This window comes from Chamaea fasciata, unplaced genomic scaffold, assembly GCF_029207755.1.
Source record: "Chamaea fasciata isolate MVZ Bird 193981 ecotype frontalis unplaced genomic scaffold, bChaFas1.0.hap1 SCAF_2, whole genome shotgun sequence".
NCBI lineage: Eukaryota > Metazoa > Chordata > Aves > Passeriformes > Sylviidae > Chamaea > Chamaea fasciata.
In genome coordinates this window covers 41,274,843-41,851,558 of record NW_027094087.1, presented here as the reverse complement: position 1 = coordinate 41,851,558, position 576,716 = coordinate 41,274,843, and the positions used below count along the sequence as shown (strand labels likewise).

Below are 576,716 nucleotides of genomic sequence, written 5' to 3'. Positions count from 1 at the left end.
GAGAGTGGTCCACCTTCCTTACATCTCTTTTAAGAAAAGATGGGAAAAATGATGGGAATCTTTCCGGTTGCTTCCCAGAAATCTGGATAGGGTCCAGATAGGGTAGAAGAGGAATCTATCCATTTTTCCTACTTAGCATCATTCTGTGAAAGGTGTTTGCCAGTAAGGGATAAACCAGCTGAGCAATTTTCCACATCAATTTCAGTTAAACAGAGAAATTATGGTTACAGAGAAATTATGCAATTACAACGTGCAGCATTCCAAGGAAGAATGGAAAGTTTAAAAAGTAAGTTAAAGGAGATACTCCTGTGACATAAATGAAGACCGGTTTTGTTTAAAAAGGCTGTGGCACTTTGGATGGAAGAGAAAAAGCTTAAACTCCATCCTCACTACCAGCTAGTCACAGTAAAAAGTCTTTAATGTTGACTGGTACTCCCTTGGGAGTTGTTATGACTTCAGTATTCCCTTGATAAATTAATTTCTCCAAGATGTTCCCAGAGCTTTTGTACATTCTGCTTGTGGCTGCACTGATAACAAAGTCACATTCTTCAGCTCTAAAAATCCAGAAAATACATTGTGTTGTTTTGTGAGATTTGTCTGGTGTGTGTTGGAGAGCCAAGAAAGAGGACATGACATGACCTTTAGCATATAGCCTTCTGCTTCTGAGGACATCTTTTCATTTGTACTTTGGAGAATTCCACAGCTCTTTTCAGAAAATGTGTCTGCACAACCCACACCACAGGCACAACCACTTTCTTTGACAACACATGGGAAAGAGGCATCTGAAGGACAGCATACTGTGACTACTGCTACTGGGTGTTTAAACAGATTTTAGCTGCATGAAATTCACCTCAGTGAAATACAGATACCTTATTCTAACAGGACAGTCTACAAACACAGCCCCTAGCCTGCTTAGGTGCCTAAGACATCACTGCTGCCTGTTTCCTCTAAAATTCTTCTATGCAAACTCTTGCTCCTCTGCTGATCAGAGATTTTATTGTGTTGGGTTGTTTTATGATTGCTCATAGATCACATATATGAGGATGGTAGGTGAATGTTTCCGTCCTCCTCAAAGAAAAATCTCTAACCACTCTCACCTGTTGCTTCTTCCTGGTGCAAATACTTGGTTCAAGTTTGATCAAATCTGAAGCCACTCATGATGGAGTTTGTTCCCTCTGTCACTTCCCAGGGCACTGAACCTGTCCTTGCCAGTCTGCACACGGAGTAGGAGCCTTCCTCTGTTTCCAAGTCTCACGTCTCCAACCTCCTCCATCTCTGTCATCCACTCCTGAACCATTACAGCTCCTGGCCATCCCTTCTTTGGTGTGATGCAGGTTCAGTCTCTTGGCTCTCTAGGGTCTCTGTAGGGATCCTGCTAATCCTCCTGGATGCAGCTAAACCTGCTCACCTCCTCTGGCAGCTGCTTCAGGTGGCAAGTCAGTTCCTCAACCACAGTGTGTTTCTAGCAGGTAGGACACCGTTACTCCCAGTCTCAGAAGCACCAGACACTCCCTATGGCCCAAGTCCTGGGTGGCCCTATCCTCCCTCTGAAGATCCTTGACTCTCCAGGGATAGTTTATCCAGTTTATGAATTGGACCATGTTCACTGTTGTTCAGCAGCCACTAAGCTGTTTTTGGGATACTTCTACACCCCGTTTTGCACAAGGTGCTGGATCTGTTGATTTGAAAACCATGTTCCTTGAAGACGTGAGTCTTCAAGAAGTTCAACAAAAGGAAATGACAAGCACTGCACCTGAGGAGGAATAATGTCAGGCATCAGGGTGGGTTGAAACATATGTCACTTATGTCAGTTGGAGGAGTACTTTCTATTTAAAAGAAAAAAACAAGCAAACTGAAAAAAAACCCAAGCAAAAAAAAAAACCCACAAAAAAAACCAACCAAAAAACCACCAAAAAACCTGAATAAAGGCAGTTGCAAGACTATAAATCATAGTAGATTGGATGGTCTGAAAAAAACCCCCAAATGCCACATCAACCCTCCTGATGATGTTAAGCCCCAAAAAGATGTTCTCATGATAGTTACTGTGCACTGTGCCACAGATAACAAAGTGAGTCAGAAACTTGAAATACATCCAGAAATGAATGGGGGGAGGCAGGAGAATGTCCAAATAAAAAATTAGGGTAGGGGTTAGTTTTCTCCCATAAGCTCATTAAACTGGATCTTTTGGCTGCAGTTGCATGACAGCAACTTGACAACAGGGAAAGGCACAGTTTCAGTACATTTAACCTCATTATTGGCCATAGCCTGTTAGATTCCTGGAGAAACTAAAACCACGTCCCAATTCTATAATGTATTTCATTCCCTAGTTTGACCTCTCCGAAAATATTTTTTGTTTCAGTGTTGTGATCAATAAATGGGGTTTTCTTGAGGTTTTATTTCTAGGTTTGTTCCAAAGGGTAGCAAACATTGCTGAATGTGAAGTTATCTCCTGAAGGACGCTCTGCAAGCCTTTTCTGAATATAAGCCTTTCAACCCAAATAAAATGGTTTTGTTTCTAACCCACAGTGCAGGACTGAATAGGCAAAAAAAAATAGCTTTTACCCTCTCTCAGCTTAAATGGATACCTAGCAGTTAGCAGTGACTCTAAAAGGTGGCAATCAAATCTAAATATCCCCCTCTATTATTCTTACCAAAGCTGTGTATCATTCTAGAATAATGAAACAAATTTATGCAAAATTTACTTGTATTGCAGGAACAAAAAGGGTAGTGATAAATATAGTTACAGAACACTGTGGAATTTGGCCCTTGGGTCCTATTACTGACCTTTCACATGTAGTGGAAATTGTCATGTTCCTATCACCAAGTAGAGTTTCCATCTGAGCAAAAAAATCAGAGCAATTTTGTATTTGTTTAATGGCTAATGTTAAGTATTCAGCCTCTTTTCTCATTGTACCTGTCTATTAATTGCATCATTAATTGGCCTATAGATTCTTGCATTTCCTCTCTTTTCACATTTGGAAGAAACTGGTTATTCTCTTTGATCTTAAATCCTCTAGCATTTCATCAGTACCCCTCTTGTCCTCTGTCAAGTGATCATCTCCAATTACAGCCCTGATTGAAGATTTTCAAAGGTCACAATAAGAAGTAGCATTCTAGGGTAGAAAGACTGGCTGGCCAGCTCACCAAAATGGGGGGATAATACATTCCCAAACAATGTACAAATGTCACAAGGCAACCTATTAAATTAATCATATTTAAAATTCTATGGTGCAGTCTTATATTTCAGTGGAATTACACCTGAAATATACTAAGTGACAGGCAGCTTAGTCTCTGTGAATCACTTCTGTTTACATACTTAAATGGTGTCAAACACAATCCTGGATCCCCCATTAGATTCTGTCTGCCTACCATGGTAAAAGAATCATAACTTTTATGATGATGTTTTAATTTCATAGTAATGGTAAAAAAGCACAGTTCTTGCCCAGAAATACTTGGAATCTCATCCATTACTTCTTCAAAGTTTGCTTTTATTTTAGACAAAGATAGTAATGCTGAGTGATTTCAGAAGCCTGATTTCTCCAGTCCTGTTATTCTAGTTATATATACCTGTGTAGTAGTTTCAAGGCAAAACAAATGAGAGGCTCCAAGTCAGAGATACAATTTAATAGGAAAAAAGAAAAAAAGGAAAGAAAGTAAAATAAAATCAATGCAATAATACAAAAGACCACTGACAGAGTCAGAATACAACCTGAGCGTAGTGATGGAAGCAGTCCAGATGAGGTGGTCTTCCTGAAGCAGTGATCCTGTAGAAAAGTCTGGTAGCTCGGGTCCTCTGGGAATCCAGTGGGTAAGCGCCCCTCTGGTGTTCAGAGTCTCAGCTTATATCCAGGCTGGAATGCTTGGTTTCTCCCTCTGGGCGGAGCATCCCACAATGGGATGGTGAGTCATGTGATAAGGCCTGATGGGCCCATTAACAGGAGGTAGTCCAGGAGGGGGTTATCTGTGAGCTGTGTAGCAAAGGTGCTGATGGCCCATTAACAGAAGATAAGCCAGAGTGGAGGAGGCAGGGAGCACTGCCTCACCTGGTTTCAACAGTTCATGAAGATGGTGATAGAATATACTTCAACCCAGGACATTATCCACCCCTTATTCTATTACCATCTACATCATCCCAAATCAATACCTTCCTTAAACTACACACACACACATATATATATATAATGAAATCCTACACACAGTTCTCACTTAAAATAAGGTCTCCTTGTGGTACACAGTGGGTGTCCCCATCCTTTTGCATCACCCACCAAGTGTAACCAGGTCCTTGTGCAAAGACAACCCCACGGATGGTTTTGCCCTTGCCCGAGGTGGGATTAATCCAAACAGTCTTTCCTAACATACCTCTCATGTGTACCACAGGGACCCTATCTCCATCCACTGTATGCAAGGATTCAGACTGGGCAGGACCAGCTCGATTGATGGACCCTCGGGTATTGACCATCCAGGTGGCCTTCGCTAAGTTCTGTTCCCAATTTTTGAAGGTCCCTCCACCAAGTGCCTTAAGGGTAGTTTTAAGCAGTCCATTGCAGCGTTCCACCTTCCCGGCAGCTGGTGCATGGTATGGGATATGGTATATCCATTCGATTCCGTGTTCTCTGGCCCAAGTGCTTATGAGGCCATTCTTGAAATGAGTCCCGTTGTCTGACTCAATTCTCTCAGGGGTGCCATGTCTCCACAGGACCTGCTTTTCCAGGCCCAGGATGGTGTTCCGGGCAGTAGCATGAGGCACAGGGTAGGTCTCCAGCCATCCAGTGGTTGCTTCCACCATGGTGAGCACGTAGCGCTTGCCTTGGCGGGTTTGGGGAAGGGTGATGTAGTCAATTTGCCAGGCTTCCCCATACCTATACTTTGACCATCGTCCGCCATACCACAGAGGCTTCACTCGCTTGGCCTGTTTGATCGCAGCACAGGTCTCGCAGTCATGGATAGCCTGGGAGATGCTGTCCATAGTAATGTCCACCCCTCGGTCACGAGCCCATCGATATGTTGCATCTCTCCCTTGATGACCAGAGGCATCATGAGCCCAACGAGCTAGGAACAATTCTCCTTTGTGCTGCCAGTCTAGATCAACCTGAGATACTTTCACCTTGGCAGCTCGATCCACCTGCTCGTTGTTATGATGTTCTTCATTAGCCCGACTCTTGGGTACATGCGCATCCACGTGTCGAACCTTCACGGTCAGCCTTTCTACTCGGGTGGCGATGTCCTGCCAAATCTCAGCAGCCCAGATGGGTTTCCCTCTGCGCTGCCAGTTGGCCTTTCTCCAGCGGTCCAGCCATCCCCACAGAGCATTAGCTACCATCCATGAGTCAGTGTAGAGATAGAGCCTCGGCCACTTCTCTCGTTCAGCAATATCCAAAGCCAGCTGGACAGCTTTAAGCTCTGCGACCTGACTCGATCCACCTTCTCCCTCGGTAGCCTGTGCAACTCGTCGTGTGGGGCTCCATACAGCAGCTTTCCATTTCCGGTTAGCACCTACAATTCGGCAGGAACCGTCGGTGAAAAGGGCATATCGTCTCTCACTCTCTGGTAGCTCGTTATATGGTGGGGCTTCCTCGGCCCGTGTCACTTGCTCCTCCTCTTCTTCAGAGGATAATCCAAAGGTCTCACCTTCAGGCCAGTTTGTTATAATTTCCAGAATCCCAGGGCGATTCAGGTTTCCAATACGGGCGCGCTGCGTGATCAGGGCGATCCATTTGCTCCACGTGGTGTCGGTGGCGTGATGTGTGGTAGGAACCTTTCCCTTGAACATCCACCCCAGCACCGGTAGTCGAGGTGCCAGAAGCAGCTGTGCTTCAGTACCAATCACCTCTGAGGCAGCTTGGACTCCTTCATAGGCGGCTAAGATTTCCTTCTCTGTGGGAGTGTAGTTGGCTTCGGATCCTCTGTAGCTTCGGCTCCAGAATCCCAGTGGTCGTCCCCGAGTCTCACCCGGCACCTTCTGCCAAAGGCTCCATGACAGACCATGGCTCCCGGCTGCAGAGTAAAGCACATTCTTCACCTCTGATCCCGTCCTGACTGGGCCAAGGGCTACCGCATGAGCGATTTCCTGCTTGATCTGGGCGAAAGCTTGCTGCTGTTCTGGGCCCCAGTGGAAATCGTTCTTCTTGCGGGTGACCAGGTAGAGAGGGCTCACAATTTGGCTATACTCGGGAATGTGCATCCTCCAGAAACCTATGGCACCTAGGAAAGCTTGTGTTTCCTTCTTGTTGGTCGGTGGAGACATTGCAGTGATCTTATTGATGACTTCAGTGGGAATCTGACGCCGTCCATCTTGCCACTTCACTCCCAGGAACTGGATCTCTCGAGCAGGTCCCTTGACTTTGCTCCTCTTGATGGCGAAGCCGGCCTTCAGGAGAATCTGAATGATCTTCTCTCCCTTCTCAAAGACTTCTGTTGCGGTGTTTCCCCACACGATAATGTCGTCAATGTATTGCAGGTGTTCTGGAGCCTCACCCTTTTCCAGTGCCGCCTGGATCAGTCCATGGCAAATGGTGGGACTGTGCTTCCACCCCTGGGGCAGTCGGTTCCAGGTGTACTGCACGCCCCTCCAGGTGAAGGCAAACTGAGGCCTGCATTCTGCTGCCAGAGGAATGGAGAAAAAGGCATTTGCAATATCAATGGTCGCATACCATTTTGCTGCCTTGGATTCCAGCTCATACTGAAGCTCCAACATGTCTGGTACGGCAGCGCTCAGTGGTGGTGTGACTTCATTCAGGCCACGGTAATCCACCGTCAGTCTCCATTCTCCACTGGACTTACGCACGGGCCATATAGGGCTATTAAAGGGTGAACGAGCCTTGCTTACCACCCCTTGGCTCTCCAGCTCACGAATCATCTTATGGATGGGGACCACAGAGTCTCTGTCGGTGCGATATTGCCGACGGTGCACTGTTGCTCGGGCGATCGGTACCTGTTGTTCTTCAACTTTCAGTAGTCCCACAGCAGAGGGGTCGTCTGAGAGTCCAGGCAAGGTACTCAGTTGTCTGATGCCTTCTGTCTCTAGAGCAGCTATGCCAAAAACCCAGCGGTATCCTCTTGGGTCTTTGAAATACCCATTTCTGAGATAGTCTATGCCCAAAATGCATGGGGCCTCTGGACCAGTCACAATGGGGTGTTTCTGCCATTCTTTCCCAGTTAGACTTACTTCAGCTTCCAGTACAGTCAGCTCCTGGGATCCTCCTGTCACCCCAGAAATGGAAATGGGTTCTGCTCCCACGTACCTTGATGGCATCAGAGTACACTGAGCACCGGTATCAACCAGAGCCGTATATCTTTGTGGGTCAGATGTTCCAGGCCATCGGATCCACACAGTCCAGTAGATCCAATTGTCCCTTTCCTCTACCTGGCTAGAGGCAGGGCCCCCCTATTCCTGGTCATGGCATACATTGCTCTCTTCTTGTAAATATGTTTCTGAGGTTCCTTCAAGAGGATCAGTCATATCGTCATTCCTGTACCGTCTGGAGTTCTGTGCACGAGAGACCGGAGCAACATTGATTCTAGATGGGCTCTTTGTGGTAGGTGTTTCTCTTTTCAGTTCACGTACCCGGGCTGCTAAGGAGGAGGTGGGTTTTCCATCCCACTTCCTCATGTCTTCTCCATGCTCCCGAAGAAAAGACCAGAGGTTACCTCGGGGTGTGTATCCTCTCTCCCTGGCTGGGGAGCGCCTGCTCCTAATGGCAGAGACTCTCATTGGCTCTGGCTGGATATGGTAAATTTCTTCCTTAAGTTCTTTTTTCAGTTTCTGATGGCCTTCTTCAATCAAGTTCCGGACTTGCTCAGCCAGTCTTGTTTCCACAGATGAGACATGGGTACGAACTGGGGCAGTGACAGTGTCCTCGTAAATTCTTAGTTTATTAGCCAAGACACCTACCCTGTCCTCACCTTCCCTCCATTGCAGTGTTGCCAGGTAACGTGAGTACATCTCGGGTCCAAGCCGTGCAAATCTCAACCACATCCGTGATGTGCACTGGACACCATCTGGGTTTTTAGGAAATCTCTCATCTTCTGAAAAAAGGATTTCCAACACAGCCAATTCCCTCAGGCATCGGATACCTTGTTCTATTGTGTTCCATTTTCCTTGGTGCACTTGGAGGTCTTCTTTACAAAGGTATCTATCCTTCACACTTGTTAGCAGTCGCTGCCAGAGGCTGAGAGGTTCTTGGCTTTTCCCAATCCCCTGGTCAATGACCACATCCCGGGACAACGATCCCAGTTGCCTGGCCTCACTTCCATCCAGAATGGTGTCATTGGCTGCAGCGTCCCAGATGCGGAGCAGCCAGGTCAGGATGGACTCGTTGGTCTGGCGGGTGAATTCCCTTCGCAGGTCACGCAGCTCACCCAGAGATAGAGAGCGAGTGATGATTTCTGGCTCTGTCTCTTCTGCTGATTGTGAAGGTCCTGCTGCACCCTCATCAGTCACTATGCGGACTGATTTGGTCCTTGATTTCTTCTTCTGAACGGGGGCAACTGCTACTGGTTTAGGCTGTTCCGGTTCGGTGATGGTTTGTGTGGAGATGCTGATGGCACCCTTAGTCCCTTTCTCCTCTGTGACAGTCTGCGTAGATGTGGACACTGTTGCCTCACTTTTGGCTTCTTTCTCCTCTGTGACGGTCTGTGTAGATGAGGACACTGTTGCCTTGCCTTTGGTTCCTTTCACCTCTGTGACACTCTGTGTAGACACTGATATCGTTGCTCTGCTTCTTTTTCCCTCTTCCTCCAGAACACGCTGTATCACACTAGGTAGTGTAAGCATGGTGCGGGCCGTGCAGAGAAGACAAAGCAGGACTAACAACAACATCATGCTGTCCTTGGCATCCAGAGGGTATTCCATATTTTCAAAAACTGCTGTGTCATGCCTGAAAAGCTGGAAAAAATCATTCTTCACCCCTCCCCACAGGGGCTGGGTGAGATTGTTGAGGCCCCAGATGTAGCATCCTAGACCAGAACAAGAAAACAAAACTGGGTGTATATTCTGAATAATGTTCATTGCCTCAGAGTTTATCAAGCAATGGACATAATAGACTACTAAAGCAATTTTAGTACCATACCCTGGTCTACGCAGGAGCATTAAGACTGGCAGATAGTACCCCAGTTGTGGAAAAATATAGAGAGATAGATATAAGACACATGTAAGCATGTTGAGCATCATAGCGAACAGGTGTCTTCTTCAATACAAAATTGTAATTCTGACTTTTCTCAGTGCCTTGTGCCCCACGTTGGGCGCCAAAAATGTAGTAGTTTCAAGGCAAAACAAATGAGAGGCTCCAAGTCAGAGATACAATTTAATAGGAAAAAAGAAAAAAAGGAAAGAAAGTAAAATAAAATCAATGCAATAATACAAAAGACCACTGACAGAGTCAGAATACAACCTGAGCGGAGTAGATGGAAGCAGTCCAGATGAGGTGGTCTTCCTGAAGCAGTGATCCTGTAGAAAAGTCTGGTAGCTCGGGTCCTCTGGGAATCCAGTGGGTAAGCGCCCCTCTGGTGTTCAGAGTCTCAGCTTATATCCAGGCTGGAATGCTTGGTTTCTCCCTCTGGGCGGAGCATCCCACAATGGGATGGTGAGTCATGTGATAAGGCCTGATGGGCCCATTAACAGGAGGTAGTCCAGGAGGGGGTTATCTGTGAGCTGTGTAGCAAAGGTGCTGATGGCCCATTAACAGAAGATAAGCCAGAGTGGAGGAGGCAGGGAGCACTGCCTCACCTGGTTTCAACAGTTCATGAAGATGGTGATAGAATATACTTCAACCCAGGACAACCTGGTGACTTCCAAGACTACCATCAAATGTTTATGAGATTCCATCTTCAGGAAGAGAATGATGAATTATAAACATCATCTAATTCAACTTCACAGGCAGGAACGTCTCAGGTGCTAGAATTAGTGTCAAATCTAGACAGCTCCAGATTTCATGGGCACCTCCAAACAGAGGAAAAAACCAATTTAGTTGGTTAGCATCTTGTATGCTCAGGTTTCCCAGAAGCAAAAATGATTTGGAACATTGGCAGAATGTTCATTTCCTGATCTTGGCACAAGGAAAATATTTCAAGGTAAAATACTTAGGCCTCTCTTGACAGCTAACAATAGCAGAGCCACAAATCAGTCATGCTGGGGTTCAGCTCATTTAGCTTTGAGTGCCTGCAATGGACACGTTGGCACGTGTCACAACACTATAAGTTTTTTGCACACTTGGTAGTGAGGAAGTTACACTTCAAGGACATGGGCTGTTTCCTACTCTCTTTCAGATGTCTACTCAGAGGCAATAAATTAAGCTTGCTTTTCCCTGACCCTGGTCACTGGCACTCTGGCAAGTGACACTGGGAGCTGGGTAACATGTATTGGCAGGCCTAGGAGAGGACAGTGGGATATCTCCTCTAAAAGAGGCAACTCCAGTGAGATCTTGGGTCCAGCTGTTAAAATTATTTTTGCAAAGTAGCAGAAATGTGGCAGCTAAGGCACTAAAACGCAGACAAGAACTCAGGAAGCTAAGAGTGATTTCTTCAAAGGCAAAACATGAAAAATACAACTTTTATTTTCCTATTATCTTCAAAGGACAGAACCCCAATGCATTTCTATCAACTGTTAAAAACTACTGTCAAATCTGCTAAAAAGAATCTGAAGATTATTCAGTGTAAATATCTGCATGTAGGGGGAGATAGGTGGAGTTTCTAATGCTTCTCTAAAAATTATTTTATTATATTTTCATCTATTATTTAGAAGTGCTTAAGGCCTTTACAGAAAAGAAAACCTTGTAGCTGTCCTTGCATATTTAATAAAGTCATGCATTCCCTTATTGTTGTATTTCATGCCTTCTCTCCCTATCTGTTTCCTACCAGTCACTACTCCCTCTTTCCTTAAATGTAAAAAGAAACACTTCTGTGTTCTTCCTAGACAAGGATTTTCTGACTAAGGTGTTCAAATTACAGATGCTGAAGTGGAAGCAGATGAAAAGCAGTCTCACTTTCCAGCTGTCCAACCTGAACACAGCTGTCTGTACTGGGGAAGCAAGCACAGTGGGAGCTATACCATAGATATTTAATTGCCGATAGTCCTAAATTAGGGACGCAAGACGTAACAGGCATTCTTTAAAATTATTTCAGTGAGTTTCAATTCTAGAATTTTCATTAATCCAGATTGCAAGGAAAATTTTAGATAAGTATTGTGTCATTTTTTGCTGGTAGACGCATAGTGCCAGTAAGTGCATAATGTCAAATAACAGAATGGCAACCAATATGCAGATGCAAAAAACAGAGAATGTGACAGGCATATTTTACAACAGGTTTCAAGCAGGAACAATGTGAAAAATCTAAGAACAAACACTGCTTTCACTAACTATGACATGTAGAGTAGCCTGGGGAAATGTTCTAATGCCTGATAGAAGTGCCATTTATTCACATTGTGTTGAAAGAAGGTATTTTCCATACAGAACCTTCCAAAGGCTGTTCAATGTATAGGTGGATTCATGAACTTCCATTAAATAAATGGCCTAATTATGACAAGAATTGTATGTTGACCCTTAAAAGCTACATATTTCATTAGCTTGCCTTTCAGGCAAGCAGCTCAGAGGGCAGCCAAAGGCATGTAGTTGAAGATAATGGAAAGAAACTGGGCTAACTAGGCGGAGACAGGGCTAAAGAACTTTTGAATGAGATTGGAAGAGTGGACAGCAGGGGTTGTAATAGAGGTCATCTCAGAGAGAATGCAGAGTTTCTGCATCTCGGAGTGAGGTGCAGAAATGAGCAGCCCCTGCAAATCTAGATAGAGAGTTGGAAAGATGTTTCTCCTTCACTTGTTGACTGGAAAATAACTCAGAGAGTGTTGGTGTTGCACACACACCATGAGTATTCTCTCATTTTCCTCTCTCTTCCTGCTTTTCTACCCTTCATGAAGCTATGTTGAAAATAACTCCAAGTGTTGGCGTTGCATATAAAAACGTGTAAGAACTGGTGTAATGATTAACTATCTTACTGACATTGCTGTTACATGAGGATTTAAGGGAGCTCCAGGACAACGACTACTCAGGTTTGAGATTGTGAACAGCAACACAATTTAGTGAGCAGTAGAACACCAAATTGGGAGCAGCTACTCATGCAGTGCAGTTGTCATTAAGGCTCATGAAATTTTTAGCTGTAATTTGACTTGAAAGCAGAATTGAAGGTGGACACTGTTTTAATCCTCTTTTTTCATTCAAAATTAGATGTCATTTGGATTTTGCACCAGGTCTTACAGGGTTCTCTGGTGCAACCCTTGATGCGTACTAGTTGTTAAACGTTCACAGAGTTTGGCAGTACTTCTTAAAACTTTAGCACTTGATATAAGAGTAAGAAATTGACATGGAAAATATTTTAATTGTTTATTTTAAGCTTAATCTTAATTTTTTAACCTTGCACTGCAGACCCCAGGAATGACCACTATGGCTTCCTTTTTTTAGATCACAAAATGTGTAAGAAATGATGTTTGGTCCAGAAGATGCATTTGTTCATGCTTGTCTTGGAACATTTAGACAATAATCATGGGAGAATATTTCCATATTTATTCCATGATTAGGACCTCAAAAGGAAAGATAGCATCTGAATGCTACAAAACACAGGCAAATGTGACAGTGTGGCAGCTGCCACACTTCCTGTTGGAATGTTTGATGATATGCAAATCCAGCCCCACACTGTATGTGTTACACAGCAATGGAGGATTGTAAATGCTAGAAGAAAAATGTCACTGTGTCACTTCCAGGGTAATTGTCAGGGAGCAAGGCTGATTTCCTTGAAATGGGGAATCATAGAATCTGGATGTTTACTCTTCATTTTTTGTGTGCCTTTTTTTTCCTCCAAAGTAATAAGGATGACAATAAAAGTCCCTCTTCTGCCTGCATAATTGGAAAGAAAAAGAAGATTTTGATAGCTTAAAGACTCCTAAAAGTTACACATTTCTCAAAGCACTACCCTCTGAGAGTAAAAGAAAGCTGTTTCCAGAAAAGTAACAAAGTATTTAAAAGTAACTACATATTTCTCCTTTCTGTTTCAAAGCCAACATTTTTATAAAACCGGGGAATGGACCCTGTGCAAATTTGAAATAATCCCATAAAATTATTCCCAAAAGTGGTGTAATTTTTGATACAACATTCAGAGGTTCAAAAAAAGAGGATGGAACAAAAACGTTCAGAGACTGAATAAAAATGTTGTGGATTAACTGAAACTCACTGATGTAATCTTCCAGTTTGATAAACCCAAAGAGTATATAAATAATTGAACATTCTATTCACCTTTTGGCTACATCAGTTTTAAACTTGCATCTGTTACCTTGAAAGGATAAGACTTATTTTTTACCAGTTAAAAAAAAGCTGAAAAACTGTCACATAACATGAGTATGCCAGCGGCTGCTACTTGTGTGAAAACACAATCAGTTTTGAAACCAAAATAAACCAAAAAACCCCTTCACAGATCACGTTATAGCTGGCTTTCAGATAAGAACTCAGGACTGGAGGTGTTGTCATCTTCTTGGACAGGGCTTATGAGTCCTGACACAAATACAGTCCATATTCTCAGGTTGCTGCCAGCTTTGAAAAATCATACCATTTTTGGTGTTCTTTCAGTCCTTATCTGCAAATCCTCTACAAGGTCCAAAATTTACTAAATTTTCTGAATTACCAGTTCTTCTGTCCCATCAAGGAATTTGGTTTTTTGTCCTTTGCTAATGAGTACTGGAGATGCTGCAACAAGGCTCCTCAGGGGGCAGGCACAGCTCTGCTCCCACCTCTCCTGATTTGGAGACTGTAAGGGCAGAGAAGAGTCAATCACCACTTTCCACAGGAGATGGAGAGGGAGCAAAATTAACCAAATGTTCTAGGACAACTGTACTGTGCATTTTCTCCTCTTACTTGAAGGTTGTCACAGTAGTCTGCTCAGAAGAGCAGAGAAACAAAGACAAAATATGCTGCAGCAGATAACCTAGACTGGGTTTTCCATTTATAAAGTCTTCTGTGGGCTGAAAGTTACACACTATAACCTATCTGAAAGCCAGCATTATGTTGACACATATGGTGTGGATGGGAAGACGTTGAAAAGACAGAAGACATACACAAATGAAAACCAGATCATAGAAAGAGACATACATGAAATTTGTGGGGACCAGGCTGATGACTAAGGAGGTCACAGAGCTGAGCTATTTCCATGCTGAGTTGGAGCAAAAGACAGCAAAAGAACATCAGTTCTCATTCACACCAGCCCAAAGAGCTGGAGTGTCACAGAGAGGTGACTATGTGCCATGTTTAGGAAAGAGGAGAAGCACAGCACATGCTCCCCTCTTTCTCAAAACATCTTTGAAGAGAAGTTTTTGCCTTGAGAACACCTTTGGGGGTTGATCATCCCAGTTCAAGAATTTATTATGAAAATACGACCTAGATCTAAGGGAAGATTTGGGGTTTTTCTCATTGAAAGAAGACTTTGCAAGCCAGGGATGGCTTCATACAGGGCAATGCTTACTTATCAGCCAGGAGAAGCAATTTACAACCCCCTGTGTACATTTATTCATGAACATGTCTCCAAGCTTCTACAGAGCCCTTTAGCCTTGGGGGGACATGAGACTCTGGGGGTAAGATGCTATCAATGAGTGGTTTAGGTCACTTTAAAAAAATCACTGGTGAGGTATCACCAAAAGTAGGTTTAATACAAATTTGAGGAAGTTCAATGGCAAAGTTCACTCTATTGCTTACTGTGTGGATAAAGCACACAAAGAGAAATAAGATTAAAAGCAGTCTACAATGGTTTATGTGGAGACCACACACAAAAAGGGCAAGGAAGGAAAAGAGTAAGGGAAGCCCTTCCATTGAGTCACAAGGTTTAGAATAGACCCCTCTGCCAAACTTAGTCTCAGAATGGATCAGCAGTTTGGGTCTAAAGGATACAGAAACACTAAATCATAACAATATCCAATTCACACCATAACAGTAGCACTTAATCAATTGACTAATCTAACAGTTGTAAAATTATTCAACAGAATTTTCTATAAGCATATCAGTAATTTAACTATAAATCTAACTTAACTATAAGTTTAACACAATGTTTAATATTTAATTATGAATCTAAAGATGCAAAATTCTTAATGTGCACACACAGAGACATAAAGAAGCAGGTGCAAAGGTATACCTATGAAAAATTCCCCTTGAGTTCAGTGAAATTCTCATGTTGGAAGCCTTTGCATCTTCTCGATGGGCAGAGTTGATCCTCAAGGAGTGGGGACTTGGGCTTAGGCTTCATCACCAGCTTTCAGCAGCAATCATCTGCATGTAGCAAACTGGAGATTTGGTGAGCTCCAGGAGGAGTCCACTCAGAGTATGGTGCCCAGTATGGTTCAGGAGAGGTTAAAGGGCCTCACTCAGCACCACTCTTTGTAGGGTCTCAAGATGCTGGGCTTTAGTCATCAGTGAATTTCCATCCTGGACACAATCTGGGTCAGTAATTACTGGGATTTTCCTCAAAAAGCTCAATATCAAAATTATCTTACACAATCTGTTGTTCAGACAGAAAAATAAGGTGTCAAGACTACTTACTAGGAAAGAAGCTCATTAAGCAACAGAAGTTCTGGGAGCAGGGTTTCTAATAAGCTCAAAGGGAGGTAACTGCCCAGGTTTCATCAACTAATGAAAGCTAAGTCCTAAAGGAGCATTCCTGAGAACATAATGTGGTTGGGAGGGGGGAGGTGGGAGGTGGGAGATGTCAGATGTCAGATGTGGTGATGGGAGATGCAACACCCCATGAGGCTGTAGAAGTTATATTTCAGCTGCTGATTTAGGCAAAGTGAGATTTTTGGCAGGAAAGTGTTTTGCTTAAGTTCCTTATTAAAAGCTTACATAAACATATGTTATGGGAAGAAAGTTGATATTGTCCAAACTCTTTCTGTAAAAATGTAAAAAGCAGAGCAGAGCTCTGTAGAGTTTGTACCAAAGCACAAACAGATGTAAAAGGCACATTATTAACTTGAGAGAATTATGAGAAACCCATTCACATTTGGGGGTCATTTATATGCCTTAGGAAAAAGACTCCTGGCTTTTGGTGCTCCTCACTCAGCACACTGGCAATAGCATGTGATTCAGGCATCAGAGGCTGAGCCATTTAAAGTGAACTGAAACTAGCCAAATCATGAGAATGGACTTTTTTTTCCCTGGAAAAAGGTAACAAAACTGACCAGAGGGAAGAAGGAGATAACTGTCCTGCGTCTTCTAACCCTGGGCACTGTGCTTCTTCCTTAGACATAGAACACCCAACAAAGCACAAACAGGCAGCTGGAGAGAATATTTTCATCTGTGCAGACAATAGTAACTCCATGGCTGGGCAGATAACTAGAAAGAATCAGAAGACCAGCTCATTTTTATACCTACAGAATATTTTCTGAGAAACAAAACAAAAAAAAAGGACAGTTTATAAAACATCCTTAACTTTAAGTCATTTGGGTTTTTTGGAAGAGATGGTATTTTGTTTTGGTTTTTTTCTTCCCCATATATTTTGTTTGCAAAATGTAACTAGATCCTGAATTTTCTAAGCTTCCAACTCCAGCTGTTCAGAATAGAAACTCATTATCATTAAATAAGAAAAGTAAAATCAATGGATTTTGGAGCAAAAATTCAAAGGTACTTTTACATCTATTTTACATTCATATATATATATATTCATGCATTGATAAACTGTGTGACAATATACAGAGTAATAATAGACTGACATTCCTGTTCTGTTATTTTCATGGAATTTTGGGAAGTACTTCAAGAATGCCAAGGAAATTGGTGCACCTCTCTACCTCCCCCATGCAATAGAGAGCAATAGGGAACAAATAGGGATAAAACTACTTACTGTGCAGGTGAGAGACTGCAAAGATTCCCTGATCATTTCCCTGATCAAAATTCATGAAACATTCCGTTAACTCTGAACTGAGTTTCTAGTGAGAAAAATGTCTGGAAAGTAAAAGGTTCCTTCAGAGGGTTACATGAGGCAAGATCCTTTATTGGGACCATGGCTGCACCTCTGGAGATCAGCATTTCAGCTGTGATTTATTAGACAAGTTGTTTACAGACTTTGTCTGCTAGTATCTGAAATTTTACTTGCCACTGCAGATTCATTTGACACAAATAACTGTAAATGGTATCTATAGCTACATGTAGAAGAGCATCAGCGATATGATGCAGCACTTCTGTTTCTGGGCCTTTCATTGCCCAGGGAGAAAACATCTCCCACCTGAAGATGGTAAGACACAGTGACAACCATACCCACCCACGAGTCTGCGGCAGGTTTCTTTTTGAGTGTCTTCCCTGGGACTTGTCACTCTCTGTTCATTTGCAGCATCTGTATGCTGCTTTCAGCATGCAGCAGATGCCTGCTCTCTCAAGGGTCTAAAGAGAATCCATTGAATAACTACTCTACTACAGCCATGAAAAAAGCTTTTTCTGATGCCTCAGAAAGCGTGCTTGGAAGCCACTGCTAACAATGAGTGTCAAGGAAAAGTGTGACTGAGTATCTAGTGTGGAAAAAACATCCCCCGAGAGAGAGCAAACTCAGCTTTAGAAAAAGCAAGGCTTGGTGTGACGTGAGCTCTAGAGACATTTTCTTTTCCTTAAAACCCTCTCACTCTAGTCCTTCTGCAGAAGCTTAATTACATGAACAAAACCCATATATCTCCCTTTTCTCACTCTCTTCCCCATTACCTGGCACTCAGTTTTCTGAAGTGCAGTAGGGGATGCAGAACACTAGTTGAAACATCTTCTCTAGTTACAAAGTGCTGGATTCACTAAGATCTGCCTTATGGACCCTGCATTAAGCATCAGGTTGGCAAAAAGGCCAAAGGACGATCCAGGAGCAGGGCATTTGTTGAGGTAGTGAGGAGAGGAGTGACAACAGAGCCACATGCTGAGCCTGTGAGCCAAGCCAAGCTGGGAACAGCAGGGCTTCAGTCTTGTTAGAGCCCCACTGAGGGGGAATGGTCTCATGAGGGAGATCTGTCTTGGCTTTGCCCTTTGGGACCCATGGTTAATTAGGAGTTAGCCAGTGGCATCTGACAGGATTGTCCAAGGAGGATAGGAATAACCACATAAAAATATTTTTGTCTAATTGGCAGCTTAATGAAATTTTGTCATGAGTCTGGAGCGATGTGGCTCGTTGTGTGGGAGTCCAGACAGATATAATTCATGTTTTGTTCTGCCTGCGAGTGAAACCTTAAAAATTTGAGGAATTAATTCCCCTCTGAGCTGAAGGATAATTGGATAACAGAGCCTGTCATTAAGATAATCACTGCAGATCTGCTGCCTGTGGCATTTCTGGACAATACCTTACAGACCCTTCCTGCTTGGCAGCTCCTGAGAGCACTAGTCTTCTGTTCCCAATCCTTCCCATCCTCTGCACAGGGCAACAAAGAACTTAGGGGCAAACAGTGCTCAGCCTTCACAGTGGATGATTATTGTGGAGTCCTTCAAAGCCAAAGAAATGCTTTAATTTAGCTCATAGTTTAAAAGATTAACAGATGGGCTGTAAGATCTGATCTACAGTTTTCAAAAATAACACATTTAATAATCTTAGAATGTGAGTTTTGGTTCAATACCCAAGGAAAGTGGTCTTTGATTAGTGTAGCTGCCTGGAGCTGGCAAGCTCATGTGACTGGGGAAGTGGAGAAGAAGTGAAATCAGGCAAAATCACTGATCTGGAGCCCCCAGAAGATGGGGTTCTTACTGAGCCAAAGTGGCTGCCAAGAGAACTTTGAAAAGATGTTTGGTGCCAAAAGGACTCCACCACTGCCCTCTCCAGCTGCATCCATAGACAATATGCTGGTCCCTTGCTCTGTTTCCTGCCTACCCACAGTGAAGGGTAGGAAGGATGGGGAATGCTGTCCTTTTAACCAGTCCTGTTTTCAGACTCACTCTTTACCTCTTTCTCCTCAACATTTTCATCTGCCTTAGAGTGATAAACTTATTCCTAAATAAAACTTACCAGCCCAGAAATGATTGATTACTTGGAATCAATCAAAATTACGTTCACCCTGAAATTGCATTTGATGTTTTTTAAGTAATGTGTATGCGTGACAGGTTAAATACAGCAAAAAATATCAGAAAAGCACAGTGCAAAACAAAATGTATTTGCCAACATGAAATATCAGTAAGCCAGTAGAACAATAAACATTTTTAGATTAAGAGGTGACCTTCTTTCATGTATTAAAAAAGTTCTATTTATCACCTAACATTGTCTATCTTTTTTTTTTAAACACAGTAAAAGCCAGAATTCTATCAAATAGCATGTGGCCTGACAGTCTCAATGCCTGGATTTTAGGAAAAAAGCACACTAAACAGATTTGCCAGACTGGTTGGAGTGGAAGTGACTTGCATGATGCTTTCTGTGACATTGCATGACTTAGTGCAAAAACTCGCACATATCAGGAGGGGTGTTCATAATTCCTGTCCTACGAGATCAAGTAGCCTGGAATAACAGTTCCTCTTCAGGGATACTACTTCAAGGCCTGCAACTCTTCACTTCTTTGCCACATTTTCTAGTTCACGGTGTTTTTCAGCCCTTCAGCTACTGGAACTGAAATTTTGAAGGAAGCTTCTGCCTGTCATTGAAGCTTACCTGAAATCAACAGAAATACGTCAGATGAGCTTGGCTTTGGAATTCTCCCAACTTGTGGTTTGAAGTAGGCATGTCTTGTTCAGCTAACTGCTTCACTTTGTGCTGCCGGTATCAACTCACAATTGGCCATATTCTGCAGTTTTCAAAGCCAGCAATATGCATTTACTCAGATGATGCAACATAGAGCTGTTTTTTTAAACTCTTCAGACATTTTGTATAAATGGGGTATATGCAGCAGAGAGATTATCAATATCTGTAGAAGTGGTGCAATGTAAGAAAACAGGTTCTGGTTTTGTGGTGCTGGGGAGACTTAAATGGAGATTTCCGAGGCATGGGAAAAGGGAGGAAGAAGTGGGATATAATAACTAGAAGAGACAAACTGATAACTGAATTTTGGTTAAGAAACTTAGGAGTTGACAAGCGGATATTAAAGGTAGATAAAGGCATCAGGAAACTGTGCTGCTGGAAGGAGGAACTGGTCAGACAGCAGATCTATGATAGTTAGAGTGATGTGACTGAAAGCCTGAAATAGCTGGGGTAGGAAAGGTGAAGTTCTTTGGAGACTCAAGGAGAATCCAAATACTGAGAGATTAATGGAGACTGAGAAGGATGAAACTTGAAGATAAGGCAAGTACTTGGGGATGAATTAGAAATGAAAGGATTTTATTCTCACCTTTGACTGCTGCTTCCTCATCTTTTGGGACAGCTCTAGAATAAGTTTGCTAGATCTCCACAGACTGACCTGTCCAGTGCCCAGCTTAGCCTCTGCCTGTGTGTGACAATGTTCCCATGTTCTCCAGCACTCCAGCAAACACATGAGAGGAAATTGATGCAAGATGGTTCCTATCCCCCATCCTTTCCTTTGATTGTAAAGTTACCCAGGGAGAACCTGGTTAGTACAGGATTTCTACAGAAGCAGGAGTAGGCTACTTAATGCAGTTATCCATTCAGCCTGAGAGGAGGGGAAACTGCTGGAAAGGTGACTTACTAACAGCTCCCTCAACAGCACAACAAAGAAGTTACATTCAGGCCTTCTGGCAATCACTCTTACTGTGCAACAGACCAATTATTTCCCAGGTTTTTCCCATTTTTTTAATCCTTGTGCTGTTAAACATTTCAGGACAACAGCCAAGTTACAAAAGAGACATAGTTTGCGGGTTGGAGGTTTGTTTTTAGATTGACCTGCAACATGTTTTCCCTTTCTGGATTACTCAGGTATGTCCAAGAACTACTTCTTTCGCATAGATGCCTTTTATCCCTTCATAATGCATGAAGCATTCCTCTTGTCCCTGCACCATGGCTTTAGAAGACAGATTTCCTCTCTTCTAAAGTAAAATGCTAAATCCACTAGAGGGGGCATCTATCCTACCCGATCTTGACGATACTGAAAGTGCCTGGAGTTTCCTTTGGCTTTTCAGACTCCTCCTTTCCTCCCACTCCACTGTACCCCCCTACTCCACAGCTGGTAAGGTCCTAATGGGGCCCTTTCACTGAAGTCTTACCCTAAATAAATGTTTCTCTGTGAACAAGTATTTACAAAATCCAATACCTATATGGTATTTATCATAATTGTTTTTTAAGCTCTGTGGGAAAGGCCATCTTTCATCCAGATGCTTCCCTACCCCTTTAACAAGACTAATATTGTAGAGAAAAGACATGACCTTCCTGCAAGGATTTTATTATCATGTATTGACTCTATTGGTCTTTCAATATCAAGTTAAAAAAAACCAACAACCCCAATTAAATTATATATGAGATGAAAAGTTAGACTAGTGAGCTGCAGAATAGAAAAATGGATTAGCATTAGTTAGCATTAGCATTAGCATAGTACCACAGTAATGTGTTTATCTTAAAGACAGAAGACATAAGTGTCATAAGGGTCCTTTTAAACTTTGAGGGGATGGCACCTGGCCACAAGACTGCCACAACAGCTTTGAACTCTCCTCTTCATCACAGGCTGTAGCAACTTTTTATATCCTATTGTTGTGCAGAATATTAGAGGAAAAGCTTTGTATGTGGCTTCCCACATCAGTGCTCCAGGCTACTGCACCTTGGTGAAATGGAATTGTGGTGCATGGCTATTCAAAGCTTGAAACATTCTTCAGTTTAGAAAGTACCATGTCAAGGTGAAATAATATTACTGTTTCCCACCTCAATATTAAGTGCTCACAAAATGAAAGAGGTTGAAAGAAATATCAAACAGCACCAGAATTCATCTCTCCCCACGTCCATCATGTTAAGTTAGAAACTCACAAAGGAAAAGAGAATTCAAAACAGCATTTACTCATGGTCTGAGGTTTACCACATCCCAAAAGGCCAGAGAAGGATTGATCTACACAGTGTAGTTCTAATGATTATTTGTCAAATCTGATTTTCATAATGCACATATCAGGACTAATGTTTTCCTGACAGTTTATTCCACACCTTGGTAGATTATATTTTCCTGTTGTTCAAACTCATTTTTCCTCTTCTCAATTCTACTTCTCCATTGTGTGTCTCAGGTGAAATTTCACCATAATTCAAAAAAATTTTTGTTCCAGCTCTTTTGCCTGAAAATACTGCGGAAATTTATCATTAGTACATTTTTTCACTTTAAACCTAACTTTGGAAAAAAATGAATTCTGTTCAGCATATATCCTAACCTAGGTCCTTCCACCAAGAATAACAGACGTTCAAAGTTTCTAGGAAAAACACATTAGTATACATCTCAAGCGGAACATATTTGGAGCTCTCCAGTGCTGGACTTACTTGAATAAATGTAAGCTGCCTACAGTGAGTACTTCCCAAAGCATGGCAGCAAGGACTGGCCTCAGGGCTGTGTGGGAGAGCAGAGGGAGAGCTGAATGACTGCAGGTGATGGCTCCAGCTGTCTGAGCAACCACAACTCTATTATGGTTTTCTGTAAAAGGAAAGACCAAAATTACTCCAGATTAACCAAAAATGAACTCCAACTCACATAGCAGAAGAAATAATGAGAAGAACAGTTAGCTTTATGTGTTAAGGTGCTGCCAGCAAACTACAGATTGAACCAGAAAAATTTGATTTTTCTTTCCTTTACTGCTCACAGGTGAAGAGACTGACCACAGTGGTGTGAACAGAAGCCCACAGGAGCAGTAGCTATTCCCCTACTACTGGTCACCAGGTCTTGTTATGTTCCCAGTTGTGTTATTCCCCCCAACACAGTCAGACACACTGGACTGTATTCTCCTCCTGTGTTCCTTACTAAAACACAATAAGAAAATATTTGGTGTAAGAATATGAGATCTTTGTTTAGCCTTTTAGCTCATAATACACATTCAATTTCAACAGGCATCTGCACTGAGACACAGCTGAAGGGAACTTAAGAGACTGGCTTTTGAAACACATTGCTTTATATTGAATTTTCTGAAGAAATATGGAAATATTACATGCAAGATGCTGTATCGCACACAATGTTTTGAAATAAAATATATTCAAAATTAGTTTTTGAAGAGCAGACAAAAATACTCAGAATGTATTAGACTGGAGAAAAAAGTGATTAAAATCAAAATGACATTTGATAAATTGAATATACAAAATTAAATGAGATGTCATGGTCAAATGGGAGCAGTCATACTCTATGGAAACAGGGCATACCAAATTGGAGATAATAAATACTGACCTGAGTAAATGGCACTGAAACACTGACATCATTCAGCAGGTGAAGAGAGTGGTATGAGCTAAGGCAAAGGACAGAAGGGAAGAAAATACCCTCTGATGGATACAAAGGCACAAGTTTAACATGAAGACCTATCAGGTATGTCTTATCTATAAACTATTAAGATACTAATGGAAAAAAAATCTGGTCTGAAAGCTGTGTATCTACCTCAGACTTCCAAAAGAGTTTTGCCTTTAAGTCTTTTGAGAAGAATAGTCATGCAAATGAAGCCTAAATGTGGTGAACTGAGACTATGATTTGCTACAAAAATTTGATCCAATCACACTGCACTAAAGAACAATGAGCAATATGATGGCAAGATATTACCTCATTCACTTGATTCTGATCAAAAGGCTTTTTGAAAATATTTTTCTAACATTACAAAGCATTTATGAGAGCTTACCTGAAAAAAAGGAACTGTAATAACAGCTACAGAAAATACAGGAACAAAAAAAAAAAAACCCTAAAAAAAAAACCAAACAAAAAACCAAACCAAAACAAAAAAAAACCCCCAAAAACCCCAAAAAACCCAAAAACAAACAAACAAAATACAAAAACCAAAAAACCACCACCAACAAAAAAAACCAACAAAAAACCCACCCCAAAAACAACAAAAAAACCCCCCTCTTGTGATTGCTTTTAGAAATTGCAATCTTGTAGTCATGAAAGCAGCATTTTTATTTCTAAATAAAAGAGGAGATGAAGAAATTTTGGCACACTTCTAGCACAGCAATCAGTGCAGCCTGTGTCATAGTCATGTGTGTTCTTTCTGCACTCACAGAGGATATTTTCCTGTTCACAAATTTACCAAATCTCCCCTCCTCTGAGCTGCATTACAGGCTGTAGTGCAGCTACACACACGAGGCCATTGCAGACAGACCTGAGATCCCTTTCCCTGTAGCCTAAGAAGGTCAGCTTCCCATTGAATATGCCTGGGCTGTAGCTAGGAAATCCCCAAATCTCTTGGTTTGAAGATTTACAGATCATCAATGGGGAGCAAAAACGATACAGGATTTGAAGATAAAACTAATCAAAACCAACTCTTCAAAAAATTATTCCAAGTACTAAACACATTCATTGAAGTTTATTTTGTTGTTTTCTTTTTTTTTCTTTCATTGCTTTGGGGCTGGTAGAATAAGGGGGCACATGATGTGACTGTGGAGTGGGTTCTCCTTGCAGTAAAAATATGTTTTATCCAGAGGGTCACAGGTGCTATGACTACCAGTGGAGAGTCTGCCCTACTGCTTTTGAAATTCTCAGGCAGAAATATTTCAAATCTCCTGCTGTCAGGATGGTAATCTGAGACTTATTATATTTTTCTAGTACTTGGATGCCCATCTCCTGAGTGATGCCTCCTTTTCACCACAACCATGGCCCCAGCTTTCAGTAACAAGGCAGATTGATCTGCAAAGAGAAGGAAAAGTTGCAGACGCCTGCTCCCCTCGCTGGTGTAGCTGTGGCCGCCGCAGGAGGCCGGCACAATGAGCCCATTAAAATGCAGGAGCCTGAGCCCATCTGCAGTGCATGGGAGAGGCGTAATCAGCTTTACCTTCCCATTGTGATGCTTAATAAAAATGAGTAATAAAGCATTTGGAGTACTGTCGAAGCAAAATGCTTTTTAAAATGAACCTGATAGTAAAAGGCTCAGTGGGCTTCCTTGAATCAAGTGGCAGCCTCAAGCAATCAAAAAGAATTTCCCAAGAGCTTGCCTAATAAAGGAATAAATGGAAACATTTACTTCACACGGCTCATTCTCCTCATCTTCTGTGGTTAACTGTGCTTTTGCTTGGGACCCACAGTGATGCCTTTCAGCCCCCCAATGGAGTCGAAATGTCCAGCACCCCTTTGTCCAGGCAGGCTGCACACAGACAGACAGGCTACTTAGGTTGCAAGTGCAGAAACCACCTCTGTTTATCAGACGTCCAGGAGAAGCTTAAGAAACCTTCTAGTTAAGCAAGAAGAGACAGATAAGGATCAAACCCTGTTTATGCAGTTCTAAGTGCCAGGAATTTTGCCTGTGGAGAGTATTGGGCAATAATTGCAAATGCAGGGCTATATGCAGCTGGATGTGCAATGTGTATCTCAAGGACATACTGCTAAGAGAAACTTAGGGTACAAAAAAAAGTATTTAAAAGGCATAAGCACTGTCTTTATTTTCCAGATCCTTTTAGCAGTCTCTCAGGCCACAATATTTGAAGGGCTACTGCACAATGCAAACAAGATATTTTTCTTATTATTTCATTGTACTCAACCATTCTTTGTTTGAAATTGCATCCTTTAAGTGCTGCCCTTTTCTCAGTGCCACCTCACCAGGACTTGATAGTGGGTCCTGCCTGTAGACTGAGAGGTGGAACAGATCATCAGCCCAGACCCACCAGCAAAGAGCTACCCTTCAGTCAAGTACTATGCTTTGTCAGACATTGAATCCCTTCCAACAGACACAGACTTTGGCATTAATCACATTAGATACGGTAATTTTGTGTTTCAATGAGGGGAAAACTCTTTTAGTTTACAAAGAAAAAGAAGCCTGATCTATATTCCATTTAAATAAATGGAAGTGCTTCCCTTAACTTAAAAACGGAAGATGACTGGGCTTTTAATTCATTACCTCATTTCATATGTAAAATAAGTCTGGCAAAACTTCTGTTTAGCTGGAGTAGTGAAACTTGTCAGGAGATGTTATGTACTGCAGGGAAAAGTGTCATGGTGCAAGAGAGTATGTTGAACATCCCACAGGAAGAAGAGGAACCTTCTGCATAAGGATTCAGACAGACTCTTGCAGACCTCTGACACTCCTACAGTCATGATGAACTGTCACTATGGTTTGCTCTTTTTCCCTCCCTAGATGCAATATTTACACACATACAAGCTCTTGCTTTAAAATAATTCATTTTCTCTTTTCCTTATTATCTCACATCTCTGCCAGCCATCAGTAACAAATGGATGAAATCCATATTTTCCTTGAGGACTGCGGGAACATGTTTGGAAGAGACAGTCAGGAGGAAGGGAAAATGCATCTGTTTATACATTCCGGTCTTGTGTCAAAGTAAAATATTTAGCATTTTGCTAATGAAGGTGGAAAATGGGATGTGTTCTGCAGAACAAAACAATCCTTTGAGAACCTGCTTAATGAGATAAAGGTTAGTTGATGACACAGTCTGTGGTTTAAAGTCCCAAACTATCTGTGTGGACGAAAAGATATGTTATAAATGATAAGCCAAATCTGTGAATTAAAAATATTAATAACAAATTTATTAATAAAAACAAAAAATAAGAATTTGAGAAATAGAAAAACCCTGATAAAACCACAACCAAAAGCTCAGTTCTGATCCCGGGAATCGGTGCTGGGTGAACTGAAGATCCTGCCCCTATGGCACAGAATCCCCTTTTGGTTCACAAATTCGGAGTGTGCAGGGCCCCATTTTTATACAGTTTTTGGGCTTGTGCAACCAATTACTTCATCAGTTCTTTGTGTAATATGGTCCTCGATTCATATTCTTATGGTTTCCTTTTTGGATGTGAATTCGGTGAATAGTTTTTCTGGGGAGACATAAACTTATGTCTGGGTTTACTGGAACCAGGTGTTGAGATGTATGTCCTGGATGAGATTGGGGTGACGTATATGGGGTGCCGAGCGCTTGGCCGATGGCCAATGATGGCAGTGCTCAACTCCATCACCCACGGGTGGTGCCTTCCTTTCTTTCGGTGATGGGTGATTCTCTGCTATTCAGCCGAGGAATGTCTTCCTGGAACCCTGCATTCCTTAGGCTTAAAACATTATACAGTAACACACAAACTAACTCTATATATGTTTATAAAGTATCATAAAAAGAAAACATGAATTAATATCTATCACAGATATGAATAAGAAAGAAATTAAATTCCCCCCCCCCCTTTTTTTTTTTTTAAGTCAGGGAAGGGGAGAAGATAAGCATCAGGTCCAAAAATAGCAGAAACATGAGATTGACACGTACATAAAGAAAGAAGCTGCTGTCATTTAGTACAATGTAGAAAAAAATTGTTCACAATATACAATGGTAAGCTTCAAATCTGTTTGCTGCAGTTGTTCCGTAATCTAATACTTTATATTTAATAGCCTTACAATATGAACCCATATAACCACATAATATCCAGCATTATTCAGTTTGATCAAATTTAAATAGAAGGGCTAAATGCAGACAACATTTTCTCCAGTGGAATTAACTGAATAAATGTAAGTATGACAAATATGGATGCAACTCACTTTCCTGAACTGCCTTCTAGAGTGAATCAAGGCCAGAAACAGCCTATGCATATGTGCTACTGTAATAGATGTACTGTATTAAATTCGTGTATTAAAAACTGTGTGTGTAAAACTATACAGTGGAATGTAAAACCCCAGATTCTTGAAAGCAATCTGAGGGCATCTCCTTACATTCCAAAGTCTTTTTTTAGTTCAAAGGTGTTACCTCGACATCTGCAGGAGAGATAACGGGGAAACGGCCCATTAATCACGGGCTAACCATGTCTTCACAGTTAATCAGAAGATCTGATATCGATCTGGGTGGAGATCAGCAGAAGCCACCCAACAGAAGATTCAGAGACTCTTCTTTCTGACTTTCATTCAATTCCTCGGGAAGCCCTTTCAAACATCCCTCACGGGGTGTAGGACATTTCAATGATTGTATTATTTGCATGATGTCATGTTGTTTTGGGCGAATCCGCGTTCTTTGTAATAGTCTTGCTTTCGCCTCAGGGCAGAAAAATGGTATAAAACACCTACCCTGAGACCCCGAATTTGTGGGCAGTACTCCGGAGAAGCACCCTTTGCTGCTCCCGGATTGTCCACCCAACATTCGATCGATGTTGTCCTGATTTATCGTGGCTTTTTCTAAAATTGATTTTCAAATTTGTTAAATAAATCTTTGATTTTTGGAATCGGCTCTGATCATTTATAACACTACTGAGTTGAATACTTACAACCAGAGCAAAATTTAGAAGCATTACATTTACTTAGACTAAAAGGGTACAGGAGCATAGGCTATACATTCTTCAAGGGCATATTGTCTTCTTCTTTGTGAATGATAGATTTTGAAGCCAGGAAGTATTCAAGATGGAAAAAGACAGTAAATCCGCTGTTTCTATAAAGTTCATAAAAGAAAATCTTGCATATGTTGCTCTTTGTAATAGATACAATGTATAAATTCGCGTATTAAAATTGTACGTGGTAAAATTATACATTGTAACTGAAACCTGGATTCTCCGTAGCAATCCGAGGGCGTCTCCAAGATTCCGAAGTCCCTTGTCCAGGCGTGCAACCACAAAATTTGCATCAGAAACAGTGAAGATAACCTGGAGATGGCCCATTAATCAAGGGTGGGCCACACTTTTACAGCTACTCAAGAATCTGATACAGATCTTGGTGGAAAATCTAGCAGATGGGTTCATCAAGTGCCCCAAAAGAAGATGTAGGAAATCTTTAGGGACGTCTTTTCAATTTAACAGGAAATCCTTTCAAAACTTCTCTTGGAGAGAAAAGAATACATGAATATTCGGACTTTTCAATGGACATTGCCTCTGGGCAGAAAAACTGTATAAAAACCCTGCACTGAGACCCAGACTTTGTGGGCAAGATTGGAAGGCACTTTTGCTGCCGTCCCACTGCCCACCCAACATTCAATCGATGTTGTCCTGATTTATTGTGGCGTTTCGAAATTGATTTCTGAAATTGTTAAATAAATCTTTGAAATTTGGATTGGCTCTTGATCATTTATAACACTCTTGAAGGGCAATTTTGTATAAACCCCCTGAAGAGAAATGTTACCATCCAATTCTTGAGTTCATAGATCCTATAGGCCAACAAGACCCTTTTACACCATCTCATAGTGTCTGTCTGATCAGGTTTGCAGAAAACACCAATATTGACCTCATAAGAAAGAATTTTTAAATGGTCCTTGAAAGCTGAGTGAAATTATTGTGACATGATGAATTTAGAAGGTATTTTATAACTTTAAACTCCTCATGCCTGGTACTTTAATGACTGGGAGATGGCAAATGGTCAGTTCTGGACTTCCCAGTTATTGATTGTGTTGTGCCCTTGGAGGCTGAATGGAACTGATAGTCCTCTGTGTATTTGGCACTGAATAAACTAATACCTTTTGCAATAAATACTTAATTGCAAAGTGAATGCTGATTTTCAGTGTATAATGCAATTCATAATAAACTGATTACTTAGTGAGTACTGCTAGTTTATGATCCTGACACATCTTTGTTTCTCTCTGTCCTGGTTAACTTCTGTCCATGAGTTCCTAGAGCACTTAACTTCTTTGTCAAGAGAGAGCAGGCATCTTAGCTTAATATGTTTCACACTCCCTAACAAAGCTCACAGAACAGGAAAGCTGAAACGTGCAAATACCTTCTCTGATTTTTATCTAGGGTGTGTCAGAGGGAGTGGATGCAGCACACAGAGCAAGAGATTCTGTTTTAAGGATGGTTTTTAATACATTCTACTTGTTTTGTTTATTAGAAATGATTCATATGAATTATCGACATTCAGAGCCAGTGACTGCTACTTAATTACGGTGCTATCAGTGCTGAACGAAGAATGACTTGATGGAAAACAAAATCCTTCATACAATTTATCAGCCTGAATAACAACCCCAAATAATTAGAACCATAGACTGCCACAGCATGCAGATGGTGCTGAAAAGCCAGCTATCTACAATCAGTCCAATCAATATGGGTTTTTTCGTGGCAAGGGTGTTATTCAGAGCCATAGAGAAAGGCTGCCATGCTTCCGTTATTTTGTCAGCTTCTCTTTCCTTAAACGATTGTAGAGAGGTCCTTCTACTTTAACCTTATAATTTTCCCTGTACATGGCATAAATGATGTTCAGAAAAGTATGCTCACATTCTATTATATCGTATGACAAATGAACAGAGACAAAGAAAAAAGAAGACAAAACCCACAGACTAATTGGTAGGACTCAAAATTCCCATTGATTTTGACACAATGAGGAGGCTAAGTTAATAATTAAAAAAACCCCAAAAAACAACAACAAAAAACCCCCAAAACCCAAAAACATAAGAAAATCAATTTTAAGGTTTCCTTGGCAACCTTACTTTGACTCTCCATGAATTAAAAGATGATCTTACATTCTTTTGTTCAGGCAATTCTTATCTGATACTTGATTTTTTCCTCTCCCTTTAGTGTACAGTTGCTATCCCCAGCTTGCTGTTTAATCATGTTATTGAGGCAAATAAAGGTGGCTTTTATGAAATCAGACTGAGGAAAAGGTCAATGTTTTAATTTTCACAGAGCAATAAAACTAACCTTTATAATATTTTGACTGCATCATTATTATTATTAATTGCTGTTATTTATTATCACTATTACTAATAATGAAATATATTTTTTACTCCATTCTGTGAAGAGTCAGAAAGGTCTGCAAGAGAGCTACATAGCCCCCAGAAACCTAAACCAAGATTAAAACTACTGCTTCATCCAGTTGTGCACAAAAGTCCTTCTCATAGCTGGTGCTGCAAGGAGTCGAATGGTGATACCATTCCATTTTCCAGAGTGCTCTTAAGAGCATTGATGGTCAGTAACATCTCAGCACAAAGAGGTAGGGAAGGTCTGTCAGTCTTGATATTTACAGTGGAGAATTGTGGACATCGCTGGGGACCAAAGCAGCTCCTTGGTGGTGGTGGGGAGGGAGACATGAGCAAAATGCTGAAAGGGGATTCCTTCTCATCTCCTTGTGACAGCTCCTGGATCTCTGCACAGCCCTAAATGCTGAATTCAGACCTTTTCTTTCTGTACCTCCTCCTGAGCAAGGGCACTGCAGCAAGGGCACTTGGTCAAGTCTGGCTGCAGGAGACAAACTGAGCAAATTTGATTGCTCAGTGTAAAGGAAAAATTATGTTCCCCATGAGTGAAATCCAGACCTGCTGTAATACAGCTGACATCAGCCAAGCTTCCATCTAGGACTACAGCTAAATCAAACAAGAAAGGCTGAAAAAAAAAAGGTTTTTTGTCCTTTATTGCAAATTTGAGGGAAAATGCTCTGAGGTTTGTACAAATGCTCTGTTGTGTGTATGGCATAGACAGTGCTTTCTAGCCCTGTTCTTTATGCATTTTTTTTCTCTATTTGTTAATAAAGAATTAGCTCAAACATGCATATATATTGACATAATTTGGGGTTGTCATGGCAATGATGCTATACCAGAAATAAATGCAGTGTGAAAGTATAGCATAATTATAATCAGGACTCAGATTCAAAAGGAAATATTTCTGAGACAGCTTTAAATAAATACAATGCAAGTACCTTATTTGTATGCATTTGCAGAGATCTTATTTTTATAACAGATCCTTAAGTAGAAAGGGCATTACTGAGGGCTCACCAAAGACAATCAGATTCTTGCTGTTGATTTTAGCAACTGTTCTTTCAGGAGTGTACACTTGCTTAGAGCCTGTGCCTGGCAAAAACACAATAAGCAAATTTATTCCTTTCAGCATTTTTATTTTCATTTCATTTTCAATGCTCTCTTAGTTTCAGGCTTTGGCTAATGAATATCAGGGTATCAGGGTAGATGAAGATAAAGGGAGGCATTCTTACAGCCAGTCTGTACATTCCCACGTCACTTTCACCTGCACACCCGGGCATGTAAAGGAAGATGTATGTAGAAGAGGAGGAGAGGGATGAAGATTAAAGGTTTACAGTCTCCTACTTGCTGCCCTTGAAAGAACAACAAGAAACACAGATGAAGGGATGTGGGGAAATTGTGGCAGACCATGCACAAAGCATCACTGGGCAGAGGAGGAGGATGTATATCTCATATGCCCTAAGGCAGAAGCAGGTCTCGTGTTATGGAATTTCTCTTAATTAGTGTCATGATTTGGAAGGTAGGAGCTTGAAAGAGGAAGGTGCTTGATTTTTCTGAGCAGTAAAAAAAGGCTGAGTTTGATAAGTTCAGGATAGAGGATTGTGTCAGTCCCTGGCAAATATTGCTGCTGAGATGTCTGTCTGAACACCAGTAATGCTCCTGTAACACCGTTTATGGCTATGCCTCCTCCTGTGGCAGGTCTACCTCCAGTGAGTGTGTCAGTGTCCCACAAGAGAGTCACAGAAATACAAAAATATCCATGGGGACAGTGCAGGATGCAGAGCTCACACTCGGGTTACATGACAAGAGGAGAGGAGAGGAGAGGAGAGGAGAGGAGAGGAGAGGAGAGGAGAGGAGAGGAGAGGAGAGGAGAGGAGAGGAGAGGAGAGGAGAGGAGAGGAGAGGAGAGGAGAGGAGAGGAGAGGAGAGGAGAGGAGAGGAGAGGAGAGGAGAGGAGAGGAGAGGAGAGGAGAGGAGAGGAGAGGAGAGGAGAGGAGAGGAGAGGAGAGGAGAGGAGAGGAGAGGAGAGGAGAGGAGAGGAGAGGAGAGGAGAGGAGAGGAGAGGAGAGGAGAGGAGAGGAGAGGAGAGGAGAGGAGAGGAGAGGAGATTTCAATTGGAAGGGACCTACAACAATCATCTAATCCACCTGCCTGAACACTTCAGAGCTGACCAGATAACAAAGCATTAAGGCATTGAAGGCATTGTCCAAATACCTCTTAAACACTGGCAGGTTTAGAATATCAACCTCCAGAAAGCCTGTTATGGTATTTGACCATCCTCTTGGTAAAGAAATTCTTCCTAACATCCATCCTGAACCTCCCTTGCTGTAGCTTTGAACCATTCCCAAATACCTCACTACTGTATACCAGGAAGAAGAGCTCAGCACCTCCCTCTCCAAGTCCCTTCCTCAGGAAGCTGTGGAGAGCAATGAGGTTGCCTCTCAGAGCCCTTTTCTCCAACTAGACAGGCCCCAAGTCCTGAGCTGCTCTCCACAGGCCATTCCTTGCAGCCCTTCCACCTGCTTTGTTGCCCTCCTTTAGATGTGTTCAGGTGCTTTCACACCCTTATTAACTTGTGGGCATGGAACTGCATGTGCTCCTTGAGGTGAGGCTGCACCAGTGCTGAGCACAGGGGGACAATCCCATCTTCTGCCTGGCTGGACAGGCTCACTGCTGGCTCACACTGAGCTGCTGCTCACCAGCACCCAAGGGGCCCTCTCCAAAGGGCTCTCCAGCCATTCCTCTCCTAGCTGCACTTGCACCCGGTGTTACCCTGTTCTTGGTGCAGGGTCTGACATTCCAATGTGTTAATTTCAGTGCTGGCACAGCAGGCACTAAAGCCCAAGGTTTCTCCAAATATCTGTTGCACTGAACACTTGAAGCCCTTAAGCAGCCACAGGAAAAGAGAGCTGCCTTTTGGTTCGTAGGTCAGGTCACATTTTTACATACATATATATCTGAGTGTATGTGTGTGTGATTTTTTCCATTGTATATTTTTAATTTATTTATAGTGCATAATAAAATAATATCAAATATTAGCAGCGGTCTTTAAAGGCATAGATGAAACTAAGTAAGAAACACTTTGTGTTGACAGAAAGGAGACAGGAAAATAATATATTCAGTGAGTGCATGATCATTTACAGGTGATTCTGATGCATCAAATAGCAGAATTAGAGTAGCTTGTTGGTGTATCCAGAACAATCACTCAATGAGACAGATTTCCTGACAATAAGAGCATGTTTTTGGTTCAGGAATTGATTTTAATGGATATGCTATGTATAAAAGGCTGCACAGTATTTTGAAAATTGAGGGCTTGCTGTAAAAGTTGCAAGACAGATGCAGACAGATGCAGACAGATGATTCTACCAAAGACTGGATGCCTAGTTTTCAAGGGCCAAAAGTGACATGAAACTTGTAGAACAGGCACAACAGGCATTGTAGAACAATGTGCCACAGTGCACTTTTGAGCAAAAAGGGGAAAAAGAAACAAATTAAAAAGCTTTCAGACGGCTTTACATGAAATTTAGGGAACGGAGACACAGATTTTTTTTTCTTACCCAGAACATTGCTACTTAGGGGTCACTGAGAAGCAAGAAGGGCTGGAGACTTCCATGCCTCTGACATTCGTTGAGGAGGAAAATGGATTTGTAAAAGAGAAATTGCATTTCAGTGGCATTTGTGCAAACTGACTACTAATTAGGCCCTGGAATAAGACTCCTGAAACAGGGCAACTGTTCTGTTTTCTTCCTAAACAGCATTTAAAATTTGACTGCACTGCCTTCATAGATCAGTTCTGAATAGAGAGAACTGCACTACTACACTGTTCATTCTATATTTAATTTATTTGAAAGGAAAAATACTAGATCAAGTACAGAAATTTTCACAGCCTACTCTTACTGTGTGTCTGCCAGAAGTTGTAATTGAGAAAAAGAAACCAATGCAGAAAAAAAAACCCCTTAAAGATTGAGAATATGTACCAGGAATGTCAGGTATATGACAGTTGTCAAGAATACAATAATTTTCCTTAATCAGTCATTATGTTTTAATGTAAAATTTAACATAATAATATGTATGAATTTGTAACTGAGCAATTAATGGAATTTAAGTAAATCATCTAAAGTTATAACAAGGAAAATGAATTGTAAATAATAATTATGGTATTTGTCTTTTAAAAACAGTTCAGTCTATTATGGTATCACAAGCCCTAAAATCAGAACAAATTTTTGTTATACAGGTATCTCCATCATCACTGAAATCTGAATTATGAATAAATTAAAGATAGCTTAATAGCACCAAGCAGTGCTTCCTCCACACTGCTGGACCATTTCTTGGATGTTGCTTACAGTACCACACCCTTTACTGTGCTCCAGACTTTTTAAAAAATTGTAAATGCAGTGGAATGACTTATTTGTACATCTTGATTCTGACACCAGAAGTTGTTGTTCTAAATATCTTATTTTGTTTCCTCTACAGACAATCTGTGTATGTGTTTTTTTCCCAGAAGCCAAATTAAAGAATTCTTTGTTCTTTCTAATACACTTAATCACATTTTGAAGAGTCCAATGCAATGGAAAACGTATTGCTTCTCTATGTAATCTCTACAATCGGAAATTTATTGCTAGAAAATTACAGCTAATTTCAGGGCTGTGATGACGTCAGTCTTAAGATGCTGTTTCTTGTTAGTTCTTTGCATATCAGGGAAAAGGGAAAGTTAATACCACTGTCAGTTAACTTTTTCCTTAATACTGGTATTACTATATCACAATAAAGTAATTTCTTACCCTTATCATTTGCTGTCATAATATGTGAAAACTCAATAGCACCACTGTGCCTTTAGAATCCCAAGCACTTACCACTTTGTGACCCAACCCATCCTCTTCAGAACTGGGGGCAGCAGTGCAGTAGTGATCTTCCCGGTGAAATGGGTAGACCTGCACAGCCATTAGGCAACATGCAATGGACCTGTTCCCTTCCTTGGCCTGAGGGGAAAATGACTCCCTGCAGCTTGGAGCCCTTTCTGCTGCCTCAACTTTTTGACCTTGAGCTGCATTAGAATGCAAATTAAGAGCCTTGGTCTTCAAGCATGGAAAAGAAACAGTGACTAAGCCCTATCTCTAAATACCATAGTGGGCAGAAAGGAACAAAGGGTTGTGAGGGTTCCAGTCTTGCCCATATAAACATAATGAAATTAAATAGCTAGGTGCTGTAGAAATGCATTTAGAGTAGAAATGAGACATATGTCTTTAACAGAGAGGATTGCTAATGACTAGAGCCGCTACCTAGAAGTGCAGTAGATTGTCCAGTGGACATTAATTACTTGAAGTCTTTTAGAAGAGAAGTGACTCCACTCCACCTTTCTCAAGAATTACCTGTCCTAACTAATAAGTAAAATGTTTGGAATGCCTTTATAGAAAGGCACCAAAATCAAACTACTCCTTTCCAACATTCAAAACCATAAATCGTAAGAAAAGATGACTGATAAACCCTATCCACTACTGGATAGGCATTAATTTACTGGTGCCTGAGCAAGTAACGAGGTGGAGTTTATCTAATGTTTAGCTTGTGGGAAACACTGAAGTAAAAATGAAGTAACAGGATACTTTCAAATATTACTCATTAAGAATCTTTACATGCATACAAAATCCCTTGTCTGTAACAGGCAGCCTACAAAGATTCAGATTTAAAAACGATGTGCTGGAAAGGTGTGGGACTGAGAAATTCCTGTCGTCATTAAGGGGTCACAGATCACAATTGCTGCTGCCATTCATCATGAAAAGAAAACAGACTCTGCAAATCACATGAGAAAAGTTCATGGGATAGATGAGAAATATCAAACGGCTTTATCCATGTAATGTGCCACATATGGCTCCCTGTTGGATCTGTTGCCAGCTGTGAGTGACAGCTGACAGCTCCAGAAGCATGAGGGACAGAAGCATGGAGGCTTGGGCAGCTTTCAGGTGTGAAGAGAAGCTCTGCTAATGCATCCTGCTTAATGGTATAGAGCAGCTCCCAAAAGTCTCTCTAGGTATAACTGGTGGGTTTTAGCTCTGAATATCACCACAGCTCAGAGACCACTAGGCTGCATAATATCCTGGCTGTAAAAATGAAGAAATGAAATAAAGAAAGCTGGGTTCCATTTCATTTCTTTCTTCTTGCTAAGTGAAGTAAGTATACACCTGCTTCCTGGAAGTTCACACTAATACTGTTAAATAGTAAAATTAGCTACACAAACAAAAGGTGTGAATTTACTAATAAGGTGAAATATGTTAGGATTTCTTACCTTTACAGCAAGGAGAAATGTTTGGAATTTGTCTCTAAAATTTCTTTAGGAGTCTAAAACCAGAATCTTAAAAAAACCATGTATTTCTAAAATATTGATTTGAGGCTGTTTGTTTGTTTGTTTGTTTGTTTCTTGGCACTCAGATTTTCAGCTGTTCAGGGTTAGGATTTTTTCCCTCAAAACTGATGAAAACACAATGGTTTCATTCCCTTTCTGAAAAATTACCAGGTGCTTGATGAATTCTCTAGGCGTGAAATATGGTAGCTCAGTAGGTGGCTAGGACTGATGCATTTTTCCCTTTAAAAAGACATAAACTTGATTTCAGTATAACATCCAGATAAGCAACAATTCAGTTTTGTAAAGAGTAGGTTAGAACAAGATGATTCTTATCCTGCTAATGAGGACATTTGGAAGATGAACCAGAAATAGAAGTACACTTTGTGCACAGAGTTAAGCCTGCGGTGGACTTGGGGAGGAAGCCGCAGAGGTTTGAAAGCTGCATGTGGAGAGTACACGTGGAAAGTACGGCAGAGCCAGGCTGAGTCTCCTCTGTGGCTGTGGGTGGGAGTGGGATCCTTGAGTGCAGAAGGTGAGGGTGTTTCTGAATTGATTCCCCCACCTCTTTCAGCTTTCCTGAGACCAGGAAGGTGACAGAGGAGTCCTGCCTGTCCATATACAGTGTACACAGGCCACTGTCTCCAACCAGAGAGTCCAAGTAGTTCTCTGCTGCTCACTTTCTCTGCTACCCTCCAGCGTGGAGACATTTGCAAGAGTAAAATAGGGCTTTGTTTACAGGTGTTGGGTCACTGCAGGTACCTAGCTGAGGCTGCTGAGTGGGGAGAAATCTAATCACCATCTGACACACAGAAGGTTCACTGGAGGGGAGACATAAATCTCCTCACAAGCCACTCTAGAAAAGAAAGTGGACAAGGACAGAAACAAACCCTGAGTCCAGTGAAGGCTTTGCCACCTCGACTCTTCTTTCTCACCTCCTGTGGTTTTGACTATTATATCACCTCTTCCCTCTTCTGCTGCATTGGATTTTCTAGTTTTCAACTCTCTCAAGTATATTTTAATAGTGCATTAAGTCACACTCCTTATTAGAGATACACATTTGTCCCTGCTTCCCAGGCTGGAAGCTGTCACACCAAATTATTTTGGAGCCCACATGCCACAGAAAAAGCATGCAAGGCTTTAAAAGGCCTTCAGACCTCTAAATATACACAGTTGTAATACAGAGGAAAAGGCATTTACTTTGATTTTTTTTTAATATAATCTTGAGTAACAGAGCACTGGTAATGGAAAGTAATTGGAATTTTGGTCAGGAAATTAAAATATGAAAATATAAAGTGAAATCTCTAACTCCTAATTTAGAGAAAATCAGTATTTTTATCTTCACACACTGGAGGACTTTTTTGTCAACACCAGTAAAAATGCCTCATTATCCTTCTCCAAGCCTTCCTTTAAAACATTTCCTGCCCTAATGCCATGAACAAGCTTACAGTGGTAAAACTGCTGCTGCAACGATCTCAATGGCACTCATGTTGACTGATGTTGTGCCACTGATTCCTTTTTGTTTCAATCTGCTTCTTTCCATCAGTACCTTGTCTTGGATGGTAACGTCTTGAAAAACAGAACTTTATTTTTATTCTTTGAATAGCTTTCTACAGTTCCTATCATGCACCTTCTAGAAGGAAGAAAAGAAGAAAATATAAATACAAAAGGACATTTATATTGCTCAAACCAAAGATATATCTTAGCAAGTCTCCTGCTCCAAGAACAGCTATCAGCACAGAAATAGCAATAGTAGGACCAGTGATAGCATCCAGATTTGAGCAATCTGAAGCTTTGGGACTTCCTAAACTAGAGGTGTTATTTTTATTTTTAATAATCCTGGATTATGACATTTGCCAACTAAACTTGAAATGTTCATGTTATTCTGTGAAAACATGCCTCATATCTTCATAAGCTTTTTTTTGTTCATTTTTGAACCCTGTTGAACAGTTTCATTCATCACCTGCTTTGAAAAACTGTGGTAGCACAAACAAATCCATGGTAATATTGCCTAAGCAAGGTGCTGAGCCTGCAGTGTATGCTGCTGGCCCAGATCACTGCACTGACTTGGAATCCCACTGATTTTGGTGAAATGCTTTGCCTCTGTATAACCTCCATTGCTCGCCTTTCATGGCCTCTGACATATTCAGTGAAGTTCATATGGGTGTTCTTAACTTCTCTTGAAGAAATGTCTACCCATTTTTGACTTCTCTGCACAGGAACAGGAACAGGAACAGGAGTTGTGATGCTGTGTTTGAGGAGCTACAGCTCAGTACATCCACTGTTGTGCAGATTGTCTCACAGCAGAGAGCATCAGCCAGTGTCTGTGCCACTCATCTCAGACCCATTGCCCCCATGGCTGCTTGGGCACCGTTACATCCTCTCACATGGGCATAAACCCAGCCTGGCATGTGTGGGAAGGCAGAGAATTAAAGAAAATCTTGGGTAATCTCATTATTTGCTGAGCTTTGGAGCTCTCAAAGCATTATAGTTGTTCAGGGATGTGAGGAAAAGCATCTTCAAGCCCAAGATAAAATACACCTGGATGTGTCAATGGTGTTATAATGTTCCATATCTGAGCACACATTGGAATGATGGCATCAGGAGTAGTGGCTGAGTGTTTAAAATATGCACCTTTTGGGTTTTCATGCATTCTTGTTTCTGTTATTGAGACACTGACATCTCCTGTTTCTATTACTGAGATCAGCTACTGAGAGCAGGCAGTGCAGGAGAGACACATTATTCTCTCAAATGTTGTCCTAAGAAGCATCTGGGGCCTTATGTTCCTTTCCTTGATGAGCACATTCAAAAGCATTTTTGGTGGTGAGAGTACCTAAAGCTATATTCTTCTAAAAAAACCCACAGAACTAAAGTCAGATTCACCAGCCTGTCCTTTGGAATACCGAAGGCAGCTTCACTGTTTAGATCTGGAGTAGCAGGAACTGATAATGGAGTGTGGTATTATGTGACTCTTCTGCCCACAACAGTAGAAATTTCAGATGGATCAGCATTATTGAGTCATGGGGTAGCCTGGGTTGTAAGGGACCTTTAAAGATCATCCAGCCCAAACCCCCTTGCAATGAGGGTACCCAAACCCACTGCAACACAATCTCTATGAATATGGGGCCTAACAGCAATTGCTGTGTCAAAAGTTATACCCTGAGAACTGAGACTGTAGTCAGCTTCTGGTCCAGTTAATATTGAATCATTTATGCATCATGAAACAGCTCCAGTTACAGTGCAAGTGAGAGAGCAGAGCTAAGGGGATGTTAATTCGCTCAAGGAAGACATTGGTAAATTAATTCTGCTAGAGCTCTGAGACAGCAAATTGTGAGCAAAGAGATCCAAATGTTTTCTGCTCATCCTGCTCTCACCTGCTCAAAACTAAGAGAAAGAACTGAGTAGCGAGAATTAAAATAAAAAATAAAATTAATTTTAATGGGTTTCATCGGGGAAAATAATTTCAAACTATCTGTGCAGAAGAAACCAGAGACTGCAGAAGAACAAGACAAATTTGCAGAAGGCTGTTGAGAAACCAAAGTCTAAATGCATAGAGTAAAATTGAAAGTTGTGGAAAAACTCTGTTTGACAAAGTTGCTCAGGAGAATACTTTGAAAGGTACCTACATGTGATAGAAAAAACGGTTGAATTACACAGACTTGCTTTCTGCAGATGACTGCAGTAGGGTCTCAAAAAAGTAAAAAAGCCCAATCATCCTTCGCACACTCCGTTTTTTGTTAAAGTTGAACAAATTACAAAAAAAGTATTATTATATTAATCAAAGTATAGCAAATTTAGGTGCAAATCTGATGAAAATAATAAAAATTCTGTTTCCTCATTAAAAGTTTCCCATTATTTTAATGTAAAGTTTAATGTAGATTGATTTTCCCATCAATTGAGGTGAATATATCAATGAAATATAACTTACTTAAAAAAATAAAAGTAATAAATTTAAAATATTTTTTTAAAGAGTAAGTCTTGAAAAACCACAACTTCTAGAGTGCAAACTACATAACAGTCCTTTTTGTGCACACAAATGAGATTTTGTATTTATGCTTTCTATTTATCCTGCTGCTGAAAGCTATTTCAACCCTTAACTTCAGACAGATTGTCTTTAGACATCTAGGCAAAGCTGTAGAATTGCTCTACCAGAGGCAATTTTCAGAGACAGGAAAATCAATTGTTGGCCCTTAATGCTCTTTTTTACCACATTTTTTGAAGTGAATAGCAAGAGACAACAGTGACTTTTGTAGGCTACAAACACAATATTCCAGCAGTGGCTCTGGCAGAACATGCCTGACCTGACCCTTACCCCTGTTGCATCTCCTTGCTGGTGTCTGTGTCACAGTCTTCTCCTGGAGTCCTCTCAGCATTTTGCCCCAGTCTCCTCCCAGAGGTGCTCTGTGGTGATTTCTGTCCTCAGAACTGGCACAACCAGTCCAGACAGAAGTGCTGTTACCTCTTTCCTCAGATTTCTTCAAATGTTTCAGAGCATGTTAACTTATATTGACCATTTCTATGACCAAAATGTAATATTTGAATGTCTCATTTCATATACCTGAGTCCCTGTCATGGAGATGTGACATTTATTCACTGCCATGCTTTCCTGTGGTGGTTAATCCCTACCAAGGGTGGTTTTGCTTCTTATTCCCTGCCTGGGTCTCAGTGCTCACAGTCCCCTGGAAATGATTCCTGGCAGAGACATACTTCTCACTTCATCTTCTGGAGTAAACTGCCCTCGGTACCATTATTTTCAGACATCCTCATTTCCTGTTGTTCCAGTGATGTGAAGTTTTCCTGGAATAATTGTTTGTAAGGAGTTGTTTAGTCAGACAAGATCTCTGAGAGCTGACTAACCTGCTTAGCTACTCCATTTATGAGTATTTTACTCAGTTTTATGAGATATGAGACACTTTTGTTCAGTTTTTGTCAGCAGACAAGGAACAACACAAACATATATGAGCCCTCGATGGGAATTACTTGGCACAGCAGCAGATGCAGAGCACACCCTGGTGCCTAGGGCAGCCAGACCTGCTGGTCAGAATTCAACACAACCTTCTTGAAGAACTGAGGGCAGAGCCACATCTTGATGGCTGGTGAATCCTCGTGACCAGGGGACAGAGGTGAGGATGAGAAACAGGCACTTCCATATGATCTACTGCTGCACAGAGATGGCTTTACTGTTGTCATGAACACCAGGCTGCTGGGGAAAACACTTTTTTTTTTACTTCTTACAGAAGACCTGTGTATTCTGTAGAGACAGCTTGACAAAGCCCAAAATCATACAGGCAGGTAAGCAGCCAAAAACATCTTTTATCCTCATGTAAAAGGAGTCCGAGAGATGTCTCAAACACAGAGGAAGACTATTCAGCTGTAATTCTGGATTTCAAACAATTTAGCCAAGATATGACAGATACAGATATCCAATATGCCACTCATAATCTTACCAGTACATTTATGACTAAACAGAGCACTTAGGAATGAAAAAATTATTTTCTCCCTTGCTGGGTTTGGGTAGGTTTGGTCTTATAGCTGTTTATATAAATATGAAATAGCAATCTAGCCAGCAATATAAACGATGATGTTTATTTTTGGGATGCCCCTTGGTATTAGTGTCCTCCTATGTCCTGGGACTCATACAGGAACATTGTTGTCTAGGGACTGACTATGGGATGGAGTGAAAATCACTACAAGGTACAACAATGAAGAATAAATACCTTCATAAAGATTATTTGTGAGTTTTGGTGGGTCTGTGACACCAAGTGAAAGGCTACAAATTTTTACTGTGAACAAAATAAGAAAGCTCGTTCTCTGCTTGAAGGTACCTGGTAAAAATGCATAAAAATCTACTTTCCAAGAAAAATCATTTGGCAAAATTATGTATTCCTAACAGAAGCTCCATTTATTTGTTCACAGACTTGACGTTTTTAGGCAGAGTTATAATTTCATAACAGTTTTCCTGAGTGCTGAGATTTTGCATTTGGGAATATGAGTGAAATGCAAGATGTTCACAGTCACAATTGCCATTGTATATTTATAAGTAGGGCTCAGAGTTGTGACAGCATTTGCATATAAAATCCAAGATATTTGTGTATTCCTTAAGAATGTAATTGATTGTATGTCTCTATTCTTCTCCATTCAAATGCATTTTAATCATGGCTGAAAATTTCTACCACAAATCATCCCCTATGCAACTTGAAATTTCTGATCAAATTTTGAAAACAAAATTATTGACTTTATGCTGTGTATTAATATTAGATATGATGCATTTTAGATACAATCAAACATTTAAGCTAATATTAAAAGAAAACAAGCAAAAAACTGATGCAAAATCTGGATGGTATGTCACAAAAGTGCAATACATTTAAGATCATGGGGAGGGTAATGAGCTAGGAGAACAGTGGATTAAAGACATTATTCAGATTTTCAAGGAACCGTTCTTTTTAACTGCTATTCCATGGTGTTTTACAACAGCCTATAAACTTTCCAGTCAGTCAGGGATGGAATAGGCAATGTACTAACTCCCTAGAAGAGATTTCTCAATGATACCTGCCTCACACTACTCTTATATGCTCTGAAGCCAGAGGACCATGGGCACTGGAAAAGGTCATGTAACAGTGAAAGAGAGAGAATGACTCGGGCTGTTTTCTCTCAGTGAGTCATTCTGAGTCCCACAATCTGCCACTTGCTTGGACCTTCCATAACCCTAACACAGGATGAATAGATGAATAAATTCCTGGTGTGAGTGTCGTGGCATGGAGTGCCTTGTAAACTCTGTTACAAAGGCCAATAAATAGATAATTAATGCATCTGAAAATCCAGCAATTGTCCAGATAAGACTGTTGAAAGATAAAGTAACAACAATATTGAAATTACTTTATTAGTAGTTTGTTTGGTTTATTCATATCAAAGAATTAATGCAGTTAAAAATACAGGATTTTTAAATGATCTAATCCAACCTTCCTAGGTCAATAATATACATACTGTATATTTCATATCCCAGAACTGTAAATACAATTCAAAATCCTCAGGCTGCAGATCAATGCTTTGTTGTATCTGTAAATATTTTTTTTTCAGTACAAGGCATTATTTTCTAAATCTGTAAATCAATCAAGTGTGAGAGTCAACAATCAGTATCTAACACATACATACCCTACTGAATAATTCTCTGGCATATTCTTTCTAAAAATTTATTACAAAGTTCCATTTGTTTGGGTAAACAGAAATAGGTTTATAAAAGTCTGTCACTTAAAATGAAGAAAAAGTCTACTGGAATGAACACAATTTTGAAAACAGAGATGGAACAGAATTAGAGGCAATTACATTTCAGCTAATCTGAATAGAAAGCACATCTACACAACAAATTCAGAGTAAATAACTTCTGTTCATCTTGTGACTGCTATTTCCTTTCTTCACTCTCAGTCTAGTATGCTAAAGCAACTTTTGAAAACCTTGTATTAGAACAAATTGTTTGAATTATCCAAATTCATCCTGCAAAAAAGGTCAAAGTCAGGTTGACAGTGTCTTTATGGTCTGGGATTATCTTGAAGCTGTGTTTACACACAGCCCCACCCATGATGTCTCTAGACCTGGACATCTGGGGGTCTCCAGGGCAAACACCCCCATACCAGACCTACCAAGACAAAATTCCTTGGTTTGTTCATTAGCAGGACCACACTAAACACAACCCAAGTCTGAAAGCCAGTTAGCTGCAAGACTACACTTTCCCATGGGAACTGAGGAACATAGAGCTCTTTTAATTTATTGATCTCCAAAGAACACTCTGTTCCACACCTGGAGCCATACCCAAATGCAAAAAATGCAGTTTTCTAGGAAACAGCCATACTCCTTTTTAACCATCTTCAAAAGGAAAATTGCCTTGGTGTGTATTTGTTTCTAATTATAAGCTTGTTGCTTACAAATAGCTATTTTTTAACAGCAAAAACCCCCTCTTTCACACTCATTTCCAGAAGTAGGAAGTTATACAGGAATTAAAGAACCTTGTTTTATCTTCCACAAACCAGGTGTGTAACTAAAGAAAGACATTTTATTTTCATATGCCTCATTTTATTCCTCCAAAAATGGAAATAAAGACACTCTTCTTTACCTTGAGAATCTTTTAAAGTCTTGTAACAAAATGTTCTAGAAAAGAGCCTGTTACTCCTTAACTTGCTGTTTTGCACTGTTTTCTGTCAGTACTGCACATGTTTGTGACAGAAAACTGGGAGGAAGGTCTTAAATCAGTGGCTCCAGTCCCCTCCTTGAGTTGCATCATTACTGCATCATTTTTTTCCAGAAGACAGTTCAGCTCTATCTTGAAACTACTTAGATGCCTTCTATTGAAAGTCTCATTAATTGCAGTAATGATGATAAGGAAATCTTTTACTTTTATTATTTTGAGCCTAAACACATTCCTGCTCAGTATATATCCATTTTGGAGTTTATTAAGATTTGTTTTTACGGGTTGTTTTTTGGCTTCCTCCCTTCTGCTCTAATACTGGGCTTCAGTTTAAATATCTCTTCATGTAATGTGTTTATCCCTTGTTATATGTCTCATTTTCCTTTGGAACTGCAAAGGAGTGCACAAAGGAGTGCACACAGGAGTGAACACAGGTTTGCAGAACACTAGAGGAAGTCTCACAAAAGCCACAAAAAGCATTAATACTTCTTACAAGAACCATTAGTATTTTTTGCCTGCACTGAACTTCAGTTGGCCATGCAGGTAAATTAGCCAAGTGGCCTCTGCTGGAAATACCTCTCAACACATCTTAGGAATGGTCTTACTTTTACATGTCCACTTCCCCATGGTGTAGGAGATGAGCTGTAATTGAATCATCCAGACTGAGCCTCATCCTGAGGCCTGTAGAGGTTGTGGCGCAGATAGAAATTAGTGCCAATTGTGTGTCGCACTTAGAAATTTTCACTTAAGGTGTTGCAAGGGTCAAAGGGTTTCAGAGTAGTTAACAAGTATAGTAATTGGTGTGGACATAGTAGCTACCTTAAACAGTTTATTAAACAATGAGTGTTTTCATTCTCCCCTATGCCTTGTACCAAAGAGAATGTATCTGTAAGTGTAAACTATATAGAGTGTATAAAACTTGCCATCTTACACAGAATAAAGGAGAAACGTAGTAGTAATCATATTGATCGGACCTGTGTTTGCTCTGCCGACTTCCTTTCGTTATTTCGGGGTTCCCCTGCGACTTCACCATGTATCTCAGAAGATCCTTATACTCACAAAACACCATTTCTCTGCCTCATTCAGCTGATGAATTCCTTATTACTGCAGGAAGTCTTCTTAAACACACAGTCTTTCATTTTATGCACCATTAAATTTAATCCCACTTCCATCACTGCAATTTCCAACATCATGCTCTTCTTCCTGACCTCCCTGTCTGCTGGCAAAATCATGATAGCAGACAGTTCTATCATCACATACTTGTTCTTGAGCTAAAATAATTAATGAAAATACTAGTAAATTAATCTTACAAGCAATTTTTGAAGATCCTCACTGTTACCTTTTCCTGATGATTTACCCCATGGAGAACACAATTTTCATTTTGTCTTTGTGCACTTCCCTACCCACATTAAAGTAGTTACACTAATACATTACCCACATTACAATTAGCTCTCTTGTTCTTCAGTCTCACTATGATTTTCTTAATGTAAAATGCCTACTATATTTATTTTAAAAAATAATTTTAAGTTTTAAAGAAAATTAATATTTTGACAGAACTAAACTTTGGCAAAAAACATATTGCCTTTATTTATTTATCCCTGTGTCTTTTGTAATTTTTTCTATCACAATTTGTTTCAAAGCTGAGCAATCAAATTCATTCTTCAAATTTAAACACCTGAGTTGGGCTTTCAAATTTTACTGAATTAATTCTCCTTAAAATGGCTAGATTCCCCACATGCACAGGAAAAAAGTAGACATTTTAGAAATTCTTCAGAGGACAAGATTGTCTGGATTACTAGGGTATTAATTCAAATACAGGCTAAGAATCTTCAAATACCATTTAAAAACTGTAAGAAAATATTTTATGTAATTTTATATCTTTAACTTTTTTTTTTCTTTTCATCATTCTTAAATCTGTAATGGGGTTTTTCTTCACTACATTTTCCCCCCATGTAAGAGTGAAATTCATCTCAACTAATCTTAACTGTCCAGTATGTAGTTCCAAAGGCAGTGGTTCCAAATTCCCTTAGAGTTAAAAGAGAGCCCAGATCTTTCCAAGGCAGCCACCCTATAGTGTTGTTCAGGATAGGTGAGATGAATTAAATTTGGCTGTAACATATTTCTTTCCACTGACTACACAAGAAACTAGACAATTATAATGAAATGAGATGCTTAAGGTTTAAACAGTTAATATTTCAAATGGTTTAAATTAGGCAAGATTAATCCCACCTAAAAGATTGTTTTTCCTTTTTATACTACCTAGTTTTTCATCAGATTAACTTTTAAAATTTATTTTTACTACCTTGGCTGTCTACGTTCCTTTGTATTAGATGTCTCTCCTACCTCTTACATAATTTTTCTATTTATTGCTATTCAAGTAGTTGTGATTCACCCATGCTTTTGCATTGCTCCTCATAAAAATAAAATAGAAGAATACCTAACATTAACACATATATTAATGTATCTGTGTTCTTACTAGCTTTTCCCTTGTTCTCTGCTTTGATTAATTATCTTTTTTGTTTGTTAATGTTTGCATTGTGTGTGTGCAAGTAGACCAGAGTGGTTTAGTACACTTCTGCTGTAGTCCAGCACTCTATAGTTTCTGTCAGAATTACAAAAAATCCATAAAAAATAACTGTATGTATTCAAAAATCATGATCTTGGCTCAAAAAATCAACCAGCTTCTATTTAAATTGAAGAGATTGATAAAAATGTTTTAAGATCTACTTACCTTGTGCTTTTTAAGGCTTTGAGAATTACAATCCACTGATTTTTCTCCCCAGCCATCCGGAAAATGTGAAATATTCTAAATGCCAAAAAGAAAAAGAGGGAGAGATAAAGCAGTGGAGGTGGTACAGAATAGCATGACTACCAAAGCTAAAGCTTTACTTTTCTTGTTTCATGTTAAAACACTGAGTGATGGTAGCAGTGTTTGAGAATATTGTTACTTAGTTTTCCTTATCTCTTTCTGTGGATGATGATGATGACAAATAATCCTCTATATATTTCTGTGAGTTCTTAAATTCGCCACTAATCTCATTTTGATTGGTTTAAGGTATACTACATTTCAGAATTCATTTCACCTTAGACCAGCTGCTAGATATTTCCCCACACATAAACCTGTTTTCAGTTTTATTCCAAAGTAAATCTATTCTGTTGAGCTCCAGGTCCACTTGTCTGTTAGAGAGTTTGACACATTGACATCCCCCCTGAAAAATTCCATTGAAGTTCAGGGCTTCATGCAACTTTCATACTCTCTTCAATCTCTTAAACCTTTTCAGAATGCTGGAAGCGTGAGTGTACCCAGGCTGGGTAATGAAGCAAGTGTTGCTAAATTCCCTTTAAGTGTCTGTCTTAATCCAGGTGATGGCTAAGAAAAGAACAGCAAATAATTGTTTGAAAAATGAGATACAATCATAGATTCTCATAGGAATGCAAGTAAAAGATAACCTGACAGGTGGGTTAAGAGACACACATCTGCTCAGACAGGCACACAAGGGTGGGTGAGCCTGGCATCCTCCCTCTGCTTTCAAAGAGATCTCTCATTAGGCATTTTAGTGGTAGTTATTATCTATTTGTGCTACGTAGCACCAGGAGCCTCAGCAGGGGAATGCTGGTGGCCTCACCACATTTCCAACCTCAGTGGTCAGAGGAGCGCAAATAATTCCATTATTTGTGGGCAGGCACACTAAGACGGAACAACTAACTGGCTCTGCAATTTGTCCATGGGCTTCTGGGAGGAGTCCTGCTAAGGCAGCTGTATGGCCTCTGAAGGCCAGGCCAGTTTGGGTATTCTTTCACAACATTGCAATTGTGCTGCGTTCTTGTTGTGTTGTAGTTGTGTTGTTGGATTCTCAAAGGCTTTGCAGTTGTACTGTATTCTTGCTGTGTTGTAGTTGTGTTGCTGGATCCTCAAAGGCTCTCCAAAAAGAGAGAGAATTTCCAAGACTTCTTTATATTCTGGTCTCAGTATCAGAGTTATGGTGTACACAGAAAATGTGCCTAGAATAGATAATCAAATTTTCAGCTAATGAAAAGATCTAACTCTCTTTCTTACTGGCATTTTCACTTATATTTGTCTCTTCTTTTAGCCTGCTGTTAGACTTGTGGAGAAAAGGAATGCTTCCCAAAGAAAGACAAATGAGATAAGCTATCAAATTAGTTCATTTCAGCTGCTTTGTTCAAGTGACAGCTCAAAAGGACAGCAGGCTAAATGAGTCAGAAGCATGAGAAGAATTTGAGTACAATTTATTATCTTGACACCCATTATATAATCTTTGTTTTGTGCTGTACATCAGAAACCGTCACCTTAAATAAATTTCCAAGCATTTTATTATTTTCTTTACTTAAATCTATTTTTAAGCAATTCCTTTTTCCACACATAAAGATTCCTTTTTTGATGGATGTCTGGGGAGAGTACACAGGATTTTGATATACCTCCACATCACATGCTGCATACAGAGCAAAGGTACATGTTTTAGAATTGCAGTCTTAATGGTTTTTGTCAACTTTTGGCCCCCACCCTTTTTTAGATTTGAGCTCTGCTGGCAAGTCCATATGCATTGTACTCTCTCACATCATTGTCTTTTGACTCAATTTATCTCAGTGTTGGTGACTGGGATAATTTGGTGTACTTTTTAGCTTTCCTTTTCTCTCCCTTTCAAGGTCAGATTTTAGGAGCCAGAGTGGCAGAGCTGAGCAGCAGTATGCTACTTCCCTGTGCCTCTGAAGGTTGCAGGGGGTGAAGGCAGAAAAAAAATCACATGAGAGATGCTAATGAATGACAGACCCAGATCTGAAACTCCTGACAACTTTTATCTATGCTGTTTGAACTGAATCAGATTGGGCATCAACTTTATCCACAATTAAACAGGAAGCTGAGTTTAATACGAGCACAAATGGAGACTGCAATGATAGTCCGACATAAGAAGGTGTAGAAACAAGCCATTGCAAATTGCACAGAGATCAAAAACTTCAATATCCTAATAGTCTACACCACCTATTCTATAAATGTATAAATGCTTCCTTTTCAGTCTAATTTTTTACACCATTGTTAAAAAGTTCATGGGAAAGAAAAATATATCTAAGTATATGATTCACCATTCAATGTTATTTATTATCCTGTATTACATCTTTTAGTCTGAAAAGCTCAAATATTATTTATAATTAATAATTTCCATTCTAATTCTTCTGTATGCACCAGTCAAAAAATGCAAAAATAACCCCTGAAGACCTAAAATAGGGAAAGATTTTTCATACTCTTTTTCATTGCAGCTCTGGAGTTTTTAAAGAACTGCATGTATCTCCTTTTTCAAAGGAATTTAACCCTGTCATGCTGGGTAGCAGGGCAGATTCTTCTGGGTTATATCTGATCCTCTGCATTCCAGAACTGCAGAATGTGAACTGGATATGGTGAGGTTCACCATGTGCAGTCTGCAACAGGCCTTGGTTCTGGCATCTTAAACTGCATATAAAATGCAACTGTTGTTCCAATAAGCAGAATGGAAGGTTTAGTACTTAAATTAAGCTTTGATGGCCAAAAAAAATCAGGTATCAGGCAATATTTCTGACAAGATTTTTACACCAGCAAAATGTAGCCACAAATGTCAAACTCTGTTCTTCAAATATCTACTTAAAAAAGAGTATCTGCTCAAACTCTTGAGTCTCCTCTTTATAAATTTTGTGCAGTGTCTTCTGACAAACTCAGTTTTTAGTGGTCACTTCAATGCACTGCAATTCATAAGGCACTGATGCTCATGAGTCATGTTTACTTACTATGTTATAAAGGAACTAGTTTTTTCTTTCTCCCTCTTTTTCCGAACTTCACATTTTCTATTTCAAGGAGATTACCAGCATGAAAGAAAACCTAATGGTGGGCCAATGGGTGGAAGGAATTCAGTTCCTAATGTACCGCATCAGAGACTGATGGCACAGATACAGATGCCTTTGGGGATCATTGGTAGGCAAGTCATTAGTCTGCAGGCTTACATGATTTGCTATGCATAATTGAAGATAGATTGATTTTTCTAAAAGTTAAGAACAACACTAGTGTGTTAACAACACATTGAAACAGCTCATTCCTTATTGGCCACTATTAAATTGCAGCAGTGTTTCACTTCCCTTAATACTGCAGTAACGTAATTTTTTGGAAGAGTTTTTTAAAGGTAGTGATTAAAGAGAAGGAAAAGAAAATCAAAAGATTATTCTTAATAATATTGTTCAAAGATAGAAAAGGTCAGATGTATATTTGAAAGCTTTCCCCTTCTGAGGAGAAAACTCTTACCCCTTTGAAGTGTTGTTATCAAGTCCTTGTTTGGACTTTCTGTGACCCAGCCTTTCCATTTCATCTCCTCCAACTCTAAACATGAGTGTTCATTCTGTCTACTCAGTGTTAGTGAAATCTTTCTGCAGCAAACAAATACAAAGCAAAATAAGCACTTCTTCATTTGCAGATCAACTTTTGTGTAATGAAAATGCTGATATGCTCAGAGCAAACAACTAGAAGTTTTACCAAAGCAACCAGCCAAAAATAAAACCAATGTAAAACAAGGACTCTCCTCCAAGTAAGCTGAGCACTCTGGGAAGCAGGAGGGGCTTCAGAAATTCCTCGAGAACCTTGCTTATGGATGGTACTTAACACTCTGTATCTTGGGCTTGTGTCAGTCCCTGCAAACAAAGATTTCAGAGCATTAGGAAATATTAAAAAATTACAATTAAAGTACATGATAATAAGCAGTCAGTGAGCTTGCTCTGACATCCTCAGGAGTAATCCCAGTCAGTTCTTGATTTCATCTTGTAATATTCCCAGTGGAATTATAAACAGAGTGATTCTATAAATGGTGTAAAACTGGAGTTAGACCCTGAAACAAGTCCCTGTAGAATGTATGCCATGGTGGCTCCTTGTTCCATGAGATCACCTTCCCTCTTACACAGACAAAATGAACATAGGTAAAAAACAGCCAAAAAAGATCTCTGAGTTTTATGGCTCTTCACAAAGAATTTTCTAATGAGGACCCTGTCTGAGGAATACTTCCAAGATGCTCTCTTTCCTCACTGTCAAGCATTTCCAGCTGGCTATGTAAGAGGGTGCACTTCTCTGTGGGGCTCAGACTAACCTAAAAGAGTTCCATTTTGTTCAGCATGCTTAATGATCATTGCAGCTATTTACAACTCACATACAAAATTTCATATGACCTTTTGCTGTCTTCATTAGCTCTAATGAAGACAGAATCAGGCAGTAAAGTAAAAAGAGTCAGATCTGCAAAGGGATTTGGAGATTAAGTTTATCTTTCCCATCCAGTATAGGGGCATCTGCTCCAAGCTGAGGCATATTCTTAAAAATTCAAAGATGAATTGACAGTTCTGGGGCTACTCAGTTTTGAGAAGAAGTGGAGTAGGAAAAGCAGTAGCTAAGGATTATTCTGTCCTGGTGGGCCCACAGTCCTGCAGTGTCTCAGGAGGAGTCTGAACTCAACTGAGACGTGTGAACTCTTAAAACTGACTAAAGTTGTTCAAGGAACAAAACTGCCCCCACATACCCAGACAAGGGAAGAAGAGCCCATTTGCCCTGACTAACACTAGTCTCAGTCTAAACAAACCAGGTCCTTGGCTGATAAATTTGCCCTACAGAAAGCTCTGAGTGTTTTTCAACTGATGAGAAGTGAACTGACGGCTGGTGTATGGTCTCGGCCACTTAGGGGTGGCTTTCCCAAAAGAAAAACTAGGCAGTTTTAAGTATTAAGGCAATTTAAAAGAAAGAGACAAAAAAAAAAAAAAAAAAAAGGTTCCTTTCCTGCCACAAGTTAAAAAGCATAACCAGGGCACCAGGGTGCGTTTCTTATGCAGGTAATAAATAATCTCCTTCTGATGTTGACATAACTTAATGAGGAAAATTTTGCAGATGGTGAAAAACAGAAGATGCCTTCTTAGGGATAAAAAAGGATCTTCTCTAAACAATCTGACTGAAATCCTGCTGTGGCAAATTCCTGGAGACATTGGGACAAGGCAGCACAGCTCAATCTAGAAGACTGACTGACAGACCAACCCATGAGTTAGATCAGAGAGTAGAGCAAATGATGCAGTTCTCTCCCTTGCAGAGCTGTATGAATTATTTTCTGTGATTATTTTTGTTGAGTTTAGATGTTTTATGTCTTTGCTGAATGGTTCAGAGAAGATATGGTCTTCTAAATTTTTTCAGGCTTCTTTATTTCTAGTTAATCAATGCATGTACTGGATGGATGTGAACTGTGAAATCCTGCTACAAGATGAAAATATGTGCCATGTGATCAGCCATCTGGATTATGTGGACTTGTTATTTTACCTGAAAAAACCAGCACCTCAGGCAAAGACAACTCATTCTACAGGAAAAAAAAAAAAAAAAAGGAAAAAAAAAAGAAAAGAAAAAACCAAAAAAAAAAACAAAAAACAAAAACCCAAACAAAAACAAACAAACAAAAACCCAAACAAACTCCAAAAACCCTCAAACAAAACCAATACAAATTGATACTTTTAGCATCTTTGGAGAACTGGCAGGTTCTCATAACAAATGGTGAATACTGGATGTGAGTCCTAGGCGAGAAGGGTCATTATACAGATGGCTTTTTTGCAGCAAGTTTTATTGGGGGAAACAGGCAAGGTCACAACTATCCCAGCCAGAAGTAAGAAAAAGGGCTTAGCTAAGGTGTGCAGGACAGGAGAAAGACTGCTGAGGCTCATGCAGTCCTTGGACTGTAACTCAAAATGCTCCTCCAAACAGGCATCAACAATATGGCCCAGAAGAGGTGGAGTGTGCTTGGAGGGACTACATGGGTCTGGGGAAAATAGTCAAGACCATGGGGTCCCAGGTGGTTTCTACTTGATCCTGCCTGAGAGGGAAGGGCTTGAGGAGAAGGTGTGAGATCCTGCAGGTCCACAGCCAGTTCCGTAGCTGGCATTGGCAATAGGGAGTGTTTTGTTGACAGGGTCCTTAAAACCACAAAACCCTGTTTGAGGATATAGGATAAGTGTGGGGAGATGGGACACATCTGACTCAGTGGCCTTCTCTAAAAAAACAATTATGATTCTGGATGAAAGGAGAGCAGTGTCTCCCACAATATCTTTGGATGCATGTGAGGACATGATGGTCTGGAAGGTGGACAAGCAGACAAGCAGTTTTATATTTGGAGAGCACTGTTTATTGGGCTGTACTCCTCTGGAGGTCAAGAACAAGGGGAATAACACATGTCTATTATCTAAAGGAGACAGAATTAGCTCCTCAGCAAGACTGCAGACAGCACCAAACCTGGGATGCAACTGGGATCCAGTACCATGTGGCAGGGAAAGATCTCCCTAGGCACACTCTGCTCTGCTTGCCTATTCTGCTGTGTTGCGTGCTTGCACCTGTACAGTTATAGACAGACAACGTTGCTAGAAGACTCCTCTTGCTTCTTTTGCCTGGAGTTTTCAGGAACAAAGGGACATCATGATGATTTGAGTTTTAAAACCCTTATTTGTGTTTGCTAACTTTCCTGCTTCTTCTTCTTTTCTTCCTCCTCCTGGTGGCTTTGAGTGTTGCTCATGGGAAGATGAACGTGAGAACTCTGCCCACACTGGGAAGCTGAAGAAACAGATGATGAATTTTTCATTTACATAAAGCTTTTACTTCTGTTCTTGATGCACTGAAGAAAGAAGTGCCTCCTCTTGAAACCAGCAGAAGTGCTTTCCCTAGAAGGTTTCCCATTTAGCTCTTCAAATCTCTAGGACTCACTTGGGCTTCTTTTGCTCTGAGGTCTTCCTTGTTCTTTGAGGTTGAGGGTTGGAGGAGAGGAAGTCAGATTTGAGGTTTGCTCCTCACCTGCTCCCTCTTCTTTTGTTTTTCTTGCTTTCTTTCCTTCTCATGGTGTGTTTTGATGACTTATGCTTTTGGAGAAGCAAGGTGCTTCTGGGAATGTCAGACGCCTGGAGGAAAAAACCTTTGTAGGAAGTTGCTGGAGTTACTACTGAAATCATGTTAATTTTATGTTCTTCTGCTTTCCATCTTTAATCATCTCTGATACACTTAAGGGCATTATCCTGATCAAGAAGTCTTGTCTATTGCTCGGCCTACATTTCAGTTGAACATGCACGGAACATTTTCTTCCTTTTTGGAGATTCATGGACTCGAGAGATGTGGGAAGAGCAATTGCCAGTGAAAACTGACACCAAAAAGTTGACAACATCAGTCTTCTCCATGACAGCTGCTACCAGATCCTCTGTCTTATTCATCACAAGGGGTGGTGCAAAGTCAGCAGAGCCATGCAGATAGTCCTTGGAAGTCTGCCACATGATGCTTCCAGAAGATACTGCACAGAGCAGTCTCATTTTCTGGCACACACACACTTGCCTTGATGCAGGGAGGAATGCAATGAGGAGTTATGTGCCTCCCAGAGAGGCTGTTCCTGGAAAAATGTGAAACATTGAGTTATAAATCCAAATGGCAGCAACTCTGGACAGTATGGTAGGATCTTCTCAAGTCAGCCCTCCTCAGTCATGCAGGGGTCTGCAAGCCTCTACAAGAAGGTTTAAAGCTGCACATCTGGCACTGTGCAGTTGGCAGAATAGCTTGCACCACGCTGCTCCCAGGGGAGGTCGAGAGGTCTAAGTAACTCAAGACAGTGACCAGCCCATGGCCATATCAGACAAGTATATGCATTGTGGCCTTCTCTGGCAGGTCAGAATAGTCTCTCAAGCCGTGCCTGCAGATTAGAGCAGACATTATCCAAATTTACCTCAGGAGGCCATGTTTGCAACCCAGAGCTCTATGCCGAGCTCTTTGTTAATGGGGAATCTGGCTTTGATTACTGTTTTGATATAACTGCTTGTTAAAACTGGAGGTTTAACATTTAGACTTCCATAAAAGGGATTCAGGGCTGTAGTTTCTCATGTTCTTCATTAATCTTGCAATATATTCTTTTTTAAGACTGCACAGATGTAGGAACACGATTATCCCATGTGCTTCTGGCTTGATCTGTAACCACAGCCAGGTGGGTGCAGGTGCCATGGGGCTCCCTTTGTCCATCAGTGCCAAGAGACTCTGTGTGTGTTTGTACTTCAGCCTCTTACCTTCTGGCATGGAGCAGAGAAAGTCAGAGGCATTTGATGTTTTCACTGATTGTGTCAGCTATCCTTGTCATGGTCAGCAGAAATTAGGGAAATATTAGTTCCCATGCAATTAAAGGTAGTGCATTTTAACACACTCAGGAGGAGGGAATTTGGCATAAATAACAATTCATTCAATTACCTGACTGAACTTCTGAAACTTTCCAGGGACTGATTTGATAGTGCTGGATTCTTTTCCCCATCATAGGATTTTTGTGGCCATGCATTACCTCACTGGCATGCTCAGTGGAGTCAAAAAATAACAGTTCTACCCATGGTCTCTGACAATGTTATGTGACATGCTGCAATCAAGCTTCTGCAGGAGTGAAAAGTGATTTTTTTAGTATAAGGATTGCCTCTTGGTGCTACAAGTCTTCACAGGTTCCTCTGAAGAATTATTTGTAAGCAACTATCTTTTCTGCATAAGAAAATTTCTTACAGTACAGACTAGAGGGGTTTTTGTTCTCTGGAAGCACACATACAGATGCTTCTTGCAAAATATAGTCATAGCACTTCTGATCTTGAGTTTATTCTAAATAAGAAATCCTTTCCTGTTATGGAAAATGCTGATCAAATTTAATTCTGAGAGCTGAAAATTGACAGTGATTAAAACTTCAGTGTCTAGACCAAAGCAATATATGTTTCAATGATAAAAAAATTCAAATGGTTGAATTAAGCATCTGTATCTGTCTAATCTTCTTTAATCTTCAAATTGCTTCTCTAGCTCCTTTTCTAGTACAGTACACAAATACATTAGTGGACTCTAATCTGGCAGTTAAGAGCATAACAATGCAAAATGGCTTGAATTTGAAGCAAATCAAATTCAGATTAGAATATAGCGAATAGTTTTAATAGTGAATGTTGTACCTTTTGATCAGATTATTATTCATAAACTATATAAAATTATTAAAATATTGACACAAATGGTCCAATTTAATTTTTAGAATATAAATTCCCTGACAGCCTTTTGTGTCCAGAACATACCACATTCCTAAAAAATATTTTAAATACGTCTAATCAGTGGCCACCTGAGAAAATAGTAGATCCATCACTACCATGCAGAAATGAACATATTGCTCGTGCACTACACAATAAATCCGAGCAAACATGTCCCTGTTACTGAGTTGCCCCTAAAATGAAGTTGCCATTGCCAGAAGAGTTTCAGTCGAACTGCATTAGGCACATTGTCCAAATGCCTCTTAAACACTGACAGGCTTGGGACACTGACCACCTTTCCAGGAAGCCTGCTTCAGTGTTTGACCACTGGTACAGAAAAATTTCATTTAGGTGAAGAAATATTTCTTAATGTCCTGTCTGAACCTCCCCTGCTGCAGAACTGAACCATCCCCACACACCCTGTCACCTGATACCAGGGAGAAGAGCTCAGCACCTCCCTCTTCACCTCCCCTCCTCAGGAAGTTGTGGAGTGAGATGAGGTTACCACTCTGCCTCCCTTTCTCCAAACTAGAAAATCCCCAAAGTCAACTCAGGTGTATTAACTTCAAAAAATGTTCAGGCTTCAGATGTTTGGAGCTTTTTTAACTAGAATTGCTTGCCAACAAGTGGTCCTTGGGGGTGGGCATACAATTAAGTCCTCATCTCATTAGGATCTGTCCAAGGCAGAAAGCATGTTAGCAACCCTCGTGTGATGGTCACACAGGAAATGATGGAGGGAGAGTTGCCCATCGTGGTGGCTACTTCAAAAGTTTTGCAAGAATTAACAGTTACAGACAAGAAATTGCATAACTCTGTCTTCTAAGGAGCCTGGCCATTCAACAAACATATTCCTCTTGTCAAGTCCATCAGCAACTCCCTGTGTGCTTACTCATGCTGAGGAATGCCACCACATATAAGAGTAGTCTGCTTTCTGTCTTCTTTATTCACAGCTCTCTATTTATTCCTGCAAGACACAGTGGCCATCCCTGTGAAGACAGGTTGTAAGCTGAATGCAAGCTGGCCAGTTTGTAACCTCTCCAGCTGCTGCCATTGAAGAGTCTTCATTCTAGATTGTAGGTCTGCTGATTCTTTCTCTTGTTCCAGATGAGGAACATACTACTCACCAGACTGACTCCAGATTATTTGTGTTCAGTCTTACACCACAGGGATTATTTCAAAGACTCCAAACAAATGATAGCTTGGAACTTCCTTTGTAGTTAATGAGTTGCATCTCTGTGATGAGCACATATGCTTAATACCAGCAACTGTTAAGACAGAAACATTTTCCTGTGTTAAACAGAATGAGACCAACTCTCTATTGCAAATAACATGAGATGAACAGAGTTCTGAAACTGAGCTGCAGATTGCAGAAGTATTACGAGCATGTGCAACTAGGCTGAGTCAGCTAGTGAATACAAAAGTGCATTACAAGGGTTATTTTTGACATACATTCCTAAATGTCTAACACTTGAGCTAGCTTCATACCAAAGAAGACCAGATGCAACTCACACTTTGCAACGGTATTTAAATATTTGCACTCACCACAAGCAGAAAGTCACTGATAGTCATTTTGTTGGACTTATTAGAACAGAACCTGTTTTCTGTAATATTCCACCATCCTTCTCCTGTCAGAATTGAAAGTAGACCATGCTGGCAGACTAAGGCATCTCTTTACTGTTTTGCTGATCTAGGAATAAAAAGGCAGTGGCTAATCAAGGTGCAGAAGTTTAATGTGAATAGAAGCACAGAGTGTCCTAAGGCTAGCTTTCTGGGGGTTTTGTTTGTTTGTTTGTTTTTGTTATTGTGGGGTTTTTGTTGGTGTTTTGTTTTGTTTTGTTTTGGGCTTTTTTGCAGCTATTAGTTGGGTATTGCCAAAACTTCTTGCTTTGAATAAACAGCTCTGCAGCACTTTTTGTTTCATAAAATTACTTTTGTTTCTCAAAAATACCAGTGAGAAAAACCAAGTATGTGGATTATATAGGGCTGAGATAGCTTTGAGGTTTGCTAAATAGCACATTATAACTTGTTAATAGTTGTTATTTCTTCACTGAAACCTAGATGGACTGGTTATCCAAGTGTTCTCCACTTCTGTCATATCTGTTGGAGGATGACTTGCTCCAGCAGAATATTCCAGTGTTCAAAACCTACCAACAGACAGGTACCAGAAAATCATTTGACTCATAGCATTTTTTTGACAGTGCAGTGACCACAGACTGGCAAAGATCTTTGAAAGTTTCCAGGTGTCGGAAAGTTTGTAAGTGCTGTTAGCCCAGGTCTTCAACTGTGTTACCCAAAGGTGAGTAGTGTTGGGGCCCTGACTGCACTGAGGGGCTCGGCAAGTCCTTCCTCTCTCCCCTGGAATTGGCTGCCTGTGTTTCAAGCCTGCCCTGATACAGAGTGGCTGGGTAACTTTGGCTCAGACATGCAGCACAAGAGCTGGAAGAATTTGGGGCCTCACTTGTCCATTGTTAATTGAACTCAGTCCTTGCCTGAACTGCGTTGCAGGGGTGCCTGCACCCACCATTGTACCACACTTTCCCCCACCCCAGCCTGGTGACCTGAATTCCTGGCTTGGCCATGGTGCTGCCTTGTCACTGCACTGCCTGGCAGTCACTGGGCTGTGGTTATGGACACAGCACCTGCTCTGTCCTTGCTGTCTGAGTGCCATGGGGCACGGCACCTTGGAGGAACAGGGACAGCCGTGCTACTGTAGCTTGGGTCCCAGTCACCCTCTTCCATGAAGCAGCCCACAGCTGCTGCTCTCTGAGAAGCAGATGGTCCAAACAATTTCAAGGTCTGTAGAGGATTTTTAATTTCAAGTACATAAAGCATTCAGAAAGTAGTATTTCTATTGTTTCTGCATTTTCTGTTCTAAAACTGAAAATTAAGCATGTCCTGGGTTGAAGTATATTCTATCACCATCTTCATGAACTGTTGAAACCAGGTGAGGCAGTGCTCCCTGCCTCCTCCACTCTGGCTTATCTTCTGTTAATGGGCCATCAGCACCTTTGCTACACAGCTCACAGATAACCCCCTCCTGGACTACCTCCTGTTAATGGGCCCATCAGGCCTTATCACATGACTCACCATCCCATTGTGGGATGCTCCGCCCAGAGGGAGGAACCAAGCATTCCAGCCTGGATATAAGCTGAGACTCTGAACACCAGAGGGGGCTTACCCACTGGATTCCCAGAGGACCCGAGCTACCAGACCTTTCTACAGGATTACTGCTTCAGGAAGACCACCTCATCTGGACTGCTTCCATCACTACGCTCAGGTTGTATTCTGACTCTGTCAGTGGTCTTTTGTATTATTGCATCAATTTTATTTTACTTTCTTTCCTTTTTTTCTTTTTTTTCCTATTAAATTGTATCTCTGACTTGGAGCCTCTCATTTGTTTTGCCTTGTAACTACTACATTTTTTGGCGCCCAACGTGGGGCACAAGGCACTGAGAAAAGTCAGAATTACAATTTTGTATTGGAGAAGACACCTGTTCGCTATGATGCTCAACATGCTTACATGTGTCTTATATCTATCTCTCTATATTTTTCCACAACTGGGGTACTATCTGCCAGTCTTAATGCTCCTGCGTAGACCAGGGTATGGTACTAAAATTGCTTTAGTGGTCTATTATGTCCATTGCTTGATAAACTCTGAGGCAATGAACATTATTCAGAATATACACCCACTTTTTTTTTCTTGTTCTGGTCTAGGATGCTACATCTGGGGCCTCAACAATCTCACCCAGCCCCTGTGGGGAGGGGTGAAGAATGATTTTTTCCAGCTTTTCAGGCATGACACAGCAGTTTTTGAAAATATGGAATACCCTCTGGATGCCAAGGACAGCATGATGTTGTTGTTAGTCCTGCTTTGTCTTCTCTGCACGGCCCGCACCATGCTTAGAATCAAAACACTACATGGTGTGATACAGCGTGTTCTGAAGGAAGAGGAAGAGGGAAAAAGAAGCAGAGCAACAATATCAGTGTCTACACAGAGTGTCACAGAGGTGAAAGGAACCAAAGGCAAGGCAACAGTGTCCTCATCTACACAGACCGTCGCAGAGGAGAAAGAAGCCAAAAGTGAGGCAACAGTGTCCACATCTACGCAGACTGTCACAGAGGAGAAAGGGACTAAGGGTGCCATCAGCATCTCCACACAAACCGTCACCGAACCGGAACAGCCTAAACCAGTAGCAGTTGCCCCCGTTCAGAAGAAGAAATCAAGGACCAAATCAGTCCGCATAGTGACTGATGAGGGTGCAGCAGGACCTTCACAATCAGCAGAAGAGACAGAGCCAGAAATCATCACTCGCTCTCTATCTCTGGGTGAGCTGCGTGACCTGCGAAGGGAATTCACCCGCCAGACCAACGAGTCCATCCTGACCTGGCTGCTCCGCATCTGGGACGCTGCAGCCAATGACACCATTCTGGATGGAAGTGAGGCCAGGCAACTGGGATCGTTGTCCCGGGATGTGGTCATTGACCAGGGGATTGGGAAAAGCCAAGAACCTCTCAGCCTCTGGCAACGACTGCTAACAAGTGTGAAGGATAGATACCTTTGTAAAGAAGACCTCCAAGTGCACCAAGGAAAATGGAACACAATAGAACAAGGTATCCGATGCCTGAGGGAATTGGCTGTGTTGGAAATCCTTTTTTCAGAAGATGAGAGATTTCCTAAAAACCCAGATGGTGTCCAGTGCACATCACGGATGTGGTTGAGATTTGCACGGCTTGGACCCGAGATGTACTCACGTTACCTGGCAACACTGCAATGGAGGGAAGGTGAGGACAGGGTAGGTGTCTTGGCTAATAAACTAAGAATTTACGAGGACACTGTTACTGCCCCAGTTCGTACCCATGTCTCGTCTGTGGAAACAAGACTGGCTGAGCAAGTCCGGAACTTGATTGAAGAAGGCCATCAGAAACTGAAAAAAGAACTTAAGGAAGAAATTTACCATATCCAGCCAGAGCCAATGAGAGTCTCTGCCATTAGGAGCAGGCGCTCCCCAGCCAGGGAGAGAGGATACACACCCCGAGGTAACCTCTGGTCTTTTCTTCGGGAGCATGGAGAAGACATGAGGAAGTGGGATGGAAAACCCACCTCCTCCTTAGCAGCCCGGGTACGTGAACTGAAAAGAGAAACACCTACCACAAAGAGCCCATCTAGAATCAATGTTGCTCCGGTCTCTCGTGCACAGAACTCCAGACGGTACAGGAATGATGATATGACTGATCCTCTTGAAGGAACCTCAGAAACATATTTACAAGAAGAGAGCAATGTATGCCATGACCAGGAATAGGGGGGCCCTGCCTCTAGCCAGGTAGAGGAAAGGGACAATCGGATCTACTGGACTGTGTGGATCCGATGGCCTGGAACATCTGACCCACAAAGATATACGGCTCTGGTTGATACCGGTGCTCAGTGTACTCTGATGCCATCAAGGTACGTGGGAGCAGAACCCATTTCCATTTCTGGGGTGACAGGAGGATCCCAGGAGCTGACTGTACTGGAAGCTGAAGTAAGTCTAACTGGGAAAGAATGGCAGAAACACCCCATTGTGACTGGTCCAGAGGCCCCATGCATTTTGGGCATAGACTATCTCAGAAATGGGTATTTCAAAGACCCAAGAGGATACCGCTGGGTTTTTGGCATAGCTGCTCTAGAGACAGAAGGCATCAGACAACTGAGCACCTTGCCTGGACTCTCAGACGACCCCTCTGCTGTGGGACTACTGAAAGTTGAAGAACAACAGGTGCCGATCGCCCGAGCAACAGTGCACCGTAGGCAATATCGCACCGACAGAGACTCTGTGGTCCCCATCCATAAGATGATTCGTGAGCTGGAGAGCCAAGGGGTGGTAAGCAAGGCTCATTCACCCTTTAATAGCCCTATATGGCCCGTGCGTAAGTCCAGCGGAGAATGGAGACTGACAGTGGATTACCGTGGCCTGAATGAAGTCACACCACCACTGAGCGCTGCCGTACCAGACATGTTGGAGCTTCAGTATGAGCTGGAATCCAAGGCAGCAAAATGGTATGCGACCATTGATATTGCAAATGCCTTTTTCTCCATTCCTCTGGCAGCAGAATGCAGGCCTCAGTTTGCCTTCACCTGGAGGGGCGTGCAGTACACCTGGAACCGACTGCCCCAGGGGTGGAAGCACAGTCCCACCATTTGCCATGGACTGATCCAGGCTGCACTGGAAAAGGGTGAGGCTCCAGAACACCTGCAATACATTGACGACATTATCGTGTGGGGAAACACTGCAACAGAAGTCTTTGAGAAGGGAGAGAAGATCATTCAGATTCTCCTGAAGGCCGGCTTCGCCATCAAGAGGAGCAAAGTCAAGGGACCTGCTCGAGAGATCCAGTTTCTGGGAGTGAAGTGGCAAGATGGACGGCGTCAGATTCCCACTGAAGTCATCAATAAGATCACTGCAATGTCTCCACCGACTAACAAGAAGGAAACACAAGCTTTCCTAGGTGCCATCGGCTTCTGGAGGATGCACATTCCCGAGTATAGCCAAATCGTGAGCCCTCTCTACCTGGTTACCCGCAAGAAGAACGATTTCCACTGGGGCCCAGAACAGCAGCAAGCTTTCGCCCAGATCAAGCAGGAAATCGCTCATGCGGTAGCCCTTGGCCCAGTCAGGATGGGATCAGAGGTGAAGAATGTGCTTTACTCTGCAGCTGGGAGCCACGGTCTGTCATGGAGCCTTTGGCAGAAGGTGCCGGGTGAGACTCGGGGACGACCACTGGGATTCTGGAGCCGAAGCTACAGAGGATCTGAAGCCAACTACACTCCCACAGAGAAGGAAATCTTAGCCGCCTATGAAGGAGTCCAAGCTGCCTCAGAGGTGATTGGTACTGAAGCACAGCTGCTTCTGGCACCTCGACTACCGGTGCTGGGGTGGATGTTCAAGGGAAAGGTTCCTACCACACATCACGCCACCGACACCACGTGGAGCAAATGGATCGCCCTGATCACGCAGCGCGCCCGTATTGGAAACCTGAATCGCCCTGGGATTCTGGAAATTATAACAAACTGGCCTGAAGGTGAGACCTTTGGATTATCCTCTGAAGAAGAGGAGGAGCAAGTGACACGGGCCGAGGAAGCCCCACCATATAACGAGCTACCAGAGAGTGAGAGACGATATGCCCTTTTCACCGACGGTTCCTGCCGAATTGTAGGTACTAACCGGAAGTGGAAAGCTGCTGTATGGAGCCCCACACGACGAGTTGCACAAGCTACCGAGGGAGAAGGTGGATCGAGTCAGGTCGCAGAGCTTAAAGCTGTCCAGCTGGCTTTGGATATTGCTGAACGAGAGAAGTGGCCAAGGCTCTATCTCTACACTGACTCATGGATGGTAGCTAATGCTCTGTGGGGATGGCTGGACCGCTGGAGAAAGGCCAACTGGCAGCGCAGAGGGAAACCCATCTGGGCTGCTGAGATTTGGCAGGACATCGCCACCCGAGTAGAAAGGCTGACCGTGAAGGTTCGACACGTGGATGCGCACGTACCCAAGAGTCGGGCTAATGAAGAACATCACAACAACGAGCAGGTGGATCGAGCTGCCAAGGTGAAAGTATCTCAGGTTGATCTAGACTGGCAGCACAAAGGAGAATTATTCCTAGCTCGTTGGGCTCATGATGCCTCTGGTCATCAAGGGAGAGATGCAACATATCGATGGGCTCGTGACCGAGGGGTGGACATTTCTATGGACAGCATCTCCCAGGCTATCCATGACTGCGAGACCTGTGCTGCGATCAAACAGGCCAAGCGAGTGAAGCCTCTGTGGTATGGCGGATGATGGTCAAAGTATAGGTATGGGGAAGCCTGGCAAATTGACTACATCACCCTTCCCCAAACCCGCCAAGGCAAGTGCTACGTGCTCACCATGGTGGAAGCAACCACTGGATGGCTGGAGACCTACCCTGTGCCTCATGCTACTGCCCGGAACACCATCTTGGGCCTGGAAAAGCAGGTCCTGTGGAGACATGGCACCCCTGAGAGAATTGAGTCAGACAACGGGACTCATTTCAAGAATGGCCTCATAAGCACTTGGGCCACAGAACACACGGAATCGAATGGATATACCATATCCCATACCATGCACCAGCTGCTGGGAAGGTGGAACGCTGCAATGGACTGCTTAAAACTACCCTTAAGGCACTTGGTGGAGGGACCTTCAAAAATTGGGAACAGAACTTAGCGAAGGCCACCTGGATGGTCAATACCCGAGGGTCCATCAATCGAGCTGGTCCTGCCCAGTCTGAATCCTTGCATACAGTGGATGGAGATAGGGTCCCTGTGGTACACATGAGAGGCATGTTAGGAAAGACTGTTTGGATTAATCCCACCTCGGGCAAGGGCAAACCCATCCGTGGGGTTGTCTTTGCACAAGGACCTGGTTACACTTGGTGGGTGATGCAAAAGGATGGGGACACCCACTGTGTACCACAAGGAGACCTTATTTTATGTGAGAACTGTGTGTAGGATTTCATTATATATATATGTGTGTGTGTGTGTAGTTTAAGGAAGGTATTGATTTGGGATGATGTAGATGGTAATAGAATAAGGGGTGGATAATGTCCTGGGTTGAAGTATATTCTATCACCATCTTCATGAACTGTTGAAACCAGGTGAGGCAGTGCTCCCTGCCTCCTCCACTCTGGCTTATCTTCTGTTAATGGGCCATCAGCACCTTTGCTACACAGCTCACAGACAACCCCCTCCTGGACTACCTCCTGTTAATGGGCCCATCAGGCCTTATCACATGACTCACCATCCCATTGTGGGATGCTCCGCCCAGAGGGAGAAACCAAGCATTCCAGCCTGGATATAAGCTGAGACTCTGAACACCAGAGGGGGCTTACCCACTGGATTCCCAGAGGACCCGAGCTACCAGACCTTTCTACAGGATTACTGCTTCAGGAAGACCACCTCATCTGGACTGCTTCCATCACTACGCTCAGGTTGTATTCTGACTCTGTCAGTGGTCTTTTGTATTATTGCATCGATTTTATTTTACTTTCTTTCCTTTTTTTCTTTTTTTTCCTATTAAATTGTATCTCTGACTTGGAGCCTCTCATTTGTTTTGCCTTCAAACTACTACAAAGCATTACTTCATGTGCTGCCAGTAGCATATTTGCCTTTCAAGACTGTTTACCAGTTTGATGCAAAGATTTGCATCAAATCCATTTGTATCTGAATTAGGTCTAATGATCAGACACACATTTTCATCACAACTGTTCTATATGCCAAAACTGCTCAAGTTTAAAATCAATATTGCATTATTGTGCACCTGTGACAGTATGGCTAGTAGCTTGTTTCCCAGCTTTTTTACCCATTGGCTGCACATTAAATCCTTTTCAATCCAACACCTCTCCTGTTGGAATTTAAGCTTGTTATTTTAGGACCTGTCAATTTAAAACATACCCATATCACACTGTCCAAAGGTTGCTGGGCACCCAGATGACACCATGACACTCAAGGCTGCTCGTGTGTGGGAGTATGTTCCTCAGAGGAATGGCAATTGTGAGCAGTTTTGACAAACCGGAACCAAGCACTGAAACCCAGCTGCTGAAGAGCAAAATTCAATATCAGGAAGTCATATTTTTAAGCATTTTCAAAACTTACTGTAAGTAGTGTTAGACATTTTGTGACACTCTTCTACTGACAACTTGTGGATGTGTTTAATCCATATTTGGGAAGTCTTACAGAGAACAGGTTCATAGACCTCTCGCTTTCAAAATGATAAACAAGCTCAGTCTTCTTTTCTGTTATTACTAGTTTTACATGTCTATAGTAAAAGGGTGACTCTAATGTAAACACCAATTACATTTTTTTTGGACCAGTGTTGGGAAATAGCTATTGCCCCAGATGCAATATTTCTGAGTAGTGTGATTTCAGAACTTCTGAGTGAAAATGAATAATGAACATCAATGTCGAACAGTTTATTTTTATATACATGTTGGAAAACATTTCAATATTTATTTAACATTTATTTAACAAAACAACCTTGAACTGCTAGAGCAAAAAGAATGTAAATTGCTTTTCCAAGACAGCATCACAACGAAATTTGAAAACAGAAAAAAATACTGTTTGAATGAAAGAATATGATGAACAAGGTCACCTTGTGGTGACTTCATGACTAAACTGCTTGTGGTGTATAAGCATGCCCGTTAGATGCTCACAGGAATCAAAACAAAGACCATCAGTTTTGAATGTTTTTAATCCATAATCTCAAAGCCGGTATCAGATGTCCAACAGGGAAAACATGAGGAATGGTGAAGCCTGATGTGAGCAATAATGAAATTATAGATACCATGAAAAGTTGAGATATGAACAACAACGGTGATTAAGAAGGCACCTGAGAAGGTCGGGGGGGTTTCCAGCCTTTGGTGTCCTCGGCTGAATATTTCTGTTACCTTCAAGTGAAGACATTGATGTCTTTTGGAGAAATATGCTATAGCCAAACAAATCATGTTTTACTCAAATATACAGTGACACGATGAAAACAAGTATATTTTTTCTGTGATTTTGATACAAACCAGAGAAAATCAGTCACTCAATTAGATTTTAAGTGGAAAAAAGGATGGCTACCTGTCAAACTCCTTTGAAAAAGCACGTTCTACATTCGTCTTACTGGTGTTGTCATACTCAATTTTTTTCTGTAAGGAAAACAGATTGCTTGCTTCTTTATGGTAAATTACTGTACCGATGTACTGAGAACATCCCTTAATGGTGGTATAACCTGGTTAGATGCACTATATTGTCAAAATTTCCATTTCTGCATAAATTTATTGGGAGAGTGGACTGTTGTAGTTTTAGAGTGTCTGCCCATCTTATGTCTACTTATTATATTACAGATGCTGCTTCTTTAATTTTCTTATCTGCTTCTCTGGAGTTCATAGTGTTCTGATGAATTTGTAGTTAATATTGTACAAGTGCAGTTTGTATTAGCTGACCAGAATGGTTGTGCATCACTCCCATTTTTCATTTTTCAATGAAAAATGTACATCCAACCACTGTTTCCCAGAAAACTCAGCAGTGACTGTACAGATGTGTAATGGTGTTGTACTAAGAGAGGATTCCTATTCCAACCACTGCAGTTAAAACTGAAATGTACAGAAGAAAATCTGAACCATATCATGCTGGTATTGGGCTCTAGATGATTACAATGGTTTCTCCTTAAAATTAAGGGCAAATTTGTGAAAATTCCTGTTAAATACTATTTTTAAATGATCACTAATTGTGTTTCATGTCTGATTTAGTTATACATATGACTCTGAGACAACAAATCGCAAGCCACAAAGCACTATAAAAATAATTCAGAAGTGGTAACGAAAAGCATCGCTGAAGAGATGTTTTATTTGCCACCTTCAAAACCAACAGGTTTTTTTCAAAGTAAAACCAAAGCTTGTTTCAAAGCTGAATTGAGTCACAGTTGACTACACATTTCAGTCTCATTGAGGCAGCCTTTTTCCACAGGGGACTGTTTAACCAGAAAACCCTGAGAGAGCGGATCAACCTGCCCAGAGATGCTGACCTGCCTGGGCAGGACACCAGGATACTTGTGGCTGGGAAGTATCAGGACCCCCACATCTCACTGTGGCAGGTTTACAGAAGCTCTGCTCTGCTTTCGTGTCAGCTGTGCCTTTAATGCAATGCTCTCCTTTGTTTTTGTGGTCTGCTTCTCCTAACTCGATGTTCCCACAGTCCCTTAACGCATAATTGTGTTCAGGGAACTGAGGCAACCTGCTTTTTCTGAGGCTATTTTCCATGATAAACAAAATAACAGCATGTAAAAGCTGTTAATAAATGGCACATCCCTCAGGAGAGAAGGTATTACCTCAGTATTATCCCATTTTCTGCTCATTCAAAGACTCTCAAGGTCAAAGAGACCGAGGCCTCCCCCGAGGCAATGCTAATGCCAGACTGGCTGTGCATGCCAAGCTGCCTGCCCAAAGGTCATGTCTTACAGGCTTTGACTGTCAATATTGCTACACTGCTGCTTTTCCTTCCTATTTACCATTCCCCTGCACTGCACCAATTTTATGTCAGGCTTTTAAAAAGTCTCTTCTCCTATCACCTGAAATTTTCGAAACAGTAGCTGCTACTTGTAGGTGAAGAGGCAGACTATATATAAATACTTACACTATGCACAAAAAAAAGATAGGTTGGAGGATCTCAGGAGGATAAAGCACTTGAATTCAAGAATTAAGAAGAGTAGGACTATCTGTGTAGTTTTAATTTATTCTCCTGCCCTCCTTATATAAAACAGAAGTGCTGAAGTGAGTTATCGTATCTCAAGAGACTTGTAATTTATTCTTTTTCTTTTTTTTAAGCTCTGACTGAACCATATTTCTGATAACCTAATGCAAACAAATACTCTGTGCTGCAGTGTTCCTTCCAAGAATGGGTGTGATAATACACTGCTACAGAAACTGATAAGCAAGCAAAAACATTACAAGAAAATCAAACCTGCATGCTTTGTATGATGAACTGAAAAAAAAAAATCTTAAAATGTGGTCTTAAAAGAAACCTGTCATCCAGGCTGCTATGTCAACACGCTGACAAAAGCAAATTCAGGTTGGCAGTTCCATTCCAAACTTCTTTTTAAATTTTTAATCTATTATACTTAAAAGGACCTGTGAATGTATTTGCAGTAGGAAAGGTACATACAGAGGTTTAAAAGCTGTCTGTGTTCATAAGGAGGGAGAGGACACTTGGAACTGGGATTTTCTTTCACATCTGTCCACCCTGAATGTAAGAAGAGCATCAGGTTGCTAAGGGCAGAGAAAGAAGGTGTGCTACATTCCGTGGCTGCCTGCTGGGTCCTAACAGAATGAGAACTGGGAGAGAAATGGAAGGAGAATTCCTGTACCTCATGACTGCCACATGAATTCTGCTGTTGCTGAAATCAGAAGGTGCAACATTTTGCAGTGTAGCCACTGGGCTCCCTTATGGGCTGTGCCACAGCAGATGGACCTGAGGGTAAACACCTCTTCTAGGGTGGAATGAAGATGACAAATCAGACCAAACATGGAGGGTTTTTTAACCCCTATTGTAGACAGTAATGGTCTCCACCCCAGTTAAAAAGAAAAGTTTGAGTTTCAGAGAAAATACTGGTCGAAGAAGTGTTATAAATGATCAGAGCCAATTCCAAAATTCAAAGATTTATTTAACAAATTTGAAAATCAATTTTGGAAAACGCCATGATAAATCAGAACATCGATCGAATGTTGGGTGGACAATCCGGGAGCAGCAAAGGGTGCTTCTCCGGAGTACTGCCCACAAATTCGGGGTCTCAGGGTAGGTGTTTTATACCATTTTTCTGCCCTGAGGTGAAAGCAAGACTATTACAAAGAACGCGGATTCGCCCAAAGAACACGACATCATGCAAATAATACAATCATTGAAATGTCCTACACCCCGTGAGGGATGTTTGAAAGGGCTTCCCGAGGAATTGAATGAAAGTCTGGAAGAAGAGTCTCTGAATCTTCTGTTGGGTGGCTTCTCCTGATCTCCACCCAGATCTATATCAGATCTTCTGATTAACTGTGAAGACATGGTTAGCCCGTGATTAATGGGCCGTTTCCCCGTTATCTCTCCTGCAGATGTCGAGGTAACACCTTTGAACTAAAAAAAGACTTTGGAATGTAAGGAGATGCCCTCAGATTGCTTCCAGGAATCTGGGGTTTTACATTCCACTGTATAGTTTTACACACACAGTTTTTAATACACGAATTTAATACAGTACATCTATTACAGAAGGGACTGCATGACCATTCTTCCTTTGTGAGACAAAAGTAAAATGCTTTGCATGAGGGTGTAGAACTGAGACACCACCATCAAACCTGTACCAGGTGCTGGAGAGCCTGTGCTTCTGAGGCTGGTACAAACAGTTTGTACCACTATGTATCCCAGATGGAACTGTAAGTTAGAAAGCCTTTAACTCACTCAGAACCTTTACATGCATCTTTGCAGAGTTCAACTTTGTGGCAATTATATTTTTTTATTCTCCCTCCGTTCAAAAGTGCATCTTCTAGTCACAGGGTCAGATCACTTTAAAAAGCATGATTTTCAGTCAGTGCCCAGTTCACTCAAAGAATTTCAGACACACAGTTTGAACAAGTTTCTCATCTCTAATTCTCCGAGCAAATGTTGCAGGCTGCAAATGTCTGTGCTTGTTTTAGAGCTGGTTACAACTCTGTACATGGAGAGAACCTGTGCTGACAGGGAAGTGACGACTGCTTTCAAGGCTAAGAAATGTTTATTTCCTGTCATTCTTGAAAGCCACAGCAAAATCTGCCCAAGTCCTTCTGTTCTGAAAGCTGAAAACTAAGCACTGTGGAAAACTGAAGGAAAATGTTAAGATATGCACAGGACATTACTGTAGCTCATTATGATTTCATAAAGTAAGTTTTAAAATATTTAAACTAGATTTGCAAAAGCAGATTTCTTCAAATTCGGGGTTTTATCCCTTCTGCTAATTTTGCATTAAAATCAGCTATTTCTATAATTATATTTTGTATTGACATTTCAGATATTGTTTAATTAATGTTCACAGCTGCCTTGAGAGTAAATAGAAGTTAGAATAAAAAAGTAGATTTAAAAATCTTTAACACAAATAGTCACTATTTGTCCAGATTTCAATCTTCAGAAAACAGTGATTAAGGATGAGCCGATGAGACAGCACATCACATCCAACAAAGTGGACTGAAAAGCCAATTCTGCAGATACAGATCTCCTCAGGACTCCAGAAGACAAATATTGCCTTTCCCAAAGGATACATTGGTGGAAGGTTGACCACACAGCTGGGTGACTGTCATGAGTTTGACCTTAGTACAAACCAGAGACATTCCAAAAAGGTAAAACTCCATCCATGGTCCCTACACCTGCAACTGCTTTTAAAACTTTTATCTGCAATCAGCTGCTAGAGGGAATTGTTTGCTTGTATATAGTTTCTGGAAAGTTTAATTCCTGCTTTAACCAAATGGTTTTCCTTGGAAAGGTTAGTTTTGAGAAGAACACATAAGAGAATTTATAGACAGCTGAATTAAAGGCAATTCACAAAATACTTACAATAACACAAAGAGGTCACGCCATCTATGCTAAATACTGTAATTCTAAGATAAGTAATCATTTTCTCAGTGTCTTAGGAGAAAAAAAAAAGGTTTAGATTATTTCCTAATGACATTAATGCCAGGATACAAACTCTACCTGAATGTCTTTGGCACCATATATTTGATAAAGGGCTGTATTAGATGCAGTGTATAAATTAGCGTATTACAATTGTAAGTGGTAAAATTATACATTGTAACTAAAACCTGGATTCTCCGTAGCAATCCTAGGTCGTCTCCAAAATTCCAAAGTCCATTGTCCAAGCTGTGAAACCATGAAATTTGCAACATGAACAGTGGAGATAACGTGGAGATGGCTCATTAATCAAGTGTGGGCCGCATTTTCGCAGCTACTCAAGAATCTGATACTGATCTCGAAGAAAAATCTAGCGGATGATTTCATCAAGTGCCTCAAAAGAAGATCAAGTAAATCTTTTGAGACGTCTTTTCAATTCCACAGGAAATCCTTTCAAAACCTCACTCGGGGAGAAAAGAACACTGAAACATTCGGACTTTTCAATGGATATTGCCTCCGGGGAGAAAAACTGGATAAAAACCCTGCACTGAGATTCCGAATTCGTGGGCAATGTTGGAAAGCACCCCTGCTGCTGCCCGGTTGTCCACCCAACATTCAATCGATGTTTTCCTGATTTATTGTGGCTTTTCGAAATTGATTTTTGAAATTGCTAAAAAAATCTTTGGATTTAGAATTGGCTCTTGAGCATTTATAACAAGGGCCATAACTTTCAGTAGCATATGGGCAAAAAACAACAAATGCTAATCCTTTGTTCAGGCTTAAAGTCTTTGGCATTTTCTGCAGTTGCCATTAATTAGAAATCACATATTCTACTGTCAAAAAGGAGAAAAACAATAAAAAGGATACAAAGGTTTTAGTCTACTCCCTGTGGGACTGCAACCCTCCCCACCTCAGTGGCAGGCAGGGTCAAGGCAGTCAGGTATCACGGCAGCAAACCTCTCCTGGAGTGCTGAGATCCCTCATACAAGTTTCCCATGGAGCTTGTTCGCTGAATCCTGCTGTTAGTGGAGACAAGTGGCACTTTCAGCCAGCAGTTCATCTCAGTATGTGCAAACACCTTGATTAAGCTGGTAAGAATTGTGCCCTAGATGAGCCTGTGTTCCTCCAGATAAAGGAGATACACAAAGTTCGGTCTGCTGCAGACATCGGCGCTGCAGATATGCATCCCTTCTTCCCTGTCCCTTCAGTCAAGAGTGTAAATCAGACAAAAAAGAGGCAAAGGATGCACACCCCCTCAAAAGAGGTCAGAAGAACAATGTGGGGATTTGCAGGTCACTCAGCCTCACTTGAGAACTGGCTCCTCGAGTGAGGCCTCTTATAGAGCATTTCTGAGGACAAGAAGCAGCTGACTGGGAACAGTTGGTACAGATTTACTGAGGATAAACTCTGCCTGAACAGCTTGATGTCCTTTGGTTATAAAATGACCAGATTTTTCAAGAGGAGAGCAGCACAGAGTGGTCCAAGGGGAGCACCACACAGGGGTCTCCACTGGGGTCTCTGTGCTTAACAACAGCTCAGAAGCTGGAGATGACTGAGTGCACTCTGGTTGTGCTTGCACACACCAGCATGGATTAATGAAGGTGAAATCCTGCCTGACCAACCTGATAACTATCTGCAGTGAAAAGACAGGCTCGGTGGCTGTGGGGAGAGCGGTGGAGTGTTTCTTCGAACTCTGAAGAAAAGAGCATTTAACTATTACATCACCCTATAGGTGATTACCTGATAGCAAATTAAAATGATATTGCACTTATTTCCCTCAGACAAATGTAAATTTTATTCGCAATACCAAATATTATCTCATTCTGTGCTGTGGTGCTACTTAAATACTGTTAGGAGGATGATGTTGGCAAAGGAGCAGTCAAAAAAATTCAAAATGGAGAGATAAGTCACTGTTAAAGACAGTGGAAGTTACAAAGAGACCCATTCTCACCTCTCTGTAACTGCACTGTGGTACTCTGGAGAGGGAAAAAGGTGAAGTGAAATTTGTCTCAGGTTTCATTGACAGCGAAAGTGAAAGGCAGTTTCATGAAGTGAAAAAGAATTTATAGCCTGGTCTCTGAGCATAGTGTTGCCATCAAAATAATCGGCTTGTGGTGCTCATTTAAACAAGGAGAAGCATGTCAGTGGCTGCAACACTATCCTGTTTAAGTAGGCAGCCCCGTGGGGAAAACCACATATTCCTTTGTCCCTGCTTTCCCACCCAATGACTCACAACTTATTCAACTTCTTATAGTTATTTCACTTTGCAGCGCTTTTTCCAGGCAGTGACTGGGGCCCCTCTCAGGAGCCAAGGGATGAGCTGGTCAGTACTGCGGAGCAGGAGTCTTGACACTAGCCCTGGGTGAAGAGCCATCAAAGAGTTCACCATTATTTTTCCCCTTGGAAACTTCATAGTGAGATCTTGCATTTGCTGTACTGATGTTCCTATCAGAAACTGACAAATGAATTAGAAAAAAATCTTCATTTCCACCCCTTTGCCTTTTTCCAATTCCTGTGTTTGGCTCAATGCTTGGATCATTAAGTGTTTCTGCAGAGAGGCGGTCTTTTTCTTCTATGTTTATGGCATTTATTTGAATATTTATATTAATTAGCACAAACTGCCTTTATCATGAAAAGTTGCAAAAGCTTTGTAACCTGGATGCTGCCCTTGGGTCACCTGTTCACTTTCAGATGGCCCCTGAACTCAAAGCAACAGCCAGATTGCATCCTCTGGCTTGTCTTTTAAGCATCATCTCGCTGTTGACAGTCTTTCTTCTCCAGATGGAAAAATTCACGCCCAAGTGCACTACTTTTTTATATGAGGGATTTATTTTGGATAGGTAATTTTATTCTTTTCTACAGTTTTGAAATGCTGCAGAGATAATGAGCAGTCTGCCCCACTTCAGATCTGGCAAGAAGTGCTGCAACATTTCCCTGCTGATTCAAAGGGCACAGCCATCCATTTGCCATACAGCCAGCTGGAGAAGTTCTTTGTAACTCAGCAAATTCAGTTGGTTTCCATCCTATACTATTTTCCAAAAGATTTCACACCCGATTTTAATTTCTTTTTAAAATTCTCTTTTTGCAATATCTCATACCTTTTGAAGTGACTTTTGCTTGCAAAGAGGAGAGCTGTTACTTCTGAGAAACTTGTAAATCTCTGGACTGCCTTCATCCTTCTTTTTTGGCTTCTATTGCTGACACTCTCAAAATTTTTTTTTTGGACCACTTTTGAGAAGTTGTCAATAATGTTCAAGAATTGGAAAACTCATACTGCAAACAGTAACTGTTACATTTTGATGGTTCAGGTTATAGCTAATAGCTTCCAAATAACTATCAAGGAACATTTTTTTCAGAAGCTCTATCTTAACAGCACATGTTAGCCTCTGCAATTTCACCTAAAAATGCTGAATTGAAGTGGTTTAGTAAAAATTCCTCTACTTCTATCAGAAAGAAAAAAATCACTCCTTATCTACTTTGTACATTCTTAGATGGTTTTATTCCAACAGGTTTAGCTGTATAAGGTTTGAACAGTGAAAAGCAATGAGTTTCAGAGCTCTCTCTGTACATTGCATCTTGAAAATTGAAGTAATCACAGATGATTGTTTAAAAATGAATGGAAAACAGCTATGCAAGATTTTTAAGAAATGCTTTTTCCTCAGCAACACTTGGTCATGGGGCTAAATAGCGACTTACAATGGCTTTAACTGTTTAGTCCAGCAGTTTTCTAGGAAAGGTTAGTAATTATTAGTCTTGTATTTCTCTTCTCCTGTAAAGTACCAGTCTAAAACAAGTCAAGTTACTGTTCTGCTTTCTGCCATTTTTAGATAGACTTCCAAAATACTCGTAGGTTACAGAAATAAAGACAAAAAATACTATAAATTCTCTGAGGATGACTCCTCAGTTGCAGGCACCAGCAGTGCAGGAGGTATTCCTGCCTCCTGCAAGTTATCTGCACTGGGGACAGACTGCAAAATAAACACCTGCTCCCTACACCAGCACCTGACGCCATGTTAGGCTGGATTTAAGTTGCCATTCTCACTGAAGTCAGTATATACCCTCCAAAGCAATTGTCATTGACACAAATGAAATGGTATTCTTGAAGTAATTCTCTGAGCTGTCACCAATGCAGCACTGTGCAAAGTACAAAGCATAATTATGCTTCTTAAAATAACAACAACCTTACATCTATTGCTGTTTCCTAGGGGTGGTTTTGATCACGCATAACATGACATGATAGATTTTAATGTACTGTAAATCATTAAATACTTTCATTTAAAATAAATTTTGAAATTTCTGTTTTCCCAGTTTGTTGCTGATGTTAAGGCTTTTACATGTTCCACATCTTGTGCAAGCTCTTAATCATTAATTGCTCAGAAGGCACCATCTTGTTTAGGCAATTTTAACCAGGAAGGTGGATGAAGACTCTCAAAGCCAAGAACATCAGCATCCACCTTCCACTCAGAGTAAAACTGAAAAGCAGCTAAGTGCCTCCAAGAAATGAGAAGAGCCTTTGCCCAAAAAGCACATTGCACATTTATGTGGTTAGACACTGAGCTGTGTGATAGGCAGAGTAACCTGGGAGGTGGTGCTGCTCCCAGGCTGATAGACAACTGAGTGCTAAGAGAGAGTGTGTGATTTTGGGATGGGTAGATGGGGAATGGGAAATAATCAGAAGGAACTCCCACAAATTGCTTGTCCCCTGAGGAAACGTAACTTGGAGCATCTCTTTGGAAAACTAATCAAGCAGTATGATAAAATTCACTGGGTGCCAAATACCAATAAATCTGGCCACATAATTAGCCTTCTTTCACTATCCATGAGGAAAGCAGGCAGCAAATTACAGCCACTCTTCTCATGCTGGACAGCACAAATTACAGCATTTAAAGGCCAACACAGCACTTAGGCCCCCCAGTGCTGGGCACGAACAGACTCCATTTAATGATGTATATCTTTCCCCAAAGACAACCAATGTGCTCAGCACGGCTGAATGTAAAGGCACATCACCGACATTTCAAAGACATGGTTGAAACTTTCCTCCTCTCTGGAATCTGTGCCCCAGCACCGAGAAAAGCCAAATTGTCTTGGTTTAGATAGATGGGTATCTGCCAGGGAGGGTTGGAATCTCCCTTAAAATGTAAGCCCCTCCCCCCCATTTCCAAATTATCATAAATTTGCAATTAAAAGACTGTCAGGCAAAGATTTTGGGAACAGGTATAGCAGTTCTTTACTAGGGATATAAAAATACAGATGTTGTAGTACAGAAAAACAAGCAAACAAATAAACAAATGAGAAATCCTAGAAAAAACCCTGACAGAGTCAGAAATACAACCTGACACCCTGTTGGTCAGGGTGTTGGAAGCAGTCCAAAGTAAGCCCTTCTGGAGTGGCAGATGTGGTTCTGTTGGAGTAGAGATGGTCCCGTTGAAGAAAAAGGGTTCAGTAATGGTGAGATGGGTCCGGTCCTCCTCCAGGGATCTGGTGGAAAAATTGGATACCTAGTGGGACTGTGGCTCCTTTTTATCTAGGTTAAGATGGTTTGGCTCCTCCTCCCTGTGTGGAGCAGCTTGCAATAGTGCAGTGTAATGTGTAATGTCATTGATGAGCTCTTAATGGTCCATTAGCAGAAGACATTCCCATGGAAGTAGTGAAACAATGAAGTGAGATAAGTAGCACTCCACTATCTGATAAGTGAAACTGACCCATTTGGGCAAAGATAAGCAATTCTGATCCACCCAGATGGAATAGAATAATATGCTCTTTACAAAACCCATGACATTATAAATGCACTGCCAGAAAAGTACCTTGTAAAAGGTGAAGCATAGGTTTAATCCCTCAGTTTCAGTCATAGCTGGCTGTTTCCCACAAGCCATAGAGCAGGCTGAGGGCACTGCAGACACCACTCTCTCCTGGGCTGAGCAGGTACACAGACTCTGCTCCCCATAAGAAGCATCCCCCACTCTGGAATTCAGGTGACATTTTTGTCACCCATGTGGAGAGCAAGACATCAGCTCCAGCCCACCAATAACTGGGAGGGTTTCAACATGAACCCAGGTCTCCGCCAGTTTTCCTATTGCAACATAAACCCAGGTTTCCACGAGTATTCTTTTTGCAACGTGGAAAGATGGAAGTGATGAGGTAAGAGGCAGGGATATCTCACCACTGTTTTGTGCTGAAATAAATGCTGAGCTTTAAAAATGGGCCTGTCACATGGAAGCCTACATGAAATAAATGAAGAAGCAGTTAGAGGCTGTGATTTGGGCTGTTCCACATGCCCTGTCCTCTGCCACTCAAACTCCCTCCATGGGTACCAGTGCTGAAGCCATGGTGGGCAGGTCAGCGAAGGGAACTGAGCTAGCTGAAAACTGAGCCCTCTGAAGTCCACAGGCTTCTTTAGAGAACACCTACACAACATATGCTTTGTGTTTGACTTGTGTTGTCAAGCAGTACCTTTAGAGATAGTATCTCACTGCACTTCTGTTCTTCAGCATTGTGACAAATACAACCTTTTGCTTGATGGATTGCAGTAGTGAAAAGGGGACAGTAGCCTACGCATGTAAATCATGAATAGGATGAAGGCGGTCTTTTACAGGAAAGAGAGGCAGACTGGATGAACATCTATTGATTTAGCTTTATTATTTTGCAATACATCAAGGTACAGGACCTGTTCTAAACACCTAACAGAAAATATTTACTGGAAAACTCAGCAGTTTTTTAAGCAAAGAGTTTTAATATAAAAAAAACCTCCACATCTTGCACTGATCTTGCACTGATCTTGCACTGATCTTGCACTGATCTTGCACTGATCAAAGTTTTATTTTAGAAAGTTGTATTCTTTTTGGAAAGTTTATCAAAGCTCTTCTCCTGACAAACTAAGTGAAACAAAATGACAAACACAGATATGAACAGCAATGTCCTCATTTGCATTTAGATAAACATTATAAACACAGCTTAAGTAGTAGCGATTCTGAGAATACTTAAATGGCTTCTAGTTGTAAATGCTACGCTCCACTTAGCTTAAATAGTTACTTTCTATGCATCATTAGATTTGCATTAGACACCCTGTACTTCTACACTCAAATCAAAGCCAGCCTTGAGAACATCAGGCAGGGTGTGGATTTTGAATGGGATCATTATTTCCAGAATATTGGGCCAAACTATAATCTGGTGGAAATAGGCTGGAGGATTTTCAAACAAATGTACAAAAGACATGACTTGAAAATAAATTTGAAACAAGAAGTCGAATACAGCACACACCTAACTAGAGGTCCCAAGAGAGAGTGAATACAGCCCCTGCTCTTCCTAGGCACAGTTTAAGATCTTTTGGAAATCTGAACCCACTATTCCCACTCAGAGCCTCCAAGCCTGATGCACCTCAGTGGCAGAGAGGTCTGCCCATATATCTGCCTTTGCAGATCCAGGGTAAATCCATCCTCATTTACATCCATCAAAATCTGCAAGCTATCTAGCAATAGCACCAGAAATGTGTTCTCCTGCAAGAACTTAAGTAATAACTACATTATTGAAATAATTTAAAAGTAAATTTATATTGGCTGTTCAGCCAAGACTGATTTATATGAACAGTTCTTCTTATCCCTTTATCATATTCTGTAGGTTGTTTCAAATTAAAGAATAAAATATGTGGTATTGAAGTAAGGAAAGTTAGAGAAGAGACTTGGTCTGGTCAAACTTAAAGGATACAATTTTTATAACCAAAAATAATGGATAAAAAATAAATTTAAAAGTAATCAGAAGCCTTGTATATGGAATAGAGAAGAGAAACTGGGAAAGGCTTTTCTCCAGAAAGCATTTCCAAACACTATTTGAACTTCTCTAGATTTTTATGATTACATCTGACTTGAGGGAGAGGATAAGCCTGTGAGTCCAAGCCAAAACCTAGAGCAGAAGCATAAGTACCATTTTTAAATGGTTTCTTTTTTTGCAACTGCTAAGACAAGTCACAGAGAGAGTAAAGAAAGAAACTGATGAGTGATCTTTGCTTTCTCTTTCTTTCTGATTTCCTGTGCCTGGAATCAAGGAGGAGAAAGTCTCATTTGCTCCTATATGGCAGTGCAGCTCTCACACAAGGGTCTCCCCTGGCCCATCTGTCAATCAGTGCCGACAGGACAACTACCCATAGGCAAACACACTGCTGGTTCTAACACTCTCCTTTGCTGCATCCAGATAGGAATAACCATAGGCTAAGCTGGATGCTGATCCTGACAATGCGGGACAGTAAGGCACTTGCAGAAAAAGTCCAGCATCAATAGCCAACACAAGCTTTTGATCCCATGTGCATATCAAGTTTTCCTGGCTGCAGCACTGCTCAGCAATCACACAAATCCCAGCTGCCCCCAGGAACAGGCAGGAAATTCAGCTCCCATTGCCAACAAAGTGGCAAGGGTAGGCACCACTTTTGTTTGACTCTATCTAAGGACCTCTCCAGTCCCAGTGACAGCTGGGCCACCCTGCTGCATATCCAGCTCAGTCCTCACCCAGTGACTGCCCATGTGCCACCCCTGAAATAGAGGGAGAAGGTTTGAATAGAGGAATGTCCTTACATTAGAAATAGAGCAGAACAAAGGGAGGGAAGCACAGGGTAACCATATTCCCTTCATCTCACCTACTCTGCATGGCAATGATGTATTTTCTAGCCCAGTCAGTGCATTCTCATTATTTTGTTTTCATCCTCTTTGTGGCAAAATTCGATTTTGCCTCCATTGCTGTACAGGGCTGCACCTTGCAAGGAGTCTGAGGTCTGTTTCTCATGAACTACCACTGTATGGAATGATCTGAGCATAACACACCATTCAGCTCTTACCAGAGTTCTGTAAGGCAGAGCTTCTTACATCTGTCTTCCCCAGTCAGACATAGTATTAAGAATTAAAAAAATAACATACTAGATTAACATAATACAGAATTTCAAACCCATCATCCTGTAACCGGTAACAGCTTATGAGATTCAGTGGGTGCCCAGAGGGGCATGGGATGTTCTGTCTTGCCTCTACTGCTGATTTCTCAAATGGTTGTGGGCATAAAAGGTCTGGGGTCTCTGCCTCTTGGGCTTTGTCACCTACAGTGATGGAATTCCATCTCATCCATTGTCCTGCTGTCAGTCCTCCAGGAATGGGAAGATACAGCTGCTTTTTTCACAGTATATATACATCTGGGCCCAAAATCCCTTCTATTGAGAATACTATTTAAAGGCTTCTGGGTTGTAGATTCCCTTCACCAGCTCATACATACATACCTTTTGGACATGACTGCTCCTGAGATCTTTTTGAATTGCCCCAGGATGTTTAAAACCTATCAAAATGGCTGGTACTTTAAAATCTCAAAGGTGTTTTTTTCTAGATTGCTTCATGCTATTCCCACAATGACGATCTCCTTCATTTCTTATGACTTACACATCCAGTCAAAGAGAAGCAGCAAACTAGTTGTATGTCAAGTTTAAATGCTGCTTTGATTACAGCTTTGTTCACTGTCCAATACAAGTCAGCCAGAAGGTAAATGTCCAGATATACAATTCTCTATCACAGATGACCATAATGAGTGATTCGGACCTCATAATTGTGTTGGACAAAGATTAAAGAGAAGCAATGGCTCAGTTTATATTTATTGGATAATATATTCAAATATACTGAAATATTTATGTTTCTCTCATGGGAAAATAATAGAAAAACTTATTATGTACTGCAGAAAATAATAAAATCAAAAGCATTTTACTTTTTACGCATAATTAAGCTAGTCACTGTTCCTGTTCCTGTGGTGTGCAACATAAATCATTGATAAGCAATTAAAATATAAAACAAGCTTTTGAACGCATTAAGCTAACATAAAATTATTCACTTGTCACATTAAACGAACATTTATCCAATTCCTACAGCTTAGCAGTGTGGCCTCCAGCCATCTACTACATTTTGATACCTCTGAGAAATAATTTTATCCTTATAAACTTCTAAATACCTTAAGACTTAAAATGAAACTTTGTATGCCGTTGATGCAAATGATCTCATCAAAAATTCCAGCTGCACGCAGACTGCTCACACAAACCACGGGAAACCACTGCTCTTTTCTGACTTGCAGCACTGTTGGGGTACCTCTTTTTTGAAGTCTTTTGGTGGGGTTATCTGCTTTTTGCAGTCTTTTGGCTAGCATCAACCACCTCAGTGAGGAGGCTTAACTATCTTGTGTGTGATTTCATCCTTTCCATCAAACTGGTAATTCGAACATTTTTGCTTTAGTTGACTCAGTGCCAGACTGGACCAGCCTGGAAGGTCCAAAGAAGCAGCAGAGGCTCAGTGCATCCCAGAGGGCTCACAGTGGCTGCGTAGCTGGATTTTTGGCACTACCTGCACTGCTAGAGGTAAAGAAAGCACATTAATCCATTCAGGCACAGTCTATAGCTTAACACTATTCTGCTGGTAGCATGTGTGGATTTACTCAGGAACCTTCACAGTGGATTATGCTGATTTCTGCTTGAACACAGCTATCAAAGCCTCTAAAATCCATCTGATGTCTTTCCAAAACCCACAGACCCAACTAGAATAACAATTTTTTAGGACATTTTCTAAAGCTTGAATCCAAGGGCTCTGAGGCACTAAATAAATCAAACCACTGGATAATAGAAATGTAACAGCCCATTTTACATGTGAGGAAACAAATGCATTGATAACTTGATGCAGGTCCCACATAAAGAGGAAAACAATGTCAGCGAGACCCATGTGGCACAAACCTATACACCTTCCTTGCCTCATTATAAATTCAGGTCCTGCCCCAAAAAGATAAAAAATATTTAATAAATCAATGTAACCCTAGTCTGACTGCTGTTCAAAAAGAGTGAGCAGCCATTTCTTCATTGATTTCAGAACCTGCAAGACTCTACTCCTGCCTGAAAACAGTGTCACAAGGCAGCTTGAGCCAGTCTAACTCGATGCTACCTTCCCCATCTCTGTAGCCAGCACATAGCAGTGTGAGATCTTCAGGCTGTGAAGAGGGAGCAAACTGGGAAGCAAAATGTGGATTTGTTTTATGAGAAAAAACAGAAGAGGCTCTAGACTGAAGAAGAGGAAAACATATCCAGAGAAAAAAGGAACTGAGAAAGAAAAAAGGGAAATTATGAAAGTGGGAGGGAAAATATCCAGACTCACACTGCAGGTATTCAATTATACTTGTACAAAATGGGAGTCCATTGCTCAGAATGCCCTTGCAGTCAAGAGATGGAAAATCTCCCCTGCAAGAGGGACTCAGACTCAGTCCCGCAAAGAGAGAAATTAAACTGAAATGGGTAAAAGAATGCGAACAGGAGGAAGAGAGTGCTGGAAATGTGCTGTGATTACAAAGTGCTTGTGAACTGGCTTGGGATGTAAGCAGCATCACAAAAGAGACCTTGGCGTGCAGAAGATAAAAATATCCTGTCCAAGAAGTTGTAGGTTAAGCAGCAAAGCCTGACAAGCAGAGGACATATACCCTAAGCACAACTGAATTATCTTTTTGTTCATACATACACTCATATTTAATTAAGTTATGATATTGTCAAGCCTTTGGCATACTGCCTGCTGTATAAACATTACTGGCACAGATATTCTGTAATTCCATTACAGACTTACTAATTCAAATGGAGGAACAGGCAGTCATGAAACCAGCTGGAAATTTCATCTGAAACCCACCTCTGGTTCAGACAGAGAAATGCAATGTGCCAGAGTGGCAGTGATGTCTTCACTCACAGGGGCCACCCAAGGTCTCTGCTCATCTCTTTAGTGTATTAGCAGACAACATCCAAGTCATTCTAGTATCAGCACAGCAGCTCAGGATGATCCCCATGCACAACAACATCATCTGAGCTCAAAGGAGCTGCTGCTGGATTATTAGGTTTGCCATTGGTGGGATTCAATTATTTCTGCAGTACTTAAGTAAGAGTAATGCAAAGGGGCTCCAGCCGGGACCAGGCCTCCATTTTACTGGGAGACAGTTTCCTTCTCAAAAGGGGCTTGCAGTTTCAGCTGATAATACACAGAGGGGAAACAGAGGAATCAAGAGGAGATTTTATTATGTTTGCACAGAAATACAGCCAGCAGGCAGACACTAATTCTAAAATGACACTTTTATATTAGCAGACATTCAGTTGAAACATAACCACATGCCCTTCCATAGTTAAAATAGAAGAAAGGCAATTTTAGACCAATAAAATAAACAAAAAGTCGTCTATAATAATAACAAGAAAATGTATGTTAGACATACAGAAATGTTACACTTTGGAAGCTGAAGGAATGGAGAAAAAGATTTTACTACTAGGATTGGAAGCTCCATAATTCTTACCTCCCCACTGTGCCATTGTCCCGTCCTATTTGTAATTGAAAGTGCATGCTTTGACATACATAAACAAAAAACCAGATAGACTGGGGCTCTTATCTTAGATTCTATAAATCCTAGAACAGTAGTTTGCACCACAAATAGCATACTAGAGAATCTGATTTTCGTTGTGGTTGCACTTACCTGAAGAATTAAAGCTTCTTCTTCTTCTCCTATTTGCACCACAAAGAGCATACTAGAGAATCTGATTTTCATTGTGGTTGTACTTACCTGAAGAATTAAAGCTTCTTCCTCCAAAGACTTGTTTAATGTCAGCTCAGGTGTTGGACTGGTTTGCCCTGCTTGGCCTGATTCACTTTTCTTACCAAATTTCCCCAACGTATGCGAGTTCTCAGAGATCCTCCTGGGTCCAGGAGGGAAGCCCTGCATGCTGTAATGGACAAACATCTTTAGTGTCCCACAGTAGAAATGAGATAGTTTAGAGCTGGGGAATCCTCATGCATAAAAGATAACAGGTGTCCATTCTCAGCAGCTCAGGATGAAGAATTCACAAGAGCTGAGATTCAGACTTCCATTAACACTTATGCTCTTGATTACTCTTTTACCAATAATGTTATTTTACAGACACCAAGAGCAGGTTTGTCTAAGTCCTACAGGACCCGTACTGCACAAAGAAGATGTAGGCAGCATTTCTGATACTCTGCCTTACACCAACACCACGATACCACCTCTTCAAAGCAGGACACTGTAGTTACTTGACTGTGATGTGCCCACCAGTTTTTCTAATTAACAGGTGTTTTTCTACCTGCCAACCAATCATAAGAGGAGCTTCTCTTTCTCAGCAGCATTTGTTTTCTGAAATAGTTGCATCTGGTCTCTTCTTTTCAAATATATTTCAAGTATGCACTGTAAAGATACCATGGATTTTCCTGTATCCCACTGAACGCTTAACTAGGAAAGCCCTTAAGACCAATGGGCTAAAGGAAAATAAATTCAATGCAGTTGCTTCAGTTTCTGTTGACTTCCTTCATACAAAGTACCAATCATTAAATGACAAAGAAAAAAGATATTTACCTACTATATTCACTCATTTTCACAGTATTTTAACTCATGCATTTTTCATAAAAGCTTCTAACAGATAAAAAAATTCTATCTTAATCTGCTCCTTCTCCTATCTGCTCAAGGCACTGTTTATTATTTCCTAGCTGCCAGATCTTAAATTTTCTCATGCATCAGCCCAGGTTATTTGTACCATTTGTATTACCCACTCCTGAAGCACTTCTCTGACATTTCCTGGTTACAGAGTTAATAAAAATGGGGTTGGTTTCTAGTTCTTGTAAGGCTGATTATGTATATATACATATATATATGCATACGTATATGTGTGTACTCTACATATTTGTATCAACTTAGCAAATATACTTGCATCAGCACATTAAAATTTTAATGCGACTGAATTTTCATTTGCCTTTTAAAAGCCTGTTTATCCAAACTAAACAACTCAATCCAATCAATGCTGCACTCAAACTGCTGTTGCTCCAAAAAAACCCCAACAAAACCAAAACCATAATTATCCAATTAGAAGAACTCTGAAGTCCCCAAATTGACTTCTATAAATAAATCAGATGTGTTTTAGAATTTCTAGCTTATTCAGGGGGTCTTCATTCTTTCACAAGTCCTTTAGAAGAAATTATTGCCTTCACCTGACATTACTTTCTTCCTTCCTTCTTTTAACTGAAGGCTTGCCTCAGCGAATAAAAGTATTTTCTGATTTCTTAAAGGCATTTACACAACCAGTGCTACATAGCCCTATGGCCAGCACATCTGACTTTATCCAATCCAACTGAAACCAATGTGCTTCCACTGCAATCAGCACTTTTTTTTTTCTGGTTTTATCCTGAAAGGTGACCAAGAGATAACAATGACTCCTGCAAAGAGGAGTTGTCTGACTGGCAGAGCTGAAATGCAAATAAATATCCTGCTGCACTCTAGGGAAAATATTCTAAATTAACAAAGCAAATAGTCTAAATATCCTAACAAGCAATTAGGCAGAAACAATGATATCAGAAAGATCAATGTCTTTGTAATACACTGTTTTCGTTCACATGAGAATAGTAATTGTGGTATGTGGAAATACAAAACTGGAGTACAACTTCTACCCATACAGTTTTACTGTACAAAATTAATCTAATACATTTTCCTAATGTTGTACAGGCAGCTAATTAATTGTAGACCACGTAACCATCACAAGATTAACAAAATGCTTTTATACAGCCAGTAAACACTACTTGCAAGAATATTATTCTATTCAGTAAACAGTGTTTGAACTAAGTAACTGCAGGAAAATTCCATTTCTCTTACAAAGACACCAGTGACCTCACTGAATCAGCAGTTCACTTGTGCCTTTCACAAAAGCTCTCAATTCGGATGAGGAGCACATTGTACAATCAACAGATACAAGGACTGAGGATCCATTCACCTGATGGCAGCTGTGATAAATTACTGAAAACTTTGCTGCTGAAGTTGAGAAAACACAGGATATTAATTTTAAAGAGAAAATATTTTCAAGCCAGTACTTTTTGATTTTTGCCTGAGTGCTGTTTTAAATGCAAACCCCAAGTAATTTTAATAGGGAATCATTTAAATATATCAAAACAGTCCTGTGATGAAAAATAACAAAAGACTATTTCAACTATGTATAGGTAATTGTGTACTTACATAATTGCAGAGGAAAACAAGAGACCTGTGCTTAACTGAAAGACAAGATACTGTAAAGGAGTTTGTGCATCTATACAGTAGTCCACATTTATAAATATATAATACATTTATTAAATTACTATTGTTAAATATTGCATATACAGCTTACTAAATATAACAAGCAATGATACATATAAAATCTGTAATCATGTTTCTATAGATTATTTGTATTATTTGTAGTCTTATTGCATTTCCATTCTGCACTAATTATTAAGATTGCTATCTATGATGCCTTAAAGCCAAAACCAGCACTATACTGATATAAAGGCAAAAAATGCAAACATTGGTGAAAACAACTGGTTTAGCTCCAATGCTGTGAAACAAAAAATTGTAACAGACGAGAGTTTAATACTCAGTGGCATCAAGAAGTGATGTCAATAGTGAGGTGACCCTAAAATAAACGGGGAGTTTGGGCGAGAGCAAAAACGCAGATCCAATCAATGTGATCCATGCTATGTTCTCCATTTATTCTGTGTAAGATGGCAAGTTTTATACAGTTCTCTATAGCTTACATTTACAAGTGGATTCTCATTGGCATACAGCACAGGAAAGAATGTAAACACTCATTGTTTAATAAACTCTTAAGGCAGCTACTGTGTCCACACTAATTACTGTACTTGCTAACTACTATAAAACCCTCTGACCCTTGCTAACACCTTAAACTAAGTAATTCTAACTGCGGCACACTCTTGGCACTGAACTACCTGCGCCATGAGACCCAGTCTGGGTGATTCAACTATAGTCCAAATAGAAATCATGCCCACCGTCTCTAAGAAATTCTGCAACTGATGTCAGCATCAGGTGAGTGAGGTAATTCCAGGAATCAGGAGGCAGCTTTAGAGCCACTGCAGCACGTCCTCCCCTCCTCTGAGCAAATTAGTGTCACACCCAACAGCTGAAAATGCACTGCCTGCTCAAGCAGCACCAGGCTGGTGAAGCAGGGCATGCCAAGCTCCTGTCTCTGTACAAAGATTCCCACAGATTAAGTGGATGTGACCAGCTACTTGGGTGAACTTCAGCCTATTTCACAAAGGAAAGAAATTTTTTAGAACACTGAACCAAGTCCGGAAACATTAAGCTACAAGTACAAGAGAAACTCAAAACTGGGAAATCTGAACAGGGACTTTGAGGTTGTAATACAGATGCTAGTATTTAACCGCGAGGGGAAAAAAACCCAGACACCCAAATAATAGTACTAAAGTAAGTTCAGCTGCTTTGAGATCTTAGAACAAAGCAAAACTAAGAACTTCTGTGAGTTAAAGCTAGCATTAGTATACCTTTTCTTTTACTTCTCATTATTTGCAGTACAGCATTAAAGTCTTTACATGCAATTTCGTTACTCATATTTTCCATTAATTTACTAGAGTTTGGTAATAGTACCAATACATTTTCTTCTAAGCTCAAGGAAAACTTTGCCAGCAGGAATTGCTGGGACTAGCCCCACTGAAAGTTGTTGCAGCAAAAGTACCCCATGTGGATATGTTAGATAGAGGTCCTGTGGTACCAAGAGCACAGCACGAGGCACACCAACACACAAAGAAACAGGACAGAAGATGCAACTGCCTATTCAGGTATTTTAACAAAATAGGGCAAGTTTGCAATGAAAATCTCAGTGTTCTTGGGGAATATCTGACTAGACTTAATTGCCTAAGTTTATGAGGTAATTACCAAATCCAAAGCGAGATGTTCATACAACTTTAAAAGTATGAACCTGAAGAAAAGTCTTACACAATCCCTTCAGAGCTTTGCCACTCATAAGTATAACATGATCATTTACCAAAGCTCTGTAAGTCCTTCCAAGTTCTGGCATTGCCTGTTGGTCTGGCACTGCATCTTGGTTATGCTGGGAACCTTGATGTTCCTGCCCCAATTGTCAAAAGGCATCACTAAATCCCCTGGACATATCTGACAAGCATCCTGGCAAACTTTTGAAGTGCTCTAGGTGTTGGAAAACAGAAGATGTATTTCAACTGAAACACCTGTTTTCTTACTGTTTAAATCTATAAATACAAAACAGGTTTTCACATGTTTTAAAGGAAAGTCTCGTGCAAGTAAAAGAGCTTTTTTCTCTGTGAAGAAGCTCCTACTACAACCTAAAGAACCTTTGTGTTCTATGTCCTAATTAAAAAACAAATCTTCAGTATGTGCCTCCATAGCACAAGTACCCAGAAAAACGTTCTTCTGACTTCAAGAACGATCATTCACATTCATAAGGAGTTAGAATGTCCTGCTGGCCTTTTAGCAGCATGCTTTTAGCCAAAAATTCCATAATGATCCAGCTGCTCTTTCCCACTGAGGTAAAAGCAAATGTAACAATTTTGTCCATTGGCACTGACACGAAACAACCTGACTCAAGTGGCTCTTCAAAAGGCATTACCATCACCTAATCTTATTGCTGTTAAGATTAAAAAGGAGATTAATCTTATTTTTCAAACACTTCAGTGCAAACTAAAAGACATGGAAAAAATCACAACATGAGAAACTGCAGTCTTCCTGACAATTCTTTATGGACCACTCTAAACTAAAATTTTATTTCATGAAAAACTAACCAAAATGAACTCTTTTAGGTCCTTCTAATTAGATAAAGCCTTGAAAACTATCATATTCCTTGCAAGAAAACCAAGCACAATTTTCTAATTTAACAAAATTGGCTTGTCCTCTACTTACATGCAAGCACAATATTAGAAATCATTTCATTAAAACTTTTAAAACTCTTTCCAATGAAAGAAAATTTCTGGTTTCTGCTTCCATGCAAAAATAACTAATCTCTATTATGAAATTAATTCTCTTACCCCCAGAAATCTAAACCTGAAATTTCTCTATTCAGCTCATCCCAAATTTGCAATTCGATTAATTGTCCTAGCAAAAAAGTTGACAACCTCAAACTGTCTGGCAAAGCTGCAATTGATGGGTCCAGTGACTGATTGGCATAAATTGGACTTCAGTGGATTGTAAATTATTTATTGCAAATTGAATTTCATTTTTCTAAAAGACAAACCATCTTGAATACATGACTTAGATTTAGTATATAGAACATCCTGTATTTTTTTAAACTTCAGATTTGACATTGCTGAACATCTAATTTAGCCCCTGTGGAATCTACAGGGAAGAGTCATTGCTTCACTGATTTGTAGTTTGGGAGGGAAAAAAAGTAAAACACTAAAAACTATGATTAGCGTGCAGGATGAGAGAGTCACAGAAACGGAAACAAAAATATTAATCAGCACTAGAAGCAGGAGAGTTTAACAGCATGTTTGAATTCAGAATTATCTACAGCAGAACTCCAAATGCTTGTATAATAGTCGTAAAAATCATCCTCTCTCGCAAGCTTTTCTTCATCCTTGTAATAAGGCATAGATTCATTGGTTACACTACAAGCAGAGTCTCCTTTTCTGGTGTACACCAAAACAGAGGGTGCAGCCTAGTTGTACACAACCCCAAATTCAATGAAGATCTATGTTTAACTGCAGGACAGAAAGTAATTATTTTTGTGCAAAGATAATTTTGTTCAGTATGTTTTCTGTAATTTAGACGGACCACATTTATCTATGATATCTAGAAAGAAGAGTGAGAGGTAACAGCACAAAACAGGATTTGTTTTGAAAAAGAAGACAAAATATTTCTAGATGTGCACTAAAGATCTACCAATCTCCAGAAACCTTCATTTGCTTTTAGGAGAGTAAAATGTTCTGTCATCAGATGTTACAAGACTATTTGGAAAAAAGTAAATAGCTTTCTTTTTTCCTTTGGGTTTCCCTCTATGACTGATGCAAATGCAAGCCTAGGAAAACTGAATTGCTGCTTTGCTTGCATCTATCACTGAGGGAAAAAATACAAAAAAGAACTCTTAAAAGAAAAATACTAAGGTGTGTACAGGAAGCTTTAATTAACAAAGATAAGAAGTGAAAATACTATGAAATATTTGTAAGTTAATTCCCTGTCTCAAATTATTTTTGCACACGTAGCTCCAAGACTACTAAGACTCAGACCTTTTCAGCCAGGCATTACACAAACACCAAGTGTTGTACAAACACTTGCACCACACAATGACACCACAAGAATTTGTACCAATTTTCCTGACTTTATTCGTACATCTGAGAATAAATGAATAATTTTTGTAAGAGAAAAAGCAGTATCATAATTTAAGCTTCAGCACAAATAAGTATGAAAACACATTTTTATATACTAAACACTTGTCCACTAGTAAACAACATTGTTATACAACTGCTTTCTGTTCCTAGCCTGGATAATTACTGAAGTGTAAGAACCACAGGCAAGGAGATGCAAAAAGGCATGTTGGTTTAGGCTTTTCATTCAGAATTCCTTCAGTAAGGAAACATGTCTTCCTTACAATTCCAATGAAGTGTCGTGAAAATCACGTTGTGAGCTTAAATAGGGAAAGATATATTTCATTTACATACGTGCACTTATTCCCACACTTCAAATTAAACAGGTTAACAACATAAGAATTTTTATAAATTTCTTTTCCTTATACACAGTCTTATCTTGAATGTGAACTTTGTTTCACTGGACCCTCCTGCTTTGAACAGAAATTGTCCCAATATGCAGAATCCTCAGGTGCGACTGGAATACCAGATGCAACCAAATCTTCAAAAGTCAATACTCTAAATTGTGGTTGGTTAGGCTCCATGGAATGGACCTAAAGAAAACATGTATTAGTAGAACATGAATCAATAAATACCAATTTTCTTCCTGTATAATTCTGTCACATTTAAACTACACATTGCTTGCTGAAGAAGAAAGAAAACATTCTACACTTGAGACTAACGTCACTCCCCCTCATTTAGTAACTACTAGAAGCATGTAAAAGGCCACACAGAAAAACTGAGTTTTTTGCTGAAGCATAGTTCACAAAACTGCTGAAACAAGGGCTATAGAATGCTGCAAGTATGACAGAATGACTGTTTAAGTCCAGTAAAAAAAAAAGACCACTATCAAACAAATTGTGCTTCATTCTTCAGCAGATATGATTATTGGAGAAAATTGTACTAGGATTTATTCCACTAGCTGTGCATATTTGTACTCCTTTAATAAGAGTAGTCACTGACGTTTTGCATGCTTCTCTCAGACTCAAATGCTACTTAAAAACTAAAATGGTCACAATCAATCTGCAATTCCTCATGTTAAATCCAATTAAATGTAGACTGAGATATCAGAGATGACAGTGTCACGGTCTTCACGTTAGTTCATCACTCCAAGAATTAAAAAAAAAAAAATACATTTAAAAGAAAAAAAGAAGATTTGGGTGGGATTTTTGGGGTTTTTTGGGCATACTACTGTGCAGCCTGCTGTATGCCATCTCCAAATGTAATTGTTTTCAAACAGCAGGGCAGATAGTACAGCTTTCATGAATCAAACACAAATACAGCTCATTCTTCTAAATGGGCATTTGCTTGAGTGACATATTCTTAATGTTTAATATTTCATAAAATTCAATAGGGCTCCTTTGCAGTGGTGTTACTAGGTACATCAGATAAACTGACTCATTTTTGATAAGCCTGTCAGGGTCTCCCTGTGTGGCACTACAACCCTCTGGTGTATCAGCCACTCCTTCCAGTTTGGTGTCACTAGCAAACCTGCCGAGGGTGCACTGCACCATTATCCAGTTAATTAATGAAGATGTTGCACAGGACTGGACCCACTGGGGTGTATCACTGGTAACTGGCCTCCAACCAGACTTTGCAGCACTATCACCACACCCTGGGCCCAAACGTTAAGTCACTTTCCAACACACCTCACTGTCGGCTTATCCAGTACTCAGCATTTTTCTAGGAGGACCATGTGAGACACAGTGCCAGAAGATAGAAAGTACTGAAATACAGGTAGACAATTACCCACAGCTCTAACCTCATCTACCAGACCAGTCATTTTATTGCAGAAATTTACCCACTTGGTCAAGAATAACTTTGTCTTGGAGAAGCTATGCTGACTAGTCCTGATGACTTCTTTGACCTTGCTGTACCTGGAAATGGTGTTCAGAATTAGCTGTTCAGCCACCTTTCCAGCAATCATGGCAAAGCTGTCAGACCTCTAATTGCCTGGGTCCTCGTTCTTCCATGTTTTTTTCCAGTCTTTGGGCACTTCTCCTAGTCCCCATGATCAACCAAAGATTATTGAGAGGGGCCTTGCAATGCCAGCTGTATCCCATAAATACTCACTGACTTACACCCATCCAGTTTGCTAAAGCATCCCCTGATCTAATCCTCTTCCTCCAAGGGCATATCTTCCTTGCTCCTCCCTCTTTCAACCCTGCAACCTAAGATTCCTGACGGCCAGCATGGCTAATAAATACTGATGCAAAGATGGCATTTAGCACCTCAGCCTCTTTCAACATTTGTCTTGTTGAGCAAAACACTTCCCCTTTGGCTTCTTTGCACCTACAGAAGTGCTTCTCGTTGCTTTGAACATCCCTGGCCAGATAAAATTCTATTTGGGCTTTAGCTTTTCTAACTTCATCCCTGGATGCTCAGATAATATTTCTGTATTCTTCTCATGTTACCCATTCTTGCTCCCACCCTCTGCATGCTGCCCTTTATATACTGTCTAAGTTTGGCTAGGAGCTCCCTGTTCATCCATGCAGACTTTCTGGCCTTTTTGCTTGACTTCATTTACAATGAGATGGAACTCTGTTGAGAGTGGAGGAGATGATCCTTTCTTGCTTACATCCACGTGCAGGAGGTGACTCAGTCCAAGGTCAATTTTGAGGATTTTGTTATCCCTTTCTGTCACATTGATGAAGGTAGGTCAGTAAATAGGCAAAAAGAAAAAATTCTCCAGTTCACTATTTGAGCAGTAGGCTACCATTAGGAATGAATGCAGAGACAACAAAACGGTTTGTGCTTGTTGTAACAACACAGAAACTCTTAGCTGTCAATGCAGTCTAAAAGCGAAAAGGATTGAGCTGCCTCTCACTTTACGTCTTTACATAAGTGACATGGTGTAGAGACATTTCCGCTCATCTGACATTTTGGAGATGATGTAAAGCTGCAGGAATGGTGCCTAGAGCCATGCAGTGACATTACAGATGAGTACCAAATATGAACCAAGACTCCGAGCTAAGTAGCTGTTAACAGATGTAGTTTGAACTTCAGCACGTGCGTGTCTGAAGGAAGTGTGTCCTGACTGAATGTGCCACAACTCTTGGGAAGTATAGCAACTGACAGAAAGAAGACACTTCATATCCTACACAGGATTAATAAAGCATTTTAAACTCAGTCATTTTTTACTGAGGCTAGCCTCAGACAAATGTCTAGATCTAGGTTAAGAGCACAGATAAATGTTCTGTTTCCTCAAGCATATCAGCAGTTACTAGCATTTTGATAAGACTCTTGACACTAGAGATTTTTAATTACAGTACATTGACATAACAATGGTCTTTCCTGGGAAATGTAGGTACATGCTGTCATTTTGTGAAAAAAGCTGCAGATAGATGTTCTCCAAGCAGGCCATAATGAATTACTCCTGTGATTGCAGAGAGAGAACAGACACAAACACTGACATTTTGAAACAACTGGGTAACATTTACACTCACATTAAGCTAGAATGAACAACCTTTTCTTTCAACACACCAAGAAATAAATATAATCCTTTATATAGTTCTTTTGCAAAGAGAGAAAGCAACTTTCATTTGCTCCATGTTCCTGTTAGAAGGAGGCCTAAAAAGGCACAATACTACAGTACATAAATTTGCACTGGGGAGTCTCAGAATGCTCTCTTTTTCTGCTTAAAATGAACTTTTTTCATAGAACTGAGATAATGAAATTTAGGTCATCATAAATTTAGACCGTGGAAGAGTAAACCTTTGAAACTCCTCTTGATTCAAAGACTTTTCATCATAACCTTTGATATCATGACAATTTTTTCTATCATACGTTTAAGGTAAGTGACTATGATGGTGAAGGTCAGTACTTAAAAATCCTGTATTCCTGCAGAATACTTAGGTAATTGTCTTTCAAAATATGGCCACCTTTTCACCTCACATTTAAGAGTTATCAGGATTTCTGTCAGAATGATAATGTACAAACTCACCAGGAATTTAAGTATGTCCTGCCAAAAACAATGCACGTAATTTCTTAAAAAATATTTGTCCACCGATTTATCACAGTAAATCCTCAAAGGGAGTTTAATACCTCTTTTTCTCGATCTAACCAATACGAGTTAAAAGGTCTGCCTCCCTTTGCTATCCATGAACATAGACTTGGTTACCATGATAGATCACGTGTATTATCAACTTCCTGATACTAATTTCTTTTTTTTTCTAGTTCCTGGTAAAATCTTTGTATCTAAATAACAGAAAACAACTAACCAATTTTCTTCTGAGCAACTAGAACACCAGAGAAAAATCTGGCAATTTGTCACACTCTCATTTGCTGACTGTCTGGCTGTTTTGGCTACATCCTGCCAGTCTGTCTGTCCCTTAAATTTGACTTTTATTGCTATTTTCACGACTGAGGTCTTCTCTAAATTGCACAGAAAATCATGAAAAGCTTTTAAGTAGCTTTTCTCTTCCTCTCAACAGAGACACCACATGGAATGAAGACTAACACTGCTGTTCTTCCCATCTGTTGGATGCTGTTGCTTGTCTCAAGGGTTATCTTGTCATAATGGTGTTCGAGCGATGGATCTGCTCTGGGATACACGCACTGACAGCCCCCCACTAAAAGCAACTTGGTGAGGTGTCATACAAGTTTAGCAGTCCAGATTGGTTCACTGTTTCCATTTCCCTCTGTGAATACCATCTTTCCCACATGAGTAGTAGCAGGTATGACAAAAATCACTTAATCTTCTCTTGAATTAATACACTGAATACATGCATTACAGACTTCACATTATCTGCTGCTGTCCTCTGAAACAATTTCTCCTTCACAGACTTTTCCTGAAATAGGTGCAACAGAACTAAAGGAAACACTTCAGTAATACTGCTTGGTTTTAGTCAATACTGTGCCTAAAATAAGCCTTCTTGGCCCTGTATATATGACACACTTTTAAGCCACAGCATAAGTTTATTCTCAAGTGATAACCAAGACATGAAACGACTTCACAATTCCTTACATCAGAATCCTTCTGTACAAATCCCTCCTGTTTCCCAAGCGCCACAGCAACATGATGATGGTCATCCAAGCGGGTTTCCTAGTAAAGATTAAAGTTGGCAATGTAAATGCATTTCCTTTACTCTGTTTCCAGAGTACAGACTATATAAGTGTTTAGAGTATAGTTCAGAACAACAGCACAAGATAATTTAAAAGACTTTAAAATAATGACATTCAAAAACCAATAGTACTTTTCAGCAGTTTTGTTGAAGAGCTCAGTGATGCAGACGCATTAAAATGTTTGTGGGAATACACAAGACAGAGAGTAAGACAGACTTAATTAGCATAGCTAGTTTGGTGACTAGGATGCCATGGCAAGGACAAACAGAACTTTGAGATTATGAAAAGATGGGATTAAACCTGCTTAAGGGAAGAGATTCAATCAACCTCCTACGATAAAGATGTTGTAAAATGCATAAGATGCTTGCATGATCTTTTAACCTAATTATTGTAGTAGAAATTACTAACCTTACTGAAATGGTATATAAGTTCTTGGAAAACCTGAGTAAAATCGAATTCTGATCACCAAATCAGTCTTCCCGTCTCTCCATCAATTGCCAATAAATGTTCACAGGGCTGAGGATGGATTTCTATAGGTTACCAGTACCTTATCCATTTGTAGATATTTGTATTCAAGTTTGTGACTTGAGCATTCCTTTACCAGTCCCTTCTAAGTCCCAAACCACATAACCCATCTTAGCTACCCTTTTCCAGTGAGATGAACTGGGAAGCTCCAGAACATATTCTGAAAAAGAATGATGTCAGTGTAAAATTAAACCAACGACTCTCTGCTTCTTGGCTTCAGACAGCATATAAAAGCACAACTTTAAATTCCTGACACAGTCTGAGTACTGCTACGTGTAAATACGAATCAGCATTTTTAGATATATAAGTATATTTTTAGTAATATAGTTTTTACCTATTTAATAGTTTGGTTTGAAAGTGTTTTCTAGAAAGACTAAAAATGTATCCTAAACAATTTCAGGAAAAAGAAACCAAATTATTTTTATTGTTTCTGAAGAATGCTTATTCTACAGCCAAGCCATAATTCTAATGACTTTTAAAAAAATGTATATAACTAAGGGGAGAAAATAAAATTTTCCCTGCTTCTTTATTCGAAAGTTTTCACGTAATTTCTGCACACTTTTTAAAGTAGAAATCAAGAATAACAAGAATTTTACCTAGGAAAGTGATCCCTTTCAGTATTGCCATTAATCTGAAAATTAGAAAGTCATTGGGATATTCTCCTGGGACACAACACTGAATCTTGAATTTTGGCTTCCTTGGGAAATATTTTAACTGCGCTAAATTATAATATGAAGAAAGCACCATGACCTCTTCCTATTTCCTCTGACAGGTTGTTGGTTGACTCGTTTTTCTCCCCTTTTAATGTAAGCAAAAGGTCTTTTAGGACAATCGTGAGTGTGCATCAGGCTTTTCTACAGTTCATCTACTATACAGAATTTTCCAAGGCTTCAGTTGCCAGGATATCATTTCCAAAACAGCCCAGTATATATACATATCTATAAAAAGGTACCAAGCTTCTCAGCTCAAATCTACTCAGCCCAGCTCAGCCAAGGCAGCAGCTGCTCCAGTCGTGTAGCACCAGCTACACACAAAGTTTGGGGGAACTTTCTGGCAAATATGGGTGCCTTGGCTGAGAGCTGCTGCTGAGGAAAGAGAACTATGCTTTTACTTTGATCTCTTCAGCACCAAAACAGTGCCCATTTGACAGCTTTAGCAGTGAACTTTAGAACCCTCACCTACTTAAAAAAAAAATAAAATTAAAAGCTCATGTTGTCATACCTTTCTGGAAAGTGCTAGTAAAAAAATGAGTATTTATTTCAGTTGTGTCTAGATTAAGAAAAACATTTAATATAAGAAACACTAATAAGCCTACAGCATAAGCAGTACTTTACATGACTGCAAGAGCTATAAATGTACTTCCTATGGGGTATTTTACTAGGTTTTCCACTCTTTTACTAGGATACAAAACTGAAAGGAAGTCAAGCATAAAGAATGCTATCTCATAGGCAACCACTTGTACTCAGTGTGCACATTTCTACAACTTCCCCAAAAATAAGAAAGACTATGAATATTAGATGCTTTATCAGGTGTTGGTAAACCATTTCTATAGCTCTGGGGTGGCAGTGTTTTGTGTTTCTCTAGATGGAAAAATTACTATATCTCCTTTTCAATTGCTTCATTTTCTGCCCTTCTTTCATTTTTTTTTTTTCGCATGCCCAAGAGGTCAAAGACAGGTCAGAACAGACCTGAGGCCACAGTACAGCACATGCAGCAGTGGCTTACACCTGTAATCAGAAGTCTGCAAACAGCTTTTTCTATTTTAAGCACAGAATTTTCTTTTTGTGAAGTCAACTTATATTACTTCTTGTTTGTTCAATAGATAGTATTTTACATATTGTTAGCAAAATAATGTTTTTTTCAGTTTAAAGCTGCATTTAACAAGCAGTGACTCTTTAGATAGACCTTCCCTGCAGAGACCCTGCCCAATGAACAGCGAATGAAAAAAGTTCCATTTCATTTATTTCATGTATCCTCTGTGGTCACAAGAGAGTTTTCAGCATCTTACAATAAAACATAAACTATGCCCTTCATCTATCTTTGCTGTTTCAGAGAAATGTTAATTCAAACGAAATACAGAAAGGAACATATTTCCTGGCCTTTACTAGTGGCCAGCAAAAACCTTAAGCAATGGAATTAATGAAACATACTGAAACTATAAAAAACAGCAGACCAGCTTGCTTCTCTGGAGATACTGCTATACCAGCTTATAAAATTAGTATTATCTTAAATGGAAATAGATTATTAAAAAAAAAGAGGACAATAATACAGAATTTCTTAAAGGTAGAGAGTTTGTTTTGTTAAGATTCCTCTCCATAAACCAGAAAACATATACCAAAATTTGTTTTTGTCTGCACAGAACAAAAGTGTTACTAGAGCACACAGAGACTTACAATGATCTCATTTCAAAGACTCGGCAGAATGATGTGTCTGGAACTCAAATCATTATGAATTCACTCAACAACAGACAGCTTACGATGAGTCTGTACCTTCCCAGCCAGCAGAATTGATTGATGAGTGAAAACAATTGGATTAGTCTTAGAAATAAAAATTTCTATTCTTATTTATTCCTGACAATGCAACAGGATTAACTTCTCTTACTGAGGGTGAAAGATGCCAACTACAGTTGCACACCAGCAATTACTAAATATGTTTCAAATTGACCCAGGTAATCTCTTTGAAATTCATGTTCTGGAAGTAATCTATTTGCATATAAAGAAACCAAGCAAATATTTGTTGTGAAAAAATGCAGAAAGTTATTTGTGCAACAGCAGTCCTGCCAGGTGATTCTTAATCCTGGAGTGAAGCTGAAGATAAACCATGTGCTTCCTATATAAAATAACTGCATCCAAAGCTCAGGTGGGTACAATACCAGAAATGCCTTACGTCTCATTTAAGATTCTTCTTTAATATCAATTCCACTAAGTGCTATCCAGTTATTCTTCCTGATCAATTCTACACAACTGGGACCAGTAAGGAAAGGGTCATGAATACATTTAACATTTTGCAAATCACTAACTAGGAATTTATTTTTCATAATGTCATAGAATGTCTTACACTGGAAGGGACCTCAAAGATCATCTCATTGGAACCCCCCTGCCTTGGATAGAGACAGCTTCCACTAGTCCAGGTTGCTCAGAGCCCCATCCAATCTAGCCTTACACACTTTCAGGGATGGAACATGCAGAAGTTCTCTGGGAAACCTGTTCCTGTGCCAATATAGTTCCAGTGCCAGTGTATTTTTCCATATATAAGATCTGCTACAAACCTATCTATCTTATAAACTTATATTGATCTCTTTAAATGATAGAGCTTGTCATAACTGTTTTCAATCGACTTCTTTCATTTTTACTAGAATTAACTACTACATTCTTTTCATAGTAGTAGGTAGCTCATACCATCCAGCCTCCTCACTGGCAGGGCACTAAGAGAAACTGGAGTCCTTGACTTTGTTCGGTGTGTTACCAGCACTGTTCCCGTCCTATATTCAAAACACAGCACTATGCCAGCTACTAAGAAGAAAATTAACTGTACCAGACATGAAACTACAATAATTGTCCAAGTTTATTTTCTTCAAAGGAAGTAAACAGAGCATATAGAATGGCCCATAATAATAATAATCATCATCAACATCATCACAATGACTCTATCCTAAATCAACACCCTGGCAAAAATACTGTTACCATTCTTCACTAGGTTAGCTGTCTTTTAGTTATTACTAAACAAAGTCACCTTTTCAAAATGAGGAAAGTGTGTACTGTCTATATGAATAAAGCATATTCAACACATACAGCAGACATATCTTAAAATTAAATTGATGCCTTTAAAAGAAGCTTTTTTTCCTCTAACTCCTTCCAAAACAGCTGAAGGGAATCTGCATAGCAATCTCTAGAGTAATATATCTAGAAAACAAGACTCTAAAGCTAAATCCTTCCATCAAGATCAAACAAGTAGAGGCTGTTTCTGACCAACTGCCTTCCATTCAAGCCAAAAAATACTGGGAGTGAATGAGGGTAAAGGTACTTTGAGCAACACTAAATCCTTGGTAAAAGGACCACAAACAGTCTACCACATAACAAAGTAGTTAATTTGGTATTTACAATGAAGTAAGAGAAACCTTTCCGGACCATTCACAGAAAATTCTATCTCCAATTTGAATTGGCTTTGCTCTAACTGTGAACAGTTACAGGGTGTCCAAATGGTGTCAACTTTGATTTATTCTGATTCATTAGTATTTCTCTTGACCTTTCAGTCATAACAAGTATAAGGCGGTGGAGCTTTTCCCGGTCTTTATGAATTTGAAATTATCTTTTTCATATTACATAGTACTTTCTGAAGGAGATCTCAGAATATTTTGTGTAACTTAAATGGATAAAATCCCCTTTATTTCTCCCTGCCATTTTTAGTAAATTAGGTTCTCTTTAAAAATTAAATGAATCAATCAAAAATATGTGATAACTGAATTTTAAACAGTCTTGCTCTCTTTGGTAATTTCCCTTCACTAAGACATAGGCAGTTCTGAACCGTAGAAGTGAGGTCATTGTATTTTTTTTTTTAATAGAAAAAGCTCCCTCAGATAACACAGGCACAACAGGGAACCAAAGGAAAAGAATGAATCAGGAACATGTAGTCTTACAGGGGACTTAATGTCTGCTCTTGGGTGACTCTTTCAGATTTCTCAAAATTAGTGTTTTCAACTAAAAAGTTATTTCAAAAATCTGATGAGACAAAGAAAGACTTCTAAGTAAGAAAACGGACACAAAATTAAAAGAAACTTGGGAAGTGACAAAAAAGTAAAGCAATGCTTAATTTTAGGCTCTCTGGAGATTGGCAACTGAAAAACATTTTATTTATTTATTTTAATGAATGTTGATATTTAAATGAAATTATATCCCAATTGAGCTTGTATTTAAAGGAAACATGATATGAAGCCCTTTCTTTGAAACACAAGGATCTGCCTCATTATAATGGTGCACTCCTGGGAAGCAGGAGGGGAAGTGTGGAAGTGGAGACATTCCTCAGACAAAAGCTGCACGAATGTTCTAGCAGTAATTACTAAGTAATAAGGAAAATTCAAACAATTAGAAAGCATTTAAGTATTACAGGGAGCTATCTGCATCATCATCTTCAGGCTATTTCTGTCAATCAACCACAGCCACATCAAAGACCAAAACCAGGAGTTCCAGAATTCAGTGAAGACAGGTAGATGTTCCCTTGGACATGGCACACTGCAGTAACACAGAAAGCATTCTGGAACAAGATTTATCACAGGCTTTCCCAATAACTTCCTTTGCCACTGTAATTCCAACTAGTGGATTTCAGGACATAGTGATATTGCTATACTACATAGGAATTGAGTAAGAGGACTGATATAGTAAGCATAGACTTGCAACACAAAACCAAAAGTGGATAGGAATGCTGAATGAGGGAATGAACTGTAAAGAAACAAACTTATACTCTGAAGTTAAACATTACTGGAACATTCATTCTTTCATTCCACAGCACAGGGTACATGCAGTTTGTATACTAACAAAAATAAACACACAGCAGAAATTTGTCATTTAGACAGCTCTATTGGAACAGCTGTCTCCAACAATATAGGTATTTTCAAAATGCAAATATGTATTTGAAACTGAATAATTTTACTGAAAAGTGCACTTGACAGTTTGTTCCATTTTTTGCTTTGTTTAAAGTGGTTGAGTGAACACACCTCTGGGGTGTAGAGAAATAGGACTGTGATTTGTTTTTAAAGCTTGGGGTTTTTTTTTGGTAATTAAATAATTTGAGATCACTATGAATCAGAATAATTTAGGCTGGAAAACACCTTTAACACCAGCAAGTCCAACTGTTAACCCAGCACTGCCACATCTACCAGTAAACCATTGTCCCTAGCAGTTCTTCCCCTACATATCCTTTAAACTACATGACATGATACTGGTAATTTCTTACCAAATCTGAAAGGATAGATGCTTTAGTGACAAGCCCCAACTACTTTGAAGAAGGAAAACAAAGGTGCAAACCACAGGACTCAAAGGACTGAGACCAACAATTCTAGACCAACTGATGAAGAACTTTAAAATCTTAGACCTGTTCAAGAAATCAAGTCTGAATATATTTCTGTGAACTTCCTGTGTACCTCAGGATGACATTCTCAAAGTGCAGAAAATATATTCCTGGCACCGGAAAAAGACATTATAGCAAAGCCATCTATGGGGTGTCCTTGCAACCATTTAAAAAAACTTTAAAATGCTGCAGATTTATATCCTCAGTTTTGATTAATAAAGGCTCAATGCGATTATACAGAATAAAGATGTGAAGTTGCAATTAAAAAAATCAAACATGCAATGCAACCATAAGGAACTGAGACTTCTTATCACTAGTGAAAACATGTTCTTTACCTCAAATGTCCACTCCTCTTCTTTTTCTCCATCCAAGAGCATTTTTGTCGCCTTATACACTTTCCCTATTTCCAGTTGCAATGGAGATACATTAAATTCAATTCTCTGCAAGTTAAAGCCAATTCCAACTCCAATGGCCTTTAAGAAGCTTTCTTTTAAGGCCTAAAAGACACAAAAATGTATTTTATTTATACTGGCTATCAACTGATTTTTAAACTGCTATTTACTGTTCTATACACATTACTTCTGAGCACACATTGCAGACAAAATAAATTTAAGACTGTAAATGTGAGGGTAGACTGATGAAATAATCAAGAGAAAAAGTTATCAGCATGGTTTATATCCAGCCTAACCTGCTGCATTAAAATACACATGCAGCTGAAATTACTCAGTGGCACATACAGATATGAAGGCTTTACCTTGTTCTGGCTATGTATTTAAAACTACTAATAAATGCCATTGGAAATGTCAGCTGTACCATGGTTCTCAAAGTTATTCTTATATTAAAATGATCACTGAAATATAAAGTCCAAGAATGTCTTCACATGAAATGGTAACGGTACCAGGGGAGTTTAGATTGGATAACGGGAGAAACTTTTTCATCAAATGGCTTTTCAAGAACTGGAACAAACTGCCCAGGGAAGTGGTTGAGCCACCCTGAAATTCTTAGAGATATGGCTAGAGGTAGTGCTTAGGGACATAGTTTAGTGGTGGGTTTGATGATCTTAGATGTCTTTTCCAACCTAAACCATTCTATGATTTTACACAACTACAAAAAGATTACATTTTTACTATAATGAAAATAATAAATTGTATCAGAAAATAATGTGAACATTTGCAGACTTTAAACAGGAAAAGAAGTATTACCCAGTGCCGATAAAACATATCCAGCTGCATCCATTCATTACTCATAGACTTGATTACATCCCACTCCGTTTCAGTAAACTGTCGCTTCATTATGTGAAAGAAGTTTGGAATTGAGCTACTACCTATAAATCAGACAGAGATATTTACAGAAATTTTAACAGAGTGGTAATAATAAGCAAATGAATTACCTCACATTATTATCCTAGAAAAAACTCGTAAGAAAAAAAATTTATGAACCAACTCTGCTCCACGTTTTGAATTTATGCAGCCTCAAAGCAGTGAGCTTGATGAATGTTCAGGAGGCAGTAATCCCAGCATTCTCTAAAAGGCAAAGGATTAAATCAATGATGATTTTATATAAACATAAAAAAAAAATATATTCAGCTACAAAAGTAGCATATATAGTCTCTGGCATCTGACAGCTTGATCTAGTAACATTTTATAAAACAGCAAGCTGTTGGTCAAAATTTATCAAGCTATTCTGCCTCCTGCCCTTGGATGCTGGGATACAAAAAAAACACTTTTTTAAGCACTTGTAGAAGCACAGTCTTCCGAATTTATCACACACATATTAAGCTATTTGGATTGGATTTACTCTGGAAGAAAAATGGGGGTAGAGACATGCCCATAATAACAGTAAGAAATATACCAATGGAAAAAAAAATCCTCCAAAAAACCCAGCCTCAAACTACCAACCCTTCAAATCCTTAGATTGAAATTAAGCTTCCTCTAAAAATAATCACAGCCGTGTGGCACTGCAGCAGCACTTTGAGGGCTACACCACTTTTCCCCACTAATCTAAATTTACCTTGTAGAAGACACTAAAGTGTGTGGTTGTATTGATCAATGGCATTTCTATAGTACATTGAAATCTATGGACCTTGTTACAAGGTTGGCTACCCATAGCCTATGTTAATCAGTATCCCATGCAAGCATCCAAGTCCAACTGGGTTTACAGGTGGCTAAAGAGACAATGGCAGAAAACAATCTATTCTCTTTAGTAGGGATAATAAAAATCTGGATAGAGACAATTCCACATATTGACACAACTTCTTTGAGAAGTTACTCAATGTTCTTACTATAAAAAAAATTAGTCATATTTAATCCAAAACATTTTCCCCCTCCCAACACCATGTTACTTTGAAGAACCCATTCACTAAATAATTGCTTAAGACGCAGATTCTAACTGTAGTTGTGCCAGTAATTCTTTTGAGTTGACTGGGTAAGAACTTTCCTTTTCTTTGCTCATGTTCTCCATCCTAAACCAGGGCAAAAGGCATTAAGCCTTCTCTATAAAGTGGCTGTCTTCTACAGGTATCTAAGTGGTAAATAAAAACAGGTACAGGCAGCAGTAATAACTGACCTGAACAAACTAATGTTACACTAAAGCATACATTCACATCTTCTCACAGTTTCCAAACCATTCTGCAAAGTGTTATCTGACATATGTATCCCACAAGACATGGCAGTGACATTTCAGAGATGCCCTCAACTGCATTTTAAAGCCAACATCTTAAGACAGAATTCTGGTTATAGTTGCTGTACTAAACTAATGGAACGATCCAGAACAATCTAAGGACAGGACTAACTTCCCTCTGGAGAAAATAACAGCAAAAGAAAAAGCAACCACAATGCTTTGATGAATTACCAAGGCAAATTCCATATTCATCCACTTACACAATCCAACTTCCCTGAAACAAAAAAAAAAATCAGAAAAATATTGATTAATTTGGAGAAGGGTGTTTTCTTTCACCTCTGTGTTTGCATGGTCCATTTTACAATCAAATAACTACAAATAACTACATTAATACCTGCTCTAAACAATTCACTTCTTTTTCCCCTTTCTCTCTTTTCTTGAATATTTAAGACAACAGTGGTGAGGCTCCAGCCTGTTCTTGTGATTCAAACTACGTAACATTCCAGAATGTCCTGGTGTACCCTTCCTCCTCTATTACTTTCAGAGAGTTCTCCTCCTATCAATAACCCAGGACTACCAGAGAAAACCACCCAAGACTACTCACGTTATGTAGAGGCATATAAATGCTCTGCATTGTCAGTCCTGCCATCCTAACTTTATCACGTGCTGAATACATGTGATGCTGAAATCATTTAATACACCAAGAGCATATCAAACCCATATGCTACTGCTTTCTTCCACATTGTTCACCCCTTTTTTTGTTCTAGGTTTCTTCAACTGTTCAGCACCCCTTCTCAACACGCATGTTCAAATTCACACAGTACTTTCCCCTCCACTCCCACCGTCTGTCACATTTCCTCCTCCGAAAAGCTCAGGCACCACTTTGTCCTGAAGTGCACTCACTCTCTGTTTCCTTAAGGTAGGGCAGTTGCTTTCTGTGAAGAACAGATCAGAAGACTTAGGACTACTATCCTCCACAAGTTACTTGCAGTACCACAGCCTGCCTAATCCATTTTCCCACATTTGCTTCAGTATCAGGGAAAGACAGATTCACAGAATCATGGGGAAAATGTAGGTAGAAAAGGACATTTGGAGATCACCTCGTCTAACCTTCTGTTGAAAATCAGAGCCCCATGTTGGGTTACCCAGGGCCCTGTCAAGCAGAGTATTTCACCCCTTCTCTGGGGAACCTAGTCCAGTATTCTCCTGTTCTCATGGTGAAGACTTGTTCTATAGAGACAGAACTCCCCCTGAAGCAACCTGAGCCTGCTGCACGCTCATGAAGACAACTATGTACATCCTCTCTGCAGCTACATTCCATGGAGGCTGTGACTAGATTCCCCTCTTCAGAACTTCCAACTTTTCAGGTTCAACAAACCCAGCTCCATCAGCATTTCTACGTAAGTCAAGTCCCTCAACCCTCTAATGACCTTGGAGGCCCTTCGCTAAATCCCCCTCAATTTTCCCATGTCTCTCATGACACAGGAGATACGAAGGGGACAAAACTGGAAGCAGCAGAAAGCTTCTGTTTAAAGACTATGTTTTTTGCTTTTAGTTTGATTAAAAAAAATAAAAGCCTCAAGTGTACTTGCCACAACTTATAAAAAACTTCCTTTGAAAGAACAGGAACAAGTCCATGTAGCAATTAATTATTTGGCTTTAAATTTGCATTTCTAAAGTAGCTCCCCCTTGTCAACGAGCTTCAGAAATAAATTTACTTCTTAAGTAAGTACTTCTTACTTGCCTGTGTCAGGGAATATTGCTCTTCCAAATGAACTAACTCCTTTTAATCCTGAGCATTAATTATATTGCCCTCTCTGATTTTAAAATTCATTCCTTGTTAATAAACTTTTAAGTACATTAGCTCCTTAAGAATATAAACTAAGTAATCTTTCAAAAATTGCATTCTAGTCATTAAAAAAAAAAATCTAAACCCAAAGTTAAGTTTCTTCATTAGATTAAAAGCACACAACACCCTAGAAATTACAGGAAGAGTGAGAAAATAGTGAGTGACACTGGAAAAAAGACTCCAATATTAAGCCTGGAAAGTAAACATGCTGTATGCAGGTAAGTGTGCATGTTCATATGTGTGCATGTGTGTCTTCATTTTGGATTTTTTGTATGAGCTATTTACATTAATGATTAACGCTATGTTTTCCACTGCAATGACAACTGGTGTTTCATTCATTTTTTTAAAGACTAGGAAAAAATCTGCCTTGCGTTTTCCCTGTAGAACAGTAATGCCTGAGACCAGATATAAAAGATTGATTTTAAAAAAGCAGGAGTGAAGAATAAGAAAACAGACTATATTCTCTAGTCCTGTTTGCAAATGCACTGTGAAAATAATACAAAAATACAGCATAATTTCCCCCCCCCCATTTTTCTACCTGCTAAAAAATCCCAACAAGCTGCATTTGTCGGAAGATAAAGGCAATCAGAATTAAGATCCATGTAAACTATGATGCTATTAATAGTGAAAATTACTACCTACAAGGCTAATACAGAAATCTTCATACAATTTTTTACATTTTTAAAAACATCAGGGTAATCATTTAGTCAGCTTTGTAATACAGTGCACATTTCACAAAGGCGGCATACAAACTTGTACCAAAAATTATTAAAACCATGTGCCGTGCATTCTCAAAAACAGTGATAAGAGCAGATGACTGACCATCTACACTTCAGGTTTTACAAGTTTACAATGTTCATATTGGTTTGGTCAGATACAAACAAACTAGCTTATAAAGCTACTACTACCAGCTTATTGATCAACTAATCTCCTGAAAAAATACAACAAACAAACAAAACCGAACCCGAACAAACACTCAAAACAAAAATACAAAACAAACCCCAGAATGCAAATAGCCTCCTCACCAACTTGAATTGCATAAAAGCAATTCAGAGATCAAGAACTAATACTTAATCAATACAACCAGTTTACTTTCAGATGGAAAACAGGTAAAGTGGAAGTGTGACATGTCATACATCGCAAAATTAACAACTGAAGCATGAAGAGTTCAATCTACCTAATAAAGTGAAACACAAAATAGCCATGAAGCTTATAAACTAACCAACTGTATTGGATGGATGTTTCAAGTCCTGGACTCTTGGGCTGACAATCCTTTTGGTGTAGGACCATATTTGATCACATTTTACTGTCTGTAAAGGAAACCAAAGTAACCTGATATAGAGGAAAACATTTCTTCTGCAACAGATGCCCAAGCCCGAATTGTTTACTAATACCAACTAACCCTTGTACAGATGTTTAGAAATAACACAAGGCAAATAATTAGTGTGATAAATGACTAACTTACAAGAACCAGAAAGAACATTAACAATGCATGTTTTTCTTCATTCTACTAGCTCACACAGCTTTAGTGTGAATTGCAAATTGGATTTACATTCTCTGACCTCCACACTTCCTGTCAGTATCCCGCAATTCTCCCAATTCTATTTATGTTAAACATCCATTCTCATCATAACATTGAAGTGTTTTATCTTGGCACACTCCAGAGAAGCACTAACTCTAAAAATGCCTGAAAATTTCACACTGTCTCCTATGAATTACTCAACATTTTCCAGATTGTAAAAACAGAAAAGTCATAAAGGGACTGAAATAATTTGATAATGTTTGATATTTTCTTGGCAGATAACATTATTAAGTCTCTGAAATATTAGAGAAACTGCTAAGGTTTCAATTGCATTAGTGTGGTTGGGTCTAACAGCAGGGATGAACATTAAGCAAGCCGCCTTGATAGTCAATGTAAAACAAAAGGAAATAAAAAATCATAATGGCTTTGACAGCTCTGCCTCTAAAACTTGACTGGAAAAACAGCAGCTTTGATATAGCTCTGACTTAGATAAAAAACCTGAAATAAAATTAAAAGCTGTTAACAGGATAGCTCATATCTGATCAATTTAAAGACAAGTATCACAGCGTCTGCAACAGATTCGTGCTTTTTGTAATTTATTTTGAAAATTAAAAAAAAAAATCCAGATCCTCTCATATTTTGTTCAGACTCCAGAATATTTTTACATGTTCTTTCCATGCCAAACATTTATCTGGAACATATACTTGCTATTGAAGAGCTTGCAGTCAAACACCTGGGTTCAAGCTCATGGTTTTAGCCTGCTTTTGAGTGGAGAAAATAAAAGCACTTAAAATACAGAGTCTTAATCATTAAGATGACTCAGGGATCTCAAATTATTTGAGAAAAACATACTTAAAACTAAACAGTGATAGCAAGTAAGAAAATGAGCAGTAATAAAATAAGAAGTTTGTGTTTGTCTTGTACCTTTGACTTGCTTAAGATCATTCCAAGAAGTTGTATGACCACAGCTAGCAGAGCTCTAGGCAGCAATAATATTTCAGCAAAAACAAAAAAATACCCCACAAAAATGACACTTAAATCAGTTTTTCATTATAGAACATACATCAAACAGTTACAGCAATCATTGCATTGCCAAAACAGCGGGAAGTCTACTTCCTTTCAACACTTAGGAAGTTATGCAGCATCACACCAAAACACAGCCCCCAAAATCTAAATAAACATAAAAATACACTATCTTTTAAAAAGCAAGTCATGAGGGCACAACTACAGATGTAAAAAAACCCCAAAAGTTCAGATGGTGCCTGACCATCTATAGCCTTAGACTACATAATACAACCAAGCCACGAGATCTCTGAAAATTTTTATTACATTTTATGAAGGAATATACCAGAGGGCCTTTCTACACATTCAGAGATATTGACTGAAATCTTTGGCAATTAATCCTCTGCTTTAAAATTAACATTTTAATGAAAACCTGTAACTTAATATCATTTACTAGTCCATGAAAACAAACAAGCAGAACCCCACAACTACTAGTCCAAGAAAACAGACAAGCAAAAAAAGAAGATTTAATAACAGTAGGAGATCTCCCTTTCCCAGTTTATCAAGCAAGAAAAATTAAGTATTTAGTGAAGCTGTAATTATAGGGAATGTAGGCCCATCTTTAAGAAGCTAACACCACTGCAGAGCCTGGGGTTGCATTGGAATCCAGTTGGTACTTAGTATATAAAACACTACATTGGATAAAAGGGGTGGGGGGTAGCCAATTCTCAGTAAGTCATCCTCATCTTCCACATGAATTTCACTACATGATTCACACTTTCTAACACCTCCTTGATCTGGCTAATGCAATTTTCTCCTGGGAAGCTCTGTGACCTTAGAAAGCACAAGCTGATTCAAACTGAGCTGGTTTCACAAAAAGAGTTTGATTAGAGGAGTTTTTCTCCTCTAAATTTGGTGTGGAAATGGTCCTCAATATTGAGACACACCCTCTGGGACTATGTCCTTCAGCCTCATGATGTCCTATGCAGTAAATGAATCCAATGAATAACAGAGTTGCTTTTTAATGGCAGAAGTCAAGACACTGCACAGAACCCTATTCCAGAACATGAACTGCACAGCCAAATGCAGCAGAAATATCCCTTATTTCCACACTGAAAACTTTCCCACCTCTGTCTGTACACCATCCTTCCTTCTTCTCCCACTTCATAATGAAGTCCAAAAAACTCCACATCATGACAGAAGCGGTATTAGTGTTTTAAATTTGGTAATCAATCTCTCCTACGTAAGAACCATTTTTATAAACAAATGAACAAAAATTCAAAACCCAAAACCTTATAAAGCCATTTGTTTGGCTTGCCAGCAGCTGAAAGACTGTTTGTCCCACCTGACAGATAAAATCCAGCATGTTATGCTTTGTTTGGTCTTCCCACAGAGAAGAGACAGCAGTTAGCTAGTCATTGGCATGTTGTCCCCCCACATTCTTCCTCTTAACATCACACAAATCAAATTCTGCCACTGCAGGAGCTGTCTTTTATCCAGCCAAAATATCCAAGGAAAGATGCAAGTGGAAGATAAATGTGCTGCAACATCGCAAAAACAAATGAAAAAGCAGAGGCCCACAGATGAAAAACTGATGAACTTCAATGGTCTATTCGCCCGTATCAGCTGAATCTACTCTTCTAGATATCATCTCCAAATGTTTGCTTTACTTTTATTAAATCTGTTTTTATTAGGAAAGAAAAAAGGAAGACATACAGGCTTAATACAGAACCCAACAAGTCTGATGAAAAAACAGGAAAACTATGCAGGGCAAGTAATAATCTTTTTATACACTACAAAATTGGATTTTCCATTAAAATACAACACAGCACATAATAGAATTCCCAGAACCAACCCAATAAATGGCAAGAAAACAGCTACCTATGGAAGAAGCAAATGTCTCCTGGCCCCACTTTCCTGAAAACCTGACATAACATAAGCAACCTGCAATCTTTACTTTCAACAAGGCAAATATAAAAATATTTGCTTTGTTGAAAATCAGAATTTCTCTTAGAAAGGGAATACATCAGTGAAATGCAGCTGAGGCTATTTATTTATTTTTTTTTACATTTACAGGGGAGAGTTTTGAAATATTTAAGGTAAGTTTCTACCATTTCATAAGTCAGTCTAAAAAAAATCTACAAGTCTATATCTCTAAAAGACTGTCTCACAACCTTGAAACCAGTAAGGGCTCCAAACTTTAATACCCGCACAGTCAATATCCAAATAAGCTTCTGACAACACAAAATAAAGTCAGCTTATTATGTTCCAGCTCTTACAATAAATATATGTATCTGTAGAGCTGAAGCCATTGGAAATGGGCAGGGTTAACAAGAAACTCCCCAAAAGGCAATTTTTTAATACCTACATAGTAATTACTTAACCTTACTCCTTGGATTGGATTTTTCTCCTACACTTTCTTAATTTGGAAAGCCAAAGCTAACTGTCATAAGTGCAGGTTGAGAAGCACGTTTAGCTTTGCTAAAAAAAAAAATTCAGTTCTATTTAGCTGCTCATTGTGACTGTATAACTTAATTTCCCAAAACACCAATTAAGTTATAAATTGTGATTATTGTAAATTCAGTGCGCAGAATGAAAAACAACCCCACAAAACCAAAATAATCTGACAAGCATTCTTATACTTAGTCTTCGTTCCAACTCTTATTTTTAATAAAAGCTCTTAGTTTAGGATTTTTCTTTTCTTTATCGCTAGTTTATCTCCCATTTTAAATATATATTCCCCACATCCTAATTTTGTAGTTCTGCATTTTACTATCAGTTTATATTTTAATCCAAATGGTTTTACATTTTCTATGAAAGAAATAGTCATAAAGGATTAAGAGTGCTTCTTTGGAAAATAAGGAATTTTTTCTTCGAAGAGGAGATTTAATCACAGTATCAACTTTCATAGTTTATCAAGCATTGGTGTTTTATCAATTACAGAATTGTGTAATTTCAGGTTAAAATTGTGTAAGAAATGTGGACAAAGCACAGCAGTGAAATTGCTATTCATTATATATTCTTTAAGAATACATTTAAGATGGCTGTTTCTACCCAGCTGTAAATAGAACAAGAACAAAGAAATACCACCCTGTTTACTCAGTGTAAGAGCATAGCATCACTGGGATTCTTTAGCTCAACAAGGATATCAGCTGTTTTAACATCCTTCATGTCTAAAAATGATGTGTTTACATACGTATTCATAAATTATGACTACTTTGATCTGTAAGAAGTAACATTTAAATCAAACCCTTTGTTAATTTCCTCATTCCAAGCAGCACATCTACACACCTAAAGCTGTAAGCTAGTTATTAGCTAACAATTTGGTGATTATCTCTAGTAGTAAAAGATTAGATGCTGATTGCTGCTATGAGATTTACTGAAATACAACAATAAAAGCAGAAACAATTAAAACTTTGTTTAAGGCAGAGGGAAATCACCTTGAGGACAAAAGCACTCTAAAGAATAATCTGATTTGGAATTTGTTTCTAGGTCAGGAAATTATTTTTTAAAAGCTGAAATGCAGCAATTAAATAAGCACTGCAAGTCAAATAAATTGAACATGGCTGCTAGCTAAAAGACATGCCAAATATCTTAACTATGATGTAGGCGTGCCTCACTCAATTAGACGTATGAATAGACCAAAATTAACAGCACAAAGTATAAAACTGTCTGGAGAGAGAGCTTTCCTCCTCTAGCTAGACTGAAGTATGGTATTTAGCTTCTTCACTTGGGACCTATATACACGTGTGACCTCTCTCTGATTTGAAGATCTCTATCACCTCTTCCATTACCTCACCTCACTAACACAATAATGAGTATAAAAAGAGAAAAATGAGTCAAGTTCTTTTTATATTTCCTTGCCTCAGAGAAAATTAGTTTCAAATAATTAGGTGTTTGCACATAGTAGCCTACTTTCCTAAAAAAGCGTTTACTGGAGTATTTTTAGATCAAATTACTTTTTCTGTGAAATTCACATGCAGAAAATTTACACTTTTGTGTCTTTTAACAAGCAAGCCTAGCATAAAACCAAAATATTAATGAGAAAGCTAATTCTGCTGCATGTCAAATATTTAATTCTGGAATAAAATTGAGATTGGAGACGTCTGGATCAAAGTAAATATAGTGGGATAGGAAAGAAAGACTGCAGGCTGATTGTCAAAGATATGGAATGAACTGTTAATTTATTTACCTTTGCAAATCCATCTAAGTTAAAAAATTGCATTAGTGAAAAGAAATTCACTTGCACAGCAGGAAAGCTCTTGAGCCTAACATCTAAACTTTTTTCAAATGCTCAAGTCAATCTTTATTAAGCTATAATTATTTCCTAAGTCTCTGAAAATGTTCTACTTTACAGAGTTTAAGTGACTGGTCAATCAACATCCCACACACCACTCAAACCAAGTTGACACTTGTTGCAGAATTTCTTTTCCATAAGTTAAAAAATCAAGTGCAAGCTCAGTTTTTTCCACAGGCATTAACAGTACTATGAGAATCCTTCTAACTTCTTCTTTGGAAGGCTTAAAATAAATTCATATGCATTACCTCTCTGGCCAAATAATGTCCACAGACACTTCTACTAACAAACTTACAGGACAGTGTGCATTTTTCCAAATGACTCAAGAGTTCATCTTAAACTGATCTGAAGAGAAGAAAAATAATCACTGATCTCAGTAATTCTTCAAAAACAGTTTAACTGAAAGACTGATTTAAATCTACAATAACCTGCCAGATAACCAAAGGGCAGCAATACACGATACCTAAACAGGGTATTTCCTTTTCTACCATCACTGCAGTATTTACTGCAATATCTGAATAGAGGAAAAAAGGCGATAAACTGTTGCAAAACTGTGGAACTTCTGTAGAACTGCTGGTGTTTGCAGTGGTAAGAATAGCTTCTAGCACGGCCTGCCTTCACCTTTGAAGAAGGCTATGTCATGCAGTAGTTCCACTTCTCAGATTTTAATAATGAATCCAAGTAATATGGAAAGAGGCAGCTTCTTATGAACAATATGTAAAACAAAAATACAGCAGGCATTAGGAAGTGACACAAAATGTTTATGCGTACCAGAACCCATTGTTACATAGTAGCACACAAACAGCGGACTTCTCAAAACTTTCAGCTGCACCATACTCTTGTACGTCTGCACTGCAGATTTTGCATGCTTCCTGGTTGAACAATAAAGGAATATAAGAGCATCAATCAAGATGCTGTTGGATAACATCACAAGATGAAGTACTTTGTATTTAAACAAGTGTTTAAGAAAATAAACAAACCTACTGAAATGTACTTTGCTCACAGGGAACTCTTGGTCCTTGTAGTTGCCGCAAGGAAAGAGATTTATAGCAGATCCACCTTCAGAAATATAATGTACTTAGCAAGTGCAGAACAAGAGCACCACTCAGTGGAACGATTAGAGAAAATAATACTGGTAACATCAGTGTTACCTATTCATAGCCCAGCAACAAAAAAAAAAGTTGCAGGTGATTCAACTAAGACAAAAATCTTCCTATGAAAAAATACAGGTGAAAAGATGGCCAGCTTTAAATTACTGTCTCTGTAATATGAAGTTCTATCCTTAATATTACTTATTTACTGGCTCTGTTTCCCACATACAATTATTACATTTACATTAGTACCTTATTTCTTTTCCAAAGATAAAAATTATAGTTACAAAAAGGAAGACATATGAGTCATCGTTCAGTTATTGGAATCACTATCATCTCCAAAATAACCACCATTTTTCACTCTCTGGGTAAAAAATCCTGAAGCCTGTTGGTATCAGATCTCAAAGTATTACTTAATCTTTAGACTTCAGAAATAAAGTTTAACATGCTTCATAAAACTTGTTGGCTGGACATGGACAACACGCCTTTAAAATGCCAGCCACATTTACAGCTGTTTAAAATACCAGGACAGGATGTAAGGTATCCCTACTTCCACAGACAAATTTTTTGATTTTTCTGTATAAATATGAATGTTGCACTTCCCAAGAAAAGCTTCAAATACAAAATCTTGAACGTTTTGATTTTCACTAGTTACCTGCTAAAACTAGCAACTTTCTGGAATGAGGAATTAAAACTAGTGAGTCCTGTGGTAACGCCAATGGCAGCCCAATCAGAGTGTTTCCAAGGCTACTGGGTGCAGGTGTCATCTTTTTCACGGCAGCCTGTAGAGTGTTGTGTTTTAGGCCAATGCCTAACCCAGTGTTGATACCACACTGGTATCAGCAGTGATTGCACAGCATCAAGGCCTTCCCTGAAACTCTGCTTCCCCAGCAAACAGGCTGTGCAAGATGCTGTGAGGAGACACAGCTGGGACATCACCCTGCCTGCTCTGCCTGAGAGGGCCATGATAAGAGCACCAGCTTCAAGCTGGTTGTTTGGGCTCTGTGTTACTGCAGTCCTGTCAGGCGTGCCCCTGTACCAAAGAAGCCTTACCCACTGGACACAATTCCTGATGCGAAACACACTACAGCTCTGGTGGAGGATCCTCCAAAGGCTACCCTGTGGCCTCACTCATGACCACAGGTTCAGAGTGAGGGTCTACAGCCGGTGGGAGTCAGGAAAGAACTTCAGGTTGCAGCAAAGTTTCCGTGCATCCTAGCTAAATGTGACAACCCAAAATTGTACACTTATAGTTATCACTGAAAAAGTGTAAAGTGATCAGACAGAAAGTTATCCAGTCAGGGTTTATCTGAATCCCCACCTAACAACACAACGTATTTTGCAGCATAAAATGCCGGGTAACTCCAAAAACTGTGAAGAAAGATTCTCTAAGAACACAACTTCTACTGTTGTATCTGGTTAAACATTTAAGAACCTAAAAAAACCTACTCAATCACAAGAATCAGGAATTCCAGTCAACCATAAATCCCAGTATGTTTCTCCTTTAATCCAGTCATGCACCGATGAACATTTGCAAACTAAATGCTGTCCATAAAAGTGTATTTAAAAATACGCTTTGCTACAATCCTAATTTTGATCCTGAAGTTCACTAATCTATACAGTCATTTCATACAAATAAATAGGCCAATAACTAAATTTTGTAAAGTTTAGTCTTTTCCCAAGACTCATCTCCCTTCTCATGATCCCCTCTCACTGAGGATTACTTCACATTCACAGAGAATCTGCCTTGCCAGTTGGCTGACACATAAAATGTCCATGGGATTTATGGGACAACCGAGTAACAGTCTGCGAAGTTCTCATGGGGATAGATCCCATTGTCCCTGTTTGGAAAGATGTCCCTGCTTCTGCCACACAGGCAGGAAATCCATAATTAAAGTATCTGCAGATGCTGGTACTGCCCATACGATAGAAGGATTCATGACCTTACTTTCCCAGAGCTCTGCTTCTCTAAATGAGAAATATATCCCTACAACGCACCCCAAACTAAACAACGAGGAGTGTATTTATCAGCTAGAAATCCCACATACACAATACATTCATACACTCTAATTACACTAAATTTCTAGGACACAGATTGGTTCTTTGGGAAATGTGAAAATGTTCAGTACTCAAACACTAAAGCAGAAAATGCTTTAGTCACCATAATGCATTACCTGGTAAATCAGTCTTCATAATATCAATGCCAACTTGAAGCTCAGGCTCAGCTGCAAGGACTGCATAATCTCCTTGATGAGAGACATTGAAGTTGTAATTCGAATTGATACCGAGTAAGTTATTGGCCAGGAAAGGTTTTCCTTTCGATGTCCTTTGCAAGTGTACTTCATTCCAAGGTATGCACAGCTCTTCTGAAATTAATTTCCGCATCAGCAGGCGACCAGCCTATGAAATAAAATGGAAGTGATTCATACAGAACTATTGTGCTATGTGATTGCCTAAAAAATGTTGGTTTATTACTGTTGATGTCAAGTCGTGTATTTTAGCCAAATAATTTAAAGTTCTCCCTTTTATAAAAGCTGTGTCAAGCAAGTTTAAGCTTAAGAGTTCATCAGAGCATCAGATACACTGTCGCTATTAACACAATTAACACAAGACGAAAAAGGATCTCAGCCTAGACAAATCACAAGAGTTCCTTTCTCGACCTTATTTACGATACTTTTTGGCACAAATAAATGCTTTTTTACACCATCCTGAGCAGTAAAATTATCTCAAGAGCCTTCCTTTCAGTACATCCATTCACTACCTAGGTGCTAAATATAATAACAGCTTGAAGTGATGAGTAATTCCTTCCAGACTCATTAGCAGGTGTGTATTACTATAATATTAGCCGAGATTTAAAACCTGAATCGTGTAAAACAGCTTTATTTTCCTACTTATTACACTGACATTCTCATGTACAGTGTCCCAGGGTACGCTGATTTCGTCTCCTGACTTGGTATCACGACCTAGAAGTTGTGAAGTCTTTCAGAGTAACTACTGAAAGCAGCCTGCTGTCCCTCTTTGCTCCTCAGTGAAGCACAGCTTCATACTTTTATACAAGGCTTATCCTTTAGCTTTACATTCCTGAAATGCTCCTGCAGGGCATGTCTTCCTACGACAAATCAGGAATTTGGGCAACGCTGTGTGTGCAGAGCGACAACCGCGTCCCCGCTCCCCATGTACCAAGGCGGCTTTGGCATCGCGGGCAAAGACAAACTGGCCGATGCGCTCCTTCTCCTCGGGCTGCACCAGCCGCGCGGCCAGCAGCCACTCGCGGCGGCGGGGCCGCCAGGCGCCGCAGGGGAAGGCCCAGCGCACGCTGCCCATGGCCCGGCCGCGCTCCCGGCGCCCTCCCGCAGGCCCGCCCCGCGCCGCCATGACCCGCCCCTCGGGCCCGGTAGGAGCCTATCGCTGTGCGGGAAAAACGGATGGCCCCGCCCCCGAGAGCACTCACCAATCCTATGTCAGAGCGCCCTGTGAGCGACAATGGAATGCGCCAGGCAGCGACCTATCAGGAGAAAGGCGGTGCCTGCGGCGGAGCTGCACCCGCGGTGTCGTCAGAGAGGAATATTCTCAGGGGAGTGGGCGGGCTCTCACCTGGAGTGGCGGCCGGCAGAGCCATTCCGAGTGCAAGGGGCAGGAGAATGACGCCGGAAGGAGCCAATCTGCTGGCGTGGCTGCTGCGGAGGGTGGGGCAGACCAGCCGGTGAGCTGCGGGTGTTGGCTGCAGGTGGGTGCGCGCTGCTCGGAGGGAGCGCTCAGGGGGGACTGGCGCTTCGCCGCCTGCGGAGAGGCGGCAGTGGCGGAGAGTGCCGCATGCCGCGGCCGGGTCGCGCTCTGAGAGAAGGGGATCCCTTTGCCCCATCCCGCCCGTCTTGTCACAATTAGTCCTCCCTTAGAATGAACGGAGCCGCCGCGGGGCGCAGGCGCGGGCTGCTGGAGCATGCGCAGTGGGGCGCGGGCGCCGCTGCCTTTCCCCGGCGGGCGGGGCGGAGGCGATTGCGGCGCTGCCGCGGGCTTGGGGCTGGTGGGTCGGGGGGCGGTCGGCAGCCCTGGCACAACGAACGTAGTTGCCCGCTAAACTACCTGCCTCGGCCCTGTGCGGCACAGGGAGGTGGTTATCCCCGAGGTGAGGGGAGAGGGAAGGTGGTTCTTGGTGGCAGCGCGCCCCGTTGAGGACAGGTGATGCGCGGCCCGGCTCTGCCATCAGCGCACCCCGCGGCGGTGCTGCCGTCAGCGCGTTCATCCTGCTGGAGAGCTGTCCGCGCACCCTGGCAGAGCTGTCGCAGCGGGCTGGGCTCTGTTTGCCTTTTCTTGACCGCAGAGGCGAGCTGATTGTCCCGAGAGCAGATGCAGCGCGCTGCATCACCGTAGCAGGGTTCTGGCTCCTAAGCATCTGTCCGAACAAAAGCCTCTTGTATCCTCTTGTGCTCGTTGTTCTGTTAAGAATTCCAATGGTTGTCAGAACTGGATGGATTCCCATGTGCCCTCAGTTATAGGCCATCTCTAAATCCTCAAAAAGTAATAAATTTGCTTGCCCTTTGGTTCTGGAGTTGAGCCTTAGCTAAAAAATTAGAGCCTGTTTGAAAATTGCCTACCCGTCTTTCTGTTGCTTGCCTTTAGAAATACTCACACTTCATCCATCCTGTATTGACCACGTACAAATGATGTATAAATGCTGAAAGTTGTATTATTGGGGGTATTTGTTACAATCCTCCTTTTTTGTTGTCGTTTAGCATTGCCAGCTCGCTGTTAATATGGAAAACTGCTGTTTCTACACAGGCCACGACTTTCTGTTTAGAATAAGTCTCAGTTATAGCTGAGTATAGATTGATCTTCGCAAAACCATTTTTTTTTTTCCTTTAAACACAGGAATTACATTGCATAAACAAATGATTAATCAAGGAATCAGTTGGGTATTTGACTTATTTTGAAATACTATTCCTATTTTTCTTCATGGTTTAGTGAAGCTAGGAATGGCATAATCTTACACATCATCCAAACTGATAGCCAGAGTTAACTGACAGCAGAGGATTTAACACAGTCAAGAAAAAAAACCCAGGAAAATGCTCTTCACCAATATCAAACTGTAGCTGAGACTCACATTTCAAACTTCGTATTCTGCGCACTTCGGAGAGGAAATTGTGGCCTTTTGTATGTTCTGTGATAATACTGCTGGATTATGGATCTTACCTAGTTCCAAAAAACCCCTCTGGTTTGATTGATAGGTTTGGCTTGTCCATGCTCTCTACTGAGGAGATTTAAAGATGTAGCTTTTTTTTCACTAGAGGATTATTTTATTTTTTTAAATTAGCTTCATGCATAAATGCAAACTGAAGCTCAAGATGCACTGTATAATGTGTAATATGATTATGGATGTATTCAATAGGAACTCACATCTTTATTTGAAGTAAAGCATGCTATTATAATAAGGTATGCTAAATTATTCTTTAAAAGTGCTCAATATTGCATGCATGTTTTGAAAAAACCCCACATTTTAGTCGCATGCAAAAGTGGCAGACTACAGAAGCCATTAAAAGCTGTCATTTTCTTTTAAAGAATTTGCAGTTATTTTCACCAGAATTAGAAGTACAGTATGTGATTTTAATTCCATTTTTTTCTGAAAATTAAAATTTCAGTTCTTGATCTTTTTTGGCTAAGGAAATCATTTACAAAGTCAATTGAATAATTGGAGAAATTTAATTTTAGGATAGAATCCAGCTGGTTTTAGTTAAGGGATTACTGCTTTGTCTTAATGGGTTCATGTGTTTGTCAGGGAACATGCATTTAATGATCACTGCTTCCACTTTTGGAATGCTTCCAGGAATTAGTGTGATTTTCTTACTTCCTACTGGTACCATGCTGGGATCCTTTCCATGTTGATTTTTTTTTTTTTAATCACTTCTAAAGAACACAAACCTTTAGTCTATGTGTCACCTTTCAATCTGAGGCTACTATCTCAACATTTATTATTGATAAATGTCAGTTTTGTGGATTAAATGTCTCAAAATGTCCTGTGCATTTTTTTGCTTGTCCTAAAATGATTGACTGAATATTATTTTTCATTGGTTCAGTTGTTTATGAAAAACCTGTGAAGCTCAGTTGCACTGAGATTTCCAGGCAGGAACTTGGAATTCTCTTAGTATTTTCAATCTCAGGCAATCAGTGAAAATCAACACATTAATAGAATATAAAAGCACAGAACTTGTACTTAGTATTTATAGTTTAATTACATTTTAAACCACTCTTGCTTTTTAGTCAGCAATTAGAAGTGTCACCAAATCCTACAGATACCTGTTCCACTCATCATTGTCTTAGTGAATGTTAAATTATATGCATAGTGTAGAGTGGTGTCTTTAAAACTCATTAACAAATCATTAATTTCTCTCCTTTTGAATGGACAAGGAATGTGTTGGGTACCTGTCTTCCCAAACCAAGACAGAATGAAAATAGCAAATCATCTTGATGAGCATACAGTAGACTCAGTAACATAATACTTTTAATATTAGGTCTTAGAATCCTGATCTTGACATTTTCAAAATGTATATTAATACACAGTTAAATTTTGTACTAAAAACCCCCTGAAATTCTGTAGAGAAATCTATACAATTTCTTCATCTTCACTGGGCTTAATTCTTTCATCCTAGGTACAAAAAGTGTTCTGTAAAATACCGGCTCTGAGATTTCCCTTTTTTAAAATCCTGCTCCCTAGTAAGACATACTATCCAAGCTGGGAGAAGGCCACATAATTAATGTAACGTTCCATTGAAGAACAATTTATTACTCATAAGATACTTGCTATGAAGTACAAAGATTCAATTTTTTTTTAAATTGATGAGTGCTGTAGCACCGCTGTATTGTGCTTTCAGATAGAAGCAGATAGATTGTTTTAAAATTGTTTGTAAATAATAAAGAACCAAATCAGGGTTGACTTTAGACTGGTTTTGCCAGCTGTGTTGGAAGAGGAGAGAACATCTACCTGCGCAGTGTTATTTGTAATTTCTGAATGGCCACTCCCTTGTGCTGGGAACAGTCTTGAGCCTCAGTCCCATTCCAAGAGTTTGGTCCTGTTTATTGTCAGGCAGGCACAGCCCTAAGGGGCTTTTCCTGGCAAAGCACCAGCTGAGCTATGTGTGATACATGTGCACAGTACTTCCACAAAACAGAATTCCCTAGACTTTTTCAAAGTCACTCATATTTGTGTGTATATTTTTATCTCACTATTATAAAGTGATCAAACAGTTTGGTGTCTTTGCCACTGTCTTTCTGGACCCTCATCTGGGTGTTCATGCTTCACTGTTATTACACATCCTCTCCCTAGTTTGATACCTTTTGCTTGGTTATTCACTAAGAAATAATTGCACATCTTCCACCGTTCTCAACTTTATTAGCATATTTAAACTGTAACCATTTTATTTATCCACTGTAGCAGCTAAGGCTGTTTGGACTGCTGGTTTAGCAAAATCTTTTCAGCAGAAGTGTTTATTAATACACGTACATTATGTATGTTCCAATCAGTGCTTTCTACAACAGATTCTGCACAAACAAAAGGTCATCTCTGCTCAAAGGTCACCTCACAGTTCTGTTTGCTTTGCTCTTTCTGATCTGGTGGAATGGATGTGAAAATCATTTCTAGGAGGTGTATTGCAGTGGTTATTAATTTTAGCGCATGCCTGTATGTTCTGAAAATGTTTGTGGTCTCCTTTATAAGTGTAACAGTAAGCTGTGTTAATAGTCTCCTAGTATAATATCTAGGATTCAACATATATACAGGTTATTAAATTCATAGTCTAAAGGTCATTTGGACTTTCCAAAGGAAAGGTATAAGAAAATAAAAAACACATTTCAGTATCTTCTAGGTACAGAATTATAAGAACACTTAAGAAGGATTGTTGATGATGCTAACTAAAAGACAATCATAGATATCTTAGGTCCTCCATATATCTTTGGAAAGGGAGCATTAGCATTGCAAAGTTCCACTAGAAATTCAGTGAGGTTTTGGCAGCTGTTTGCATGGAATTAAGGTCAGTTAAACACTTTCTTGTGGCTTTTTACCAATGCTTAGATACTAAGAGGAATGTGTGTGTGTATCTCATATTTTGACTATGGTCTTATCAGAGTTCTCAGTGTGGTCACTTGGCATCTGGGTCAATGAGCTCATTATGTTCTAGACTGCTCTGTCTCTTGTGTCTTGGGAAAGGACAGTGTTAAAACTGGCAAAGGGTTCTGACTGGGTGATTAACCCAAACCACTCTGTGCTTCTACAACAGAGGGGTCTTATAAACAGCAGAGTTGATGAGGTCTGGGCCCTTATTACTGGATTTTGTGACAGATCGTAAGAATCCTCTTACCCTCAGAGCTCCAGATGGTCCCTTATTTCATCCATCGTAATGACCAGAAGTAGCTTTACTATCCCGAGCCTTCTGTTCAACTGCTGGCTGCTCTATGGCCCTACAGACTGGCTATTGCTTGCCACTGGGCTGTCAGGATGCAGAATGCCTGGCCCTCAGCTGGAGACCTGTACAGATAGTTTGAGAGGTACATATATGCCCTCCACACGTGTTAGATGGGGTTGACCTTAATAACTGTGAAGTTTGCATCAGTTTTTCCTGTAGCAGCCAACTGGCCTTGAGTTGGAGGTGGCTTACAAGAAAAGCCCTCATAAGCCAGGGCAAACGTTTTACTTTTAACTCTAGGGGAGTTTACTTTTGGAATAGTTTTCAGTTGTCTCTGTCAACTCAGATGTTTGTTTGTTGTTTTTTTGGTGTGTTTTTTTTTTTGTTTCAGAAAAGTGGGCTAATGGGTAATGGGGCATTTGTCAGTGTAAGATTGTAAAGGTCCAGCATGTGAGCAGGGAGGTTTTGTCAAGTGGTGAGAGATGGCATCACGTGCAGCAGGACTTGCTTAGTGTCCCAGGAGAGTCTGCAAGGCTGGCTGCTGAACAGCACATACATGTGTCTTAAAAAGCAAAAGTCAGAGATGAGACCTAGAGCTTGGTTCTTCGTAATCCACATGAAGACAGGCTTTGTAATTGGAATCCTGTGGGAGCTTATGGAGCAAATAAAAGGAGGGGTGTTCCCAGCATTTCTGAGCTGCAGACCTCTCCAACATATATCTGCACCCCTACGTTTCTTACCCTTTTGTCAGAGTTGATCAAATATTTATAAAAAACCCCTATTGATTAATTCGTATGGCTTTGTAGAAGAATGCATGAAATAATTATAAATGCCTTGTTTAACATACCAAGCTTTAGCTGAATTGTTAAGAGAGTTTGGAGGGCTCTAAAATCATCAACAGATTCAGTGAAGTGGTACATTAATACCAAAATTATAAAATAAGTCAGAAATTGGCTACAAGACAGCTGGAAATTAAATTTTTTAATATCTACTTTTTTAATGAAGAGAAGGGTGGATCAGGCTAAGTTGTTGCACAATATTCATTACTACATTCCTTAATTGTGGACAAAAACATTAAAGATACACTGCTGAATTTTGCTTTTAAGAAAATAATGAGATACTGCTATTAGAGATTAGGATTAGGATGCACTAGATGACTTGCAAATTGGACTAGTAAGACAGTGATGAGATCTGAACCATAATCTTGTACAACAAATCTTGCATCAGTGAAAGAAATTTAGGATCAAACCGGAGTAAGGAGAAAACTGTAAGAAATAATAAGGAAAACCAGAAACTCAACCTTGTAAGTGGACCTTGGAAAGTTTGACAATTATTCATTCTAATGAAACTTGAGAGAGGATATCAACACTTGATAATTGTAAGAGTGACTAAATAGATCAAGGAAAAATAAGTCAAATAACGATTTTAACAGAAGAACAAATATATGTAAGCATTAATAAATTGACTGTGTAATTAAGAGGTTTACAGTCTCTACACCAATGTACTGGAATAGAGTTTTTGTGGTAATAGTGCGGTAAAAGAAAACTTTCTGAAACATCGATTGCTTGTATGAAAGTGATCATATGATGTCTTGCCTAAAATAGCATAGTTGGACTTGATTACAGTAGATTTTTCCATGTTCATTATACAAATATGAATATTACTGAAATTGGTAATTTTATGTACAGAAAGCACGTTTTAGGTTGGAGCTTGCTATAGAAATTACATGTAAGTGGAGAAAAATGTCTAATATCTATTTTCAGTTCCCGAATTTTGCAGAAAGGTTCATATTTCTTTTAGAAGAAGTGGTATTTTACGTGATTCCAAATAAACTTTGAAATTCACTGAATTTTTTTAAAAAAGTTTCATTCCAATGTGAGAAACTAATGTTATTGAAGCAACTCGGTTTTTGAAGATTCAGCCGTTTGAGGAGCAGGCTTTTAAATTTCTAAGAAAAGGATATTCTAGAAAATTCTGACATGAAAAAGTTTTATGATTTATGGAAGTTGGGGTTTATGAGGCCATACATTATCAGAATAAATGGTGGTCTTGTTCTTCTGTATTTTCCTAGTTCCTCAGGCTTAGAATGGAAAGAGTGAATACGTTGAGATTGTCTGGCCATGGGAAGGAGAAGATGCCTGCTCCAAGGGTGCCAGTGCTGGCAGCAAGATCACTGGATCTCTTCTCTTCCAGGAGACATGGAGGTCTATTTGTGGTTGGAGCTACCTGACTAGATAAAGTATAGATCAGTCTGCTGTGAAAGTACCTCACATGAAGAAGACTGCCTGATGGTTTAGTTCGCTGTGAATGTATCATGTCATCAGATGAGCCTGTTCACAAAATTAAAAACCAAAACCAGTATTTTCTTGTTTCTGGGTTTTGTTTGGAATTTTTTGTCCTCTGTCAATTCAGGTGGGCCATTATGTGTTGCTGATTTCAATTGGAATTGTGGAAGCAAAATCCTGGAATAAAAAAAAAAAAAAATTGGAATGTTTCTTTAAGATTTAAAATAGGCAATCTTGACTCAGATTTGCAGTAAGGGCATTTTATGCATCTGCAATATATAAATAGCTCTTTGAGTAGGTGTAAATAAAATATACTTTAAAGTTTCTTTATGTTGACCAAGTAGAATAAAATATTTTCATTGTAAAAAGCAGTTAAAACCAATTTACCATAGAAAAACACCACTCTTCAGTGTAGGGATTTTCACCAGAAAAATAAATTTGGCTGCTGAAAGGGAGATAGTCTTAAATTTATATGTGTTCTAAAGCCATTTAATTTACGCCAGTGTAAAAGAAACTCAGAGTGGGCAAACATAAAGCTTCCTAACAAGACTAGAGGTACGTGACAAAATCAGCTGCAATTGACTTAACACTCAAAGGTGTACTGCCACCAAACTGTCTCTAAATGACCCTATTTGGTGAGCCCCAGCAATCCTGTTATTCAGCCAGGCTGTTGGTGTTGTTTGTATTCTATTATTGCAGTCCAGAGTGCCTCATGGGAATTCACATAGGATGCAGTCTAATAGCCTGTGTCTCCCTTCCACTACAAGATGTAGAGTGATCAGCCTTTTGAAATGTGAAATATCTAACAAAGTTTTCTTTTTCCATCTTAATTTTACATAAAATTGTAAGAATTTGGGTTTTTTTGAGGGTAAGCCTAGGACTAGTCTTACTCTTAAATGACAATTAAACACACTCCTTGATGTTCTTCCTGTGGATTTTACTGAAAAAATTCCTACAGGTGGGTATTATCTGTAGAAGTGTTCTCTGATATATGGCAGATAATTAACTTTTCAAAATCCGCTGTGTGAGAATATTTTACAAAGTAGTAGTAGTAGTATCAAATTCAGTGTAAACGTCTGTTTTAACACAAATTTCTAACTCTGCATATGATTCAGACTAAATTCAATGCTGTGAACTTCTTTGATTTTTTTATGGTGTATTGATTTTGTTTGGGTTTTTCTAATAATAAGACTGTAAAATCAATTACTTATTTTTCCATTTCAGGGATAAATTGAAGAAAACATGGCAAATCAGCGGGATTACATTAGCAGACCTATTTGCAATGGAATTTCTGTTCCTGAAAATAAAATCAATTCCTTAGTGGCTGAAGGTCATGGACAACAAATTCTAAAAGTACTACAAAAATTCAGAGAACAAAATATATTTTTTGATTTTAAAATTCTTGTGAAAGATGAAATAATTCCTTGTCATCGTTGTGTACTGGCAGCATGCAGTGATTTTTTCAGGTAAACATAATTTTGGCATGAGTTTGCAGGAAATAGATTCTAAGTTCTCTGGGAGGGAGGGAAGTAATATAATTAAAAAAAAAGTTGAAACAAGTATCACAATTTACATAAATCTGCAGAGTTTTGAGGAAAGCATTCAAACATCGTTTTAAGGGTATGCCAGATACGGCTTTTTGTATTTTCAAAAAGGCATAGGACTTTATGAATCAGATTTTAACAGCAGTTGAAAATCTGAAATAAAAGTTTCAAATCATAAATGTGTGGTTCTGCTGTTAGGTTGAACTGACACAAGTTATGTTTAAGAATTACCTGTTGCCCATATGAGTACTTGAAGGTCTGCAAGGATATTGTTTGATTTTTTCTTTGATAGGCTATGTACTTTGACACATTTATATTGTGAAACGTAACAGATTGGTTACGAATACATCTCGTACTGAGGAATTGTGGATAAATTGTACATAACTTTGGAATAGAACTGGCTTTTGTTTGCCCAAAAAGAGTGGTCAGTATAGTAAAGATTGTCTTCAGAGGTATTTAAACAGACATGCATACTTTTCCTAAACTACAGATTTCAGCCTTTCAGCATGAAATAGATCTTCCTTCTTATGCTTAAAGCTATGTATTCTTAAGGGACAGCCTTCTTTCACATACAGAATATTAATTTATAAAGATGCCTTGCTAACCTTTTTATTAGTAAGGTTCAAACTTGCAGTTCCACACTGAAAGTGTTTCTGAATACAGTTTACTAAAAGCTAAGACTCTAACAATGCAAAAATGGACTCCTGGGAATGAGTTAATAATAGCCTCAATTTGGTTGCCGGTACGTAGGTGAGTGTTATTTTCAAATATCCTGGAACATCCCATGGTCTAACGGAGTCTGCCATATATGACAGAAGATAGCTAGATGTGTTCTAAGAATTACTGAAAAAAAAAGAAATGCAGATGAAATTAGCACTTTCTCCACTGTAGGAGCAGATTTGGGTATTTTTCTGACACACAGGACTACTTTCATTTGTCTTTAACTGCTTGGCAGCACCGAGATGATCTGGTAGAAAGAAATACTAGGATGAAATAGCTTCCAGAGGTAAGTTTTAGAACTGAAGTTAAGTACAGGGAAAGGCACATGTCCTTTTCATTACCTACCTCTTCAGATTAAAATCTGCCAGGAGAGATCTCTCCCTGCTCCTAACGGTTGGTATGGCAGATAATAGCAGTCATCAGATTCATAAGTTGTCCTGGAATGCAAGGCCCATTTTTTACCTTCAAGGAATAAAAAGTACCTAAGTCCACTACATACATTTTAAAATGGAACACCTTTTGTCTTCCTTGAGCTTTGGACTTCTCTTAGTTTTGGCTTCATTGTGTAAACTGAAGAATCAGCAACATTTTGATCCTTACTTGTTAGCTTTCAGAGTCAAAGACTTTGCCCACATTGCCCTTCTTCTACTGGTATTGTTCATTTGCTATTTTACTCCCTAATTAGAGCTTTCATAGCTCATGGGTTAATGAGGAAAGCGTTATAAGGGTCATCATTTAGTGTGCACTTGGGAACACAGGTGTCTTATTGTAAATTTATGTTTTTGTTCGGGAAGTCAGGTGAGTTCCTGCTTTATCAGATGTTCATGTCCCAAAGAGTATGTGCTATACACAGTGGTGGTTTTTTTTCCCCTTTGGCTTCAGAAAAGGATGGGATTTTACAAGTCCCATATAACAGAGATACTAAGTGTATGACTGAAGTATAACACTTTTTAAATATAAATTAACTATGATATATTAATATCCAGATTGTCTACTTTGCTTTTGATGATTTATCTTTCTCTACTATTATCTTGTGTCATATTCAGAAGCCACTGCTATCCTAGCTTGAGGCTTAGGCTCTGAGAGGGAAGGGCAAAGCTATTGCAGCATTGTTCTATTGCCAGCATTTACCCGCTTGCAAAACTTCAATTATTTTAGCTTGCCATGTTAGATTGTGTGAAAGAGTTAAATGTTATTACATCCTTAAAATAAAGCAATTAAAGTTGTAATAAAATTTCCACAGATCTCCTGATAAATAGTTCATTCCACAATTTCAACCATCATCTCTGTATTCTGTCACAATCTACTTTCTGCACAGTTTGTGTCATGCAATCACACGTCAAAACCTCATTTTTACTCTGATATTGGCCTGTACTTATATGTCTCTCTGTGAACTCTAAAGCAAGAATTAAATTTCTTTGTGTTTTTTCTCCTGATTTACCCCTCACGTACTTTTATTTCTGAGGACTACACCCATCATCTCTCCAGCCATTTGCTCAGCCTGCAATTTGGAATGCTTTTTTTTTCCCACATAATTTTATGTACTCATCCACATTGCATGACCCAACTCATGAGGCTGTTTTAGTATGTATTTTTTTTAAATCAGCCTTTCTTTCCCAAAGTTTAAACTGATGCTGTTCTTAACAATTTCACATTTTCTCTCACATTGAGAGCTGCAGACTTCATCACTGTTTGTGAAAATCCATACAAAACACAGGTGCTGCTATGTTAAGCCATCACTTTGTATATGCTCTTATCACCAATCATTTTTTTCTTCAAATACACGAAGTAAATTCATTGTTCATATAAGAACTTCCATATTTTAGACCTATTTTAGACCAGCTCACATTGTTACGTGCCCCTGACTGTCTCTTTCTACATCAGTGATCTTGTCTGTTTGCTAAGTCTTTAATTTATGTGTATATCTTCTGTATATTTATGTGTATATTTTCTGTATTTTATTCACAGAGCCATGTTTGAAGTTAATATGAAAGAACGGGACGATGGCAATGTTACTATTAGTAACCTATCACCCAAGGCAGTGAAAGCTTTTCTTGATTATGCTTACACAGGAAAAACAGAGATAACCAATGATAATGTGGAAATGCTCTTCCAACTGTCATCATTTCTTCAAGTTTCACTCCTTTCCAAAGCATGCAGTGACTTCCTAATAAAAAGTATTGATCTTGTGAATTGCTTACAGTTGCTTTCTCTATCAGAAAGTTATGGGTCTGTCCGCTTGTTTGACCATGCACTAGATTTTGTACAACACCACTTTTCATTGCTGCTCAGATCCAGTGATTTCTTGGAGATGAATTTTGAGATATTACAAAAATGTCTCGAGGCTGATGAACTAAATGTCCCTGAGGAAGAATCAGTGTTGAAAGCTGTCCTCCAATGGACCAAACACAACTTAGAAACACGGCAGAAATACCTGCCTAATTTGATTAAAAAAGTGAGATTACACCAGTTACCTGAAAAGACTTTGCAGGACTTTCTGCATTCTGAAGAACACTTACTTAAGAGTGCTAATTGCTCAGTAATAATCAGTGATGCAGTTAAAAGTGTGCAGAACTTCAGTGGATTGTTTCCAGATGCACGTCCTTCAACAACAGAAAAATATATATTTGTTCATAAAACCGATGAAGATGGAGAAAGCAGACATACATTCTGCTACAACATCAAAACAGATAAATGGAAAGAGCTACCACACACGCACATGATTGATCTGCCAGGGTCAAGTTTGTCTAGCTATGGAGAAAAAATATTTATAACTGGAGGATGCAAGGGAAATTGTTATAGGACTGTCCGGCTTCATATTGCTGAACCATTTCATGATGCCACTGACCAAACCTGGTGCTACTGTCCAGTCAGCAATGAATTCTCCATAGTGTCAGCTATGAAAAAACCGAGGACAATGCACACATCTGTTGTAACCTTAAATCAGCTCTTTGTAATAGGTGGAAAGACCAGAGGAGCTCAAGAAACTCGGAGTCTTTTGGATGTAGAATCCTATAATCCTCTTTCCCAAGACTGGAAATCTGTCAGCCAGTTACCAAGAGGTATCTACTATCCAGAAGCAAGTGCATGCCAGAATGTAATTTATGTCCTTGGCTCAGAAGTAGAGATTACTGATGCCTTTAATCCATCTCTTGACTGTTTCTTTAAGTATAACGCTGTGACTGATCAGTGGTCTGAGCTTGTAGCAGAATTCGGGCAGTTTTTTCATGCAACTCTAATCAAAGCTGTTCCAGTGAACTGTACATTGTACATATGTGATCTCTCCACCTACAAGGTCTACAGTTTTTGCCCAGAAACCTGTGTTTGGAAAGGGGAAGGATCTTTTGAATGCGCTGGCTTTAATGCAGGGGCAGTTGGGACAGAAGATAAAATTTATATACTAGGTGGTGATTATGCTCCAGAAGAAATCACAGATGAAGTTCAAGTCTACCACAGCAGTAGGTCTGAGTGGGAAGAAGTTTCACCAATGCCAAAAGCCTTAACTGAGTTTTACTGTCAGGTCATTCAGTTTAATAAATATAGGGACCCCTGGTCACCCGTACTGACAATTTGCTCTGGAGAATTCTGAAACTCCAAAGTCAAAAGAGTCTATTTAAATGCACAAGTTGTAGAACAGTTTTTAAGTATTAGTTTATAGATGGAGAAATACGTACTCGTTCGTTTAATTTTTCAGTTTAAATTAAATGCTGTAGGATTGCTTTTGGAAGAGTCCATTAAAATGTCATTCATGTTAGTCGTTATACAGACAGTATTACTTAATTTTATATACAGCTCTTCTCTGTAATTATCAGAATAATTTTCAAAATTGTGTTAATTTTCCAAAAAGAATATTCATGAGGAATTAGTTGTGTAATATGTGCCATTATTTCTGTAATATTCAGTTGTCCCATTAGACAAATTGCTGAATGAGAAAACTGACTGTGATACTGTTTTCCCTATGTAACTGAAGTTTAAAAGACATTTTCATTAGTGTTAGATTTTTTATGTTCATAAACCTGTAAGAAGAATTCATTGTCAGCTTTATCTTATCACAATGACCTTAGCAAGTACAAGAGCCAAAGTGACCTTCACAGTATTAAAACCAGGTATCTAACTTGAAAAGACTGATAATTCTTTTCATCTTACTTCAGCTCCTCAGTTTTACCAGTTTTTCTCCATCCTTGTGCCTTAGTAGTAACTTTATTTTCTGTTTCCATCCCACTAACTGTGGCAAAGTAAACTTCAATAACATACTGCAGCGTAGGTAAGATTTCTGCAGGATGGATGATTCATGTGGTGTCTTTCTTTCAGTCATGTTGCTACCTAAAAAAACACTTCAGGATGTTTTTTAACAGAAGTCTTCCATCTCTGAAGTTTTCAGTGCTACCTACTAACCACTCACTAGGCAGCTTATAGCAGCAAGCTGTAAAAGGAATCCTAGCTGTTGCTTCGGTTAACTATGGGAAAAGTTTGTATCTTGTCATACATCAAATACAAAGTTACAAAACTGCACCTCCCATATTTAAAGTCAATAGTAAATAGTATTTCTGGGGTGAGAAATCATCTCTTGTGGTTTATATTAATTAAAACACTTTATCTTGAACTTCGTGGTAATTTTAGATGTTAAAATATTACACAGTAAACACTACACAATATATTGCTTGATAAACTTTAAGTAGTCAGCTAGTATAATGTTAAAATTGCAATGGACTTTTAGTGCTAATATTAGTCTAGCCACATGTTGTGAGGTAAATTTGATCTCATGCTTATGAAATCAGTCCTCTTTCTGACAGGAGGACACTGAAATTAGCTAGATTTCGTAAATTAATTTGTAATCTTCCGCAGCCAGAGAATTTCCTTTCTTACCAGGTATCCAGATAAGACACTGAGAGCCCTTATGTTCCATATAAGTATTGTGAAAGCAGTAAGATTGTCTTACAGAATAGTGGTTCTAAACATTTAATCACATCTTTCCAAGCAGTTTAAAACCTGAATAAAATTTAGTGAGGCATCAGAGACATCTTTTATATGTCTTGAGACAACTATGGTAAGTTCATTATCATATCACTACTGCATGTACTTTTTGCAAAACCCAAGCTGAATATTAATGCTTAAAGCTTAATATTGCCTAGAACATGCTTCTGTTTTAAACAGTAAACAATGGAAGGTTCCGATTTTGTGATTGACTCTGTAATTTGTTATCAGATACCTTTACAAATTTAGATAACATTCATCATAACAGTTTTCATAAGTATGTAAAATAAAATCATGTACATTTGGAGAACATGTTAATAAAACAGGACCACCCAGTAATTTCTGTATAATAATATGTGTGTCAGTTCTGTAGAAGTAGCTTGCTACAGTATTTCAGGCAACTTCCACTTTTTTTTTTTCTTTTTTCTTTTTTTTTTCCCCCCATAAGTAATCTCCAAATCATACTTTAACTAAAAGTAGCTAGGTAACCTTTACAATCACCTTACAGAAATGCAAGTATTTTTATATTGGGACACAACTACTTTTTGTTAGTGCAAAGCAAATGTATTGAGTAGAGAGAGGAAGAATACTATTCCTACTTACTGAAACAATAGGAAAACCCCAAACACATAGGAAAATGGTAGTTTTAGTTTTAATGAAGCTACTCAGGGTAGTATAGAGAAGTCATTAACCATTAATTATTGCAGCTTGTCACATCATTGGAATACAAGGTCCAATTCACCTTTGCTTGTGTATTTGTGTTGTGTTTATAACTGAGTAATATGAGTATGCAATTTATGCATTGAGAAAAGTAACATATTATGCCCATAGTACATGGGTATAAATAGCTATGCAAATTGGAAGAGACTAAAGAATTGCAAGGGTGTTTTAATTGCCATTGTCATGACCAAATTGCACATAAACAGCGAGTGAGTCATTGAGGTGATGCTCTTTGCCCTCAAGTTTTCCCTACAGCAGATCTTATTGGCAGTCTTCCACCCAGCCACTTGCTGTAAGACTCTGGCATCTGACATCAGACAGAGCAATGACATATGTGAGAAATTCCTCAGTATAGACAGTGAAAACTATACAGTGAAGCTGAACTGGGAAAACAGGCATGCTTCTTTAATATTCTACGCTACACTTGTGCAGGAACTAATGTCAGTTCCCAGTTTGACAAATCATTCATGGATTTCACAGGGAGTTGAGCACTTACTCAGTGATCAGGAAATAATGTAGTAATGTCAGTTACTTTCGAGCATTGCCTACAGAAAAGTTACTGTGAAATGGTACTGATTTTTGGCAGTTAGGCAGGTAAACCTGTACCACAGCTCTCACAGAAGGAAAAAGGATCATTTCCCACATTTCCACATACAAAGTATTAAATCTGGTAGCAGAATTGAATGCAGAAGAAGCAGAAGTGTTAGAAAGTCATGGTTTAAAACAAAGCTTAATTATAAAAGTAAGGACCTATGTTCCAAACCCTGTGATTAGTTGCTAAAGGTGTAAGAAATCTCAGTGAACTACACAAAAGAATCTGAATTATTTGAATGAGTAATTGTTGCAGTCTGGATCAAACAGATTTTTCAATCTACACCGCATTTATGCAATTAAAAACAAAAGTCACAAAATTAATGCAAAATGAGTTTTTAAATGTCTTATATGACTTTTCAAAGCTATTTGAATCAAAGCTTTACGAAAAACTACCTTCCTCTAAAAATAGTCAATAACTAGATTAATGATTATGTATGTTCTCACTGAAATAGTGATGTTTAAACATACAAAATGCATGTGAAATTATAATCTACTATTTGCACTTAAATGATGTAACCAAAACATTTCTAATAGTATTCTATTTTATGTCACAGAATACATTATAAGCATGACCACTATAATATACACAAAGATAATATATATTGTATGTGGGATTTTAATACCCAGTGATGATTATATTGGATAATCTTCATTTTTTAAGAATGCTATCAAAACATTATGGCACTTTGGTAATGTTATCATATTAGTTTAGTTGTTATAATAAATATCAATTATTCAGGTGTTTTATTGATTATGTTTGCACAGACCTGATTATTATTTAAGGACTAATTAATTTGTTTTCTATATTCTAAATACATTTGTAGTAAGTCAGTTTACTGCTTTTAAAAAATCATTATATTCACAAAATGGAGTAGATTTTCTGGGTCAGATTTATTTATGGTATTACTGTCTGAAGAAAACTGTTCACCTCCTCTGGTTAGTATAGGGTAGTAGGTAAGGTAGGCTATAGAATGTGCTGACTGCAGTTCCTAATATGAAGATTCATTTTAGATGTTTCTGTTTGTAGGTGACCAACAGGAGGCAGCATAAGATCTATTTTAATTAAAACAGACTAAAACAGGGATGTAAATGACAATATTTATAGTTGAACATTATGCTCAATTTACTTTTTTTTCCTTCTAACACCCAATAAAGCATAGAAAACAGTAATATTTCGCTGCTGCCTGGGCTCTGCTGATATGTGGAGAGTACGATACTACACATTTGCTGAGATGTTCATTCTTTTGTGAAATAAAGCACTGAGCAACTGAATCCTTCTCCCGTCTGGTTTTTTTGTTTGTTTGTTTGTTTTTGTTGTTATTGTTGTTGTTTTTTTCTTTCCCCAGTGAGTTTCAAACTGCAGAGAATCTACAGTGTTTCTAATGCAGGTAATCTCTTGGGGTTTGTTTGTTTTTCTCAACTGGAGAACATTTTGAACGCTATAACCAAGAATGCAGTTAGCATGGATGAAAACTGCAGTGGGGGAGGGTTTATAATTATCCTTGGGCCGTGTATTTGTATATCCTTTGCATATTGAGTTACTGTTCCCAGGCTAATTTTAATTGCCTGCTGAAAAGTTCTTACGCTTACCATTGTAAGGTACTAATTTAAATTGGTATAATTTTTAAAATAAGATCCGATTCATATACAGGGGTTTTTAACAGTTTGAATATTGCAAATGATTGGGTGTTTATTTTTACTGAAATGGACGTTCCATAGTAGTAGAAGTAGCTTTAAATAAAAGGACATAAAAGCTACATAGTCTAAAATTTGCATGCCGTGGCTTGCAGAACTGGCAAAAATACAAAGTAATGGAGCCCAGTGTTGTCTTGTATTCTTCCAAAACTTAACATTCTGTAACCCTGATACTCCTCTATAGAAATTAGAGTTACAAAATACAAATTAACCTTCCAACACTCCAAGGCCTTTGGCCCAAAAGCCTTTCAGCTAGAAAAAGCCTTTTGGAGACATGTACAAAGCATTCCAACAGCATTCACAATATTAAAAGCTTATACTGAACAATGAAGGGATTCTCTGACCAAATCTGAGAGCTTAAGTTGCATAACCCTGTGCACAATCAGAAGGAAATTGTATGTGTATATTCTACAGATCCAGGGAATTCACCATGGACTTGAACAGTTTGCATTTGAAGTAGACCATATGGTAGGGATTTTCTTACTGTCATCAAAAGCAAGAAAGAAAGAATCGGGATTAATTGATTAAAATACACATAAATTCAAGACAGTTCACATAAATGAAGGAGGTCGAAGGATTTTTGTTGGAGGAAGCTGGTATACACCAGGATTTTTCACCAGTGATCAACATCCTCCATAAAAGTAGAGTAACAATTCTGAGAGAAAGTAGAGCTATTTAGGTTTATGAGCATGGCTACTCTAGGAAATCATATCATTCCTAGTTAAAATTATTCTAATGGATACTACTAATATTTAGTGGTTTTTTTCTTCACAATAAAAGAAAGATATTCAATGAGGTATAATTAGGACTAATCATTTATGCAGACCAGCAGAGGTTCAGACTGTTAATGACCTCCCCTTTTCATCACTTGCCCACCTACTTGCACATGAATCTAGTTTGAAGTAGCTTGCAAGACCCTTAGGATGCCCTTGAATCTTATTTCTGAGCACTGTTAAAATACTGGTAATAATCGAAAGGGAAGCCAAGTTCAGGTATGGGTCTCAGTAAGAAATATCCCTGTACTATGTATGTCAGCAATGAGGCGTGGTCTTGCTACACTACTCCTCTTCACCATTTTCCTTTTTAACTTGATTTTCAATACACAGTGGGCAAGTATGGCAGCAAAACTATCACTACCTGCTAGCAAACTGGTAAATGAATGGTTGGCTGAAATTGGAAAATACCATTTTAGGGGGATTTGTAGTTTCATCCCAGTTATGATCACTTAAAGCTGTATTAATCAGCTAACTACTTGTCCAGTGAAAGAACTTGGAAAGACTGAGCAAGTAACTTAACGAATATGCAAAGTAATAAATGCACACATCAGGTTAGGCAAAATAGAGGTACCAAACTTAGAAAAAGTTGGGTTACATGAGCAAGGCATCAGGACGTAATACGGAAGGCAAGGACCACGCACATCTCGTGTGCCGGAGGGGACGAGGAGCCCCAAGCCCGAAAGCTCCTAGAAAGCGTTTTGTGCGTATAGCCACCCACAACAACGGCGTGGTGCCTCACACATGCAGCGCTTCCCGAAAAATACTTTCATTTCTTTAATTACGGTGTGTGAGAGATGTCATTTCTCCATTTTAACCACAAACAGCGCACTTGGGGAGGAACAGCCGGCTGCCGCGCGCTCGCTCTGGGTAGCAGCATCATAAACCTGGCGGCCACAGCAGCGGCTTATCCACGGTTATCCCGTTGGGTTATCCCGCACGCTCGGGCTAACCCTGCTCCTCCATCCCTCCCTCCCTCCCTCTCAGGCGGCCGCCGAGAGACCCCGCGCTGCACCGCGCCCTCCAGCGAAGCGGCAGCACCAAACCCACCCGCGGAGGGTCCCTCGTTGGGGGGCGGGCCGGGACAGCCTGTATCCAATCACCGGCACGCCTGGGGAAGACAGGCGTCTGCACCAGCCAACGGCTGCCCGGCGGCTGCGCGCGGCGCGGCCCCGCCGGCGGAGGAACGACGGGAATTCCGGCCCGCCTGGCGCGGCTGGGCGGGGCGGGGGAAGCGGCGGACAGGGAGCACCAATAGGCGTGCGGAGAGAAGTGACAGGCAGGTAGCTCGCCCAATGGGAGGGCGGTGGCCGTTAAAGGGCCGGCGGCCCGGAGGGGAGCGCCGGACGCAGGTGAGTCGCGCGCGCGGCCCCCGGGGACCGGGCGGGGCGGGCAGCGGGACCGGGCAGCGGCTCCCCCTGCCCCGCGGCGTGGGGGCTGCCCCCGCCGCCCTCGCGGGGGTAGAGCGGTGGGGCTCCGCCGCCCTCGGCCCCTGGGGGTGATGAGGGGATTGCCCGCCGTCTTATCTCCCCACGGGGAAGTCCCGTTCCTATTTCTCCTTGTCCCGGGAGAGTCGCAGGGCCCTGCCGGCCGGAGAGGCCCTGGCTTGTGGCAGGGCCCACGGCCCCATCTGCTCCCCGGGACTCGGGCTGTGCTGGCCGGGGCAGCCGGCCGTGCCCCCGCCTCCCTTTGTTGCCGCCGTGCTTTCCCTGCAGCGCTCCGGGTGGGACCGTGCTGGCCCGGCTGTGCCCGGCCTCACGGCTCCGCGATCCCCGCGCAAGGACGAGGCTTTCCGTTCCCCTTCGTGGCCGTGGCCCTCCAGGGTACGGGGACCTTCGGCCTCAAAAGTCTGCCTTCAATAGCCTGAACCCCCAGCTGCATCCCATGTTCCGTGCTTTCTCCCTGCTTCCTTGAATTGTCCTTTTAGGTGTTGGTTCCCTTCTGTGCCTGCTTTTTCGTTTGTGTAAATCCCGGGCTTCTTGCAGGGCTGTGTGGGGTGACGGGTTATGCAGCGCCCAGATCCTCCTGTACTGAAAACCTTTGTACAAAAGCGTAAGTTGCTCCAAGGCAATGTAGCCATCTCTTAAGAATCACAAAAAAGTTTTCCAGAAAGCCTTAGGCAGAAGATCCTAAAGATTCTAATTTTGTTTAATAAAAACTTAGAGGTAGCAGGTCCTCATAATTTGAATGGTTTTTTATTCAAGCATAGGCCCTGAAAGTTAAAAAAAAAACCAAAAAAGCAAAACAAAACAAGACATCATCTTCTGTAAAAAGTCATGGTTTTCATAATATTCAAGTTTGATGCTAGCAACAGTCTTCCATTCCTGGTGAATGCATGGATCTTTTTGTTCGGGGCATTTGCTAATTTTTTTATTGTTGATCCAACACGTGGTCTGACAATAAAGTGTGAATGAAGGGGACAGAAAAGATAGAGGCAGAATGAGGATGCTTCTGTCTTTTACTATGCCAGGGTGTTCAGTGTGTGCATATTCTGTCTGTTTATGGAGTTTCCAGCTTAGTTTTACAATACTTGTTTCTTTTCAACCCCAACAGTTTGTGTTTTTTTGGTGCAGTGATGAGAGCCTTCTTCATCACAGGTTGCTTTTGGCCTGACAGGCCCATAGTCAAAGCTCCATGTTGCCATCTTTTCTGGAAGACCTTTGAAGTCTTTATGATGTCATCAGAATTGTTGTGAGGCTTTTTTAGCCAGCACTTCACGTTTCTACCCTAACTGTAAAAGTACACATGTTGCATTGCAGTTTGTCCAAGTTTCTTGTGCACCCACTCAGTGGCAGAACACGGGAATCTGAAAAGTCCTTGGTTTATAGTAAGCACTGCTTTACCACAACCAACACACTGGTGTGTTGCCAACATTATTGTCACATTAATCTGAAACACAACGTTGTCCCAGCTACTAGGATGAGCATTAAAGCTATCCCGGCTGCTAAGGTTTGGAATATTAGGGTTTTTTCCTGTAGCTCTCTAGAAGGTGTACAAATCCTAGCTTATTTACCTCCCATCTCTTAGGTAGTTTGAGTATGTAACAGCTCATTTCTCCTCATTAAAGAGTAGTATCCTGGAGACCATCTGGCAGTGGCTAAGAACTGAATATCCCAAATCTCAGCTTTTGTTAGATAATAATGTTTTTTAGTTAATATGTCAGCTAGGTACACAGAGCCATCTCTAGGAGTAAATATATTGTTAAGATAATTCACTAACTTCATTTATATTCATTAGAAATGAATCGTCCTTAACAAGACAATGTGCTTTTGAAAAGGAAAGAGTTAAAGAGGTAGGATGTCCTTACCAATTGGAAGTTCATAATCATGAGTTTTAAAATATAAATAATCATGAGTTTTGCTGATGTTTCACTGGGAAATTCAGAGGCTTGTATCAGATGTGTTCTAGCAATAAAAAAGCCTAAAAGAAAACGTTACCTAATAAAGAAATTGGATGCCAATAGTTTCCAAGTTAGTATTGTAGTTCTTAAAGGTTATGTCCTTGGTTTATGGCATAAAATCCCAAACTGAGATAAGACACTAAACAGAGTGTGGCTGGGGAGATCAATCAGGTGATGCAGAGCACTGGTGCAAGGAGCAGTGGGCTGGCCCACAGGGTGGCCTGACATTTGCATGTTTTAACTCTCATCCCTCTCTGGAGCTAAGGAGAAAGCTTTCCTGTCAGCATTTTCCATGTTGATGTAGAAGTCTGTTTGGAAAATGGTGAAAATTTGATTTGGAAACCCAGTTCATTTTTGTGGGTTTTTTTTTTTTTTTTTTTTTTTTTTTTTTTTTTTTTTTTTTTTTTTTTGTTTTGTTTTTTTTTTTTTTTTTTTTTTTTTTTTGTGTTTGTGCCCACATTATCCTGCTGTGCTAGCCCTGAGAAATTCAGAAGAAGCCAGGGTAACTGGAGGTACCAAATGAGTCTGTAAATTCCTGTGGTTCCTTGTTGGAATGTTCAATTTTGGAATGACCAAAAGAACAGCAGCACACAGCTTCCTACTTGAGTCTGAGACGTCCAGAGTGCTGGGTAGCTACATGGGAGTGCTGTAGAGTGGTGTATGCTGATATAGGCCTCTGCTTTATGCAGTTATTTTCTTCCTGGGACTTAGTTTTGCAGACTTGCTACCTAGTAATCATTGGAAGTAAGTGGCTTCACAGAGTAGTATTTTAGTGAGGAGAAGTAGTAAAGCAGTTTTTTAGATGCAGTATTTGAAAAAAATAATTATTGGCAGCATGCTTGCCTGTTGCTTGACATGGAAAATGGCGAGTGAGCAACTTCTTTGCAGTCAATGGTGTATAGGAGATGAAGAACAATGTCTAAACTACTAGACATTACTCCCCAAGTGGGGAGTTGTAGTGCAATGTGCTGATGTGTATGCTTTAACCAGGTTTAGGGAGAACAATAGGAGGAAAAATACTTAGTAATTTAAGAATCCTATATAGCTGGGAGATAGTTATTTAAGAATTAACTCCATTAGGTAGTAACAACTGAATCTATAATCTGGAAGTTTTTTGCCTTCAGGTAGACAAATGTCTCTACTGCATGAACAGTGAACAAACAGCAGCTCGAAACTGCCTGTAGTGTGTAGTGAATCCCTGGCCCGCTTGACTTAAAGTCTTTTAAAACTACCCACAGTGGTAGGTAACATGGTACAAAAAACTGTTCAAAATAATCCTAAATTGAACCTATTGCTAAGCACAGTCTGTGGCCAAGAACCATTTTTTGATTCTTAGTCTTTGCTTCCAGGTCTTGGTAGGTTTTTTTTGGTTTGGTGGGGTGTTTTGGGGGTTTTTTTTTGGGTTTTTTTTGATAATATGATCTGTTATAAACACAATAATAATATTCATTACTGCGTTAATAGTCCCCTCTTCCTCCCACTCACTCTCCACATCTCTGCAGAGTTGCGCACAGTCTGTCAGGTGAATTTTGGGGGTTTGTGTTCTCTTCATCATCAGGCACAGGACCAGCTGGTGCTGAGGGTAGAGCACGGGATGAAGTTTAAAGCTGCCGAGAGCAGTGTGAGAAGGACACAGGAGGGTTTTAACATGGACATACAGTGACTTAAATCTATTTGCTGTTAAAATGTCTCCAGTAAATGACATTTTTTTGAACGAGTAGTTACTTTATGACATTCAACAGGATTACTCCACTTCTTATGATTATATTAAGTTAGAAGAGCTTTGAAAATGTCAACTTTTCATATTAATTTACTTTTTTTTTAATGAAAATGGTGTCTCATTTAAAATATATCTCAGAAATTTCAGTCCCCTAAACATTTCATGTTTCTGAAGTAATGATATAACGATTTCAGCTTCTTTTGCAAGAACCGAGCATTCAAACTGGATGTGTGTGTCAAAATTCAGTCTCAAGGAGATCCCGAATGGCAAAACTCTTAAGAGCTAAAGGAAAATAGCTGTACTTTTGTAATGGAATACCAAATCAACCTTAACAGTTCATGACATGGATATGTTAATGGTTTTGTAGTTCATAGGAGATTAGAGAAAGTATCTATGACTACCTTATATTGAGAGTTTAAAAAAAATGTTTTCCTTTATCAAATAAGCAGTTCGTTCAAAATATGCGTTCCTTAAATAATGACTTAGGAGTCAAGTTGTTAAATGAAAATATATGGTGTATACCTTGGAGATTTATCTTGTTTGCTCTTTTTCTCTTAGGAAGCCTGACAAATAGAAAAATACTACAAAGTGAAGAGAAAATTTACTTCATGAGAACTGAGCTCTGCTTTCATTTGCTTTTAAATTTATTTATATTAGTAGCTGATTAGTGTCAGATCACCTCTGTAGTTTGCTGTGGTGAAATTACTAGGTTAAGCCTGGAAAAAATGAAACAGTTAAAAAGAAAAAGAAAAAGCAATTTTAGTGTTCAGGAAACTCAAACTCTCCTTAAGGAAATCAGGAAAAGGAGAGACGTACTCTTTTCGAAGCAACTTAATACAACAATTAATGAGATGAAGCGGAAAGCTTGGGAGGAAATAGCAGAGTGTGTCAATGCTGTAGGTGAAGGAGAGCAGAGAACAGGGACAGAAGTGAAAAGGCGATACCTTGACTGGAGAGCACTCATGAAGAGAAAACGTCTGAATGCAAACATCAAAGTAGTAGGTGCTGGGTTTCACCTTCCTTCATCCAATTTAGATGACTCCCTCAATGAAGACATGGATGAGAAAATGGGATTTGCAATTGAATCTAGTTTTGAATGGCAGAATATCACTGACTTCAGAGAAGCTGGTGGATCTTTAACAGAAATCAAAGTAGAAGAGGAAGAGGAGGATCCGCAGAATTTTGAAGTGAGTGACTGACATACATATGCAACATGGCCTTTGCTTCATTTCAGCATAAGGCTTTTTTCTGTGTTCCTTCGTAGCATCTGTTTCTGTTTCTTTCTGAACGTGTGAACTAAACTGTAGAAATAAATATAACTCAGAGACATGGTATTCAAATCTAGCAACTTGCAATTGCACGTAAAGTCTTGGATGTTGATTGCTGATTTGAAATCCCTAAACTTTGAGTATGTCTTCGCACATGTATTTTCCATTTGCATGTGCCACAGATGAGAATTAGTTGAGTCAATGCAAGAAAAATATGCTGTTGGAAGGAACTGGTCATTTTAGTATTCAGACTGCCTCGATGGATGAATGGAGAAGAGAAGTGCTCTAACAAATGAAAGTATATGTTACCTGCAGGTACAGAAAGAAATAGAATACTGAAAGAAATATGATACTGTTTGCATTTTTTGAAATGAACCTATAGGAGATGAGAATACTACTTGAATTAGTCAGTCAGCCTTTCCTCTCTGTCAGAATTTTAGTGTGAATTTGACAAGCAGTAGTGGATTCCATAGACAAGTTGATACTCCTGGCAGTACTATGACTGTCCTGGGATAGGCAAGCAGCTGCAGTGCAGTCAAATGTTGGGATAGTTTTGCTGTTCCTCTTTAAATACATAGTTCTCTTTTTCCAGAAGGGGTACTCAAGCAATTTTGTTTGGGGTATTTTATTGCTTTGGGTTTTTGGAGGGCAGGGTTTTTTTGGGGGGGTTTTTTGAGTGGGTGAAGTGGGGAAGCAACTCCTGTCTTAACTCTGTTGATATGTATGCTGGGAGAAAATCAGTGTAAGCTGTTAGATGGTAGTGAGAACTACTGTCAGACAGTGCTGAAGAACATTGTGTTTCTCTCATCATAGAGGACTGGCAGTGGCTCTCCTAGTCCTAAAGATTTCTGAACACTAACCTTCCTCAGTTTGCCTTTCTCTTGCAGCATACATATTGGGAGACAATTTATCTCTTGTACAATGAATTTGTAGCACGTTAAGGGCTGTGATGCTACACAAAATGTTACCGCCTGCCGAGAGCAGTGGTCCTAAACCCCTCCATCATCTGTATCATAAATAGCTTTACAGCAAATGTGGTAATACAAAATGGTAAAACAAGTCCTGCTTATTGACCCACTTAATAACCCTTCCACTTAAGAATTGGAAGGGTTCGGAACATGTGAAAAAATGTCAGTGTTAAATGTTTTTTAGGAATGGAATAGCCCAAGTTAGTGAAGGTTAGACTAGCTTACATAACACATTGCCTATGGATCCATCTGCTCTGATAAATAATTAGTCACAACAAATGCCTGGTGGCTTACGTAAATGCCACTCAGCTCTATGAAAGGTAAGAACAACATATGGTCTTCTAGATCCAGTTTTCTATCAGTTGTTCTGAATTATCTGTAATAACTACTATGCTGTATTTTGTGGATGTTCCTGTATGTTCACTGACAAGATTTTCCATTTTTCATTACTCGATATTAACTTGCAGATAAAGCCTGTTTCTCTTCCTGTGTAATGATAAAAAAATCTTCTGACGTAGCACGGTTATTTCAAAACATATAAGTTAAACACTTCTGAATAGCTTTAAAGATGAAAAAATGCAGTATTTTTTTTTCAGTCAAGTTCCATGTAATTAATTTATTCTGGCATAAAGACTGGAATGTAATTCTTGTCTGTCGCATTCCTCTCTGCAGTTTCCTATTGAGGAAGAAGAAGAAATATTGTCATCAGTTCTGCCAGATTCGAAAAAGGAAAATGACCTACCAGACTTCCCCCACATTGAAGAGTTTGGAAATCTGAGCTCTGCTCAAGCTAGGCTAGCCTATGAAGATTCTCACTTGCTTATAAATCTGGAGAAGCAAAAGGTGGAGCTGGAGAAACAGCGGCTGGACATCGAAGCCGAGAGGTTGCAAGTGGAGAAGGAGCGCCTGCAGATTGAGAAGGAGCGGTTGCGGCACGTTGACTTGGAGCGTGAGAGGCTTCAGATTGAGAAGGAGCGACTTCAGATTGAGTGGGAGAAACTCAGGCTAGAAACTTTGCATGCTGAAAAACCTGCCCTGGAAAATGACCTCGCCCAAACTGAAAAACCCATCATGCAGCCTCTGGATCTAGAAACGGAAAAGTTAAAACTTGAAAAGGAGCGTTTGCAGTTAGAGAAGGAGAGGCTGCAGTTCCTAAAGTTTGAGTCAGAGAAGCTGCAGATTGAGAAGGAACGCTTGCAAGTGGAGAAGGAGCGCCTTCGAATTCAGAGAGAGGGTCACTTGCAGTGAACGTCTCAGCTAAGGTGTCAACGTTAGTGTTTTGATGTTTCTAAATTAGAAGTAGTTCTTTCCTTGATACTGAAACTGTCCTAGAGGCTTAACATTCTTCTTTTCAGAGTTGAATGTTGGTGTTAAACTGAAAAAAAAAATGGTGCTCATTATGTCAGTGTGCCTACATAAATGATCTTATGTGTGAAATTGCTTTTCAGTGTATCAGAACTTAAGTGTTACGTTCTCTTGTCTTCAGTATTGTGCTGTATTAGTTCGGTGTCCTCCTCTCATAGAGGCCTTGAGAAGAATCAAGGCTGAACCTTGTACTTTTTGTCGCTGTACTAACAGTAAGGAAGGATCAGAATAAATCAGCGTTTGCGGTGAGGACATGGTGCTGAGGATAGCCTATATAATAAAGAAATATAATTTCAGCAGAACACAGGAATACAGAGTCATTGTGAGAGCGATTCATTAAATTTTATTCACCCCTCTTTTTTTTCTCCACCTCCACAACTGGGAAAAACAGTTGAATTTGTTGCAGTTGTGTTTACTGTTGTTCCATGGCTTGTACTGAATGGGAGTGCAGAAAATAGGTTTGATTTTTATTGTGGTTTTTCTTTTTGATGAAGTATTCTTATTAGGTAAAGTTACACATCAGCCCTACCTATAAGCTGGCCTGTTGGTTTCCCCAGGTCATTAATAATGCTGTGTGGAGTAGAGCACCTGTGCCAGCATAGCACAGGGATATACTGATTGATCAGGAACGCTGTCTAATGAGTCTATGATGACCCCCTGAAGGAAATTGCTAGACCTTGTTTGTTCTTGGAAGGCAATAGATGGTGATGGGAGTCTCAGAAATGGAGACATGGAGACTGAGCACAGGCTAAGAACCTCTGAGCTTGAGCACTTGTACACTCATTGCTGGTTCTGCCTGCCAGCACCGAGGGCATGTCTGCAAGGCAGCCAGAAGAGGCTTCTGTAGCTCTCTGTAGTATATTTTGATTAGACAAGTAGAAATGGTCAGTGCTGAAGGCTGTTAGTATTTTTCATAGGCAATGTAGTCATATTACAAAAAAACCCCAAACAACCAAGGAAGGAAGCTTTCTATTATTTCATGTATGTTTAAATCCCAACTGAGCCAGACTTCACCTTTCTCATCTTTCTGCAAGTAACTGTCGTGTTAATGCCATTGGAAATGTAGGACTGTGGGAGTACTAAGTCTAAACATATTTTGAGTGACTTTGGTGAGTTCTTGTGCGAGTAAATAATATTTATACCACTACAGGTTTACTTTTATTCTGCAAAGATTATTTTTTTATTCCTGAAACAAGTGTGCTTCTACAGTGGAAATAAATTTGACTACTACACTCCAAAATGGCTCTTGAGGCTTTCTTCACAGAGAAACTAGGCTACATCTGAAGAGGAACCTGGATACTGAACACTGCAGCACCCCAAAGTTGCTCATGCCTGTATTCCCTGTGTAGTCAGTCAGAAAGGTGAGGCATCTCAGAGCTCAACTTAAAATCAACTGGGGCTTACTTGAGAAAGGAACAAGGAAGGAGACACCAACCAGCTGACCTCAGTGAAATGCCAGGTGCACACCAATATTGCTCCATCACTCTTCAGCTGGACAGGGGAGGGAAAATAAAAAGATCATGGGTGGAGATAAGAGCAGGGAGATATCTCTCAGCAATTGCAATCATGGGCAAAGCTGTCGATTTGGGAAAATCAGTTTACTATCAATCAGTTTAGAGGAATGAGAAATAAAACTAAATCTTTACCACCTTTCCCACGGCATTCCCTTTGTCCTAGGCTTAGCTTCACTCCTGATTTTCTCCACCTCTCTGTGCAAGTGGCACAGGAGGATAGGGAATGGGGACTACGGTCACTTCATTACACAGTGTCTCTTCCTCTCCTTCCTCAAGGGGAGGACTCCTCACACTCTTCCCCTGTGCCAGCATGGGGTCCTTCCACGAGAGACAGTCCTCCATGAATTTTTGTAACAGGAGTCCTTCCCACAGGCAGCAGTTCTTCATGAAGTGTTGTGGTGTGGCTCCTACAGGGTGCAGTCCTTCAGGAAGAGGCTGCTCCAGTGTGGGTCCCCTGTGGGGTCTCAAGTCCTGCCAGCAAACCTGCTCCAGTGTGAGTTCCTCTCTCCACAGGTCCTGCTGGGAGCCTGCTCCAGTGCAGGCTTCCCCTGCGGTCATAGCCTCCTTCAGATGTTTCCATGTACTCCAGCATGAGTTTGTCTATGGGCTGCAGGTGCATCTCTGCTCCCCCATGGGCTGCAGGGAAGCTTCAGCTCCAGCGTCTGGGGCACCTCCTGCCTCACCTTGTGCACTGACCTTGGTGTCTGGGGCTTTTTTGGGTATTGTCATTCCTCTCTGGCTGCATTTGCTTCTATGCATTTTCCCTGTGTTAAATACATTATTCCAGTGTCACTAGCACCGTCACTCATGGACTTGGCCATGACCAGGAGTGGGTCCACCTTGGAGCCCCCAGGGGTTGGCTCTGTTGGACATATGGACAGCTTCTGGCAGCTTCTCTCAGAAACCACCCCTGTAGCCCCTCCTGCTACCAAGGCATTACCTCACAAATCCAATACACCAAAATAAAGGGTCAAATTGACAGCCCTCATACGTATCATGCAAATTGATATTAAAAATAACTTTCTGTGATTTGGAGAAAATACTTATCTTTTCCCTTTAGAGCATGAAAGAGGCAGAATTCATGGAGTTAGTCAGGTGTCTAGTGAATAGTATGTTGACCAAGATAGTGGGATAGCATGGATTTTATGATTGCTGTGCCCTGAGGTGACCAACATTCTAGATAACTATTATAACTGCCAAACAGGGTCAGAGTAGGAACAAGGGGCAACATAGCCAGCTCTGCAAGAGGTATTGACCAGAAGGACCAAACCAGGAGGGAGAGAACGTTCACAATCTTATCTGGAAGGTAAAGGAGCAGAAGAGGCAGATGTGAACTCTGGCTCCTGTTTTGACAGGTAGTTGAGCTCCTGCTTGATCGCAGCACCTCTGTCATCATGTTTTACTCCACTTATCCATTAGGATAATGATTTGTATTTTACATTCAACATCTTCAGAATTGTACCCCAAGAGCATTAAAGGTTTTAGGGGAAAATAGGTAGATAAATCTGAACCATTTCTGAATTCTTAATTGTTTCAGAAATTTGAAGACTTTTCCAAATATTAGTAGAGCTGTATGTAAGCAATTACTTTTCCTAACAACTATTCAGCCTCCTAGGGAAATGATGCATCTTTTGGTTATAGAAAACATCTTGGAAAATACTGAATTATGAAATTAGGCATTGAGATAAATCTTCAACAATACGGTTTCAGCATTAAATTTAGAGAAAATTTCGGAGTTTAATACATCCATTTTATGGCTTGCTTTTTTTCTTAATGACAATGCAGTCATTTTGTGGTAATCTGAATTAAAATGTCATATATATTTAAATACTAATCTGCAATCTCTTAAACTTTAATTGCTTGATTTACCAATCTATGATCCTGATGGTGACACCTAAGGTCAAGATTTCAACCCTGTAAATGTCACCCAAGTTAGGACATACGTATGAACTCACTGTTCTACCAACATCAATCATGGGGTAAAAGTTGTAAATGCAGTCCCCAAGAACAGCCTAGGATGAACAGTGTCCCAACAGGACACAGCTGACAAAGCACAGTAGGATTCAAAGAAAATTTCCTTTCCTTGAGTCAGTGGTCTTACGTTATTTCTAGGACATTTTGAGCAACTTTCAGCATAAAGAGATGTTGCAAGCAACCTACACACGGTATAAAATATTAGTTTATTAAGATAAACAAGAGATGGTTAGGATTTCATAAGCGTTTTTATCCTCATCACCTCAAGGTCTCTCTACTAGCCAGGGAATTATCAGCCAGTAGAGGAAGAGTTTCTAAATTTCCCCTTGCAAGTGGGAACAGAAGCCCATAATTTATATCTCTTCACCTTTTCAAAGAATTGTTCATGCAGTGTTCACAAAAGAACATCAGTGATGAGTATCCTCCCTGGCTCATGCGCCCTCAAAATCTCCCTGCAGAAAGGCGCAGAGTGCTCTAAGGAGATGGAGTCAGACCTAGGGCTGATATTTTACAAACACAAAAATACCCGCAAAAATCCTACTCTCTGTCAATCAGGAGCCTTGACAGAAGTGGTAGGTGGGAGAAGAGGGAGGAGGAAAGACTAATTTTTCTCTGTTGTTGCTGAAATAATTAGTGAATTTAAGCCAGACGGTGTCAGAAAATGTCACCACATGCAATAGTATTCACCTTTTTTCTCTTTTCTTTTTTTTCTTTTTCTTTCCCTTTTTTCTCTTTTCCTGTTTATTTTTTCTTTCTCTTTTTCATTTTTCTTTTCTGCGTATCACTGTAAGTCTGAAAACCTGGATCACTCAGGCACTGTTGAAGTTTGCAGTTAACATTAAGATGAAATATAAGTAGACTGGATTATTCCATAGGTTAATGGGTTTGTTTTGCATCAAGGGCTCATCATCAGAAATGTTTGTAGTTACTATTAGGACTATAGAAAGATTTTAATCCAGGTTAAAACAAAAAAAAAAAAAAAGAAAAAAGAAAAGATAAGAAAAAAAAGATTGCATTTTTAGAAATAAATTCCTACTGGTTTGGGTTTTTTTGTTTGTTTGTTTGTTTGTTTCCAGATAATCAGCTTATTTGAAGATGCATGCTTCAAGCAAATACAAAGAGGGAAAAATGCCTTTAGTATGGGCTTTGGGCAACTTGTAGTACTTCATCTTTTCTTCTTCTTTTTTGGGGGGATTGTTTGTTTGGTTTTTTTTGTTTGTTTTTATTGCACATCTGTACCAAACTCATTTCTGATTGGTGTCCCCATGTGATGTAGCAGTGATGTGGTGATCAGCCTTTTGCCACTGAGGCAGCATTAACTGGGAGTTGGGGAGGGAGCTCTGGGCAATGGGGGCTCTTGCACAAAACTCATTGGGTTTTCCTCTCTAGTCTCTTTAAACAAAATCTCTTGGTGCTAGGAAATCTCCTGGTGCACCATCCTGCGCGATGCCAATGAGTGCAAGTGTTCTCAGGCAGCACAAAATGTACTAGTAAAAAGAAATAGGTCCACTGACACAAGACAAGAAGAAACCCTTTCCAGATGCTGCGCATAATCCTTTTAAACTTGACCTGCTTTAGAGGACACTTCCATCCTCTCCTTTTACAGATTATTAAGAATGCCACTGTTATTTTCTGTTCCAGTTTTATTGTTTTTAATTTCCCTGCTTCACTCTATCAGTAGTTTTATTCTATACATTAGTAGACTGTGAAATACCTTGTCTTGTTACTTCCGTATTTTCTAATTGCAACACTCCATCATTAGTCAACGGGTTCATAATGTGGAAGGCAAAGCTGCTATTTCATTTCATGCTATATAATGCAATGCTTTTGGTTCAGTAATTACATTGTGCCAGACTTGCGATCAATCCTGAGATAGCTCACTTGTGATGGATAGCCCCATCACAGAGCGTATAGGAGTTAAAGGAAGAAGCAAATTTTTAATTTTGCTCCTCTGTCAATTCAGCTACTCGAATACTTCTTTTCAGACCAGTATTTATCTCATTGTAGAGATTACAGAAATGAGAACTTAAAAGAGAGAACTGAAGTTTGAAAAGCATTTTATAAAGTTTTGGTTTGCAAACCAGAAAAGATAAAAATTAAATGTTCTTCCACAGAAAGCTATTGTGTGTTATTTTGTTAATGGATTGCCAATCTTCTAGTCACCTGTTTAATGTACTGGAGAAAATCATTACCTGCTGCTTGTAACTGTTCTAAGGGTTATGTGAAATGAGCTCATCATCTTACTACTATTGCTCAGTGCTAGGCCTGTGGAAAAAAAGATTTCCCAAGGTTTTTTTTCTCTGTCATAGAGGTGTTTGTAAGTCAAACAATTTTCTGAAGTGCTGGCAACATTCAGTCTTAAGATATCGAGAGTGGGTATAGAAGCCTTTTCCTAACAAGGGAAGAATTGCAAATATGGGGTGCAAGAGTGTAGCATGAGTTGCAAGGACAGCCAGGACAGCCAGGGCAATGAAGTAAGGGTGGAGAGAGCTGTGGGCTTTAGGGACAAATGACATCCTAGTACCCTGAGGCTGCAGCAGAGGAAAGCCTGATCCTAGTGGGGCATGTTTACACTTTCCTGAAGAGGACCTGCTAGGAGCCAATTTCACGGACAGAATTTCTGTCCAGACAGACTATTGCTTTGGTTCAATAACACCAAGTTCATGTTCTTGCATATCTTTATAGATATGAGGGCACAACCTCTTCCTAGGTTTTGAACAAAAATAGAAATATTTCCTATTTATGTTATAAAATTCTCTGGTCTTCATTGCTCTTTGACTTGCTTGGGCTGCACCTCAGACTTTTCATCTTACATCCTATCTGCCTTTTTTTTTTTTTTTTTGTATATAATCCTTCCCCTAAGGAATGCCGGATAGATCCCACTATTCAGAAATAACAAATTTACAAACCCCTCAGAAAGCCAAGGCCTGGTACCCTAATGGAGATTTTGTCATCTCACCAAAGCAAGGCAAGGTGGCTGTGTCTCAAATTATGTCAAGGTCATTTTGTACTCAAAACTTTGGGGGAGGTCTGAGGTTCAGAATTCAGGCAGAGGTAGATCAAAGGAGAGAGGGCAGCAGGAGGACTAGACTGGTGAGGTAGGTAGTACACACTCTGCTCTGACAGTGGATATTAAAACAGCTGAAAGGAGTTAATTGTGATACTTAACAAGGAGTTACTGTGATATGTACACTTAATAGTACAGAGAAGGAGATAGGGAAATGAGTCGTCAGACAGAGCATTCTGGGTGGAGAGAGGCTGCCTTCCACTGACTCCTCCCCTTTCCCAAGAAGAAACAATTGCTTTGAATTTTCTATTAAAGCAGCTCCTTCCCGTATCCCCTACATGGCAGATGAGCAAAACCAACATGTAATGATAAAAGAACAACACAAAAGGACCACATCTGGAATTTGATTACAGAATTGGAGTCAGTGAGTGAATTCCAGGGACATGGGTAAAGGCCAAGAATGATGGCAGCTACAGAATGGATAGCATCTCACCTGTCTTCTTGGCTCAACATGCTTCTTTATTGATTCAGGTGTTCAACTGACTTTGAAATGGAAACATCACTACTATTTTATACAGACGCTACTAACACAAAACTTTTTTAGTTGAAGGAAAATGGTTGTTTCTAAGAACAGCAAATTGTTCCACCCAAGAGAATTTTGGAGAAGTATTGTGAAAACAGATCATTTGTTCAGTCACTCCACTTTTGGTATGCATCTTTTTTCAATATTGCATCAAAATAGCAATTAAGAAAGTAAACACACAGCAGAAAAATTGGGGAAATTGAATATGCGAAGGGCCTGGGTTCAGATATGCTGACCAAGAACAGCACTAGTGCTTTGAGCACTTGGAGAACTGAGGTCTGCTTGGTGATCCCTCCTTGTGTAATAAGCCTCAAGATTTTTGGAGAGGACCTGAGAACTCAGGAGGTGAAACTAAGATGGTGAGTGGTATCAGCACAGACCCCTGGGGAGTGTGGTGGTCCTTAAGCCTGGGATTGCAGGGGTCAGCCTGTGGCAACTCTGGGCAGCTGCGGGATGAGGAGAGGTTCACCATCCTGCTGAACTGTTCTCTTCCGCATGCCCCAAAGCTTGGGGAATTGCACACAATACACAAAGGAAAGAAAACATAGTTAAGGGTTACTATTCTTTTGTATTGGTTTTAGTACACAAAAAAATTCTCAGGCTGAGGACAGGAGACAAAAATAGAACAATCTAATGAAAACATTAAATTTTTTTTTTTTTTTGGTTGTGTGACTGTGTGGATGCCACTTTTCAAAACCTGCACAGGGCCTGGGCAGGAGTTGCTTTTACATGTGCAGGTCTCTCTGCAGAAACCTCCAAGACCACTATCATGTGGTCTGCTCTAGGGGTGGTGCCTGGTGCACTAATGGCTTTCTAAATCACTCAGAGCACACTACAGTTAGAAGAACTAACACTCTTTCTCTTACAGGTTGGAGTTGGAGAGACCTTTTGGCTCAGAAATACAGAGGGAAAAGGGTGGGCTAATCCAGAAGGGTTTGTAGGAGAGCTCTTACTTCTAAAGAACAAGCTAAGGGTTGTTGCCAGCCTCCTAAAAGTCTCACACTGAAGAAAAGCATTTCTGTCAAGTCAAATAGGCATCGTCACATAAAGTACTGATTTATAGTTGACCTCATATAAAAGATATGGATAATATAAATTTTTTTGTCCTAGACATTCTTGATAACAAAATATTTTCTGGAAGCAGTTCCTTCAGAGGCATGAGTGGACACAAACACTTGAACTACTTAATTTTTATTACAAAAGGACCCATTCTGTGAATTGAAATGCACGTGCCAGCTCCTCCCTCTTCCTGGAGCCCACCAGCTTCCCTTCCTTTAGATTGTTTTTCCGTCTGCAGTGTTTATAATAGTTGCAATGTTTCTGCAAGAGGGAGACAGGGCTGTTTATTTAGGAGGCTGTACTCAGAGGCTTGTCAGTTTAGCTGGACTGTTTGCCAGAAAAGAAAATTCAGCTTATTAAAAGATGCCAGCTTTTATTCAGGATGAGCAAATCCATTCAGAAAATAAATCCCTGGTGCCCTCTTCATACTCTCCTTTTTGATACATGTGCATTTTTAAGTCTGAGTAGTTCATATGTTTATTCTTTTTGTAGAAAAGAGTTATTTCCTGTAGAACAAAAGTCTTTTGGGAAAGAAATCAAGCTCTGTGAACTTCTGTTCACAGTTTTTTATCTGAGAGTTCAGAAAGAGGTTAGGGGAAAAACAAAAACAGTGTAAGTGGAGCAGATTTTTAAATGCTCCTGAACCTGCTATGACATTGTCAAAGGGAAGGAGCAACCTCCAGACTTGATCTGCCAGCTTCCCTTGGGGTCAGCAGAACCTTCTGCATGGCACAGATTGTGTCAGGAGCGTGTTCCTTCTCCTGATGAGCACTGTGCTGGCATCCTTTCCATTGTTTGCACCAAGGGAAGCTCAGAAGGTTCAGCAGTTTCTCTACTGCTTTTCAGCTGATGGAGACATGCACAGGATTGTGTTCATCTATATGTGCCTATAAACCAAAGGAGGTTTAGGAGAATATAGGTTTTGATGGAGATGGACCCCATGGAGCAGAGGATAAGAGCTGCCCCTCAGCCCATGGGTAATGCAGTTGAACACGTCTCAAGTGTTGGTGTACTCCTACCCAGGTGCACACTAAAAATCTGACACATGTGGCAGTTTTGGTTGGGTGGTTTTCAGGAGTGGGAGGTGTGGTGGTGCATCTCTCCTTTCCTCCCAGGCCATAGTACGATCCGGGAAATGCTCCTGAGGCCCCAGCCTATACTGAACAAAGAGAGCTCTTCTTGACCTTATCAGAAACACCATCTGTTCCCAGGAACTTGTTCTGCCTAACAACCTTCTGCCCTTTTTCTTTTTAATGGACAGCCTTAGAATTTTTTTTGCCTGTGTAAAAACTCAAGTGGAATGACATTTTTGTTCTCAGAATTTCAAAGAAAGGGTGCCGACCCGAAGTGTGGCCAGGATGAAACTTCATTGTGAGTAGAGCCTACTCTCTTGAGGCCCTATAAACAGCAGTCAAAAATGAGACCCTTTGAACTCTCCTGGACCAGAGTGTCTGTGTGCATACAAGTATGTAAGTGCTATAGCCAAAGTGGAAAGAATGCTGCTCTCCTGGGTTCTTAAGTACTTTAGATTTGTAAGTAAGGTTGGCCTGTAAGTTACTGTTATGTTATTGTAAATCCCATATGAATCTTTTTCTCTTTTCCTGTACTTCCTCCCTCCCCCTGTCTCCACAAAGAGAGTTTTGGGTTTGTTTGGGTTCATTTTGGTTTGGATTGATTGACCCTGGATTTTTTCTTGCTACTTTTCCTCATTGCTCTTAACCATCTAGCAAGTAGCAGAGTAAACCTTGCCATTGAACTTCGTTGTACTGTTGCTTTTATTATTAACTTTGTGTCTTGGTTTGGGAAGACAGGTATCTGCCAGGAAAAGCTGGAGTTTTGCTTGGAATGGAGAATGTAAACCCCCTCCCTCCAAATTATTATAATTTTGCAATTAAGGGCTTTCAGGAAAAGATTTGGGAATAGGAATAACAGTTCTTTACTAGGAATATTAAGAATACAAATGTAGTAGTAAAAAAAAAAAAAAAAAAAAAAAAAAAAAGCGCAAAGAAACAAAAATCCTAGAAACCCTAAGAGTGTCAGAAATATGACCTGACACCCTGTTGGTCAGGGTGCTGGAAACAATCCAAATTAAGCTCTCCTGGAGTGGCAGATGTGGTTCTGTTGGAGTAGAGATGGTCCTGTAAAAGAGTCCAGTGATGGCGAGATGGGTCAGGTCTCCCTCTGGTACCCAGTGGGAAAAACAGATGCCTGGTGTTCCTGGGTCTCAGTTTTTATCTAGGTAGGAATGATTTGGCTCCCCCAGCTGGGTGGAGCATCTCGCAATGGGATGGTGTAGTGTGTCATGCCATTGGTGGGCCTTGATGGCCCATTAACAGCAGATATCCCCCGAGGGAGGATGGGTTGTGGAAGAGATAAGGAACATTGCTCCACTGGGTTTTAACAGCTGGCCCATTATCAGAAGGTACCCATCCCCTCCCCCCTTGAGTTATGAGGAATGGGTCATACAAGCGATAAAGGAAACATCTCCATAACCAGTTTCAACAGATGGAAAAATAGAATAAACATTTTTTGGTTACATAACCCAAGACACTTGGTTTTACTGATACCTTTGCTGGTGATTCTTTAAGCAATTTACAAAACTCATTCATGAAAGGAGAGGAGGAGGCTGCTGTTTTCCTTTATTAGTCTTGTCCAGCATGCACAAGCATTCCGGGTCCTGTGGCAGGTTTTCCATCTGCTGCACAGCCTCCCCACCATTGCTGTGCTTCTATAACTGGAGCAAGGAAAGAACAAAAGGGTGCCAGGACAGTTGGAGAATTCGGAGATACTTTCAGGAAGAGACGAAATTAACACTAGTAACTCCTAAGGAAATGTAAAGCACTTTCCCTATCAAGTTACCAGGAGAACATCACTGGCTCAGATCCAAAGCCTACTAAGAAAAAGAAAAAAAAAGGGTGTCTTTGAGAATGAAAAAAGAAAGGAAGAAGCAAGTCCCATTGTTAAGAAGTGACTATGCTGGTTATTCAAACTGATTCTATGATACTGAGGTAAATGGATTTTAGTCTGAAGTTATTCATTCAAAAACAATGGTGATCTTCTGTGGTGAGACTTTCAGAAATTCAGTGGTGCATTCAAGGAAAAGGAAATTATAAAACTGGAAGGCTGGAAGGGAGCTCCTCAGGTTAGTTGCATAGCACATTTTCCTGATGGACTATTTCTTGTCAAAGACCTGCACCATGGAACTGTCTTGGGATGAGTGAGAAGAAAACTGTCTGAGAAGAGTGAGCAGGTCCAGAGTTGTGACAGATACAGTTTATGTGGCACAATGGCATTGTTTAGACTTAATTTTAATTTGATAGATAAAAATGAATACCAGAAAGTAAACCAACAGGGAGCTTTGAAAAACTATATTTTCAAGTGAACCAATGTCTTACCATCAGTCTGCTTTTCTTGCACAGTGTCTTTGTTTTTCCCATCTAAATTCCACACGGATCTTATTAACCCTCCATTTTTATTAGAGATTTTTTTCTAGATTTATCTCTGCTCCTTTGTCATATTCAACCTGGAGTTCAAGCTGAAATTTTAAATTATTTTTTAAACCAATATAGTGAAGTGGGTAGTAAAACTGAAGTGTCCTGTTTAGATTTCCCAAACCTCGGGTACAATGGCTACCTGGATAAGTTTTGCCCAATATACAGGTTTTTTTTATACTGGAGAAGGAAGGGAAAGAATAGGGACTGAGCAAAGGTAGGAACTTGCTTTAAACAAGTACTAAAGGAAATTCTAACAATGGAATTTGTGAGAATTAAACCCAAATGCCTGAAGAGTTTTTAAATTTAACATTTTTGGCTTGACCTTTATTGAAATTTGACCTCCAATGTAACTAATATCAGCCTCTGCAGCCCTGGGAGATGCTGTTTCATAGGTGATGAGAACCTTCAGGGACAAACAGGTTTGCAAGAGCTGAGCATATTTATGTCAGCAGCAGAAAGATCAATTCTCAGGCATTCCTCTACATTGGTTTCCCACGTCAGCACGCAAGTTTGATAACGTCACCAAGCTGACCCAAGAGGGTTACAAATGGACAGACAGCTTTGTCACCAAAATACCAGGCAGTTCATCTCCAGAAGCAAAACACAGAGAAGGATAACTGAGGTGTGGCTTTCTCTGTAAATAAAGGCTGATATCAAGATTTACTGGTGTGGTCTGGGGGCAGCCAGCATTATTGATGCCTGTGTAATATTTTTGCAGGTCTATACAAAAAAATTCAGTTTCAAACAGAGTCTCTTTGGTAAGTTTTAGCAGTTCCTATGTATTTGGCAAAAAAAACCCCCAACCCACCAACCATGCTACTAATACATATGAAATACACCATCCGAAAAACTTTTTGTCCTTTATTTTGCATGTGTGTGGGTATATAGGAAATCATCCAAAAGAAAATAAATTAAGAAATGCATCACCAATTATAAAATATACATAAATTAATCTTTTCTGCCTGAAATACCAATTCAGGGGACATATTCACCTACTCATCACATTTCCCGCTGAAATTACCAGAACAAGGTTGTCGGCCCGCAAGGAGTAGGCAGGGAAAAAGCCACCACATGTTCACTGCAGCATGTGATAATAACTCACTGCCGAGTGTGGTTGGGCTCTCATCCCACCTTGTCCTCCCTCCCACAGTCTGTGATTGCCCTGGCATTTGGCCAGTTGCTCCAGGATCAGCTCTGGGTGGGGGTAAACCTGTCCTAGGGGTCCTGGGTGGGAGCATGGTTTTATTCTTCTCTTCCCTGAGTGTCCATCCAAGGCTGGTGGCTGTGGTGGGGTCTTGGCAGTGCCCTCATTGACTGCTTTTGGAGGGAGAGGTGGTAGCAGGTAGGAGAATCTCTTCACTTGGGTCACTGCTGGGACAGCAAACCTGCCACGTCCCTGAAGAGAAGTCAGGCAGATCTATAACTAAAACCAGGCAAGGCAGAGCTTTCTGTCTTCAGCTGCACACATCAGAGAGGGTCTCACGGGGCTGCAGAGAGGTTTCCCTTCCTCCTGCCAAAGTGGTCTCAGATCGACAATGCTTTTAGGAGTATGAAATATGGCTGTCTAAAGCATTGTGCTGACACATTGCAAGGGTGCATGTATCAAGAGCTGATCCAGGCTGAAAAAGACCTGCTGTACAATCAGCTATTTAAATAATAGATCAATTTAATTTATCTGAGAGAACATGTCATGACAACACAGCTTGATTAAGGTCTAGAAATATCTGCATGGGAGATTTCAGAGGGTAGGTTATTCTAGCACATAAAGGCAAAACAACACAATCAAATTCCTGGATACAGAAAGTAGCTGTGTTTAACCTTGAAAACAGTTAGGATTTAAGTCAGTTCTGGGTCTCATTTGAAAGCCCAGCACCAGCACAGAAGGTGCTGTGAGCTGTGACAAATGTGCTCCCCAGTGAGATGCTTGTAATTTTCTCTTCTCCACTGCAGACCTGTGAGCCTCTGAAAAGAGCAATTTGGGATTTCCTAAATTGTCCATGCTAATAAATTATCAAGGTCTGAGTGCCTCAAGAAGATAAACACCCCCGGTGGTAGGTGGTTGTCACGAGATGGAGTCAGCATGCACCACACAAAAAATCAGCTTGTGAAACCAAGTGACCAGCCTACACCCCAGTATTTCTTCCCTGTTATCTTTATGTGGTATAAATTATACTGTATGCTGGCAGATGATCCTTTCATCCTTGCAATCCTGCCATTATGATGTCTTTTTCCAAAATAAACACCACAAAACAGCAACCCCTTGGACTTTATAGTTGAGTGGTGGACTTGGAAGTGTTAGGCTTACAGTTGGACTCACCAATCTTGAAGGTGTTTTCCAACCTAAATTATTCTATGGTTCATTTGCAGCAGTTTGCATTCACTCTGATACAAATGTTTGCTCCTTTCAGCAATCATAACCACCTCAGTACTGCATCTATCACACATCTCCTTTTCTCTGCCAGGACTTTGCTATAGCTGCTCTCCTCATTCTTTTGGCCCTATGATTTTCCTTAAATCTCTTTTAGAAATGAGAATATCCCTCTTTCCTGCCTATGGACAGTAGAAATCCAGGCAACTACACATAGATCTTGCAAAATGGGAGTTCTCTTAGTGAAAGAGATTTGGGAAATATTTGGTATCTGGTAATGAAATGAGCAGAGAGAGCAAAGGGGCTGTGGGGAAGCCAGGCATTATAAGGAGCAACTGTTTAATATATGGTCTCATCCTTTTAAAACTAATAATTTACTAGATATGAATAACCCTTGGTGAAGAATGCCAGTTCCCCTCTGGGATGGACAAATCAGGATCTGTGGGTGTGCTGTTGGCTCTTAAATTTTGTGCTTGATTAGCACCTTAAATTGCACCCTCCACATCATCTCCCAGCACACACTGCTGTATCACATGCTAAACATAAACCTCCTGCTCAGCAACCTGCTTCTTCTGTCCCAGGAAACTTGTTGCTTCTCTCATCTTTGTGACTTATTGCTGCCACATTGGCTGCAAAGTATTCAAAAGTTAGAAAGTCCCACTTATGGAATGTACTTTTAAGAATGGCCCCAAAGTCTCATGTCAGCCAGTTCTGCTGCCCTTTTCTCTTTAGTTCACTATGTAGGATCTGCTTGGCCCCAAAACAACTGTTTCTATCTCTGTCTAGATTGTCCATTCAAGGGACAATGCTGTTTCATGTTGAAGAGCCAGTGACAGGAAGGAAACAGTCCTCCACTGAAAAATGTTTAAAGAATATAATTTAGCTTGCAAGAAGCTCAAGGCCATTGCAATTTTCTGTACCAATGCCCACTCAGGGCTAGGACATTCCATCTCAGTGTTAGATCAGGTTGCTCAGAACCACATCCGGCAACTTTTAATGACCCCTGACATTGGAGTCTCCACAGTCCCTCTGAGCAGCCTGTCTCTATATTTGACCAACCTTTCTGCAAAAAAATTTGTTTACAATTATCTAACTTAGATTTCTGCTGTTACTGCTTCTCTCTACTGTGTCATGCCCTTTTGCTGCCTGTCCCCTTCAAGCCTTTGGACTCAACTCTTAAGTTGGCATTTCCAGAGATGCTCTCTCTTTCTTTGGAACAATCTCCCACTGGATTTGTTCTAACAAGATGTTTGGATTTCTGATTGACCACTGGGAACAGCTCAGTACAAAAGATTTAGCCTTTCTGTGACTCATTCCAAGGACTTTCTCCAAGTACTGTCCACTTCTGAGAATACTGCTAGAATTCTTTCTTTGTTTTTGTTTCAGTTGCACATTTTCTGTTTGACATTAATGGTAGCTGGAACTGTGGAGCTTGGCATTATTTCATTTTCTTTTTTTGTGTGCTGACAGCGGTCTTCCCATTGACTGAAATGTTGCTCAGTGGCATGTGCTGATTCCCTATAAAAATTTCAATACTACAGTTGGAAAATGTACAAATCCTTTTCTTTCCTCTTCTTTCTTCTAACAAAGAACATAAGAGAGCATGTTCTAGAAAGGGACATTTTTTTGTCTTAACATCATTTTACTGAATAAATGGATTTTTTGGCATTTATCCAAGAGAGCTAATTAATAAACAGAAGACAAAGTTTTCTGATTGATGACTTCATACCAGGAAAGAAAAAAATATTATTCTGCCTAGAAATTACTTCTGTTTTCTACCTACTGGGAAATCCTTCAGATATATCAAATTTAGTAAAATGTGGTGTTTATCCCTTTGTGCAAGCTTACTGCATGGGTATAAATCTTATTTTCCTAAGGGATATTAAAGTAAATGGGCCTGAGAAAGTACTGTTGGAATATTTATCTTCTTTCAGCTGTAAATTTGGTCAGAGAGAAGTTAGGATATTTGGCATTTTATACACAGAGAAGCTTTAGATTTGAAAAGCTTCATCTCTCTTTTTTCTTCAAAGTCAAGCTCATATACAAAGGAGCTGTTCCCAAACTGTCACCATAATGTCACTCAGTTCCATGAAGTCACCACATCACTTCTATTGCTTTAACAACTTAACATCATCTGTTGCTAATGCCCCAAAAACATTTCATGACCATCATTTTGAAAATAACTCTGAACCTATGACTTTAAATGCAGTCTTTCTGCAATGTTTTGCTGAAAATCACTGTTTTAATAAGAAAACTTTAGAATGAAGAAATATTTTTTTTAATATTAATAGCACTGGTATTTTGTGATAATGAAATCATGTTTCTCACTATTAAAACAAACTTTTCTGTTTTGTTCTCCCTTATTATTTTCTATTTCATATGAAATGTTGAAAAGTTCTGTATGAAGCTAAGACTTTGGATAAATAGTTTAGAAAAATTGAATGCAATTTAAGGTGGACAAATGTAAAACTGTACACTTAAGCAGGAGTAATCCATGCCAGAAATGCAGAATGAAGGCTGAGTGGCTCTGTAGGTTGACTGCAAAAAGTCAGGAAGAAAATGCACCAACATCCTCCTACTCCTGCAGATTAAAAAAAAAAAAATTTAAAAAAAAAAAATTAGGAATTCAGTCTGCAATGAGCATGGAAAGGAATCCTTGTGCTTTTATTGTGACCACTCATCAGGGTGGTATTGGAGTAGGCTTTCCTCCCTGACATGGGACTTCATGATTGATTTTGTTCAGTTGGAAAGCATTCCAGGGACACCAGTGTAACCAGTCTGAGGTTTAGAAATTAGTCTAAGGTTAGCTGTCATGCAGAACTGTAGGTATGATGTTGCCTTGCAAGTGGGGCCTGCACGGTGACAAGATGACAGCCTTTATGATCCTGGCAGAAAGAATAACTGCGAGAGTGGAAGAAACTCCAGTGGGTGGGACAAAGCCTTGGGGCTTGATGTTGGTGAGCAAAGGTGGAAAAACTCTGGGCCATGAAAAGAATTCATGACCAAGTGGTGAGCCAGGCTTTGGCAGAAGGAGCTCTGACAGGAACATGTTGGAGACCAGAGCTGTAGTGGGACTTGAAATAAGGAAAGAGACCTAAGAGAGTGTGGAGGAGAGCAAGGGAACTGTAAAGAGGAAATGCAGCCAAACAGCAACCAGTAGAGCAGGTTCACAACTCACTCATTCAAATTTCCATCAATCCCTTTCCTCCTCACCAGCTACTGCCCATTGATGCCTTACAGGGCAGAATTCTGGCCTAGAATCTCACGAACGGGGAAAAGGGCCAATGTGGCCCAGCAGGGAGGGAAGAGAAGAAAGGATGGGACCAGAAGCAGGACCTGAAACAAAGCACCTCAGAAGAGGTCTTTCTGCTCCCCTGGTTTGCTGATCTGCAAGTGGCCAGATGAGCACCCCACAAAGAGGCATGGACTGTGGATTGTGACTATTACTGAGACTCATAACAAGATGAGGCAGTATGACTGGTTTGGGTGAACTTCATGCTGATGGAAAGTCACAAGCCTGTGTTGCCTTGTGGGAATAAAATCTCCAGAGAGCTTTTTTCAAGTTTACCAGAAATTGCTAGTGGTCTATGACAACACACAGTCCCAAAGAGCTTCACTGGCCTTCAGAAAACAGCATGGTTACCATAATGCTGAGTGAAAGTATCAGCCAATTTCCTCTTTGGGTCAGGACTCCTATGATTTTTCTGTAGAAACATCCTACCAAATTTGCCAACAGTAGGAAGAATGGGTGACATGCTTGTCAGTTCTTTTTTCCTAGGTTAATTTAATGTCACAGTGATTCCTGGTTTTCAGTTTCTAACAGAGGATGTGATAATCAGGTGGACAGTTCTGAATGCATGGAAAGTATATCAGCATGATGGACCAAATCCTATCAGTTGTGCTTGCTAGTGGCTTCGATGTCTTACAGCCTTCTCTCAGGCTTTGCAGGCACCCATGACCAAATAAAATGGGAGAAAAAGGATGCAGCAGCATTTCCACACTACCTTCCTGCCTTCCAAGCACTGAGGAACCTGTCTGAAAGCAGTGATCTTAAGTGCACTCTCTGTCCTGAAACAGATTCTGTTTGATGGGGAGAAAGAGGAGACAGGTTAGAAGTTATGCCCGCATGCTTAAAAAGAAACCTCCCCTTCTGTGCAGGAACTCTGCGGGAATTTCAGACTCGATTCTGTCACGCTTGCCACTTCAAAGCCTTCAGCGACTGATCACACACTTGGAAAATATCAAATCTAACTGAACCTGGCATGGTTATCAGTGTAACTCAACCTGTTTGACAGCCTCCTTCCTCAGGGTTCCTCCTTGTACTTAGAAATGTCTCTGGGGAATGAGCAGGCATTTCTTCCCAATACTATTCACAGTGATAATTTTGAAAAAATTAAAAACACTAGTTTTAAAAGGAAGCACCTCTTTACATTTTCCTTGGGAATGATGCAATTCAGTGTTTCATACAGTGACTTCATTTTTTTGCTTTTTGTTAGAGTTTAAAATACTCCCTAAATGAAGGAATGAAGCCTTATATCTAGTCTTTCTATAAATTATGTCCTTTTCATATATTTTCAGTTTATTTGTTATCATCCTAGATCTGATTAATGGAATAGTTCCTGTTGTGAGGATGAAAACCAATCTGCCCATGGCTTGGGTTTCTTCTGTAGACACTCCACTTGGTGTGAACAAATAAGCATTAGTAGAGTAACATTAAAATGGAACTTTCTATCTTATCAATAGTTAACTCACTTGAGATTTAGGAAATACAGGCTCAAGTTCCAGCTGTAATGAAAATGTACCTAGTGAAATGCACAGAGAGAGTTTCCATGTACCTCCAGAGGGCATCAGGCAGCACTGACCTGCCTTCAGCCCTCTTGATCCAACAGGCCATGCCTGAGGTTTGCTGAAGATACACTTACCACTAGGCAGTTATCTCCCCACCTCTTCTCACTCTCCTTTGTGAATTCAGATTTTGGGGTATCCAGATGCTGCTGTAACCAGGGATCCCACCAGCTTACCAGTGGCTTATATTAATTAAATGGCAATTTGAACACAACGGGTGCCAAACAATATAATCTTTTGGAGCTGGGGGAAAGCAGTCATTGCTAGGGGCTGGTGGTATCCCAATAGCAGCTGTGAGAGCAGCAGGGAGTCCAGAGTTGTGTGTTTACACACAGAGTGGCTAGCAAGCGACCTCTGGCATCAGGTACTGTGTAGCTGAAGGTAGTAAGCATTCAGTTTGGAAGCAATGGCAGCAACTGCACCCTTGTGTCCCTGTGTCACTGACATTGTGACCAGAGCCCATCTCACTGATGCTGCAAAAGTGCCAGACTGACTCCATTTCACCTTTCCTGCTGGCTGGACTTGGGTCACCACAAGGAGAAGTCATCTGCCCAAGTGCAGGCACCTGTCACGTAAATGTCAACTACTGATTGAGTCATTCTTGGTTGTCTTCACCAACGAAGCTCAAAAAAGATTGTTGGGGCATAACTATCCCACCCACAAACAGTCGTCTAAAATCAGTTATTTATACTGCATCCTGCAAGTTTCTAGATAGCTAAATTGGAGGTGTCTAAAGTCAGTGAGTGTCACCCCAAATATCAGATGTTCTCAGAATGCCATTGCATTTTCTATAGGCTTTCCAGCAGTTATTTCTTAATCCTAGTGATGGAGCTTTTAACAGATGATTTTTTTTTGTAGAATATTCATTCTGTCCTTAAGCCAAAAAGACTTTTTTTCTTAAAGTTGTTTTAGAAATGTCAGGGAACTTCCAGCAATTCACAGTATTGCAGGTAGCTGTAATATAAAAGGGATGAAGGGAAGACATCACCTCTCTTATGTATTTATAAACTTTGTGACTACTGTAGTGTGTGGAAAGACTCTTTTAAAAGAATTACTGGATTGAAACTGCTGCAGTCATGTGACTTCCAAATTCTCCATACCTTCTACTCAGTCACACCAAAATATGTTTAAAACTCTCACCAGATCAGTTCTTTCCATCCACACTAGTGGTTACATTTTCACACCGTTATGCATGGATTTGAACAATTAGTATCAGGCAAAAGGCTGGGTAGAATCAGGGCCTTAGCACTGGAATCCTTACAAGAACAGTTAAAATACACAAAAACTTGAAAAGTGATATAATTGTTTTTCCAGGACTTAGGAAAATGTCTAACTTACCTTGAAGCACTTTAAAGTCCACTTCAACAGTTTAGCCTTGTTGAAGGTCTTTGAACCTCTTAGAGATACAGCAATCTAAAAAAACTATCAGGGTCTGGCCTTTAGAACATTTTAGCATTTGGTGCTACTGGAAGATGATGGATTGGTGAGCTAGGGGCATGAATCCTTTCTGTAAAACACTGACAGCAGGGCACTCCTCTGAAGTGTGATGATAACATGCCTTAGTCCCCGTAACAGATAGGTTCAGATTCTGAGCTCAGCAACACAAATGATAATGCATTCAGGTAAGCAGCTTGGGGTATGCATTTCTGCTTTTGAATCTATTCTCAATGCAGAATAACAACAAAAAATTTAAGAAAATTTTGCCCATAGGAAAATATTGAGGGTGGTCAGAACTTTTGAAGAGGTTGCCCAGAGAGGTTGTGCATTTTCAACACTGGAAATCCTAAAATTATGGTAGAATAACACTGAGAAACCTCTTAAGCTTTGAAATTGGATCTAACTTCAAAGCTGAATCTACTTTAAACGGAAGTTTGAAGGAGCTGACCTCCAGAAATCCCTTCCAGTCCTAATTATTTCATGTTTCCTATTTACTAGTTTCAGCTTGCCTGACCTTACATTTAATGCAACTGTTATGAAATCAGTAAGTTATTTGGAATCTGTGGCACTCCTCTCACTTTGAAAAGGAAGTGGCTCTAAATTTCTATTTATAATTCCACTCGTGACTTCTTACCCTTAGACATTTTAGCTGAAGCTAAACTTGCTGTTGCATACCAATTACACATTTTGTGGTAACAGTGTTAATTAATCCATGGCTACAACAAATCTCTGCAGCTCCTTGCAGGCTGTCTTTCTTTTCTTGTTTTTGGCATTAGTGTGGTAGGTAAATTCTGCAGGTTGAGAGCTTTAGGAGGACCCTTCTGCTGCAATTTTCTAATCATGGATGAAAGTATACTTACACTTTGAATATTAAAGAATATTTGTTCTTCATTCTGACATCTTATCAGGGCAGAACTTATTACAAAATGATTAAGCAACAGAGGTGAACAGGTGCCACTGCCCTCCTCTACAACATGCAATGATTACAAGCAGCTGTCTAAAGCTATACTCCATTCCCCAGGCTCTGTTCTCAATTGCACCGAGGCAAATTCAATTCAGAACATGTACATTCAGTTCCCAGAATAGTCCCTAGGTGAAATTCAGCAATAACAAGTGATTGCATAAAACTAGTTCTGCATGTGAGGTTCTTAGACAACCCAGCGAGTCTGTACTGATTTTAAATTTAATAGGTGTTTAATAGAATACACAACCAGTGTGGGAGGGCTTAATGTGTAGGACAAAAAAGCTACTAATATAACAGTGAATGTCAAAGCAGGCTGGTCCTACATTATGATTCTCACCAGCTCAGAAAACTTATTTTGCAGATGAGTCTAATATTGTTGTGAGTGTTAATGGTAATAATTGCTCTTGATTACATTGAAAATGAAGCCATTTTAGAAGCAGATAAATGCTGGTATAATTCAGTTCATCATTAAGACAGCTAAATTTAGAAATCTATAGGAAAATTATGTGTCTGAAGTATTTTCATACTCCATGGAGATCTAGTCGAAGAATGCTTGAAAAGAACTCATCTGAAGAGACTGGGACACAATTCATTCACTCTCCCACAGGTACTATTTGAGATGCCTTAGGCCATCTGAGACATCTGCACAGGGGCCCCTTCTCTTCTCCAACCTGAACCCCAACTCTCTCAGTCTGTCTTCACAGGAAAGGTGTTCCAGACCTGTGATACATCTAAAGGCCCTCCTCTGGACTCACTCTAGCAGGTCCCTGTCCTCCCTGTGCTGGGAGCCCAGAGCTGATGCAGCACTGCAGGTGGGGTCTCAGCAGAGCAGAGGGGAAGAAACCCCTCTCTGGCCCTGCTGCCCACGCTGCTTTGGATGCAGTCCAGGACACGTTTGGCTTTCTCGGCTGTGAGGGCACATTGCTGAGACATGTCAAGCTTGTCACCCACCAGCACCCCCAAGTCCTTCTTCCCAGAGCTGTTCTTCACAGCAGTCATACAACAGTTACCCTCTTGGAGTGAGACGAAAGAGGAAGTTACTGTGGAGACAGCAGATCAATACCCTGAGATTGCTCTCTCAACCATCTGAACTGTAGTGCAGCTCTCCCTGCTGTAGCATTTTCCTATCCAGATTTTTTTTTTTTTTTTCTTCAAAAAAGAAGAAAAAAAAATATCTTCTTATCTCCTTATGACAGGCATTAGTGAAGTGGGAGTATTCTCTTTACCTCAACTGACCCAAGTTTTCTTCCAGTAAAGCATTCCCTTGGCAAGAACCAGGTTTGGAAATGGTAAGAGGATGTGGTGATTCCCCACACGGCCTTGGTGGCTGATGCCACTCCACAGCCATGCAGCTCGGTGGCTGCACTGCTTACGCTGCTCAATTCTGAATCCTTCTTCATGCATGGTTACTGGCACTGGACTTCCCAAAGACTTGAGTGCCTCATTGTCAAGTGGAAACCTGACTTAGGGAATTAACAATAAGCTTCATGGAGCAACATTCCTAACAGCAGCAATGAGCTGTTTACTGAAAGTGAAAAATAAATGCAATGTGTTAAAGAGACAGGGGATTGTATAAGAGGAGTAACACTGGAAGACAGTAAATATCCCAAGACAGCCCTGGCACTGCTCACAGTCATGGACAAGGAAAGGATGAAGACAAACTGCTGGAAAAAACAGACAGACACAGTAAAACTAAATAGACAACATTCTTGGTACTCAGTCTCTCAATCTATTCAGCCTCTAATATGTTACTTTGTGAAAAATGGAGGCAAACACTTTTTTCAAAGACAAACTCAGAACCAACCCACCCAGAAGTTGGTTTTTAATTTAGCTGTAAAAAGAAGGGAGCTTCTAGGTTTTCTCAAAAAAGAGAAAAACCAGACAACTCACCTAACCTAGCCAAAGAAACACAGAACAATTCACAGTAACTCATGAATATGCTAAATGTGCCAATAAAACATGGATACAAAATAAGTTTAGTCACAGTGATTCGCTGTAGTGTTATCTGTCTTTTTCTTTAAGACCCCTGCACACCCTGTAGTTTTTATGCCTGAGGGGTAAGCATCACCCTATTTTCATGTTTGCCTGCACTGTTAAGCTCTGTATAAGAACTGGTCTCCATCGACTTATAATAAGGTTAGTAGAAGCATTTAGGCTCTTGCTGCTGTGGATCAGCTGTCTGATATTTTAAGATCCACTTTAAGATGAAGTCATTGACTCTCACTCTTTATTTCTCCCCAGTAGCTATAAAGGGTCTCTAGAGAGTATTTGAGGCAAGAAACTCCTATTTATATTGTTGATATCTGCACTGAAACTAACCCCTGCTTTGCAACTCCAGTTGTCTGCACCACGCAGAAGAAGCCTCAGCTCAGCAGTGTCTGGTTGCCGTTTTTGGCAGGAGCTGGGGGTTGGTCCTTGCTGGGAGCATTGGGCTCCACCTGAGCCCCACTCTCCTCTGCATGAGAGCCCTGGGACTGAGAGAGGCACCAGCACTGGGCTGTGGGGAAAGGCAAGACATTGGAACATGGCCCCTCATGGGCCTGGGAAACTCACGAGCTATGATTACTCCAAGTCTGAATTCACTTGCAGTCTGGGCTCTGGCATGTGGCTGTTACACTACTGGCAACACTCTGGGTTTGGACACTACCGCCAAGTGTTGTGAGGCCAAGGAGCATGACCATCACAAAACAGACTTGCTGCAACTTTGCACCTACAGAAGTGCCTGCTCCTGTTGACATCTGGCTTTTATTCAAATGATGGCTGCTAGTCTTTCCCAGGCATGCCACAGACAGGCTGGGGGATGAGGCTCCTGGATACCAAGCAGGCTGCATCTATCATCTATCACATCAGTATTGAGGACTGTCATTTGTACTTGCTTGCTCCCTGGCATCTCATCCCTTGACCTACCCAGAGGACAAACACTATCACTAAATGGTTCCCTAACACTTCAGAAAGGTTTTTAGTGAGTGGATAAGCATGACATTTCTTTAGCTGCTCAGAGTCCCTCTTCCCTATGGACTTAAAAGCACTTCAGAAATGTGCAGGGACTCAGACTGACTCTGGCAAGATTCTGAATCCTGTTGTAAGTAATGAACAGCCCTTTTCTGTTTTCCAAGTGGCATCCCTAATGATCAGAAAACAACTCAAGCTCTGTCAATATTATAAGAACAATTGCTGTTTTATTCTTTTTGGTGGGTACAAAAACCACAGTTTCTTACACAGAACAAGATTATAAATAATATCTGTAACATGAGTGACCCGTAGTCTCTTTTGATTCTACACTGCAGACTGATGAAGTACTCTAAACATTTTATCATTTTGTTTCTTGTATTAGACAGATGCAAATCTGTGGAACACGGAATGATGGAACAGAATGAAGGTAACAGCAAACAAGAGGATGACCAACAACTTTTATAAAAAAAATTCTCTGAATTTTATTACAGTGATGGCATTTTATATCAATTATTGCAATGATTTTTCCCTAAGATGGTTAGAAAAAAGAATTGTGTTGTCCTCTACTGAATTTACATCAGTTAAAAAGCAAGCATGTTTCAATATTCCTCTTTTTCCAAAGAAAATGTAAATAATTTCTTTATTTTTTCACAGGATTTACATATTTATTATTTTTTATCACAGTTTAGTGATTCATTTCTACAGCTGAACAGCTGAGTATTCTTCCGTTGTATATATTGATGTTCTGGAGACACAGGTTAGCATGTTCATTGACTTCTATAGCTATTTTTTTCTCTTTGTCAAGACAAAGACCAAAATGTTGTCCTTTCTGAGAATGTTCTTCACAGTTTAATGCGCTAAATTGGCAAGTCTTATTAGTTTTAAGTCCACTCAAGTGAAATTTGTTGCTGTTAATACACCCTTCCCAGCCCCCTCCCCCCAAAAAAACTAAATTATGAATTTTCCTGATATAAAATCTGAGTTTGGGTTTCCGAGCTGAGCTCATGCACACCTTGTTGCTGATGATGTCTGGCGCATTTGGACGTACTTCCCTTTCTCAGCCAAATTATTAGTTCATCAATGACACTCCCATGTCGTTACAGTCTGTGCTGTGTTCCCATCAGTCACCAACACAGTTTGATTAAGGCACTCAATTATTTTTTTGGTTTTTATGGTAGATCCGATGCAATTACAGCCAATCCTGAACTTTGTCTAATTGCAGTTCCAGTGTGCACGGCCTTCGGGCAGTCGGGAGTCAATACACGTCCATTTTCTCCCACACTCCCTGTGATGGATAATCTGGCTTTGTTTCTTATGGCTTCAGAAAAGGTAAGCTAGGTTTGAAGAAAAAGCAGAAGAGAGGAAAGTGTTATAATGTTTCTGTCCTTCAACTTACCAGGACACAGCAAACACCAAAATATTAAATTTTAGACATCTGCATTTTTTCATGTTAATGTTAAATATAAAAATAGTTATCATCATAAATATAATACATAGCACTTAAGTCTACTGGAAAAAAAGAAAGACTAGCAATTCTGAGGGTAAATTTCATTACAATAAATCGTTACTGATTTCAATATGAAATTTGAATTTGATAATGAAATTAACTGAAGAGGTAATACCTTCATCTAAACTGCTTCAAACTAAATTTACATAGAGTGAGAAGACCTTTTGGAACCTGAAAGCATTAGCATCTGTGAATAAGGTCATGCACAGGTGTTTATAGGCTTTGACCTTCAACTAGGAATACCAGGATTAAAAATAATTATTGAAAATTGTTTATAAATTGCAATAACTGTACCAGCTATCTCTCTGGAAATTCCTTCATCCAAATCCAAAGAAATTATTACTGATTTTCACAATGCAAATATTTAGTATCAGGAAATCTGAGAACTGTCCTCAAATCTGTTTCATATATATTTTTTCCCTACAATTAGAGAAAGTGATAACTTTCAAAGAAAATGTAATTTATTGAGAGACAATACAGTTTTATATGTCTAAATTTCCCATAAGAAGGTTTAAATTTTTGTTACTTGAAAACCTTTAGTTTCAGCTAAATCAGAACAAAATATTACGTTTATGGACTAAATTACTCAAGCAAAAAATCTGGATTTGTTAAAAGATTTGTAGTTATGCCATCTAACTTTAGTAATCCAAAAATCAGTAGCCAAATCTAACAGGGATCTCTTGTCTGATTATAAAGATGACTAGTTTAAAGTAAATGATTTCCAGATGACTAAAATTAGGGTGTCTAATGTCAAAACATGCAGCAAGGCACCCAAGCTATACTAGATGAAGAGAGATTTCAGAGATAATCGTGTTAAGATATTAATTAGTGGGGAAATCTGATTTCTAGTCAGGAGAAGCTATGTAAATGGTATGCAGGGATGCAGTCTGAAATACCAGCTGGGAAAAAAGGGAGATAGGAGAGTGCATTCACATAGGAGCAAAAAGATGACAAATGTCATAAAGTAATTTTGTTTGCTTTATTACTAATCTCTACATTTTGAACTTTATCCCTCTGAGCCCAGTTTCTCCTTCTGAGGTAGCAGTGAAATCCTGAGCTGGTGTTTGATATGTGGAGTTATTTTTATATATGAGTATATGGGATGAGGAAGAGGCCTTAAAACTCGCAAACATTTCCACTGCTTCTGGTGCACTTCTGTGGAAACGCACCAGTCTAATATTGCATTGTTATCAGTGGCTCTTTCAAAAAGTTGTCAAAAATACAGTGGCTGTTTGTGGCACAGTCAGAGCTTGGATTTAAAAGCAGCTTTCCAAAGCAATTACCCTAAAAACTTCAGCCCTCAAACCCACCCAAATTCAGGAAAAGGCCTCAGCTTACAGAGGGCATTATGGCATTCCCCTTACACTGAAAAACCCGGGCTTTAGTAAAGGACATCCTTTGAAAACTTTTCCTGCTGCCACTGTACTTTGTGACAGTGACTGTTACCAAACATATCTTGATCTAAAACAGTACCCATGTACAGAAAGTGTAGCAGAGGTGATGAAGAAATGGGGACCTGGGCCTATACGTTACCAAAACCTTCAACTACTTCCCAGCAGCAAATAAAACCCCCTGCATTTGCAAAGCACAGACACAATGCAGTGTGATACAGATCCACATGGTGCATGTCCCTGATTCCCACTGCAAACGGATACTGGTAACTGCAGAAGTGCAGAGAACATGTTCTGGTCAATGGCAAGAAAAAAACTGAAGGTGCTTTAGTGTGGGAGAGGGATGAGAGTCCAAACCAGATTAGAAAGCAAACTTGGGTGGAAAAGGGTTGGCTTGCTCCAGATATGTTAAATTTCCCAGAAAGTCATCATTGTGTACCGGACACTCTCCAGCACACAGATCAGCTATCTGTTCATGGCCATTCAGAGTTTCCCACCTGAGTGAGAACATTCAGATTTGTATGGGATACACAAGTTGTATGTAACTGTGCTTTAGTAGCTCAGTCTAAATAACTTTCTGGCCATTGACAACACACTCAGGACAGAAAAACAACAAAAGGAATCCAGGATAAAAAAAAAAAAAAGGAAAAAAACGACAACAACACTTTCTCGACAGCCCTTCACAGAATAACGGAAAAGCTGCAAGGAAGTAACTCTTGTCCTCAGTGCAAGGCTAACAACATCTCAGCAACACACCACAGGACAACTCAGACACTTACAAAGCCAGGAGGAGCAGGTCAAACTTGTACTTGGGACAGTGCCATAAGGCCAAATAACCAGATAGGCGTCTGCTCTGTGTTTTAAACTATGCTATAGGTAGCAAGCCGGGCTAATACTCTGCTTAACTGTGCTGCTTCACGTTTATGGCCTGGATGCAGAAGCAGTTTGAGGAGTGGCTGGGATAAGAGGGAAAAGTCTCGTTATTTACTGTGAATGTTACCAAACCATTAAAGTCTCCTTTCAGTAAGTGTATGCAGTTAATAGTGATAAGGTATTTTCAAATTTGTCATTAGTTTTGTTTTGATTAGTTGTGAAATTAATCACATGAAAACACTACTGCCCTGTTCCAAATGGGAAATGGGAATTTTGAAAACTTATACAAATATCCTAGTCTGTGTGGGTTCTTTTGTAGTTCAGGCTCCTCTAGTACTTGGGTCACATGGAGATAGCTTTGGCACAAATATCTAAGATGAACTTTTAATGTATTTTTCTCTCTTGACTATGAAATTGGAAGTATACAAGTCAAAATAAGTACATTACACACCTACTGAGCCATCCTGTAGCATTTCACCTTTTTTGTAGTTAATTGTAATGATGATGGTTTTCATTGCTTTTTGTAGTTTTGTAATTAATTTCTTTCATTAGTTATAAACAACAGCATGGGATGGGAGAGCAAGAGAAGGCAGCTGAGCTGGGAGCTGGTTCCTGAGCTTCATGGCCCACTGAGAAGGCCATGGAGAGGTGGTGGTGGTGGAGGCTGGCTGGATACTGAGACAACCCCTTCAAAAGGCTGTGGGTTTGGGTGAGGAACTCAGGAGGGCTTTGCCTTAGAGCAGCTGGACAGAAGGGTGTTAAGCTCCTCACTGCTCTCTGTATCAGCTCTACTTGTACACTAAGGGCTTAATACTAATGAAAAAAATGCTGCCCAAAGGAAGAGGAAAGGACTGTTCCCTCCTTACAGCAAAATTTCTTCCCTGCCTTCAGCAGATGCAACTGCCTGCCAGCACTTCTGAATGTCTTTATCCCACACATATAGCCTAGCCCATTATCATATAGACAAGTCCACATATACAGACTAGCTCTTCATTTTCATTTTCAGCTCCCTTGACGGCATGGTGAATTTCCCTGAGGTAGCTCATTTTTGACTGTATGAAACTAAAATAAAAGTCATGGTAATGAATATTAATTGTCAGAGGGTTATTTAAGCTATTTTATATTAGTTTAAAAGATATACTATTAAAACTATTTGATGTTAGCTTAAATAGTCAGATGTGTTGGTTACTCATGCAGGTTAGAACCACCAGACATCTTTCCATATTAGAAAATTTTAATTCCAAAACATGTAATCTCTTTACTCCTTGGACAAAAAACCCAAAACATATCAAAGGTTTCAAAATGTGTAAGACAGACATATTTCTACAGAAATATGTGCAGCCGTCATCATGGGCTCTCTAATGCTGCCAGCTAAACAGGGGTATTTGACTAGCACGTGTATGGCATAGTCCCCCAGTGCACTGTGCCACACAGGCACCTCTCGCTGTCAGTGTGGCCAGGAGAGGATGACCGGGCCTTGGCAGTCATCCACATATGAGCATGAGCATTTTTATAAGAAGTTGACTTGAAATTTCTCAATTTCACATAAATATTATGCCAAATAAGTAGGAAGAAAAATTTCATAAGTCTGTAAATATTTGTTCAAAATCCTAGTGATTTTCTTGTGAATTTAAAAGTCTGCACCCTAAAATGTTAGTTATCAGAAGCTTTGAGTGACCCAAAAATGAATTTTCAGTAAAATAAAATGCAACATTTTTGCATCTTTTTTGAATTGCTTAAAATATATTTTTCCAATAGGAATTCATCTCTGTGTTACAAGTTGCACAGAAATCCACGTTAGAGTAAGGTACTTATGATCTTTCCTTTAAATACAAAACTCAGTTAGCTCTATTTTTTTTATTATAAGACTAAATAATTTCTACAAGTATGATCAGTGTCTGTTGCACTGGAATAACAGAGCTGGGTGGCAACTGCAGGGATTGTCGAGTCATGCCATGTTTAGCACGCTCAGCCAATTTGAGTCAGGTCAGTATTTGAATGGAAGCTTAATTTTTTGTTTGATTTTTTAAAGACTGTATTTTGAATGCATTGCACTCTGTAAACTTGATAAGGAATATGTTTTCTGGGATTCTTACTTTTATACCAGCCTGGGGACACTCTCAGTTGTGAGCACATCCCTAAAGAATTTAAAGGAAAAAAAGCACCCTTCACTTACATTTTGCACAATGATTTGCACAGGATTACTTCTTTTTGAGACCCTTATTACTGACAGTAGGGAGTAGACTTGGGAGATTAATATTAGCATCTGGAAGTCCTGTGTCCCAGTTCACAGTAATGAACACTGGTCTATACTCTTGGACTCCCCTTGACACACAGTGTGCCTCACCTTTTCACTAGTGAATGAAGTCCACAGCTAACTCTTTTTTGCTTTTTTTCTTACATGGGGAAATTGGCAGCTCTGTTACAATTAGAATATACCCAGGGTCATGACTCCTTGTAGAACAGGGAAGAAAAGCCAACCCCACAGAACAGTGTGTAGGGGACAGTTTCCCAGCCAGCCCCGTCCCTCGCGCCCCGAGAACCCACCTATTCCTCGCAGCGCTCCAGCTATCAATGCTCACACACCATTCTCTGCTCACTCTGTGTTTGCTCTGTACTGAATGGTTCGGTACTGAACGGGCTGTGCCTTTAGGCTGTAACCTCCTCGGGACAGGGACCTGTTATGTGTCTGGCACACTTCACCTACTGTACAGCGCCGTCTACTCCAGCGCTATACAAATAATAAATAAAAAATTGTAAGTGTATCTCCTGTTGTTTCCTACAAGCTTTTTTTTTTTTTATTATTATTTTTTTCCCTAGGTGGCAATGTAAGTATTATATTATTCATCTCGTTTCCCTAAATTTGTGTTTTCTACTTCCACTCTAGGGATGGCTCAGGAAAATGTAGCTGAAGATAGCTGTTAACAGAGGAGACATGTGGCTTGCTATTTGCAAGGGCAAGGGAGCACCAGCATGACAGGGTAGGGTGCTAGCTGCACAATTCACTTACAAAGCAGCCAGCATAGCTTGGGAGCTACGTAAAAGTTATATTTAGAAGCTCAATTTGCTGCCGCGTGCCATTTCCAAAGGTCACAGAGTTGATTTGTCTAATGATAAGTTGGCAAGATACTCACTGCACAGATGGGAGCAAGTACATTAGTAAACCATCCCTGCACACCTACTCAGGGGAGCTATGCAGGATGCAGCTCGGCAGCATCAGAGCTTCAGCCTCCAAAATCACTGCATGAATGTCTAAAATACACTAGCCTTGACCTAGGTAAGGGGGTTTGTTACTGAAAGCTGAGGATGATAATCAAGGTCTATTCACTGGTTAGTGATTCTTTGTGTCTATTACAGTGGGCAAAACTTGACCTGGAGCAGGATATTGTGGGGAGGAAAAAAAAAAGCCACACAATTAGCATAAAACATGTATCAAAGGGAGGGTGAAGGAACAGGGAGGGGAGGAGGGAGAGAAGGTAAAACAACATTTAGACTTCTTGTAACAGTGCCTTTTCTTCCATTAGGTTAACTATGGTTCAGTGATGTTGCCTATCCTAAATCTTGGTTACAGATAGGGCCAACATCAAACAGTACAGGCTTGCAGCAATTTGTCATGAGTAGAGTGCAAACCTTTTGGAAAACAGACTTTCCAATCAAGTACTTAAAAACTGGCCCTCTGTAATATATACTTTCTTATTTAAAATAGTTGTCATTTCACAACTGATTTGACAACTTTCAGTTGTTCAAAATGTATTTTTCATGTTAAAAATTCCTTGCAATGCAGATGTCTATTAGCAACATAGAATAATATACTGTACATCTGCAGCCAAAAGAACTGAACCACTTTGCACTGAAGTTTTCCAAAATATAAAGCTCTGTTCAGAAGCAAGCACCACTAGACAGACATGTCACAACACTGCGTTACAAGATGCATCACCCACTCGCTGTAGTAGGCCCTAAATCCTACCCCTAAATTTTAATACTTTCGGTTCCATATACGTTGTAACCTTCTCTATAAGTTGCTAAATTCTGGGTATTCTGCGAGGAAGTTGGGTTAAAAGTCTGTGCACTCTTTGCCACCTTCATTCGTTTCGCCTCTGCCCTGGACTTGTAACAGAACTCTATCAAAGCCACCAGCATTGCCAAGCCCAAGCCTCCAACCAGAATGTAGAAGACTCCAGCAACGTTGCTGAGACTCAAGGCACTCGTCTTGTCCTGGGAAAACAGAAGTGACACAGTTAACCCTGGAAAATGGATCCCAGGAAGCACAAACCACACATTAAAACATTACAAATAGACAAAGAACAGTGTTTAGCTGAAATTTAATGACAGTTGTTTATGTACTTCAGCAAAATTTGACCTATCTGGATCTATAAAGTATATTTTAAGCAACTAGTTTTCCTGGTTGGCATAAAAAAAAGTTCCAAGTATATTGCCAACATATCAGGATGTCATTGCTTGCTTACTGCATAGCATTACTTCCATTACATGGAGAATTAAACAATGACATGTCTAGCTCTCTTTAGGGGACATTTCAGCACTGATATGAAACTGCATTTATGTAAAGCTCTTCAGAAGCCTTGGAATCCAGAAATCCATTTATATCACACAAGACTCTGCTTGATCTTTACAAAAACCCGTAATTGTACTTGTGAGAGGCATTGCTGTTAATTTAAAAGATCCAGACTGAGCTTCTGATACTTAAATGACAGGCGAAAATAACATGCGAGGCTTAAGTTCTTTCTTTGAGCAAACACTTCCTTTGAAAGTGCACACTGGACCATACACATTGTGATATATTTGCCTCTTACCTATTATTGTATTTTGGTTTTATATTATTATAGATACAGTTCTGGAACATGCCCATGGACTACTAAGCTCAGTAACAGTATACTTCTAAACGTCAACTTATGCAATTTAACACATTTTTCATAATTTAGATAAAAGTGAGGATTTTCTTTAGCGAATTATTAAATATACATAATTTTACAAACAATCACCTTCTTGGGTGTATTGTAGTAAATTGCTATTCTACATTTTTCTATACTTCACTGCTTAGTTATGAAGCACATTTTTTTTGACTTGAAATCCATGTGCTTTTTTAGCATAGCTCTCAATGAACTCTCTCAGGATTGACTTCATATGCTACACCGTGTGCCTTAAAATACTTATAAAGCTTTATTCTTATGCAGACTATATTATCTTTAGCTAAAATAAGGAGAGTATTTAACTTCTGCTTGTAATCTCTAGGAAATTTTAACTTATGAAGACTGCAAAAGATTTGGATGTTTAATTTAAAGAGGCACTATTCATAGTGTAACCAGTGGATTAGCACAGTGAAGGTTCCCATGGAAGTACAGAGGTGACGGGGGCTTATATCTGGGTTCTGCTTTGTCTGTGCCTTTTTAGCTGGCTAGGAGGAGTCTAAGTATCTTGGAGATGACTGCTCCTCTGGTGGCAATTGCTACCATGGTACTTGAAAACAGGAAGGAGGCAGGACTGAGAAAGACCTGCCCTAATGTAGGTGGTAGGTTGAGGCTTTCTCAGCTGTTATTTACAGGTACTTTGTAATCTTCTTAAATGGCTTTCACTCCTTTTTTTCAAAGCACTTGCCAGAAAAAGCGAAATGTGTTGAAAGCTTATTTCCCACACTAATTTTATCAAGGTAAGTCTAGGGACATGCAGGCAGCAAGCAGTCAGTGTCTGTCATTCTTTCCTTTTAGTTGTGGCTGCAGAGGCTGGCGTGGAGCCAGGTACTGTGCAGAAATGTCAGACTCCTCAAATACAGGGCTGGCACTGACTGTGGTGTTTCCCAGCCATCAGAAAATACCTGGTTCTGGGTCTGTCCCCATAAAGAGAAGGAGCTGTCAGCTCTCTGGAATTGCCAGGATTACTGTTTGGGTATGGACTAGGATAAACACTGGAAGCTGTAAAAACTATTAACTACTGAAGCCTTTCACTTCAAAGCTCAAGTTAAGTTTTCCTTGGCCCTCAAGGGGCCAGGGACAACCCCAAAGGCTGCAAGACACCACCTTCCTGGCCAGCAATGAAAGGCAACCCTTCCTGCCAGCATTTCTCCTTTTCAGAAAATTGCTGAGGTAGGCCAGGTCCAAAAAAAGGTGTGAAGGGACATTTCCTAAGCAGTCAGTGAGAAAAGTCCATACCCTCCAGGCAGGAAGGGAACAACTAATCCAGCTTGCCTCTTCCAAACCCAAAAATCTGCTTTGTGTTTCTTCAAAAGATGGTCTGAATATGTGGGATGGTGTTTGGTGATTTATATCACTGAAGACTTTAAAATGCAATAGTGCTTCCTTAAATTAAAGTGTGACCCCCACCAAGATGGGCCAAAGCTGATTCATTCTGCGTCTACAGCTGCTTATTTTATTTCTATGTCATTTTGTTTATTACTTCCTCTACTGCTTTGTGAACACGATAGTTAGGTCCCGAACTGTAGCGACTGACCTTACTTCCAGAGTCCTTGGGTCCACATTCACCTTTATCGTACCACCATTTGTTTTTCAGCTTGTCTAAGACGCCTGCCTCACTGAGTTTCAAAACGGCAAGGTTTACAGGAGTTCTTCACGTGGAAAATAACATAAATAACATTATATATGTTATTTTATGTTATTCAAGTAAAACTACATAGAATCGCATTGCAAAGTGACAGAGCAGAGGCCACAGTGGGTGCTATGTCATGTACTGTTGGCCCAGGTTTAGAGACAGACATATGACCGGGACCTGCTCCATCGCTTTAGGTAACAGGCACATACTGCTGGGGAAGATTTGTAAATAAATAGTATGCAATTACTGTGAACCCAAAACTATTGGCTTACACATATTAACAACATACCCTTCAGAGATGTAAGACAACTGCATATGCGACTTAAGAAACATTAATTTGTGTTCCTTGCTTTCAATCTATTTTTAGTTTGTATGCATACAAACTAATAATATGATTTGGCCATAGGTATTTCATTTACTGCCCTCAAAATTATCCTGGCAAGAAAAGAAGATGCTTCCTGTGCTGTGCTGCCCATAACCATTTGGCACAGCTGTGTAATAGGAGATCTGCATGCAAAGAACTTGGGGGGAGAGCTGCGAAGATCCCCTTATCCTCAGCTAAGAAGGACAGTGAGTCTTCCATTTTCATTTCCTGTTTTAACGTTATTTTAAAATTCAAAGCTTTTCCTTTAATCTCACTTATTCCTGTCAATATTTCCAGGGTCCCAGGCTGGTGATAAATTTCTACTTGGAATAGCTTTTTTTAAATGCTAGTGCTAGGGTGACGTAACAGTTAATATTGATATATTAATATTGAAATGAAACCTAATCCAATGCCTCAGAATCATGAAATGCTATAGGTTTACAGTGAAGTTGCTTAAAATCATTGAATATTCTCAGAGTATTATGGTAATGGCCCACTTCATGCAGATCTATCACTATATTTTTTAAAAGCATCTTAAATTATTAACAGACTTATTTTATGTGCTTTCCACTTCAAATCATTGTCCATGTCTTAATGTGGTGGGCATATGGATATCTATTTATGTGCAGGTGTGCATGCAAATACAATATATATCAGAGAAGCAGGGAGATAAACAGAAATGGTATGTGATAGATAGCCTGGTGGTGTTAAATGACATGATCCTGTGTGTGCCAGCAGATTCCTATGGGAAAATTTATCTCCCACAATATGCCATAATCCATGCATTACTTAAACAAACTTATGGATTCAAGGCTTAATAAATAAATAACCAGTGCAAACATTAATTAGTATAGTAACTGAAGCCACTAAAATAGTTTGCATTGAAGAGGAAAGGGGCTTATTACACTCTATAACTGGTTTAACTGGAAGTCCCCAAATGCTTATGTATTAATATATTTGTGCAGGTTTATATATAGCTATTTAATACACAAGGAACAGCTTCTGAGCCTTGGATGCTATTCTTAGCTCTAGGGACCCTGCCTCTTCATACATTTTGATTGCTCTTTCTATATGTACCTAAAGTGGGGGGATTCACCTCACCTCAATATTTTCACCCCTAAATTATGCCCCAAGCTTTGTCTGTCTGTCCATACCTCACTGCAGTTAATGGGAAAAGGTAGATACCTCCAAATGGTGGGCTTTGATAACAATATTAACAAAGGATGATGTTGAGATGCCTGTCTCTTCATTTACTACTGAGGAAGCCTTGGTGCCTTAGAGAAAATTTTGACAGCCACAGTTGGGTGAGAGGATTTCCCAGAAACTCTCAAGTGATCACTCTACTTAGAGAAAAAGCTTCATCCACTTTCCAAATCCCACACATTTAATTTATATGCAATACTCTGCTTCTAGAAACAAAAATGCCCATTTTTTGCTCTTTTCCAGTATTCAAACTTACATTTAGCCTTAAGGCTTCTGGCAGCAGGCTGTGCAGGTTGACAGTGGAAAATGAGAGTCCCACAGCTGTGAAATGAGTGGACTTGGGGTGCTGGCAAGTTGCCTGTCAACATGATCCTCTGCTGGCTTCTAGTGCAGGTGCAAAATAAGTAATATTATTTGAATAGCCGTCATCTGTAACATATCATGCACTGGCACTGAGCCACATTCCCATGCTCCCTAAATCCCATCAGTGTAACAGGGCTGGTTATGACAAAGGTAAGGGGGCACACAGGTACTGTTCTCGCTTGGAAAAATCAGAAGTCTATGGAGTTGTTGCAGATTAAACTGATTAAACTGATAACTACAAATAGACATGAACTATCAAAGGCCACCAGCAAGGTGGGAACAAGTCAGAAAACAGATGTCTCCATGTCCTTTGCTTCTTTTTTTTTTTTTTTTTTCAGCACTAACACTTTGGGCATATAAAGCCTGAAATAAGCAGGGGATTTTTTCTTTTTTGCAACTGTAGTTCCTTTAATGTCATCCTTTCTGCATTGTCTCTGCAAGGAAGCTTTCAGGTTTTTCTTTGGGAAAAACAATCAATTTCACACTTTAAATTGCCACGCTGTCCTCAATTTCTAAGTGATCTCAATGGTTATGGTCAGCAGAGAAAGTTCCCATTTTTCACTGGGATGCAGCACTGATGTGACTGATGCCAGGTGCTTGTATCTCCTCTCCATGAATTTTGGTGGAAACTTTCTGAATGAAGGCCCTGCTGAAGCTCAAGAAAGCCTGTCCTCTGCTCCTGTCTTTCCTGCCTGCCTTAACAAGGCTCTGTGACATTTCTTTCACATCTGCCCTCAGATAGTCCCAGCTGTGATAAGGGAGAAGCATTCTGAGAAGAACCTAAAATTATATATTACAATATTTTAAAATATTTTACACCTTTAAAACTGGATTTATGTGCTAATTGAAATCAGTCAGCTGTGATGGGAAATGCACATGATCCAATATAAGAAGCCCAGACTAAGGGGCTGCGGAGTGGAAAAGGAAGATGTTTCGCCTATGTTTTTCAGAACCCCAGCATATATACACCTCTTTGCAATCACAGCAAGTGATTGCAGGCACAGTAATTTTTAATGACTTTTTGTTTGTTTGTTTGTTTGTTTGTTTGTTTCAACAGCTCTTATGGGAGATGCATGTCCAGATCACCTTGGTTCTCAGGGAAACTCATTTATTTTGACCATGTCAGTCACAAACTCAGAGACTACAACTTGTTATTAGATTTCTTACACAATCAGTTGGTGAATAGACCCACTGATATTAAAGGGGACAGAAGCAAAAAAAATGGTATGGTTTGCTGTATGTGAACAAGAGCAATGTACTGAAGTCACATAGAGGGGATAAATTCAGCATTTATAATTAAATTTCCCATAAAGTTCAGTATTGTATACTTAATATGGCAGTTTAGATCTGGGGTTTTTTCAATTGCTCAGTGATTCCTGAATTACTAATGTTGGGCTAAATCTTCAACTAGAATAAACTGGCACACTTTGTGAAAATCAGTATAGTTTTTTTCCAGTGTACAGCTGCTGAAAATCTCTGTTGTTGCATATAAACAAGATGCAACTGCCTCAAGTTCATGTAGGATAATATATGAGAAATAATAAATAAAATTACCTTTTATCTATGGAGAAGAATTTGCCCCACATAGCCATTGTGCAAAACTGCTGTGTGCCAGCACAGGAGACCCTGTTCTTCACCATGTGCTGAAGTCAGTGTTGGCACAGCCTGACCTGGGCACAGGGACACTGGTTTTCTAAATTTTCATCATGTTCTCAGTCCTTCTACCTCCTCTCTTGGCTTCTTACTCATTTCCTACTATCCTGTCATCAATCACTTGCTGTTGGAAGGGTCATTTTTTAAAAGCCTCAGGCTGGATCTTGAACCAGCAACATCAGCAAAATCAGAGTGTTTTAAAATGGCATTAATGAAGTTCTGAGCTAGCTGTGTTCAGGACAACAAATGGGCAATTATAACATTTAAATCACAATACTGAGTGGTTCTGAATCAAATACAGAATTCTGGTAGACAAGGATTTTAAAAATGCAATCATGGGTATATTTTAGGAGCATTGTCATTACCCACTCATGGCTGAGCCATTAGGTGTATGGTCAGACTCATCAGACTGAGAAAACACAGGCCACCGTGTTCTCCTGAGGGCTGCCAGCAGAGATGGAAAGGAATTCCATCAGCACAGCTTCTGTCCACTCACACTTTATAAAAACAATGGAGCAAAGTGGCAGAAAGTTTTGGTACCTTCCCATGCACCAAATGAAATGATGGCATGAAGTTAGGATCTGAGGTAACACTTTCAGAAACACTCAAATGACTTGAGGAACTCACTCTTATCTTCAATCAGGAACTAATTAAACAGATCACTAAATCACAGGTGGTTCACACAGGGCAGCTTTCTGAACTGTCTTTCTGAATTTTGGAAGATCGTCCCTTAAAGGGAACAATAAATGGGGAGGTTAGAGGTAACCTTTTAACAGCAGAGAATGGAGGTAGGAGACATCTTGTTTTACAGAGCAATACAAACCTTTGGAGAACAGCCAAACTCCCTGGAAGCTCCCTCATTTCTGTAGTCCTCTGTACTATCATGAAGGGATATTGTGGGTCTACACTCTCATATTCTGAATAATGAATCTCAAATAGTAACAGCACAGTTATCAGTCAAGCCTCAGGTGCTGTTTGTTTTTTATAAATTTGTACAATGAAAAGAAGTTTTCTTGAGCTTTTTAAGGAGGCAAGAACTTAGTTCAGGACTTGTTGGTAGCTATCAGGTTTACATGGTGTCCTGGTTATTCCAGTAATGATAGTTTGCTAGCAGAAAAGAAATAAAATACTTAGAGCTCCATTAATTCAGTACAAAGGGTCCTGACTTCAATTGATCAAGACTGTTTCTGAACAAGGAAATTAATTTTACAGATGATAAATGGCTAAGTTACCAAGATCAGATCAGATGCTTCTGCAATGCAGACTTTGAGAAGCGTGGGAAGGCCTGTTCACGTGCATTATATGCTTAGTTCCACCAAACATGGGCAGTGTAGGCACATGATAGACCTGGAGCTTCCCAGGACTCCTGGAACTGCCTACTCACTCAACTGTGCCTGGGAAAAATTGTGGCAAGAAACAGGCCCAAGGTCAGATGAATGCTCATGGCAGGCTGAGTATAGTCCCAGAACCACGGGTTGAGCTGCATCATGTTCTCCATCCTTTGCTAACACTGTCCTGCCCACCATACTTTCTACTGTATCCTGAACTGCCTGTGTCACCTACTGTTTATTTCCACTGGCAATGTGTTCATTTCTTCCTTCCTCCTGCATTCACAGGTCCTCTATTTCTCCATGAACTGCACTCCTCACCTTTTTTTTCTACTCTTCCCCTCCAGCTCCTTTTTCTCTCGCTTTCCACCTCACCAAACTTGCTCCTTCAGCACTTCCAGACTTTTCCCTGGTGAAGCTCTGCATGTCCCTCTACCATGACCTGCTCCCTTTTTCCTGCTTCATGACTCACAGCACCTGTGGCTGGTAATTAGGGAAAGTAAGTTAAAAAGCATCCTTAGCTTGCTATCTAGCTCTTGTCTCAGTTCTCAACCACTGCAAGCTTATGAGGAGGATATTCTAAGAAAATAGAGGTATTTTAATGACTTTATTCTCTGCTTGTGACATTAAAGTAAATAGACAAATAAATAAATAAATAAATTTTCCCCCCCCCCAGTAATGCAAAAGCTCAGGCTTGAGTAGAGGTAAGTGCTATTTGGTGTAATATATCTAAACATTTTGGAAGAGAAAATAGAGACCATTTTTGAAACTGTGACTGCTGGCGAGCAGAGCGGTGTGGGGAAAAACAGGTAGAGCAGCAGGATTGCAAGGCAAAGTGAAGAGGATTGGGAGACCAGTTCTGGGTGAGTGCAAAACAGCCCAAGGGATGGTCCCTGAGGCCAGGACACAGCACAATAGAGCAGGAGGACTAAAAAAGGAAAGAAAATAGTAAGAAAAAAATATATGTAGGCAACCGTAAAGAAAGCTACATAAACTCTGCATGAAAAATTAGTCAAATTTAATCATCTGTATCTGACTAGCTCTGTGCCTGTGCAGCTATCTGTGCAGCATTCTCTAATATATTGTTCACACACAAGCACATAAATACGTATTATTACATACTGCCTGGAACAGAAGGGGTATTTTTAATACTTCAGTTCTCCCCCACTTCACCATCTTCCATGTTTTTGCTTCCTTTCAGCACCAGGCAGTCTCTCAAACAAAGCTGTGAGGAAGCGAGGAAATACTGGTACTGGCCATATGGAAGATAGAGGAGTGCAGAAAGAATATGAAGCTGTTAACACCTCAGCCCAGCATGCAGTCTAAAAGTCCCGTCCGGTAAATTCTGGTAAATTATGCCTAGGGAACCACTATGGATTTCAATTTGTTGTAAAGATATCAGAAAATGTCAGCACGAAGATATTTTATCTGAAATTTGTCTTCCTATTTTGGATGCCTGTGAAAATTGTAATTTGTACCACTATTGTTTGTGTCAACAATGGATCCCTGAGCCTGGACCATACATTAAATTACCCATCAGAGATAGTCACACTGATTTTTTCCCCTTCTCCTCTAACATCACTGAAAAATATTTTGAGTAGTACCATATAGTAGGAAAAAAGTATTAGCTGGTGAGCAGGCTTCTGCAGGTATTTAACAACCTTGGAAAAGGCTCACCACAATTTCAGAAGATGAATGTTTCTGAAAACTGGTGATAGAACCCCAGTCTATCACTGGGGATAGAACCCCGGAGACCATTTCCGAGTTCCCCTTGTGGTGCTTAAACAGATGCAAATATTTTTGCTTTGACAGTAATTGCATACACCTTGGTTTCAGCTGCAGGTACCAGCAGTGCTGTGCTACTGGTGAAGCTGTTTTGTCGCAGGTAAGACCCCAGCAGATGCACCAATTACTTCACATACTGTTTACCCGCTTTTGGTGACATTGAGGCTAACCTTGGAGTCACCTCCCCCGCTGCCACATTCTCCTTTGTCGTACCACCATTTGTTTTTCAATTTGTCCAAGAGGCCTTGTTCATTCAGTTTTAAAACTGCCAGGTTAACAGCATTTCTTGAAACGATAAAACATATTTTGTAAGAAACTGCACAGCTGTTAAGATGTTAGAAGGAATGAGGACTTAAGCTGTTTATAAGCTTGATCCACACACTAAATAAACCTCTCATATCCATATTTCAAAGCCCTTGGCAGCACAAATAATTGTGGTTACTTCCAAATGTGAAAAATATGTTTCCAGTTCTAGAAATGATTTTCAGAACAGCTTGGATTTTAATGCAAAAATTCTATCAACCAACCCAAACGATTTTTGCAAAATGATGATAAAACTCTGCCTGGAATTAAAAACGATTTACACAGATTTATTTGAATCTATATTTAAAGTATGTTCAGTGTGGGCCCAGGCTGTTTTTTCAAGCAGATGAGAAAATGTATCCCCACGTACTAAAGAGGCAAGATCCAGATTGCCTGTGCTAGACGCTGCCAGTTGCTGTGTCACTAGAGTTCTGACATGGGGCATTTCAGACTGATCCTAGATGAGCTAAGGATTAGGGCTCCAGAAACAGGCCATGGGAGGAGGAGCTGAGGAGAACTAACAGCTCACACACTCACTAAGATGCTGTCCAGAGCCAGTCAATAGAAAGCACGGGACAGAAGTTCTTTTGCACAGAGAAAAGAGTTCTGTCTGTCTGTCTGTCAGAAGCCCTGCTGTTGGCACATCTGTACATATGGGATGCAGGCTCTAGAGTCCTGCTCCCTTGGCACATAAGAGGCTTAACTGAAAGGCAAGACCTCGGGTCTAGCTTAGTGCCATGACTCCAGGGACTGCCCTGCTGTTCTGGGAGAGCACCCTATATCCCAGCCCAAAGAGCACCTGAGGAATAGAGGAGGAAGGCAGTGATGAAGGGTGTCTGCACTGGGGAAACGTGGGAACAGTGCAGCCAAACTGAAGCTCAAGCACTGTTGGAAGAGAAAAGCCAGCCAATTAGCTAAGTGCTGAGAGACAAGGAGATTTTTTGGACATCCTGAGGATTTTTCCCTGGAGAGTTTATACATGTTCTGTTACCGCTGTATGAAAGACAAATCCTGCTTTGCTAGCAACACAGTGGCATGGGCACAACAGACTGAAGGGGTTCTGTTAGCCTGGTGGCCTCCATATTGTGTTTAAATGCTTTTTTTTTTCAGATGAAAGAAATACCTGGGAGAGACTTTGGATCTGTGCAGGCAGAGGGGCATTGCCAACACAAAGGCTAAAGCACAGAACCACTGCTTCTGTAGGAACTCAAGACTGCTGGAATTGTACTGAAACTCAGCCAAGAACTAGGATGTCCAGAGAGAATCCGGACTGGATGGCAGCACTATGGACAGTATATAAATGTATACCACCATACAAACCCAAATGTAGGGCATCAGGATTTATGATAGTGACTATTGCCACTAGATAACATTTTAAAATCAGTTGATAAATAATCTGCCATGGTATTTATGCAGCCTTCATCATCCCCAAAGAAAATTTTGCACTTGTTAAAGTGTGTGATTTCCTATCTGTATTACTAAGACCCTAAACTGTCACATATCCTAATGATACACAACTACATCAGTATCAGTAAAATTGTATCTTCCTGTTTTTATGTCCACATGTCCCTTGTGAATCCATGCCTATCAGACATGTATGCTCTTTCTGATGGGGGTCTGCCCAGGCTTGCTCGTGGCTCTGCACAGGCACATGGATCAGTGGCACTGTTCATCTCCAAAGTACCTGACAGGCGTCAGTATTTTAACTACTGCTCTTTGGGGATGATAGGGGGTTGAGAAAGATGGAGTTTCTCTGAATTTGTTTAATGCTCTCAAGGTCTGTCTGTCAGGACTGAGTGGGATACAACAAGAACTATGACTGTCAATAGCATCCTCACTTCAACAACAAAGAGAGGATGCAACACCTTCAAAGCACTTGGAGAAGGGCCAGGAAGAGATCCTCTGGCAGCAGGGCTCTATCAAATCATATGGCACTATTAGACACTGGGGTTTGTGATTCAGCTTCTCTAGAGATGGCTGATCTCTCATCCCTGAGGGTCCTTTCTGATCTTAGAATGGAAATTTTTCTCTCACTTATTAAGAGAGATATCTTCCTGGCAAACAGGTACAGACAGTGGTACTTCACAGCTTATGGAGAGTCCTTTACTACACTGGTCCATCTGTGGGACAACTGTCAGCTTCAGCACAAACCTTCACTGTCTTCTGGCAACAGCTTTTTATAAAGCTCCTCCTGGATGAAAGATGGGTCCTTGCTGGCTGGTCATGAAGTTTGGAAACTACTTGTGTATAGATCTGATGTTACCTAACGTCACTGTGGTTAGACTTATATGAGATTTTCAACAGAGATACAGTAATTGCTTGTCTGTCCCTGAAAGGGAAAATGAGAACTGTAGGCTGTAGTGGGAGTGGTAACAAGCTGCTCTTGGTGGATAAATCTTTAAGGGGAATTTAGCAGCCAGGCTGACAGATGTCATTTTGTGCAAGTGCTCTAATTATGGTTCACACTCCAGAGGGAGAGAAGCAATTGCAAAATTGGAATGAAATTGTTCATTTGTCCCTTTTGTTCTTGGAAGCAATTGCTTTTGAACCAGTCATATTTACTACAGATTTTTCATACTCAGCTTTTCATTACAAAGCCTGTGCTTTCAGTCTGTTTGCCCCATTCAGAAACTTAACTGTGTGGCCAGCCTTGCCACTTAACAGACAGATTTCCAGTACACTAAACATAAATGTTACCTTTTTAAGGACATTGGGACTGGGCCATAGATGAAACACATTTCTTCAACGCTGAATAACATTACTTATTCTGAAAATCACTTAGAGATATGTCTGGAGCCTGCTGTCGACAAAGTCAATGTCGAAACTCCTTGCTTCAACAGGATCCAAAACAAGGTCTAATTTAATGCTGCTATGTCAAATTGTCACACTGGGCAGCAATAACACAAGCAGCTGCTTTGACAGTTCTACAGATTGCAGGCAGGATTGATCACTCCCACGAAAAATGAAATGTATCCCAAGGAATCTCGCTAACTCTCAATTCAACAAGCCACTTCATCTCAGGCTGATTTTAAAGCAGATGGGAAGCCCTATCAATCTGTCCATCTGAAAAAAGCATCTTCAGACTATTTCCTCTGAGCTGTAGTCTCTCATATGTGAACATTAAAGCTCACCAAATAAGACAATCCTTATGCTAAAATCCTGAGAAAGGATTTTAAATCTTTATCTTATTTTGGATGAAGATGTTACCTGATAATTTACAACTTTTTTTTCAAGTTTATGTCCACTTACACCTTTCATTTGGATATTCCAAGATAAATTAAAAACAACTAGGTGATGTCTTTGAAAACGAATATAAGTTTTCATGTTTAATTTTCACGTAGAAGGGAAAGAGCTTTCTCACTTACCAAATGTTTAAATTTATCTTTCAAAGCATTAAAGATTATCAAGGATAATTTTCCCACAGTCATTTAGAGAAGCTGCAGCTGGTTGATAGTAATCCTAGAGTAATAAATAGATAAATAAATGAAACCCATTCATGAGAGGGTTATTTAGCTGGGTTATTAGCCATATCCATAGACAGTTTCACAGCACAATAGAGAAATGAAAATAAAAAGGGTGAAGAAGTAAATGTGGATTTAAGCTGCAATCATCACTCTGAAATAAAACTGTATTGTTTATAAATGTAACACATTATTGTCCTCATCATGTCTAGTAGGCCATGTAAAACCAGGTTAGTTTCACACTGCTTTCTCTGTTGCTTTGTCATCCAGGTCCACCTCAACATGTGGAAACAAATAATTTCCTTCTGGTCAGCAAAACACAGAGAACCTTTGCTCAACACTGCTGTACCTCCCAGCTAGGTTATAACTGAGAGCCTAAAATGTGCAATGGTGACTGCATTAAAAGTTATATACCAAGACCTCAGAGCCAGGCTAGATCACCCATACTCACCCTAGACAGTGTTTCGTTCTGCCACAGAGGAAGGCATTTGGGAACCTGAGTTTCTTCATGGCAGAAACTTTTCTTTCATCTTAAAAAATAGGACTGTATCCTTAATACCACACTTACTCCAAACTCCCACTAAAAACAGTGTATTCCTCAATAAAGGAACTGACATCTTTGCAAGAGTCAGGGTTTAACAGTAAAAAGCAGGCAAGGGTTTTAATATTTGACTCTTAATCCTTGGTGTCACTGCACATTCCTGCTTTTTTCATTACTCTGAAGAAAACAGAGTCCTCGCACGTAATAGTCAAGCCAATTCAGACAAAATTGCAGCCCTCACTTCACAAGTAATTGGGTGCATGGACGGTGATTTCAATGTATAGATCACAGTTATGTTTAACCAGCCTTTATAATTACAGTATGAAAAACGGGATGAGAATTAAACCATTATCACTCATTTAAAATCACTGTCCACCGCCCTAAAAATACACAGTAGTAAGCAGTTTAAAACATTAATATATATCCATTCTTTTTTTTTTTAGAAGAGCCCATCTGTGCTGTAGATACACCTTACACAGTTATCAAAAGATAAAACTGCAGGTAGATGACAATGGAACTACCCAGTCCCTTGCAAAACAACATCAGTGATTCCAAATGGATACCTCATTTGTTACCCAAAAGAATTGCAGCAGGGCGATTGCCCAAAGCCCAAGGAAGCCAACAGAGAGGTTTGCTTTGACTTCCACTGAGTTTGGATCACATCAGTGATTAGAAGTTGACCCATCTGTTGGACTTTAGTCTGTAAGAAGCAGTGAGGGAGGCATGCAACAAATGACCTGAACACCATGGTGGACCACACTGCGGAACCCAGCTCATTTACATGCTCAACCACAGGGGGGGCATTACCACAGCTGCTAAAGACACACACAAAGGTCCCTGCACCACAAGAGAATGAGACAGAGGTCCAGGCTAGGGACCACCATGGCCAACATCACAAGCACTGCTGGAAAGCTGAGACAGTTGTAGCAGAACATCATGAAAAGGCACACAAAATTTCGCCTAATGCAACACTTCCAACATCAATTTCAACACAGAAACTCATCACTCCTTAAAAAATCAGGAACTAAAACATGACATGCATTCTGCTCAATAAGACCAAGCCTGTTTTCGCAGCCTAATGCCCAGAGCTTGAATACACACAACAGAAAGAAAAGGCTCTCTCCAGTCTGGTTAGTCTGAATACATACCCAGATGTATGTATACTTGTATACAAATATGTATACTCTCAGCCACAGCTGCTTTTCATTTAAATCATTCAGTTCCCAAAATCCCTGGATGCACCATGGTTCATAGGATGGGTGGAAAGCACCACCCATCTGCACCATTCAGCATCATCCCAAAGTGCAATTCCAAGGACTCAGCCTTGGCCTGGATCACAGAGACTGCCTCCATGAAGTGCAGTCTCAGAATATCCGCTTTTGAATCCTAAATACTGAATACTGGCATAAAGGCACAGACAGTTACCTAAGTACTCATTACAACAAAGACAGGATCTTTGCTGTAGGCATTTAATAACAATATTTTAGGCAGCTGGTAGAGCTTTGCCAGGAAAACTTAAATGCCTTAGCTATTTAAACAGCTTTGACATTTTCCTGAATCTCTTTCCTGAACTTAGACTCATAAATTCTGTGTAACTGGCGTGTTAGAAAGCAAAAATACTTCCCTGCATCCTGGATAGATTCTTAGCACAGTTCTGCAGTTATCATCACAGATGGCGGCACTGTTGTTTCACTGCTAGAGTTGGGGATGTTGTTCACTTGCAATAATGAATGAGCAAGATGTGCAAAAATAACGTGACTCGTTAATGAGACCCTACAGAGACGAAACCAGCCTTGTTTAAACTGCAGCCAAACTGTACAGCCCATCGTCCCAGAAATGCTGGGGTCACCCCCAGAGCTGCTGAGACAAAAGCAGAGCAGAGATCCCAACCCTCCAAAAGGCTTTTCACAAATCGTTCCCAGAAGGGATTTCCAAGTCTCAGAAATCGCTCAGTCACTTAGAAGTCACGTGGTGCAGAGAGGTGGCATCTCTGGTTAACCTCAGGTTCTCTGAACATACAACAAAGTTCAACAAGGAGTACTGAATGATGTTATATGAACAAAGCTCCATAGGTGGGCCATATGTGAGGTATGGACCAACTGGCAAAATACAGAGGCTTCCTTTCTATTATGATAAAATATATGACCACATTGTCCTATAAGTTTGTTGCACATACACTCGTACCTGTAAAGAAAGGGGGATCAGCAAACTACTGTACAATGGGAAGTAAAACCACAGATGTGGTGGTGCATCACTATAGGGGTTGAAACAGAGAGTATAATGGAACTGATAAAGGAGCCTGGTATCTTAAGCCTGACTGAGCAGAAACCATGGAAGAGACAGACACAGATAAAGGCTCCCTGGGGTAGAAGTGACCAAGAAACATGTTGTGAAACTTTGCAATGATTACCTGATGTCATAAGTAGTGATAACCTGACATCATGCTGTAACCGATGTCATAAAGAATGTATAACCAATAAGAATTGCTACCAAAAATAGAACCAAAAATATAAGTGCCACACAAGACAAACCCTATATAAATGCCTTGTGTGCTCAATAAATTTGGGCTTCTGTTCAGAACTCAGAATGTCCCCATCTCTCAATTGTTGATACATCATGACCAAAGGAACAAGTTTTCCTGAGAATGCAGTATCACAGGCAGTGTTGATCAGTGATGATGTGTCTCAAGCAACCCCAAGCTCATTTTCCTCCTTGCACTTTGGATATCTCTCCCAGCAGGTACCTGCTGGTGCAGCCATCATGCAGACCAGCCCCAGGGCACTCCTGGCACAAGCTGGAGGGCCTCCTCCCGCAGGATAAGGCAGAGAGGGTGCTCCATGGAGCCAAGGTCAGTGACCTCATTTCACTTGCAATTGTGAATTGCAGTTATTCTCTCAGGATCTAATCTGTATCCAACCCAGGTGGCTTGGGAAGAGGAGGCCACAGCTGCCAGGAGCCCTTCCTCTCCCCCCAGCCTAGCGCTTCCTGGATGTAGCTGAGGATCTGTCTTAAATGTGCTTAGCGAAACACAAGTGGGTGCATTTTTATAGATTGTATATATCATCCATTCAAATGATTTTTAGCAGGAAAAATTAAAATGCAACCTTACCAAGCAAAAAATTAAGACCTGCACATCTTTTGAGCTGTTTATTTTATCCATGTTTTGAAAAGCACTGATGGCAGATTGTAACATGACACAAATGTAGTGCGGTTTAAGGGTGTTTGACAATTCATCAAGAGAAATTAAGTGTAAAGCTGCATGGCACTGGCTGAATATGTTTAATAAATTAGGAATGAAACAAGCACTCTGTTAATGAGGAAGATGTAGCCAAAGCTTACATCACTGTGTACTCAGAAGGCCCGAAGGATCAATAATGTAAATATTAAAAAGGAGAGCTAATGCATGAACATTTTTACAAGAAAAATAACCTAAACTTTAAAGACAAAAGGCCTGCTTTAAAAGCATATCCTCTTAAATACATTTAAGATCTTACAGGGGAAATATTTTTACTGGGATTTACAAAGGTTTGCATGCTGTCATGTTATTTGGATAAAAAAAAATATATTCAAATACTGAAGCACAGCAGTCATCAAAACATTTTCACATGTTAGTTCAAACAAAATAGAGTCCTTGGCACTTGCTGTCATAACTTGGCCAGCATTTATATTAAATAAAGAACTGCTAGTATTCATGTTGTGAGTCTTGATAATATACTAGCTTTTCCACAGTGAGTCTCTCAGGCTTTTCTGCTAAGTTCCTCTATATCTATATTCATGCTTATCAAAGAAAGGATGTGATCAGCCATCTCAGCAGAATGCTCAGGTCCAGCTCAGGACCCACCAGCACAGAGAATGCCTCCTGAATTCTATCTTGCAAAATTCACATACCCCTGAAGAACTGACTGGTCTGTAGAAAGCCAAAGTATTGCAAAAAAGCTCTGGGCAGGTTCTGTGCTGCATTAGAAGCTGAAGCCTTTTAAAAACATTATTTTAAAATCCCCTGTCTAACTGCATTTAAAAAACCTCTTAGAGAAAAATATATCAAAATATTAGTCAAACAATAGGAATAAAGGATTTTTACATGAATGTATGTTTATTCCTATCTAATTAGAAATGGGAAATTTACAGCAGTACTCAGATACTTTTCAGTTGTGAATTATTAAAATAAGTACAGCACTCTTCATTTAGCCATCCAAATAAGATGGTTAATTTCCAGGGGCAGTGAGTATTTACAGCTTCTATGTATATCCTGAGTATAGTACACAGTTTAGTTCCTCGAGCTGAGCTTTGTAAACAAATATAAGCCAAACTGACACCTTGAGGATCAGCAGGAGTTCCAATTAATGGGAGATCCACTGCTGCTAAAAATTGCCATAGCTACTTTGAATTCAAAGAGGTTCTGACAATTTACACCAGCTAAAGGTCTGATGACTGTAGTTTAAAATATTTGTATAGATTGAAAGCTGTTTTGCAGCAAGATACTCCAATTACATTATGCAAACACTTCTTGGTACAAGCAATTAAATATATATTTTGCCTGTGTAAAAACAACAGCAGTTGACCTGGGATTGCAACTCAGCTTGCTTCTCTGTTTTATACAAAGCTTTGCTGTAAACAAAAAAGACAGAAAATTGTCCCTTGGAGAAACTGTTCATATTGGTTCAGTACACAGTCATTAGTAGCAGCAGAAATTCTAGTTTCTCCCAACTCTGAGCTATTTTAACTTTTGCTAACAACTACCTAATCCTGTTCTCACTGAGCAGTGCATTTTTTTAAAAAAAGCACAATTTTTCTTGCTGGTTCCAGCATAAGCAGGATTATGTGAATAGGCTGCTGCAGTCCAACACCTGCGAGTCAGGATTCATGTTTTAAAGGCTTAGAATTATAGAGTCATAGAATGGTTTGGGTTGGAAGGGACTGTAAAAATTATCTAGTTCCAAGTCCCCTGCTATGGGCAGGGGCACCTTCCACTAGACCAGGTTGCGCAAAGCCCCATCCAACCCAGCCTTGAACCCTTCCAGAAATGGGGTATCGACAACAATGCTGGGTAACCTGTACCAGTGTGTCTAACCACCCTCAGCAAATCCCTCACTTGAGTGGTATTTTTCAAAAGTGTCTGAGCACCAGTGTAACACTGTCTCCACGCTGCAGGAGTCACTCTTAGGGTAAGCTTAGCCCACTGCCAAGTGCCTCAAAACTCTCTTTCACCTCAGAAACATTAGTAACCCTGAGCCATTTGTGGGTTTTATGCAGTTGAAATTGCTGAAATAATTTACTGTAATATTTTTAAAACTGACATGTGAAAAGTGAGCATGTTTAAGTACATCCCTCCCCCCACCCAATACATAATGCTTCTCCAGTAACTCCTAAGTTTAGGGTCCCCCAACTGAAAGAAAATGACAGTATTGGCACAGACAGGTCGGGGTTTCATGGCAAAGCACAGCATGTGGTTCAGTGCCAGGCAGAGGTTCCATCTGTGTTGGATAAGCACTGCTGAAAGTTAGGGAGTAGCAGCTTGAGGTGAGGGTCACAGCAGTGAAGATTTATCATACCGCATGCTGTGCCTCTCCTCTCCTACTTAGACTGCATTAGTGCAAGCCTCTTGCAATGACATTATGTTTTGTTACCCAGGCATATGTAAAAACTCCTTATGTCTCTCTAACTCAAGAAAAAACCAAATGCTGCAGTTTACTGCCTGCACAACTAATCTTATTGTTTTTCAAATGGATGATTTAACAGGACTGAAAACATTATTCACCATTACTGATCTTGGCCAGAAGATTTAAATTTTCCTTTATATAATATCTTAACCATATTTGTAAGGCATTTTAAATTTATGCTTCTGAATGCCAGAAAGGGACCATTTTCACCCAGAATGAGGCTAGGAAAACATATCTCTTTTGGATGCAATTCAGTGCTTATTGAATAGAAATATGGTGTGGCTCCTTGTAACTTAGAAAGCTGTTCCTTCTTTACATCCACCCAATCCATTTGATATCACTGATGGATTACTAGACAAGTTATTAAGATCACTGACTCTGGCTACCTTATGCAGAGGAAGATTTTACTACATCAAAATCTTCCAGAACAAAGTGGGTGGCAGCTGTTTCAGCAGCTTCTAATTTTTCACTCCATTCAACATGTCCCAGCAGAGGCAGAAATATTGTACCTTTGACTGAGCATTTCACAGCTTTCCTCTGCAGGAAGACCCAGTCCTAGGTTGAATCACCTTTCCCAGAATTGTTACTGTGACATCCAAAAGCAGTCAGAACTTACTGCTGAATCTTGCTACAAATCATGGAAAATGAAATATGCTGCTGGACTAACTGCAAATATTAGGTTTTCTGGTTCCTAACCAGCCCCATATCTCAATGTGCTATATAAATATACATTCTATTTAGTGGGTAGCAGGGCGGAAAAACGAATTTAAGATTTTAATGCAGTATTGAACATATCTGGAATTTTTGCAGATTTGGTTCAAATCTGGCAATATTTGAAAAGATTTCACTCTCAGACTTCTCCAATTTTTCGTTAATGTAAGGCTGAATACACCATTTATGAACATACAATAATGGGTGAGAGGAGCTACACTGCACATGGTCTTTGCCTGTTTTCTACTCCTTATGATAGGTTGCTGTATTTTCCTACTTGCAAGCATCAGGATCTCACAAGAGCACCTGATTAGTGTAAGATGTCTTTAAGACTCAGAAATGGCAGAAAAACATCAGGAGTCATGATGGAGTGACTTCTACAAGTAAAAGTGCTCAACTGAGCATCTCTGCATGCCTTTTCATAAACCACCTCACCGTCATCACATGATTCTCCATGATACAAGTCCTCTATCCTAGCTAATATTTCTGAGATGTCCTCAGAGAAGAGTCATACAAAAGGAATTGCATTTAATTACTTTCGGGGTGACAGATGTAGGTACTGGTGGCAAGAGCTGCAGTGAAAGAAAAAAACCCAGCTTCTGCCATCTTCCCAGCAGCTACATTTGGGAAAAAAAACCCAAAACAAACAACTACTTCTGTTGTCAGGAATTCACAGAGTAGCCACATTCAGTTGAATTCATAAAAAAGAAGCACAGCCAGCAAGTCAGAGGGGATTCTGCCCCTCTGTGCCACTCCTGTGACTACCTCCATCCAGCTCTGGGGACCCCAGCACAGGAAGGACAGGGACCTGCTGGAGTGGGTCCAGAGCGGGGCCAAAAAATGATCACAGGGATGGAGCAGCCCTCCCATCAGAACTGGCTGAGAGAGTTGGAGTTGTTCAGCTCAAATAAAACTAGGTTCCAGGGAGACCTTATTAAGGCTTTTCAATACTTAAAGGGGGGTAATAAGAAAGATGGGAACAAAGCTTTTTAGTGGGCCTGCTAAAACAAAACAAGGAGCAGTGGTTTTCAGGTAAAGGAAGGCAGATTTAGACTAAAGGACAGTAGACTTAGACTGCACATAAGGAATAAATCTCATAGAATAAGGATGGTAAAACACTGGAATAGGTTGTCCAGAGAGGTGTCTCATTCCTGGAAACATTCCAGGTCAGGCTGGACTGAGCTCTGAGCAACCTGCTCAGTCCCTGCACATTGCAGAAGGGTTGGACTAGATGACCCTTAAAGTTCCCTTCACACCCAAGCTATTCTGTGAGTCTATGATTCTGTGTGGTTCTATTTATGTCTATATCTTTATTTTAGGAACAAGCCCATGCTTGTTCTGTTTTTAAGGTACTGTTTCTAACCTTTTGCCTGTCTGGTTACACCTTTCAGCCACCAAGCCCTAGTCTCACCTTAATGAGAATGAAGCATGAAATGACTGCGAAACCAAATACCATCAGCATTCTGTACACAACTAAAAGTGCTGTAATACAAGCAAGCTCTTCAATACCTTTTCCTAGTAAGAATAGCTTACTCCTCATGGGAAAGCTTTAGGGCAAAACTGCTGTTTGCTTCTGAGGGATTTCATCCACTGCCATCAATGTCCATGAAGTTACTAACAAAACATGGCCACTATGCCGTAAGCTATTGGCAGCACAGAAATCAGGATGGATTCTTGACTTTCATGACTGCCAGAAACAGATCACTAATTCATGAGATTTGTACAGCTGATACACTTTTGGCAGGTCCAAACTTAGACTGAGAAGACGCATGAGGGATTTCTGCAACATTACATTCACGCTTCTTTGTGCCTCCATACTGATGTTTTTCATAAAGGCAATAAATGGAAAGATTTCAGCTAAGACATGTTCTCTTAAGCTTATGATGCAATCACTTTGAAGTTCATTACTTTAATTAGAAGCAGAGACTGAAAGAAAAAAACAGGGGAGCTATTTCCCAGGTGGGAACTGGAGCTGCAACTGCAATGCAAACAATAAGAACACTGCAAAACTTGTGCCCTAGTGGAATGCTGGATTGTGTTTTGCCTAATGGTAGATCAATACCATACAAATGAAGCAATTACAGTTGTGCCATATAAAGCCTTATTTGGTCTGCAGCCAAAATGGGGATTAGCTGGAAGAGTTCCTAGGACTTTCTGCCTGAATATTATTGCAGAAGTTAATGAGGAATATCTGATATGCTTAGACAAACATAAACAGTGCCAGCAACCAGATGAGATGGTTGGTCCAACAGCCAGTGTGCTGATAATTAAAATGACCTGAAGCCAGCTGAACATCAGCCCAAGATCAGGTGAAATGATCACAAGGGCAATCAAATCCCTCTGGCAACCAACTATATGATGTCACCATCAATACAGCCATGAACATAGCAGCAAACTCTCCACCTTCCACTTAAGTATGGAGCAGCTTCACTTTTGCCCAGCTTTGTGTCCCTATACTGCCACTGGTGGTGGTGAAGGAAAGGCCACAGTCAGCTCAATACAATGGTTCTGCCAGGACTTTACTGTGTCCCACATATTCTCACTCACTACACCACCTGGTCTAGTAGAAGGTGTCCCTGCCCATGGCAGGGGGTTGAAAACAGGTCAAGGTTCCTTAAGGACCCTTAAGGGTCCTTTAAGGTCCCTTCCAACCCAAACCACTCTGTGAAATGCAAATATAGCAGCTCTCAGACCAGTCAGACCAAGCATAATCACATCAATACGGTGACACATGCTTGTAACGTTTCAAATACAAGCAGCCAGGCCATAGAGAAAGCACAGTACTAAAAGTACTAATAGATCTCCACAGTGGATATGGAGATGCAAATAATGTAATTACTGTTGTCCTGAATACATGTCCACGTGCCAATTTTAATTAAAAAAGCCTTATGGAGCAGGGTCCACTGGTGACGGAGATTTCTGCCATTGCTTTCTAAATGGAACGCAAAACACAGTCATAGACCACAGACTGTTTCAGAAACCATTAGTACAAGTTACAATTTCCAGATTGTTTTTTCTCCAGAACACTTTCTTTGACCAAAGACACTGTGAGATCTACCACCATGTTTATCCTGACGCATCACTGTGTTTATCACCTCCATGGATTTGAAATAATCATACAAACATCTGGAGTGGGAATGGGCTTCAAATATTACAGCATAATAAACACTATGCTATTAATCTTCACTATTCCTCTGAGGCTGGTGGGCATTTGTCATTACCCTCAATTAACAAAGGTGAATCTGAAGTAAGAAGGTGCACTGGTCTTCTCCAAGACTCCCAGGATATCTGGGCAGGGTCATTAACTAAGCTCACCAGTGTGACATGACTTCAGGCAATCAAACTTCATTGCTTCTCAAAAATCGCTATGTCTTTTCAGGCAACCATTCATAGAGAATTTATCCTCTGGTCTCCCAGAGATAGATTAAACTTAAACTTCTGTGTGTATTTCCTCAATTCAGTCTTTAACCACAACATACTCCTAATTTTTCCTGCCAAAAGTGGGCGACAGCCAACCTGAGTGGTCTCACTTCCGTAACAAACTCATCCACATTTTGACCCACTCAGGAATTTCAAAAAAGTCCATGTTGTCAATCACTCAGCAGGTCTATAAAGCTGCTTAGGAGGTTAACTGCTCCTTTTTCCCTGGCAAAGAAGAGGTATGAATGAAGCACAGTCAATTACTTCACTGACTTCACATTCTCTCACTCTATTTTGCTTTTCCAGCAAGAAAAATTTATTCAGGTGAGAATGCTCTGCTTGACATTTAATTCACAGAAATTGTAACTAAAGCCTAGTGCTCAGGAGAAGACCTTCTACCATGCAGGAAACATAAATATCACTTTCCATAAGCTACTACAACTTTCCAAATACTCCTGCAGCTCCAGGAGATTCAGTGTGATGGCTGAAGATATCCTTATCATGGCCATAATCTTCAAAAAAGGATCATAGCACAGTGCAGTCTGGAAAGTGCCTAAGGAGTTGTCTGGTCCAACCTCCTGCTCATACAAGGGTCAGTCCTGAGGTCAGATCACGCTGCTCAGGGCTTCAACCAGTCACGTTTTGTAAACTTCCAAGGATAAAGCCTGCACGGCCTCTCTGAGCATCGTGTCACTATCAGACTGCCCTCAGGCAGTCAGGGGAAATAGTTCCTCTCTACATCCAGTCTGAACTTCACCCATTGCATTTTATATTCATTGTCACTGACTCTCCTGCCCTATGCTGCTGTGAAGGGTCTGGCTCCATCTCCTTGAAGACCCCTCTGTAGACACTCTGGGATGCTCCTAGGATGCCACAAAACCATCTCTGCTCCAGGCTAAACAAGTCCAGCTCTCTCAGACTCTCCTCACCAGATGAGGTCCATATGCAGCTCCATCTTGATCGTCTTCCATGAAAGAGGTTCAATTTACTGATGTTTTTCTTAAATGAGGAGGCCAAAAAAAATTGATGTCATGTTCTAGATGGAGTCTGAATGTTTGCAATTATTTTATCTGATGCAACAGTATCTTCTCTTGTGGCCCACAAATTGGATGAACTAAAAGCACTCTAATTGGAAACTGCTTTGGATAATTGCCCACTATCTAAAAGAGATGCCAAAAATAGCAGTCTGCTTATTTAACTGTGACAGGAAAAGAATCCTAAATCCTCAAGAAACTGTGATGACTTTCTGTTCACTTTCAACTACACTTTCATAGATTGAGTTTGCATTAAACTGAAAAGTCAGAACTGTCAAGTGTTCATGTGGTTTTAAACCAAAATATATTATCAGCAGCTATAGAATATAATCAAAAAAGTATCATATACTGATTAAAACCTGAGGAGCTGCATCTTAGTAAATACAGTGCATCTGAATGTGGGTTGCTCTCCTAGCCTTGGACAGAGGACATGTTCCTTTTTTTTAAAACCCATAAACCAATATTTAAAATCAATAAAGAAATCAGCATGCTCCCTGTCTCTTCATGTTTTGTGTTGCAAGCAGGAAAAGGGTCTTGTGGAGAATTTAAAATTCAAAATTTTGGTCGAAAACGTAAAAATGTGAAGAATTGCCTAGTAATGTTTACATTTAGGCACAAGAAATACAGACAATTTGGGTTTTCTAGAAAAGCTGAGATTTTCTGTAGGATCCCATTGATTTTTCTGTAGGCTTAATAGTTTTAAGATCCAAAATAGACCTAAATCATACAAACGACATAGCATAAAATGTGCAAAATCAGGTGTCTGCATCCATACCAAAGAATCCAACCCTAATTCTACTTATAAAAGCCTCTTAAAGACATAGTTACAAATCTGGGCCACACTAAATGGAACCATATCAGCAACAGATTGGAAAGAGCCTGTTGTGTAATTATGTTCAGAGAAAGCTGTACATATTCTGGAGGTAACAGATGGGCTGCCAGATGTTGGGGCTGCTCTCACCTGCAGGCCTCATTCATCCCTGCTGCTAGTAATGGAAGATCTGCAAGCTAGCAAGGGATCTGGATCTTCCCACACAGAGATGCTATTCCTGACCAAGAGGGGAGAAAAAAAATACAAAAAAGGCTCTATTTTCTTTGTGTGCTAGAGGCAGATTATTATTTTCATGTGTTCTCTTAGAGTAGAAAGAAGTACCTGAAGTGTAACAATAAAATGGGTTTCTATGTCAGGTCAGAGATCACTTTTATGCAGTTGACTTTTGGCTTTAAAAAACTGCAGGGCAAATTTTAGTCAAACTTTGACTACAGAAAACTGTCAGTCCTGCCAAAAACTGTAAAAAGAGAGTTGCAACAGCATTGTTTAGCATAATGGGATTTGGTAAAATATATACTGAAATAGGAGCTAAATCTTTTTTCAGGCTTGATTTAAGCTCTCACTCAGTGACTTGGTTGGAACAGGAAGCAGAGGAAGGAAAGCAGAAAACGGGAGTAAGGCATCAAGGTATAAAAGCACAGAGACTTGCACTAAGGATAGCTAGAGATAGCTGAGAAAAAGAGCGCTAGTTTTCATTCTACATCCTACCACACACAAAGCAGACCAGTTAAGAGGAAAAATAATTGATCAACCACAAGTCACCATTTGATCAAACAATATTTTGAACTTTTACTGTTCAGTGAGATACATATATGACCATTTTTATTTGGAACCTGAGCTCCTTGGGAACATTCTGTTGATGGAAAAGAGCTGCATCTTAGAGCTGTTGTGTCAAGACGCACAGTAGCTTAAATTATACATTAAAACTTCTGAATCTTGTTTTGTGCTGTCAACACTTTTCCACCTTTCATGCTGGGATGTTCAGTCCATAATGCCTACTCTGTCACACATTGTGCCAGTCTGAGATACCGTTCTCAGTTCAAAGAAATCACAGGGAAGAAAACAAACTTTTGGTTGGGGATTTCTCACAAGAATCAAGGCTGCACAAAGACTACATGGCCATTTTATGTCTCTTGGAGTCCATCTGGTACCTACTGTCAATTGGAAGTGGGCACAGATTAATCCCAAACTGCTTTTCAGGTGCTATTTGTTCCCCAAATGTCATTTCCACAGAGAGGCATTGTTACAAGCTGCTGAGATGCCTTTCAGCAGCCTGCTCCCTTGCTTTAGGCTACCTACAATTTACCTGAACAATTATTATCTTAGTGGGATAGGCCTTTTAGCTGCTGGGAACTGTACCATCAACTTCAAAGGGCAGTTCCTGGGACTTGACACCTAAACAGCCAGAGAGTTGTAATAAAAAGAAAAGAGAGAAATAATAATGAGCAGCATTGTTAAAATATAAAGGGCTGCATCTTGCCCTCTGCTGAGATGCTTTACAAGGGATTGGGGAAATGGCAGGGAAAAGGGCAGGAGAAAATTACTTCTGAAGAGCCAAGAAGCAGCGTTTATTTCTCAGGGGATCTATAGACTGGAAACAACCATAACCTTTTGTATCCCACTGGCATACAGTGAGGATTAATGCTTATCAAGGTTTGTGGAAGTCCAGAAAATCAGTAAGATGTGTGCACAGCAATGGTATCAGTATTTTTGAGACATTATGCCTTTTGCTGATAGCCTGAGGCAAGTTCATTGCTTATACTTAAATATATGTCCCTTTTTACCTATCAGAGAATTCAACAGTCTGACAAATTTCATTTGGAGAGATTTGTTATTGTGAAGCTCCTATCCTGTTTGCATTCAAACAATTCTGAAACAGACAAGTATGAAAAGAACTCTGATCTTTCTGCTGCCTTGATTTATTTCTGATTGTAAAGAACAAGCCTGTTAATGAACTTTTCCTGGTGCTAACTACCTCAGACTGGCCCAATGCTTCTGTAGGACAGTAAAGAAATTTTTAGTAATCACTGAATATCAAAATGAGAAATCTCTTGTATAAACAGCTTGTACTTTTTTTTAAGAGCCTCACTGTACTTTTAAGCCAATACCAAAGCCAAAAACACAGAATGGTAGCTTCATCTTTTACACTGATTATACTGCTAATTTAAAAATACCTATTGCCACTGAAATGCTTAGAATAAAAAAACCCTCCACTTTCTATGCAATACTTTTACTGCTGTTTCCATGATCTGTTGTTTCACTCCTGCTCAGAAACACTTCATTTCACAACTTATCACACTAAAATCCCAAGACCTTCCTTGGAGTAAGGAGGAGGATGATACTTGCAGAGAGGCACCAGAACCTGACAGTGTGACCAAAATGAGAGCTGAGCTTCATGGAAGAGCTTTGCCTTCCATCAGTTGCTTCTACTGTCTTTTGTAGTGTAGGAAAACAGAAATGGCAGCAGAACAAATTTCTGTGACTTTTGCTTTCTCCTCCAAACCACAGAGAACTTTGTTCAATTATGAATCATCCCTGAAGTCTGAGAGTGAAAACATCCTGCTAGTGGCAATGAAGAAACAGGCTCTGTGAGGCAAGGCAGGTCAGAGACGGCTCTTTGAAGTACTTGAAAGATATAGTGATTTTTCCACCCCCCCAGGTCAGAGAAAATTCAGCAAGTGCAGCATCATGAACACTAATGAGCTGTTTCCTTTCAAAGACACAAGTATCAGAAATTATCTCAATAGCAATGCTCTTCACTGCAATTTGGTTACTTAAATAACAATTATTACAATTTCCTCCCTCTATAAGTAGAAATTGCAAGAATGGGCAAAACTCTTTCAAGTAGAAGATTTTGCCACAGTACATTTGCTTGTACATCTTGCAGTGGATCTCATTAGTCATCATCAAAATTTCCCCTTTTTTATTGCACTATTTTTGCACAGGGAAGACCCTTATCTTGATTGAAAATTATGAATTTTTTCCAACAGGCATCACTGGGGAACAGAGCAAGATGGGACTCTAATCTCTGTTCCAAAGGCTTTATATTTACTTTTCAAATAGATACTCTGTTTTTAGACAGAAATAATCCAGGTAACCCAAATTAAGTATGCCTCCCAGGCACAGCTGAAAGAACAACTTGCTAACATTCATTGTCAGGTTCTCTTCACTGATCTTCTTTTGACCCCTGACTTTTATATTCCTTCCTAAGCAGTGGCCCATTCTCTGCCTTTTTACCCAGTAAGTGTTATTTTCAGTTGATAGAAAACCTAACAAGCTCTGAAGGATCTGACCTGCTTGAGAAATATCTCAGCTATAAGCTTTGACACTGAATGGTAATGAGGTGGTAATTCAAGCCTTGTTATGCCTACAGTGAAGGGAAAAATATTATGCAAAGTCATACAGTATGATCTACCCCATCAGTCAAACAGGATAATGTTTACATATGTATAAAATGCTACAGATCACATTCTAGTTTTCATATAATTTGGTATCACAGAAAGAAATGACCTTGGAAAATCCTGGTAAGCTGACTAAAATCCTGTTCTTTTAAGTATCAACAGACCACCCCATAACTACGCTGGTGTTTTTGCTTTCTCCAGTGGCCCTTGCTTCAAAAGTGTAGAGGTCAAACTCAGTATTTTCACATCACTCATTTTAATTGTCACAAATTAATTCTCAATTATTCACCAGTTCTCTCTATATCTTCTCTACATCATATGTAAGTAACACCAGTTTTTAGGTCCTGTGGTGCTTTGCTGAAATAACTCTGTGAATAACACACTGATTAAGGGCAATACCAGACATTCTGGCAGGAGAAGAGAAATGTGAAAAAAATCAAACCTGATTCCTCTGCATCTCTCCTCACTGTGTTGCCAGCCAGAAGACAGCTAACCAGCAAGAGAAATACCCATTCTTCTCTCAGAAGTGCCAGAACTTGCACAGAAGCACATGGGCTGCAGATGTTATCAGGATGACTCAACCATACATTACCTATTTCTGTACCTTTCCAGAAACAGGAACATGCCATTGAGTGAAGAATGCAGCCCAGATGCACAGAACCAAGACAGAATAGTTACATCAACAATATTGGTTAAGAAAAAATAAAAAAAAAATCTATAAAGACCTTTGAAAACTGAAGAATATAGGGTACACAGAAGAGTGGTCCTGGGAAATGCTTCCTTTATGATACATCACAGCTTGTATAAGGAAGCTTTCACTGATGGGAAAAGTTTATTTTTCTAAAGATTCAGGGATTTCTGCAGTACAAAGCTATTGAAAAACAGCAGTGGAAGTAGTCCTCTGTAGTAAACAAATGTTGACAGTGTAAAAAAGTTTGGGTGGCCAACTCAAACATTTTTCCTAGTTCTTCTTTTACTCAGAGGAACTCTGTGGATATCATACCTATCCTTTTGTACACACAAATCCAATCTTAAAGAAAGCATAAGAAACCAGAGCACGCAAGATGTTTGGGGAGAAATGTTTTTACCTGTCCTTACAGTTGGCTACTGTGTAATGACTCTGATGGTTTTCCTACAGAGCTTGGTGTGAATTACCAGCTCACTGACCTACAAATCAAAATAATATATTAAGTTCACGATAAACAGCTTTGGCAGTGAATGATGAGCTGTGTATTCCTTCCACAATAAGCTCCTTATATTCTGGTCTCCAAAAACATTGAGGATAGCATTTCATAAAAAGTTTAATAGTCCCACTGGAAGAAACTATACTATCATATTGTTATTTTCAGGTCAATGAAAAAAAAAGAAAAGGAAATATCACTTACCAAAAAAAACCCCACAAAAAACCGAACAACAACAACACCACCAAAAAAAACAACCATAAAAAACCCCCCAAAAACAAACAAACAAACAACCCCCCCCAAAACAAAACAAAACAAAACAAAACAAAACCAAACCAAAAAAAAACCAAAAAAAAAAAAAAAACCACCAAAAAGGGAGAATATTCCATCCTATGTATGGTCTGCCAAAATTTTGTATGAATGAGCATGCATCACTAAAATAAGTTTTCTTCCAACACTAGGTTTCTAAGGAACCATACTAGATATATCTGTGAAAAGCAAAGGTAACATTGCCAGCTGTAGTACCACATTGAAACGAAGCAACAAAAGAGTGGCAATTTTAGAGATTCACCTCAGGAAAAAATGGAGAAGATGAAGTCACTGAGATCAAAATGGCAGATTATAGAGCCCATGTACACAAAGACTCCCTTCATAACAGATCTTTATCTTATTCCCACAGTTTCATTTTTCTTCAAGAAAAAGTTCCTTCCACCACAGTTCTCTCACTTCTACAGTGAATCTCTTTCAGGTATTGCACATTATATTATATAAAACAGGAGAATACATACACTGTTGACAGGGCACCATTTGGATGCCATTTGCACCCCAAGCAATCTGCAGGGCACTCCTCCCTTGGATGGGATGGAAACTAAAGTCTCTACCTTCCTGTATGTTGCACTTTTGACCTAAGTTGCTAGAATGATCAGAAAGTTGTATGCGCAACACTAGTGCCTCTGATGCACCACCCACACTGCACGCCTTATGTTAAACACAGTAAAGAATGGATAAAGCATTGAGTCAGTTCATGTCACCAGATGTCACACTGCCAAAAACCAGCAGATATCTCCAGGTGGACCCTTTTGCCTTTCTCTCCAGAGCATAAAGAATTCTTCCTAAAGTCAAACTGAGTTCATCCTTTACTACATAAAAAGAAGAGAGACTTATAAAAAGAATAGAGACTTGAATAATGGAATACAGAATCCCAGGTTCACATATATACATAAACATTAACTGTAATTCCAGTAGCAGGAACTTATTAGAGCTCTGGATTTCATGAGGTTGGTGAACAAATATCACCAATCTGTAAAACACACTGATGCATCTAGTCAAAGTTTTTCTATTATTTATCTAAATTTAATCCTGCCATTCTCATCTGCCTGGGCTCAACGTGTCTCACCAGACACTTATGACCTTGCAGGTTTCACTCATACATACTCTATACTTTAGGCTATAGGACAGGACTAATGTCCTTAGTTAAAACAGTGAGAAAAAATGACAACAACTCATTTTTTAGCCCAACCTGTCATTCCCCTTTACATAAAACAGTGTCAAGGTACAAAAAGCTGAAAAAACTTTTAGTGTACCTTTGGAAAAGTATTATCCTTAATTCCTTTTTCATTACCTCTTAGAGTGGGAAACTCTTTCATGTTCTTCACTATACAAAACTTGTTTATGATGCCTACATATCTAAAACAGAAAAGCAGAGGCATGCAAGGCACAGGACTTGAGTAGTACAAGATCTCCAGGTATTGCCCTCTGGAAACACAGTTACTGCAAGTGGCAAGGCAGATGACCCAGGGGTGATCCACAATGGCCAAAAGTCTGGCCACAAGAACATCTTCTAATGACAACACTTTTACAAAGGCAGGTCTTGCTAAGCAGACAAGCAGCACTCTCTTAACCACCTTTGAAAGCACCACCTTCGAAGAAAAAACCTTATTAATTCACACTGAGTACTGCACAGTGGCTTTGGAAGGATACCTACCGTTGTAGGAGGACGAAACAGTAAGAACAGTTGGGTAGTGCCATGAGAAAAACCTCAATTTTTGTTGTGATGAGAGCCTTTGCCCTCAATCCCACATTCCTTCTCAAACATGTCAGCCTTTTACAGCATCAAATAGAAATGAATATCACTGAAAAGGAAGGAAGGAAGGAGACACACATGATATGTGATGTGGTACTGCCTGTTGGGCATAAAAGAAACACACATCAGGCATCTCCCATCCTCCTCCATTCAGTGATATGCATTAACTGTAATACTGCACCAGCACTGAGAATAAGTCATTCCAATTAGGCAATAGGTACTGGTTGAACACTGCAGGAGTGTAGCATGAAACCCAACAAAGAAGAGTTTTGAATTAAAATCCACTACCCTGCTCATGTGTACAGTCATGAGCCACAGAGAGACCAGTCCTTGGATCTCTCTGACAGGTGGATTTCATCTGCATGAACCAAGTGATGAGCATGTGCTCTGTAATGAACATGAGCCTGGTGATGTGATGGTTGGGAACCATCCCTAATCCTGTGCTACAGGAAGAACCACTTTCTGTCAGCTAGGTGTGTGAAAGAAAATATGTGGTCTGGTTCTCCACACACTCACATCAATTTTATTCAGATGCTACTACATTTTCAGGGAAAAAAACTCCTGATTTATATCTTTGTAAGTAGGAGGAGGATTAAGACTAAAATACTTCTAATGAAATAGGTGTTCAAACAGTTTAGTGAATAATTTGATTTGAATAATTAATTTCAAAAATTGTTTTTGTTTTTTTTTTCCCTAGTCCTGAACAGACCAAAGATAGCATTTGAATGTTTAACTTTTTTATGCTCCTTGCAATTATTTGTAAACTACATCAAGTAATTTGTGGTCTACATATAACTCAAATAGGAAATTATGATTATTAATTAAAACAGAATTTACAACCTCCATAGCAAATTATGTCTTTAGACTAATTTATGTAATGAGCTTGCTAGCCTGCCCTTCATGGATTTCAAACTGCATGTTCAATATTTGCAATTATCTGTGCAGACAGTTACATAAGTCATCTGATCAGTGACAGAAACACTACCATGTGGGATGCAGTCAAAATAGCAAAAGCAGCATATTCTAAATCTTAAAAAATTCAGAAAATACTGAAACACGCAGTTAAAATTTACAGCCGACTCTTTTCTGTTCAAAAACACAGGGGGAGGAAGCTTTTCTCCTCTTCTGTAAGTGCTACTCTCTATAGATATACATGAAAGAGGTGGTATGAATGTGAGGTATTGCTTGTTCTTTATTTTTATCCAGAACATTAAGTGTGTTGCTTAATGTTTTTAGTAGGTAAGCAGCACTGATGGTTTGTCACTGGGGCTGGAGAGGGAATGGGGTGCAGCAGGAGAACAAGCAGCTTAGCACATATGAAAGAAAGGCTCAGGAAAGGCATGGACATGGACAGCCAGTCGAGACAGCTTGAAAGAAGATTTGGTCCAATTTTCAAGTCCGGTAGGATTTCCCCTATTCTGCTTTTTGAAATATGTTCGAAGGTAGGATGTGAAAAACTACATGGTTTTGATCACACCACCCTAACGATAGTTGCCGACCCCCAGTTAGATGAAAATATGGCTTCACTAAAATGTCTGGGAGCTTGGTCTTTAGATGGGATGGAACCAAGATTTCACACTGGATCCTTACAATTGTGGCAGTGCTCTTCCTCTCTGCTCTTATTAGTCTTACTAGGCTCTGCTACTTCTAACTGCTTTATGTTTCATCCCCATTACTCCTAGGTATTTTTGTCTAGCCAATTGAACAAACCTGAAATAAGCCTAAATTTGCCACAAATCAACTTCCACAGGCTATCAGTGCTCATTATAACAGCCTGTCTTGTGTTGGTATTGAATACTCTGCAGAAAAAAGGGAAAGGCACTACAGAACACCATAAAGCAGGCTTAAAGCAAAGTGCCCACTGCTAGGACATATATGACAGCAGCCAAAGTACCCTAAAAGGTATGCCCTAGCTTTAACTCAGTAAAGCCTTACTGTCAGCATTGGGCAGTTCCTTACTATCCTAAACTGCAGTGCTGCCTACCACTTTTAGGTTGTTTGAAACACTGAGAAGGAGATATCAATCTATCGGAAATGTAAAATAAAAACCAAGTATTATCTGAAAATATATCCAGATAATAGATCAGCCTCTCTTATTAGCACTGCCTTCTATCTTTAACTACTCTATGAGTTCTGGACATGTTTTTCTATAAAATTAGCATTTTAATTGTCATTTTCCCTCTCTCACCTCCTTAATGTCCTCTTACTACTTCATTCAGCAATGAAGGTGGCAGTTTTTAAATCTAAGAGGTACTGAATATTAAGGACCAAAAATTTGTATTCAGTCACTGAAATAACTGACCTGATTTTCCCCTGCACGTACAAATCTTCCTTTGCTGTGGATGGAAATGATTCTAATGATACTCCTTTCACCACCCCGTAATACAGTCACAACTACTGATTTTTGTGGCATTGTGTGCAGGTTAAATAGATGAGTTATGGGTGAGTCTGGTTATCTGCATAGTGGTAATGATGTCTCCTCTGCAGTCACAGATGTAGACAAGTAGCTCCTTAGTTATTTCATCCACAGACATACGGCTCCATCTGCACTTGCAACTCTTCCCTTACACCAGCTTCATCCCCTTTGCTTTACATCCTAATTCCTTATCATGAGGACAAATGTGAGAAATGGGGCGCTGAGTACTCTGCGGAGCATTGCCTTTCCCCCACCCTCGTGCACCTTATCATTGTCAGACTCCATAGGTCATACTCCTTTCAACTGCTAGTTGCTCCTTTGCTTTGAAGAAATTTGGCAAATCTACACTGGAAAATGTATGTTTTGTTTGCCTTAAATGTTAAAGAAACAGAATGGTAAATACCGCCAATTTTAACACAAAGTTGGTACCTTGACTTGTGTCTCCAGACATTTTGAATGAAATGCAAATTATGTCCTGCCTGTGAATCAAAAACTCTCCTACTTTACTGAATGCATCTGATACCATGATAAAGAAAATACTGGTGAGTTTGAAGGCAGTACTGAAATGCATAATGCTAGAAACACAAACATTTTTTCTAAATAAGAAGGTGCTTTAATAAAAAAATACTTTAATGAAGGACTAATTGCCTCCAAGTGATGACAGTTGAAAAAAGATGTTACAAGCAGCTTCTTACTCAGAAATTAGTAGCTGAGATCAATAAACAAAACATAAAATGTAGGCATATTATTGATGCAGATACTGATGCAGATAATGTAAGCATAATACTGCTAAAAAGGGTTGAATTCTGTGAAAAAAGCTGATGACATAGAATAACGGATGTTAATTCTATCGAGGCTGACTTCAAGTAGCTAGTGTTCAACCAGTTTGGTTTTTATATGGCCTTGAAACATATGCCAACTATAGCTGCTAAATCCATATTGCAATTAGAAATGGTTACCTTTGTTGATCGAAAATAAATTAAATGGAAGAAAATAAAAATAACATACCATGTTCACACACAAAACAAAAAGAGCTATATCAGGGACATCAGGGAAGGTGGAATACTATAACAACACATTTTATATTGTTATACTATTCCACCCACCTTAATGGAGAACCCTTCGGTGTGGCTACGCCATAGCCTTTCGAATCCAGATTTCCTCCCACTTTCATGGTGTCACATGGCTTTCGCTGCTCAATGTATTCATTCATGGTGGACTCCAGCAGGAAGGCAAACTTGCCCTTGGATTTGCGGACACGAGCTACTCCCTCTGCAGTAGTCCTAGTGAACACTGATGGCTCAGCTGATTTCATGTAGGTCCACATCTTTTCATACACTGCTATTTTTGATCTCTGGAGAAAATCAAAAACAAGTTAGAACAAAAGAATGTTGCAATATTTCAGAATGGCACTGCTCAAATAAAATCAATTATACTTAATTTTTCAGATATTTGAGGCTGGGAAAATCTCAGAGAAGGGTTTTATTTGAATTCTGTTATTTTAAAAGAGATGAGAAATAAAAGTATCAATACTATAATAGCAGATACTGTTTTTAAGTTTGACTACCCTCTAGCAGTCAAAAGAGAAACCTGCAAAGCTGAATTTACTGTTAGACAGAGAAAGTTCACACAGTCAATGTACGGTAAAGCGTATGTTAGGGAATGATATATGAAATAGATGTCCACAATAAGCCTATACTCTTAAGAGAAACAGTCAAACAATCTCCCCATAAATACTCAGCTGAATCTTAAAGCATTTCCCTAATACCCACTTCTTATACCATCACAACCACAAAGCTTAAGTAAGATTTCTGCTTTCATAATTCAGAGTCCAGAATTGACCTGATTTATATTCAGAAATGCTATACAATATTTGAAGACATGGTTCACAATAAAAGATGGAAACAGCAAGTTGTACCAAATATTAAAGGAAGTAAAATGCCATAAGCATCTTTCTTAAAGAATTAGGAATGATTTTAGAACTGTAGTATCAGTGGATTTATTTTAAAAATATATCCAATAACTGAGTAAGAAAACTACTTTCTCAAAGAATGCACAAGAATTCATGGATTAGAGTGCATTAGTTGAAAATTTTCCTGTCCTGGGACGCATGTAGTAACTACAGGTAATACCTAAGCAAAAATAAAACTTCTTCATAAAAATTTAAAGCAAATAAAACTTTTCCCTAAAAGAAAGGAAGGAAATGGTGTCAGGCTGAGAAGCTTCCCATGCTCATTAGATTCACTTAACAACTCCTTTGCTTCCTCCAGCAATAGGAATATATACATGCAAACCAGCAGTGTGTCAGCTGAACACTACACACTGTTTATATAATAACAGATGGCACTTGTCTTCCCCTATGTATGCTGCAAAAAGGACTTTTTAACCTAATGCTCAAGTCAGCTTTTATTTGAGTCAAGAGGAGTTTCTAGCTAAGCAAGATTTGGTCTATGAGTCTGTTCCTACACTGAGATGAGCACTCCAGGAAAATATTCATTATTATAAAGCCCCAAAACAAAGGGCCTTAGATTATTTAAACAAATACCAAATCCTATAATCTTAGTATTACATAAATTACAAATGGATTTAAGAAGCCTGGAACTGAGCCTTTTTATGCATGAGAGTAATTTCCCTGAAGCACTTCTTTTTACCAATTACTGAATGACTGTACTATTACTTAGAAAATAATTTGTTAGGGACCCAAGTCTATCCTGAAAATAAGTGGCATTTAACTAAAAATGTTCAACAAAAATGCCATATAGCAGAACATCATAAATTATGCTTTCCCTTTTTAGTTTGTCTGTATGCATAATTTTATCTTTCTGTCAAATATAATAACATTTGAATCAACAACAGCTGTGAACGTCCATAATCACATCCTGACTTGTCACCCTTTCTTTCCACTGCAGTCACAGCTCTTTTACATTTACATAATAGTGGCTGGGAGCAGAGCATAAACAAAGCCACCAATGCATTCTTTTTTTGCTTTACACAGATGTAATTTCATAGATTTAAATTTACAGAAAGAAAAAACCAGAAGAGAGTAGTAGTAAATGAGTCACACTTTCAAGAGTATTTTCTTGCTTTCGTCTGCCTTCACTTCCAAATATTTCTCTCATCTTAACATCTATTACATCTAATTCTTTATAAAGTTATCATATAATAGATCACTTTCATTTAAAACTTTATGCAACACATAAACAGCTTGATTTTTAACAGGAAACACTGCCCTAAATCAATTGAAAAAGGTTGCATTTAAATTTCTTTTTTTCTTTTTTTCTGTTTTTTTTTTTTTTTTTTTTTTTTTTTGTTTTGTTTTGTTTTGTTTTGTTTTGTTTGTTTGTTTGTTTTTTTTTTTCTTTTTTCCCCCTCTAGAATCTAGTCTCCTTTCCCCATAAAAATAGAAAAAATACGGAAAGTCTAACAAGGTATCTGCTCTCTAAGAACACTTTCTTCTCCCAGACTTTCATTTGTTTACATTCAATTTCTACATGTGAACTCCGAGTGAAAATTGAAGAGTGAACTAACAAATATTTTTTATTATCATATAAGGAAACATTGCAGCTTTCCCTGCAGTCAACCAAGCTGACATTTTAGGCTTTTCTGAGTAGAACTGCTAAAACTAACTACTTCCCTTCTAGAGCAATCTGCTTGGAAAATACAACTCTCACTGCATCTAAACCAGAAAATATGAGTATATAAGAGCTAACAGTATCAAAGTTCCTCTTTATGTTGGCTTGAAAATGATTTTTCCTTTTCTGCTTTCAATCCAGATTTAAAACAAGCTGAAGAGGTGTTCAGAGTTTCTGACATTTTGCTCAGAAATGACAAAATGATGAGAAAATGTCCTGAAGGCTCATCTTCAACCAGATAATCACCACTGACAGAAAAGTTACACGTGATTCCAACACCAAAATGCATTGCTTCCAAACCCACAAAATGTTAGACTTGGCACTCAACTCTTCTTGTACCATTGTTTCAGGCTAGGTCTTAATTTATATATTATGAAAACAGCTTTTGTGTCAATCTTGTCTGCTGAAATTTTATCTTTATCCCTGTTTTGTGAAAAATATTTTTAGAAATAGCACATAAGAATAGCACGTATCATTAAGAATCACTATACTGTGTCAGAGATTAGAAATCATTTGAAAGCAGAGCCTCAATTGCACCATTTTAAAGAAAGTGATCAACACCGTTCAAATCTTCATTAAGCTTCAAAATTTGCATATGCAGTAGTATTTAGTATTTGTAGCCAATTTTAATGTTTCTCTCTGTATTTTGAAAGAAAAGAAAAAAATAAAAAGAGCAACATTGGTTTTTCCTTCTTTTATCTCTTGACCCTTTAAGATTGAAGTGAAAGAAGGGCTGTCGCCATAGGCTTTTAAATTCATTATAGAGTCTTCTCTTTAAAATGAGAACTTGCATAAAATATTGAAAAAGTTTCTGTGTTCACAGGATGATTTAAAAGAACCATGACATTTTTGTGACCAATATTGTTTCTACATTAAACTATCTGATCTCATTACTTCAATACAATGGCTTGTAAAAGTTTTTTGAAAATCTTAAGAAAACAATTCCAGTCCTTCATTCTCTGTTTCTTTGGGAATTAATTTTTGCATGCCATCACCTAAAAAATTTGCAACCACTAGATACTCTTAAAAATGTAACAAGGTAATAAATACAAAGCTACATAAATCTGCCTGTCCATCCCCATCATGTTTTTAAGTATCATCACAGCTTTATTCTAGTAGAAAGAACTATTTTTACCTGTATATTGTGGTTACCACCTCAACTTATGATGGACTGCAACTGGAGTATCAAGAATAAAATACTTAACTTTCCATAAAAAGAACTAAAAATGTGTTTATGGGTGAAATATAGGGGAATATAAATAATTGGTAGGAGGGACTATACTCATTTAAAAAAAAATAGTAAGACCAGTGTAGTTAGAAACCTTTCAGTGAACAGTATCGATTAAAAAGGAGGTATCAAGCCTCTAGCCATTTCAGCTGGACCCCTCTAGAGTTCAAGAGGCAAATACTTCAATGTGTGCTTTATTTCATCCTAACACACATATCTCACACAGGATGCATAGGGCTGCTTTTCTTTCTCCAGGGTCTACAGAAGAAATCTAGAAAACTGGGTTAAACTGAACTCCTTGATGAGTTTCATGATGTGAAGGTCCAATCACTATGTGTTTGTTAAGTGAAATTTTTATCTTATAAATCATCTTTTCGCAGCTAATAGAACAGATTTGCAAGATTTTATATGGGGATATTTGTTGCAATAAATAGCTTATTTCACTTGAGACACTGCCTTTGAATGGATATTGATTATAGTTTCCAAATAGCATTGAAAAAATTTTTAATGGTTTACTGAGTTCAGTTTTGCCAAACTGAAAACAGTGAAGGTGCATGTAAATGCAGAACACAGATCTCCTTTCAATTAAGCAATTAGAAGAAATTTTTAGTCCATCTTCTTGACTTCTAAAAATCCCTTAATCTCCACATATCAGATAAATAATGACCTAATTAGCTGTGTAATTTTCAAGCAAGGGTTACTGGCTCACAGCATTTATTCAGAGCTGTGTTCAAACACTTAAACTGACTTCGATCAGCTGAGCTTAACTTTCATCTGCTGGAGACATGAAATAAAAGAGAAAGGACTGTTTATTATGCACTGCTTGGGGTGTCAAGCTCCCTGCTTTCCAGCTGGCAAATGATGAGGATTACATACTAACCACACTAACGCAGGAAAGCAAATGAGAATGAAGTAATCAATAGAGACAGCACAGGCATATGAATGGCTATTTAGGCTATTTCCTAAAGCTCCAACCACATCCCCTCAAGTTAAATTTTCTCTTTATAATCCGTCTGAAAGTCAGCAGATTAAAAAATGCATTTCCTTCTCACCACCCAAGACCCTAAAGCAAAATGCACACAGCCAAATCCATAAGCTGAAACAAAACCTGCAAGACTCCATGTTACCATCATAGGCTTTCAATGCTGCACATCACATCAGTACTGTAGCTTTATATGAATCAATACTGCAATGCTGGTTTAATTATCACTGGCTTCAGTATTCCCCCGAGCATCTCTTTTGGACGTTTTTTTTTTTTTTTTTTTTTTTTTTTTTTTTTTTTTTTTACAGGATCAATAAGCTTTCCACAGACTAAAAAACTGAAAACTCCAACAAATGGTCTTGTGGGGGTAAAAATGTAGCTGAATTATTGCAGAAGTCACAAAACTATACTGCATATAATTGAAAAATCACATTATTTCACATTTCCAAGCATCTTATGAGAGTGGTTGGTAGGGATAGCTGCTCTAATGGACGCGCCAACTTACTCTGAAGAACTCTTTAGTTGACCCTGAGTCCAGTGTCCCGTAAGCAATTTCGGTTTGTTTGGCAAGGTCTTCTGCACTCTCTATGGGTGAGACCATTCGCTCAACAGTCAAGAAAGCAGCGAGGTTAGCAGTGTAGGATGAAATAATGATGAGCGTGAAGAACCACCAGACACCTCCGACAATGCGACCTGAGAGGGATCTAAACATGAATAAGATAATGCACATTTTCCTGTCTCTTAAGCCACAAAGAGTGAGAGAGAGAGAGAGAGAGTGAAGGCACCATTATTGCTGAACATTTGTCTTTAAGTAACAATCAATTGGAGGAAGATCATTTGCATTTTAAATATTAATAAATGCTTCTACTCTTGAAACCTAATGTCTGCAGTGTAGTCCACTGTACTAACGTGTATCACACAAACACAGAAGCTTAAATCCTCTTGAACGGTAATTTCAGTGCTCCTATTATTTCAGGACATGCCTAAAAATAGGAAAAAATTGTCAAAAAAATACTGGGTAGGTAATCTCTTTTTGGAGACAAAAGTAAAGCATGGTAGCTGAAAATCGGCAGCTTTCTCAGCTTCCTCTTTAAAAAAAATGCAAAAGGCTTTGCATATGGATTATGTTGGTTCTAGGATTAAAATGTTTCTGTCACCCAAACTTTTCAAAAATTCCACAAGCTACTGCAATCATTCATTGAACATTCACATTTTTTTTCTTTAAGAAGGAAGAATTTTGTGATAAAAGAGACAGTTCTGTTAAGCAAAAAAATTATATTTTCCTTTTCAATACCTGCAATTTGATGAGAAGGTTTTTGAGGAGTAATGCACATCCAATCTTAATCAGTATCAGTTTTATTGCTAAGTTCAATAATAGAAGGATTAGGCCAATGCTGAACACTCAAAATTTCACTGCAAATGGCTAAAATGAAGAAGCCTTTAAGTTTGAAAGATTAGGTCATAATATATAATTAAAAAGTTTTAGCTACTGCCCACTAAAGTTCCAGAACTTCTTAAAAGGTTGAGAAATTCAGGGAATTTCTGCCTTGATGCAAGGCAGATATTCAGCACAACTGTGTGCATTTCATGGTTGTAACACAATGGAACCAATCTAGCAACAACACAGTTCTTCTGAAGTCAACCCAGTGGAATTTCCCCTGCGTGAACCTGCTGTTTCTGAGAACTGTTTCTGGTTTATGCATTTTGACATTGGTAAAATAATAGTAATGACTGAAATTCAAAGCAGATTACCTGTTGCTCTTATCATGGCTATTAAGAAAGAAAGAAAAAAGAAAAAAAAAAAAAAAAAAAAAAGAAAAAAGGCTTCCTGAAGAATGAACTTCAAAAAACTGCCAGGAAAATTAACAAAGGAAGATTGTATGCTTCAGTGTTGAAGATAAAATGCAAATGTAAAAAGATTTGACACAAACCTTGGGGAAATATCACATCCTTGTTGCATAAAGGCACCCAGGGAAAACCAGAGGCTGTTGAATATGCCAAACTCATTGGGAGGCTGGTCACTGGGTCCTTCTTTCCCATCCTCTGGTTCTTCTGTGTGCCACTCATATGGACTAAACCTGCTAACTAGGAACAGGACCACACTGACACCAATGTAGGCAAAGACTATGCACATCCAGATCTCATACGCCAAAGGGTCCAAGAAGGAAAACACTCCCGGTTTAGATTTCTGGGGCTTTTTGATCATAATGGATATCCCCAAACTCATAAAAGGCTTAGAAAAATCAATGACCTCTTCTCGTACCAAAGTGATGGTCAGAGGCGCAACAGCAATCTCTGCTTTCTATAAAGAAAAAAGAAATATAGATGTATAGATTAATTGGTGTGTGCTTACACACTTGGTTAAGCAGCTAATTCCAAAGGTATGTTATTAACATCAGGACACTGTGGCTTAAATGCTCTTTGTAGCATTTTTCTCTTTCTTTCTATCACACTCTGCATTTACTCAATATGCTTTCAGTAAAACATAGACATTGCAGGTTTTTATTTTACAGAATTATGCAAATACCTAATTTTTTCGCTAAGGAGAAGAATCTTAAATCTTACAGAGGGGAGCAGCAGTGTAAGAAGATCATTTTAGTCATTAATTTAGATTTAAATGAAGGAATTCAAGAAAGAATGGAAAATGGGAATAGAATGACCCTATTATCACTGAATGTATAGAGATTTTTTAAGATCCCAGAAACAGTAATTAATAGTCATATTTTTGTAAGACATAATAATGTTTTGAGGTAAAGCAGTTCATAGACTCAAGAAAGCCCCAAATGGCATGAGGCTGCAAAAGTGATTAACTGTTGCTGTGATTCCACCAAACTGCACAGAATTGTCTCAAGGGAAATATAGTTCAATAAGACTGAATTAGGTTTTAAACAGCAAAAAATGGCAAGTATACAGGAAATAGGTCTGCAAAATCAAGTAATGAAAGGATAAAAGGTGTGCTGAATCCATTCCCACCAGTGTCAGGAATATTTATAAATGTGTTTCTAACATGTTTTTTGGATGAAGATGCCAATTTTGAATGAATAATTATTGATGGAGGTGATTATGGCTGCTAACAATGATGTCTGTATGCATATAAAATATTGGAGCTAAGCTAATGGATCGTTTTTCTCATTAGGGATGCTGCATTAAATTAAGGTTTGTTCCGTGACTAGCCTTGCCTTTTACACTAAAGCTGTCCTTACAGCAGCACTTCAGATGGGAATTGTATGGGGACCTGGGTAAAAGGATGCACCTCTGAGTGCAGAACAGATGCAAGAGCTGCTGAAACCTTTCTCCTGTTCATCACCATGGTGCTGTGTCTAGGTACAGTCACAGAGCAGAGCCCATGCTCTGTGACCAATGTGGGACTTCTATAGAGCTCAAGAGAGTAACAGCATTTTGTGAACACTTTTGTTGTTTCAATGAGTTTAAAACATGCTGAAAAATAAGGATGTGCTCAAATAGTTCAATCCAAGTGTTATGTAAATAGCTTGTGTGCCAAAGAAAATATTGAAATGGAACTTTTTTTGTTCTCTTACAACTTTGAAACAGGTAAATGCATTTAAAATAATGTGTTCTTCATTTTATGTGCTAATTCATATGGAGCCATATATGTTTTATGGAATTTAATTTTAAACCAATATTGTGTAGTTAAAAATTAAACCTATTTTGTCAACTTTGCAATTGTAAATAATTCAAAATAACTGATTCGTTCCAGTGCAATGGCCCAAATAAAGACATCTGTATTAAGATGGCTATATATTAATCATCAGATTATATCTCTCATTCTGAAATAGCTGCGATGCAAACAGCAATTTTTTTATAAAGATATTACATTTTAAGCAATGTACCTGAAATCATAATTTTGCTCAGGTATCAGAAATTACCTGTGGTGCTAATGTCTGAGGTAAATGTTATAACACTGTTAATTCTCTGAATATTAATTTACATTTTGTTATACAAGGTATTTTTAAAAAATTTGGGTTCTTAACCCCTTGTGATTACTTAAGTCAGGCTGAAATAGATGTTTTATGAAAACAGCTATTATATGAGGAAGGATAACATGTCTAAAATATATTTTTAAGTTTACTGAAAATTAAAGAGTAAACTTAAGTTTCTGTAGTCTGAAGACTGTATGATGGTTTTAACTACTGGCTTTTCTGCATAATTTTGTTTTCCATCTCACTCATAAGTATTTTTTCTCCAGAAGAATGGGCTCCTTCTTTAGAGACAATGTGTTTTGTATTTCTAAATTTTGATTTCTGAGAATGCCTAATGTGGAGTCCATTAATTAAGCAAGACTCATGGCAACTGTGATGTCTTCCTGACAATCTTCTCTGTGTTTGTCACACATTGGTATTTTCATTAACGTAGTGCAAATGACAGACCTGGTCACTGGTATTCAAAGGTGTTGGCTAGCAGGTTTTTTTCTTTTTTGTCTGCAGATTTCTATTGGGGCTAAAACACAGATCCTTGGGGGTTGTTAGTTTTCACAGTGTGAGTTGGAAAAGTGAAATTGCCATTTTAGTGTGAATTAAGGAGATTTAAAATACCTACTTAACACAGTGCATATTATGTGTGAAATGCTGGAGAGGATTTATCTTACCAAATTTAAATGCTCAAATAGGGTATGCAGAACTTGAACAATATCAGAACTAGCTGCCTACAGTACTTGAAGGAGTCAAAGAGGAGAAATAGGAACTTAACCCATTTTTTACAATAGTGATTTAGTATCAGATAATTCACAATGTAGATAAATCCATTTCATGCCCATAAATCTAAAGGGAAAATATATAGCTAGCTCATAATTAAATGACAAAAATTTGGAGAAACTACAGCCCCCCTGACTGATCATATTATTATTTTTGTAAGACTATTGTGTGCCATGTGAAGCCTACATAAACTCTTCATTGCAAAAGCTAAATAATGAAAATAGCTGTGCATGATAATTAACAGCATTTCTGCTTTGCCCAGTTAATGTACACCATGTAATTATGGACTTAAATGATTAACAATATAACTATGGTGCAGAAACAATTAATGATTTTGTTGCCAGTGAAATCTGTTTTGACAAAGACTAATGATACTTCACAGCTAAATCAACTGTGTCTGTAGCAGCATTTCAATCAAGGCTCCACCATTACCAAGTACAGATGCATTCTGGATCCTTCCAACATTATAGAAACTGATTCGGATGGTGGGAGACATTTTCTTTCTCAGAATATAAAATTATTACAACCTTGTGAATGAAATATATGCTTGGTACAAGTATCGTGAAGGTAGTAAAGCTACCTGAGAAAAATCATGCAGAAAGTAATTTTAATCTCAGAAGCTCATGGCTTCTGAGATTTCAAACAGAATTGAGTTGTGACCTTTTGTGTTAAGCAGTGAAAGAAAAGCATTCTGTGTCAGGAGATTGAATATTTAATTGGAGTTGACTGCTAGTGAATTTGGAAACACCTGTTACATGTACTTAATGACATTTCATCCCCAGCCAGCATTTCTTCTGCGAGCTAGATATCAAGGCAAATAGAATCCACATGGACTATTGCATGCATTTGGATACATCAGGGACAAATGGCCAAGATTTCCTGGTAGTTTTTAATAATGTGCTAAAAAACAAAACAGGAAAATAGGCAACTGTCCCCACCATGACATTCTATACAATCTTAGCAAAACTGTACCCCATGGGACACGAGGGAAAAATCAGCCATGGAGTTTAGGAAATTACTAAGCTGCTCTGTGCAGCACCTGGGTGTCCAGGTAACAGAACAACCTCTGGTGCCTACAGGTCTTAAAGGAACATGGGATAAAATTTTCACATGTCCACTCTCAGTAATATGGATAGGGCTAAGGGCCATTGGGGTATGATGGTAAGAGCAAGAGGGCAGAGGAACTTTTGTGTTGCACAGAAAGGGTCCAATCTCACTGGCCAAAGCAATACTGTCTGTTAATCCGTTAACATGGTTGGGAATTAAAAGCTGTAAAATGCTTCTGAAACACATCGTCTCATCAACTTGCTAATTCAGTTACAAATTCTCTCCCCAGTCCTGGCTGCAAATAAAAAACCTTGCTTGAAACACAGCCAGCTACTCAGACTACTTGTGTTTATGATTAGGGGATCTATCAGAGAAGAAGAACATACTCTTTTAGCAGAGCTTTGCAGCAAAGTCTCTGGCTGACTGATTTTTCTGCTTTCTGTATGTGGAATAGGCCTGGGAACCTGATGCTCTGTAAATTGTCTGGCAAGGGCTCAAGGAAGTTGCAGGGAGGATGCTTTTGATAGATTCCCTGCGGAAATCTTTAGCAGAAAACTTTTAAGTATCAGAAAGAACAATTTCCTCTAAAGCTACACCTGTAAAAGTACAGTAAGCACGCTTGGCGTAGCTCTTGTCCTTGAGGCCCAGCGGCACTGGACAGGCCGCGTTGCTGCCGTGAGAGTCACCCGACATCTAAACCTGCATGGCCGCATTCAAGCTGCCTACAGGAAAGGCCTCTGCTCTCTCCCAGGGTCCAGCCGGGCTCAGGAATTGTTTTGGACAGTAATTTTGGGCCAAAAATATACCAGAGACCATTCTTGCAATTTAGCAGAGTAATCAGGCAAATTCCCAAGCACAGGGACACTCCCTGGTGCCACTGACACACACAGCCTCAAGGAGCCTTAAGACAGTGGAGCAAATGTACATGGCAACAGCTGACTTCAGTTACAAAGCAGCTCCAAGAGCTTTGCTGCGGCTCATTCTCAGGGTCCAGCCCCAGAATCACAAATAGACTGCAGCCATCCTAAATAGATAGTTAGAAAGAGCCTCCTCACTCTTTTCCATTACAAAAAAGATGTGTTGGCCTCGTACTCTGGGCTGGCCTTCACGCAGGTAATTTGCAACAAGTTCCTCATGCCTGTGAACTTTACTGCTATCAGCTCTGTTAAAAGCTGTAGGTGTTGACACATCTCTGTGTGCTTCCTTACAACACTTTTTCTTTCAGTCTAGTCCTAGGGCAGCCTGGGTTTGATGAGGTAATTTTTTTAAGATAAAATAAGGGAAAAAATACCCCAAACAAACAGAAAATTAAAGCGTAATATCAAGTTTCTGCTATAATTTTCAACTAGATGTTAGGCCACAGAAACTGTGCATCTGAGCAAGACAAATAGTAACATTTCTTGGATTACTGAGAAAACATTCTAGTATAAAACAGTGCTTGGCCATTGACGTCCACGGGTTGCTATTGCAATTAAAAGCCAGAGAAGAAGTAACCTCCATACCTGATAAAATAAGTCTGTAAAATCCTTATCTTTTAATATCCTTAGAGTTGAGCTGCTTTCAAGCCACTGAAGTAGATATATGGGGTTGGTGACATTCATTGTTTCTACTCCTTATATACAAAATTGAGGTTGGTTCCCTCATGAACTTCCAAGAACATGGAGAGTTTTGTGAACCTGATATAACCTTTCCATTCCAAAGGGGGGGGGGGGGGGGGGAGATCACTGAAATTTGGGGGCAAGATTTCCCACACTCCTACAGCACAGAGACTGTTTCATTCTGCAGAGTCCCTTGAACTGATGCTAATGGAGAATTTATCAGCTATGCTAAACTGACAGAGGGGAACTGACATGGAGCTGCTACAAAAGCCACAAGACCTTTGTAACATATGGCCCAAACTGTCAATGAAATTGTGAAAAATGCAACTGGGGATGGATCAACTGGTATGCAGGAAGTTTTTTATGGGGAGGTTGAAGCATGTTATGAGTTCATGGGTGGAAATATTCACACCTGAGTAGTTTGAGGATTTTTTTTTTATTCCATCACTGAAATGAAAAGCTTCTCTAAGAATTCTGACTGGTTCTCAGTGCAGATACTAGCAACTGCAGTCATTAGCAAGCTCAGCTCTGAGTTTTGCTACTTCTGGTAACACCAGATATTGCAAATATTTATCTAGGTTTGTTAGAGCTATTTTCTTTAAAAATTGGAACTTTATGTGTCAACAGAATTGCTAAATATTACGGTATTCTGAAGAATCCTTCTCCAGATCACTCTATAACATAATGTTCTCAGTTATTAAACTTACCAGGTTTGCTCTTAAATTTTATTATTGATGATCATCTTAAAAGTCTATCATCACTGTGAATTGCCTAATTATGTACTTGTCTGTAGTGGTTTGTTATCTGTGTTTAATATATATGATGGAGGATTTTTAATTTCTCAAACTAGACCAAGAATCCCATCTTTTTAAAAAGATCTGTCCACCATTCCATGAAAATGAGTTAATGAGTGATATTCTTCCCCACCAAGTTTTACAGTGAGTCAGGAATAGATGGTCTCTAACATTCATGAATTTTTACGGGATATACAAACTACGGATGTTCTAGTATTTCAAGGTACTAGTTGAAGAAATAGTAGAACTTGCATGAAACTATTTATTTTATTTTGAAAATAGGTGAAAACACACAGATCTGAAATAAGATTCTGTTTCTTTTCTGTGACCAAAAGATTAAATAAAATGCACATATACTTCCTATTTTATGGCTTATACTATGATAAATTAAATCCTGCTTCAAAAATTGGTATGCTTACCCCATAAACAAGTTCTCCCACCATCCCATTCCAGATTTTTGTCTCTGGATCCCTTGCTCCATATTTTCCATCAGGAACAATGGCAATTTTGTACTTGATACCAATATGTTTTGCAATTTCTGATGCCAGATCTACACAGTATCCTTCAAACTTGTCATTCCCTTCAAACGTATCATGGTTTTTCTTGAACATAACATATGGGGCTTCCTATAATGAAAGAAGTAGAACTGTAAAGGAGAAGTGTACCAAATATAGTCTGAAAAAAAACAAGCATATCATGAACTGACTGAACAACACACACTTTATAAAAAGTTCATGGACAGTATTAGCACGTTCAAATTAAAATGTATGAGCAGAAATCCTTCTGGCAAGGTATACTCTTTACACTAATTTGGATTATACATTTCACAAGAATTATGAACCTTACTTTGTTTTAAATGGAAGACCTTAATGCAGTATACACTGAATTTAAAGCATGAGTGGAGGGTTGGGCCTATACAACGCAAAGGGCTGTGAGATCATGAAGGTACAATGTAGACGTCTGACCAGTGAGTAAGCATATCCTCTAACACAGTGGGGTTACTGCCTATCTAATTGCAGATAAAGAGCCTGAGTGACTTCCTTTCTTGAGGTTTAGAATGTATAGTTCCTAGGAGGCTACATACATTTTAGTGAGAACGCTGCAATACATTCCAAGGAAATATGCATCTTTCCTTTAAAATAAACAGTACAGACTGTGCAACATTGTTTAGGATGAATTTAAGTGATATACATGGACAAGAATGGTATAAAGTTGACAGTGACTTTACATGTTGTATGAAAAAGAAGTACCAAATATTTTGAGAGAGTGAGTGCCATTGAAAATTAGTAAAACCTGTCTTAAAGAGTGGATCTTGCATTCCCTGCATAAATCATACTATCACAATAGTGAACATGATGCGACTGGGAAATCAAGGTCATTTTTCTTTAAGTAAAACTATACTTTCTGATTGTATTTTAAATCACTTCACATAATTCATATTCAGAGCCAGTTCCAGATGAAATATTTATCTAATATAAAGGGTGACTTAACTCACCCTTTGTTTGAATTTACATCAGAAAATACTGTCAACTTAAGTTTTCTCTGGTCTATCCCTGGCAAATGTTGGTCTTTTGACACTAATCTTGGTAGTATCTGCCCTATTCGCATCTTTCCTACAGATATAATCAGTACAAAAATAAAAATAAATTTAAATATGTAGTGCAGCAATGTCTGCTTCACTGAAACTATAAGAATATTATCTGTAAGCAACAAGAATTTTGTAACCTCTATTAGGTGTCTAACAAGGGAGGATAGGTGGTATTACATGAGTGCAGTGCAATGCCTATGCCTGTATAGAGTTTGCATCTTCAAAGGAAAACTTCTATTACCAGCAGCCTGCACCTTTTCTTGTATTCATATCCCTACTTAAATCACCTTAATCTCAACCACTGCTCTTCTAGAGGGAGAGAGGGAGAAAAGCAGGGAGCTCTTGATCTCTGCAGTAGTTCTTGATTTTCGGAAGTATTTTGGCCACATGTATAAAATGTTCCTCCCTCACACAGGCTTTTTGTTCACATAAGAGGAAGAGCCAAATCTGTGTCTTTCGACATATGGTATTGAACACAAAAAAGTTGAAAATAAACAGAAGTGAAAAATACTCTGTCCTGTCTGTGATTTAGCCAACTGCTTTCTAGAAGGGCAACCAAGTCTGTCCACTGACCTACATTTGTGAATTCTTACAAGGTTCATCTACATTGTTTGCTGCAGCTCAAAAGCAATTTTGCTTTTCAAAGACCAGAGTTAGTGATTTCTAGCTCTCCTGATTCAGCCATAAATCCCTGGTCAAAGACATGCCACCAGAGTCACACCAGGAGATAATTCTGGTGATGAACTTGATAAAGACAGGCACAGAGTATGCCAGATCAGCTTGCTCCTTCTTCCAAAACCCAGGCTTCTGCCTGCACCTCACCACTGGCAGGGCTGCTGCAATAAAAGCATCTTAACTGTTTCTGCACAGCAAAGTCAAGTGACAGATGTCTCATTTTTTTCTGTTAAAAGTTAAATGAACTTCAGCCCTCCTAGCCCAGAGTTCTGTGAGGGAACACTGAGAAGGGAAGTGGGGCGGCCCAATACTGTCCCTGCTAGGTACAAGCAGTGGCCATCCCATCCAGTGGAGTGACCACCAAGATCTGTTGGATGCTTGTAAGAACCACATTGGTTCTCTTCCCCATCCACCTCCCTTTCTTACACTGATCTCACTGATTTAGAGAAAAATACAGCAGGGAGCATTTTTTGTAATAGAGTTATCTTACAGAGTAAGGTAGCATGTCTTGCTGTGACTGCTTTCAAAGAAGCAGCAACTGAGTATGATCTGCCAGTGTAAAATAATACAACTAGAGATAACAGCAACACCTCCTACCATTTCCTTACTATGTTGATCTTTCCCTCCTAACCTATTTTATATCTCTTTAATTGTTGTGCCTACTTTACCTGCCAAGTAATCAGATATCAATTTTCAAGGTAGCATTTGATGGGGGAATGTAGGTGGGACTGCATGTGAGTTTCTGATAAAGACTGCTTTAAAAAAAAAAAGAAATCAAATAGTAGCCCTAGTTTTAACTCTGGTCCATTTCAGACTTTGAGGGCATTTCAAACTGATGAGGTGTTCAGTTGTTATAATAAAAAGACACTGAAAGACAAGTTTTACTGGTTTGCTAATAAGTAACTTACATGGATGAATTTTCAAGGTCACACTGTGAAGTCATGAAATATCTGAATTGACCAACAGCATGTACTTAGCCATATCCTGACACTCTTTTCTATCTGTGCCACTGAAAAAGACCTTTATGTTCTGCATAATCCATTGCAATAGCATTTTTGAAGTTAGTTGTAATGTTAGTGTAATCATGGTAGTCTAAAAATGCAAGAGATGCAAGTTGTCTGTGGAGAGGTAATATCTTCTATTAAATCAGCTCTGATTTAGGCCGACTTTTTGTTTCCAGTTATAGCATCTTGTCTACTAGAAAGATTATCTCTCCCCACCATCTTTGTGCTTACTGTATTTTTGGACTATGAGCTTTTAACCTACTGGTATAAAACACACATCTGACTAACTGCTGAATGAGGTTTAACACTGCAATATTTGCAAGATTTCAGCTGCTTAAGAGTATTCTATGGGGTAGTGAATCAAGGAAAAGTCCACATTGAAATGACCAATGACTAGCACGGAACAGATATTTGAAACGGTGCAAGCTTTACTTATATAATTCACAATTTCATAACAATACTTAACATTTGCAAATACAGGTTGATGTCTGCAACAATTACCTTTATAGATGTAAACAAATCATTCCAACACATTGCCACAAATTCATGTGTACAGTTAAATGCTCACAACCGATGATTCTTACTATAAGGGAAGCTGGACAAAGTAACTAACCCAAATAACAAAGAAATCTAAACTTGGTTTTCCTATTCTAAATTGGAATTAAAAATATTCACCATTGCAAAAATAATTTGCAAAAGTGACAAATATCTGTGCAAGGAAATTTCTGAGTTTTAGAATGGGTGTGGGACACATTATCACACTTTATTCTGAAAGAAACTTCGGTAAATGTCAATGAAAGGTTTTTTGGTGACTCTTTTTCCTTTTTCTTTTCTTTTCTTTTTATTTTTTTTCTGAATAAAGTGTCCAGGATTCGGTTTGAAGTCTTTATTATTTTCATGCAACAAACTTCATTTTTTTCTCCAGTCTACTGAAGAATTTAGTTAATAAAGTTTCTAATGAAAAAATATTTTTCTATTATGCGAAAAAAGGCCTATAATTAGAATTTCTGAGGTAAGACTCTATCAAGAGTATATCAGTCAAAACAGCGATGGTGATTCTCAGTCACCTAATGAAAGTTGCCTATCATCTTTAGATGCCCTAAGGTGACCTGCTTGACCCCAAGGTGCTGTTCTGCAGGTGCTTTGTGCTCGCCCTTTACAGATATGTCTGATACCCTCAGTATAAGGCATCCACCTATGGGCCACTGAATCCATTTCTGTATCTTTGTGGACTTAGAAACTTGGGGCAAAACTTACCCCACATGCCTGAAAAAGTACATACACTGGCTAAAACATCCAGAGGGAGAGGTCACATAAATGGCATGAGACAGGCAAGTGTAAGTAATGGGGGACAGGCTGTATATCCTAGAGCATCTTAAATGTCACTGAATGCAACTGAATCAATACCCTTTGTAAAGTCATCCACATCTAGGTGACTAGGTTGTGAACTGGATCCTGCCCTTGAAACTTAATCTGCCAACACCAAGGATATCTCATTAAGAACAGTAAGCCACAATGCAGATGCAGCTCATCATCATGCTTTGGTTTTAAAGGAATTTTGTGATTATTAAGTTTTGCAGTCTCAGAGTTAAGTACAGAGTTGGCTGTATCATGAAATGTATTGGAGAGTCTGGATTAGTCTTCTGAGCCTACTTTCCTAAATTCTATCTCAATAACTTGTGACCTGCAAAATGTAGACAAGTCACTCAGTTTACCTTGGTGTTAGTCAGGGCTGCAAAGAGCATCCCTTCTCCAGTCATGCAATGAGTCTACTGTGCATTTGGAGGTGTTATCATCCCACCCCAAAGGGAATGCTTCTGCACAGGTAGGAGGAAATCTGTCCTTTCCAGAGTGCAGGAAGCTGGGCATCACATGAGGTGCAGAATAGGAACTGTAAATGGCAGTTGGTAAAGAACATCAGCTGCCCCTGCTGCCTCCTCTCTCTGGGCTGCTAATGCACCACACAGCTAATTGGGAATAGGCTGAGAGCCTAAACCAAATATGTAAAATAACTTCTATGTGTGCTCACTATGTTACAAATGAAGAAAATGTTTTGCCTAGTAGAAAATGCTGTACTGAGTTCTTTGAGTGCAGAGCTAATTCATTTTAATGCAGTTTCTATGCAACAGCCATACAGCCACACCACAGCAAAGTAAGCATAGACACATAAAAGCTGAAGAAACAGAGGACAAATCAACTTATGCTATTTGGCTTTAGGCAAAAATTAAAGCGAGCCATGCTGAAAACCTGTAAGCTTTTCCTGTGCTGCCATGACATCTGTCTTTGAAGACTGAAAAGTCTGACAGCACTCCTTGCAGAAGCTTTTCAGTTTAATGTTGGAAAATATGCATGCAACCAAAATTAAATGTGTCATCTACAATGGTTCAACTTCCCTTCAACATGAAGAGGGCAATGAAGAGGTGAAAAAGTCTCTGTGTCATTTGCAACATAACAAAGAAGAGAAAAATAACAGGACTCTGAAAGTTATTCTAGTTAAACATTTCTTTTCTTTGTGTGTGTGATCATAGGCTTGCAGATGCTAAATACATTGACCTAGCAGGCCAATATTAAGAATCATGGTTCTATTCTGCCTTCAGCATCATGTGTGCAGCTCCCAGAGTACATGGGAGATGGGCATGATAAGGCAAAATTCACCATATATTCTTATTCAAACCAAATTCCAATATATTTCTCTTGCACTGTGATTTTGAAACATTGAAAAGGGATGGTTTTGGTCAAGAAGCTGTGCTGCTTTGAATTAATTGCATTTATCCAAAAATGACATGCTGCATAAACACAGGGCATGCTTTGGAATATTAATTCAGCTTTTTAGTTTTGCAAATGATCCCACCAGTCCCTTCAATACAGGGGCTGGAAAAGTTCTTTTGAAGATAACATTTATTATGCACATCAAAATGCTTCAATGCAAACAGGACAGGCAAGATAACACATTTTAAAAGCTTTCTTGTTTTCCTTTTTTTCCTTTCTAGTGAACAGAAACTTTTTTCTATTATTTTTCATTATTATATTTTACTGGTTTCTCCTAAGCTTGGAGCTATTTATGGAAATTACAGTATTCATGTGTGAGAGCTTCAGTCAAAGGTATCAGGATTGGTTTGAGAGGAAAATTTCGACTGAAAGCTTGTAATTCACATCATTCTCTTCTCAGCTTGGCAAAGTTGAAGGTTAACATCATCTGTTCTAGACATTTCAGATTAGTCACAGAACTTTTCCTGGTGGTTCAGTGCCTGGTCATCCAGTCAGAGGAACAGTAATCCATATGGAAAAATTAGCTCAATGCTACTAGACTGGTGGTTAATACTTGAGCCTTAGTTAGGAATGTTCGCAGCATCTTGGGACTCTTTTCTTCCTTGATCAATTTCTTAAAATAGGATTCTTCATCAGAGGCTGAAAAGAGGAGGACTGTACTGAAGTATATTTTTTTCCATCACCGAGCCTTTTTTTTAAATCTTTTTTTAAATATTTTTTTTTTAGGAAAAATATACATATATTTAAAATTTTCCATGCAAAAATAAAATTAAAAGTTACACAATTTGGTTAGGAGTTACATTCTGAATTCCTGTATAGTATTGTGGTTGTTTTGTATCCTGGAATGATAACCATCAACAGGAGACTTGTTAAGACATAATGCATAAATGCTGATATACACTGCTGAAAATCTGGTAATTAACTGTATTTTTAGTTAGAAATGTCTTGATGCTTTCCTTTGGATCACTTTAAACTCTGTATTGATTTAGAAAAATTATTTCTTAGTAACACCTACAAAATATTCCTTCCCCTTTGAGACACAGTTTATTGGGTTAACATATCTTGTCTAAATGAAGCAGGTGAAAAGGGCAGTGAACTGAGATGTAAAATCTTAAAAGCAGTCACGTAAAGGTCACCCTTTGCCAGTTGGCTTTGACAAACATCAGCTTTAAAGGGCATGTCTGACTTCAGAGGAAAAATATGTTAAATATTTTGTTTAAAATACAGATTTGTAAGAAACAATTGTTTTGAAAAATTGTGAATTAAAAATGTAAATGAATGAAACAACTCATTCTCCTTTGCAACCACTCTTTAAAAACACAATAATCCTGGAAAATCAGACTCCAAATCTATTTATATTATATTAAAATGGAAATTTTACTGCAATGAAAAAACATATTAAGAATGCATCTACTAAATTCATGTTTTCATTCAAAATTAACAGTAGAAAATCCAGTTTCGACTGGCTGACTGAATCATACTACTTCGAATTTTACCTCTTGGTAAGGTCAATTATTGAGTTTATAGTTTACCAACAAAAATGAACACTGGAACTACAGTAATCTTATTTTATACCCTCTGTTCTATTCCATAATTTAAAGGTTTTGGGTTTTTCTTCCAGTTTCTTGTGAGTCAAGATTTATCAATTAGAGCTTGTAAGAACTCACATCTCTGAGACTTATTTTAATAAAAAATGGAAAAGACTGAATAAAAGAAAAAAAATCACCACGACTCAATTTTAAAAACCTGATTTCAAGTGAATCGTTATCTTAAATGTATACAAAAAAAAAAATCTGTGCAGACATGACAGTCAGGATAATTAAGATATATGGCTCTCATCCTCCCACTAACCTAGGAACTGGCAGACTAAATTAGATCATAACTAAAAATGAGATTGTGTCACACACCAGTATAAGCATTAAAAAAAGAAACACCTTACCAAAATTGTAGTGACAACTACTGTTCTATTCTCCATGGCTGCTGTGTCATTTCCAAGTGTAGGTTCATGCTGAATCAAAACCAATTTATCCATGTCATTCCAATAACCAACCTGCAAAACAAAATGTATTCATTTGCAGTAAGGTCTACATTCTGCATAACTATAAATATAAACTACTATAAGAACAACAGAGTGATCCAAATCCAAAGGAAGTGCTGTCACGTTAGGTATGGGAGTATGCATCTACCACTTTGAGTGTACCACTTTACACCCCTGCTGCACAGAGACAGACCTGATGTCATCTCCATTTTGCTGCTCCTGAATGATTTGGGCTTACTTCACTTACTTCAGCCAGAGACACAAGGTAAATCCCACTGTCATTAGCTTAAAGCCTTCCTGGGGCATAAATGAGATATAAGAATTTTTTCTCCCCACAAGAATATTTTCATTTGTTAGTCCTCCAGATCTTTTGGTCTTAGATAGAGGAATGAAAAGCATCTGGATGGGACTTTCGCAATCCCATGGCTGATCTCAATTCCTTGCTCCAACATGGGCTTCCCAGGGGACCCCAGCACTGGGATTTATACTGGGCTTGTTCCACTTAACTGCTAGCACTGACCTTTTAGTACCTACATTAGAAGCCCTGTTATTTACACTTTCTTTACACTCACAGGACAGACAATACCAGCACACAGTGACTCAGCTCATGCAGGATAAGCACCCCTCCTCGAAGAGTGCTTGCTTTTCCCACTGACTGTAAAGCATGGTGAGACTGAATTCTTCCTAAACATATCCCTGGGAAATGCCTACAGGGAGGTGGAACAAATCAGGTTTTTCTCTCTTCGGCTGCATTTAGGCTGCCATAACCCTTCCCTGAGCAGCTTTAAGGTAAAACAGCTGCCTTTGTTTATTGCTGGCAACGAACTTCTCTAGAATCAGATTTGAATCAGTCATTCTTGTAATTCCATGAAGGAAAACCCCTGAATCTATTTTTTCCCCCTTCTTGCCCATTCTCTTTTCTGCAGATAGATCATGGCTGTCTGTGCATCCACTGACAAGGCTGCTGGGGCTTTTTCCTCTGACCCAGCACTGACAGCACTCAGCTCCATGTCAAATGGACAATATGAACACAAACGTGTCAGTAGAACAGTGTTCTAATCCCACCTCAAGGGGCTCCCCAGCTTGCTGAGAACCTAATGAATTGGGAGACTGATCTTTCTTCCCAGCATGATTTAATAGACACATGATTTAAAAGATTTCTATCAAAGAGATGCAATTCAACCAAGCACAACTCAGTTTCCAGGAGCACTTGGGGATGAGGCAGCAGCAACTGCCCCTTGCCCCCTTCCTTGTTTAATTAGGAGTTCATGAGACCAAGAGCTGGGAGAGAGAAATGCCTTGTCTATCTTACTAGAAGAGGAAAAGAAATTTTAGTGGAAAGTAGGCTCCAGGCAGAGCTTCAATGTAACTGTCAGAACCAAAGGACACTCTGTGCTTTGGATGAAAAATTTCAGTATGATGGAAACTGTCTAAATGATCAAATCAGTTATGAAGTCAATATTATTTCCAACACTATTGCAGAACCCTTATTAAATTCACCGTAACACAGGATTCTGCCTCTGTGACATGTTCAGCTCAATGCAGTGATGTGATATGAGAGTCTAAAAGAGCAGGGGAGTGCTTCTGGTTCCTGTCTCATATGCATTACATATATGTTCTATATTTTATTAAAATAGTCAACCTTCCTCTGATTTTTTTATATTTACTACATCATTAGTTTCCTTCTTGAAAAAAATGCAAGGAGGGGCAAGTCATTTTAACAGTCCCTAGTGCAGTTTGACTGATTTTTTTTTTTTTTTTTCTATTAGTGAAGCAAACAAGCACAGACTGTCCATGCACAAGTTCTGGTATATTTAGGTCAAATGTTCCTTTTCTTTTTGTGATTACCCTTACAGCACTGGAACCTTGATTTAGGTGTCTGCAGCTAACAGGAAGTGTCAGCAGTGCTGATATAGAGGAGAGGAAGGTTTTCTTCCTAGTACTGTACGCTGCTAACAAATACTCCTTTTCAGACAGAAAGCCATACAGACACAGATACAATTGATTATTGAAAATGTGGAGTTCTTGTCAGAAAACTGTGACCAGCTAAAGGCAAAATATGTACACCAAAATCTTTCAGTTTGGGGAACTATTATTGTAGTGAATGATGATTTTTCATTGTGCAATTCTTCACTGCTATAAAGTTCAGAAAGAATGCAGAAAATGTACTGTGTTACAGAAGTAAGTAACATATGAAAATATGAAAATACAGACAGAGATAAAGGCATTATTTGAGAAATGACTGGCATTTTTTAAAGGAATTCTAGCTTTGGTGCATTGGTGTGAGCCTGTATGTGTTTGGTGCAAACCTGCACGAAAGTAACTCTGGAACTAGATTACTGAATAAATATGAAAGCTATGTCATGACACTTGTATAAAAGTATAGAGATACACAGTCACTTTGAGACCACTAAATAACAGTATGCTTTCCCATAAATGCCTCAGCCTCACAAGGGAAAAACTCCTCAAAGGATAGGATTGAATTTAGCTACAAAAGTACCTCCAATTCTATTTGGGTTGCAATTGAACTTCATAGCAGTTGCATCCACTTATACAGAGGCTGAATTTATCTTTTAGGAAAAAATACTGCAAAAATATTTGCCTCACAGTTTGGCATTTGAATGAATAAGGTCCTTTCTGAAGGCCTGTGCACCTTGTACTAACCACTGAAGTGACCCTGTTGGACCATACAAGCCACTAAGGGCAAAAGAATACACAAAAATTTTGATAATTAATTTTCATGTTGCCAAGTTGGAATTCAGAAGCCAAATCCTAGACTGTCTTGTGCATGCAATGTAATGGATATGCTTTGTTTACTTTTTCTTCTCCTTTTTTTTAATTTTTTTTTTTTTTTTTTTTTGGTGATAGGATGCATGGTGAATGACACAATTACAGAATTACTGAGCTGGGAAGGGACCTCTGGAGGTCATTTGGTCAAATCTCTTGATAAGCTTAAAGCCAGTCGCTCAGAACTGTGTCTGGATGGCTTCTGAATGTCTCCAAGGATGAAGACTTCACAAGACTTCACCTCCCTGCACAATGTAGCAATGCTTGGTCACTCTCAGAGTATAAAAAAATATTTCCTATGTTCAGAAGGAACCTCCTGTGTTTCAGTTTGTGCTCATTGCCTCTGGTCCAGTCCCTGGGCACCAGTGAAAATCCTGTATCACTTCATCACAACCCTCCAGTCACAGGAACCATTCCATTAGATCTCTGTGATCCTTGTCCTCCTACCCTTTCCCCTCACCAGCAGGTTACCGCTCTGCAGAGAAGAACCAAGTAAGAAGTGCTACATAAATGAAACTAACATGAGCATAGGCTAATATTTCCTGTTTTACTAAACTATGTGGAAGTCTGCCTCTGTCTATCTGTGCTATTTTTAATGGTCTCTTCAAATATTTAAAGCTGTGGGCAACAAAAATCACTTTTTCAAAGATTAGAACCATGTGTTACTCTGACTGGAAAGGCAGTTTTGAAAGGATAGTGCTGGCTGACTCATAAGTCATGTTATGTTGGACATCAGAAGAAGACATTAATAGTGAAGGCCTCTTAGTTCAATTAAGTAGAGTCATTTCTCACATATTATATAGGATTTGTCAGGCTGGACCACAGAATTGGTCCAGTGATCACATATCAAGCACTATCTAATACATGAGAAATAAATTCTTGTGAGTAGCCAGATCTGTCAAAGCTGTTATGACTTCCTATATCAAATACAGGTAATGACTTAGGAGCAGCAGAGAGGCATGACTGGAAGGTAACAAAAGCACCTTGGCCCTTTAGCACAGCACAGACAGAGCTCCTCTGCTTGCAATCACCCTCCCCTTAAACTGCAGGCAAGAAGAGAGGATGGGGACATCCCTGCAGTGGTGCCAGACACCTCTCCCATAAGAAGTGACAGAGGTTGAAACATCAACACTTTTCAAAAGCTTGCTGACAAGCAAATTCCCTAATGAAGTTGTGACCTAATTAAACATATCTTGCACCTCCTGTACAACTGGGAATAGGAGATGGAAGGGGCATAATTCATTTTCCTCCTGTGCACCCTAGCCACACATATATCCTCCTGGCTGCCAATAGGGTGGTACAGAGACAGGAAGGAAACAGGGCTGGTAGCAAGATCAGACACAATTTCTAGCACAAGACAGTGGACTTCCCAAGAGAGGAAAGACAAACACACTTTTCCAAATTTATTCTTCAGCCATCTGTCACACTTTCAAAAGACAACTGTACCAACAGGCCTTATATGCAGGCACATGCTTTGCTTTGGTCTACAGCTCTATACTGTGACATAGTGGCAATTTTTTCATCCAAGTGTGTAATTCTGCTCTGGGTCTGCAGTTTAACACTCTGCATCCTTAGCACCGTGGCAGGTAACTGTCTCCAGGGACACACAGTTCACCTGTGCTACTATTTACTGTGCTTGTCACCTCTGGCCAACAGCAGACAACTATTTAACTCAATTTTTAATGCTTTTGCCCTATTCAAGCAGCCGTGAGTATCCTATTGCCCATCACCTGCCGCTTTTTCTTGTTCTGATGACCTCACAATCAAAATAGCCTCAATGACTCAAGAAAAAAAAAAAAAAAAGAAAAGAAAATCCTTGAACCTGAGTATGTTTTCTGCTTTAATTTGTTTTATACGATGATAAATGGACAAATTTCAGCATAGAAGAGAAAGGATCAACAAAGTACCCAGACTTATCTTTTCAAAGTGATTGGTCTGAGTGATAATGAGCATTCAGACATGAAGGATCTGCTTAGACATGTGTTAATGTGCATTTGCTTACAAGCAACCAAGCCAATCAAGCACACAGGATTAGATACTGCAAAAAATTCAGAAATACAAGTATTCAGGTCATTTTCTCTGCCTCTTGTATCCTCTTCTGTCCTTTCACCCTTACAAGCCCTGTGTTAGTTACAGCCTTTGAATCATGTTTACACAGAATGTACAAATCAACTTGCTTAAAAATCCAAGTAATTTTCAAGACAGAAATCTTGGAATAAGATACAAGGAATATCTACTATTCAGAATTCTGACCATTTTTCATCATCCAACAGCTTAGCAACATGTCATCCAGCTGGTTTTCATTAGTATGCTTGACAAACTGACATTCCACCACTCCAAGATGCACACTTGTTTTTGTGCGCCCCAATTTGAGGCACTGAACAACAGCATCTAGTAGAAAATGGAGCTAAAAACTGCTTTCACCAGAAATACCCGTGTAACCCAATGTATTACACCTTTTCAAACTGCAGAGTCCACTTTAATGTAAGTTTGCAAACTATTTCATCATACACAACTCGTTTATATGACATGAGGATGGCAATGTCAGCACATACCTTCCGAGGGCCAGTATTTTTCAGCTCAAAGACATCCATGGTGTAGTTGACTCTGCGACCGTAGTGGTCGAACTGAACATTTCCAGTCAAGCCTTGTATTCGAACCTACAAATGGAAGAAAAACCACCATGAAGACCCAGTCTTATGCTCTTTATTTCAAATGTCACAGAGCAGTGCAAATTACCCTGGCTACATCCTTAGATCACCATAAAAACACTGCTGTAGAACAGTTCAAAGAAATAAAGTTGGCTACTTGCTTTATATTCTTTTTTCCTGTCAAACCATGCTCAAAACAGTCTTAGATTTGTCAGTATCTAACTGCTAACGAAGACACACAGTGGACCTTCTCTTCTTTCAGGCTGTGCAGCTTGACAGCACCTTCCAGCTGCAGGTTCTAAAGAGAAGTAAATTTTTTACTATTCTCATTGCTCCTGGGGTCATGAAAGAACCTAAAGGTGGTTTCACCTGAGCTCATGTGTCTTTTTAGCTCCTGCTCTGGTGGATTAAATGTACAAATTGAGTATATACGGCTCATCAAGGTCAACTTGACAACAACCTTAGCTGCAGCAAAGCAGTTTACTACCATGGAAGATGATACAGAGCTGATATGGATAGGGTTTGAAAAGGTGTTTTCAAAGCATTGGAATGAAGAAGGCCAAAGGTGAAGCTTGACTATTGGCTGTGGCAGTTTCCCACCACCCATGCCTCAGCTGAAACCAGAACCCTTTTTTTTTCTTTTCTGTGTCACTTTACTGTGTCTCTGAAGGATACCCAAGCTGTGGTCCTTGTCTCAAAGAAGTTGTGGCCAAATTTGTGCTGGCTCTGATTTTACCAGGATGTGGCCATGAGAACCTCTTCGGCAGAATTTGAAGTCTCATGCTGTCTGCCTGAGCACAGAAGTCTGACAATTGTTTCTCTCAATTGTTACAGATCTGTGCATCTGCACAGAATATGTGAAGCATACAAAATGCTTTATTTCTCTCCCTAAGAGTCAGGATGTGGCTTGAAATCACTTACTCTTTCCCTCTGTCCATTTCTATCTCTGCTGATTTTTCTCCAGGACAGAAACCTTGGCTTCCAGGCACAGAGCTGCCAGCTCTGTCAGCAGTCACTTGTCAGCAGTTTCTCCTGAGTGGAGTCTGCTCATTTGCAATGATTTAAATTCTACTGCAGGATTTTTATTTTCTTTACTGTCCCATTCAGAGGAAAGGCTAAATCATCTTGACAGAGATCTGGAACTTTCTAGGCATCCATATTCATCAGGAATTCAAAATCCTGACATCAGAGAACAATAGCTCTGGGTTATTTCTTTTTAAAGAAAAGAACCCCAAAACTACCTATGTGATTTCCCTGGGAGAAGTCTAATTTTATTGAAGATGACAGAAACATATTTGAAAGGTTATATTCTCTGGTTATACCTTTTCCCCTAAATTACAATATTTGTACAGCCAGGTTATTTGCAAAAGCAACAAATGAATTCGGCAGTGCAGTGGAGGAAGTTCAACTATTTCAAAAGATCTAAAAGTAGCTTCAAATAATAGTAGTTCTTCTCTGCCTTCATTCCAAGTTACAAATCAGAACAACTTGAATAGCCCGAGCTGCTTCCAATTTCCAAGTAAAAGAAAAATTTCCCTCTCCTATTACTACTCTTGTGCATACTGTTTTGTGAGTCATCTAGTGTGCAATGGGTATCCAAACTTCTAAAAGATCCCTAGAATAAAGCCTCCCCTTACCTGTTTTAATGTCCTCTCCATATCAATTCCTTGACCCCATGGGGCTGCAGGGTTGGCAAGACAATCACCAGCATTCCCTCTCCTTGAAATATCAATTTTCTGTCTTCTAAGATTACGGAAAGTTTCAGCCATCACAAGTACTCCATCATATGTCAATGCAGATGTATACTAAATAGATGGACAAACACAGCCCTTCAGAGTTGGCAAAAAAAAAATCTGCTGTTTCAAGGTAATTCTAGTTTGATTCATTATGCAGCAGTTTCTACACCTTTGTTTAGAAAACAGCTCTTCTCAAAATCAAAAGCAATTTTTTCTGAGGGACAAATGCAGGACATTTCAGTAGGTACAGCTTTAAAATTGTATTTCCTAAGGGTAGAAAAATCTACATCTTAAGAATTAATTAAAAAAACCCAGATTAAACTTGAAATATTCAAGTTGTTTTTTTTCCACTTGAATCATTCAATAGGGAACATCCCCATCCACCCAACTTACTCAAAAGAAAAGAAAGAAACAGTAACTCACTGAGAAAATACAAGTGAAAAATGCACAGCTAATGAGCAGACATCCAGGCTACTAGAACTGTTAAGAATGATCAAGAGTAGGTTCTTCCTCTTGGAAAACCTGTGTTGGCTGTCTGCCTGGTACATACCCTGAGCAGTCTGTGTTCCTACACTAACTACAGCAACTGCTTTAGGTTGATAACACGCCAAATGAAACGTTTAGAACAAGTCTTCAGCAGATGTTAGCCTGGAGTCATATAAACTAAGGGGTGTTTTCTCAGTAAGGTTCTCTGATAAAAAAATGCATCAGGAAAACTTGTTCACATGCCCAAGGCTGCTATTGATATGCTCTCTAACTTCCAAAATTCCAATTCCACTATACAAATGTGATTTCCTTCCTTTCCTTTGTCTTGCCAATTATAAGGTTTTTGAGACGTGATTTATCTTTAAAAAGTCAAATTTTGGTTATCCCTAGATGAACTATGTGTGATTCCAATTAATCATGCTGACTTCTCAGAAGCAGACAGAATAATCCTGGTTTTGTGGCAAGGAGTCTTAAAGGTAGAATTTTTCCTGTCACCAGTAACTGGGGATGTCTGCATTCCAGGTCCTTGGTTGTTTTTTTTTTTTTTTTTTTTTTTTTTTTTTTTTTTTTTTTTTTTGTTGTTGCTGTTGTTGTTTTTTTAACATAAATTTTTGGAGTTTCACTGAATTCTGTAGCTATGTCTTGTAACACCCATGTTGATGCTTCCTCTAGACTTTGACAAGCTACCAGTGTCCCAGTCAAAGGAGGGCTGGTTGCTTATCTTTGCAGAGTGCCAAGCATAAAGTACCCAGCCCATTTTCAAGCACATCTGATATGTGCTAGTGCATATGATAATAGAACTACTTTGATGAAATCATATTTACAGCTGTGCTGTGATTTGCCTGCCAGGAAAATTATATGTCAAAGAAATATTTTCTTATCAGTCTGTGAAGGATGAGGATAGAGGAACACTAGGATGAGATTTAACTTAAAATCATGCCTGAATGTGATTTCTACATGAGGTTTTGAGGTAGAAAATTTCCAGAGGAAAACTCCATATGAAAATTTAAAGGTAGCAAATTTACAGTTACAGTAATATCTCATCCAGAAGAATTCTTCTGTCAGGAAAGATCTGCACTCCAAAGAAACACAGATAATTAGACTAATTAATGTAAATTTTATTGAAATTAAGTTGTCAGTTAAGCATTTGACCTTTTACTGCTGTTGGTAAAGGGGTGAAATTGGAGAATAAGTGACAAAAGACATTTAAGTACATCAGCAAAATATGTTGCAATTTTTGTTTCCACCATACAAATGTAAGAATAGGCATGATTAATGGCCAGTGATAGTAAGATCAACAGTCTTCTCCTCTGCCTAAATATTAAAGTCTTCATTCATGTATTCAGCAATGTTATTCAGAAATTAGAACACTGGAGTCACATCTTTGGTAGTGTTTCAGATCAGGGAATACCTTTGGTGGGGTCTCAGATCCTGGGTATTCTCTCTGGTCCAGTTTCTTCCAGCGCTGCATCAGCTTAGTTACCATTGGGGTACTGAAATCCACTAGCTGAAATCCAGTCACATTGGCTCCTCCATGCATAAATCTCTCCAGAGAAATATCTTTGAATCCCTAGAAAATCAATTTAAGATTTTGTTTGCCCTCCTACACCACTGTGGGTCCAATCTGTTCTAGGTCAGCATGGCAGAACAAAGAATGCACCACAGCAGGATTCCATTAGAAGGCAAAATTTAAAACCAGAGAATAATGTTGAACCCTCATTCATGACTTCCATTTGTGTAATAAAGAAAAAAAGCCAAGAAATAAATTTGCCACGTTATTGCTAGGCTGGTCTTGACAGCTAAGCAACACGTTGTTGGGAATGGCAGACAGTTTTTGAAGAAGTGCCTTTGGCAAATCAACTGAAAAATGCCTTCAGAATATTAAAGGCTTAATCCAATTTCCATCAAAGTTGTTAGATTGGAATAAGCACTGTACTAGTGCTTTTAAAAATGCGTCCCTCTATTTTTGCATATTCAAAAAATGAACAACACTATTCTGTAAATAAATTTACTCCAGGATTCATTGTTTAGGCTCAAAATATCTGAGATAATGAGATAATACAATAGACATTAGAAGGCAGAGACAGCACATGAGGATCTCAGAGCAAGGAAAACAACATCAGAATCACACTTCTGTTAAACAGGATTGAGGCAGCTCTTAGATCTGTTATATATTGAAAACCTAGAGTGAAACCCAACACTGAAAGAGAAGATAAAGCACATACATCTTGTATTGGTTTCTCTGGCTAATCTGTTCAGCACAATTCTTTATTACAAATTGCCTTTAGAGACAGAACTGAACTGCAATAAACTGCATAACAGAAACTGCTAAAGCACCAAGAAGCAAACATAAATCTTTCTCCATCTTTCCTGGCTGCTATTTCTAAGGCTAGCTCAGAGGTATCTTATTTTAATTTTCTTAAATTCCTCTGATTGGTACTTATCAGTGAAAACACAAGTGAAAACACAAATCTAGAAATATTTAGGAGAAAAAAATTGTGGGCCACCGGGCTACTGACCCAATATCCCAGGGGAAAAACACTTGTTAAGGACAGAGATTTGATTCATGTCCTAAGGGATACTAACAGTAAATACAAAAGATGATGCATCAGAAGTCATATTACCCAAATAATTGAAGAGACAGTAGATAAGGAAGTGTGCCCCTGCTGAAATAGATCAGATGTGCCCGTCTCCACTGCATACCTCACTAGCAGATTACTGCAACATCCAGTTCCTTGTTTACAGCAACTATTTTGCATGAGAAAAATTATATGGGGAACTATGAAATTTTAATGTTGAAAAAATCTAATTTATAAGATCTAAGAGTATAGAGATCTCATCTGAAACACCAGAGGCTTTAAAAATAATCTGAAGTGATACCAAGTTAAGGTTCAAGTGCAGAAAGCACAATAAAATATTTCATGTCAACTAAAATTCCTTGAGGGAGAGTAGAAAGAAAACAGTTTAAAGCATGCATTAGATTCTGTCCTACATTTGTGCTTTGCCAGGCAGGTACTTTGGCTTAAAGAATGAGTCATTTAAATAATAAAATTCTGCATTTGCTCTTTCTTTGCCCTCTTCTGGGCATTAGCTGTGTGAATGTCCAGTTCAGCCTTCAAGTAAAAATACTGAACAAGTAATTTGACTGGAAATAGCTGATCTCACCAGAAAATACATGTTCCCTGGGGAATGTATAAAAGTTACCTCTAGAATTCTTACATTACTACAAATAAAAAGACGAGTCAAAAATCACTGCAGTTCTGTGAATTCAAATTCAGCTTCAAGATACACGAATCAGTTCTTTCTACTACCTTGATTTTGATAAAATTTAGGAGTACATTACTGTGCTCTTCATATCTAGATAGCTGAGACAAGAAACCCAAGTTCTTTTACACATCATAAAGAATGCATTATGTAGAAGCACATATTAGAGACAAATGGGAAATGCTGTGTGAAGTGCTATAACTTCAAAGTAAAACTGAGTGTTTCACTTACCAAGCAGGGGTATAATTCTAGAAAAGTATCTTACCAGGTTGGCAACAATATAATGGTATCCTTTAACATGCTTTCCCACGCTCACAATCTGTGGGAGAGAAATAAGACAAAAAAGGAAAAACATTGTCATACTGTTTTCACTATAAAGATGTTTTCATAGAAAGCTAGATATAAACCGAAACATATAGCACCAGTAATATAATGTTGGGAGTCTTTTTGCAATAACATAGCTATAACTTTCCAGGCCTTAATAATGGAAAAAACCTTAAAATTACAGTGAGTAAAGTAATGAACCGGTAATCAGAGTGCCTTTTGTATTGAAAATATTACTGTAGTATACTGTTTTACCAAATAGAGTAATTATCTATGGGATACTAACTCAGAAGAAGGAGATTTCACAATAGCTAGAAATCTCACTGATTTACTTTTTCGTTTGGAATAAGTGCAGAATGTATGAATGAAACTGGGGGTTCATCTCTTGGGATCAAAGCTATTTGCTCTTGACGTGTTCAAGTACTGAGAGTGTTATTCAGCTGTTAGTAAAATGCTAAAGGCTCTGGGAATAGGCACGAGCTAGGACAGAGCATAGTTGTCTGAGTGTTTAACCAAAATATAGCATCAAGCGGTGCAGAAAAGGCAACAACCATGATATGGCAAGATCGACCAGAGAGTTTAGACAAAAACTGTGTCCACCTGCATGTTGTATCAATATTATCGCAATTTCTATGATGGAATGACTCTCATTTAATGTGCTGAAAAAAGAAAATTAGGTAATTTGTCAGTAGAAAATGGTGATAATAGATGCATTGCAGATTAAAGCTGCTTTTACTAAAGAAACTAACCAATACTAAAAACCAGTAACCAGTAACTAAGTACTACCAGTAACACACAGCTTGCAGTTAACAATACAGTCCTTTGAACTCTTATTTTTGATAGTCCAGCACTCATTTAGAAGAAGTCTGCATTCAGCTCAAAATTTTACCTCTCCTGAAAGCATTTTAGCTTCCTTCCAAATGAATAAATAAGACACAAGCAAAAATCTTCCACAAAGTGCAGGTCACTCAGTAAGTAATGGGAACCTTATGGATCGGTTTCTTTTCCTGCTTTGAAATCTTAGCTCTAGACTCTGCCTGAAGAATTGACAACTTCCTGCCTTTAGAGATCGATCACATCTCATGTTCAAAAGACAATAAACATTCACTGTGCCTTGCAGCCCTTTTCCCCAGTGCTGTAAAAAGTGAATAAAAATGCATTTTAGAGATGAAGAAAAGCTGATGAAGGACTAAATATTTTGACCAAAAACATCCAGGAATCCATTATCTAAATCTAGATTAAGACTTGGAAATACTTGATTCTGAACTCTATTGTTCCAGTATATCAATTCCCTTTTGCAGCAGAATGGATGAGAAAACCCAAGGGATCTGGCATAAGTATGTGGCCAAAATTGTTTTAATTTCATTACTTTAAAGTAATCAACAAAATAAGCAATTGGTCTTGTACCCTTCTGCACTATCCCAAACTTTTCTCCATATGTATAGCTGTCCTAGGGTGACTTTATGATGCTTGTATCCCAAATTGTCTGTTCTGTTTATGTTGGATATTAAGTTCTGCACATTTCAGAGTGGTTCTGAGACTGAAGGGAGGAAGAAGGAGCCTGCAGTTTGTTTGCACGAACTGCACTTGCTCTCCTGCATTCCTTCTCATAGACTATGCTGTCTGCAGCACAGACAGTGAAAGAGAGACAGGGAGTTTTTCTTTGCCTTTTTGCTGGCTTTTTTCTTTAGCTATGGCAAGAAAAGTTTTCCCAAGACTGTGTATTTTTTCCTGGAACTGTTCTGGACTGAAAACCCAGACGAACACCAGGAGCTCACATTGGTGGCCCACCAGAGCCCAGGACACGGCATTTTCCATTGCAGGAGGGATTGATGAGAGACTGAGCAAGCTGATCTACACTCCACAACAAGGATTCTCTCTCTCTCTGAATTTGCCATCTCTTCAGAACAGTGAGAGGTTCCATTGTTTAATATTATTCATTTTCTCACGCTTGTGAATGCTTTTCTTGTTAAATAAATAGCTTTTTCCACTTCTCTCGAAGGAGGTTTATCTCCTGAACCGGTGGGGGAGGACCACTTGAATTTGCTTTCTACTCCGACCCCTTCAGAGATTTCCTCCCTAAATTTGCCCTAAACCAGGACAATAGTCTACAACTAAAGTGTTTGTAATTAAAAAAAAAAAACAAAACATAAACTTAAGAAAATCTCAAAAGACACGAAACACCCAAGACATGACCAAATTGTTACCCTTCATATAAATGAATTTTAGACTTAATAAAACTCCCAGATGAGTGATTTAAAACCATTGCTACCATTATATTGGGTGTGGCAGAGAGGAAAAAGTCACAACTTTCCCTATTATAAGCTCAAAGCATGTGAGGAGGACACTGTCAAGTAATTCATTTTTTCATACAATAAAAAGTTTCAAGTCCTGGCTGAGTCAATGGCTTCAAAAGGAATATGATCCCTGATCCCAATTAAGCTTATACATCTGTACTCATTCAGCAGTGCATGGTGATGAAAATATTTGCCTCCCCATTACAGAGAAACTGACATAGGTTAAAAAATTACATTCTTAAATAAATACCACAACACAACCTGAAAGTTATTAAATGGACTGACATAATTTTGGATCATAGAATCATAGAATGGTTTGAATTGGAAGAGACCTCTAAGATCATCTAGTTCCAACACCTCCCAGGTCTTTCTCCTCAGACCTGTTCTTGATCTATTCATCCTCATCTTGGGCAAATCTCCTTTTGAGATTAATTTCTGTGCTTGTTCCTAGGAAATGCATGTAGATACTACTGCAGTATTTGATGGGAATAATGCATAATGTTTTTGAAAAGCCTGAAATTTGACATTTTTACTGCATTCTCTCAAAACTTGTTTCTTTGGGTGAGTGACACAAGTAAACAGTTATGTATCATGTAGTTGTCTTAACTTCCCTTAGAGTCAGTGGAAAGAGCAGGCACCTTGAGGAAATGATTCAGCTTATTCTAAAGCACATGTGTAAAACTAATTAGACAGCTTGTGCCCTGAAAGTACGTATTTTTCTGCATTGACTAGAAAAAGAGTTGATGGGGATTAGCTCTGATGTAGATACCTATATTTTATATCCCTAATACTAATTGAGATTAATTTCACCCTAAAAATGTTGATTATGCAGCCAGAGAAGAGAAGTAATGGCTTCTATTTTCAACCAAGACTGGGTACAATTCTGATTTTGAATTTGGAAAATATTACAGCTATTGATCATACAGACTTTGAAAACTGGGAATTGGTTATAGTTTAGGGAAAAAGTGCCTGTTTAGTGAAATAGCATTCTGTGAACATATCATAGTTTTGAATATCCAAAAGACACATGCAGTCACCTTTCTTTCTCAAATACTCAAAGCTGCAGATCATGATCTACAAAACAAGACACGAATTCCTGCTACCTGAACCACCCCCTTTTCATCACTGTACTTCTGCCCTGTGAGACATTGAGGCAATTAACTTACATCTCTTTGTAACAGGGGAAGGAGCTTGACAGTCTTACTCAGTCTGGAATGTGAAGTCTCTCACTTTCCTTCTCTGTGCTTTAACTGGTTAAAAGTGGCTAAAGTTTTGAGAGATGACACCTCAACGATTCCATTCATGTAAGACTAGATATTACCCGGAACCCAAAACAGGCCCGAGATTTTGGCAGATGAAAGCCTTTGCTACAGAAGTTCATTAAATCTGGGGGCACTTTAAAAACCCAGGTACTTCCTTGTGCACCCCTCAATTCAGACCAAAAGGCCAAGTTCAATCACTGTCCAGAGGGAAGGTAGAGTGGCATTGTCTAACATCTACATTAGCAAATAGAGCAGCTGGTGGGATAAGATCTGTACAGCAAAAGTATTGGTGCTAAGGAGCTGGCATCCATAGCATACATTTCAGGGATTTACAATGGACTCCCTCTAACCTGGTCACCAGACTTAACTCACACTATGCTTCAGGGCAGATCTTGTTTAGCATCATCCAAACAAAAGCAGATCACGTACTTTGAGTCCAACCTTGATGTGAAACTCAGGAATCAGGAAATCGACTACAAAAAAAAGCATGTTCCAGCTAAGATACTCTGAGTTCCTGTTTCTTAGGCAGGCCCTGAGCATCTGTGAGGCAGGTGGCAGATTCATGCAACACAAGGCTGAGCAGTGAGAATTACCTTAATTTCAAAAGCAAGGTCCTGAAAGACAGGGCAGTCCTGTCACAGGGACCTTTAGTCTTAACACAGCATTCACTATGGCCAGTTGCAAAACCTAGCAGGGCTAAGGCAGCAAGGCTGGGCTCTGCCAGTCACACAAGCAGTGAAACACCAGGAAAGTGCTGATACAGCAGGTCAGGGCCATGGTAGGTCAGGAAGGACCCTCTGTATGTGTAACTGTGCTCTTCACTGCTTCAAGATGCTCTGATTCAAAACTGTCCTAGTGCCAGTAATCCATGGCAGTATGCAGTATTTACACATTATGCACACTAATACTTATGCGCTATGCAGTACTTCCTCACTTACACACTCTAAAAATTTGGTTTTGCTCTCTACTCCCACTCTGGCTCCTTAAACACCACACACAATGCACCTGGCTTTTCTCACAGTGGGAGTTTAGGGTGACCTCAGCTTGCTCAGGGAGATTTTAGGAAGAAATTGCTGGGAAGGGTAAACTTTGATTCTTTGGGGAAGGCTGAGGGCAGGTGTCAGCAGTATGCTGTAGTGGCTTTTGAATGTTGATTTGCAGGTTTTAGTTCAATGACAAAGGTGACTAGTAACTAGATTTGGAGCTTTTCTATACTTTTGTTTGTAAAATTGAAGAAATTATTAAATAATCATCAGTATTAAGAAGAATGAGTAAGAAAATATAATCTGCTTCCCAAATTGCCATTAACAAGGAAGACAACGCTCATTCCATATATTATTCTGTAGTCACACTATTGGTGAATATCTCATTTCTGTAAACGAAACAGAACACAATAAAAAAAAGTGAGATATTAAGGCCATAAGGCTATCAAGTTTATTTCACAATCTAACACAATTTCATTTGGTTGAGTTTTTCCCCAAATATTACTGTTTATGTAAGTGTCTGCAGAAAGGTGAACTTCAAAAAAACCAAAATCAGCATTAGGATCTAATCACATTATAAAATGCATATACGTATAAGAAACTAAAAAGAACAGTGCATTGTGAGAATTTTTAGTTGCTGATCTACAATAACACAAGTATGAAAATACCTTATTCTGATTTCAGAATTCCGGTGGTAATCAAAAATAACTAGAATTACATTGACTTTAAAGTTTGGTAAAAGCAGGGCCAGTGAGATCCAACTCAGGCTTTTGACACAACTCTGTGGCTTTATCATACAATACTGTTCTTTCAATTTAGCTGAACAATAGCTTGGTCTAGGAAATTGAGAAACTGTTCTACTGTTGGAAAGAAGGGCTACCAGTGTCTGCTTTGATTATTTTCTTTTTTTTTTCCTGTATGCGGCAAGGTCACTGACTTTGATAAAACCATTTGCAAACTTGCATCAGCATCTGAACAGAGAATCTGGCCCCAAGTCATCCTCTGTTGTCTACTACTGTGAAATGGATATTGCACATAACTCATTCTAAAATAATGCTTAACTTCTGTAGCATGAAATATCCCTCGTTATGATTTACGGAAGATGGAGGTCAGGACAGCTGGAGTGAAAAGGACTTATTTTCAGTTAAATCTCTTCAAAGGATGATAGCTGTGCATCACCAATTGGACTTTAACAAAGGTTTTCCTCTTTGCTATTGTGTCACAATCCACTGCCTTAAGAAAAAGAACACCTGCAATAAAATGAAGTCAGTCTAAGGCAATATAAAAAGAGTGGAGACTTGTTAAAGACAGAAGATTGAGACCTGACCTGAAATATTGCAGCAGAAATGGCAATGATAAAAACCACAACTGAAGTGGGATTTTACACAATATCTGAACCCAAGATAAATCTTTCACAAAGCCATAAAAAAGCAATTGAGAAACAAGCCTAATTTTAACAACTAGTGCTCAGAAAAGGGCATTCTCATTGGGGAAAGGATGGACAGTCACTAGAGAGGATGCTAAAGAAAGCAGAAAACAAAGCAGATGTGGCTCTGTCTCTCTTGTGAAGGCAGGCGCTGAGCCAGAACAGGGGTGTGCACACGTGCCTCTCACATGGCTGGGCAGAGAACGATGCTTCCCATGCTCACCACCAGCTGGCAAAACAGAGAGCCTTGTGCAGGGCAGGAAGCTCCTGCGGGAGAAAACCTGGAGAGGTAGCTCAAAGGTCATTAACCAGTGCCTTGAGTATGGCTATTGCTTCCTTCTGCTGCTAAAGTTGTTTGCATTCAAAGCCTACTCCTATCCTAAATAGGATATGCAGACTTGTAAGGAAAAAGGAAGTGAGGAAAGAGATGAAGGGTGTAAGAAGGTAACTTCACAAATCCTTTGAATCATTCATATTCATTCTTTGTCTCCTACTGCCCATTTGCTCTTCCAGTGACTGAAATAACTTATTTCTCATGTCCAAACCTCATCAGTTGTGTGCTGCAGTAAGAAAATGCATTCTTATTACTGTGCAGTGTGGGACTGTGTGCAAAATCCCAGCTGCTTCACAGAAAGAAGCCTATGCAGAGCTCCTCCTGGCTCTGCAGTGTGAGGAAACTGCTGGTGGCAGTGCTGGCGGCTGGCTCCTTCAAGGAGAGGAACTATCAGTTTGCATTGACAATTACAGTGTTGCTTAGAAGCAACTCCCTAAACCTCTAGGGAAAAAAAAAGCATGGAGAGTAAAGAATGATAAGGAAAGGTTCTTTATGAATCTTCTATTCCCTCTGGGACTGAGATACACAAAGAGCTGCTACTATGTCCCTGAAGTGGCATGAAGCCCAACAATGCTGCTACCTGCCTACACGACCGTGTGCTGTGCACATACCAAATTCTTTGGCTAATGATTTGCTCCTGTGGCTCTGTGGGAGCAGAGCTAAACCTGCATTTTATTCATGCATATCTAATAGACAAAAGGGGAAACTGCAGACAGCCCATCCTGTTTCTGAAACAAGAGATAAAGAAATCTACATTATGACACTAAACTACACGAAAAAGCCATGCCGTCTCTTGATAAATACTAATCTGTGTTGTGCTAGTGATCCTTTGTGCCAACACATCTCTGTGCTCATGAAAAACAGGGAAGCGGGAATGTTGGAACTAGTACTCTGTGTAACTCACATTTCTGGTAAATTTTTGCCTTCCTGTATTATGTTGCAATTTATTGCAAAGTACATGTTTTAATTTATTATTATCATAAATTAAGTATGCTAGTAATCTTAATATGATTTGCAAAAGTGCCAAGCGCTATCTTCAGTTAATAGACACACTGGAAACTAAGATGAGAAAAAAAAAAGGTTTTAAAACCAGCCAAACTGGCAGCTCAATCAATTTAGAGAAATTCAGCAGTCAAACATTACTTTTTCAAGTTTAGCACTCCTGAGACAAAATGAGAGGAGACGAAGAAGGAGGGGAATATCTTAGCTTCTGTACTTTTCTCCACACACACATTCATTTGCTTTAATTTTGATGGTAATACTAATACTACTACTGCTACTAATTCTTCTACTACTACGACTACTTCTTGCTACGACAACCTGCTCCATTTTACCCTTCAGAGAGATTTGGTTTTCGGTGCAAACATATACATGATATTTCTCAGCAATGTATCTCAAGGCTCTTTAAGGCTGAGGAATCACCGATGTCAACACATTGAACAACTGAGTTAGTTAGACAGCTGTGAACAGCATTCAAGACACTGGGCAGCTACTTCTCTATTATGTTTGTTAATAACAACTGTTAGCTGTCATTAGAGTTTATTGGCTTGCAGTTTCTACAAGATTAATGATAGTAGTACTTTGTTGCAACTTTACATCCATGTGTAAATTTTAATATTACATAGGACAAGGTAATTCTTTTTGTTACTATGTATCAGTTCAGCTGTGAACATTGAAGCATTAAATCTGTGCCAGATGCTCCGTAACAGTTTTCACCTCTGTGTTTAAAGGCAAATAAGCCCTGGATGAGCAATGAGGCTTGATCTTGATGATTCAGAGCACTGACACTGAGAAAAGTGCTCATCTACTGGGAAACATCCTATTTAATTCTTATGGGCTGGGGAGATCAGGGTGCAGGGAAAAAAAAACCACAACACTGGAATCAGCCTGTTTGGTACACCAGGAGCTAGACTGATGATCTCTGACAGCAAAACTGATTCACCATGCAAAATTCAGAAGAAAATGCTGTTGACAGTGGACATTGGAAGGCTCTGAACACACAGAATGCTGAGGTTTCAACTTTGTCAGATGGAGACAGTGGGACAGAATGGAACTGCTACAGATGCAAGAGGAAAGGAAATCCATTGCCATTCATGCAAAAAGGAGAAACGTTTCTTTTCTGAATACAGTCCTCATCATATGAATGTATTTATGGATATATCTGTTTGTATAAATACAGAAACAAACACTGTCATGTTACTGTATATGAAAAGCCCTAGAAAACAGAAATCAGGAGTAGCAATATTCTCTTTCAGAAAGAAATAAACATAAAGGTCCTAGGCAAATGCAATAACAGCTTGCGCTTTCAGCTTGCTTTGCTGAGTTTTGCATGAAGGTCATATGGAGACACAATTAAATCGAATTTCTGGTAAAAATCTGCCTGAGAGGGCTACCAGAAATAAGGAAGAAGTAGCAGACTCAGTAGAAGACAATGAGGAACCAAAATGCTGGAGAAGCATCTGCCTGGCTTAGTGATGGACTTTTCAGATGCAGTCACACAATGAAGCACAGAGGTTGATCACCCTGGTGTTCCTTCTGGCTGTTTCTGATGCAAGCACATTATGGATTTGCAAGATCCAATACAAGATGATAAACAGTTCACTCACTCATAACGTATTTCTATCTCAAGAGCTGCCTATGGGTGTGTAAAAACAGTCCTGTGAATCAAAGGATCTCAGCTGTGTACATCTGTGCCTTATTTCGTGGCTTCTCAGCTGGCTCACCAAGCACAGCAGGACAGGCTGGGTACACACTGGATAGGAAGAGGCCTTGCCAGAAAGCTCCTGGGCTTCTGGTTTGAGTCTCCCATGAGCCAGTCTTTGCAGAGAAATGGCAGAGAAAGCCAACAGCCTCTTGGACTGCACTGCCATCACGGCAAGGGAGGTGATCCTGCCCCTCTGTTCAGCTCTGCTGGGGCACATCTGCAATGGTGTGCCCACTGCTGGGCTCCCCAGTACAAAAGAGACGTGGACATACTGTAACAGTCCAGAAAAACACCACCAAGGGTATTGAAGCATCTGTCATGTGAGGAGAAGCTGAGAGAGCTGTGACTGGAGCAGACTGGAGAGCAAATAGCTCAGGCAGATCTTAGCAATATCTATAAATACCCAATGGCATGGTGTAGGGAAGAGGGTACCTGACTGTCCCTTGAGGTGTACAACAATAGGACAAAAGGCAAGGGACACAGGTTGCAACACAAGAAATTCCACCTAGATATGAGGAATTTATTTTTTCCCATGAGGTAGTCAAGTAGTGAAACAGGAAATAAAAGTGTTATGGGATCTCCATCCTTGGAAGCATTCAAAACTTGGCCAAATGAGTAACCTGATCTAAGGCTGCCCCCTTGAGCAGCAGAAGTGGTCTTCCGAGGTGACTTTTAATCCCAATTATTCTCTTACTTAGTTTGTGAAATAGAACTGTTCATGCCAATACTTCACAGTTTGAATTTCAAAACCAGCTCCAAAATCTCTTCAAAAACAAATCCTACCGCTCTAAGAGTTCAGTCTTTTTATTCTTCTGGGATCTTGTTTGCTCTGCAATGCTTAATATGTGCTGACAATGAGAATTCTGTCAGGAAAAGGGAGTGGGGAACAAAAGTAACTTCCAATTTCAGCACTTCATGCTTTTGAAAGCTTCTTTACATCATTTTACATGTCCTTTTGGTATAGATTAACAGCAAAAAGAAAAAATAATGAAAGACTAGAAAAGGGCTAAAATATTTATTGTTAATTACACTATTCCTCATGATCTAAATGACTCTTAGCTTACACTTTTCAGTGTAATTATCAAATCCGTTTGGAGTATTGACTGTGTTGTATATATGTATAACACATTTCTGATCACTGAACAAACTATAAGAAATAGCTGTGAGATCAGCTATGGCTGAGGAAATGACAGTCTGCTTCTCCAGTAATAAGGGTTATTAGTATCTGAAGAAGGAAAAAGAAAAAATACAGTGGTTGAACAAATAAAAAAATATTTTCACTAAAATCTTCAAAATTATTTTCTGTGATAGTCTCCAGATCTGACCACACTGTTTTATTACCCTTCAGCACTGCTTGCAAAACAGCATTCAACAAATAATGGAAGAAATCCATGATGTGTATTTACTGAAGGTAAAGTATCCCAACTAATTAAATGCAAGTACAATCTAGGAGAGAGATCCATGACATTTCCTTAAATGTGTGGTTTTAGCTATATATTTTTATCATCTTTTCTAAGGAAATAATTTTTCTGTTACTGAGCTCTCTCTGTTCATCAATTTTCCAGTAAAATACTTTTTAACACATATGGCAATTTCAGCTATATTTGAAAGGAAGACAGTATCTTTAAGACACTGTCTAAGACATCTAAGGCATTAAGTCCATACTGTTCTTATCAATAGTGGCTGCTGGGTGGAGAACAGAGATCCATCTGTTTTAGCCACCAAAAGGACAGGAAGCACCTGGACATTACACCTCTTGTGTGACAGCTACTAGTCAGCACATGGGTACTGACACCTTCCACACATTTCTTGATTAGTCATAGCAATTGCCATTTCTTTCTTGCTCAGTACACTTCTGGGAAGAAAAACTTTATGGTGCTTGGGGAAGAGGTGGTCTAGGAGAAAAACAAAGCCCACAAAAATCCAGAGGGATATCACTTGTTTTAGTACTTCTAAGCATCACTTCCGTCTGTCTTATGTAGTTTCTGGATTGTTTCAGATTTTACTTAGACAAATTAAGCGATAAATAAATACTAACATGAACAGAATTCTGTGAGAAAAAATTAAAAATTAAAAAATAATGATTTTGTTAGGCTGGGAAGCCTAACTTGGGGTTTCATAACTTCAACTTAAATAGGTGTGTGGTATTAGTTTTGTTTGAGCTTTCTCAGTAATAAATACCCCACATATATTTTGTTGGCATATTTATTTTGGAACATGGATTCTGCATTTCAGATAGAAATCCAGTAAATACATTTAAATTTAAAGTAGCCATTTTCTAATTTTAGTATATATACCCTTCAGCCCTAGGCTGACTTGACTTCTGATTTTCACTGAATGAGCAAAAAATGCAAACAGATACACTATTTTTAAAAGGCAGGAAGAAAAATAAAATGAAAAGAAGAAGTAAGAAAAGAAGCAAAACTCTCAATGAACAGTTGTGTTTTCTTGCTGTGCTGTATGTGGCAAATGACTCCTTTGGCCTGTACTGCTCAGATGCTGTACAGCTAGCTTGCTGCCAGTGTTAGTGGATTAGTTGGAAGGAACTGAAACTCATTTTACAATGGGCTTCAAGCATTTGTTTCATCGTAAGCAGAAAGTTCTTTGTATTAAATTCATGGGAGCACTTTAGAAACACAGCTTGTAAAGAAGAGACACAGAAGCAAAGAATTTTCCATCCCTTTCACTGACTTTCATCCTTTCATTCAAACAGAATATTTTTGTACTTTTAAAAGACCACCTGCTGAAAGGGCTGTGAAAAAAGGGATGTCGGTAAACAAGGACATAACGGTCCTTGAGAGAAAACGAATCACTAGAAATGCATTCTGCTATGTAAGCTATAGTTCTTACATTAAACTGTGGCAATATCATTTCATCTTTCTGTGCTTTGTTTTAGCTCCCTTTCTGTAATCTGTAAAGGTAATGGTAAAAAATTCCCTAATTTCATGCCTGTAGGAAAACGGGGCTTTGCCTCTGTCCCTAGTCACTTATGCAACACAAACAAAAGGCTATCCTGGTTTATGTTCTGAACTTGTTGCACATTTTTATGGCTGTGTATGAACAAATGAAACAAAGGGCCAGGTAAATACTGGGAATCAGATTTAGTGAGATCACTTACAAGGTTCTAGAACACATTCTGTTAAGCATAAAAAGTTTTCTAAAACCATTAAGTGCAGATGTGCTTTCTCCAAAATGGAAACACACTTCCTGGAAGCTCGGTGGAAAGCTGACATGGAATAGATCTTTGAAGATGACAGAATCCTAGAGTGGTTTGAATTGAAAGGAACCTTAAAGATTATCGAATTCCAACTCCCCTGCCACAGACAGAGACACTTTCCATCTTATTTCTCCTGCTTTGGGGGCTCCTGCTCAGCAGTGAAACACACAGTTTTTGGGTTATTTCTGCAGACAAGCAGCAGTGGTCATGTCAAGCTCCCTTGTGTTACAGACTGTGGGTCTGCCCCAGGCAGCAGCACTGCCAAGGCTGCCCTGAGAGGCCACGGGGAGGAAGCAGTCCATGTCTAGAGCCACACCACCCCCAGCAACACAGCAGGACTACACTGGCCAGTAAAATGGGTGACAGCCTGCTTCCCCTTCCCAAAAGCAAATCACGTGCATCACTTAAAGTGGGCAAGCAAACAAAACGCTTCTGGAAATAGTCTTGGTGTTTGTCTAGTGTCTTTCAGAGCTTGGGGTGCAGGATGGTAAGGTCTGCCAGAGGAGTGGAAAGGATGAGTTTCACTTCCAGGTAACAAAAAGGTTTTCCGGGTTATGGTTGTTGGAAGCTGTTAAGAAGGTAAGGTGTTCTTTCACTATCCTGAGAATAAAGGATAAAAAGGAGCTAAAATTATCTTCATAGGCTTAAGTTACAGAAGATTATTAAGTGTAGGTGGAGATCTGCTGACTCAGGTGGAAAACACTCTCTTACAGATCATAGAGGCAGCAACTCTTTCATGTGTGCAGGAATGGATGTCTTGCTTCAGTGTTATGTTTAAATAGGGCTTTGAGCTGAGCCATGCCAACAGGCACTAACACCAAAAACAGGCCAAATTTTTCCAATAATCCCCAAATACCTCCAAGTCAGTCTTGTGTGGGTGAACATGACCAAAGAAGAGGAGCACAGCTTTATTAAGAAACCTATCACAGTCTTGGCATATCCTTGAGAGGTAAGATCTGAAACCCTTGCTGAGATAAGGACAAGAGGAAGCAATCCAAGAAAACCAGATACAAACTCTTGAGTGCAAGCTGAATCCATCTTCGCAATTTAATGTAATGGCAGCTCTACTGTCCCTTTCTAGAATGGAAACCAGAAAATCAAACCCCATTTCTCTGTATTTCACCATAAAAGCTATACACACTTGACCCTGCCCAAAACATCACAACTACATAAAACCTAAATGGAAGATTTCATGGTAAAAAATGTACATCCTGGGTTGCGCATGGGAGGAGTCTGGAATACAGATACATTACTGGGTTCCATCAGAGAACTTTTCTGTGAAGACAAGTTTCAGATACAGAGTGTGGGGGGTAGCTTCTACACACACATACACCCCCCAACATACATGGAGAGGAGAAAATAAATGAGAAAAACTATTAATAAACTAAGAAATACAAGGAAATAGGAAATGGTGACAATAAAGTTGTACAAGAATTGAAGAAACAGCAAGGTGCTGTTTTTCTCTGCTGGCAGGTGAAGAGGGCAGCAAGCAGAAAACACCAGGTCAGAGAAGTGGGCAGCAGATGTGGGAAGGGGAGGAGCACATTAGCTCACTTCTACAACACAGCCAGTGAAAAAGCCTCCAGTCTTCACTGCTTGAGATACACAGGCATGAGAAGTGTGACTGTGTATGTACATGGGCAGTCAGTTGAGAAGAAACCCACAAGCCCACAAGCCAGTTTTTCTCCCTTCATTAGCGTAGATTTAAGGGCAAAGCACTTTGAGTTATGCTCTCATTACCGAGATTTAATTACTTTTCCTAAATGTTCTGCAGAACATTTACTTGTACATTGCAAAGTATTACAGTATAGTCACAACTTAGGCTCTCAATTACAGGAGAACTAGGCAGGAAAGAAGTTGAGTTAATTAGACTCACTGAAGCTTAATCAATTCCTCGGTGTATGCAGGGAAGATCATGCCAACTTTTAGTCCATCTGTGAAGCTGTGAAGCCACCTTACCTGTCTGCTACAGGTTATTAAAGCCCTCAAGCAAAGGGAAAAAGTCAATGGCTGATATTTGAAAATGGCTGTTATTTTGCATTTTCTACATTGGACTAATTTTTTTTGGTAATTTCTTCATTCCTAGTTTTTGAAAACTGAATTTTTTGTGTCTGAGACTGCTTCTGATGCACATCCTCAAAGCAGCATTTGTTCTTTGAGGGTCATACTGGAACCCCAAACCAGCACCCCAGGCTCATGTGTAGGTCAGCCTGCCTAGGAAGACCAGGACCTTCACAGGGGAGAGTAAAGCTGCAGCTCTTGTGCACACTTTTTCTAGCCTGGCTGTAATGCCATTCCTGCATTTACAGTGATGGTCCTTTCAAAGGATGGAAAGAATCTCTAGTCATATTGGGGAAGAAGGGAATTCACAAGATACATTACTTCCAATTTAATTATGCAAATATAGATGTGTATACGTTAGATATGTATGGACGGTGACTACTGAGAGAAGAAAAAAATCTGTAAGCCCACAAGGCAGTTTCTTTCACTCCACTAGTACACATTTAGGGCAAAGATTTTACACTTAGGAGCAAATAAACATAAGCAAAATGCAAAAAAGCTTATTTCCTAGGTAAAATTTATCCCACCCAAAATTAGACAGTAGCCAGATAAATCACTTGCTAAAAATGATAGTACAAGTATGCTGCATGTAAGGTGTTAACTCCTACCCTCAACTCTTCCTGTGCAGTTAATGAAAAAAACAGCTCAATTAGCTTTAAGGCTTGTCCCACAGAGGTGTGAGACAAATTCACCATGTCTGATTCAGCCTGTTGGGACCACACACTCCATTTTCATTTCTTAGCATGCCTGCATTAGCTACCTATTCTAGGCATACAAAATCCAGACCTGTAGGAACTGACTACGCAGCTGCTGATCTAGAAGGAAAATAAGTAGCAGCTCCTGGATGGAAGTAAAATGTACATGTGAGAGCAGTGAGATCCAAACATGTACTCAGTGACTTCATTTTCCTTTGAAACTGAGTGGATAGTCAGTAGGAACACCTATGCAGGATGGTGGGTGTACGTCAAGAGTTGTGGTAACAGAATGTACATTTCTACATCACATTTGCCTGCCATGTACAAGAAATCAGGTACCATCATGTGCACACACAGAAGTGAGGGAGAAATTGTTTTTCTGAATGTAATTTAGAAGACCCTCATATGGGTGTTCTGTTTTACTATAATGTAGGCTGAACCGGGGGAGGATCTCATTATAAGGTGTAGAAAGTATGTATTAAAACATAACGGCATTCAGAATAAAGAAGGATATAATGACCAAATGAGTATCTGTAGCAATACAGCATTGTCTGTTCTTTCCTTGGCAATAGTCATAGAGAAAGTCCTTGTTATAACAGCCACACTATTAATTCTCAGTTTCTCTCTTTACCTTCTGCCAGTGAAAGTAAAATTGATGTATATATGACATTGAGTACTATTTGATGCATTTATGAGTACTCTTTTATGAATTTCTGTATCAAAAATGACGTTTCATTTCTCAGTGACATCAGAGGCAGATGCATCATGAACGGTTTTGCAACAAAATCTTCAAAATTCTCTAACGCATTAACCAAGAGAAGCAGAGTGGTGTCAGAGGGTCCAGCACCAGCAGATGGCATTCATTCCCTGCAATTCTTGCAGCAGCAGGAGGCACTGAACAGTGAACTTGCACTACAGCAATGTAATATGTGGGATCAGAAGAGATGCAGATACTTAACCATAAGTTATTTTCCTGTCATTTGGCAAATTTTTTCTTTCAAAGGATCATTTAATTTTTTCCATCATTTAAGAAAGAGCTTACACATAAACACTGAAGAGAGATAGATTTGCCACATCAGAGCCGCAGGGTTTGATTTAATCTTTGATTATAGATAATACCCAGTGCAAGCCAGTCTGTCTGACCAAGTATTTTCTTTCCTCAGTAGCATGTTTCCATGAATAACTGAAGGGACAACTTGACCTTTCTTCCCAGTTCAATAGCACTTTTATTGACTGCACTTCATGTTCCTAAATACCCTGCTAAGATGACAAAACTATCAGTTTAAATATTTGTAACAATAATTTTAAAGCTTTTTATGGCTAGAAATACACTACCCGTGGTATTTTGCAAACAGAATATTGGATTTAAATAGATTTTTTTCCCCCTCAAACAAAGCAGAGCTTTACCCCCATGAAGGTACAGACTAAGAACACACTGGCAAATCAACATGACCATGTTGTTCCAGCAGCCCTCTGACCCTTATGCAGGAGACATCAGGCAGGGAGGTGCTGGGATGTGGGATCAAATGTGCAGCTACCCTGACTGCTGGCACCTTTGGCCACCAAGGTCCTGAGGGGGAGAGGAGAGGCTCCCTGCCCTGACATGCCACCTGCTAAGACAAGTATTGTATATGAAAACAGAACAGAACAGGCAAGTGGACATACAAATATAAGCCCATAATGTTAAAAAAAACCCCAAAAAACTAAAATAATCAATTTCATTTCCATTGATAAAATAAACAAAATGCAATCTCATCTGGAGCTTCAGTAATGTGTATAGATTAACATTAAAAGCAGGTGTTACCTGTTCTAAGAGATTCTGAAGCCTTTCTATTTCACAGTCTATTACAAATTTCTTTTCTTGCCTTCGGTCCAGATCTTCTAAAAGCCGCCTGTAGCTGGCATCGTTAAAATTCTCCACACAGATGGCACTGACTTGCCAGCTATTTTGTCCTGCTTTTTCCATAATTGCTTGAAGTATTGAATAACCTAAAAGAGAAGGATACAATACACTAGTAACACCACCATTGCGTTTTATGAATAGGAATTGTCCTTAATCAATATTATGTCTCTTAACATATGCTCCTGCAGGGAAGGGAATAAGAGAATATTTGAATCCCTACCTATACTGCTTGTCATGATCAGCGCACAGTAGGCAATTAACAAAATTTACAGTCGCTGTGATCAGAATGCTGGGAGTGAGCATTATGGATAATCCTCATTTGATTCATACACACAAACTCTTCCACTCAAGCATTCAGCTTCTCAGATTAGTTTTGTACAGTTTCTGTATCTGGGCATTTAACGACACAGCAAAGGAAAAATCTGAGCCTACTCGTTCAGCAGAAGTATTTGCATACCACAAAAGCATTCAAATGCTTTGGTTTGGCTTGTTTTTTAATAAAGACACTTAATCCAAGCAGCTTTTAATGCTTCCTAGCAAGAATTCTTTGTTTAATTTAATTATACATATACATTAATATGCCAGTATAGATGTATAAATAGGAATTATATTGAACTATTTCAGAGCTTCCATACAGCTTGAATCAATGTATGCAAAGAGATTAGAGGTCAATGAATGAAGGGCACCAGAGAAGCATTAGCTGTTACTACTGGCAGGATTATTGCTCTTTATGAATACCAGTATTTGATGCCCCCCGTGTTGTCTTTGAGGCTGTCCACAGATGGGAAAGGAGGCTTCCTTTCAGAGGCCTCCCCCTGAACCTGCAGGGCAGTCTCAGGCTGCCCTGGACCACCAGCCCTCCACTTTCTTCCTGCTGTGTGTGGTTTTTTTTTGTTGCTGTTGTTTTTATTTTATTTTTTAGGGGTTTTGTTTGTTTGTTTGTTTGTTTTGTTTTGTTTTTTCCACTGGGGATGTGCAGTACAGAGGCTGCTGGGGGGCTAATGACACGACTTAGGACAGCTTGCAAACCTTGTCTTGAGGTTTGCTCTACCAACTCCTGAAGCAGGAAGCATGTATTATTCTATTTTTCATGCAGAATAAGTGGGGAATTTTTTTAAAGCAATGAAGCTCGTACACTTCACACCCAGAGTTAATGTTTATAGAAGACAAAAAGAACAGGACAGATATGTTTCTCAATAACACGTTCATAAAAATGACACAATTCAGAGAAGGTCCCCCTGTCTAGAACCACAGCAGGATAGCAGGATTGTGCCTTCTAACTCATAAACTGGCAGAATTTTCCCCACTAGCTTTAAATGAAAGATTTCACTTCTCAAAAATTTTCCTTTGTGATGTGATTACCCAGTGGTAGCCTCTTTTCCTCTTCAACAAGAGTGTCCCATGCCAGAGTGCAGTGACCCCCAGGTGTCATTTTAATGCACTTAAAGATGCCACTGCGTGACAGATTCCCTGTAGAAGAACTGTGAGATATTCCCACAGATTTCAAAAGGAATCTTTGTAAGTTACATTTCAGAAAGAGCACTTTTGAATGTGTGGTTGCAAACTAACTAATTCGCAGAAGACCTACAACACAACCAAAATCTGAGTTTGCCTCCAGTCAAATAAAACTGGATGATACTGTTATTAGAATAAGAGGTTTTTTGAACGCATGAGAAACTAATCTTCTTGCAAATCTAGTTATTTTTCTACTGGCTCCTTTAATATTTGCAGTCTTTGAAATACTAATTTAAAATATAACTTTTCTCGTTTTTATGACATCATGCACCCACACTCCAAACTGAACAATTATCAGTTTCTTTTCCTTCAATTCAGACAACATAGTTTAGATAAAAATACTAACAATTACAATAAATACATAAAATGCAGAACAAATTTTATTACATAAAAGAGACATTTATTTTGTGAAACAGTATTTTATTGCAGGAAATGAATTAAAATACTCCATGTATGAAATATTAAAACATTTCTGTACTCAGCATATATTTTTAACCTGATGACTGCTATTTTTTTTCAAAGAATCATCAGCTTTCCTGTTAATTGCTGCGTAATTATTCTGCTTTTCCTGTTGCTATATTCAATCGCCTTTTTGCCTGTAATTATCTCTGCAAATCATGATGAGATTCTTTCCCAAGCATTGTATTTCTTGCTTCATTTCCTATTCATTTCCATATATAGACATATATAAAAACCACTCCAATGTTACAGGGGTTCCTGCTTCACTTACACTGTAACTTTGACTTGATCTTTGCTACCAAGGCAGTCAACATTTTACTTAATTTAGCTTCCTAACACTAATTAACATTTTCTTTGATTCATAATGAATGGTGTTTGAAACAGAAATTGGCATTCCCTCCTTCCTTTCTTATTTCACTTAGACAACTTCAATAAGATGTGTTTTGATCAAACTGATAATTTATCCCAGCACAAAGCATGACAAATATCAGACAAACACACAAAAAACCTTTACTTCTATCTTGGATCAAGGTTTCACTTGCCACATTTCATTAGCAACTGCCTTCATTTAGGTATGTGAAGCTTCTGCGGCTTCTTGTTGGTAGCTGGCACTTGGATGAGGGTTTCCACATCTAGGCACAACCCAGCTAAACAGGACTAAGTGCAATATTCTCCATCAGAAGAGTTCAGAATCCCTGTGCAAGTCAGCAGTGGCATGGTCATCTATTCAGTGTGCAGGAACAATTTTTAATATCACTGACTGACAAGGATGAAGTTTACACAGAATGAATAAAGGCATTCACGGGCTCAGTTGGATAAAAATTAGATGTGCTGCAGAGAATGCTTATTTGTCCAAAATAATTGGCTAAAGCTGACAAGGAAAAAAAAATTACTTTCTGCAAACACTTTATAAGGCAAAAACCTGGGATAATTCTCAGAAACTGAATGCTGCATTTCTATTCAAGCAAAATTCCTAATCTTTAGAAAGACATTTGCCCAAGTAAAGACAGCAGACATGAATATTATAGCTGTCATCTGAAAGGTACTTATTTTCTGTTTACCTGCTGTTTATCTTCGGTTATGCTACAGACAGATGAATGATTCATTTTCTGGAATACATTCCCCCCCATTTATTTTGAAATATTATTTGTTGCATAAAAGCAAACAAAAAAATCCCTAGACTAACTCATATCAGCTGAGCTGCACAATCCATGTTTTTCTAAACAATATTATTTAAGAAAATGTTTAGGACTATGCCTACAAAAACACAGAAGTAAGCTAAGTTCTCTCACAAATTTTTCTAGTAACCCTTCCTCATCAACTAATTCAACCTTAAAATGCAGATAACTCATTTATTAAAAAAGACAAATGGTTGTGCCCAAGCATAACTTTGAAACCTGGAAATGTGTGTCAAAAAGTTCCTAGTCCTTCAAGGAGCTTGCCTTTTTTTTTTTTTTTCTCCTTCCATTTGGCAAATCTATGGACTAAATAAAACACCAACAGAACTTCCTGAAAGCTCAGCTAAAGTAATTCCCAAATACAAAGACATTATATGCAAGAAGAACTACTTTTTCCTCTTTATGTGACTGTATTCTGGGGAATTTTCCTCAAACGACCTGCAATGAGAAGTCTGGCAACTGATTTTTGTAGATCATTTCTTAAATGTAGTTACTATTAACAACAGCTTAAGGACCAGTAGTACCAATTCCACCTCAGCATCCTGGAACCCAAACCCAACAGGGCAAGTCTGAAAAGATTTTGGCTTCTTGATCCCTTCTCTCCTTGCTTTTCTATTCTCTGGTCAGGTGGAATTGTGATGACCTACCATACTGCTTCTTTTTTTTTTTTTTTTTTTTTTTTTTTTTTTTTTTTTTTTTTTTTTTTTTTTTTTTTTTTTTTTTTCCCCAAGAGATAGCACACAGTCATAATGTTGGGGGAAAAAAATAAACATGAACCCAGCTCCAACCATGAAAACGAAGTTATTCCATTAATTTCCTGCAAAATCAAAGCTGGAGATGCCTACTGCAAGACATCTATATATTTGGGTTGATACTACAGGTAAAGACATTACAAGCAAAATCTCATATTTTTTAAGCCTTCTTCCCTCATTCCACAACCCACTGGCATATTTTCATCAAAAAATGCATCAGCTATAGAAGAATAATAGCATACATGCACCTGAGGCTCTATAGATGTTAGTACTTGTTCAGAGTCAGAGTCAGAAAGTGTGTAAAATGGACAATTTTGTAGTCCAGGATTCCTCCTACTCACTGCAACATTGCTGCAATTGGAGCCTATACACAACATTCCCCCATCCAAGTTGCTGAAATCATGAGAAATCTTTTTGATTTTAAAATTTCAGTTGCCTTTCAGGCTTTTTTATATGTCTTCAGCTAGGCTTTCCCCTAACCAATTTCATTTCAGCGGGCAATGATTTTATCTCATTTATTTAAATTTAAATAAAAAGTAAAATCTGATATCTAAATCTCTTCAGGATGTTCAGAATAAACTGAAGAGATAGAGGAGCACCATCTTGACTTATTTTTTCTGCTGGAATGCACATTTTTCCTATTTTTTTCCTTTCTGTGTTTCTTTTTTTTTTTTCTTTTTTTTTTTTCCTTGCTAGCTTGCTTGCTTTCATCAGAAAATAGTTCAGTGATCAATTACAGTGATATAATTAAAGTTCAATAACTTTCATCTTTCAGCAACCTTTTCATTCTGGGAAACCATTTCCCCAACCCTCTAAGCACAGACAATCATTCCTGATGGGATTGCCAGGAGACAGACAGCAAAGAGGCTGTTTGCTCCAAACAGCAGCACCCCCAGTAATAATTCTCATTTTGGACCTTTTGTGCAGTAACCTATTTTTAATTTTCTACAACGAAGAGGATGCAATATTGACATATTATGACTGTATCTTACTATGGTTAGCAGACTAACAATACTGAATCAGCAAGTTAAAATGTTAATAAACTTGAAAACAGCATATGCAATGTATTTGTTATGACCCCAGGCATAGAAAACATCTCTGATGAACATGGGTCTTTTCCAAAGATGGGCTTATATGGTGTACTCGTATACTACACATTACCAAAATTCAGATTCATTTGCTCCTCTTTCAGGGCCAGTTAATTTTCAAATAGGAATAAATCTCATTCCCAAGATTTACTATGATTCCAAAAGCCCCATACAGTGGTGGGGCTACTTTACAAAAGCTAATTTCAACCACAGGAGTTAATATTAGGGTGAGCGTTTTATAAATCCAACACACAGCAGAAGTGAAGAATAAGCAATAAATCATTTGGTAAGGATAAGCCAATATATTTAATATTCAGGACTGGATTCATGTAGCTTAATTCTAGCTGTTTATAGAGTAGTTGTCTATGTTAATCATTCAAGCTTTCAAAGGAGACGCATGTGTCCCATAAAAACATCATTTTTTGGGTCTTAGATATTTATCTCAAAGGTGCTTTCTCTTCAATGAACACTGAAGGAGTTTGGACATGAGGCTTAGTGAAAACATCTACCATTTATTTTATCTGGCCATCTTGTAGAGATGAATCTAGAAAATACAGTGATGAAAACCATACAAGAAATTTACAGTACGAGTGATTCATGACCATACATTCCACCAGTAACTACAAGCACTCAAACTCAAGTATATTTCATTTTTCCTTGTTGTGTTTATTACCTTTTTATTAACATACAGTTTTGTTTCAAATTTTGGTAAGCATAGAACTACCAGAACTCAAATAAAATCACTTGCATGCGTTTTGTTGTTGTTGTTGTTGTTGTTGTTGTTTTTTTTTCCCTATAGTGTGAGCTGGAGCCAGAACATTCAACAAAAAGTACAAACAAACTGGCCAACTCAGATGATAGAGTGGAAGCTAGAATTAAAGGTGTGTTCTGAGTCCTTGGGTCTGATTCACAGAAATGATACAGAGATTGGAAAGTAAGACAGGGAACTCAAGAAATAGTTCCATCTATTCCTCTCCAACCCTCCATCCCCAAGACATATAAATTATATTTTAAAAATTCTAGATAGTTATCTTTCTTTGTCCTTAAAAATCTCTAAAGAGGATTCAGTCACATCCCAGGTGATATATATTCATTGCTTAATTATCCTTATCATTAGGAGATGTTTTCTAAAGTCTAACCTAAGTCTCCCCTGGCATAATTTAAAGCCACTCATTCTTGTCCTATCTCTAGTAGGCCTGGAGAACAGTTTGTTCCCTTCTTCCTTAAAGCAATCCTTTATGTAACTGAAGACTGTTGTTACATTTATTTTTTATCTGCACTTCTGTTTCTGAAACATGATTCTCTTTCAGTTTTTCCTTGTGGAAAATGTTTTAGTCTCAATTCTGACAATTTTCCTTGCTTTCCTCTGGATATGTTGCAACTGATCCAAGCTTTTCCTGAAGTACATTGGTGAAAATGTGACGTATCTAAAAAATGTATTCCAGAGTACACACAGTCCTCCTAAACTTTTATCCTCTACAAGCTTAACGAATGCATTTTATATTTCTTCATACAAATCATTAACAAAGATACTGGGAGGTAAAAACCCTGCAACCAAGAATGGATCAATACTTAATACCTCTTTATTTGACAGTGAATCTCATATACTTCTTTCTGAGTTTGAGTGTGATCAGTGTTTGATAGATTTTACAGAAATTACATGAAGAAAAAAATTATTTAGCTCATTGCCATGGGTTGACTTTGGCTGGATGCTGGGTGCTCACCAAGACCTCTATCACTCTCTCTCCTCAACTGGATGGGATGAGGGAAAATTTGTGTCAAGACAAAGAAAGGGAAAGATCAATCACCAATTGCTGTTGTGGGCAAAACTGTCTCAGCTTGGGAAAATTAATTTATTTGCAATGAAATCAGAGTAAAATAATGCAGAAAAAAATATCTTTAAATACCTTACCTCCACCTTCCCTTTCTTCAGCTATGCATATGGCTGTAGAAGGTCATTCTTTCCCAGAGAGCTGTGGATGCCCCATCCCTGGAGATTCATTCATGGCCAGATTGGACAGGGCTCTGAGCAACCTGGTCTAGTGGAAGGTACCCTGACTGTGGCAAGGATGTTTGAACTAGGCGATATTTAAGGTCTCTTCCATCCCAAACCATCTGTAATTCTATAATCTGCTCCACTGTGGACCTCCAGGGGCTGCAGAGGTACAGCTGCCTCTCCAAGGTCTGCACCACAAGCTGCAGGGGAATCTCAGCTCTGGGCCCTAGAGAGCATCCTACCCCTTCTTCTGCACTGGTGTCTGCAGAGCTGTTTCTCTCTCATATTCTCACTCTGTTGCACAGCTTTTTCCCCTTCTTAAACACATTGTCCCAGAGGTGCTACCACCATTGCTGGTGGGCTTGGCTTTGGCCTGGGGCAGGTTCATCTTGGAGCCACATGGCTTTGGCTCTATCAGACATGGGGCAAACTTCTGGTAGCTTCTCACAGAAGCCACCCCTCTAGATCCCCACTACCAAACCCCTGCCATGCAAACCCAATGGACTCATCCAGCAAAATTTCATGGAAATATAAGATATTGCACTAGAATGAGACACACTTTTTTTTTTCCGATATCTAGAAAACAAATCACTTTGTAATAGAATGAAAATTGCTTTATCTCACATAATCTGTTTATGAGAAATCCATGTTTGGGTTTACTTAGCTTTCCAAATTCTGTCTACTTTCAAAGCGATCTACTATGATGTAGATTGTCAATTAAGCCATGTATACCATGAATGATCAGGACAATTTTACTACAAATGGTTCTGAAACAAAATGGAGGAAATAATGGATCCAGTTTAGCCATCTCCTCTACTACATTTTTGTTTCAACTATTTCAGAATATTTGATGATAAAAGAAACTACCTTTGAATTCAAGTTTCTTGCCTCCCTGACAACTATGACCTTGAATACTTTCCCGGTGTTTGAGAGACACCCTCTAAACAAGATCCTGCAATGGTCTATGGCAGACTTTCTGCCATTCTCTCCCTTAATCCTGTCAAGACTGGTACCTGTGCAGCTTCATCTGCAGTATTTAATAATCCTTCTTTCCTGAAGACAACACAAAGCTTTAAGAAAATGCTGTCAATATATTACAAGCATGACTTCTTTTCTTAAAAAAAAAAAAAAAAAGGTCTTAAGTGGAACAACATAGCCTACGAAATGTGCTTTCAGGGAGCATATGGGAGGAGGTTTGGCTTACACCACAATGGGAATTCATGATCAAAGACTCAAGCTATGTCAGGTCCCATTTATGTTACACCCACTCAGCAGCAAGATTTTTCCCCTTTGCATTTCAGAGTCTGCAGCCTTCGTATGAAAAACACTGTAAAGGTGTCTCATCAAAGTGCCAAGTGATAGAGATAACCAGGAACTTTAGAGGGACTGAAGAAAATCCCCAGTTTTGAAGCTAGTCTAATAGTTTTCATCGGGATTTCACAGTTTTTAGATACCATTACCCTCCCCATTTCACTAAATGCCCTCAAAATAACATTGCAGTCCCATAATCTTTCCTATGATAAGAATGGATGGAGATGAGAACATCCAAAGGTACTTACAGATACAAGCCAAAACCAAATTTTTGTACCTTGCTAGCATTTTATGTATTACTTGCTTTTATTTATCTATTTTTAGTTATGCCACAGGCTTCAGCTACAGCTGCCTCAGATGAGAGGTCCTTGGCTCCTCTGCAGTTTACCAGCAGCAAGTTGACACTTAGCAAATTTTAGCTAATTCTTACTACAGAACTTTAAATGCTAAATTAGAAACTGCATGTAATTACAGTGTTATCAAAACCTTACAAACTACCACCTAAATACCTCCAGCAACTGAGTTAACAAGTGAAACAGAAGAGAGAAGGAAAAAAAAGAAGCGTGTGTCATGCTTACCCTCTGCCATCTATGTAGTCTCTATAAATAACCAATTACCTGATATGTAATCTTGGAACAATCATTAGGGCTAATGTATATCAGTATTTTTAATGAAAGGGCAGAAAAGACAAAAAAATTAATCTACTTTGGAAGAAAATAAAATAAATTCAAATATTTAGCTTATTACTTTTTGCCAAAATTCTTCATTTTGCTAAAAACTTATAGTTTGTAAGACTGATGCTAATAAATTATCTTTCTGAAACAATAAGAAGAACATTCAGGCATAGACATTTTCCAGCAATTTCCAGCTTGAAAACAATTTACCTCTCTAGTCTCAATTTAATAGGATTTACTCTACCCTGTGATGGTATGCAAACGTACACAGACATTTGTGTAAATAACATCCTAAAGAACCATGTCAAAGGATATTAGCACTGTGAACTAAAGCTCTCAAGAGCTGGTGTATCTTCAAATTAGCAGTACCTTAATGTATTCTGGTTACTGTATTATGGTGCTGTTTTTATATTGCCATGTATAACCTTTCCCCATATGGCATCTGCCTCAGTAAACTACCTGTGCCCCAGGACAGAACTGACTGTGGCCACTAAATGAAGATCTTGATGTTAGCCCTTCTGCCTAGAGATTTGTTAGAAAAGTAGCATTTTACTACCAAATATCTGGCAGCCTCTGCCTATTGGCTGTGTCATTTCTAATACCTGCCTGAGAGAAAATAGAACAGTCTTCAGACTGAAACAACAGACATTCAAATTACCAAGCATTTTTCTGAAGGAAGTCACAACCTTAATTCTATCTCTATGCACTTGTGGCCATGTTCATATTTACTGGTGGCTACACAGCAGATAATATTTAGGACCTTACTCCTTCCATAAGTTGTATTTGTAGATCCCAGGCACATTATTTCAGATTTTAAATTTCATTTAAGATGCTTTTGAAATCTACATTTTGAAGCATTTACCTTTTTCAGAAAAAATGTAATAAGCCTTGGGAAAACAGGACTCAAAATCTGAATGCTATGATTTTGGTTACCACTTGTCTGAAGTGAATTTGAAATAAGTCTTGCTGTAGCTTTTAAACTGACACATGAACCACAAATCTATTAGAAGTTAATTGCTCCCCCAACAGCTATCAGTTTGGAGATAATCCTGAAGATCTATGATTTTCTTCCAGTTCCTAAAATTAATTCAGTGCTTTTCTTATGTAGACCAGTATTAAGATGAGGCTCCTTTTTGAATTCGAGCAGCAACTTGTGAAATATCTGAAGATTTCATATAGTGCATTTATTGAAGTGTAATTACAATGATCATCCCCTTACCTGACTTCAAATTCTTTTTGGGCCCCTCACTGCAAGAAAGACATTGAGGGGCTGGAGTGTGTCCAGAGAAGGGCAATGGAGCTGATGAAGGGTCTGGAGCACAAGGACTGTGAGGAGCAGCTGAGGGAGCTGGGGGTGTTCAGCCTGGAAAAAAGGAGGCTCAGGGGAGACCTTACTGCTCTCTACAACTGCCTGAAAGGAGGGTACAGCCAGGTGGGGGTTGGTCTCTTCTGCCAGGTAACAAATGACAGGACAAGAGGAAATGGCCTCAAATTGCACCAGGGGAGGTTTAGATAGGATATTAGGAAACATTTCTTCATGAAAAGGGTTGTCAAGCCCTGGAACAGGCTGCCCAGGGAGGGAGTTGAGTCACTATCCTGAAAGGCATTTAAAAGACATGTAGAGTGGCAGTGAGGTACATGGCTCAGGGCTAGAGCACAGCAGTGCTGGGTTAATGTTTGGACTTGATCTTGCCTTTTTCCAACCTAAATGATTTTATGATTCTATGGCGTTGAATAATGCACCTGCCAGGCACCTCATCTGAGGGACTGCAAATACCACTCTCAGCTAAACCCTGAAAAGAGCTCAGAATCTGAATTTCTTAAAAGCCCCCAAATCCTACAATTAAAAAAGTGATGAAACATTTTAAGAAGTTCTTATAACTGTTCCAAGACAATATAAGTGTATATAACAAAAAATACATATATATATATATGCAAATATATATATGCATATCTGTAACTGCTTTATACAAACCTGTGCAAAGCAGCATGCAAAGAAATGACAAAAATTTCAAAGAAGGGAAATGAACAGAGATTGCTGATTGTTTTGGCTTCCTCTACTCTCTTCTCACTCTTTTCAGTACTCGTCTGAAAAGAACTGTCAGAGCAAAAGGCACTTAGTAACCTTGCCTCATCTGAGTGTCTTCACAAACACTGCTATCATGGTCATTGATATACAGAGCTGATCTTTCCCAGTATTGCTGTAAGACAGCTCATGTAACATCTAGATAGTTATCCAGAGAAACAGGGAAGAGAACGATATGATCTTCACAGAGAACACTGGACTACTCCTACCTGGCTGAATCTCCTTTTGGTGTCCACATTTAAAAAATTAATGCTAAAATATTTGACAGAGGTCAAAGAAGCAAATCAAGATGATTTGAGGCCAATATATAAAACATGCCTTAGAGTAATATCAACTGAAATTTTGAGGGCTAACTCTGAGCTAGTTCTTCTAGTATCCTTCTTCAGGCAGTAGAAGGAAACAGGAACCTTTTTGAAGGCAACTCATAAAACCCTCCATCATATGTCTCATGTACTTATTGGAGGAGAAGACCCTCCTCCATGTTTAAAATGAAAAATCCCAGTATTATTATTCCTCAGATTCAATGCCATGAACACTACTAACACAATGTTATGCATATGTAAAGAGCAGGACTAAAAGCAACCAGCAACATTATCACAGTATTTGCTACTCACACACTTTAAATTTTATTCTTCTATTTCGTATCTACATTTCACATGTGAAGATACAACATTTCATTTAAGTAGAATTAAAAGTTAGGTTACTTTTATGCTTCTCTTGTGGAGGATGGGCATAGGTTTCCTTTGATTATTCTGGTGAAGGGATTTGCATACAATTACAGAGACAATTTCAGTTCCAAGCAGGAACAAACACAGAATGAAGTAAGTACTCACCATATGATTAGACTAATTTATTACATCCCACTGTGGCAAGCTATATGCCAAGAAGTAATCATAAACTCATGTTCAAAGCTCTGGTAGAATGAATATATTTAACAATTCAAATTAAATTTCAGCTGTAGGAAGTGACATTTAGTGGGAAACATGGAAATGGGCAAGGTATAATGCAAAGATAACAGGTAAAAGTATACAGACAATGAAAGTTGGGATTGGCCTGTCTGAAAAAAGACCAGGACAGAAAATGGTGAATAAAATCCTGGCAAGTTTCTAGTATGAGATATATCTTGATCTGGACTTTGGTTAGTTTTAACTGACCTTGGCATTAATGTCTGAAAATGAACACAGTGACCAGTCAATAACTGCTCCATAAAAGTTAAGTGCCTGTGACATTTAATTATACAATGGCACTTGCATTGACCGTTTTGAAAGCAAATGATCTTAAGAACTTTGTTCATTTTAGAGCTGGGTATTTTCCTTCCCCTGAACAGCTGTTTATTTGCAGAAATGCACACTCTGGTGCAATCCCAAGTCTTAATGAGCAAAAGTGAGCATTTCTGCCTTGGACTTGCTAGGAGAAAAAATTACTTAGGTTTCAAAAGAGTGGAAACATTTCTTTAATAAAAATGGATATTGCTTAAATATTTCCATTTAGGGCATCTCCACGAATAGAAACAATAGGCAAAATTTGGTATCTGCGTAACTGTTACCTAGGAGAGCAATGGCAGAAAGATACCCACTCGGTATTCCGGGTCAAGACAGCATGGAATTCTGTAAGTGTCACTGAATGCCCTTGAGTACACTGTGTCATGACCATTAGGACTGAGCATGTCCTGGGTAGTTTAGTCTAAACCTCTCCAGCAAATCCACAGTATGAAAACAACGCTGTAATAGTCACCAAGGCAGAAAAAGACAGAGAAAATTACTCTGCAGCATGGTACAAAGAATATTTATCAGAAAGGTGGGAAACATTTAATGCAGCCTTGTCTTCAAAGGCTAAGTAGCTTATTAAAGACTATCTGAAAAAGCTGCTGAGGATGTAGGAATTGGCTGCAAAAATTTAAGGTGGTTAAAAATAAGACTTTACAGAGGTACTCTCTGAGAGGAATGAGAAGTGAGAATTCAGGAACTGCTCAATAGATATAACATACTTTTTAAGTCCTAGAACATGTATTTGGCATTTTAGACTTTAATTTAAGTTGAAAGTAAAATAGTAAATAAGGTCGAATTTCAGTTGTACTAGTGCAAAACCAGAAAATTTTCACTTTGAGGTTTTTTTTTTTTTTAATGTCTCCACTTCTGTACTTGGAAATTAAAATCTATTTCCAAAAATCTACAGATGATAATCCGTCTAAATAAACAATATTATTTAATTTTCCTTAAACACTCCTGCCAGGAACAACACTATCTATGCTTATTGCTCAAAAACCACTGTGAAAAAGCCTGCTACCCACGAATAGTTCTTTATGTATTTTAGCTTGTGCTTCCATTGCCCTTTTTAATGTGATTGACAGGATATTATTTTACAATGTAGCATCTTAAATGCTATAAATTACCTCAAATGTCTTATTTTCCCAAAGAGATACAAAGTAGACTTGAATTTTCCAATTTGCTTAAAGCAGTGATATCCAACTTTTTCAACCTGAGCCCTGGAGCACTATTCCAAACAGAACAGTGGGCCACAACTATTCCTTGAGGACATTTTCTCTGGAAGCAGAGTGGAAGGAAGCAGGCATCACCCTGGCTCCCTTGCTGGGGATCCTAAAGTGTCTCCAGGAGACCAGGCTACAGTTGTAAAATTGCACAGATTTCCTTAAGCACATTGTGTTTTGCTTGTGATATTGAATTATGCCCAGTGGCTGCCTGAAGGAGCACAGACACAGCAGCATTGTGCTGTGACTCCAGGCTGGGATGTACGTGGTACAATGTCCCAAAGTAAAAAAGACAGGGTGACCTCATTCCTCCTGCTAAAGTTACCTGCTAACTCAGGTTCCAAATCATTGAGCCAAATCTCAGGCTAATTAATTGCAAATAAACAAACATCACCATTACAGAAACTGGACATTTGCCTATGTCCCTTATGAGAAGGTTTCATAAGAGACAATTTGCACAGATATAAGCAGCAGCAGGCGCTTCCCTGCTGAGCTGTTAACACTGGAGATGATAGGCGGACAAAAATCTCAATATTGACATGCTGCAGGACAGTTATATCAAACAACCTTGCTTCAGCTGGGAGGACTGTAAATTTGCAAAGGCATCCTGTGTATTGTTGTTCCCCATGCCCCCTCCAAGAATCTCCATCCTGGAGCCAGGCTGCTTCCATGGCCTGGAGCTACTCTGAAGCATCATGTTGTGTCCTCTGGGGTTGTTCATGACAGACACAAAGGAGAGATTTCTCCTTAATATAACGAAGAAAACATAAAATATCTATCCATAGAAAAATACAAGGTACAATTTTCAGCACACATTTAGAATTCTATTGATGATGATGTCATCTTGATTTGTGTATCACTAAATGAAGACTTAAAAAAACCCTTAATGTCTTCATTTAGGAATGCATTTGTGCCAGAAAAAGAGTTGTAATTACTTAATAGATATTTCTCTAAGGTTTTATCTCTGTCTGAGAATGTTAGTATTCACTATTTAGCTTTCATCTCTATGGTAGTTAAAATGAACAAGTCCTTTTCCAGTGAAACAGTATGTTGTTACTGCATTTTTATGATTAAAAAAGGTTATTCTGATTCTGAGACAACCACCTGAAATATAGGCCTGTACAATACAGCCTATAGTAGAGAATGTGGATAAAATTTTAGGCATGTTGATAGGAATAATTGTATTTAGATAAGTAACGTTGTGCTCAGAGGCCTCATTGTTCCATGTACTGTCCCAAGTACATGTGCAGAAAATGGTCTCAAAAAAGATGACTTTGGAAATCAAAGAGACTCAGAGGTAGGACAAGCTGTTTATTCCTACTTTTATTTTTAATTAGGTCAACAAGACATTTCAGAGGCATTTTTCACACTTATCAGTCTGAAAGTAAAACAACTTGCCTCTAAATGGATATTCACAAATTCATTTAAAAGTAGGATGATCAAAAACATACAGTACAAATTAGACATATATCGAATACACATTCTTATTTATACTTGTTTCTTTTGAAATATGCTTAGAAGCAAATAACTTAAATAATTTACTTTGCAATTTCTTTTCTATCTTTCTTTTTCAGCATAACAGATAAGTCACTACCCAGTCCAGTCTAACTTGCATTTTCACAGAATAAGAACTAGAGGAATACTCTGTGTGTGGGTGTTAGGATTACTTATAAAAGGCAGGACAAATCCCGTTGCATAACTCATAAAATATTCGTATTGACTTTAGCTGGAACTACTCACGGGAGAAGAAGCTGGTTCAATATTTGAAATCTGATGTAATTAAAATTTGAGAGCATTTAATTCAAAAAAAACCGTTTAATACATTCACTGAGTTTTAACTGTATAACAACTAATTCTGTGCCAGGTGAAAATGTAATTGACAAAAAAGAAGTTAAAGCTAACAAAGAACCAGATATGAAAATGAAATCCCAGTATGCTGAAAAAACTCTACAGCTGGAGGGAAGGTAGGCAAGAAGGGGACCCTCCTTTGTAGGACTAGGACTAGACACTAAAACTGCTGTCCTGTCACAGAGCATATTAAAAGTTACTGGTGAATTTGGGTAGTAAATATGACAAATCATGGTCTGGAGTGGAACTGATGTTTTATTCCTATGTTAAATATTGTCTTGATATACTTTTCCCCAAGAAATAGATTATTCACTTTTTAGTCAGATTGTTCACGTGGTCTGTGCAATTTCTGTAATATATCCTCCATAGACATGCAGTTTCACAACTTCAGGGTAGTCACAGTGTATGTGGCACAATTTTGGCACATAGTTTAAAAAGCTGCTGCATATGTTTTATGATTATTTCAAAAAGATATGAAGTGACAGATTCTGATTTTTAAATGACATGTCTTATTGGGAAACTGAACACTTAAAATATAGCCAAACATGTCTACCATAGATAAGCATTTTTTTGTAGAATTCATGACATTTTTGATAATTCATTGTCAGCATGCCAGTATGTCAATATTAGCTGTTTCCTGACTGAGGGGAAGTATGCAGGTGAAGTGTATGACATATTCAATGGATTGCAACAGCAAAAGCAATATTCTACCCTGGAACGTTCTCAGACACTTAATATCCAGTGTGGCTAACAGCTGGCTAAGAAAGAAATTTAAAAAAACCCCAGCCTCCCATGCTAACAAATGCTACAGAACATTTACCAGGGAGGTAACTTGCAGCAAACTGGTATTTCACCATTCAGTTTGAAAAGCAACTTCCATTGTTGGCACAATAACTTGCTCCAGGCATGCTCCAGGCTTTCATGTCAACTGAAATCCATGAGGGGCTGAACTTGTGGTCTCATGCCACTCAGAACTGGTACAAGAAAAAGTCTTTATGCTGCAACACAGTAATATTCAAATCTGAAAGCTACGTTGTCTTTTAGCACCTCATCGTATCATCTTGCACATTCTCACCTAAAAGCCATACTTCTCCATCACACTCTGGCACTCCAAGGGTTTCCTATCCTGCAGGTTTATTACAATTCAGGTTTAAAAAAGCTACACATATATTCTGATAATGATGCTTTTAAGATACATAATTAAAACATGGCAAAATACCTAACTTTTCTATATTAGGAGGGCCTGTGCCAATGCCTAACCTTATCCTTGGGAACTTCCATCTGTGTTCTGGAAAGGCGCCTGAGAACCTGCTTTTATACAGCAACCTTAATAATAGCAGACATGTCCAAACAAATAGTTCTCATAAATGCCACAGGCCAAATTTCAAAGTAATACAACTTGCAGTACAAGCTACCTGTATGGCATAAACCTATAAAGAGTGACTTAAGAAGAACCTAGAAGAATGAACCTAGAAGATACTGTCATTCACTTGGGATTGCAAAATACACTTAAAAATCAAATTTTACACTAGATCGGCTCTTTGTGAGTTTGCAAAATGTCAATTTTCCAACAAAGAGGAAGGAGAAAATTTAGCAGGAAACCAGGCATCCAAAAAAGCAGACAATAAAATGGGCACCTCTAATAAATTAGCACCCTGGGATTTTCTTTTCCTGATATTGCTCCTTTGGTGTCTCCAGGATTTGTGAGCTATTTCATGTTGGACTCCCCCTGAAGATTAAATCCGTTCTTCATTAAAGTACTTCATTGCATTTAAAGGGGTGTATAGGCACCTCAGTAAATTTAAAGAAATCCAGATGCACAGACTTTGTGTTGGATCTGAGTATCTGTTTTATGGTGCTTTTTATAATATAAATGCTGCTTTCCAACAAATACAAAGACTTAATCCACAAATGTAATGCATCCACCTGAAAAAGGTTAAAAGTCTGTGGAGAGTGCCCAACAGCCTGGGAAACAGGCCTACATTCTATTTTAGTGAAATCACATTCAGTAACTTATTTCTCATTTTTTTAGAAAGCAGAGTGCCAAGCTACTCTGTCTAGCCACTGCAAGGCTGAAATTAAGGATTAGTGAAAGACTGAAGTAATCAAGTTCAAAGACACTGGTGATAATCATATGAGACCCATGACTGTTCCTCATTAGGTAGCATGGGTATATTACCTTGAGTTAAAACTCCTCCAATCCTCTAGAGCGTTCATTATTACTCTTGCCCACACTCAAATATGCCAAATCAGGAAAAGGGAATTAAAGCTTCCTATACTGTTTAGTCCCACCTCACCTCTAACAATTCGATAAAGAATTTCAGTTGGTGCTTTTGCTTGCAATCTGATAAACACACAGGGCTTGTTCCTGGCATCAGGAAGCAGCTGGGCCCAATCCTGGATGCCTGCTGAGTCCTCTTCTTTCCCCACAAGCAGGTCTTTGCACCAACTCACTATCCCAACAGGATATATGTATCTTCTGCACACTATGGAATAAAAAAATGAACCTAAAACCAGATTAATTTGTGTTTTTGTGGGTATGTACAGTCCCAGTGAAACCCAAAGTCCTTGCAGCAATTATGGAAGGCATTTAGTCCATTATATGTTAATACAGGCAAAATACAGTCAGCGAGATAGAAAATGCTTTTCAAAGAGGCTTTTGCTAATTAACAGGTTTGTTTGATTTGGGGGTTATTTTTGGGGTTTTGGTATTTGGATTTTTGTTGGTAGTAGTTTGGTTTGTTTTGTTTTTGTTTCCAGGAGGCTGATTCATTTGACTGCTCAAAATCTGAGGGTTTTTTTTTTTTAATCTGACAAGTAGACATAACACCTCAGTGAGGAGAGGTGTTTTTCTCATTCTCCCCAAGCATGAGGAGAAAAGGTCTTCCTGAAAATATTGGTTAGGTATTGGGCATGGGATGAAGTCCAAAAGGAAGTGAATTGATTTCCTAAAAGCCCTGTCAAAGACCAGTGTATCTAATAAAAGAGAGGAGTTACTTGACTCGAACAGTCAGAAGAAGAACTTCCCTCCAGACAGTGAGACACAATAAGAAACAGAGGGGCAAACTCTATGAAAGGGTCAGGCATCTCATTTTCAGAAACTTACTTTTCTTGACAAGTAAACAAAATCCTGACAGTTCTTGGCTTTTTTATCTTCTCAAGAGCCTCATCTTTCTTTCACTGTAGTGGTCTTTCCAGACAGACAATATTTCTGACCCTTAGATTACAAAACTAAATCCTAGATTTCATGGAGAATTTGAACAGGATCACTTCTATTTCTTTTGGTCTTCTTGGATTATTCAGATACTGTTGATTTTTCCTAATGGCACTGACATTTCAAAAGTAAGAAAATACAAAGCCCAGGACTGGGGAAAACAATCTTACAGAAAGTAAAACAGCATAAGGTCTTATTTTGTACCATAAGTTCATTGATTGGTTGTTGATAATGGGTGATTTATACAGCGTATAGTCTTTTCAAAGTCTTCTGCAGTATTTATCATAACTGTATGTTTGAACCTGAAAAGTGGATTTTATCCCTACAAAAAACCATTATTACTTAGAAATTACCAAATACCTTTGTTCCCTATCTGTACACTGCTGAATACAGTATCTTCCCCAAAAGTGTATGTATGGCATTTTCAGAAACAGAAAACACTATATTAGAAGCACATGAGATTAGAAAAACACACTTTTTTCAAACATTAAAAGTAAAAATCATTCTGTGACAAAACACTTGGACAAAATCTAACCTTAAGACAAGAATCTTAAAACCTTTAAAAGTACTTCACTATCTCTTCCCCATAAAGCTCATGAGGTGCTTTTTCCACAACCTTCTTCCATTTTTACTAAACAATCTTATTTCCCATATAGACAATTTTTTCCCCATTTCTACATTATTTTGTGTTTGATTCAACACTGTTCTTTAGTTTAAGAAGATTTATTTCTTACATTACTTTTATTATCTTAATATATTGATAAAACCCAGTAATTTTTTATTTACGGACAAGCCTCTTTGTTTCATGACACGAATGGTGCATAGTGATGATCATCCTAGCAGTTGTTCTCAAAATCCCTCTTTCTTGAAGAGAAGCCACAAGAATTCACATGGCTAAAAGTCTTCAGCACCAAATAATAATGAAAAATTTTATTCATCCTGATCAGCATTATGCACATGAACACTAACAATCATCCGTTCAAAGCACAAACCATTTATTTGTTGTAAGTTTGGAAAGAAATTTTAAAAAAAAAAACGTTAAGAAGTGTTAGGAATCACATAGACTAACATAACTGAGCATGAAATCTCAGGAGATAATTGAATACTACAGCACCTTGAAGAGTTGTATCCAAGTAAATTCAGTTCTCCAGAGGTATAATAATCTAATTTCCCTGACACTTGTCTCAGGGCTGTTTGAAAAATCATTAATATGCAAAAACCCCCTGATACTTAGGAAGAAAGCAGATGAAATATGGAGCTCAGAGAGCAGAACAGTGGTTTCCAATGAATCAATGAGCACAGTGAGTTACGCCCAGTAATCTGCTACTCTTTGGAGAGTGTACTAATAAAGATGAGTGGTTAAAAAAATCCATTTAGGCAGCATTTTTGGTGGAGGGTAGGGAAAGGCACAACTCATGCATGAGAAATATTTTCACATGCCTGTCAGATCTTCAATATTGCCTTTTAAGGAACCATTATGATATATATTGTAAACATTAAGGATGAAGAAACACCATTTTTTCCTTCCTCTTAGTAATGTATGCAGACGTGGTAAGATTTTATACAAGCTTAAAATTAATCTATAATTGCCAAAAAATTACTCCTTCATTCATGTTTTGAGGAAAAAACAACAGAAGGCATGAAAAAGAGAGTAAAATGCAAAAACAATTCTTAAAGAGACTTAAAAAAACGCACATGTATGTAAATTTAGAGATTAATTAAAACACAGGAAAATATTTTAAGTGCCTTACTATATACTATTCCTGTCATTTTAACACAGTTCTCTAGGGAAGAAGGGGAATAAAACCAGTAATGCTTATAGTGCACAATCTCATTACCAGTACTTAATGTATCCCTTTCTCTGTCTCCAGAATTCTAAATGCTAAAAAAGATAAAAAGTTACATTAAATTCTCCAAATCCTTTGCTATCATCCTCACCAGCATTCTCATCTCTAAATTTGAGAGATACGCATTTGATGCCTGAACTGTTAGAAGAATAAGGAAATGGCTAGCTTGCTGCATGGGACAAAGATTTATTGTTAATGGTTCAATGCCCAAATGGACACCAGTAATGAGAGGTGTTCCTCAAGGGTATATGTTGGGATCAATAATGTTTAATATCTTCACTAATGACGTAGGCAATGGGACTGAGTGCATGCAAGTGGAGTGGTCCAGCTGATTGGTAGATGGATATGATGCCATCCAGAGGAACTTTAAAGACTTGAGAAGTGAACCCATGAAAAACTCAGGAAGTTCATCAGGGCCAAGTGCATGGTCCTGCCCCTGCGTCAGGGCAACCTCAGTATCAATACAAACTGGGGGGATGAATGGATTGAGGGCAGCCCTGACGAGAAGGGCTTGGCAGCACTGGTGGAGGAAAAATTGTACATGATCTGGCAATGTGTGCTTGCAGCCCAGAAAGCCAACCACATCCTGAGCTGTACCAAAAGCAGAATGGCCAGCAGGTAGAGGGAGATGATTTTTCCCATATACTTTCTGCTCTCCTGAGACCTTGTCTAGACAAGACGTCCTGCTCTGGGATCCAGTACAAGAAAGAGCGGGTATGTTAGAACAAATCCAGAGGATTGCCACAAAAATGGTCAGTCAAGAGATGGAGAGCTGGCCTTGCTAAGCCTAGACAAGAGAAGACTCTGGGGAGACCTTATTGTATCCTTTCAATATATAAAGTGGGCTTATAAGAAAGATGGAGAGAGAGTTTTTGCCAGGGCCTGTAGGGTCTGTAGTGGCAGGACAAAGGACAATGGTTTTAAAATGAAAGAGGGTAGATTTAGGTTAGAAATAAGAAAGAAATTCTTTACAGTGAAGTAATCCTTTCCAGTGAGGCTGGTGAGGCACTGGAAGAGGTTGCCCAAAGCAGCTGTGGATGTTCCACCATTGCAACTGTTCAAAGGCCAGGTTGGATGGGACTCTGAGCAACCTGAACTAGTGAAAGATGGGAGGTTGGACTAGATGATCTTTATTAGTCTTTTTCAGCCTCAACTGTGCTATGATTTTATGAAAAAAGAAGTATTTAAATTATAGGCAACAAGACCCACTAGAGAAAGAAAGAATATTTATTTCTCAAAAGGATCTCCTAGAATGTAAAGACCAGCACCACAAAATATATTAAAAATAAATCCAACAGAAAACAGTGGAAATTATGTGTTCAAGTGCTTTTGCAGCTCTTGTCTTTCATGTTGCTGGGGGCTGGGCTGGGCATTGGCCAGCAGGTGGTGAGCAATTGTACTGTGGATCACTTGTTTCTCTTGGGTTTTATCCTCCCTTTCTCATTTCATTACAATCATTATTGTTAAATCACTATTGTTACATTTTGTTTTGTTTCAAGTATTAAAATCTTACTATCTCAACTGAAAAAAAATTACTTTTTCTTTCTGATTTTCCTCTCCACTGTGGGATGGGGTGGTGGGCAGTGAGTGAGCAGCTGAATGGTATGTATTATCTGGCTGTAGTAAAAATCCCAACAGCCCCTAAGGCACACCACCAACCACTAATACTTGGCTGAAAACGGGAGTTTCTACAGATAATCACAACCCTTTCAGCATAGTTAATGCTGCCCACAGTACACCCACCTTAGCACCCAAACTGTATCCCAGTTGTTGATAGCATAGAAGATAATGTCAAAAGCCCAGCTAAAGTCTAACTAAACACATCTGCTCACAACTCTACTGGTTTTACCCTTGTTCAGGGAGTCAATATTATGATCACAGAAAACAATCAAATCGTTCAGGCACAGTCTTACTCTGGTAAATCTGTGCTGGCTATTTCAAATCACCTCCTGGTCCTTCATACATGCTGAAATTAATTTACTCCTTAACTATTTAGCAGACTAAGCCATAGACAAGCCTCTACTTCCCCAAATCTTCTTTCTTTCCCTGCTTGAAGATTGATATGAAGTTTTCCTTTTCCATGTCATCATGAACTTCTTGAGCAACAAGATCTTTCAACGACCATAGAGAGCAGCCTTTAAATGACGTCAGCTGGTTTCTTCAATACCCTTGGATAGAAACCATCTAGTACCATGGGTCTTAATAAAAACAATTGTCTTAAAAGGTCTCTGACACAGTCCTTCATTCCAATTCTGCAACTTAGCTCATTGATTTAGAGGGCCTGAGGGTAGATCTTCCCAGTAAAAATCAAGATAAAAAGGCATTGAGATTTTTGCGTACTTGTCCAGTCTTCCACTGCTCACAGGACAGTGGACTCACATGGGTTTTTTCCCCTCCTTCTTCTGCCAATATACTTTCAGACACATTTTACATCCCTTTGTTGACTTGTTCTACTCCACAGGTCCATGCGTGAGCCTTCAGAGAGCCTGTCCCTGCTTCCATCTTCAGTGGACCTACTTTTTTGCATTTGAGCTCTGTCAGGAGTTCCCCATTCCAGCACCTGCCACACTTGCTTGACTTGCTGCACACCAAAAAGGATAATCTTGGTGCTTCGAGGAAAATTTCCTAGAAGATCAACTGTCTTCCTGGACCCGTTCCTCTACAGGGTAGATGTCTGTTGGACCACGGCAAGAGGATCCCTAAATGAGCTACTCTCCTGAAAGCCAGGGTTCTGACTCTTCTATTACCTCTCTGTGTTAACTTCATAATCATAGAGCTGCTGCTTATAAGGCTGCCATTGCCTTGCCCATCTCCAGCCTTACTCTTCCTTGCTTGTAGCTGCAGGTTCAACAGGTCTAGCCTGGTTATCACCTTCACTGCCTGCTTCAAGAAATCACCTGGATGTGCTTCCGAAATCTCCTGTGTTTCTTGCACTCTACGTTATTGCATTTTGACCATTTATCAGGGCAGCTGAAGCTCCCCATGAGAATCAGAACCTGCAATTTTGAACCAGCTTCCTCCAGCTGCCTAAAGGTTTCCTCCACTTCCACCCACCTCTTGACAGCATTTAGCAGAGGTGCCATCACACCTGCCTATTTGTCCTCTGCTCCTAACCCCATGCTCCAGGCCAGTTTTCCCCATAGGGAATTTCCTGGTCCGTGCAATAAGCCCTTTGCAGAGAGCACAGCATGGATCCTGTCCATCTCCTCCATGCCCTGCAACACTCCTAGTCTTTTAGTCCACTACATTGGTGGCCCTACAGGGACACCTAATACCACTTGTTTGTTCCATATGCTCTCTGAATTCAGGCACAGACAGCTGGGATGGGACTACAGACACAATTTTTTCACCAGGTAAGAACTTGACAGCCTCTCCCACTACTCTGTTCCCTTGGTGATTTCTCATGGCCCCCCAACCCCCACTACATCAAGCCCTCTGATACATTCCTAAATTAGAAGATACGCTGATAATTTTGATTTTTAGGCCTAAATGCAACAGTTCAGACTAGGAATCAAATTAATTTTATGTTATCAGAACACAAATGGGCCTCAAGTTATTACTATTGCTCCTTATTATCTTTTTCCTCCATTATTCACTTAAAATGAGCTGATATAGCTTACATTTTAAAGTCAATTCTTGGAATAAAGCAAAGTCTCAAAATAAAATTGTAGACTTCTAGTAATAGTATTATAAAAGAATATTTACTGTTATAGTGTAAACAACAAATAATTATGGTGTCATGAAGCATCACTGCTAAGGAAATCATATTTGTGTTAGCTCCCATTCATTGTTCACTTTCGATCCTTATCAGAAATATATTATTTTGCAATACTTCTTGGAGTATCCTCTAAAATCCCTGTATATGGTATAAAGCTGAAAATCTGAATACTTGTCTGATTTGATTGGATCTTTTTCTGTATAAAAAGACTAATAATAGGGTGAGATTCAAAGTGTCGAAAATACATTACGTATATTCCATTTTCTCTCTTTATTTCCCCATTAATTTCTTTCTTTTCATTTCTAGGCATTAAAAGTGGTATAAAATGATCAGAAGTCGATGCAGTATGTCTCTAGTCTTGCATTAGCTCACATAGCAGGCCTGATAAATTGGCTATGATTTCAGGACTTTATATAGCTCTCATTATCTTTTTCTGCAGCTAAGGAGGTTCAGAAAAGCAACATCCCTCCTCTTGCATATTGTACTCTAAATGTAATATAAACCAGTTATATTAGCACTTACCTATATAATTAGTGGAACAAAGCTGTTAATAGAACAATTTAATAGAGACCCTTCACACATTAATCCACTGTTATGCCCTTTTTACTCTCAAGGAATTGCTGAATTCTATAACCAACCCACATACTGCATATAAAAATAAAGCGGCAATACCTGCAGTGAAAAAAAAAAAAGTAATAGTGTTTGCCTTTGTATTTATTTTATAAGCTTATAAATATGGTATATACTCTTCATACAGATTAGTTACCATCCTTTCCACCAAATCAGAACTTGAATTTGTACCAATTCTACATCCATTTGCCTTTACAATTACTACTTTAATCTCCTTTCTTACTAAGCTTTCTGAATCCACTGCTTACAATCCCTTTAAGCATATTTTTCTGCCAGGTCCCTCTCAGATCATCTCATCTGCTTTCCCACCTACCTGTCTGTATCAGCTAAAGTTTCTGCTTAAGCATTTAAATCTGTACTCTGTCCCTACTTTCCTAGATATTTAGCAATTGTCAAATGTATAACCTGTGCATTTGTGAGTCTAGTCTGTGTTTTTGACAGATGAAAATTTTCATCTGCCTTTCTACTCTTTCCTCATGAGCTCAGGATCAACCAACATGAATAATTTTCCTTTTTGACCTGCCCATTGACTTAAATAGTGTGATAACACAAACAGCACATCTTATTTATAAGGCAAGCTCTTAACCTACACATCAGAACTCCAATAATTTATCACATTAAACATGCTAATGGTACAATATTATCTTTGCAGTTTAAATTCCTTAATATTTGCATATTGCATCCAGCCTGCAGTCCAAACTCACCATAGCTTCCATCCTTTCTCTCATCTATTTAAACATTATTTATTAATTTCTGACAGACATAATTTTTCCTCCCTCATATCCACCCATAATATTACTCAATGTATCTTAGCTTCCTGCTATGGTGATAATATCCCTTTTTTTATATTCCTGTTAGGCTGTTTTTCTTTCCTTATGGCATCAAATTTAAATATTTCTCTCCAATTTCAAGGCCCTTTCTGACAAGCTCCACCATATTATCATTTATTTTACAGATGATGATGATGATCAGTGATGTTAATCTCACATGCACTTACTAAATTTTCCAGCTTTCAACTCAGTTTTCTCCTTTGTGGCTCTGCAGAAACTGTGAGGCTGAGGAGAATCCCTGTGAGCATTTGCTTAGTCACCTCGTTACCCTCCCTCAAATACTGCTTTACCACACCACCTGTAAGAAAGCTCAACAATGAGCAGACTGCCACGATGCTAAGAACACTTTTTATGCCTCTCTGTATGAATTCTCCCATCTTTTGCTCTCACTGTCCTGTTCAGTGCCTAGATGTAATCACTTTAAGCAATGGTCATGTTTTTCTTTGTACTTCTGTGCATAAGTAATTTACTACAGTTCTCAACGGCTATGATGATACCAACAAATAATAATACTCACGTGAACATACTACTTTCATTTTATTGGTAGTTTGTCTTTGGGTAGTTCTGCTTTTAACTCCGTTCTAAAACTGTCATGCTATCAATCCATTAAGGTTGTTGTGGAAGACCCATTTTTGGGATGTTTCTTCAGCAGTCAGGAAACCTCCATGCAATACGACAAAAATGGTCCAAAAAAGCAAGCTCCCAATCAAAGCATAACATGAAGTGTAGGCATAGCTTACATTGTCTTGAATCATTTCTTATTGTGTTTAATGAATTGCTTGTCACCTATCTATGTGAACCGAGAATTCTGTATCTGAAAAGCTGGAATATTAAAACCAAAGGCTTTGAATAATACTAGATGAAACAATCACCTGGATATTTTGTTAGCAGCTATTCCATCCTACCGGAGGCAAAAAATAGTCGTGACTATGCCACACTCCCACATTAATTCCTTTCAGCAACTCTGCCATCTGTAAGTGAACACCATCTTGGGGATTGAATGCTTTTCTACAGCGTAGAAAAATCAGAGTGCTGTGTAATCATCCTCAGCCATTTTGTACCTGGGTCTCGTTGCTGCCACCTTCTCCATTTTTGCCAAGACTCCCTCAAACATCTTTGCAGCCATAAAAGCTGTATGCCAGAGTACATTGAGAATCAGAAGGAAAGAGTGAAAAAGGAAAATAAATAAGAAATAAACCCACTGCTGTTCATTTGCTAATGCACAGTACTCGTGACAGGGTTTACCAGGTAACAGGGATAACTCAGTACAAGCAGTAGTTGTATTTTTGTAAGTGAAAGAGAAGACAGAAAGTCGAATTACACCTGCAAGAAAGAACAAATGGATGCCTCAGTGTGTTCCTCTCTCTGTTTCTCCACAATCTATGAAGTATATTTCATAAGAGGAGGTAGAGTGTTATTGAGCAAGTTGTCTTTTTCATGATTTGGAAAATTGTATCTGACAGATATTGAAGGGGAATCATCTGCAGTTGGTTTTTTTGGCCTTCCACATGGAGCTGACATAATTTCATTAATTGGGGGGGGGGGTTGGGGGAGAGGGTTAAATAAAAATGTGAACTCTTGTAGCATAATGAATAGTTCAAAAAGGCAAAAAAAGGAGCAGGAGTTTGTCATAAACTGACTTCTTGACTGCTCCAAGGACATGACAGAAGACATACAGACTTTATTCTCTCCACAAACAAAGGCATTTGCCATGTGATTTGACAAATCACAAAGTAAAGGAAATAAGGAAAAAACCCTCTGTTTTATATTAATTACCATTTATTTTTTACCCTTCAGACTCCTTTTTCATAGACTTCAATAACTTCTAGTATTCCTATATCTCAACATCTCAAAAATTGTACTTTATTGTGCATGTTTTTGCAACAGAGACCAGGTATTGACCCCATTTTAGAGTCAAAGAACTTGGACAGCCCCTTCTCATGTCATGTAATATTAATGTTCTTAATATGTAGCTGCATTCCAAGGCCTGGACCTTGATAGGTACCTAGAGAAGATGTATTTCAGTGATCCCAGGGTAGGTATAATGCAGACACTTGTAAAACACTTGTATCTTATAAGGTAACATCATTCTGTTTTGAAAAACAGGAGGAAGTTGTTAATAAATAAAATTAATGACTAAAAAATGATAAATTCTGCTGTGTCATTATTGAATTATATGGGACAGATCATATTACTGTGACTCTATGAAGACTATGAAGGGTTTCAATGACTGCTCACAAATATGTCCCCCTTTATGGAACAGAGATAATGTGACTACTGCTAAAAAATACTGAAGCAAATTTTTGTATAAACCACTTCATAAACATAATTATTTTTTCTGTTCATATTTTGTTGCTTCTTTTTCCTCAAACCCATGGAAAACTTCTTGCTGGTTTTTTTTTTTTTTGGATTTTTTTTTCCTAATCAAGATCCTCATTAATTTTGCTATTTTTAGTACTTTAATAATATTGATTCCATTCTGATGGTGCAGCACTGCTGTTTGCATTTCCAAAGTATGTGTGAGTCACTGTTCTATACCAGATTGACACAGTTCAGTATGCATGTGAGATAGTCTGTTTCCAAAAAGAAGGACGATACTATTACTTCTCAATCTCCCTCACTTTCAGTTTTTAACTTTGTTCGGGCACAATGACTCAAAATCAGATCTAGAACAAATGCATCCATTTTAAAATTGCAGCCTGGCTGTTGTTGACAATGTAGCATTGAATAAATGGGATTTTTTTCCCTTCCCTCCAGTGCTTTCATCCTGAGTTCGCGAATTGTCAGTCTTTACATACAACAGCTGCACACAAGCAGTGACAAGGAGAGACTTCAGTGGCTACAAGTGCTTCTGCTTCTCATTATACTATCTCATCATGTCCGGCATTTTTGTGAAGTCACAATACAAATGCATCCAGATCAGATGCTGTCTCCGTTACACCACAGGGCCTGAAAGAAGCACGAGCTCAGGGCCAGACTTCTGACATAATTACACAGTATCATTCAGGAACGTACACTGTTATCTGTCTAATTATCCCCCCTCCTTTCCTGACTTTGATCCTCCTTTCACCCCCAAATCAGGAGCCACAACACCTTTAGGTATACCACATTGGAAAAATTTACTGTTTGAACACATAAAACAATGAAAATCTGAATGAGCAACTTTCAGTAATAATAAATCACACGTAAGGTAGCTCTGAAATGAAAATTAAGTACAATAAAGCAGCACTGAGAAATTCTAAGTTCTGCATATACCCAGCAAAAAGAAATGACAATCTGTGAGAACAATAGTTAAAATTTTCTGGCATACGGACACTTATAATTTTCTGATGTTGGATGCTCTGCATTAGTATATTTATAGTTTGGAGGAGCTATACTAAGATCAAAAATTTTCATCCTGCATAGCAATTCCATCAGGAACAAACACAATAAAAGGTATTTCTGCTGATGTTCATAAAAGCATTTTATTCAGTTATGAAGCATTATGCTGTATAAGAGGCACTCAACTTTTCACAGAAAAGGAGTAAAGAGCTGTCTTTGTTGGAGGAAAGTTAAATTGATACAAGCAACCTAACAGGAGCAATTATGCTGATTCATGTTGTAAACATCATTCCAATGTATGCCCACCAGAAAATGCAGAAGCGTGACATTTAGTACATCAAATTTAGCTTTGTCACTGCCTTATCTACAGGGTAGAGAGCTTTGCACACATCTCCCAGGAGAGAAAAATATCCAGTTAAACCCTCTACAAAAATACCCTTCATTTATAACTTGAAAACCAAATTTCAATTGAAGAGAGAATTATTTCAGAATTTTCTTTTCAGCATTTTTCTACACTTTACATAGACAGAGTGCACTGCAGTTCTATAAAACAGCCATTGTGCCAACTTATCTAATCACAGCTAAATGAAAAGAAACTCTGAAATTTATTTAGATCACATAGTCAGCATGATCCCTGAATAAGGAAAATGTGTAATTGCATAGCTCAGGGGCAGATTCGGGTGTGCACGGTGACCCAGAAAGTCACATTTCAGTCCCCTGCTTCCTCCTTGCAGTGGGAGCAGCCTGAGCCAGGCATGCACCAGGTGTACTGAGATGCCCTCCTGACAGCCCAGCTGCTGTGCGGAGAGTGCTGGGGGTCAGAGACACAGCAGGCCTCTCATTTCTGCCTCCTTTACACCTCCTCCATTAGCTCACATAGATGCAGCACACTAGGCAAACAGCCCCCATCTACAAAGGCACTGAAGCAAAAAAATTCAGCCCTTAGCACTGTGTGTTTGCATATCTAAGAAGTGGGGCATTTCCATGCCATTAGATTATCCCTACTCCTTGTGCCACCAATTCCTCATGCGCTTCTCACTGAAGCCAGGAAAAATTTCAATCCTGATAGTCACTGGTTTTCCAAGAACTGTTACTGAATCGAGCGTCTCAGAAAAGGATGGACTTGAGGAGGAGGGGAGATAATAATCTACAGAGTACAGAACAGAGCAGTGTCACAGCTTGTTTTTCCCCCTGCCAACAGGGTATATAACCAGCAAAGTATAACACAATGTGCAGTTTCTGTCTCTGCAGATAGTGTTACCTCAAGGCAGAGAAAAAAAATCTTATTATAAAATTATAGCACTGACACCATAACTAAGATTGAAAAAGGCTATTACTGGTATAAGTGACTTCAAATAAGGTTCTTTATTCATTTTGAATAGCTATGCACAGTAAAACAAAGATAGGCACAATAGATGCAAGCTCCAGACTGAGAATTTTCAATTCTCATAACAAAGGTAATGAAAAGGGGAAATTTCTCAAGAGATCTGAGATCCTTATCATTTGCGATACTAAAAATGATTAGAGAAGGTTTGAGCAACCTTTCTAAGGCTCAATTTTGCCCATATATTTGGGTGGGAGAGTTTTCACATGACATCCAGAGTTCCCTTCCAACACAAATTATTCTGCAATTCGGTGATTTTAGCTGGGATATTGGTCTGGTTTGTTATTGACACAGATGTGTGTTTGCATTGGGTTTGCATGGCCAGGTTTTGGTAGCAAAGAGAGCTTCAGGGGTGGCTTCTGTGAGAAGCTGCCAGAAGCTTTCCTCATGGCCAGCAGGGTCAATGCCAGCTGGCTCCAAGTTGAACGTATTGCTGGCCAAGGTTGGGGGCATCAGAAGTGATGGTAAAGCCTCTGTGATAACATATTTAAGAAGAGGGAAAAAAAAATATGGCACAGATATAACTGCAGCCAGAGAAGAGTGCAGTGAGAACATGTGAGAGGAACAGCCCTGCAGACACCAAGGTGAGTGCAGAAGGAAGGGCAGGAGGTGCTCCAGGTGCCAGAGCTGAGATTCCCCTGCAGCCCCTGGTGCAGACCATGGTGAGGCAGCTGTGCCCCTGCAGCCCTTGGAGGACCATGGGGATGCAGAAATCCATCTGGAGCCCCACAGGTGAGGAGATCCAGAGCAGGTGGATGCCTGACAGAGGGCTGTGAACCCATGGGTGGCCTGTGCTGGAACAGGCTCCTGGTAGGGACCTGCAGAGTCATGGAGAGAGGAACCCACGCTGGAGCAGATTTCCTGGTAGGACTTGTGACCCACGCTGGAGCAGCCTGTCCTTGAAGGACTGACCCTGTGGAAGAGTGACCCATGGTGCAGCAGTCTGGGGAGCACTCATGCCTGTGGGATGAGTGGACAGGGCAGCAATTTGCAAAGAATTTTGCCCCATATATGGCAAAATGCCCAGGTGATGAACACAGTCCAGTAACTCATCTTTAGGACCCCTCAGTTCTCATTGAGTCAGACTGATGGGAACAGTAAGAGGTGCTGCATTTCTTCACCATTTATGTGGTGTCCATCAGAAACATGATGCTTTACAATTCAAAGAAAAGAATGAAGAAACTAGACAGAAAGAACGTAATGTTGGAAATTCTGCCCATGTCTAATGACAATCTCTCACCCTCTTTTCATCTGTGCTCCCATTTTTAACACTGCAACAACTCTAATGAAGTAAGACAGAATAAATAAATGTAATTCAAGATGAACAAAACATCCAGGACTTTGCAGGGGTGTTAATCAAAACTGTAACAGTTATGGTATTTTCTCAATGAAGGAGACAGAACTGTAATAGCTATGGTATTTTCTCAATGAAGAAGACAGAAGTTTTTGTTGTATACTAACTCAAGGCTTAAAATGAATTCTAATAGCAACTAAACAGGGCTTTACATTCATTATTTATTTTATTTTATTTTATTTTATTTTATTTTATTTTATTTTATTTTATTTTATTTTATTTTCATTTTAGCAGCCAGATTAATCCTTTTAAAGGGGATTCCCCAGTTTTTCATTTTAAAACTGCAACTGGGGCAGACCCCTATCAGGTTAAGAATCTGCCAAAAGGAAAATTATATTTCCTTTAATTTAACAACATGTTCTTTGATTAACTCTCACAATGTAATTTGTACATGAGCATGTTGTCAAATAAATGTCTATTTCTAGTAAAAAAATTCCTAGGAACATTTTAGAGCATCAGCTTTCTAGTTAATATTCTTTCACTCATTAGCAATAAATAGCTTTTTTATTTTTTGCAGGCTCTTGATGTGAACTAGTGCTCAGGCTGTTCTGATTATTTATAATTGCATTATTTATTATTAGGATGTTGCTATAAAGCCCTTTGTTGTGACATTGAAAACCTGCAAATACATATATACTATGTGGGAAAAAAGTTCCAGAGGGCAGACTTTGGCCTGTTTAGCAGTTCAGCTGACAGAATCCCTTGGGAGGCAGTCCTGAAGGGCAAAGGAGTCCAGGAAGGTTGCACACTCTTCAAGAAGGAAATCCTAAAGACGCAGGAGCAGGTCATCCAAATGTGCTGAAAGATGAGCTGGCAGGGAAGACCCACCTGGCAGAGCAGAGATTTGACCAGAACTCAGGGTAAAAAGGAGACTTTAGGGAGGGGCAGGAAATTCAGAGGGGCTACAAGGATGTTGTGTGTTTATGAAAGGAGAAAATTAGAAGGGCCAAAGCCCAACTAGAACTTAACCTGGCTACTGCTGGAAAAGACTAGAAGATGTTTCTGTAAATGTATTAGCAACAAAAGGAGGGCCAAGGAGAACCTCTATCCTTTACTGGAAATAGGGGAAAACATCACTACAAAGTCTGAGGAAAAGGATGAGGTACTTAAGTATTAAGTACCTCTTTGCCTCAGACTTTATTCGTAAGATCAGTTGTATGCCAGGAATCCATCCATTCCCTAAGCTGGAAGACAGAGATGGAGAGAAGAGTGAAGTCCCCATAACCCAAGGAGAGAGTCAGCAACCTGCCACACCATATACACAGGTTTTAGCTTGTTTCAGACAACATCTGGCAGTCAGTTGACTGTTGTCTAAATAATTCAGCTGGAGTTCAGCTGTGACAGGAATAGCACCTATTCCTAATCAGTAGATAGTGATAACACAGTTATTCACCATAGGGTGAGCAGTCCACGAGTTAGGATAAAAATGTAGAATGTAGAGCAGAACAGGTGAAAAATATGTAGAGCAGAACAGACAGAGGTGAAGAGCAGATGCCTGATGCTGTAACCACAAATCACAGTGGTCAGTGGCTGGTCACTTAGTCAGTTGAAGAGACTGTCAAAGATAACAAAGAGAACAGAAAAAAGAGGTAAGACAGAATTGGAAACCAGTGAAGAGAGACCAAGTGAGACAATCTTTCTCAAAGCAGCTTGGTAATTAGCTAATTGCCAGTTTATCACAAGCATCACTTTTAGATAAGTGCTAAGAATATACTCTTTGCTAAGCAATGTAGATGTGTAAGACCTGATAACAACATCAGATATCTATGAAAAAACTTGGCTTAAAACTTCACTGAAGGTCGTTTTAGATTTTTAGACTCATTTCCCTCTTTACATGTATGTGTACCTTGTTACATTTGAAGCATGGCATTTTTCAGCAACTAGAAAACAGAGGAATTTGTCTGCCTGTTTTGTGTTTTATTTTCATTAGACACTTTAATTATTTGCTACAGTATTCACAGAACTTTTACTCCTCTAGTTCAGAAAATTAGATTCTACTTTTTTTTTTTTTTTTTTTTTTTTTTTTTTTTTTTTTTTTTTTTTTTTTTTTCCCTTGTTCTATATATTTGAAAAAGTTTTTCACTCTATGGTTAAAGAGTTTGTGGTAACTTTGATTGTCATGGCACCAAATATATGAGTATCTTTCACATTGCTTAGGCAACATAACACCAAATGATGCAGAAACACACACATCTTTTTTTCTACTACTTCATCATCTACATTCATAATTTTATTGCTCCCAAACCCAATAATATTAGCTGTTCAAAAAGTAGCTTGATATTTAGCTTTTATTGTTTGAATGTTCCAATTTTCCACACAAACATTAGCCAGCTGTACTACCTCAATGGCATCACCTGAAGGTGAATTTTACCAGTTAACCACAGAAAACATGGGAGCTGCGTCCTGTGAGCAAACTATGCAATTCAGCTTGAAAATCAGAATGAAATGTTGCTTCCCAAAACCCCTAGGTTTTCACTTTATGTTGTCATTAGTTTTAAAAACAATTTGTTAGCTTTGTGGTACTTTTTCCACCAGGAGTTAAAAGATTGATTACTTCTCAGTGGTTTTTTTTGCTGAAGTCTCTTCTCTTATGCAGCTTATCTTAAAACACTAAGACCTACTGTCACCTAGGATAAATTACCACAGTCCTACCACACTGAATGCAATTGGGCAAACTATCCAAGAGAAACTTAGGCCAGAGAATTTTTATAGACAGGTTTTATATCACTCTATTTGAAAATCATTGCCATATTTTTTACTTTGCAGCTTATAATACTTGACACTGAACAAAGCCAAATCCATCCAGAATCCTACCTCTTACACTGTGTAACACCAACTGCTTCACAAGAGGGCAAAAGGACAGTCACTATGTTTTATACTCCCTATCAGTTTGGTCACGCTCCCTCACATTCAGATACTGGCTTAAAATCTGCCATGAGTTGCCTTCCTTGTAATGTTTCTTCTTTGGCTCTATTCACGAGCATAACTCAAGATACTGTTACTCACCACAGTCTCCAATTGGTTACTGAGGCATGCTACACTTATACCTTCAGCAATACCCTGTAAGTGTTATTCAAAACTATATACAAAATTCTTCAAGAGTTTTGAAATGGCCAACCTTCCATGGCTGTTTCAAGCTAGAATATCTATAGATCTGTAAATCTACCATATCTTTGTTCATATGCATTCAAACGGATAAAGAGAACTGCTCTCTTGTAACAATAGCTTAACTATCTTTATTAGATAGCTTCTGTATTTCCTCTGATTAATTTCAAAAGCAATTAATGAAATCTACAGCAATCTGTCCCTGGTATTCAATTGTTAGCTTCCTTTCCCTTTAGTGACAGTTTTGTATTTTGCATTTTACATTTCCCACCATCTAGATTTATCCAACTAGGCATTTTCTCAGCCTAGGACTCTGCTCCTTAAAGGTTTTCTTTGGCTACTTTAAAATAGTGTTGCAAGTAATTTTCCATGTAAGTTTTTCATGCTTACATCCCCCATCTTAGTAGCTCTTTTGTAATCTTACCAAGCAAAAAAGAAGAGTTTGATATCCTTCTTTTGCTTTTGGTTCACTAAATTTATTGAAGTCTTGTTGGCTATTAAAATTCTACCACAGAGTGAATCATCTGGCCTCTGTATTTTAAGCAGTTAGACCTAGGTATCAGTGTGCATTTTGGTTCATTAGAAGAAGAATATAGTGGCACTTTTTTGCTAAAGATCAAAACCAAGTGTTAGATTTAATTTGAAGAGGACACGACACAGCAAGAAAAAATAAATTAAATGGCTTTTTAAATTTTACTAGCAACAGGTAGTGACTTGCAGTGTTCACTATTAACCAAATATAAGCATTATGCTAACCTGTATGCATAGAAAGTTGAGAGGAGTTAAAGCAGTTTGAAAAACCTCTGCAAATTAAAGTCTTCATTGACCTGTTTAACCCAAAGTCATCCATCATTTATTAATTAAAGAACTAAACAGTCATAGAAGATTGCAATAGTTCAAAATTACATACATTAAAATATCCTAATCTGCAAATAAAGAGTATTTCAGGCAGTCTATGGCATACATTTCTCCAAGTTGCCTGCTACCAGGCAGACTTCGTCACCATTTTCAGAGACATACATTTTCCTTTATAAAAAGGCAAAATACTGTGTTCCAATCATTAAGGTGAATATATCTTTGCAAAAGATCTTCATATCCAGTACAACTTCTTTGTACTTTTTCACTTGTTTCTCTGTGTAAGAGCAGTGGCTAACAATGGCTCAACTTTCATTCAGCATTGGGGAAAAAAAAAAAAATTGTTCATAGGCCACTACTATTTTTCCTTTCTTCAAGCTGTGTCAAAATCCATAAAGAAATAATCCATCACTGCCGTACATTTTCTTCACAGCTCTGACAATAAATTCCTCATTTTGTTCTCATCTTATCCCAGGTAGCTCTACTGCCTTGCTGGAGTTACTCCTGATTTTCTTCACTGTCAGTGAAGGCTGAACCAGGCTGAAGAAATAGCCACTGCCATGTGCACTCTGCGAAGTGTATCTATGAATCACAAAGTATTTTAAAAGCTTGGTGTTCCTGCTTTATTAATTGAAGAGCAGTTCATCTAGGATTTCATTTTCAGCCCCAAAAGGTCCTTTTAATTCAGAAGGACAAGACATGCACATACATTAGTCATGCATTAAAAAGCTTTCACATTTGTAGAGCTGATTATTAACTCTTTGCATACTGTGATTTATTTTGATTGATGTGAGCTGCTCTAAATTTCTTGTCACACAAACCAGTGGCAGACCAAACCTAATACTATGATGGAAAGATTATGCTATATGAAATATAAACAGGGATAAGAAAATTCACCATAAATATTTATGTCTTTATACTTGCAGTTTTCTATTTTCATAAATCCACTATGTCTCACCAGAGTTCTTTAATACATTATTTTAATTTCAAACATCCTATTTGAAAATTCAAGCATATGTATGATTCAAAGTAAGGCCAAGATAAATTCATAGATTGTCATTCATAATGCAATAATTTATGCGGAAAAAGGAGAGGGAGTAGGAAGATATACACTTCTGTTTAGATGAAGCTAGGATTTTAATGTTTTAAGAGATAACACTGACCATCATCAATGTGAAGGTCAATACTCACTTGTCAAATGTACCATAAACTTCCATGATCTGAAGAGTGAGTGTACTAGTTTGAAATCAAACCAGTGGGAGATCGTAGGTCAGAATTATAATTTTATAGGGGAAAAAAAAATAAAAATATATATGCAGTAGTACAAGAACCCTGACAAAGACAGAATACAACCTGACACCCTATGGTGGTAGCAGTCCAAGCAGAGTGGTTCTGTTGAAGCGGTGATCCTGTAGAAATAATGGGTCTGAAGATCCAGCAGTAGCCCTTGTCCTCTGGGAGTCTAGTAGGTAAGTGCTGCTCTGGTGTTCAGAGTCTGAGCTTATATCCAGGCTGGAATGCTTGGTTCCTCCCTCTGGGCGGAGCATCTCACAATGGGATGGTGAGTCATGTGATAAGGCCTGATGGGCCCATTAACAGGAGGTAGTCCAGGAGGGGGTTATCTGTGATCTGTGCAGCAAAGGTGCTGATGGGCCCATTAACAGAAGATAATTCAGAGTGGAGGAGGCAGGGAGCACTGCCTCACCTGGTTTCAACAGTTCATGAAGATGGTGATAGAATATACTTCAACCCAGGACAGTGAGGAATCATTTTCATGATCATTAATGGCAACTAAATGCAAACTCGATGTAGTATGTTCTAATTCAGACAAATAATATTTCACCTAAAAGCAATACAATTTTGTCTAGAAAGTAAACTACTCTGCCTTGCAGAACACCTGTACCAATATTGCTCACAACCAGTAAGAGGTCAATGTGCCCAAGACAGTAATGTCCTCTCCGTGTGCTTAGATTGTAGGATGCTGGAGGAAAAGGTGTTTGCTCAGGACCCAAACACCAGCCTTTGCAAGTGTGGTGCAAACAAACACTTTAGGGAAGAAACATCTGACCAAGTGTTGCCAAGGGTGACTCTGAGTACCCTGAGTTCCTGGAAATGCAGATTCCTTAGTTATTCCAGGCTGGTATATGCATTTTCTTCTCCTGCCCAGGTTATGAAAATTCTGACAGCTATGGCAAAGATGGTACCAAGATGCTGACAAACATCTCTCCCACTTACAGAAACATTATTATCTAGAAGATAAGAAGAAATCAAAGAGAATTAGGGAGTAGGGCATAATCCCAATTAACTAAACTATTAGTGATTGTGGATTTCATAGGATCTTTAGTAGTGTGTTGACTTTGGGAGTTAATTTTTTGGTTTTTTTATTTTGGTACGATCTTGTTAACTAAAGTTCGACTAAGTAAAAAAACATCCAAAGCAATTGCTTGATACAAAAAAAAAAAAAAAAAATTAATTACAAGACTAATAAGAATAAAGGGATTTTAAGATAAATGTTTTGTCACCTGATTTCTGAGCCAGTGCAGTGTTTGGGGTCACAAACTCTTTCGCACAATGGAGGAGGACAGTAATTTCCTTTTTCATGTTTTCTTTTTGGACAGAAAGAAGTGCTGAGAGCTTCACAAAACAGCCTGGCTCTCCAAGCAAGAGACTCAAGGAAGAAAACACTAAACACTGTTAGCTCTGAAATTAAGTCACATGGTTTTGCACAATGGGGTGAGATGAAGCTCTATGAATTCAAGAAAAAAATGGATTTAAGAACAGCAAGCGAAAATGAGAATTGACTATTTAAGATCTTGAAACAGCCTCAAAGGTGCTGCATCTTGCTGTAGCTAGTTGTAGCAAAAAAAGAAAACAAACAAAACAACAACGACAAAAAAAAAAAACCCCAACCCCCCCCCAAAAAAAAACCCCACCAAAAAAACCCCAAAAAACAACCCAACTAAAAAAAACCACCAAACAACCAAAAGAAACAAAAAAACCCCAGCAGCTTGATTACAGCAACGCTGTTTATCAAATTCTAATGTAACAGACTTAGTCATTTGACAAAATGATATTCCAAACTGCAAGGTCTATAAGGATCAGACACTAGTTTGCATTGTTTTTGGCACCAGAATCTGAATGAACCATGGAAAAGTAACTTGGAAAAAATTCCTGACAGCATTAAACAGCTTTAAGGCTTCAGGTCCCATTAAAAGGCCTTAGGTCCCATTCTTCATATTGGACAGACTGATGTCAGAGAGCCATGTGTAAATCCATCTAATAGGATTTTTAGTTAAGTAGATCAAATTTTATAACTTCAGTCTCTGCCAGAAAGTGGATTTTTCTTTACAAGCCAGATAACTTTTTAGGCCTCCAGAAACTGCCTCTTTACTACAAATGGAGCAGAGAACCAGAAAGAATTTAGTGTCTTGTACCAGACAGCTCTTTCAGACATATCAATTAAGGTATTCTGTTATTATCACAGCCAATGTGGTATAACCCCTTACTACTAAAAGCAGTGGCCAAAGGGGATATAATGTGGTATTTATATACAACTCACACACTTAGGGCAGGACAAGCCCTAGGCACAGTCACTGAAAGGTGAATGCCAAAGTATTAGAAGCCTGCTTGCACTTCTACAGAGGTTTGACTTCTGCCACACTACACCCTCAGAATTGCCACACTGGTATTTAGGGATGCTGTTGCAAGGAGTCAGAGTTGTCCTTCTTTCCAAACAGTCGACAGAAGATGTAAGCTGCAGAAATAGAAACAATGAGCTGCAGAACTGTTGCCTCAAAGTCTTCATACCCAATGAAAAACCAAAAGCACTGCAGAGCACTGGAGGCAAGCAAAGGATACCATGCAAATATGAAATAAAGTTCATGACTGATGTGTGGTAGAAGAGAGACAGGAGAGAAGAGAGGGGAGAAGCTCAAAGTGCATCATCTTACGCTTGTTCTCCAGATCACTGGGGAAGGAAAACTCGACACCCAGCCAAAGCAACCCATTGGTAGCTGCAACAGGAATGACAGGTGCTGGGAGCAGAAGCAGCTGCCACAGTTAACCAGAACATGATCCACTCCTTTGCTCCTGCTCTGCACACATTCATACAGTTAGTAGAGATCTCTGGAGACTAAAGGCCAAGTTTTCCTCCTGACACTAAAAATTACACACTTTTAAACCGAAAAAGGGTGCCCTTTAGCACTTCTTGAAGGTGTGATACTAACTGCGCATGGCTACTCCAAAGCGTCTTCCACTATTAACTTTTGGCAGCTCATCTTGACTTTTTAAGATCTTTGCTTTTGCTTCCAAATGGAGCAAAAAGGATGAAACAAGATGAAGGAAACAAGTTAAGTCCACATTACAGTGGAAAGATGCTATTGGAGATATAGTAGGCATGTATATTGCAGACATGACCAGCTATGGTTCAGGTTTAGTAGTTTTTCCCTGTTAGTTTAACCTCCACTCAACCCCTTCAATTGTTTCAACTCTTCTGGTTTTTAGTCTGAAAAGCTCTGCTCTAAAACATGGATGTCCTCAGAGGGGCCAATGTCAGCCATGGCACAACGGGCTGCCCAGCCCATGCACAGGGCTGAGCCCAGCCAGAGGCTCCCCTCCAAGGGTGGGGGGGTCTGGCATGGGACACCACGGGGGAGCCACGGGGACAGGGGTCCCAGCTGTCTTCAGGGCCATGAGGGGAAGGCTGTGGCCACTCGCCAGCTTTGGCTGGAGTCCATCCACTTTGCACCAGCTGAGCTGCACGACATGGACTGTAAAATCTGGCCTAAAGGTTTTTAAACATTTAGAGCTGCAAAGACGAAAGGGTAGGCTGAAATAATGGTGTGGCTTGCCCTGACACACTTCTCAGCTCTGGGGGTATGAGAGATCCTTCTTATTATCCTGGACATGAGCTGAAAAATGACATACTGGAGAATAGGACACAAGGGTTACTTTAGAGATGATTCAGATCTTGTTATTAATTCTCTCTACTTGGCACAATGTTTAAAAGCTGGCAAAGGAGCATTAGCATTGTTGGCAGAGCATTGTTACAGCTACACAGGTAGAGAGAAGTCAGCAAGAAACTCTTTTCAGCCTGGTGAAAAAGGATAAGAAACAGAAGAACGTACTGGCCCTACATCCCAATGATAAAATCATGTGACAAAACTCAAAAGCACGTCGAACAAAAAACAAACAAGTGTTCTATCTTACAAGGCTGACACAACAAAACTGAAGCATGTTATATGTTGATATCTGGCCTCTCTCCACAGCAGATGCCTTTTCCACAGGTCAGGCAGAGAGGGTGAACAACTGATTCAATGGCTAGAAAAATGCTGAGAGAAAAAACCTGGAGATGGTCCAGTGTGTAGTACATGTTTCATAAGTGTATGTGTAAGAAAGAGAGATAATCTTCTTCACAGTTCTTTCAGCAGGTGTTTATGCTTTTTGGCTTCGACAGCAATATTTTGTAGCTACACAGCAGACATGCAGAATAAGATTCCTTTCCACACTTGCAAAGAATAATTTCCTCTTATGTGACTTACAGCTGCTCCAGTCATTCATGGCTGATGTCCTCCTTCTCCAAATCAACACTATGAAAGTATTGCTGCTTCTGGAATTTACTAAGAAAAACATAATCTCCAAGTTGTGTCCATAAGAGAGTGACCAAGGTGTTCTATTGGCTTCCTTTAAAAGCTAAGGTAGATGCTCCCCTATGAACACAAACAGAAATGCCTCAGAAGAAATTCTATGTGCTGTTTTGATGCTAAGATGATTAAGAACCATTTAAAGAGCCTGAATAAGATAAGAATCAGTGTACAAGTAAAATTAAAACAATCCCTTCTCTCCCTAACAAATTTCACTTTGACAAAAGAAAATTTTCCTTCCCTTCTGATATGCAAAGAGATGTGAGGATGTCTGCAAGGACAAAGACAAAGACACTGTTTTCTCACTGTAGCTGAGGTCAACCCTTTTTTGAAATAACTGAAATAGCTCAGGTAGGTAACCACCTTTTAGTTAACCACTTCCTCATGTAATAGCTTGAGTGCAGCTCTACAAAAACTAAAACTGCTGAAGAAAAGGGTATCTGGGCTCTTACTATGGACAAAGCCAAAATTAGACCTGCCCCAGTAAGAAGACCTCTTGTAGGGACACATGGATTAATAAATCCTGCATGAGCACAAAGTATAGGAACTTTCCCGGGGAACAAAAAAGCTATATAACATTAGATGTTAAAATGCAGTGGCCCAATTCCTTCTCAGTACAGGATGCAGTCAGTAGGTTACGCTGAGCTGCTTTGAGGATCTGACCCCACATTTCCTTACGTGTGAAAATGTTTCTCACATCTCTGATGAATGATGGCATCTACACTAACTGCATTTTCTATTATCCCTGTTTCTGCATTTACTACAACCATTTTATGTTCAAAACTAATTAAAATATTGTTTACCTTCTTTAGTCTCCAGGTAACATTTACAATTAAAATACTGTGTACCCTCTTTTAGCCAGCTTGGATTTGAAGTGAAGTGTGTTTTTTAATAAAACTGTTATCACTTTATGCTAAAATAAATAGCAAAATGGCAGAGAAATACACGGTATTTCACATATTTTGGGTAGATTAGGTCAGTTATTCTGAAAGTGAAATGGACACTTCACACCAGCAATATTTTCCAGTGATCTCTAGCCTCATTAGGCATTCTCAGTACATCCAGAAGAGTAGTGTAAATAAAATACACTGTTTTCTGATGAGCTTTGATGAGCAGATGTTTGGGGGTTTTGTTGATTCATGTCTGGGATGTTTTTAAAACTTTTCTGCTTGTGCTCCATTTCCTGTTGAAGGAATTCAGAATGACCCAGATGAAAAGAGACAATTGTGACTGTGTCTGCCTGGATGTCGCCCAGGCCAGCAGCTGTGCAGTGGCCACCGCAACGTGCCTGACTTGCGGGAGGAGAAATTATGTAATTTTGTGTTTAGACTACTTGTGAATTCATCTTTTGGTACAGATGAAATACTGCACCTCTATGTATTTCCTATTATCACTTGTCTGGAAGCTTGGAAGTGCAGTTGAGATTACAAGATAATGCACTTGGTGAACCTCTCCTTTTGCTGTTCAGTGATTTACGCACATAAAAACCATAGACATTTTTAGCAGAAATAAAGTAAGTAAATAAAAATTGGAATTCTTTCTCATTCTAAAATGACTTAGACTAAACCCAAAAATAACTGATATCTAGTTTTGTTTTGGGTTTTTGGTTCTTATGTCTTTTGTTTCATTCAATCTGGAATGCTGATGCATTAAAATATACTGATAACTATTTGTTCACCCTGAGGCAAAACTGCAATTTTTTTCACCATGACAGCCACAGACTAATTTTAAGTCTTATTAATGTTTGGTTTTTCTAATTTTTCAAGCTAAAAACTGTGATAATTGTAAATAGCAGAGATGGATATAAATGACCTTGGGATGCTCCCAGACTCTGAAATAAGGGATAAGAACTGAAAATGGATGAAGCTTACTGGAATGTACTGATAGAACTGGAAAACGTGGCAAAAGGATTTGAAGGTGGTGTGGGAAAAAAGCCAATATAAACTATCAAGGAGGAAAAGAAAAGCAGCATCAAGCCAATAAATCTGGGCAAATATGTGAGAGCAGGAATGCAGAGGTAGATCCTGAGGTGATTCACAAGATAATGCAACTGAAAATAATTAAACCTCCCTGAAGCAGTGGAAATGTGAGCAGCAAAATAACTGAGTTTTGGGAGGCCCTACCAAACAGAGTTTCTGAAGGGACAGAAGATAAAGTTGCTGCCACAGATTTTGAACCGCAAGGGGATACTCTGATACAGAGGAGAATTGAAGTTCCTCTTCTCACAAGGGGGAATGAAGAGATCACGAGAGAAGGATGCATCAAGTGGGGGGGTTTAGAGGATGTTTCACAGAATAATAGAAGTCCTGTGCAGAAAGGCACACTGTGAACGTCACCCTTGGCTTCAGAACAGAGATTTTCATTCTGCCTCAAGATCAAGTGCATGTAGCTGCATTAGGAAATACCTGGCAGAACGCTTTGCTTATTTCAGAAACTGGATGTGAAATCAATCTAGCAAAAGGCAGAAACGAAAAGATCCACACAATGACTAACTGGTCTTTTAAAACACATTTATTAAACACTTCAGAAGAAGGATATTATTTTCTCAGTAAAACAATTACTTGATAGAATTGGCTGGGACATTTTTTTCCCTGACTCTACCCTTGAAAAACCAATATTAAAATGCTTTTCATGGGAAAAGGCTATTTTAGATGAGTTTCTTATTTTGAATTGTTTTAAAACAAACTAAGGGAGATGTTAAGACATACTAGTTGAAGGTTGTAAAAAAAGTTTGGCTTTAATATAATGCTTAATCAGAATGAAAATATAAATTAAAAAGAAAACATAATCAAATATTACTGCTGGAATATTTTTTCAGTAGCATGATTTAAATTTGTAAAATTGAATATTTTTGATATTTAAATGACTTCAGCTGTTCTGCAACCAGACAAAGCTAGGAGATATAGTTAATATTAGGCATATATATATATATATATATATATATGTAAAAGATAAAAATTCGTCCACACCATCAAAAGTAGATTCCACACAAAAATAAGTGATAGATCTGTGATTGGGATAGTCACTTGTGTTTAAGTGTCAGGTTCATAACCTGTTTTGTACTCTAAATGTAAACTGTTTATTATGTAAATTTGGCAAAGCTGCCTTATTTTTACTACCATTAGTTAAAGATTCTTAAAAGAGTTTTGAATAATTTAGATGTATTTGAACCCCTCCTTGAAGGATATCATTGAAGACAGAAATATCACAATGCCTTACTTTTATCAAGTTTACTAACATAGTAGCGTGTTTTCTTTCCACTTGATTTATTCATACATATCAAATCATTTTCTAAGGGGCATCTGCAAACACATTTCTCTGGTATGAGACACTTTTTGAATAGCACACTTTAAAAAAATGTTGCTTATTATTTTTCTGTGATTAATACTTCTTTAATATGTTATGCACTCTTGACATTTTTTAATTTAGTTTTCTTATTCTGAACTTACTACAGAGGAAATTTGGCTCCAATACTTTTTAAGAAATAAAAGCATGTATTTAGCACCTTCCCAAGCTCACTTTCCCATGCTGACTGGACTCACTCTTAGGAGAGGGATGATCTAGGATGCAAGTCCTTACTCTCAGGACAGTTTCTTTTTTTTTTTCCCAGTGAGAGGTTAACATAAAATGCATATTTTTTCCAGGGACCTACACTAGCAACCAGTTTTGTATTCATAACCCTTCTCTTTGGCGACACTTCCATCATTTTTTATGCCCAGATCTTGAAAACCACATTAAATGTTCTGCTTGCCACTTGTAGACAAAGTCACACTGGAACAAATGTATGCCCCTTGTCCAAAGGAAAACCTCCTGCAGCATCCAGGTGCGCATTAATATTAAAACCCACCAAGGTGGTAGTAGTACAAAAAAGGGACTTTGAGACCCCAGGATTAAAAGACCCTTTGGTAACTCTCTTTCCAATTGCAAAATGCTAAATACCTCAAACATGTATTGCAATTTTGGTAACAGAAGCAGCTGCTAATGCTGTTATCTGTAAGTACTAGTGCAGGAAATTCCCCGTACAGAGGCAGAAATAGAATCTGTAGCACTGTGATAAGCAGTCAATCATTTTAAAAGGATGTCTACACTTCAACCACCCATTTTGGAATTGACCAAAGACAGATTATTTGTATAAATATGTATGGAAATAGGATTCAGCTGTAATTTATGAGGGAACCACCTAAAATATATTTCATTTACAGGAAAAAAAGTCTCAGAATATTGAATATCTAAATACATTGGAATATGCTTTTTTACTAAAGCAGAAAATGTACCCATAAAATCACAGATTGCATAGATGATAGAATGACAGTTCAATCATCTGAATTAAGAATGTGCAACTCCAGAAATCTCTTATATACAAACACAGATTTACTCTAAAGCGGAATTACCTTTACATCCTACTCCAGCTCTGGAAAAGTAACTCACACTACACAAGGGATTGATGTCTCACAAATATGCCAAGGAGGGATCTTGAAGAATTAAATTAGCCCTATACATTTTGATTCTTTTTTAAACAATAGGTGCATAAAAAATGGAATAGTATGCATTGATATTTCTAAGTCTATATCTTGTTTATTTATTTTTATTTTTAAAAAGCCTGCTTTATACTCTCTTAAAACTTGGAACATTCATCTACACATAGATAATACTCTCAAAAGACAAGCTAATTTTTCTAACTAAAAATGCATTTAGAAACAACTTGGCACAAGTATTTGTTTTACATTCAGTATTAAACTGGCACCATGTCTAGTCTCTGGCAGCATTGACTATACTCCCCTTTGTTTGCTACCACTCTGAGCTCCAGCACTGAAGCCAACACCTGTGGCCATATAAAAGGCTACGTTCAGCAGCTGCAGGACTCGGATGTCCATACTGAAAGAAATTTCTAAAGCATAAGCATTTGGATGTGTGGCTGGCTTCCTCGTCTGAGTCTTTTCAAGGCCATCTTTGGCGGCCCACACTGCTGGGTGCTGTATCCATCGACTGTCTGCAGTGTTACCACTGACCAGGGTGTAGTGGTGACATAGCACAGCCTCACACTAACAAAAGATGCTCTTGATGATGCTGATGTAAGGCTGCCTTCACTGAAGGCAGTTTTTTGCAGGGTTTGTCAAACATGACACCACTGATACAGATATATGTAAAGAAGGGCAGGGTCTACCCTAAATATTAACATGAAAGCTAAACACTAGTGAACCATAACATTTCTGCTTAACACTTTGCTCTCTGACAGTAATTTGTTTGATCGACGGAAAATATGACCACAAGTCCAATCATTACATACATAAAACACCTCCTCTTATTTGGGATCGAGTAATAGTAAAATGAGAAACGTGCTCAGAGTTGCTATTTGAAATTCACAAGAGCAGCTGAACTTAATTCTATTATTCAGAAAATCTAGAACAAAAATGCTAGAAAAAGCATGAGCTTTTCTACAGAAAAAATGGTATGAAGTCACTTTTTTCTCAACTGCAGCATAATATCCCTGTGTGGAAAAGCTCTTAAGCAAACGGAAACAAACATTCAGATTTACAGACCATACTGTCCCTGCTCTCAAGTAAATACAGAATGTGTGCAAAAACCAGATAAAAATGACATGTTTTCATTTAAAGGAATGTACTACATATGCAGGTAACAACAAATTAACTGTTCTCAAATTCTCTGATATCATTAGAACAAGCCATTGGAAGTTGCAATGTTATTTACATTTGGATGTTGGAATATAAAAGCATATAGAAGTTACAGGGGTAATCTTGTATTACACATGTGCAAAACTGAGATAAATGCTACTGAGAAAAGAACTTAGCTCTAAGGATTCAACAACACTGTCACAAACAAATCATTAGAAAGGGCAGAGATGATTCACTGGCACGGCAACTTAAAAAGCAGTATTTGAAATTATCATGAGTCTCTTGTCTTCTCCATGGCAGCCACTAAGTCAGAATAACGGAAAGAAAATTCTTCAGATAGGAATGTAATAAGCAGCAGTTTATTTCATGCTTTAGGATTTATATATTTCTATGGCATTTGCATATTAGGCTGTTCTGAGTGTTCAGCCAGATGACCAAACACACAGAAAAGTTCTGATGCAGCATAGTTTGAGCCACATCTTACATGGAATACCAAGGTCAGGAGACTCACCTGTACACTTGATGATCAGCTTTTGACTCCAATATCTAAATTTTTGTTAATTTCAACCTTGATTTAATGTTCAATCATTTCAGTCAGCAAGAGGAACACTTTTGTTAAATGAAGCATTCTGAAAGCTCTTGAAAGATTTTTCACATGTAGTAAATTAAATGATGACCCTGCTGATGTACCAGTATTGCTTCTCTTTAGTGGTATGACAAGGGAAAGATGGAAAGTCACAGTATCATTACTAATGCTGATTTTAGGATCCTGCTGTGTTTTAGTTTCACGTGTGCATTTATTACCTGTATTTTCAAGCTGCTATCACCTGCTGAGAAGATGAGGATGAGCTGGCTTTTTGCTGGCGTAATTATTAATGAGCTAACACTAGCAAAATAAAATTTGCTGCAAGCCAATTACTGATGGATAAAGCACACTGCCCTATTTCATTAAAAACATGGAATTTACTGAGTACAGACAACAGTAGAGCATATGACAAACTTACTTCAGTTCTCTAAATTCACTAATATTTGACAAAACATTTTTTTTATGTTTTGTATGTTGGTTCAGATTGGCCTGCATTAAATGATAATATAACTTTGGTAAAAAAAAAACAAACACAGAGGTAGCTGGATCCCAGTATGTGTGACATGATTCACTGCTCACGCAAGAGTGTTTGCTGAAGACAAACAGCTTTTTATCAGATCTAGTGGGGAATATGGAAAAGTTCAAACCTGCAGACCGTGATGTTAGAGCAGTCTAAAGACTATGACAGCAGCTATTGGATGCTGTTTCTTTCATCAATATTTCTTCAATGTCACAACAACACTGATCTTTATTTCACAAAAGTTTGGTACAAAACTGCATGATGAAAGTAAGAACCTCCCCTTTTTTGTAGACCCTGTCATGAACTTATGTTTCTTATTTATTGACCAACATTTTGCCAAAGATCAGTAGGATGAAAGATCCACATAGTGGGACATTCCTACCAAATTCTTCCTGGTGATCGTAACGAAAAAGGGCCCAAGATCAAGTGGACGACTGCAATTGAACAAGGTCAGATTCCCAACATAATGTTCTTTACAATCCAAGACATAACTTGGTTTTTCAGGATTTCCTGTGATATTATTCTAGAAGTTTAAGGCAAGAGTGACGTAGGTTTGGGCTTAACAGTGCTATGCAGAATACAATTATAAGCAAAGGGCACCTGGTGTGAAAACCATCTATTTTCAGTATTGAGTTGTAAGGTCATCTGCAATTTGCTTTTTATTAGCAACATATGGTCCTTTTAACTTATTTCAAAATAAGAGCCTTGAATCAGTATTTTTATCCACATAACAGTGTAAGTTATATATTTATATCACTACTGACTTTAGTAAGCTTAGCTCTTTCAACGGAGGTATTGAAATAACTTTTCAACTTGCAATTATGTTCCCACTACTTTCACTAGAGACATTGAAAAATTTGTTCAGAAGTGCAATAAAAATATTAAGTAAAGCTTGAGGTAGGGCAAATTATTTCAGCACCTAAATGTCCAGCTAATGATAATTTAACTTTTTGAGTACCATTTTATAATGATAGTACTTCAACCTGATTTTACAGTGTTTTTATCTAGATCACTTAAAATATTTTAATTTGATTTTTGAATAATAGAACACAACAAATGTTTTACAAAGGCTGTATAATTGAATAGAAATAACATATTATTGAACGTTGCTCCATAGTAGAAAATTAAGAAAGTTATCTTTTCAGTGTCCCAAGTAGTGTGAAGAAGCCATTCCCAGTTTCCTAGAGGAATCATGGCAACTACATAAATAATCCTGAGGGGACATAAGAGATCATCTGAGGTGGACATAGCAAAGCCCATCACCACCAGATATTTACTACACTCTTCAAAACCTCTGAAGCAGTAGCAATTTTACCCTAGTGGTAAGAACTTCATCAGCTTATTCCAACCTGACTGAAACGTTTTTTTTCCTAGTAACACTTTAAATCTGCCTACATAATTCTATCTTGCCTACATCTCATCAGATACAAACAACTGATCTTTGCTCCTTAACAGTCCTACAATTAAAAAAAAATAAAATAAAATCTCCATTTGTAAAGCTTTTTTCTCATTGGTAATATCTTTTTTTGTTGTTTAGTTTGTTTGTTTTGGTTTGTTTGTTTTGTTTTTGGTTGTTTTTTTTTTTTTTTTAATAATCTTTCTTTTCAGTGGACCCCTGAAACTTGTATCTGTATGTGGTGGTCAGTGACCACAGTGCCAGCAATGGATCCTTGTGCTACATTTATACTGAAGGCCCTTGTTATTGCTGAAAACAGTGTGTGGTGCTTTAAAAGGGCAAGGAAAATTTTATTGAAAATGTTTGATGTTTTCTTGCACAGTGGAAATCTCAACATGTGACACAGCAGAGTGGCCAGCCGGGTGAGGGCAATATTCAGCCTTCATGTCTCACATGCAACATTCCTTTTTGAAATTTCAAAATAACATCTAATTTATTGGACACAGTATGGCTTTCTGTACTTACATTGTACTTATGGCTCACCACAACTTCTGAAATATATCCCGTGATATTAATTCTGAGACAGTTACTCCGCACTTTGATTCTGCCCTACTATATTTAGCCTTTATACCACTTTATCATATTTTACCTTCTTGAACTATCTATTTGGCAGATCACTTTGAACCCTGAACCCATTTGGACCACTCATACCTTGGCCAGGCTCATTAACACAAAGCCTTTCTCTGTGCTGTCATGCAAATTCAAAGACAAATCCTTTGCACCTCACTTGATACGTGCTCTTACTTTTAAAATATGTTATTCGCAAAAATTTGGGGGTTATGGTTTCTACTTTTCAGATTGCCATGCTATAGTTGAACCTCTATTTTTTATGTTTTTCTGTGAGAAAATCAAGCCTGAGGCAGTATCACTGGAGGTACTAATCAGGGATACACAAAATCTAATGGTTCCTGCTGAGCCACATGCTCTGCCAAAGCTGGAAATTAGATTAGCCTGATAAACTGATTGTAAATAAAATCCATAATCCCCCTCAAAATAAGAGGGAAAGCTTTAAATTTCCTGTACCATTATTTGCCTTCTCCAGACATCTTCTGTTCTCTTCTGGGACTCACTTATCCTCCACAAGTTCTTAGAGACAAAAGCCTAGAGATTGCTACTCTGTGTACTGTAGGATTAATTCTAACAGACCACTAGTACTTGTATAAACCTTCTGTCAGGTTTAGATTGTCATAGAACAGTTTCAACTTTAAAAGAGTTGCTATTAAAACACTGTCCAGAAATGTGGGAAAAGTGGATTTACGTTATGCATAGTGAGCTAATTTTCCTCATCTGCAGCCATGACAAGAGTTGGCTTTCTGAACATGTAATTAAAAGGTGTGGAGGGAAAGAAAAAAGTATTAACAAGGTACATAAGCAAGATCACACATGATGCCAATTTCTGTAGAATATAACTGTTTTACAGTCCTTGCCACTAGTGAACCAACTGCTAGGCCAGCTGGTAGCTCTACCCTTTGTGCTCCCCACTTTAGTCACAGTCAGGGATTGAGAGCTCTTGCTGGGAAACACAGCTGAATTCAAATGGACACTGACATTTTGTGAACGCAGTTTGCAGCTTGCTGGCTGCCATCCTCTCATGTGTGCCCATGCTGCTCTGCAGCCCCTCTGCCATCCTGGGACTCCTCAGCTCTGGGTAATCCCTGCAGTTTAACTAGCAACTTCAGCCATTCCAGCTCTCAATAAGGCTGCACATGGTGTGGAAAACTAACACTGACCTCTTGTAGGCCCAATTCTTGCACCACTCAAGTCTGTATTGGATATTGGCTGTGCTAGGTGAATGGCTGGACTTAACCTTAAGGGTCTTTTTCAACCGAAAAAATTCTATGATTTTATTCTTAAACAGCTTTGCACACATCACACAAGCTTCTCCAGCCTTCTTCTGTGGTTTCAGGGTCCAAATTTTTCTTTCTGGTGCCTGAAAATGTTGTCACCAACTAGTGAAATCACACTGCAGGCATACTTGTGCTAGGCCAAAAATCCCATGGATTTACAGATACACAGCTCCACTTGATTATATGCCTCTTTTTAAACTAAATACCTCTCAATCCAATAAAACAACATACATAAGTTGCAAGTTCTTCTGCTCTACTCAATTGGGTTTTTTTCACTTATTCCTCTTTAGAGATGACATCCAATATTACCTGAGCTCTTTATCCCTGCTGGACTTCCCTTTCCTCTGGGTATCTCAAAGAGGCATGGTTTTTGTTTCAGCCCTTTCCTACTATACTTTGCATAACTCAAATAAATGTACTTCAGCCTACTTTTTTCCTGTCCTTTCTGTGTTCCTGGCGCTTTGCTGTTACTATTAATTGTACTCAGCACCAGGCCATAATTAAACTGTTTTTAACCTGGAAGGAGGATAAGAGAAAGAGGAATGTATTGAAACAAAAGGACCCTTCAGGCTTTAGCCTTCTGTGTCACTCTTTACTTGCTCACTTTCCCCTGGTAAATAATGAGCTGAATTTTCCTTCATCTTTCTCTTAGGTTGAATGCCTCTTGCAAAACCTGCTCTTCTTTTCTATAACATCCCCTGCTAGATCCAATTAATTTTATATTTTTGCCGTTCTTCCTAGTATTTTCATTCTGTCACAGGACAGTGATTTTCCAGACTACGACTTTGCCAGAACATCAGAAAGGGAGATTTCACATAATAGCTGAAGCCACCACCTCCTCAGGGTTTGTGTGGTCCAAGACTGCTCTATGGTGTAACCTCAACTGTGGTATGTGGGAAGGACTTAGATGCAATAAAAGTATAGTCCTGGCCTAAACTGAAATATTAACATGGGTGGCTCCAGCCATAAGGACTGGGGTTCTGCAGGGAGCTTAGGGGCTGTCAAAAGAGAAGAATGGAATGTTACAACAGAGAAATCTACCTTGACAATAGGTTTTAATTGCTCATCCCCCAAGAGTGAGCAGCAACTGAGTCACATGCAACAGAACCAAGAAGCAAGCAGGACAGAAAGACTCGAAAGCAGGTCTGAAAACAACATTAATTATTCCATCACTGCTGCTGAAGGTTTGCCCAAGTGTTTTGTTATTCTACCTTTTGTGAAGGACTTCTGCCTCATACAATACTGACGGCTGCTAAATACTGCCTTCTTCACAGACAGCTACTGTGTCAGGCTGGAATTGAGGTTTATTGCTTACCTTCCCCCATAAGAGCTTATTCATAACTTCCCACTTCAACTGCAAAGATCAACTTGCAAGCTCAGCAACAAAATGCTGAGGGGGTTCACCTTCCTTCAGTTTGCTTCTGTGGGGCTGCTCAGAGAAACAGGGAGACATCTGGCATGTAAAGGAAGGATCTCTAACAAAAATCTAGACAAGATTAATTTCTGGCCTCACCAACAGTGATTCTATGACTCTATCAGTTACTCTGATAGTAAGGTGATGCTTTTTTTTAAAGTGTATCTCAGGTCCACTTTGAAATTTTGTCTTGTGCAAAGGTGGTGAAAATTTACTCAACAATTACGTGTCTTTACAGTACTCTTAATACCGGAAGACATGTTGAATCTTTTTTTCTCCGGCATGAAACTGCATCACAAGACCTATTCAGAATTTGAGAGACTACCCAAAGTAGCATCCCCTTAATCCATGATGGAAAATGTCATGTCTTTATCGAAGATGTGCTGATGAGTTCAGAGTGGCCGAGTTTAGTGCCATAAGAATTAATTATTAACCATGCTGTTACAGACTCTGTTCTGAAACTGTCCTTGGTGTGATATCACCTGCTTAAAAATGATGTCTCAATCTAATTAAGTGTGTGAATTTAGATGAGAAAGGTAACTGCAGGTTGTGCACTTCTTTACTTAACAATCTGTTGAACCTGTAAGACCACATCTCTAATTATGTGCTTGTTTTTTGGTTGCCCATAACTGTATCTTGAGTAGAAATACTTTAAAATTCTGCTAGTTTTTTCTCTTTCCAGTTACCAAATACATTCTATAATGCTTCCCAGAACTTCCTTTATGGGCCCAGCAAGTATTAAAAAAATATTGCATTAGAAACAACAAACAAGCAATTATGAAACAATACAAACTCTTTCATTTACTTCCATTGTTCATTTTGATTCAAATTCAGGTATTTAGGCAGCATATCAAGGTAAAAACTCACTAAAATGTAGTGCTTGTATATATGAGAAAATTAACTTCTATAGCCATAATCAAATAATTAAACAGATTTATTTAGGTCTGCGTAATTCCCTATTTCTTCTGTAGAGTAATTATACTGGAATAAAGCCATTTTAATTCTGGAATAGACTGTCCACATGGAGAACTATATTGAAACAGCTGTAGTAAAATAATTATTTGACTATAGCTATGCTGTTCGCTCCCCCACAGAAAGCAAGCCACCAACATAACAATCTTGCCTTTTTTGCAGAAGCTCAGTTATGCTGGCTCAGTTCTATTCCAAAAACAAAGACTTTGCCAGCAGAATGAACACAAAGCTCGGAAAACAGCTTTTACCTCTCAATTCCTCACTGAGTGGTGACACACAGTGATGCACTTACACGTTTTTATCACTTAAACAATTCTGAGATGTGTTGGGATGTGGAAGGGAGACTGGATGGAAAACACACCCTTTTCTGTATAACTCTATATTTTGTAAAAGTGTAGTCCCATCACAGAGGTAACTCCAGTTGAAAGGAGCAGAAGATGGGCTGCAGCAGCACTTCCTCCCACTGCTGGCCTCTGGATACCTCGTGCCTGGCAGGTATTGCCTCTCACCTCCACTACTCTGGCACTGCCTGAGGGCAGAGCCTTTGTCTGCCCTGACCTTCCAAAGTCTGGAGTTTGAGTCTCATTCTCATCTCAGCTTACACCAGTGCAGATGCAGAGAAGCAGCTGTTCCTCTCCACTTCTTCATACTGCTGTCACTTACGAAGTGAAGAGAGACTAGAACTGTAACATTCTGCTGATTGAACTGTGTTTTTGTTTCACTTCCATTAGTTTAAAGATTTTGGTATTCTAGACTTACAGCACAGGCTTTGGCTGATCGATTACTCACTAAGTGAATCCAATACCGAATTTTTGCAGGCTAAGGAGTTCTTCCTTCAGCCACACAGCAACCCAGTCAGAGATATTTCACCTCAAAGACCCTCTAAAATTTGGCTCCCCAAGCTCTCAATGGGACATAAAAGTTTACTGTTCTTGCAAAAGTCATTAGAACGATGAAGATGAGAAAGCTGGGTCACAACTCACCTCGGTCTGTGTCATAGAGGAAAACAAAGCGATTCCATTCATAGTGATCCAGCAGGCTCAGGAGGGCTCCCCGCAGGGACGGCCGCAGCTGCAGCACAAACTGGCTCTCCCCCTCCGTGGGGAAACTGGGCGTGATGAGGGAGATGTGCAAGGCGCTGCAGAATGAGGTCAAGGTATGTACTGATCTCTTATCATACAGTCCAAAAATGGCAAAAACTCCTCTAGAATACTGGGAGCAAACTGAAAGAAACAAACAAACAAACAGAGTTCAAGTAGAGAAAAAATCTGTAAACATGTACTTACACATTCCAATATCCCCAAATTTTTAATTTGAGTATTTGCAGTTCTGCCTGTGCAGTTACCTTCAATTTTCACCATGTGTTTTATTCTGGAAACCAATAAATAAACAGTCAAGTAATATTTCATGATTTTCTGATCCTATTTATAGAACACCAGAGTATCTATTGTGGTCTTGCTCTAAAATAAATGTAAAATAAATAAAGTGTTTTTGCATACTAGTGAAAAAAAAAATCAACATATACTGATGTAGCCATAGCTCTGCACAGTATCAGGTATCAAGCATTTCCGTTACCTTGAACTGAAAAATGTTCACATTCCAAAATGTGAAAATTATCAAAAAAATGTCACTGACCTTGTAAGTGAAATTTGGACATTTTGAATTGTAACAAGGTAAAACCTTTGCTCTCTTTTACGCAGGAAGCCCTTGTAGTACATTAAAACACTTCTAGAGATTGAGTAAAAACCTACTTCATGAATAATCTCCTTGACTTTAAGAGGGCAGTTTAAGTAAAATGCAGTAAGTCAATGTGATCTGACTTTTGCCCCAACCCTTTTATTTCTACTCTGTGCTAACTGAAAACTAGAAAACAAATGACCTGAATATATATTCTGAGTTTTGATTTGCTCTTGGACTAATTTAAGACATAGGGAAAGACTGCTATTGATTTAATCAGACTGGGTAAGGACTTTACTGATGTCTGCACAGAAAAGCATGCATATGGGTATTTTCTTGAGCAACTACTGCATTTCTATCAATTCATAAAGGGTCTAACGGAAAATATCCCATTTTTTTTTGAAGCACAAACCAAGTTATTAGAAACTGTGTCATCATTAATAGTGGTACCTCTCCCAGAATCACAGAAAATGGAGAAAGGAACAGTCAGTTAGGGAATGTGTCCTATGCTTTCCTCTCAATATTTCCTATGCTCTCCTGTTTCAGATCCTCTCTTCTCACAGTCCTCCTCTTCTCACATGTTGCCTAAACATGGGGAAACTTAAGACATCCTCCCACTAGCCTAGAGTTCCCAGTCATTCTGCATGTGCAGCACACTTAAGGTACAATGTACAACCTTAGCAAATTCAAATCACTCCAGCTTTAAGTTTTTAAAATTACATTTACCGAAAAAAGAACTGAAAATACAAACTGAGCATTTTTTTCCTAAGACTTGGGTGATCTACCCAGTTCTGATGCCAGAACTGGAGTAAGTAGCTTGAGGGTAGTTTTGTGATTTTATGTTCTCTACAGTTACAGCTCCCATCCTAATGATTTTTATAGCCAGATTTTATATCAATAAAGCTTTTTCAAAAGTTTTCTTCTTTTACCTAATTTACCTTACATACACACATCTCTTACAAAGCCTCTTAGTATTTTCTTTGCTGGATCACACAAAACAGATTCCCACTGACCCCTCAAATGATTGGCTTGTCATTCCACTAATCATCACAGGGAGCATTGCTCTCTGCTTTCTCAGTTCCATCTCATCTTGCTTAAACACAGATGACCGACATGTTGAGAATTTCAGTTAAAGGTTTCCTGCTGGTTTTTACAGTATTTCTCCATTTCAACCACAAAGTTGTGTTTTTTTTTTTTTTTTTACATGTCCTAAGATGCAATTGTGTTCTTCTAAAATCTGAACCTCAGTGGTGGCTGATGATCATGTTGGGATCAAAAGTCTGCTCCTTCTTCCTTCTGGGCCATTTGCAAATGATGATGAACTCTACTTTTAGCAGAGTATTTTCATTAGTCACTATTACTTGTTTTCCATCATGCCACACACATTTCTGCACCCTTTAAAATTATTTACTTCTATGCTTACAGTCTTAGTCTGCTCTGTTCAATGTACTTATCTGCCTCTGCAGCAAATTCCATCATGGTACCCTGACTTTTTATCTCTATGTCTACTGTAAAATTAGACGCCTATGATCCTGCAATTGTGCTTCTCCAGCCTGGTACCTCCTCTTCTACTAAAATTTGTTGCCATCTTCTCCACGCTTTCATGCTTGCCTTTTGACTCTGTTTGTCTCCATTTCCATAAATCAGTTCTCTTAAGAGCGTGTCTACTTTATTGCATTCTCTTGGCAACTGGAAGATAGAGATCAATCCTATACTGTCTACCTTAATAATTTCTGGTTGCATTTTATGTCATTTTCATTCTATATCCATATTTTAAAGCTTTCTTTCGATCAAAATAACCACTGATCATACATTTCACAACTTCCTTAACAGCTCTAGAAAGAGGCACTTGTTATTGTATCTGCCCTTCAGTAAACTAGTTCTTGAAGAACCAGGGAAGAAAGATGTAACTTCTCTGGTCACATTAGTCATCACATCTCTTTTAAGATCAACATTCTCCTTGAGTGAAAATCAATGTGAAATATCTATTAGTTTTGAATCTCCAACCAGATTTTATTGCTTTTCTGTCCCATCATCAATATAGAGCAGCTTCAATTATTTTCCTATTTCCTGTATTTTTATTGAAATATGTAAATGATCTTCTACTGTTGTTTTAATGTCCTTTAAAAGTTTCAATTTTCAGTGGAAGCCCTAATTTAGGGTTTGATTTCTGCATCAAATGTCCTTTATATCTCCTTTTATTTAAACACAATCTTTCTTATTAATAATCCAGTTTAAAGACTTGTTTCTCATATCTTCCTTCTATAATCATTCATTCACTCACATCTGGTACATTACTTTCCTCTGCAAAGGGATTTCTCTGTGTTCCACAAATATTTCTGTGAGGATATGGCAGGCCTTCTTTATTTTTAAACACAGATCAATTAACTCTGAAATATCTGAACACAAACCTCAGGTAAATGCTAGGTACTTAATGTGTTTCATGTTTAGACAAAATCCTTCCTAAGGCTCCGTTGTTGTACTTCTTTGCAGTTTTACAGGGGCACAGAGTACTTTTTGTAACACATGGTCCTTACAGTAGGAATCCACATGATGAAAAATTCAAGAAATCAATGCCAAGCTGTGAAATTGTACACTTAGTGGAGTTAAAGCTCAAATTCATTCTCAGGATGGAGAAAAAAGTCAAACTTGAAATTTCATTAAATAACATAATATGACCCTAAAGTATTTATAACTTAGAGTAACAGAATAATAATTCTTCATGTTCAAAGCAAACTATCCTTGCCCCAGTCTAAATCCAAATGTGATAAAACATTGTCTGAATACCATTAAAGTCCTGAAATAGCCGATCCAAGAAAACTTGTGCTGTTATACTTGAGATCAAGACTGAGAAATAACTGAAGAGTGTCCTTCTTTGCTCCTTGATAAGAAAAAATGCTAAGATGAGGGTTATGAGACTTTTTTTCTTACTCAGTACAAAACCCGCAGAGAGGAAAAATGCCTGTGACACTATGGAGATGAAGCTTAAACATATGCAGAGATGCTGCAACACTCCTGAATCAATTTTACAGTAATCAGCAGCAACCACAAAATCAGCAAAGCCATGAGGATTTGCATTCCAACTCACTACTGTTCTCAGAAAATGCCTCTGGGAAAACATGACTACCTGAATTTGCCAATTCTTTTTCCATTTCTCTTACACTTCTTAAGGCATTTTACTTATTAAAAATGCACTAAATTATACTTGGTAAAACAGTTGCATACTAGCATTCTAAGAAAATTTTCTTCAAGACTTTTCCCCTCATAAATAAAGCAGTGACAAATACACTTTTATGAGCATACTTTGAAAAACACTGAATAATAATTTGTCTTTAAACCAGGTATCTCATAATAGCTGACAACTTACTAGCCGTATTACACATACTATTTTCTCCTGCAGATTTTGCAATGTCATTGGTCTCACCAAAGATGAGATGAATGCAGAGGTCAGACTCATAGAATCACAGAATGGTTTGGGTTGAAAGGGACATTACAGATCATCTAGTTCCAATATTCCCTGCCATGGCCAGGGACACCTGCCACGTGATCATGTTGCTCAGAGCCCCATTCTGCCTGGTCTTGAACATCTCCAGGGATGGGGAGTCTACAACCTCTCTGGACAAATTTTTCCAGTGCCTCACCACTGTCACAGTCAAGAATTTCTTCCTAATATCTAATCTAAACCAACCTTCCTAAACTTTAATGCCATTCTCCCTTGTGCTGTCACGACATGCCCTTGTAAATTAGACTCTCTCTGTCTATCTTGTAGGCTCCTTTCAGGTACTGGAAGGCTGAAATTATGCCTCCCTGTAGCCTTCTCTTCTCCAGGCTGAAACCTGGTCCTCTTAGTCTGTTTTCACAGGAATGGCACTCCAGCCCAGGGAACAAGTGTTCCACCCCTGGACTGGCTCCACCTGGCTTCTTGTTGTGCAGGAGAGCCCAGAGCTGGACGCAGCACTGCAGGTGGGGTCTCAGCAGAGCAGTGCAGAGGGGCAGAATCCCCTCCCTGGCCCTGCTGCCCACACTGCTTTGGATGCAGCCCAGGACATGTTTGGCTTTGTGGGCTGTGAACATGCATTGCCGAGGCACATAGAGCTTCTCACCCACCAACACCTCCAAGGCTTTCCCCCAGGGCTAGTCTTGATCCTTTCTCCACCCAGCCTGTTCCCCTTGGAAGAGACTCCAGAAAAAACATTGCTATGCACCTTAAAAAGCCAATTTAGTATTAATGCAGTAGTCATAATATGAATTAGAGGTGTTCTATTCTAGCAGATTGTACCACATGATAATACAATCTCTTTAAAAGAATAAGTGACTCACAGGACCTTCAGTTAAGAGAAGACATCAGAATGTCAAAATGGCAAAAATTGTATATGCTGAAGGGTTTACTGAGACACACAGTCAAGTCACATGGTCTTCTTTCCCTGTAAGAGAAATACTTTCCAAACTTCCTGCTATTGTTCTAAAGACAAGTCACTCACTTAAAACACAAACCTTATCTTGAAAAACAAAAAGCAAAAAATTCCAACAACTTCTCATTCCCAAGTTATACCCATATAGTTTAAATACTCTAAACAATATATTTACAGAGAATAAGTAGTGTGCAGCTGGTCTGCCAACAATGTTAGTTTTGCTCAGCAGCAAACAGGTACCAGGTATAGGAACCATATATGTAGGAATCTGGGAGACCTGCAGCCTAACACCAAAGTGACATGATAGAACCTGCATCAGCCATGACTGAGTGTTCTAGGACACAGGTTCTGGAATGAGCATTTTAAAATGCATTCCCCTATGTTTTCAACTCTTGTGTGGGAAGCCCTGGCACAGTCAGCTATTACATATGACAGCAACACTAGATCTGTTGACAGACACACTGATGTGTCATAAAAACACAAACCATGGAAGCGCCAAAATTGAAAGACTCAGGACTAGTGTGAATTGCGGAAGTTTTCAGATATCAGGATAGTCTTTCATTGCTATCTCTTCCCTTCCTTCCTCCTATGCTTTGGACATCCAAACTGGGATTAGGGATTGTGACCAGTCAATGACAACTTGTGTCTGACTCTCCTTCCTCCTCAGGCTGCTCACCCAATCCAGCATCGGATCCCCTAGGAGATACAGTCCTTTGCCAACTTCTCCAGCACAGGCCCTTGCCATGGGCTGCAGTTCTTCAAGAACCACTGCATTGTAGGCACTCTCCAAGAAGCAGTCTTTCAGGAATAGACTGCTTCAGCATGGGTCCCTCACAGGCCACAATTCCTGTCAGAAAACCTGCTCCAGTGTGGGCTCCTCTCTCCATTGGGCCACAGCTCCTGCCAGGAGCTGGCTCCAATGTGGACTCTTCACAGGCTGCAGCTTCATTCACGGCAATTCCACCTGCTCTGGCATGGATCCTCCAGGGGCTGCAGGTGGATCTCTGCTCCCCCTTGAATCTGCAGGGGCTGCAGGGGAACAGGTGCCTCACCATGGGCTGCACCATGGGCTGTGGGGGAATCCCAGCTCTGGTACCTGGAGCACCTCCAGCCCCTCCTTCTGCACTTACCTGAGGGTCTGCAGGAATGTTCCTCTCGTATCTTCTCACTCCACTCTCTCACTGCTCATATGCAATATTTTTATCCTTTACTAAATGTGTTATTAGAGAGGTAACAGCATCACTGACCAGCTTTCAACACCAGCAGGTCTGTTTAGGGGCTGGCTGAAAACTCTGTCTGAAATAGGAGTGGTCCCTGGCATCTTCTCACAGAGGCTGTCCCTGTGTTCCCCTCCCTCCAGCCAAAGAAGGGCAGGCACTGATCTCTTCTCTCAGGTGATCAGTGACAGGACCTGAGGCAATGGCCTGAAGTTGTGTTGGAGAGGTTTAAGACAGACATTAGTAAAAGGTTCTTCACCCAAAGGGTGGTTGTGGTCTGGAACAGGCTCCCTAGGGAAGTGGTCACAGTACCAAGCCTGAGAAGAATTCAAGTTCTCAGGCACATGGTGTGACTCTTGGGGACGTCCTGTGCAGAGCTGGGAGTTGGACCTGATTATCTTTGAGGGTCCCTTCCAACTTAGCCTATTCCATACTTCTTTGATCTGGTAAACTCCAGAGAGCAACAAATTAAAAAGTATATTTAGGAAGTCCCATTTTCTTGTGCCACCATAAGAACACACGAAGACTTTCATTTGAGGTGCTTCTGCAATGCCATCAGTGGTCCATGTCTTCATGGGTCACAGTCATATACACTGTTTTGTTCAGCTGCTGTGCACCTGTCTGCACTGATGTAAAAAATAACTTTGCAAATTTTCCCAACCTAAAGAACTCCTTCCAAGAGGAACAGCCCACCCATATGGAGATGCAAACTCTACATGTGACCTGAAGCACAGAAGAGAGAATCATTTAATCTAAATATGAACCTGCCTCCCAAGGTCAAATGATTTAACAACTTATGTCTGCGAGAACTCTGACATCGGAGATGATATTAAGCAGTATTTCTAAAATAGCTTTGAGATTGGCATTTCCTGTTGAAATGTCCAAAGATCTTTCTATTAATTTTGCACAGATCATCCCAACAGTCTCTTTCTCCTCTATGCTCTCTGATCCACCTCCTCCTGATCACTCCACTGACCTCTACTTCCTGGAAGAGGACACAGGACTAGTTAGAGCTCTGGAACTAAAAGACAAATTATATAAATTCATCCCTCTGTAGTTTTAAACTATCTTGCACCCAAATCCAGTACAGATTTGAAACACATATGCTCTTTCTCAGTTATATTTGAGACTGCTGATTTAAAACTAAATTATGCTCTTGCATTAAGAAAAATTCCCAACATTAGACGAATTTAATGAGCTGAACTAAATCACTGATATAAGATGACAGGATTATAAAAGAGAAGACAGTGTTACATAAAGTGGGTAGATGAAAAACATTAAAGATATATTAGGACCAGTTTACTACTATCTTAAAAATTGTCTGGAGTAGAATAAGATACCTTTAAACACGGTTATCCAAAATAGGACAAAAGGGAAACAAGGAGTTTTTTACAAATTATATAGTGAATACACCCAACAACATCCAACCCTCTTGGTGCTCTATTTATAAACCCTGCAGCCTCTAAATCATCATCTACCTTTCTCTTTTGATCACAAACTCCTTCAAGCAAATTAATTATGTTGCATTTAGGAGGCATATATCACGTCAGGTAGCAACATATCTAAAGTGTTATAACCAGAAATGATGTCATAGCATTACTTTAACCAAAACAAGCTTATTTCTGTAAAATTTAACACCATATTAGTGGTTGAGGTGAACAAAAAGAGACTATATTTAGATCTTTCCAGCTTAAAAAAAACAACCAAATAAACAAACAAAAAGCAATGAATCACAAGTATTATCCGCTTGAGTATTTATTCCTCTCAAACATTTGTCCTCCTATAATAAGATATTGCATAATGAGAAGTCTGGCATGTCGGCTATTGAATTTCTGAAACGAAATTCATCCCCTGGAGCAAGTCACTTTGCATTCCCATGTCTCAGTTTTCAAGGTTTAAACTGTCTGTTCTATTGAGGACTATAAGCACTTGACAGGAAGGCCAATCTCCTGTTAAATATCTGTAAAAAGTTTAGCACGATGGTCCGGGTGTCTCAATGTGTCGTCTGAGTGCTACCCCAATGTGTATGAATGTTATACCTAGTGGGCCTGTATCTTGCAGTCCCATAGTAAATTCTGAAACCCTAAAACCACATAAGCCTTTCTCCTACAGGTCACTGTGTTTGGCTGTACGCATAAGATTAAGTATGTACTAAAATCTGTGCAGGAGTATTCAACTGGAGTTCAACAGACAGATCCACGGAACACAGAAAATTCTTGAGTGTTTTTTACTCACAGCAGTGGGCTCCTTCTAGTACCCTCTTCTAAGTGACTTATCAGCTCATTTAAAAATATTCTCCTAAGCACAATGAAAGCCTTGGTTTAATGTGCTAGATCACGCGGTAATTTGGGAAATGCAATTCTGTTTGTTCAGCTGCAGATGTGAGAACATATTGCAAAACAAGATACAAACTTACTACATTTTTTAATTAATTGTTACATTTCCAGAAATATTTTTTGTGAATTGTCTCTAAAAGACTATTTCTGCTCGAAGAAAATTCCTGAAACAATATCAGAAAGTGATAGTACATTTCTTGCCTACTGAATGGAAAATGGAATTGAATGAGCTTAACTAACACGCATGGTATTTTCTTCTTTTAAAATAAATTTAAACTTTGTAACATAGGATTAGGTGTACAATGTCTTATACCAGATCACTAAGCTACAGAACATTAACTTTAGAAGGTTACCCTGAGAGATGCCCAAAATAAAAGAGAAGACCATTGAGACCAGGCAAGATTGGCTTGTAGATCCAACTGCTGAACTCTTCTCCATGCTTCATAAAGAGGCAAGATTTTCCCTCCAAAAATTAATACATTGATTAAAGTTTCCTCCAAGCCAATTGCAAAAGAAGTTGTTAAACAAGCATGTGTGCCTTTGTATGTACAGGGGCACACAGGGAGAGTGGAGGAGTCTGTCTCACCTGGTTCTTACCACCCAAAAGTCAAGGGTTTAATTTCTGGAGATTTTTTTTTCTGTCTCTAAAATAGAAGAAAGGTATACTCTGAAGACAGATCTTAAAATGGGTATTAAATTGTGTACTGATTTATCCATTAGAGGTACCTTTCTCATTTTAGTTGCAAATCAAAACTACAGAGTTATGAAAGGCTTGGAACCTACATTTAGACAGATAGATTAAAAATTGTTCACAGAATCTCACTTTAGGAAAATACATCTGTATTTTTAATTCCCATTCCATCCCTATATTCAGTGTGATTTGGATCTGCTCTTCTTTGAGGCCCATCTCATATGACTGACACAGATCCCTTGCAGCCAGGGGCTCCACATATTTCTCACAGAGAGATCATGTATCTCTGTTTTCCTTAGAAGTGCTCACAACTCTCATTTCTTGATAAAGAACACAAAGTAGCTTGGCCATTTATAAATTTCTGTGGGGGAAACTGCTTTAATCTTTAAATACTTTCCATCTGAAAACTTGGGCACCACTGAAGTATTTTACTTTCATTAATATATAATTCCACATAATTTAAATCCAATGGAATGCTTTTACAGAACAAGAAAAAAAATTCCACTGGGTTTATTTACAGAATTTCTTTTTCCTCTGTGCCTTGGTTAATTTCTTTGATAGAACACCCCTCATGAATTTCACATTTGCTGAACACTAAATCTTTTCTCATTTTTAAAGCACTTTGCAGCTCTGTCCACAATAAATCATCCAGTCTTTGTGCCTTTGTCCTCCAGTCCTGTGCACTCCACGGATCTGATATTTATAGCTGTCTGGCAATGCACATACACGTGCGTATCCCTAACTCTGCCAAAACTTTCTTTTTGAAAGCTCTCCCATAGAGAATCCACATGCAGCATTTACCTTTCATAGTCACATGAATGAGAATCTACATCAGTAAAGAAGTTCTTTTTTGGCTGTTTTTAAAAGCTGGTAAAAATATCAGCAACACATAAGAGTTCCAAGCTTTTCAGAACTAAAGAAGTTTTTCAAAAAGTTAAACATGGTAGGAAGTTCTTATGACACTGGCAGGTTCTCTCAAGGACAAAGTCTCTACAGCCAACTTTGAATTTTTTTTCTCTGCTTCATGATAAAAGCTTAGAGAGGCATAACAGATTGCATGGAAATTAGATTGGACTACAGTAAAAAACTGGTTTATGGAATCAATTGTAAAATTCTCTGTTGCTTAACTGAGGTGAACATTTCACCTTTGATACTCCTGGTGGTTAGAGATCTTCTTGCAAAATCCTATCACCTTTTCAGTTTGCCAGCTGAGGGAAAACTCATCCTCCTTGAACGAATACCTAGAGTAATCATGTTTGATAACTTATCTAGATTGGCTGTGTGATTAAACATTTTTTGCTTCTCTGATAAAACATTTTCTCTCTTTCTTGGACTGATTCATTTTCTTACAAGACACATTACTTCTTTCAGTTGAAATTTGAACTTCATCCAAACATTTTTTTAGTAGAGAAAACAAATTACTTTGCAGCTTTTCTTCCCCCCAAAAATCTAAGGTTTTATAATCCCATATCCCATCCCATATCCCATCTTAATGAAACAGAGCAAAGAAAAATATGAATTTTGTTTTAAGAAGTCACCCTTTGATGGCCCACTTCTCTACAATGCTAGCCTCTTTTTATTTTTTATCTTGAAAAGGGAAAAAATAGGCATATTTAAAAATAAGTTTTCTTTCCAGAAGAAAAAAGAGCTGAAAAAAAAATCAGTTTTATCAGTTTTAAATAGGAGGGCATCTCATGAAGAGTGCAGTTAATTACATAAAAATAGTTTCTTATACATAGCTATGTAATCACAGGTTTTTCTTACACATAAGAAGAACTATTTGAAGTTAACAGAAAAAATAGTGACAACGTTTTTCTTCATTTTGGAGAAATACACATTAAGTTTGCAGTACTCCTGCCAGCAAAACTGTCATTGATAGGAATTAACTGAATTTCATTTGAGATGTGAGGTGAAGCCATACAATATGGCTCCTAACCTAAATTGTTTTGATGAAGGCTTTACCATAATTTGTACCTCCAACCCTGTTTTCAGGTTGGGGTCCCACTGCAAGAAAGACATTGAGAGGCTGGAGCGTGTCCAGAGAAGGGCAACAGAGCTGGGGCAGGGTCTGGAGCACAAGTGCTGTGAGGAGCAGCTGAGGGAGCTGGGAGTGTTTAGGCTGGAGAAAAGGAGGCTCAGGGGGCATCTCATCATTCTGTACAACTGCCTGAAAGGAGGATGTAGCCAGGAGGGGGTTGGTCTCTTCTGCCAGGTAACAAGTGAAAGGAAAAGAGGAAATTGAAAGTTGTATCAGAGGAGGTTTAGATCAGAGATTACAAAAATTTCTTCACTAAAAAGACGGTCAAGCATTGGAACAGCCTACTCACAAAGTGGTTAAATCACCATACCTGAAAGGGCTCAAAAGACATGCAGGTGTGGCACTTTTGGGACATGGTTTAGTGGTGGCCATGACATGTTATGTTTACACCTGGACTCAATGATCTTAGGTGTCTTTTTCCAAGCTATATGATTCTATAATTCTATTAAACTGGGGGAGCATGAGGGAGGGGGGGCTCCAGTGTAATCCATCATCTTCTAATGAGAGCACATGCCAGGGCATCCTACACCACAGCCTGCATTTTCTCTTGAAAGCACATTTTCTTAATGTACTGGTTTTCATATCTCTACAGAGGAGGTCAGACTTCTGGTCTTAGAGGTCTTTTCTAGCTTTAATGATTCTGTGATTCTCTAACTCACATTTTGAACCAATGCTGCTTCTTTATGTCAAACATCGTGTTCTAATTTTACTGAACTGAAAAAAACAAACATGAATGCTGCTTTAATTTGAGGAAGCTCAAGTACAGCATTTTTTAAAGTATTGGAGAAGCTTGGTACAACAGTTCCATGTGACCTTAAAAGGGGACTAGACATTTAACTGCTCCCTCTGGCTTAGGAAATACTTTCCCAGACCACTGAAAAATTTGGCAAAGGAAAGTATAGAAGGCAGGTATTCATGAAAGACGTAAATAACTTGGTCCAGCATGAGGATTCATTCCAGAGTGGTTTTCATTCAAACTTGACCAAAGATGTTATTTTTTGTCTGGTTTGTAGTTTTATATTTAGAATTAAAGTCTGTCTTTAGGGGATTAATGTCGTTTGATCCATCACTACGACTCTATTTTTCTTTTGTTGGTGTATGTTTCTCAAATTCTTATTCTTCCACCCTAATCTTCCAGCCAATGCAGGTTGTCCCCTTAAGTGCAATGATCTCTGCCCAGTCCAGGCTTTTGAATGTGTTGGCCCAGGTGGGGCTGGGGTTCTACTTTCTCTCTTCAGTAACTGACTTCACATCATCAGGACTACTCTCACTAGCAACTTAAATCATTGCTGACTTTGATTCATGCTATTGTGGAAGGATATAATATTAAATAATTTCTCCCACTTTGCTGTTTACTATTTAGAATGAGTGAAGCCATGGATTCCTTTTGGCCTTAATGAGATTAACAAACATTCATCACATGATGTTGATTAAATAACATTAAATAAAACACTGCTTCCTTGACCAATTTTAGATCTGAGTATCTTTTAAAGATCCAGAAAACACGGTTTCTAATTTCTGAAAACAATTTTATGTTAAAAAGATATGTGTGATGAAAATTTTACCTTTTTTCTCCCCATTTTTTCATGGATTAATAACCACTATTATCTAATTACACATACTTTATCTTGGAAAAGAAGTATTTTCAGTAATTTTTTAAATTCCTGTAACTGAGATTTACATACAAAAAGTTTCTGAATACTTTAGAAAAAATCTGCTTGTCTTTCCCTTCCTTCCTCTTGATCGTAGGAAGTACAGCTTGGAATCAGTGTTACTATTGGATAAATGAAACGTGCTATGGCATCATGAGATTGTGTACAACTTGATCAGAGAGACAGAACTTCAGAGTGCCTAGAAAAATTCTGTTGCAGCCTTCTGCAGCCTGTGACTAGGTATTGGCAGGACTGACTAGGTATTGGCAGGACAGAAGTTGTTGAAAAAGGGCACAATGCTCTTCTGAAGCTATTCTTCAGTCAAGGAGGATCTTCTGAGCTGTCATTTCAGGGAAGAAGATATGTCAAGTGACAATTGTTCTATTAGTCTACCCGCATCTCAGGACCTTTTAATTACAGTGGATAAGAGATTTCCAGGTTCCCAGGAGTTTTTTTCTGTGACAGTGCAAGTGTGTTCTGAAGAGTAAATAAATTTTTAAAATAATGTGAAATTTACTTTGCCATGTATATCAAAAATGTACTTCATGATTATTTGGATTGTTTCTTCTTCCACACAAGGATTGCTAATGATGGAATTTTCAGAACTTAGGTGCTTCCAACAGCCCAGAATTACGTCATAAATGGTACCATCTTTCTGTTTTTACTGCTTTTCCTAGCCTTGATCTAATGAACTGCCTTAATGGTACCTGGAAGGATTGAGAAGTGAAAGCCAAAGAGTTTGTAAACTTTCGCTCAAAGTCCTGTTTTAATTTCCAATAGACATGTCAATTAGCTCTTCTGAGTTTTCCAAAAAAACCCCCAGTTTTCTGAAAACCAAAATGCTAACACTTAAGTTTTTCATATAATTGGAGTAAAGCATAATATATTTGCAAAGAGTCAGTAAGGTGACTGTAGATATCCTTATTATTCATCACTGGTCTGTTCAGCAAGTATTCTCCAAGATTTCTTTCATCATTCTGTACTTCACACTGCAGCCCTCCCTCAAAAGTCCTAGGCATAATTACTTTTAACTTCACAAAACCAAAACCATACCAAGAGACTTTCTCGCCAGAAATTTGGATCTTAGCCTGCTTGGGTGGCTATATACATCTGGGAATCATGGTTACTTCAGCCATCTCATGTTGAGCGCTCAAACAAATTGTGTTGTCTGTATTTGTACTTGGTCCTTTATGTTGCCATGTTGTTTCAACCATCTCACTTCACTGAGGTTTTTCCAGCATCTTGTAGCTTGCTTGTTTTCTCCAGATAATGCAGTAATCATAGGTAAGGAATTTTTTTAGATGTAGATTCTGCCTACTATGGATATGGATCAAAACAGCATTAGGAAATTACTGTCTGTATAGGGCCAGAAGTTCAAAATTTAAGAAACCCCAAGATAGCCCCCTACCTTCTTCCCATTTTCTCCCAATGTGCCTTGCAGTTTCTTCTCTACTCATTTTATGAGGGCTTTTTCTTAGCCTCTCATGATTATGCCTGTGGAAATCCACCACAGTACAAATGGGTGATTTTAAAATCAAATGCTTGGCAAGGATGATTGGAAATGCATGTTCCACTGCCTTCCATTTTTGCCACCAGGCTGTTTCTTCTTTCTCTAAAAAAACTAATCTTTCAACTTCTTTTATGTATAAAAGACATGTTTCAACAGCTATAGGTCTCACATAATAACTAAAGTAATGAGAAGAAGGAATTACTTTTTTAAAAATAAAACGTGGATGAACCATTTGACCAAGGTTATTTACAGTGAAAGCTATTCACCTTCTAAATGAAAGACCAGCCTCATCAGACCCGAGTGAAAAATATATTATGGCCATGCCCTGTGTTTAATGACTTCAAGCTTGTACTGTTTGATACGAAAGGCAGTTTTCAGTGTCAAATGCCTTGAATGGGGTAAGCTTTCTAAATAACTCTTTTCAGCTAAAATAAACTCAAGAAAAGAAGTTTAATACGTGCCTTAGCACACCTGTCTACATATCATATTATGTATGCATGTTCTCTGTTTCTCTGGATCACAAATTTTAGAGGTGCTAGTTTTAAAGATATAAACCTCTACTATCATAAGATAGATGTTAGCTCAGATGTCTCTAAAAGAAGTATGCAGATAAGCCTAATAAAGTACATCACTTTGTGTTTAACGTATTTGTCTTACTTGCATATTTCTCCATGTTTAGTTTAACAAGGAGAGTTTATTTAATTTCAATTCTGGGCCAGGAGATACTTATGGAAATAAATGTGCTATTGTCTGAGGGACTAGCAGTTGCTGAGAGGAGAATATTTATGCTGTCTCATAAAGCATTGTTACCACACACAAAACAATTTTTCACATGAAATAATTACATTCTACATTAAATAATTAACTTCTGTTATGAATGAACACCTACTTTGTAACTCTGTACTTGTAAAACATTAAACAAAATGGTGTCTTTATCCAAAACGGAAGCTCTTAAGGGCTTCCAAACTAAAAGCAGACTGTAGAACAGAGGTTAAGGTTTTGAATGCTTAGCTTGACCTATTACTCCCTGACTCAAGTAGCCATTCTGACACTCAACACTGCCTTTCATAGGCAGAAATTGCTTAGCATACCTTGCATTCTCCTCTAAGAGCAAAACCGCTAACTTCCATTAAAATCCATTGATGTTACTAAATTTAATTATTACACTCTTGACTACAGTAATACCAGAATCTTTCTTATGACCACACAAAAGTACAACCTACTGGTTTAAAATCATAAGCCCGAAGAAATTAGACTGCTTCTCAAAAACTATCTCCTCATCGCTCTCCTTAGCCACACTGTGATGCAGATATTTCAGCTCCTACCCTGCTTTTGGCACAACAATCAAAAATGCTGTTTCCATCTCTCTTCCTATGACATTGTCAGGCTGTGAGATTATAAATGAGAATAATAGTCAGTAAAATACAACAAAAAGATGGCAAAATGAATTCGAAACCATTTAAGTGAGAGGGCATTGCTGGTCCAAGCCTAAAGCAGCTGTCAATACTCAGTTTCATGTACCAATTCACAGCTTTCTACATGCAATAGGTTTTCTTCATTTCACAAAAAATACGCCTTCTGAAGGCAGAGCTCATGACTTTTGTAGTTGGAAAATGCTTAACAAAAAGTAAGAAAAAAAAAAGCAGTGACAAAAATATGTTCTCAGTTCTCTCAATTTCTTCCTGCATTTTTAGCTAATTCTTTCTTCTCTGTGCCTGGTTTTCAGGCACTACCCTAAGTATTTCCACAATTTCGCTAATTTAAAATAGGAGCATGAGCCCTCTCATTCTGCTCTCTCATATCTTTGGCAGGAATGGGGCTTCATCCATAAGGCATTTTGAAATGGACTATCTATAATTGGGATTTCTACAGAGCTGGCAAATGTGCTGGTGATAGTTCAAGAAGACAGATAAAGAGCAAGCTGAGATTGTTTGGCTGGCACCCTGTTATCTCTGTTAATGGACCAAAGGAGGGTGCACTGTGGGGTCTGGGGGAAAAGGAGGCACATGGTCAAACAGGCTTTGCCATTATGAATTTATATATATTTTTTATCACGTTTATCACAAGAGATTTAAAATAGCTGTCATCTTATGTAAACTTCTTTTGCTGTCCAACAGCACCTTCTTCAATTGAAACCTATGTTTTTACAATTTATTTTTGGACTTAAGGCTGACCAAAGCAGAGTCCATCACTTCACTGAACTGTTTGGTTGACAAAATGAGCAATATACTCTGTGCTTATGTACAAAAAAATAGACCACTGAAGTTTAATAAAATATTTAACAGCTTGATATGCAGGAACATGTCATTGTTGATGTATTGCAATTAATTTGCTGTAAAGATTGCTCTAAGAATAATAAAATATTGTATATATCACCTGAGGTATTATGTAAGGCAAGTAGCTGCTATGCTGGCATTTGCAGGAATAAGCAAAATTTGTTCAGCACAGTTCACAGCTGTGATCACTGGAGTAAAGCTCAGGGTCTAGGGGCCTCTAGCTCTGATACTCTACTAAAAAGGCAGCTGTACTTTACTACTGGTCCACTGGGCCTGATGCTAATAATTTTTAAATGGCCTGTTAGTTACAGCAGTGGCCTCAAGCTACCTCTTATTTCAAATCCTATTAACATTTGTGTATCTTTAAAATGCTTTATTGTCTTAATTAGCATATATTCATTCATAATTCCCAGTCAATCTGCTGCTATATACAGAAAAGAGAAATGAGGAAAAAAACATTAACAGTGGCCGAAGTGTTGGTGGATGAAATGTGACTGTGGTAATGGGGAACCAAACCAATCAAACAAAACAGCGAGTGCAGAAATGCTTCTGTACACGCTGCTTTTCTCCACTGTGCTCTGCAGGATCAAACTACTGCCTTAGGATAATGGATTGGTACTGCCTACAGGCGTATGGGGGAAAAGAAACCAGTATGAGTAGAGTACTTAAGAAAATCAAGTTTAATCTTTTTTTTTCTCTTAGTTATAAAATTAGATTAAAAAATAAAAGGTTTTCCACATTTTTACTGGTTCCAGCAAGATGTACTCAAAACAGTTTTAATAAAGCAAGTTTTTTCCTTACACTCTGACTTATCTTGCTTACTCTTCTGTTTCAGGCAAAATTTCATTAACAGAAATGAAGCTTTTCCTGAACAAGGATTGTAACACATTTCTTAATGCATTTATGCTAACATGTATAAGTACTCCTGTAGTTTAAACGATTGATTTCTGATAGCTCAAAGCTACCACAGGATGTATTTTTTTTAAAAAAAGTCCCATTATATTTACATTTATGATCTTTACATTACTAGCACACAGAAAACTCAGTAGTTAGGTACCACAATGATTTTATTAAACAGATATGCAATTACTGGCCGAAATCAACTGCTTCAAGTCTAGAAAATGGTGATCATGCTGATTATGACTTTTCAATCAACCAAAGATTTAAAAGAAATGCTGACATATATCTAAACTCAGTCACAAAAAATGTACAGAGCAAAGCATTTTTTTCTCCTACACAGTTATGCAAAATCTAACTACACTTTGCTTGATTAATTTGTTTTGCTTATGGGTTAAAAAAAGGAACATAGATGCTACTCGAGCTTCAGATGAAAAATAAAGAATATTTTCCACAGTTTGATTTGAAGTAAAAGGGTTGTTGTGAAAAAGGCATAATACACAGAAGCACAGAAAACTTGTCCTTTTAAAATTTGGTTTTCTCTACAGTCTCTTTCTTAGCCTATTTTTAGCATTTCCACAGTAGTTATGCTTCTATATCTACTCACAAAAGAAAGAGATGCATTAGTTACTCTTTTGCCTAAGATAAAACATAATCTAGGTAGGGTCATTTAACATCATTCCACGTTCAGCTGGGTTTGAGGTGTGTCTTGTTGAAATCACACTGAGGAGATTTTTAAAAAAATCCAGTCCTTGTACATTCTTGGTATTCAATGCCTGGATCATCTACTTCACAGCCACACTTGCTGGGTAATTCTTCCTCTAAGTACAAGTATGAAATGATCAAGCGATAATTTAACCAAACCACCTGCATTATTTTCTTCTCTCCTTTATTCTAGACAGAAGAAGAGGGATGGCCTGCCAGCTGGTGGCCTGTGAGAATAGAGAGGACTATATTGGAGACTCAAAGGAATCTCCTCCAGCATCATGTTCCTTGTCATAATACTCTGATCTCAGTGCTGACAAACTCAGCACAATCTCACAGGATTTCTTATACCATGATACTTTTTATTCTTGAGTTTAACTGAGATCAAAATTCAGAAAGAGCAAATAGAGACAGACAGGTGTCAAGTAACCTGTCTGGAGGCAGGAACAGGATCACAGGATAGTTCAGACTGGGAGATACCTCAGGAGGTCTCCTGCTCACCGGAGGTCAGCTCTGAGGTCAGATCATATTCTCAGGCTTCACCTGGCCAAGGCTGTAAATCTCTAAGGACAAAAACAGCACAATGTATCTGCTTGCTCAGTTCCACTGCCTGTCTTCACAGGGACATTAAAAAAACGCTCAGTCTGAACCTCTCTTGATTCACTTTACTTTCACCATGTCATCTTCTCACCAGCCTCACTTCACTGAGCCCTGTTCCATCTCCTACGTGATCTCCCACAGGCACTAGGGGCTGCTGTCAGGTCCTCCCCAAAGACATCTCTACTCCAGACTGAACAAGACCAGTGCCCCCAGCTCTCCTCACATGGCTGCTGCTCAGGGTGAGTAATACTCTCATCTACTGTCTCTGCTCCTTTTCATAGAGCTTAGGATACTGATATTGGTTAACAGGCCATCTTATAAACTTTTTCTGAAAATGTCACAATTTTCATTGCACATTGCAAGCAGTAAGTAACGACTATGATCAAAGTCAGCCACAGCTACCGGGAAAAAAAACACCCCAAAACCTTAATAACCAAGGCTTATCAATGGTAATGACAATGAACACTAATCTATATATGTTTCTGAAAATATGGACTTAAAACATAATCATATTTGCACTTGATATTCATATTGTTCTATTCCAAAACAACTTTGAACCATGAGCAAGGCAACTGTAGAAACATAAAGGAAGTCACACCCACTTATGCATGGACAAGCCCACAACAAAATGTTATTAACACATTGAGGAACATGTTTTATTCCAAATCACTTACTAACTCCAGAAATCCAGACTGATCATTTATTATGGATTTGGTGCACTATGAGGTGTCGCAAAAACACAGCTCCAATTGATCAGATAATTGCATTGCCATAAAGGCTGAGAGACAATATCCCACTTCTGTGTGGAGTCACCTTGCCTCAAAGTCAGTAAAAACTGCTTCTGCACACACAAGGGCAAAATCTAGCCTGAAGTCATTCCACAGCATCAGAAAATAAAACAACATATATCAATGAGTATTTTAAACAACACAATTTGATTATTTGACACTGTACACAGCCTAAGGCATAGGTCTAGACATGTCAGAATAGTGCAAAGGCCTTGCTCTTTAGAGGTTATATTTCATCCTGTCATACTATTCTCTATTTACTGTCGTATCTTTTTGCCTTACCTCAAGGAAGCAAGTGGCAGAACAGAGTTGTAGCAGAACACCTGTGGAAATCAGTTCCTACACAGGCATAGCAGATTCCACTTATTAAGAAAATTAGGAGGCTATGTAGACAGAGGACACAGTTTATAAGTGATCTTATACCCTGAAGTTAGAGGAAATACTGTGCAAAAATAGATACAGGTCTTTGAAAAACAATTTAATTTAGCATTTAAGCAATATCACACAGGTTTACCTACATTTAAGAGAATCTGTTGGCTCTTCCCATTTTTTTCCTCATCATTCCCTGTGACTGGATGGATAGAGAATATGACTTGTGCTCCTCATCCCTTGACTAGTCATCCCAAGGTCATAAAGCCTCTTGATTGCCCTTGGACTTCTTGGTGCAACTTCAGCACTGCCTACCTGATAAATCAATAATGATCTGAGAATCTGAGGGCCAAATCCAGAGTAGGAGGCTTTCCCTTCATATCTTTAACCTGATCCCCAGGGAGGCAGCAGGCTTCCCTAAGGAGTGGGTCCAGTCTGCGTATTAGACCTTGTGTTCCCTTCAGGAGGCCCTCACGTATGGCAACGACACATCTTTTTTTCTTTAGGGAAGTGGTTTTGATGCAGGGTGTAGGATGGGTTAAGCCTGGTGACACCTCCAAGCTAGATGAAATATCCTCGTTGCTGCTCCATCCCACTTGCACAGCCTCACTCCTGGAAGGGGAGGCAGTCACAGCACTGAGCACTTCACCACAGAGCGTGTGCTGGGTAGGGATGCCTCTCCTTAGAGATAAAGCAACAAGCTGATGGTTACTGAGGGAAACACCAGCACTTCAGCCTCCTCCGGATGGTTGCATTTTGCCTGACACTGAGTGCTGTGACACTTCAGCACTGCGCAGTGTTTTGGTTTACACTCATCTGGCCGGGTGAAGCGAGGTTATTGCCTTGCCTCACCTAAAAGCTCCTCTGTGCCTAACTAGGAAAGTGCAAGTCGTTTTCTGCACTAGCCTTGCAGCGAAGGAATAGTGAATAATTTGCCAAAACCACATAACTTTGCTTTTAGTGTAACTCCAATCTTCTGCAAAATGCTGAGCAATCAGGAAATCAAGCAGCTAGTGAGATATGCCTTAAGCGGTCTCTCATAGAGGGCTCTCTCTTATCCAAAATGCTGCCAATTTTTCTCCTTGCTGTACTGCATCACATAGGCAATGATTTTTGCAAGGCTACTCTCTTTAAATTACATGTACTCCATGATGCACATTTTTTAGATTTTTAATAGGGACAAAACAGAGAACGACACAGTATACAAGCAATGAAGCAAAAAGGTAGTTACGTGTGCATGCAGTCAAATTATTTTTTGCCATAATTACTTCTGCTTTTTGTATTTAAGACAAGAAAAAAGTTATTAGAAATTGTGACATTTTTTTGGGTTGGATTTCATAAACAACATGAAGTATTTTTAATTGCATAGATGATTACTTACTGACCTTTCTCTAATTTTCATCTGTTCATCTCTTGAGATCCCACATGTCAAAAACCACAGACTACCAAATAATTTCAAAACAATAAAAATATCTAATGACAACTAATGGTTCTAATTTCAGTAAAAGAGCCACAAGTTTGTAGAGTGCAATCAAAAAACTCCATTTTTCTGACATTGAAATAGGAGTATTACTAGGAAAATACAATTTCTATAAATGCAGAGGTCTCTGACATCTACTCACAACTACCTGAAGACTCCCATCTTTCACCAGTAAAATCTAAACAACTAATTATATTTCAAATAAGATTAAAATATTTCATTTTTTTAAACTGACTTGGAAAATTCTGTTTCAGAACTGTCCCTCCTTATTCAGTTCCTTTTGCAGACCATTTTTTATTCTCTTCAAACAGAGCTCTCTGGTCAGACCACAATTCCCATGATGGAACAAAACATTTCCCCGTGCCTCCTGAACAGGATGATTACAAAGATGATACTGCTAGGGTAGAGGGAAGAAGGAGCAATGGAGGAACAGTGTTTTTTCATTTTCCATCTTAATTTATTCAAAAGATATATAAGTATATGCCATATAGTACAACTATTTGAACTCCATTATTTCTATAAATGTCTAAGAGCAAAGCAGAAAGAGGATTTTTTAACACGTGGCTTGGTCATATCTGACAATAGTGCTACTCAAAAAACCTGTCATGAAATGAGCTGTCCAACTTTGAGAGCTGTGCGACTGGAAATACATCTGACATTCAAGGATCATGAATAATACGTACACCTTCATCACTGCTAGGACTTGAAACAAATGTATCAAAATAGATAGTAGTTTCAAAAGGACAGGAAGTCATAATTTTGTAAGACAAAAATAGCTGACTTGGATTTCACAAAATACCAGTTGTTCTGTAATTAAGCTTTGGTGACTCAGATTTTGAACTTGTTAAAAAGAGCCCTGCAGTGATTATATTTTTCTACTTCAGAAGGTAACATTTCACTAAGCAAAAACCACGTGTACACAGCACAGTGATCAGCTTACAAGCTGTCCAGAGATGGATTTGACAAAGATCTTTTAGCATCTTTTATATTGTTAAGCTTTTCTCGGATCAGGAATGTTTAACTAGCTCCCCCGAAAAAATCAGCTTCAGAGACTAAATATTCCCATTTTCAATCTCAGTTATGCTATCAACAGAAGACTCCAGTAGTTAAATCATCTGTAGCAGTGAAAGACGAAAAGTTTGAAACCATCATGATATAGTATAGCTAACATAGTAAGGAAAACATAATTTTCAGTCACAGTCAGTGTCTTGGAAAGATATTAAACCATTTATAATGGTGGCTAAAGTTTAAGGAAAGGAAATATTAATGTATCATATATAGTAATGTACAAAATACATGTAATAAATATTACATATATATATGTAGGAAGAAAACTCTGAGTTATCAATATACACCTAACAGAAGTGTAAAATGTCAAGGTAAAAGGCAGTATGGCTGTGCCAGTGTACAGTCAAACATTTGAAGCTTCTGGAAATATTTTGCCCAATAAAAGAAGACCGAGAAGAAAAGCACATTTAGTCCCGAAAGCAGTGGACAAGCACAGTAAGAAGCAAGCTGGAATTGGTAATGCTATCCAAAAGGGTAAAAGAGGCAAGGCTTGGGCAAGGATTCGGGCATCAACCAGATTCATGCCCAAATCACACTGGAAGAGGAAGGAGTGATTAGGTCCAGTGCCATGACTGGGCCTTTGAAATTAGACAGCAACTATGGGGAAGCCCTAGCAGGCCACCAAAAGGCAGAGTAATCCTGATAAATACAGAGCAGCAAACCCTAATTAACAGTTGACTGTGGGAGGGGAAAACAAATGGAGGTAACAACCAGGAGAGCAGGGGAGATTAACTCATGCAAGAAGCAGAATCATCTGAGGACTTAAATAATATAATTTGAAAAATATAAAAATTTATATATATAAAATATAAAATTTATATATATAAAACAACAAAGTAAGCTTTCATAGACATACCCACACCAGAAAAATGTTTTAGCCAAAAACTACTGGAAAACAGAGTGGAGAAAATGTACTTGGGATTGGGAAGAACTTTTCTTTGGATGTTTTCACTGAATTGTGTCTCTTTGTATGAGTGTCAGCACCCAGGCAGTGGCCAGGAGGGCTGCAGGGACCACAGTGAGGGAGGCCAGGGCTGCCCCCGAGGGCCCCACCACAGGGCATGGCTGAGCCCTTTAGCCAAGGTGAAGGACCCAGGAGGGAAGGACTGCAGTTGACCCTGCGAAAAGCTGCCTAATAAATTTTCCTAAAATCATGCCTGTGTTGTCCATAGCTGTAATTGGTAATGTGGCCCTTAGCCAAGGTCAGCCAATGAGATTCTTTTTATTCTTTAAAAAACCCCAAAACAGTACAAATATACAAAAGTGAGAAGCAAAGGGAAGATTCCAAAGGAAAAAAAAAATTAAAATTTTCTTCCTCAAAGAGATCAGAAGCAACATTTCTAAAGGATAGAAAAGTAATAGTCTGCAAACATTTACATGAAAAGAAAGATAGAAAAGATAATTTGGCTTGCACCAATTGCACACTCAAGCAGGACAGAATGAATGTAATACACGAATAAAGACAAATATGAAAATCAATCCGGCCATTCCATCCAGTGAGTAGATGAACTGCCTCCTAAGCAGAGGCAGAAAGAAGCTCCGTTGCCTCAGACACACTGAACTGCAAGCTCAGAAAGTTTCATGAAGTGGGGGAAAACCAACACCAACAGGACATCATAGAATCATTAAGGTTGGAAAAGACCTCCAAGATCATCAAGCTTCCAAAATACACTGGAAGACCCAATCTATGCACTATAAAAAACTCTGATTTCTCAGAGCAGCTAAACTGAGCTGTTTGAAGCAGATGTAGAAATCATGAAGACAAAACACTCGTCAAAACTTGAAAGAAAAAAGACACACCTTTAAGTCATTTATACAAAAAACACAATTCTGTAGGAAACCAAGCTAATCCCCAATGAACACAATTTTCTGCATTAGTAAAGCTTAAAGTAAGAGTAATTAATGCTCTGCAACTCTCAAGAAGGGCAAATACAGCCTATAGCTGAATACTGCTTTCTTCCACCAGTAAAAAATTTCTATCATCCTAAGAGATGAGTTACTGTTAACTCAGCCAATATTTACAAGTAAGAGCATTTGCTAGCAACCAATCTACCATAACACACTGGACACACAGATTTTTAGTTCAGAAGACACCATACTAAAATCTTGTCCAGGAACCCTCATGATATAAACTAAGTAGCTTATTTGCCCTATTTAAATTGATTAATTAATACTTTGATGAGTCTTTTACAGATTTCAGACAGGTTTGGTTTTGGGTCTTTTGTGCTTGTTTGTTTGTTTGTTTTTAATTGTAACAAGAATCCTGATCAGATCTAAGAAAGGCAAGCAGGTATATTTGTAAATTAAGAGAAGGAATGGGCTACAAAACTATGAAGTTCTTCCTTGTTTCCAAACTTGCATTTAAAATTACACGTGCTAGAGTCATAGCTTCTGGTACCAGACTTTTGACTGATCCAAAGCAGAGTCTGTAGATACCAGCACATTTAAGCACTGGGGAATCTGTACCTAAATAATCCAGTGCAGAATCCTGCAAATCCTAACTGACTGTAAACCCTTTTCATGTGAGGAACTTCACAACTGCAACAGCTTCCACTTGCCCTTGCTCATTGGTATAAATGTGGTACGCTACATAAATAATTGTTTCACCTACAATAACTTTCCTAGATGGTCCATTCTCTGCTAGCACCCCTGCATAACTCAAAACTTCAGGTTCATCTGCCTTAAGGTTATGCATTTTTGCTTTTCTTTAATCTTAGAAAGTCTTAAACATAAACCACATTTAAATTAATTTGTATCAGACGACTTCAATCCTTTGTTTTGGGTTTTTTTTCATATTATTTTGCCACCAGTGCCATGCAAGCACAATTACTTTTTGCATTTATTTATTTAAAATCTTCTTTTGGGTATCACTACACAGCTGGTTCATGTCAATAAGGCAGCAGAAGTCATCATATCCCACAGCCTGAGGTAAATCCCCTGATAAACCTGGCTTCCTTCCATGTGAGACTGAAGCAATGCTTTTATGGGATCTGCTGCAGGCTGGTTATTGAAAATGGAAGATGCTTAGTGCTTTGCATGCATAGCCCTTTATAAATAATATATAAAGGTCAAATAAGTTATTTATTAGGTCTTTCTGCCTGTTTTATGTATGCTACTTTGCTTCAATATTGAAGGTCTGATTTTCAGCTGTAGTAAATTCAAAGCGATTGACATGTTAATTTACCATGAGCTGAGAAACTGGAAAACAGTGAGAACAGTCATTATATTTTTTTGGCTCAATCAAATGCAGTTGTCTACCTGTATTCACTGATTTCTCTTGAATCTGCCTTTTTTCTATCTTTTTTTTTTTCTCAATTTTGCATGTTCACACACTGTTAGGTAATAGTCTTGTATAGGTGACTCACAGCAAAGCTGCTTCTTCAGTGATGGCCTGTCTCATTTCATTCAGTTCTATAAATCAACCTAACTCATCATTTCAGAGTATCTGCCCAACTTACCATGGCAAAACAGAGCTCTTCTGTTTCCTGCAGGAATTGCTTCACCCTGTAGTTCTGATATAGCCCAACACAACTTTGACCCCTTTTCCTCATCTTCCTCCCTCCCACAAGTCATGTCTAATACTTTTTTTCTCACACTGCATATAGGATATCCACTTTGCTTTGCTCTCCTATCGCACTTGCACCGGCTCAAGTCACAGCGATGCCTGCACACTGGCCTGACAGAAATCACACTCGTTACTCTCTGGCCCGTGTAAGAGTCATCTCTGACAGGGTCTCCATTGCTGCTTCTCATCACAGCATCACCTCTGAGCTCTCACCAGTGTTACTTCTGAGATCTCCAGCTGCAGCAAATTGAAAGTAAATAGTCATGAAGGCATCATTCACACCTCATTTGTTACATTTCTCACAGTTATGCCCTCACTTCCCTCCATGGTTCAACTACAACGGGATCACCTGCCCTGAAATGTTGGGAAAAGCTTCTCCCTTCGTGCCAGGTGTCTCCTTGAGTCACTCTTCTTCCCTATGGGAGCTCTCATATATGCATTGCAGGGCCCATAGGTACAAAGCCTACATTCACCTAGCCAGAACTGTTGCAGGAAAAAGGCTAGAGGCAGCCCAAATTCCAGCTGCTACTACACACTGGGTCATCACACTTCATGGGAATGAATGTAAGAGACAGCTCATCCCCAGATGGGGCTAGGAGGCAGTGGAGCAGGGAAGTAAACCCAAAGCTCCAAAGTATTTCTTACACAAAGGACGACTTGGGGGCCTTTCCCAGCCCAGCCTCTCTCGCCTGGGCAGCATCCTTCCAGCTCCTGTGGCTGCAAGGTTTACTCCTCCAGCGATCCCTGTGAGGAACAGTCTCATGGTGGTTCTGCACACAGCCAGGGCTGGGGCTGCCTGTCACCTACTCAAGAGCCAGAGGCTGGTCACTCCTGACTTAGATGGATCAGTGTAGACAGCAACTGTTTAAATACCACAAACGTGTTAAATTTAGACTCAGACAGGAGAAAACCTGTAAATAATGAGACATTTGCCTACCATCAATCTGACTCTGCATATTACATCCGGTGTGGCTGTTTTATGCATTTTTTTAGATGTAGGCTGTGTTGTCTTCTGCATTTCTAAAGCACTCAGTAAATTCTGGAAAATACTTGAATACTAATAGTAACAATAATTATGACCCTGCTCTTGTCTAGAACACCTAATGTATTAATAATTTTCCACAATACCAACATTCTGTAATAATGAAATTGATAACTTTTGTACAAATCATTAGCAATTAAAATTCGTTTCACATTATAATTTGAATATCTGAGAAATAACATAGTGCTAATTACTGTATGCAGAACCTCATACTAAGGAGTAAAGGATATTCATTTGTCTTTTCTTTAATAAAGCCATATTTCTCTAAAATGACACAAACAGTCCAATAAGAAGTTAATATCTATAGAAATAGTAATTTCCAGCACTAGCCATTTTTCAACAGTGCACCAGAATTCAAAAAGCAAGACTTTACCCTCTGCCTTATGAATACTAAACAGCATTCTTCATCTAAAGGTTAATCCAGAAAAAAAAAACAGGCACTCTGTAGTTTTATGAGAATTGCAGAGTATTTTATGTGTATTGTTCTTTTTAAGTGTAGCTAAACCTGTACTGCATGTCAGCAAACTTTAATTTAGCATATTGTTTTTCCATAAAAACATAACACTATAAATAGCCTTCAAGACACAACCATGTATTCTCAGTCTGTTAAAACAGGTAATTCAAAAACACCTGTCCCCTACTTTATCTCCTTCAAGAAATCCACAAACACATTCCATGTCTTGAAAGAAACTGCCAATGAATAAACATTTTGGGAGTCTTACCTGTTGTTAAAAGGGTTCTTTTCACAGGAAGCATAGCAGCTACAAAGCATGACTATGGCCATTGAATTTAACTGACCCTGAGTCAGAGTTCAAATGACAAAAAGAGACAGTCATGAAACTGAAAGATCTCTTAACAATTGGAGTCTATGGGCCACCTTACCCAACACCTAAATCAGGGGTAAGCTTAGCAGTACTAGCTCTGGTTTTCTGGCACATATATTTGAGGGATTCAACCAAAAGCAGTGCAGACATGAAGCAGTTTACACCAGGGTTTTCCTGTCCTACACTCTGTTCTCAGGGAAGAACACAGGAGTATGAACTCCCCATGATTTCAGTGTGGGCAAACTACTGTAGGCCTGACAAATGTTCCTGCTTTCAAGTATCACCAGCCTTCAAGATCAACACAATACACCAGTTTAGTTAAAGATTATGATATCAGATAAATGATGAAAATATGTGTCTAGGGGAAGGATGCTGACAGCATTTTGCCGACACATGCAAGACAAGGAAGTATATAAATTTCTGTGTTGTAATTCAGTGTGCTCCAAACACAAGTTCTGCAAGCACTAATTGTTGCATCACTAGCGAGCACACATTGCAAGTGTTTCTAGCAGTGCAGCATTAGCTGTAGTGCTGTGAGGAGAATCTCTAGCGGTAAGACCACGTTAAACTTTTTTAATGCAAGGAAAGACGTGAATTCATAGCAGTCAGAAGCCTACAGCTATCCTTGGCAAATGCATATGAAGAAAAACAGCCAAAAAATATTTTTCATTTACTGAGGGTAAACTACAAATTCTGGGTGATGATTAATTCATTGATTCATGAGAATAAAGATCTCTGGGGAGCATCACCAGTCCAGACAGGCTTTCCAGGAATGCTGAATTTTATGTCTGGATCTCTGTTTTACTAAAAATGCAGAGAAAAAATACAAATCAAAAGTACAGGTGGTTATGTCTCTTTGTGGAAGGGTATATTTGAAGGATCATAGACATTTTGATTTGAGAAAATAAAATGTATTCTTACGTTAGCTACACAATAACATCTACAGAGACTACCACTAGATAAGACTAAAAAACTGCAGACTGGCTCCGCTTCCTGCCATTACCTCATCCTTAAAAAAAAAAAAAAAAATACAAATGCATCCTTCCAATCTAACACATTTTAGGAGACAGGAGGAGAGTAGGGTAACTATTTTGGACAGACACTGCTATTAGCATTTCCAATACAAAGTTTATTCCAAATTTGGTGCTATGCCTCTGCAGATCTCAGATCAGAATCAAGCCTTTAGGCATTAACTGAGATAAACAAAGTATGATACGTCAAATCTAATTATGCTATAAATATCCAAATAATATCTAGATCTCTAAGGTAATTCTAAAGAGCCTCAGTGACAGAGAGGCAAATATGATTAAGTTTAAACTGCAAACAGCTTGTGAAATATGGGAAATAGCATTACATGTGAAAATATCTGTAGGGAAATATTTTCTTTTAACTAATAAGGCAGGAAATTTTGTGACATAGTAAATGATTTTTCCAGTAGCTTAAGGCATCTTAAAGAAAGAGCAAGGATGCTAAACAACTACTATACATTCCAGCTTTAAAGCCATCATCAATAATACTTGTTTCATAACTACCAAGTAATAAAAACCAGTGAAAAACAAAGCAGTAATAAAAAATAGTAGAATGCACCCCTCTTTCTTAGATATTTGCTTCAATTATAATAATGAAACAAACACTTAAATTGGTTAATGATTCAGTTTTATGCAGGACATGTGAAAATAAAGCCTATCTCTCTTTCCCTTTCACAATTTTCATAGCAAAAATAAAATGTCAGCAGGTAATTCAAATACTGTGCTTTGCCCAAGAAGGGTTTGAAGAAAAAAAAAAAGTTCAATGACAGACCTCTGCCATTCCATTTACTACTAATGTATGGTTAAGTGCACTTAGCTACAACTATTTTCAGATCAGTCTGAAACAGAGCTTATAAATGCATATCAAGCATCTGTCTGTGTCTAGTCCTCCTATGTGAGTTCAAGTCATAGAAGTCCACAGACACTTCATGGTTTTCTCAAACAAATGACAGAAATTCCAAAATTGTTCAGTGCAGTTTTCAGGAACAAATTTACATGCTTGTAAGGCACCCAGAGCTATGCGTCTTAATTAAATCAGTTTCCTTTTGCATTATTCTAAAGCGCTTCCATTAACTTTTTACCTCATTGAGTTATGTGTACTGATTCATAGAATATTTTGCCAGTTCCACACTCACATGCCCTATGGGAAACCTTTCAGGAGAACCTCAGGAACAACTCCTGGCACAAAATCTTATACACTGCACTCCTTAAACCTCCACCTTTCCCATGCAAACATTGTGCATATGAAGCACCTCCATCTTACATTCAAATACAAAGACAGCAGCTTGGCTGCATCCTCCCCTGTTGCATCACTCCTCTCTCAGTGATTTAAGTTGTCTCAGTCAAGTGATAAAACATCAGATAACTCATGTACACACATGAACACAACTAAAACCTACTAGATCTTGACTGTACATTAGGTTGTGTACACAAATGTTCTCCTCGGTGATCACTGGCTAGAACCTGTTTCAGTGTGTGGGTGTTACAGACAGGACACACACCCAGCCACACAGGTTGAGATGGGACACAGCTTGGCCAAGGGGAAAAGCCCTGAATAGTCCAGAATTGTCCTAAGCTTTCAGGTCCAAAAACAAAATTGTGTATACAGACTCACGTAATTCTAAGACCCAGCTTCTAACTTTGGGCATGCAAGTAGAGAGATGTATAGAGGAATGAAACATCAGCTTTGACAGATACAGATTTAACTACTGGGACAGTTCTGCTGCATTCCCACAGCCTGAATTGAGGTCAATGACAGATATATTTGCAGGTCTTCTTCCAGTGCTGAAGGAATATATTTCATGGTTTAAGAAAAGTGAAGTCATGTAAGAAGAGCCAGATAAAGACAGAAACATCACCTAAAGGAAGGATTATTCTGAGCTGCAAGAGGAGAGTTTTCTGAGCTGCAGAGAGATAAGGCAGTGCAATGTGCAGTGACAGATGTGATCCCAGATCCCAATGGACATTGCCACAAGTCATCTTGTTAGCTATGCCTATTCTCAGGTCATTTCACGTGCCCAAAGCAGCAACATAAGTGGGCCCAAAGGAAATCTGGGCCTGCTGGAAGAGTCTTGTCTTGTCTTGATACCTGGGTAGCAGTAGAACACTCTTCACAGAGCTTTTGAGCATGGCTTTCAAACAGAAGAAATCTTAGGAAAGGTTCCACTTTCTTCCTACCCCTATGAGTCGTTGCAAAAGAAACTGGAGGCTTTGGACACACTGCACAATTTCTTTATCATTTACAGCTCCATCACACAGCACCTTAGAAAAGGCAAAGACTGAAAAGAGTTCTCCAGCCCCTCCAGCAATGCACTTTTTTCTCCCCATTCACCTTGTAACCAGATAGCCTCACCAGACATTACTGGATAAAAATATGTCTGGCAAGTTATGATTTTGGTCAACAATATGACATCTTTAAATAGCACCACAGATGTAAACAGACAGAGAAATTACCACCCTGATGTGAAGAAGGTCTAAATTAGACCCATTGAATAGGGAAACATTATATTTGCAGGAGCAAGTGCCAAACAGAGTGACAGAGGGCTAATTGCATAGATATATTTTGCAAGGACAGCTTTATGGAGAAAACTCTCATGTTTACAAGACTGTCCCTACCATTGGACCAGGGAGGATTAAAGGATGTTAGAGTCTGCCTCAGGGAAGCCAAACACCAAGACATACATCCTCAAAGCAACAACATGCAGTGACAATCCATACTATTAACTATTAAAATATGATCTTATAGACTTAAATAAACATATTTTTTCAAAAGGTTCATTCTGAAAAATTACATTTATTGTAGGGACAGAAATTCATTACATACTATAAAACTACATCCTAGAATTTAAGATCGCAGACATATATTTGCAGGCAGCTGGAAGAGCTGCAAATGTTAGTACCTCAGGCCATTTTTTTTCCCACTTCTATGCTGGAGTTCACCATGACAACAGCAAAGCAAACTAAATGGAGCCCACGAGTGCTTCCCAGACTCAATGCCCCAATGAAAAATCTTTCTTTTTTTTTAAATCTTAAATCAACAGTGAAGGCATTTCAATCTAACATGCTTGACTCCACACTCAAACAAGGAAAAGGTCAAGGGAGTAGGGAAGGCAGCAGTCACACACGCGCCGAGTTGTACAACAGCAGTAACATGGAGTTACAGGAGTTGGGTTACCAGCATTAAAAGCATCAGCAGCTAGCTCCAGCAAAGAACAGCTGCCATTTCCAAGAAATTCACTTAACAGCAACCTCAGGCTGAAAAAGCCCAATAAGCAATGTTTTAGTGGAGTCTCCGGATCCATGACGGGACCCGCTTTGCAGTTTCTTGTCTTTGAGAGACATCAACTTACAGCTGTGACTTAGCTTACAGTTAAGACACAAAATGTTTACAGACAATTCTTGAGAAAAGATAGTAAATGATGGTATTTTTCTACTGTTTCATTCACTTCTAATTACATACATGCATGTAAATTATAATGAACACCAGCTGATTTATGATTCAGCTTTTGTTTCATTTCTGAGATGATATGCAGATGCCTTGACTTTGAAGTTGTGAACATAAACTACAAATTTATGTTTTTTCATTTTGTATAATGTTATCTTCTTTAACTGCAGTAATTTAACTGCAGATACCATGAGTTCTTAGAAAGCTATTTTCTCTATATAGAATAGTAATTAAAACATGTCCCAGGTTCATAAAGTTTTTTGCAGACATGCCCCACACTGTCATTACCTGGATTTATGCATATAATTTAGTGTTACGATATTTTGTCTCATCATCAGCCTTTAGAATTAACCCGTAAATCTTTTTCTTCTAAAATCTGTTATTCAGATCATGAATGTACTTAAGCTTCAGGAAGTTGAAAAATTTGAATATGATTTCTTTCAACAGAAATACCAGATGCATTTTGCTACGCTTCCATATTACGAATGATAAGAGGCATTTAATGATCCAGGAAATTTCTCCGTAAGTATCTGCAGGCACAGTGATTTTTTTATCTGCATTTTTCTTCATTGCATTTGAAATTTCAAAATGCCTCCATTTCTACAAGTATAAGCAATATTTACTTTATGGAATTCTGTTCACAGTACTGGTTTCTTAAATTGTGCATTGTGAAGGAGGCATTTAGTAGGTAGCTGAACACTTTATTCAAAATCAATGTGTAATGGGTAATGAGAATAAGACTCAGAAAGCCTGTAATTTCTGCATTCTTAAAAGATATCATTCAATGTTATTTATCACTCTAAAACTCAGAAGTTGGCTGCAATATGGTCATATGAAATTGAATGTAGCTTCTTTCAAGATGTAGCACCTGTAAACAGTACCTGAAAAAGCCGTTTTCTGACAATTAAGAACAAGGTTCTGCCACTTAAAGCACCCTGGGCAATGACTACCATGCACAATGGTTTTATACAGTCAGAAAAGAAAAAAAAAATTACGTGGCACAAATATAAGGCCATTATTTTATAGAAATTATTCATCGAACAACAGATATTAGAAATGAACTAACAGGAAAATATCAGAACCCCCACTGAAAATTTTAAGCTTTTAAAGACACCACTGCTCATTTTTATTAACTGCACTAAAAAATATTTATTATGTATGTACTAGACTCCTTATTCCACTGTACTTTTTTCCTATTACTGATCATATCACCAGTATAAACATAACTGTCTGAAAGAATGCTGATCTAAAATTAGCAGCAGGAACAGCATCTCTGACTACTCTTTACTCGTGAACTATTTGTTCAGCTCCATTTTTCAACATATCTGCAAACATTAAACAGACATTTGAGCCATTAGGACTAGATTGAAAGGGTAACAGTTAATAATGGGTTGAAGTGAGGCTGGCTCACAAATGTGGATCCCAAATGTGCTCATCCCAGCACCAAACAATAAACTTGCATTTCTGTTATCTGTGATCTGACAAATAGCATATTACATAAATCTGACATTACACAATGATACTGTTATTTAACATGCATTGGCAGTGAGCTATTTGGACAGCTGTTATTTGAGTTAGGATGACTATTGAATCTTACTTGTCTCAGGTAATCAAAACAAAAAATAATCAAAAGCAGATGCTCCGACCACCTATTCATAGCAAAGGAACTGTGTCCATGTGAGTGAATTTCCTGAATTTACATAAACAGTTTTGTCAGCTTTCAGACATAAAATAAACCTTAATATTTTGAGTTTCTCCCCGCCTGCTGTGGAAGGATACCCTGAGGAGCTACCCTTTAAAGAGTCTCCAAATACTAGTGATCTACTGTTATTTAGACACCCATATCTCCAGTACTTTACATTACACCAGTCTCAGAGGATTAGCATAAAAAGGGTAATACTTTCCATCAGCTGATAGCTGAGGAAGGGCGAGCACTGCTGAATTTTCAGTTTTACTCTCAAACCTCTATGTAAGCTGAGTCAGCCGTTGCTTTATTTTAAAGACTCTCTTTATTCACCTCCACTGCTGCAAATTGATAAGGCCTATAAATTCAAGTTACCTCTTAGAGGGCTGCTTTAGAGATTAAAAGTATATACCTGCTTTGATGCCACAGTGTCGCTCCCAAAAGGATTAACAGGAGTTAAGTGCGTGCATGATAAGCAGGAGATACTCTACACCACCCCCCTACAGAAGGCAAGAGAGGAAACAGACCCTGCACAAGCCTTCAAAGAAATGTAAAGGTCATGCAGGTGAACTGCTGACTAGACCATCCTCTGCACCCTCAAGCAAGACTGCAGCATACTATGTGGTTCATGTTAGGAGTTCAAATCCAAGCAAGACACAGCACCATTAATTACACACGAAAATCCTCTTGTAGGAAAGGGCTTCACTGCACATTTACTACAAGCTGGTAATACAATTTCAGCTTTCCCGGTGTGACCAAAAATTACATTTCTTTCTTTTACACTGCAATTGCTTCTGATTTCATAGCCATATTGCATGTGTTCATAAATCAGCACAGGGTATTGAACCGTTCTGCTGTTTACCTAGACATTTTTACTTCATAGCAGATAATACAAAATAGAGGTAAGACACTGACTGGTACTATATAAATTTAGTGACCCATCCGCTAACAACTGAAAGAAAACATCAGATCAATTCATATGCTCATTAAATGCACATAGGATACAATGCAACTTGATAGTACTTCTCTCTGCTGCACAACTATTGCTCCCTGGTTATGTAGCAGGTTCAGCTTATGAGTGCAGGATGTAATTTTTTTCTTTTATATTGCACACATTAAAAACAAGAAAGAAAAAAAAGCTGTACAACACAAAAAAAATCTTTACATAAGGCTATGTAATTGAGCTTAGGAAGTGGGGTCCATATTCAGGCTTTAGAATTTATAATTAATGAAATTCAAAATGGACACTTTATTTTTGTTTTTCATTCTAATTATACCTGTTACTAGTCCTCTTCTATGCCAGATACTTGTGTAGAAAGGATTATGACAAAGCTTTTGCTTCAGCAGTTGAGTAAGTAATTCAGCAAAGAGTAAGTAATTTGAAACTGAACTAACATTTTTAGTAACTTGTATATATGATGGGAAGGGATATTGCAACAGTGCAAACAAGTTACAGGCACTGACGGTTCAAACAAGCATAGGTTTTATGGCAAGCACTATCTAACAATGAATGAAACAGGAAACAGTTCCACAACAAACAAAAATAGTAGGTGCTTTTACTCTGTAAGGGCTCTTCCCGAAATACGTTGTGAACCATCTGAATATGGGGTACATTCTTGCAGCTGCCTTCATAGGAGTATCTTCTCCTGACATACAAGTGACTGGATGCCAACCCTGCAAGGCTGGCAAGATCTGCTAGAATCTCTTTACGCCACAAGTGCTGTATAATGCTGCTTGTGATGGTGAAGGTCTAGTGATGCAGGTGAAGAGGACAGGAGAGATCAGAGAAAGACATGAAGGCATAGTAGCTGTAAGAAATGAAGGACCTTTACAAACTGAAAATTTTCAAACTGTGAGGCAAGGAGACACAGTAGGAAGGATTCTCCTGGGTGGAGAGCAACCCAAGGAAGTGCATATCCAAACAAGGCAGGAATGTGAGATGATCTCAGGGCACTGGAATGTGAAAAGATAAGGTGCACAGAAAACACTCTGGAAGGATCCCCTACTGAATCCCAGTCCCACTAGCTGATGTACGTGGTAACATGCTGTTGTTAGCAAAAACTTTCTAAGGAACATCCAAAATTCCCAACATGTTTACACCATTCAGTATCTCACTATTTATTCAGAGTGAGTTTTATCTATTTAGCTGTCTTGTGTCTAATCTGCAATTAAGGTTAGAAATGAAATGAATTCAAGAACGGTAAACATATAATTTCTCAAACAAGTCTGTGTTGGAGCGTGGATTTGAGGCACAGGTGGGATATACAGACAGACCTTCAAACCAAGAAACACCTCCAGGTCCAACAACCCCAACAGTGTCACTGCAGGTGGCACAAATTGCAGCCACAGCATTAGAAGCCTCCTGAGAGGATTCTGGAACAATGCTACCACCCACTCAGCATCAGCACATGAAAGCCATAAAGCTTCTTTGGCTGTTTTTCAGCAAGTTCCAATGAAGACAACTTGCCAAAATCTTATTTTCAGGAGGCTGATAACAAAACTCAGGGTGGAACTACTATTGCAAATTGAAGCTCTCTATCACTTTCTGCCTTTCCCTAATTCAGTATGGGCATGTAGCACCCTTCTCAGACCCTGCAGGCATTCATGAGGTGTAAGGTGGCTAGATTAGACCTGCAAACATGTCCTTGACCTTGAAACATTGCTTATTAATATTATTCTTTACATTTACCTTTCAATTACTGAGATACTATCCAAAGGTGACTTAAGTAAGAAGCAAGAAAGAACAAGTGCTTTCATTTTGTTATGAGTCTCTTGTTATGACATTTGTGTAAAAATGTCTATTTTCTAGAGGTTTCATGCTAATGAGACAAATTCAGTACAGACTTACATGGCAGAAGTGAATGTAACTATACTACATCATCTCTACTGGTGTTTTAATGTATCTCCTTACTGAGTTTGCAAAACTCAAAGGATAAAAATCACATTAATATTTCCTGTAATTTAATAGAGTGTATTACCATACAATTAATATTTAATAAATGCAGGAAAGAAAGCTTTTGGAGAGACAGAAAGGGACACAAAGAAAATGAGAATGGTGCAGTTTTTCTAACAGTACAGAAAACAATTTATATTGAAGAATACTTATGTCTTCTATATTTTTTTTTTTTCCATAGGTGCTAAAGGGCAATTCCCAGTGCATCCTTCAGGAAAATGGACAGCCTCCAAGATTTCATTCTTGTGAGATCAAGTTCTGAAGACTAGAACACCAGAAATACCAGAAAATCCTCGAGATCATTTCCTAGAAGTCCTTAAATAGGAAGAGAATAACAGAACATGTTGCAAATCTTTGTGCAGGGTTTACATATCCATGATCCTGACAGAATTGTGCTGTTCAAATTTTGTTTGTGGATTCAGGCAGGCCTCTCTAGTGTGATTTTATTACTCTGGTTCTGCCTTTCTTAGAAACTAGAGAAATTGCTACAATTCCAATTATGTACTAAATAAACAACCTTTACAAGAAATTTCGGGATGCAAACTGTGAAGGAACACATTTACACAAGGGGGATATAAAGGCCAACACCTCAAAATTCATAGATTCAGGCCTGATTGAGAGAGTTGCCCTCCGGCCTCTCCATCAGTTAATTTCAGTGGGAATAGTAAGACATCCTCACACCTCTCTAGCACTTCAGTATTTGGCATTAGACACCTGTAGTAGAAAATTTAGGCTAAAATATCTGTTTTCTTCCTTTCTCATATCAACATAATTTATCTATAAATATTGTAGAGTTTAGTGCCACTACTACCTTATCAACATCTGCCCATAGGAGCACTGCTGATTCTTTTTCGGAGGGAGGGGACCCCTGGTATCCACACTGATCATCTCCTGCCCCTTGGGCAGGGACCGATTCCTTATGCTGCTGTAGAGCCTAGCACAGCATTATTTTAGATGTTACTACCTTCAAATTATAACCACAGACAACACTAATATACAGTACACACGGTGACCACAACCTGTGACTTCTTGAAATTAAATGCTTCCATTAGACTGACTTATGGTAGTGAACAACTGAACTAGACAATCAGAGTGTGACACATTACTAATACGACACCTTGCAGTCTAAACCTTCATCAAACACTCACATAGGCAGCTCTCAGCCATCTGCTTTTCTGTATACTTCATATACTTCACATTCTAAATTCAGTATTTCATATACTCAACATTCAATATTTTTATACAAAATCAACACTTATCATTACACTTCTGTTTGACTGAAAAGCTAAATGCAGGAAAAATGTTATGCTTACCAAAGAAAATTTATGCATGAATAATATCCAGAGACCCATACACTGACTCAGGTATAAAAAGTATCCACTAAGTCTGCTTAAAATAGAAAACAAATGGGCACTTAAAAAACTTGTTGAGCTGCTGTAAGTTCACCAAGAAAGTCATAAATCTGTGTGATGGCTCCAGTACCTTAGTGTCCAAAGAAGAAAATACTCAAGGCAGCCAGATTATGGAGAAGCAAAGACTCTTAACATATGCAACTTTTATTTTTAGGAAAATTTACACAGTGTACCCATGATACCCAAACTCCAAAGCACTTACAAACCAAGGACTACCAGGTATTGCCTCAGCCATACTCACAGACGTAGTAGAAACAAAACAGAAATTTCAATATAAAAGTATAGTCCCAGTTTGGATTAATCCTTTAGGTCCCAAGAATCTATTTGGATCTAGCAAAAAAAGAAAAGAAAAATACCAACCAACAAAAACAACGCCATCAGTTCCCCCATGCCAACCAAGCCTCCACAGCACAGTCTTTCCTGCTGCATGCAAAGTAAGTGTTGATAGCATGCACCTACTATTGCAATAAAGAAAACTAATCATCCTAAAAATTATTATCCAACAATTTGACTCACATGAACACACTCTAACAGACCCAGCTCATATTTTCTCTGTCAAAACAGAAAGAACCCTGCTTCCATCATAGTCTCTGACACTCCCCTCCACTGCACTTCCTACAGGCAGTCACATTTGGCAAAAATCCTCCTCAAAATGGTATTAGAAAGAGTTGTGTACCACTGATGTGGCTGAATGTGCTTTACAGACACCTCATCCAAAGTAGGGCAGCAGTTCGTCCTTCATGTCTCTGTTCAGCAATGAGAAGCAGCACAGCCTGATGAGGATCCGAGGTGACAAGCCAAGACGGCACATCAGGATATTTTAGGTCTTCAGCTGGGAAAGTACATTTCTGGCTTGCACTGCAGCCAGACAGCCCACCCTGGCAAGGCTTGGGGCTGGTGCCTGCAAACATGTTATAAGTGGTTCCTACGAGGAAACCCAGGAGCACCTCAGGTATTAAAAAGATTTTATAACGTGCCTAACTGCTAAGTGAGCCACTGCTGACAAAGAAATGTAAAACTGAAATACTGAGTCCTTGCTTAGCAGCATTTCATCAGAGGCCATTTCATGTGGCTTTTAATTATGTTAATCAAATCAATACTGGACACAAAGGTTATCTGTATCCTTCCGCCAAAACTACAGCTTAGTCTAACTTCTATAATAAATTCTTCCAAGGAGATAATATTCCATTTTTAGTATTATAAAGAGAGTTTCTGTAACTAAATAGTGGTGGTTTCCTTACACTAAATAATACATCACATTGATTCAAAGTACAGAAAAGCACAAAAGACACTGAAAACCCAAGGCATATAGTTGAATAGCATGCCCAGGTATTTAAGATTATCTTTTTAGAGATAATATTTCTATATTCCTATATAATAGAAATTTCAAAAGGCAAGGTAAATTTAATAGCAACTTGGTTTTACATAACTCAAATGCATTTTCTTTGATAATGCTTTTTTTAAAATTGCAAATAAAATTGCCTTTCTTTGGCATAAGAGTATATTCTTCCTGATACTCAGAAAGCTGTCAGTTAAAGAATGCAGCTGTGATGTCCTAAAGTCCTAATGTGCTTCTCACACTATAAAGTATGTTTAGAAATGGCAGGTATTTTGGCAAAATTATTTGGAAGAACATTTTCCTTTGTTCACTGGAGAAACAAGAATTTCATTTCCCTTCTGCCACTGAAGTAGTATTTTAAAACAGGCTAAAGTAAAAATTTCAATTACTCATCTCCAAATGATGAATAATAAAAGCAAAACATTTCTTAATCCAAAGTAAAAAGTCATCAGTTTTATTTGAAGATTTTAATTTTGCTCATTTTTTAACAATCTACAGAAATCCTTTGGAAAGAAAATGTGGTTTTTTCCAAGTCTACTGTAAAAAATAATGTATCTGGAAAAGTACCAGAGAAAGAAATATGCTGTCAAGCAGTTCCACCCTGAAACTGAATAAATGTTGTTACAGTTCATGTTAGTGAGATTTTGTCCCTGTTTCAGTGCATTGATAGAAACAAGCAATTTGGTTTGTTTGTTTGTTTGTTTGTTTTTTGGATTTTTTTTGTTTTTAATACTGTCGGTTAAGCTATTGTTTTATTCACTCTAGCTGATTTTATGCTTTTTAAATCCCTAATCAATTTTAATTTTGAGGTATGACTTCTCTTCAGCAGTGAATTCCTGCTGTTATTCAGTGGCAACACCACATATACTCAGCTCTGATGGTTAACACTGCTGTGTTTTTTCCTATTACTGCAAATCTAACACAACATCTTGAAGTAACAGATCCCTTTCAAAAAGTCCACAAGGTCTGAGCCTGAGTTAGCAGCATGTAGATAACCCATAACCTGAATTTCCACATCCAGCATCCCATCCCAAGCTGGTCTCACTATTCCTGGTACTAGAGAGCTATTGTTAGTCACAGTCCTCTTGTAAAAGTGACACAACTGGACATTCTGAATTACTGCCTGGAGCTACTTATCCTGCCCTCATTTAAGAACTGTATGTAAGCTTTTGTTATTTCTATGGCAAGAACAAATGGTAATAGCATTTGGCAGTATATTTACTTGATAGCTGTTTGCAGCTATGCTCATCATCTCTGTAGAGAAAAGACATGTACCATGGGCCTGTGGTTAATTTTTTTACAAAAGGAAAGACTGCATTTGCAGTGCAGTAAATATTGACTTCCTATTAATGATCCCTTTATGTAAATGGTATTCTCTGGCTGTAAGCTTCCCCTCTGATTTTTCTATCTCTTCATTAATCTGTGGTACAAAGAAGACTGAGTAATGTTTAATTGCCTCTTGAATCCTAGGGAAATCTGGTGGAGCCCCACTGTCATTTTTTATTTAAATATATATTATCTTGTCAGTCAACCTGGAGCAGTACAAGCTGGTTAATGTTATAGTATACAGACATTGTGATACATATTTTAAAGGTTTAAATTATAATTTTTAGTCAATAGAGCACAAAGAGATGCAATCTTTAATAGCATATGACAACCGCCTTCTAGAAAGGCCCCCTACGAGTTACAGGGTAATTCTCCTAATTTCCAGCCATGCTTAGCCCTGACTCCAGTACACTGACAGGATCTACAGCAGCAACAGTCACTGCACCCACAAGGTTCATTGCCATGAAGCTGGGCTGTGTTGGCAGGGACAAAGGCTCCACTGTGTCTCTTTCCCCTGCCTCTTCTGCAAGCAGGGCATTATAGCTTGCCACATGGATTTACCAGGTATGAAATTTTCAGTTCAGCCCTGCCTTTTTTGGGTTCGGTTGTTTTCCTCTGAGTTTTACTTCATTTGAAATTCTTCCACTACACCTTGAATTCTCCTCGCCTAATCAATATGATTAAGTGTGCCCCTCATGGCTTAATTTGGAGTGTACTGATGGGCACTCGTCCCAGTACATGAGAATCTATTATTTGATTTGTCAGGCATGAAAGATCCTCAGTGTACAACAACTGTGACTCTAACAAAACATCAGGTAAAGCTTTATAATTCCCATTCTACAAAATTCATGATTCATAATGGTAAACTCCATGAAACTCAGCATGTGGGATAGTAGAGCACTCTGGAACTTGTGAACAGTCAGCAAACCCAAACTTCAGTGGTCCAGTTGAGGAATTAATTTAATGCAGATATCTCAGTGTGCAGCTGAAGTGTGAGCTGAAGGCTGGGCTCTGGATGTTGGGAAATGATGGGAGCCCAGGGCAAAAAGCCATGAATTGGTGCTGCCCCTTTGCACAACACAGAGACCTTTGGGATCAACCAGGACAGCAGACACTCAGAGACACTGCAGGAGCCAAGGACTCAGCAGGAGGACCCCAGACTATGGCATGCTTGGACTGCAAGAGCATAAAAGCTCAGGGATTTGGTTGTTCAGGGTCCCTCCTTGGAGGCACCCAGCCCGAGCTGGGTGTTTTGCATGTTGACTAAATTACTTAAAGGATTCAGATGTCTGAGACCCTGCTATGGGAAACCTGGGGTCAAGCTGGTAAGGGAAACTTGTGTAACTGTGTGAGCCTTGTTGCAAAGGGGCTTCAACCCCAGCAGCGAAAAGTCTTGAATGGTGGGAGTGTCACTGCAACGGTACTCCCTGAATGGTCAGACAGGAAAGTTTTCTTAACAGTTTAAAAGACATGTCTATGTTTATCAGTCAGTAAAATGAAAATAGAAGATACTACAGTTTCATTTAATATTTTAATTGTTCTTTTAAAGAAATAAGTACTAATTAAAGAGATCACTTATTCAAATTATTGTCAAAATATTTATGTAGTTAAATATTACATATTACAATCCCACAACAAAAAAAATTATATAAATTGCCTGTTACACTAGAACACAAGGTATTGTTTAGAAAGCAAAATAAATTTGCATTAATTTTCTACTGTGAAAATTTAAGGTTTACAAACTTATTTCATAACCCTGAACTGTTTTGTTTGTGCTCATGAATACTTCTTGTAAAAACAGCAGGAATGCCAACTCACTGAGCTGCTGCAGGTGCAAGTGGTTAGTAGGGCAGGGTCACAGTAACAGGTATGCTAACTTTCCCACTGGGAAAGCCTGAAGGTTATACTTTGTCAAAAGCCAATCTTCCAGAGACGAAAACTTCCACTACTCTTTGTAGCTGTCTTAATTTTAGCCAAGAGTTTTTGCTTCCCACAGGCTTTCTCACCCTGGCCTCTCTACAAGATGGGGAGATCGGGGGGAAAATGCTTTAATCTCCATTCACACTTCTGGAAAGGAAAATAACTTCACCCGGGGTAAGGGTGTGCATCTGAAGGGGAGAAACCATTCAGAGAAATGGCACTACTTTGTTCTTTCTTCTGTTTTATCTTTGCAGTTGGGTTCAAATTGTGGATTATTTTCTCCAGTGCCCACAACTGGACCTACAGCACTCCATGCCAGTCCGACAGCACTCCATACTAGTCCTAGAGAACCTACATGGCAGCCAGAAAACGGTTTAAAGGCAGAGAAATCTCATGCCTGGCTAGTTTGGTTGGTGTAAACATTTTCAGAAACATGTTAATCTCATGCAAGCAAAAACAAATGGAGCACAACTTTCACACAGCCTTTATTAACCTTAAGATCTTATTTTCCCAAGGTATTTACAGTTTACAGTTACTTCACTAGAAGCATCAAACTTGCATCAGAACCAACAACTAGGCTTAGGGTAAGTCTAATGTACACACATGCATGCCTGTATGCATGTACATATATGCATACATGTGTACATATATATATATGCAAATGTTGCTGCAATTTATAAGGATTTTTTTTTTTCTAGAGGAAATTAGGTAAAAATAAATATGTAAAATAGGTAAACAGAAACAAAACACACTGTTGGGAGTTAAGTTTGTTCCTTCTTTCTCTAAAGAATTTTTTTCCCCATAAGTTACCAAGGAGACCAAGTGTTGGATACTTGAGAGTACTTAACCGAAACTAAGAGGTGGACAAAGTTGGAAGGGGGAGATAATGCAAGTAAAAGACAGAGCTTGAGGCAGCTGGGGGCTCTTCTTTTTCCAGTGTTCGGGGAGAGAGAGAACGGGTGTTGCTAGCTGGAAGAGTTTCACTGTGGCCAAAGGGATCCAGTCCTGGGAAATCTACTATCACCGGTTCGGCCTGAATCCTGAGTTTTCTCTGCCACCCGCGGGAGCTGGGCCAGCCCTGCCTCGCCTTCAGCTTCTTGGGCACTGCTCCTCTTGCTACAGTGTGACCCTGGACCCCCTGTGCTGCCGGGACATCCTGCCCCTGCCTGCCGGGACACCCTGCCATCCCAGCTACCAGCCCAGAACTTTTCCACCATTTCAGCTTGGCGCTCTGAAAATCCTGTAGAGACACAAAAACCAAACTGCCTTGGGTTTTGTGAAACAAAACCCTCAAGGTTCTTAGTACTGTTTTCATTTGTTATTAATGCTGTAATTGTTTGGTGAGGTTTTTTTGTGTTTGTTTGCTTTGTAATACATACTAGTAAAGAACTGCTATTCCTATTTCCCAAATCTTTGCCTAAAAGCCTCTGATTGTAAATTTATAATTGGAAATAAAAAAAAAAAAAAGAGTGAAGGAGGGGTTTACACTCTCCATTCCAAAAGAAACTCCAGTTGGTTTTTCTTATTACCTGGCAAATGCCTGTCTTCCCAAACCAAGACACACACATATTCTAAAATATCTAATACAAAACTCAACCAAACAAAAAAAAACCCTAAAATTAAGTCTCTTGCATTTCCCTGCTCTAAAATCTACACACTCACTTTGTAAAATCCTTTAGTACACAGAATTGCTGAAATGACATTACTTTTGCAAATAAAGGAGCACCAAAAAGGACATTATTTCAGCTGATCTCCAATACAGGGACAGGGACTTTATCAGGAAGATCTACTGCAAAACTGGTAAAAAACGTTACCTAGTTTGGCTGGGCTAGCTGTTTTTTCACCTATTGTACATACAAATGATCAAGCAAATTTTCACTGAAACCAATCTAAGCAAAATGAATGACTTACAAAAAGAATGACTTACCTTCCTCCACTATTTCCACAACTTTACAGGATTCAGAATACAGATTAGGGGCTAACTTTTAGTTTCAATAAAGCCAAAACATTTTGAAATACTACTTTTAACATGAGGATTAGAATCACTTTTGGTTTGCTTCCAGTTAAAAGCAAGTCTTGAGCTTTCTGATATAGCTGTGTAACCTGAACATAAACACTTCTGAGTTGGTCTGGTAAACCAAGCAGCCTTTACCATTTTCAGCAAAACAAATCACTTTGCACTGTACTGGACTTGGAAGACTGCTTGGCTTCCAAGCACTTTTGCTTGACTTCCTCAGTCATCTGGGGGAGATGCAGACCACAGACCAGATGTTTCCTCAAATTAGCTGGTCAGCTGAAACGGATTGATGATTTCATGCTCTGATAATAACTAGGTGTTCCTTATTCTAAACATGTATTATTCAATAACAATGACAAACATCTTTTATACTATGATTCTCATCGATCTGTAATTTATAAGTTGAGAGAGATAAACAGTTTTTTCCACAATAGCATGGTTTACAAAATATTTTGCAATCTCTTTTGATGTCTTTGGAGGTGTCTCTGAGTATCTTTGCTCCAAGGACCAAAGACTCCTTGACTGAACTCAGCACCAGTTGCTGTTTTCCTTCCACACTATGCTTCCAACCAGCAACTCATCACAAATCTCCTTTCTACTACCCCTGTGCACAAGCTGCAAGCCTGAAGGAGTGGAAAAATCATCTCAGCAGTGACACTACTGCACCAAAAGATTGTGTCTCTGTTGGGTGGTGAGTATCTGCCTTTGTTCAGTGCATGACTGTGTTGTGGGTTTCAGTAATGCCAAACTGGAGCAATATGTTATTGTGACTTGAATCCCTAGACCTCTGACAACTCCCCAAGACTATCTCCTCACCTGAATCAGCACCTATGGATTGAAGCGTTTCTGAGATGAAATTTTATTCCATAATATCTTACTTTCTCTCTTGCTATGAAACTGAAAGCAATTTTGAAACACGTGAAGAGTTAATTTGTAGTCTAAAGTATACAAAAATTGATTTTGTCATAAGTATAGTTGCTCATTATCACCAAATCAGCAAATAGGAAGCAAAATATAAGGTCTGTTAGCATATGTTAGAGAAAAAGCCAGAAAATGGTTGATTTGTTTATCCATTGAGTTCTGAGTGGATGTTCATTGAGTGGATGTCAAAACCTTAAAAAATGTATTTATTTCCACTTTTAAGTAAAATGTTCATTAACTTTAACTGAACATGACTGCTCATTTTAAAAGCACTTATCTGTTCACCCATACTGCAATTTAAATGGAAATATTTTTACAGGTCAGATGGTCTGCTTTTTTGACTGTAAAGACAGGAACAATAATTTCTTGAACCTTTCTACATTCTTCTCGAAAAAGCATTAATTCCCTAATAAACAAGGAAAACATCACTTGTCCAGGTCCAGCAGAGAAGTCCTCTTCTCTTCTGTTCCCTAAAGTAAAGTAGCTAAACATCAGATACGTAAGCAGCACCTTAAACTGCATTTCTTTGTTCTAATTCTGGTATGTACTATCAACTAATAATGCACATCCCTGTTCATTAGTGTTCTGCAGAAGGGTCACATTGGAAAGGCCTCTTCATTACTCATGCACTGCTTGTCAGCACACAGACTGGAGCAAGATTACTAACACATCTGTCTAATTTTACTGAGAATATTGATGTTAAATCAGTCTCATTCACTGTCTGCACAACCAAAAGCCTGTCCAATTGGGAAAAAAAAAATCATCTTGTTCTTATGAAACATCCTAGGTGGAAATAAGGAGAAGATGTGTGTAGCCTATTGTACTGTATTTGTAGTGTCCAAAAGTTATCCAATACCTTTATATCAGAGATTACCACATGTAATGCTGAAAACTAAAATTCCACAAAGGAATATGTGCTGGTTTTGTATAGGAAAAATATAAGAGAAAAAAAAGAGAAAAAAAAAATGGATATCCTAGTAGATTTTCTGATATCACTCATAATACATGAATAACAGTAATCCTCTCCCCAACTTATATTTTAGCTTGCATTAAAAAGTTTTTTTAAATAGCTCTTACATAATAAATTCCTGTTTAAAATTTATTAGGTCAATATTTAGCATTGAATATGAACACTTTTGGTGATTCTAGTTGCTTTCTGCTTTCTTGCTGCTTCAAAATAAACCAACAAAAGGACCCCAATATTCAAGCAATTTTCTCACCTATCATGGGTATCTTACTAATTAGGCAGTGTGATAAAATACAGAGTGGGGAAAAAATATGGGTAAAATAAAATCCAAATGATCTAGTTACACTGATTTGTCATAAGGATTATTTCTTGTTCTCTACTAAGTGGTGTAAAGACTTGAGAGTAAAGCAAGCAAATTAATTTCTACTCTTTCTCAAGGGACAGAGAGTTCTAATAACTCTGGTAGAGAACAGCTACCTGTAACATTACAGAATTAGACTTCTACGTCTCAGCTCTGTTCTTGCTCACTGTGCTTCATTGTCTTTCTTCACTGGTATGACAAAAAAAATTGTGCCCACCTATTAAATCCTTTGCAATTTTTGATCAGTCATACAGGCATTGTAATACCCTTTAAAATTGTTCTGTGCTTACTTATCATAAAAGTACAATTTTCAAAATGAAGTCTTCAAACACTTTGTTTAAAAATTTCAGTGCAGTGGTTTCAGGAAAAGAAGTCATAGAGAATACAGACAATTTTATTCTGTCATTTTGATCTTTTTAATCAAATGCCACCTCTTCAAAGGACTTTGACAAATCCAGTGTCCTCAAGAACTAGTTGTTCCTCTTGGATTTTGATTGACTGAGCAGTCACAAAAATCTTAAGGGGGCAGGGAGTACTGTAGCAACTTCATAGCTCCAAAAAGGGTCTAATTTTTGACAGTTAACTGTTTATTTTGGGAATCCAGTATGACTTGATATTGTAGTACTACTGCTTGTGATCCTCCATGCAATGTACCGATGGCATACATGCTCTTTTATTATTTGCAAGACTGGAGTATACCAGGAAGTACTACAATAACATATTATTGTCATCGGAGGCTTCTAAAATTAATGTGCGTTTTTCTCAAGATGCAGGAAGGAAACTGTCCAAAAACTAATATTTTCAGTTTGTCTGAAATTCTGAAAATGAAATCAACATCTTTTCTGGATGAGAATTTTTTTCTTCTTGGCACTAAAACAGTCAGAAACATCCGAAAGTAAAAAAATCTTCTGTATTTGAATAATTTTGTAATTTCAATGTTTTACACTGAATTTAAAGTGGTTTTCAAAACTAAAACTTCAAATAATAAACCTAGAAATTGGTATTTAAGTATATCTAATGTGAAAGAGATGAGAGAGACAGAGAGCGAACATGCTGTCAGACATAATCACAAAATCTAAATGGATTAATGAAATATATCAATAGCAACAGATCTGCATGTTTGGCTAAACAATACTTTGGAGGAAACATTTTGTCTGGTTTAATGAAAGCCTGATGCAGATTTCCACATAAACTCCAGAAAAGCAACTGCCAGTAGCTGAAGATTTGACTCCTTCCCATTCATTTCATAACTTAGAACAGAGGCTGTAGGTTATGGATATGATGTGTTTCCAGCTCCCTTCCCACACCAGGATGTTGAGAGTTTCAGGAGGATACACAAATTCAGAAAGGGTTTAGGCAAATTCCTGAAGGCTAGATAAACTGATTGAATAAGTCACCATGGCATGGCTAAACACATTGGCTCTAGAAATCTCGACAACCTGGTAGAAAAGGAACAGGTCACAGTGCAACTATTCTCATGTTCCAGTGTCCTGGAATTGCTTTCCTTACTTTCCTATTTGTCTTATGGCAGTATCCAAGCCATCTGCTTTTTACTTTCTTTTGTTATCTTGATTGAGTGAGACCACTTTAACAACAAGACTACTTCACAGGTCTCCAACTCTGGGTGTGGAGAATACTTTCAAAATAAAACCCCAACTACTGAAAACAAAAATTTGACAAAAGAGTTAAGAGCCAATGGTAATTCAGATAAATGTCAATGAACTGAATCTAATTAACTTTGTGTAACGCCATTTTTTTAAAAGCCCAGTCTGACAAAAAGGAATCTAACATCAAAGGCCAACAGTGTCATGTCTTGCTTTTTTTTTTTGTTTTGTTGGGGCTTTAAAAAAAAAAATTAGCTGCTGCTTCCCCCCTGCAATGCAGGCAGAATTTTAGTATTCCAGGTCTGTGAGTGTAGTTCTGGTGGCAAATAATTTGAATTACGTCTCAGGGGTTGCAAGGCATCAGACACTCCTAAGAATTTTGTGTCACTGAAAAGTAATAAAACAGAGAGGAAATTGGGTTGACAGAATTCCGGAACTACAGAAATGCAGCTGACAGACCTCAGCTCTTATCAGTCTTTGACAGGTGCATTTAGGTATTCTTGGGTTATTGCTCTAGGACCTATTAATGCCTACTGAGCACAGATTTTGCCTCTTACAGTCAAGATCATGCAGGAATACTTGGGGCATGTAATTTAATAGAAACCTCCAGAAAGTACATAGTTTCTCACATCCTCAGTTTTTCTGCCACACTCAAAAATCTCCTCACAGAATATAGTAAAAGTTTTGCTTTATCTCCTAAGCGTAAAAAAGCAGACATTGCATGCCAGGATGGCAACAGAACAGCTGCATAATGTACTTCCCTATTTGTTTCCTTTGCAGGCTGCTTCTTTTTCAGGGCTCCCCGACAACAACAGTATGTAACTGTGGACTTGGCAACATCTATATTAAAGGCAATTTTACTCTAAAAGGTAACAATAGCTAGCACCATGGATTTTATTTTTGAGCTCTTATAATCCTGACCTCAAAAAGTCCAGTTTTTAGCTGCCAGCTGTGAAAATATCTTTTCCTGCATCATCACTGTTATAAAAAAGCTCAGCAGATGAAAAATAACTTTTTTGGTGTATCTGTGCACCACAGGACTCTGGATTATACTCAATGAGTTGTACTGTGGTATTGCCCATTGCCTTCAATGGGACCATTACAGTAATAGATGGGAAAGCAGCAAAGATGCAGCACTAACATTCAGAGATGAGACACCAAGGCTTTTTCTCTCCAAAGTTTTGAATATATAGGGTTTGGCCAAGATAAGGGTTTGGCCAAGATCCAGTGCAGAGAAGTTTGTAAAAGAATTGCTAAGAGCTTCTGGTATTCAGCCAAAGCCTCTAGTTGCTATTAGTTCTGAGGCTGGCTTCCTTATTTTAATATTCAATGCATATTTTTCATTTCTTGCATGGTAACCCAGAGTACAATACATCTGTTTTGGTCTCTAGGGGGAAAAGTACCTCACCTCAAAAGTACCTATGAGCAAAACTGAATAGAATCATAAAATGACAGATTTTTTTATGTTGGAGCCCTTTAAGATCACTAACTATTAACCAGTTTGTCTTGAAAAAAACAAAAAAAGAATGTGCCAAACATCCAAACAAAAAGAAAAAACTAGCAGCACTCCTAAGGCCATTGACTGAATCACTAGCAATGTAATGATGTCCCCAAATGTGCAGTAAATGTCTTTAGTAAATGTCTTACATTTTTTAGAAAGGTCTGTTTTACATAGAGATATCAGGTAAATAAATCAGTTCACTAGTTCTAGAATGTAAGACTCCTATCCCTGCCTGGGAGGGGGAAACTCATAATACTCTCTTGTCCACTTAGGTATCTAGCACGTCAGCACATCTGTGGAAATTGCCTTGGCATATGTAGAGTGCAAAACAAAAAGTTTGGGGAGGTGAGGACATGCAGGTAGTATTTTGGGAGGGTCACATGCCCCAGTGTGTCAATTCTTTTCACCAGTTCCTGGAATGGACAGAACATTGTCACTGCACTATCCTGCCATGTGGAATTACCACACCAGTCCTCTGATGCCAACAGACAACGCCAAACCATGGTTGTGCTTCATGACAGTTCTCTGTGGGACTCGGAGTTACCGACCCAAGCTGACAGTGAGAACAGGACCCCCCCAGCTCTACAAAATTAGAACTGCACACGAAGATCTGCAGTGGACACAGTGGAGTAACTCTGTCCTACCCTGCACTTTATCACCTACCAAGGGTAATAGGCCGTTAGCTAAGGAGAACAGAGCTGTTAATGGATTCCGTTACAATAATGCTTCGTTAACAGAGTTCTCAAAGAAATCAACAACTTCAAAACTCCCATAATCAATCCAATTTAATCTGATATATGCTCTGTCAAATTGCATTTCAAAAGGCTTTTATAACACCGAAATTCAGTTATCTAATAACAGCATTAGCAATGTTAATTTTCTAATCAGAACGCAAAATCATTAATTAACCATGCCATCTTTAACTAAAAGAAGCTGCAGTTCCTAATCAGTAACCCTACGAATCCTTTGATGTTTATGCATAGAAAGGGTACATTCTCCTCTGGAAATACCTGAGAGGCTTTCATTAGTGCTGGTGTTTGTGTTGGACACAAGATTGCTTCCCTGGTTCTGAGCCTCTCCTATTCTTCCGTCCTGTGCCATTACCTACAGCCACAAGAGGCTGATGCTCAGCAGCACCAGCAGCACTTGTGGGGGTCCTTCCTTCCTAGAAACAACACTCAGTCGTCAAAAGACACCTCAGGTCAGTCCCAGCAGCCCAATGATGTTGGTGTGCCATCATGTCTAGCCTGTCCTTACATTAGCACAGTGGTACTTAGAAGAGTCTATAATAGTAACAGGTTTGGGAACATGCCCCAGAGTAAGACTGGCAATTTTGCCTCAGATAAGGGATCCATATATCTCCACTAGTGTCCAGAAGCCAGTAATTACCTTGAATATTCTCCCAGCATTCAACTATTTGCATTTACAACTCCTGGTTACAGCTTCTGAGGGGTTTGGACTAATGGATCTCTGCCAGTGCACAGCTAATTTGAACTTGAATCCATGAAAACTGTTTGCATCACCATTTTTCTTCAGAAAAGGGTCCCATAGGACTACCATTTGTCATGAAAAACCACATCTGTTTGTTGTTTCATTATTTGCTTGTTTGTTTTGAATCTGCTGCTTAAAAACTTTGTTGAGGAAATGCAGAAAAAAAAAAGAAATAAATAACTTTAATTTACACCATTATTACTTAAACTCCAAAAATTCATTCCACTCTCTGGAAACAATTGTTTCCATACTTCAATTGTTATTAAAAAGTCAGCACAGACATAAATTTTCCTTAAAAACAGCCGAACAATAAACAGAAGAATATTTTCAGATTTTTTTTTTCATGCAGAGATTATTGTGTGAGGAGCTTATACTATATATTTAATAAATTATTAAAACAAAAATTAAAAACAGGATAGTAAAACTGTTCTTGACATTTGCAATCACGGAATTAATTTTCCTGGGAAACCCTGTGCTCCATGCTCCAGGAATATACCCTTTAAATTTGATGATAAACCAACCAGCAATTGTATATCCCACTAAAATTAAATGACAGCTTTAATGTTTCTAGGGAAAGTAAAAGACACTGTTAAGGCTATAAACTTGTTCATGACAACACAATAAGATAAAAACAAGAAAGCATGCAAGATTTTTAAATTTATTTTCATAATAATAGATTGCCATGTAATAGTTTATTTGCTCTTTAAAAAATTCCAATTTTTCAGACAGAGCATTTACAGAGAATGAAGACAACCATAAAACACACTCGTCATGTAGTTTCCTACACCTATTTCTAAATAAGTTAGTGGCTCTCAGACTGTGTTCCATCTGTCAAGAAGCTAGTAAAGGAATTTAGTGCCTTCCAAGCCTGCTGGCAATTGGCTCCTTAGCCTCAAGCAAATATTTTACTTTGTTTTCCCCATTTGTGAAATATTTGTGCTTTGGCCTGAAGAACAATGAAATGTCCCGAATGCCTTGTTCAGCTAACCATTTTGAAGTAAATATGCTTAACTTTACACATACACATAACTGCAATGACTTTGACATAACAGGTTTTCTTGAAAAAGCACAAAAAGAAACTTTTTCTGAGATGAGCCTTGAAGAACATCTGTAACTTGTGTTTAAAAGTGGAATTGCTAAAAGCATATTGGATGAATCATAAAGTAATGATAATTTTCACTTGTAGCTTGGCTACAAATAACTTGTAACTGATAGGGTGTAATGTCTTTCTGAAGTATAAAAGTGCCCCCTTAAACTCTCAAATACGGGGAATAGGACCATGCCTGACATGATTAAACCATTTATTTTCTTCCCCTAAACTTCTTTGTGCATTTTCAGTCTTTAAATAGCAGATCACTGCTGATGAAAAAATCCAGATAAAATGAAATTTCTGTTTGGCACATATATTATTAAATTGCTGGAGATTGGACCTCAGGCCATTTTGCCATGGTATTTCCCTAGGAGATGCTATTGTACACACAGCGTACATAGCTGAGCATTGAATATTTCTAAAATTTGCAGCTGTCCTGGAAATTATAAAAGAAGTTGGTTTTGGCTGATTTAACTTCTTTTACAACCAAAATTGGAACCAGAAGTTGATAGCTAAAGTCACTTCACCAAACTACTGACTCTGTAATTGGGTGAAACCATTTATGTGCTTCAGCAGAAACCCTACTGACCTTTTTTCCCTAGACAAAACAAACTGCTTTTGACATTTGGTGATTTTTTTGGGAGAAAAATTCAGTCCTATTTTTCAGAAAAATGAGAACAACATCTGCCATTAGCTTTCTGGCTGATGGAAGAGTGTGTGCAGTCAGCACACCACTCCTGGAAGTAAGACACCAAACACCTGATCAGTAGAAAATGCAGGAATCATGGACTGGGTTGAATTGAAAGGATCCTGGAAGACTGTCTAATTCCAACCCCTGTGATGGGCAGGGACACCTTCCACTAGACTAGGCTGCTCAAAGTCCCACAGCTTCTACGGGCACCCAGGGCCAATGACTCACCATCCTCACAAGAAAGAATGTCCTCCTAGTATCTCATCTAAATCTTAGCATAGCTTCCAGGAGGACCTGCTCTGTGACTTTGTCAGCCAGCAAGGCAGGTGGGACTCCCTGGTCTCTAGCTCTCTGTGTCTTTCTTTTTTTCCCCCTTTTTAAAAACTGAGGTTATATTTCCCCTTTTACAGTCACGAGGAACTTCACCTGCTTGCATATGATTTTATAAGTAGGTGTTTCCACAGTAGGCAATGGGGTAGCTGGCATTTTTTGACTTTTAAAAATTACAGGTACCTTTTTCATTCAAAATCTATGAATTATGTTCCCAAGTAACCTGCATCATGTAGAGTAAAACAAGTTAGTGGCCCTGAAATTTTGTGCTCCCCGAGACTCTCCCAACACCCAGGTGTTGGGACTAACAGAGGCCACAGAGCATCCCAGCCAAGCCCTCAGTCAAAGAACTACCCCATTTAGGAGCAAGGTAACATATATCTGACACTAAGCCTCCACACAAATAGTACATTGTATTAAATGTCATTTCCATCCTAAGTGTCCCAAGACACCTCCACAAAAAAAGAAAAAAAAAAGGGATATTATGAACAAACAAAGAATTTCCATTTTCTATCTTCCACTACATCTTTCATTTAATATGGTATTTCAAGCCACAGGCATATATACTGCAGAGGTGCCATTTATTCACCTTTAGGTTAAAAGCATTCCTAGCTATAATAATTACCTCTAATGATCTAAAATTATGTGCTCGTCATTTTCTTATAGCTGATTACTTCTCCAAAGCCAGCCTGATGGTTAGGCAATTGTGTGCTTTGCTATCTAGGCTCAAGTTACAGTTGAGTATGTGATATACTGAATATATATTACACTTCACACATGCTACTTTTAATTAAGCCTGAAAAAAACCTGTTGAAGCTGGTGACCATATGTTAATGAGAGAAAGACTGTGAAAAGTTCATTACCTGAACATGGTTCTATGTCATTAAATCAATGCCATTTTGTCTATCATACCACCCAAACTGATAAGCAATTCCTGGAATATTTATCATTATGTCAGTTAAATTTATATCTTCAAGAACAAACGCAATGGACATGGTTAAGAATGATTTTATTTAATACATGCAAAGTTTCAATGGTTGCTATTAAGTAACTAGAGAAATATTTGCCACAGAACATGTATAACATCATGGCTGATCCTGTAGCTTTTGCATTCATTTTACTTAGAGCTCAGTTTCAGAATTCTGAACATTTGTGATGACTATACATTTGTCCTGTTTCCAGCCCCTCTTCCTGGAATGACTTTGAGAGTTCAAGAAAAATAGCTGCAGCAAGACGAAATGGAGGAGAGAAAAATTCTACACATTCTACTCCAGCTTCTATTACCTATGCACACCATCTTCCATTTATCTTTCTTACACTGCAAAGCCAGCCCAGTCTATTTGTCTACCTCCTATTAATGAATTATGAATATACCTGATAATTAAAATTCGGTATTTACAATCCTGGCTGTGCAGTGGCACAATGTGTGATTCAAAGCTGTCACTCTGTGTTAAAAGCAAGGTATGCAGATCTCCAGGTCTCTGGCAGCATTTCAAGATGTCCTGCTAGAAACACTTAGCAGACACTCTCTTATGACATGGCCACAGTGTATTAACCTTGAAGAGCAAGAAGAAAACCCACATAATTTCAAGGCATACAAACAAGCATCAGTTATTTTGCTTATTAAAAAGTCTGAAAGTTTCCCTCTGAAATCACCTATTTTTAGCGTCACTTATACTCATCTTAGTACCTGCAACTGAGCTTTTAACGGCAGAACTCTCCCTGCAGGAAGCCTGAAGCTGGTAATATGATTTTTAGGTTCTTACCTCTATGGAAGAAATGTTGATGCCCTCTCCAGCCCCGCTGCCTGGCCACCCTCTCCTGTGGGGATGTAGGTGGGCAGCCCCATGTCTGGAGCCCAGCAGCTGGCAGGCAGCCACAGAGGTGGGCACTGCTCCACACAGCTGGAGCTCAGGGCAGGCTCGTTCCATTACTCCCAAAGAGCTGCTGTACAATTTTACCAGATAAACCTCAGGCCCATCCGGTAACCAGCCCTGCCTGTCCCCAGAGTGCGTAGACATCCCCTCCCCAGGCCCAGTCGGGATGGGACAGTGGCTGCAGGACAGGGGCATCCCGCAGGGAGGGAGGGGATGCCACAGCCCTGCAAGGGAGAACTGACACATCTCCGGTGGGATCAGGCAGCAGTTCCTCCGCAGGGTGCTAATGACCCGTGAAACAGCATTAATCCAGCACACCACCTGTCCTGGTGTGCCTCGCTGAAATGGAAAGTACCAGCTCTGTCCACATTCACCCACTTTGGAGTTCACTTTTTCTTTTAAGATTTATTATATTTATGCAAGTGATTCTTGGCTATTAGTTTTGAATTTGAGATAAAACAAAACCACCAAAAAACCAAACAAATAACAAACATCCAAGCAAAACTATCATCCCAAGCATATCTGAAAGATCACACCTGAATGCTCACATCTCTTGCTCATGCTTGATCACGTCACTGACCCTCGTCTTACAAGGACATGCACGTTGGAAGGACATGTTCTGCCCCCTCTGCAGAAGGACTTTCCTTCAGGACACAAAGGTCTTTTTGACTAAAGAATGCAGAAAACACAGATGGCAGATATAACAAAAATATGCCATATATATAAATATATAAATTATGCCTGATGGTTGGCAGGTTCCTTTCATAAAGCTTGGTGGATGTGATGGCCCCAGAGGGAAGGGAGAAGGAAGGGTAACACCACATCTGGCAGTTCACTGGGCCTTGACTCCACTCATCTCGTGCTGCCTGTTCTTGTTTTTCCAGAGTGCCCTTGTTACTGCCTAGACCCCAGAGGTCTGCTGTAGCCTCCTGAGATCCAGAGTGTGATGCAGAGAATGACCACAGACAATGACAGAGGAGCAAGAGGGGCAGAACAAGCTGCTTAAAATCACGATCATCCTGTGAGCAGTATGTAGAGTGGGACAGAGGTGACTCACTAAATGCTTCCACAATGCATGTGCACATACCTGAACATCAGAAAACAATAATTAAGTTGAAACAGATATGAACAGCACCTAAAATACAGTTAAATACACTAGTTGCTGCTCAGGGACAAATTTCACTCCAGTTTCACATCTCTGCAAATTCTGAAAACTGCCTTAAGTCTCTGAAACCTCTCTGGCGTCCCCATCCTGTGAGGGACAGCAGAGCATTGAGCCAAAGCTTTGCCCCACGAATTTCTAGCTGCTCATTTTTTGTTCTCACACTGGGTGCTCTAAATAAGCAACTGGATGAATATTACCACAGAGTTATTATTTCTGTCATAATTTTTCAAAACTACCTATATGAATAACTGTAAGCCAAAGTCCTTCAGGGACTGTCATAAATCCAAAAGCTGTCTGAGTGCTAGATTTAGTATTTCAATCATAGAAGTGTCTGAAAGTAGTACAAAAACACATGCACAGAAGCATAGCTCTCTGTCTGCTATACACATTTACACAGACTCAGTTACAACTAGAAATTAACAACTTGGTCTAAGTAAAATAACTCCCATCCAGGCTCCCAACAGAGTATTGGAATCTGCCTTGCCAGGATGTGCAATGCTTAAAGTACTTTAAAGCCTCTTCCTGAAAAGCATCTCCTAAAGGTTTACAGTTCTCCACATAAAGCCAAAATACAGCATTTTAAAGGTATTTAAATGTTTTATAGAGCTTTCTCTACACACAGATGGGAGAAACCAAGTAAGGTGTTTTTGCATTTATCTGCAGCTCAACCTAAGACACCATCCCAAAATGCTGTAGCGTACCCTCAGTGACCTGTTCCTATTATCCCAAACCTCCTTTCTTGGGTACAAACACTGTCAGACAAGTGTATAACTTAAAAGTTATAAGTAACAATTCTAAGGAAACAATCCAAGCTCCAAAAATTAATCTGAGTAGAGGCTGTACTGGACGAAATGTAGATGCAATAGGAAAAGGCCCCCAGTAAGGACAGGGTTGCCATCTTCTGCTCTCCTCATGTCCTTAACAAAGCCAAATGGAGATGGAATTAGCTGGGTAAACACAGCAGTGGCAGAAACAAGACACTTCAGCAAACTTCTGCTGTAATCCTTTGGGACCACTGTAGGGGGCTAAAATTTCCAGGGGATTACAGCCAAACAGACATCAGGGACCAAAAATCTTTTTGGTGAGGATGAAGAGAGTGAGAAGTATTACAGTATAACCTCTGACGTTGCCTTCTAATGCAATGATGATGAGCAGTGCTAAGCATTTTATCCAGTGTGGCACCAGGAATGGACACATCCAAGCTGCCCTCAATGGAGGTCTACTATGGGTAACAATTGGCTATATAGGGAGCAGAATTGTGGTACATCCTGGATTTTAGGAAGTCTGAGCCATTATTTTCTCTCGAAGTCAAGCATCAGGATAGACACATTAAAGGAAGTGACAAACAAGTCTTTCAGTCACCCATGCTACAGATGCAGGGAGATAGCTTCGTTCCTGTCATATGACAGGTTTTGAATGCTTCCATCTCTGCTGAGAGAGTTGAGAAAAAAAAGGCAGATTCCCACTAAAATCTGGAATTGCTCTTTATTCTCAGTGTAGAAAGTTACAGCCTATATCAACAAGTGGGAAAAAAAAAAACCAAAACCAAAACCAACCCTTAAGATTTTTAATGATTTTTCTATTTTTGACTCAGTGAAAAAACTATAGCACCATTTTATTATGGTCACATACCATAAGGAACTTACCATCATCACAGCACTAACAATAGGTACAAAGTTTTGAAAAACTGACATTGAACCTTATAACTTTAGTTAAATGTGAAACACTTTCACTGGGGCCAAGAAAAGGCCCCAAGGGATTTTATTTCAGCAGATAAAAACTACTCACTTACTGTGCCAACAATCCAACAGTTTGCAGACAATACTTTCCCAGACAGGCAAGCAGTATGTTATTATAAAGCACATCTTTTAAGGAATCAACAGGTTTAAAGCTACACCTGTGTGTTACATTTTTGGTGGCACACACTTCACCCTCTTAACTAGTATTTCTAAGATGTACATGATGTGCAGTCAAGAAAGGAAAATATCTTATGTAAGCATGCTCCCTCTGAACTGGAGAGATTATCCTTTAATGTTCTCCTGTCTTTTATAGGCACAAGAGATGAAAAAAAAAAAAACCCCACTTCTTCATGGTGCCGATTCCTCTCATTCACATTCTCTTTCACGACTTCATTTGTGCAGTCAATGGCTCACAGACGTGAATAGGAAGGTGGCAGTACAGCCTTGCTTTACCATATCAAATACAAGGAGTAGGAAGGTGAGGCCCTGGAGAGCAGGTTCGCAAGGTGATGCTGCTGGCAGGGGATATTCACACCTTTTCAAAGGGCTAACATTATGCTGGATCTCATTTTAATCTCACAGACACTATATAAGAGCAAGTAACTGCAATAATTATTATTATCCTATTATTGTAATTGCTCAAAGGATTTTCTGCTAGTCTCCCTTTAGCATAGTATGTGAAAGGCTGACAAAGAAAATGTGATTAAGGTGTGAAGCTCTGGTGCCTTCCAGCTGTTCTGAAGAGCAAGAGATTCCCATCATAAACAGTAACTGAAAGAATGATGGGCTTTCTGGTCCTTTCATCAGGAACAGTAGTCCTTCAACATCTGTTAGAGACCCAGAAAAGAATGGAGGGAAGCAATTCAATTCCTCTGCATGAACAGGTTTTTGAGGTACAGCACCATCACTCTCTCAAAGTGTTGACCATGCTGATTTGAAGTCCAAGTCTGACTTGGGGGAGTAAGACAGAGATGGAAACAGGCAGAGTTTTTCTGAGGTCATACAAGGATGCAAATTCTTTTTTGTTTGTTACCAAGAAGCAAATGTTTTATGCTCTTTCCTTTTACTGCCTTTCCCTGCAGTAGTTAAGCTGACAGTTATCTGCAATCAATACACAACAGGAGCTAATAAGCTGCTGTGGCTTCTGATGCTGAACCCAGAAGCCACAACAGCCTGTCCCTAGCTGTGGGGTAGTATTGGGACATTATGACTTCACTTCTGAGATGCCAGGATCCTCTTCAGTGGTGCAGAGCATGGGAAGCACCATGTCAACTGCTTCCACTGGTGGTGCTGCTTGAACACTGTTCCTGTTTTGTCATGTAAAGCCAGGGCATGTAACAATAAAAACCAAGCAGAAGAAGATAGCTGATGGAAGAGAACAGAATTTTCTCTGTGTCTCCTGGAACAGTATTTTTTAGTCTTGTGCTATTCCGTAACTCCTCCTGTGCTTCACTGGACATCTGGTCTAGGTGTTACTTCCCCCTCTGTACTAAGTTTTCAGCTTGGCACAACCACATGTCCATCTTAAGGCTTTTAAAAGTCATGTCAGCTCACACCAGCTATAATCCCGGTTCATAAGCACCAGCCACACCTTCCAGATGTTTTCAGAAGCAGAAAATTCCCCATGCAGCTCCACGTCAGTCTGTTCTCTGAAACCTCTTTCCCCAACACCAAGTAATGGTGTTTATTTAATACACAGCTCCTGATGTATCTTAAACCCCTTCTCCCTCCCAGCTGGAGGTCAATGAAGGGCAAAGAGCAACTTCAGGGGCAAGATCTCAAACTCTACATTTAAAGTCCTTACTCTGGGTAATCTCTCATTTCTGAGCTCCAAATCATCTCACACAGCACCTGCTGAAACCTTGTAAATTATCTGCTGCACACATGCATTTGCATTAACTGTGCCTGTTCTTTTTCTGAGTTATCTGAAAACACTTTACATTTTCCAGCTGATTTCAATAATAACTGAATAATAAAGAATTTAAGTAAAGCATTTAATGGACAGAGTGGTAGTAAAGAGAACGTTGTAAATACAGCTATTACTATAACAATAACTAATGGTTGAGGTCTTCTGTTACTATCTGTCCCTGTTTTAGTGACTCACGGTATCAGGAAAGAAAGGGTTTGTCCTTTTTTATTCTTTCCAATATATTTGCTATTCAGAACAGTGCAACAGATCATGAAAGACAGCTATGGGAGCACTTCTTGTATTTCTTTATTCAGTCTTTTGCTTTCTGCAAATATTCTTGTGTTTTAAATCTCATTCATCATCATGTTTGTGTTCAGGCTGCAATCTTGTCCAACACACAAGGCAGATGAAACTAGGGATTTCCAAAGCTAAATTCATAACTCTTGATATCTTAAGCTAACAGTCCAAAGCCTCCAGGTGAAAGCAGTAATAGATTCACATCCTCTGTGGCTCATAGAAAGTGAAATATGTATAACATACATGACCATTAAGTTGTATTTGTAGGTAGATGAGTCTGTGAATACAAATAAAGGGGATTAGCAGACATTTGTTAGCAAAAATGTACTTATTGGTCTTGGAACATATTTACCAACCTTATATTACTGTTGCTTCAAGCCACAGTCCCTGCTGGGGTTAGGAGATGGTTTTTTTCTTATGAGAGAGAAAAAGCCCTATAATTTGTGTACACCCTATGTATTTTTCAAGGGAACTTGAAAAAGGCCCCAGTAAGTCCTTACGTGTCTTGCCATACCTAAGCCATGCTACTAAGGGTGTCCCAAGCCACCTTTCTGTGCTGGCAAGACACAGTTCCAACCATCCAGAACAAACCTCAGGGGCTCTGGGAGCTGCACAGCTCTGAAAACTGGATGAAAGTCATGCTGATTATGGTATCCCTCTAAAGTAAAAGCCAACAATAAACCCAGTAGACTTTTTCTTCCTTGCCTACTCTTTACGGCTCCTACATTCAATACAGATAAAAGACATTGGGTGACATATCCAAGTGACGTGTTGATGACATGACAAATTTTTTTCAGCCCTCAAGTCAACACTGGATTTATTTGGAAAAAAAAAATAAATTACAGGTTGGATAAAGGTCTTGAGGCTGGCTGACAAGCATCTTGATGGGTGACCAAAATGGTCCCACCTAGCCTTAATCTGTGAACATTACTGCATGCTACCCACACTCCCATTTACTTGGTAACCTTTCCTTCTTTATTGAAGTAATGATGCTCATAGCCATCAGTCAACATTTCCTACCCTGGACTGCTTTCACATCTTTCCGACATCATCTGTAAGGAATTGTAACTTGGATCACTTCCATTGGGCACTACAGCTGGCCTTCCAGACACACACACTTTCATGGGATATATGTAATCCTGCAGCAGATGCCATTGAAGGTCCTCCCAATACACCTCTAATGCTCTTTTTCTTGGACCTTTGTTTGTACCTCTAGACAGCAACTCTAATTATTAATTAATCTTTATAATAACATCATACAGCATTACTCCGCTGCTTTGACCACCTGAGAGAAGCACTGACCAAAGATACTGATTTTTGAACAAAGGAGCTGAGAAAGAAAAACCCCTGACCAGCTCTCAACTGGAGGCCACACAAACAGCTAGATACAGAGACAGTGTTAACAGGGTGTGCCAACAGCCCCAAAAGACAGCTTTTTACTTGGCTTGTGCTTTCTACTTGGAGGAAAAGTGAGAAAAACTCCTGAGTCAGCCAAGAGCTCATGACTATTGATTTTTAAAGGAAATTATCCTCCCAGCTGCAGTGCTTTTGAAAAGTCCCCTCTTAAACACTCTCCTCAGTTTAAACAAATGAAAACTACCAAGGCTGAAGGCCTTTATTAGCAAACCTCTCCAGGACAGATCCACAGAGAAAACCTGGAGGAAATCACTGAAAGAAGACCCTACACCACTCTGCTGAGACTGACGGTCTTCCTTTTTCCTCCAATCAACTTAGGTGAGAAAACAGCTCAGTTTATTGATAGGCACATGCTTTCTAAAAAATATTATAGGTTTTTCTCCTGAATTTTACATGAATGTATCTGTGTTTGATAAAATCTTTTTCCCTCATAATCAATGTTTTCCAGACCTTAACACAGCATCATCCAGATCCATATCTCACGTTAACTTGTTGCATGAAACACCTCTACTGAACATCATGAGTATTAAAGTAGTACAGGAAGCGTTAGGGGACAAATAATATGTTATATTTTGTACTTCCTTTCTACAACAATTTCCTCTCTTTCTACTCCTTCTATCTTGAATATGTATTACAGGAATTGCTTTACCCACTGGGAAAACAGATCTGACCCTGACAAGGTGACGTCAGTGAAATCTCGAACAAAAAGAAATCATGGAATGGTTCGGGTTGGAAGAGAATCTTGAAGATAATCAAAAATGAAGCATAATGCATATTTGAGAAAGAAATTAACAAAAACAGAATATTGTTTATAATTCCTAAATATTTTGCATAATAATTTCTAATACTAACATATGCATCACCAGATGAAAATTCTGTGAAATTTGTGGCAAGCAAAGCATAAAGGCCTCAATTCTTTTCAGCAATTAACTCTCTACCAGTGAACTTTCCTAAAATTTCACCAGGCATATCTGAACTTTACATCAAGAACATGTGCAAATAAAAATGAAGTGGCAATTTTATGGGTTTAAAAGATCACACTGAAAATACACCACAGAAGCCATTGGAAGAGTGTACATGCAGAAATGGCACAGGATCTACCCCACGGAGGGTCTGAAAGCAGGAAACAGAGAGCAGGTATGAGTAAACAGTAAATAATTATGTATTTTAATACATCTTCAAAATGTGTTTAAAGCCTATCCCCACAAATAGAAAAAACACTTTCACTTTTCATGAGATTATTTATTAGACTTTCTCTTGGGTTGTATTTGTATTTACAGGAAAAAACAACTGCATGTTGGCCATGAACATAGTGAAAGGTACTGTACAAGCCTGGATGCCTCAGGAGCAATTGCTGCATATAAATACAACATTGAAATAGCCTTTTTTTTGAAATACAAGAAAACAGTAGCCCAACTTACTTTCTTTGTAAACAGGCAATTAGGTACCAGGGGTCCAATTGCTAAACATTTTGGTTTTTGAAAATAATAGGAGTTAAGCAATTTAATATGTTCAGAAATTTAAACTATGAGATGAAAAATGAGAACATATTCCCCTCGCAAATAAAATGGATTCCTACTACTTCTTTTTAAGAGGTTCCAATCTGCAATCACTGCTCAGGTAGAGCCCCCATTTAAATTACAAACAGCTCTGTCTGGGGGAAAAAAACCTGCAGGACTAGGGCCAGTGTTTGCATTGGAATTTGTTAACATTAGCATAGCTGGTCAAAATCCAGCCATTACAGTAGCTTTGTTGTAAGTATCCTGGCATTCCCACAAAAAACTTAGCAAGTGTCAGCTCTGGAGGAACTGGTGGAGAGGAAGGACGAGCTGGGCCTTTTCAATGCATTGCCAGGACAAGGGTCATGGGTATGTGTCACTCCGGTTCCACCCTCTTACCATATGGAACATGCAATTATTTGTACAAGTCAGGCAGACTTCATCTGCACTATGGGAAAGAGCAGGCAAGAAACACGGTCCTCAGAAGGAAGTAGCACTACTGACAGAAGACACTTGCTCCATGCAGTATTGCACAGAGGAGGACCGATTTTCCCAAGTGCTCAGCAGTAAGCAGTTCCCAACAGGAAGGCAGGTGCTGCTAAGGACTCTGAAAAATACTAGAACGTCTCTGAGTGACAAAATGTAGGGTAGCCTTTCTATTTGAACTTGGGTGCCTGAAAGCAGACATCACTAATATAAAATTTTTGAGATTACTCAAGATATAACTGCATTGACAAAAAACTGAACCCACATCAGCATTGATAAAAGCCAGTAAGATCTTTATAAACCATAATAAAACCCAAAACCTACGTAAGAACCTGAACTAGATAAAGATGTTAAAACGTCTGAGAAAATTATTGAAAGTAAAGCAACGCCAAAATTTCAAAACAAGACACTGTGATCAGATACTTTAGAATAAATTTATTCTCCAAAATTCAGAACAATTCTTCATTTACATAGGAATAAATTACCTAGTTTGACTTTGTGTCCTACCACGCAACTTCGGTATGCCCACCTCAGTTGCAGAAGTAGACTTGGTGCTGTACTACTCCGAAATCTTTGCCTCAAGCTAAGTACCCAGGGCAATGGAAATCCATAGAAGAGGCCAATCTTTCCCTGTAATACATACTGGTGCAATCATAGGGACATCTTCACTTTTGCACTAGCACAAATTTCATACCCTTAAATCAGTCATATGTTAAGGGAACAGGAACTACGAGAACTGATTATTTGGTCCAACATGTTCAAATCCAAAGAACTTCACCTGCTCACAATCTGAAATTGCACGATTTGTTGTAGGATCTAAAACCCTTAAGAAATCAAAGCAGACGTCTTCGCCTCTCATGAACAAACAAGTCTCAAAACAATCAAGACCTAAAAATGAAATGCATGAGTTATTTTGACTAGCATACAAACTTAGATCACGATAAAGCTGAAGTTAATCAATTTAATTTACTTGTTAAAATGCTTTGTCCTACACAAGAAGTACTGCATGTACTGCCTTCTGCAAAAGGAATGAAGGAACACAGTCTTTCTTATTAATCCTCTGAAATGAACATTAAATTATTTCTATAGGCTACGATAAAGCTTTTGAGTTTAAAGTTTTAGCCAGTCCAGTAACGTGCTAGGGAAAAAGTCATGTTTAATGCCAGGGAAATGGATGTTCTGAATTTTGAGGGCAGAAATCTGACTGCATGTCAGTGAAGACCCCTCATCTATTTTCCCAACAATAATCTTGAAAATTAAAACCAGACTCTCATAGACTGGAGATATTGGCAGTTGATCTCTCTGTTGTATGGCTATTTACAAGTATCACATTTACAGCTATGAAACTCTTTGAATATGGATGCTCTTATTTCTTAAAATAAATACAGAATCCTTCTTATGGCAGATGACACCCAAGTACACACACATTCTTTGATTCTATCAGCAAGTGCTAATAATAAAAACGTTAAGAGAAATTGTTTTCAATAATTGGAGTCTAGCTTGAGATAAATTCCATGTATTAAAGCAAAACACTCACTTCAAAAGGATTCTTGTAATCAAACCTATCTTAGAAGGGTAAAATTTAATCCAGTTCCATCTTTCTAGCCAAGTGGTATGCTATTTGCTTTTGCAGTTAAAACTTGGCTGTATGGTAACTCCCAACACACTCCAAACTACATCCTTGGGAATAGCAAAACACCATTCAGCTGTATGAAACCTCAACTTTCTAAATAAAGAACACCACGGTTTTAAATGACACTGATTATTCAACCAAGGTTACGCTTCTTTTGCTAAATTGAGTTGTAATTATAAAGCAGAATTAATAACCAAATTTAATGAAAATCCCATTATGGTGTAGCTGAGTAAATCAAAGTTGAAACTGCGGTAGGTAAAATGACAGATAGTCACAATATAAGGGCAGTAGTATGTGTGAGTCTATTTCCTCCTTTCTGGAGTTCTCAGCTGAAAGTTAAGTCCAAAAGGACATTGCCTCTCCCCTCAGTAGCAAGCATAAGACCAGAGACAAAGACACAGAGAGGTGAGGGTGACAAGGGAGGCTCCTGTCTGTCCTCAGTAGATCTTCCCCAGAAACTGCATTCCCACTAGTGAGGCAGAATCAGGCCCTCCAATTTCAGGTCATCAACCCCACATAAATCTAGAGGGCACAAGAGTCAAAGACATTAACTCTTGGAGAAAGAGGAAAGTTATTTCAAGATACAATTTTTTTTATTTCCAGTAGGCTTTTATTCTCATCCATATGACACATAATAAACAAGGTTATGTTTTGGGGCTTTGCATCGACTGGGATTAAAATCTAGTAAAAACAGAACAGTGCAAAAGAGGAAGAAAGTGTCTCATTTTCCCTAAATTACACTTATTAGGTATATATTTATCTAAGAATACACATGAAGTCAAACAGACTCAGAGAGAAAAGCTTTACTTTTAATATAAAACACCACTGAAAGACTTGAATCAATCTGTCTTCATCCCCTTTAGCCTAATTCTGTGCAAGAACTTCAAGTTGCTACAGATTAAGGTTTTATTGAAACTTCAACAGAAAAATTCTCAACCACAAGACATGAGTTAAAGGCAAATAGTTCTTTGCAAAATTACAGCACTACCTCTCATAAGTATTCAAACATGTTTAATGTTGACTGTGTTGCTGAGGTACACTAATGTACTACGTCTAATATACTATATAGATGGTGCGCAGAGGGAAGAAAATTATTTTCCATTCGGTTAAAGAATAAATATATACAATTCTCTCCAAAAATCAATATATTGCTCCAACATCTGAAATCAAACTGAATGCAGGTGGATTTCTAATCATGAGCAGAATTTCCTGCTTATAAGTTGCAAACCAATGTATGCATATAAAGAAATGTTTCAGCTCTGGTGTATTGTGTTCTGATGAGGAAGAATCTTGTACTATTCATGTTTTGGAATAATTTCAGCTCTGTCAGTACGACGGATTCTCTGAATAATGTATGTAGTGCAAAAGAAATGAACAGAGTTTAAATAAAACACATAAATGTGAAGGGAAAAGAAAAAGGATTGAACTCTCCAAAGGGATATAGATCAGATCAATTTTGATAACTCACAACAGATTCTATCTGCTAAGGCAACCTGTTTCATTTGCATTCAAGATTTAAAACAAAAATACTAATGATCTAGGTCTGTCTGAACAAAACAAGAATGCATAAAATAACCATTGGAAATTAGCTATGACATTGAATACACTAAATTATTCCAGTTCCAAAAGTACTCCTGGGTGAGCATTTTGATGTATCTTATTTACCTAGTGAAAAGGAAAAAAAACATTAAAGTTTTGCCGGTGTTGCAGTGAGTTACCTGCTAGTATGCCATCCATAATCCTTTGGAATAATCTGTCTACTGTCCCTGACACATGCAAAGGGTCAGGCCCTGAATCTTCACAAGTAACCTCTGCAGCAAATGGAAACAGAAATAGAGGAAACGGGTGATGTCTCAGAGCTTAATGCTTGAACTCACATGAATATTCATCTTGGTCCAGCAGCTCTAAGGCTTTTGTACTGTATATTTGGGGACACGTGCTCTGAGTAATTTCTACACAAATAGCAAGGTCCAAACCCACTGTTTCACAGCAATTCAGCGAAGAGTTTTCATTTCATATTACCATGAAATCACTGAATTCAGAGCTGATGGTGGGGGTTTCTTTAATTAGGTTAGAAAAAGTCACACATCTGCGCTTTAGAGGCCTCTGTCAAGCCAGCAAATTCAATCACATGGAAGCCAGTGTCCTCCAGCTATCAGACAATTGATTTTTGCAGGACTCTGCTAACATTTAGCTTAAGGAACATGAGATATGTTCATTCAGTTGTCAGTTGGTTTGCCTACGTTTCATTAGGAGAATATCTGTCGTTTAAAAAATATTCTTCAGTAATAAAATGCTTTTAAAAAGAAGTAGTGAGATTATTGGCAAAGACTGCAAAACATGAAATAAATGCAAACCTGGACTAATGCAATGTGGGTTTAAGGGGCAAGCAGAAACATAAATAAGGCCTTTAGGATTACTTCTATTTAATACAGACGTACAGAATTATATGAGCACACACACACAGAAGTGTATAAATTTAATTTTCCCTTTCTTCACTTCCTCCCCCCATACTACAAGGATTCATCATTTCTAAAGCCATTAAACACTTTGGAACCAAAACTAGCTTCAGCTAAAAGAGGAAAAAAAAAAAAGGAGCAGGTTATATGAATCACTATTTCTATAAATGACAGCAAACATAATGGGAGAGGTGTTCCTCAGTTAAATATAAGGCAAAAATAACATAAGGTGCTTGGAATGAGAGAAGAATCTGCTGCAAATAGTGTAAATGAGCAGAGTTTTGGGCAAACACTCTTTGAATTTAAGGTGTTTAGTTTTACACAGAAAAGTGGTCCAATTTTAGACAATTTTAAATTTGTGCAAATCAGAATTAATTCACTAACATTAAAACAGCAAGACAAAGCAATATCATTAATCCAAAAAGTAATAACAGCCTGAGAAATTGTCTGAACTAGATGCATAGGCAGAGGCTAGAACAGACTTCACCTAAAGCTACTGATTTTAGTACACAAAAATTTTAGTCCCATCCTCTTCTAGTAAAAATTTAAGTTTAAAGAAGGTCTCCATGAATAAATATTATCAGAGCCTGCAAAAGTTGACATGAACTGTAATATTTTCTCAATGAACTACACCTGCACAGACTTCATTCCTTCCACTTTCAAAGCATGTTTTGAAATCTTTTTACCTTATGGAATTTGATAATGATTTCATGCTAAACCAAACTAATCCATTGCTTAATGCAGAATTCACTCTTTGGGACTGGGACATCAGTCTACCCTGCATAAAATGAATGGAGCCATTTTGGCAGCTCAGAAGCTTTTCCTCTTAAATAAGGTGGCAAGGTCATCTGAAACTTGAAGTAGCAAAGACTTGTATAAATAAATGTAGCAATCATGCAATAAATTATTCATGAGAACCGCACAGCATATTGTATGTTTACATATTAAAAAGTGCCACAGAGATGGCAGTGGGAAAGTGAAGCACAGCATGTATTTTAAAGGCAGGATAAACACTAAGACCTTCTCCAGTATGCTTCTATTTTAAACTCGCTCAGCAATGTTGCTTAGTGCATCTACTTCCAGAGGCAATTCACTCTTGAATGAAGAAAACTTAAGAGCTACAGAGGAAAACCTACAGAGTCCTGAAATATGAACATCAAAGTAGTAACGTACTACAGTCTTCAGCTTTGCCCCACTGTATTCCACTGTCTTACATAATAACATGAATTCATTTTAAGAAGCCAGACATACACGAAAATAAACAGAAAAAATGCTTTGCCCCCCTCAGAGACTGGGCGTATCTAGCACACGCTTTAACCACTGGTAAAGACCCTGAGGTGACTGAAATGTAGCAAGTCCAGCTAATTATACATCACTTTTTTAAAAATAAAAAATAAAGAAATTTTATGTTACCTCATTTGTTAAGGGTATTTCCTGCTCTGTCTTCCTCTCATTGTGTATGTGCATCTGTGTGTATGTGGGGGTGTGTGTGTTTATAAAATATATAGCAGGATGAGAATATTTGTTCCAGCTGAGGTGGTCTGTGAAATCAAGTAGATCAGATACTAACTTGATTTGGCACCAATGTATGGATGCATAGAGACAGATCCACAGGATGTATGCATTACGAAATGGTAAGAGACATTTACAACCTAGAATATAAGAGCAGGGCTGCCTCAAGTGACATCACCAGATCAACTGCAGCGTCAAGCAAGTCAGATATATTATCCTGCACACCACTGCTTCCCTGTCTCCTTTCCAGCCATTAGAAAAGCATTTGGGAGCACAAACATTTTCATATATTTTCTAATACATGCAAGGCACAGCATGCACAGAAGCAAACAAGAGTAACTGAGGGGTTTATGTACTTATTGAGACATTCATAATTTTTCTTTACAACAACAAAATTCATTTCCACAGAAACCAGGAAGCAAGAAACTACAGTAATGCTATAGTTTACTTTTTACTAAAGTAAATGTCACATCAGGTTAGTTAGCAGAAGGCAGGAGAGGGGATTTTGCTCCACTAAGGAACTAATAAGGACTGCTGCCCCTTTTGCTCTTCTGCAAAGGGTATCTGTACTGAAGACAGACTTCCTGATGTATTTATAATGCAAGATAACGATGTGGTTTCCTGTTCTTTCCACTGCAATTTACGCCTAAGGTGGTCAGATCACTGGCATGTTTACTTACAGGCATTTGTTACAGCGAAGCTGTTAGCTGTTTCAATGTTGTCTACATGAGGAACCAAATTAAAAGGTGCTTCGGATGCATTGGGGCTGGTGTTATGAAGAAAGATTGCTAATCGAAAAGCAGTGTATTCCTGATCTGTGTTCCTGATGAAGAGACCACCTACAAAAAACAGAAAAAAAAAAAAAGGCAAAAAGCAAAAGAAGCTGGGTAAATCATTTGCAAGCTACTTACTGCCTTGTAAAACCGAGCAACTGTCTCACCCAAAGCTGCACAGTAAGGCAAGTCCTAAGACTTTAATGGATAAGGAACTAATCGTATTCATAATCACAACCACTGTCTTTAAATCACCGTCCTCAATCGATTTTAACCTCCCTGATGCATTCAAGCGTCTTTTCTGACTTCTCGGTTTTCAGCCTTTCATACATAAATACCCAGATTTGTCATGATTACAGTGACCTTTTAAAGTGTTTAGCCTCCATCTCCCTGATACCGAACACACTGGTAAATCAGCTGCTCAACAGCCTCTCACATTAAGTGGCGGGCTGATTAAGCGGAACGATGCTTTCTGGATTAAAAAAAGGGAATACCAACTCGGCATAGGATAATCCTCACTGAAGAGGAATATAATGAACTTTGCTCCTCTGCAGACATGTGCAGGCAGGGAGCAGCTCAGCCTTATTAGCAGCATCTTTACAAGTCCACAAGAAATGATGCAGTGATGGAGCTGAGCTGGAAAGAATTCAGATAGCTGCGTCCCATCTGAAACACGTCCGAAAAGAGGGAAGCAGAAGGCGATGGGAAAGGGGTGAGGATGGGGCACAACACTACAGGGAGACATCAACAAAGCCCTAAACTTTCTAAGTACAGAGAGGAACGAAGGACGGTGTAGCCTTTTATCCCCCCATCCCTGCCGGCTACCGCAACCTCCGGTGCCCAGGACTCGCCATTCCTTCGATAGTCAGGCAAAAGCAAGGCAGTCGGAGGGGGCTGAAGCAGCCAAGGAGCATCAGCCCCGAACCCCTTCCTGCCCTGCCGATATCGCACAGCCGGGGCTGGAAGGAGTTCTGCACAAGATAAGCATCCTCCCTCCCGCACGCGAACGCACACAGAAATATTTACACACACAGACACACGGAGGCACACATGCAGAAATACGAGGATGATTCGTGCAGGCACGGAAATGGGATGGTGCTGGAGGAGAAATCTACAAAAACTGCCTTCAGTGCCTGCTTTCCAACTCACTTCGCAAAGGATTGAACCCCTGGACACATGCACGCAGCCCAATGCAGCGCTTACCTATTTGCACGCTGCTAGGAAAAGCTCCCATTGCTAGTCCCCAAAAGCCAGAAAACAACAAGACAAGCTGTCTGCAAATTATCCTCATCTTCTCTTCTGCCTCTCTGTCTCGCCTTCTCCCGCTCGCTCGCTGGATGCTGCTCAAAGAGGCATCGAGGGCGAGGAGGATATACACAAAATCAGGAATAAAAAAAAAAAAATAAATAAAAAAGGGAAGGGGGAGAAAAGGAGAGGTATCCTCCTTTTTCTTTTTTTCTTTCTTTTTTTTTTTTTTTTTTTTTCTGGTGATTTTGTTTTAGAATTTGTTTGCTATCCTCTCCCTCTCGCGCTCTGCCTCTCTCCCGGCTGCCGCTTCAGCAAGCCATGCCGCCGCGGCGGATTTTTCCCGCAGTCTCCATCGCCGGGGAGCGGAGTGTGTCCGGCTGCAAATGTTGCACATGCAGAAGATGGTGGTGAGTTTGGCGGCGGGGGGCAGCGGCTGGCGGAGGCGCGGCGCGGGCGGACATGCGCCGTGCGCGCCCCCCGCCGCCCGCACCGCCGCGGGCGGGAGCCGCCGCCGTGCGCGCCCCGCTCCGCCCCGCGCCGGCCGCAGACGCCGCGTTTGCCTTTATTTTTTAATTTTTTGGGGGGTTTGTTTTTTGATTGGTTTGTTTTTTGGGGTTGTTTTGTTTTCTTTTGTTTTTCCTCGCCCCCCCCCCCCCCGCCTTTTTCCTGCCGCTCGCCCATCCGCGGGCGCGCAGCGTGGCGGAACTTTGCGCTGCGGGCGTAGGGCGGGAGGGCCAGGCAAGGTCAGCGCCCCGGGCTGGGCGCGGGAGGCTCGGCCACCGCAGCCCATCACTGGGGCTGCTGCTATGAAGTCTCCAGGTATTATTAATGAGGGTGGCTGGGCGGATGTGCGTACGCTGAGCGGCTGCGGAGTGGGGAGCGCGGCCGGGCTGGCGCGTCCCCCCCTGCCCGCGGGGGCGCTCCGCTCCGCGCGGGAGCGCCGGGACCCTCCGCGGTGCCCGGCTTTGCGGCAGAGGATGGAGCGCAGGGGCGAGAGCAGGGGAGCGCTCAGCGCTGTGGCACTCATGCCAAAGGCGGGGAGAGCGAATGGAAAAGAAAACTTCACTGCTCCTGTGCCGCCTCCGTTTCGCTGTCTTTTTTTCCTCCTTTTTTTTTTTTTTTTTTTTTTCTCTTAATATTTTTAAGTGGGGGGGGAAAAAAATTGAGCTCTTTTACTGTCTAGTCCTTTTTTGGTGCCTTTGAATTTCTATCTTCAAGCCTTGTAAGTTTCCCAGAGGAGATGCCAGAAGTCTGGGTCTATTGCAGTTAATAATTAAAAGATATATATATAATAAATGATAGGTAATGAAATCATCCAACAATAGCTGTATGTTGGAGGAGGGAGCTTCTAGCTTCACGTGTGGCTTTACGAGGTATTTCTATCAGTCACAGAGCATGACTGGAGTTGCAACAGCATAATTTTAAAATGTTAATTGGCAATGTGAAAGAATATTGATTTTTTTTTAGGCTGAACTTTGTGGCTCTGCTTTGAAACACACACATTTGCTCCAAGATCAGAGTTTTGCTTCTTTTCACTCAAGTTTACTTTCTTAGTTTTTTACTGCACCTTGTGTCGTCGAACTGTCCTGTTGGAGGGTGAAAGACAACCCCTCTATTTGCTGCAGAGGGTGACAGTGATTTGTGAAGAATGTGGGCTCAGCATCTACCACATGGGAGAGTAAGCAGAGAACATTGAAAGCAGAGATGTATAGACAGACAGACTCATCAGCGTGGATGTGTCCAGCTGTGTGCATGACTCTGTGTGTGTTTGGGAGATGGCAGAGTTCCTGTAAATGAATTACTTTTTGAAAGATTTCTTTGCAGATCAATGGCAAACAGACTTAACTTGCATTTCAGAATACCCATTCCTTTATGTTTCAGTAAATCTTCTACTTCTGTTTACTTTCCCTTCACGTTTTCCAGTCTTCTCTCTGAAACAGCAAGCTTGTTCTTCACATTATTTACTCATCTCTTTTTATGACCTCTGCTTTTGCTCTTGCTTGATTTTCTTCTTCCTTGCTTTGCCTCCTTTGTCTTCCTAAATGGCCCACAAAATTTGGTTCCTCTTTTCCTCTAATTCTTCATTTAACTTTTTGACTTTGTAAACCCCAATTAAATCAGCGAAAATGAGATAATATTTCCATAGCTGGCTGGTTCTTGGCCACTATGAGCAAGTGAACTTGGAAAAATATTTAGTTAATTTGCTGGCACATATGCATGTGAATTCATGCAAAAGAAGTATTGAATACTAGGATTTCAGACGTATATCCATATACTATGGATAGTATGGCTAGCATGCTTGCTGAGCTGAGGAATATGCTTTGGTCTTTTTCAAACACAATGGTAGCATGTTAATTTAAATTTAATTTGAGAGTGCCCAAGGAACATACAGTGGTCTAACTGGATCTGACCAAGAGTCTCACCCAGCGGTTCCTACATCAAATCTGTAATTTCTCTTGGAGTTGGACAATGTATTTTACAGAAACATCCAATCTTGATTTAAAGACTTCAAGAGACAGGAAATCCATCACTTCCCAGGGTAAGTTGTTCAAGTTGATATCTGCTCTCATTTGTTAAAACCTGCATTTTTCTGGCTTTGGTTTCTAATGTTCACTGTCAGAGATGAACCCAGTATTCCTGTTATGATGTCACTCAGTGCTATTCCTGGAAATAACCCCATCCCCCCCTTGACAGACCCTTGCTTAGTCAGCTCAGGATCATTTTGGCAGCTGTGGAAAGCAGAGGAAAGAAAGGGGATGAGGCCATACTACAGCAATTTTGTTTAAAAGACACAAGGGGGAAAAAAATTAAAGGATTGCAGTATCAAGGGGGGAAAATCCTATTGCAGTGAGTTTTGAGATGTGAATGGCAGATGATCAAGTAACTGATCACAATGTTTATCTTACAGAAGAACTGAAACAGGAAAGGTAACAGGGATGTAATCAGGATTAAGGCTGGAGAGGAGGAAAGATGAGATAAGATTTTAGATTCTCTACAGCTCTGGTGGGTTAATTTTGTCTGATTGCCAAGTGCCCATGAAGCTGCTCTCCCATTTCCAGAAGGGAGGGGTTGAAAAATAAGGTGAAAAAGCTGATGGGTCATGGTAAAGACAGGGAGATCACTCACCAGTTACTGTCACAGGCAAAACAGACTCAAGTTGGGTAAAGGTAATTTAGTTTATTGCCAGTGAGGGATAGAATAGGATGGTAAGAAGCAAGGACAGAACTATATAGACAACCTCCACACACACCTCTTACCAGGCTCAACTTCACTCTTTCTTTCATGATTTTTTTCCATTCTGCTGCTGAGCAGTACAGAGGGATGAGAAATGGGGGTTCTGGTTAGTCCATAAAACTTTTCTGCTCCTTTCTTCTCATTGTTTTTTTCTGCTTCAGGGTGGGTTCCATCAGGAAAAGCTCTTCAGGAACAGTCTGTTCCAGTGGAGGCTCTCCATGGGCTGCAGTTCCTTTCAGAAAACCTTCTCCAGCATGAGCTCTCAGTGGGCTTCAGCTCCTTTGAGGCACCTCCACCTGCTTCGACGCAGGGTGTTCCACAGGATGGCTGCAGTGTTGATACCTGCTTCGTCGTGGTCTTGACCATGGGCTGCTGTGGCACTTCCTCCCCCACCTTTTTCTCTGACTTTGGTGTCTGCAGGACTGTTTCTTCCTCCTTTTTCTCACTGTTGTCTCATGCAGCTGCTGTGCAGCGGTTTTTGCCACTTTCTTACATATGTTATCCCAGAGGTGCCACCAAGCATCCCTGATGACCTCAGATTTGGGCAGCAATGGGTCTGCTTTGGGGCTGGATGAAACTGGCTTGTTTTGGGAGCTTGTGGTGTCTTGTGACAGGGACCACCCCTGCAGCACACCCTCCCACCCCAGCCTTGCCACACAAACCAATATAGCTGTACCCTGCCAAGCAAGAGGAGACCAGAAGGAAGAACCTGTGTGTTTTCCTGGTGGCAACTGGGGAGGTGCTGCACTGAAGCAATTTCTGAACTGAAGTCCCAGGATTCCCTTAGTTCCCCTCAGGCAGACTAGGAAGGTTGTGGCTGGTGATTAGATGAACGAGGGACAGATCTTGGAGTTCCACAATGAAATATCAGAGAAATTAAGAAATTATTGAAGTTTTGTTGAATCCTTCAGTTGTATGAAAGTGATAGACTAGAGGGGGTTTGTCAGGGGAGTACTGACTGTCAGTGGTGAAGGCTTGCTCTGCCTTAGGGCACAAACAACTCATGTTGGCCTTGGCTGGAGGCTACCACTAGAGAGAAGACTCCCTCTGTAGAGAATCAGCTGAGGCTGACTATCTGCTGCAGCACATGAATGACTCCTGCTGCAGAAGATGCATGAATGTGGGGTTTTTTCTTACCCTCTGGCAAGGTTTGGAAACCCTTGGCTATTTTCTTGATCCGATAATCTTGTGCTTGAACAAAATGCCTGTATGAAAGGACCCTGCAGGAACTTGAATAATATGAAAAGATTTACTCTAAAGAAGATGTGGGGGCTTTATGTTAGCTAGGAGGAGTAAAACTGCAGAGAAGATACCAGAGGCATTTATCTCATGGGAATCCCAGAAGAAAAGCAGGATATGGAGGAGACAGAAAATCAGCACTATGGACAGAGTTTGTGTTGCATATGTAGTAGATAAATATCCACATGCTGAAGTAGCAACTTTGATTTCCGATTATATTTTCTTGCATCCAAAATTCAAATTCCAACTGCACTATCTATTAAAAAGGCATGTCATTATGTGTCTGGAGACATGTAACTTTGTGAGGGAGGTCTTTAGTGAGAAGGGGAAAGTAAAGGCTGTGCCAGTTGTCAAGGAAAGGTTGTGACAATTAGAAGCACAGAGAGGAGGAAAGGAGAACAACGATTTACAAAAATAAAGATCCACCATCACCCCTTTCTAGCAGGTTCCAGGTGCGCAGAGGGGGTGACAGCTTTAAAACAGACAACAGCATGCCCCTGGCCTGTTTTCCAGGGCTGCTAATGAATCCTTTCAGAGTAGGAAAATGTCTGCGCCACAATGATTCCCAATGGCATAACCATCTGGGCACAGAGATCCATCCCAAAAAGGGACTCCTTCATTTAGATTAGTCTTGCTTCCAATGCAATTTTCATTGCAACTTTCACTGCGTGACCACTGGAAATGCTTCAGCAGTAAATAAATGATGGCAAAACCAATTGAGTCAACACCCTGTACTTTCTTAGTCCTTTCTTGCCTTATGAAATGCCGTAGCTCACACATCTGTCAAGTAGATCCCTTAGACTGTAAACTCTGGGAAAAGGCTATGTCTTTTGTGAAGTGCTTAGCACTTCTAGGCAATAAAAAGTAAATTAAATACAAATCATCTCTGTAGGAGTTTTTGCACTCCACCCTTTGGCATGGTCTCACGTGACCTTTTGTAGTCATACCAGCAGTGCTGAATAGATAAACAGTGCACAAGAAGAAGGTACAATTTTCTTTCAGTAGCAGAATTCCTTTTCAGGAAATAGCTTTACAGCAATTTCTTCCATTTTACAAGATTTTTTCCTCCTATCTTCATTCTTACTATTTTTCATTCATCTAAATTCTGGGGTAGAGAGAACAGTTAATTATTTTTAATAACACTTCTCATTAAGAGTTTTTATTTTGATACTGGAACAACTTAGTACAATACATCTGGCTTTGAATGCATTCATCCACCAGTCCTACTCCTTTCTACTGTGGTGCATGTTAACATCATTCTTTGCAAACCTAATCACTTGAAGAAATTAAAGGGGCACTATAAGACACCATGGCCATGAAAGGAGAAGTTGTTGTGGAAAGTGAAAAATCCTGATTATAATTTAAATTGTGCTGATATCAGTCAGGGAGTTTTTTCAGTCGAAGAAAAGTGTGGCAACACTGACATAATTAAGAACTGCCTTACCAAGTTAGACTCAATGTCCATTCTTAACAGTATCTTATGTGAACATTAACTGATAGAGGTTTGTTAGGGAAGAGTATGGGAGCTGAGCAACTTTTCCTTTAAACTTTAAAGGAATTTGGAGATGTTATTTCTTGCTGAGTCCTCTGACTTCCTGACAGTCAGGGCTTTGAGGCTTTTAAACTAAAGATTTTCTAGAGGTCCTTGTGTTGCCTACAGTGTTGTTGCCTTATTTTTACTTCCATGTCCAGCAGCATCCTATGCAAATGCACTGTATTACCCCATACTAAGAAAATAGTTTATTTAGTTTGATTTAAACCTTTTTCTGTATTGACCATTTCATGGAAATTCCCAAAGGTAAAAAAAAGAATAAAATTGTTTACCTTGCCATACTATCCATAGCTTTATATACTCTCATATATGTCACGTTTCAGTCACCTCTTTCTGTCTTCCCATATATTATAGTCTATACTTTATATCAATCTTCCTTGCCACTATTCTCTCTCCTACCTCTTATGTCTTTCTAAAAAACAGGACACACAAAATAGGACACATTTTTTTCAGGTGTAAAACTGATGCCTTAAGTTTTAGTGTGAAATTTTCCAGATTCTGTACTGCCTTAGTGTGTGACTCTAAACTTCATATAAAGTGTTAGTAAGTTCTCTTCACAGTTTAGTTAGACAAAACAATACTTTTCCAGCCTGAGAACCAAGGACACCGTTACAGCATCAGGTCCAAAAGTATAAACAACAATGAATTGAGGAGGGCAGACTGGAAGGATGGTACTTCATAACCTGAAGTTGTAATTGCACAATTAACCCCAATATGTAAATGAACCAAAAATTATAAAAGTGTGGAAACATGTGATCTGTCATCTGTCTTGGGTGTAGCCTTGGCCGGGCTCACGGTGCTGCCCACGGTGTATCCTTTGAAGGCCTTTTTAATAAATACCTACTTTATTTCTTTAACTCTGTCTAGCCTCAGTTTTAGGTAACCTCTCAAGGCATCAAGACTGGTTTCTGCTTGACTCATTTTTTTTCCTAATCATTCCTAAAACATCATTTTCCTCCGAGCATGCAGATGATATTTTCAGGAAACTGTCCACAAAGAGTTCCATATCTCTTTCCTGAGTGTAATAACTAATTTAGAGTCTATCGTGATGTATGCATAGTTAAGGTTGTTTTTCTCATGCACCCTGCTTTGTATTTTCTTTGATACAGAACTTCATTTGCCATTTTATTTCTCAGCCAATTAGTATTGTGAAATTCTTCTGCAATACTTCCCTGGGAAGCTTCAGTCCTTGGGAATTTGATAAAATAACAAAATCTGAATCTTCCCTTTAAATTTGATCTCATATTGATTACATTTATAATGGCTTAATAGGTTTTTTCTGTCTATATTTATAATCTAGACTGCATCATGGGATGTACCTGATAAAATACAAAAGTTTGAAGCAATGTTTCTTTCTGAAGTACAGCTTATTGCTGTAGTAAATGCCAGGCAATTCTGAAGGATGGAGCAATTTCCTCATCAATTAGAGGTGTGTTTGTGGGGAAAATGCAGCAACCTGAAAGCATTCTACTGAGCCCATCTGGTCTTGTTTATACAGGGGAAAAAAGATAAACTTTTGCTAATGCTGGTTTCTGCCCATCACTTATATTAATTTCTGATTTCAAAATGAGTTATTGCTAGTCTTAAAGGTACTGAGCAAGTTAGACCAACTGTCTGTAAACTTACATGAAATAGGGTTTAAAGTAAGTGTTTTTCATTCTCATTTTCTATACTTATTCATTTGAGTACTTCTCTAAAGTAGCAAAGGAAGGCTTCCCCTGGGTATATCTGAGGAGTCTGCTTAGTAATCACCCACACCAAAAGGTCGGGTTGTTACCTGAAAAGGAGGGTGCAAGTTGGGAAGTCATTCACCCACGTCCCTCTGCTGTGGACAGGAGACAGGCATATGACTCTTCTGGATCATGCAGTACTAAAAAATACCCTTTTTTTATCTGGGATCAGGACATGGGTTCCACCTCTCCTAAGCAAAGAACTGTAACAGTAACAAAAGCAACTCCCTGCAGGTGGACTCTTTGTAGTGAAACTGAATTCAGTATGGAATGAGATGGGAAGAAACCAGAAAAAAATCAGGAGACAGAAACTCAATTTATGTAATTTCAGATATTCGGAATGTGAATTCTTATGAATAAAAATTTGTTTTTCCTAAATAAGAAAAGACTGTTTCTTAAAACCCAACAAACTGAAACCAAACTGAAAACCAAAACCACAAAAATATATTAAAACATCACATTAATTCCATGAGAAAAAAATATTTCCCTCCTAAATATTTTTGTAGTTTAGGTTTGTTTTTTTTTTTTTGCCAGAAGTTGATGGAATATATTTTTCATTTTCTTACTAGTTCTCATTAAAATGTTTTGCCATAAACTCTCTGATATAATCTACACAGCAGAGTGAGGAAGATGTCAGAACCATATAAAGAATAGCCTCTCTTCACTACCCATAGCATTTTGCTGTATTGACCTAATTGTCTCTTCTTGTGAAAAAACACCTCAAAGTTCACCTTTGTTTGAAGACGATAGTTTTTAGCTCATTTCTCTTGTTCACCTCCTGACTGCTGTCACCCACAAGGAGTGGGCTGGTTTCTGTGTGGCTTGTGCCACCATTATCAGAGAATCACCTCATCAGGTCCAGCTGTAGAAGTCTCAGTATTGATGATGCTGTATGAGCAAAAAAAGGATGATCCCAGTTCCAGAGGGAGAAAGGGAATGGTGAAATTGCTGAGACGAAGCCTCTGCCCTGTCTTTTTAACTCATGAAGTGAAACAAATTTGATAAAAAATATTTCAAGCATGGTAACCAGGAAACCTTCAATGCTGTTTCTGCAAAATCATAGTTATAGAATGTAACTGCAGTTTGATACACTAAATTGCTCATAAAAATTAGTTTCAGTGAGGTTTATTGCAAATAAGTGATACTTTTCACCTACATCCTGTGATCTTGTCTTGCGTTTCCTAGTCCCTAACAGACCTGTATCTGCATGTCTGAGAGATAAATAAACTGCTGTCATACCATCTATACTTTTGTACCAAAGCACTGCTTGCCTACATGAAGCTATTTCTTAGCTTTAGGAAAAAAACATACAATCAAGTAAAGCCATGCTTTTTTCTCAAATCACACACACACACATTCTCTATTTTCTGCTAAATTATTACATTAATTAGAGCCCATAAAATATTGCCTGGATTTGAAGATGCATTTTCAGCCCACAGTTTTGGCCTTTATGTATTCAAAATTGTACTATTCTCTCCATGGTGGGGTTAAAGTTTATCTCAAATAAATCTGTCTCTTTGGCTCAGCTCTCGCTGGCTTCCAGCCCCTGTCCCCCACTCTTCAAAAGCTGCAGACTAGATAATTGCTGTCATTCAGCTATAGCCATGTGCTGTGTTTACAGAACTAGAATCTGTTTCCCTAGAGAATCAGTCTTTCATGTCTTAAATACTATAAATTCTTACTAATACTCTGATAGTCAAAACATGTCAGTTTTTATCCAGTTATTTCTTCTTCAGAAATATTTAGTGAGGGTACAAGGTGGGTTTATCTGTTGCATTATTAAGTAAAGTTTATGAAGCAATTTAGTGCTTTAACGATCCCATCTAGCCTAATGCTCCTGGAAAGAAATTAATTTATAAGCTGTTGGTTTATTTAATAGTTGATACACACTTGATGATTCATACTCTAAGGACTAGGGATTATTGGTGGAAAGTTTTTTCATTGAGCATCTTGTAAAACAGGTCAGATTTTTTTATAATCATTGATGTATACATACTTATAAAAATTACCCAAAATATATTTTATGTTAACTTTCTCAGTCTTCTGCTGTGCTAAATAGCACTGTAGTCTGTAAGTAAGTGCAAGGCAAGCAGGGGTGCCTTTAGAGGAAGAAAATGCTACTTTGCGGAAGGGTGAAATTATCTAACCTTATGTCACTTAGAGCACTCTTTTAAAAAACCCATGAGTGGTCCTTACTAAAGCACGTCATGTGGTCATTGAATTAGAAATGCAGAGATGGAATAGATTCCAAAGGTTATATCATCCAGTCCTCTGGCTCTGGGGACGGAACAAATACACCAGAGCTTCCTACAGAGATTTTTATCTGCTATTTTTTTTTAGAATTTCTGCTAAAAGACTCTCCAAGGGTGTCCTGTTCAAGTTTTCTCCTCTCAATTTTTTTTATTAATATATGACCTATATAGTCTTTACTGCAAGTTATACTGAGTTCTTTTTGTCTTTCCTTCACATGAACAATTGGTAACAATTGATCGTTTTCTTTCCTATTAACAATTTGCCATATCCTAAAAGATCTATCAACTCTTTGTCTGTCTAGACTAAAAGAAACCCTTATTTTTGCAGCCTTCCTTCACTACTAATACTTTATGAGCCCTCTTCTCTTTCCTGCTGTTTTCTTCTGTGTTCTTTCCAGAGTGGCTATGTGTGTTTTGGAGTATGGCACTGAAAGCCACTGGCACTCCTTCAGCTGCATTCTCCCTGTAAACAAGTAGACGGAAATGATTCCATATCTTACCTGCAGAATTCTTGACAACAGATTTTCCCTTTCCTTCTTTTTAAGTAATACTGCACTTTTGACTCACAGGTCTTGTCTAATACTCTTAAATTTTCAGGTCCTTCTTACCTCACCTGGCATTTTCAGTATTCTTTTCTTCTCCTTGCTAGTTATTTTGCCCTGAACTTTATTTCTTTTTTATTAATTTCTTTTTAATTCTGAATTATGTATTTATTAGAGAAGTTCTGGATTCTCAGGTTGTTCTCCAGACTTCTGTAACCTCACATATCCTATTTCATCTACAATATTTTGTAACCTTTTAAGCCATACTTTTAATGAAAGCACTGAACAGAACTGGGCCTGGAATCTCTGAGGAAAACAGTCTGAAAGAAAATCCCCATTTGATACTGATAGTTATTCTTTGAGAAGAGCTTTCCAAGAAGTCACACACAGTCTCTATATGCTTTTTCATCTAGATGACATTTTCCTTACTTTCCTATGAGAATTTAATATGAAAAAATATTAAATTTCTTACTGTACTGAAGTTACTGCAAATTTATTCTTCTTCCCTGTGTCATGGTTTTACCTCAGCTTGCAACTCAACACCACATAGCCACTTGGTCACTCCCCCAGAGCGTAATCGGAATTAGAATGGTAAAAATGAGAAAACTCATGGGTTGAGATAAAGTCAGTTTCATAAGGAAAGAAAAAGACACACACACAAGCAAAGAAAGGAATTCCTTCCCCACTTCCCATGGGCAGCCCAGGGTTCAGCCATCTTCAAGAAAGCAGGGATCCATCATCACGTGTAATGGTGACTTGGGAAGACAAACACTATCACTTCTGCTTTTCCTCTCAGCTTTGTACTCTGAGCACAGTGCTGAATGGTCTGGAATGTCCCTTGGGTCAGCTGGGGTCAGCTGTCCCAGCTGAGTCCCCTCTCAGCTCCTTGTGCACACTGAGGGTGGGGTGAGAGGTGGAAAGGCTCTTACTCTGTGTAAGTACTGCTCAGCAGTGACTAAAACATCCCTGTGTTACCAACACTGCTTCTAGCAGAAATACAAACCAGAGCCCCAAACCATCTACTATGAAGAAAATCAGCCAAAATCTGCTCACCCAGTAATACAGTTATCCTGCCCTTCTCCCCCAGGAGATTAGCTTGTTAATTTTTGAAAAAATACACATTGTTTCATTTTATTTTTCTTCAGGTATTGCTAAGTTTTCTGTGTACACATCTATTCCATTTTAATGCAGTCTGTAGTTAGGTGAAGTGTCCTGTTTTCTTTGGATTCCCCATTATCCCTCTTTTAAAGATACATATTTTCTCATTTTCTGAGACTATACCTCTCTACTATGACTTCTCGCATGTAATCACTGATGCTTCAAATACAGTATTTTTTATTTCTTTATTGATTTGGAGTTACTTTAATCAAGTAGTGGGCACTTTAAAATAAAAAAAAATCATTTTAAAATGTTAGCTATTGTGTCTTAACTACTGAAATTGAAATTTTGTCCTTCAAAGAGTTCAGAAGGTTTAAAAGCGGCTTGAAAGAATCATCATCATAAAACTGTGATTCAAACTATGCTAGTGGTGTTTGACAAAACAAAAGCCTGTTTTACACAACTAGCCAAGACACTTTTAAAGGGGTTTTTTGCAGTTCTTTTGGAGCATTTCACTTTTTGTTCCATGAAATATTTTCGTATTGTGTTATCTTGTAAGGTAAGAAGCTGAAGAAATAGTTCAATAAAGCAGTATTTCAGGCAGAATCTTGAGTGGTGGGAAAAAAGATCGTGTAATGCCTGAGGTGAACAGATCATTTCTTTTAGAAGTTTTTTGAACAAATTCATGTTGTACATGCACCTGATGCACTTAGCACATGTAAACTTTGCAGAGAGATTTAACATTCAGATCAGGTAAACTTCCAGCCAAATACACTCATGAATACAGAAGTAATTACTGAGCTCTAAGGACACATTGTGAGGACATTATCATTTGTCAGCAGGGTACCAGTGACTGCTGTCATGGAAAATTTACATTAGCATCATTGTTAAATAGTCTGTTTACTAGTTTCTTAATGACCTGCAGCAAACAATGATTTGAACTACTTTATGAAGTTCAGTGTGGAAGGCTGCAGTTATGTTGAATGTATTTTTATAGGTTAATGGTATTAAGATGGAATCAACAGCAGCTGTCAAGTCATATGCAACCAAATCATCTGTGAATAGGTCCAGGTGGCAGTTGCTTCTGTGATGCTAGTGTGGGTTGGAGATGTAAAGTTAGTTTTAAAATATGCACTTAAAATATATGTAGCCAGATAGCTGTGCTGAAGCATGAAGACCAGGGAGGACTCTGAAAACACATCTCACAGGTTAGGAAAAGCAGGACTTCCTAAGCCAAAGCTGCCAAGAGTCTTTCGCTGTAGCAGATCAGAAGTTTCTAGGATAGAACTGTGGACAAATCAAAACATATATGGTTTTCTTGGTACTTACATCTTAATAGTTACTCAAGAAACACTGGACAATGCTAATAGGCTTAAAAATATTTTCTTAGGTTTCACTGGCAATTACCTGCTACTCAGCTGCTGAGAGTTTGGAAATTTCTTTTTGACTTCCACGAATTTTGATTTGATCTATGATCAGATGTTTCTGGAAACATTTGATTAAACCTTTTTAATTGAAAAAATATATCATTTCTGATGATGCACAACAAACTTTACATATATTTAATATTTGAAGGAATTTTTTGAGCTAACAGGTTTCATGGAGGAAAAATCAGACTTAACTGTTATTTGGCACACCTAATACAAGAAAATGTTCTTGTAAAGGTCAGTGTGCAATGTATTAATTTATTTTTCTTGATCAAATATAATAAAAAATATTGGACTATTTAACTTGAGAGTAGGCAAAATTCATAAAGACGGATTTCTTAGAATTTTATTTTTGTAGGATAATTGGGTGTGGGCATTGTGGTCAGTCCACGCTTTTCCCCAGCTCCAGAGTGGGCTCTTCATGGTGTCAGCTTTCTTCAGGAGCTACCCACCTGATGGGACATGGGGTCTTCCATGGTTGTGGGTATCCCCTCCACTGTAGTCACTACAGGGGAATCTCTGCTCTGGCACCTGGGACATCGCCTCCTGCTTCTTTTCCACTGACCATGGTTTCTGCATGCAGCCCTTTCTGAGCTGGGGTTCCCGGCTCAGTCCCTGACCGGAACCACAGGAGCAGGGACTCTCCCGGGAGCAGGTGTCTGTAGTTCCCGTGTGCACGTCTGTGAACACCTGTGTGCTTGTCTGTGACAGCCTACTGGCTTTCAGCTCATCACTTAATGGTGTGCAGAGAACGTTCAAAAGGAAACTCAGCATAAAACTCGTGAAGTGATGTGTTGAATATTCACAGAACACCTTTAATAGTTTTGTGGAGAAATACATAAATTATGTTATTAACGTAGGAATCAGTTATTTTATCTTATTTACTTGAAAGGATCTTGGAGGGAATTTTGTGAACTGTTCTTTCATTTTCAAATTAAGAACAAGTGTTTGTCTGTGTTGTGCTAACTCTCCAACCAACAAAATGTCTGAATCGCTCTCATATCTTCATCATTACATTCAGTAGGCTTTCTACCCTTTTAAAAATTATTTTGTATATTTTAACTAATTATACAGAACAAACTGTTCTTTGAAGGAAGCTGATTCTCAGTGAAAATGTCTTTCCATTTATTTTGAGTAATTACTTCTATTCCATGTGTACAAGATGAAATGTCTTGTCATTTCAGTCTTTTATAGACTGCCCCGCAGTACTGCGGGCTACCAGGAGCAACCAGCAGTGGGCATTTCCACATTCAACATTTTCTGGACATTTTTAGGATTTATGCTACAGTGTAGTCCTGGAAGAAGAAATGGCAGCCTTAGAAAAATGATGTTAGTTCAGTCTTGTAAATGAGTGTTACATACATTCAAGGAAGTTTAATGAGGGAAAATATGTCAAATTTAGTGTTTGCTAATGTTATTGCCCAATGTATCACTGTAGCACTTTCATCAGATCTCCCCATGAAGGCTCTTGTTGGTCTTTTCCAACCTAAACCATTCTATGATTCTGTGATTGTAGATAAAGATGGGTTGAGTTTTTCCACTAAATATTTACTCACTTGACTAATGACTACATACTGAGTTAGAATTATGTGGAAAAATATTCAAAGTAATTGTGTAATGACAGTTTATAGTAATGACAGTTTAAATTACGTCTTAAAATGAACAAATTTAAAATCACAAATGCAGCTCCAACTCCTTGATTTTCACAGTTCTATTTGCTTGATTTTATTATTTTATCTGCATAGCTTGTAGGGCTTTTCTTCTTCTGTAGCATAACTTTAAGACGAAAGTAAAAAAGCTGCTCCAACAGGGTAACTACTGAATGTAAAAAGGAGAAAAAATTATTTCTCAAGCTTCATCGTTGCATTCTTCAAAATTATATTGGACATTGTACTTGTCTTTTCTTAAATTTTCCTCTTAATGTTGTGTCTTTTGAACAGATTTATATGTAGCTATGTGGAAAAATAGATCTTTCACTATTATGTAAGCTCAGTAAAATGATTAAACTTAGACCAAAATTTAATAAAAAACCAAAACTTGAACTCTAACAGAGCTGGGAAATTTATGAACTTCCAAATTTTTAGCAGGCCTATATTGAAGCATGGGAGCTGATGTAATAATCACCTTTCTCTTTTTGGCATGAACAAGTGGGCTTCTACAGAAAATTTCTTGAAAACTCTCAGTCTCTAGTAAGAGCCTGCTCACAAATTAATAGGTTCTCCCCACAAAATGTGTGGAAGCTTGTAACTGAAGGTAAAATTTACTCTGCTAACAGGAACTTACGCAAATGCTCAGAAACCCTGTTTATATAGAACAGGGAGAGTCCTGCCTTAATTGATGAATGAGATTTTTCAGGATGAAGTCTGAGTAAGGAAGCAGTATCACTTACTGTAAGACATTAAGGGAATTTCTAACAGAGGAGGGAATAATCAAAAAATCTGAGAACTGGTAATACTGAGCTGGTTTATCCAGATCTAAGCATACAGCTATTCCACCTAAATCCAGAATATTTTCACAAAGTGTGCATTATTAAATACAGTTAAGATTTAGCAAAGGGGGAAGTAATAGGCATATTTAGCTTTTTGTTAGTAAAATATCTGTTATCTATAATTCAAGATTTGCCATTGGCACAAGCTGAAGATGTCATTGACATGGGAATTCGGAGCTGGGGATCTTGACCTAAGGGAACAAACATGTTCTTAATTTGAAAGAGCTTTAAACAGGATCAGATCGAGCAGTAGATATTGCATAATAAAGGACAAATCATGTTAACAGGCAGACTGATATATTATTGTAATCCATTCTCTTCCTAATCTTGTTTCATCCTTACTGTGTAGCCTACCACTATGAGGAAGAAATCATATTGAGTGATTTATTTCCAAGCTTCGGTTCTTAACACGAACTTGTCACCCCATATCTGAATACCTGCACACCTGGCTTGAGTGTCCAGTTCAAAGTGTGTGATTTCAAATTTGAAGAGAATCTAGCCCTTCCAGAAGCACTGTATCAACCAACTTTCTTCCTCATTATTTATTCCCTAGCAGATTACCAAATCATACCTTTGGAAAGTTGACTTAAAGACTTATTGATAAAGTATCATTAGGTTCGGGGAATAAAAACAAAAACTTGAAAAACAAAAAAAACTTAGTGTGTTTCCACTGCTGAGATAAACAAAAATGGAAATCCCCGTAGATTAACTTCTTTCTAATAACCTCTGGAAATATCCACAGTTGTGAAAGTTTACAACATCTGGATGTACAATCCTGGTATTCCTTCTTGCTTTGCTAGCTCACTTCTGCTTGGAAGTTATCAAAAAACAGAAGCACCCATTCTATTAATCATAAGTCAGGAAATTCTAGGTTTGTGTTATCCCAAATGGAGAAAAACATGAGAAAATGAATGCTGATTTTAGTTTTTCCCCTGGACTTGGTACATCTCGCCCTGGGAGAGATCTAAGTATCATCAGGAAAGCACATCTCACAGTTTGAGAGCACTTGATCCATGCAAGTGAAAATACTGACTAATGTTGTGGTTACAGTGAAGAAACAAATGTATCCAGTTAATTCTCAATCTAAGTGCCTTGTCAAATTGCAAAATAAAAAGTCTTGCAATGTGCCAAACATAAAATAAAAACTATAGAAGATGGTCTGGAAGAGTATCAGCTGTTTTGTATGAAATCAAAATTGCAGTGTTTCTCCCTTGGTAGCTCTAGAAAGGTTCAGTAATTGCAAAGGGGAATGTGTAGCTATCTTCATATATTCAAAACTACTGAAAATTTTAGCAAATTGAAAACCAGACTGGTTTTCTGATAATATTTCCTGCAAATCAGCTGTGACTTTTTCTCTCAAACACTATCAGTTTTCATGGTTAGTCTTTTGCTCTTAAGCTGACACTGAGTTGGTGAACTTTTCAGTAAAAATGCTTTTCAAGAGTTTAGGCCTATTTTCTCAGGCATAGGAAGAAAGGAACCTTGTAGGAATCTAGTGGTATATATTCCAAGATGTTTGAAGTTGCTCTTATTACTAGTGCTAAAGTGTTCTGAGATTCTTTCAGGAACTATGCACATGGAGAAATAAAGTGTACTGCTTCGGATGGCCCATCAAAAAAGTTCTTGCTAGGAAACAAACCCCAGCCAAAAAGAGAAGTGGGTGCTGGCTGAGAAGGATGTCAGGTAATAATAAAAACAGGGATAGCTGAGCGAGGTTAAGACATGATCAAATTATGTCCAAGTGGTCAAGGCTTACTGCAGTCACTTTAGTGTTTTCTCCTCAACAAAAAATTAATCCCTATGTGTGTCAGCACATCTAAAAACAACCTATCAATTATTGTTAATATGAATTTATGAGATTATCATATGTAAACTTCCAAAGTTTGACTGTTTGTGTATTATGTTCAAAACTAGACTGTGTTCAGTCATACAGTTCAAATATACCTTAGTACACGACCCAAATATTTACACAGTGTCGTCTTGATCCTGTATAATTATTTGCATATATAAGTTAACATTGAAATAATCCTACTACATTGGAGGAATCATTCAAAGTTAATACAATGCAGGATGATTTACCATGTTGCAAGGATGAGATATTAAGATGACATGTGAGGTAGAGAGCCGAAGTATGGAGAAGGACCATTGTGATGCTTCATAACTTGCAGCAGCAAGTAGTTTAAATGCCACAGCCGTGCATTCGAAAAAGAGTCTGTGAAAGTCAGTGCAAACAGATGCTGGACTGATTAACTGACTAATATTATATACTTTGACCTTTACTCTGAGTCTCAGCGAGCATTTACAGACATTCTTCATGTGGCTCATGGTTCATGCTTTTTGAGCATAGATGTAGAACTAGGCTTTGAAAGAAGACTACATTTCTATTTGTTGTGTATTATTTAAAAGCCTCTTTTCATGATGCACAACACTGTCTCTCATCTAACTTCTGTCTTGGGAACTGGGCTCTTGTTTCAGTTCAGGATCATAACTTAGATTTGTTGAAAAGGAATACCAGCTTTCTGCTCAAAAGCATTGTTTTCAGAAAGTTAATGAGTATGAAATTAAATTCTTCACTGAAAATTTACTGCAATGTCACCAGATTTTCAGAACTTCAACATGCAGATTCTTTCACAGTGGGGAAGATCCTCAAAAAGTGAGCAGACTTTTAAAGGAAGAGATACCTGCAAAAATCACTGTCTTCTTTTTCTTCTTGTACTTCAAAACATTCAGGCATAATTTGACTTTCTTCAACTATAAATGTCTTTTTTACCTATAAAATCTCTTTGAGGACATACAGATAGAAAATTAAACATTCAGAATTATGATTTATACCTAGATATTCCCAGGTAAATATGGATATGTTATAATTATTTATAAATGTAGGCTTGCCACATGTGGTAGATCTAGTGTTGATGGTATTGTTCATGTGAAATGGTGTTATGCTTGATAACACAACAAAATTGAAATTGAAGCAGAAGTATACTGATATTTGGGTCTCTGACTGAAACAAAAGCATCACATAATCTGCTATGTCCTTTCATTGCTCTTTTATCTTTTTTTTTTTTTTTTCCATGCTGCTGGATTTTTCTTTTAGCATAAAGTAGAGTAATTGACTCATATAGACAGTTTCAAAGTCAAAGTATTTTAGTCAGCAACCATGATGCTTTCTAGGGCTACTAAAATTTCAGAAATGTAGGTTAGGGGTTTCTTTTAGCCTTTGCACATATTTTGTTCTTGGGTCAGAGGAAGACTGTGATGCACAGAGCTACTCTAATTTGGAAAATCTCTAAGAAAGTGAGGCATATGAATCTAAGTAATGAAAAATCACCTTTATCATGAAAGAAAAAGATAAGCTAGTTTCTAGAGTGATACTGGAAAATGACTACTGAATAGTACTTTTTAAAAAGTTAATTATTTCTTGTATATTACTTTGTCTTTAGGCCTGAGAATTTATTTTTGCGACCACAGGGTAACAAGTCCTACCAGCAGACTTGTTCTAGCATGGGCTTCTCTCTTCAAGAAGCTACAGGTCTTGCTAGGAGCCTGATGGGCTGCCCACAGGGTCACAGCCTTTTTTGGGCATCCCTCTGCTCTGGCGTGGGATGTCGATACCTGCATCTCCATGGATCTTCATGGGGTGCACCGAGGGCTGCAGGGATATTCCTGCTCTGGTGCCTTGAGCACCTCCTGCCCCTCCTTCTTTGCTGTTGGTTGTTCTTCTCACGGATTCTCACTCCTCACTTCTCTGACCACAAATATTTGTGCACACTAATTTTTTTCCTCTTCTTAACTATGTTATCCCAGTCACTACCACTATCACTGATGGGATCAGCTTTCACCAGTGGTGTATCCATCTGAAGTTGACTCTGTCAAACACGGGAGAAGCTTCAAGCTGCTTCTCAAATCAGCTCCCCCTGTAGCCTCGCTGCTACCAAAACACGGCTGCACAAACCCAGTATAGTAGAGGTTAGTAGACTTCTATTTTTCATCAAGTCATTTCAGTTTCAGAGGCTTTTCTGTATATTTCCTGCTGCCTGAACACTGGAGAAGATTTTTCCCCTCTCATAAGCTGCCTGAAAATGATGAAGCAACTATTTGAAGTTAATGTCAAATGCTTCTATAAATTACCTGTTAGGATACAAAGTTAGTGTATCGATTTTTTTTTCCATCTAGTACATGCTCTTTTTATAAACAAACTTGATCATGTGCTTATTGATATATTGCAGATGTAAATTTTATTAGAAAATGGACTAGAAAGTCTTAAAAGCTTTAAACAGGCAATCATTATCAGCAAATTTCATTAGTAAACAGATAAATTTTCAAACAAGCTTATTGTTTTTTAAAGAGGTTTTGATTATTCCAGGATGCTAAAATTGTTTGATGCAAGATGGTCCCCAATCATTTTAAAAAAACAAAGAGAAACCTTTCCGGTGGCTGGTGGGGAGTAGAAAGGTTTCCATACAGGTTGATTTTACATATAGAGTAATTCACAAGCAAAGCAACGAGAACAAGACATGATAAGCTATAAGTAACCCAGGCAGTTTCTGTGGCGTCAGTCTTTCTTTGAATCTGCATCATGGATTTACCCTCAACCACAGTGTTTGAAAATGTCACACTGTGATGATGTCTTCAAATGCTATTAAAATGCCAGGAGTCTTTAGTCTTGTCTTAGGCAAATGAATTTATTGAGCCCCACTGTAGGAAAAAGAGATAACTGGGTACTGAAAGCAGACAACCAGTGAGACAAGAAGGAAAGAGGGTGGATGCTGATGCAAATTCCCAGTACAGACTGGGTGGGTGAGAATTATAGTCAGAGACAGCATCACTGTCTCACCTCTGCTACCACTGCAGCTAGCAGTAGTTAATGAGGTAATGTATTCTGCAGATGCAGAACAGGATGGAAGCATTGTTGCTGGTTTTTTCCTTAAGGCTCAGGCACCTGGTTCTGTTCTATGTTTTCTGCACAGTACTACCAACAGCTCACATTATAGCAGCACCATTGTTTTGATGAATTGCTTATTGTCATAATACGGGTGCATGCAACCTCCATTTTGCGAGAGTACTATAAAATCAGCAGGTTTTTTTAAACCCCACGCATTTCTATTTTAAATACTTTTGTAAATCAATTTAGTTATGTCAGAGATTTTCACTGGAAATGTGAAAATAACTTTTACAGTAAGCTAAGCTTGCAAAGGGCAGTATGCTATGATTTTACAGCCCACTACTTTCCATTTTCCATTTCTGAGGTGTGCATCTCAGATCAAATGACAAGTTGGGTTTTTTTTGTACACAATTGTTAGGTGCAGTCGACCTCACCTACAGATGTAGGGGTCCTTAGGCCATGGGCAGCCCTTGATGGCCTTAACAAGGCTCACCTAGGACCTCTCCACACATCTGAGTGTGGATTCCATAGAAGCCTAGTCCAGGACTACTGTGTCCCTGTCTGAGCCCTGTTGTAGGGGTGTCTGCCTCTGCTCTGGTTTCTGGAAAATGGCCTTGACCTTCCTGCTGACTTGCTGCCTTGCCATTGCCTGATGACAGGACCCTGTGCTGTCACCCCCCTGCACTGCCCACCCCTGTATCAGTGGCACTGCACCTTTCAGGTGTAGCACTGTGGCCCCTGGCTCTCCTCACCTGCAGCTATCCCTGATCTTGCTGCGTCCTTGTGATGAACTGCATTCATCCCATTAAATAAAGGTTTGGTGTTGCCAGAGCTTTTGGAGTAGCTGTGTGTGTGTACTGCAAGGCTGCAGAGCTTTGGGCAGGATGCAGCTCCAGCCAGAACCTGCTTCAAGCAGACACTGCTGTTGCTCAAACTCTTTACACGTGGCATTAGCAATGTGTGGCTTGTGACAAGCAGGCAACTTCTCACTCTGTGCAGGATTTTGAAAACCTGTCTAAGAGAGATTCCTACACAAGATTCTCTGCAAGCACGTGGATTTTGTGTGTTTTCAAGTCCTGCTGCTTATAGTAGCACAGAAAATGTGTTGCTGCTCTGGCATTTGTGATTATCCGAACCTCCATTTAATGGACTTTCTGATCTGCAGAAGTCATGTTGCTAAATCACAGAGATTTGAAGGCAGAGGAAAGGACCTGAAGCTTCAGAAGCACTATTGAACTCACCAAGCAGTTTCTTTTCAGTAGAATAGGTCAGAGTACTTTAGGTGCCTAAAGCCCGTGTTGAAGATTAGAAAATCCTGTCCCTTCCTGCCCACTGTGGGCAGTAGGCAGGATTCTCTTCTGCAAACTGATGAGATTTGTTTCTGTACTTTTCATAGCACAGAAGAATGCCTAATACATGCTGGGTACTCCAATGTAGGAAACACTGATGTATCCTGATGGCAGTGCACCATTGTGTAAATAATTGATTATTTTGTAGGTTAAAGGCATGAATCCAGTTGAGTTATTTATTTCCTAATATGACAGTTCAAATAACAATAATATGGAAGATGGAATCATGATAATCAAGAGCTAGGTTGGGCCAGTTAGCAAAAAAATAAGCCTCTAAACTGCAGAACTAACACATCTCATGAGTATGTCTGACATATCTGGAGTCTTCCCTGTGTTTTAACCTTTCATGGCATCCTGCAGTCATGAATTTTACTTTTTTTGTTGTTGTTTGTTTTTCTGGTTTTTTGTGGTTTTTTTTTTTTGGGGGGGTATTTTTATTTTATTTTATTTTTATTTCACATTGGATCTACACTTACTGCCTGATTATTTCCTAGCATGTTCTCCAGTTATCTTGCTATGATACATAAAGACATATCTTTCTTCCTTTTTTATGTCAATAGGTATTTCCTGTGAAGTCATCAAATTTCTTTTTCTTGTCGAAATCTGTATAATTTCCTGTATTATGCAAAATATTCTACAATTGTTTTCATCTTCTAGGATTCTTTTTTACAATGGTTTGTCCAGACCTGTATGAAATTTTTCAGTGGAAACTGTGGGTTCAAAAAGTGGTGCAATGGTTTCTTGTAGTTGTTCTCAATTTATTCTGGATCGACCCTCCACATCCAGTTCCTACCTGAATTCTTGGCTGAGTTTTTTCCTGACATTTTCAGAGAGCTATTCACAGAAGTTCTCATAGTTTTTTTCTTGGCAAATATGGTTGACATGGAGTCCTCAGCATCCATCAATAAAGATATTTTTTCCTTCTTGCATTACTTCTTGCTTTGCCGTTGAATTTCAACAGCCATTTTATAAATTGGTTGCTGAGGTTTGCTAAACAGAATATAACAACAAAAACAAGTTATTTATTATAGCTGGGGGGAAAATGGCCATCAAACAATGACTTTTCAAGTGATTCTTACCTTGCAGTGATGCTTCTGTGCTTAAGTCATTGTCAGAAACTGTCACTGGGTCAGCAGCTGTCATAGGACCAAGCAAGTTTTGGAGAAGTGTTTTGAGGTGTCCTTGCCAGGAATAAACACACTGCTACAAAAATATCCACAGGCATCTATAACAAGAACCCTGTCTTGGAAAAGGAAATACTAAAAGTTTTTCACAGTGGTTTTCAGAAGCGGGTCTTTAAATTCCCATGTAACCTTATCTCTTTGCACAAATCTGTGGGTCCTGACTAATCAGGGTAGAAAGAGGCTCTTAAAAATTCTGACTGTTTGCCTGAAATAGCAGGAAAACAGGGCTTGTATTTGAATCTAACCACAGCATTAGTTTACAGACAGATTAAATAAATGAAACAATGAGGAAGGAATAAAGGTTTAATTAATTTCAAAGGTTCAATTCATGCTTTTTTTCTGTCATATTTTCTTCCTTTCATTCATAACGCCCCACACTTCCAAAACACAAAATCCCAGTGAAAATGTTTTCACCAAAGATTAACCTTGCTAGAATTACGTTCTGCACTGAAAGATGTTTCCATTTAAATTTTTCTGGACATTACAAGCATTCAGCATGAGGAACAACAGAATGAACTCCCCCATTTAAAAAAAGTAGGTCTGTAGCAAGAGATTGCAAAGAGCTGACATTTTCAGAGTGTCCAGTGAAGAATATGGAAATATGTAAATTACTTGTTTAAAACTTAAAAATAAAAATAATCAGGTCAAATGGAGTGTTCCATAATAAAACAGACATATTTTTGAATTATAGATGCATTAGACAGACAAGAAGGTAATTTTTCTTTTCTCCAATAACCTAATGCATAGAAGATACCCCTAAGAAACCTAGGAAAAGTGGATTTGGGGATAGAAAATACTATTGAATAAAATAACTGGTGATTTTCCTGGAATATTGTTTTGTAGGTGTAGATTTAAATCACAGTAGGTTTTACAGGGCTGTGTTTTGAATTTGTGCTGGAAACAGTGTTGATACCACAGGAATGTTTTAGTCACTTCTGAGCAGTGACTTGCACAGAGTCAAGGCCTTCTCTGCCTCTCACCCCATTCCGCCCCACCCCACCAGTGAGAAGACTGAGGAGTCAGTCTTCTCACAAGTCAGCACAAGGAGTCAGTCTTAATTTTATCTCCTCTTTTCATCTTTCACTGAAGCTCTGTCACATACGTGAAATTTATTTTATGATTAATTATTTAATTACAAGATTAAAATAAAATTTAAAGTTCTGGTTTATCTGTAAATATCCAGTTGTACTGTTTCCTTTACCCTAAAAGCGTTTACTGGGTGTATCAGTGAAATGCTGAAGTAGAAGTTTTGAACAGAATCTGCTGTTCTTACAGCAATTAAAGATTTTTTCAGTTCTGGAATTTCCTTTTGTAATAATTTTATTCTTTTTTAAACTTAAAGGACTTTCCTCAGCATCATCTTCCTAGTATACTAGTTAAACTATGCCTTTAAATAACACGCAGAACTCCTAAACATCTGTAATCTAAGGTTGCTGTTATTTTGGGAAGGAAAGAGGGAAGTTAGGTGCATGAGTAACACAGACAATTGTTATTTTTTTTCATTTCAGCCAGCACATTAGGCCAGTCATTGCAACATGCAAACCATGCAGCAGTTTCTGGATTACTGCATTCAGTAAAAGAATTATGTCTTGTCTTCACAAAAAATGCAAATGGCATGCAAACATAGGCTATTTATGAAATAAGTTACTACACTGCTGGGGCAAGGCTGGAAGCAAGAGATTTAAGAATGTATTTTATACTTTCGTAGAAGCATCATGCCGTGTGAAATAGAGGTTTTCCTAGCACTCCTGTAGCTGACCTTTCAATAAAATATTAGTTGAATTAGGCTAGACATTTTCTGCAACAAAGACTTGCATGACAATTTCTGTTTGTAGAAAAGATCCTTTTCCTGAAGAAACGTGTTAAAAATAGTTAAGAGATTGCCAGGATTTTATTCTGATTTTTTCCCCCTGATCTACACTTACAGAGCTTCCTCGTTAACCTCCAGGAAATTAACACTTGGTCTATGTCTTGTAAAGAAAAATTGTCCCATTTAGGAAATTCTATATATTTGAATAGTTTGAAATGGCCTTTGGAGATATCATGGTGTATATTTCAATTTATTTCTGCGTATTCCTCACTGTCCAGAAAGCCTTGACTTCATCAGCGTCTCCAAGGGGAGGAAATAAGTAATTTGAAAAGACAAACCATTTTCCCCTTAGCACAGGAGGCAGTGTACATGCAGGTGGGTCTGGTCCCTGGTCTTACACTCAGTCTGTTTCTCCAGTGTTCCTTGGTGTCTGCAGTGCCGTGAGATGTTGCAGCACGCAAGAAGTGGGTGCACCCTCTATATTTGTATTGTGCAGTGAAAGTCTCTCCCCATGAACAGATCTGTACATGCAGCTCCCAGACCTACTACATTCTCTGCTTTATTTTTTTCCAGTTTATTCTGAGTCATCCTGCAGCTATTAACAGAACAAAATCTAGCAGATGACTTTTTCTTCAAGATTAAGGAGCACAACTAACATATTTAGATAGTTAATAAGATTATTTTCTTCAGTTTAGATTTATCTTCCACGGCTTTTGCATTTTATTGGGAATAATTTCTGACCTTAGATTACTTTCACTTAGTAACAGCAAGAATAAAAAAGCAAGTGGAAGCTGCTGACTGTATTTTCTTCTGAGCTTGTACTTAAAAATTTAGCAGATGTTCTGGAATATACAGTTGAGTGTCTTGTCTGGATCAATTCTTTCAATTCCAGGAACAGAGAAAGTGTAGAAGATGTGTCACTTGAATTATGATAATATTATATTTCTCTAGCTGAGTTTTTTTTTTTTAATCAAATTTACACGATAAAATTAGCATAAAAGTATTGACACTCTTCTGTATATCCATTAAAAGAATGTTTCTGATCAAGTCAAGTGCTGAAGTGTCCCAATATACGAAGTGTTGGGATACCATGGTGATTGTATCTATAAAAATCTATACCCTGTCAAATTTCAGGGATTGAGAGCAAACACACTCTGCAGTATACCTTGGGGAAAAAATCATTAGTAGGGAAAAAAGAGACTACAGCAGTACTTAAGTACTGTGATTTTCTTCACATGTCTGAACTCAATCTACCATGTTAGCAGTTTGGGTGTACCTAGAATTTGCCAGTAGAGACCAAGAGCTGAACAGAAACTCCAACAAACTATACCAGTTTCTGGAAGATTTATCATGAAGTGCTGGAGATTAAGAATAATTTTTTGCAATGTGTCTAATCTTTCATTTTATCAAGATTCATTGCTCTGAAATGCAGTGAACACCTTGAATCAATATGAAGTGTGGCAGCTTCAAAAAAGCCCTGGCCTTTAAACTCAAGCTCATTGCTATCAGTGAGATGTCCTGATCAGGGCCATATAAAATTTAGGTATGGATTCCTCTCTATCTACCATGTAAACCAAAAGCTTGTTCCAGAAGCTCACTACTCTCATAACAGAATCCTAATTTTCAACCTGAATTTATTTCTGTCTAGTTTACATATTTTTTTGTGTTAGTCTCTCCTGCAGTTTATGTGATTCTTCTGCCTCCACACTGATTCTCTTTCCATCTGACACCATCCTACTTCATCTTCCTACACCTTTCTTCATTCCTTCATTCTGTAAAAAAATCGCTTGTAATTCCTTTCCACATCACAACCTTCATTTTGGTAAAATGAGCAAGTCATGCTTCTTTGCTGTCTGTGAAGCCAACCTCTCTTGTTCCCCTGCTCATGCTGGGAAATTTTCTCTCCTGCTTTTGCAGTTTTAACTCCTTTTTGTGTGAGGACAGCTAAAACTTTATGGAGTTTCCAGATGAAATCTTATGAGCACACTGTACAATGGCATTAATATTTTCTGAGCCTCTGCAAATACTTCTATTGATCCAATCTACCACTGTACTTTTTTTTATTATTATTATTTAATGTTATATCTCTTGGGTGAAAGAGATTTTAACATCTGTCTTTTGCCGCCGTTTGTGTTATGTCCAGTTCAGTAGGTGCTTAGGCCCTACCTTAAAGTTTAATAGTAAGTTTTATTAGTAGTATCAATGAAATTCATCTCTCATTACTTGGCAATGTTGGTGATATGCTTTATTAATCCTTGGTTTCCTCATTTCCCTCTATTTTGAGTTGACTTGCTTCTTTTGGCTTGTGTTCATTTTAGTATTTTTACTTTTTTTGCTGTGGCTACCCTTCAGGAAATATGACACAGTTTACAAATCCTACTGTTGCATATTTAAATCTTGTTGCAATGAAACTGTGAAGGTTACTCTCCACATAATAAAGTGTACAGATAATTTACAGGAACTGTATAAAGAGTGGTCAGCACTATAGTACATTAGAAATAGAATTGTAGAACTGTAAAATCATTTAGGTAGGAAAAGACTTTTAAGATCGTGAGGTTCAACCAACAACTGAGCAGTACCAACCACCATGTTTACCACTAAACCATGTCTTGAAGTGTCATATCCACGTTTTTACAACACTTCCAGGAGTGGTGAAGCCATCACTAGCTTGTACAGTCTGTTCCAATGCTTGACAATCCTTTGTGTGAATTTTTTTTCTTCTTATCTAATATAAATCTCCCCAGGTGCAACTTGAGGCCATTTCCTCTCATCATATTACTTGTTACCTGTGACAAAAGACTGACCCCCACATGTCTACGACCTCCTTTCAGGTGCTTGCAGAAAGCATAAAGTTGCAATGTGGACAGATGATAAAATGCCACAACCTTCCTGAAGCATCTCCAAGAGAAGGGAGCTCCATCAGGCATGCAGCAAACACCACACTCACACACAGCAGTTGACTATCAAAGCAACAGAGAAAGGAAAGGTCTTTGTGTGGATATCCAGTGGTAATTTATTGCACCTACTCACTGAAGGGGTCCAGGGACTAAAACAAAGATGAGTTTCTACCATCCAGAAACTTATATATGTCTACAAGGGGGTGGAGCCAACAGTAACAGCCAATCAACAGAAAGGGTAGGTGGGAGAGTAGTTACAGGGACCAACAGGGAAACAACTAGGTTAGACAAACGGATACTAACCAATGAGGGCACACAAAACAGAGAAGCTGCTAGAAACTGACCATATGTGGCGAAGTGGGGGTGTAATGGCCAATGGGCCAACAGGGCGGTGTGGCACTGGGGTCGATTGACAGCACATCAGTTAAACGAGGAGTCCATAGGAGAGGTTGGAGCCACAGGAAGTCCCCTAGCAGGCCCACAGGCTTCCATAGCATAAGGTCCTCCTTTCATCTCTGTTTCTCCAGGCTGAACACCCCCAGCTCCCTAAGCTGCTCCTCACAGCACTTGTGCTCCAGACCCTTCCCCAGCTCTGTTGCCCTTCTCTGGACACGCTCCAGCCCCTCAATGTCTTTCTTGCAGTGAGGGGGCCAGAACTGACTACAGGATTTGAGGTGTGGCCTCAGCAGTGCCCAGTACAGGGCGACGGTCACTGCCCTTGTCCTGCTGGCCACACCATGGCTGATCCAGGCCAGGATGCCACTGGCCTTCATAAAAATAATATTCATAATAAATTCTAATGAGGCTGCTATTTAGATGGGAACATATTTATTAGACCAGATACAATTTAGTTTATGCAATGACTCATAAAGTAAAGTGTTAATATTGTTATATAGACTGTATAGACTGCAACAGGATACAAAAAGAAAGTGAGCGAGAAGAAAATCAGAATCTTGCTAGACATTCTGCTGTAATAAAGCAGACTTTTATTGTATATAAAGTGTACTTTTATGACTTTAAATTCAAGATGATTGAAGACTGAGACATATAAATGCATACATTTCATTTTATACAGCCATAGCAGTGTGATTTAAGGATTGTAAGTTTGCATAAAGTATTTCTCAGTTTACTTAATATATGTTATGTACAAAAATGTATTTATGTAACTTGAAAAGAAATAAGTCTCAAAATCTATTGCTACATTTATTATTTAATACTGGAACCTTAAACTATCCTAACCCTAGCAGATGAGGGAGATAATTTTAAGGGAACTGAATGCAAGGAAGATCAAGGCTGAAGTCCATCTGATATGAATCCTGTTCTTGCCATTGCAAGAACTGAACATTGCTTACTGCATAGTGTTCCTCAAAGATCGCAGAATTATGCAGAATCATGGGATGTTTTTGATCGGAAGTGACCTAAAATAGCATATTCCAAACCCCCTGCTATGAGCAGGGACACCTTCCAATAGACTGGATTGCTCAAAGACTCAGCTAGCCTGGACTTGAATCCTGCCAAGGATGAGACCTCTACAACTTCTCTGGGCAACCCGATCCAGTATCTCACTACCCTCTAAGTAAATTACTCCTAACATCTGAGTCTCTCTTTGTTTATAACCGTTACCCATTGTCCTGTCACTATCTGCCCATGTAAAAAAACACTCTCTCACTATTTTATTAGCCCCCTTTAAGTACTGGAAAACCACAATCAGGTGTCCCTGCAGTGTTCTTTCCTCTGTGCTGAGCAATCCCAGCTGTCTCAATGTGTCTTCATAGGAGAGGTCTCATAGGAGACTCCAACAGGTCAATGTCCTTGCTTTGCTGGGACTCCAGGGTTGGATGCAGGGTTCCAGGTGAGGTCTGAGCAGAGCAGAGCAGAGGGGCAGAATCCCCTCCTTGGCCCTGCTGCCCACGCTGCTTTGGATGCAGCCCAGGACACGTTTGGCTTTCTGGGCTGATAGTGCACACTGACAGCTCATGTCCAGCCTCTCACCCACCAGCACCCCCAAGTCTTTCTCTGCAAGGCTGGTCTCCAAGAGTTCTTCTAGCCTGTAGTCACCACTGGACATGTTCTTTGATACCTTCTACTAATGATGTTAATGAAATCCTTATGCAGTACTTCAGACCTCTGGAGAAAGTAATTTACAGTTTTCAAGTTTTTAGAAATCATGGCTAATGAAGCTACTTGGTGGGTCATTACAAATATTGGTGAGTTATATTTTCCATCTACAAGTTTGTTCTTGGAAACAATGTGACTCTGCAGACAACGTTAGAACTCTTAAAAATGAAGCAAGGAAATCTTGTGGCCGCAGATGAGTGATTTAGTAGCAATTTTGAATGAATCTTCTGGTTTATTTATTTATTATTCATGTGTAGCTTTTTTATCCTAGTAGTTTGAAAGCAGTCTCAGGGGTACTTCCTTTTTGGTTGGTTTTTGTATAATGCATAGCACAAAAGGATCTCTATAGAGCTGTACAAGTAGCCTGGATTGTTGCCTGGACCAGGAATGGATTGGCAGAAAAGAATATTTTCTATTCATTTTTTGCCCTTTGTCAACCAGCATGGTGTCGCCTTTAAAAGCATATGTCTTTGAAGAATATGTCCTAAGTCTTTAAATAAATTGTTGTGGGGGAAAGAGGAAAAAAAGCCCCCAGACTTAATCATTAAATAACCAAAATAGAAGATCCAAATTCAACACAGAGATACATAAACTAGTACTTTGTCATAAATATAGTAGTTACAGTAATTGCTGTGGTGATCTGGGGTTATCATCCCAATATTTTATTCCAGTGTCCACCTATGAAATTTAGAGGTGTAATTAAACAGCAGTCCAATTCATGTCAGTCTGATCTTGAAAGAAAAATATCTGCAAATATGTTATTTCACAGATTACCTTTATGATAACTAGAAAAGCACAAAGCAAATCCAGATTTTATTCTGGAATATGTCACTTGAGTGTGATTTAGAGAAATAGTGGCTGTGGTTGCTCTGTATCCAGAGTAGAGTCTGATTGGAAAAATATTTGGTCAGAGGTTTTTTTTGAATTGTCAGAATGTAAAGGGATTTTCTTCTAATCATTCCAATTTTAGGTATTTTTAAATGACTGTGTCTGGGCTGTACTGTGTGGTGGCTCCTGAACTTGATAACATCATCTGCCTCAGAGGAATTGAACACTTCTCTGGAACTGTGGTATCATTGCTTTTCATTTATTACAGGTATTCTTAAATTTGCATCCAATTAAAAAAAAAAATCAAACCATAAAACATCTCAGTAAGCACTGAAATGGAATTCTTTCCCTATTCTAATCTTTGAAAATTCATACTATGCACATTCATATGGGGAGAGTGAAGGCAAAATTTCCTAGAATTCTGAAAAAATACAAATTGACTGTTAGGTCAATTTGATTTAGAATGAAATAATGACATGATCAGCCCATCGTACGTGAAGAAAGCTTGAATTTCTTCTCAGACATAATATTGTCAGGACATATATGGCCTTGCATGAGCTTAAGGGCTTTGCTTATTCTAGGTGTAATAGCGCATATAGAGTTAAATTTGTGTTGAATTCTTACATACCCTGTTAGAAGACAAACAAAATTTTTCTGTGGTAGGAGATGTTATTCCATTTTCTGGCATTACAGCAAATTTCTCTGCAAGCTGTTTCTTCATTGTTGTTCCTCATTTTGCTTATAGCAAATAGGTGTAACATTTTCCAATGTTGCTGAATTACTCTAATAAGTCTGATCCATGATGAGCAAATTCATAAGCACCTCAACATATTTTTTTACAAGTAAAAAGTTTTTAAGACCTCTGCATACTCATATTCGGCATAGAATTTGAGTATGTGAACTGCCTTAAGTGGCTACAACAGTTGAGCACTCTAACATGCATTCCTGAAGCCAGTTACAGAATACCAGTTTCTCTGAAAGGCAAAAATTTAGAGAATGACAGTTACCAATTACATGACCCCTTGCAACAAAAGTCTATGTGCTAAGACACACTATTGGCTTATGAAATATTTGGTAATAGGGATTTTGACTGAAAGTGTGGAAAATATTTCTTAGAGGAGGAGAAATATTTAACATTTAGAGTCAAGTGCATGCTATTGAGTCATAGAGAACTTTTTCTTCGACAATGCACTTTAACTGAATCTAATATAATTCAGCTCAGCCAGACAAAAGAAGAACTAGACAGAAAGAGAGGTTAGATAACATAGCTGGCCAGAATGTTTGGATATAGCAAACATAATCCTTTGTATAAGACAGGTTTTATGAAAAGTTCTGTTCAGTATGAACATACTGGAAAGATGAAAAGCAATGAGAAAGTTGAATGTGTGTTGTCTGTGAATACAGCTTTGAAAACTCTGAAGATTAAAAAGGGGATGAAAAATACAGTTAGATAATGCAATGTGGAGAGAGAAAATTTGCTAGCAAAGAAGGTTAAAGGTGATTCATTACATTTGCATTGCATTTCAGAAAGTAGGAACTAATGTCCAGAGAGACATAAAACTATGCAATCAGAGATATAGTTGTGAAAACACAACTGCCTTCAGTTCTTCATGAGATTGACACCATAACTTTGTTGCTATTGATTGACACTGTAACTTAGTTGCTATTGAAATGAGAGAAAATTATCTGGTTGAAAAATCCATGAGAATTTTTTTTGTAATAGTTGTCAACAGCTTTTCTATATTATTAAATAAATATCTTCATTGTTTTCTGACCTAAATGCAGTTTGTACAAATGTGAAGATTCATCCAAGCATAAACTTTGTAAAGGAGGTTTTTTGTCATTAATATGACATTGTTTGGATTTTTGACTAAAAAAATGAATTAAGGAGTAACCGTTAAATGTGTATATCACCAAAGAATGAAAGAAATGTCAAAATCCTAAGTCTAAGGCATATGAAGAAGTGAGTATTGTGCTGGTTAACTCAGAGCTCAGTAGGTATTCAAGGGACACACTGGCTCTCAGTGAAATGATGTGGCTGCTTCTTTCCTTGGGATTAATACAGAGCCAAGGGTAGGTTATCAGTCACCATAAAATACGTGATTCAGAAGTTTTCCAAATGAACAGCAATGAGATGAAACACTTTATACTCATGGCACTTTAAACAGCTAAGTTGTAAACTAAAATGATTTCATATATTTAGGAAAATGTTAAGGATATAATGTTAAAGCCAAGGGTCAATGTGTCTTAAGAGTGATCAATCATCTTAGTTTGATTTCATGACCACTTCACTATCGATCAGGAATTCACCATACAGGAACTCAGGTTGTTCCAAATGATCATCAAAGACTAGGGTAATGAAATTGAAGGGAAAAAAAAGCTTACAAAAAAGTAGATATGATAAGACACAGCAATGGCTGAAAAGGAATGAAGCAAAAAAAGTCTACTCTTATAGTGAAAAATGTCGGCATATTACAAGAAGAGTCACCATCATTGTCTGTAATTAGACATATATTTAGCTAGGTTACCAGACACTTCCCATTTTCTTTTGTCATTTGTGTTGAAACTTTAATCACTTGGGCTGGAATTTTCTACACTTTGACAGTAGCTTTAGGCTGCATGGATTTGTATCTTCCTTAAATGTCAGGTAACACCACTGGAGAGTTTCTTTAAATAAAAACAAGTGGGAGAAAAGAAGCAGTATTTTTTTATTATGTATTAAAAAGTCAGAACTATTATTTTTAAGAACTGCTTCAGTTTTGCAGCAGAAACTTGAAGTCTGTCATATTCCTTATTTGGTTGAGGATTACTCTTGGTAGATTTCCAGTATAAGAAAGATATAAGACGAAAAAAGCAGTTCTTTCAAAAGTTCCTTCTGAGATAGATGGGAATAGAGGTTTCTTTAAATATTGGAAGGGGTCCCTAAACTTGTTTATACTGAGTAATATTTTTCCTTCCAGCATGAATTGAATACCTGAAGGAATTTCTGCAGAAGTTTCTCCTTGGAGCCGTGGATGGTAAAGGATGAAAGAGAATATGACCAGGTTTCATATAGCATTCACAACTGTGAAATGTAAGACAAAACGTACCATCTCTCTCAGTTCTTTAATAAAAATGTTTTATCATCAGGACTGAATAGAGGTTCCATTCACCATGTCCAAAAACATGTGTCTGAAGAAGAGTAAGGGGAAGAGATCAGAGAGGACAAAGTTTTCAGTGGCTTATCTGTATAAACTTTTATTTCTATGTCTGAAATTACATGGGATGTATTGGAGATTTTAGATTTAAATTAGCTGATGTACATTTTTTTTTTACTTTTTTTTCATGATATATGAGACCTTACAAGATCTTAAGGTCATGTATTGATTATCACAGAGAAGAGGAAACTTATACTGAAATAGCAATATTCCCTTTCTGAACAGGGACAGTAAGTGAAACTTTGAAAGGATAATGAATACCAGAGGTAGTAATGTCACAGAAAAGTCATCCAAGTTGAATTAAAGCAGGAACTCCATCAGTACCTGAGCTGGGAGGAAGCAGAATAAGGGAAAAATTCCAGCTCTGCTGCTGTGAAGTGAGCGTGACGTGGGAATATGTGGTCAAAAGCTTTTTGACTTGAAAGTACCCCAGGAAGTACATTTTGCCTAGCATGTCCTCAAATATGTTGTAATTGCTTATTTCAGTTTCACTTGTAACCTCTTTATTCCCAAACTCATAATCATTCCTGTCCAAAACTTTTCCTGAAACCTTTATAAATACACCAGGGCTTAGCTGTACTGGACAGCCTAATACCATAGGACAAGACTGATGAGGAGGCAAACAGAGATCTGAAGATAAAGTGTTGCAAGGAAACAGCAAATGAATATATAGAAGGAAATACTGTCATTCTGGTGATAGCACAGCTTCAAAGATGGGCTTATAGAGCTCAGAGTCTGGAAGAGAAGATATTGCCTGAAATAAACTGAGCCACAGTCTGCAGAGATATGTCTGAATGCTTAAGGCACTAAGCACATGGAAGGGAAAGGCTTTGCTGTGTGTGATCTCTTCTGAGGTTGCTTACAGACGTTGCTCTGAATTCCAAGGCTGCAGTACACTTGTTTTTCTATTAAAGTCAATCAGTCAAGTAGCTGAAAAAGAGGGTTCCTGATATCTACTTTCAAAATCAAATCTTTCACAATATGTGGAAAGAGTAATTTTAGCATAGGCTTTTGGCAGTTTTGTTCTTCAGCTATGAAATGAAGTTCATCCTATAATCTAAACTCACAGGTATTCTATGAAGCTAAATTGGCTAATACCTTTGAAATACCTACATGGTGTAAAAACCAGGAAGAAAATAATTTTTTGTAATACAATTTCTGAAAAGAACTTGCTTAAACAGACATATGAACACACATTGGGTTGAAATATCAAAGCTGTTATTGAGAAGATATTAATGAAGAAGGAACTGTGAGAAAAACAAATGAAAAAGATCTGTGTCAGGTCTGCAGCAAAAGTAAGCATAAAGAGGTGAGTTAAGACATATATTGTATATATGGTTATACATTCCCCTATTCTATTGAATTTAAAGGACAAGTACCTAAAACCACAAAAGTCCTTTTGTGTATGTGTGTGGAATCAAATGCCTTTCTGGAAGCAAATTTCAAAATTGCAAATAATAATGAAACTTGAATGAGAGGGAATCTGCTCCCCAGAAAACACCAGAACAGGTGGAGATGCCCAAAGGAAGCTGCAGGGGTGGGGAAGAGCTAGAAGTGTCAGGAATGAAGGAGTGAAGTTGAGACTGCAAAGAAGAAGGAGTGGGAGGAATATGCTTTTGGGTTTGGGGCTTTTTTTTCTGGGTTTTGGGATGTAGGGGTGTTTTGTGTTTAGTTTTGGGGTGGGGTGGGGTTTGTTTTTTGTTTTGGTTTTTTTTTGGTTGGTTGATTTTCTTGGTTGGTTTGTTGATTGGTTGGAGGTTTGGGGTTTTTTTGTTTGTTCTTTTTTCCTCAGTATCATTCTCTGTTTGTAACTGGCAGTAGATTAAATTAATCTTTTCCAAGCTGATTCTGCTTTGCCTTTGATGATAATTAGTGGGTGATGTCTGTGTTCTTATCTCTGCCCATAAGTTTTTTTAATCTAGTTTTTTCCCCTTGTTCTCTTGAGGAGGGGGAGCAAGGGAATGGTTTGGTGGGTACTTGGCAGTCAGCAATAGTCAACCCACCACAAGAGCTCAGAGCCTTTCCTCTCAAAGAAGGGATTGATTTTGCCTAATACAACGTTGGAAAAAGGAGGTGTGCATCACAGAAACAAAATATTTCTTCTTGAAATGTCAAAAATGCTGAAACATCTGCTGTGTAGGTATTGTGCCTGTTGAGATGAGAAATGTGGGTCTACAGTGGAACTAGAAAACTCTAGGAAGTCAATGTGTGCAGATATTCTGTCTCTTGAAACAAGTTAATACATATAGTACTATTAAGTAAATGATTGAAAATAGCCATAGCTTAATGAAGAGGCAAGTTAGGAGCAAGACATATTACTTTTACACATTATTCCACACCTGCTTGAATTTTTTCCTCTGTTGTTTGCCAGATACTAGTGAGTAGGTCTGCTCATTTTCTTGAGAATGAAAACTGCTTTGTGAAAATTTAGAACCAAGTGTGAGATATGTTTACAATAAATGGAATAATTTAGCTGTCACATTTATAAAAGGATAGCAGAGTATGTAGATGCAGCATCACAAATACTACTTTAGCATTTTGTTCAGACACAGGATTTTCACAGTTTGCAGAAACAGGAATAGAGCAAAGTGATGTCAAAAGTTTCCCAGAATCTCTAGAGAGATGGATTGCTGTTACTAGAATATTAAGGAAAACATCTCAGAATCAAGATGCAGTCTCTCTGTATGGTGAATGAAACATTACAAAGGAAGGCTGCAAAATATCTCCATCCAAGATGACCACCATCAATAATAATGCATTATTAGCAATGAAGAAATATATAATTTTTAAAGGTGAATAAATTAATGCTTTTCATCCTGATAGAAGCTTTTAGATGGAACACTTTACAGCTTTCTGATGAAGGGAATAGTACTTACAGGTGTATAGGGGCATACCCAGTCTATATTTGCTAAATTGCAGGCACAATGTTAAAAAATTGCTCCAAGAGGGAGAGAAATTGTAGTTTGATGCATTGTGAGAGATATAGTTAGTCCTAACATTTGATATGAATTTGCTAGCTTTTGAGTGGTGATCATAGAAAATGGTTTTTGGGAGTGCAGAGCAGTCAGTCAGAAATAAGGATCAGAGATGCCCGAGTAGAAAAATTCTCCATTGATGACAAATTTTGTCACTGTTGGGTCTTTCTCACTTCTTCAAAATACTCTCTACAAGAGAAAAAATCCTAGTCTGAAAGTATTTTCTACCATGCTTTATATTTAACTCTTTTGAGTGAGGCTAGTGGAGTTTACCACCAGAAGAAAACCTGGGATATTATTCTATACCAGTTTTCTTTTGGTGGCAGTGGTATTTTTGTGTTGTTGGGGTTTCTGGTTTTGGAGTTTTGTTTGTTTGGGGATTTTGGTTTAGTTCTTTTTGGGTGGGTTTTTTTTTTTCCCCTTCTTAAATTATACAAAAAGTCTGCAGAAAAGTGCTAATGGATGTTGAATATGTGTTTTCTTTTCCAAGCACAAGGATCAGAAAATCCTGTCCTGTGAACCATTTAATACAGGGGGTATTTCTTTCTATATATAGTAATATTTTTGATAATAGAAGACTTTAAAAGTGCTTGCATATGTTCTTATAAGACTATGTGTTCCATTTTGTTAATTTTCCTTGCTAGGTTATCTTCAGCCATTTCAATTTAATTTTGTCACCAGCTTGAATGAAAAAATGCTGTCAGAGAGTAAGAATCCATTGGTTGTTACAGTTCAGGGCCTCTCTGATCAGTTGGCTCTCCTGATCAATACAGGTATTGGACAGGTAAGCTCACAGAATCACAGAATGGGTCAGGTTGGAAGGGACCACAGGGGGTCATCTGGTCCAACCTCCCTGCTCAAGCAGGGCCATCCTAGAGCATGTGGCACAGAATTGTGTCCAGATGATTACTGGTTACCTCCAGTGAGGGAGCCTTCACAACCTCTCCAGGCAATCTGTTCCAATGCTTGGTCACCCACAGAGCAAAAAAGTTCTTCCTTGTGTTCAGGTGGAACTTCTGTGGATCAGTTTCTACCCATTCCCTCTTGTCCCAATTGCTTGATACCACTGAGAAGAGCCTGATCCATCCTCTTGGCACCCTCCCTTCAGATACTTGTATACATTGATGAAGTCCCTTCTCAAGTGTCTCTTCTTGAGGCTGAACAGCCCCAGCTCCCTCAGCCTGTCCTAGCAAGGGAGATGCTCCAAACCCCTCATCATCTTTTTCACTGGCCACTAGACCTGCTCCAGGAGCTCCATGTGCTGAGGAGCCCAGACCTGGACACAGCACTCCAAATGTGCCTCACCAGGGCAGAGAAGAGGAGCAGGATCACCTCCCCTGACCTGCTGGCACTGTTCTTCCTAATGCAGCCCAGGATCCCTCTGGCCTTCATGGTCATGAGGGCACTGCTGTGCTGGCGCATGGACAGCTTGCTGTCCACGGGACCCCCAGGTCCTTCTCTGCAGAGCTGAATTCCAGCAGGTCTCCCCCAGCCTGTACTGGTGCCTGGGGTTATTCTTCTCCAGGTGCAGGACCCTGCATTTGCCTTCTGAACTGCATTAGCTTTCTCTCTCCCCAGCTCTTGAGCCTTCCCAGGTTAAATTTCATGTCCTGTCACATGCAGAAATTGCAGTGTTCAAACCTTAAGGGTAAGTCAAGCCCAGCTCAGTGAAATCTCACTGCACCAACAGAAAAGGTTTTAAAATGGAAAGGTCACTGAAAGGTGTATGCTTCTTCCCAGGCTCCAGAAAGACTATCATGTTATAATATCATGTTACAAAATTTGTTTTTGATTTATCAAATAATCCCAGTAATGGAAAACTTTAGCTCAAAGAAACTAAGCAATTGCAAAGTGATCAAAACAGTCCAGATAAATCTTGCAGTTGTCTTCCCAGTAAATTCTTGTTTATTTAGTTCATCACAAAAGTGGTTGTCTTTCATGTACATCACGTAGGTGAAAAAACTGATTTTGGTGCTTTAGGCTAAATAAACATGAGCATAAAGCAGAATATCACCAGCAGAAGAGATAGAATTCAACTTTCTTTTAGTATGGAATCTAATCTCAGGAAATAGCTGATGAAAGAAAAATTGAAAACTAAAAGGGACGTGTTCTGGTGCAGAAGTGGCATGAAATACTTTTCCCTTTCCTCTGCAAGAACAAATAAATGAGATTTCACAAATATCCCACTGCAGCAAAGGGATAAACCCAAGATCTTTTATAAATAATAATAATTGGAAGAGAGCAGAAATGATAGAAGAGTTTGGAGGGTATATTTGCTTTGAGTGTCTGAAATCCAAATAGATCATGCAATTCTTTTACCAGGGTAGTCTAAACCCTTCATCTTGGTCCTATTGGTCACTTTGACGTGGTGATTTCAGGCTCTCCTTAAGCTGCACAAATATTCACTGCAGCAAACCTTTGTTCAGTTACTTAACATTTCTGGTTTGGACCAATCTAACTGCAAGCCCTCTCCCCAAAGAGGGAGCTTTGGATAACTTTGAAATTTGTATGAATTATTTTTTAAACAGAAACAGAAAAAACATTACCTATAAGTAACTGACATTGTCCCTCTGAAAATGAAGTTTCAATCTTTCAGTTCAAGTGACTAGAACAGCCACTACAGAAACGAGTTTTAGTTTTACTTGTTCTACAGCTGGACTTCATATAGAAGCAGAATGCCATGCATTAGTAAAAAAAAAATATTTTCTTTATGACATGTCATACAAATCCATATTTGACAACATAGAAAACAACTTTAAATAAGAGAAACACTTCCTTATGTGGAAGTTCTATTTTACTGTATTTTCATGAAATGAAGGCATTATTTTATTTGTCTATAATCAATGCCTCTGGTATTATTATTCTGTTTGTAAGCCAAAAATGAGACAAACAAGAAATAGGCAAATTGAAAGAAAAAAAAATATAAAACAATACTTCCACACAATATTGTTTTAATTATGTTTTTGCTAACATTAGAAACAATTTTACCACTCAGTTCAAAGGAGTCAGGATTAGGAACCATGAAAATCCCAGATTATGGGCACTACAACTGATTCCTACCCAGATCAAGAAAGACATGTTTTTTTAGGGAATATGAAGCAAATCAGGAAATAAACTATCAAAAATATCCACTGAAGCCTGTAACATTCCTCAGAGGTGGAATTTATGAGGAAAAAAAAAAGTGTTATCTACACAAGGGATTACACTTTATTAGAGTGCACAAATATATTCTGATTTCTGCAAGTTAAATCCTTGGGAAAATGCAGTGTATCAAAACTGGAAGTGCTGCTTTGCAAGAGAAACTTTTTTTTTTTTCTCATAGTATGCTTCCCTTCTCTTTAGAAGGGCTGGATATTGTATTTTGCTTTATTTTTCCTTGCCTTTTTGATTCCCTGAATTGGAATAAAATAAAGCCACACCATGCTGTACTGGAATGCTGAGCTCCATGGACTGTTCCAGCAGTCTATCTTTGATGCCCTATTTACATAATATTGCCATCGATTGCTCTAATTGTTTGATACTGGTGCATCCATTTTAGGTTTAGCAAGTTAGGATTTTATTCCCCATTCATAATAATTCAATTCAGTTCCTTTAATTTGTAACACTAAGGACTTGGTGTGTTCTTAATGCACATAAAATGCCTTGGTTTAATATGTCTGATGCATTCTTAGGAATTATTTAATTCAGTGAGTGATAGGGCAGGTCATACACAGAGGTGGTTGGGGGCATCCTTAGAGATCAAGCTCATAGTAGGTCAGTAGCTGGTGTCTAACACATCACATGATGTGATGTGATGGCTGTGTTTCAAAAGCAGGTTATTGGTAACTGATTCCTCACAGAATGAAACAGGAACAGGAGCTGTACAGGCACAGAGGACCTCTGAAGATCATTGGAAACCAAGTGCTATATCTACACTGTCAAACCCAGTGTAGATTTTGTTAAAGAAATTTCCTCAAAACATTATTTTTCACACCTTTTCACATCAAGAACAACCCATCCACCCTCTCTGGAAGGAATAATTTCCTTTTTGATAGGAGCCACTGCCAGCTATAGTTGTAGCTAAGGACCTTCACCAGAAAACTAAAATTATTGTAACAGCTTTTAAAGGCAGTTTTGTACTTTGGAAGCATAGATGCTGTGGCATCTGATAGGGGATACATCAGAGAAATTTTTAGTAACGTTTGTTCCATGAAGATAACAGTAGCACAGCACTTCCTAGTCTAATTGCATTTGTGATATATATATAAACCCAATGTGTATTTATAGATCTTACACAATGGCATTCTGCCCTCCCTCTTGATGTTTTATCCTTAACCAATTAAGTCTTCTCTGCAGCAAAATTTCCCAGAAAAAAAATTGAATCTTGTTTTTCATTTCGGAACTAAATAAAGGAAGCCAACTTCCCCACCTTCTGTGGCTGGCTGAATACAGAGAGAAAAGCAGTGTTAATTCAAAACAAAATCACACAGTGAAGATCCATTCACAGCTATTCTCATGTCCTGCTTGCTTTCCACAAGGAGCTATAAACATATCTGAAGCAAATTTTCTTTCCGAGGGGTGCCATTGTAAATGTAGTTTGATGGGGAACACACCTGCCATTCAGTGAGCAAATATGTACTCTGATCTCCCATGGATCTTGCCTTCCACAATAGCTTCTAAAATATCTGGGGTGTGTATCAATTCTGCATATTACTAAATCCTCACTAGGGCATGTCAGATGAAATAAATAACCTTTTTGTAATGGCAGAAATCTCTGCTTGCTAGCATAAAGCTATGACCATCCCCTGTAAAGAGGCTGATTTTCCAGTGTTTTATCCATTTTGAAATAACTGCATTACCTCACATTTCCACGTGAGGCAGGAACTCACAGATGCTAATTTATAAACACTGTGACATTCAGAATAAAGTGTAAGAGTACTGCTACAGGCCTAAATGACAATATTTCTGATTTCTGTGAAGTCCAGTTCAATTATTTTAAGAATCAATGGCCCCATTTACACTAGAGCGAAAATGCAGCTGGACACAATGGTTATTTTTAACTGTCTGTGTGGCAAAACATAAGACAACTTTGACCTTTCACCTGACCCTCCAATGCATTCTTCAGGCTTCTTAGAAGTTAAATTCTTCTTACTTAGACTTGAAATAGATAACTTTATTATGTCTTTTGTATATCTTTCAAACATCAGATTTGACCCTGAAAGTACATGGAGATAATGCCTATTAACCTCACAATTTTACTCCAGAAGATTTAGTTCCTGCTTTTTTTAAATCATGAAAAATCTTTGATTATTGTCTGTAGAGATGACATTTCACCTTTAATCCCAGTTTTAAAAGACAACAAAATGTCTTCTAAAATTTCTTCATGACTATGTCTTCAGTGAGGTATCCAGATATCTATATCCTTTTCCCACTTCTTCCAGAAAGTGTGGCTGAGGATAGACTGCCATCATCTCAGACTGTAGTTTGATGTTCTTTCTGAATGTGGACACATCCCCCGTTTTCATGCGCACTTCTACTTAAACAGAAACTTCTCTGTTTTCGCATTTTAATGGCTAGATCTGTTTTTCTAGTGTCATATCTTAGGATATTTCATATGCAGATATCATATCCAAAAACTTCAGATCTTCAAAGTAAAAATCTTAGCCTCATAATGCTACAGTGATGAACTAAATAATTATACTCATTTTGATGGAAAGGGGAATAAGAAGTACAAAATGTAAGTATGTTTGGCGAGATAATATCAAATGAACCTGTCACCCAGGAAGAGCAACAACTCAGTTCTCACAAATCTGTGACTTATCAGGATCACAGGATGGTCACTGAAGCTTTCGGCAAACTGCTGCTTGAGATTACTGATCCTAGGAAATGTCTAAATAATGTGCTCACTTAGAAGATAACTTTAGCATCAGAGCTCTGGTAAACTGTAATAAAAAAACATTTTCATGTAGTTCCATCTCTCTTGTATTCATGACTGCATTATCCCAAGCTGATCATATCACACTTCATTCAAGACATTGCACTTTTCAGTGGTGGAAAACCATTTCCAGTTGACTGGAAACTCCTGACTCCTGGAGCCAGTCCCCAGCCAGTGAGACACTAACAAAAGGAAGGGAGTACCCAAGTGGGTTCCAAGTGCAATGCTGATCTCCTTACTGCAGGCTGTATCAGGATGAAGATGTTCCATGAAGGCAAGAAATTGAAAAATGGACCTCTGCCATTTCCCCTTGTATTGTCTCTGGCTTTGCGCAGCATTTGGACGAGAGTGGTAATGCATGTGACCCAAGATGAGGTGGTGAGGTAGTGAAAAGAAACAATCAGCAGGAGAAACAAGAATGGAAGAAGAGTGGATGGACACTCTACAACATTTTTTCTTCATTTTTATTTTCTTTGTAAGTGGTAATGGTATAAGGCACAGCAATCTTTATGAATATATCTTGATTTGGTTATATTGATTCACATTCAGTCTGTGATTCAGTCACATTATGTCTGTGATTTTCTAGAAATCTATCTGTGAATTTAAACATTTCTCCTGAAGAAAAGAAAAAAAAATAAGAAAAAAAATAAAAATAGGGGTTCATAACCATAAAGAGCTATTTTACACTTTGATTTGACCTATGTAGGCCAGACTCAAAATTGTGACATCCCAAACCAAATTATTTGTACACCAAAGGCTCTAAATGCAGTGAAGCATTTTCTCATTCTTCATTTTCCTTCTCTATCTGTTGTGGTATTCCACATGTCTATACACGTAATTATATCCCATAGTTGTTTTACCATCCTTCCTACAGACATACTCATAATATAAATCAATTTTAAGATCAAGAGAGTAACAGAATAGGAAAAAAAAAGAAATGCACCATTCAATCTATTGACTTGAGAGGAGATGTAATCTTTTCCAAAAGATCTCTTTCTGGTCTGTTTTAGGTGTGCCACATTTGAAAGGTTAAAGGCCTTAGCATACAAGCTGGGAAAGCAGAATTATGTAGCTCCATGCTGGAAGGAGATAAGGGAGACTGTGAAATGCTAGACTAGAGAGAAAGAAATTTTAGCTGGGAGTAGGTCACTTTTCTTTCATAGAGCAATGGCTATTATTAATTTTCTGCAGCTTACATTTCCCTCTCAGCAGAGTATTTATCTCTACAGGTTACTATTGTATAATAGTAAATGCTTAAGGTTTGCTTTTCTATTAGGTCACAAAGTCCCAGATAGCTTTACAGCGTGTCCAAATAATTCAACATCTCACTGAAAAAAAAAAAAAAACAAAAAACCAAAAAAACCCCAGGTTGTAGGAGCTATTAATATATGTGGCCCTCAAGGCTAACATAGGAAAACTGGAGCCTTTATTATTTTTTTCATTAATTTCTAAGATGTAGGTTTGCTGAGGTGCAAGTGTAGGATGGTGTAAATTTTTAAACAGTAGCACTCTCAGCAGTTATGCAGACTTCTGTAAATACGGCTTGTCTCAGAGGGCTCTAGTATTTGAACGGTGTTCTCCTTTGGAAAAGCACAAAAGAACTTCCTAATAATTTGTGGAGCTCTGGTCTGTTCAGTATCTGCTCCCACCTTCCATAAGAAGTCCAGACGCAAGCCTAGCATTAGCCATCTGTCACACTGGGGATGATCAGATGGAGTTACACCTGAAATTAAAAAAAAAAAAAAAAATTATATTTAGGCAGTTTTGGGTTCTCCATCCGGCTCCATCCCCTCACCCCCCACCTTCTGTCCATGAAGGAGAGGAAAGAGTTAAGAAGTACTTTATTGTTTCTTAAGCTGAGCAATACAGACTTAATTGAAACAAACTATCTGAACGCTGTTACAGGTTGGAAACCAGCAAGCCTTTTTTAGTTCTACAGTGCATTCTGGATTCAAAGTCCCGTTGACTGTATTCCTGAGCTGATTCCACTGCTCCTGTTTAGGTAGGCAGTGGGGAACAACTTGGTCTGAAAAACTCTTACGTGAAAATCACCTTGAAAATCCTGTATGTGTTACACTTTTTAGCATGTCCAGACGTATCTGATGCTAGCATTCTTCACATCTTACACAGAGCGTGAATTTAGTTTATGGACAATACATCTGAGTGCTCAGTTTATCCCTTGTGCTCAGGGCCAGCAAAAAGGACTGAAAAATTCATGTAGAAAGATAAATTTCATTTGGCTGCAAATTTGTTCTGTTGCAGAAGTTCCTCATATATTTTAATTGCAAAATATACATGCTAAGAGCTGTCATAATGCTTTACAGAAGAAAAAAACAAATAAAGAGGAGGAGAAAGAAGGTAGAAGTAGGGCTGTGATGTGTGATAAGGACAGAGAAGGAACAGAGCAAACCTAATAAATCTCAATATAAAGTGAATGGCTGGTTAAAATTTTTTATTGCAGTGGTGATGCTGCTTGCATGCTGTTGAAAATAAGAGAGTAGAAATGGAATAATATTCAACTGAATTAAAGATAAAATTGTCTTGGGCACAGATAATTATTAAGTAAATGACTAAGTCACAAATCTGGTGGTAAAGATTTGGAACATTAGTAAAATCAGAGAGTTGGAGAGGGGGAGTTGCAGGGTGCAGGAGAAAAATATTGCATGGTAAGTGAATACATGTTAGGATTGTGGAATAGGTAATGGACTGAATTGGAAAACTGGAAGCTTTAAAGGAAGAAAATGAGAAAAACATGAAATGGGATAATAACAAGCAGGTTTCAGAGAAAAAGGAGATTAGGCTAGACTGAAATGATATCTCTCTTTCAAAAATTAATTGGGTTTTGTAATAGAAAGATCTTAAAAGACCTAATTGATCTGGATCATAACATAATTCACCTTTAATAAAGCTCACAATAATTCCTTATGGAGATAGGCTAGGAAAACTTGACATAAATATAAAAGTCTTAAAGTGAGCACAGCTAACAGGAAAGAAAGAAATGGATAATGCTGAACCAAAAAAAAAGTCTTCATCTAAAGTGTTAAGAGTGAAAGTATTAAAGAGTCATTTTCAAGATGCTTATTCTTTGTTATTGTGATTAATAAACTTCACTCAAAAAGTAGAAATGGTCTAATGAGATTTGTTGAATATTTGAAAATGGCAGGTTTAATGTTAAAATGAAGTAGTAAAAGGATGCTACTCAGAGATAATTTGCATTAAGATTGATGTAATGTAAATAGAATAGCATATAAAATTATGAAGTACAAAGGACTTTAATTATTAAAGGCCAATAAATGAAATCAAACAAAGCCCTTGTAATAATCTTATCAATGGAATGCCATGGGGAGGAAGTGTATCTGAGTGCATTCATCAATCACGGGATAATTTGTGTGCTGCCGTTGTGAAGTGATGGTGAAAAAAGCCAGTAAAAGACTGGGATATGTCAAGGGAGACATTTCCAGCGGAGGAAGGAAGAATATTAATGTGACTGTGGCAGGCTTGGATGAGACCTGATCTGGAATGTTGTATTCAATTCCTCATTCATAGTTGGGAGAGATGAATTTAAAAAAGTGCAAGAAACGGGCTGTTATCATTCTCAGGGGCAGGAAGAGTCTATTTCATGAAAGGACGCTGAAAGAGCCTAGAATTTTAGCAGAACAAAAGCAGAGAAGGGATAAGATTGCTGTCTTTAAATACATCAGGATGGTAAAGCCGGAGACAGGAAGGAAGTGTTTAGGTTAAAGAATAGTATTGGCTCAGGAACAAGTGAGAACAAACTGTACATGAATAAATTTAAGATGGAAAGGAAATGAGGGCAAAATGCTCTGGTTTTCAATAAAACAACTTTTGGAAATTGTTTATATTATATTATGTTTTTTACATTTATTATTTTACAGAACAGCATAGCACAGCACAACATGATAAGATTGCCTTCTATAAGAGTGTCTTAGGAATTTTACTCCAGTTCTCTGTTTCTTATTTTGTGTGAATGTGTAAAGGCCTGCATGTATAAATTTTTAATTTGCAGTAAAACTGGAGGTCATCTGGGATTATTTAAACAGAGATGCAAAAGGCAGGCCAACTCTGTGTATTTACAGAATAGTTGGAGTCAGGAGTTTTGATGAGTAGATTACACTTAATACCCTGAAATAAGGTAAATGGTGCTTTAAAAAAAGTATATCTAAGCATTATACTTATAATATTTAGATAAAGCCGTGAATGAAATTATTCAAATTCTGTTCCTATGCTCAAACCAATTTTGTTTACTTAGCTAAAGCACAGAAAAATAGATTAAAACTGATAACAAGTAAGGCTAGAAATATACTTTTGTGGTTCAATAATTTGTTTTTTATTCTGTGAAGAAAGGAAAAACCTCTCTGTCTCTGACCAGTTGGGGTTTGGGTTGGTTTTCTTGGTTTGTGGTGTTGTTTTTTTTTTTCCCCTTTCCTCCGTAGGATTAATGTTTTTTAAGTAAATGGATTTGAGTGGGAAGATGGTAAAGGAGTCTGTTGTTCTAGTCTAGAAGTGATACAACTTAACTAGAAGATAGTATTGGGAGAGTACATTGTCAGTTTTGGGGGAGAATTTCCTCAAAGAATTCTGTCCTTATATTAAGCACTCTCAAAAGAATACCCAGAGGGTGGAACTGAGATAAGAAGAGCGAATTATGGGGACCTTAACATAAAAGTGGATACTTTAGAAGATAGGGCACAAAAGCAAATGGTGGAGGAAAAACATCTGCAAAGCCCCCAGAGGCTCTGATGCTGGTTTTGTATATGCTATTTGGAAAGGTTTCAGGTGTGATGTGTTGAGAGAAGTTTTTCATGTTTCCAGTGAAAAAGCAGTGAAGTTCACAGGAATATGTGTTTAGAGATGGGTCAATTTTTTGTGTTTTTTTAATGTAACAGGATTTGATTTTTTGAGAATATGTCCCAGAAAGATTGGCTCATATTGTCAACCCTTAAAAAAAAAAAAAAAAAAGTTTTGTGATACTTTAGCTACTTCAATACACTACTCTTCCTTGGACATGTGTGTTACACAGGAAGAGCATCCTCAGGAGGGTTCAGCATCAAACAGGTGCACAGTCTACCACCTGGTGAGCTGACCTGCTTTTTCTGAGTGCTGTTGTTTAGAGACACAGCAGAAATGCAGATCATTGTGTTCTTTCTCTGCCCTTGAATTGGCTTTCTGGTCTCTGTTGTTTATTCATGTCTCCATTCCTCACTGTTTTGTTATATTCAAGCAGTATATTAATTTGCCTTTTCAAAATGATCATACATCAGTTTACAATTTTAAACAAGAACAGTTTACTTTGGCACCAGTTTTTAATATCATTAATTTTCGCCTCATGTAATACTTAAGTCCTTATTTCTGTTAAAGGCAGAGGAAATTTACCATTTTCTGAGATAGTGTAACTGTTCTGAGTATTTTCTTTAACATTGTTTGCTCTCAGGCTGCCAAAACCGCTATCAGTAATGCATGGAAAAGTTACAAATTTGGTTCTTAAAAACAAATTATAGGACAGGTCATGGTGCTCTATTCTTTTAAAGTGATATTGGCCTATTCACCATTTACTGCAAAAGTTTTTTTTTTATATATATATTAGTAGAGACAATTTTTGTGTATGTTCATTGGCAACCAGACAAGACCATCTTAAACAGCTCCTCAACCAAGCCTTAGCTTTACCTTTTCTTGAATTTTTAAATATATGTCAGTGAGAAGAAGGGAGGGGAAATGGCCACTCCAGTACAGATACACCCAGGATTTCACCACATGCCAGCCTGCTTGTGGTTCATGCTATCATCATCATTTTGTTGAAGATCAGAATAGAATTCTAGCAGTCTTATTTTGCAAGTTTCATTAATAATTTCATGTCAAAACAAAATCACCACATTTTTGGGTATAGCTGTACAGTTTTATCTTGTTTGCTTTTAACATGTCTAACACAGTGTGGGTTCAATGCCATTGGTCTTGCATTCCTTTCTTCCTGAGAAAACTTGTAAGTGAAAATGAAATAATCCTCAAACGACAATTTGAATTTGAATCAGTGTGTTAGTTTTCTTGTATGAGTCTGCCAATCGTTTATATTAAAAGTAGGAAAGTCATGACCTTAATGAGACGGCAAATGAGAAATTTCCAGCAAGTGCCCTTTCAGAACTGAATTGACTGAATATTTCACTGCTGCTGAGCTCCAAAGCTGATCTGCTATTATAGCGTGTACCATAGGGACCAAGTGCAGGTAGCACTTGTCAAATTATTTTGAAGCTGAAATAAGGTGGTTTATTTTCAGAATTGCAAGTCTCTCTCTGCTATCATTTCTTCATGACCAAAGGAATCTTCCAGGCATGGGTGGCAGAGATACTGATTGTTCTCAACACTAGTTTAATTTGAATCTCTGAAGGGAGAGGTAAGGACTTGTTCTATACAGGAAGTCTGTCTGGGTTACCTACTTCTCTCTGTGGCATCTAATTTGCATGGAGGTAAGAAACTCCCCATGTCTCATTGCCTCATCTGTTTCTAAAGAGATCAGAATGTCCCAATTTATTCTCACCCAATATTGTATTATCTTGAATTAAAGATATGAGCAGAGCAGCAGAAATTGTCATGGCAGTACCTGAATTCAATTTGAAAATAAGTCAAGAAATTGTACTGAAGCAATGTATTTAGGGACCATATATTTAGATAGTTGTCTCTTCATATTCTCTGAAATGTCTTAACCATTGTAATATAGGGGGACAAAAAAGTATTTTTGAAACTGGATGAGTTTTTATTTAACTCATATAATCACGGAAATTTTTCTTAATTTTCTTTTTCTTTTCTGAATTTTTTCTTACACACAATAGTTAGTGTGCATTTGTACAATACATTAGGGTCCCCATTACCTTGACAAAATTAATTTGTTTTAAATTAACCTGAATGTAGAAGGCAGAATTCCATGTGGGAAAATTAATATAATGTTAATGTCTCTGGAAGATGTAAAGCACTCAGAAAACTCAAAAAAAACCATATGAAACATGCGGGTTTTTTTCTAAAGGGTTTGTTTTCCCTTCTGGTTTATTAAGCAAAACGCCCAATGCTTTACTAGTTTTAAGGCCTGTTTCTGGACTTTGCCACTGGGCTGCCTGAAGAAGTTATGGGACAATGCTTACTCTTTTTGACACTGATTTGTTAGAAAAACTTCTTTGTGTAGAGAAATGGGAAGTTTTATTCTCCTTTAAACAACCATCAGACTATTTCATAGGAAACCTCATAAACTTCTTTATGTTCAATTTTTACTGTAGTTATTTCACCAAACTATTGCCCAAGGTGGGATTAATTTCAGCTGCTTCTAGATTTCTACAGGTTAGATACTTAGGATGCATCTAAACTAGGCACCATTTGCTCCCTTCTAGTACTGGGGAGAAACAGGCTCTTTAAGGGCTGTTCATGTGCCCTAATTTAGTTGTTTGCTTTTGGATGAGATGAATCAGAATACACATTTCATCAGGCTGAGTCACCACTGTTTCAAATATGGTGTACTTGGACTGTTAACAGCTCTCCTGTGTGACTCCTGGGAGTCCATAAGTGTTTGCTTTCCCTGGGATAGTGCTGGTCACCACGTTGTCTCTTCAGAGCTGGGGTAAGCTCCATGTACTCCAGAGGCAGCTGTACCTTTGGGTACTGTTCAGGGTAGGGAAGAGCATGTTACAGAATGGGGAACATTGCTGTGTCGTGTCCTTGGTAGTCCTGAACCTCTACCTTTTGCATAAAAAGCAGGAAAACTTGCCAAGGAGTTAAAAAATACCATTAGGGCTGAGATGAAACTTGTAATGAATAAATAAAATCACTTTTTCCAACTTTTGGACTCACCTATGCATTGTGTTATTTTGTCTGGTGTCATAACTCCCATGATTTCAGAAAATGTAATTTAACGATTAAGATAATTAATTTGTCTAATCTAATTTATGCCATCATTTTATTCCATCCAGGGTTCCTGGGTGTTTCATATATGCTCTCACCACAGATAGTACAAATGTGGTATGTCAGCATCCTTTGAAAGGGTATACAAGTGAAACTGATAAACTGATGTTACAGTTCTCTGATAAAATAAGGGAAAGATTTCTTCCCCTACCTTCCCCATCCATCCCTGATCTGTCTATGTACTGACTCACTCAGTAGTCTAGATCATAGTTTTTGCTGTGAGAAAATACAACTCACCAATACAAGAGAAATCTCTGTCTTGTTTTCTTTTTCTGCTGGGTTAGAGGATGGAATTTGCAAACTGAGGGGCAGCATGGGCACCAGAGCTCGCTCAGAGGAGTGGCCTTTTAGAAGCAGCAAGCTATTAGACTGGTTAGTCTGTCTTGTCTGACTGCACCCTGCATCACACCAAGCACCACATGGTAAAACACTCATATATACTGTGAAAAAGCAAAGCTAAACCTTCTCTATTTCTTTACCTCAATCCATCTTTGCTTCTTTGATTTTGGCAAAGAGCACCATCTGATCTGGCTGAACTTCTGACTTTCTTTTAACAGTCCACTAGTGATGCTGTAACTCTGGCAATGCTTACAATATGTATTGGTTATTCTGATGCTTTTAGCTTCTTGAGCTTGTTATATTTGGGCCAAAATTGTAAAATGCAGCATAAATTTTGGGGTCTCAAGTTGGCATAAGTCTGGCACTCAGAAGCCAAGAGTGTCTATATTTTTAAGTATTAATAGATACATACATCTCCCATACCTACGCTGGGAAGGGGGAAGAAGGTCAAAAAATAATAATGAAGGTAAGGGAAATGACTGCATTTCATTTGTATGCAGGTGAGCTTGAAGTCACAGAAACCTGCAGGAGACCACCACTGCTGAAAATTTGATCTAGGGCTTATCAAAGTAGTTTACCCAAAATAGGGTCACAGAAAGCATTTTTATATAGTATTTTCATGCTCAATGAAACCTACTGCAGTAAATTAACTATTGCAAGAAATGTGTGAAAAAAAATGGGACATATTGTGCTTGGAAAGAAGGACTTGCTTCAACTCGCTGTCAGAAGAGATAGCAGACATAGAAACAATTTCTCAATGTGTATCAGAAAGGGTCACAAAGACTAGGGATGGATTTGAATCTGACAAGTTAATTTACAGTCTGGAAACTCTACCAAACACAAATTAGAAACGGTGATTACTGCTATGAACCTAGTTTGCAGGCTGCCAAAGTTGCTGACTGGTAATGACCGGGTCTAATCTGATGGACATATTTACTCAGAAGAATATTACTGAGATTTACCAGTTTGAGTACTGTGTCAACTCAGAAAAACTCTCACAGAGCTGTGAGATGGCCAAAAAAGCAATTCAGAGAATGAAAAATCTGCTAAATGAACCATCGTGGTCAATACACATTATTGGGACAGTGTAGAAATGTATAATTATATGGATAGTCTTTCCCAGAATAGATGATTTATTTTTGCAAGTAAATTTGAGAATGTAGTTGATGTTTGACCTTACTGAGAAGAGTAACAGAACACTTATAGCTCCTATTTCAATAGTTGCTACTAAAAACAAGGCTTCTACACCTGAAAGTAGATGATAGCTGGCTTGAGTTTCAGAGCTGTGTTGGATACAGGCAACTTGACATGTTGTTCTTTTCCTGTTTCATTGCTTTGATTCCATGCCATCCACGGGGTAGTGCTAAACAAGGATTTTAAAAGTAAACAGTTGAATTACATTTTCAAATGATGCAAATTAAAGAATTTAGAAAAGGTAATAATTTTTTTTCTTTGAAAATGTCTCTAAAAATGAAAAAAGGTAGAGTTGATAGTGGTCTACTTTTCTGGATGGAGGATTCTGAAAAATAAGAAAATTAAAAGTTTTGATTTCCCTGTCTTTTTTTTTTCTTTTTTTTTTTTTCTAAATGAAGACCTAGCAAATATAATTGTAATGTCATAAGATGTGCAAAACTAACAAATGTTACAAAGTATGCAACCAGCCACTTCAAAGGTCAAGGTTGTAGGAAGCACATCAGATTAATCACATCCCTAAAACTGCTCAGAATCATGTCAGTTTCTTTGTATAATATTTGGAAAGACAAGTAATTTTAACCTTAGAGAGTATGGAAGGTGCTGAGTTCACACCTTTTATTTTATAGTTATGTTTTAAAATTTAAGCCTAAAATGTCCTCCTCTCATGCAAATAATACGAGATCTTACTCTAGTGATGGGCTCTCACCCCAACACTCTTCCCAGTTTCTTACATCTGAGGGAGACATCCATTGCACCATATATACTCATCTATGGAACAATGACAGTGTAACTGTAGTCCTCAGTTATAACCAAAATTGTATCAAAAGTATAAGCATTGCAAAATAACTCTCGGAAGAGTAAAATTTGGGTTATTTGTAATAGTTGCTTTCAAACTGCTCATGGACTACATTTGCTGTTTTAAACCAGCAGGTAGTGCAGAGTGAGGTGGATTTGTGCCCCTGAGGTCCTTGGATAACATTGGGAACACACAGGTGTTACAGTTCATGGTACCTCTGCTTACCAACCAGTTTAGCTCCGACCTTCCAATGTCTTCAGAGCTTTCATTCATTTGGGAGATACACTTTTCCTACTTTTTCACTTTCTTGAAACTTCCCTGAAATTTGGAAATTTTTGAAACTTTCCCGGCTTTGGGGCTCAGAGACCCACCAGCAGCGCTGAATTTTTCAATTCCTAGCTGCAGTGTCTAAGTTCCTAGACTCTTTGCACCTCTCCTGAATGGTTACTAACAGCAAGGAGCCTGGAAGGAGAAAAATCTAGAGGTCTAAAATAGGTCAGATGAACCTCTTCTTAATATATGTATATATTTTACCTTTTCCCCCTTTTTCTTTATTCATCTTGGAGTGACTCACTCCAACATCTGCCTTGTAGGTATGTAAAAATAGGAGACACAAATCTCATATTTTCTTTAAAAATGATTCTTGGGTCGCAGGTGACTTCAGTACAAGATAATGACAGAGAACCAGTGGGGTGGTTCATGTGGTATAGTTTGATTCAGAACAAGCTAACATCTGACACCACATAGTGCAAATGTCCTTTTATTGCCTTTGCCATTTTTCAGTGGCAATTTTCCTTCTTTTTAGAGGGAATAATAGAATCTCTGTAACTCCTAAATTTCACTTAGACCTTCAAATTAAATTCATTAAATTAAAAAAAAAATCAGTGCAACCTTTCATGTTTAAAAGGTAGTAATGATAGAAATCTTTGCTTTAGCAAAAACATTGATTCATAAAGATATGTGCTGTCCTTCTTAGGATAACACGGTTTGAATACAGACATTAAAGGTATCTCTTCTTTCAGATATTTTTTGCAACATTTACATTTTATACATCTTAATCACATGATATTATACAGTCAAAATAATTTGAAGGATCTGAATGAGTGTAGAATAAATTATTACCCTTGCAAGCTTTGAGTAAGTGATGGGTCATATAGGACACCTATGGTGCAGCGATTAAAAAAGATGTCAACATAGAATAAATTTATTAGAAATGTTCTTTTTTGCTATAAGGAAAAAAAAATATGATTTTCCTAGGAAGAGGAAACAGTATCAGCCTTTGAAATCAAATAATAACTCCCAAATCAGCACATGTCAGAAGACAAATTAGAATCAAAGAAATGCTATGAACTTCTTTAGAATTCACAATCTAAAAAAACTGCATTGATTTAAAGTTGTGAATGGATTCTCTTTTCCTTCCTCAGTGTATTTTGACAGGTATTTTGTCCTCTTGTTTTTGCTAATTGAATTTTTAAAAGTATGAGTTTCAGTATTTTTGTATTCCTTCACTCTTCTCTGCTCTCAAAACATATATTTGGTATTTTCAGCATGCAGTTATTTAGAAACTGAAGTTAGTGACAGAATTTTCTGCAATTTCAAAAACACCAATGTACAAATCACATTGTATAAGTTTGGAACCTAAGATTTCTGTTACTTCTAAAATTGACATATCTGCTTCTTCAGTAGAGTATTTATGACAGAAGATCTAGACAGATATTTTTAGAACATGATTTTGTAAACGTTTGCTTGTTACACATAAATTTTTTTTTTCATTTTTCTATATATAATAAAGAAGCTGAAACTTCTATAAGAAACAAACAGGAGATCCAGTCTTGAACCAGCTCATGGAAACCAGTATTCTCAGGCCTAAAACAAATCTCTTATATAAAGTCTTCAGCAGCGACTTTTGATGCTGAATGCATGTGCAGCAATCATCACCTGCTCCTGCATCACTTCTAAGAAGCTGTATTTATCTCTGTTTCCTAAACAGTTAAACTTGATGATTTCTCATTTCTTTTTCTATTTTCCTTCTCCGCATGTGAAATGCATGAAAAACAGCAAAGCACCTTCATTGATCGTGAGTGGGAGGAAGCCTCCATGGCAAGATCCTGGGCTATATAAACAAAGTAAATGACCATTGCTTGAAAGATCCAGAATTTCTCTGGTCACACAAGCTGCACAGTTGAACTACACACCAGCCAGCCAAAGTACTTCCTTGTACTACTGTAAATATCAAGTGTGTCGTTATTATAATGTCTAAAATGATTGTAACCTCAGCTTCTTCCTGCCTTTTGCTATATTTAAATCTGCATGCAACCTTCCTTATTTACGCACTCTACTCACCAGCCAAGCATAAAAAAAAAATTGTTATATCCCTTTTTGGGAAAGGCTTGCTTCCACTCTCACAGATGAATGCATTTGTATAGAGAGTGAAAAGACAGGATGTGAAGGGAATCCACAATACCTGGTTCTAAGCCTTGCTTTCCCACTGTGCATTTCCCTGCCTGGAACAGGATCAATATTATCATATATTTACGCAACAGAGCATCAAGGTCCTTGGAATAGCTATGTTTTGAATTGTTACATAACTGCAAAGTGAAATTCTCTTAGAAATATTTTCCATTGATCTGGGATTCCTGAGTAACAGGAATTGTTCTGGCCAAATAATTTTGAAGTTTTTTGTATTAAGACAGCATAAAATGCACAATGATAACTTCATTGCTCCCTTCCTCCGGTGTGTATACCTGACAGGCCAAAACCAGGATATGACTGTCTTACAACAGATGATAGTAGAGATCTTAAATCTGTGTGTTCCAAAGAGCAAAAACTCACTAGGTATTACCTATAAAACCAATTTGTACTCCAACTGGGAAAGCTCTGTCTGCTGTCTTTGTCAAGCACTGTGGATCCAAGGGTAGAAATAGATTCTAGAAATAGAGGGGGTCATCTTCTGAGGTGTGAATTGCTTACCTAGGTAGAAAGGGTGAAAATCTTTTGATGCCATGAAGTGATTTGTTTATTTATTCTCTGGATTTATTACATAAAAAGAATTCTAAAGGTTCTCTGAAGACACTGCAGGGGAAAGCAGTGGGAGATGAGTGATAACTATTTTGTATGGAGCTGAACTGAGGTGGTTCCAGAAGATGAGGGCAGGACTGACTGATTTACTGAGCTTCCTGATGGATGTAGAAGCAAGACTGTGGTTGAAATGCATCAGTTCAAGTGTTTTTCTCAATCAACTATGGCACAATGAGAGGTAAATTAGAGAGCTGGTGAGCTACAGAGAGAAGGAGAGATTTAGTGAGAGAGCAGGTAACAAGAGGCCAGAGAGGGAGAATTTATTTCTGGCATGAGAATATATTTTTCTGGAATAGACTTTATTTTTATAGAGAGAAACATCTACTTATCCAGACAGAACAGTGCTGAGGCTGAATCTACTTTCTCCTCTGGCTAATACTGTGTATTTCTGTAAAAAGTTGTTTTGATGTCAGACTTAATTGCTTTGGTGGAAGGAACTAAAAAAATCTCCACAAAGAAAAACACTCTTGAAAAATCTCCAGTAAAAACTGGAGATTTACCTGTATATTACTGTTACCTTTGAATCACTAAATATGTCCTGTAGTTCAGTGGGTATTGTTTCCTTCAATGGCAGATGTGACAAAGAGTCAAATCATGCAAAATTAGTTCTAGAAATGGAAAGATTTGGAAAGTGCTAACTATAAGCAATTATTTCTTCCCTTTATTTTCTTTGCATTTCTCTGACCATATAACCTGTGGGTGTGTAGAGACTCCTTACTGACCTAATTCTTGGTGTTCATATCACAGTGCCAGCATTTCCACTGAGCTTTTGCAGAAGGTCAAAACTAAGGTTTTTAGAAGATCTGTGTTTTGCATTCCTTCTATAATAAAATATGCATAGATAAACTGTTATTAAGGTCCAAATGAGCTGCTGTACAAAACATTAAACACAGAAAGTATGATGAAGCTTACACCGCCTTGAAATTTTCATTGACATTTAACCTAATTTACAGTGATGGCTTCTCAGTCCAGCTGGATACTAAAGTGCAGCTGTTTTTTAAATACTATTCTGTGAACCCTCCGAGCTGGTTCTAGTTTGTTTGTCTTCCTTTCAAAGCACTAGCTCATTTGTTATGGAAAAAAAAAGGAAAAAAAATTAATTGCTATTGTTAACATAGCAGTTTTTTAAGAAGGATACATGGAACTATTCAGCTTTGATTTTCTTTTGCTGTGAAATACTTCTTAAATAGAATATGCAGTTGTTATTTTTAATTGACAGGTATGGTGTGCAGGATTATGTATTTCATGTACTTCTTTTTTTTTGACCAAAAAAAATTATATTTGTCTCTTCAATTTCAAGTTGCCCACTTTTTCCACTCACATATAAATCTTTGAGGGTATGTCAGGATTTTTTCTGTCAAAGATATCTTGCCTGTTTCCTTAGATAAATCTTTATTTTCATTCTTTCTTTAATTTCATTTCTAGATTGCTCAAATCCCTCCTGTTATCAAAATGCCATAGAAAGACATGCCAACATTTCAATGAAAAACATGGTGAGCTTGTGGAAAAAGTGCCTTTGATTTTAGTGGACTTTGAATTTCTATGATAAAGATATCCAGACCCTAGAAAGATATAATTTTTTTTTCAATTTGGTTGTCAAAAACCAATTACATGAAAATTTTTCATTTTTCCTTTTTAGAGAATACTCCCTTGTTTTGACACATCTAATTTCTTCCCAACAGTTGATTCAAAAACTATCACCAAACAGCATGGCTTAACATAAGGAATTAGTATTTGACACACTATGCTCTAGAAACTTTCAGCATCCAACAATTCAATTTGCACTGAAGTTATGCATGGGAAGAATGATATGCTGGACATATGGTAAAGCTTTAACTTGTGTACTACCTTACTGTGAAGAATTCCTTTTGATAAATATTTTAATGCTGTGAGAATAAGAAAGGAGTGATGTCCTGTCCAAGCAGATGTCGCTCAGCAACTAAACCATGTAAGACTTCAACCCTTCTCTTAAAAAGCACTCTATAAAAAGCATCTGATCCTTGACCTGATCAAATGGTAGTAAAACATCCAATAATATAAAAAAATATATTCTTCTCTCTCTGTTATGCACTCTCAGACATGCTGTGTACGTGACTATACACTGAAATTTATATATAATGATGGTAATGTGTTAAAATTCTAGTAGTCAAGTTTACCAATTTATAATTAAGTGATACATGCAGAGAGATTAATGAATATATGCCATTTATACTGCTGCAGTAGAACATGGGTTGAACAGCTCAGTTGATTGTGGAAAATACTCAGATCAACTTTCTTATCCTCATTTTTAGAACCATATGTGGTATGCACCTTGGCAGAGTGCACATACAGGAGAAATCCCCAAGTCCTCCCCACATTTCAACTATTACTTACACCAAAGACAACCCAAATTCAACCCTGTAAAAACATATCAATTGCACATGAAAACAACTCATGGAGCAATATTTTCTTTCACTATTGTTTTCTTGTATCAGCCTGTGGCCACGGTTTTAGATATGGCTTTCAAACTGGACTGCTACAGTTCAGCTCCCCAGTTGAAGAAAAATGCAAGTTCTAAAATGATGTCTTACTTTCAGGTCATCAAGGGTGTGTATGTGGCTAAGCTGAAAAGACAGATAAAGGAGTACACCTCATAAGAAACATCTTAGGCTTTTTTTTTTTTTTAATGCTTGCAGCTGTTCCTATGAGAACTAGTTTTAATTATGCATTACTAATAAGAGTGGTCCCAAAAATTTCTGAGGAAGAAAAATTACATGAAAGCAGTTATGTGCTTTGGACAACATTTTATCCTTGTGTGAGGACAGACTCTGGTTGGTTGGGATTTTTATGTACAAAGGTGCTTCAGTGGCATAGTCCTTAAGATATACTGTGGTTGGGCTGACCCTGGCTGTATTCCAGGCGCTCGCTAAAGTCATTCTGTCACTCCTATCCACAACTGGACAAGGATAGGAAATACAATGAAAGGCTCATTAGTCGAGATAATGGGAGAAAAGTGCTTACCTCCAGTTTCTACAGACAACTTTTCTTCTGATACATGTATACTACATGTGTTCAGACCAACAGGGGGTTGTTAAAAATTGATAATGACAATTATTCTCAAGAGCTAGTAGAATTATGTGAATTAATTATTTTAATTTATTGATTGATACAGCAGAACTATAAATAATATTTCATGGTATCCAGCCCTGGGATACCAGAGCATGCGAGATCCCCTAAAGAGAAATACCTCTTGTGAGGTGATAATGTGGGCTAATAAATAGTTGCTTACTTGTCCTACTTTTTGATAGCTAGTTCTTTCTGTGGTACAACCTCTTTTTTTTTTTTTTAAAGTACATTTAAAAAAAGAAAAATGGGAGTAGAATGGACAAAACAGAAACATCTCACTGTTTTAATTTCAACAAGGATACATAAACCTTTTCTTAAGCATAAAGTGTAAGTTTAAATAGTTTTCACTCTTATATTCTCCACTTTTTCACTTGTCTTTCTTAGAAATAAAGGATGAAGAAGGCAAGAATTCTTAATAGTACTTCTAGTTTTATTTTCCTTTAAAAGATGTGGATAAACACATTTGAAAAATTGACTATTATTTTAATGAAACAAAAATAAAACCTTAAAAAAAGCTAATATTTGAATAAAGTACATCTCCAAAAAGCTTTTAATAAAAGGACATGTTCTGGAAAAAAAAGCTGAACAGTCATCCTTATTAAAAGTATCATCTGTAACATTTTTTTTTCTTTTCCTCCTAATTTAGGACATTTTTTGACTTCTTTTTTTTTAATTTTATAAATAGTTAGCATTTTCAGGAAGAAAAAACAATAGATCTTATTTGTGAAGTTTATTTTTGTCAACAAAGCCTCCTTTTTGGTTTTGTTCTTTTAATGGAAAAGAAGCACCACGATCTGCAACCGGCTGTTCTCAGAGATGTAGTCCTCACTGAGTTGCCTCTGCATTAGTTTATCACCCTTGGATTTAATGGAACTCACATGTTTGGCACGTTGTATCTGCTTTGGTATTTCATTGAGCTGAAGCATAAATAAATGGTATTGACATCAGTAGATGAAGGATTAATAAAACTCATGTTTACACAAGTAATGGAGAAAGGGAAAGTTTCTGAGACTAACTGCTATAAAAACCTAAAGTTTCTTATAAGAATAAAACATACATGGGCTGTATTTTGACCAAATAATCATGGTGATATTTGCATGAATACACTGAAAAATTGTGAGCTTGAAGGGTTAGCAATGGACAATGTGGATAAATCCAACCATATACATTACAGGTACATTTTAAAGACTATACAAAGGTTATGTTCTCATGGTTCTGACACCAATCCTTGCAATGTCCACAAAGTACACTTTGCAGTGCAAGAGAAGATGCAGATACGGAGAATGAAAGGACCACTGGTATGAAGAGGAAAGGTAAAGACAGTATTGTTCTTATGATGAAATATGGATCTGGATTCCCAAATCTAGCTCTTATGCTTGGCTATTTTAGGCCTGTATTACCAAAACAGCTGACTAGGATAGATGAGGGATAATATTTACTATAAGAGGAGGGTTTTTTAAAATAGTTTTTAAAAAAAAATTATTTTAACTCCTTTTTAAAGAACTGATTTCAGAAATTCTAAGAACTGAAATACCATTTCTGATTACACATTCCTCTTTTTTCTTTCTCTTTTCAGCCAGAAAATAGCTAAAAATATGGGGATCAAATGTTTTCACTTTCTCTCAACTTCACAGCTATTTGGCAAATCTTATTCCAATTTGTAAACAATTTTGTAACTTAATGTCATGGTTTAAGCCCAGCTGGAAATTAAGTACCACACAGCTGCTTGCTCACTCTCCTCTTCACACTGGGATGGTGAGAAGAGTCTGGGTGAAAAGTAAGAGGTTAATCTCATGGATTGAAATAAGGACAGTTTAGCAATTGTAATAAAATAATAATGATGGTATGGTTATGATGATGATGAAAAGAGAGACAACAAAAAGAGAGAGGGAGGGAGGAGGAAAACCGAAGAGAGACACAACTGACTCAAGTGATGCACAGTGCAGTTGTTCACCACCCACTGACTGATGCCCAGCCCACCCCCGGTTCATACACTGAGCAGGATGCTCTGTGGTGTTGAATATCCCTCTGGCCAGTTCAGGTCAGCTGTCCTGGCTGTGCCACCTTCCAGCTTCTTGTGCCCTCCTCACTGGCAGAGCATGGGAAACTGAAAATCCTCACTTAGAGTAAGCCCTACTTAGCAACAACTGAAACATAAGTGTGTTATCAACATTATTCTAGTACTAACTTCCACACCCACAGCCCTGTACCAGGTACTAAAAAGAAAATTTACTTTAACGCAGACTAAACCAGAACAACTTAGAAGCTCCATTTTCTGATAAGTGCTTTTCCTGAGTAGTTACAAAGTTACACTACTTATCTATTTAATGTATACACAAGCTCAGAAAACTTGTAGAATTTTTTACAGTTATACAATTCCTGGAAGTAAAGAGCCGCTGAAGCAAGTATAACACTGCTTGCCTCAATCCATTTTAGACTCTTAGGAATATGTTTCAAAGGTAATGAGTAGATTTAACACCTTTTGACTTAAAAAACTGGCAGCAGATTGTTTGTCTTAGGAAAATCAGATTTAGTACAGTTTTATTTAAATCTGAGTTGAGGAGATCTATTATAGTCAGGCAGATTTGAAATAGTTTGGTCTTCATTTGTAGCAAAGCAGCAAATGTTGTTACCAATGTAGTACATCATGACAAGTAAATTGAAGGTGAAGTAAAGCCAGAAAAAGCTCAATCTATATTGAATGCAGACTTCAAGTCCACCTGAAGGTCATACAGAGATAAGATGAAAAAAGCCATAGCACAGACATATAATGCTGCCTTTACTCTTTCTGTTTCTATTCTGATAGTTTGGGGATAAAGCCGTGCAGATATGTCAGGATGAATGATTTTTGGATTTTGATTTCAAGAAAGTGCCCTTGTGGGAGTCTGCACAAGAGTAAATTAATGGAAGGTGATGCTTGGAGAGACTAAAGCACCCTATGTAAGAATTTTGTAGTTACAATTAAAGGGCCAGTTGTGATTTTCCTCAGTCAAAACCTCAGCACATGTATACAGTTTACATTTTAATTCCATTGGAAAAATTTGTAGATTACTGAAAAACTATATATCACCTAATCAGAATTTTCTAAATAAATTTAAGTGTATTTCAAATCTTGTAGCTGCATTTTCTCAAAAGAACCATTTACTGTATTATGTCTTGGTCTTGAAGCTCAAAAGACATTTGATTTCAATATTTGTGGTTATGATGTACCAAAACACTATGATAATTTTTCAAAGAATTTATGTACCATCTACAGCCAGGAAAATACTTTTATATCCAAATGCTTTACACAGAGAGAGGGGGCACCCATTTAAATCACATATAGTCTCTTTTATCTCATTTACCATGAAGGTGCAAATGATCTTTAATTTTTTTCCCTTAAGAAATATTAGTCTACTATTCTCATGCCTGCTCTAAATCTTGTAGTGAAAATACTGTTTCCAGAGATATCCTGGGTTGTTTCCCTCTCACCCAGCCTCATGTGTTCTGCAGTTTGTATGTGTACACACTAGCTAGTAACCCAATGCTCTCTTCAAGGTCAATAGAGAGCAATATATAGTGATTCATCTGACCTATTTTAATCATCTATTTTAGGATGAGATGACTCATGCTTTGAAAGTGCCAATTTTACTCCACTCACTGTGAAAAAGTCTTGACAACTAGCTAACATGAAAATATCTGTACTGCTGATGTCTATATTTGTGATTTCACAAATGCCATTCTATGTGCTATCTTCAGAACTCTCTGATTTCCCCATCCTTTATTTATAAAAATTCTAGTCAACCAATCAGTGAGCCAAAATAGAATTGTACAGCACTGCTGAATATGCATATGCCAGAAGTATCAACTAGTTAGTAGCATATTTTAAATAATCTCCATGAAAGAAACTCACATGGTCGACTGAATTCAGAATGTCATTTTTTCAGAGTGAAAGTGCCTCAGAAACAATTCCTCTATTGCTTGGCTAACAGAAATTTTACTCAGGAGAAAATATTTTAGTAAAGGACATAATTGGTGCTAATATAACTAAAAAAGCCCACCCCTGTCTTTCATATGATTGGATGCAGCCATGTTATTGTAAAAGTATTGGAAAAGCAGTACGCACACCACTTTGACTGTTTTGACAAGGCTGAAAGGTTTTGTACTTTCTTAATCACATCTTAACAGTGAAAAGAGTGTTTTGTGTGAAACCCATCCTGAACATAGTTCATGTTTAATGTGTGATGGAAACAAAAGTTGTTTGACAATTTGTAAAAAATGCAGTCATTAAACATTATGACAATTGGGTATATACAGTAAAAGGTGGAACCCTGCAGATGAATTGACCTTTTTCACTACACTCTTTCCTGCGTATAATGAATGTGACATTTAGTATAATGATATCACTTATCTTTTTGGATATTGCTAGAGAGATGATTTTTCATCATGAATGTGGGAAATTAGTGAAATGATTTCTAAGCCTGACATCTTACTCCATGCATTAAAATCACATGTCAATGCCTCAGATATTGTATAAACAAACCTATGTCTCATGGTTTGCTGTATTTTGGCAATCAAGTCTTATTCATTTAAAAAAACCCCTAATTTTGATGAGTACAGATCCTGACCCCTAAGTATTAAAAGTCAGTAGGAGCTGAAGCTTACTTTTGTATTTTTTTAAGCATAACACAACATTTAACCGAGTTAAACTCAACTGAAACATGCATAAGCATATGACTTCAGAGTTTGTGAAAGCAGTCAGGCTTCACTGTAAGTATGAGAAAGAAACTAACTATAAATTACTGATAGTTGCCAATTTTGCAGGGGTATAGAAGTGTGATATAACATTATAACATATGGCAATTAATTTTAGAAACAAGCAAATTTATTCCTGCGCTTTATTGGTTATTTTACAGGACTAATAGGTTAATTACATGGCTGGTTTAGGATAGGCAAAGTCAATATCTCAGTATAAATGAATTGTGTTTTTAAAGAAGGTATCAACATCAAAAACCAAGCAAGGCACTGATAGGATATGGATGAAAGGGATCTGGCCCTTCAGCCTCTCTTGGCCAGCATAGATACTGCCCAGTGCTCTGTCTTAAAAATTGTAGCTTTCCTTACTACTTCACTGAATTCACTGTCTGTATGAGCTGCCTGGCAATTTCAGCCTTCATCTTAATTTAAGCAGTTAAGTGCTTTGCTAAATTTCCTGTTATTTTGTCAGAAGGCTGAAGAAAGTGTTACCAAGTATATCTTCAGCTTGCTGTAGTATGGAGCGGGGTTTGGTTTTTCATCTGCTGGTCTGCTATTGGATATGTAATCGAATTCCTTGTTTTCATGGTATGCAAAGGGATTTTCAGCACTCTAGATTCATGATGACCTCCTTGAACTGTTTTCAGAAACTGGGTGTGTGAAACTGCCAACAATTATTTACATGCTTTTTTTGAGTTTTTTACTCCTGGCTCAATCCTGCAAAGAGTTGGGAAACCCAAGAAATGCTGAGCATGTCCAAGGTCTATAAAAGTCAGTGATGCTGGAGGTCACTCATTGGATTATGGTATCATATAAAATGAGATATTCAGTGAGCCATGGTCTTTCCAATTAAATCAGATGCACCTGTGAAACTTAATGGCCTCTGCCTTATTTAAACAGCTTTGGGTATACACAGAGCACAATAGCATCATATATGATACATATGATGCGTTATTTATCTTGATTTGCAGCATGTAAATATTAAATCCCATGTTTTGTTATTCTTCTTATGATTGAGTAGCAACTTAATTGAATTCAGTAGGCAAAAGATACAAGAAATTGAGGCATGGCAAAGCAACACCATTCAGTGCTTTGTAATGATGAATTGAAGAATTACACATCTCAAAAACACTGTTACTTAAGAAGAAATGCAAATATGTCTAAGAAGTTATTTAAGATCTAATTTATGATGTTTTTCTTAGCTTTAATTGCATTCTAATTTTCTAATTAATTTTAGAAGGAATACTCAGGGGCATACCTATTTATCTGCCAATTTTAAGATGTATGACTTGTCCTTGAGTAACCAGCATAGAATCTTTAAAAAACCCTGAGAACAGAGCTATAAATAAAAACTTGTTTGAACAACAAAAAAATAATTTTTAGTCACATATAAATGTGCGCTTTTTTTTGAGAATATGTTCTCTATAACACTAATAAATGTAAACATTTTTAAAACAATTCACTGACATTTTATATTTCAAAATAAAAGTTTTCAAGCTGAGGAATATGCTGCATATTTGTTTCCAGAAACGTGTTAAAATGCATTGGGAATGACAAATGTGATATGAAAAGAAGTCAACCATTTAGCAGAAGCAGTGCTAAATTTGAAAGTTGTTTAAAGTTAGAAGCTATAAAGTGTAGTCACTTCCTTTTGAGAAGAATGAGAGAATGAAGAATGAGAGTTCACTGAAGAAGTGCACACTGAAAAATATATGGACACATAAATACACAAATACACATATATGCATGATTCTGTTTATTTCAGAAGCAGTTAACTTACTTAATGATCATGCGGTTATTTAATGATAGAGAATTTCAGCCATATCTCCAAGATGAAAATGTAAATTATTAAGTTTTGGTCAAATAATATGATTGGAACAGTTATGACTATTGATAGTTGCTGAAGTTGCGCGTAATGCCAAATCTATGCTGACATACTTTGACCATATGAGTTTCTCTTTTGAAATTCTCAAATCTTGCAAAAGGTATTAACTCTTAAAAGACTTTAATTATTTCCTGTACTAATTTATCTTTTATTAAGGTCCAAAATTTATTGGTCATATGATGATATCTACACATGAACTAATCACCTTTATCAGAAAAGAAATAGACAATTACCCTATGTCATCTCTTAACACTTACCACTAAAAAACCGATATCACTTTATGATCAGAAATGTGGTTTTGCATTTACATTTTTATGACAAAAACTGCGTTTCTTCAATAAATTTACTCATGTGTAGATTTAATCATTGTATGCTTATGAACACTTACACTATGGATACTATGCATTTGTTGAAATTTTCAAATAATTTCTTCCACTTAATTGTCTTGAAATAATTTTTGATTGCAAAAACAAGAAAATATTTTAATATTTTTCAGAGCTATGTTTAAAAAAAATTTGTAACTGTCTTGGAAATCAAATACATACTTTCCCTAGAAATAATAATCCCTGAAAAAAATCCTAGAGGTCTAGTCAAATGGCATTTAAAGGAAACTTACATTCAGATGATTGTCTTGCCTTAAACTGAAGCTTCAGGACTGAGAATCCAAAACTGTACAAAATTATGATAATTTTGGTTTAATAACACTATTTCAAACTCTTGTCTAAAAAAGAGATTAATAACACCTCAAATGACTTTTATGTAATTATATGTTTCTTTTTTTGAGAGCTCATATTTTAATTAAGTAAGAAACGTCAAAGTTTCCTAAAAAACTTCAGCATTTTAGCGCCAAAGACTGTAGTTGCCTTTCTGGTTTGGAATTCTTTTCTTACAGCTATTTAAAAATGCATGGGATTTTTTAATGTCTAACATCATCTACCACTATTACAGTATTAAATAGTTACTGTACCACACATATGAGAATTATTCTGGCCTCTAGATCAACTTTGTTTCTTTCTTTGCTATTAAAAAAATTATCAAAAAAAATTTACTAGCTTCAATCTTCTCTCAAAATGTAATTTTAATCTTTATATGCTTCCCTAAGGAAAAAAAGAAATCATAACTCTTGAGAACTTACTGCATTGATTTTCTATTAAGAAAGTAACAAAATCAGCAAAATACTATGCAAAACAATTGGTAGACTAGATTTATTACAGCATTAGCAAATATAGCAAAATATTAGGCAATCAAGCTACTCAGACTTATTTGTTGGAGAGATTTCATTAGTAAGTATAGCACAAGTAAAACAAAGATATCAAATTGTTCAACATAACTATAAAATTAAATGTCCTTTGTGTTCCTCAGCTTATAAAATGGTTTTCCCTAAAATAGTCTAATCTTAAGAGACTCAGTGTTTTCCACATTTTCATAACTGTCATAAAACCTCTGCAGCATCAACATGTATGTGTTTCTAGGATTTGCTTCCTTATCAATTTTAAATAGCTGTTCTGTTTAGGGTCTGGCTCTGCTTCTGAGGCTTCTTGATGAAGCGCTGAAAGATAAGACCCAGCACAATAAAGTTATTTTTCATTTCTGTTGCTTCAAAGAAGCAAGGCCTTGCTTAGAGAATTTTGGAAAGAAGTGACTCCTACTTTTTACACCCTTACATCTGGTAGTCCTACCCCAGCTCCATAACCTAGAGTGCCATGCCAAAGAATCAGAGACTGTAAAGCTCTCACAAAGTTTTTCCTTCACTGTGTACCATCTTCTGAAGGGTAGATGGTACAGAATATAAAAGTTTAAGTCAACACCTAAATTGCTTTTGGGGTCTGCATTGTTCCTTCTTTTCGCCTTTATTTTTGTACATGTCCAATTAGTACAGAAGCTTCCTGGACTACAGATTGTATATTGATTTTATATTTCATTCTCTTACTTAAAAATAAAAATCCAGGTTTATGAATTCTGCAAACTGGTGCAGCAATTTGAAGAAAACTTTTTTTTTTTCCTTGAAGAAACATATAAGTTACAATGGGATCACGTACTTGGAGGTGACCTCAAGTAATTAAAAGGTACATGGGCATCTGCTAAAAACTGTGATTTAAATTTGGAAAAAGGCGTACACATCTGCAAAGCAGCAGAACAAGCAAAATTGCAAATGCAGAATTTCAGAAACAAGGAAAATCAAGAAAGAATGAAGGAGGTTATTGCAAAGCAGAACATGCTGAGACGAGTAGAGAAAAGCACCTGAGCTCATCTCTTAGCAAAGAGACCAGCCTAAGCAACTGGGTAAAAAGAAATCATCTTGCAGACCAGATCCACCCAGCAGAGCTTCCCACAAAGACAATCTTGTCTTTGCTGCTGTACTTTATGCTTGCACAGGGTGATGGTTTCCTTGGATGCTGAGCTGAGGAGAGGAAGTGGCTGCTGTTGGGATAACCAATTACTTTAATAGGAGGCAAAGCAGGCAGTAAAAGTCAGTAAACCCTACACCATGTCTTTTTCCTGAACACATCATCTGTTGTCAAAGCACTCGGAGTGCCCTGAGGAGCAGGGCCAACAAAGCTGTTGAATGGCACAAGAATATGCCAAACTGTTTTCTGGGCAGGGGCAATAAAGGGTCACGCAACCCTTCTGGCACACATTGGTAACTGGTCAGCTATCCTGTTCTCCTGGGGAGAAAGTGAATCTGGGGAAAAATGAGGAATTTTTTCCCCACTGTTTTTGGAATATATTATCCATGTAAAATTGTCAAATATTTTTATTGTATTTTCTTCTCAGGGCAAATGTTAGCCCAGGCATGCAGTCTCTTCCTTGTCTTTGCTGCTGTTCAAACAGCCAAAACATTCTCACTAGCGCACATTCCTTAGAAACAGGTGTCTATCGGTGATTGATGGAGAGACGGTAACTCCGATTTGGTGATTAGAATTTGATTTTACTCAGGTTTTCCAAGAACTTATATACCATTTCAGTAAGGTTAATAATTTCTACTACAATAATTAGGTTAAAAGATCATACAAGCAATTTATGCATTTTACTATATCTTTATCGTAGGGGGTTGATTGAATCTCTTCCCTTAAACAAGTTTAATCCTATCTTCTCATAATCTCAAAGTTCTGTTTGTCCTTGCCATGGCATCCTAGTCATTAGACTAGCTATGCTAATTAAGTCTGTCTTACTCTCTGTCTTATGTATTCCCACAGGTGTCAACAAAAAACCCCTCCTTTATCTAAAGTTTTCACCTGTTTCTTACAGCAGCAATGTGTTGGCTCCTGGCTCCTCTATTGGAATAAGGGTCTCTTGGACAGTGGTGTGTCTAACAGCTGTGAAGACAAAATGTAAAATCTAGCGGTCACAGCTAGTCCTTACACCTTACTCGGACCCAAATAAGTGAGTGATGCTGGCTTCACATCCAAGTTTCTAAGAATCAGAGAAACATGACTCTGCTCCTCACCTCCTAAGATGATACATTGTGACCTTGTTCCTTAAAGGTGGTGTCCTTTTCTTGCACTTTTCCTTCACAATAAAAAGAAATTGGAACAAAAAAAGGGAAAGGTGGTGGGCTGACCAGAGGTGAAGCTAAGGATCTGTGTCTCATACTTTTCAGGCTCTCACAGCCTTATTGTGAAATTTCTGAAAGTTGTGACCATTTCAGTTCTGCACATCAACAAAAGATATAAATACCCAAACTGCTTTCTCCCAGTGTGATGGTGGAGGTAAAAAAGTCAGAAGTGATGAAGAACATGGGCATATGACTGTCTTGACAAAAGGTAGCATAAGCCAAGTGGATTAGAGGGGAAATACGAATGATAACAAAATTATGAACCTTTCCCCAATGGATGTAAGAAGCCCAGCATCTAGGTACTCTAGCATTTATTTTTATTTCCAAAGCTTCACAGATAGATTTAGTGCATCATGTTTGCTCTTCAGTATTTTGACCAAAGGCAACCTCAACTGCAGTAAAGTTGTGGTGTATTTAGCACAATTTATCATGACAGTTTCTACAGATGTTTCTGTTCACACTCTGGGTGCTGCAGCAACTAGTATTACACAGTGAAAGGAAAATCTTGTCACAGAACAATGAATCCATGCGCCCTTGCCTTCTGGGACTGACATAGATTTAAGGGCCACCGGAGCTGACAGGACCTAGCTGTACTGCTGAAAAGGAAAACTTGTTGATTATATTTTTATTTCCTGTAAATGCTATGCAGATGACATTTATTTATTTCATAAAAGTTTTTCCATGTGGTACATGAGTCGGGAATGCAACATTTTTTCTAGATGCCGGTAGTACCCCTTAGTGTTCTCTAGGAAAAGTCCACTTGGCTGGGAAAATCTCTTTAACCAGTTTAATTAAAGCTTTACTGTTAGGTAAATCTTAGGTAATTAAATTTCTTTGCTAATTGCTACTTGAACAAAATGAAGTATTTACAAATTATCATTCTTGAAGGAAGCAAGGAAATGGTGACTACCTGCTCAAATTTTCTTCTGGGTAAATACTTAGTTGACATCTTGCAAAACATTGACATGTATATTCATAAGTAAATGTAATAGTGGTTAGAGACTTCAAAGACTTAATCTCAAGAAGACTTAATGAGAGAAAATACTATTAAAGTAGAATTAGTATCACCTAGCTTCAGTTATGTCAATGTTCTGCATCTAGTAAGTTAGTCTTTTTTTTTTTTTTTTTCTGTAATCAATGGCAATGGACAGGCAAGTCCTAAGGCTATCAGTCTTGACTACATTACATGTATTACATTGGGAAATACTTCTCTGACAACTGACTCCAAAGGGAGTCCAGATAATTAACTTAGACTTGATGCCCAACTCTTATAAAACTAAATTAAATGAATCTCATTATTCATTTCCAGATAATAATAGATGCAATCATTACAGTAGTTCCATTTTCACAAACACCCACAGTTCAATACAAGTCTAACACATAAGCATGATATTATTAACATAATTATTCTGGATAAAACACAACTATGCACTTCAAAAAAATGGGAGAGCATATTTTATCATCTCTTTTTTCTTTTTTAATTGCAGTCCTTGATGTATTTCACTATTCCTCATTCTAACATGAGAATATTATGTATTAGGTCTTCTCTGCTTGAAATACTACTTGTTCCTGCTTTTCATTATGCCCTTCACCTCCATTTGTTCTCTTATTGATAAAATGGTTTTGCTTCTTTCCTTAAGAGCAAAGATACATCTTTCCATGCCCCACTGTATGTCCTGAAGTTGAATTCTGCTTTCTTGGTGTCTATCCACACTGCTGCTTTGTTGGTTACCATTCTCAGGATTAACTCTTTTGACTAACATCATCAAAACCACTTTGGGTGAAATCCTACTTTGTTATAGAGGTCACTAGAAAAATTTCCCTTGAAAAAGTCTTCAGTGGCACAATATGAACTTCTGTTTGTGAAGAGACACATATGAAAAATTTAGCCTTCTACAAATCTCTCAGCCAGTCTGAATTTCTCTCTTTAGGATGCTAAGTTATGATGCTACCCAGGGCACACAAAACTTCACTCACTTGTCAGGGCTTGGCTCAAACAGGAAAAGAACAGGCATGCACTTGATTACTCTGCTAATGAGTATCTTGGTGATATAAGTAGCAAAATATAAGTTATTACCTGAGCAGTATTTTCTTTGTTTCTTAACAAATCTAAGTCCATAATATTAGAGCAGTTTTATTCACATGTTTCAAGTTTCACTCTGAACATCTTTTGTTACATACTTCATAACTAATTACTGTAAAAGCAACATTGTTCCACAGTAACGTGGGAATTGAATGCTTTAAAAAACACCCACCCAACATTCTCCAATTCTAACAATGGCTGTCTCTCTTCTTCGTTCCTTCATCATTGCCCTCACCATAGAATCTGTTGACCTTAGATTGTTCCTGTTTTCAAATATGCAGATGTTCAGCTTTTCCATGAAAAAGCTATGTTTGCACCTCAGGTTTCACCTTTAAAAAATGAAGACCCTTAAGGCTTCTCCACTTTGCAATAATTCACTTTTGCAAAGCTAAACTACTTAAGCACTGCAAAATACACTAAGATCCTGCTGTAAAGAACTTATGATATGGAAGCTGCAAAATGGTATTATAATGCTTACAAATGGAGAGAACTGGGTATGGGAACAGAATCAGCAGTTTGGGTGACAGGTCATTTGCAAACAGAATATGAGAGAGAAGAAGGTCTCCAGGGAGAAATTTACTTCATTGTCTGAAGATTTACACCTGCTGGTGTTGCCAGCTGAATAGGTTTGTTCCATACAAAAATACAAGTTGATCTATTATATGGCTTTTTATAACTCTTTCAAATCTTTATTTCAGAGAGAGATGTTATCTGGTCAATATATATGCTGTTGTAGCAGGATGGGGTGGTACATTTGAAATATACCAGTTTATGTCGACTGAATCGTTATTGTGGAAAATTCTTGTGACAGGAACTTTTATTGTGGCATCATTAATAATGCTTGTTACAATAATATTCTTTTGTTTTGTGTGAACCATAGGATTTGGAACTGGATGACATGCTAGGGCTTCTGCAGAAGATAATAAAACAACAGAAAGTCTTAAAGAGAAATGTCATTATTTATTCTGCCTCTGAATGCTAACATTCTTATATGTATTGGCAGGCTTTCATGATTGTTTTAATGGCTCTGAAACAACTTTCAGATTATCTTAATGATCTAATAAAAAAGTATTTTAATAGGATTTTTTTCTTCCTCTCATGCAGCATTTTTTCTTCTGCTCTTGGTAAAAATGTAAAACTGAAAATAAGCCTTGTCTTGTTTTTTGTACATTTCAATGTTTAGTATTGTATGAAAAAAGCTGTCTGATGTAATTGTGCAGAAAATCTGTCTTCCTATTAATATGAACTCTGTAAAAATACCTGCTTTATTTTTGCAGAGCTCAGTTTTATATTAAACAACCTGATTTTCTTATAAAAAGGATATGTGGAACTAATCTTCTCACTAATTCTCACTGTATCACTGCTGTCAGGAGAGATGCAACTGCCACTCTGAAGCATAAATGCTGTGGAACAATCCCCAGAACTGCATTTAAAAAAATAAGTAATAGTAAAATAAATACTTTGTCCATTACTTGGCAGAGTTCTTTCTCTCTGTCCTATCACTGGCAAGACTCTTTCCCTTTCTATTACACCTTTTTCCTGTTTCGTTAAAGAGTTCCCTTTGATTGAAAAGAGATTATGTAAAGGGAGTAACAGAATAAGAAATTGAAAAAGCACACTAGTTCATCTTTATCTTGTCAAATAAACAGAACATAAAGATTGGATCAGATTAGAATTCATAGATTAAATGACTGCATAGAAGAAAGTAAATGGTAATCTTAATTTCTAATTCTAGCACAGGAAAGTGAAATATTTTATGATAATTAGGATATCATTGAAATACTAAGGGAAAACACTAGAAGCTTAGAAGACTGTTGAGAAGAAAACATCTGAATCAAAAATTCTGCTGACTTCTCTTTTTGACTTTTTTCTTTCTTTCTTTTTAACTAGCCCATACGAAAGTGCCTGCATATATTAGAAAAAATATGTTCAGAAATCTTCTAGTGATGTGGAAAATTGCAATAAAAATATTTCTACCAGTATCAATTGATAGGAAATATAAACACAAGTGTAATAAATAGCAAGAAAATGAGAGCTAAAAAAATGGCTGACACCTACACGTGCCTACCTGCAGTCCTTCAGGACAAGCAGAATCAGAGATGCTGAGTAAATCCTGAGGACTCACAGAGGCAGGATGGTTAGCTCCTGACACACCCCGACACTCATCCACCATCAATACCCTTTTAAAAAGAACCTTGCAAGTGGGGAGATAGACTGGAAAGCTGGTGCTGCTTGTCATTGCAAGCCATCCTGGACAGCCTCCCTGGATACTTGCCAGACTACTTATATGCATTCTGGTGCTTGTGTGTGCTAAAATGTGAGTATTAGGGGCTGAATCAGTGTTATTTTAAAATAAATTAGTATTTCCACTCTGTGAGACCTGAGAGTTCTGTGAGACCATTGTGTGCGCCTGAGATCCTGCATCCAACAACCTTCACCAATGCCACTGATATAAGGATGAGGAAGCACACACAGCCCCATCTGTACTGTGCCATTTTCCCACAAGCAGCTGGAGGCTTCTTGCAGTTGTGGACAAGGGGACCTCTCTATCACCTGCCTCATCTGTCTAAAACTGATCTGGAAATTAAATTTTCTGATTCGTGAACAATTGGCTGGTTCTTTTGTTCTGTGTGGTCTTGTGGAGGAAACACCCTGGGCCTTTTCCTTATTGTCCTTATCACATTGAGGATCTTTATGTATATCTACAGGTAAAAATATAGATATCTGTAGATATTCATATACATACATTTTTTCCCTATTTTTTTCCTATTTTCTCCTAGTAAATATCCATTGAATTCTCCATGGATTCACATAAAGACAAATATTTTTCCTATTAATTATTTATTGATTGAAATATTTTTATATTTTGCATCAAACACAGGAAAGACTTTTCCAATACTTCATTTTAAGAATTTTTTTAAAAAATCCTCAGATTCTCAGTAATCCATAAATACAAATCAATGACAATAAGACAATACTGCTATCTTAATTATATCTTGGCACCTTCTTCAAATCATGTTAGAATTTCAGCTTAGCCAAGTATATAAGCAAGTTCCAATGATTCAGATGTCTCCATATTAGAATATGTCATGAAAACAGTCACAGGACTCTTAATTCATGTTAGTGGAATCTAGTGCTTTGCTGCCTATCTACAATTTTTTTATTATTATTCGAGTCAATGAAATTGCTAACCAAGTAATATGAAGCAACTAATGCATAGGAAGAGGCTAATGTCTAAAGGAGACTCAGAGCCCTACAGTCATTTAGGATTTAACATCTGTGATGTTCACCTGTGGTGCTATCTGTTCTGATTCTTCAACCCACCCCTCTCTGATGTATGTCAATGCATAGAAAGGAACTGCATAAAAGTCCTGTTTGACACCAAATAGGACATCCTCATGATGCTCAAAGTGTTGAGAAAAGATACTGGTGCAACCTAGAAAGAGTGCAATAAAAACTAAAAAGATCTATCGTGAGAAGTATTAATTATGTTGCAACACATCAGTTGGAGGTGCTAAAGTAACTATAGGTCAGGTGCAGTGCAAGGTTCAGTATATTAGACTGGTCTATGCTATATGGAACATTGCCTTGCCCCACTGTGTCACTCAAGGACAAAGTGCAAAAGAGTTTTGTATTCACATTGAAGCAAAGTCCTTCCCCAAAGCTGAACTCTAATTCAATCCCATGCAGTTCATTGTTAAGGTACCTCTCATGCATGATGATTTACTGACCTGTGATGCAAAACGTACCAAAAAACCTCATATTTGACTCAACTCAGTTACTCCTTAAACCCCATTAAATCAGGTCTCTTAATCACTTTAAAAATACCTTATCACTCAGTTTTAATTATCCTGGATGGTCTGCAAAATTGATGTCTTGTATTTCAGTGGTACCAACTTGGTATTTTGCAGTTCTTGTATGACATCTGAACGTCTTTTTCTTTATTGCTGATCAGCGTTCACGTGTTTTACTATCGTACCTGTACTAAATGCCTCAAGAGATATGTAGGTCTTCTTCACAGGCCATTGAAAATCAAATGATAAATTCTGAAGATGGTTTTCTTTTACAAAACATTTCAATGGACCTCATCTTCTATGACCTAGGATAGAACAAATGCTCATTTCTGTGGGTTGTGCTAGTGAACTTATATTTATTACATTATTCATCTGTTAGAAATATTGGTTTAACCAGCACAAAATGGACCAAATTGTTGTTTGAGGGGAGAATCATCTAATGTCTTTTTGCTACATATGGTGCAAATTTCTCATCTTCTGAATTCAGCTTCCTTTTTAGCCACTAGTGAGAAATGTGCTTTCATGGATCATGCATTTGACCTGCTTCAGACGTAGATTTAGGATCAAATGGTTTTATATCTTACAAGGTGTTTTTTTGTTTGTGATATTTTTTTTTTCTAATTACTATGAAGTGAGTCTTGAGTGTAGCTCAGCAATAAACATGGAAGAGTAAAGTTCAGTGAGACGCAAATCTTCCCAGCAAACTACAAGTGATATAAAGGACCCTATGTCACACATGATTATGCCATCTTCAGTTATTGTCTGTCTTTCTGTTGTGGTTCAGACAAACGCTTTGCCTGTTTTATATTGAACGAGATGTTGTCCTAATGAAAACCACTCGCTGATGCAAAATAATTTCAGTTAAACAGTACTGAGCCAAGTACTGAACTTTGGGGGACACTACTGCTGGCAAGCCTCCAATTAGACCCTGTGCCACTGATTAGGAGCCTCTGCGATCCCTGTTCAGCCAGTTGTCAATCCACTGTCTGCCTATCCACTCTACACTTCCTGAGTTTATCTATGAGGATATTCTTGCTCTTCTGGAAGGCTGGGATGACATTTGCTTTCTTCCAGTCTTCAGGCATCTCTCCTGATCACCACAACCTTTCAAAGATGATTATGAGTGCCCTGTTTATGGTATCTATCAGCTCTCTCAGCACTCACGGATGCATCTTGTCAAGGCCTGTGGACTTTCTGATGTTAGGTCTTCCTTCCAATGTCCTTAGTCCTTCTCTGCTGGGTAAGAGTTTCCTGAGGGTTGATCTTGTTGGTGAAGACCAGTGCAATGAAGGCATCATTTGAAAATAGACCCTTATAGTATCATGTTGTTGTTCCCTGGGAGAAAACAATGCTGCTCCATGAAAATATAATGCCTTGAGGCCTGAACTCCAACTGAGATGTCCCTTGGGATTCACAGAATGTTCAAGTGACACATCTCGAAATTTGTACCTTATTGCTGACTCTGTTGTCATGGTGATTCCTTTTCTCTATTGGTATTATGAGAATGGCTCTAGAGACCCAAAATACCTCATAGTATGTTTCTAAAAGGTCAGCGATGCTCTTGATAGTATAGAGTCTGGAAACCATGTCTGTCAGTAGTCCTTACTTCAGTGATGGTTGGTGGCACAAAGCACAGCTTGTTTGTGAAACTGACCATCAGAGCAGTTTTCACTTTTAATTTTGCAAGGCACAGCCTTGAAACCTCAATATGTGTGTCACTTGAAATACAGACTTCTCTTATTGAAAGGAAAGTAGCAGAAGTTCAGCTGTCCTTCTGCCCTTGTTGCATACTTGACAAAGTCATACTGGTCAGGTTTTTATGCCTTTTTTTCTCTCCACTGTCAGAATGTGAGGGAAATGACCTAATGCTGAGATAAGTTCTTCAAATCTGGTGAATGTACTTACAGAAAATAAAGATAATTATCCATCTTTTACATAATAAGATATTCAGTTTTTCCTCCCTCAGCAGCATTTGAATAGTATATATTACTAATTAGCTAAGTTAGTACCTTTCTGTGAAAGCAGACCATCTTAAAATTAGATTATGGTTTTCTCTTAAATGTTCATGTTTAATTTTCAGTGTGGAATTTCTAATCTCATAGGTAAATCCAGAACCAAAGCCAATAAAGGGATTTTAAAAGTGTCATTTGGTATGTTTTGAGTCCAGTTCATAAAACACATTTTACCAGCAGGTATGCATGAATACAGCAAGGAAAGCTAGCATGTAAGCAACAAGCTTCTAAGCATTAGACACAAAGGGATTCAGAGTAAGAAACAGTAGTTACACTCAGTAAATATGCTGCCAGTCTCAGACTTGCTCAGTGTCTGTAGGGTAAAGAGTTTACCGTGTCTTTGTGCGTATGTATGGTTGGAAACCAAAACATCAAATTTGTATCACTTTTTAGTGATTCGAAGCCTTGTGAAGTGAGCAAAGGAGTGGTAGCTACTTTACTGGTAGCCTAGAAAGGGGTAAAACAAAACCAAGGATTCCTAAGGTAAGGATTATAGAGAACAATACCAAGCCTAAGAGTGTGAGTAGCGAGATTTCTAAAGCAAGGATCAAAGGAGCCAGATATGACTCTGTAGTCTCCTTTATCCTTTCTCATGCATGTCACATTGACTCATGAACCCTCTTTCAGACTGAGGTTGAGGTGTTTTCTGTGGAATTGGCAACCATATCCAATACTTTTCTTCTTCTGTGGGGTCTCCTGATTCTCATTTTGACTTCTACATACAGCTGTAATCTGAATAAACCAGGTTCATCATCTACTTTGCAGACAGTTGAATTCACTAAAAGTGAATAAACAATGCAAAGTAACCTAAACTTAAATTATTGCTATAGTTTGCAGATAATTGTTGGCTGTGATGCTGATAATTGTGAAATCCATATGGCTTTTTTGCACTCATTATATTAAATGTTTCTTAACAACTACTCACTTTTCTTTGTGTATATCCTTGTCCTTATACATTATGACTGATGCCAATAGTCAGTGAACCTTCCCATGCTAGTTAGTGAGTAAGCACAGACCCAGAGCATTCTTCAAAGAAAGACAGAGGGTAGATCCAAACCCCACTATTTCTAAAGGAATTTAACGTGTGGTTTATTTGTTTAATCTTGTGACATTTACTGAAATGTTTGTTTACCTCAGAAGAGCTTTCACAACAGTGACTTTATGTGATATGGATGATAGAAAGCACTAAATTATTCAAATAATTATTACTACTAATACATCAGTCAGAGGCTTCTCAACAGAAGGGATGGTTGACTTTATTTCAAACAGTTCTTTAATCTTTTTAGAACAATGACTGAGTACACAAAATAACATATTCCCTGTTAGTGACTAAACCCACTTGCATAGATTATGAACAGATTATTTTACTTTCATATGCTCAGTATTTTGGAAGAGTTTTTATGCAGCTAGAAGGTGATCTAAGAGCAGTGTAGTAGGAGCGCCTAAAAACCCTGAGATAAAAATAAAAAATCTGTTGTATTGGATTTACTTCATTGCCCTCTGTGGCACTGAAAACAATTCCTTTTATAATAAAATTCAAATCAAAATTTGTAATATTTAGAAAAGAGCTGATAATCCAAATTCACATCTGCCATTCAGGAGAGAAATAGATACCTAAAAAATTCAAAAGGAAAAATTAAAAACCTGCAATACAAAATTTTAACACAGATTTGTGTTACTGTCATCCGCAGTAAAAAGTATATCAGCTTGCAAAAAAAAAAAAAAAGGAGTTGAAAACACCTCTCAAATAAGAGCACACACATGTTCTGTGGAGTTCTTAATTTTCTACAAAAAAAAAAATTGACTTCTTACACCAGCCTTGGAGTTGATACTAATTGGCAAAACTTTACCACCATCACGCAAGAGTAAGTAAACTGTTAATTCATCAGAGGCAAGCAGAGTCCAACCTCAGATTTTTTGTGTTGCGGATAAAATGTGCCATTAAATGTTTGAGTGCATCAGAAGGTCTTCAGTTCTGTTCATGCTCAGCACTTCACAAATGTGGTTTATCTTTCCAGGGGGCAGAACATCTTTTATTTTAAGGAATCTGTCACCTGCTTCTTTTGCCACTTGTTCTACAGTCGACCAACTGTCTCTAAAGCACATCTTTATCCACTGTTCTGTAGATCCTTAGATAGCTGGTAGGCAGGTGAGAAGAGTCTTTGTTCATGCTCTACTCTTTTTCAATGGGATGCTGTCCTCTAGATGCTGCTCAATTATCTACAGCATTTATTTCTATAGACCTGTATTCCATTTATGCTCTTAACAGTGATTCCCTTTAGAAACAACATCTGTGAAAAGAGGTCACAAGATCTCTGGGGCAGATGACAGATCTCCTTAGTGTTATTACAAAATATTTGCCTTTTCTGGAGAGCTGTATTTTTCTAAATACTTCAAAAGGACAGAGTTCATTCAAAATAGTGCAGGATCAGACTATATATATGTGTGTATATAAAGACATGGATTTTTGACAAATGCAGCCAGTAACAAGAAGATATAAACAGATTGGCCATTTGTGTGCTAATATTAAATGCCATAAAGTTAGAAATGGGAAATGTCTCTTTTTCAGATTAAAGCATGGGATTTTCAGTCAGTTTTTCAGCTAGCAGGAAGCTGTTAAACATCATATAGTCACAGAATTATTTAGGTCTAAGACCACCAAGTCCAACCTCTAACCCAACACTGCCAAGTCCACACGTAACCATATACTTTAAGCACTACATATACACATCTTTTAAATACTTCCAAGGATGGTTGCACAACCACCCCCCAGGCAGCCTGTTCCAATGCCTGAAAATTCTTTCTGTTAAGAAATGTTTCCTAACATCCAATCCAAACCTTACCAGGGGCAGCTTGAGGCCATTTCTTCTTGTTCTATCACTTGTTACCTGAGAGAAGAGACTGACCCCCACCTGGCTACACCCTACTTTCAGCCAGTTGTAGAGAGTGATAGTTTCCATCAGAGCCTCGAGGGTAACATCCCCAGCTCCCTCAGCTGCTCCTCACAGCACTTGTGCTCCAGACCCTTCCCCAGCTCCACTGCCCTTCTCTGGGCACGCTCCAGCCCCTCAATGTCTTTCTTGCAGGGAGGGATCCAGAACTGAACACAGGATTTGAGGTGTGGCCTCAGCAGTGCCCTGTTCAGGGGGACGGTCACTGTCCTGCTCCTGCTGGCCACACCATGGCTGATATAAGCTCAGATGGGTACACAGGCACACTGCTGGCTCATATTCAGCCACTGCTGGCCAGCACACCCATCTTGGGGTTGGACAATACCCTAGGGCATCTATAGTGCCACAAGCCACCTAAGCTTGTGTAGCTTAACCAGTCACCAACCATACCATGAAAAGCTAATGGGACTTTTGTGGTCTTTTGTGGGCATAATTTCTAATACTCTGTGGAAGTCCCATGTACAAGGCCACCAGGCACCAAAGTTTAGAGATTTGGATGTCTCCATTTTCAATATACAACAAGGAAAGAAAATGAACAGCCTCTAAGGGCATTGGGCAAAGCCTAACATTTTCCTTGTTCCATGATCTTTTTGAGATGTGATTCTTTTTTTTCTCACAGTCTTTCTGAAAGCAGTAGTTCACAGGAGATTTCCACAAAGGGACATGTTTTAAACTAAACCTTGACCTTAATTTACTGTGATTTTGCTCTCATCAGGATGAGAATATTTTTCTAAGGAAGAAAACCATTCAAAAGTACTGAAAAGATATGTAGCAACAATATTACAGTGTGGCTGCCAACAGCTTGACCAACAATTATCTGAAACCACAATGCTCTTATGAATAACTTCAGTTTAGATAAATCAGCCTTACTTTTTAGGAGCATCTATAAAGCATTTGCATGGACCATTTTCATTCAGTGCCTAAGCAGTGTTCTGATGGATATCTGCTGATAATAATTTCTTCGTGTTGCAGGACATTCATGGTTCAGCAATGCTGAATGACTCCATGGCTGAGCAGTCCTAACTGTTTTCCAGTGCAGAGAACTGTGGCAAGGTTGGAATGGGAGAATCAGGGTGGCTAAGTAATTCAAAAAATATGACATTTTAAAGACACTCTTTCTATGCATATGCCTTAGCAGAATAGTTTGGGCATATATATGATGCAGATAATGCAGAGTTCGCACATAGGTCTTCTGTAGTTAAAAAATGTTCTTATGTTCTGAATCTAGGCCTCTAGGTTGCTAGTGCCTCAGGTAAGATCGCACAATGAAATGTGCACTTTTATGTCTGAGTGAAAAAGGCCTAAGTTATTTAATACATATTGCTGCAGAATGAAGAGAGGTTATGCTGCTTCAGAAAGCAGGAATAGAACTCTTCAGTGGGGCTTTTTCTTGCTTTTACACTTTGCAGTTTTTACATCAATATAAATTCACTGATTCCAAAATCTTATTTACAGTGAACAAAATGAGAGAAGCTGTCAGTTGCTTCTGATATGGAATGTCCCAATATTGTTAGTGTTTGCTTTCACTCCTTTTTAATTGAATAGCTGCATGGATGCTTGAATACATTACAGACCTGTTTAAATTCATCTTTTTTTCTGATGCAATTTTAGAATTTAGAGGAAAAGATCATCATATGATTTTGAAAAGGATTTAAAAATCATCCATCTCTGTCTTTACCTTGGATAGAGAAGCTCCTTATAATCGTGGGTGTCTGTCATGTAGGCACTGAAAGAAAAAGTGAGTACAAAGTGGTGATTAAATCTTTCTAATGCTTTGAAGCTCTCACTGCTAGCAACATGCAGGCTTCCTCTTGTTGTTAATGTCTGCCTTTTTTTTGTTTGAAAATTTTGTTTTACAGAAATAGATCTAGGTTCACAGCATATTTCTTCATAGACTTTCATTCTCAATAGATATTAATGCCAAATCAAACACACTATTATGTCACTTAAAATACCATTAAGTATTTATGCAGAATATTATGAATCAAAGAAAATGAGGTTGTAGGATTTTATGTTTGTATCAAGGAAACTTGTGCTTTATCAGGCAATGCTTCCACGACAGATAATTTTCACATCTCATTAATTTTGTGACATCATTCCTCTCTGACAATGAAATGCTACAGTTTTCTCAGAATGAACGACTGAAATGGAAGCCAAGTGTGGTGGGAATGAGCACTATGGATAGGTGAGGTTATGGAAATGAAAATGAGCTGATCACCTATCCCAAGCAAATTTGTGTTGGTAATCTGGTAAATCTGGTATCTTTTCATTAATGACTAGATATCTCTGAACATGATGTGCAGTTTTATTATGAGATAAAAATACTGAGCAAAATTTAGGCTAAAAAAATAGAGAAAAAAAGAAAGGTGGCACATACTGAAGTAACTGTGGAAACTGGTAAGCATTTCAGAGCTCCACTTGTTTACAAGAATCAACAGGGAGCTGGAAAGGTCAGTAATGCCTTTACATTCAGGGAATGCAATTCAGGTATGAACAAGCTGATATTCATAGAGTTTTCCAGTTCCTATTGCATTGTTATCTGCTCCGTACTGCAAATATGTACCCTCCTGTACTTCCATCTGAGAAATGAAACAGTGAGTGGGAAAAGGCAGTGCATTTCATTGAAGCATGAGAATTAGTCAGATGCTTCAACATTCTCTCAGACTGATTTATCTCTACAATTCTGTGCAAATCATTACCATTTCATATTTTAGTGAGCCTGCCAGTCTGTAAAGACTGCAATATTTTCTCATTTGACAAAGATGTTGCGTGTATTCATTTGTATGTAAAAAATATTTTTACAGATAATGCAGCTATTATCTTTGCTTAAAAATGAACCTGGTATTTTCCTTTGAGAGAGAAAAACCTTTCTGACCAAATCCCCAGAGAAATTTTAAGTTCCTGGTTTTGTTTTACTGTTTTGATGCTTTCAATTTCTAAAGAATTAAAATGTCATTAACAAAAAAACCCTTCATCAGTCTGAAATGCTACCTACAGTCATGATTTGTCTGGAATGATCTCACAGACCACATTTTTTGTATTTTAAATGAATGCAGAGTTAATGTACTTTCTTAGAATAAAACAAAGTAACTCTGATTATGGCTACAAAAACCTGATTTGCATTTCTTTATGCAAAGCCAAATCTCCCTCTGAACTTGTTAGTTCCTCTACTGCCCTCCCAGGAAGCCCTGTCTTTACCAGTATAGAGCAATGTGTCTCATATGTGTCACAATGTGCCTTGTATTGCAACCTGTACATTCCTAATGATTAATGTGATACACACAAAAATTATTAGAGTGTAATAAATCAAAATTTAGTATTATGGAATTTATAATGTTAAAAAATAAATAAGCATACATAATGTCTCCTAATTAATTGCCAGTTGCATTGTCAGTCTGCAGTATGAGCTGTTATTAATCTCTGCAAAGATCAATGGACTCAGTAAGTCCTTTCAAATCAGTTTTGTGCATCCATGATAACCCAGGTATCCACATAATCATCTACATTACTGCCACAGGGTTTTTATTGCTTCCTGTGATGCACTTGGCATTGACCACTGTCAGAAATGAGGCCCTGGCCTCCATCAACTTCAAGTCATGTTTATTTTGTGCATTAGATAAATCTGTCTTCAGTTTAACACTCACTCTGGTGAGTGCAAGGGTAATAATGCAGAGATCCAAATGGGATTAGAGTGAAACTGTAGTTGGTACCTCTCCACTACTTTCATTGGAGATAAGACAGGCATGAGAATTAGGACCTCTCTGATCTGAATCATATTTCCAAGACAAGCTCATGTAATGTTTTCTGACTTTTATACTCGCTCCAAGCTTTGATATTGAGCTGACTGACCAGGAGTGAAATGACTGTATCATGTAACAAGAATTAATAAAGAAAGAAGCAGAAAGTACTAATAGCTTATGGCTATTTTTTAGGGTTTTTTTCTGAAATTACAGAAGCAGTACTCACATCTCTGAGTGGATATAACTGAAGTCTGCAAGCCATAATGGTATAATTGTAATAAAAATTATATATAAAAGTATATATTATATTAAATTTATATATATATTATATATAAAAGCATAATACTACAATCACTATCATCCAAATTTAGAAATTGTTTAATCCCTTTTCTATAAGTACAAATAAGATGACACAGCTGAAAATTATTCTGATAAAGAGATATTTACAAGTTCTCAGACATTTTATTTGATTCTATTACTGTTTTATTGGTGGACCTGATTACTAAAATAAGTTGCAAGGTCTCTGATATCTAAAGGTTTTCCCAGGTAAAGGTTACATATGTCATTGTCCTGGACACTAACTTAGAAATTTTAACTATACCAGGCATCTTTTTATTAAAAAAAAACCCAGCAAAACAAAACAAAATGCCAAATACCCAAACAAAAACCCAAAGTCCAATAAACCAACTCACGAAATAGAGGTTTTGAATATATGGTAATATTTTGGTCATTAGAAATGGGGTGATACAGACTTGTGAAATAACAGTCGAAGAGATTTGTATGTAGAGTAGAAACTCACTAGCTTTGTTGACCTTATTTCCATTTTACACATGCAATAATATAAGAACAAGTACTTTTGGGGACAATTTATGTAGAGTTATGGATTTGCTGATTCACCAGACCATTATTCTAGTACTATGTCAGTGTAACGTGGTGTTGCAAAGACTCAATATTTACCTTTTAAGAGTAATTAGGCAGTTATATATCCAGAGTAGATAAATGGTATAAAAAATTCTTGAGGATGTAAAAACCTGTTCAGTTTGGATCTGTAAATTTCTCTAAAGGAACACAGAAGGTAGATCATACTTAAATATCCACCTCTATCTTCTGCATTTACATCCAAACTCAGAGCTAGATGATAATTTACAGTTGAAAGACTCTAAATCAGTTTTAAAAACTATGGTTGTGGCCATATGGTGCATGCTTTGCTGTATTATTTTAATAGAATGTTATCTGCTGTGTTGAATTTCTGATGTGATACCAGAAGCAGCGCCATAACATGGTGGTGCTCAGAAACAAAGTATGGGGGGTTTTCATCTGATGATTTTCCTGAAGTGATATGAAAATAGGATACAAATTAGCCATACTCATACTCCGCATAAAATTTTCCATATGTTGGATGCTACCATGGAGATGAGATTAGGGGAGGGCAGAAGGAGGGGAGGGTAATTTGAAAAAAAGAATTTTGGCTCTGTTAATTTTGTTCTCTAAAAAAACTTTCCTTTGCCCTCTTCAGTGAGAACATTTGAAACCTTCAGAGAATTTCGTGAATGACATGCCCACATATATAGGCAGAAGGTCTGGTGTTCACAATAAAAGATCAGAATTCCCTGGAATGACATAAACTTTTCTATATTAGTAAAACAGCAATGACAAATTGAAAACATGTAGTGTTTCTGTATTAACTCATTATCAGTGAATTTGGATTATGAAAGAATAGTTTGATAGGAATACAACTATATTTGCATTAAATAAAAGTTTGTTGAAGAAGCATTTCTGATGGTTTATGGTTTCATCAATATGTTAATAGAAAGTCAGCCAGGTGTGCTATTATTCTTTCTATTGCCTTGGAAGTTATGCTTTAGAAAACTTTACTCAAATCAACATTTCCATTTGGTACTTGAAAAGCATATAAAATTAGAAGAGAAGGAAGAAACAGAAAACCTGTTGTATCCAGTTTACAAGAACATCTTGCCATTGATTTATGTTTCTGCTTTTTGAAAGTGTAGTTTAAGATCTGTCCTTGAAAACATGGATCATATAACACTGCCAAGTATTTTCCAGATGGTAAGAAATGTGGTTTTTGCCACTGCTATGAAATCAGTTTGCATTTCCCAAAACATCATATAGAAATATTCAGTATTAGTGCAGTTTAGGGCACGTAATCAGACTTGATGTCTTCTATGATTTTTGCAAATTGTCTAACACAGTCACAAATTAGCTGCTGAATTCCAAATGAGAACCACTATTTCATCTTGAATTTCAACTCACAATGGACTTGCTTCTGGTATAATTTCCTGGGACAATATTTAGATATATAAACATTTGTGTACATACAAAGAGATATATATATATAGATATATATATATATACACACACACACACACACACACACACACACACATAATATAAGAATCGTAATGTGTTTGTCTTGACATGTTTCCCAGTTTAGTAATTCTATAAAAATGAGAAGTATTTATCACCTTCTAATATGTATCTGCTCCAGACTCAATGTGGTAGTCCCCAGGTCTCTTGAGCTAAATAGTTACTACAAAAACAGCTGAAAAAATTCTGACAGGTTAAGTTTTATGGGTAGCATTATAACTAGATTTTTGTCTCTGAGCAGGGTGTTTAAATATTGAAATAGTTCTCCTGTGAAAATCGCTAATCTTTTCACACTTGGTTTTTTTTCTGATTGGGATAGCAAGTTTGACACTTATTCTTGCAGAAGATTTTTTTAAATTCGTTAATTTTTTCTTTACGTTATCATTAAACAGAAAGTTCTGAAAAAGGGTCATATCTTGATGTTTGTAATTATAGTAAAATACTTGGCTATTTGAAAATTAGAGCAGCTTGGGCTGAGATTATTAGGTGTTTCCAAGGTCCTATAAAATCATTCTGATGACATATGTAACTTCCTGGCTAAGTTTTGTTGCATATTATCTGTTCACAAGATATAATCATATGATTTTCATCATGTGTTGTAATTTAAAACATGAAAGACCGATGATATGTCATGGGAAATGTAATCCATTCACAGAGCTATTTCTGTTTGAGAGAGTGGGGAAGGGATGTGCTTGAGTTATAACACCTGTCAGGTCCTGCAGCAGCAAAGCCCAAAGTGAAGTTAATGCAGACTACAAAATAAAATAATTCCATTAATTTCAAAAGACTCCAAACTTTTCTCTTTCTAGTTGATCTGACCATATTTTTTTTCCTAACAGGAAAAACAGTTTTCTTGGAAAAATTGTTTGCAGAAACTCCGTTTTCCTGTTTAAAAAACCAGTTTATTACCAGATTTTTCTGTGATTCCATAATAAATCAAGCCCTTAAAATAATATTTTAAAGCACTTTGCTGCTAGATGTTGAATTTTCACATGAAATTTTATCAAGGTCCTAGTGGTTTATAACAGCACAAGCTTCAGGGGCAAGCCAAGTGAACAGAAGATGAATGGACCCACCTGGGATGTGTGAAGGTGTGCGTAATGAAGTCCAAAGTGAAGAGCAGCAGGCTCCGATGTGCACAAACTGTTTCTGAGTCCCTGAGCTTTATGTACAGCTAGGCACTGGACAACATAATTGTGCCTGCTGTGCAGCCGGAGGTGGGATTTGACAGCCTCCACACACACAGTTGAGCAGTCAGCCCTTTCCCAGATGAGAGACATGGAACCTGAATGCTAATTACCAGATTCAACCTGCTGTAACAGCTCCCAGAAGGGGCTAACAGGTATCCATTTACACTTCTGTCTTGTTCTGAAGAAAATTCTTTTTTCCCAGTTATACAGATACATGGCAAGCCCTGGTTCTTCATTCCTGCAAGGTCCCCTCACCCAGGAGGGTCAGCACCTGCCTGTGTCCCGCACAAGGCAAAGAGGAGCTCCTGACTATACTTCGGGGAAGCTATGGCAGGTCCAACCTACAGCTGTGGTGATGGTTCTGCTGCAAGGCAGCCCTGCCCAGACCTGGCCACGGCCCTGCTGACCCACAAGCTGATGCCCCATGCCCATGAACATCCTGGGGCTGCCTGACACTAATTCTCCTCACCAGGCCTTATCCTGGTGCATGTTCATGGGAGGCCTTCATAGTGCCCTGATGTCTCTCACCAACTGTTTCCCAGGTAGCTGGAGAAAGTGCCTTGGCAACATTAATGACCTCCTTTCCATTCTCCTCAATGCAAGAACCCAATGTTTTTTGTTGTTTTGCTGCATACTGTAGTTTGATGAAATTGGATCCACCCAAGGGTACTGAGAGAACTGGCAGAAGTGTTCACTTGACACTTCCCTTGATTTATCAGCAGTCCTGGCTGACCAGGGAGGCAGGCCCCAGGCAACTGAAAGCTAGTATATGTGATGCCCATCTACAAGTAGGGCTGGATAGCAGATCTAGGGAACTACAGACCTGTCAGCCTTACCTTGGAGCTGAGGAATGTCATGGAGCTGATCATCCCAAGTGACCTCACATGGTATGTACAGGAAAACCAGGTGATCAGGCCCAGCCAACATGGCCTGGTGAAGGGCAGATCCTGTTTAAACAACTTTATCTGTTTTTATGACAAGTTGACCCACTTAGTAGACAAGGAAAAGTCAACGGCTGTTGTCTGCTTGGAGTTTGGCAAAGCCTTTGGTGCCCTTTCCCACAGCATTCTCCTGGAGAAATTGGTTCCTCATGACCTGGACAAGTGCACCATATGCTGGGTAAAATACTGGCTGGATTCCCAAGCCCAGAGAGTGGTGCTGAATGGAGTTACATCCAGCTTGTTTACAAATGGGATTCCCCAGGGCTCTGTTTTGGGTCCAGACCTGTTTAACACCTCTATTGATGACTTGGATCAAATTCATCCTCAGCAAGTGTTCAGATATCACTAGGAATGTCAATCTGCTGCAGGGTAGGAAAGCTCTGCAGGGGTACCTGGACAGACTGGATTGATGGGCCAAGGCCAGCTGTAAGAGGTTCAACAAGGCTAAGTACTGGGTCCTGCCCCTGGGTCACAATAATCCCAGGCTGTGCTACAGTCTGGGGGCGGTGGCTGGAAAGTTGCCAGGGGGAAAAGGACCTGGGGGTGCTGGTCAACAGCAGCACATGATCCAGGATGTGCCCAGGTGGCCAAGAAGGCCGATGGCATCCTGGCCTGGATCAACCATGGTATGGCCAGCAGGAGCAGGGCAGTGACTGTCCTCCTGTACTGGGCACTGCTGAGGCCACACCTCAAATCCTGTGTTCAGTTCTGGGCCCTTCAATGAAGGCCACAAGTCACCCTGAAGCCTTCTCTTTTCCAGGCTAATCAATTCCAATTCTCTCAGCTTTTCCTTATAGGAGAGGTGCTCCATACCTCTCGTCAACCTGATGGCCCTCCTCTGGATTTGCTCCAACAAGTATCCTTCCTGTATTGGGGATGTCAGGACTGGATCCGATACTCAGGTGGAGTCTCACGAGAGCAGAATAGAGAGGCAGAATCACCTTCCTTGAACTGCTGGCCCTGCTTCTTTTGATGCTATGAAATTGAATGTTAGGAAATAATTCTTCCCCAAAAGGGTTGTTATGCACTGGAACAGGCTGTCCAGGGAAATGGCAGTCTTCATTCCTAAAGGTGCTTAAAATACATGCAGGTGTGGTACTCAGGGATGTGGTTTTAGTGGTGGGCTTGACAGTGATGAGTTAACACTTAGTTTAACAGTTGGTCTCAGTGATTTAAAAGGTATTTTCCAAACTACTTGATTCCATGATTCCTTGATTCTATGATTTGCATTCAAAGCAATTCACAACTTCAAGATGTTTCTCACTTGAAAATTATTTATCCAATTTGCATGCTTTTTCATGCCAGTATTACACACTACTGAGTTGTATACTAGTAATGCCCACGTATACTGTGTTGACCATGAAGCAGACCAAGCCCTGTCCTATTCACTAAAATATATGGAATCCAAAGCCACGATTTGCTTTTCTGAATCTTGTATATCATGTGTCAATTTTTCATTGAAGCTCTGTGTTACCCTGAAATGACTCTCTTAAAATCACATGTAGCTTGTTGACTGGTTTACACAAAGTATTGTGCCATTTTAAAATGTAGTTTACAAATTTAGGATATAAAGTGAGATCTTGATTCATCTTTAATTGCTAGAAAATCAAACCGTGTAAACAGCCTTAGTAAATATTTTAGACATATTAAGAAAGCAAAAAGGGGAAAGAAGACAAATACTGACAACTGGTAAGAGCTTTTATACTACAATTGACATGCATTTGAATATCTTTCCCAGTTTCTGTGCTTATAAGCCACCAGTAAGTGATTAATATTATAAATTATTTTTTATGAACATGAAGAAAGAATAGTACTTTGGATTTGTCAATTAGATCTTCTATGATTAGACAGGGAAATATTGCTGCTCTGTTACTGGAAGGACCCAAGCAAGACATGCATATATGATTGAAATCCTGTTAATATAGTCAGTCTCCAATGTGTTTTACCAATATTTAGAAGACTTATTTGTTCATACATCTTCTGCATTTCTAGTTGTCTCCCACAGACTTTCCAAACCTCCTGGGTTTTGTCATGGTAACAGCTTAATTTATCTCATTTCAGCCTGTGTGATGAAAATTTGACAGAGAACTCTCTACAGTGCCACCAAACATTTGTTTTCTTTGGTATTTTGAGCTTATACCTGACAATATAGAAAAATTTCAAGTTCCTTTTTTGACTTACCAAACTGAATTAATAGGAAAATTGGTTACAATGGACATTGTGAAGTATTTTTGCCCCTTTTCCTTCTTAGATTTGGAAGTGTAAGGCCTAACATGGCACTTAGAATAATATTTTGAAATGAAAGTTTTCAAATTTTTCTTGCTCAACAGACTTGCTAAAGAGATTTAACATTCATTAAATGCATACTGGAATAAGGAGATTCCAGTCAGGCACATATCCAGATCCATTCTAAACTAAACTCAGTTTGGGAAGGTGTAGCCAGAAAACTTTGAGAAAATTAATATTTCTGTATGTCTTCAGTGTCCAACGTTTGCAACAGACTTTATTGTTGAATTTTGCACTGAATTCCACTTAAGTCCATATTTTAATTTTACGTATTACTACTGGAAATACTTTGAAAAAATAATTATGAACTAAGGAATTTTAAGAATTTATATTTGCAGGAAGATGTAGTTAGTCCAGCTGTTCCAGCAATATTTTCCATGTAAAAAACTGACCTTTAAAATGGAGCCTGCTATTTGCCATTACAGAACTGGACTGTTGGAAACACTCATTTGAATTACTTAATTAAGAATTATTGGGAAAAAAAGATTTTTGGCCAAGATTTCTAATCACTATGAAAGCCAACTGAGTTTACTATTCTTACCATGATGATTTTGTACAAGAATATCACTTCTACAGACTAGTTTGTTTTTTAATTTGGCGGTGCCCACTGGCTGATGTGTAAAAAAACCCTGAGAGATCTAAAGAATGAAAAAGTTAGGGATTGTTTCCATGTATGCATTTCCATTGTTTTCATGTATGCATGAGAATGCAGATTACAAGACCTTTCTGTGGTCTCTGTTATTGGCTGTGCTTTGACAAGCAGCTTGTTCAGAGAAGAAAGTCAGGCGAATTATCACAGCCGAAGTCTTTTCGCTGACACAAACACATGCTACACTTTACCAGAATCCTCACCTTTAGTCACCTTATTCCTTTTATCTTGGGAGACACTCATTAGCTTCTGCCTCAGCGAGCTAGGTCAAAGCTGATCCGAAGTCCGAGTAAAATATTCAGCCTGGGTGGAGACAAGAAAACTGTTCAAAATTTGCAAACAAAAAAGAGCAAAATATGTCGTCTTACTTGATATAAAATGTTGTCCCACTCAGTACTTAGCACAGATGCTCCCTGAGTGAGTCATTTATGCAATATACTATAAACACAAATCAGTTCATTTCTTGGAAGAGGAAAACACAGGAAGAAACTTGAGCTTGTGCATATTCACAGAGTTATTCCATTTCTATTCTGAAAGTTTGGTCTGTATGAAGTTAGCAGAATTAGGACCAAATTATAAAAGAGCTGATTTGTTATTAAAGTTTGTCTTCTGTTAGCTACTCTGACCTGAAGGACATGCCAAATGATTTTTAAAATATTGGATCTATCTTTTAATTAAAATTTGTTCTGGGTCTCTTTCTGCTTGCTTTTCTAGGCTTTGGTACAGCAAAGCACTTAAACATGTGCCTGGTCTCAATCCCATCAAGTAGTCTCATGGCAGCCAAGTGAAACAAGCATATGGTAATGAATGTGCTTAAGAGGACACGTGTGCAATAGTTTTGCCTATAAGCACACAGGATAGAGGCAACTATGTACCAATTTCTGTTTTAATGCATAGTGTTCTTCTGTTTTCTATCTTCCTTAGGTTCTTTAATCATCCATTTAAAAGTAGCATATCAAAGTATGTTACAGAAATATGGGATCAGACTGCTGCCAAGTCAGTTTCAATTAAAAAAATGAATTTTTATGTTCAGCTGAAAACAAGACACTTGAATTTGTTGATAGTTTATAAACTGTTTAGTAAACAGTTTATTCTGAAATTTGCACATGTACTTAACAAGTTGTGCATTATAAAAGCTGGAATGGTTTGGGTTTTTTTTAATTAAATATTAATTAGATCTGCTAAATGGCTTGGAAAGAATCAGCAGACTTCTTTATTCTCTGCTTACACTTTTGTGGCAAAAACTAGCTATTGCTAATTTTAAACAGGAATGACTGACTGGAACCTGTTTTTGGAGTATCAAACATTATTTTTCATGATATGGATAGAGCTCCTGGATGGTTCCTTCCACAGAAAATTAGCTCCCATTTTGTCCCATTTTGAGAATAAAGGCTCTTCATAGCACATAGATGTTTTACTCCTTCTAAGTACTACCTATGCTTACATAATTTCTCAGTCACAAAAAACAAAGGCAGTAATACCACAGCATCACCCTCCAACAAAAATTGCTAAAAATTCAGGATTTTACAGAATTTCAAAGTTATTAAATTTTGTACCTGTAGAAAATTCACAGCTTTCCCCCCCCTAGGGTTACTATACACTCTGGGACAGTATTGCGTATTCTGTGTTGAATTTGTGTCAGTTTCAGAGTGAAATCCGTGCACATTGTAGGCTTTGCTCCACTGAGCATTGGAATCTGTCCATGGTATAAGCCAGGGCCTGATCTTTTGAGCTTTGAGCTTTCTCAGTGATGAAGACTTAACCCATTTTCACTCCAAGGAAATCATTTTCATTCCAAGGCATCACCTTGCCTTAAATCAGTGGAGAAAGCACCAACCCTGGTGAAAGTTGGCCTATTGTAAAAACAACCACTTAGTCTCCTCAAAGAAGGGTATCTGTCTTTGGAATTTACTGTACCAACACTTGACTGAAACATCTGAGTATCTTTACGGTGTGTTTTCTGTCCAAACAGTTGGTATGTACTTACTTGTGCATGTGTGCATTTGTGAGAGTGCATGCTTAGTTGCTGCACAACGAATGGGTAGTTTGGATTCTTTGAGTTTAGGAATGCATAACTTTGAATCATGCTATTGGTTTTTAGGTCTGAATGAAGTTTTTAAAGAATTATTAAATTATGTTGAGGTGAGTGGGGGCCTTTCTAGAATTTTAAACTACTGAAAAGAAAACAAATTAAGGCTAAAGTTTTCTCTGATTTCAGATCATCACATATTCTCATTGCTACCCAACTGCAATCCCTTTCTGCAAAGTTAGAACTGTAATATAGCTCACAGAATTATTGTTTTGAAAATAACCCTATAAATGTTTTACGCTATATTTACTATAGAAATCAAAATTGCAAAGGTTTCTGAATCTCACAAACCCTCACATTATGTATTTTCTTTCTGCTAGGTTGAAATACAGGAGACCATTTTCAAATATGCTATGAATGAGAAATACTCCTGATGAAATAAGACTATTATACTTGCCTTCAGAGTTGGAGGATAAATTGCTGCTAAACATAGTGAAGGTCAGAACTGAAATGAGAGAATTTTGTTTAGTACAAGTTGATACCAGCTTCTAGAGGAGTCACTTAATTGGCCACTGTTGATTGTATCGATAATGAATCAAAAGCATTGTTATAATAATGGAAAGCAGCAGGTAAGAGTGAGGGGGTTGGAAATCTATACTATTTTAGTATCTTGAAGTTGGTTGCTAAGCACTAGCATGATGTGTAGAATGTATTTTATGCCATTCTGAGCAGAAAAAGAAAGAGATAAGAAATTGCATATTAAAAAAAATGCAGCTGCTGTTTATAGAGTCACAATTATTGGAGATGATCTAAAGATATGATGCTTATAAGAACTTGCTCAAAAAAGTAGATTGCAAGATAAAGAAAATAATTCCTTTACAGTATATTACAGTCCTCAGCAGTTCCATGAGTCTATGGTTGAAGTAAGGGGTAGTGGTAGACATAGTGAGCATAGTTAATTACTGTTTAAATACAAGCACTTATTCATGATTTCTACATGCTTCTCTTTCAGAGAAAGTCAACCAGTAGTTATCCTGTCTTGGGACCAACATACTTTCAGGTACTTTCTTAGATAGTTTTGGAAAATCCAGAGAAGCAGTGCCATGACTGACACTGTAAAGGAGAATAGGAAACAACTATTCACTTTTTTCACAGCACAGGAACTAACGGACCTGAAATTAAATTATGGGGTAGCAGGCTTCAAGCAAACAAAATAAGTTAATTTTGTGCAGTATTCATAATTAAGTTGTCCAACCGACCGCCACATGGTACTAGCAATGCCAGAGGCATTGATGAGTTCAAAAAGTAATAAAAGAAATTCAGAAAATAAAATCCCATTAAAACCTATTAAAAAAAGTACCTCTGAGTCTGGAATGACCTAATTCACAGACTCAGAGTTTATCTGAGCACTATGTGAGTATATAGTTCTCTATCTGAGAGCTATAACCATCCCTTATGGTTGCCCCATGTTTATTTTATTTATCTAGGTTTTTCTTAACCCACATCACACAGGCTCCTGGACCAGGTGAAACTCTGATTTGACTGGGCATAAACGCTGATATTTTCTTATATATTTTAAATAGTCTTTGTGTTAACTTATGACATGATGGGACAAAATTTCTGTTTAGGTTTTTTCTTGACTAGATATTGCTCTAATACTTCAGTAGGATTTTAACCGACTTCCCCTGTTAATCCTTCAGACCTGGATTTAAGAAACTCACAAGAATATGAACCAGAACACTACAAATTTTATCTTCTTTATCGGTCCATTATATGGCTAGTCCAGCAAGAGTCCTTCTGCATAAGCAAGTAAATGAAATGCAGACTTCTGTTCTTACACCACATTGGTACCCTTATAATGTCGCTTGATTAGGTAACAGAAAACATTTTGACAGTCCCAGAGTACTTCCACTAGAAAAGCAGCACTTGATCCAGGCTAAGGCTATAGTTCAGAACCAGACTCCTCTAAACAGGAAGAAACTAAGCCAGATCTAAAGGAGAATGGCAAAATTCAGTGAACTCCGCAAGGTGACAGTTAAAGGAATTGTTATATTTTTATGATTTTGTTTGTTAATTTGAATGGTGATTTGTCTCTGTGAGTGAGTACTATGGGAAAGAAGTGACAAAAAGCCCTACTTACTATCTGTTCTGCCTCTTCCATGATGAATTTATACATTCAGGAAAAGTGTAGGCTTAGCAGAACAGTAATGCCACTGTTCTTTCCCATGTCCCAAGTCTAAAAATCCAGCAAAAGTGCACAGGAATTTCACAAGATAGGGTTTTCGACTTTAACCATCTCACTGTGTTAGTATTTATGGCTGAATTGTAATTTTTTTTTTCAAAAGAAGGTAACACAAATTATTACAAAATGGAAAAAAACGTAGTAACCTGGATATTGTTGGTACTCTAGAGCACACACACTAGTTTATCCTTATGGGCTATTTCTTTTGATTTTTTACAACATATTTTCATGAAGCACACCTATTACTGCTGAATCTGTCTTCTATGTGACTGGAATTCTTCACATTAAATGAGTTAAAGTTTCTAAGCTGTAGTTATCTGTGGAGACTAGTACAATTAATTTCATACATTTACTGCTCATTAGCATGTGTATGAAGCAGTTTCTTGCACCTTGTATATCTGTAATGAATATTAAACTATCTCGTCTACTCATAATAATATAATGGCTCATGTGATGACAGACGCTGTTTGCACAGGAAGCAGATGTTGATGTTTACCTAGATGTAATTTGCAATGATGAGTGGTGGTAAGCTGAGGTATTTTCCTGCCAGAATAATTCAGTTTATGTCAAGCTTCTGCAGAATCTGTTGCTTGCCATTGTGGTCTCTTAGGTCATTATATATATACATATTATCTCAGTGAATAATTGCAAATCTACATCAAGATATTAAATTATGCATATAAGGAAACTATTTATTTAAAGATATATTTACCAAGTTTCTGAAATGTGATGTCCAGGAAAATTTCTGGGTAAACTACAACCAAAGATGAAAATAGTATTTGTTGGGGTCATAAATGGATTTCTGACAAATAAATACGGTAGGAATCATTCAGAGAGAGTGCCAGTGGCTGGAAAATGAAATCAGTAACTCATAAAGTTGAAATAAAACACATTTATTTAGTAGAGGAATGCCATACACTACAATGAATTACAAAAGGATGATACAAATTCTCCATCATTTAGAGCCCTTAAATCTAGGCTGAAAATATTTCTAAAAGATACTTTTTAGTTCAACTTGACAGAAATTGATGAATTATTTTTTCTAACCAGTGTTATGACAGGGACAAAATAGAGCGACATTGGGATTTCTTTAAGTTTTAATATCTGTATGATATAAGGGTATGTATGTATATATATATATATATATATATATATACATATATATATATATATATATATATATATATATATATATATATATATATATATATATATATAATATCTCTATGATATAATGAAATACAATCAGATAACCACATCTATTTTACTTCTGAATTCTGTTGTGGTTTGTTTTTGGTTGGGTTTTTTTTGTTTTTTTTTTTTTTTTTTTTTACTTTTGGACATAATTTACAACTTCAGACAAATAATTCTCAGGAATTCCTGTTTTGAATTTGGTGCTGTTATTCCCTGTATCCAGTTCTTTTGTCATCTCTTTCTAATTCCAAAACATGTTTTTCTCATCTTCATGCTCACATTTGAAATTGGGGACGCAACACTCTTTCTTGATGAACATTATTTTATTCTATGAGTTTCAGGCCCACTTCTCTGAATCTCCTTTCTTGTTAGCATATTGCAGGTATTTGATTTCTGTCACTTCTTGGAATCCTGAAATTAGGTCTTAATGAAATACATAGTCAGACATAAATCTAGAACTGTAATGATCGTGTCAGTGCTATATACAGGTAGCTTCAAAAGTCACCACTCATTTCTGAAAATATTCTGTGTTGCACAGAAAAATGTGGAAGTCATGTCCAGAAGCAAACTTTTCCTTTGTTATTTCCTAAATCATACCATTGGCTCCAGAGACAATAAAACCAAGGAAAATACAGATCTTTTGTCTCTCCTTATTTTCATCAAAGTGGATGTGGTACTGCTTGGCTGAAAGTGGTATTCTAAATTTAAATTAGTTGCAGTTACAGTGGACTTAGTCACATTTTTTCCAAATTTTGGGGTTCCTTGTGGAGTCACAGTTGTCCAAACCTTAAAAAAAGTAGTCCACTCTTCAATGTGAATAGAGATGGTATCTGATCACTTGCAGAAAACTGGCCTTAAAATTTCTATTTCAAGGCCATTTGGAATGATCTGGAATCCGATGTGCATTTGTTAATGTATCTATCTATATATATTTTTTTCTTTTGGGAAGAAAACGCCTTTCCACCCTCTAAGGTCTTCCTCTGGGTACTCTTTTGAAATTCATTCTCTTTTTTCTTTTGCTAATTTTGTCCTGCTGCATCTCCTCTGTATCCTGAAAATGCCTTTCCCTCCCTGACATTTAGACTCTTCAAGTATTTATAGATTGTTACCATGCCCCCCTTTAGTCATTTCTTAGACAAACTATGCATATTTAGCACTTGCAATCAATCCTCATACATCAATCACTCCAGAAGTCTAATCATTTTTTGCAGCTTTCTTCAGATCTTCCTCCAATATGTGAATATCCTTCTAATAAGATGCCTAAAATTAAATACAATGGGTCATGTCTGCAGCTCATGTAAATCAGTGTGGCTCTGCTGAAGACTGTGTTGATTCATGCTAGCTAAAGAGCAACAGTTCTAGTGCAAAGATGTCAAAACCGTATATATTTTGTGAAGTGAGCCTGAAACCACATAGACCTTTTTTCATAGTAAAGCTTCTTTGAATTAATTTCCATCACTTAGCTATACATTTGAATAGCGAATTTCCAGTTAGCTCCCTGTAAAACCTCAAAATAATCTGCATTTTCATATTTTTATTAGTGTTTGGAGGAGCTCCTTCAGCCTCCCTGACATACTTCCTTCCCATCCTTGGCACAGCCATGTGTCCCAGACATCTAAATGGCAGTTTCTGCTCACAGACAGTGGCCACGCAGAGGTGATGAAGGTTTAGAGTGGCTGTGGGAAGGATGGCTCTAACCCAGAAGGTAACGAGCATCAGAGGCTGGCATCCTCCCAAAGCATATCCCCTATGTGGAGAGAAGGATTATAATCCACCTTGCAGAAGTTTATCTACCCTTGGTGTCCTCTTTGTCACTCTACTGGCTCCATCAACCATCCATCCCTCAGCACGTTTAATCCAAAATCAGATCTCTGTGCCATAATCCAACAAAAGTCATGCAGACTCATAGTTGAGAAAGATATGCGTATTTTTTAAAACTTTTTTTCCAAACTAGCTATGGCTAGAGGGCAAAAGTAGCAGCCCTAATTAGGGTACTAATAGCTCTATGCCTCCTGTATTGTCAATGGAGATGAGTACACTATTTTCTGGATAATTAATACAGCATTTAGTGGAACAAATTAGCACTGAAAATAAGTAAAATGAATTTTATAAATAACTTACAAAATAGGGTATCACTTCTAGCTGCAAAATGGTGACTTTTCACTAGAAATATTGTAGAAGTGCTGTCATAATTAAATTTCCCAGAATTAATCTACTGTAATATATTATAAATACACACACACAGTTAGTGAAGAAACCTGTTTCACTATGTCACTGTGGTCAATTCTGTCCTAAATTGACACTGTTTAAGGGGAGAAGTATGGATTGTTGTTATTTCTGGACTGTTATTTTCCACAGTAGTGAATTTATACTTCTCGTTTTTTTTTTTTTTCTTTCTCTTTTTGGCACTAATGTGCAACACAACTGGCCATATTTTGGAGAAATCTGTTTTTTGGCAAATGCTTTGAGGCTTAGGTGGCACTTGGTTTCAAACCAAAACAGCATCTTCTTCAGGGAGCATGTTGTTCAGACTAAAAATTCTTTATTTGAAAAAGTCCAGAAGCAAGGCCACTGTGCAATTGATAATCGTAAAGGAAACCTATTGAATTATTGCTTTTAAAAACTATTTTACGTATGCGTTCCCCGCTCCCCCCCCGCATTTTTTTTCAATTTACGCAAATTTCTTTGGTCTTTTCATTTTACGTGAGTGTTTTCTGCTTGATTTCCTTCAGAACAGTTTAGTGCAGCTTCTATTTCCACAGACTTACAATTCCACATGGAAGAGTAAAACAAATGCCATCTAAGCCATGAACTATATGCTGAAAGCGCTTTCCATCCAATACCAGAGGAGTACTGTGATAACATGGAAGTCACAGGTATTCAAATAATTAGGGTCACAAAATTGGAATAAGAGGGATTAATATTTGTTGAGATCAATATATATATATATATATATAGGTGGTGTATATATATATATATATATATATATACAGAGAGAAAAATCAAAGCTTTCAAGAGATGCTGTATATATTAGCATTGTGTTTCACCACAGAGAAGTATAGAGAGAGGCACATTTTGAAATTTCCCTCAGCTTTAATCAGCATATGATCACGGTTCAAATAGATTAGACTTTCAGATGCCAAGTAAGCTTCCGAGATAGACTGAAATCCAATTATAAATGCTGTGGAAATAGAAATTTGGCATAGAAAACAATGAGGTCATCTGCTGGGCTTGTCAATACTGCTGGGTACTTTCCCCCTCAAAATACTCTTGTTGTGCATAGTATTTCCCTAAAAACTTCTCACAAACTCTTTGCACCAACCATAGGGATTCATACTGCACTCTAACTGTAGATTACAGCTAGGTCTCTATTTCTGACCTTGTACACCTCTTAAATGTTTTGCAAGGATGGTGTGAGGGGAGTAGAAAATATTGATTTATGAGGTATGGTAAACTAGGAAGCTGAGTTGCCTCTTCTCTTCCTTGAAAGCTCAAGGCTGAGTTCTCAGAGAATTTATTGTGACTGACTTTGCTAAAACAGTGGCTGCTCCAGTCACTGATGGTAAACTAGTATCTACATATACCTATTTTACATCAATGGCTCCTTTTCACAGTAGACAAAACAGATGTTTTTGGTTCTAAGGATGAAAGAATGAATCTGAACTGTGCTTCCTGTTGGAACTAGCTGGAAAAAAAGGGGGAAGAAACAGCAAAAGTATCTGAACAGTTTATTGCTGTTGCCAGCTGTCCCTTTGCCCATGCCTACAATGACACTGTTTCCTAGGCAATCTTAGGACATAATATTTTATCCTGTTTGTTCCTTACACATAATTGGTATCTCATCTTCAGGACTGGGATTTTTAAGAAAAATCCTCCCTGCCTGGCAAAAAGTCTGTGGAGCGTGCCTATGAAGAGAAGCAGAGGGATTCTGGGATTGATAGTGTCAGTTGGTAATTGACTGACAGTAAAATGGTCAATGAAATACAAAATACTGCTCAATGAGAAAAGCAATCGTATCTATGCAGATACAAATATGATTGCAAAATTTGTTACGATCGAAAGAATCACAAAATTGTGATGATTGTTCTTTGAAGAGAACTTAACGCTCGGTAAGCCCAGAAAGGCAAAATGTGATATTAGAAGTTGTTAGGGGAAGAAGGTAGAATGAAACAGAAAACATCATTAAGGCAGCATATAAATCACTAGGACATTTATATTTTTTAGTAATACAGTGCATTCTAATAGTCCCATCTGAAAAGTGTTAGGCAGAAATAGAAAAGTAGGAAGGAATGTGACAAGGATGAGCAACAGCGCAGAACAGCTCTGGTTTTAAAGGAGTTTAAACAAAATAAGACTTCCAATTTGGAAAAAACTGTGGTATGGTACAAGTTTATAAAATCAGGAGTGATGATCATTCATTAGCTCTGAAAGAGAGCAAGAAGTTGTCAAGTGATATTTTTCAATCAGCAGGTTTCAAACAAGTGAAGAATTTTTTTAACATGGTTGCAATTAAAATGTGGAACTCATTGCCACAGTATATTATGAAGAACAAAGGTAGAAACGGATTCAGACAAATTTACAGGAAGAATAAAAATAAATCTATCAGGGGCTGTTAAATACAGGTATTTGAAGTCATGCCTGATTTAAGAAATCCTTAAACAAATAATTATCAGATACTTATTGCATTCGAATTTTTCTTGTTAGTACCTATATAACCTATATACATATACAACTGCCTTAAGCATCTGGTGTCCACTCCTGTTTCCTCTCAGAGCACTGTTTCAGGTCTTGGACTGTAGTTCTTTCAGGTGCTCTTCTGTCACGGTCTGCTAAATGAAGTGGTCATGTTCAGAAGGATAGAAGGCCACCTGGTAGCGTAGAGGCTGTTTTGGGGAGTCAGTTGGGCTACAGAACCAACAAATTCCTTTGTTTTTCTAAACTTTATCTGCTTTGTCTGCAGAGCTTATGAAGGTAACAAGCTTTCCAGAGCTTCTGCAACTGGCATTTCTGTGCTTAGAAATGATCTGCATGCTTGTGGGGTAGAGACAATGGGTGTGTGCAGCAGCAGTGTGATCTCCTACAGGTGTCTTATCAATGTGCTTCCATTGCAACCTCCATCCCACAGGTATACTCAGGGAACTCTTCATACACACAATTTGATCCTTGCTTTTGGCAAATGTTATTAAAAAGTACACCAGCAGCATAGATTTATTTCTTGTGAGGCACCAGTGAACAGATGGAAATTGAAATTTGTTATTCAACTGAACCTTTGGCTGTACTGGTCTGAAAACAGTTCAGGAAAATACTTTCCTGAGTGTAAGTCACAAAATAGAGAAAAATATCAAGATTTAGATATATACCTCACCAACATTTCCAAATATCTCTAAATGAACAGTATTTTTTTCTATTTTTAATTCTGTCACATTTTTGTGGCATCTTAATTTACCAATTACAGAGACAAAGTTTGCCAAACCAGACAAAAAAAGTATGGTTTTTTTTTCCTTAATAATATTCTCATTTTTCTGAACAGGAACTTGCAATGCTGCATTTCTGCCAAGATTTGTCATTGATGTTTGAGTCCAGAGATGTGATTGACTATGAAATTGTATCCTTCACAAGTGCTAGTAGTTTCTCCTTAACCTTTAGAGAACTAGAAAAGTACTGAGGAACTGCTCTCATAAATCCAGTATACTCTGGTCCTTCTGTAGATCAAGACAAGGCTATAAATGAACATAAGTCTGTACCTTGCAGACCAAAACTAGATTTTCCACATAGTATTATCTGACAACTGCCTTTCTATATTGCTCATTATAATTTAAGTAAAGCACACCCCTGGTCTAAGGCTTCAAAAGGTTTCTCCTCTCTGCTTTCTCTGTTTTGGTTGGTTTTTATAGTCAGTCAATATTAGCAATGCTCTTAAGTACAGATAGTGTCCATCCAGTCAAAACACAAGAAGCAACAATTTGTTCTTCTTTCAAAATTATACTTTGGTACAAAAATATTTCATTCCTGGACAATATTCCTCTAGGAAAGAAGATTTCACTAAAATGTAATTTCAGGTTTTGAAGTGGACATTACAGAAAAATAGACAACTTCTCTACTTCCTTTTTTCTTAGCCCTTGGGAAATTTAAAATTAAAAACAAGAAAGAAAGAAGTAACATCTTACCTTTTAAAACTAATTTGTTTCACGTTGGTAAGCAGCACTTTTGCTATTACATGTTTATTCACTTCAAAACATGGCCATGCTCCTTCATCTCCTAAGAATGATTTTAGCACTCTACTGTTTTAACACGGTTAAGCTGGAAGGCAGTCAAGGGATGTGAGGAAGTAATTTGTTGTTCATTTAATGGTGTGAAGTATCCACCAGGGAAAACATAAGCGTTTTTTCTGTATCCCCACAAAAGTGTCCATGAGGGAAATTCCAGTTTCCTGAGTAGTTCTCTGATTAGCTTTTCACAACTCTGTCCTGTGTCAGACAATTGGCAAGAAAACAAAGATCAGGCTTTTGTTGATACTCATGAATATTACACCTTTATCATCATCATCCCATTGGTGGTGTCTCCCGGGTTTGCTATGAGGGAAGCTTCACAAGTGCCGAGCTTATCTTCAGGCGCCAGTCCTGTGGTGCTCTGTAACTGTGCAGGGCTGGGACTAATCTGCTGCTTAACCCCGATCCTGTGGGGATGCCCAGAACTGCAGCAGCTTAGCACCAGCTCCGTGAAGCTCAGGCCACGAGATGCTGCACATCTAAACCATCACTCACCCACTGGTTCCTCAAAGCTCCCCTTGGACCTCCATCACACAGGAGTCCACATTAGCAGACTCTTCTGTGGCCCAGGGTAAAAATGAAGAGCATGTTTCCAGCAATCCCCGTCTAGTTCTTCCTTAGAAAATAAATGCAAAGCTCAACAAAGCCCTGTTTAGAGGAAGCTTTGAGGGGATGCTATGCTAGAGCTGTACTACAGAATTCTCAACACACTGAGGAGTTCAATTAATAGCACAATGCGCCTTTAAGCAATAAAAACTCTTTATTTTTTTGAGAGAATTCCTGGAACTGAGGGAGCAGACTGATTTACTTGTAACCTGCACTGGATTGGATATTGCATACTAGAGCTGACCTTCTGTCCTGAAGCTGGTTTAGTGTTTGCTTTCCATCAAAAAAAGAAAAGCTTCCAAAGAACCCCTTGAGACATCCTTTATGAGACTTTTGTGAGTTTCCACTTGCCTTCATTCCACCATATCTGTGATGGTATGAAGGATATCACACTTCTGTGTCATGAAGTCAATCTTATTAGTTTTCCTTAAATAATTTCTTTCATAAATACAGTGTTATGTATTTAGAAAGATAGAAAACAAATTTGTGGGATTTTTTTCTTGTTTGAGCAGTGGGAATAGATGCATGGATTTACATGCTCAGGAGGCTTTTTTGTGTCGTAACGACAAAGAAATTATTCTTGTATCCACCTGAAAAATATAACCTTAAATAAAATTCCACACATTCAATTTTAATGCTAAGGTATTAAGGCTAAACTAACAGTGGTCTCAGAGATTTCTTTTATAGATGTAACCAGAAGTTATTTCAGCATTTAGAAAGGGCAGTATGTACTAAAGTGGGAGAGAGTTGGGTTTGCTATGGCTATTTACTTTAACACATTTTCTGATTTATTCATTAATGCGTCATTCCTCAAAAATGAAATGACACTTCACAGCAGTAGTCTGAGAAAATCCTGATAATACTTCAATCTACAATATTTTCAACAACCTGCTCAAGGTTTTCAGTGAAAATGCTTACCCCATGGTGTTATCTTTTAAAAAAATTGCAATAAGTCTGCCTCACAGCACATGTCATGCAGAAAAAAATTCAATATTTTGGTCAATAACTTAGCAGCAAGATAAAAATGTAGGATCTTCCACACCAGGTCAGTTCAAATCCAGTCTCCTGTGTGAAACCATTCCACATAGGAAGTGAAAGGAAAGTTTACATGAAGAAGGCAGGTGCAGTGACATTTTCTCCAGCTTGTAGTACTCAAAAGCTTTACCAGTTTTGGAATCAACAAAAATATTTTTTTATATAGCCTTTTAAAGAGAACCAAAATCTTAAGAGAGACAAAGACAGTAGGGTAATACATTTGTTCTTTAAGATGAGTTCTGAGGTGTCACGGTTTGCCTTGCAACTCAGTGGTGTTTCTCTTGCCAGGGGACTTTTTATTGTTTTTTAATCAAAGAAGACTGTTTTAATCAAAGAAACGGATCAGAATTATGCTTCTATCAACCCAAATGAAATGCCATGCTACAAAAAGGCTGTTGAGAACTATTTTTAGCCACCCCTATCCTACCTGTCTGCCTCAGTGTCTGAGATCATTATCTGGTGTCCTGCAGTGCTGGTGTGCCATCCCTCTGGAGATTCTCAGGAAAGAGTGAAATCCCTCAGGAGAAAGATAATGGTCACCATAACTGCAATGTTTATGGCTGTTTCTCAGATTCAGCAGCATCAGATGGCTGTGTGTGAGGTACGTGATGCAGTCCAGTGTCACTGGGGAGCCATATGACATTGCCATGACTTCTGAAAAGTCCCTCTGGGCTGTCTGTTAGTTCCCTAACAAAATAACGCTACCACTCAACAGCACCTAAGGGTCTCCTTTTCTACTGAAATGCCAAAAGAGAAAACAAAGAAGTGAAGCACCTGCATTCTGTAGTTTATAGTATTTGTTTAGTTCTAACACAAGATAGCTGTACTGAAGGGAAAGAAGAGATAAGCTAGTGATGCTGTGAAAATCAGAGAGGCAAAAAGGGAGATTGTGGCAAGCACTGAGCCAGAGGCTGTAATCAATTAGCTGATTGCTGAACTTCAGTCCCCTACATCATATCTGCCAGCAGCAGTGAAAGATGTACAGCTGAAAATTCCCCCTCACAAAACCAAAAAGCCTGTGGAACTCTAGCCATAAATACTTTAAAAGGGAAGGGTCTGCTCTAGTATAGATTCCATCACCTTGATAATCAGCAGCCTTTCAGTTGTATTCACTTTATAAATAGAAGATCCTTGGACTAGAGAGATGTGAATGCAGATGTCTGACGTAATAAAGCTCAAACTAATCTTCAGCATTTTATTAAGATATCATTAGACTGAACTGCTTCAGGTGAAATCTTTCTTCATTGAAGTTAGCAGCAAAATTCCCTCTGACTTCAGACAGCAAGAAATAAGACCTTTTCAAGACAGTTATTGAGCTTCAGAACTGCTAAAAGGTAAGGAATTAATTTTGATTAAATGGAAATCTATATCTATCTCACAAACATAACTAGAGAAGAAATTCTATTGATTTTTACCTAATTTGTTATATTTACTGATATGAAGAGTCTTTGAGAGTCTTTTTTTTTTTATTTTTCTGGCAAAAACTACCTATGATTTTTTAAATTGTACTTTGAAAAAGGTGATTTTAAAAACAAAAAGATAATCTTCTTATAAATAACCAGGTAAGTAACTCAACTTTCACTGCAGCAAACTGAAAAATCCTGCCTTGAATATTGTAATGAACAGTGCTTGGGAAGAGCCTTATGGAAAGTGTTTCTGACTCAAAGTTTAGAGAGATATGTCTATTTTCAATGCCCTCAGTGAGTTATCCCAGTGTTGGCTGGGCCTAGTCTGATTGCTGGAGGATATTGTCTGTGTTATGAATTCTATCTGATAGGTTTCTGTCTTTTTGCCGTACTTATATGACTCTTTAAAATAATTTTTAAAAACACTCTAAAAAGAGCATTGTCAAAAGAGAAGGGTAAACAACAGACTATCATCATAAATATTCAAAATAATTGTGATCAAATGGCAAAATTATACTGATGTCAGGATTTGAGGATAGCAAGGCATTTTAGCTTTGTGTACTTCCTTTGGGAAAAGATGTAAACTGGCCACAAAGTCCTTGCAATGACCTGGTGACACTCACAAATGTAGATGGCAAACAGCTCAACTGAAAGAGAGACTTTTTTCCTTGTTGTAGTGACTAGGGAAGAATTGGTCAAGAGCATAAGGGTAAGAGGCATGGGTGAATGGGAAAAGTCATGCATTAATACTTCATGAGACAGAGGAAAGGAAAAAGAAAGAAGAGCAAAATAAAGGTATCAGATTTCAGAAAAGTAGGCTTCAGTAAACAAGAATTTTCTAGTAAAACATTGGAATTCAAGAAATCTAGGAGTTACCTAAGGGAGCATCATTAAGGGTATAAATCCAAACTAATGCAGAACAGATAGTATAAGATTTGCTAAATCTTGACCTTTTCAGGCAGCATCTGAAAAGGTGAAGCTGGGTCACTTCCTTAGGGTAGGGAAGCATTGCATAAATATGATGTGGCAGAATCAAAAATTATGAAGGCACACAATAGATTTTACTCCCAAACACCATGCTGATGATAAAAATCGTTTTTTCGTCACATAAAAAAGGACAAAAGCAAACTAAATATCAGTTTAAAAAAATACCACTCTAGAGATGATTGACTCGTTTTTAGTACTTTTTCTGAATAACTTGTATTTATGAGGATGAGAGGCATTTCAATATTGCAACAATAAGTAACAACAGGGAAAATTTAAGGCCATGACTCTAAGTGGGATGGAATAGTTTAAATACCTATTACAAAGTTAGATGTTTTCAATTAGCTGTGATGCTGTGATAATTGAAGAATAAGCTGATGAAACATCAAAGATGATAGAAGTAGCTCTAAAAAGTCAAAGACAATAGGTGATGATCAAGAAAGAATGCAGTACTGATCTTTGAAAGAAATGTGAAACAATTTTAGGAAATTAGATAAACTTCATTTCCTGGAAGAATGCTAGAACAAACAATCAAACTATTTGTAAGCTTCTAAAAAAACCCAAGGAAATTAGTCACTGTCAACATGGATTTGTCAAAACAAAATTGTATCAGAATAATCTAATTTTCTTCTGTGAGAGAGCAATTGTAGATAGAAAAGAAGCAGCAGATGTCACACATAGCTTTTAACACTGCCTCGTAATATTCTCATATTTAAGCCAAGGAAGTCTGTTCCAAACAAAACTATAGAAAATGGGCACAGAAAGACTTGAATCAATTTACTGATAAATCACTTGCCAATAGTTCACTGTCAAACTGGAAAGACTCTGTGAAGTCATGTACAGTTCGTGCTCTTTAACTTTTCTTCAAGATTGGGGAGAAGCAATTGACATGGTGCTTACTAAACCTACAGGAAGAATCATAGGGTTCAACAAATTGATTGACCTTCCAGATGTTACATTCATACTCATATTCACATATTTATCTTGACTTCAAAACAATATTTCCTTTTATATAATAAGCATAGAAGTAAGTATACTCACACTTTGGCTGTGTCAAGTGCAGAGGGTCACAAAACCTTATTGTGTTTCCTCTAAAATGTTTGTTACTTTCATATCTGTCATATCTTTCATTAAAAATTTGGCTTGCTTTAAAAGATCTCTTTAAAAATTTTCATAGCCTATAATAAAAAAAATAGCAAAAAGATTAATCTTTCAGTGGATTTTGATAATGAGCAATGTTATTCTCAAAAAGACTATGAATAGATTATTTTTCATCTTCTCTACCCTATACTATTTGGCTAGATAAGTGAATAATATTTTTCATTTTCCTTCCTGAATGAAGAAGCAAAAATCTCTAGAATAAAGTCAGAATCTTTAGAATAATGCTTCTCACTTTAATTAGTAGCATTCATAATTTGAAATGTTGTTTTCGCTTCCATCTTCATTATCAACCTAAAAGTCGCTGTTCCTATAAATATTTTTCAAATTGCATGGAGGACAATAAAATATACAAGAACGCCAGGAAAAAAAAAGAACACCACCTTGTTTTTTGGTTTGTTTTTTTTTTTTTTTTTTTTTTTTTTTTTTTTTTTTTTTTGAAAGGCAGTTTCTCTTTGGGAAACCAATTAACATTTTATTCTTGTATTATTTTTCTGCTTTATGGCTTGCAAAGTTTGCATTGCCTGCCGATAGGTGGCACTAATAATTTCTGCATTATCTCAGTGGTTGTTCTGTTGTCTTTCAACATTGAAGGAGTTATATCCCAGGATATGTCCCATTTCCATTATCTCTGTTTTGACTTGTATTTCATGTTTAACCAAGAAAGAATTTTTGTATAAAAATACAGGTGATGTATACCCAAGGAAATATTAGATTAATGGCCACAGGAAAGATACATTAATGAACAGTAATCAGCCAATGCTTTTTGCCTGAGGGTTCAAATATTAATGTGCCCAAATAACCAAAGCTGGAAATTGCCTATGCACAGCATTTGAAGGGTACATTTAACATTGAAATAGAATGGACACTGTATATAACTCCAATATAGCATTCATATTTCTCACATTTAATTTATTTTGTAGCGAAATATTTCAAGTGTTGTTTTTAGAATAGTTGAAGTGAATAGAATTTTCTCATCATACAATCTAAGTCTTATGGTTAAGATTTACCTGGCTACATATGTCTATGATCAATGCTTGATTTTTGGGCACCTGCAATTATCTGCCCTTTACTTGTGAGCTCTGTTTTCTTTATTACCTTCTATTTCAGCTGCAGGGTGGCACCATCATACTACAAGTGAAAGGATAAAGCAAAGAAGAGCTGGTTGGCTGAGTTTCCCATGCAACCCCAAGAGTCAAGCCTCTTTTAGCTCACCAGAGACAAAGGTATCCATGCAAAGTTTTCAGGAGCATAGATTGCAGTGAAAGCTGGATGCTACCTGCATTAGATACTTCTTTTCATTTGCTTATGACATGCTTTCAACATCATGTCAAGTTTTGCTATGTTACTGTGTGAGCCAGCCTTTGCAGGTGTGCTGTGCAAGGTCATTTGTTGTGGCTTATGATGTGTTGCAGGCCCAAAATTTTCCTGTTGTGCTTACCAGACACAGCACAAACTGTCTCTTCACAGCAAGTCTCATTTCTGACAGCAAGGAGATGAAGTCAGTTATTTCAGTAACACGGCTTTCAGATAGCAGATTTCATGATTTCTCAAAAAAATTTAGTTGAGTCAATTTTTGTCTTTTACACTGTACACTAAAATCTGCTTTTTGGAAGCCTCTTCCCGCACCAGCTGTGTTCTGCCATATCACTGCAGCACTGCCTGTGGTAGGCATGCTGGCATAGGAAAGGGATGTAAAATAGAGAGGAGACAGATTTGCACATAGGAGAACTGAACTTTCTGGTAGTATCTGGCAATTAAAGGTGTCTTAATACACACCCAATGATTACAGAAATATGGACATTTCTACCATATTTCTCTGTGAGATGAGTGTGTGCTTTGAAACTTCTCGCAGGAAATAAGGGTGGCAGCAATAGAGTTAGCACACAAACACCAGCTGTGAAAGCCAGAAAGCATCTATAGATCCTCTGCATGCTAGAGGCTTATTGCATCATGTATGAGGAGGAATTGAAAAAATCCAGAAAGAGGAAGGAGAGAGGGAAATATAGACCAAGACTCCCCCCTTCCCCCCCCCCCCCCAAAAAAAAAGGGCATGATAAAGCTGAGAAGTAAATATTAATTCAAAAACACTGTACAGACCATCTTAACACTGATATGTTACTGCCACACAAATCAGAGACATTTTCCACATGTCGTATAGATCAAATGAATTATTGCCAATTAACACAAAGCATTAGCCTGAGGCACTATCCAGGCATATGTAAAAGCTTAATCTATCCTGAAGACACAATTTAAATGGAAAGCCTCCTTGATTATTGGTAATAACATTGCATTCAAAAAAAGAAGGGAATATATCGTGAGTCAGAAGAATTCTGCTGGAAATCTGTAAAACACATCTATAGCTGACAGAAATGAACAACAAATAAACCTCTTCAGCTCATGTTCCTTTCTCGGTACCAATCTTTGAGTCAGTTCCCTGGATTCCTCTGACTCTGCTCAATAAGCATCACTAAACATAGAAATTCCCACTATGCCCTACTAAACATAGAAATTCCCACTATGCCCTACTCCCAGGTACGCACAAGCAGGAAACACCTGTGTTTGCACGGGAATACAAAGGTGGAGTCATCTCAGGCCCTAGGGTGAAACATTGATAGTCCCAGCCATAAATTTCCATCATTTCACCCAACTACAATGACTCCAGCTCTCTTGGATATATCTCTTCTCTTCCCAGGACCACTCAATTTTCCTCCTGTGCTCTGCAATATCAGTAAACAACATTATACTATAAGATCTTCTCTGGTGCTGTAGGTCACAAAGTTCTCAGTGCAGATGGTCATTGAGGAGGCTCTGTTAAGCATATATTTGTTCCCGCAACCAGAACAGCTCTCCCTTCCTTCTTTTTTCATTTTTTTTTTTCCTCATTACTCTCTACTCTGCTGGTTTATGCTCTATATATCCTCCAAAGACCTCTCAGTGTGTCATTTGATTGCTGCTAGGGGAGAAAAAGTACCCAGGAATGGAAAATTCTACTTTTGGCTATTTCCAGTAGACAGTAGCAGAGAATATTCATCTCTGGTGACTTCTTTTTATTTATTGATAGAAGAAGGTATCCATCTCAGTTCACCATTTCCATGCCTGTACCTTCACTTGTATTTTTCATTTTGAGCACTTCATATCTATGCTGTTAACTGTGGATCGCAATCTTATATAGTTTTGTCCCTGTAATGCCCTGATGAATTTGGAAATATCACTCTACTGACTTTATAGGTAACATATTAAGCATCAATACTTTGTAAGCTCAGGCTCGTGAAAAACCCATTCATCATAAATGTGGCAATCCTCTATAGGCATTTGCAAAGTTTGTCCCAAATGCAGAGTAACTCAGATGTATCTGGCTTTTCCTGGGATGGCTCAGTGACACACTTAAAAATATTAGAAAGAAATTAAATGTTACCTTGTTTTACTATATACTAAGTTAATATTAAATATCTAGCCATTGTTTTTAACCTATTTGCTCTAACATTTTACACGGATTTTTTACTAATTGTCCCAAATTTGCAATGAAAAATGTACCAAATAAAGAAATGGAATCTTTTTTTTTTTTTTCTTTTATCTTAGGATAAAATGGAATATCCTTACCTTCATTTCTTAAACTATTTTTGGATGTGATGTTTAATTTAATATAACATCTTTTATGCTTAAGCATCTCAGAGAGTGTTTAACAAAAAAAAATGGCACCACATCTGCTGCAGTGTATTTCAAGGTGTGTAGAGCTGAAAGGGCAGAGAGGAAAGCATATTTCCAAAGGACAGCATGGGAAAAAGAGAGATGCATTATCTATCATTTTTACTTCAAAATCTTGTGTTTCAGAACCATGAAGTGCAGCAAATTACACATAAATTCAGCTATTAGTGTTGATATAAGAGATTCTGTTGTGACAACAGTGGAGTAAATAGCATAGGTATATTCATGAATATAAAATTTGATATGTAGTAAATGCCTGTTTAGGAACAAACATAATGTCATAGATTTTGGAAATATTTCCTGACATGTTTGGCAATGCACTGTCAAGATGAATTAGATCCCACCTTTTCTCTCAAAATGATGCTGTTGCAAACAACGAGAAAAAACTGTCTTGCTCTGTTACAGGCTGCAGCCCATTGTCTGTGCTTCAAGGGTGGCAAATGAATGGGCCAAGCATGAAGCAGTATGTAGTGTCAAAGGTAAACTGACACTCTGAGAAACACAATTAAAAAGGATTGTTTATTATTGGTCTGAAACAGCACAACAGAAATCATTCTCTCTTGGTTAGGCTTGGGAGTCTCCACCCTGAGTAACCTCCCAGTGCACATCTGTGCCATGCCTGCAGCTATTTCTAATCAGCTTTATATTTTCTATAGTATCAGTTTTGGCCTACCAAATTACAGTCTTCATTATGTTTTACAGCACAATATCTCACCAAAAGAAAAGAAAAAAACAAACCCAAAAAACCCCAAACAAACAACAAAGAAAGACATTGAAGTAATTTCATCCTGGGACAGAGTCAGATTTGAGAAAAAACTTTAATATTGTGATGCTCAGTATAACAAAGAACACAATAAGCAACAGCACAGCCTAAATTTAAACCTGTTCTTTAGAACTTAAAAAAACAAACCAGAACAAAAAACCAAAACCAAAAATGAATACTCTGAAAAAAACGAACAAAGAAAACCAAAACAAAGACAAGAAAAAAACTAAGTCAGGGAAAATTTCGGGACACACCCTTTCCATAAAGCATATGAGAAGGGTTTATTTTGAAAATGGGACTCAAAACAATGATATAAATCACTTAGCCAGAATAGGCATGATAAAAGTTGAAGCACACCTGAAATTCTGTTCCTCCTGCGGAATTCCAGTATTAATCTCAGGATGTACTAAGATGTACACTCATGAAGCTCAGTCAAGGGCTCATACAAAGATTTTTTATTCTGGCAGAAATCCACAAAGGAAAATTTAAACTCCCAAAGAGCCTAATTAATTATGAGATTTGCTTCTTGGCAAAAAATGACTAATTTATCAGTGCATCCTTGCTTAGAAAAATCATAGGTAACCAGGGGCATCATTTCTTGTTTAGCTGAAACATGGAGACTGGGAAACCAGAATTGTTTTGATACAGGGTGTTTTGTTATGCTGGCTTCATACTGAAGTTTTAATAATAATATATCCACAGTAATTAATAGCAACTGCTAATGTGAACATAACACATATAATGGAGAGATTTGTATAACCTGTAGAAATTAGGTGCCAAGGGTGGGTTTTGTCTCATCTAATTTTAGAGGTCTAAAATATTCATATCAGTCTTCAAGCTGATCATCCTTAGAATTTTCAAAAGAGGGTAACAGGTATTCCTTGATATACAGCTGACCTGTTTCGAATTTCTGCTTCAAGACAGTGTGAACTGTGCCCCAAAGTCCATCATCTCTCTCCAGGGAGATGAGGGTTTAGCTGGGATGTAAATGTACATACTATAGGCATTTACATTACGCCTAAATGTGGTCTACCCACTATGGTGTTATTAGGAAATACCTTGTAAAAAAATCCGAACACATAAGGGCTGTAAGTACTTAAGACTTTATTCCTTGGAACACTCTTCTAGGCAATGTTTATAGTTACTGCGCTGTCAGTCTCCCAGCAACACAAGCTTATGAGAAAGGAAGTGAAACACAGAACAGTTTGTGGAAAACAAAGTTTTAGTAAACTTGATTTTTTTTTCCTAACTAGTGGTTCAGAATATATTGTCCCAGAATCTGAAACTTTTATGAAAGTTTTAGACTGGTTTAATTAGATTTGAACCTCATGAAAACATTCATTTTTGTTCAAGGAAATCTAAATCTAATGCTAGTGATGAAATACCTTTGCAGAGGTGGGATTTGGGAAAATTTCCTCTTATTACCAAAAATTAAAATTATGTGCAAGGTTCTGAAAGAAAACACTACACTTTTTCCTAAAACAGTGTCACCAGAGCATGAATGATGTTATCTTTTCTATGACAACTTGATGGATTTTTTTTCTTTTGGAATTGTTTAATCAGCTGTATTATTTTCCCTTTCTAACTAAATCCTACAGCGAAAGCTAAGTTCTGGACTTGATGCACTACCTGTGTATGTAAATGACAATGGATTATTAATGTTCTTATTTTCTCTTTCAAAGATGAACATGTTTTTTAAAAAATTCAATAAAATATCCTAAAATACTGTCAGACATAAACGACTTCAGAGTTGTTGTAATTACAGTCTTGTTTAGTCTTGTTTAGATCCTCCAGATGTTATGATTAGTTCTGAGAATTGTCTCTGTATACTGACCTTCCCCTTCCAGGACAGGTTTTTGGTTTGAACTTTCCTCAAAATTTAAAAAAAAGAAGAAAAACTGTGATATCTGATACCAGATTACTATCAATGATGTCAGATACAAATATGAAAAGTAACTCAGACTCCATATTTTGCCAATAACATCACTGGTACACTCTGCAGTACACTACAGCACCTGGAGCATTTAGAAATATTTTGCTCTGAGGCTTAAGAATTTGTGGTCTTGAAGAGCATCTTTTGGAAGAGATCTTTCAGATCAGTTCTGCTTATCTTATTTCAAACATACATTGTGTTTTTTTTCTTGCTGTTGTGAGACAGAGATGCTTTGTAATTTGAGAAAAATAATTCCAAAACAATGTAATTATTCTTAGGGATAGAATTCAGCAGAGTATAGATGTATGGAAGCAACCATTTATCTGGGTTTGGCTTCATTATTTTGGCTTTTGCATACAACTGATGAGAGTTCAAAACTTTTCTATTGGCTGCTGCCTTCCTTTATGTGCCGCAAGAAATGCCTTTAAACGCAACAAGAAACAATGGAGCGAATTGAAGATTGTTATGAGCCAAATCACAGCTCTATTCAACATCATCAATGGCAATGAAATTGTCTGAGAAACATCCTTGTTTTAGGATACCTGATGGCTTAGTTATTAGAAAAGTACCCAGGAAATGGAAAACCTACTTTAGCCTGGAGGGCTCTCTTACCACAGCTCTCACATGCCAGTCTTTTCCTCCCGTGAATTGCAAGGTGTTGTCAGTGCACTTTACAATTATTGTTGAAGCTGGACTGCTGAAAACCTGGAAAAGCATGAGCTGTAACATCAGAGGGAAAGACTGAATCAAAGGGCATAAAGAGGGCCCCTTAGAAGTGAGAGACATTTCTTTTTTTTTTTTCAAATTCTGGTTATAGGTTTATTTCTGGTTTTATCCAGGGACAATCTACAATATAAAATACATAAACAGTCCCTGTAGCAAAGACAAGAACTCCAGATATTTCTCTGTTAAATTATATAAAATAAATAAGTAGAATTTTATAGTTCTCTTTGATATCTTTAAGTGTCAAAAGGGAAGGCTTGTGATAGGAATCTATGACTTGTACTGAGGAATAAATATGGAATTCAAGCTGATGTTAAGAGAACAGTGAAATCATAAACCTGGTTATCTACAGAATTCTGACTTGTTCTGCACCATCATATGAACAATACAGACCATATGAGACTTGAGTGTAAGTACTCAAGTCCTGTAAGTAAGTCCTGTACTAATGTGAAACTTCCACAAATATATTCATTATTCAAAACAGTAAGATCATGTTATTGATAAGATGAATTAATGGAGTCCAAAACCTCATTCTGTAATTAGTTTCCACTAACCTTCAAATAATTTTCATAGAAATTCCCTCCAATTTTTCATTTTGTAAAAGTAAGGCTTCAGACAACACCCTAGCATGGTCTCAGTATTGATGAGAGGAGACAAGAAATTATTGTCCAATGTCTTTTCACCGCTACTGTGTTTAATTTTTTCAGGGATTTATTTAATTGTTTCTCTTGCTGGTGCATCAGTGAAAAGGGTCACTATCATTTTGGTTATCAACTATAATCTTCTCATCTCTTTCAGGGCAATTGTTCTGTAGGTTATTATTCTCTATAAATATGTTCTAAATTATTTAGTTAAAAACAAATTACTTTTTATTAATTTTTTTACCATTCTTCTGAATGCAACTGAGTGATGAAAACTTGCATTCATATTATGAAAGTCTCAAAAGCTGGGATTTGGCTAATTAGCTGCAAAGGAAGTTGCAATTATAACAAAAAAGGATGTTGCTCTAGAATGAATATTCATATTTGAGACACATTATAAATATTTCTTGTGTCTTCTGCCTACACTTTTTGAATAGGCAAAATGCTGGTATGTCTGTTTGTATGGCTCTTGTGTAGGTGAGTTTTCAGTTTATCCTGCCTGTCTTCTCACCTCTTCTTCTCTGTGAGGAAAACATATATCTGCTTGAAAGTTAATTTCTTAATTAATCTCATGGATTTATTGCACTGCATGAACAACCCCCTTTTTGAGCTTGCTGTACTTAATATAACATGAACTAATTAACTCCTCCTAAACAACTGGAAATGGAAAGTCAGCAGTTTAGTTCAGTTTGCCACAATTTCCCAAGCGTCATTTCATTTTTTCCTCTGGGATGTTCAATGTAATAAACATCTGGTCTAGGTTTAAAGGAACAACATGAACTACTACAGTACTTTTTATAACTCAGGAAGTTCAGGAAGTTGTTTGCTGTCTTGCTTTACTGAGATCCAACAGCACTTCTGAATATCAAACAATGAAACCTCAATACTCAATTACTAGTATTCCTTTTTCATAGGAATGCGGGATATTAAACTGAATAAGACCTCCCAGATCAATCAATCCAGTCCCTGCTGCCTAGGCAACCATATTATTCAGTATTTCTCAAAACAACTTATTATCTATGATGGACTATAGCAATGTGGATAGCAAAGCACTACATGTAAGACACTAGAGCTTTTCAGACGCAATATTGCGCTTTTTTCCCCCTTAGATAGGAAGAATATAGAGAATATTTTCAGCATCTATGATTTGAGAACAACCCTATCAAATTTAAAATAGATTGGCACTGTTACCAGAGGAAAGTCATTCCCTTGCCTCAGGAAAAATAAAAGACACAATGGAGAGGGAATATAAATGCCCATGAAATTCAAGGCATTTAGCAGATTTTTTTTTTTTTTTTAGTAGCTGTATTTTTTGATTTTTTACTCTTCAACTTGTTTTTGTCCATGCTTGGAAAAGACACGACGACAAAGAATGGTCAGGATTATTATTATATGAATATTGCAGATCTTGTTTTGGATGATGAAATCATAGAAACATTGAATGGTTTGGATTGGAATGGATCTTTAAAGATCAGCTAGTCCGACTGCCTTCCATGGACCGGGACATTTTTCACTAGGTCAGGTTGATCAAAACTGTACCCCACCCATCCAGCTTCTAATGTTGGGCCAGAGGTGACAATGAGTTTGAGCACTTTCAGTGATGGTGCATCCACAAAATGAAGCACATTGAACATTTTCCTTTTCCTGGAAAAAATAATTCTGGAAAATGGTGGGGTGGTTGCAGCTGTGCTGCAAAGGTATGAGCAGAATAGAAATCAACAATACTTCACCTCATTTAATTTTCAGTGATGTTTTTTTCTTCCACAGGATTTCCTATTCCTCCTAGTTCTTATCCAGTGAACTTTTCATATAAAATAAACTGTTCTAAAATGCCTAAATGAAACTCCCTGAGAAGACTTAAAGAAACTGATTCAGGAAGGTTACTGCGTTGTATAGGTGTTATAAAAATGCAAAACTTTTCTGAGCTGTTTGCAATCTAAGGAAGGTACCAATTAGTAGGACATTCAGATTGCTTTTGAGCCAATAAACACATTTCTGTGTGAAATAAAAGATCAAGAAGGTGCTGATGACACTTTTACAAAAGTCCAAACAACAGACATAAAGGGCTCCTCACCACCTTCAACTAGTTCCATAGTGTTAAAAAAGCTAGAGTGAAAACAGAGTGAGAAAAGTGCTGGATGTGTTAGAAAACCTGTGCAGTGATGGCAAACTGTGTGCCGAGATAGTTGAAAGAGGGTAAGGGGTGTCATTATAAAAAAAGGCAAGACTAAACAAAAAAAGACAAAAAAAGTGGTAGGGTGTTTTGACTAGTTAGTTAATTATTGTCCTCAGAGACAGTGTACCCTGAATCCTAAATAACCCCAGGTAATCTGTTTTGTAGTAGCATTCATACACCATTTCAAATCAATGGAGGGAAGAGAGTGTTCTAACCAGCATGTTACATACTTTCATCCTGCAGCATAATCATTTTGAAATTCTGTTGCTTGAGGGAAACAGCAGATTTCAGATAGAACAACATTTTCTAATGAGGACGATGCAGAGAAACCTACTGAAATAAATTCTTGAAGAGAATTTGTGTTTTGATGTTTTAGTTTTTTTCCTCCTGAATGTGTATTTTATTTTTCATAGCTATTCAGGAAAGCTTTCACGAAGATTTTATTCTTGAATGAACTTCCACAGCTGTATAGCCCCAGCCTTGTTGCTGCTTCAGCTAAAGCCTTTGCATAAAAATTTAAAAAATCAGTCTCTTTAAGCATTTCCTAGAAAATATTCTTTCTATTTATTCATGAACTGTTGGCAAGATGAAAAGCAGAAATATAAACAGATTTGCCTATTTATCTGGTAATTATTTACTTTTGCTTTCAGAAAAGCTTTGAGAAAGAAATATATGTCTCCAAAAGACTCAAGAAATCTCTTAGTATGACTTTTGTAAGGTGCTCACTAGATGAAACTATGCTTTGAACAACTCAAAAGAGGAGGAATAGCAGATGCATGCTAACTCTATGCCTCATGTATTGAAAACCGTGAACTGCAACACATGAGGTCCCCTTTAGCTTTTAATACACAGGTTTTGGGTTAGTAATGACATTTGGTTTGGTGGAGGAACTAAATGGCTTTTCCTATTCTAGAAATTCATCAACAGGTGATTGATGCTGCTGTAGCCAAGCTTTGGAAAGAATCAGCAAAACAGCTTCTGGTTATTAGCTGACATCCACAAAGAAGGATACTTAATATCTCTTTAGGATTCCAGTTTTCATCTGCCTTAGAGGTCCTCATGGAGACTCAAGGAAAAGTCAAGGCAGAGGTAAAAACTCCATCTGTGCTTGATGAACAAAATACTTGAAAGATAATAGTTTATAATTACCATTCCAAGGTAAGAGGATGACCTGCATATATCATCTTAAGACAAAAATTTTCATGGAATGAAAGAATTTTTTCAGAGGTCAGGCTGGTGGGTTTTTCTGCTACTGACATTTTCATTTTCACTTCTAAGGACTCCATGCTGCTTCCTCATCATTAGACACTTGGTGACAATAATGTCAATCAAATTCTGGTCATTTCACCAGCTGCTCAGCATTGCTTGATTATTTCATGTCCAGCAAGATTAACATACTTTTCTGAGTGCTTCCAGTCCTTTATCTTAATTAATATGATCAACTAGGTCATATTAAACAGAGAAAAATGCAGACGAGTGTGAATGTGGACTCAAAGGAATATCCAGCTCACAGTAACAGTTTCTACCTGATATGATATCTCTTGAAACATTCACATAGACAGAATGGCTCTAATTCACTGCAGGAGAGGTTTTCACCAGTTTGATTCCTTGCTCTGCCACTGATGCATTGTATAACCTTGGGTAATGCATATAGCCTATGCATAATTTGGGCTCCCTGTTATAATGGGAATAATATGATTTATTAATCCCACAGAGTGGAAGCGAGATCTTTTCGATATTGGGGAAGTGCAATATAATTTTCATGTCTGAACCTCTCTTAACCTCCAAAGTATTACAATGATTAAATATTGATTAATTTATAAAAAACTGTGTTGCACCATTTACAACCAAGTGAGGGAGAGTGTTAATCTGTGGCAAGCAAGAAAAGCATGAAAAGCTGGCTGGGAGCTGATGAATCAAAACATGGCTATATAGATCTTTTGAAATGCCTTTATAGATCCTGTGAAGAGCAGATGCAGGGGCTTTATGTGGATTACCAGTGGCAGATGTAGCAACAGTTATTTCACCACTGTCTTTCTCACAATATTTGTATTTTCTCCCAAGAAATGCATCCAGGCAGGTGGACTGCGGCCACAAAGCGCAAAACCACATAGAAATTGCTGTTCAGGTGCTCCAGAAGGTGGATGTTGTCCCTGCTATTATACAAGTGACATAACAAATTTGTTTTGGTAGCAGAATGTAGAGAAAGGATGAGGTCCCTGCTGTCCCTGTTCATCAGCTGGATGTTGCCCTAGGCCAGGGGCATGCTGTTGCTAATTTTAGTTTATTTTGCTGCTCAGCTCAGCTTGTGTCTGTGATTCACCTAATCGTTATGATTACCAAATTCAGTTATTTCTGTTTGTCAGACTCCACACACAGCTCTTTGTTAAATGTTAAACACTAGGTGTAGATGAAAGCAATTTCTAAATGCCATATGACTACAATGCTTCACTTAAAGAAATCTTTCTGCTTGAAGAAAATCAGAATCCTGATTCTTCTTGTTTCTCTACACTGAATAAACAGTGATATGCCATGGAGAACCAGGAGAAAGCAGTCTATGAAGTGTTCTATTTATACTTAATCTAGAAAATCAATGAAGAATTCATTTGGAATGATTAATTCCTAGAACACACCTCAGGAATTCTTAAAGCACCTCCCCGTAAGCCAGTGCAGCACTTGCTTTATCAAAATAATTCTGAAATATTAAGGAGGAAAACTGTGAATAAGCCCTCAGGGTTAGATGCCAAATACAGTCCTGAAGAAACACTTTTCTGCACCTGGTATTCCCTGCTATACAGTGTTCTCTTGGAGTCCTGAAGTGGCATGTGAAGGAACCTTTGCGCCTTCAGCAGTGGAAGATCCTCTTGATCACTCTGTTGGGTGCTTTTCTGGAAGATGAAGGTTCAGTAACATTCCTCACAGGCATAAATTTACCAGTTAATAATTATTAGGAAGAAAATTTCAGAGTTAAGACTCTTTGCGATTAAAATTTTTCTGGTTTGTGTTCTGTTTTTCTATTTGAAGTGGTCCAGGATGCAAGAAAGAAAAATCCATAAACCATATACTGTTTTCCATAGGTTTTATCTGTAAGTGTTTAGTCAGTATGAAAGTTCTATAAAACTTTATATTTAGATTTGTATATCTTCTCAAGGTTTCATTAGAAATAAAAACACAGTAATAAACTCACTATAAAATGAACAAAGAAAAGACTATAATCTGCTTGTTTTTTAGAGGAAACTTTTACTTTGTGGGTGGCTGGATTACACAGTAGATTTGGTACACACCCAAGCTTTTTAAAAGTGATGTCATATTGTGGCAGTTTAAATTCTGCCATGTACTCTGCACGGTGAACTGGTCTGAGGTATAGGGTAAAAGAACTGTGGTACTGAATACGCAACCTCAACTTACACAAACATTGCCAGAAAGGGCAGGGCACCTCAGGCTATTGGTAAGAGGATAGCAAACCTTTCATTTCTGGATCACTGCTTGCATCCGGCTGTGTTTAGTCGTGCCTGTAGGTCATTCAGTGAAATGAATTGGATATTGCAGATTGGCTTGCAAAGGGACAGGGGTTCACATCACAGAATCATTGGAGTGGACATTGGGATTGGCAGAAGGGCCAATGCCTGCCTCCAACTCAGGGCTGAGCAACATCGAAGGCGGACTGTGGTAAAGCTTGTGAGGCTTCTGCAGAAGCAGAAGTTTTAATGATTGGATCTTCCATCAGTTAGTTGAGAACAATTGCTGCACTTTGAATTGGACTGCATCTTCCAAGGCTGTCAGTCTGATATTCCTGAAACACTGAACTCGTTGGAGATTGTATAGTGAGATGAGTAACCTGCATCTGAATGCTATAATATTTAATCTTACAATGTATGAGAAACCACTGATGTCAGGCTCAACACTAGTTCAGACATCAAACAAGTAGACTTAAAGCCAGAGTTTTTATTTCAGAAGTATTCTCAGGAACTCCTTTTCATCAATTTAAGGGTAAATGAGATGCAAAATATTGAATTAATATTTTTTTGTCAAACTTAGGCAATTTTGGTTTAACTCTTTAGAATACCTCCACTTTTCTTGTTGATTCAGCAAAGACAGGATGAGTGGAAAGGTAAGCAAACTCCATTTAAGTATAAAAAACAGTGGCAATACTCATTAAATTACAGATATGGGGTTGTTTCACTAATGCATGTGGTAGTTTCACAGCATTAAGTGTCTGGATGCCTGAGGCTGGGTAGGCACCTATTCCTCAAACACTCAGTCGCCCAACTTTTCTGCCTCTGTGACTTGAAACAGTATTTATTTTCTGTAGTTACTCCTGAATCCTGTATTTCTTTGGGGTGATTTTCCTGAAGAAAAAGCAAAGCCATGGGAGCAGCTTTCCTGCATTTTTTCCACACAGCCCACCAATCTCCCTACAGGGGATCTTGTGAAAGAGATTGCACAGTAAGGAGGCTCCAGAGGGAAATTGGAAATTTGATATTGGGAAGAGGGTGTTTAAAAGCAAATCACATAAGGACACTTATGGTCTCAAGCATCTTAAGATTCCAGAAAAGTGCCTTATGGTAAGATAACTCTGGATTTGAAATGTGAGTTTCAAATGAGACAAAACATGAACAGAACATGAAAAAGACATCTGCATTTCAAACCTATTTCACAGAAATTATCTCGCTGGGTTTAATCCACACTGGAGAAAAGACTCAAAGTCAATTACTGAGCCAGGGATGTGCTTCTGTTCCAGCAAAACCCAAATGGAAGGAACTGAAATTGAGTTTGATTGAGTTAAAATAGGAGATATTGGGTATTTGTGTCTAATAGGGCAAGCCAGGTAGTTCTGGTTTTAGCAGCTTTTTTTTTTTCAGAATCATCAAAACAGACACCTAATATTTTTCACTGTATCAGTGAGGTGTCCTGGGGTTAGGCATGTATATATATGCTAGTGACTATGCACAGATATTTTTTTTTGTTAAACTCATCCAGTATTTCTTAATGAAAAAAAAATATTTTTCAGAAACCTACTTGCTGTATATAAAGACACTGATTCTGACAAAATATTTTCCAGCTATTCTCACACATTCTGTTTTGTGGTTTCATTCTTGGCTTTTTCTCTTCTCTATATTCTTTCAAAAAATAGAAAACTCATCACTGAAACCCTTATGGCCTGTTAACTCCTAAGAAAATAATTTTCTGCAGTTTGGAGAAGATTTCTAATCCCTCTGAGACATAATGCAGCTCAGTCTAACATAGGTATCTGAAATAGGTCAAGTGTTTCTAGTTCTTTGTATTAGTAATAAAGTTTAGGGTGACAAGCTCAGATGTAGCCAACAGCAGTGTAGATATTTATAGTTTAATAATGCCAATCCTATGCACTGTACCAGGTCCCATGTGTGCCATTCACATGAACATCAGTAGAAATGTAATCAAGTTGTGATAGTATTTCCTCCACTTCTACTTTACATTCTTCAACAATAAGAAAAAAGTTCTTGTTTCTCAGGAAGAGAAGAACACATAAAAACATGTGTAATTCTTGTGTTTTCTGCTGATCTTTTCACTGTACTGCCATGGAAGACATAATGGAAAATGACTGTGCAGCAAGGAGGACCTAATTTCATTTACGGGTGTAAGACAAAGAAAGTGACTCATTATAAGCCATGGTGATATTTCCACCTCCTTTTAGGTCTAAAAAGCAAGATACTTGCTTAAGTACAACAAACTACGGTAGTTTATTTTCTTGAATTTAAATTAGTTCCTTTTGTGTAAAAGCTTCTTGTTTGAGAGTTTAATTACCAAATAATTTTTTTTTCCCCCAAGTCCAGCAGTTTTGGCTCCTTGTATCTCTGAATTATGAAGAAAACAATTTTAGCAGAGAACTTCTATTCAATCCCATTTTATTGATATATGTCACTGGAAAGGAAAAGTGTCTATCCTCTCTTCGCCTTGTCGCTTTCAAAGCTCTGGAAGTTCAGGTTTATAGCTAAAAATTGTAATTAGAATGTAAGTTGGATGAGATTCATAAATACTGGTTTGGGAGTGACTAACAACAGACCTGAATCTCTGTCTCAGTTTGGTGGTCACCTCTAATTTTTTCCTTGCCTTTTCCCACGCTTTTCTCAGGCACCACAGACGGCAATTCTACCCAAGCTACACTCAGGTGACAAAAACTTGCCCTGGGTTAAATGTAATGGTACTGTCTCTGGGCTAGGAAGTTTTTCTGTAAGAGGATAGAAGAGCGTATTCTGAGGTAGTACCACTCTTGGTTTGATCTCTCATGTCACAGATTCACAGAATCATTGAATAAAACCTCTAAGGTCAAGTCCAACCTTTGATCACTGCCCAGTCACCTAGACCACAACACTGGGTGCCATATCCAGTCATTATTCTTTCTCAAATATCTTTGATCCCTACTCAATGTCATGGAAAGGACAAGCCTGTCTTGAAAAGGAATGGAAATGCCTTAAAGAAAAAGCTGAGAACCAAAGAAAATGGGGAAAACTAATAAAAAAATCAAGGACTGTGAATAATACTTGCAAAAAAATTCAGAAAAAGGAGAGCCTAAGTGCTCAACACAAGACCAAAAATCTGTTGGGCATTGTTCACTTGCTACCTCTGCAAAGTAGAGCCCCTGTTGGGTGATCAGACCTTTGCCTTAACCTGGAAAAGATATCCTTTTGCCTCTCTGCTCCAGAATGATAATACACTCAGTGCTCAGTTATTTTATTGGGGAAATATACCATCAGTCAGTATTTCAGAAGCAACCAACAGGGTTTTGCAGTCCCCTCAGGTATCCCTGGTGAGTCTGAACGTGTTATCAATATGGGGCCTTGCCTTCAAAATAAAAATAATGGCTTATTCTTCTACGTGCCATTCCCTTTCTGGAGAGGGTAAGTGCTTCACAAGACAAAGAATAAACAGGTTAGAATTGCAAAACTCTAGAGAAAAGATATCTCTAGCTGGCAAATATTCAAACTCTTAGAGGATATCACAGGAATTTGAACTGAAGCTTTAGATGTTTGCAGTAATATTTTAATAAGGACTCACATAAAACAGACACAGAGGTAGATGAAAACAATAAATCCTGTGTACTTGAGGTACATGTGCCATTTGTTCAGTCCTGTTAAATGTCAAGGTTTAAAGCTGCAGAGATAAGTCACCCCTCTAGGAAGATTTAGCATCATCTATCTGTTGAGCACATAAATATCTATCAGAGAATGCTATGACTCTCCAGACTACCTTTCACTTTGTTTATGGAATTCAATAAAACAGACTCCAAGGACACTGCAAGCTCCTTCTTACACATCAACAAGGATCTGGTGCAGAAGTAGGTAGCACCAAAAAAGAACTAGTAATATCTTTTTTTACTGGCCAGGGTCTTCATGTTTGGAAGACTTTGGCTATGTATAAGAAATGCTGTTTTATATTGCATACTTGTTTTGTGTAAGCAGTGAAAAATTTATTCAGTCTTTCATTATGGTGAAAATCCTCTAGAGCAGTCAGGCTAACCTTTCCAGGTGTATTGAAGGTGTGACCTTTTCTTTTCTTTCTTTTCTTTTCTTTTCTTTTCTTTTCTTTTCTTTTCTTTTCTTTTCTTTTCTTTTCTTTTCTTTTCTTTTCTTTTCTTTTCTTTTCTTTTCTTTTCTTTTCTTTTCTTTTCTTTTCTTTTCTTTTCTTTTCTTTTCTTTTCTTTTCTTTTCTTTTCTTTTCTTTTCTTTTCTTTTCTTTTCTTTTCTTTTCTTTTCTTTTCTTTTCTTTTCTTTTCTTTTCTTTTCTTTTCTTTTCTTTTCTTTTCTTTTCTTTTCTTTTCTTGCCTTGCCTTGCCTTGCCTTGCCTTGCCTTGCCTTGCCTTGCCTTGCCTTGCCTTGCCTTGCCTTGCCTTGCCTTGCCTTGCCTTGCCTTGCCTTGCCTTGCCTTGCCTTGCCTTGCCTTGCCTTGCCTTGCCTTGCCTTGCCTTGCCTTGCCTTGCCTTGCTTTCGCCTCGCCTCGCCTCGCCTCGCCTCGCCTCGCCTTGCCTCTCCTTTCCTTTCCTGTCCTCTCCTTGCCTCGCCTCACCTCGTCTCACCTCGCCTCGCCTTTTTCTTTTTTTTTTCTTTTTTTCTTTTTCCTTTTTTTTTTCTTTTTTTTTCCTTTTTCTTTTTCTTTTTTCCCTTTTTCTTTTTTTTTCCTTTTTTATTTTCATTTTTTCTTTTCCCTTTCCCTTCCCTCCCCTCACAAGCAGGAGATATTAACAGTAGCAGAAATTTCCATGTGCTATTGGGAACAGCCTGTTTCTTTAACTAACAGTGTTCAAAAGGTTAAAAGGTATAGGTAAGTGCAGAAATATTTTTTGTTATGCTCTTTCTTATGTTCCTAGGTTTATAAACATGTAGGTTAATTGCTACATGTTTGAACAAGCTCAACAGTCCAGAAATGAGTGTGAAGAGGGGTGTGGGGAAGTGACTTCTATTTCCTGAGCATAGAAAAAAATAAGGCAGACTTAACTTCATCATCAGTTCTGTGAAAGAGCTGACACCTGATTTCAGAGGAATTGCATATGTGCTCATTGTTTAAAGTCTTCATGGAAACAATGATTTTTGGCTCAAAGTATAGAAAAGTTTGATAGCATCTGGCCTCTACCCCCAGAAGCTTTCATTTGTCAAAACAAATTCTTGAGGTTTCTCTGAGACCACTTAATTACTGGCTATTTAAGCAAAAACTTGCTTTCTAAAGTTCTGCTAAGCAAGCAGAGAGTTTCTTAAAACTCATTGGAGGGGAAAATTCCAATGCATCTTTTCCAGGCTATCACCTTCAAGCCTGCAAGTGAAATAGGGAAAACAAAAAGAAAGAGGAAGAGGAAGAGGAAGAGGAAGAGGAAGAGGAAGAGGAAGAGGAAGAGGAAGAGGAAGAGGAAGAGGAAGAGGAAGAGGAAAAGGAAAAGGAAAAGGAAAAGGAAAAGGAAAAGGAAAAGGAAAAGGAAAAGGAAAAGGAAAAGGAAAATGAAGGGGAGGAAAAAACTCCCAAACCCAAGAAATAAAATTTCAGTACACAACTTTCCCTCCCTTCCCTTGGCTCACTTGGCTATGCCATGGCTCACTTATTAGAAGAAAGAGAAGGGATTCAAAGGAGGGTGCGCTGCAGCACTTCTCCCTTATTGTGTGCTCTGAAATGCCATGATATGGGGATGAATATTCTTGGCATACAGTCTCACAAAATCAGCACATAAAATTGTCATTGATTCAGGGGAAAGGACACAAAGGCATCACAGGACCCTTCACTACCTTTCTTCTCCCATCTTTCTTGATTACTTCAAAGCTTCTTTGTTTAACTCAGACTATGTCATTTTAAGAATGTTCAAAATAGTTTTTCCTGTGTGATGTTTTTACACTGGTGTCATTTCATCTGCTAACACTGATTCTGACTTGTGAATAATGGGTTCATTCTCTGATCTGTAATAGGAAGTGTGTTTCCGCTGCTTGTATCACTTAAAGATTTATGGGAAATGACTGAAGTGATGACATGGACCAGGTCACAGTGGCAGTCCTGATACTGCCTTTACTTCAAAGACACTCACTACTATTCCATCAGCTAGAGCCTCCCTAAGTAGGAGCAGAAGAAGCATGTCAATTACTGCAAATCATCTGCTTTCAAGCTTTTCTATACGTACTGTGCTAAATAATATTCTTACAGTTACAGTCAAATCTTTTACAGTTGAATAAAATTATAATCATTATTGCATAAAAGAAACAATTTGCCACAAGAGGTACAGTAACTGATACAGAGTGTGCCATGGGAATAATTCTTTCAATAATGAAGAAAGTGTGGCTAACCACGCTGGTTCTTCCTGGTTTATTTAGAGAGCCACAGGTTATAAAACTGAGCAAAAGAGTATTTTAGAGAAATAAATTGGTAAAATAACAGAATATAATTGCTGTACCATCATGTATTGCAATTCATCTAAGGACAGCCAAGGGATAGTAGAGTTAGTTCAATTTAAACTAATTTCTACTGACGTGGTCAAATATCCTCTTTCCTCAGTTTATTACCCAAAGAAATGAGCTTACTAGAAGATATAATGAAGAGTCTGGACTGATGACGTGGTTCCCTTACAATGTAGAGCAATTTTCTTTTGCAATTTTCTCCTAATGACTATTTTGAAATCCCAAGAGGAGAAAAGTTTGGATTAGTCACATGGTGCAAAACACCTCAAGCCAAAGAATCTCTTGGATCATAAAAGCTACATATTGATGTATTGATATTCCAGAGATTTTGGGGCTGAACCGAAGCTCTGTTTTCAGATATTCATTTAGTTTGTACACGAAGTATGGGCCCACCAGACAAGGTACTGAAGTTCTTCATCATGATTAGATCTTCCTTATCCACTTTACTTTGGTTCTATGGTTACCCTTTCATTACATTAATAAAACTTAATTCTCAGGTGCATTTATTGATTTTTGTGATATCTTTATCAAGTATAACAGGACAATTCAAGAAAAAAAAATCCACAAGGGAATGTCTGAAGTACATTGATGTGTAACTATCCTTATTTCACAAGGGAAAAAAAATTTAAAACCCCAGAAGTATCCAGTTAAGGCAGGGCAAATTATTCATTTCCTAGAAAGGAAAATATTTACATGTGAGATTTTAAAGAGTGATATTTTGAGTTGCATATACATAAGTGTGGACTCTGCCATGAGGAAGAGAGCACACCTGTAGGAATATAAGCTCTTTAAGGTCTTCCTGGTTTTGGTTTTCTGAGAATACTTAGATGTATTTTAGTTGAGTAATTCTTAGCTCCTTACCAATAACACTCTTGTCTATATTAATGTTTCTTTATTTGTCTTGTCTGCCAATGTATTTATTTCACAGATGATGTTGAACAGTGCAAGAAATAGTTCAACGCATACACTTCAGGCAGATTTTTTTTTTTTTTTTAACTCCTAAGGATGTCTGCAGAGATTGTGTTCAAGCAGTTTGAGAAGCCTCCACCTATCTCTGGTTTTGGTCCTATGAGTTTTTGCCAGTCTGAATTATTTTATTGTTGGTAGAGATGTAATCTTCTGTCACTTTCTAAAACAAAAATTATGATTGGTTACAGAGGATAAAATATGCAAGTGGCTTCACCTTTTTTGAAATACACCCACACTCTCACCCAATTCATTACAGCTGTAATAAATATGTTTTTGAGCTGTAGTTGGTGCATTTTCATTAAAAGGAAGAGGTCATCCACAGTTACATCATTCCTGTGACTCAGGTAAAATGAACATATTGCTGTGATGTCCCTGCATTTAAATGCCAAATGGTGTTGGTTCATAAGGTATTGTTTGAAGAGTTATCATAGCCATTGCTGACAGGGCAAGAAACAATCAGATCTCAAGAATTTCTAGATATATTAAAAATTCCAAATTTTCTGCAGTCACTCTTTACTACCACCCTTTTTTAACCTTCACTATGTTAGTGAAACTAGACAAAACCTTATTGAGTTTGTAATGCAATGTGAATTTGACTTGGTATTTCTTACAATTACACACAAATACATGTGTAATTGCTAAGCTTTTGTATTATAATCCTTTTCCATTTACATTTCTGATGGTCCAAAATATCTTTTTATTTTGGGAATTTCAGTTGCAGCCTTTGTACACTTCTAAGAATTAAGGAAAAAATGAAAAAAAAAATTTCCAGCTTCTGCTCACATCCCAAACTTTCTTGATTCTAGAAATTGTTAAACTCCTACTTCGGGAGAAAAGCTCTTTCATACAGAGTTGCAAAGATGTGAATTTGTTTTGTTTAGAAAGAATACCTGTAATCTTAACCTTGGTTACAGGTCGAACTCCAACCCAGCTTCTTACTCACTCCTCCTCCACAGGATGAGGAGAAAATCAGAAAGCTAAGATGAAGACAGGGAGATCATTTATCAGTCACTGTCAAGGGAAAACAGATTTGGCTTGGGGAAAATGAATTTAATTTGTCACCAATTAAAAAAGATTTGGTTAGAAAGAAACAAAGGAAAAATTACAACAGGGCCCTTTCCCTCACTGCATCTCTTCCAGGCTCAGCTTCACTCCTGACTTTACCTCCTATTCCAGGGGGGAGAGGAATGGGTATGTGGTCAGTCCATAACTGATCCTATTTGCAGCTTTTTTTCTTACTGTGGGCAGGGCCATGGAGGAATATTTGCAACTCTGACCTCTCTGTACAGAGGCCATTCCTTTAGCATCCCACTGCCAACACCTGACACCAACAACCCATGCACAGACTTCCTCAAAATCATGGTGTCATTTTCTTTCCATCCCGTAGTATTCAATAAATGATCCCCCTTCATGTGTGAAGCTGATGCCCTAAGTCATCCCTCTTAATCCTGAGGACACCCCCATAATGTTTTAGAAACAGGAGCTCTCTGGCTCATACCCAGTCTTTTGTTTACTTCACACACTGTAATCTGCTGCCGTTTTTTCTTTTTCAGCAGCACTTCTCCTTTTTATGACAGCTCTCCACATTACTGAGTGCATTAAAGATCCCATTTTTCTACAGCATTTTTTAAAACACCTTCTGAATTCCATGTTTATTTAATAAGACCAGAGCTCTGGCACTGCATTCTTCATGTCAGTAATTTACTTTGTGAAGAGAAGCAGGGAAATTGCATTCCTACTCAGAAAATCATGAAAACAGCTTGAAATTAACTGCAGCAAGTGTAAGATCAACTTTACATCTCACACAGACCTGAAGCTGTTGCAAAAAACACTTATTACCAATTCCATCTAATAATTAATTTTAATTGAATTACAACTTAATCCCAGAAAAATATCTCCCTGCAGCTATAGAAGTTTTGTCAACATAATACTCAACTATTTTATTCCAGTTGTTAGTCAACTTCACTATTAAAAATATACTACTAATTTCTGCTTTGACTTTATCTAGTTCTATTCCAATTTATAGCAATTGCTTCCTGCTATTCTTTGTCTCGCATTCTATAAAGCACTTCAATGTGTTTGAGTTTATAAATCCCAGGATTACGTTTACCCATATTACCACTTCATATTGCTGCTCATAATAACTCCTTTTTAAAGTCATTGTTTTCCATAAGACAGTGGTCCTTCCAGCTAACAGGACCTGCATTCTCTGCTGCAACAGTACTGAAATGTGTTTTCTAGGAATTTGTTCAATAGGCCGAGTGATACAGACTGTGCCCAGTGATTGTTCCCTCATTATGGAAGCTCTGCTGATGCTTTCATCAGATTTGTACAGCACTTATTTTGTATTTAGGGCCACTCCTTTGATGGCATGCTGCATGGATGAAAAGCAAATTTCCTTGTCCAGGGGCTGCTGCTTTTGACATTTGTCAAAGAGTTGTTAACCTCAAGTTGAAGGGACAGTCTCAAGTGGTACCAGAGGAGGTTTAGATAATATATTAAGAAAAATTCCTTCACCGAAGAGATGATCAGGCATTAGAATACACCGCCCATGGAAAAGGTGGAATCACCTTGGTGACCTCAGAATTTTGTCCAAAAATTAATGAGTCTCTGATCCTAAAGAATTCTTTAGTATGTGATCCATTGGTATCAGCTGGTGGGAATCCACTTTTTTTACCTCTCTCTTTTCCTTAAAAAAGGGCAAAGCTTATCTAATGGCTCTGGCTCAATAATTGTGTAATCCTTTTGAAAACCTAGAAACTTTTCACTAAACTGAGGAGGTGCGTTCCTCCAGCTTTTATCAGAATAGTCAGTTATGAAAGAAATATCCTTTATGTTCTATAATGAGAGCAAAAGTAAGAGATGGACTTGCACACACAGGGTGAGAATAGGAATAAAAATTTTGACAATACTAGAGCTCCCAGACTTTCTTGCGGGCAAGAAGGCCCTTCCCTGAGAGGTGAATTCAGTGGACGATTAAACCTACAAAAAGCTATGGACTTTCCAGCTTCCTCTTGCAGCACTGTCTTCTTTGCAGCCTCATCTCTTTATTTTCCCATTGGTCCCTCTTGAATACATAGCAGTTGTGGTTAGTAATGGACTGTATTTCCTTGAGTTTGATGTGATACAACAGACAGTTTTATTCTTAGGTAAGGCATAATTAATTGATAAACAGGTCTACCTCCCTCTTTCAAGGCAGGACAGAAGTATTTCTAATTAATTAAATTATGTCTACACGATCAGACTTCACTGTGAGTCCTATAAAACCTGAAGACCCAAGAAGACATAAAAAGCTGACACATTTGTTTTTTAACTTGCAAACTCACTCAAATCTCATATTGTAAAGAAGCTGCCTAGTAATGACACAGCAACTGAAACAAATAGACAAATAAGTCTGATTATCCACCAAAAACCTCTCCTTAAAAATATTTCTGGTATTGCTTAACCAGCTCTACCTCCCCAGTAGTGCTTTTTTACATCATGTTTTAATATAAAGAATAACTTTCACACAACCTGGAGTTTTGTGCAAAAAAATTGGAAATACTAAGAGTCTTTCCTATTTCACTTCTCTATTTCAATTTTTCATAGTGCTTCTTGGGAATTTTGAGAAGACTTGAACCTGTCTTGCAAATGTGCATAAAGGGAAAAGGAAAATGAAATAGACCCCAAGATTAGGTGTTGCTCTCCATGTCTGGTTTAAAAGTAGAAAACTCATATCTGTAGTCAAACAAACCATCAGTTATTTCCTGTTGAGGTTTTTTCCCTTTTGAAAAATAAGAATCCATAGTATTCAAGGAATATAACAAAATAAATTTGCTCGACATATGCTGAAACTATTCAGTTAAAATCCATACCACTGTAAGGAAAGCAAATAGGAGCATCTGGATTATATTAATGTTAGTAATCCCTTCAGTGAGATGTAGCTGCTGCTGCATAGACAATGCAGAGTACTCTGGACTAAGGATCAAAGAATGCCTTCTGGCTTATGCTAGTGGAAATATTCTTCTGTCTTGAAAGCACACTGCACCTAGAAAGCAAGATCCCTAAATACAAAATATAAATATAAAAATTTTTAGTTGCTTTATGTTTTGATACGTGTTAAGATTTCTTCTAAGTGTGTTTCATGCAAGATGTTTTGAAAATGAGTTTTGAAAAGCTTTAGAAAGGAAATGTTGCTTTTGTCTATACACTGGTTCTACAGCTATTCTAAAAGAAACTTGCCTTAATTTTACAAGGTGTTTTAAAGACTATGAGTGTGGATTTTTAAACAAGAGAGATTTGTATCTCCGTATCTCTCTCTCTCATCTATAATCTATCTCTCTATAGATCTGTCTGCAGAGAAATTACGCTATTTAAATGTAAAATTACATATTGAGATATATCTCTTTACATATCATTTACAAATTTATATGTATATATATATACAAATTTTTATACATACAGATATAAATATTTATACATATGAAAAGTTCAAACTTTCTCCAAGTTTGCAACAGCTTTATGTTGTCCTGGGTTGAAGTGTATTCTATCACCATCTTCATGAACTGTTGAAACCAGGTGAGGCAGTGCTCCCTGCCTCCTCCACTCTGGATTATCTTCTGTTAATGGGCCCATCAGCACCTTTGCCACATGACTCACAGATAACCCCCTCCTGGACTATCTCCAGTTAATGGGCCCATCTGGCCTTATCACATGACTCACCATCCCATTGTGAGATGCTCCACCCAGAGGGAGGAACCAAGCATTCCAGCCTGGATATAAGCTGAGACTCTGAACACCAGAGCACCGCTTACCTACTGGACTCCCAGAGGACAAGAGCTACTGCTGGATCTTCAGACCCATTATTTCTACAGGATCACCGCTTCAACAGAACTGCTTGGACTGCTACCACCATAGGGTGTCAGGTTGTATTCTGTCTTTGTCAGTGTTCTTGTACTACTGCATCTATTTATTTCTTTTAATTCTTCCCCTATAAAATTATAATTCTGACCTACGATCTCCCACTGGTTTGATTTCAAACTAGTACATATGTATATGTGTATAACACAAGGTGCAAAATTTCTGAACAAATTTCTTATCCTATGGAAAAATTGGCACCTTTCCTTCTCTCCACCCACCAAAATCCCCCCACTTCTCTTACAGAAAATAATTAAACTAAGAAAGAAAAAATTATGTCTGGCTTGATATATATAAAACATATAATGTAAAAATATGTTAATGGAATATGAATATTATGCAATATATGTGACAGAACTGAATGTCGCTTATACTTCCTTTGCCAAATTTCCCTCCATAGTCCTTTTGCCTGCAGACCAGGATTTCTTCTTCCCAACTTCTTGCCTTTATTTACTATTACCTTGTAGTGGTTTGAAAGCAAAACAAATGAGAGGCTCCAAGTCAGAGATACAATTTAATAGGAAAAAAAAGGAAAGAAAGTAAAATAAAATAGATGCAATAATACAAAAGACCGCTGACAGAGTCAGAATACAACCTGAGCAGAGTGATGGAAGCAGTCCAGATGAGGTGGTCTTCCTGAAGCAGTGATCCTGTAGAAAGGTCTGGTAGCTCGGGTCCTCTGGGAATCCAGTGGGTAAGCGGTGCTCTGGTGTTCAGAGTCTCAGCTTATATCCAGGCTGGAATGCTTGGTTCCTCCCTCTGGGCAGAGCATCTCACAATGGGATGATGAGTCACGTGATAAGGCCTGATGGGCCCATTAACAGGAGATAGTCCAGGAGGGGGTTATCTGTGAGTCATGTGGCAAAGGTGCTGATGGGCCCATTAACAGAAGATAATCCAGAGTGGAGGAGGCAGGGAGCACTGCCTCACTTGGTTTCAACAGTTCATGAAGATGGTGATAGAATATACTTCAACCCAGGACATACCTCCTTTGCAGATTTGTCGGACTTCCTGGCCTTACAGGTTTTGATGAATGAGAGGCCAGTGGCTCAGAAAGTCTGATTTCATCAGCTGTAGCAACACTGGGGTGCAAGAGTAGTCCCCAGGTCAGCTTCAGTGCAAAATTATCACAATGTACATTGTACATTGATCCTGAAGTACTCTCAGATCTCATTCTCAACAAACTGAGGTGTGACCTTTCCAGATAAGTGTGTGTTGGGCTGAGGAGTGTAAGCTTAAAAATGGTAAAGATATAGGAAAAATGCTATTGAAATGTTTAATCCAATCCTCCACCCAGAAACATGATGCAGCACAGACTTCCATGCTGTTACACAGGTTTGACCATGATAAGAATTTTCACAGTTGACATCTGCTGCTCACTGTGCAGTCTGATTTGAGTATCTGGTTTACAAGACTTCAGTCATCAGATTTGAAGAGAACAGTCCTCTTGGGGAAATAAAATGTAATTCTTTATATTTTCCTGTATATATCAATAAATATATATTCTCACTGTAGCCTAATGATGTACCACAAAGAAAAATAAGCATTGTAACAAGTGATTTGCTTTAATAAAAGCAATATCATATAGCTGCAGAGAACAGAACCTCCAATTCTCCATTCCCAGTGTTTCCTCCTTTGGCTATCCAAGTCCTGACTTTGCCTTCCAGTATTCTGGTGATATCTGTACCATATACTTCCAATTTATTCATAGGGATTTAAGTTACCTCTAAGTAATGTAGTTCAAGAATGGGAAGCAGTTAAACCTCAATATAAATAATGCTATTTGGGCTACTCAGAAGTCATAAAAAGCTCAATTACCCTGTAACATGTCAAGTGAAAGCACATTTTCTTTGTCAAGCACGGGACATACTGTGTACATTGTACTTAAAGTACTGCAAGCATCTGTGCAGCCAAAGTGTAAACTGTTGTAAATCTGTGGGATTTCCTCTATTGGGGGTCCTCCTGGGGGTGCCTTCATATCTGGGCAGCACAGAGAAATGAAAGGCCGGCACAAGCCACGGGCCAGTTTTTGGCTGTGGGAGCTGCCACGCCAACAAAACCCAAACAGCTGAATTTTCACTAGGACCCAGTTAACACATCAGTGTGTTTATGGTTCCACAGAGGCCAGAGTGGAGAGTCATGTGCCTGATTAATCATGTTTAATTGCAAGTTCTTGTTAGGCTTGTATCCATTTGGACACCATGCTGTAATGCAGCAGAGAGTTCGCTACCCACTGTGTGAGCAGAAGTGGCAGACAGGCGCATGTGGCTCCTGTGACTCCTTTTTGTCTGGAAAATGCAGTTGAAAACTGTACTGTCATGCACAAAACATAAAACACCTAAAGTGCTTTCATCTTGGTTTATATAAGCCACATTTCAACACAGATATTCCAGGCTGCCTGACATAGTGCTTTATGTGGAACATAGTCCTGTATTTCAGGAAGAATTCAGGATAAACATTGGAGTTTTTTGCAGCCTATAACTATATTTACAATAGAAAGAATGTTTTGATTAAAAATCTTTAAAATTATGTAAATAAAAATCATGTGTCAGGACACATACTGCTATCCTGATATAAGTTAATCTAGTAACAAGACTTTGACTATCTTAAGCTTACATCCTTGAAAGATTGAAAACTTTTACAGGTATTTTTCCTATGGTTCTTGATATATATCCTCCCACTTTAAACACTGTCTCCCAATAGTGCTAGACCTAATGTCTTCCCCGAATATAGCTATGATATTAATACACACAATGTGTAAACCAGCCTGCCTATCGTTCCTTCTACTTGCAAGGTTGCATTCTGTTTTCACAGTACAGCCTATCAGAAAAACATTTCCACTGATGCTTAACACACCACAGCAGGGATAAGAATTACACCCTCAGAAACTTCATAGAATCAAAAAATAATAGAATAGTTTGCATTGGAAGGGAACTTTAAGGGGAATCTAGTCCAACAGCCCCTGCAATGAGTAAGGACATTTAAAACTATGTAGGTTGCTTAAGGCCCTGTCCAACACGACCTTGATTTTTTCCAGGGATGGGGCATCTACAACCTCTCTGGGTAACCTGTTCCAGTTTCATCCCTTTTTCAATTATTGCAATTAAATCTGCTTAGCATACTTCCATAAAAATAACATGATCTGCTTGTAAATGCTAACACTGCTAAAGGAACTAATTGTAAAATATAAAGAAAAAAAATATTGAGAACTGAACATCTGCTGTGTTTGTGCATATTCATTTGCAGACTTACATTTTCAGGATTTGTTTAGAAAGATGCTGGAAACATGCCGCTACCTCTCATGCCATAAAAATTATACAGATGAGCAAAATGAATGAATTATTAAATTATGTGTTAACTTCCCAGTAAATGTGGGACATTCAGAAGTTCCTACCTCAGAACAGAGAGATGAGAGTCATTTTTTTTTCTTTTTGTTGTTATGCAGCCTTACTGTCCATTAAAAAAAAGTCCTCTCTCCAGCACTAAATGTAATTAAGAACCTTTCAAAAATAGTGGTTTAATGATCTGCCTTTTTTTTCCCCCCACATTGTAGCCAAGCAAACAGAGCAACTGACTCACTCACAAAAGGTTCAAACTATTTCTTTATATGGACACATCATTGCAGCTGACAGTGCTTCACCTGGATGATATGTGTTAAGTAAACAGTAAAAATTCAGCACTGATCCATTAAAAGGTGGCTTTTTCCCCCCTTTCTGGTTGACATTATGTGACTCACAAAAATGGCTTGAAGAAAGAAGACATTTTACAAAACAGTTCTGTCTTCACCAGACTATATTCTGATCCTGAATTGTGAAAAATCAAACACTATAAACCCTTTCTAGAGGGTGACAATATTTTCGTGCTTCCACTTTGTCATGGAAGACTTTTTAAGACTTTCAACCTTCCATCCAGTCCTTGGTCACGTGTATTCATCGAGAGATTTTGACCCCAAATAAGAATGTTTTTGGATAAGTTCTTAGCTCTGCTTTGATCTCTTTACCACCTTATAACTAAAAAACAGTCTGAAAAGATTTGAACCATTTTGTGCCTAACTAGCTTTGACTTCCCACAGGTCTCTTCTCCCAAGTGAGAGGAGAGGAGATGGCCTCAAGTTGTGCCAGGGAATGATTAGATTGGATATTAGGAAAAATTTCTTCACTGAAACAGTGATCAGGCATTGAAGCAGGCTGCACACGGAGGTGATGGACTCATCATCAATGGAGGTATTTAAAAGGCATGTTATCACGATCTGCTCACACAAGCGGGGTTTGTGACGGTTCGTTTTAGGGATCTCAGAGCGCAAAAGACACATCGGTGGACAAACTCAGTTTATTCAATCACAAATGCACCTTTATTTAGTGCCAACAAATGCGATAGTGGGGAGAGAAAAGAGAATAGTAAGAAAGACAGAAAAAGAGGGGAAGGGGATTATAGCTACCAACATGGAGGGTCGAGTCCTCGAGGCGTGAAGATGCCTATAGACGCGAGTTTCTCCAGTGGGGTGATCACGAAAGTGAGCAGGGGTCTCCTGGGTTTTTTATAGTCCTCTCTGAAGCGACAGGCAGTTGGCCAAACAGGTGGGGGAAATCATTGCAGTGTGTTCATTTAGAGAACTCAGAACAAGTCGGTCATCAGCAGGTACAGTGTCAACCAGTACAAGTCAGCAGGCGCAGTCACTTCACCGTGACTTGCCCATTGTTTCTGCTCAGGTTCTGATGTTCTGATATGGGTGCTGGGTTTTTCCATCAAGCACACCTGCAGGCAGCACTTGGCCAACATCCCACCTCAGCCAGCCCAGAACTCCTGTGTTGAGATTTTAAAGACCCTTTTAGGGGTTTCAGTCTCTGTCCTTGACGATGGTCATGAGGCAGATGAGGGATCTTCGGACTGTCTCTTACACATGTAGATATGGCACTTAGGGACATGTTTTAGTGTTAGACTTGACAGTGCTGAGTTAGTAGTTGGACTTGATCTTAAAGATGCTTTCAAACCTAAATTCTGTGATTCTATGATGGAAAGACCTCTAGCTCAGGTCTGCAGTTTTGTACCAAATGATGTGACTTCCTGGGCAGAAGAATTGCATAGGAGTTCTCTGAAGATCTGCCTATTGGACTCTTGTGTCTGCACTATCATTACATTGAGTCTGAGCTCAAAACCAGACTGGCTGATGGTCCAACTCTGATGGCTGTCAGGAAATTGTCCCACCAAGGGAAAAGTCCAACTGCACCCTGTGCTGTTTGACATGCGTGTGTGCAGCAGGGGCAGGTCCCCTTCAAACAGGCTTCAGCTTACTGCCTTCAATTTTCTCTTACAGTAGGGGTCTGGGAGTAATGCTCTTACTTGATCTGTGGGAGCAGGAACCAGATGGTTTTGGGATGCTTCAAGAGCATAGGTGAACATGGTGCTAGCTCATGGGAGAAGAGACTGTTCTGGAGCATAGCAAAATCTTTTTCTGAATAAACGGAGGTGGAGGCAAAGTTTCTATACAACAGATTTTTCTTTGCCCACCAGAAAATCACTTCATCTTTCTTTGTATAGTGAAATGGATTTAACTGCTCACAGTGAACAGACGGGACTGATTTATGTTTTCAGAAGAATTTCTTGAAAGCTGCCAGTTCTTTCATTTTACCCATTTTTCAACACCTTCTGACTGTAAAATTGGCTGAGTTGTGCTGACTTCTAACTGATGATGCCAAAGTTGTTCCCAAAAACCAGTCAGGATTTCTTCAATCTTCTTTCAGAGATGGATAAGCTTGGAAGGGAGCAGACCATCTTAGTAATTCATTATGGTCAGGTGGGGAAAAAAGGAGGAGAAAGGAATAGGTGTGCATAATATGCTTCTCAGCTTTCTGCTGAGGAGATTCATCATCAAAACCAGGAGTAGTACACTGAGGATACACCCCTCATTCCAGATTAATCTCAGAAGTTTCTCTCTTTCTGTGTACTGATTTGGCCACAGCTCCTGACTCCTCAGTGCTGCTCCTCAGCCTGCTTTCTGTTTCCTCCAAGCAATTTCTAAATCTGGAGCATCAACTTCTCAGCAGCTGCTGTCTGGGAAGAACAGTAGGAAGAAGTTACTTGTTTGGCTCCTTACACCTGGGAAGAATAATTATTTTTGGCACAGACTTTCCCTTCATGCATCCATAGACATCCCTGTTCTTTTTGCAGCTGTTCCTCCACCAGTGTTTTCTCCTGGTCTGTATTTCCCACGTTTTCAAAACCTGACCGAAACCCAAGGTTGACAACAAGACGATGACTTTTCTGCATGCAGCTGAAATGTAAAGGGAAAATTTGCGCACCCTAGGAATGCAGCCCATGGAAGGAGACTGTGGGATGATATCCATTGTAATAATGTCAAGGTCTACTAACAACACTGCAGGAAGCATGCCAAAGAGGCTTTAATAGAGACACTAGTGAAATAGAGATGTCATGACCCAAGGATCCAGGGGAACAGAAGAACTGGAACATTGTACTCTTTATGCCTCCTGTGAAACAGAGAATTATTTTTTCGGGGTAACTTTTAGAACTGACACATATTACAACTTTTATAAGAAATAAGAAAGTTTCTAAGTTTTCTGATTCCTAAGGCTTGATGATCCAGACCCAGGAGCTGGTATCATGTGCTGCTGGTATCATGTGATGCCAGTTATGTGAGTTGCACAATCAGTATGATTGTGTGAGATTTTGTAGTGGTGTGTTTTTTGGGTTTTATCAGTTTTTCGTATGTATTTATTCCTTGTTTTATGCCTTTTTATATAAGTTGTAATGGTTTGTCCCATGTACCCCCATGTTAACCCCTTCATGCTTTCCCTCAAATTATAATTATGTGTCAATCATATTTATGGCTCCCGTCCATCACTCAAAGCCTCACCCTGTTTTCTAAAAAGTTCTAGTGAGGGTTTCAAGTGACTGGGGAGGAACCCTGCTCTCCCCTCCCCTGTGTTATTGATTTGTTATCATATTTGCATTTATGTTCAGGGTCACTCCTTTCACCTCTTGGATTGGTTCCAAGCTGTACCCTACCCCTTGCTCCTCCCCAGTTTATAAGTTGCAGTACAGAGAGGAACCCCGCTTTTGTGGGCAGACTCTCTGGGTGTGAAGAAGTCCCGCGTGGGCTAATAAACCCCAGATGAAATTCCCCACTAGAGGCCTTCCTTAATTCCTTGCCACTGTTCATGCTTCTGTGAAGGCAAGAACCCACAGGATTGGGGACATATCCCAGGATACGGAACTGTACCTGTGCTGCAGCTTCTGTGCCAGAGCTAGCCAGGAATGCAGGACATGGGTCCCCGAGAGTCACACCGCATCACAGCGAGATTGAAACAAATTGTGCATAGTTATGCTATTTTAGAATATTTTAGATGATCCTTGAAATTTACCATTATATAAAAAAATTGTCTAATTCGTTAGCATTAAATAGATGCATATCTGAAATGCAAAGCCATCAAATATTGGATAAAAAAACTTCATTTCATTTACCTTGCAGCTGAAGTGCCAGACTAAAATCATTAGCTTCATTCATGCCAGTGAGTTTTCAAAGAGAAATTATGGCCTTTATTCAACTGTGCATGTCACACTGCTTTAGAGAAAAGATTCAGCAACATTAAAAGTAATGAGCAGGTTTAGACGTGAGTGACTAAGGTAACATGCATCCAGAAATGATTGCAAAAATGGTTGCTGTGTGTCTGCATTCAAACAGAGCTCTAAGACTAAGACACAAAACTAGTGCTTGCCTTCTGAAGCACGTGGTGATGTGATGGGTGAGTGGGAAAAACCATAACTTCACCAAAATATCTCCACTGCTTGTTTTCTTGCCCCTCTACTGATTTTTGCAAGAGGTGCTTTCCTGGCATTACTTTCCTGGCATTTCTGTAGTTGCTTACTCATTTTCTCTGAATGACATTGCTGCCTGTTCTCTCCCAGAGTAGCTGGGTAGCCACTAGGAGAAAAAAAGAAAAAAAAAAAAAAAAGGAAAAAAAAAAGAGAGAGAGAGAAGAAAAATAAGAAAGGACCATTCTAGTATATCTAAGCATGCAGAAATAACACCTGCAGAACAATATTCCTTATGTTTTTCCTTTGCCCAATTGCCAGCCCTCTCTGTGTGGGGCAGATAGAGAATCATAGAAAGCCTTATGAAGCTGGCTTTCTCTGATACATTTTACACTTATTTTTGCCAGCATCTTATAAATTGGAGGGCTATAACAGCCCACAAAAACATGCATGTCTTCAAACACATTCCCACATGTGCATGCTAGTTTTGCTTATAATATTTTTCCAAGGCTGGAAATGTAGAAAGGCATAAAAGGCATACTCCCTTTAGACAATATTATATTGCTCCTTCAAACTTCTGAAGGAGGTTTGTGCTGATTTCATGGGGCTCAAATGGATATGCTTCTTGCATTAACCATTTATTTTCTTTACATTATAACCTCTCTTGTTAAGAAATGGTAGAATACACTGCTAGATTTAAGGCAAACCTTCCCCCCCCCCCAATAATTCCTATGGCTATTTTAGTTTTACAGATAAAAATTTAGTAAATGTGCCTACTATTCTCCATATCAATAAAATAGAGATTTAAATTCAACCATCCAGTCCTTGCTATAAGACCATGTCGACAGTTCATTTTCACTTGAATTCCTTTTGAATAAAGTGCATTTTTTAAGTTTATAACATCCAGTTCCTGAGGAAGGAAGGAAGGAAGGAAGGAAGGAAGGAAGGAAGGAAGGAAGGAAGGAAGGAAGGAAGGAAGGAAGGAAGGAAGGAAGGAAGGAAGGAAGGAAGGAAGGAAGGAAGGAAGGAAGGAAGGAAGGATAATCCCAGTAAAGCAATCTCTTGTTTGAGGTTCATATCAAGAATATTCCTAATGACCACACTCTAAATTCCAAACTCTCCCTGTCAGCAGGAGGGTACTTGGCTAGAAATGCACACAGTTTTCACATGACTGGAAATCCTCTGGTGAAAGACTCAAACAGCTGAAGAAGACTTATGAGTGCACATTTTCCTGAGACTGACTGAATGTTCAACATTATTTCTTGCTGTTTGTGTTACTGAATGATCCAGCCATATAAATTAAATTATTTAAAATATATCTTTTTTATATTATAGATGTAGTCTCTTGAGAAACCAATCATAAACACTCATATCTAATTCCACCCCAGTAATACACTTTTCACAAATGTCCAAGGGCACCATCTCAACATTACAATAACATATTTTCTGCGTTTGTGTCCCTCCCTTCCCTCAAAGGGCTCTAAACCATCCAAAATCATCTCTCAGCCTTTGACTGAGAGATCTTTTCGTTGGGTTTTGTCCTTATATTTTCCCTATGTAAAGGTCCAAACAAGACACCGTCCCACTTAATTCCGTTACAGTGGCTAATTATGATAACAACAATCAATAAAAGCCTGGAATCCTTCTAACATACTGCCCTTGAAATGAGAGGCAGCCAAACTGCCTATAGTAATACACTTAGAGATGGAAAATCAGTCCTGGGTTTCAATATTTTTTGTATTAAAGAAAATAACTGATGTGTGTTTACTCCACTTTCTTGAGAGTATACAATTACAGACAATACTGTATCACACTCAGGAAAGAGGAAGAGATAAACACCTAACTTTTTGTGTACAGCTCTCAGATGTACAGTTCTCAAGTATAATTCTCAAGAAGTATAATGAGATACAGGTGCGCAGATCTACAGCTGACCCCTCTAAAATTTGGTTGATGGATACATGCCTGACCTGCTTGCACTCTGAGAAGTTCACAAAGTGTTTTGCTACGCTTCACACATGAACTTACTGCCATGCTTATGAACACAGCTTATTATCACACAGCTTGAAGTAGGAAGGTGAGCCTGTGCCTGCATCTGAACAATGATGCAGACCTGATGCCATAAGGTGGGGTGGAACAGGACCAGGCAGTGTCATCACTCGATGGATGAAGTGTAAAGGCACATGGCTCAACATGTGCTCTTGTGTCCTGAGCCAAGGGCATACACTGCAGGAAGATAAAGTCAAGTGAAATAAAGTGAATGACTGCCTTCAGAAGGATGAGGAACTGAAAATCTCCGCTCCAGCAGGTATGCCCAAGGAGGAATAAATACCTGCTGTGGATTTTTGTGATAAGGGCTTTTGGTAAATGGCTCTTTGCTCCTGGTTTGCACAGAGTTAGAATGGAGTGATTTTAAGAGCCAAAGTATACATCTGCTATAATACCCGAGTCAATTACAGCTCTAAGTCACTTCAGAGAGCTGACAGCAGATGGTGTGGGCTCAGGTACCTCTGTCTAAATACCATTAGTTTTGGCATCATGACCACTAGACATGAAATAAAGTAAACCTTAATCATGTTAAGTCAATAAGTTGATTGTAAGTAATGCAGGGCACAGAGCAAGGCAATCAGGCCAGTCATCATTAATGTCAACCAGTTAAACTCGACCTCCATAGCCATGTTCAGACACAATAAAATATCTCAAGATATTCCAGTGAGGGGCAGACCTAAGGGCTGCCTTCACCTGTAAAATGTAAATATTTCAAAGAATAAAGTCATGCAGCTGCTCAGTTTGATGAAGAATGATCAGCATGTACCCTTCCATTGACTGTGGGAGGCACAGTGGAGGCTGATAAGGCATGGTATGCTTGGATCTCACTCCCATGTCTTCAATACTTCCTACAGCTAAACAACTTTTTATACATAGCACTTACTGAGAAGATTTAGGCTTCACAGATATTTTCTTTACCCCTGATACTGAAAAAACATTTACTTCATGTTCCTTTTGGTGTTGTTGATACTACTGACATAGGATCCTTCCAGAAATTAGCAAAGTGTGTAATTTCAAGTAGAATTTGGTTCCTCTCCTTGACATAGTCAAAATTGTCAACCTCTTGCTTTGGTTGGTTCAGCATCTTTATGTTGTGCAAAATCAAGATCCCTTCTTTGTTCTTTGTCTCTCTTAGTTGCTCTTAGTTGCTTATACACACAGACTAATTAAGAGATATAAATTATTCAGGTACATACAACATATATATTTTAAAGGCTTCTGTTGCAATTGTTGTTACGTGAAACAGCAGTAAATTTTAAAGTTTATTTATGCATATCTACTTGCTTTGTGAGTCAATAGAACTCCAGTGGCATACATGATAAAATCAGAAGTGTTAGCATCTTCTTGGACCAAAGTATATATTTTAGTTTTAATGGTACTCTTTCTGTTTCAGCTATACTTTTATTTTAATATTAATTTTTAACTCACATGGCTATAGCTATGAAAAGACTTATCAGAGAAGGAAACATAAAGCAAAAAACACACTGTACTACACACAGTTAAAATTTTCAAATTTTCAATTATTGAAAAATCAGTACAGGAGATGATATTGTTTTGCTTTCTAGAAGCACTGGTTATCAAGTCTAGGCACATCTCCTTCATAGCAAAAACTGTAAAGTAATTTTACCACAAAAGATACTGTAGGATGGTGTTGCAGTAACTAAGGAACCAATTGTAGTTACACAAAAACAAATGTTGGAGAAATAACAGGACTGAAATATGAAATTCATTTTTAGACATGATAATTTCTGTCAGAGTTTGCTGCAATTTAAAAACCAAACTCGTTGATGATGATGAAGGTGATGATGGTTATTATTATACTTTAATAGGAACTGAATAAGGAACTGAGCTCCTATTGCATGACTTAGACTGCTGGTATGATGAAGCCTTTGTTCAAGTACAAAGTGTGGACATCTTAGAAAAGAAAATCTCAATATAATCTCATCCAGACTTCATATTTAAGTCTATATACTACACTCCTGTGACATTCAAGATAAATGACAGAATAATTTATCCTTTTTTAAACATTCAGAATATGAGTAGCCAAAGATTAATCCTGTGTTATGGCCAGTTTTCATTCAAACCACTGGTTTCCAGTACATAGATCTTTTAGTAGAATGCTTGTGATATACTTGTGAGACAATTGTGATATTCTCAAAGGCAGTCTCCACTTGTCTATTTTACATAATAATCCTGTCATTGTATCTGAATGCTTTGCTGTCTTCAGAATATAGTAGAACAATAAAAAGAAATAAAAAAGGTTTAAAAGAGGTTTTAAGAGGTCACTTCAAGTATTCTATTACAAGGACTCTGTTATTTCTGACATATTTGTATTAAAAGTTTCTGATGGATCTTCCTTATCCTTCCTATGTAATTGATTCAACCATTTAACTGCATTTAGACTTAGAAGTGATTTCTTACTTCCTAACCAAAAAAGTGATTCATGGCAATATAAATTTACTTTCTCATATCTTGTCTCTTGTGATTATGGATAAAGCATATGTTCCTCTTTCTGCCAACCATTTATGTAGTTGAAGGTTGTTTTTTTCCTTAGGCTGATTCAGTTCTTTCATGCTGTACATAGACCATGTTCTGTGTCCCTGTGTTCAGACTTATCTCTCTTCTTTGGACCATCCTGGAGGGCAATATCTTGAATTAAATATAGCTGAGGTCTGCCTCCAGACAGAATGAATGACTTCATGTATCTGACATGATATTAGCCTCAATAGCAGTTTTCTATTTTCTTTTTTTTTTCTGAAGTATGGTGTTACAGCTACTAACCAGCAGACATTGTTTCCTCCTGAACCTTTTATGTATAAGATGTGCAAAGAAGTGGAAGAATTATGAGTACAGGGGAAGAGAAGTCAAAAGGACTCACTCTGTGTAGTGGTGGCAAAAGATCTCCACTAAGGACTAGGGCTTCCACAGCCACAACTGAACCACACCGTTTCATTCCTTTTGCTCATCGTTCCTGACATTCCTTTTTTCCCTACCTCAGGAGTTACCTATAAAATGCTGAGAGTGATACAGATTGGTCTCCTAGGTTAAAAGTGACATATATAGCACTCTGTTACATTCAGAAAAAGTTCTCCAACGGCTTGTAAAAAGGTTTACTTCTTATTACACTGTCACCAGAATTATATGTATGATACTACCCCCAGATATTTGTAATTAAGGGAAATCCTGAGCTGGACATGTTTTCCATGTGTATAGGAAATTTCAAAAAGTTCATATTTCATTAATTTTTCTGAACACTTCCTGAGCACAGGTATACTCTTAACAGGAGTAATATCTGGTGACAGGCATTCACCATATGTACATTACATATTCTAGTATCTTTTTAAATTTTTATTTTTTTTAATTATATCTGATGGGCTCATGTGCTGGAAGAGGGACTGAGAATCCAGTTTATAATAATCTTTTCCAGAGCACTACCTTTCTGACTTTGCTGGAAGGGGACCAAGTTGCTGCTGAGTCAAGCTCAAGAGTCATCTTCTAAGAAAGAGGAAAGAAAACGTGTAAAATAAAATAAAATTTTCTGGACTCCATCTACTGTGGATAAAATTATTAAAATTCTACAGCCCTAAAGAAAAAACCAGGACAGATAAAGACTAATAATACGAGGCAATGTTCAATAGATGAAATAAATGAAGTTCCCCGTACAAATAGGGTTAGGAAGAAATTCAAGGGTTGATAGACAACTTTCTGCATACAAGCTGGAAGCCTTAATAGAAAAATGGTAGCATTTCTCTGGATGGGACAAAAGTGTGTCGGAAACCTGGAGGAAGACAAATAGTAGGACACACTGTTACCAGTATACAACTTATGTAAGGAATCTAAACTGGACCGAGAAGTAAAAAGCTTTTAAAATGTCAACCCTTATGTTTTAGTAAGTTTCCAGAAATAAAGAATATTTAATTTCAGATTCATTTTTTTAACCATACAGTGCAATAAATGTCAAACTCTGTTATAGTGGGATGGGACTATGTCTTGAATTGTTAGTACAAGGTATAATAGCAAAAGTGGTGGAAGAATGTGACTCCAAAATGGTTGCTTGTTCAGAAGGGCATATTTCTAATTGCAAATATGTTCTGTTTCCTTTAAAAGGGACACAGATGCTTTATGCTATTCAAAAATTTTTTAGGAACATAGAAAATGAGAGAAAACAAAGAATTGCAGCTTGAAGGGGACTAGTTTTATACCTAGAGCTAGAGGGCATGACTACAATTTCAGGCCTTTACCTGCTAAGTTAAATTTGGCTAAAGGGTGTGTTTCAGATCAGATACTCCTTCAGATACTCTGACTATGCAGCATATACACATGAAAGAAAAGGGAGATTTTCTTAACTGATCCTGAATGAAAGATAACTTTGAAAAAGAAGAGAAAATAAAAGTGGCAAATACTCATTTGAAAGAGACTCCAGAGGAGGACTTTAATCTCAGAGAAAAATAATTGCAGGGGGTCAAAAACAAATTGGTCAAAATATTGACACAGCCAGAAGGATTGTGAAGCTCTCATGAAATACCTGTACTGATCCTAGTAGCAGAGATGCCTTGCTGAATTATGCTTATTAAATAAGGAGTAATAAACCAAAGGATGTTTATCAGCTTTGATCGGAGATACGAACTTGTTCTAAACTTTTAGAAATCGATGGTTACCAAAAGGCCTTTGAAACCTGTCTGCAGTTGCTGTGGTTATTATGCTGGTGTAACTAAACATAGAAGTGAGAAGTACATTTTTTTCTACACAGTGAAACAAGGATCTATAAAAGAATGAACTGATGACCAAATGACCAATTGACTGAAAAAGTAACGTTCACAGGATATGTTCCAAATCTCCTGTTCTAATAAAAATATTGTATCATGGATTAGAAATGAATGTTATGAAATGAATGGTCTGTTAAATATCTTCGTGTGCAAGTATGGGGTGAAGAGAGAGATCTTTGCTGAACAAGCTTTACATCCAGGGAAAGCAGAAATTTATAACACTGACCTTTCTCTATCTTTATATTTCTCTATCATTCTTTATAGATAAAGGAAAAGATATTACCCAAATTGCTAACAGAATCTTTAGAAAAGTAATATATAATAGAAGTTCAGCTGAGGAGAGATGTATGAACAAGTAGTCAAAAAGTAGATGACGAAAAAAGGATTGGATATTGAGGAGATAACAGTTACAAATTCCGTCAAGAAATGCTTTTGCCTAAATTTTTGACCTTTATTTATCATTGTTGAATTATTTTTGTTTTAGCAGTTCAGTCATTTGCTATTTTTAAATAAAAATTTGAAGAATAAAGACAAGAGAGGGGAAAAAAAAATCACAGCATGAGCTCTATCTTTTCTCCATGTATTTTGTCGGTTTGTTTTTGTTTTAATGAGGCAGTTCTGACTACTAATGATAAAGTACTTGGCTTGAACCCCACATGTGCAATAATAGGCTTAGTTATTCAGTACTTGTCCAGAATCTCAGAGAATTTCAAATAGATATTTGGATGCAGTGCATATCTCATCCATGGTTTAAAGCAATAAAGAAGCAAGTGTATGCCAGAACATGGAAGTTATAACTTGATTTCAAAATTCTTAAAGCTGGAGAGACTGATTCTTTTTTCAAAAAACAAAATGAAAATAAGTTGGAAAGTAAAAAAAGGAAAAAAAAAATTATCAGAAGGGAATATGTCTGGCTAATACACCAGAAGGGTGTGCTGCCATTCAAAGGGACATCAAGAAGCTGGATAAATGGGCTGGTAGGAGCCCCATGAAGTTCAATACAGGGAGATGCTGAGTCCTGCCCCTAGGGAGGAATAAGCCCAGGCTCCAGCACAGGCTAGGAGCAGCTGTCTAGAAATCAGCTCTGCAGTGAAGGACCCAGGGGTCATGGTGGACAAGTTCAGCATGATCCAGCCATGTGTCCTTGCTGTAAAGGAGGAAAAGAGTACCCTGCCCCCGGTATTTGTTGGTTTCTGAGGTTGTTTCTCACTGCATGCAAGACTTGGCATTTTCCATAGTTAGACTTTACAAGGTTCTGTCTGCTCCTTCCTACAGCCTGACCACGTCTCTCTGGGAGGCAGCACAACCGTCTTGAGTATTGTTTCTCCCAGTAACCAAAGAAGGGAGCTGCATTCTGAAACCATGCCAGATCCTGAAACTCAGGGAGCTGAAGGCACCTGAGGTGACAAGCAGGACTCTGCACAACACTCTCCTCTGGCTAGCTCTGAAGAAGATTGTTCTCACACAATATTTCAGACGTGCTCTCTGGCCTGCTAGATTATATGGAGAGGTTAGATATTTGCCCATTCGGTTGGAGAGGTAACATTTACAAAAGCTAGGACTAAATGCATTTGATCTCTAGTCACTGGCAATGACTTTTTAGCCAAAGGAGAAAAGAAGTTTCTATGACTGGAGGCAAAATGTGAACCAGTTCAGGTAAGTCTCTTCTCCTCCATCTGTTGACCAAGCAGCTTTTTAAAAAAAGTCCTTCAGCCCATAAAGCAAAGCAGGTGGAATTGGGAAATTCACCTGAAGGCAATCCCCATCTGCCTACAGTCAGACCATTACCTGCCATAACCTCCACCTAGTTACAAGGTGGACAGGTAGCCAAGGTGTGAGACCCAGCCACCATCTCTCCCCAGCAATTTAAAGTCAAGTATGCTCAGTAGCACGGTGCTCTTGATGCTCTGCACAATAAGCAGAACCTTTCATAACTCTAAGTTACTAAAACAATTTTGTATAGAAAGCAGTGCAAAGATTACAAACAACAGTGCCAATGCTAATTAGGGTTAGGCAAGGTTTTCTCATTCATACAACTAAGGGAACATATGGGAAATGTCATGTTGTCAAAGCAGATTCTTTGCTTCTAAAAGTTGTGTGAAACATCAAAGCCAAGTAAAATAATAGCTGCATGCAACAAATGTGAAGTACAAGAGCTTCAGATGGCATACCTTTTTTTTGCTGCCTGACAGGGGCTGCAGTAAGAATGCATGGAAAAATTAAATCTACTGTGATGTCTATTTTCAAGCTGTTAGTCTGACTCTTCTTCTGATACATTTCTCTAATTTTTTATGAAGGCATTTAAAATATGATTTTTAAATAAAAGTGTTTTTATTCAAACTGCACAGAAAGCACTAGCATTGAAAATATTATTAACTGAAAAAAATGCCTCATGAAAGTTTGAGAAACTTCCTCTTCTTATGGATGTAGCCTTTCTTCCTGTAGTCTGTAGGTTTGAATTAGAAGAGAGTCAACAATTCTGATGGTTAATTACTATTTGTATATAGACCTCTCTTTAATGTGATGATTCTGTACAAATAATAGAAGAGGCATTCCACCTTCTGTGTTAGGACTCACCTAAGAAAGATTTTCAGATGTTGCTCCAAGTGGTCATGTGTATAAATATAACACTAACATAATTATAGCACTTATATACACATAAATATAACACTCGTGTAATTCCAGTGGCTCTTGGCCTCTCTGAGGAAAACTGAAGTACTTTTGAGGAGACAAACAGAAGCTGGTGGGAGGAACCCACAGACTGAAATGGGTATCTGCTTACCAGAAGAATGTGTAACAGGTTTTTATTATTCCAGTGAGAGAAGAAAGAAGACACTGAATAGTGTGGTAGATTCAAAATATGTATGAGCTGTTCAAGTCTATAGTCCTGAATTTCTTTGTGCATTTTGTATTACAGAATCACAGAATCACAGAATGTGTAGGTTGGAAGAGACCTTCAAGATCATCGAGTCCAACCCAGCCCTAACACCTCAACTAGGTCATCAAGTGCCACATCCAGTTTTCTTTTAAACACATCCAGGGATGCTGATTCCACCACATCCCCAGGCAGACTATTCCAGTATTTAATCACTCTCTCTGTGAAAAACTTCTTCCTAATATCCAACCTATATTTCCCTTGACGCAGCTTGAGATTGTGTCCTCTCGTTCTGTCAGCTGCTGCCCGGAGAAAGAGACCAACCCCCAGGTGATTACAACTACCCTTCATGGAAGTTGTAGAGAGTGATATGGTCACCTCTGAGTCTCCTTTTCTCCAGGCTAAACAACCCCAGACCCCTCAGTCGTTCTTCATATGGCTTGTTTTCCAAGTCCTTCACCAACTTTGTTGCCCTTCTCTGGACACGTTCAAGCACCTCAATGTCCTTCCTAAACTGAGGGTCCCAGAACTGGACACAGCACTCAAGGTGTGGCCTCACCAGTGCCGAGTACAGGGGAAGAATGACCTCCCTGTTTCTGCTGGCCACACCTTTCCTGATACAGGCCAGGATGCCATTGGCCCTCTTGGCCACCTGGGCACACTGTTGGCTCGTTCAGCCGGCTGCTGACCTGAACCCCCAGGTCCCTTTCCTCCTGGGCACTGTCCAGCCACACTGTCCCCAGCCTATAACGCTGCAGGGGGTCATTGTGGCCAAAGTGAAGGACTTGACACTTGAACTCATTAAACTTCATTTTGTTGGACTCTGCCCATTGACCCAGCCGTTCCAGATCTCTCTTCAGAGCCATCTTGTCTTCCAAGCGGTCGACACACGCTCCCAGCTTAGTGTCATCTGCAAATTTACTAATGAAAGATTCAATACCCTCATCCATGCCATCAATGAAAATATTGAACAGACCTGGTCCCAGCACAGACCTCCGACGAACACCACTGGTGACTGGCTGCCAGCTGGATACGGCACCATTCACCACCACTCTCTGGGCCTGGCCATCCAGCCAGTTCCTAACCCAGCAAAGAGTGCTCCTGTCCAAGCCCTGGGCTGCCAGCTTTTCCAGGAGTGTGCTGAGGGAGACAGTGTCAAAAGCCTTGCTAAAGTTCAAATAGACAACATCCACAGCCCTTCCTGCATCCACCAGGCAGGTCACCTGGTCATAAAAAGAGACCAGGTTGTTCAAACATGACCTACCTGTCCTAAACCTATGCTGGCTGGGCATTTTTAACAATGTTGCTGGATTCACTGTTCACAGATCCCTGAAGAAAGGGAACAGAAGTAGCTGTAATGTAGACATAGCCAGAAGTTTCCTTCCTATTTCCAATTCTCTACCTCTAAAACATGAAAAAAGTAACATTTGCAACATTAGCATCTCTTTGTATTCTGGGTTACCTCATGCCAGATGATCCATCACTTTGGGCTGTGGTTTCTGTATTTCAGCCCTTTTTTTTCTTACTTTTGTTTGGTGTGTGTGCATTTTGGTGAGGTTTTGGTTAATCTGTTTCCTATTTAACCTGACAGAACAGAGGCAAAAACATCAGTCAACTTTAACGATGTCTGTGGTTGCAGAAAATCATATCTGCTGGCAAACCTAACAGGATGGCAAAGATGGGGCTTAAGATGTGTATGGACCTTCAGAAGTTCAAGCCATATGTGAGATTGTGCCACACAATTCACAGGGAAGCTGAGCTGGTGTGGGTACTTCTGGCTAATCTGAATCTCTGATTGTGAGGGAGCAGATCAGTAGGCTGTGTTAAGATTGGAAATACCCCACTGAAGCAGTGGGACCCCTTCGGAGCTGTTGTCACCTTTTGTGAACCGCTGTTGGTGCTCTCTTCTTCCCTCAGCTCTCTAGAATATGTGATGTCTATCCTGTGGCCCTTGGGTATTTGAAGGTTTGCTGACTGGTGTTGGGGATCAGAAAGGTTGGATATATCTATATTATAGGAATACCAACCACTGTAGACCAACAGCTTACCTGTGATTTTAAGGACTGAAAATAATGTGACCTCAATGCAACATTCAGGACTGCTCACTTATTTTTACTCTATCTTACTTCTTGACTGAGGCCATGGCTTGAGTTGATAAATACAACATGAAAAGCTATCTCTGCATTGTTACTGGCAGAAATTACCAGAAGGATGGTGAGAAAACTCAGTATTAATAGTTATAGTGTAGAAATTTGTTTGAATTACTTATGATTTGACTCTCAGTTGGATGGGTTTGTTATGATTTCCTCTTCTACCAACCCTTTCTTTTAGTTGTCTGGTGGAATACGGAAGGCAGGGTCACCAAGAGAAACTGGGACTGTTTAGGGCCTGTAGATGGCATTATGACATTACTGCATTTCTGTTGACTAGCTCTGAACACATTAAAAATTATAAAGTACAAAGAGGTCATAAAGGTGTATAGCAGTTGTGTCACAGCTGATGAAGTTAAATGACTGCCAACCAGCATCATTTAAATCCCTTGAAATGTATCAGGTGCAATGCTTAGCTGCAGTTCAGTGTAGTGAGTGAATGTCATATAAACTATGAGTAATGTACTGAGTAATGCAATCTAACTGTTTCTCAGGAGAATTTGGCTGTGGTTTTAGTCAACTAAGATTAGCAATTGGCAAATCAAAACTGGAAACCTTTGTGTAGTCAACAGTGGAAAAGGCCAAGACATGCCTTAGGGCCTTCACTGTACTGGAATATAGAAAGCAAAATGACCTGGCTACTGGCTACATTATGCTACTGATATTATGTCCTGGAAGAACCAAGGATATGTCACTAGAATGTTATTGCCTTTTTTTTTTTTTTTTTTTTTTTCCTCTCTTCTCAGAATGCAAGACAGAAAATGAAGATGCAGCTAAAAGGGGAAATATATACTTAAGGAAGTGTAGGATTCAGCTAGCACGCTCTCCTTCCTTCTGTGAATGAAGTTTCAGGTCAGTAGTCTGTAACAAATCCTCTGTGCCAGCGGGAGACAAGCTAGTGCATTATAACACAGAAACCAGAATACCTTTTAAAATATTTGTTAAAATGACATTTTATCTACCAGGATACATAAAAGTATTTAACACATTAAACCAATAATATTTTTCTGAAATTAATCTATCCTTTCTTATTTAAAGAACATACTCTTTTAGCAAAGATCAGATACCCTAAAATTACCTTCAGTTAGCACAGTAAATGCTGAAATAATCATTATGATCTGAGATGAAAATTGTACTGTAGAGCTTATTTAAATCATAAAGCTTTCTTTTATGTTCCAAATATGTTTACAGTTTGCTAGTGTTCCTTACCATAGTGTTAATAGTTGAAACTGTGAGCAGAATTATGTTATGTATGTCAAGTATGGCTTATTTTGAGGAGTAATGGAATTGCTTACCATTGGGAATTAAAAGCAGGATATCAAACTGACTGTTCTTCAACTGTAACTTGGGGGTTACACACATTGAACAGGGGGTTATTTTGCACCAATCACAGGCATATTCATTTAGTGCAGATCTGCTCCTCTAGTCTAGTTTTTTACCAGAAGAAAAATCCTATCTTTATGCTTTCTGATGAAGTTAGTGATAGTGTGTCAGAAGAATTAAATGGTCCTGTTGAGCCAGAACCTGAGCAAAATCCAGCTATTAATGACAGCAGAATCACAACCATCTTTCATAAGTTAGGTGTCTGTTAATCAGAAGTTGTATCCATATTGCATATAGATATTTTTCTATCTGGAACATTTATATTTTCAGTGTTTCCACACAAGATTTTGACAAGATTAGGTTTACCTGAGATGATTTTTTTTCCTGGTGTCCTTTGAGCCTGTCCTTTCAAGATGCTCTTGAAACTGTTAGAGCTTTCTGCCTTTGAAACAGGGACTTGCATTCTTGGTTAACACACAGAACTGGAGCAATGAAATCTGTAGAGGCATGAATCCTTAAGAATGAGAAAACTGCTGTTAGGAGAGATCTCAGAAACACATCTCTCTACAACACAAGCACAATCCATCCTCCATTCACTGCAGTGGCTCCCTGTGGAGTGCTGAATAGGTAGAGCAGAACTTGCATCTGTCTGTCTTAGCAGCTCTGTTGGCTTTTTCATATTCAGCTGTCTGTCTTGCATTTGTGGTGAAGCATCGCTTCCTGTGAACAAAGTCTGGAATCTTGGACAGCATTATCTTGTTTAAGATCAATGTGGATTATTTTGCCAGCTAATAGATTAACATTGTATATTCATTAAAAATATGGGATATAACTAGATAGAAGGGAAATGAATACTCAAAAGAGCGGTATTTGATTTTGCTTGTATTGACACTGTATATGACTATACCTGTTAAAAGCCTGTTTTGGCTATTACTCATTTTATGCATTTCAGGAAAACTGTTTTGAAATGTACAGTGCAATTTTCTTCTCAGACAGAAGGTTAGTGAATGTTTTGCTGTGAGAAATGGAGTTTGTCTGCATGATAGATAGTGACTTTGTGCCTGAGCATGGTGATTGTGTCTTAATGCTATGTTTTTTGTTGTGCTACTTAGATGAAATACAACTGAGTTTTGTGATCTAGATCTGGAACTGAACAACACTGCTTCTCTGCTGTCTATGAATTTGTGTAATTTAATCAGTTGAGGATGAGCCTTGCAAGTTTAAAATCATTCAGATCAAGAAGTCATTTTCCTATGTCAAATACAACTGTAACAATTAAACATGTATAGAGTGCAGTATTGAACAGTTCTAGCATACTCACACATGCTCTAGATGACTTCAGTGTTGACTGCTTTGAGCATCCACTCTTAAATTTGTTTTGAATAGATTCTGATGATAATTTTATTACCTTTCTAAGAGCATGTTTTAATTTAGAACAATGAAGAAGGCATTCATGAATGAGTAATAATTAGACTGAGTTATTTAGGCTCTGCTAGCATAGTAAATAAGATATTTACTAATAATTACAGGGAAGCAATCTAAAGAGTTCCTGTATCATACTGAAAACCATTGAAACTGAGGAGGAAAAGGTCTATCTTAAATGATGTGTGCTACCTTTAATGCTAAATTACTTAAATTTCCAGCAATATCCTAGAGGTTATGTCCTTCTCTAGACTTTATCAGTTTCTTCTTCCCCTTCTTCCCCTGCTGTCTGCAGCTGAGGAGTCAATGTGGTAGTGGAAATCTTCAGCTCCTGGCACTCAGTAACAGCAGTTCGGATGAATGGCACTATCCCCACTGCCTGGAATGGATGACATTTGTCTTTGGAAGTTGAGTGGTTGCAAACAGGCAGCCATAAAATCTCTTATGAGTTGGTTTTGGGGTTTTTTTCATGTTTCCCCAGTGCTGTCTTGATATCTTCCACTAATTTGTTATGCCACCATGGTAATTTGAGGTCAGTCTGACTCACTATCATATCTATTGTGTTTCTGCCGCAAAACACTGCTCCACAACCATAGCCAGGCACTGTTGTACAGAGACAGGGAATGGGGGTCCTTGAAATTAAAGATGTTCTACTGCACAGTCTCTGAAAGAAGCAAACATCACTAACTGCCTTCTCCTCTCCCCCGCCACAGCTCATGTATGGTGTGTGGGCCTTCACAAAGCAACCAACCCTCAGATCTGCAAATCCACCAAGCAGCAAAAAATGTGTGTTAAAGCAACAGCACCTAAAGAGGAGAAGTTTGAGATTTTCTGTGCAGAGAAAAACAAAAATCTTAGAGATATATCCACTCCCCTCAGCCAGCACATATTTTCAGGTGCCTGGGAAAAACACAGGTTTTTGGGAACTACTAATGACATGGGCAAAACACAGGGCCTGGTGCAGCCCTTGAGCATAGTCCCATTAAAACGATGGGCTGGTGGACACAGCAAAAAAAAGGCCTGCAGGCTTTCAAATGGAGTTAATTTTCGAGGCATGAATTGAGTCTTTTCCTCTCAAAATGTCGACTTCAAACTCCAGAATTGCCTGAAACTCATTCCTTAGTAAGGTGTAGAACCTTGAAAGAGGGTCAGTGCAACACCTTCAGTATTCTTCTCTAGAGATCTATCTTCATAAAAATTTAGAACCATAAAATCGTTGAGGTTGTCAGTAACCTCTGGATGTCATCAGGCCCACCTCTGCTCTTCAAGCAGTGCCACCTAGAGCAGGTTTCTCAGGACATGTCAGATGGCTTTGGAATATCTGCAAGGATGAAGAATCCACCATCTCTCTGCCAACCTGAGTCAGTTCTCGGTCACTCTCACAGCGAATAAATGTTTTCCGCATGTTCAGAATTTTCTACCGTATCTACTTTATTTTCTTCAGAGACATTTGCATTTTGTAAGAACAGAGGCATATTTTCTTTTACAAATATAGATAGAGGCAAATATATATCATGAAATTATAGATTGATGGCTGGAAAAATGATCAGGTCTGAAAGCTCACTACAGACTGCCATCTGATACATTTGTGAGTCAAAGGAGGGATGTCTCCTTCTCTGAATCAATCTCCCCACAAATCAAGTTCTGAAAAAATTCAGGTAAATAGCCTCCATTTATTTAGTTAAATAGCCTCCATTTATTTTGCTCCTTGTCTTCCTTTTCTAGTGCCAAAACTATGCAGAACTGGTTTCCCCCTGTCTTTCTGGGGTTATCATGGTTATTGAAATCTCCTGCTTTCCTCTTGAGTGTGGCTAGAGAAGGGAAGGAGTCCCATCTGAGGTCCCACACATAGAGCAGTCACTTGCCAGCTTCAGTCATAAAAAACAATTTCTCTCACTGACATATTATTCAGCTTCATAAGTCTTTTTAATATGATCTCATGACACTACCATCCTCCTTTCAGTATTTTTGTGAATTTAGTGAACGGTGTGCCAACAAAATCCCACTTTCTTCCCCCACCAAGTTAGAAAAAGGAATGAAGCACCTAGAGCAGATCTGTAGGCTGTTTTTCAGGCACAAGTTGAAGTACAAGACATGCTATTTGAATATAAGAAAGAAACATTTTTTACTGTGAAGGTGGTCAAGCACTAGAAGTAGGTAGTTTTGGATATATTCAAAGTCTGACTGGAGATGGTCATGGGGAACCTGCAGTTGGTGATCATGACTGCAGCAGGAGTTTGACTAATGATCTCCAGAGGTACATCCCTAGCTCAGCTGCTCTGCATTGCTGATTCTCCCACGCTCCAGCTGCATTTCACATGTTCTCACTTCTACAGAAAATTCTGGGCTTTCAGTTCTGGTTGAAAACACTTCCAACTACTGACTTTTCCCTACAATATTGTGCATAACCTTATACAGCACAATCTTGATTTCTTCTCGGCTTTGGGCTCTATTGTAATACCAGTGTTACTGATAGTCTAATTCCTTAAAAGCTATATTCACTTTTAAGTGACCACTTCTATCTTTTATAAGGGCAAGGTAGCACCAATCACAGTGACTCCAAATTTATCCTATTTATGTAAATAACTGCATTAGATTATAAAATGCGAACTGTATTTATTCTGAATGTAGTCTGTACTCTTCTTTCTAAAGAGACTTTAAAAATTTTTGTTCACACCATGACTATTTTACCTTTAAGGCTGAAAGGTGATACATTTTTTATCAAGCCCTGAGTCTTTTGTCATCGCTGTAGGACTTTTCGTGTGTATGTTTGTTTGTGTGGTTTTTCGTTTTGTTTTGTTTTACAAAAAATATGTAGAAATAGCAAAAGCAAGAATAATGCCTTTTTGATAATTTTCTTTTAAAGTCAAATTTGTCTAACAGTCCCTAAATTCCTGTCTTAAGAAGCATGTTGAGTACAAGATTGATGGGGATATATGTGTGCCACAGAAATTTCAGCTTTCATTGTGTAGAGGAGACCCTAGGAAGAAAGCTACCAGGGTAAAGAGATATACTTCTTTGCCTCTTTTTCTGTGATGGAGTAATAAATTACTTTTAAAAATAGTTTTTCCTGTGTAAATTTCCCTAGAAATATTTTGCAGCATTCCAAAATATCAAAATATTGTATCAAAAGTAGTGTGTTCAGCAGGAGAAGTGCAGAGACCATCCCCCTGTACTCAGCACTGGTGAGACTGTGCTTCAAATGATGTGCTCATTTTGGGCCCCTCACTGCAAGGAAGACATTGAGGTGCTGCTCTCAGTGCTGTGGTCTAGTTGCCAAAGTGATGATGGATCAAAGTTTGGGCTCAATGATCTTGGAGTCTTTCCAACCTAAATGATTCTATGATTCTGTAGTTCCATAAAACTGGACAGAAAAAAACCAAAAAAGACTAGACTTGGATTCTAAGAGAATAGCCTAAAGTCACACTGGATACCATCAATAAGTGCTGAAAAGGGAAAATCAGTAGTATTGAAACCATATGTTTCTGCCACAGTCTAGACATGCTTCTTCCTGTTCTTCTCACTGGTGATTATCACACTAGGCAAAAACATTTCCATAACCCAACCACCCATTGAGACAATAGGCAGGAGACAGGAAGCAAGAAGGGATTCACCTATGTTAGTCAGTCTAAATTGTCTTTACAGACTGTGGAAAGAAACTGGCACTGTTATGAATTAATTTGAGTTATAAAATTGGAATAGTTTGAACTCTGCTTAGGACACATCCCAAGGATTTCAAGAATGTAGAAGAGCTTTTGCCATTCGCTGATAAAATTCTGGCTGCTCTTGCGGCTGGAATAGTCTTTTAAATTAAACAACAACAAATGCTAGAGATCTACTGTTGCAACATAGGTAACAATTTGTGGACAAGAAGGGAAGTATCTCTTCTATTGAGGTTTTTTTTAAAGAAAAAAAGCCCACATACATAAACAAAAAAGTATTAAATAATCCTAATTAGTTTTCTTTCCTTTGTTTCAGCAGACTTCAGAGATGAAACATTCCAACAGAGATGAATACATCAGGGACCATAATGAGGGTGGCATGAGCAATTTTTAAATAGCTTAAATCACCTTCTAACTGCTTGTTTCATTATGTATTGTATTTCATGTATCTATATGTGTTTTATTTTTCAAAGTTCATAAATGGTATATATATAGGTAGTATGCAATTCATAAATTATAATTGGTTGTGTATATATCTTCATTGAAATTGTTTCACTGATGGTAGTAATTTGTCAGTGTTAGACAATAGAATTAGATCTCATCCAAAAGTACTGGAAATCAAAAAGCTGATTGTCAATAACAACTTACTACTCTTCAGTACTAAGGCAAATATTTTCCTTCCTTTATTAGCTGCAAATGAAAAATGAGAAAGAAAACAAGTTCCTCTGACCACACTTGAGGTTCTGGGAAGTATATGATAACTGCAGAGTTAGCACTAGAATGCTCTTTCCTCCTGCTATGCAGGACAGTGAGTAACAATGTCCTTGTTATGTAGAATCTCTCAGACTTTATTTGCAGTCCAACAGAAGGTCAAGACAATTCCATCCAACCAAAAATCAACAGAAAACAGAACTTTTTAGACTATGGAAGAAGTACTTTGTAGCCCTCCAGAGAAATTTGCTCCATTTACTTGGTCAGCTTCGTTCACTTCCATCCCTGTTCCCTCTGATGCCACACTCCCTTTCCAAGCAGTGTCTGTCTAACATCTTCCCTTCTTTAGGGCTGGAAATCTACTTAAAGCCGTAAGGTGACCTGATTCCCAGCACTGTATTCCTTCACAGTGATAGCTGCTTTTCAATGCTGTGAGAGGGTCTCAAGTGTTTGGTTCTAGTAAAAGCACTTCTGGAATTCACTGATTCAGTGTTCTTTTCTGTTTCAGTCATGGATGTGTTACTCTACTGGATGGGCATTCCCAACATTCCTCCCAAATGTCACCTGTTTCATCCAGTTGGACGGCATGGACCTTGGGAAGGAACAGTCCTGCTTATGATGTTCAACATCTATCATAACCTGTCTGTTTTCTCAGATAGAACTGTGATGTAGGGATAAAACATCTGTGCTTTGTCTAGATTGGAAAAGATTCTACAGATACAATATAGGATTACTCAATCCCTGGTTACTCCTCAGGGTCACATCTATAGCAATTATATTCAGTCAGCACAATTGTTTCAAAGTAGTTTCTAATTCTAGAAATTGAACTGCTTAATAAATATTTTGCAAAATGGTGTTTCAGAGTCATGATTACTGTACATATACATTCACAGCATAAGCATTTGCTGTTGCTTTGGCAAAGCATACTCAAAATACATAAGCATTTACATATTTTTTTCATATTCAAGGCAAATACATGTTTGTGGATATGGCACACAGTAAGAATGAGCATGTACATAATATTTTGAAGTGCCTGTGGATTATTTTGTCCATTCATTTCACAGATCAGATCAGATAGAATGATTCAACTAAGTTCAAGTCCAGCAGATACGATATCATCAACATTTCTTTCAATATTTGTAGGCTTATTCAAATAGAACATATATTTTGTAGGCTTATACAGATAGAAAATAGATAGATAGAAAATTCATTTTGCTTTTGCTAATGATGTAAAAACACGGTACTCATTGTACAGAGGTTTTTGCTTTAATCCCTTGCTCCCCTTCCCCATGCACTGAAAGTCATAGCCCATGCCTTTTGAGGCTGGTAATATCTGAATGCATTGTGTTCCTGCTGAGCCTTCACAGTGTTCTGTATGCATCCTATGTCTTGTTTAGAATAATGATCTGGCACTAAACCATCTCTAGTCAGTTGGTTTGAATGTAGTGCTCTGTCACTTCTTCACCTCGGGCCAGTGACGTCACATAAAATGACTGTACAGACTTATCACATTCTGTCAAGTATTCTTGGGCTAATTATTCCAGTTCACACCATCTGCATCATTGTATGACTGAAGGTACACAAATATTTTCAGGTTTTTTTTGTCATGATGAATAATTCCTTTAATTATACAAAAAAAAACCCCAAACAATTCCAAGGGGAAAAAATAATGCAGTGCAAATAATTCAAGGATACATCTACTCTGTACCTAGTATTCAGTATTTCATTACTTAGGTACTTACATTACTTAGGTGAACAACCTAGAAAGTCAGTTCAAGGTAAAGAAACACTAAATACCTCCTTCTGTGAAGCTAGCTGTGCATGGTGTTTGGTCAAAATGCACAAAAAAGTACAGTAAATATTTAGAAAATATATGGATACTGAAACTTTGTTACAATCAGTCTAGCCCTTTGATTGGCAGTGGAGTAGACAGCTAAACTAGTTATCCTAGGTGCCTTCTTTAGGAAAGAAAAAAGAAGTTTATCTAACTGTATATAGCAGATATAAATAGGTCAATTGACTAAGTTGAGAAGACAGGAACAAAAGACTAGCAGTAGAGCTAAAGTGCCAAAGTTCACCAGTTAACATTTTCTCTCTGAAATTCTGTGGATGAGCCACTATTCTCTCATATTCAGGTTGATCTTCCTGTGCATCAGTTTTGCCTGTTTAATCTTGTCCTATTGCTTGACATCACCAAGCAGAGCCTGGCTCTTTCCTCTTGGCACCCTCCCTTTGGATACTTCTATACATTGATGTGGTCCCTCAGTCATCTCTTCTCGAGATTGAACTGATCTCGAGATCCCTCAGCCTGTATCTGAAAGAGACATGCTCCAGACCCTTCATCTCCTTTTTCATTGTTCAAGGGCAAGTCTTCCTTCCAACATTCCTTTACCCTGTGCTCCTGGGTAAGAGACCTCTGAGGGCTGGTTTTGTCAGTGGACTAACAGAAAGAAGACATTCAAGTAACTTTGACTGCTCTGTGTTCTCTGTAATCACGATCTCCCTCCACTTATGGTAATGGGCCCAGATGACCATTTGTTTTCCTTTTGCTGTTGATGTATTTGAAAAAGCCCTTCTTCTTGTCCTTGACATTCTTGGCCAGATGTAATCACAGGTAGACCTTGGCCTTCCTTGTCTCATTTCTACTTACTCTCTATATTCATTTCAAGTGGCCTGATCCTGCTTCCATCTCCTGTCTATTTCCTGCTTATTCTTGAGTAATGACAAGAGTTCTTTATTCATCCATGTGGGTCTCTTGCCCCCTTTGTTTATTTCTTGGTCAAGCGAATTGTTTTTGAGATTGGATAAAGTGATTCTTGAACATCAATCAGCTCTTTGACTCCTCTGCTGTGCAGAACCTGTCCTTATGGGATTCTTCTAAGAAGATCATGGAAGAGGCTGAAGCTAGTTTTCCTGAAGCCTGTGATTGTATCTTACTTGCTGCCATGCTTTCTGCTCGTACAATATTGAACTTCACAATCTCATGGTCACTGCAGCTAAGGCTGCCCCCAACTTTAAATCTTCAGCAAGTCCTTCACGGTTTGTTGAAGATTGAGGAGCACATTCTCCCTCCTACTCTTGGCATTTCCACTCAATGCCTGATCTTTCCCCCTTACTCTATGGTGTTCAGTTTCTTTTGAAGACTTTGATAACTGATTGAAGCAATCTTCTCTTGCCATTTTATAAGCAGCATTTCATTACCAGCAGTTGCAGAGTATCTAAAAAGTATTTCCTCTCACAACTTAACGAGACATTTTGAACACTTCCTCTGGTTTTGAGTCTTCATAATATTGAAATGAGAAAAAAATTATAGAAATGTGTCATGTTCTCCCATTTTTTTGACACCGTTTGTTTGCTTTTAGTTTTGTTATCATTATCCAACTTTCTCATTGCCACCCTCATCACAAAAATATCAGCTAATGGGTCTAATTATTTTGTTAAGGGCTGCAGATCCAAAGTTTAAAATCTATGACAGCTGGTATAATGTGTGTACTGCCATGAAAGTTTAAACAAAACTGATTTGTAGCTCCAGAGAATAAAATTTTGACTTGATCTAATGCAGAAACAAATTGATAAATTAGTTGTAAAGCATAGAGCCATATCTCTAAAATGTCTCTAATATTAATAGTAGCCTGGGAAAGACTGGTGGACCCACGGACAGAGCAGGAACAGGTTTGCTGGCAAGTCTTGTGATCCTTGGTGGGACAATGCTGGAACAGCCTGTTCCTGAAGGACTGCACCCCTGGAAGTGATTCACTCTGGAGCAGTACACTAAGAACTGTATCTTATGGGAAGGACCCATGTTGGAGAAGTTCATGGAGATCTGCCTGTCATGGGAAGGACTCCAAGCTGGAGCAGGGGAAGAGTGCGCGGAGTCCTCCCACTGAGGAGGAAGGAGGGGCAGAGACAACATGTCATGAACTAACTGCAACCCCTGTTCCCCATCTCTCTGCACAGCTGAGGGGACAAGACAGAGAATTTGTGAGTGAACCTGAACTTGGGAAGAAAAGAGGGGTGGAGGAAAGGGGGTTTTTATGACTAATTTTTATTTCTCATTATCCTACTCTGATATGATTGGCAATAAATTAAACTCATTTCCTGAAGCTGAGATTGTCTGATGGTAACTGGTGAGTGATTCCCTCCACATTTTTGTCTCAAGCAAGGAGCCTTTTGTTATATTTTGCCTCCTTCTGGAGCCTAGGAGGTGTCCAGCCAGGGTCCACCAACCACAGATGGTCATATGTGCACAAAACTTGTTGCATCGCCTCCAGAGACCACCAGTCTCTTCTTCAGAGCCCTGAGTGCATCAACCCTGTCCAACAACTTTTGGCTGCTTGAGCTCATGTACAGCTTCAGAAAGCGCAATGGGTGGTTCTGCATGTGAAACTGTTGTGTGAAGAAAGTGAGAAGCCTTAGTGAGGATGATCTTCCTTCCCACAGGAGCTGGTTTTAAGCTAAGACTCTAGCCCTTGACTCCGGCCTGAGATGAATTCAGCTTGCCTGTTCCTGACCATGCACTTGCTGATTCAGACCGCAACCCTAAACCACAGATTGATTTACCAGCTTCAGCTCAAATTTGCCTTGTCATTATGGGTTTGCCTGGTTATTGCTGAGCTGTGTCTGTTCCTAATTATAATCACCAGGCCTGGTCCTGATTGTGACTTTGCAGCTTGGGTTCATGGACTTAGCTGATGATCTGGGTTCCAGGCTGTCTCCAGCTGCTAGCCCCCAGCCCTAATCCTATCAGGCACGGCTCCTGTTGTGCTTGGCTCCTGATTGCCTGACCCTTAGGGAGCAGCTGGCCCCCGCTGTGTCCTGGTTTGTTCTTCACACCTAGTGTTCCTTTTGTTTCCCAGTCCATTAAATTGTCTCAGAAAGGTTTGGCTTATGAATAGTGGAGTGGCTCATTGACAGGTTGAAATAAAGCCTCAATTCTGTTCTTCCAGGCTCATCAGTCAGATCCTGGTGGGTGAAATGAAAGACTGATCACTTTCTGGCTGGTGGTGAGTTTTTCAGCATCCCCAAAGAGACACATAATTTCCTAGTGCACTCTCAGAAGTGAGCTCTCTGCAAAGGGCTTTCTGAAATGTGAGTTTTCCAGACAAAAGTCCTTAACTGCAATAAGCATGCACCACCACTTCCAGTCACATTTACAATTCTGTTGGTACATTCTAGCAATTATTATTTTCAAATCTTCTGGATATATTCATGCCTGCATGTGCAATCCTACCAGAGAAGGAGGATACTACAGAACTCCTCTTTGGTCTGCTTGACAGCCCTTTGTGTAAGCTCTACAAGGGTGGTGTTGTGAATGTTGAATTTTTGAAGGAGCCTATCAAATGAAGACGTTTTCCAGTGCAGAGTAATGAGGTGCAGCTCTGTTTGTTGCACTTATGTAGAAACTGGTGAACTTGAAACAGTTCCAAGGGCAAGAAATATGCATAACTTGTGGGAGTCATTGGACTAATTAGACATTGTACTTCTTCTTTGGACTCCTTGATATGACTCAGAGAAGAGCACATAATCTTCATTTCCCTTTTATTATTCCCCATAGTAACTCAAGTTGTTTTATAGCTTTAAAATAACACTTTATTGAAATTTTGGTAAATTAACAGAAATAGGAGAAACTTCTAAAATTTCCAATTAACAACTCCCAGTGTAGCAATGAGAAGTAGTAATGTTTGATCACATGACAGCAGAATCTGTGTTTGATTTATCTATTGATTGACGTACCAAGATTATTCAGGCCACTGAAGAAGGCAAACGAAATAAAAATACACCTTTTTTCTGGTTATTTTACAGTGTAAAAAAGAAGTCACAAAGTTAGCTGCTCAAAAAGAGTGCTTTAGTTATGCATTACAAGAGATCTTTTACCTCTCTGTATCTATGTATTTTGGGAGGAGAGGCAAAGATGGCAAGAAATCCACTGAAATAGGCAAAATCTGTCATGGTATTTATTTTCCAAAAAACATTCCCAACAGAGAAGTTCCATAAAGTTTCCAGCTGTGTCTCATAATCTTTGTGATTATTGACATGCTTAAGTAAACATTTACAAGTTTCAGCAGTGGTTTTATAATTGGTTTTATTTTTAAAAATAATTTTCATTTTAATCACAGTCTGCACTGTAAAGCTAGTGAAATCTATATACATTTCTCCTTACTTATTACCAGCTATGTTCCTTTCTGTTACCACATTCCTCTGTCTTGCCATAGATTCTCTATCCCACCTCCACCCAGGATACAGGTTACTTTCTATTCTCTCCTTCCTGGTAAGGGTTCCTGGTTTTGTTTGATGTTGCTCAAAATAAAACTTCTATTCAAATAAGAGAATTGTACAGTACACACTTTTAATTTACCATATTCAGCTGGAGACTTTCAGTGTTGCAGTCTCTGTAATGTAAGTCAGATTTTGTTTGTCAGTTATGGTACAGGAGTTATTCTGGGGAAGTCCACCACAGAAGCCGTGATAAGAAATAATAAAACATGTCAAACTCATACAGAAAAGGGTCTAATCAAATGTGACTTAAAAGAGTTTATATAGAATCTATTTTCACCTGGAGCCTGATGGGCTGACAGTAATGATTATATGTACTTGAGTGAAGAAAGGTTCCAAAGGGTATACTGTTATTCCATCTTGCCAATTGAAATATGGTCAGAAGGGAGAGAAGATCACATATCTTTGGATTTGTAAATAAAGTGAATAGTTTCTTATTACCAGTTCAATCTTTTTCTCCAAATATCGCATGATCTTCTGTGTAAAACTGAAATTTGATGTAGTTGCAAAACAGAAGTTTTTTGGTATAAAATGTCTGCCAAATTATCTGCACTGCTATCTACATTTTTTCAGAAATGTAGATATAAAAATCTGCAGAAATAAAGTTATATGTAAAATTGCAGGCAAAACCAAACCTTTAAATATTTTTCCCTTTTGGACTCTGGAGCAGTAATCTTGCCTCAATCTGCTTATGCTTGAGAGTCTCTAGTTAGAGAGAAGGTTGTGGTTAAGACAGAGAAATATATCTCCCTATCACAGCAGGTATTTGGATTCCAGTCCTCTTAAATGTGAGAGCTAGAGAAGTCTGTGAAACAGTACTTTATTTTGCTAGACTCCAGAAACAAGTTTTATAGCCATAAATATAAAACTACTAAATAAAATCTATAAGATCTGAGAATTATTAAAACCTAATGTGCAGATTTGGTCATTTGCTTCCAATCTTCCCTTTTTGATTCCATAATTTTATTGATCCCTTTTATTGATTCCGGGGGACGCACACTGAAGATGCACTATGTGTATACACAACATTACAGACAAAGTACTCCCTTAGGAGATGTGTTTATGGTAGGCCAGAAGACTTTCACACAGAGAGCAAGAGTGTCTCAGGCCCCAGAACCAGTGTGCCTGGCAGGTGTCTGCTCTGAGTCTCTGTGGTCAGACAGAAGGAAGGCCTGCTGGGGGAAACTGAAACTGAATTGCTCATTTCAGAACAAATAAAGACTATCAATGTTCCTGGGTTGTGTGTATGCAAGACGCTTGATGTAGAGGAGAGAAGAGCTTCTGTGGTTGCCAAGAGGATAGATTTAGAGAGACTGGGAAGGAGAGAGAACCCAGAAAAGGAAGCTCTGGAGTCCATCCTTTGTGAGTTATGATAAAGATTCCATTCTACCTTTGCTGTGGACAGTTGGATATATACAATGGAAAAATCTGAATAAACTGGACTAAGGAGTAGAAAAATCAGCTTCAGTCAGCCAGGGAAGGAGGGATTGCCTCCATCAGCAGTGGCAGCTGAAAGGTACAACAGAAACTGAAAATTCAATGTCTTGTGCTTTGGAAGAGATTTGCCTTCTTACCCCCTTCTACCCTTCCTTCAGTCTCATAAATATTTATCACAGTTCCCATTGGATGCACAGACTCTCCCAGCCTTGTCCTAGAAAATCCTGACAAGCTGCTAGAACATCTTCTGCCCTTAGCTGCATTATGCTTGTAGAAATTTGTCTTGTAGAAAGGAGGTGAAAATGTTCAGGTTGCTGCTTAGGATTTTTATTTTTCCTGGATAGAGGAAGGAAATTATTTTGGCTGAAGGTCAAGGCTGAAACACTTTCTATCCTTGAGTAGGACTTTTTTAGAATGGTGGGAAAGAGGCAATGGCAGAATGAAAATACAGTTGCCTGGACATGCTCCTTTTGACTCTCAATGGAGACTCCAAATCATCAGTCCTGGAGGAGCAAATGAGGTTATGTGGTCATGAACTTCTCAGCTGAACGTATTTCTATTTTTAAAAAAATATTTCCTTTATCTAACTGAGGAAAAACAACGGTAGTTTCTTTTTCATTAAAAAAAAAATATTATAGCTGTTACTTTGTTCTTTTTTTTTGCTGTCGATCTCAGTGTCTCATTGTTACTTGCATCCTTGGAACCAGCATGTTGTTATAGTGCTCTGATTTATCCACTGCACTTTTCATTGGGCTAGCTTTTATTCCACATAAGTATCTGTTCATTTCATGACATTATATGCTTACCTGTCTGTGCATTTGAGGGCCAATGATAAAGTCAAAAAGTCCTGGAAACACCTTTGCTGCTTCTCATGGCTGGAACTGCTGTAAGGACTCAAAGAGCACCATTGCCCATCTTAAACAGTGTCAAGGCCACAGAAGGAATTTGCTATAAGAGAAGCCACCACAGCAGGAACTTGAGATAAGCACAGAAAGGAGGAATTTTCAACAGGAAGGTGCTAATTCCAGACCTGGAGGAGGTGAGGTCTGGTTAGCACATGCCAGTTAATGCATAACAGGCTACAAAATAGAGACAAGAGATCTCTGGGGGTAATGGAGTCCTACTGACTGGCATCAACTGTGTGTAGCTCTCTGAAACTCTCCCTTTCACCCTTTTCCCCTCATGAAAAAAGCAGTTAAAGATGACTCCCTAGGTTGGAGATGGATTAGTGGGGAGAGGAAATGTGTCCAATGACCACAACCATGTCCTTAAGACACCCAAGCACATATTATCCCTTATTTCTTATCAATTTGTTCCAGAATTTTCTGTGATTAGGACTGTGGGGTAGAGTGCAGGAAAAAGCTCTTGCATCAAAGCTCAGTGACCAAAACAAAACTTCAAATACATGCTTATACTGTCATTTTTTTCTGAGTTTTTGTTTCTCTCTCCCATCTTCAGCCTGCAACACTTCTTTTAATCACCAGATCCCTCTCTTAATAGAAGAAGAAGCTAGAGTCATCCCTTTACTTAGTTAAGAATATCTTTTGGAGCATACTGCGTATTTAGGGCAGATGCCATTTCCACTTTATTGAAAACCAGATGGAAGCTAAAGGCTGCATTTTCCTTCCTGACCTTCTGCTGAAAAATGCTGTTCTCCAAGGGAGAACAAAGGAGGGCAAAGTTGTTCAAGATATCTCTCTGTATCAGAGGAGGTGTAATATCAAGTATGATGCTTTAAATAAATTGATAAAACCTGGTAATTTACATCCTTTAATGCTAGCTTATATTTCCAGTTTGTCATGTATTTCTGTGTCTGTAACCTGTAAGAATGTTTTATTTTCAGTTGACATTTCATGATTCACATGTGTATGAGCATCTGAAATCCCAAAAGAAATGAAAGAGATTATAAAAACATTGAATGAAATTCCACTGGGCCTGAGATAATATTTATTCAGTCTCCATGACCTTAACACTTTGTAGAATGCCTTCTACCATTATCTCTGCTCTGCATTTCACACTACAATCTGGAAGAGCCAGAGGATGAGCTTCCGTTTGCTTGTGGCAAATGCTGGCATAGTGACAAGGTATATGTGGTATCTGGCCTGTCAACAGCAGGCAGGGCCAGATTGACACCTACAGATATTTCCAACAGTATCCAGAAAAGCAGCACTTGATACTGTTTTCAGAGATGGTTTCAAATGAGTACTGATAATCTTTCTCAGAGACAATAAAGTATAGATCTTAAATATGTTTTCAACAGGTTGTAAGATTGAAAAAGAACAAGCCCAAAGCACATGAACAGAATAACAGTGCAGCTGATTGAGTGCCCATGAACAGTGGTATAAGAGAACCTATTGTAATTACGCTGAACAAAAAGGACTTGTAAATAAAAACGCACCACATGATATAAAGAAAATACATTTGGTGCTTTGCTTTTTTCTGTAGGATATTACCCATATACTGCATGTTTTGTAAATCCCTTTTTTTCTGTCTGAAGTTGTTCCTATTTTAAAAAGTATCATTTGCCCACAGATGAAGCAGGTTGCAGGGACTCAGTTCGATAAATTTTGGTTTGGGGTTGGAAAGGAAAAATGTTTCTATCTCTTGCAGCTTTGAATTTGCTACCTTTGATAATTGCTGATAGGGTCAGATTTGTGGATTTCATACTGACAAAGAAATACTGAGTGTTCCCTGAATAACTGTCCCTTTCTTTATTGATGCTTAGTTTATTTTCTCAGAATTAATATAAAACTTGAACTTTTCATATTGCTTACACCTAAAATTTCCTTTATTCCCGTGTTTGGGTCTCAAAGTTTATCTTTGTTCCTTCATTCTTTTACTCATATTAAATATAAGCATAGTCTTTTCACACATAACTGTATTTAAAATTATTGTACGTACCACATACTGTCTTTAACACTGGAAATACTGGACAGCTTTCTTGCCTGGGCTAGTGATAAAGACAGTGGCTAGATTTTTTTTTTTTTTTTTTTTAGGTTTTCATCTCTCTATGTCAGATTTCTGTTCAGAGTAATGGGATTTTTGACTAATTGCTCCTGGATCAGGCTTCTTTAACTGTTGACATTCATGGCCAGTTACTGAAGTATGATTGACAGTTTAGACAGCAGGGCTGGCTTAGATTTTACTCTTTGTTTTTGACTTCTTAAGGGAAGAGAAAAATGGATGAGCAGGGAAGTAGAAATGGACATAAATTATTGCCTTTCAAGTAAAATATAATGTGGGCAGATCTGAATTTCCTCCCAGTATTATCCACAGACTTCCATGGCACCTCTGGGCACCTTTTGAAACTCCTCTGTTCCCTATCACCCATGGTGTTTAAGGACATTTCCTTAGAACACAAGAAGCATGATAGTGCTGAATTTTAGTGTGCCTTGTTCTTCAAGAGGAAGATCTGTACATGTGTAAATGGACATGGAACTTCCATTCTTCTCAAGGAAAAAAAAAGGAGTGACCAGTAAAGCTCTGATTTTCCACATTTGATGTTGCTTAGTCTTTATTAGATGTAAAGATATTTTCAGAATTTGTAAGGCTTGAAACAGCCAATAATTGGGAGGTAATTTGCTCCTAAAAGAGAGAAAAATTAAAAATATTTTATATTTAATTTAAATTTTTAAAATTGACTCTTATAACTCCGCTAGGTAAACTACTTAAGGCTGTATGTGGGAGGGTGGAGAAGGAGGGTACTCTGTCAATTCAGTTCCACTCCTCCTCCTCCTTCTCCTCCTCCTCCTTCTTCCTCTTGAACCTCCTCCACCTTCTCCTCTTCTCCTTCTTCTTCATCTTCATCTTCTTCTTCTTCTTCTTCTTCTGCTTCTGCTTCTTCATGCTTTAGCACTGGCTAATATCTCTCTACTTCTTTTGAGTGAGATGGAACAGTGCAATTTAACTGACATATTTTTTGTTCCTTGTTTTGTGTTCCTTTCCTTCTGTGTGAAGAAAAACATACAGAAAAGGGTAATTTCTCCCCCTTAATAACATTACACCTCTTGTGATTAACTGCTGATATTTATTTAAGTGATATTTTAGCAATGTTACTGTTGAATGTCAAAAAGCAGTGAAATCTGAGTCATACATAATATGGTAAGCTGTTCTATAGTTCTGTTATCCACAATGAATTCATGCCATTACATCTCTGTCATTTCAGCAGCAGACTTTTTTTCTCAGTAAATACAAGGTCATTAAGTAGTCAGATATCTGTCATCTCGTAACTCTGATGAAATTAAAGACCCCACAGTTTCACTACAGTAATAACAACTAATTTATTCAATTTTACAGTAAGATGGATGAGTGCCTTTCAATGCAGGACTTGAACAAGTCTGGAAGTGAAATATCTTTTGTATGCTGAAGGGTATATCTTATTCCTTTGAAATAGTAAATGCTGGTTTTGCTATCAGGTTGGGTTTTTTGTTGTTGTTGTTTGTTTCTTTTTGATATACCTCTGAATGCAGGCAGCTGCAGAGACTGGCTGTTTTTTTCTGTTTTGTCTCTGCTTACAAATTAAAGCAGTTTGTTAGGAGAAACTGCTCAGAGCGTCTGAATGAGAAAGAAGTGGCCGAATTTCATACCCGAGTCCATCACTGAATTGCCCTGCAACTGTAGACAAAGCAGTGAGGTGGATCCCACTGTGATGCCGAAAGAAGGTTCTCTACTGAACTGAGAAGGAAAGCTGGTACTCAGGAATACTCAGGCCTAACCAGAGGTCAAGTCTAAGTACCATGTCACCATGGATTCTCCTTTAGAAAAATGGGAATCTTAGACAAAGTCCAGGGCAAATGGAGATGTGTATTGTGAGATAAAGCCATATGGAGTGAAATTCCCTATATAATGCTTTCATGGTGCTCCCTTCAGTGTGACTGAGTTCCATTACATTAGAACAGTTATAACTGTGTCTGCTGCCATCTAATATCCATATAAGTGCTACTTAAAGAGAATTTAGAAATAGGATTGTCTTTTTTTTGTCTTTCTTTCTTTGGCTCTGTTAATTACTTAGCAACAGAGCTTCTTCCATTGCAGAAAATAAGGTTGGCAAGACAACATTCTGTAGTTATTTTAGCAGTTTATAAATGTTGCTTTTTAATATTCACCCTCTTAAACACTTTCCTCCCCCCCAACCACAATAAAAATACATATTTAAGCCCTGTGTGTCTCTTTAAGAGTAAAGTTTTACTAGGATGAATGTCCCCTAAGTCTGTTCCACTGGACTCCTACATACCTCCAGTCTTACTGGGGATCAAGGACAGCATCTGTAATGTAAACCAAGTCTGTAATGTAAACACAAACATGAAGCACTTCATAAACAGACATGGTTGTCAAAATTCCTGAGTTTAGCTACTTGTACGTTTGTTTTAGGCACAATATCAACGCTGAAGTCTTTGAGATACTAGTACTAAGAAAAAGTTTTACCTCTGACTCAAAGCCTCCATTGTGAATGGTCCCAAGTGGAAAGAACCACCAAGTTGTAACCTATCCTGCACTCTTGTGCCTGCTTGCTGCACACAAGCAGTGGTAACAGGGGCTAGCAAGTCTGTTCAGGGGAACTAATTACAGCGTTCCAGTACCTGCAAAAAGAAAAAGGAATACAGAGACTGTTTACAAAGGCACATAGTGACAGGACAAAGGGTTTTAAACCAAGAGTAGGTTAGATAAGATAATCATAAAAAATTCTTTTATGTGAGTGTGGTGAAGCACTGGAACAGAACCTGTGGATGCCCCAACCCTGACAGTGTTCAAGGCCAGGTTGGATGGGACTATGGGCAGCCTGGTTTAGTGGAAGATATTCCTGTCCAAGGCAGGGGGTTGGAACTAGATGATCTTTTAAGTGTCTCCCAACCCAGAGCTTTCCATGATTCCATGATTTTTATATAATGATCAATCTTCTGCCTGGTGTTAGGAGAGATCTTTGTGAAGCTAACATTTACTTCAAAATTCACTTCTCTGATCCTGAGCTTTTACTGAAATTGTACAGAAACCTTAAGTTCATTGATTTAGGTTGGGTATGTTATTTTAAACATATATGTATTCCCTTGAAGACATGTGGATGCATAACTATATAATCTTACTGACATCCTTTCAAATTCAGTTTGGTGCTAATAGACAAGTTGTGCTGTTTTCATGTCAATCATCACTACTACTGGTATGAAATGATAGGCTAGAAAAGTTGCATATCCTCTGTCTAACAGGAGCCAGGAGATGGCAATTTCAGAGGGAGGTGTAAAAAAGTTTAAAAATAAAAAATAAGATCCTACATGCCAAATGATTTCCATAGTTACACCTCTGAGCATTCAGTAAGATTTCACAGCTGTCATCAAGAACTAAAATTTGCCTGTATGATCTTTCTTACTGGTTGTGTTGGGAGTGAAAGAAAGTGCTCTTGTTCTCAAGATTTGTGAATTTTACACTGGTCACCACTCTGAAACTTTATTAAAAAGGAAAAAAATATGCTATGAATACTGTGTCCAAACATAAAAATCCACCATGACTTAGAGATATGACCTATAATCTCTCTATTATGACTCTGCAAGTCTTAACTCAGTGTGCTAGATTCTTCCTCTGTGGAAATTTACCTTGAGTCTCTGCTTGGAGTCATGCCACATACACACAGTCAAGTCAAACTGGAGTCTTTCTTAGTTTACACCCATTTAGAAAAAGGATTGCATTTTCTTCAATGTCTTTCTGATGGTACTTTAAGAAAAGGATTTCAAATTGATATGGAAACATATGGACAATATGTTGAAGTTCATCACACTCATGGATATGTTGTGTTCCAGAAGAACTAGAAAATAACTGCATAAGTAGTTTTCATCTCATCTAACTTTAACCATATGTTTTTGACTCTGCTTTCACATGCTTGTTAAAGGTGATGGAGGAAGACAGAGAGTAAGGAGAATGCACTCTACTATGAAAAAAGATATATCCACATTAATCGCCTTCTGGATGCATGTAATTCTCTTCACTGAACTTGGAGGGAGATTAGAAGCTGGATTCATCTTTCCTAATTCAAATCCTGCTGTTATATATATATATATATATGTCTACATTTCAGTTAGACTCTCTGTATAGTCGAAAGGGAAAAATGGGTGTTTCTTCAAGTGGTTCATCAAACACTAGACACAAGTAAAGGAAAATGAATTTTTCTTTCCATATAAGCACACTGGAAGGTTATGGTATTCTACATCATTGAGATAACTACATTATAGGCATGCAAATTCAAGTGAAATAGGAGTTTCAGTGAAGTGGAAACTAGATGATTTGTTTAAATGGAAGACCTTACTACCATGGGAGATCAATTCTGCACGATATCTTCGAGTTCTAGTCCACAGTCCATATTCCATACATAAGCAAGTTAATAATGGATATTTATAACTTTTTAAAACTCTTTTCACAATGCTAGTGTGATTATTGATTACTAGCAGAACAGAGAGTTCTGAAAATACTTTAGAGAACACTTCTGGAAAGAAAATCCTATGTTTGAAAGTCTGTAGTAGAAAAATAATACAATTAGAGAAGGCTATCTGAAGTTTCATTTCAGAAGGAAGGTGGAGAGTCGAAATTCCTGCTGTTGTGTGCAAGCATGAGACCATGCAGCACAAAGCAAAGGACCATGCAACACAGACCTCCTACTGTCCTTATGGGATGCAATCATAATGGGCCATGAAGTCCTTTATACCAGATGGACACAATAATTATTATAGATTTGGGACTACTGTTTGGATCCCTTTTAAATGAGAAGTAAGTTCTAAATGGTAGGAGTTGGAAAGGATGCAGAGGTGGCTAGGTTCTGTTTTTTACCCTCTTCTGAGCAGGATAAGTAACTCTCTCAGTTGTTGGAAGTCTTCTCCTTTCCTCATGGTGAAAACAGCCCCTAGGCGTAACACTGATGTGTTTGAGCCTAAAGAAAAGGAAGTATAAGCAACAGTCATCAGGTCTAAAAGCAGACGATAGATAGCTAGAGTACATCTACAGTTTAATAACTGAATTTATCTCCAATAAATTTCAGCCATATTCTCTTTCCAAAGCACAGGTTTCATGAGTCAAGACTTTGTCCCCACAGTACATTTTTAGTTATCCTCTTTAGACAGAAAAAAAAAAAATCCTCCTGTTTGTTTAAAATGCTGATCAGTAGCTTTCTTTTCATGTACAGAATGGAGTTTGATTTGTTGAGACATTTAAAGATCTTTTGGCAGATGTATTAGAGGACATGAGATTCCTGCCTTACATGTCTTTTGGACCATTTATTCTGTACATCACCTTTTTGCACTCAAAATAAAGAAGCAACTTTCTCTCAAATTTATTCTTCTTAACATAACTTCCTCAAGATTTAAGAAATAACATTGTCCACTGCCTGAAATCTGACCAAATGAAATGTACCTGGACACCAGGACAGATTTTGTTGATCTGGGCTTTCATGTCAAAGACACTATTCTGAACAATTTTTTTAATGGAAAATACATGATAAGGGTCTTATCTGACTTCATTTCATTGATAAATGTATCACTTATATTACTTTGGTAGAAGGAAATACTCCTCTGACATCAGACGATGCATCTCAGCATCTGGCTAACAGCTGTCAGCAATGAAGGTGTGAAATTATTAACATAATGGATTGGTTTCAGAGGAATCCATAGCAGAATTAAAGGATCCATAGTTTCAGCAATGAAGAAATAGCTTGAAACTTAATGTAGTGTATTCATATTTTTCCATAAAGGGTTTCTGTTTGAAAATTGTTAAAGTTAGCAAGAATTTGTGACTTCAATGTGCAGCAATTAATAAGATGTTTCATTGGAAACAGGACTAATGAACTGAAGCTACCTGAGTATCTGTGGCCTGCCATATTTTTCCCTCTACATTTAGGCCTGTGGTGTTCTCAGCACCAAGGAACATGGGGGAGGGCAATGGCTCGTCTGGAAATTGCTCATCTCTATTCCCTACTAGCAATTGCCAGATGATGGTTTGCCAGATCCATTTGTTTTGAAACCCATGGTAACTTCCTGCAGGTAAAGATGGAGTGATATTGTGTGCAGGTGGGTTGTCTGTTTCTTGGGGGACGTAGGCATCATCATGCAGCAAATGAAACAATGGCAGAGGGAACTGAAACATTGGAAACCAAAACTTCTGCTGGTCAGAGGAGCACAGGTGACCAGAGACAAACTTTTAGGGAGACACTCAATGCTGAAAGAGGTAGGAACAGCCCCCCAGGGGCTTTGATCATAGGTGACCCAATGTGTTAAAGACACAAAGGGATAAAGCAGTGAACCCGGTTACAAACAGAACAACAGGAAACCTGCAGACACTCAGACTCCTGTGTTGCCCATCACCTTTTCAGAGTGCAAAAGAAAAGAAAAGGTGGGGTGGGGAAGAGGGCAAGTGTTTGTGCTCGTTTACTTAATTTCTCAGATCAACTATGGGAGATTTGTACTGGTTGTCAATCAAACAAGCAAAATGCCCTGAGCCTAAGCTCTTTTGCCTTAAAAGGGTATTTAAGAATATCTCTACAATGGTTTAAACAAATATGATTATTCTTATAACAATAATTGAGATTAAAAAATATTTGCCCACTACTGAGAATTCCCAGTGATTTGCTGAAACTTAAGAAAAACAGTGCATTGAAATCTATCAGGGAATGGAATATTTTCTAGCACCTTCATATTGTCTGGAACTACTGCTTTCACTTTACCTGCTATAGTGTCTGAAATCAAAACTTTTTACTAGTACCAGGGGAAAAAGTAAAGGCATACAGTGTTATTTAAATATCAATAAGATTAGTGCAAGGCTCAGACGTTAGCTGCAAGTGTGAGTTTAATGAATTCAAGTTCAGGCAGATATTGGATTTATGGATGGTAATAGAGACAGTCATGTGCGTTTCAAGGATTGCCACAAGCCTGGAGGGCTTATGAAGTACTCATGACATGCTGACTGAAGGTGGAGAAAGCAAAGATCATAAAATAAATACGGGCTCTGATTCCAAAGTCCTGACTAATGAAACCATTGCAGCTCTGCCATCCTACAGTGAAGCTAAAATCAGATGTGAGCTAAGTGCTGAAGGTGTTTACAGAAACTTGCTGCTCCTGATTGCTGTTCTCATGGGTGCTGCCCCCATTAAAAGATGTTTCACTCAAAGATTCTGCAGCACTGTGTCTGAATAAGAAGCAACCACTTTAGCAGTCTCTATAAACAGAGAAAAAAAGTTACTGTTACACCAAAATTATTGTCTTCTTTTATGGAAATGGTTGCTTTGTTTTGCTTTGCTCAAACTGATCACATATTTTAGAATGTAAAAAACTTTGCTAAGCACAAAACACTTATATAAAACCAGACCAAGTCGAAGACAATGATTCATATAAACAAAAAAGAAGTCTTTACTGTAATTTGGTAGATTTTCATGTATAAAATCAGCCCTTGTTTCTTTGCAGAAAAGTGTATAAGGACTGGAATTTCTGTAAACTATGTAAAATCAGACAATTGCAGTATGATAGACCATAGCATAAAACACTCCACTAAGTTGTTCTGTAAGGCAGAACCATTTTTAGATGCAAAACTGATTAAAATAATTCTTTGGAGGAAAATTAATAAAATGTTTTCTTTTTCAGCTTTCCCACAAAAACTATTGAAAATTTTAGTTCACTCATACTTTTAATTATCTTTGAAGCTCTATACAATTTGTCCTAGTCCTACTTGACAAATATATTCCATATTGCATTGATATATCATTAATAATTACATTTCTGCAGCTCTTCTTATATTCAGTAATTCATTGTTTATGTGTCTGAGAATAATTTTCCTGTCAATTCATTATTATCTTATTATTTGCCATATGTGTAGTTATCATGGGTGCTTTCAGGAGAAACTGAATTCCAGAGCACAACCCTGATTAACCTATGGGAGTTACATTTGTTACTTCTGGATTCATATCCTTTCATATAATTCATGATTGCACTTTTCCAAATGATCCAATCAGTCTAATACAGTCCCATAGCTAGTTATGACTCCACCATACTTTGAAGTTATTTCTAAGTTTTACAAGTAACAATTTTATATCTGTAGCTGGTCTTCATGTGCTGATTTATTGTGATTTTCCACTTATATTTAATTTCTGCATACGTCATATGAATAATAAACCATATCACATACAAATAATAGCAATAAATAAAAAATTACAGAATCATAAAGTGCTAGTTTTAGTTGGAATGCACCTATAGAGACAACTTGATCTTTTTTTTTTTTTTTTTTTTTTTTTTTTTTTTTTTTTTTTTTTTTTTTTTTTTTTTTTTTTCCCAGAGTAAGGCCATACAGGACAAGGTTCCTCAGGGGAATGTTCTATGAGAAAATTCATATTTTATCTGGGCAAGTTATTTGACTACTTTCCTTACGAGAAAATTTCTCCCAATATTTTCTAGAAATTTTCCCTTTTGTAAATTTTTTCTGCTTAGTCTACACATAGGAGAGTAATTCAGTTCTCATAAGATATCTAAAGACAGCATCAGTTATATACAATATGAGGCAACTAAAATATCAAATTTGTGCACTCTGTATAGCTGTAAGTTATTTAATCTGTAAGCAAAAGTACTATCATATAGTCTGATTCTTCCATTTTGTCACTGGAATTTTCTAGAGGACAAAATCAAGTGCTAGAGAACCCAGCCATATCTAAACCTGACATCTCATTAAAATATTTTCTATCTCTTACAAGTTTTATTGTCATTATGTCCTTTTCTTTTGTATAGCTTTCTCTCCTGAATTTTAATTTTACAGACAAATCGATTTTTCTTTAGCCCTACTTTGGTGACTTTGTAGCAGGGTTGCACAATATCCTTTGCATGAGAGACATTGAAATTATTCAGGATTTGGATACTCTCACACAGCAGGATATCTGTGGGAATCTGATGCATTAAATGACCTACTGAAATTTAAGGCACTATCTATGGCCTATAAAACCTTACATGGCTTGGAACCAAATCACTTGTGAGTTTATCATGGTCCCACTACCACTGATGTGTGTGGCAGCAATGTTTTAGCTGTTGTCCACTCTTACAAAGGAAAAGTATGCACCCATCAGATCTTTTCTGAAGCATTTCCTGCATGTTCAGATTTCTTCAGATTTCTTTCTGCGACAGAGAAACTTTTACTCTGGAGAAAACTGAATGTTGTTAGGAGGTACACAGAAAGAATAGGCATTTGCCTGATTTGGGAACTGATTTAAATTATTATGAGGTGTAATTTAGTCATATTTAGTGTATAATTAAATATTAGACCACCTAGAGCCATGTACAATGCCTTTATTATTTTAAACTGAAATGAATAAAAAACATAATCAGCACCATTACTAATTTACTGGTGATTTATTGAGGTAACAGCTTTGCAATGCCTCTGGTGCACACACACTGCAAGGGGCTCTATGTGGTTCAGGTCTGGGAGTCCTGATTAGATTGGGAAATATGCTGTGCAGTTGTGCCCGTCTTGACTGTGCCTGTGGGGATAAAGAAAGACAGTTGGGTACTGATAACTCCAATGGCAGAGTGTGGTGCCTAGCTAGTGTTCATAAAAATTAGACACTAGTTTTGAAGCAGAAAAAGCTGGATCATGCAAAACCAGAGAGTGAGCTAGCAGTTTAACTGGCTGATGACAGTCTGTTATTTCAATTCAGTCACTGGCCCTTTCTTGTTTAACAGTATATATATGTTTCTCTGGAGATATTAAAAACTTGATTAAATAAGTCCACAAGGAACCTGATGCACTTATCTACTCTGAGCAAAACTGGATTAGGTGGTCAATAGCAGTCCTTTATAGTTTAAACCATTCTAAGATTCTATGAATATTATTTCTAATGACAACTTGGTCCCATCTAAACCAGTTTGTCATATGCTGGTTTGCTCTTGGGTGTTGAGGTCAATCGAAACAGAGCACTCTGTACCCACATAAAGTCCTCTGAATCTCCTGCCTGCTGAGAATGACGCCTTACCCATTGTAGGCTCTGTGCCGTGCCTGAGAATTGTTCAGTGATTCTGTGGAAGATACTGGACTAGGTCAAAAAACAGCCTTCCTGGAACCATGTGAATGATTTCACTGGGTGGATAATCAAGGTCCAGTACATGGGAATGTTCCCTAGCCTTTTCTACTTGTCAAGAAACAGCGCTTGCATCTGAAAGCACCTTAGTTCAGACAAGTGTTACAGATCTGGGCAGTCTTTTTGCCAGCTGTTGTATGGCTGTTTTTTTTCCCTTTTGTGAGCTCTCCAATTGTCTTGGAGTCAGGTGAACTCACAGCCCATACTTTGAAAACCAAACCAGAACAAGCACTGTGATTATCTACACTGATACTGTTGTTTTAATATGTTGGTATGGTTTTGTCCTGGGCTTCCTCACACTACACAGACAAAGCCAAGGGGCCACTTTGGATAGCACTAGCCAAGGTTTACTCCTGATGGGCAAATAAGTACAAGGACATCTTAATCAGAGGACAGGAGAGACTTTAATCGTGAAAACCTCTGTCTTGTGCTACTTGCCTTCAGGATGGCCCCAGCACATTTTGTTTACTAACATAAATATAGTTCTAATATAATTGTCTTGGAACACAGAAACATTCAACAAGATCCACACTCATTTGCTTCTCTTCATTGAGAATTTTGTAATGCAGACAGGACAGAGTTTTACTGAAATTTGATATTTCTTGGGACGATTAGTACAAGAGATGTATGGTGAACAAGAGAAGTTTGAGTCTTGCAAAGCTCAAAATACAAGCACTATCTAAATGATGTTTTAAGATAATGTATTTCCAAACTTACAGTATTCTGAGGCAATGTAGATTGGCCGCTTCTGAGATACCTCTTCCCCTAAAACACACTTTTCCTAAATTTTCTTACACTGTAAGCTTGATGTCTTCTAATACTTGATGCCAATTCTGTAACAAACCTCATTGCTCCTTCAATCCCTTCTAAAGTTGTAATGGGTTATGTAGGTCTTTTCTTTTGGACTTCCTGACTAAATCTTTCATTTTCAATCTTGAAATTACTTTAAACCGTTCAGAGCTCTGTTCAGAAACAGGAATATTTTGGCTTGCCCAACAAATTTTTTAATATTTTTTTCACCGAAGAGTGAGAGATTATTACAAGGTTAAAGTGTTATGTGCCTTAAAATTTTCAAAAACCTTCAGCTGCAGAATCTTGAGTTATGTTTTATATCCTCCTAAACAGGCTGTTTGAAACCCCAGAATAGCAGCAGCACATTTTGTTCCAATTGGCAGCTGGGTGAACAACATGAACACAGAGCAGACACTAAAAGGGGACTCAGGACCAGAAATAGGCTTTTTAATTTTTCCTAGTTGTTTGCTGCCAGATGGTTTCCAATAGTATTCCTCAAGTGTTTCCTCTGATATTACAGGGAAGCAAGAATTCAATGTGCCCTTAGACCAGTCTTTGTGCAGTGGATTGATGTGTTCAGATAGCAGGTATGACGCATTTAAATAACTCTGAAAATGTGTTTACAGGAATCAACAGTAATGTTGGACATTCATCGTAATAATTCTGATCATTCTGATGTTTTTTTTTCTTACACCTTCTTTTTTTCATTTTTGGAAAGGAGTTTATGAGACAATGAACAGGTTGTTCTATTGGTGTGAATATTCAGCTAAAAAGTATTTTGCAGAGAAAGTGTTACCAGAAAGGGCCATGTTGCTTGCTTATATTTTCATTTAGTTAGACATGGTAAGCCATCTGAAATAAAAACTTGCAGGACACTGATTGCTCATCACAGCTGAATTCAAGACTGCATTATTTATGGAAAACAAAAATACAACTCAATCAATGAAGATCCAAATTCCAGATTATTTACTTGCCAAATATGCGTCAAGAATAGATTTCTGTAGTTAATTGAACCTTCCTAATGTTGATGTGAGTTATGAGAGTACCAAGAATTCTTATACCATTAAAACTGAATGGAGTGATATCTGTAGAAACATAACTCCTGAACTGTAATAACTTGGCACCAATGATAATGACATTTCAAGAAAGGAATTGTAATGGTGATGGAAAAATGCAGAAATAATTTAATTTAAACCCACTTTTTCTGTAGGATGGGATTTTTAAAAGCCCTTCTACATAATGATATTAAATTAATTGAAAATATTTGTTCTTTCTTTTCAGTTCACTGCATTTATACTCAATAGATAATATGCTTTGAACTACAACAAAGTCCTTTTTCAAAAGATTTGATAGGGTATTGAAGCACTGTCATATCTGAGGGCAGCATGTTTTAAAATTTATAAATGTCTCTAAGTATTAAAAAAACCCAGCATCACTTCAAAGTTTTCAAGTAAATCATAGAATAGTTTGGGTTTGGAAGGGATCTTTAAAAATCATATAGTCCAACCCCCCTGCCATGAGCAGGGATATTCTCAGCTGGATCAGGTTGCTCACAAAGCTCCATCCCATCTGACCTTGAATATTATTAGGAATGGAGTATCCATTATTTCTCTCAGTAACGTTTTCCAGTGTCTCACCAACTTCATTGTAAAAAATATCTTTCCTTATCTAGTCTCAATCTATCCTCTTTTGGTTTGAAAGCCATTACCCCTTGTCCTGTTACAGCAGGCTCTACTAAAAAGCCTGTCCCCATCTGTCTTGTAGCCCCATTTAGGTACTGAAATGTTGTTGGAAGGTCTTTCCCAAACCTTTTCTTCTCCAGACTGAAGAGCCCCAGGTCTTCCAGCCTTTCATCCTGGGAGAGTTGCCCCAGTGTTCTGGTCATCTTTGTGGACCTTCTCAGGACTTGCTCCAGAAAGTCTGCTCCCTTGATCTGCTGGCCTCTCTTCTTTTGGTGCAGTCCTGGGTACATCTGGCTTTCTGGGCACCAGTGCACGTCCCCAAATCATGTCCAGAATCCCCAGGCCCTCCTTATCAGGGATTCTCTCAATCTCATTTTGAATGAATACTGGGGATTACCCCAACCTACATGCAAGACCTTGCACTTGGCCTTGTTGAACATTATGGGATCCTCATGGGCCCACCTTTTGAGCTTATCCAAGTCCCTCTGAATGGCATCCCAGCCTTTTGCCTTGTCAACCGCATCACTCAGCTTGATGTCATCTGCAGACTTGCAGAGTGTGCACTTATACTGTATGTCATTGGTGGATCAATTGGCGAGAAGCCATGGTAGTCAAGTGAAATCATTAGTGATTGGAAACTAGGACACACTGCACCCATTTTCTTAAAAGGATAGAATGGAGTATCCTGTGAACTATCTACCTTGTACATGGAAACATCATGGAACCGTTTCTCCTAGAAGATGTGCTAAGGCACACGGAGGATAAACAGGCAGTTCAAGGCAACATGGCTCCACAAGGCAAATCTTGCCTGACATATGTATGGAAGCCACTCATATTGTTCCTTTCTTCCCTTGCCAAGGTCTGTTCCAGTCCCACCTTTACCTTCCTGATCCCATTCCTGCACAACTACCGTGTCCCTATACTCTTCCTAGGACACCTGTCTCCATTTCCTCTGCCTGTGCATTTCTTTGTCTCCCTTTAGTCTGACCAGAAGGGTGGCCAATCTGCCTCATCATGCCAGTCTTATCTTCCTTTCCTGATTGCTTACACCTGGAGATCACTATCTCTTACTCTGTCTGGAAGACATCCTTAAAGACCTCCCACTCTATTCTGCTCCCTTGCCCCTGAGGGCGGCTTCCCAGGAGGTGCTCTTGACTAATTTTGCAGAGCTGAATTTCTGCTTTCCTAAAATTCTGGGTCTTGGCTTTATTCTTCACCTGACCCATATCCCTCAGGCCTGACTCCATCAGTGCTAGAGACAAGAAGTGAAAGATATCATTTAAAACACATACAGATGAAATGCTAACATGTGCCTACAAATCTAGAAAAATTTAGAAAAGAGAGTACATGCTTCACAGTTCCAAGATTTTCATAGATTAAAGAAGGGACATAGTAGTTTAGAATGTGTGTGAATAACTGGAGACATTCTGGCTCTAATAAGGTGAATTGCAAATAATTAAGGGGCTCAAAGTTTACATCCTGGAGTCATTAAAACAGGTTTTGATGAGAATCTTCAGTTAATTGCAGATATTTTCATCTTCACTTTGTTGGAAATCAAGCTTGTTTGGGAAAAAAAGAATTTTAATTGTGTTTAGCTGTCATGTTCAATATCTTTGATTAATACAATTTGCATTGATGGTGTTCTCATTTTTTAGAACCCCAGACAGTAAAATTTTGGTATTTTAGGTACAACTGAATAAAACTATAGCAAAATTAGATCTTTCCTTATGAACACCTACAGCAACTACCTTTTAAATCCTCAGAACAAAAAAATTGTTTTTGGTAAGAGCACTGATGCTCTCCTGTACAAAGAAGTGCATCAGTTCAAACCTTAAATGAGACAGCACAATGTGAAAAGATATGCTTTTCAGGTTTCACAGTACAGCAATAAGTGCAACTTTCAGCTAAATCAAAGCAGTAAATCTTGAAGCCAGAAGCAGAAATGAAATAGTGCCATACTTGTTTAAAGAAATAATTGGATACATTCTGATAGACAGACCCTAGCATACAAAATTTGTTTGGTTTCAATACTAAAGTAATCAGAAAATTCTTACATGCGAGAATGTGAAACTGACTTTCCAGCTTTGCAGTTTCCTCCAGTTGTCTGGGAAAAGATGACACCTAACCTCCTTCTGCTATGATCAGCTGGCTTTTCAACATTGAATTCAATAAAAAGAGGAGTTTGATGTCTGCTATGTGTAGTATTGCAGTTGCAGATTCTGTGAAGAATTGGCAAGTAAAGGTCTTGATGATTTGAAATGACACTGTGGCATTTGAATTACTGCTTTTTAGTGCCTTCAACTAGTACCAGTCTTTATAAAGTGAAATATCTAGATTTAAGAAATAAAGTTATAAATTTTTTATTAAAGAGTAAAATTAAAAAATCCCTCTAAGAAACACCAGTTCCACAGACTTGAATTCCTTATTTACATGATATCAGTGATACAGTACTAAAACCATCTGGTAATGAAATGATCATTCAGCTCCAAATGAGACAGAAGGCATAATGCATTGTTAAAAGAGACAAAAATGCATTTTTTCAAAGAATGTTCTCTGTCTTTTAATTGAAATTGGCAATGATTTCCCCATTTTGCAATCAGCTAATATAAGCAGCAGTTATGAGTCTGTCAGCTACATAATGTGAGCAGGCTTAAGTTCATCCAACTAAATTATTTGAATATAAGACTCTAAGAAGACAAACCTCTACAAAACTTAACTCAAGCATATGGTAATGTGCATATAAAAGGACAACCTGCCATCTTCTCATGCCTTGTGATGGCAATTCTGGCTTTTGTTAAAGTCTTACACATTTTTGCCGACAGCTCTTCAAGGGTTTTGATGTTTAAAAATACAAATTAATGAGAAAACAGTTCTTTATTCTTGCTTTTTATCAATCTACATTATTGTCAGGTCAAATTGCTGCCATTCTGAGGCACACACTTATTTGGCCTGTGTATGCTTTCTGTTCTTCTTTCCCCCTTCAGATTTTCTAGCATTTTCCGTAAAAGCGATAGCCAAAATGTTGAAGATTGATGTATTGAGTTACATATGCATTTAAATAGCATGAAACTGTCAGACAATTTATAATTTTCTTCCTCTCATCTGTCTATTAAAGCAAGATAGATAATAAATTTAAATTCTTATAGAAGAGCAATGATGAAATTATTTGGCAGGCCAGTAACACTTAGCTGTGGATCACTTTTGCAGAACAAGACCTGATATGCACTGGTATTTTAAAAAACCTAAAATAAATGTAAAGCTAAGAAAATTGTT

General features: G+C 38.5%; 4 protein-coding genes and 1 long non-coding RNA gene across 19 annotated transcripts; 3 read left to right on the top strand and 2 right to left on the bottom strand.

Moving 5' to 3' along the window:
* Positions 1 to 91,373: 91,373 nt before the first annotated feature.
* On the bottom strand, positions 91,374 to 119,095 carry AASDHPPT (aminoadipate-semialdehyde dehydrogenase-phosphopantetheinyl transferase). 2 transcript variants are annotated; one of them, XM_066175774.1, is made up of 6 exons: positions 119,022 to 119,095; positions 117,745 to 117,970; positions 104,393 to 104,514; positions 103,526 to 103,687; positions 96,505 to 96,582; positions 91,374 to 92,092 (listed from the first exon to the last, which is right to left on the bottom strand). In XM_066175774.1, exons 2-6 carry the CDS (start codon positions 117,953 to 117,955, stop codon positions 91,934 to 91,936), a joined length of 732 nt encoding a protein of 243 aa, XP_066031871.1. In that variant the 5' UTR covers positions 117,956 to 117,970; positions 119,022 to 119,095; the 3' UTR covers positions 91,374 to 91,933. The 2 variants fall into 2 exon arrangements, with proteins under 2 accessions (XP_066031871.1, XP_066031870.1); XM_066175773.1 differs by lacking the exon at positions 119,022 to 119,095 and adding an exon at positions 118,751 to 118,929.
* Positions 119,096 to 119,178: 83 nt separating this feature from the next.
* KBTBD3 (kelch repeat and BTB domain containing 3) lies at positions 119,179 to 136,072 on the top strand. Of its 2 annotated transcripts, XM_066175771.1 has the most exons (4): positions 119,179 to 119,297; positions 126,035 to 126,375; positions 127,473 to 127,714; positions 130,481 to 136,072. In XM_066175771.1, exons 3-4 carry the CDS (start codon positions 127,491 to 127,493, stop codon positions 132,099 to 132,101), a joined length of 1,845 nt encoding a protein of 614 aa, XP_066031868.1. In that variant the 5' UTR covers positions 119,179 to 119,297; positions 126,035 to 126,375; positions 127,473 to 127,490; the 3' UTR covers positions 132,102 to 136,072. The 2 variants fall into 2 exon arrangements, with proteins under 2 accessions (XP_066031868.1, XP_066031869.1); XM_066175772.1 differs by lacking the exon at positions 126,035 to 126,375.
* A 2,493-nt stretch (positions 136,073 to 138,565) lies between these two features.
* Positions 138,566 to 147,223, top strand: MSANTD4 (Myb/SANT DNA binding domain containing 4 with coiled-coils). Of its 3 annotated transcripts, none has more exons than XM_066175768.1 (3): positions 138,566 to 138,620; positions 142,947 to 143,575; positions 145,297 to 147,223. In XM_066175768.1, exons 2-3 carry the CDS (start codon positions 143,114 to 143,116, stop codon positions 145,870 to 145,872), a joined length of 1,038 nt encoding a protein of 345 aa, XP_066031865.1. In that variant the 5' UTR covers positions 138,566 to 138,620; positions 142,947 to 143,113; the 3' UTR covers positions 145,873 to 147,223. The 3 variants fall into 3 exon arrangements, with proteins under 3 accessions (XP_066031865.1, XP_066031867.1, XP_066031866.1); XM_066175770.1 differs by lacking the exon at positions 138,566 to 138,620 and adding an exon at positions 140,541 to 140,560; XM_066175769.1 differs by lacking the exon at positions 138,566 to 138,620 and having other exon boundaries at positions 142,085 to 143,575.
* Positions 147,224 to 170,387: 23,164 nt separating this feature from the next.
* GRIA4 (glutamate ionotropic receptor AMPA type subunit 4) lies at positions 170,388 to 389,851 on the bottom strand. 11 transcript variants are annotated; one of them, XM_066175758.1, is made up of 17 exons: positions 389,373 to 389,851; positions 388,077 to 388,235; positions 317,161 to 317,400; positions 262,356 to 262,540; positions 245,514 to 245,567; positions 243,396 to 243,554; positions 241,400 to 241,567; positions 239,667 to 239,771; positions 234,226 to 234,336; positions 226,670 to 226,876; positions 220,031 to 220,401; positions 218,605 to 218,803; positions 213,364 to 213,611; positions 187,385 to 187,499; positions 178,038 to 178,172; positions 176,505 to 176,688; positions 171,452 to 171,520 (listed from the first exon to the last, which is right to left on the bottom strand). In XM_066175758.1, the coding sequence occupies exons 1-16, from the start codon at positions 389,458 to 389,460 to the stop codon at positions 176,554 to 176,556; spliced, it is 2,679 nt and encodes an 892-aa protein (XP_066031855.1). In that variant the 5' UTR covers positions 389,461 to 389,851; the 3' UTR covers positions 171,452 to 171,520; positions 176,505 to 176,553. The 11 variants fall into 11 exon arrangements, with proteins under 11 accessions (XP_066031853.1, XP_066031854.1, XP_066031864.1 ...); XM_066175759.1 differs by lacking the exon at positions 187,385 to 187,499 and adding an exon at positions 180,420 to 180,534; XM_066175756.1 differs by lacking the exon at positions 176,505 to 176,688 and having other exon boundaries at positions 170,388 to 171,520.
* Positions 185,929 to 191,265, top strand: LOC136285080 (uncharacterized). Its single transcript, XR_010719357.1, has 4 exons — positions 185,929 to 186,022; positions 186,631 to 186,767; positions 187,266 to 187,314; positions 188,628 to 191,265. It is a non-coding gene; the product is annotated as an uncharacterized lncRNA (long non-coding RNA).
* Positions 389,852 to 576,716: the final 186,865 nt, after the last annotated feature.

Excerpts from the sequence above, each read along its gene's own strand:
- AASDHPPT (XM_066175773.1), bottom strand. The coding sequence starts at position 118,894 with ATGGGCAGCGTGCGCTGGGCCTTCCCCTGCGGCGCCTGGCGGCCCCGC. Across the intron at positions 117,971-118,750 it reads GCGATGCCAAAGCCGCCTTG|GCTGGTCGCCTGCTGATGCG; the intron begins GTACATGGGGAG and ends TTTATTTCATAG. Across the intron at positions 96,583-103,525 it reads AAGAGGAGTGGACATTTGAG|GAAACCCGCTTGGATGACCA; the intron begins GTAAAGAACATG and ends AATCTTTACTAG.
- KBTBD3 (XM_066175772.1), top strand. The coding sequence starts at position 127,491 with ATGGCAAATCAGCGGGATTACATTAGCAGACCTATTTGCAATGGAATT. Across the intron at positions 127,715-130,480 it reads GCATGCAGTGATTTTTTCAG|AGCCATGTTTGAAGTTAATA; the intron begins GTAAACATAATT and ends TTTTATTCACAG.
- MSANTD4 (XM_066175768.1), top strand. The coding sequence starts at position 143,114 with ATGAAACAGTTAAAAAGAAAAAGAAAAAGCAATTTTAGTGTTCAGGAA. Across the intron at positions 143,576-145,296 it reads AGGATCCGCAGAATTTTGAA|TTTCCTATTGAGGAAGAAGA; the intron begins GTGAGTGACTGA and ends TCCTCTCTGCAG.
- GRIA4 (XM_066175767.1), bottom strand. The coding sequence starts at position 388,914 with ATGTCTCCCTGTAGTGTTGTGCCCCATCCTCACCCCTTTCCCATCGCC. Across the intron at positions 218,804-220,030 it reads GGATGTGATATTTCCCCAAG|ATCCCTCTCAGGTCGCATTG; the intron begins GTTTGTGTCAAA and ends ATTCATGTTTAG. Across the intron at positions 213,612-218,604 it reads CAACTAAAGAGTTCTTCAGA|AGATCAAAAATAGCAGTGTA; the intron begins GTAAGTTGGCGC and ends GATTTTCTCCAG.